A 496,915-nucleotide genomic window follows, 5' to 3' on the forward strand; every position below is an offset into this window, starting at 1 on the left:
TTAGCCAGACGTTGCTCTGAATAGTTCGATAGTTTTATCGACTGCAGATTTGGAATATATTCGATAAGAATAGCATTTGGTGGCAGTCTGTCCTTAAGAAACATATCAAGATCTGACCAGCAAGACGGCTGAATGTTTCTAATCGTCCCGTAAAAGTCTGGGATAACCCCCTTCTCGCACAAGCCCTTCAACTGCATTCGATGGTATGCGGTGGACTCAGAAACGAAGAGATTGATTTCGCGGTCAGGGGGGTCAAATTCCGATGGGCCTCTGTCATGATACTTTGAATGTCAGGTAAAGTCCGGTAACCGAACGTGAATACTTACCACCTTCATGATGCATATTCTTTCCCGGAAGCGGACCTTGAATACCACCGAGTATTTACTCTCCTTGAGCTTCTCGAGGAATTCAACCTCGGATGGCATCGCCTGGATCTCATTAAACATGAGGACTATATGAAACTGGCAACAGGAGTATTACGGAGGTTAAAAGAGATTTGTGTGTTTGGCTGATTTTTAAGGCAGGTAGTCGGACCTCGGAGGATATAATCGCATCCCTTTCAAGGTTATCTTTTTTGCCTGAGGCATGAAGGCCGCTACCATCTGTAGCTTCAAGCACGTCTCGCTATACCGATATATGAAGAAATGGCACAGTGAGTTTCATACTTGTGATCTTATGTATCTACATATGCATATCGGGTAAAATCGAACGACTAACGTTCACCCCCCATCCCAGGCAGGCAAATAAACAATTAAGTCATCTCTACCTGCATACATCAACATCTCATTAGCATCAAAGACAATGGACATATATGAGACGAACTCACCCGCCATGGCCATCTCGAACATGATTTTCTAGTGGCTCTCTGAAACACCAGTAATTATATTTAGGTTTTTGTGATCCGGTTATGACAGGTCGTTAAGCTACTGCCACAGTTCGAGCTCGTACAACGGTGGTATAAGATGAGGCTTTCCCAAACCCAACACACAGGTATATAGATCGCGAGGGACCTTAAAGCCAGCCCGACCTCTACCTGTCACGAATCACCAAGCGAGATGCTCTGCATAGGGCTAGGGGGCTTTGCCGACTCAACCCTGTAAAGTAAGACAATTGCTCTCGCTAACACCACAAATGAGACATGCTGAAAAACTCCCTGTAGAGGTTCGCTTTTGCATTGATCATCGACAAGTCAGTGGGCCGGCTGTCCCTGGGAATCACATAGCACTTCGGTTGGGGATTTAGAGAGCAAAATCCAAGTTAAACGAATGGTTTCTTTTGGTAAATATTCTATACTGTTATATCGCGAATGGGTAAACTTCGGGTGCGTTAGTCTTAGTAGAATGGAAGATTAGATTTGTATCTGTGCTAATTGTATGACTGTAGGATACCGTTAAGCAATGCTTGATATTCTGTATGACTAGCTATAGTTGTTCAGCAGGATGACAACGATAATCTTTCTAAGCATAAATACCTCAACACATATATAATCATTGTCACGTTCTCGACTCTTGCACCAAGAGTATTTTAAACCACGGCGAACTGTATGCAAGGTCTATCTCGCCTCGCTCTGGTTATCCTCGGAGGACCCAGGCAATACCCACTGCTTGAAAAACTTGACGATAATCGGCGTTGCATCCAGATACGTCCCATTAGGATTATCGCTATTTGGCCGCACGCTAGGCCAGTCATGTCCCAACCCACCAATCCGGTAATGAGTAACAATCCCACGATTATCACCATTTCCATACTGATACTCCTGCACATTACCATCATACAACTCTTTAGTCGTATTGTGGAGTCCGTACCCCAGTCGCTTCGACCATTCACGAACAAAGTGCGGAATAGAAGGAAGACACTCGCCGCGCCGGCCACCTCCCCCGTAAGGAATCGTCTTATCGGCCGTACCATGAAATTCAAGAATAGGAATTGAAGGGCGACCGGGAGAACACTTGATGGGCACCGTAGTAGGGTGACAGGCCTCTTCAGAAACATCCTGATAATAGGCACCCGAGACTGGAGCAAAGGCTGCAATTCGGGTGGATGCCGTTGGATCACAGGCAAGGAGGTTCGTAAATCCCCCTCCATTGGACTTGCCTGCTGCGTATACACGTGTGGAATCGATGCAGAACTTTTCCTGGAAGTAGTCGAGCATTTCCATGGTGAATGCTATATCGTCGACATCTTTCGAGTGTGGGTCTCCTTGCCATTCTTTCTGTATGTGGATTAATATAATCATTCAGCTGGTGAGGAGTAACGGAGTGATAACTTATTACATACGTTGAGCCCCTGCGGGTACACAGCAATAGCATCTGGATTCCAATCTTCATTGCTGAATTGCGACAGCTTCTCTTGGCTTTCGGCTGTTTTGCCTCGTCCATGGAACGAAAATATAAGTGGGGTAGGTGTGTTCACATTATAGTTGGAAGGAATGTGGATCCGATAGAATCGCTGAGTACCAGCTGATAGGGTGAAGTTGACCCCATAGCTGGATCCCCCGGGGTTTTGGCTCGGGGGTAAGGGTTGTCCGCAGCCTGCTGAGCCGGCGGCACTGGCTAGCCCAGCGGTAGTGGTTAGAAGAATTACTGAGAGAAACTTCATTGCTTCTGTTAGGAAGAATCAAGCACTCTTCTTCAGGGGAGATCCAAGGCTTATGTATTTCAAGTTTTCTTGAATGCGCCTTGCTTATGCAGATCTATTGCCCCTTCTGGATATGTTGGTCTAGGTCGAATGCACTACGAGTGCGTGCTTGGCAAATGGTCTCTTCGGATTGACGGCGATCAATGTTGGATCGGCATAGCTGTTACCCGTTGAACACTTTCCTCGTAGCCGTCTAAATCATGTCTTTATTGCCTAAGAGATACTGAATTCTTCAATACGAGCGGCGCAGTCGTTTATCATACATGAACCCATAATATACATAACATGGAAATACAGATATTACAAATACACATTGCTAGCATATCATATTTGATAAGCATAGTTTGCTAGAGCTGCGCCGAAAACTAGCAGTGGGAAAGGCACTATCTTAATCACCTTAAGCCTGTTTAGGTAATCTAAGTAGTGTAGTCTATTTAAACTATCTACGCAATCTAGATAGATAATCTAGGTAGGTGAGACTCAGTTGCTTATCTGTTAGCCTATTCTATCCTCTGTTAGGCTGCGGAGGGACTGCCTGCAGATTTGGTACAAAGGATATATGCGTGTACCGTCCTGAGCGAAATGGGAGAGTCCTAGGAATGAACATATCTGGATCGTGACCGCAGTTTATTAATTTTTTTAAAACTTTATCTAACTTCTCTTAAAGTCTGGGAAGTGCCTATTATTTATAAGAAAACAACAATCTGCTAAGACGGTTCATGAGGCTCATAATCCCTATATATCCGGGAGAAGCATTATGGGGCCAAGAAACACATATCATACTGCATAATAAACTCATAATCCTTCACCCCATGAAAACGGATTAAGATAATATTTCCCAACATATTTGTTCATCATCTCCCAACACCAGTACAAACCTACTACACGACCAGGCGGAATGAAATGGTCGCACATTCGCCCGGCCACGTTGTAATGTAACGATGTAGAATATACCACAAGCAACAAAATGTAAGCGACTATACTCCGTGCTGATATGTAGCATAGTTGGACGATGGCCTGTGATTCGATCGGAAGCAGGCAGGCCAATAGATGATGGGTAAGGCTGATCTGATACCGGTATTGCAATGAGGGGTGAGCGTAGTGGCTCACGAACCGATCCATGAATGTTTCTGCTGGTGAGTTACGGAGGAAGGATACTACTTTCTGTAGTATCTTGCATTTCCAGTCCTTAGGATTCCTGGCTCCTAACTTTGCAGCTTCAGTATCCAGAGTCTGCCCGGCGGTGGCCAGAACTTGATCCAATTCCAATAGTGAGTGATCTGATATAGACAAACGGCAAGAAGATTCATCCGAATTCATCGGTGTTGCTTTTGTCTCTGTGAAAAATGCAGCTCGAGGACTATCATATTGTGGGAAGGACGTATAGAATCGTGGAGTAAGGGGTTGAATTGTCAAAGTTGGTTGTGAGCTCGAGGTAGTACAAGATGGGGAGTAAAAAGTCATGTCATCAAAGTGAATTGACTTGGGAGGGACATATTTGATAGATACTGGGAAAGAGGTGTGGGACGCTAGCTCGGATAGATACTGTCGAAAAGGAAGTTCGAGATCCCTGGCAGGACGTTAGGCATTGAGAACAGTACATGAGAGCACCATACTTGCCTCTCAATTTCTGTTTCCTTCCGAGGAATACTCCCTGGTCTGACCTCGGGTCTTTTCAGGTAGGTGAGTTTACCTCGCAATCGAATCCGGAGCGCTTGTTTGACAATTCGAGGCGCAGAAAGAACACCAACATGCGTCCATCGTGCAATGAATCTCGCTATAATCCAGCCTGGGGCTGCCAATGGATCTACTGGCTCACCCCAAGAAGAGAGACGGCTTGTTACCTTGACTTGGCCATCCGGGGTATTGGAGCTCAAGTTGGATTGGATTGATGGCCCAAGCACTGGGTCAACTGACTTGGATACCATTAATCCGCCAACCTTCTCGAAGGGTGAACCGAAGATATCTTTCTCCCAGCTACCTTTGTACTGTTTTGACTTTGGCATTGAGGGTGAAAAATGAAGGGACAATTTATCATGGCAACCCTTCGCCGACACCGTCGTAGTCGTTGACCAATTATTAGCACTATCAACAGCCATGCCATCACCGGTTACCCGGAAGAAGAAGTTCCTTTTTTCGAAGAATGAATTGTTGATCTCCATTATCATGGCAGTCAATTCCCGGTTTGATGAATACAGATACCAGTAGCTGATAGCGCTTTTCTGGAACCATAAGAATCGTGGTACGCTAATGAGATATGCGTAAGGAAACTCCTTCGGATCCTCGCCCTAGTAGCTAGATATCAGTACCACATCCTGACCTTCTGATGCAACTCCCACATACCACTGATTTCAAGAAGACATGCAATTTCTCTTCTAGGCTGCGGTCGCCGCTGCCACGGTCAAGGTAATAAGTCGGATCGATAGTGAACCAACATTTTTCCCAAAGTCGTTCCCGTTGCGGTAAACTGTCAATAGACAGAAGATTCCCAACTCGACCACGAAGGCCAACCGGTATACCGATCAGGAAATAGTCGTACCAGTAATTATACCGCTCTGTCTCCGGGAATCTGCGTGTATGAGTGAGTCTGGCAGGAAATAGGAGCGGCTTTCCTATAAAATCTCTTTTGATATGTGAATTCAGCAGAATAAGCCTTCGCCGTAGGAATGCCGCGATCATTAGCGAACAGAGAAGAGAGCCAATCGCGGCCACCGAAACTATCGGAAGGAGAAAGACGAGCATCTTCATATTAGGGGTAGCCCAATTAAGGATAAAGCCACCCGTGACGTGCGGGCTATATTTGACAGTATGGCAGCACATTGGGAATGGCAGGATACTGTACGACCAAGAGGGGTGTATGAGTGAGTGTGGGATATTTGTGACTTAAGCAGGGGAGTCTTCAAGTGGCCTTGGGTAGTTAGTTAATATATAGACGCCTCTCAGACTCGACTTGCACGTTAAACACAATCAGAACCCCTCGTTTCACGGTGTGTCCGGTCCAAATCCTTGTGTATTGAGACAGGATCCTTACGTCAGTCTCCTTGATAACTCCCTGTGTTGCTTCTTAGACTGCATCTATGATCCTCTTTCGTTATTCTCCCGCAACAGTTTGTATATATCCTATACCGAGGAGGGGTACCGATGTGTTCCGAACAAGTTTAAGCCCCAGAATTCAAGGCTTTCTCTGGGACATTTCCTGGTCAAAGAAGAGAGAAACGCTGGGCGTCGGGAGTTTGTGGGGTTACAACTGTCGATGGATAGGATAAATAGGGGAAAGTCAGACGTGAGGTTTAAGCTTTACCCTCCGACTACTCCATACGTTTGTTGCACAAGAAGCATGGTCAAGCCTTTATCTCATACTGTATCATAGGTGGTAGTGCAATATGGTGACTGGTCGGGTAACTGGTTGTATTAGCTTCATTTCCAGTAACCTTCTACAATGGTCCGTTGCTGATTTCGCCGTGCCGACGAATATCCATTGATGATCTTTCAATTGCGTACAACATGCAATGAGCCAAACTTTGTCTCTTCCAAGAAGTGGCCGTCTTGAATAGTGCATAAGCATACGCCGGGGACTCGGGGTGTGCAGAAAATAATCTTTTTATGCTGGATCCGAACGTTCGTAATCAGGAAAACAAGATTCAATCGACCAAGCTTAACAGAATGACGTGCAGAGCCATACTTTTATGGCGAACCACATTTTTTCCCATTGACTCTTAACGTCCAGATCTTGATTTTACATTAGCAGCTCTGGTCTGTGCTATGAAAAGCCGATCGTGAGCACTATCCTACTGCATAGGGAATAAGAGGCGAACTTGATCTAAACTTTGACCAAATCATGGTTCACTGGCTCCCTGGCTTCGCAGAGCTTTGGCTCTAGGTAACATATTATCCGGCCATACAGGTCTCTTTTCGTTTCAAAGCTCGTAGTATCTTCCTGGCAATTTCACAATAGCTGCCATGCTTTGTGATCACACAGTGAGCACCTTCCGCGACAGAAGCAATCAATTCAGATAATAAGGTTCTTCTCTCGCCACCGGGGCCATAATGCTAAGGCAAGACGTACATAGAGGCCGATCCTCGTGAGGCTATGCAACTTTAAAAGACAGCTCGTACCCTATACTTCCTATTAAGCTCACCCTAGGAGACTAACGTATGCAGGATCATGAACGTGTATACCTGTGGTACGCCCAATAATGGGTATATGGTTCTTCCTTCACCTGCTTATAAGAAGTTGACATGCGATTCTAGACTGCTTTCGCCATCATATTTACATCATGTTACTGATCCCTGTGTACATATAATCGAGCATCTACATCAACAATCATGATTAGACAGTTCCCACTATACGCGCTCACTTCCAATTTAACCCTATCCTGCATGTTGGTCCACTGTTTTTTACCCTGCAGTACCCCTGTAATGCTCCACCGTATATGTAGTTCATCTGGTATTTGAAGTAACAAAGAAGCTCAGCTCTACCAGGTATTTTGGATAGCTTTAGAGACTATGTGGAGTCTTTCCTAGTTCAGCTCTATCGATTCAATGCTATCATCTATTGCCTATTGCGGGATATCAAACCTCATCAAGCTGTCGTTGTTAACACGCTGATTCACATGTTTACTACTTTCACATATATACTGTGGACTGACTTCACAATTATAATCCCATTGACTTTCTTTATCTATGTTAATATTATGAAGAGTACAACTATTCATCATGGCTATTTCAGACACTCCACCCAACTGTGTGAGCGTGGTCATCATTGGGGCTGGCTTCTCAGGCTTAGTGGTAGCATGCCAGCTGAAACATCAGCTGAACTGCGACGACTTTGTTATTTACGATAGGGCAGCCACACTTGGAGGCACCTGGGCAGCCAACACATGTGTGTATCTATTTCACCATAAAGACACTCAATTGGCCTAACAATGATCAACCCAGACCCAGGGTGTGGAGTGGACATCCCAGCCCCGTTCTACAGTCTATCCTTCGCCCCTAATGCTGAATTCTCTCGATTCTTTCCGAAACAACAGGAAGTGCTACAATATCTCGAGTCGGTCGCTTTGCGCTATGATATCTCAGGCCATGTAGTGGGAAATACCGAATGGATCGGCGCTTCGTTTGAAGACTCGACGAAGACCTGGCTTATCAAACTCCGAGACGTGAAAAGCGGCCAGGAGTACATCCAAGAAAGCAAAATTCTAGTATCAGCAGTCGGAGGTCTGACAAACCCAAACCCGTTCCACATTGACGGCATCGAGCGTTTTCAAGGAAGCATGATTCACACGGCTAGATGGGACCACAGCGTGTCGCTTAGCGACAAAGATGTGGTTGTGATAGGGAATGGCTGTAAGAGTGATATTTATAGTCCTTGGTTTTCTCCTTGACTCACGACGAATGCAGCATCAGCTACTCAGCTAGTACCGGCTATTGCATCCAACGTCCATTCCGTCACGCAGTTTATCCGGGTGCGTGAGAATATGTCTTCCCATAAGGTATACTCCTAACATAGAATAGTCTCCACAGCACTATTTCCCCGGAAACGATACTACCATTCCATCTTCGTGGAGGACGACTTTTCGTCGTCTTCCTGCCCTGCTTCGCTTCGTCCGGCTCTTGATATTTCTATACCTCGAGACCTCTTTATTCCAATTTGATCTCACCAAGACAGGTGAGCGAATGAGGGAAGAGGCCCGCGAAAAGAGTTGTCGATATATCGAGCAATATGCACCAGGTGAGTTGGAAATCGTGCTTCCCTCTCACCTACCTCCCACACCTATTAAGTCTGATCCATTGCAGAAGAATACTGGGATCTCTTGATGCCTACCGCAGATATCGGATGCAAGGTCAGTCTTTACATTGCTGACTGCACGGAATACTCCACGTAACAACAGAAATTCAGAGACGCGTTTTCGATCACGACGGCTACATTTCCTGTTTGAACCGGGACAATGTACACTTGACCAACGACCCGATTATCGCTCTCAGAGAGCATTCGGTGCTCACTCAGTCCGGAAAAACATATCCTGCAGATGTGATTGTATGGAATCTCCCACGCTTTCTCGATATTCATTTCTCAAGACATTAGACTAATAGCGGACACTAGGTATTGGCAAATGGTTTTTCGTTGACACAGTTCGACGCCGAACTGCGAGGACGCCATGGTCACAGTAGGAAGGGCCACTGGCAGGAATTCGGCTATATCGAAGCATACAACTCTGTTGCTATGTCAGGATTTCCTAACTTCTTTTACATGATGGGGCCTAATTCCGGGCGCGGCCATACTTCAATTATTTATTCTCTGGAAAGGTAGGTGGACGTTTTCTGGACATTTCCTGGACGTTGGTTCTCGTCTAATGATTAATAGCTATGCAAATTTGATTATAAGGGTTATAAAACCGGTGATATCAAGACATGCATTAACAGTGGAACCGAAGGTGTCTAGCGAGAGGGCATACAATGATCAACTGCATACGGCCCTAGAAAAGACGGTTCTTACTAATGCGTGCAGAAGCGTAAGTTATCTTTCATGGGTTTAACCCCGAGAATTCTAATATTTACATACCCAGTGGTATATCGATGAGAGAACCGGTCGGAACTGGGTCATATACCCGTGGAGCTCGTTCTATATGTGGTATACGACACATGTGGCTGGTTTAGGGGACTGGATATACGAGGTGAGCACGTCGACCCCTGCTAATATGTGATAATAAAGGCTTCTGACATAATTACAAGACCCCAGGTAGCTCCCTAAGGAGCGGAGGGACAGATTCAGTGATACGCACTACGGCATCGACTATGCTGACACTCCTAGTTTTCTGTTCACTTATTCTCTTATCGGTTGAGTTGAGCGGCGGTGAGAAGTGGACAAATTACTTGTCCACGCGTACTCCATTAGAGCCTCTACTGTCTATTGTGCAGAAGTCTAACTGAAGGGCCGGTTGAATCTATTCGAGAGTATGATCAAAAGTGGTTTATTGAAGAATAATTCTAGGCAAGGATAGCGATGTGTTGTAAAATGGGAACCTGAGCTGGCCGGGCGGGAATGCTCGGATGTATAACCTACCCACCGGATATCATCGGCGAACACCCGCAGCCCTAGTCACAACCCTGCTCTAGTCCAATGTATAGCCAGTACTTATTGATAGCCAATAAATATCGCGACTCATTCCAAACAATGACCTCACCAAGCAAAACCTGCAAAAGTCCGTTCAGGCCTTGGTCTTCGGCTTCCGAACCATACAATACAGCTACAAAATTAGCCTAACCCACAAGTAAAACAGACCAACTTACCTTGCAAGCATCATTCCCATCCACACAATCAATCTCCGTAACCAAGTTAAAACCCAGTTTCTCGTAAATAATGATATTCGGAACTCCCTTCGAGCTCTCTAAATAACATGGCATGCCATCCCGGTCCGCCTGCTGCGTGACAACCTCCACCAGCTTCCGGCCCAGCCCCATCCCGCGCATTTCCGAGCTCACAGCCAAGACATTACAGAAGTAATACCCGCGCGGGTCGGTCCAGACTACATCGTGGGTTTTCCGCTGCATCTCCTTCCACATTTTGTAGCGGTGGAGGTTGAGGCCACCGCGTCCGCCGAAGCGGACGTTGAAGAGGAATTGGCGGAAGGAGAGGAGCCAGTCCTGGGCCCAGACGGACCAAGATACGCCCTTGGAGGCCGGTTGGGGGGAGAACCACCAGCTGACGCCGACGATTGACCGAGGGTGTTTATCGCTGATAGGGACCTTGGCGACGTACATCGGGGTGTTGCAGTTCAGACCGTATTGGAAGTGGGCGGCGAGGGAGGCGGCGTTCCGCTGGATATTGTACTATTCATCATTCATGCGTTTAGGGTCTATACAGGCTTTTTCTTTCTTTCTTTTCTTGTTCTCTATCCATGGGCTTCGGGAGAGGATATATAGCTTGGTAATCGAAACTTACTTCGGAAGAATCGAATAGCCAGTGGAAATACGGATCGTCGGCAAACGCCGTTTGGACGCATTCTACGGCCTCAGGAATGTCCTGTTTGGTCATGGGGACGATCTGGAGGGCCATATTGGATGTTTTGGACTCGATTCTAGCAGTTTAGATTCAATTCCTACTGTGTCTGCGAATGGGTTGGGATAACGCGATTGTATAAGAATGCGAATGGCGGCGAAGGGGGAACAAGGACAGCGCCATCTAAGGTCGACGAGCCGCGAAGGATAGAAGATCGGACTGTACGACGATAGGGGGACGGATACGAAGCCGGAGAGGAGATTGCAATACAGATGAGCAGTTCGTGGTGGACTTGAGATCTTGGATTTTCTATCCCTTTGCTCCGGTGCATGACCAGGAATCTTATAAGAGCACACCCCATCATCCAGCCTTTAGCCCTTCCTGGCAGTTCGACGCGGATGCTTCGATTGTACATACAATTCCCACCCTGGCCAATCAACGCCCCCGGCAATGATCATCCTGCCAAGCCGCTAGGCGATATTAGGCAGGTTCTGCCGTTATCTGCCATCAGCTGACCCCTTATCATGCACGGGTTGGCTGCCTCAGGCTGGTCGGGGATGTGGTGTCGACGCAAACTGAATATCGAACGTCATCAGTTCGGCGCCACGGCTGAACTCTGAGGGTCTCGCATCATAATTATGAATGTTATCTGTCCTGTGCCACCGTATTGCGCATAATCGATCTCAATTCTGTCCACTTCGTGCCACCCGTACTTGCGGTAGAGCGGGTATCCCTCGATAGTAGCCTCCAGATAGATTCGCGCATTCCGCGCATCAGCCTGTTCAGTTCCCCACTGGAGCAGTTTGCTGCCGATCCCTTTTCCTTGGTATTCGGGCAAAACGGCTAGTATATCCAGCACTATCGTTTCGGGGGATATTAGTAAGACTATTGCAGACAAGCATCGCGTAATGTGGGGAATGACCCCCAAGCAGCCAAGAAAGGGAATGGAAACACAAGGCGACAAATCGCAGAGATCCACGTACTCATATCGTCTTTCGTGGTGTGAACCGCCTTTTTCTCTTTCATCAACTTTAAGCTCAGTTCCCAGATGTCTGCTCTCATCTCCTTTGGTCTTAAACTTGCTGCATTTGCCACCATCGTCCGGCCCTCTTCGGATAACTCGACTTTATTTTCCTCCCAGGGGACTGTCCAACGGGCATACCCCACTACCCGATCGACACTGGTATCCACCGCGGAGAAGACATGAATATCAGGGGAGGCGAGCTTCTCAAGACAGCGAGCCTGTTTCATCGGCATACAGACCTCAGGATCCATCCCCGGCAAAGCATTTAGCCACACTAGCCCGTGTCTAAAACTGGCTATATTAATATGACCCAGGGCGGCCGATTCAGACTCAGAGGCATAGTGGATGTCGATATTGTTCGTCATATTGTGCCGCTTCAGCCGTACGAATAATTCCAAGGAATTTGCTTGGTGAGAGATCGCTGCATGTTTATGCTGGGGGCTGAAAGGCCGTTGATATGGACGGCGCCAAGGGCTCGGGCACCCGTTTAAGTAATAAATGAACCTCGGCCGTGAGTCACGATAATTTAGCCGGTTCGCTAGCAGAGGACGGAGAAATCGCTCATGGTCTAAGCGTTACATCGTATTATGAGAACATCTCTGTCAGCCTGTTTACCATCACGTGTGCTGTAGGCCCTAATAAACATGCCACATCGAATAAGAACCAATATCGCTTCAATATTTTCCATCGCAATCGTAGTCTATATACAGCAAATCAACGGTATTTTTATACATTAGGCCCACTTGCCCAACACGCCCATCAGAACCATACCGGCTATCAAGGACACTCCTCCCACCAAGACTCTAACCAAGGGCGCATCCAACAACTCGCCTCCTTCCATCACCCAGTCTCTGGCCCACATATCCACAACACCCACCCACACCAGAATACCAGCCGACAAAGCATCCAGTGTTCCAAGTGCAATCAGGGTGCTCCTCTCATTGCCATTGAACGAGTGCAGCACTCCCATACCGATGGCCATTCCGATCGGGGTGATCAGCGCAAAGGTCCCCGCCATCACGGCTTTACTGGGGAAGATGCGACCCGGAAGCATCGCAATCCGTGCTCCAAGCGCCAGACCTTCGAAGAACTGGTGAAACACAATTACCACCAGCAAGGTTTTATAAAAGCTGTCGCCCGCGACAACCAGCGTCAGACCGATCAGGATACTGTGGAAGATCACACCAGCTTCCATGACCAGAACCGACAGCTTCGTGTTAGGGCTGGTACCGTCGGTTCCGTGGCTGTGGCTTAGCTGGGCGAGCTGCATTGTCCGTTGTGCTGTGTTTTCTTTTGGGGTTGCGGACACATTGTTCGATGGTGAGTCCTCGCAGCATTCCGGGGTCGATTTACTTGCGCGGGCTGCGACGAAGCGGTGGCCGATGTATTCGGTGAGGAAGGAAAGGAAGATACCAGCCATCACGACGGCAGATGTGGTGGCCTCGTAGTCGAGCTCGCCAAGACATTCGTTCGTGAACATGAGGTTGGCATGAGTGTATAGCTAAACAATTAGCAGGTTTCAGAAAATTTGAAGAACGTTAAACTTACATGAACGAACGCAGTGGACAGAATCACACCGGTACCAAATTGCTTGATAACAGTCGACGCCATAGTATTGATCGTGGGAAAGGGAAGTTTGACCAGCAACATCGGAAGGAAGACACCAAGGGCACTGGTAACAAGGATCACGAATAATGTTCCAATCCGCAGTGGCATATCATAGTCGCGACTCTGGACACCGCAAGATTGCTCGCTCGAGCCTTCCGACTCGCCGGCGCCGACGCAATGCCTATCTCTGTTAGCTTTCGTTGTTCTGTTATCTCTTTATGTGTTCGCGGCAAACATACTCGACACCGGCATGGAAGTGACAGTTTTGTTCACCGCTGGAGGAACTGCTGGATTCGCTGGTACTGTCGCTTTCGTCTCCGCTTTCTCCCTCTTTTAGGATTTGAACGTCGTTTCCATCTGCGTCCATGCAGTACCTACGAAGTGTGAGATACAATGTACAGTAGGTCTTGAGGGGTATACTCACTGAGAGCCACCATGGGAGTGGCAACCGGTGTACTGTGCTGGTAGCTCCCCAGTTGGGGTTGCTGTCAACGACACCTGCACTTCGTTTCCTTCGCCATTGATACAGTAGACATCGTCACCATGGTTATGACAGCCCGTCACTGCAGATGACTGTGCCGACGAAGTCGTAGTAGCAGATACAGAAGTGGCCGTTGCCTGTGCATGTGTGGTGATGGGAGTCTCTTCGCCATCGGTGCCATAACAGTACTCCACGCTGCCATGTGTGTGGCATCCCGAATAGGACTGCGCATGCACCACGCTGGCTGCAAGAGACGCCACAAACAACCCCCGAAGCATATTGACCATGATCTCTTGTGTCACAATCTCAATCTAAATTTCAACTGAAGAGAGGATAATGTACCGAGAAAGCAGTTCTTGATCAACTACTATTTATCCCTCCGTTCTCACAAGGTGTCGCCCTATGCGATGACTCGCTTAGCAGACAGTAATCTCGAATACTTGGAAAACCTGGCCAAAGTCGGATTTCTCCGACATGACGGCGCGCTACTAATATTGCTTTGTGACAGAGATTTACTCCTCCGCCGAGAAGCCTCGCGGGCTAACCCCCAAGGTATCTGTGCCAAGCACGACTGTCTCCTCCGCCAAGAAGGTTCCAATCATTATACCCGCCTTTATATTGAATCATATTGGACAATCCGAGACCGGGCCCTCGAGAATGAATACGGCTTGTTTCCCCCAAGGTCCTCTACCAAGACCTTGGCATGGGCCGCCCCCTTCGACGCCCACGATGTCTTGGCATCGTGGTTCATGTTGATATCCGACCACATGTTGTATGTGCATGCTTTAGTCAACACGTGGGATGTTGTATTCTGTGCGTGTCAGGCGATGGTTCACGGATTCCCCTATCATGCCTTACGATCGTAGCTCACCATGAGATGCTATGCTGTAATTCCGGACGTGATTCCATGGTCAAAACGCAAGCCTAACGACCTACAATGATCACGCAAGGCGATATCAAGCTCAGCCGCAAGGTACCTCTTGGCACAAGTTATCGAAATGAAGATACTCCCGTACGATCGCCCGCAGCTATACCGAAATCTCTGAATACGATCCGTGGAGGCACCTTGGCAACAGCCCACGACAAGAAGAGACAAGCAATCCACGTCCAGAAACCGCAGTATAAAAGCCCATCTAGAACCCTGGCCATGTAGATGCATAGACTTCACAGACCTCCCAAGTATCTTTTCAAAGCCTATCCACCATGGTAGCCCTTATCTCCTTCCTCCTCCTATCCACCGTTACGGCCATCCCGGCCCCTATCTCCCTCACGACCCGCGATCAAGCAACCCCCCACGCCCCATCGCCCTGGGATGCTGGCGCAACAACCCAATACCCAATCCACCAAAGCTGCAACGCGACCCAGCGTCGGCAAATCGAAGCCGGCCTCAACGAAACCATAGCCCTAGTCGACCACGCAAAAGCCCACATCCTCCGCTGGGGAAATGAAAGCACCATCTACCGCAAATACTTCGGTAACAGACCCTCTTTCGAAGCCATTGGTGCCTACGACATCGTCAGCAATGGCGACAAAGGTAGTGTTCTATTCCGATGTGATAACCCAGACGGAAACTGCGAGAATGAAGGTTCGTATTCCCTCCCTCCCATCTTACCAATCCCCAACCCATACACCAACCTCAATCCACCATACTAACACGAAAATGAATAAAGGTTGGGCCGGCCACTGGCGCGGCGAAAACGCCACCGCTGAAACCGTCATCTGCGATCTAAGCTACTCAACCCGCCGCTCGCTGACCTCCATGTGCGCCCTCGGATACACGATTTCCGGGTCCGAGACGAACACCTTCTGGGCGGCAGATCTCCTGCACAGACTCTTCCACATGCCCCCTATTGGACAGAACTGGGTTGAGCATTTTGCCGATGGGTATGGAGAGGTTCTTGAGCTTGCGGCTGGGAATGAGAGCACCTCGACTCGGGATTCGGAGACGTTGCAGTATTTTGCACTTGAGGCTTACGCGTATGATATTGCTGCGCCGGGGGTTGGGTGTGCGGGTGAGTATGAGGAGAGTCAGGAAGAGTCTGAGGATGGAGGGGATGATTTGCCTGCGGTGAGTTCTGTTCTTGTCTTTCTTTTTGGGGGTGTTGGCTGATGTGGTGTAGAATTGTCATACTCATGAGGGTGGGGAGGTTCACTGTACTTAGGTGTGGTGGGTGTTTGCTCTTGGATTATTGAGCTTTAAGGACATGAATTGGGTGCGTACTATGCGGATGCCAGTATCAGTATGGGGTAATTGTATTAGGAGGGATGTTAATGTCTGCGGCGATGTATATTCACTAAGTCATTCTTTACGAGTTATGAGGGAAAGTTCTATGATAGAATATGATGTTTTTGACACCAAAAAATGACGCTCTTGTGCACTGATCCTATATGCCTACCACGGAGAACGATCACAAAAGGCAACACCACATATCTTTGGCCGATTGTTGCCTATAGCCAAATTATTTGCGGATGAGTTGTACTTCTGATGGGCTAGAGCGGTTCATTCTTTTCTTGGGACCGGGGAAGCGATGGCCCTGAAAGCAATTATCGTGCTCCACGTCTCATTGTCATTCCAGGGTATCCGTTGCCCTGATGCATCCATACCAATTTGTTAGCCAGTCATTCCACTTGATGGGAAAAGTCGTAGGAGCAGGCAACAAGGACAGGGGAGCCATGATTGTGGATCATACATCTTTGTCGACATTTCCGAGGTCCTGGCTGTGCTGGTCCGCACCCATGCCATCCCCCTTTCGACTAGTCCTCTTGAGTACTCAAGGTTTCAGTATTGAGATAGAGTCTATTTGAGATAGAGGATTGAGAGATGTAAGTAGATATTGCTAAGCTTTTCTGGACAGTCACGCCTTCGAGGCCAAATTGACGACAATCCCGGGGAGGACCGGATGAATGGAATTTAATCAATCTTCCATACGCATCCCAGACAGGCACCAATCAGCTTTCGTACATTGATGCAGCTAAAGGGCCACCAAAGACATCGGTTGACATTACGGTATACATCCCGGACGTGAGTGGATCGTAGTGATCCGAAGTCCTCGACATTGTACTTTAGTTCCAACTGCATCTAGATCATTTTGGACATAACCAACTGTTCCTGTTATCGTCCTTTCCGTTGGCTCCGGTGGTGTTAGTGAGGGGCATGCAGCTGGGCAAACTTTTCAAAGCCCTAGTTCAGGGCTTTGATTTGTGGCTGCTCTTGCATCAACCCCTACTACATAGTCTATAATATCGGCATTAATGTTCGCGGAGAGCGAAATTGGAAGGCAAGCCGAGTTCCGGGCTTGTAAGAACCAAGACACCACCTGGGTTCACCCGAGCACGATCTATTGCAGGGTCAATATGGAGTGACCCCGCATATCGTTCTATTCGTGGGGGACTTTTACCCCTCGTTACAGACATGACAGCACAGCTTCGCAGGCTGCGGAATTCCACGTTCGATTACACTGCATAGGGTTAAGGAAGTATCACCCAGCAACTATCATAGTTTTCGCTTTATCTGTTAATATCTCAGCTATTTCTTGGTCCTAGTATACTACTTTGACGACATATCTCACTGGAATGCGCTCTACAATCCCACAGGCAATCAGGATTCTACTCCCTGGGCGCCGCGGACATGCGTGGCTCTCCTGTACGAAGGCTGTTCGATGATTTGAATGCATCCTTGTCAAAGTGCAGATAGCCTCAGGGTTATCATCATGCGCTGTCACCACGCTTGGTGGTGGCCTCTCATGCCAATGGCATGATACAGACAGGAAGGTGCATAATTCTCTCACAGGAGAGCAAGGTTCTTGAGGCATTTCTATCTGATATGCCACCAATCACCAATATTGGATCTCTCCATGGTTTCCCGATCCCGTTCTGTGCTGTTCGATATGATACTACGGATATGGGCAAGCAAAACCAGACCAAAAGATATAAAAGGGCCTCAAACTCCCCTCAAAACTCAAGCAAAACAAGCAACTCTTCTCCTCCTCATTACCTCTATCTGCAAGACCAGCCAATCCAATCAACACTTGAAACCTAGTATCCCCATACACTTTACAAAATGAGATTCCTTACCAGTATCCTCGCACTCACAGCCATTGCCGGTGTATCTGCCGTGCCGACATCCAACAGCGCCACCACAAACACAGTCATCAGTGGCGAGTTCACCTACAATGGTGAAGGAGTCGTACGTCTACTTTCCCTACGAATATACACCCCGAACCTAAGTTGACTTGATATTCTCAGGACTTCTCAGTTCAGTGCAGTGGTGGCCTTACGCCACCCCATGCAGATTGTGTACCTGGGAAATGTCAGTGCAATGGAAATTATGGTTGCTGGTCATGCAACGGTGGACGCATGCAGTGCCAGCCTGGACCGGGCTCTGGAACTTGCTGGACCTGATTTGGGGATTGTGGCTAGCTAGATATGTATGTATCTATGGCTGTTATGTGCCTTTCTGGATGTGGTGGAAGGAGGGTTGTGGGGAATGTTGAACAATGCTTTCTTATGGGGTTATCATTTTGGAATAATATGAGATTTGGTTTGTCGTCTAGGGAAGTGTGCGTAGCATTGTTCGTGTTTTGGATGGGGTAGGCTCTATACATGCTTGATTCTGTTATGTCAATAAGGGTAATGGTTCCAAGATTGTAAGATGGTCATGATAGAACATTTTACACACAGGGAGTTTCGTGGATAATCTTGAAGGTGCGTACGAGCTAATGACATATAGAAACTCTCGATTGACTAGCTCCGAGTTCGCCATTAGGGCTGAAGCTAGATTCTGTACATAAGAATGAGAAACATCTCACGTCCACCTGTAGAACATAGGGACTTAGCTCTGGATGATTTAAGAATCAGTGCAGATGATGCAGAGTAGTTCCTCGAGTGGCTTCATATTATCCTGGGCTCTTACGGTAGAACTCACCAATCTTCAGGCCTTAAGGTCGATTTGGAATAGACTTACTGCGCATCTAACTCAATAAGTCTTCCTACAGCTCAAGAAACTAATAAAAAAGCCTATTTAACCGTTCTATTTCTTGAACATTACGGTATCTTTCAAAATAACTATATCCATCTATATAAAACTCCACTCCCAATGATCAAATCTCCCTCTCCATAATCTCAACCACCTGTCGATCCTGGGCCAGCTCCACCGGCAGTGTATGCCCCTGATAACCCGGCGCCGACCCAGCAGTCGGAAGCCCCATACCCATATTGGGACTCATAACCGCCGCGGACGACTTCAACCGGTTCGCCCTAACTCGCTCATAAACCGCCCAAGCAATCGCCCCCAAAGCAACCACCCCCAGAGACACACCCACACCAGTGCCGACAGCAGTTTCGTGACACGGACTCGACACGGGACATGTCACGGAACCGTTGGACCCGTTGTTCGACGACGCCGACAACGAGGTAACGTTCGCCAGCATCGCGTGGCCAAGAACGGGCTTGGCATCGTCGATGAAGAAGTCAGTTTTATTCTCCGGACAGACGGTAGTGTTTGTGTTCGTGCCGTTGCCGATGGGTGTGCCGCAGCAGTATTTGATGACGTCGTCGCGGAAGAAGTGGCTGGTTATTGAACAGCCGCCGTGAGGGTTCACGTCCTCTGGTTTTGGGGCTGTTAGCGTGGTTGAGACTTTTATTGATAACTTAAAATATCTTCATGGGTCTAGGCACTGGCGGAGATATGTATCTGCATATAAAATAACAAGGCAGGGGAGTACACACTGCATTGCTGATGACATTTCGAACCCCAGCTCCGATCCGTGCAGGAACCCCTCGATAACTAGTAGGGCTAATGGGCGACGTTCACGCAGAGTCCGTTCGACAGGCACAGGTCGCCCATGTTGCAGCACGATGTATATTGTTCGCCCGAGCAGGGTACGTCCTTGGCTTCATTGCCGAGAGGATAGTAGCATTTGCGGTCATCTGACATGGTCGCGGTCGAGCTTTGATTTTACTGTTATAGGGACGAGGATGTATATGATGGAAGACTGCGTAAATGACGGTGTGGTCATGTCTTATCCCCGATCACCATGGTGGAAGGGGGCCATGGAGTGATGAAAATGGGGGGCCAACGTGGCTTGGAAGACTGTATGTAGCACTTTCAGGGATCATGTTGGTACAAGGGTCTCGATTATGGCAGTTTGACCGTCACGGATGTGAGATTAGGTCGTTGGTACTTGGCAATCCTTTACTCTATGCGGGAGTCAACACAGTCAGGAGGCCAAAGGGTAGAGACTGTGTAACAGTGACATTTGCCGTCAATCGTTGTTGCCTTCGCTGCAATCTCACAGGCCATACTTTCGTCCTGTGGGTTTTCCACGATATATCCCGTCAAGGACCAGCCACTTTCTGGCTGATCGATCATCTCGTGTGCCAGTAGATCCTGATCGATAAGGCATAGCTTTGTCTGTCGTCTGACATGTTTGCGAATGTTGTCCTTTTCCGGAGGCTATCCGTGGACGATACGAACCACCACAATCACCGGGGCTGAGTAATTGATGTGCGTTGTCTTCTTCCTTCTCTTCGGTTTAGTGTAGGTGACTCGGGCGGGACCACGACGTGACGATTGAATTCTGCTTTCACAACTTTGTGGAACTCAACAGGGTCAACAGCGATCCTGAATTCCAGGCGCTTCAGGCGTCTGAAGAGCCGTTCGTTAGTCGTGTATATACTGTGGTCTCTCTGTTCTGGGTAGAGAAATACGTAGATAGGGCATGGTGGTGTCTAGATTAAGACTGATGAAGATGTGAGGAAGGAGAGAAGAAAGAATGATATAACTGCGCTAGCAGACGTTTTCATAGAGATTGTCTATGAATAGAAGGTGTTAGTCGCTTCTGGAGTAAGGTTGAACCAGAAAGAATCCTGGTGTATTTTGGGGATTCGTGTTTTCACAGAAGGTCATACAATCAGTCATGGTAACCACTAGCGCGGTGCCGTGACCTTTTCTATACTAAGCTTAGACACCATGTCAGTTCGCCAAGGAAATAAACACGGTGATTCGTCACTCTGTTATAGTCGATCGGGCTAAGTGTGCCCTAGCTGCAATGTGGGGGAAACCCCCAACTAATTCCCCATTAGACTATTTTAGATATAATAGTCCCGTGTTTGGATCTGTTCTGCGGACTTACACTGTTGATTCATGAGCGTACCGAGTCGAGATCCAGTAGCAGAGACTGACGTCAGCCGATACGAGGACGTTCCATGGAGCATCACAAAGCATACCGTGCCATTGCAGGGGAAGACCCTGCCCATTCCAGATCAATTGGTCAAGTTGTCGGTCCGGGGTAGCGATGGTCGTATTCGTGCAATGTGTTGATACCTGAAGAGTAATGGAATATGTACACCTGATACCCGCGCTAGACTGTTTTCGGCGGTCATCCCACCTTTACCCAAGCATGAATCATCAGCTTATTTTTGTCTACATCTACTTCTACCTCTTCCTCTTCCTCTTCTTCCCCCCTCTTTCACTTTCTCAATAAACCCAATTTTCTCATATCTACAGCGCCAGGTTGAACAATGGCATCCTCCGCCTTTCCCCCTCCCCCTGTCAGCTCCATTGACTGGAACAATGTCGGCTTTAAAGTCCGTGACGGTAGGTGCTACCCCTCCATCAATGTCCCGCGAAGAAAGTAAGCTCCCCACTAACTCCAAAACCCCTACAGTAAACGGTCACGTAGAATGCCACTTTTCGCACAGCCAAGGCGGCAAATGGAGCGCTCCAAAATTCGTCAACTCGCCCTACCTGCCCATCCACGGCATGGCCCCAGGCCTCAACTACGGTCAACAAGCCTACGAAGGTCTCAAGGCCTTCCGCCGCCCAGACGGCTCCATCAGCGTCTTCCGCCCCGATCGCAACGCCGTGCGCATGCGTCGCTCCGCCGAATTTATCTCCGTCCCGCCTATTCCCGAGGACCTCTTCGTGGAGAGCGTAAAGCTTGCCGTCGCGGCTAATGCGGAGTTCGTGCCGCCCCACGAAACCGGTGCTGCCATGTACGTCCGGCCATTGGTCTTCGGCTCTTCGGCACAGTTAGGTCTCTCCCCTCCCGACGAGTATACATTTGTGGTCTTTGTGATGCCGACCGGTGTGTATCACGGTGTTCATGCCGTCGATGCCCTGATCCTGGAGGACTTTGATCGCTCTGCGCCAGAGGGGACGGGATCAGCCAAGGTGGGTGGAAACTACGCGCCAGTTCTGCGGCACAGTGGACGGGCACACAGCGAAGGATTCGGGATCACACTTCATCTGGACAGCCGCACGAGGTCCGAGATTGATGAGTTCTCGACGTCGGCGTTTATCGGCGTGCGGAAGGATGCCTCGGGCGCGGTGACGCTGGTGCAGCCGGATAGTAAGAACGTAATTGACTCGGTGACGGCTGCGTCGGTGTTGGAGATTGGCGAGCGCGTGTTCGGATTTAAAACTGAGAGACGCCGCGTTCCCTATGAGGAGCTGCAGGAGTTCAAGGAGGTCATTGCTTGCGGTACGGCGGCGGCGCTCGTGCCGATCCGGAGCATTACCATGCGGTCGCGGGGCGATCGCCTTACATACGAGGCTGGGGATGACGGACAGAGCGGTGGGGAGGTATGCGCTAAGCTCCTGCAGACGCTGAAGGGGATCCAAGCCGGCAAGATCGAAGACCAGTTTGGATGGAACTTCACCGTGGAGAGGCCGCCGGAGGGCTGGGCCACTGGTGGCGGGGAGACGGAATCAGATGGTGCCAATGTGCCATGATCATCTGGCGCTCGAATCGTTTTGATGTGATGCGGTAATTTTCTCAAAAGATTCGTTCCAAAATATTGTTGGCTCCGGTAGCATAATTGACCTATCACAAAGGGTTCCAGCTTTGCTTTTTCCACGCGGGCGGCGGGGGCCCATGGAGGTACATAAATCTACTGATCTCCGTAGAAAACCACAGATTACACCCACCATATCTTGGAAGATAGCGATGGTATCTGGTAGAATAAGATGTTGAGAGACGTCCACCGAAGATCTGCAAAAATAAACACCAAAGACCACTAAGAACCTACTCCAAAGTTCAAACCGCTTTAACGTTCAATCGCCAGCCGCCCACTAGGAATCCCCGGGCCCAAGGGCCGAACCGCCCCCCGGCAGGCGGTGTCCGCCAACCAAACAAGGTCGGGAGAAACAAAAACTCTCCCATCCCGATTCTTCTTCCTGCAGACAACCTTCACCATTCTCTCCGGGGAGGAAGGACCCGCCCTGCGAAGTGAAAAGTCTCCAGTAGCACAACTCCAAGGGCCGCCCATCAGGAACACGGACAATCCTATCCCCATTGCCAGAACACTAAATCGCCAATCACTCCGGGCATTCGATCAGTGTTACCAACTTTTCACCTCATCGACTTGTGCGCGCCAACCCCATCATCCAATCCCAACAACAAACATACCCGTCTCAATCCCAGTTTCAACCTCACCAATCCTCTAGGCTAGATCAAGAAACAGAGAATCAAAATGGTCTTCATCCGCCTAATCGTCAAAGTCTACCCACGCGAACAACTCTCGCACGCATACCCGACCCCGAACAGGAAGCCACCCACCGCCTCCTCCGAACATGAAACCAAGCCCGCATCCTTCCTCCTCGCGCTCCCCAACCCGGAAGAAACCTCCCTCGGCGAGCTCGCCCGCCTGATCCGCTCGAAATGGGCCAAGCTCCGTCCCAATGCCGAACCCCTCGATATCAAGAAATTGCTGGACGATAGTCGCGACATGGTGGATTTGGATGTGGATATGACGGTTGCCGATGTCTGGGTCAATCAGGCGCGTGCGAAACGTGATGAGGATGACCAGGTCGGTACGGTAAGGGTCGTACAGAGGCCTGCACCGTATGCGCCTGTGCGGTTTCCTTCTGTTGACCAAGATTGGGGGGTTACTAAGGAGGAGAAGTTTAGAGGGAAGTTTGAGACGATTGAGGAGGCGGGGGAGACTGAGACTGATAGTGAAAGTGGGAGTGAGGAGAGTGAGGAAGAGGAAGAGGAGAGTGAGGGTGAGAAGGGGAATTTGATTGATGCGCAGGCTAGGGCGGTGAATGGTAGAGACAATGAAGAAAGTGAAACTGATGAGAGCGAAGAAGAGGACAGCAGGGAGGAGAGCGACAGCGGAAGCGAGGAAGACGATAATGAGCAGGTCAATGGACGCGCCAATGTGGAGGAGTCCGCGGATGAAGGTGAGAGTGAAGAATCAGCACCAGACAATGATATCCGCATGGAGGATAGCCTGCCCGAAACGCGAGTGCTTAAGAGAAAGATGAGTACCGAGGAACTCGAGCCCAGAAAGCAACCCCGTCTGGCACAATCGAGCCAAGCGAGTGCGGGCGACGCCGAAAACGTCCATGGGACCCCGGTTAGCAGTCCCTTGGGAACGCGCAAGCGCGACGCTGATAGAGCGCCGTCATTCTCTGGGCTCGGTCGACGTCTGAGCTTTACAGAGAGACCGGCCCTGTCGCATGGCCTTGGTCTTGGTATTACGAAGAGCCCTCCTCGCAAGCAACCATTCTTGATGGCTGATCTTCTTAAAGATTCTACACAATCCGAGTCCGGTCCGAGCGACACGAGAGTGTCGCCTACATCTGTTCCCCCTAGTAGCGCACCTGCTATCCGTCGCAGCTCGGGTAACCAACACCCCTCAACCCCAGCCAAGTTACAAACGCCGGCAGATAAGGTCAGACTACTTCAATCCGCTCTTCGTAAGGATTCCCCCGCCGAACGGTCCCCCGAACGCCGATCCGTGTCCTTCGCCGAAGGAGAAGACCATGCCGTTCCTACCTCCGTCCCTGTGACGAGGGCAACTTCCCGGGTCATTCATAAGGAGCAGAAGAATGTGACCAACTCCGGCTCTAAACAAGCCCCCCCAGAGCCAGAAGAGCCGTCAGACAAAGAAGAGGAGTTCAGCACGGGAATAAACCTGGAGATAAACGAGTACGAAAGGGCACTCCAAACACATGACCTCGACGAGAAGTCCGAATACACCCGCAAAGTGAAGTTGGCAGCAAAGAAATGGCAGATTATGAAGAATAACAAGGACAAGGGCCGGAAAAGAATGCAGGAGAGGTACAAGAACGCAGTTAACGACCTCAGGATCCTACACCGGGATATTGTCGAGCTCTGGGAGTTCAACAAACCACCCTCACCGCGCCCTAAGTCCCAAATACCGAATGGCACACCAGCTACAAAAAAGCTATCCCGAGATCCTACCAGTTCCCAGAACCGAAAATCCCAGGACCCCTGGGACGTTGAAATCCTAACTCCCAGGGCGGACTCCAAAAAGCTCATTCCAAAAAACCTTCCACCCTCACAGACCAGTCGCAAATCTTCGGACCGCGAAGAAGCTCAAGCCCAACAACAAGATAAGGGGCACCAGAGCGTCGAAATCCCCCCGCCTAAGGCTGGCGGCAGTGCAGAAAGACGACTAGGGTCCAAAAAGCTATCCCAGGAGAGGCCACCATCCCCACCTTCAGAATCCGAATCCGAAGCAGAATCAGAAAAGTCCGGGTCAGAGGAAGAAAGCACTGCAAAACAGCCGGAGCGCAAGAAATCATCCTCACAGGAGAAGTCACCATCTCCGCCCGCTGGGTCCGAGTCAGAGGATGAATCCGGCTCTGAGGAAGAGGAAGAAGAAGAGGAGGACAACGCTGCACCAAACCAGGCCGACTCCTTGACTAACCTGACTTCCACAGTTGAGGCATCTATACCCGATCCCGTCCCCGAGTCCGGTTCAGGCTCAGACTCAGAAGAACAATCAGGCTCCGACGAAGAGGATGAGGATGAGGATGAGGAAAAGCAAGGGGAAGAGGAAGAGAAAGACAGACCCACAGACGAAGAAAGCCAAAATAAAGATGCCGACCAACACGAAGAAAAGGAAAAGGAAATGGTCCAGGAACCAGAAACTCAAAAAGACGATATAGTCCCAGAAACCGAAGAGGAGCGAGAGCAAGAAACCACAACCCCAGCCCAATCCAACCCACCACCAACAGAAACCCTTTCCAAACCCAACCCTGCCGAAGAAGAAACTGAGTCCGACGCGGATGAAGAATCAGACGGAGAAGAAGAAGAATCAGACAATGAATCCGACAAAGAAAACCGCTCTCTCCCGAAACCAGCCTCGACAGCAAAAGCCAACGTCCTCCGTCGCACAAGTCTCAATCCCCCTTCATCCCAACCGAACCCGCCCTCCAGCCAGCAACAACCAACCTCCTCTCAATCAACCCCCACCGGCTCCCGACCAACCCGCAATACCCTCAAATCCCTCCTCTTCCAGCAACGCGCAGAGCAGGCCCAGGCGCGTCTAAAGAAAGAGGAAGAGGCGGCGAAACGGAAGAGCCAGCCGCGTAAGGATATCTTCTCGGGGCCGTCGGATTCTGAGTCCGAGGATGAGGACGAGAGCTCTAGCTCTAGCTCTAGCTCTAGCGAGAGTGAGAGTGGCGCGGATGCGGGCGATATCTTGTCTAGTGGCAGAGTAGGGAAGCTAAGGGCCGCTATACCGCGGAAGTGAGTCTTTTATTTTACTTTCTTTCGTTTATTTGTGTTGTTTAGTGATTTTGTTTGTATTGTATAGTTTGTTTCCTTTCTTAGATGCAGGTCGTTATTTGCTGGGTGATGGGTAGTGTATCTAATTGAATCTGAGCATACGTTAGTACTTAACAGCTTGGTATGAATTGACGCAATACTTCATAACCTGATATTGTTGTAGAAGATCTAAGGGGTACTTCACATGTTCTATACAAGACTAGGAAAAATACATAACCACTATAACCCAAAAGTATATTGTAGGATAAATAAAGTGTCGATGAATGTATAATAACACAACAGAGAATTCATAAGATCATGCAAATATATCACAGATGACAATATGCAAAATATGCGATATATGCAATAACCAAAACAATCTTTTATTCCGGCACGGTAAAGTACCGCTCAAAGCGGTCGATCCGCGTCAACTTGAGATCCACGATAACGGAGTGACAGCTCATGAGTAAGCTCGGGAATCTGACGGTCCAGAAACTCAAATATCCTTCGGGCAGACCACCGATGTGGGCCTTCAGATGCTCGGGCATGTCATTGTAGTGATGGCACTTGTTACGTAATGCCCGTAGGAGATCGAGCATCTTTGAACCGGTGTACTTGCGCTGCTTGCCCAGATTGTCTTTGAAGGAAGTGGGGAGCTGACGCAAGAAGTCCATCTCTGGGCCCATGACGCGTGACGCGACGGATTCCAGACACAGGAGAGCTTCGGACGGTGGGTCACGTGGTTCGAACTCGAAATGGTCGGATACATCGCAAAGGAAGGTGAGACGGTCAGATGGATTCCAGAAGAATGGATGCGTCAGGACGGAGCTGGCGTCGGGTCTGGAAAGCATTAGCATGTCGATGTTAAACACTGTGAGAGGAAAATCTTACCGTTTCCGTGGATCAAGTGACAGCATCGACTGGATAAGATCGCGGGCTTCGAAGGCATAGTCACCCAGGCGCTCGAGTTCGTCGAGGTTGTGGTTGCCCTTGACAATATTGGCCTCGCGCATGAACTTGCCGTTTTTGTCAAATGGGTGGCTGCCCCTGGTCAGGACATAGTAGAACACACAACCCAGAGAAAAGATGTCGATAGCACGGGTGGCTCGTCGGTTGGTTTGGGGGTCAACAACAGCAGGCTCCGAAGACTCGGTATGCTGGGACTCAGTACTTTGAATTACCGAGCTCTTGTCGTCATCAACGAGGAGTTCAGGAGCCCGCCAGCCAGATGTTCCCGCAGCATGTGCCGTGGTGGCTCGGAAAGAGCTTTGATTATCTTCTAGTTTCTTGCACAAGCCAAAATCGGAGATGAGAAGACGCAAGGACCGCGCTCCAGAACGTCCTCTGGGCATGGCCACTAGGATATTCTGTGGTTTCAGATCACGGTGAACAATCTTGAGTGAATGCAGGTACCGAACACCGCAGATAATCTGACGCAGAATATCCGGCATGTTTACATCCAGTCCACCCTGGACCAATTGGGGGTAGTCCGAAGGGCGCTCCACCACATCTTGCAGAGAAGCTGGGCATAACTCGAGTGCGATGTAGAGAAAGCCGGCCGCCTGTTCTCGGCAAAAGTAACGAATAACGTTCGCATGGTCGTCACTCTCTTGTAACAAGCCAACCTCATGAGACGCTATGTCGTAAAACTCAACAAGCATACGCTTCACAGCGACGTCACGTCCATCAAACGAACCTCGGTAGACGACAGTTCCATGGCTTCCATGTCCCAGGACGACATCAGTGAATACCCTCAACCGGCCAATTTGGAGAACGCCATCCATCTCCATGATCTCGTTGGAAACAGTACGGACCATTTGCACATCAGGCTCTAAACGAGATTTAGGCTGGAGGTTGTTCACGTCATTGACAACCCGATCAGTTTGAGAGTCGCCTTCGGAGTCCGGCTTTTTGCCCCGCTTGTGCGCCTTGCCTCCACGACGGCCACGACGAGCTTTCTTTTTGGGCTTCTCCGCGCCATCTAAAGCCACCTCATCCACGTCCTCGTCGCCATCTGGGCCTCGAGAGGGCTCTCGAATGCGTACTCGCGGCGTGCTATCGGCCCCGAGGGTATTACGGTCTTTCTTGGGTTTGGGGGTTGTGTCGCCGCCCTGCTGTTGGTCTTCAGGAACACTGACATCAACTGTGACATTGGGCACTGGTCGAGCAGGGCTAGCATCTCGTTTGAGCTGCGCGCCAACGACTGGAGTCGACGGTGTGGACAGAGGTGGTTGGTAGGAAGAAATGATGTTCTTTATATCCAACTTCTGCTTGGCTAGTTCCTGAATATTATGAGAGTTGAAATAGATGAAGGCCCCGAAGAACAGTAATATCAACGTCACAAAGATGTCAACGGCGTTATCCCACCCCTTTCGAATGATCGTACTATGCCGTAACGCTGGAGGAAGAGCTAGATCTGAGTGACTGCGGGCCAGATCCTGGGGAGTACCATTGGAAAGCTCCGATCTCGAGGATCCCGACAGGCTGGGGATGTGACGAACAAAACGCGGGCCATTCAGCGAGTGCACACCAGCCAATGCGTCTCGTTGTTGACCGGGTGTCAGGCTCATGAGCGCTTGTCCATGACGGAAGTAATCCTTCTCGTAGCATTGTGCCATCTTGGCCCGCCCAGTGACCAACGGATAAGTCTCCTCCGACAAGGCATACCAACCGCCCGCTTCAGTGCTATCGATATATACACGGGTATCTCGATCATCCAATGAGCCATAATCAGGGTCAGGAGGTTGGAGAGGCTGCGAGAGAAGCACCAAAGGCGTGGGTGCGTCAGGTGAATCGAGATTGGTTGGGCGAATGACATCGAAAACCCGAGCAACTGGTGAGGAAAATCGTTGGGTATAACGCGGTCGTTCCATCCGAGAATGGTCGAAGCCTAGCACTACTCCATCATGCATGCTGTATATGTGGCTCTCATCCATGGTTCGGTAGTACTGATCTTGGAGGTCTAAGTCACGATTGTTGCCCGCCCATTCTGAGTATTTCAATGTACAGATCGGATCTCCCGTTTCGGTATTCTGGATAGCTACCGCGTATTCAATCCGACCGAGGACCAGTGTGCCGGACGGGGATTCGCAGTCATCCGAGTCCATGTCGAGTCCGTCCACTTTTCGACACTCCTGTCCCGAGGGGATTGGGCCTCGAGAACTGAACACGCGCAGAATGGTACCGGTGCGAGCGTCAATGGTATAGAGGGTGGTCTCCTTGCGAGCGGTATACGTAACGGCGGGGTCCGTTCCCGAATACGGTGTCTTGTCCACCAGGTCTTTCACCGTCAACCCCAACTTCTGCAATCCTGCGTCAGGTCCGGGACTGTATATAAAAAGGCTCCCGTCTTGACTCGGCTCAACGATCCATATGAAGTCATCTTCCGGTTGGGTCCGATCAAAACTGGATCGATTTGCTCGATGATAGATGCTTTCGACCATGGGACTACTGGGCACCTCGAGGGCCCAACGGGCCGTGCCAGTCTTGCGGTCACGAGCGTGAATGGAACCGTCGACGGTCGCCAGTAGGACAAAGTCCTCAACCTCCCAATCCTGCAGAGATCGCGCGTTAAGCGGCGTAGACAGGCCAGCAGACGGACTGCTGACCTGGGCAGGAGGGGCTCGAACGGCGCGGCCGGGGCCCGCCAGAGCCATAGTTGCTAGGGCGCTCGCATCGGTGGATTTCACGTTCAATGGAGTATACAAATCTTTTCCAACAGCATGGCCGGTGGACCCTAAGGGGACCGACAAGGTGGAAGGCAGGTCATGATGTTCCGGCTGCTGCTGCGGAGCAACAAGAACAGGGAGCAGAAGAAGAGCGACGCTGGCGGGGAGAGTCGATCGGGCGCCAGGCAGCCGCCACCGCATCCTGAAGGACTACAATGTGGGAACGATAGGCGTTGTAAATGTATCGACGTCGACGAGATGATACCCAACAGCTCATCAGTCTGTAGTGACGGTTGAACGAAGGGCTGGGTGGGAAGGAGAGGAACCTAGGGACGAGTGGAGGAGGAACCAGCCTCAAATGGGGTGGAAAAGGCACACGACCTGATGTGGTTTAGCGTTAGCACCACTCAGTTCCAGTCTTTCGAGAATGATGGCGGCGGGTGGAGATGACGGGGGGGATCATTTGCTTACAGGTAAGCACGTCGGAAATTTTCAATGGAAATGACAAACTGACTGAGATTGAAGATAGAAAGCGAAGATCAAAATCAGCAACGGAGAGAAAACAGAAAAGAAAAGGGGCAGGAGGACGGAGTACAGCAGGCGAATGGATGTGTGTGTGTGCGTCTTCGATATTATTAGAATTTCGGCTTCGAATGAATCAAATTAATTATTATTGAATGGAAGGCAGAAGAATTGCCTGGCAGTGGCCTCAGGCGCCTGGGCGGCGCAAGGGCGTAACTCCATCGGGGTTAGCGTGAGACGATTGTGACGCACCACTCCCGTCCATCACGCCATCTAGAACCATTCACCTTTTACCATACAGTACAACTGGACCACAGTACAACTCTCTCTCTCTCTTTATTGTCAGTTATTCCTTTGTCTGCCAGTCTGACATCCCGTGTTCGATTAACCTTGATCCATGAATAATTGAGGATTCTCACCAGGACTACTAGGTACATACTCACGGATGTCGGAACTTCAGCATTCCCATTGACATCCCTCTCGGAGCCCCGGATTGAATTAACCCGACAAGGAGTCAATGTCCCGTGCAACATGTCTCAATTATAATCACTAGTGATTGTTTCACTTTCCAAAACCCCTTCCTTATGGTAGACAATAGGAGCAATAATAGCATTAGTGACCTGGACAAGGCTTTTCATGAATAGGTCTCACCTCATATTAAGGCACTAACTAGTAAGCCTTCGTTGCGTACCACGTGATTTGACCGACCCTCATAGTTGCATGTCCTACATAGTACAGAGTACTACACTACGGACAGCTTTAAAGCAGTCATTAGCGGTTTATAGAATATGTGCTCATAGGAGCTACGATTTAGATTAATACCTATACAAAGCACCCGGCATGGGCTTGGTTTTAGCCAGCGGCTATAGTTAGGGTTGAAAGAAAGATATATATATATATCTTACATAGATACATCGATGCACATTAGATACTTTACTGTTCTTATGCCTAGCATGTTAATGAGTAGTTTCACTTAGCCTAGAAATGTTGTTCTTTTACAGAGTGCAGGAGCTTGCATATATCTTCTGGGTCTATGCCCTTTCCTATACCGTACTGTGTATGTCTTATTGAATTGACGTGCATTATCCGTACAAAGAGACGGCTGGGTAGATTGAATGATGTGCAAACAAACCAAACAGAAGGGTCTACCAGCCTGTTCCTGTCTTGGCTTACCCATTCACAACCCGAGGATGCCGCCGCGGTCAACAACGCAATGAATTATGCTGCTTTAGACATGGGCTCAGTTATCATCTCAGAATAGTCTCGTTCCAGAGGGACGATCTGATCACGTCGAGGATTTTGAAATCGATGACTTATATGCAGTTGCATGCCGGGGAGGAACAAACTCTCCGATGCGATACATTGGGTCAAAAACCTTAGACCAGTGATGTGTACCATGCCAGGACAAAGATTGTATATTGCACAATCCGGCTTTAACTTCTACCTCTGGAAACAACGGGAAGACGAGTGCTACAGGATTGAAGGTTTAAAAACGAGAAAAGCGCTGATTAAAGCTATCAAGCAGACTGGTGTTTAAGGGCTTTCTCTTATGCAGCTCGAATCTAAGAGTCTGTTGACTTGTGCTGCGGAGGAGTCCTCGGCTCCGCTTCCTTTCATTGACCCTAAACTTGACCAAATTTGGAAACTCATCGGAGAAGCGCTAGTCTACTCTCATAAATTGCAGCGAGGACTAACCTCCATGGTTTATGTTCAGTCCCACGTTTGGGCTTTTCAAGGACGCTCTCTTTGAGAGACATCATGTTATTAAACTAGACGCTTTGCGGTATCAGGTACTCATTATGCAAAATATGTGTTGCTTTTCCTGCGCTTGATCTGATCGAAAAAGGCCACAATCTTCGGCATGCCATTCCTAGGACTCTAGAACATCGCCTTGCGTATGAACTGCGCCAATTCAATAACGAATGGCCCTTGCTGGTTTCATCCATCAGTAATTCTATTCCCACAATGCCACAGTGAGCATGACTTACCATCATAGAGAAGTGATTCGCGCCGTGGGCCTTCTCAATGACAAGCTGACTCCCTGGGAAGAGATCTTCCCAGCCATTGCCAGAAAAGTCCCTTCTTTTCTCCGTCAAGAATTTTATTCCCTCCGTATCGTCCTTGTGAGGCATCAAGGGTGGCAAATTTGCATCATCCATAATACTAGTACAGGCCCAGATGAGGGAGACTTTGAGGCATTGAGAGTCCACGAGGGGCTCGGCCCAGTAATTGTGCAGGATATCGATGACCCCATTAAAGTGCGGAATCAACCAGTCAGGCTTCTTTGTGGCACGCCTCTTGCTCTCCTCCACATTAGGTTTCTTACCCAATTGGCCGAAGATGTTGAGCGAATCGCACATTTCGTAGAAGTGCTGTGGCAGTCGATCCAGGCCCCGGGGTGGAGGCGAGTCAATGAGGATAAGACTGCGAACCTCTTCTCCTTCGCCACTGAGTATCTGCGCAAGTCGATAGGCGAGAATCCCTCCCGCCGACCATCCACCGAGGTGGTAGGGGCCGGTTGGTCGGCGTCGACGCAGTTCATTCAGGTATCCCTCGATGAGATCGCCAAGCGAGCAGTGAGAGAGCTTCGAGGGGTCCTTGATGTATGGAGAGTTGAGCGCAATAACACAAGTGTCTTTATCGATTCGAGGAAGCGAAGCGTAGGATGTGGCAGAGCCTGACCCATCTGGGAGGAGGAATAAAGTTCTGCTACAGGTTTTCGGAGAGCCCTGGAGGACAACTGAGGTAGCCTGGCGGACAGTTTGAATCTGTTCCATGGTGTCACTGTCCTGCGATGAGATGGGAGTACCATCTACTCTGTCCTCAAAAAGCGAAACTCGTTCGACCGGGCTTGGGCTCCTACTTGACGTTTCTGCCGCAATTGAACTCGAGCTTGAGTCGTCTGTGAGGAACGATGTTAAGCCTGCCATGGTTGGGCTATCGAGGAAGACGGAATCTAGTTAGAAACTATCCAGGCCCAACTCTTCACGAAATCTGCTGACGATGACGAGGGAGAGTAGCAAGTCAATGTCCATATCGGGAAAGACGACGTCATCGATGAGATCCGCAACGGATATTCCGGCATCTTCGGATATGATCTGAAGAGCTGTAAGGAGGTCACCAATAGCTGCCTCTACTTGACTACATATCTTATCGATTGTTAAGCCCGTCAGCATCATCCGGTGCTGGTGGTGAATCCGGCGTGCGGTGGTTATGCAAAAGAGCTGACAAAGCGAGATATCCGCGTACCATCGAAGAAATTCCAACATTGTGTTGAGATTTGCTGCAGAGATGAAGCATTTCTGGCCTAGACTGCCACCAAACTGGCCATGTGCGCATCGGTTTCACAGTTGGACTTTTCGTGAACCTGTGCATCCTCCCTTTGTCAGACTGCACTGGCCATTGCCATTATTATAGTTCCAATAGTAAGGTGCTCAAGGGAAGCCCAAGACCCTCTCCCACCCGATCCAAAATACCGCGTCGATGCGTAAAAGGGCAAATCGAATGATATCTAGACTTTTTGCGTGCAAACGAAATACCATTCTCGCCCGATCAAGAGTCTGCCTGTGCCGCCTGTATTCTTCCCTAGGATATGTGCCTTCAGAACCACATAGTTGGTGAGCGGTAACCGTCAGAAGGAACAGAAGATTCATGATACAAGCAAAGGATGTTTTCAACCCTGTTCTGGTCAGTATACAGGCCTTATGAAGACATTTCATGTCACACATACAAGGTGCCCAGAATGCCTGGTAGTGTGCCGGCTGTAGGCTCGATATAAGGCTCAGCGCTGCATCTGACTCAGCCGACGCCGTCTGGCGAATCTGCGATCGTGCGGCATGCCACTCTTCATTTCGCTCTAGCTCGGAGGAAAGGTGATCCACATTGTGAAAGGGGCGGAGCAGTGCACGGAGGATTAGAATCTTTACAGATTGATAGGCGATGTGGAGAGACGCTGAGTCATTTGATGCTTGTTTACACCCGGGCGTCGGTTCCATGGCTAGGGATAAAGGTAGGTCAGTATACCATGTTGTGAGGTCTTGCATAAGAGGACGAGCGCTAGAGATTGTCAAACTAAAGTCTTTGCAGAGGGTGGACAATGAACGTAAGGAACTAAAGATAGGTCAGTTCACGTGGCCTCTTAAAGTGAAGATACAAGGGTTCCTTGAAGGCTATCCCAAGGCGATAGCTTACTAAAGACTTGTCAGAACTTTGTCCAGTATTGTGGTGAGCCTGGAGAATTCGATTGCATATGAATAAGTAGTACCACTGGTAGTGTCCCCAGGTTCAACATCGCTCGAATCCAATTCAGTAATGAGCCAATTATCCTTTGAGATGTGGCTTGGTCTGCCAAAGCTAAAGGCAAGCCATTTGTCTAGGGCGAATACCGCCCACGATAGACGACGACGGGTACGGACCTCATTTGATGGTAGGTTCCACATGGTAGGGTCTAGATGTAGACCAAGTGTTTGTGCCATTGACACAGTCATACCGAGAAGCGTCCACTTCTCTGCGCTGTCAAGCAACAAAGGATTCAGAGGTGGGTGCAATAGGAGGATGAGTGCTGCTTGCAAAGACTGAACTGTAGGTTGGGATATGGCATTATTGAGTTCGCTCCAGGCAATTTTGAATAAGACTTGCGGCGACGGAGGACTGTAAACGAACTCGATACATAAGTAGTCATCGAACGTCGTAAAGGGCTGAGTGATCAAGTATATCGCCGCTAGGAGATGTGCCGACGCGGCTCGTGGCGCTGGCAGGCTATCCTCAGACAAGATAGGAAATTGCCGGTTGATGAAACGCGAAAACCTGATGGTACGTTAGTGGCGATAGAATGCTGGCTCGAACTCAACCAACTCACAATTTGATCAGTCGTTCCCCAATCTCTGGAGCAACGATTTGCGATAATTCGGGCAACGCTTCCTCAGCAAATAGTGCTTCCAGGCTACTTGCGGCCTTCGACTCGTTGCTCAACTCGGGCTTCGACAACAAAAATTGCACTGGCATCTCTGCATCCTGCACTGAACGTATAGCAAGCTTGGAAAATGGAAACTCTGCCCTTGCATCGAAACGATAGTGTCGTAGAACATAGGGATCCATATCACCGGTCAAACCACATAGCTGAGAAGACAATGATGGGTGGTTATCGAGGGAGGGGGGACCCAGAGCAGGATTCGGCTGTATAGGAGACAATCCCTGACCCTCATAAATACTGAGCATTAGCTCGTCCATGATTCCATGATCTCCGCTACCTAGGACAGAGGTAGGCGGATCTTCAAGCCCTCGCACCAAGCTCACATCATATAACTGCTCGACAACCCTAGGAGCATCATCTTGCATAGGGCCTTCCGTCATATGCATGGCTGCTGTTTGCGCCGGCTGTACCAAGCTTGTAAATTCCAATGACTCGTTCATTCGCCCATCACTATAAACAGGTTCACCGCTGAAAGCGGTTTGTGACAGACAGGAAGTATTCGGTAGAGGACGCCTCTTCTTACGGACTATACGGTCAGTGAATTCGCAAGGTTGTCCATGAACCCTGCATAGGCGGCAAGGCGGAGCTGTCTCGATCTGACACGCCGATTTCCGCGAGCGACAAAGGTCGCATGCGCGTTGAGCTTTGCTCATGTACCTACGAGGCCCAGTCCCTGAAGATGGGTATCTTCTAGTAGATGTGCCATTGTCCATGTATCTAAACTAGTGATATTAGGGCCTGTGATTGAGAGAGAGAGAAAGAAACATAACGGAGCAGTGCCGGTCACGGGTGTCTAGAGACTATACCAAGCATAGATTAATGTTTCGTCACGTGTCAGTATTAGTCACTTATCCCAATTAGGCAGGTGGCTGGCTTTCTAGCCTCCGTGATTCGCGTTATTGACTTCTCTACTGCGTCTTACACTCATTTATTGCATCTGGTCTGGCGAAGGACTTCTCTCCTTACCCTTTGGCATAGTAGTATTTATATGTCTCTTTTAACAGACTTGAAGTTTCCAAAAGCGCAGATCTATATGTTCGCATGTCGTTGCTTATCATAATTTACTCTGGGCTTGAAGATGGACCAGGATGCCCGAAGCCAAATCAACTGCATCCTTGGCCATTCCCATCCCAGCCTGGAACCCAGTCCCTCCTGCGCCATAGTTGTGCACCACAGTGTTACCTTCCGGTGTGGTCTCGAGCTCCACTCGGGCACCGCCCTGCCGTGATGGCCGCAATCCCACTGCAACGCGAATGATCTCTGTTTCTTCATTTCCAAGAATTCGCAGGAGACCTATTGTACGACTCAGGATAGATTCAGTCTCTACAGGTCGGGCCTGGCTAAAGTGGTCGCCTGGCTGTAGGTAGCCACCTAACACCACGGTACCATCTGAGCGGGGTCGCGGAATGATATATGTCTCGTAGTCTTTGCCATGCCGCATAACATTGACTTTCACTGATGGCGCCTTGACAAGAATAATCTGACCGCGCGTTGGATAACATTTCGAGTCGGCAACACCCGCTAAATTGAGTGCTGCGTTGCCTACGCAGTTGAAGACAATTTGCGTTCCATGCAGGAAGGCATCCTGTAAGCTTGATACCTTCCGGCGGACAAATTTTACACCTCCATACCGGGGTTGGGAGAGGAGATGTTTCAAATGTTCGCAATGTGCGGGCGCGTTGAGTGTGACCGTAGTGAATCTTATACCGAAGGCAACCCCCTTAGGGAGATCGGATGGAGGTATTATGACAAGCTATCATTTTAAGCCCACAAGGTTAGCACAATTGACTGGTAACTGTGTTCGTGTGTTATGATGGAGATTTATGCGGTGGACGGCCTTATATCGCGCAGATATTCAGTCATGCTGTTGATCTTATCCTGCGATGGGGCTTGATCCCAATACTCTGTTGACTCTGTTTTGCACAGATACTTCGCCTCTTCCGCACCAGCATCAATCAAGCTCATCATGGCCGAGTAGCCGGATTGATCCCAGCGCAGCGCATTGGCATCGCTGCCCGATATGCCCGAGAAATTCGCTCCAGCCCTAAATCGTAGACGGAGCGTCAGGGTATGTTCTATCGAATGGAATTTGTAACCATTTGTGCGCACCAAGGGGATGTGTAATCGATCGATTCATCTCCTGGAAGATGTTCCGCCATGATTGTGATATGCTGTCCATAGCCACGTTTCGATAACTCCAGGGCCACGTTCAAGCCGATGATACCCGCCCTGGATGATTAACATCAGAGAACATGTGCATAAGTCGAAGGCTTCTGTGTTCTTACCCGAGCACCACAATATTGTTATGCGCCATCTTGGATGGATCCTTGGTGCTTTATGGCGTCTACCACACTATGCTGGCCTATATAAACTAATTCCTGGAAGTGTCATATCAACGGCTTATCCGGCCTTTCTCCGATTGGCGGCATTCCTGTGGAGTTTTGAGTGGAGAGTAATGGCCCTATCAGCACGATAAGGTGAGGTGAAGAAGATAGCCGATAATTGAGCGTTCTAACCAAGACGAAAGAATATTATGACTAATTGCATCCCGGATGGTCCTCGAACAAGGACATCTATATTGAGGATAATCTAATAACTGAAGAACGTTCGGCTATGAATCTTTCGCCGTCACCACCATACGTTTACCACTCTCAATTTGGGCCTCTTCGTCTTCCCGCTGGCCCGAAGTGGTCTCCACCGAATCTAACACTGGAACCGGCTGCTTCGATGTCCTTCCGTAGAGTACATAGAAGAGGATTCCCGCCACGAAACCTACAATTGCTAGGGATCCATACATCCAAACTAAGTAGGGATCCTGGGAAACTGGAGCGAGTCCGATACAAATGGCCGCCGCCACGCCAATAGTTAACCAGAACAGAGAAGAAACCAGGGAGCGCAGACTATTTCACAAGGCTAGTTAGTTGATGTGCTAACCGGATAGCAACAAGGTTATCTTACCTTTCGGGCGCGTTGGTATATGCGATCTCCAAGCCAGTCACCACAACGAAAGCTTCTGAAAAGGCGACAAGAACGTATGCAGGTGTCTGAACCCAAACATGAATGCTTTGAGCAGGGGAGATGTAGATGTAGTGCTGGAGCACACTGGCGTACACCATCGACATGGAAGCCATGAAGAACCCGACAGTAATCTTCAACTCTGGTCGGAAATCAATCTTGAAATGACGCAACGTTGGGTAGACCACGACTGATAACTCGTTAGACCGCTGCCATTTGAGTAGACACGGTTGTACTTACGATCGAGCAACGGACCAAAGATAATCAAGGCTATAGGGTCCAGATTTTGCAGCAAATCATTCGGAGTGCCGTGCAAAGCCATTTGACCAGCCTGAGAAATAAGGTTATTCCAGATCTGGACCCAACAAATGAAATAAAACGGGAAGAGGAGGAAGAGCTATTTTCCATGGTCAGCGATCGATAAATACAGCCAATAATCTGGGTCTTCATTACTTTGCAGGCTCTGATGCCCTTCTTAACCCCATCGACACTTTGATCGGTGTAGTTGGCGCTGGAGGCAACAGAGTATTTCTCTAACCGACCCCGCTGGCTCAGGGAACTCGGCTTTGCGTTCTCGAAGCCCCTTTCCGATATAGCAACATATACAGTTCTGGCGGTTTCGACAATTGGTGAACCTTGTGGTTTGGTTTTGATATACAAATTGCTGCTGCATAGAAAGACGACGGCAGCAAGGACAATCACACTGTAATCCAATATCAGTCAAACCTTGATGAACCACCGGTATTGTTTTATATTCACCCACATCAAAGGTATGAGAAAGGCTAGCCAAAATGACACTTTGGCTTCTACGTTGACGGTAATCAGTGGTGATAGAGCGCCGATATTAACGGCCCAGTAGAACCTGACCGCTCTATTAATATTGTGCTGCATAGGTGACAGGAACAAGGCACATACCACATGAACATTCGCTCTACGGTGAGCTCAGGGTCGACAACAACACGTTCTCCTGATTTCAGTGTCTTGACAAAAGCGCTCCCTTTCTGATACTGCTCGGCACAGAAAGGGGTAACGTTCGCTTTGATTCCACCTGTTCCAAGTCCAATGATAACCATCGAGGCAATGAGCCCACCAAATGCAGATCCGCCATTGATAGCTGCTGGGGTCGCAGTTGCCACAAGGATAGTCAAGCCGACGATATAAATCCCGGAAGCTATGACTATAGCTTTGAACTTGCCGACATACTGATCTATATGGTGATGAAGACGATGAGTCAGTGGACAAGGGACCTTTCATGCATATAACATAGCTTGGTCTTACCAGCTATAACAGCCCCCACGATGGTGGAGGCATACGCCCAAAACTTGAAAAAGTTACCTAGAGCGGATGCAATTGCCTGTCCTTTACCAAGAGCACCTGGCAGGTCCGCACCAGGCACGTATGGATTTCTATCGTTGTGTTTAGCAGTTATGAATAACCCAGAGTAGCGAAACAACATACTTGATGTAATTCTGCAGTGGTCCGCTAAGGCCAAAGTAGGTGAATCTTTCCCCAAGCTCCACGACAATGATGAGTCCAACAACCCAAGGAATACGGTCAGGCACCCGACGCAAACCCGGTTCATACGCCTGGTCTGCTTGGAGAGGTTTCGGTATATCCGAGTGGGTCACCGTTGACTGGATTTGAAGATCCGGGACGTCTGGAGTTCTTGTGCTTTCCGGCATGACTGGTGTGACGCTGTGCATGAAAACCCAAGCCGGGAAGGGCGAAGCGTCGTTGAATCAGTCTATTGCTGCTTCGTTTATACCTCCCCACACCTCCTATCTGCGGTTCCTGATAAGGCGTTTTGCGGGGAAGCGATACGAGGTTGTGGATGCCGATCGCGACGTTCCTATCAAAGTGGGTTTCGATGCCACCAATGGAAAGCGATGCCGCTGCCGGTCCACTATATCCATGAAGTCCTCTTTAGGAATTCCTTCACGAGTGGAACACGATTGTGCCCGGTGACGGAAACGAGATTGTCAGAATATATCGCCACCGCGGAGACTGTCTGTTTGCAATTTTTACCACTTGACCCAAGTTCACATCCGCAAGATGGCTACAATCACGGAAGCAGAACACCTGATCACAGTCCAAACCTCTGCTAGGGGGGAGGGAAACGTGATACCGGAAAAGTACCTGGACGGTTTAGATGTTGAGTGGAAGGAGATGTGGACAAATCACGGGAAGAACATGGAAGGGGCTCACTTGGTAACTATCGAAGAATTTCGACGATGCCCTGAAAGATACAGCTTTACCTACCCAACGTGGACAGGTGAGTTCTGCCCATGGTTCTATATCGAAGGGTGTCACCTAACGTGTCTCGACCTCTCTCCACAGGCCCCGAAGTACATCATCTCCAAGATTACCAGGTCCCCGTCTCAAATCCCGAGGGATTGATCACCTGTCGCGTCTACACACCAGCTGGGCCAGGTCCATTCCCAGTACACCTAAATTTCCACGGAGGTGGCTGGGTACTTGGAGGCCTACAATCCGAAGCCGCCTGGTGCCGAAGCATCTGCAATGGGTCATCCATCGTCGTCATCGATGTGGATTATCGACTTGCGCCAGAACATCAGTATCCTATCGCGCTGTATGACTGCTGGGCTGCGGTAAGATGGGCACATACCAACGCACAAAGTCTCAACGTTGATCCCAACGCCATATCAATCGGAGGACTGTCGTCAGGTGGATTAATCACAGCTGTTCTTGCCCACTTTGCGCGCGACTGCTTCCCCCCTCTCGAACTCAAACTTCAACTAATGGTCGTGCCCGCGACCGATATGCGCTACGTACCGCTGGCTATACCTAATGCTGAGCCTCTCACCACAGAAAGTTGCCCGTACCCTAGTGCCATATTCTGCGCTGATCTACCCTGGTCCCCACTCGCTCGGGAGTCCTGGTTCCTGAATTACTACATTGGCACGGACGAAGAGGTCCGTTCCAAGGTCCTTTCAGATTGGAGAATGACCCCTGTTCTCTCACCCTCTATGAAGGGTCTCGCCCCGGCACACATTGTCACGGCTGAGTTTGATGTAGAAAGGGATGAAGCTGAGTACTACGGGCAGTTACTTCGTGAGGCAGGGAATCAAGTAACCATGAAAAGGTACGCGGGTGTGCCACATGCATTCGCCCATTACAATCATCCCACTCGGGGGCTGAGCAAGAGTCGAGAGTTCATCAGGGATACGATAAAGCTTCTTTCAGAGGTACACGGTACTGATAAAAGGAACCAGGTGGCGTAGGTCATTGCGGGATCAATGTCTTGGATGCTATAGCTGTTAGAAATGAATATATAAGCTATGGCAAATGAATGTACCATAGAAAGCATTGTGATGTGTATGATAAATTGGGTCTTGGACAATATCTAGCGAAATGGTACAACTGGTACTCGTGATGCTTGAAGAGGAAGAAGAAGAAGAAGATGATGATGTTCGGACCAAGTCCACAACCCTAGACTTCTCATCCACACCTCAACCCCAAGCCCACTCTCTGGGGCCTGCCCTCCAACCCCTAGAAAAGGAGTCGAAGAGCTGAACAACATTGGCCACATACCTAGCTTGGTCTGCGACCAAAAAACAAAGCGTCGGAAATCATATCCAGAACCTTGATTGTGAGATCCACGATGGTTGGTAGGATATCTTTAGGGCGAGAATGCGCCGCGTCTGGAGAATGCAAGGGCTGTAGCCATCGATTCGAGATACAGTAAAACACTGTTATAAGCTATCTAATCAGGTGTCTTAAATCAATTACCATACAAAATTCCTTAAAACCCCAATACAGGGAGATTTACTATTCTGTCTAATTCCCTATACAAACTTACTTTAAGAGAGTAAAGTGGATTCTTTTAACTAATTATGCATTTTTAAAAATATATAAAGATCACGTAGTCTATTACTTTTTAGTATTTTTGAACTTAAAATCTTACGCGTACAATATATGAACAACTAAAATATATACGTTTCTCTACTACACTATACCTTACTATTACAATACCCTTTAACTATGGAGAAAGATCAATAAATATACAATATAAATTATATGTATTTCTTAAAATCCGAATTCCTACTAGTCTATATAGATATTTCAATACAAGCAATCCCCCGATATAACCAATTTAGGTAGCCAGGTCAATTGATTGCTTATTAAGGGGCTTTACTGTATTGCATCCCTTGCAGATCTGAAGCTTATGATCGAGCCCATGTGGCATAGCCGATCAGATTAAAGTGCACTCGGCTTATTCAAGCAATTTACGAGTCATGTCCGGGTCGCCTAAAATACAGGAATGTCGGCAAAGCTGGAGCGATCTGCGAGCCCCTTGCTGCATTCACATCGGGATCCGGAATTGCAGTCCCGGGGATCTGTTGGGTATAAGCTCTGCGGATGGAAAAGCTTTCCGTGGTATCCCTTACTATTTTGGATAATGTTATCTTTGTGTTTACGACGCTCGGGGCTTGGCCGTGTCATGGCTTCGTGCCTCGTGGTCCCACTTTGGCAGTGATAGCAGTCAATGACTTCTATGTACAATGTTTTCAAGTTGATGTTTGTGGAAACGGCGGCTCTGAGCCCAATACACTCTCTCTGGAAGCCTCGTGGTAGGACTATCGAATGATCAAGGAATATGTAGCAGATAGGCATATATATCAAGATGATATTAAACCACCAGGTAATGTGTTCGAGAATGGACAATAACTTTGCTTTAGATAGTATATGGTTTTTGTCATAGTTACCACGAATTGAGGTTGTTTGACCGAGTCAGCAACCGAATCTGTAGAGTGAGCCTTTTATGTGTTTATAAATCAACTTCATATATCAGGGCATGATCAAATATATCATCACACTCAGTTCCTATGCTGTTATAGTGGGATTTAGCTTTGAACACATTTAGTACCGTAGCATAGAACAACATATATTCTCTGCATCGACGGATGTTCCCTAAAGTGTTGTTAATTGCCTATATGTATTCATATATATATTATAATAATATTTGTGTGCTCTCTATTGGTTTTATTTCCCTTTTTTCTTTTCTTTTCTTTTTTTTTTTGGTGAAGGAATATCAATATAAGCTAGTTGTATTTGGTAGCATTGAAAGACGCGCATGCAAATATATATATAAGAATATCATCACTCAGAAAACATATTTACATATGATACGGCAGGCCACATCAGATTGTGGCATTAGACACTAATTAAATAGGAGACTTATTGGAAAATTGTCCTACAAGAATCAATGTAGGCCTGTAGTGGCTGGACTTATCAACCAGCAAGCATATATCAAGCGACACACATACACAATGTCTCACTTGCGTCATGAGTTTTTGATTGTCGTTAGCCTACAGAATGAGAGATATGGTGCAATTCACAAAGAACAGGAGTTCAAACGCCTGATGGTCTACGAGTGATGAAGAAGTTGCTCTAACGAAGAGCTGGATGCCAAACTCTTGTGAATTACGAATGATCTTTACAATCGAGCAGAGCAATGGCAAATTAAACGACTTTATTATGGATTAAGACCATTTCAGTCACTTGCCCCCGCGTAATCGCGAAGGGATACAAATTAAAAGAGCCACAGAAAGTATAAGGGGAAAATAAAAGAGAGACACCCAAAACAAGCCAAGCTCAAAACCATAATCTTCGACGGCACTGCCCAAATTCGCCTATCGAGACAAGGCGGGGATAGCACCGGTAAGAGCGGAAACTGAATCCAGAAGGCTAGGGAAAGAAGGACTATCCGGGCAGTTGTCAGACGCGGTGCAGAAGCACACCTGCAGTCTATTTTAGTATTCTGTTATAAACTTGGCAATAGTTTCAGACCAAGACTTACCTGTCCACTTGGACCCTTAGAGCTGCCTGGCTTCTCATAGCATGACCAGGAAACGGGCCAGTCCTCAGTGCAGGTCCCTCTGGGCCTGAGCTCAGAGCATCCAACTGCTCCGCCTAGTGTGGCATAACCCTGACCATACCCATTAACCCCCACTGGACAGCAGTAGTCCTTAATAATTGTCTTATCCTCGCCCTGGTCATGCTGGCCATGCTGGCCATCACCACCCTCTTGGCCCTGAGGAGCTGCAGCGGCAGCATAGGCGAAAGCGAGGATCGCAGCGACGGTAGTGAACTTCATTTTGAATGAATGTGAGAGGCTTGTTTAACCGAGTGGTTGAAGAGAATGATTGAATGGATGAAGTAAAGAGTGTTTGAGTGAATGACTTGAGAGGCTTGATGATGAATTATTGGTTCGGGATGACGAGCTCGCCCTTTATATAGCTTTTGGAGGAGCTTAGATTTGCCCATCTGTTATGCTGTTTCAGTAGAAGATACTCGATAGTATGCCTCTGCATTCCAGGAGCCAGTGTACGGTGTCTGAGCGCACGAAGGTAGTACATTCCTTACAGATCTACCTATCCAGGTACTCCGTACGACACACATATTCCCTCGAGCCATAGTGGATGCATAGAGTCCCTGAATTCTCCTGAGTCAGAAATCAAAGAAGGGGAATTCTGTGATAGCCTTGGTGTTCTTGCTCAAGGTACAGCATGTAGCTCAAGATATGTTGTGGTCTAAGACATTTCACAACTTTGAGACTTAACTTTACTGGTTCAATAAACCTGTTACTCACACCGATAGATTCTACAGACTATTCAATATTGGTTTGAACCTAAGGTTGAAACTTGTATTTCCCCTGATTCCTAGACTAGACCGCTTTTCGGCTACCCATTTACGAGATACTTGAACCATTCTTCATACCCGTAGCTTCCCCAAAGTTTGAGACAGTATCAAAGGGTGTACAGTCGAAAGGGCTATCTCTGTAGCCCATTGAATATCGAATCCCTACATTTGCAAACTGCACGAGTAAAGTCAAAGAGTGAGGCGATGGAATGATAAAGGAGCATTTACAGATGTAGATCAGGATATTTCCAGAGTTCAGGCAAGAGGATTCCCCTGTATCTAACAAACCTTCATTAAATTCATTTAGGATCGCCAGTTAGGGGAAGACAAGGGGGCTGTGATCCTCAAGCTCTTGCGGTGAGTTTAGTAAAGCTTTAGGCACGAAATTCCTCAATGTAAGGTTAGATATGATAGTATTCATACATTTCAGTTTGGATTTGAATTCATAAGGGTAGGGGCCTGGCTACTGAGAGAATGCTAACGGAGGTTTACAACATTTAGTGATCTACAAAGCCCTCAATTGTATAATAACGCATTGATTGCGCAGGTATACACGAGGACAGTGTTTTTTGATACATGGATGCACTTCTATTCAATAAAATCGATTACTGAGGGGTTGAAGTTGTTCATTAGTTAATCATAATTTGTTCTTATATGCTCTTGTTCAGCTATGTATGAAATGTGATTAGTTTAGATCGGGATATCTTTTCGCTCAGCCGAAGGCTGGGATGCTTTAAGCCTCGTGTGAGATAAGCGATGTATGGAATGCGGGTCGTATAAATGTATCGGAAATCTTTTCAGAGATTGCGAGACTCTGAGCCCCTTGTAGAATAAGCGATGTGCTTACCCTAATGGCATCTCTCTGCCTTTTCCTTTATTTGCCTAAGCAAAATCGATACTCCCTTTCTCTTTCGTTTTTATTGTTTCCCCCCCTCGTCTTTCCTTTTGATCAATATTATGTAGTCTTACAGGTGCTTATAGGGATATGGTAGCAAAAGTGATCAATTGCCTCGTGTACCATTGCCTCGGTCTCAGATTAGAGTAAGGAATGAGAAGATCGGAGACCCACCCAGCAGCAGCACTAAACAATAGATCTAGCAGGGGCAAGCTATTGTCCCCAGATCTGCATGATAGGAAATGTAGGGCATGCGGGAAAACTCTCCGATCTATTCGCTTAGCCGGTCGATCATCCCAATTGGCTGGGTTCGGGACGCATATCTCAAAAGGTTCGGCCGAAACCCCAGGTTGGCTAAATGAATATGCTGATCCTTGTGGATATTTTGTATATCGTCTCCTTTTACGAAACTATGTAACCAGTTGCATTGGAGTACTGGGTATCGACAGTACAATCGGACCCTTTTTGGCCGTAGTGGGTCGGAATGGTTCCACCTACGATCTTGAAGCGAGCCGCTCCACAGGGATGAACACGATCTTTTACACCCAGTCTCAGATTTATACGTACTGGATCCACTCTAGCCGAAATTAGCTCAGTCTCTGTAGGGATATTTTTAAATCTCAGCTTCGCTTGCTCCATACCACAGATAGTAGAAATCCGATGGGTCCAATCACAGTAGACTGGCCGTAGTGGTTTAGGGCATGCGGCAAGGAGAAATTGTCATGCCTGAGTCCCCAACAATTCACATCAATGCTCGTTGGATGCGAGAGCTGAATCTGCATGAGCTGCTCTCAGACAAGGCCATGGGGGGAGCTCATCGGACAACTATCTCATCGTGTAGAGTCCGCCATCGCAGAATCCCAAAGAATGGTGGAACAAATGTTGCAACTCCCAGTCCGTCAATCTCTTATTTATTCACCATGTTTCTTGTTTACGGTCTCGATATCTCGTCCCTGTAATGTAGCCAGGATGACCTGCATGGAGCCCACGAAAGTTTTCCTTATTAGTCTGTGTTTGATGATAGCGGGAAGGGCCCTTTTATCACCGTAGTCAATATCCAGCAACCCTAGATATTCACGCTATCCAAGCAGCAACTACACTATAGAATTTATTTATAAAAGAAATGCTATAATATTGATACGAAACTAGAGGTATGAAAAAAAAGAAGAAAAGAATAAGACTAAAAGAGAAAGGTTGACCCATTCCACGAGGTGCTTGCACACGTAATTGATAAAATATATATCAAACGATACTTCACCAAATCCCCAATAAGCAGCACGAAAAGACCAAAATATTATAAAAATCTTAATAACAGACCACACCATTTATGCCTGCATCCTCAACGACCCCAGAATCTCCTTAGTCCTCTCTAATACTCCCCAAAAGTAAGTGTAGACCTTCCCAGATCCAGTCGAAGTCATGGCACAGAGATAATACCAGCTGCGGCTATAGTGCCCGAACCAAGTGTGCTTGCAGGAATGTCTTTCTCGGAGGAGGAGGGCGGGGATTGGCTCGTGCCAGGATGAAGTATTGTGTACACAAAGTAGAAAATGGTTCTTGTCTCAAGGCAGTTTGCAAAGTAAAACGAGTGGTGTTCGTTACATCTACTAGTGTTGTCTTCCATGTCGGTCGCTCGCTCGTGTATTGATTCCAATCGAATCTCCTCGGTGCTGACTTGATGACTGCGTGGAAAGAGGCGTGAGAGAGTTAGATTTCGCCTCGCTTCGTGGTATATATTCCAGAGATTCTTTTTGGAGAGATGCTAATAAGTATCCATATTATCTCGTACTGGCTGTGGGGTTGATATAATCTTCCATCATCCGTGGACTCTGGTGCGGGTACGAAAACTTAACCATGGGTTTTGGATGGGTCCCAGTGGATCTCCCGTTAGTGACCCAAGTTTGCTTATCTGTACGTCTGATTTATGTAAAGAGGGTTTATGAGCATATTCAACTTTGTCATTAACATCCACGTGAACGAGATAGCCCAAGACCAGTATCGCAAGCATTATGGTTTAACACCTCAAACACCCGCAGTCTTACCACAAGAATACAACAAGGAAACTCGACAAAGAACCCATAACTCTGTCCATGATAGAAATAAACGGTTAATAAATCAAATTCGCCACGAGAATGCCCATATCTCTAACCTAAGCTATCCTAGTTTCTGTACAAGGCGGATATCCAATGGCAAAAGACATAGTCCCTTGACTATCCTCCATAAACCATCCAGCTCACCGAGGCCATCCAGCCACACGCGAAGAAGAACGTCACAATCGAGGCCCCGGCCCGATCACCAGTCGTGATCGGCTTCGGCGTACCGGTCTGTTGATCCTTGTGACCCGAGCCTGCGCTGGGATTACTCTTGCTGGTGCCACCGGTCTCCGCCGTTAAGGGTGCTTGGTGCTCTTTCTTGTGAGCGATCATGGTGGACGACAAGACACTCAGCGCACTCATGTCCGACTCCAGCGATTTTGAACCATCCCACTTGTCCTGCTTGTACCAGCTTCGTCCACAGTCGGTCTTGGAGTCGCCACCAGAGCACTGCTTTGCTGCTGCTTGTGCTGAGGCTTGGATCTTGGGGAGGATCTGGTCTTGTGTAAACGGAGCAATGGTAGTGGTGAAGGTCAACCAAGAAGACAGAAAACCTTTGAAGCAATCTTGGTTACGGTCGAACATCATGCTCTGCTCACACGAAATCTCCGACATGATGTCGCCACCGTATTCATGGGGGAAGAACTTGGCTATGGTGGTACCGAGCAAGCCATCGATAGCTTCTTTCCACTTCTCACCTCCATCAGTCTACTTTTGGTTAGCAATGTAGCCACACCTTTCTGGTAGTGAATGGCCCAGAGGGCATAACAAGGGAACACACCAAATTGTACATGTACGCAGCTCCGCTCAGGTAAGTGCCGTAATTGTATGTCCATTGGAGATCCCCATGGTCCTTGCAGTTTGCCTCAGAAGTAGTCGTATCGGCAATGTTCCAGTCAGCCGTCTTCAGCAGCGGCGTAGTAGCACTCCAATCCCAGATCTTCTCCGCCCAGTCAATATAGGTTTGATTCTTGGTGTAGCGACCGAGACGAGCAGCGAGTTGGAATAGACCTCCGTTCGAGATAGCGTTCTTCGTCGTATACCCGGCTTGATACGGCCAAATCTGCCAACGGAGACCCCCATCGCAGCTGGAGGTATCCCAGCGCGGGACCTGGGTATTGAAAACACCTTGTGCCAGTGACAACCACGACGAGTCGTCATCCTTCTCGGGAAAGTTCAGTTCAGCAGCGGTCATGGCGGCCAGCCCCCAGAAGACCTGATCATCGTTTCCAAGATAGTTGCTGTAGTTGGCAGGAAAGTAGTCGTCATGGCCTTTCTGCCAGAGCATTCCTTGCGTGGTCACCTCGTTGTAGGATGTGTCGCCCGTCCAGAACCAGTATTGTATTAGGGTCATGAACATTGCGCCGCCTTCCCACCAGGTATCGGGGAGCTTTCCTGGGGTCTGACCCGACTCGTTTCCATGGTAATAGCTCATCATATTGTAGGCCGCTGTCGCTGCTGCGGACTTGATCGATTCTAAGAATAGATGGCGCGGTTAGTATGAGATGAGAGATGTACAAGGAATATTGGAGTCGACGCTCGAACAATATGGCGCAGAATGTAACAGCTTACGCTCATCTTGAATGTCAAGTTGAATCGCGACTCCCCGGGCCGCAAAGAATACGGTCAGAAATATCGCGTATAACCAGTCTGGCGGCATTATCGTTCTGGAATCGGGGCAAGACTGCAATCATTGAAAGATGGGTGAGGACAACATTAAGTTGACAAGAAGCCTGAGAGAGGGGTGCGACAGTGAAGCAAGACGGGTGGTTGGAGGGGTCTGTAGCATGCGGAAATGCCCTGGAATGGACGGAAAGGGTGATCTTTCTGTCATGCTAACTGACCCATGACGAAAGCAACAGGAAGAGAAAAAAAAAAGGGATCACAGTGCAATAACAGCACAATAGCAATGGCTGGGAAACAAAGGGTCGCAGAACACTGATTTTTGGAAGGGGTAACAGAATCTTACGCAAGGGATGGTGGTAACTCTCTTCATTATTGGGTCTCTGCTGTATAAGTGCATTATGCACACTACACATCCTTAAATCTGCCAAGAATCAAGCTGCCGAACGTCAACTGCTATATTTAACGCGTTTGGAAGCACGACGGAATTCAAGTGGTGGCGACAAATAGGTGGAAGGAGAACCACTCAAGAACTACTACTACTACTACCACCACCACCACCACTAATACTACTCTAAGTAGCTCTGCTTTCCTTTCGTTTTGAAAAGGTAACATTCTGCTTAGCTCACGTTCAGCTACTAGTAGGTAAAATGGCAAACCGCTATATACAAGTACTCTTGTATACTTGCTTTATGACTTTCCATGTTCATTCTATATTGTGTTATGAATGGTGCACAGCTTAGTCATTCTCAATATCTAGTGACTTATGCATTCTATTTTGGTAAGTGTTCAACATCATCCTTCAGTACCCGAGCAACACCTATGCCGGATATGTCTACATGGACTCTTTATGGCCAATCCAAACTAGCAAATACACATTACTGCAGAGCTTTGGCCCAACGGCATCCGGATATAAAATTCGTCAGTATCCATCCCGGCCTCGTGAAGACGAATCTTGGGACAGAGTTCATGTCGGATTCCAATTTTCTTGTTTCGGCGGCTCTCAAGTTTGCGATGAGATTTACAGCCGTCAATGTTCGCGAAGGTGCATTTAACTCTGTCTGGGCTGCCACCAATCCCGCTGCAGAGTCTGGGGTTTTATATTACCCTGTGGGGGGAACTGCTATCTATACCAGCACCCCTCTTACGATACTACGTTATGCCGGGATCTTGCGTTGGATAACGGCATATCGGTGGAGGACTTGGTAAAATGGAATCCAAGCTTTGAGAAAGACATGAACAACTGCACCGTCTGGTCGGCTTACAGCTACTGCGTAAAGAAGTACGAAAATAGCACTTGTGAGTATTGAGTCCGCACATGGGACAGACAGCAAGGCTGACCGTGGACATAGCAACTCAGTTTACCTGGACTTACTGTCTGCGTATTGATGCCACGGAGGCTGGCACAGTTTCCGAGTGTAATTACTTCACCTCAATCAACGGTTATGATGCCGGAGGTATGTATTCCATTAACCCATCTAGAATCCCAATTAACCACTAGAACCAGACTACACGTGTGCTGATATGGCTTACACCTACGGGGTGAAATTGGACGATTTCTGGCTTGGAATACCTGGCTGTTAGGCGACTGTGACACCGCTCTGTGGGCTAACCTGAGTAGTACTGCTAGCCGTGCTGTTTGTATTGGCGTGGGCTCCAAGAGTGCTGCTGCCACTACCACGATTAGCACTGTATCTGAAACAGCCACCAGCACCACAGTGTTCATGGGCCCCACTCAAACTGGAGTTGTGTCTGGATGTCAGCTCTTCCATACTGTGGTAGACGGTGACGACTTCCCGTCGATCGAGAGCGATTATGGTATCACTCTAGCTCAGTTCTACCAATTGAACCCGAGTATTGGCAGCACCTGCAATACCCTCTGGTTGGGCTACGCGTACTGTGTGAAGGGGCCAAGCTCATCTGCCACGGCCACGGCTATTTCCTCAACTGCGAGTCCGAACGGTCACACGCCGGCAGGAACTGTCTCCAATTGCAATCTATACCACACCGTTGTGAGTGGTGATTCATGCGATCATATCGAGATAACGTATGGGATCAGCTTTGCGCAACTGTATGAGTGGAACCCTGCGATTGGCTCGAACTGTGAGACTTTGAGAGTTGGCTATTCTATTTGCGTGGCAGCCCTATCTATAAATGCGCCCACGCAACATGGGATTGCATCTGACTGTAATCGGTACTATATTGTGGTGAGTGGGGATTCGTGCGACCATATTGAAACAATGTATGGAATCACATTCGCACAGCTGTATAGATGGAACCCCGCCATTGGATCCAACTGTCAGACTTTGGGAGTTGGGTACTCGGTTTGCGTTGGGGTTTCCTCCTAGGTATCTTATGGGGACGGTAAACGGTATTCATCTGGCTCCTAATCAGGGGGATGAGACCGTAGTTGTACGCCTAGAAGACAAATGAATTGCGATAAAATAGACCGAGTGCTAAGCTTCAGAACACGATGGAGCGCGTCATTATCGTTATATCATTAGCAATACACTTGAGAGACCTACTGGATATGATGTATACAAACACTCCTTTTAGGGCTCCAAGTTCTTGATAATACCCTTAGTAAGCGCTGCCTGCCTGCCTGCCCTAGCTCTAGACGAACGAACTAGCAATTTTAGACATATTTAAGCCATTGCCTTTCAATCTTTCCCAAATTCAGGACATCGACTGTATAAAAAGATATTGAGTTAGTTTGTTTTAGGTATCAATCACATAAAATGTAGGGAGTTATCATTGTTGTCACATGATTGTATCTTCGCCTCGCCCCTTCTGCCCTCTTAGTCCTTACCCATCTTTTCTACAACCACCGATCGCCTAAACCTACAATGAACACAACGAGAATCTTTCTCCCTATCTGCAACCAACTCAGGCTTCACACCTCCTGTAGCCTTCGCCTCGTCGGTCGCTTCCCCACTGATATCGGTCGCACTTTTTATCCCGCCACACGCCAGTATTCCCACAAGGTGCGAACGACAATGAATATTTCCGACAATGATCGGCCTCATAAGCTATCGAAACGGGTCCCTACAATGGAAACAAATTTTAATCACGCCGACCGACTGGAACGACTCCTCCAAAAGGACCGATTTAAAACCTGGGGCTTTGTGATTTATCGCTGCACATATCGAAGCGACTCCGACTGGAACAGATTCATGACTCGACTTCTCTCCCATGTTACCGAGTATCTGGACTTCTACAACGGCCTGGATCTACTAGACAGCTTTGCCCCTACAGTCTTCGAAGACCAATCCTTTGACGGCGCGACTACCACTCTTCTACGCAAGCATTTTCAAGAGTGGGCTGCAACAGCACCGCAAGTGGAGCAGGCAAATGATCATTCTCGCTTCCCACAATCGGATCGGTATCGCCTCTTCCTCATGGTGGACCAGGAGGCTTTGGAATCAGTTCTGAGTGTATCCGACCCGGAATGCAGGTCTGAAACTGGATTCGTGCGTTTGGTAAACGGGGTATGGAAGCCGGAGGAACCGGACGAGGAGGAATTGGAGGAGCTTGAAATATCGGACCCGTCGGAGCTTGAGATACATGAACCGTTAGAGGGTGTGCTTTGGAGGATGTCGGCTGGATGAAAGTGTCCTATGAAGACGCAGAGACGCGAGCCTTCCTGAAAATCGGGGATAACGTAGACTGGTCATCGTATTACCAGCGTCCTCCGTGCATTGTGACATGGATCTAACGTTCATATTTAAAAGAGATGACGGTTCTTGCTGATTAAAAATGTGTGTGTATGTTTCGTTATGTTTGCATCTTTGGTTCGAGCCATCGTTATTATTTGCTGCAAGAGATGAGATACTCCATGTCCCCGTTCTTCAGGCCATATCCCTCTAACAGCTGGTCAGCAAATATCACAGTGGACAATAATGGCAGTCTCCGCATTGGACATAACTTCGGATGGGTTATTATCATTGTGGATAATCCCAGGCGCGCGAGGATGTGTATTCCATATTCGACGGTATCTAGCTAACATTTGGTTGTCGCTGAACCCTTTCCCAGACTCTGCGGCAAATGTCCGCTTACCCTCTGCATCTGGATTAGTGAGTAATCCGCATGGAAGATGTTTGCTGTGAAGCTTCCACAACTTCGCTTCAGTATTACAGACCAATACTAGGATAATTCTTGAGGCGTCGGCGTATCTTCCAAATCCACCAGAAGCTGACATTGGTATTGTGGGCTGTAATCGAAAACATGCGGATATTTTATGAAGCACTGGCCTTGACCACACACCTCAGTGATCGACTTTTTGAACCTTGGTATTTGCCCCATAGGCCGAGACGTATGATGGGTCATCAACGAAGTAGTCCGATACTTGGTACCTTATACACACTCTGGCTTGCCAAATCCCCCGAATAAGAAACTATACTTCGAATATCTACACATGTTGTGAAAACCGCCAAGTTCATTCACGGGCACTGGCTGTCTCAGGAGGGAGAGTGCTTTTGCCCCCTCTGCAGTCTTACTCTTTCCGTCAAAGGATGGTCTCTAGCTTCTTTTCAGGAATAATTGGTACTGTGCGCTTGGAGCCAATACCATATCTTCTTCCGCATCCTTCGTCATACCCTTGTTGTACATGTGGACGTAGTGAATACAGCTTGGTGGTATATCGTTGTAGACCCCGTTCTCCTCCTAATTGGGTAACTGAAGCGCGGACTGCGGGGTTAGACCTATTTTCGAGCAGGATAGATGGAGAGGGACTGCAGGTGGATGGCGCAGTGCGAGCACTGCCTTTGACTTGCCGTCTTGGCTCCAACTCTACTATCGGAAATTTCCTCTGCACATCATCAGACCCAGCCAATCAAAGACAAGTAGAACGGCGAAACGAAGTCATTCAAAGTACAGGCTAGCAGATATTAGCCGAGCTATAAGCGTAGTGACCCGGAATATTCTTGGCGCCAAGTATAAACTACATAAGGCAGAAATACAACTTGTTCAACGTATGTAGAGAAACGACAAAGACCGTCTGACGGATCTTGGGCATTTAAAGATAACGGTCACTTCCCCTTGGGAAGATAGCAAATATAATATTTTCACTCAACTTGGATTCTTGTTTAGGATTCCGTACATCAGATATTCAGCAGGAGGTTCCCCGCAGTCTAATTGATTCCAACCGTGCCGATCGGTTAGGCACCTGGACGACCTAATGCAAGGCCCCCAACACTGTCTGTACTGCAAGGAGAAATCAAAATGCAGATCTAGCATCTACGGGGTCAACCCGTGTGATTCAATCTAGTCTTATGCGATGTAAGGCATTTCCGAGACCATGACGGGCCTGTTCGTGGTTGAATATTGGTGTTTTCCTGCCGGGAGTAAGGCCCCCTAATGTTGGCTCCCTGTAGATCTTGGGGTAGCACCAAGAAACGTATCTTATGTATTATCACTGTTATGTATAGATATTTCTATATGGATATATGTAACATGTGTATAGAATACTATCACTTGTAACTTGGCGAGCGGCCTTCACGGGCAACCTCTGCGCACCGGTGGGCTGTGTCAAGGACTCGAGCCTCCGTAGCGAGATCACCATCCTACATGGATTGTGTAGAGGATATTCAGGACTGATCCTGGCTTTTGGTAGAGGATGGTATGCACGGCGAGACACGGGCTCTCAGAATCAGCTGCGACGCTATGACTTGAAAAACACTGCTTGGCGTTCTCAAGGAACAGATATAAATAAGGGCCTTTGGGCAGTCCTTCCTTCTCAATCCATACTCACTTCACTTTCTATTTCGAAAACAATCCAAGTCTTCTCTTACTTATTTCTGTGGAAACTACTTTCCTATCAAGTCTACCATCATGCACTTTCAAGCTCTCCCCATTCTCGCCGCCATGCTGGCACTTCCTGCCCTTATCATGGGTGAGCCGGATTGCCCTTACGGTGGTTATTGGACATGGAGTCACGAAGAGGCGAGAAGTGCAGCCGCCCATGGAATCGACAAATGGTGTAACAACATCGCCCCTTCCACGTTCAAAGGTGGACAAGAGGTGACGCAGTGCCTTGATGTCGATTACGATCCGAAGAATGTTAATTTGTGGATGAAAAATGACAACTCGGGCGATAAGGTTCTCTCGATAGACCAGTGCAAAAAGTTGCTCAAGAAGATTGTCGATAGTTGTCCTGCGGGTGGTTCTGATCGTACCTTGGATGGCTGGGCACCACAGTAGGTTCTACTATAAGTACAGGAAACGGCTGGGGCTAATTTATTTTCCAGAGCGAAGCCTGGAGGCGCCTGTTGGGTCTAGATCCCAGGTATACATGACGATGCACCGATGATAGTATCGTCAGAGTGCCGAATCCTGGTATTTAGGAACTCAAGAGACGCTTTGGGGGTAGGTAGGAGAGATATGGATATCCGTGGAGGCGGTGGTTTATGTATGGGCAGCCGATTGTTCTGGGCGGGTGGCTAGTTGAGTTCCACATCAATCTAGAGTTGAATCCGATATGTCCAACTTCAAACTTCCTTTTATACATATGCTAGAACTATTGATCCTTTTGTATCTGATTCTCGACTCCTGCCTGACACTTTGATGCTGAAGCAATGCTCAAACCAGAGAGCATGAAGAAGACCGTAGCCTCTTACTGACTAAGGCTAAGGTACACTTGGCTCGGGTTACTACAGCTGAATAGAGGCGGCAACAGACAGTTTCAATTATTTAGTATAGGTCACCGAAAGTGAGCACGAAAAGGGCCTCAACGGACTAAGATGAGAAACACGCATCATAGAGTATCCTGCATCATCCCAAGGCAAATTATGTCAAAGTTTCAGACAAAAATGCAAGGCTTTCATTATAAAATTACTAACAGGTACCGGGAACAAAATAGAGCAATTAGTTGGCTTGAGCAGCTAACTAAGACAGCACCACAAGCGGTTAGAAGGAGCAACTTAGGAAATTGAGAATTAAGTACAAGCGGCCTATTCTATACCCAAGATGTATCAGGTTCATCCCTGAAAACCACATGGATCCCTTCTTCACACGCTCACGGCTTCACCTGGCCACTAGATCCAGTCGAGAGTCTTCCAATAGTCTGCAATCGAGTGTGGTCCCCAAGTTACCTTGTCCGCGCCACTACGAACCACCTGGATCCTCGCATACTGCCATCCCCTGAAAAAGTATGTCTCGCCATCGACTTTAGCGTTAGAAACGGGGAATGGCGGCATCGACTGAATCAAAGCCTGCCTGCGTAAGACCCGGCCACTCATCAACCAGCTTCGCAGGGCCATAGGTGATCTTGTCGTTAGCGACATCAATCGAACATATTTCGTTCCCCTGAAAAGATAGGCTTCATCCTTTCCACCCGGAACAGACATTGCGGCATCGATAGTATCGAAACCGGCATCGGAAAGGCTCTTCCAGTGAGGTGGCTTATGTTGATTGATACATTTATTTTTTCTATCTAATTCTCTACACATAAAGAAATAATACATACGACCATAGGGTGCGGAGAACAGGGCTTGCCGTCCGCTTAGCTGTACTTTAAGTAGTGGAAGACCGAAGAGCAGGCTGTCATATCTCGGAGTAATTGTAAGATCACAAGCTTCGTCCTGGATAGTGGCTGGTTGACCTCTTTGAATGGATAATTCTTTGTTAGTTATATATACAGTCCAGAATAAACCCAGGAGGTGACAATCGACCTGGGATGGAATATTTGTGTAGGGAAATAGTGTCAAAGCAGATCTTTAAGGATGATATAAATGTATACTAAACTTTTAGAGCAGTCAGCTTACTAGAGAATCCAGGTAGAGTCCGGTCTGGAGGTTCCAGAAGAAACTGTGGAAAATCATCTAATCGCGGGAGTAGTTGAGAGCAATAATTCTCAACAAGCAGTTCATGGCATTGTGCACATGCCCGCATAATAAGAGCTTGAAGCCCGTCACTAGTTTCTTCGTGAAGTATAGGAGGCACGTAACTCTCAAATTCCCCAGCGAAGGCTATCGCGTCGGATGCGTCACGGGAAAATCCCACACTGAAGACAAACATAGAAAAGCTCAAACACATGCTTTGGTACTCCAGGCACCTGAGGCGAATGAGGTTAAAGAGGCGAGGTTGATAGTACTCTGAAATAGTTCTCGGTCGATTACGGGGAGAATTAAGCATATAGATGAGCTGTAGTATGCTGCCACATCGTCATTGACAGTACACACGTCCAGGAGTTCCAGAAACGTTGGTTACGGTGCCTAAGGGCTCATGTACTCAAGAGTATAGTATTTGCATGGAGGACAGTGTCGGAACAGAGCCTCCAGATTCACCGAACAGCCCAAAACCGACCGTACAAATTTCTGGGTGTCTGGGAGAATTGAAGCGGACTTCGAGTCAGGCCATCCGTCCTGGAGACCAGGCAGCCTCTCCTTGCCGGGCTATGCAAGAAGGCCCTATGGGTAGCACTACAGCTCTACGCCAACCATTGATTCCCACAGTGGGGGTCTAATTGGTCGAAACAAAGGTGAAAGCAGGTTAAAAGGGACAGACAAGAAGTATGAATAGAGACATAGGCCTATGCACCGACTCACTACATCTGCATCTCGCCTTTTGTACATACGTAAGCACACCGTCTGCCCCGGAAGTGTGTTTATGAAAGCCCTAGACGGACCTCATAGTTCCCGGCCGCGCTGTGGAGTCTGTTGGTAGGGGATTCCGTCTGGCGGCCCTAAGTGGCCCGGAAGGTGGGTTCTTCCGGCCGCTAGGCGGATCCCACAACACTTAATGAGAAATTAGCTTTAGCTAGTAGGAGATCAATGAATTCAGGATCCAATAAGGAATCGACCTTCATTCCATGTTTGAGAGAGTCTTCCCAAAGTAGGGTTGATGTAACTAGTGAGTTGCGCTGACTAAGCGCATTAAATCAACCCCCTTCGGGAAACTAGCCCTTATTTACTATCTTCTGAGACAGAGCGGAGGTTGACAACGAATGATGGCTGGTTTGAACCTCCGCTCCAGTCGGGTTTGGATTCAAACAAGCCTCCGAAGAGACAATTAAGGAACTACAACACGCGGACATTCTTGGCCAGTCAACCACTGGGCGGAGACATATCGTTACCGAATCTCCGAATTTTTGGTCATAGATGCGAATATTTAATCGTGCCAAGTACCATTCGAAATCCACAGGCGCATCTCGCACATCACACTTCTACGCTCTGTCTACCACATTGATCTTCTTTCGACGCTTTGGATTGTTTATACCTACCTTTTGTAGTAATATCATGACGACGTCTTTGCAGTCCACCACCGATGTGGTCATTATTGGAGCAGGGCCATCAGGGTAAGAAATGACCTTTCAAGCCAGGTCGCCTTTATATATGAAGTCCTCTTCTGACACATTTCGCACAGTCTCATGGCAGCCTTGTGGATGGCGCGGTGCGGTGTGAAGACTCGCATCATTGATGCCCGTGCCACAAAAGTGTTCAGAGGCCATGCCGATGGAATGCAGACTGGAACACTGGAGATCTTTGATTCGTTTGGAATTGTAGAGGATCTCTACAATAAGGCCGCTCCTTCAGTGGAAATGACGATATGGGTTTGTGCATTCCGAGTTGTCTAGACTTCATCCAACGCTGTCAGTGTAGGCTGGTAGCAAGGATGCACCGTTGAAGCGTGTGGCTCGGTTTCCGAAATGGTCCCCGGACCTAGGTCAATATCATCTCGTTCACACTAGCCAAGGTCTGATCCGTCAACCTTTCATAGCACGGCCTCTAATGATATTTAGGTAACACGGAGCGCGCTTTGTTAGACGGCATGAAAGCTTTCGATGGACTCGAAGTTGAGCGGGGGGTGCTGGCCACAGCTATCAATATTGACGAGGCTGGCATACATGATCCAAAAGCGCACGCTATTAAGTTGACGGTACGTCATCTTACGGACAAAGAATTGGCTGCAGCTTCCACTCCGGATACTATACCACAGCCTGGGGACTTTAACTATAACTCGGCAGACTAGCCATATTTGAAACGCAAAGTCGCAGGCAAAGAAGGAAGGACAGAAGTGATTCACGCCAGGTTCGTCATCGGGGCCGATGGAAGCCGAAGCTGGACTCGCAGCGCTTTGGGCTTCGACTTTCTCGGAGACGACGGCGAAGAGGATGTGGGGGGGATTTTAGATTGCATTGCGACGTCGAACTTTCGTAAGTGACATCTCTCCAACCAACGAACAACCTTGAACTACGCTCACGTATTGCGAAGCGGATATCCGGATCCAATCGATGATTGTCAAGGACGGGCGTGGGGCGGGCTTTGTGCCAAGGGAGGATGGATTGCTACGCATTGCAGCCCCAGTTCCTAGCAGGTCCGAAGCGACTCCAGAAGCCATCCTCAGGTCACTGAGAGAAATACTTTCGCCGTATGAGATTGATATTACTCATATTGATTGGTGTGGAGTATTTGGGACCAGGCGTCGTGTCTCAAGTTCATCTTCGAAGCACTCTCGTGTGTTTCTCGTTGGAGACGCATTGCATGTCCATTCTCCCAGAGCAGGGATCGGCATGAACTTCAGTATACAAGACGGTAAATCTACTCTTATGCGTTGCATATCTTCTCTAACATCTTTCAGCATACAACCTAGGGTGGAAAATTGCGCACGTTGTCAAGGGAATCTCTCCCCTTTCGATTTTGAAGACGTATGACGAGGAGCGTGGACTAACTACTAAACAACTCGTCGCTTTCGATAAAGCTTTGTCGGACGAATCGCCTGTCGGTGCGAACTTCTCAGCTCACGGAACATATCAACAGCTTCGAGACAATCTTCCATTTTCAAGCACTACGGCAATCGAGTACGAGGCTGGATTGCTTGCTGCTAAACAAGGTGGTTTGATTGTTTCTAAGCAATATTTGGCACCTGGTATCCTTGTAGGCAGGCGTCTACCCTCGCAGACGGTGGAAAGACATGCGAATGGAGAATCAGTTGACTTTGGAAAATCATTCCCTAGTGACGGTCGGTACCGGATTGTCGTCTTTGCGGGCATGATATCGCAACCGGAGCAGCTACGCCGTCTGGAAAACGTCAGCCAGGTGCTAGAGCTCCCTGGGGCATTTCTTCGACGTCTGGGTGAGCGTGCAATCACACCCCAAGATGTATTTGAGATCCTCGTCGTGCATAGCGCGAGCAGGGATGATGTCGAGATTGCCGACTTGCCCCCGTCCCTCTTTAAGAATGGCGATCCCTTCAGGCAAGTCTTCGTGGATAATAACGAATCGAGGTCATGGACCTTGAGCGAAGCATACAGCAGATATGGGATAAGTAAAGACAGGGGTTGTCTTGTCCTAGTTCGGCCTGACAGGCACGTCATGTATATTGGAGAGTTGGAGGATGTCACCGAGATGATCAAACTGTTGACCTCGATTTTACTTTGATTCCGAGAACTGTTATAGTTTGAATGTTCTTCTAGAATAGATTCTACAACCTTGCGTTAGCTGCACTCTCTTGTTCCATCTATCTTTGTTATCAAAACGGACCTGGACAGCTGGGTCAGCAAGAAAAATATCGAGGGCATTTGTTCTACCTCAGGAGGTGATGCCGCATTCCGTATCCTTTTCCATCGTTGAGGAGAAAGTCGGTCCGGTTTACTTTCGCTTTCGAGAAATCTAGATGTTGGCACTTGATTTCGGTTTAAAAGCGAGATATAGAACAGCCTATTGTAATATTCTCCAGCAGGTTAAAAGGTTCAAACAGAGTGGCTCAGTTTACCCGAAATCCCCAACTGTGAGCGCTCATGGTATACTCAACCCTACTCAGTTTGCTTAGGGTACATTCCAATAGTATCATGAACACTTCCAGAATTTTCGCCGTGCGTAACCGCCGCCGCCTAATAAGCATGGGCAATCTTCACTCCATCAGGGTATAACTACATTTTCTCCTATTTAACGCCTACCCGTCTGTCGGAGACAGACCTATTGCAAATGTCGATGACTTATCCTGCAGGTCATTGTTCTTGTCTTTCCCTCAATTCGGATACGTGATCACGACTATTCCCAATTACTAACTCCCCGCCGCATTTCATCTTCGACCTCCGATTGTGGGTGGACTTGAGATATACCTGTCAGCCGCCATGGTGCGTGTTTATGCGATATTAACTCGCATATCGGTCCTACTGGATTCTAATAGTGTCAACAAGTCTTGCGTGTTCCAGAGTACTATAAAGTGGTTTGCGTGGTAGGTTAGAGATTGACCTACCATAGCAATGCTGGTTAAATCAAACGCTGACCGAATATTCTAATATAGGCTTATATCATTTCAATATACGATATGCTCTCATACTCGTCACTTGCAGCACCTTAGAGCATTGACCTCTACGACAAGACTTCCGAACAAGGCACGGCTCGCGCCCATCATGGCGTAGTGCAGAACTAGTACGAGATACGATTGGACTATTTCCTCACAAGACTTTATGTGATAAGCCCCCATCTAATAAGGCTTTCCGCCCCCAAAGAATGTAATCTTTCAATTCTCATATCGCCCCCACGGATTGCTTAGGAAGGTAAGCCAGAGGAGATGATGTGAGATGGGCATTTTTCACAGGGCAAGTCAGCCTTGCCTTGGAAACCCTTGTCATAGAACACAAGTGAGGTGTTGCTTCCTGATAATGTGTGTGCCGTATCGTCCGTTCGTCCGAAGGACAGACTGCTTCGCCGAGGTTCACACGATTCCAGACCGTTGATTGATGCATCTATACTGTGCTTTTTGCTCTGAACCAAGACCAGAGGTGTGTGCGCCGAGCCTGACTCCATGATAGCTTGGGGTGCTCATAGGCCTCACGGCGTTGGTGTTGATATGCAATATATCAGCCGTTCAGGTACATACTAGCTTCATTTACTGACATCTTATATCCTGTGATGGGGCATACTTAATCTAGATACAGAGGTTTGCACAATTGCCCTGCGGCTCTTGGCAGACGTCGGAAGACATATCTTATACATATAATTCATGATTGTTATTATTTTTGTCAATTTAACATTGAAAACATGACTTTCTCGTTTTTGTCCACCGTTATACTCACCTCCATTGTTCGAATCTGAGCCACTTAACTTTTAAAGTACACAAAGGGTGCTAAACCCACCACCCACAAATTTCCAACTGATGTGTGATTTGATAAGTAATGTGGGGGCATGCTTCCTGGCCGCGTTAGGCGCACCCATCAATAGCCACTTTAACCGAAAGGCTTCACATCAAGGTTCTCTCAATTGACTTGTCTAACTCGGCGGAATATATGCCAACGTGTCCATATTCGGGGAGTGTCCGAATGGCTGTTGATGGTGACTATCGCGAAGATAACAAAGCTTGTCCCTGTTTACTGTATATTGTGCAAGTTTGCATTTGGTTTTCGAAAGACAGAGTCTGGTGCACTGCTCAATAGACTCTGCGAAGGTTCCTCCTGGATTGAGAATCGTATACACCCTATTTGCTGGGACTTGTAGTGTGTAAGTATGCATATTCTAATATGTTGGCCTGCTTAGGGATTGACATACCTTGCTGTGGATAATAGAGCATCTTGCCCCATGTACCTGTTAACGCCCTGTTAGTTTCTATAATCTTTGTTAATTCAGTAAGCAGATCACAGTATAACATAGTCTTTAGCACATCGTTCTCCTTTTGTAAGTTTTCAGCATGCTTCTCCAGACCTTCTATCTTCCCAAGACATTCTTCCTTTGCCTCCCTTCACGGTTCAAGTGACTCATTCCGACCAACCATATACACATATCCTGGGGCATCAGTGTATATATCGGTCTCGAAATCAGTAGCATGGTCGCTCCACCAGCAAGTGGCATCTTTCTTCTTCCACAAAGCTCCCTTGTATCCCGGTATCTCGCTACATGCCAAAGTGCACGCTTCGATAGAGGGTACATTTTTAATCTTATCATTCCAATACTGCGGGTAGGTGTCGCAATAGTATCGAACAAAGTATCCCAGGGCTACCTGCACTTCGTTGTCGCTGGGATTGGCACAGACTTTGTTGTACTCCGATTCTCCTAACGGGTGATCAGGAGAATCCTCGGCAGTTATTGAAGCCTGGCCTTGAGAATAGGCATTAGAAAGAAGGGGCAGTAAAGTTAGAGGTCTCATGATGAATAGTAGGAATAGGATAATTGAAAGATTGATTCTGAAACGTCTCTGTGTAAAGTTATTGAGGTAATTTGATATCTTTGCAGTTAGATGGACATTGTAATCTGCGGCTAAGGCCCATATCTATAGCCATTGCCGGGTCAGCGATGATTAGTGTAAAGGTAAACGCTTGAGGAAAGGCGCATTACGGGAATGCAATCTTGAGTGGTGATATAATCAACTGCGAACAGTGTTTGACGAAAGGTGGCTGGCTGAGATATACAATTCCACTCCAAAAGATGAATCATACATTAGAATGTAATCCAGTAGATTTGGATGCCATGCTACCGTGACTTGCACGGCTGTCAAGACAAGAGATGTCACCCTCAGAGCAAGGATTAGGGTTCCGTTGAATAGGCGACGTAATAGGAGATCCTTCTTCAGAGAACGTCGATGATTGAGATAAATGTGGTATGGCTTGTTCCTATAATGAAACCGTTCCTTCCAATTCCATACCTCTTGAGGAAGTCATTAGTGAAGGATCTTGCTGGGTCCGGTCTTTCCGGACGGAACCATAGATGAATTTATATGATCCAGAGTAAACCCACCGGGTATGATCCACTGCACGATTTTTGACGTTTTCAGCAGCATTCTTTAAAATATAGTGCCAGAATTCACTTGGTCTGCGCGCCCCACTGCATCCATGTATGCAGCTGCAGCAGTGAAAAGCAGCCTCATACTGAAGAAAACGGCAGCTCCAAGCAGTTCACAATGAACATAACCCATAAGCGTGCAGATTGACCACGCAAGTCCACCACAGCATACTTGATAAGGCAACTCTATGAAGATCACGATAGATAAGTTATTTGTGTTAATGTTGGTAGTTTATAACACTCACCCATGTTTGCTGGTGCCTATATTGTAGATGAACCTGCTCAATACATGGCATGTCCCTTGATGTTTCGTGGCACGGGTTTGGTTAGACGGCTTCCCCGCAGAGGATAAAAGAGGTGTAGTTTCTGATTCGTCTTCCATGTTAACTCACGATCGCGATGTTGGCGTGTGAGAGGGCTAGAGCATAGCTTATCAGTCTGAGAAAGGAAAGTATTGTAGGCAACAGTGTCGTGGATTTCTGAAGCATGTCCTCTGATGAATCAGCATCGCCTTCATAACGTGATCTACATACAAGGGTTAGCGCGTACCTTGTAGTATTCAATTGTACATACTATTTCTGCACCGTCTTTGTCTTTGCTCTTGTGTCTCTTGAACTATGCTTGTATGACCCACTAGAAGTGTGACATGGATAACCATGTAATTGAACTATATTCGTTGTCCAGTTAGAATTGCAAGCTTGATCGAACAGCAAGCTTCTTCACAAACTCAGTCTCTTAAGATTCTTGCATAAGAAACAAGAATACTAAAATTTGATAATAGTGTCTTATAATAGAGTCATAGTATTTGAACGTGCTTTCTATAGAGTTACTACTGCTACGCCTGCTAATTATGTAAAGCTCTACACAGATATGCCGACAAACCCTCAATTGTCAAAATTTATCGATATTGCCTCTCAGGCGTGAGACACATGGTATGCGTCCGCGTCCTGTCTCGAATTCAGACTTTGTACGGACACGGCAGGTTCGGGGATTTTGTGTCTTTCGCTCATGTCACTAGCCAGTAAGATCGGTGCTTCGAGGGAAGCGTAATTTCTATTCGGAGGTGAGGGTTCGCGTCTATAAATGTCGCTTGGTGACGGGGACCTCTTTGACTTGGTATAAAATGTCCAGAAGGAGGCCAGGCACGCAACCACAATGGCTATTGACAAGATGAGATAAATTCACAGCAGCCGTCGCTTTAACGGAGTTAACTCACCCACACAGATTTCAAGCGCATTCCAGAAGCCTAGCCAGATTGGGTCTATGATGCTCATATCTGATACACTGAGGAATAGTCGTAATAGCGCGATGATGATAATAAACGCCGTCAAGAAACTGACTCCGATCAAGGCAAGCTTTCTGGTCAGGTTCACTCGAGCCCTCCACATGACGTTACCGGAAAGAATAATGACTGACATAGCACCTTAGTCAGCCCATATTGAACTAAGAGAATGTTCAAGAGAGATCACACGTACTGGCTGCATCCGACAGGATGTCTAGAGTCGTGGCTACCCTCAACCTGACCTGTTGGGAGTGCATCGCACCGGCGGTCGCGCAAACCTCTGTCAATCCATTGTTAGCAGCTCCAGTACGTCACGACGCTGGAGGATACGGCAACTGACCAATACTGTACTCTAGGGAACTCATCTCGCACTTATAGTCCAGGCAGCCCAGTGTCCCCCCATAGCAGCCAATGACGAGTACCAAAACTACCCACCAGAGGATCTGTTGTGCACGATATCGATTTCCCAATTGCCGGAAGAAAAACACAAATGATAGCTTGATCAACCATAAACCGGTGAATGATATCAAGTAGGCAGAGAGCTGTCCGTTAAGATACCGCCTTTGCATCCACCCAATATTAGCTGGCACTTCGGAGAAATCAATTGTCGAATTTTTGGCGAGAGATATCACTTGGTACATCTGCTTGTAGACGGCGGACCAAGTAATTCCATTGCCCAGGGAGAACAGCCATGCCACCAGGATCATGATGTCACTGGTGTGCCACTTGCGGTCAACATGGTATTGGAGAGCGAGTCGGATGGCGACGAAGAAGAAGCTGATGGTCTGACAGACCCAGAGAATGGTCTGTAGGCGTAATTAGCTGGATAGCACGTTCGAAGCAGTCTGGAAAAGTGAGGACACGACTTAGAAGCATACCACAAATGTAACCTCATCGATAGTAGAGTTACGAGTCATTGTTCCTATTTCGATGTGGCAGGTGGAAGATTACACGACACATTTTGAAACATTGGAATGGAGGGCGGCGGACGAGGTCCTCGAATATGCCCATAAGTGAATACCAGGCTACGCATCCCTGTTCAATTTGGTTTACTTCCGGTGAGGGGTGCATGGAGGGGCTGATTCAAGCGCTGGTGAAGCCTGCAGCTGTATGTATGTCAGATAGTAATTATGGTCAGGCGGATTTGTATTCTCTTGTTCTAAAGGTACTAAGAATCATTCACGGAAAGGATTATGCTGATCACCCTATCAGTTGAATTAGTCTGGGCGAGTCGGTTTCTTCAATCAATGTTCGTGTGGGGCTGAAAAGGTCATTATCAGGAAACTGCAGTTTCGACTGCTTATGGTTGCATTTCTTAGTGCTGACGATTGACCCAGACCGTCCAATTGAGAATCCCCGCGGGTCCTTCCAGCCCCATTCGATGAATGACACCACATAATACATTTTGGTCTATTAATAAACAGCTGGTGGGGGCCATACTCAGTAAGAACGGTTGCGTTTCTTCTAATGTAGGGATACTTACCTACAGCTTTGGTCCATGCCCTGTGTGAAACATCGGTTTTGTCTACCTCGACTTACCCAGTCAATGTTGTCGCTAACGAACCGGCGCGGGACACCCAGTGTTGACACCCAGTTTGTTGGAGAGACTTTCCGAGATAATCCAGACCAAGGATACAATGGCGTCTCTGAATGGCCTAATGACAAGGTGAGATGAACGACAGACTATCCTAAGAGACCTTTCCGACCCGCTGGGCCCAGCATTGAAGACTTCGTGCAGAATATTTACCCATTTTCACCCACGCAGAAAGATGTGCTTAGGTGTATCTACCTCCGCCGGAGAGACTGGAACCTGTGGCCAAAGTCGAACAGCCCAAAAATTGCGAAGATAGCAAACTCAAGTAGAAACAATCCGAAGGACACGAAGAGAAAGGGAAAGGTTTGAAATTCAAGATATTCAAGGGCTATTTCACGTAAAAAGAGAAAGAGATAGAAATATCGGAATCGGTTTAATAGCACAACATTCTCTTCTGCTATTCAGTAAGTAGAAGACGTTTCCTTATCTGGTTGACAGGCTTAGATTATCCGTTATAGCTGAATGGACTCGATATCAGGATTTGGCTATTTAGTACAACTTGATTCAGAGACAAATTTGAGCCCAGAAGAAAATAGATGCTTTTCATCCACACTAACTGAACGGTCCCTCTTGGCTATTTTATATCTTTTGTGCTAGGTATACATCCAGTGCCTTATTCACAACATGTACGTCTTTCGATCTGCCGGGTGATCCTTCCGATTCCTGTGGATCATATTTGTGCACAGTCATGATAAGTAATAAGCCCACAGATCCCTAGAGCACTGATATCTAGATCTCTGATCAGTAGACAAAACAATACTCATCATATAGCACTTACATCACGGTTGGAAATGCGACCATTGCATGGGAGAGCAGGGGTTGGTCAGACTAAGAAATTGGCTGGAGGAGCCTTGAATCTCCCTGCTCGCCTTCCCTTTGTTCACTCATAATAGTGGTATTATTCATTACCCCTGAAACTGCCCGTAAATAGGAAGAAAATATCCAGTTTCTTTTACTTTCGCCTATTGCTGCCTTATCGTTCGATTTCTCGCTTCTCAAAACAAGAATAAGTTGAACTTTTTCCAACAGTTCCAGCAAATTGTCTTCAGGCGCAGCAAGTCTAGCCCGAATGTTGTAATCTGCATAGCATTACGCTTTAGGGAATCTTTCGTTCTCTGAATATGAAATCAAGCAATAAAACCTTTGCAGTTACATGACAGTATAGGGAAAACCCTACACTAAGGTCTATTCTTGAAGTGCCTGTGATCCCTTCCACATAACCTTGTATCAATTTGCTGGTACCAGCTCATATCTTCACGGTCGAGTATTTGAGGATTATTTGTTCTTGGTCTATTTCTGTGAGCCCACTATCCAGGTAGCCATATCATTGAAATCCGAGGATTATTACTCACCTCCTATTTATTCGGATATTCCACCTATGTCAGCTCATTGGATTACCCTTGACATTTTGCTGTCTTAATCGGCTTAAACTGATAGTACTCTATATCCTTAATTTCCCAGCCATAAGCATTTTCTAAAATTGTCCATAATATACTCCGGTATTCTCCCGGTCTGAGTGTCATAAAACCAGCTTCGCAGCTATAAAACCACTGAATCATCCAAGTACAATAAATAACTGTTTTCTTATGTTTGTTCTGGTCATCATCATCACCATTTACCCAATAACTTCATTGACATCTATTTATAAGCATCTTCATTGAAAGCACTGGCTAAAAACACCAAACTACCAATAAAGGTGTCGCCAGTATTGATCATATATAACTGAAGACATTTCTCTTGTAAGGTTCTGCACATCCAATTGGAGAATTATAGAGATTGTTTTATCATCAAATCTTAGACTACAGAAATAGTTGAGTCTAGCCTAATGTCTCCTTGCAATGAATAGGATCGGTCAACCACTGGTGCTAATTGGGATTTGAAGAAGGAAGAGGAGGTAGTGCCATTAAGAAAAATATAATGTAAAATCAAAGAACGAGCTGGTTTAAAACTAGAGAGCAAGGGATCGATATAGAAGGATTGGATAACGGATGGCAGAAGGCATGAAAGGAAAATGCAGAGATGAAGTTGAGAGATATTCTGTATACTACTTAGGCAGGCTCATGGACACTGGAGGTCATCGTCTGTGGTCTTCTGGTTATCAGGTAAAACATACCTGAGCACTTTCTTTCTCTATCCAACTTCTACTTGAACGTTGCCTATTTAAAATCCTTAACCTTTCTTCTCTTAATTGATACTATTTGTACCTCTTTTTGCGTTGGGAATATTTTTATTTTTATTTTTATTTTCTATTTTTTTTTTTTTTTCTTATAAAGTTGGGTTTCTAAAGATTATTCTATCAGTGTTGTCGTCTAAGTACAAAGCCGCTTCTTTACGCTTTACAAGGGGCAGCGTCAGCGAGGTCGTCTCATCTTTCAATAAGGCCCTTGAGTTGTTCATTTGAGAGTGTCTCTAGAGCTCCACGAATTTTATCATTTTGCCATTATTTGGAAACTCCACATCCATCGACAAATTTGATTTATCACTGCCCTGTACCCCACTAGCAGCCATATATATCTCGCTCGGCTATTACATATAGGTGTAACTCCTAGTTACTATAGCCCTAGAAGACAATGTCATACGAACACGACGAATAATAAGTTACGTAGGGTAGATTACGCATTTCCCAGATAGAACAGCAAACAATTTCGTCAATGCTTTTGTCTCATGTCAATCAATGGGTCTATGTCACGGTTATTACGCTCTGTTTAGAGCACGTTATCAACATTTATCCAGCACAGCTCACGGTGGTGGCTGCTCTCCCTTTCGCTTGAATCCAAACAAACTTGTTTCCAGTCCATCGCGCCATCAAGATTAAATCATCTTACCACCTTACATACGCTCACGTCGACGGGGAGCAGACCGGATGATGTTGTCAACGCGCAGAAGAAGCTACGAAGAGTTAGCTGTGTCATTACTAAAAACAAACAGAAAAAAAGAAAAAAAGAAAAAAAGGAAAAAAAAAAAAAAAAAAAAAAAAAAAAAAAAAAAAAAAAAAACCATGGCTTACCTCGGATGCCTCCGATGCGGAGGAAACCACGGCCTTCTTCAGCTTGTAACTCTCCACAACGCCCAACTCCCGCATGTCAGCAATGCCGCCACCAGGGGTGAGCAAGTCAAGGCCAGAGCTGGTCATGCCGTTGTTGATGGCCTGTCGTAGTCGGGTCACGAGATCACTGGAGTCCAGACCGGCGTTGTCAGCCAGGATAGTGGGCAATTGCTTGAGAGCAAGTGCGAAAGAGTCAACAGCCAGCTGCTTCTTGCCCGTGGTGTTCTGAGCCGCTTGCTCAACAGCCTTGGACATGACCATCTCTGCGCAACCACCACCCAGGGTGACACGGGGGTCCTTCACAGTCTGGGAAAGCACGGCGAGGGCGTCGTGGAGAGAGCGTTCAGCCTCGTCAAGCAGCTGCTCCGTAGCACCGCGGAGCACAATGGTGCAGGCCTGACCGGCAGCCACGCCCGAGAATTTAATCAGAGTATCTTCACCGATGATTACTTCCTCGATAACGTCACAGTGACCCAGCTTAACTTGCTCGGGGTGGTCAAAGGTGGATGCAATCTCACCACCAGTGACTAGAGCCAGACGCTCCACACCGTCAAAGTCTGCGTGTTCGATGGACATAATACCGGCCTCGGTAAACAGCTGTTCGGGCCAGTTGTAGATCAACTGACGGTTGACGAAACAGTTGATACCATGTGCCTTGATGCGGTCAACCTTAGCCTTCATCTTCTCACGCTCCGCCTTCTCCAGCTCTGCCAATTTGCCGGTCGACTCGACCTTAACCCGGGCACCGAAAATCTTAACCTTATCCGTGTCCATGGCTGTGTTGGCGACCAAAATGTTGACGTTCTCCAAACGCTTGGGCTGGTTGACACCCATCTTCTTGTCAAGAATGAAACCCTCGTCCAGGTAGGAATCACTAAGCTTTCCACCGGCCTTCTTGATGATCTGGATGTGGCTCAGGTCGGTCGAGCCCTTGAGACGGAGCACTGCGTCGCAAGCGAGGGTGGCAAAGTAATCACGGTCCTGGGCCAGGACCTTTGAGCTAAGGGTCGTACGAGCGATGGAGTGGAGGTCTTTACGGAATGCCTCCATGTCGGCACTACGGTCGACGGCAGCCTTCTCGAGGGCGTCAAGAGCGGCACGGCTGGCTATCCGGTAACCTTCGATGATAGTCTGGGGGTGGATTTTGCGGTTCACCAACTTCTCAGCCTCACGCAGCAGCTCGGCCGCCAACACGGTCACGGACGTTGTGCCATCACCGACTTCGTCATCCTGGACTTTCGAGATATTTACCAAAACCTTGGCTGCAGCATTGTCGAGAGCGATCGCCTTCAGGATCGTAGCACCGTCATTCGTCACGAGGATCTCGCCGGTCGACCTGGATAGCTATTAGTGACATGCCCACCATAACAGCCCCGCATCTCCGAATCCGGTCCCACGTACGCTGACTGGAGGATCTTATCCATTCCCTTAGGACCCAAAGTGCTCTTCACCAGGTCACCGACGGCGATGGCGCCAACGAAGGCGGAGAGACGGGCATTCTCGCCCTTCTCTTCGATGACATCGTCCGCAAAGATCTGCGTAGGGTTGGCGGACGCCTAAGAGCGGTCAGCATGAGAGAGAAAAATAAATAGAAAGTAAGAAACGACAACATGATCAACTGACCATTATGGATGATAATTAATATGAAAGATGGCTACCGTCGAGGGGGAGACTGGCAGCACGTTCAGGGGGGTTGATGGGGGGGAAATTTGGCGGACAGTTCAATAATGATTGAATACTGCGGGACGTCCAGAAAAGTTCGCGATGTGGCCCGAGCTTAGAAGCTGCCGCAGACCGCCTGCAACTGCTTCCCTCCTCCAACCAACATTCACTTCCATTCCTTTCCACAACTCTCTCAATTCATATTGAATTCTCTCGGAATGGCGGCAGAAGACGAGAAGTCGCAGCCTTTGTCCAACAAGAGACCGCACTCCGCGGTGGATGGCGATGGGGACGATGGTGCGCTCACCCTCGAATTGAGAAAGAAATGAGCACAAGATACTAATCTTAACTGACTAAAGACAACGACTCTTCCTCCGACGATGACTTCGGTCCAGCCCTCCCGTCTGCAGATGCGCCGAAGAAGAAGCGGCGCAAACTCCCCTTCGAGAAAGTCTACGTGAACGCGCTGCCCGCATCGCCGCGTTACTCGAAGTCGCTCATGCACAAGGACCAATTGTCTTTTGTGACAATGACACCACACACGGACTTCCTTATTACATCCTCTATTGATGGTTTTGTGAAATTTTGGAAGAAGATGGCGGTTAGTATTGAGTTCATGAAGGAGTTCCGTGCCCATAATGGTGAGGTGAGGGGCGTCAGTGTCAGCGCGGACGGCAGGAGCTTTGCGACAATTGGGGCCGACAAGACAGTAAAGCTGTTTGATGTCATTACTTTCGGTATGCCGATATCATGTCAGTATCAGAGTATAGCTACAGCAAACTGACTTGCCGGATGTAGACTTGCTCTCCATGCTCACACTCGAATACACCCCTCGCTGCGTCTGCTGGGTCCATCGTCGAGGCGCTTCATTACCACTACTGGCAGTGACCGACGAAGGTAGCAGCACGATCCAAATCTTCGACGGCCGGGGTGAGAACCCCAACCCCCTCCACACCGTGAAGACAATCCACCGGAACCCGGTAGCCGCAATCGCCTTCAACGATGCGTACGACTGCGTGATCTCCGCGGACGAGTCCGGCATGATCGAGTACTGGAGAGCAGGTGATTCCTCATTCGAAAAGCCCGACAACGTCTTCGAATTAAAGTCATCCACCAACCTCTTCGAATTCAAAAAGTCCAAATCCACCCCAACATCCCTAACGATCTCCCCCTCCGGCGAACAATTCGCCGCCTTCTCCTTCCCAGACCGCCAGGTCCGAGTCTTCGACTTCTCCACGGGCAAGCTCTACCGTAAATACGACGAATCTCTTTCCACAATAACCGACATGCAACAAGCCGGCACAGCAATCCACCAACTGGACGAGCTTGAATTCGGCCGCCGCCTCGCCGTCGAACGCGAGCTCGAAAACCCCATCACCCAACCCAAAATCAACGTCATTTTCGACGAATCCGGTCACTTCATCCTCTATGGCTCCCTTTACGGCACAAAATGCATAAACACCTACACCAACCGCGTCGTACGTGTCTACGGCAAAGACGAGCCCTTCCGCTCCCTCAACCTAGCCATTTACCAAGGCCAACCACAAAAGAAAGGCGTCGTAACAGTCTCCATGGCCGCAAGCTCTAATCCCCTCCTCCAGGAATCCGAAGAGCGCGACCCCATCCTAGTCAGCACAGGCTTCGCCAAAGTCCGCTTCTACCTCTTCACCAATGAAACCGAGATCTCAAAATCCTCCCGCGACGTCCAGAACGAGAAACCCACCCAAACAACCACCGGCCGCGAAGCCGCCGAGAAGAAATCAAATGAGCTTGGTACTTCCGCCATCTTGCACACTACCATGGGCGATATCCATCTCCGGCTCTTCCCGTCTGCCGCGCCCAAGGCCGTCGAGAACTTCGTCACCCATGCCCGCAATGGCTACTATAATAATACCATCTTCCACCGTGTGATCCGCAAGTTCATGATCCAGGGTGGAGACCCGTTGGGCGACGGGACAGGTGGTGAATCGATCTGGGGCGGGGAGTTCGAGGACGAATTCTCCAGTTTGAAACACGATAAACCGTATACTTTGTCCATGGCTAATGCTGGACCGAATACCAATGGGAGTCAGTTCTTTATTACGACGGAGAAGACGCCGTGGTTGGATAACAAGCATACTGTTTTCGGGCGAGCTGTGCAGGGATTAGATGTCGTGCATAAGATCGAGAACACGAAGACGTTCAAGGAGAAGCCCGAGCAGGACATCAAGATTGTGAGTATCACTGTATCTTGATCTTGGGTCGTTTTTTTGTTGCTTTCACATGGTAGCGTGGTATTGTCTTTCTTACTTTTCTATATTCGAGAAATTATATATCTCAGATTAACTTATAAGATCGGATATTGGGACCGTATAAGATATCTTGTGGATCTAGCAAAATTACATTGAGGGTCCTGTACTGCGGGCAACTATACCTAATTTACAGTCAGCCGGCAACATGTCACATCCAGGCAAGCAATTCATTGATCTCATGCTGGGTGAGACGAGGAGACATCATGAAGAAAAGAAAAACATGTCCAGGCAAATAGTAGCGATGAAGAAAGATGACCCAGCCTCCACGGAGGAAAAAATTACTATGTTCTGCCAAAGCCATGTAACGCAGCTCAGAAGACATGCACACACCATATGGTATCATGTACGGAAAATTTGTACGAGATTGGTCCCAGGTAGTGGAAAGAAAGGAAGGAAAAGGAAAAGCCATCCGAACACGCAAAACGCCGGATACATATGCGAGGTTAGCAGGAGCGAGCATCGACAACACATATCGGAATAGGCGGACTAAAGGTATTACATGTGCCCGGGATTTTTCATTATGCAACTGCCTGGTTGGAGAATCCACTAGATGCTGTGTTCGAGTACGCTCTGCTTGAAAAAGAGTGAATATGGTAAAACAGGGCAGACCCAATCATCACCGTGTTACTTCGCGAGTTTCAATATCGCCTACGTCCGCGGACTGCGGGGTCCTTTGGAGACGTGATGGACGAGGTCCGGGAGCGGCAACTTCGGTGCGAGAGCTGCTGGCCACGGAATCTGTGTTAGCATATTCATCATGGTTCACCGGGCTTGGAGCCGGCATAAATTGGCCCGGCTGTTTCGGGCCGGGACTGGTGTTTTGACCACGGCTATAAAGGAGGCCGCTGTTGCTACCGCTGTTGCTGCCACTCCCTGCGTGGTAGAGGTTGGGATATTTCGCATCATGGCGGCGCTTAAGCCACACTCCCACGATGGTGATTGCAGTGAATCCAACGGCTAGCACAATTACCATGATAACCCATTGGTAATGTGTCGACCACCTAGAAAGGTCAGCAAGAGAGCTGAAAAGGGTGCGGAAAATAAATTCTGCCAATGACGTACCAGGATTTAGGAGCGGGATAGCTATTTTGCGATTTGGTGGTAGACGCTGATGTTGACGATGAGGGCGACGCCGCGGCACTGCTCTCTGAAGCAGTAGTACCCTTGTTTTGGCCCCCAGAGGAGCAAAAGTCGCTATACCATATTTGCAATTTCGTGCGGTCGTCTGCGTTCGTGCAAGTGTCGGCGCATGTCCCGTCCGCGGAGTTATGGAGCTGGGTGATCAACGACGACTGGCAAAAGCAAGAGACATAGGTCGCGCGGTCGCTCGATACGGCCGTCGGAGGTACACAGCCAGTCTGGGCTTGTTGGAGAATGGAACAACTCAAGGCGCACGCAGGGAAGCTATCGGATGCGGCGGTAGGTATCAGAGTGGTGTCATCGTCGGCACGGACGGAAAGCGAAAAAACGAAGGTAATCAGGAGGAAGTGAAAGAGTCGCGATGTCGACGGGACATTGGCAGTCCAGGCCAACGGCCAACGTGCCATGGTGACGAGTGGAAGAATTGTAGTGGAGACCGTCGGAGTAGACGTAAACCTCAGAGCAACAGGCGGCCCACCATATCTATATAGGAAAGAAGCGAAAGTCGAGGGAAGCGAGAGCGGGGGGTTCGGAAGGGTTCAGACGGTGAGAGAACGAGGGACACAGGAGTTATATTACTACAAAGTCACCACCGGGAGAAGTAAGTGGTCATGAGGGGGAGGACAAATGAATAAACGAGGGTACGGTATGAAGAAAAGTGGAGGAGTCGGAGGAGAAGGAGGAAGGAATGGAAGCGAGAGGGAAATGGGCAACGCGTGAAGAAAGGGAAAAGGGAAAGTGACTGATGGAGGTTGAGTAAAAAGAGGGTCCAGAAGGGAAGGGAAAAAGAGTCCAGACAAAAAATCACTCCACCGGGCTATTCCGCTTGCGGCCTGAGGACGCCAAATCACTGGTTTTTTGACTTTCCTCTTCTGATTCTACATGACTAACTAGTAATACCCCAGAATCATATCATTATTCTGGAGATTGTTCCCTCTGTATGTTCTACGCATACATATACATACATGCCTATCGTGGATGATCCCTTGAAAACCCAATCGAACGGAAACCGGGAATTCCAAAGATAAGCACATAGAGAAAAAAGATCCACTCTCCTTACCTCATACCTCCTCATGATCACCATTCCACTGACATCAATTGACAGCTCATTCTGCAACTCCCGATCCCAGGAATGTTCAGACTCCCCGCCAAGTTCTTGGGTTACAACCCAACCGCATGCGTCGTGCTCGCCCGGATGCGTCGCCGTTAGCCATGTCACAATGACCCATCCCATCCAACTATTTCCCAATAATCCCGTGGCTCCACACGCTTAGCCGAGGGAAATTAGCAGAAGACCAAAAAAGCACCGACCCTCATTAGAAAACACCGGACAAATAAAATCAAACAAGAAGCGGGGGAAGTGCGGAAATTATATTAAATCTTCAAGGTCCGCCGACTCCCTAGCGCGTTCAATTCTGAATACATGCATTGGTAGTGTGATATTCTATTATCGGGTTGTCTTGGATTTTTATTTTTGGCTCGTGCCTGTCGAGTAACCTTAACACTGCTGGGATCCACGGATCGTCCTCACATGGTTCCTGATCTTCGATGAACCTCTTGATCCGTCACGCAAGGGATATCGCTGGGAGAATGTGTCACTGGCTGAGTCAAGGTTGACGGTTTCTGTTGTTGGTTCGCCGGCTCTCGTGGGAGTTTCATCTGCCGCTGGCTTACGACCGTGACGGCCACCAACTGTTTTATCCCGGCTATATTGAATTCGATTATCGCGCTTCGGTATTACCTCCTTTTTTCTAGGTTCACTGTGGCCGAAATAAACCTTTTGCTATTCTTATCGTTCAACCTAGGTAGGCTACCCGTGCGAGATTTATTTCTTCCTCGCTCGGGAAAACAAAAAATGAAAATTAAAGAATGAAAATACGGTGGAAAAGTAGAGTGGTCAACCCGAATAAAGGCCGAACACAGCCGAAAGCTCTATAACCAAAACTCGATATTATCCTTGACTGGAAGTCAATTTCCTTACTAATATACAGGCGAATGGACTTGGACCTCACGACAAGAATGAGCATACTCTTCCACCCTCGCCCATGAGTAGATGTACATAGAGCTACGTATCGGCATACATTACCCAGCGGCATAGAAACCCAAAAACAATGGGTTTAATGGCCGTTAGGAAGATGTTTCAGATCTTTGTTGTCCATGCATAGAATAGAATGTATGATTGGAGCGACGCAACAATAACCCTAACGTGGTCCTGCGACATCGCCCTCGAATACGAGAACAAAGACATGGGCGAAATAGCTTAATTAGTGCATGGCTAGCTCATAACATCATACAAGTACATTAATTCATCATCATGTTTCGTAGCATCACCGATAGATTTTTCCATCCTCCGGTACTCCCACCTCCTCACTCGAGAAACTACAATGTCCCTCCCCATCCGCATCCACATAGATAACCCCCCACTGCACCTTCATCTGCTCCGCTCCTAACTTCCCTTCTTCGTCCACATACTCATCCCCCTTAACCCTCAACGTGGGATGACAGGCCGCCGCAATAGCCAGGCTACAGCTTCCCGCGACAGGCATCCCGGACTCTAAGCGCCTGAAACTGAATCCGACCAGCCAGACCACCATCGCCACGCCCACAAGAATCGCACTCAAGATAGCCGGGGGAGAGTATCCACATGTAATAAAATCCCGCGTGGGGTCCCGTTGTAAGTTTCCGGTGTAGGATTCAATGCCGACCACGAAGATGCTCTGCGAGAGGAGCCAGTGGAGAAGGGCGGAGAAGGTCAGCGCGGGGACGGCGCAGCGGTAGGGGAGGGAGAGGAAGTAGCTGCTGGGTTGGGCGACTTCGGGGGGACCGGAGACACGCAGGCCCTTGCGGTGGTTGGCGTATCGGCTCCATTCCGCTGCAAGGGTCATGGCGGTGAAGATGGCGTTGAAGGTGAAATAGATCATCGAGAAGAGGAGTTGGGGCGTGTTGGCGACGAGCACGTTGGATATGAGCGATGTCACCCATCTGGTCCCTGTGATTAGGGTCTGAGTCTTGATGGCGCCGAGACCCATTGTCCACGTGTTCGTTTTGTCCCTCATACTCAGAACTCCGAATATCAGAAGCCCGATGCAGATGATAATAGCGACGGTATATCTGCATCCTTCGGGTCAGTATATTAAGGAGAGATGCGGAAGGGTATAGGCAAGCACCTACGAGATAAGTCCAAGGAGGTAACGCTTGACTGAGACAGCGGCGTGCCATCGCTTTGGCGTGCTATTGAATGTCGATGACTTGTAGCTCGTTCGGCAGGGGCGCGTCTTCACGGATTCTCTGCTGAGGAGGCATTGGCCCCGTGTAAACTCGTCGGGTTTCTGCATGAAAGAAGCGACCGCATCTCCTGTCGTCAGGATGGGCTTCTTCGTGGCACTTGCAGCTGTATATCCAATTATGATGGCCTTGACCAAGTTGAAGACAATCACGATGATCGCTAATGGGACGCTGTATTCCAGCTTGCAACGTTGCGGTGGTCGCTCCGCAAGGCAGTATCCGACCCGGTAACGGTCCACGTACCAACTGTTCTTGGACACTTGGTCCTTTACGTCCGAAAGAAGTTGACTACAGGTATGTTCTTTTACCTGTGCTTGTGCTGAGCAGATCCACTGATACGGGGCTGAAGCGGAAGTTCTCATATTCTCTTGCGGCAAAAAGGTGGTTTGCTGCGCGACTGACTGCGACTGATCTGTATCATTCGTCACAAGTATCAAGCTCCCATAGATAATTTGGAAGTCTGTCGCATATGCATTAACACACTGCGATATATCAAGGCGCTGAAGGGTTCCATTCTGCGCTTCGGCACGCAGGCGGTTCAAGACGTCAGTGGCAGTGTCTTCATTGACAGAAGTGCTATTCTGAACATCCTGTTTCAGAAAGCCCTCTAGAGCAGTAAATACCCAGTAGGAATTGGCCGAAGTAATGGCGAATATGGTCGAGTTGTACCTGGGACGTAGTTTAGTACCTTGAGAATTGACAGACAGTCCGCAGAGACAGCATTACACTAGATGGAGCGGCAGAGATGACAGAACCAATAACAGTCACAAAACAGCGCGTTTTCGAGATACCAATCGTAGATTTCGGACACTGGGAACACCTATGTCGAGCCACCTGCTCTTACCGTGGGCACGGTCTATATCTTTCCTGGTCGGTGCGGATAAACATTGCTAGAAACAATACTCAGCAAATCCAGCCGTGCATGAAGAACAGAGAAGATCTCGACAGACCATGCAGTACTTGCTTGCGCCCAATAGACTCGTACTGAGAATATTGATAGAAAAATGCAGGCCCGTACTCATATGCTGCACTTTCTCACAATTTCCCTCGTGCAGAGTGCCCCGGCCTTTCTTTACTGTATGGTGCACAGCAGCCCATGTAACAAAGCCGAGATTGAATGCCAGGACGATGACGCTCGCAAACGACGCCAACGCAAGAGTATATCTCCATCCGGAATACCACTCGGTTATTCGCGTTCGCAATGATCTGTGAACTTTTACGGAGAACTGTGACTCGCATTCTTTATCGCTTTGGTCGGACAAGTTTTTACTGTCGAGTAAATCGGACATTTGGTGGGATTCATCGTCCAGCTCCATAGTGTTTCTGGGGGAAGTGATGACCCGGATACATGAGAGATGATATGCAATGAAGGTCTGGGGAACGCAGTGGAGGCCTAACATATTTAATCCCTTGGTGAGACTGTGCTGGGTCGCATAATGTAGTAAAGTTCAGCGACGGCCAATAAAAGATCATCACAACGTTGATCGTCCGTTGGCACTGTATCATTCCAGCGAGGCTTTTCACCCTCATGAGCCGTACTTGCTATATGTCAATGAGTTCTGATGGACAATATGACATACTATGATCACTGCAATTCAATATAACAAGTGTTATTAATAGGATGAATGGCCTACGTGAAGAGTAGCACAAAATACGCGCTACGAACACTCGCGCTTGGTCCCCAAAGGGCTAGCAATGTAGGGTTGGAGATGAATCTCGAAAAGGCTCAGGTTCACCGTCTAAGGTCGCAGTAAAATCTAGGTTAATTTCATTTATTATACCACCCATATGGCCATAAGGCAGGGCATTATGCACTAAGGGAGAAAAAGAAAAAATCACATTATTTTGAATCTGACTCCCAAGAGGCATACGTTTGAAGGTCCACTCAGTAGGACACTCAAGCGTTCTACCACCGTATTGATAGATTAGTTAATTGTCACCCCAAGCTGTAAAACACTGTACAGGAAAGCGCCCTACTAAACTCCTATCTCACCTGGCAAGCATCACTAGCATAAATTATATAGTTTATATAAAATAGGATATAAAACATAAATAAGAGAGTATTAGTTTCCTTTATTATAGAATTTTCTTTACAAAGAATAGTGTCTCGGAGCCGATGCAGAATCGGCCCGTACGATATGCAAAACCCCCGGGCCTCTATTCGGTTGCTTATCTTACAGACTCCCCACGTTTATAGTTCTCAATCAGCCGACTCGGGATAAATGTACGTAGTATTGTCTAACCATCTTAGTCTTTTTTCTAATGAAAAGGATTACTCACTATTCAGTTATATGAATAGAAAAGACTCTTTGGAAGGAAAGGCTTTAAAAGCTATTTAGGACCAATTGGGGTCTGATATTCATATTCAAATTCACCAAGTATCATTACTTATCACAGGTCCACCATGAGCGCTGAAGAATTCCTCACAGATATCGAGGGCGGCGCGGTGCCGGTTAACTGTCACAATCGCGTGTTGCGGATAGCATTTATCTATAAGGATGAGGGGCTGTGGAACGGGAACAGCGTGTTCGATGTTGTGGAAAAGCCGCACGGAATTACGAAGACTGATAATCACAGCACCCTGGATATATTCTACCTCACCCAGCTCGCAGCGGCCATCTACCGCTCCTCCTCCGTATGGCCATCCGCCAGCTGTCACAGGCGATGGCCTGGAATGTGGTTCTGGCTAAGCCATCAACCATGGAGCATTCTAGCACGAGAAGCACAGGAGGGTTGGAAGCGGAAAAACACCTTTTCATACTTGCAATCACACTGTAAGAACTGTTAGCTTGGTCAACCACTTTACTCAATACAGTAATCTCGCCAAGACCCGGATTCGTTCCACACCCGAGAGCTTATTTATGGGTGGGTCCTTGGCTGGTATAAACTGACTGATAGCTTCAGGCAACGATCTAACGGACCTATTAAAATGCTTGGACCGGTTTAGCAAGGCTTAGAACGAGAAAATGCGAGGTGCGAATACGAGATCCACCTATCGTGAAGCTTTAGGGTTTTATTGCGATGTCATTGGTTGGTTGGGTCATTTGTATAAATGTATCAATATCTCATATACTATGAAAATTGGATATAAAAGGGTTCCATGAGTTACCAGGATAATATTAACAAGATCTACTCATACCTCAGAAATCTTAAACTTACATTGATCACACAATCTCTACCTCCTGACAATCCAATATCCTCGAAAACACCCAATCAACCCCAAGCAGAAATGGGCGACTCAATCTACTTCTACAACCCATCCCTCGCCGCCTCAATCCTCTTCACAATCCTCTACACCATCCCCCTACTCTACCACACCTACCTATCCCTCATCGCCCCCTACACAGGTCTCCAGAAAAAAGTACCCTACTTCATCCCCATCGCCATCGGCGCCGCCACAGAAGTAGCCGCCTACGCCATCCGAGCCGCCAGCGTTCACCAACAAGACAACATCGGCCTCTACGCCACCTCCTCAAGTCTAATCGTAATAGCCCCTGTCCTCGTCTGCGCAAGCCTCTACATCCTGATCGGGCGATTGATCCGGTCGTCCGCCGGCGGCGGTCGTGCCACCCCCAGCTCTGACACCGAGACGAAGGAGCCCGTACAGCTGTTCGGGAGGTTCTCGCCGTCTTGGATCCCTAGGGTGTTCGTTACATCCGATGTTGTTAGTTTTCTGACGCAGGCAGCTGGGAGCGGGATTGCTTCTTCGAATGATTGGACGGGGAAGGAGAAGGATGTGGGTGTTGGGGTGCTTATTGCGGGTTTGGTGTTGCAGCTTGTTACTTTTGGGTTCTTTCTTGTTGTCGTGGTTTGGTTTGATCTGTCTTTTGCTTCTGGGGAGGTTGAGGAGGGGGTGAGGTCCGTTTTGAGGGGAATTTATATCGCGGGGTTTTTTATTATGGTTCGTATTTTGTTTATCTTTGATACTTTTGTTGGACTTGGGGTTGCTAATTGTGGTTATTTTGTGACAGGTTCGGTTGATTTACCGGGTTGTGGAGTTCTGCATGGGTATGGACACTTATACTTGGACTCATGAGTGGCCGTTGTATGTTCTGGAGGCTGTGCCGATGTTGATTGCGATGATGGTTTTGGGGTGGTATCATCCGGCTAGATGGCTTCCTGCTGGATTTGGTGGGAGGGAGAAGTAGGTGTGTGTTTTTTGTGGGTTAGATGGTGGTTATGTTGTTAGACTGATTTTTGTGTTTGTTTGGGTTTTGATATCTTAGAGTCTTTTCTTTTCTTGTTGGGTGTCTTCCTCTTTGGCTTGACTTTTGTTTATATCCTTTTCAATGGTAATTATTGTGTCAATCCAATCTATATCTCCCATTTTATACTGTAGTCAATTCAGATGAGTCCTCCATCACAGGCCTCAAGCCTGGACCTTCAAGCGAAGCCTTATGCACGGTAATGAACTGAAACTGCCACTCCACCAACCCACGAACCTCAGAAGGCAAGCACTCATAAATATAAACCCCCCTCTGCAGCAGCGGCAGCTCATCCTTCGGAAACACCAACATCCTCGGTTTCCTCAGGATCCGAAACACCGGCTGCAACATAATCGACACCACCACATAATGCAAAAACAGAATACGCGAGACATAATTCCCCGGATCAAGAAACTCCATGAACTCGCGATTACTCATCCTGCCCCAATCATCATAGAACCCCGTAAAAGCAACGAAGCCATCGCGCTCCGAGCGTTTTAATGCGTTATACGTATTCAACAGAGCACTGTAAGCATTGCGGTGACTGTCACTCAGTAACAATGGTTCGATGCTTTCCAATGTCTCAATGGATCTGTTGAGATCCTCACTATCAGCATATGGCGTGAGAGGAAGCTGTGGCACGATGTTGGTAATGATAAGATCTGACGTGAGCAATGTGAACATGTCGCTTCTTTTGTATTTGTTCAGGATCCGCCGGGTTATGATGCTGCAGCCGCGGACCATGATGGCGAAATCGAATAGTCCGTCTGCCATGTAGTTGGCTTGGAATGTGAGCGCGTATACTGTTGCTAGCATTAGGTCGAGCTCGGTTTTACTACATTGGTCTCCTTTGGCTAGCTGGCTGCCTAGCGTTCTCAGCGCCTGGCCGCGGTGGGTGACGGCTAGAGTTGTGTATTTACTTCCGTCTGGTGTAACTAAGGAGAGATGAGTGGCTCCTAGGCATAGGATTGCGTGCATTAAATGTGGACACTGTAGGTGTTATAATTAGCTCCACTCTATATATATTACAACGGTTTTCTGGTAGGAAGCTAACCTCGTGCGCAGAAGCCGGAAGACTCGTCTTCCATAGATCCTCGCTTCCAAACGGGAGATGCGGATATGCGGCTATCAAGAAATGGTGAAAGAACCGTAAGTCGTCCGCAGTGAAGGTATGAGACAGTGCCGGGTGGTGTGAGCTCAATGTCACTGCTGATTCTGATGATGATTGCGGTGCAGTGTAACCTGACGAAGATTCATAGTTCCATGGCAGCTGTCGCCTATTACGACCACCAAAGGGACTGGCATGTTGACGACGAAGGGATTGTTCTTTTGAAGGGTATATACACCGCATATTCCGGCTGATGCAGTTGGCACAGGGGTGTGGCTGCGTTTCTTGACACTAGTAGATATGTCAGTCTCGCAGTCTTCAGAATACATTGAGACAGCTATTAGTTACTTTGACTCTACGGGCCTTGCAGTTGAAGCAGCCATGACGCGATTTCGTATGAGGCCGTTTAGTGCGGTGCTGCTCTATCTGGGTTCTAAGAACGGGTCCTGAGATGGAAGATGAGCGGTGCGATGAAACGCTTGTCCGGAAACGTGTCAACTGAAATGTATGCTCCATCTTTTGTGCTGAGTGAGTGTCTTGCGTCTTGTGTTAATACCTTTCCCGTGTCATCGTGAATTGTGAAGATGTCGATAATATGACGATGGCAGGCAGCAAGTTTTCGGTCCAATACGAGGCGACAACCAATCAGCTGCTTCTGCTATAATTATCATAGTTTAGGAGATACCAAGCAATTTTGAACATTTCTATAGTTTTTAGATCATATAACCGCCCCCTTCACTCAGTTCCGGGGTCGCGGGGGCGGTTAAGTATTGATGGGTACAATATAGTAAAATAGACAGGCTTTCCAACTCGTGCTCTACTTGTAGGAGACGATCAAACTCTATCCGCCTTGTAAGATTACTTTCCGAATAGAACTTCAACTGCGTAGAGTCTGCTCCCCATTTCCCTAGTCCATTCTTGATCCATACTTAGTCCCATTCGTTGCGGCTTCCCACTTGTGATCTTGCCTATTCAAAAACCTGTCGGTATTCTTTCAGATTGAACTGCTCCCCCGAACAAGATGCATGCATCCTTTGACGCGACGCAGATCACTTGGCGGTTAGGTTTGATATACCAGAGAGCGACATCAAGACATACACATAGCAGACACAGATCAGCTCCCATCTGTAAAGTCACCGGGAGAAATGAACTTGCTCAATCGTGGATCGGCTGATTTTTGAATTGACAAGAAGCGTCGAGGAGTTGCGATGATCTGTTCAAGTGATGCGCCTAGACCAACATTAGCCATGACGACTTCATCCCCTTCCACTTGTACCACAGCTAGGGGCATACCTTTTAAAACATCAAAAAGCGTATTCACCTGCATAAGAAGCTTCTTATCGTATTTTTCTGACTGAGGGTACATCTCCACGCGTTCTCCTAATTTCGTGTAGAACATAGCACGGAATGCCAATCTCGTCGCTGGGTCGTTATCCATCGGTCTCGCAACAAAGTGCTTGTGATGTCGGTGACCAGGTTCGCTTATATCAACACAAAAGTTTGATACCTCGTTCGACATCCAGCTCGAAGTGCTTAATTTGAATCTTCATGTCCATAAAGGTAACTTCGTAGTTGCCCCCTCTCTGCATTATAGCCTTTTTCTCATACAGTTGGCCAAGTAAAAGCTGGCCCCTGAGCTGCGGGTGCAGTATCGGTCTGTGATAAAAATCGTCCTCCGTTACTTCATTTGCTTCGGACTGAAGGTCCGAACCAACTGGGCTGATATCATTCTGGTCGTCTTGGAAACTGGGGTCACTGCCATCGACTGGCCTGTAAGAGATAGAGTTGGGGACCAAGGAAAGATCTTCTTTGGGCGGCATGTTGAGACTCCCTCGATGTTACTGTTGTGCTTATAATGGAAGGAATCATTAGAAAGAGTGGTAACAGCTTATAAGTCGAGAGAAAATAGTGTTAGATATCCAACCCAGCTTTATGGCTGAAATTGTCAACAAACACTAGTGGTTCCTTCATTCACTCACTCACTCACTTTTCCTTACATGGTAGGGTCACCTCCTGCCCTTTTCGTCCTGTTCACCACTTGCAGTCTCTGCCAATCATTTTCACTTCCAAATTAAATTTCCTCGGTGATACAAAAGCATCTCAAATCCAGTCCAGCTATTTGGCAACCTACCTAAGGTAGAATCAATATTATTTGCAGCATCATGCACAGACATTCATCCTACATCATCTCACTCCAAGCACAGTCGCACTCTAGGTGTCAAATATCGAGAACCAGAGGAATCACAGCGGGTTTTATGACCATTATGTTGACTTAATCTCATAAGCTATCTATTTTCAGTACGGCGCTGTAGTTATTCAAGACATTGAGCTTTGACAAACTTTGTTTAGGGGCATGGAGCTTGTTTGATCTACCCTAACCCACTACATGACCGATTGCCCAGGAACTTGTTTCTCTTTTTTCGCAATTTGCTCTTTATTTTTATATACCAAACTAAAACTAATAATAGATATTCATATCTCAGTGGTAGAAGCGATGCACTTGTATCCCATAGGTAATGCAGTGGTGGGCGTCAAACACGCCCTGGGGGAGGGCGTCTTGTCATACATTTTGCTGAAGAGAAACATATATCTTTCATATAGGGCTACTGCTTGCATGACCAACAGGACTGTATCGTGTAATTTCTGAAAATGACAATACGGAGTAGAACAACGCATGGAGAGGAGAAGTGTCTGGCTTACAAGTTCTGTCCATTACCAGGGTTAGGCCATCGGCTAACCAGGCAGATAAGATGCTATCTCTCAATTGTTGGACTAAAATAAATTCCAATACCTGTTCGAGTCACCTATGATTCAGGGATGATATCAATCTACGAGGCGGACTAAACGAGCCTGAAACTTTAATCGAATAGCTATCTCATTGTGTTTCTACCTGCATGGACACCCAGGCGTTTATCTACCTCTCAATAGAACTCTTTATAATACAGTATGTAACATGTAAAGTCCATGGAAGACATCCTTCTCAGGAACGCGGAGGCACTCCGTCTGTAACATCCCCATAAGCCGGAGTACTCCAGTTTCCAAAGCACGCGTACTCAAACTGAGACCGCTGCAGGCTTTTTCTTTGTACCTTCATGAACGTGTCAAGCTCACACCATCCATCGTCGCGATATTCACACTCAGGAAAGCTGGCATGAAGAGGGAGCGTTCGCTGATTTTGAAGGAAATGAACGTAATATGTGTCCTTCGTGTCTTTCACGTAGACACTCTGGGTTTCATTTCGAGATCGCTTCGTTGATACCTTATGAGGCGCCCGAATAATCTCAATGTTCGTTCGACCACCGAAAGGAACAACCTTGCTGGTGGAAAACTGCTGGTTCTTGGGAGGTCCTGTTGGAGGCAAAAACTGAGCAAATTGTCTAAATCCGAATGCTGTGAGAGTCGCGAAGATATCGGAATCATGTGTGAAGTCAAGGTAGAGATTTTGATCCATCGGAAACGTAACTGGGTTCGTAGCCAGAGTCATGTTGGCATTTGTGCCGGTTGTCTGCAGGACATGGCCTTCCACTCGGGCGAGGAATTCCTCTACCCACGCGATTCCTTGGGCACGTCCGGCTGGATTCTGAAATCCAACCATGGCGGTGAACATGAGATCATACGCATAGCTGAATTGCTCAAACTCTTTATAAGTAAAGAGCTGGCAGAATTGGCTGTAGCCAAAGCTGATCGTCTCGTATACGCAGAGAGCCTGAGCATTATGTGAATCAGTAGCAGTCCAGTTATAGGATCCGGAAAGCTCTTTCAGCGTTGTAGTGCGGTTTTTGAGATATATGTTGATCCATTGGTTCATGGGTTCGTAGATCGATGTGTTAGCCATGACGGTCATAGCATTGGGGCAGGAATATGTTCCGATAAGAGAGTTATTGAACCCCACGTTTTCAATCATTGCTAGTAGGTTGGCCTTATCAGTCCAATCCAGGCCGAAGAAGCCAGCAAGGAAGTTCTCTGCAGATTTCAGCATGCGATTCTGCGTTGTGGTGCGTGCCACTAGCTTGTGGCCAAGGCTTTCGTTATAAAGATGCCCATAGTTGTAGTAATTAAGGACACCGCTATCAAACATCTCTTGGCGACCCTTCGGAACAAGGATTTCCGCTCAAAGCCCATAGCTCCAGTCATTAAGGAATGATAGGGCACCCTTGAAGCGGTTGCCGGCAGTTGTAGAGTTCTTGATTCCTTCAGCCCATGACGGATATCCTTCCGACGAGGAAGGATATCGGGAACCGTGTCGATGAGGCATATGCATTTGGGTAATGTTTGCCCCAGCCGGAAGGGGATATTCATCGACCCCGAAGCCCTCTTCCGAGGAGAAATATGGACTATTGCACCGTGAGATTTGATGTCCTCGTATCACTGGTCGACATTTGCCGTTTTCAGTTACCTACCTCAAATTGCCCGCATGGTGGAAGATATTGCGCCCGTGCGCTCCCGAAATAGGCTGTTCTGTCACCAAAGGCTCATTGGCAATATACGTCCCATGGCTGGAGAATGCTGGATTTGTTACGGCGAGGAAAGGCGCAGAGCCGGTGGCAGTTGGACCTGGAATTATTTAACTGAAGGCTCCATAAGAACCGTTGCCTGAGTGCATAACCCACCTTGGTAACTCTGAGGAGATGTCTGGAACCAATTCGGTTGTGTTGTGCCAGTGGCTCTGGCTGAACTAGCCGCAGTAACACCCACCCAGGACGCGGTAATCAGCGGGAGTGCAAAAACCATGTCCTGCATGGTGAAGCCTCAAGAGAATGCGTTCGCCGGACCAAAAAGCAAGGAATCAATAGTAGGCACAAATGTGAAGAATTGCCAAAAATTTCAAGGAAAGCAGGTTTTATAGACACCATGTTAGAGTGGTTGCCAGACATAGGTGCCGGTAGTTCCGAGTGGCTAGTACTGAGCAAACACATATAATTGCTGCTTCATTTGGCCTGAATCTTTATTAGAGCCTGTATTACCAGTCGCTTCTTGGTATATAGGCACGTGGGTGGCCATGGTCGTTGTCCGAAAAGCCATGATATTCACCATGATGTGGGGAGGACGGCCAATTTCCCGCACCAGTATGGCTGTATGCGAGCAATGCCATCGTGCCGTAGACCGATCTTGTAGGCTAAAATTGCCCACGTGGGTGGATGATTTGGTGAAGTTCTCTAGACTCTAGGAAATTTAGCGTGTATTAGTAGAATTGCCGACAGTGCTTAGCCGTTTTGCATTTTTATTTTAAAAGGGGTCGTACCTTGAGCACGTGCTACCCCGGGATGGACGGACGTCTCGACTATCGGGTCATTCTTTATCCTGAGGCGATAAGGCTTAAAGCCTGGAGGGACGGAAGTTCCCGCCCTCGAAAGGTGGGTCTTTCCCTTCATTGGAATCTTCTTGCTTGCTCGGATGTCGGGTGTTGGGATTTCTGCTGATGGCAACTAATTTTAGGGTTTTGGGATTGTTCGCAATGACAATGCCTTCTCACGAGATCTTGACATTCCCAATCTAAACTAGCGTTAATCTTACCTTACGCTCTTCAACAAACTTTACCTTTAATGCAGTATACAGTGGATTATTTCCTGCATAGTATCACAAGAAGGCTAAGCACATACTGCAAGATGACCTAGTGCCTTAGTATTATATAACATGTACGAGAGCACCAACTGGTTCCATCATCATTCCATCCAGTTATGTTACATTTTCGTTGCCCTGAAACACCACAGCCCCAATCATCGCCGTGAGGCTGACTCTGCCGTAATCCGAATACAACCCCTGCATAGTCAATAAATCTAAAAACAACCACTCTGGAGTATATAATCCCCTTCCTCCCTCAGGCACCGACCCCTAGAACCTTTTCCTTGGAACCTCTGCCCCCAAGAACTGACCGACCACCATGATCCAACTAAAAGTAAAAATCGCCCCCACCCATCCCACATAACCCGCTCTAACGCGTCACAGGACCTTCCCCCTCCACCTCCATATTCAGAAACGCAACCGTCTTCCTTCTCAGATTGCCCCTACGATGAAGAAGCCGCCTCTGAGTCAACAGAGCCCCGAGGGCTAGAATTCGACCCACGAAATACTATTCGCCCTGGCGACACCCAGCGTTGGTGGTCACGCAACGTAAAGCGCCAGATCTTTTGTTTGTTCTGTGTGGTCTTGGTGGTAGCGGCGACACCATATGTGGTTTTTATGGTTTTAATGAGCCAGTGGAGGTTCTAGGTCCCGGAAGACGTCTCTTACGGTATCTTCAAAGCACGCCGGGAGGTGCTGGTCTGGGGCTAGGGAGAGCTGTGATACGTTACAGGTTTATGGTCGACTTGTGGCGACCCATGAGATTCTTTCTATGGTCGCATTTTATGGATTAGGTGCGCGCAGCCAAGATTGCAGGAACCCCGATGGTGGGAGATAGACACATACCTTATGCGGTACTTCAACACCAGCCTCTCCCAATGCTGTTGGTTTTCGGGTGATTTGTGGTCCCGGTTCTCCCCTGACAGGGTTAAAAAGAGTCAATTCGGATGACAAGGAGGACCAGGAGCAAACCAGTGCGGAGAGTTCAAACTGAAGACGGTTAAATAGAGCTTCATCAAGCAATTTTTCGACCGGCGGTATCTGATAGAAAATGAATGAAAGCACAAGGGGTGGGTGAAAGAAGCTCGGATGTGATGAAATATTTACATTAGTCAATTATTGACTTTGCTACATACGACGTAGGATAGATCTAATTGTGCTCACAGTGACTAGGATCGTTTCTAAGAAAAGCTTTATAGTCATCAGAATAGAGTTACCTGGAATGAAGACAGTCCATGGCTAATGAAATTGAACAACCTTGAATCAGCCCCTCGGAGTACCAGGGGACTCGGGAGGAAGATCATTATGATTACAGTTTGTCGTAGTAGCCGCATCTGTGGTTGTTTCTGACCCTAAGTTCTTGACGTTTCGTTTACTCCTTGAATCTTTCTTGAAGGCCCCCATCAATCATCACAGTACACTGATTACCTTCAACTATGTCTCAGTTCATGTTCTTCCCCAACATGCATTGGCGCAACCTAGTCTTGAATTTCCCGGAGAGTGACCATCATTCTCTGCCTCCTTCCTCGTGGAGAGTGACTCAGAAGATTAACGAAAGCATTATTTCGTACACCCAGAAAGAAGCAGAGGAAACAAAAGAACTCCCTCTCGCCTGCGCAAAATTCGAGTGTGAAACCCTCGAGGACTCCAGTAATAAAGCTATTCTTATAGTGTATATGGAGATCCCTTGCGAGGACACTGAATGTGCTGCGGAGGGGACATATGAAACCCCTCTCAGTGTGCGAGTAGAATTTACAGCCCACTATCTGTTGACTCTTAATGGCTGCAGGTATTCTCCGGGAGCTATCCAATACAAGGAGGAAACTCAGACCTCCGGGGATCGTCACGCCTTTATGCCGGGTGGTAAAATATACTACTTGGTTATTGGTAAGCTCCCCGGTGTTCCTCTGGGTAATGGGCTTATTAGCTACACTGAGGTTGGGAGAATCTTTTTCGAAGGGCTTTTCTGGAACCTTTCACGTGGAGAAAGAGATCAAATTCGTCTTGCATTTCAGGACGCATATTCGTACGTGCTTATATTTTTTATTCCCACTGTGCTTATACTAACATTCGGTTGCTATGTCAATTAGTGAGCACATAAGAAGCAAAGCTACTATTGCTATCAAAACGTTGAAAAGGCTCTTTTGGGATAAAGACTCAGGAAAAGTGTAAGTTCTTCCGAAGCAAGGATCTGTTTGATTCATTCTAACTTACGTCTACTATAGTTACATTCAAGGCCCCTTTAAGCCTCTTGACCTAGCGAATATGGGAATACCGCGCTCTGGGCAGCTGGATCCTTACGGACCAAAGGTCCTGGAGATTTGGGGGCTAGCTATAGCTCCAAAAGGAACGGTTGATTACGATATCCCTATCGACTGCCTTGAACAGTTCGGTTGGATTCTTTGATCGTCATCTTTAAGTACAAGAGTGGTTCTCCACTTTTGGCCTTTCAGGAAGGACCCATAAATCGAACGGCTGAATTTTGCTGTTGCTGCCCCATACATACAAAAGAGCCTCGATATTTGGTATCATGCCGAGACGCAATATTGAGGGAACATTTCTCCGGGGCATTTCGATTTTTATGAGGGATCATGGGGATTAGTTGAAATGAATTTTTAGCTTTGCGTCAAGTGGTTCATACTGGAAGCCCATTTCCACGAATTGGAGTTTTAGGGGGGGATGTATGGAGGTTGGGTATTCTGGCTTATCATGCATGCAATAATGGTTGTTATACTGCTCTAATAATTAAATCTTTCTGCCCTTCCGGCATGGTGCACTGAGTGTGATTGTTATATTCACTGCTTTGGTTCTGTTAATTTTCGCAAACGAGAGTGAACTGTCACTTCGGCAAGTCATAATAAAAAGATATTTAAGAAAAGACTATACCACCGTCAACCAACATCGTCTGTCCTGTCACAAAATCCGAGTCCTGACTCGCCAGGAACCCTCCAACCAATCCAGCCACATCCTCCGGCTCACTCGTTCGCCCCAAAGCCGCCTTATTTGAATATACCTCTCGCGTTTCCCCTTTCGCTCGGCCCTCGATCGTCCCCAATTCCTCGTCGATTTTATCCCACATTCTCGTTCCCACCACCCCTGGCGCATATGCGTTGACCGTAATCTTGTGTGGTGCCATCTCCATCGCCATCGCCTGTGTCAATCCCCGAACCGCCCACTTACTGGCCGAATAGATTCCCAACGCCCCAAACGCTCTGAAACCGACGATAGATGAGGCCCCTACGATCTTGTACATTCCAACCCCAGCAGCAGATTGCGGATCACCCTGCGCGATCATCTGGCGGGCCGCGTGGGTGTAGCAGTTGAACACACCCTTGAAGTTTACCGAGAACACCTCGTCGATATCGGCTTCGGTAACCTTGAGAAGGTGTTTTATCTGCGCGATGCCCGCGTTTGCAACCATCAGGGTCAACGGACCAAGCTTTTCCACTGATTCTCGGACCATCGCTTCTACCGCGGAAGGTGAGGTCACATCGGCAGCTATACCGATCGCCCGGGGACGAGAAGAAGAGGTAGCTTCTGGGGTGCTCGTGGCATTGATTTCATCGACAACTCTGACGATTTCATCCATTGCACCAGGGATATCGTTAATGCAAACTGAATAGCCATCGCTTGCAAGGCGAAGGGCAATCGCTTTGCCACTGAGAAATGTTTGTCACTAACTATACTAGTACAGATACCAGGAGGGTGGTACTCACATCCCACGCGCTGAGCCGGTGACAATAGCTACTCGAGGCATTTTTATATTTCAACTGCAGTCCGTGAGATGGTTTACAAGAAGATAATCCGCCCGAAGAAAGTCCTTGTATCACTTGCCTTATATACACACTGATGTGGCTGCCCCGCTTCTTGGGAAAATGAGGGGAAGATGTCATCTCGTCCGGGATTGGTTACGCCTCTTACTCACTTGAATACTTCCTATATGTTTGTTCTTTGTATTGATTCTCATGCCGGTTATCATACAATCAACAACCTTAGGGGTCGGCAGTTAGCTAACTGCATATATCTCAAAGGACCCCTAGTCACTCTCTTCATGTTCAAATACATTCGGAAGTGTGCTTTGTTGATGCTATCTACTTCTATAGCAATATATTGAGATTCCTACCAACAACCAGGACTATAAAAAAAAATAAAGAATAAAAATAGGCTGTGGCTACAAGGATGGTAGCTACTCCCGTGCCCCTAATATATAAGGAACGAACATGGTACAGCAAGCTTATTCGTCAACCTTGTCGGATTGATCAACAGCATTGCATATGCCCAGAACTTGGGGATATTCGACATCTCAATTAAACGTATACGAATGGGACACATGTGAACATGATTCATGGTTTGACTCATTTGGGACTTAACTGGTCTTATCGTCTGATTACGCACAAGGCCAGGATGTCTTTCATTACACGAGCTACCTAGTATGTACCTGTTTTAACTCCCAGTGGCTGTGATGCCTAAATTGACACACCTCAGATGTCTTTGGATGCCTTCATTGGTTTAAGCTGCGTGTTCGCCTTAGTGATGTGGCCCACATAGCCTTCGTTCATCAATTCTTTCCGTTCAGTTTTATTCATTCGCCTAATGTGTCGACGTGTCATGGTGCCCCGCTCGATTGATAAGGATACCTTTTACTTGGTTCAGACGTTGTTGAACTACGAGGCAAGCCATAGACCTGTGGCCCGATACGAACTCTCCATTTATTTTCGAACCTAATGTCAGTTTGACGAATAAGCATGACTGATGTCGATCAACCGAACCTAGTATGCGCCTTTATACGAGGGATCCACTCGGTTCAAGTGAAGCGAGTACGAGCCAACCCGTACCCGGAAGCTTCCATAGAACTATAAAACAGCAATTCCGGTACTATGGAAGCTCCAGTCCTCCAGCAATGCATACACCTTCAGAAGAACCAATCCCTAACACGCATATAACCCTATAATGTATTCACATATTCTCCTAATCTTAAGCACAATATCCTCCCTTCTTCCCCGGGTCACCGCCCAAACCTTCCCCCAGATAGACCTAGGCTATGCTACCCACACCCCAACATTTATTAACACCACCAAATCTGGGACCAAAGTCGGTCTATACAACAACATCCGCTTCGCGCAGCCACCTACTGGAACCCGTCGCTTCCGTAAACCAGTCACTCCCCCGCTTCACGAAGACGGCATCCAGGATGGTCGTGATCGACTCACGAAAAGCGATTGTGTCAGCTCTGTGAATTCGCAGGCTCCCTTCCCGGGTATTAACGGAACCTCCTGGGGGCAGGAGGATTGTCTTTTCCTGAATGAGTGGGTGCCGGAGGGAGTGCGTGAGGGGGACGATGTACCGGTTCTGCACTGGCTGCATGGGAGTGCATTTGCATTTGGAAGTAAGGATCTCTTCGGGGATGGGTATGGTCTAATGGACTTGATTATGGGAGAGGAGAATCGGTTTATCTTTGTGGCGAGTAACTATCGGTTTGTTCCCTTTCCGGTCCTTTTTATGTACGTTGCTAATCAGGTCACCAGGATGGGATTGTACGGGTGGGTGTCGTCTGCGCATGAAGATATGGATGCCAATGTAGGGCTCCACGATGGTATTGCTGCGTTGGAGTGGACAAAGAAGTATATCTCTCGGTTTGGAGGTGATCCTGACAATATCACTGTCGGGGGCCAGAGCGCGGGAGCTGGTATGATTGCCATGATGCTCGTCGGGAATGGTGGGAACGGTACTCTCCCTTTCCAGAAGGTGGGCTTTTTCCATGTTGCGAAGATAGATAACTTCCACTGACTGGCAAAGGCATTCCTGTCATCCCCTGGTCTCATGCCGAGGAGGAACGTAACAGAGCGTCGCCAAGAGGTCTATGATCAAACACTACATGCTGCGAACTGCTCGTCCCTCTCTTGTCTGAGGGATTTATCGCCATCCGCCCTAGCCGCCACGAATAAGAAAGTGCTAGATCTCCCTGGCGGCTCAGGAGGAGGCACCCTCGGCCCTGGGATTGGTATTGGTCCGTTCCCAGACGGAAAATACCTACTCGATGCAGTCCCCGTCATGCTCCAACAAGGCCGTTACCACAAGAATATCCAAGCAGTAATGTCTGGAAACATGGCGGCAGAAGGACTCGGGTTGACGCCAGAAATCAGCACGTACGAAGGCTTTGCCACGTTGGTCCGACGCCTGGTTCCGGGAGCTAGTAATGCCACCGTTCAGCACATCCGGGACATGTATCCCTACCCAGATTCGCAGCTACAACTGGTTGCGAACTCTTGGACGACTGATATAGTTTTCGCCTGTAATGCGAGGGCTGTTGCAAAGGCTTATGGGAACAGAACTCAGCGGTATTTGTTTTCGGTGCCGCCTGCTACGCATGGATTGGATTTATACTGTATGTGGTTCTAATGTTTGATTACTTTGTGGCAAACATACTGACGGCTACAGACTATTTCTATAGAGAGGGAGCTGAGTTCCCGGGCTTAAACGTCTCCCATGCCAGACAATTTCAGTTAGAAGTCTTGAAGTTTACTGCAGGAAAGTTCAAACAGAATAACAGGACAGATAACTGGCCTTTTTATGCCCCAGGGGCTAAGATGGTCAACGTCACAGCTGAAGGAATTGAACAGAGCGTTGACCCTTGGGCTAGGATGCCAAATTGTGAGATCATCTTGAAGACCGTCATGGATAAGAGAAACGGGGCATGATAGTCTGGAGAAAGTTAGCAATCGGAAATGAAAGCAATGCATACCATTACTATAAGTCCCTCCTACTTGTAGCACAATACATATAATTTACGTCCAGTATTCTATCCACAGAGCCCTCAATCCACTCACATCCCCACAAATCTACCTCTATCCCTAACTCCACCCTTCTATTAAACCCATAACAAAATCACTCATCAACCCACCCGATATAAATTAACAATATCCTGATCCTTCTTCGGCCCCTTAACAACATGCCGACTAGCCCAACTAACCACCTCCCCATCCTCCCCTTTCACCCGAAAAGCATAAGCCGTCCGATACATATCATTAATACAAAGATGATTCCCCCTCGCCCTAAAAACCACCGTATCCTCCCCATCCACCAGCGGCGGCGTCGGCGCATCCACAAACGTCTCGCCCTCTCCCTCCTTCACACCCTCACCTTGACCCTGACCCTGACCCTCCTCACGAAACTCAAACTCATGGAACAAATAATCCGGCCCATCCTCTCCACCCCCCACCTTCGCAAACCAAACACTAATAATCCCCTTCTCGCTCAACCGCCAGATATATTTCTTCGTGAAGCGCAGTCCCACCCCGACGCCGAGATTCGCGCGTAGACCTGGCGGGGCGGGCATCTCGCCTTCTTCGTGGTAGAGGAGGTCTTTTGCTGTGGTTGTGTTTGTGTTTGTGTTGGGTGAGAGAGGAGTAAAGGTTGCTGTGCCGTGGAGATCGCCGTTTATGTCAAGGGGGTTGTCGCTTTTGAGGGTGCGGTGGAGGGTCCATTTGGTGGTTGGGCGTGTGAGGGAGGTGAAGAGGGTTGATAGGAGGGTGGGGGTTAATTGGGGGCGCATTTTTGGGGTCGTTGGGTTTGTCGGGGGTGGTGGTTGGGTCATTGTTTTGTTGGCATAGTTTTGGGGCTTTGAGGTGATGGTGGTGTTGGAGATTGAGATTGGGATTAAATGGTGGAGGTGGACGCGGGGCGGAGATTAAATCGGTTAGCGTTAGTTGGTGGGTCTTGACTTTTCGGGGTTGCTTATCAGATCTAATTTAATCCACGGCTGATTTGGTTTGCGAGCTGAAGACCTACTTCAAAACTAGCCGATTCGGGATATCCCGCATCAAGCAACGGTGCCCGGTATTCTGTAGCAAACAATTATCTGGCGCCTTTAATCACCACAAAGGATCACACTCACCATTAGAAAACGACGGCTGCTGCTTCAGGTCTCCCAGATGACGGTGTGAGATGTATGGGATATCACTATATTATTCTACGAAATATGATCAAGGTATGGATACAAGAAGTCGCCTCCAGATCTACAACTGCAGAGAAATGATGTAATAAGTTCTGATACATCCTATCGGCTATTACACAGATACAATCAGCAACTTGGCTGACGAGCATACAGAGAATATTCTTATAATATCTGTAGCAAACAGCTGTCTCGAGACTAACACATCCTGAACTAGTAGAAAGTACATCTGCCCCCTATTGTAGAACTAGATTGAAAGGGCTGATCAACCATCAGCCAAGCTACACTATATCAGCTTGTCAGTTGAAGCACTGTTCTCAGGATTAAGTCGAAGCGGAACCCCGGTATCAGCCCAAGGAATGCTTTCCGCCGCTTGTAAGTGCTACGAAGAATCTAGGTCACAATGAAAATAGATTGACCATGCATTAACTATCGGTTGTTATGCTGCCGCTCGAAATAAAATATATAAGATGCTAATAAATACAGTGCATGGTAGAATGACGGAATGTACACATGGTACGAAGAATATTCAAGAATGCAGCTTAGTCCCAAATCCCGATGCGAGGGCGCTTTTCCTGCACTTTGGTTCTAAAGGTGCGTTCTCCGGAAACAGCGGTACGCATGTCTGAGGCTTTCTTTAAGAAACGAAAGCCACACTCGGTGAAGCACGGGTGGTTTTTGAGTTGATCGCACGCCGCAGCGGCCACTTTGATCGAATGGAACCGAATGTAGGTCTCCCCCAGCACAAGACCATCTTCAATCCTCTCAATATATGCAGAGTGAGGAGACTTCTCCATAACACGGCGAACTTCACTCTTCAGGGATTCACGCAAACTGGACACACAGAGACAGCGTGTGGCGCCTTCCTTGAAGATCAATCGCTTCAACTCAGCTGAGATAGGGTAGGTCGGAGTGTTGACGGGGATAACCTTTGCCACTGTGGGACCAAGGTGGATGCCGTTTCTCGAAGTCTGAGCAAAATGAATAGCATCGGATTGCCAAACGAACGTGACAATCGCTGTGTTATATCCCACAATGGGAGTGGTATCCGTGAGACGAGCTGAGAAAATCTCACCACTAACGGCAGGCAAGATATCCTTCAGGGTTAGAGTTGAGGGGAGATTCTCGATCCGGACCGTACGATACACGTTTTTGTCGCCCTTAGCCGGTACGTATCGCAGTCCATACTGAAACATCCAAATGTCCGAGAACGGGTTACGAGAAAAGAGATTGGGACGGAAGTAGAATGCTCCAAGCTCATCTTCCTCGTCATCGAAGACACTAGGACCCTCTATAGCCCAGCGTATCTTGCCATCCCATGGAACAATTACTGATTCTTCTTCGGCGCCGAACGCGGAGGTTTTGGCCACCTGGGCTATGGTAGCTAAGGATGAGCTCTTCTGGAAGGTTAGAGTGAACTTTATCAATCGCACTATATACAAGCAATGTTCAGCAAGTGGTTATAAAGAGAAATTGCTTACGCGCTTCGGTTCCAACGTAGGGATTTGCAGGTGGTCCAACCCACCATCCAGCAACGGAGCAGGCCCTCCCAGGTGAAGCTCCTCGGTCAGTTTGACGATGGCGCTGGTGGTGACGGGGCCCGGCATCTTCTTGGTGATTTGTGGCAGAAGAGTCGGAACCTGGATGTCCTCCAATCGGCTATCCATCAGATTCGAGTTTCGACGCGACCCTGGAGCAGGAGACACAGTAGCTTCCAGCGCGTCAGGCGTTGCCTTATCAGGGTGGCTGGCCCTCTCTATGCCCTGACATCCTTCCGGAGTCACCGAGTCTGTCATGGGAGTCATGCGGGCCTCAATCCGGTGCAGAAACCGGTGTTGAAACACGTAGAACACAAAGAGAATGGGTATAAATGTGAAGAGCAGAATGGCAGCGGCAGTGAAAGCGCTCAAGATGAGACAAGGGCAACCTTCCATTTTAGGCAATTCAGTGCAGGGCTGTTCACACATACTCCAAGGCGGTGAGGATGTTGTCTACATTCAGGTTGTTTGTTTATATCACTTCAGAGAAATATCTCAGGTAGCTGTTGCTCGTGAAACGCTAGTTTCACTGTTTCAGCCTGACTGTAGCTGATTTCCTTTGTAGACCTTGATCCGGATTCTGCGTTGCTATGGTGAGGTCTAGGTTAAAAGTATCACTTTAGTCCAAAGTATAAATTTGTAAAATTATATCTTTATTCCAGTTCAATGAGTTTAAAATTGAAATGATTGTGACAGTCTACAAGACCTGTGCCTGAGGGATTATAAATATTAGACGCGACATCTATCAAATAATCAAATCAGAAGATATAGTATTATGATATGAAATCATAGATATTTAGAAACTCAACACAGAGTAGACCTAATAGAATATTTGATTTATAAGGATAGATTATTTACTAAGACTATCATTGTATCACTTTTGAAATATAATGAGCTGATAGAAGAAGAGTGTGTAAGAGATATCCAGGGCCATATAATCCACAAGACCAAAAGATCACATAAATCCGAATCTACCATTCAGATTGCCCTGGGCCGCACCTATATAGCTTCCTGTCCGCTCAGCCGTATTTAAGCCACATAGAACCGCACGGACAATTCTTAAAATGCCTTGGGCTCGAAAATTTCTCTGAAACCAAGGCGCGGGGTAGGTGTGGGTGGTAGGGGTACAATCTCTATAGCATTTAACACGTAGTGCAATGCAATACCTTTCCGAGAGGACTGTCACTACACCACCTGCAGGTACTTCAAGACTCCTGATCCATGGCTGTCCTTCCGAATTAGTTTCACGAATTACTATTGGAGTGGGTTATTTGCTATTTTCAGGACTAAGACTTACTAGTCTGCTGCTGCTCTTGCTCGAGATGATGCCTGCGTGTAATCAGCGCGTCGACTTTCACAGCACGAGCTGCTATCTCCTCTTGGGCACGCTCTTGGGCAGCTTCCAGAGCTGCAATGGTCTTCTCCTAATTTCACAATGTTGTTAACGGGGTGCATCTCTCTATATATATCTCAATAGATAAATACTTACGATCGATTTGAGATCCGTGAACTTCTCAACTGGTGTCTTTCTCAACTGCCGCAGTTCTTCTTCTTCTTGACCGTCTTTAGCTTTCTCTGTGGCGCGTGGGGTTTGACGACTCCGTATTGCATATTTATGGGCATCTAATGATAACACTGTTAATATATCTCTATATAGAAGTTCTATGTGAGCAAGGACTTCGAAAAAACTGGGTGTGGCCCCTACCGGGGGCGGGAAAGCGAAGGATGGAAGGAGGAAGGGAGGGGGGGAGGGGACGGCCGGGCTGCTAGGCGGCTGGAAGAGTGACTTCTGTATAAGGTAATTAGTACTGAGTCCAATATTATCGATGGAATAGATTGGGATACTTACCTTTGGTGGGAGAAGAGGAGAAAGGCACGATGTTGGAGAAGAGAAGGGAGAAGAGTGAGGGGAGGGCTAAATACTTTCCAGTCAGTGTTCAATACAGTGTTACTGTGGATAAATGATATGTTTGATCTGAAGACAACGCCAGTTGAAGGAGATTCTATATATGAAGCATACTGCTAGGTTCCTCCAGTATATATACTACTCAAGAGAAATTGTTTCCTTCCTCTCTTCCCCAACACTACTTGCCTCATCATTCACCGTTGCCATACCCATCATTCATCACCATGTCTCATTCCAAAATCGCTGATAAAGTGACTTCCCAATCATCCGTGAAGGAACTCTTCGCGGGTGCGCAGTTTAAAGTCCATGATGGACGCGGTGAAGGACGTGCGTCAATTTCTAACTGTATCGGAAATACACGACAAGCCATGTATACTGGGAAGATTATATGCACCCGGTGGTATATGCTGGGAAGGGTAGATAAGTGAGTCAAATGATTATTGCGATCTTCTAGTACATCCTTTTTCAAATTCAACTGTAATAGCTCACACCATTTGACAATGAGATGCATATTTTACTGTTGTCCACGTTCAATCTATCTATCCAAGAAACTCCCCTCGAGCCAAGGCAATCCATGGCATATTCTCGTCCCAACAACGCTGCATTAACTTGCGAGCATGTTGGATCTACAGATGTGTTGGTCAGCACCGGTATGCTAACAAAGAACCTAGATCGACTAACCTGTTTCATGCCAGTTTTCTCTAGAACTTCGAATCTTTCCTGGATTTCCCTTCTCTGTCCGGGGTCATGGGTTTCACAACCCGCAGTGAACAAGCAAAAGAGGGTTCCGACCTCAGCAGATGCCCCGAATCTTATCTGTGCGAGGGCCTCTCTAAGCCCATCCAGAGCCTCCTTGACTGGCGTGGAAAATGGAGATGTGCCTAGGACGCGTCGGTGGAGATGCAATAAACCTGCGTAATAAAATGTTTTATCACTAGCGATGATGTCTGTAGCTCCAGACTCCCGGAAATGCCTTGAGCTAGCGTGAGCGCGGGTACGGAGCAGTTCAAGCTCGTTGATTAATTCTTGAGCTTCAAGAATGATACTGGCCGACGGCCTCCAGCCGGAAATCCATATTCCCATCTCATCAAATCGCTCGTTGTCACACTGATGTACCAATTTCCCCAGCTTGGTCAGAAACAGACCCGTTCGGGGGGTAAACCCTGAGAAACAGTCAACACAGTATTCATCCAGTCCCTCAGCCGAGCAGCATGTGCTGATTAGAGAGTAGTATTCAGACAACGGTGGTTCCGTGTGTCGGCAGGAGAGGGTTCCCATTATGTCGAGATATCCTAACCAGCGAGCGAGGAATGGGCCAATGCGATTTCCGGGGTAGGCCATTTGTTCTCGGCGTGCGAGGAATAGTTCCCTGGCAAGTTTCAGATGGCTTTGCCAAGGAATTGGCACTTCAAAGGTACTGGGCGATATAATCTTTAGGGAAAGAAGCATGATGGCCGTAGCAAGATGGTTGTCAGTAACCTTCTCATGGGGATCTTCCAGTGCTACGCGCAATGCAGGAAAGACATTGCTAACCCAGTGCGCGATACGATTAGCAGGTTCTGGATGCTCCAGATATCTCGCACGGTGACTAGCGGAGTACGCTAACATAAGATTCAGCAGGTTCGAATCCCCAATAGCCACTGTTAGGTCAGCACACTAGCACGGGGCAGAATAGTCAACGAGAAGAGAGCAGTTGCCCCTGACTCACTTGATGGTAGAACAGAAACAAATGGATTATCGCTACAGTCGTGCGGAACTAGCATTCTTGCTGTATGATTGATAAAATGATGGAAATACATCAGGTTGATAGGCGTTTGCACTAGAGTTGATGGTAACGGCGATAGATAACGCGGGATGTTGATCGGTACAGGTGATGCGTAATACGCAAACTTCACACCATCCAAACTATTTTGTTGCGAATCCGTGGACGAGGAATCGCCCTGTCGATTGTTAGACGCCGCAGACGATTCAATTTGTGTATTGATTAAATCCAGGGCGTAATTGATATCAATGGCCGAATGATCGTCATTCTTATTCAAATCCAGATCTGGACGGCCACAGTCCAAACCATAATTATCTGTAACGCTGGTGAGATAAGCATGCCACTTTCTTTCTGCGCTCGAAATTCCCCCGGGTACATCAACCTCGTGGCCTATACCCAAAGGCCTTAAATCGCCAGTGACCAGTGGCTCTCCGGCATGGACCTGCGGGCGATTTTCAGATAATACGGGGCTATTCATGATTTTGTTGAAGAAGTCCTCAGTACTACTAGCCACGCCCCCTGGCATCGATTCGGCATCCTGGGTCACACTAGGCGATGCAAAATGCTGTGGACTTTTAGAGAGAGGGGACATACCCTCGTGAGGGTCTGATGAACTCTGTGACTGGTAAGTGGCATAGGCACTAACGGCATCGGTAGGAGATGAATACTGCGAGTGAGGATACCCCTGATCCGGTGTGCTGCCTTGGCGGGGCGAAGGATGCCCCAAAGGCTGTTCGGGGACGTCTGCAGAGTGTCGAAGGAACGAGCTGGGCTGCGATATGGTGACTGGCGAAAAGGTGAAAGGGGCAAGAGAACCAATACTGGAGCCCGTATCAGCCGGTGACGGGTAAGAGAAATCGTCCAGGGAGTGTGAGATAGACGACGGGTAACTGGGGACCGCCTCTCTGGACACCACTGTGGCCATGTTAGGAGACAAGCCTGACCACGAGGCGGCTGCGTCCTTCCCCGGTGACGATGGACTCATATCTACTGAGCTCTTGCCAGTTGTACGTGTGGAGGGATTAAGAGACTGGTCAGGGATAGCGGAAGTTTCATGGATATCATATAGCCCTCTAGGATAAGACGTTCCTATTGCCATTTCCCCTGTATACCCAGCTTCCCAAAACAGACTCTCTGCGACATGGTCTCCTGCAGTGTCTCCTCCCAAGGAACCAGTAGATTTGTAAGGTGAAGCTAACAGCGTGGAGTCAGGTTGCATCATATCTGACGGCGAGAAGGCTAGTATGAATTGTCCGGACTGACCACTAGACTGGGAACTTGGAGAGTCGACGGAAGATGTTCTTCTCGTTCTACCTCCCCAGTTCAGCCTTATACTGTAGTCACATGGTTCATTTTGACGTCGACAATTCAAACAGGACGGCTTTTCTTCTCCGCTACATCTAAAATATTAGTGAACTAGCTAAAAAACGGACGCAAAGAGAAGGAATGAACACAAACCATTTCACTTTGCGTGCTTTACATGGCCTAACCTAGGGTTTTAGTAGCTAATCATACACACACCGTGAAGTTATCACGTCGTCAGTATTCGTACGCACCAGCATCCTTTACGGGACCTTCGTTTTGGCTCCGGAGCACCGGGCCTTCTCGGGCGAGGCATTGGATTTCAATAATTATTGGCCAAATAAAAAGACGAGGAATAAAAGATATAACGGCCAGACGAAGTGATAGTCCGGGACTTGAGATAGTGCCGACACACTCTGCACAGTAAGATCGCCATGCAGACCAGATGTAAGCTCACGGGGTCGATAGGATCTCCGAAGATATAGTCCTTTTTCGCCTTGTAGGGCGTTTCGGTTTAATCCAAGAGGATAAGAAGCGATAATCAACGAGGCACCCACACCTAGTATTCGTGGTCATCGAGGTGTGGGAGAGCGCCCGCAGACTCCTTTTACTGGTAGCAAATGCGGCGAATTGGGGTTATCTTTCTAGAATCTTTCGGTGTAAAGAATCAACCAGGAAGCGCGAAGGAAAAGTCCCCCGTACGGCTGACTCTGTTTGTTAGTGCGGTGGTGGTTAGCAGGGAGTACTGAGTAGCAATCGATTGTTGCAACAGGCAAGGGCCTCGTTTAAGTTCGGCTGATGAAACCAGGCGGAATTATGGGCGAGACTAAGAAAACACGAGAAAAAGCGGAGGAGATACTGGCCAGTGGAGCATCGGATATCCAAAGACGATCCAGATAACCACTTAGATTGGTGGCGACCTATCGGCCGTCTCAATCAATCGCAGTTGCGTATTAACCGGGGCGGAAGCGTGGGCGGTGGAGCAGGTGATAGCAGCAGAGTTACCCATACGTAATGGTGATAAGCTGGTGTCTCCGGTCGGAACTCGGATGATCTTATCTTCCGGGGTCCCTCCATCCTGGCTTAGCGGCGGGATCCTCGGCCACCGCCGCTTCATCCAGAGATCCATATCGATATCGTCAGTGACCATCTAATTAAGATTGACCCTGAGAGTTAATTTAGTTGAAGTTCTTGTTTTTATCGATTATTGGTGGTGATTATCTTATCCATAAACTCAACCATGGCTTCTACTTCTTCTACAGCCCAGTCTCTTCTCAAGAAACATCCATTACAGCGGATACACAGTCCATCCCGGGGCTTCTCTGCCTTGGTTCATGTATGTACTAGCTTCTTAATCTTGGACCTTCTCTCTTTGGCTAATTTACCCTACTTTCAGTTATTGGGACTTTCCAGCTTTGTATGGTCTTTTAAATAGTAGGTTCAGAGTCTCTCTCATTTATTTATTGAATCATGTTCGATTGTCGACCTCTATTATTGGTCGCGGTTGAGATGCCGCTACGTCATCGTGGTCACTCAGGCTAATAATCCTTGCGTTCAGTATGCATGAAAATCCCAACCACGCGTAGGTGCCACCAATCCCATAGCCTTAGACATCCCTATCAGTTAACAATTGGTAGCAATGAGGCCTATGGCTGGCATTTTCAGTACCTGACGGTCATCGGGTTATCCCTGTCCACGCTAACCTTCGCGATTGGTCTACTGGCGGACGTAACCTTATCCGCGCGACTGTTTTTGATCAAGAACCTCCTGTCGATATGCAGCGCACCTTTGGAGGTTCTGATCAGCATTCTATACTGGGGTCTTCGCGTGGTCAGTGCTCGATATAGCTTTCGAGTCTCTCGGTTCCAATTCGCCAGTTAACTTGTACTAGATCGATGAGCGTTTGGTAGTACCTGATTGGGCTGTCATTCCTTTGGACGCAGGTAGGTCCAGATACCAAATCCTGAGGTATTGTGATCACTACTGATACAATCTCCCATGAAGATATTAGTTTCCATGCCATCCCGTCCATTGTCCTTCTGATCGATCTCTTTTTGCTTTCCCCACCATGGACGATTAGTATCCTACCCGCCCTCGGCTTGTCCAGCACCATTGCCTTTGGGTACTGGTTCTGGATCGAACGTTGCTTCTCGTATAATGGATGGTTTGTCGCTGTTTCGCTTATGCCATTAGCAAATTGCTAATCTCTCCAGGTACCCTTATCCGATCTTCGAGCAACTTCCTTTTGAAGGCCGCATCGGACTGTTTGCCCTCAGCGCCGTCGTGATGGCTCTGAGTACCGGCACTCTGAAGTTGCTTTACGGCCGTGTGAATGGCTATGGGACCCAGTCTAAGCCTCATTCTCGCCCTGGCGCTATCTCTCAGAATGGCAGCCTTTAATCGGCGCGGTCCTTCTCAGTCAGCTTTAGAACTTACCGTCTTCAGCATCTTCAGCGAATGGCATCATCAACAGAACTCTATACTTTACTTTTACCAATATAGAGCATCTGCATTTATAGGTCGATAGATTTATTATACATGCTGTATTCCAAAGAGAAATAAAGCAGTGCGAGAGTTGTTGTTTTCCCCTCAGCGCATCAACCCCCAACCTCGGGTTTCCCCGCATTTTCTATAACCGAGACTCTAAATCACTAGTTATATAAATAAACTTTATATACAGTTTTTTGACAGGCTATAATTCAAGCTATCACTAAATTCATACCAAGAGACTCTAATCTGTGTAGCATTTCACCTCCAGCATGCAATACCTCCCAACAAAAGATTACGATATCCCGAACATCGACCTCCTCTCATTAATATTTGGTACATAAACTCCCCATACCATCATCTAGATATTATACAACTAACACGACCCCACAGATTCCCCCCTCTCACTTACCACGGAAAAAACCGTTCTCCACGCCGAAGCCGCAAATCCAACCAACAACATCACGAAAGCGCAAGCCCGAACCATCACCAAACGCCTCGCGCATGTGTTCCGTGCCGACTTTGGGATCGGAAACAATGGCGCCGGAAAGGACGCAGTTCTTTGTATCTCCTCGAACCAAGTCCTTCTTCCAGCGGTGTTCTTTGCCATAATCGCTGCTGGAGGCGTATACACCGCAGCATCGACGGCCTTTACACAATCAGAACTATCTCGTCAGATCCAACAGTCAAAAAGTCAATTGATCATTGCTAGTCCGGACAGCAAAACGAAAGCTCTGAAAGCAGCACTTGCCTGCGGAATCCCCGTGGAACGAGTTCTGGTCCTGGAGAGCTCAAATCACAAGCATTTACTACGGGATACTGTTGACCCTGAGAGAAACTATCTTTTTCAGAATACTGAAGAGCTGGACTGGGAACGAGTAACAGATCGAAACGAGCTAGAAACAAGACTCATCTGCCTTTTGTTTTCGAGCGGTACTACCGGGCCCCCAAAAGGCGTGATGCTGTCTCACATGAACCTTGTTTCTGAGGCAATTATCCCGCAATTGGTCCTTCGCGAGTCCAGAAAGGGGAAACCGCATCTTGAAGTCCCTTATCGAACTATCGGTCATCTGCCTACCGCGCACATTGCGGGCTGTCAGGGATATTTCATTACTCCTGCCGTTGCGGGAGGTACTGTGTACTGGATGCCGAAGTTCAACATTGACCAGTTCATGGATTATTGTAAGAAGTACCAGGTTACGTTTCTGGCTACTGCGCCGCCGGTCTATCTTGCTGTTGCGGAGAGTTCACGAGTCACGGATCAATTTAATAGTTTAATCCGAGCGGAATCGGGGGCCGCGCCGTTACCCACGGAGGTCCAGCGACGTGCGGAGGAGAAGTTGGGTTGTTCAATCAGTCAACGCTGGGGAATGACTGAGTCTACTGGGAGCGTGACTACGATGCCTTGGGGTGAAGCTGATAGCACGGGAAGTATCAGTCCTTTGCTTCCGAATACGAGACTCCGCATTGTGGATGAACAGGATAGGGATGTTGAACAAGGCATGGAGGGAGAGATCTTGGTTAAAGGGCCCATGGTCACTAAGGGTTATTTCGAGAACCAGGAAGCTACTGCAGCTGCTTTCGCGCCCAACGGTTGGTTCCGAACAGGTGATATTGGCGTCTGGAAGGATGGCAAAATTTACATGGTGGATAGAAAGAAGGTGAGTCCGTGTATTACTGCATATGTACGCTGTTGCGACAGGCTAACAGATTACCAGGAACTTATAAAATACAAAGGACTTCAGGTCTCCCCGGTAGAAGTAGAGGCCTGTCTCCTTAGCCATGACGGCGTAGCAGATGCTGCTGTCATTGGAGTGCCAGACCCATCAGCACCGGGGAATGAACTCCCCCGAGCATATATCGTGTTAGAGAACGATAGAATCATTTCTGAGGAGGAATTGAAGACCCACGTCAAGTCAAATATGGCCCGCCATAAGCAACTTCGGGGTGGCGTGGTGTTTACGAAAGAAATTCCGAAAAGCTCATCCGGAAAGATACTTCGACGACTGCTGAGAGATCAGGCAAGAAAGTCGGCGGAGCCACGAGCGAAGATTTAGTGTTGCCATCAAGTCTATAGATAAGAATGCATCTTTCTAACACTACCATAGTCAACAACGAATCCCTGTAGTTAGTACGACTTGCGTACATATAAGTATGCATACGGCGATGGTAGTCCTATTCCCTAATTTCAGTTACACTCTATGGTATGCGGACACTCAAACTAGATCAATATTTGGGATCAGTCATACGATTTAAAGGTAGCGAGCTAAATACATACCAGTTCGGCTGAGGCCCAGCAGGCATGTAGACTACCCATAGGTCCTGGAAGCAGACCATTCAAAAGAGAGAAAAGACCGACTGCCAGTTCCACCAGGGCTTCCCCTACCTAGATAAGTATAATTCTAATATTCTAATATGCATTGTTTACCAAAGCTAGACTCTACACCACCTTCACATATAACGTAAAAAAAATGACCTCATACCCCATGAGGAACCCATACCGCTTACATAATCCAATCAAAGCTTCATCGGTCCATTAGCCAAACCCGAACTCAACTCCGCATCAACATCGACGACAATCACCTCTGCATTTTGCCCACAACACCCTCCAAAATGCACGCGACCTCGATCAGTGCCCCAGTGCGCACCGCAATGATGTTCGGACGCATTCCCTCAAAAGCCCTCCCCTCGGTTGCATTCCCAGCCAATTCAACGGCATTCTACCAGACCCTCTGCCAGGCACGACCAGCCAGTACCTCCGCACAAATCAAGACCAGCTTCAAGGCACCATGCGCTCGTCCCCAGGTCCAAATGCCAACTTACCGTGTTGCATCAATGCGGGCGAACTCCACAGTCTCCGAGGCAACTCGCAAGGAAGCCGCCAAGCTGACCTGGAACTCATTCTTCCAGCTCCGCGCCTCTCGTCGTCGCTATTCGCTCGCTTCTTCGGTTGTGTCCTCGATGGCTAGTACCTTCATCGGTGTGCAGGTTCTTTCCAGCCAGGACCTTGAATCCTTGGGTGCGCAGGTGATGGGTCTGGACCCCTTCGTTGTTCTGGGAATGGCTACCGCGGCTTGTGGTGCTGTGGGATGGCTTATTGGGCCCTTTGTTGGTAATGCGGCGTGGGGGTTGGTTAATCGGCGGTACAGACAGGCTTTCATGATCGTGAGTTTTCTCCTTTTTCTCGATCTACGATCCATCTGCTTGGTCGGTCACATTGTTACTAACCCGATTCCCACCACAGAAGGAGAAGGAATTCTATGACCGGATCAAACGCTTCCGTGTTGATCCCTCTTCGAACTCAATCGCGAACCCCGTCCCCGATTACTACGGCGAGAAGATCGGTAGCGTGCAGGGATACCGCCAGTGGCTGAAGGATCAGCGTGTGTATAACCGCAAGAGGCGCAACTTTATCCTCTAGATATGGTCATTCTTGCATTTGTGATGGCGAATAATTAACATGGGACCCCTGTAGTCTGGGTTTCTCTTATGGCATTTTACACTTCCGGTCCTTATTTCCTTTGTGGGTCTTGCACACTTTTCCTGTATGACTATTCTGACAATGTTGATCTGTATCTGAGCGATTACTTTCTTTACTAAAATTTAACCTGTATGGGTTTATCATGCTTGATTATTGACATTGTATGGCCAGTCGGAAAATACTTTCCCAAGTACAGTGAACTGGCCATTTCATTCCATTCAGGACTCTGGTCCCCAAGACGCAGCTTCAAAGACAGAGATACTCTTTGCTCCTCGTCTACAACTTAGAATCCCCTTTCACAACCTTGGGCTTCCTGCTAATATCCGCCTCAGTCCACCAAGGATAGATCGCCGGCCCATTATCCACCAACGTATCTTTAAAATTCGGCTTCCGCTTCTCAAAAAAGGACATCACACCTTCCTTGTTATCCCTACAAAAGCCCCAGTAAGCCTCACCACCAAGCAAAATACCAGAATCAAAAAGCTTAGAATCAACATACCTAGACCCAAACATATGATAAAGAACCGGCGAATCCAACAAATGTGCCTCCTCGGCCGACTCAGGCCCGCGCCAGATAAGTGCCCGATTCAGTCCGTTTGCCATGGTGCTCGTATTCTCCGCGATGTCAGTCGCCAGCGCCAGCGCCCGTGGCAGGACCTCCGATTGTTCAGTGAGTGTCTCGGCGAACAGACCCCCGAAATGCGGAGACGCGGAGGGGAGAACCGCCCCCGTGGACACCAGGTAGAGGGCCTTGCTGTAGCCGATTAGTCGGGGGAGGAAGTATGCGGAGCAGGATTCCATCGTGATGCCTCTGCGGGCGAAAACGAAGCCATATTTACTGGTTGCGTGGGCGATCCTGTGGGTGGATTTTGTTAGTAATGCTTTTGTAGTTTGTAGGTGGGATGTTACCTGATGACAGCAGGTAGGGTCATGGTCATGCCAACACCGACGGCGGAGCCTTGCATTGCGGCGATGGTTGGTTTGCTGCAGCGGTGGATTGCGAGGGCGACTCGGCCGCCACTGTATTAACTTCAGTATTGTGCCATTCAATCGAATAGATGATCTACGAGAGCACTGTGAGAACATACCTATCTCTATGATCCACAGGTCTCTCATCACGTCCCTCCGGGAACCCAATTTCCAAATCCGCACCAGCACAGAACGTATTTCCGGCGCCAGTCAAAACGACTACCTTGACCCGTTCATCTACGTCAAACATAGCGAAAACCCTCTCCAAATCCTCCGCCATGGGTCCGGTAAAGGCATTGCGCTTCTCCGGACGGTTCAATATGACCACCACAACGGGTGTTGCGGTTTCGGCTCCAGCTGGGTAATGAGAGACCTTGATGTGTGTTGTTGGGAGCCTCTCGTAGGATTGGGGGATCACAATGGATGGTGTGTTTGAAGACATTTTAGCGTGCTTGTGTCGATGTTTGTTGGATTTGTCGATGTATTTGCTGCCATTCCTTTTTCTATGTGGGGCGTTGTGTTGTTTATATCGAGCTAGCTGGAACCCCTCACCTGTTATGTTCAACGCAGGATATTATAATCGGTGTGTGTACATTCGGCATGATTACTGATGGAAGGGCTTCTCCCGAGGCATGCTCGGTAACTGCGTACGTAGTTTACGGGGGTGGAGTCAAAGTCCGATCCCCCGCAAAAATGCGGAGAAGCCGGTCCTCGGGATTTACTAGTGAGTTGTCTCGTAGATTATTCTTTACTTTGATATAAACATATATACTAGGTAACCGTACGTTATTTTGATACAGTATTAGAGTGAGTGTTCACTTTCAGATAAGTAAGAAAAGGAAAGTGGAGAACTAATAACAGGAGTACAGAAAACTAAATTAGTATAGTTCTTGCCCCATATAGCACATGGCGAGTTGGTCGGACTGCTTGGTTTGTAGGGTTCAACGTGTAGTACGGGCAGATTGTAGAAGTATTCCGACATTCGTCGATGACTGCAAAGTGGTCGATTCCAATCGCTTCAGCATAAGCATCTCTACTGTTTTGGGATTTCAGCGAGACCTTGTACAGGTCAGTCAAGTCAATGCCATAGATGTCGGTTGCTTTGCCTAGGGCATCTTTGCTGATTGAAACAGACAACTTCTTGTTTCTGTTTGTCTCCCCAGGATGCTTCTATGGTGTAGCAAGTGCCATGGCCGCAGGCGGTGACATTGCAGTCATCTCGTGAGTGGGCATCTTGCAAGGTGAAGCAGTTTGCACTCCTTAGAGCTGTCCCAGCTAAGATCTATTGTATATGCTTGCACATATTCCCTTATATTTCCATTGGTACTGATTCCTTCATCGTGTACATGAACTTGCCGTTAAAGAAATTGGTAATGTCAGCCTTGTACTTGCCCTCAGTTAAAGTCGTACTCCTTCTGGCGTATCCAACTTGCATTCATACTCAATTCGACATCATCAGTAGAGAGCATTGTAGCCCTTGCTACACGCTAGCTAGTGGTATGTATTTTGGGATATCAGGGGGGGAGGGTTGGCATTATTCTTCATTGCTACCGAAAGGGCCTAACTTTATATATAACACACAACTGACTCTTGAATTAATACAATAGATAAAACAAAGCTCTGGTTTATATTGGGGTAATAGTCAGTTTCCCTGTGAGGGTTACTCAGTTACCTGCAAACCAAGATACAAGTTATAGAATAAATGATATACACAATATAGCCGCGAATGGGGGCAGAGCTGGCTGGTAGAGTATTGTTATTTATTTCACAGTTTCCTGGCTATTTTACTAAGACTATAAAGCGCTATTCTAGTTTAAAAGTTCAACCAAGGCGAGATGGCCGAGCGGTCTAAGGCGGTTAGTACCACTATTAAATGCTTATCTTCACAAACAAATAACTAATAATCTCTCAGCTGGAGTAAGGTTCCAGTCTCGAAAGGGGCGTGGGTTCAAATCCCACTCTCGTCAACATTTTTTTTCTTTTTACATTTTCTTTCTAGCTGAACTATCGATTTTTTTTTCCGGTCCCTTCCCCGCTTCTTCATCTTTTCTCGACTCTATTCTCCAGCCCACTGAGACCTATACTTATTCGTACCGAGGCTATCTGGAAGTTTACATACAACCTTTTCGGGTGTTAGCGTCAATCCAGCTACTCGCGTGGCACATCGCGTTAGTTTTACTCAATATGTGTATGTGCTGCAACAAAAGTACCATGCTTCAGATGAATAGCCCTTCGTATAGCACAGCCGCCTGCCATGCCTCAACTGGACTGTTGATGACAGATCGTCGCGGAATCTCCCGACGCGACAGACACATTATTGGACGCGTAAAAAGCCCCCAAACGGGGAAATGCCGTTATTGTGAGTATTGAGGTGACGATCCTGGATAAGTTCGATTAGAATGTCTCAGTTGGGCAATGAACTGAAATGGAAAATGGTCCATGCCAGTTGACCCTCCCACCAATGGCGACAGATAGCCAAGTGAAACCCAACAGGGCTGATGCTGTGTAGTCGCTTAGCAAAGACCACTTAAGATAGTAACACAGGACTCATGTTGCTCCACCTGCAGCATGAGCTTGATAGGGGCGAAGACTGGCCTGCGACTCCACAGCCCCGTTGCTTGTTTCTGGTCCCAAGACATTTAGCGTCCTCCACCTTGACTGAATTGGGTCAAGAACCAACAGTCTAGTCCCTTCTCTCGTATCAGCAATATCCTTCAAGGAAATTTTCCATGATTAGGTATGGTAAGCCCCCATGCGCCTTCCCCGTTTCTTAGTTGATCTTGTTTTTTCTTGTCATTCACAACGGACGGACTCCGATCTAAACCTCTTTATCTCCCCGCAGGGCCCGGGGACCAGGGACCAGGTACATACGTTCCTCTATCTCAGTTGCTATACTCTACCGATATCATTCCCCTGGATAAGTACATACGTCCCGAGAAATGATGTCCTAATGCGTCTCCTCAATAGAAAGCAGAGGCTTTCTCTAATCACCTTCGCCGTCCTCTACTTCAGCCTCTTCTTCATCTGTCGCGCCAACTCCGCCCGCGACCCAGGCTCATATTTCTTCCAGCCACACGAAGGCTACCGTCCCACATACAGCCTAACCCGAATCCAAGAATCCCTACGTTACCTCTCGCGCTACAACCAAACAACCACCACACCCGCAGACCCCTATAACCAACCCCCGCCAACAACAAAGGAACATGTAGACCTCTGCGTGGGCATCGTAACCGTCAAACGACCCCTCACCCAAAACATAGACACCACCATCGCCTCTCTAATCGACAGCCTTAGCCAACACCAACGCTCCCAAATCTCCATCCACCTCCTCTTCGCCCTCACCACACCCACAGACCACCCAGACTACAACCACCCCTGGGTACACAACACCGTCAACCGCGTCCTAACCTACGAGACGCAGAACATCTCCTATACCACATCCTACCTCCGCACCCTAGAAGGAAACAAAAAATTCACCCCGGAGAAATCCCTCATCGACTACGCCCTCTCCCTCCGCTCCTGCTATGACACCACCGACGCCCCCTACTTCCTCATGCTGGAAGACGACGTCGTCGCCCAGCGCAACTGGTTCCCAACTACCACCCAAACCCTCCACAGCATCGAGGAATGGGTCCGTCGCGGCATCATAAACCCCGACTGGCTCTATCTCCGTCTCTTCTACACCGAGAAATTCCTCGGCTGGAACGCCGAGAACTGGAAGCAGTATCTCTCCTGGAGTCTTGCGGCTACTGTCGCTGTCGCGGGACTGTGTCTTTGTCTGAGGAGGACCGTGCGCCCCGCGCAGGAGATCCTCTCCAACGCCTTTCTGGGACTGGTTTGTTTCGGCGCCGTGCCGGCGGTCATTCTCTTGTATTTTGCCTCCGGGCGGGTGACAGTACAGAGACCCATGAGGCCGGGGGTCCACTTAATGAATCGCGACGGATGTTGTTCCCAGGCGCTGGTTTTTCCTCGAGAGAAGACACCCGCTATTCTAGAGTATATGAAGAAAATGGAGGATGCGACGAAGCCGAAACCGGTGGATTCTACGCTAGAACGACTAGCAAATGAACATGGGTTTGATCGGTTAGCGATTTCACCGCCGCAGATGCAGCATGTTGGGGCGGCGTCGTATAAAGAGGACGAGAAAAAATGGCGGAAGGGGGAGTACCCTGTTCGCGGCGCGCATGGGGTTTGGAGTATGGAGTTTGAGAAGGCATATTCTGAGTATGAGGCGGTTCCGTATGGTGGGCATATGGTTGATACTTATTGGCCGCGGTGATGATGCTCGGTATAGTGGAGACGATGATGGGTTTGATGATTTGTTAGAGATGGGAAACTCTTTCGGCTCTTACGTGGTTATGCTTATGGGAGGTCCTTATGTCAATGAGGTTTTATGATTGTATATACTTATGAATTATATATTTGCATACCTTAGATTTGTATTATTTTCTTTTCCACGGGATATTCTTGACTCATGGTTGGTGGTGGTGATTGTTGTGATTACGCTTGGGTGTTATAGCTGCTGATCTGACATGCATACTAACTAACCCCTTCTACACGGAAATCTATCTACAAGGTGGCTTCAGGTTTTATTATATCTTTCCTTTCTCAGCCTTTATCAAGGATGTGTTTGGATGGGTGAATGTATCATCTACCCGAGAAGTGTATAAAGGTAATGACGTTTCATTCGAGGAAGCTAACAGGTATGCCCACGGTGTTTCAGTCTGGTCCTGACGATTATAATGATCAAGCGGTGTACCAGGATACTAAAATGATACTTAGCAACACTTAATAGAGTGTAATGTATTCTTCGGTATTGACTTAAACGTCAGGAGAAAGCATATTGCGCTATAGTAATACAGACCCTAGTACTCTACCGTCTTTGTAAATAATGCCGGCAAACAATAAATAAGGTAAAGAAAGACATTGAACCGGCTCAACACATCCTTGGCCAATACAAAAACTTGTAATGAGTTAACACATGTAAAGCTTGCTTTGGTTAAAGCGACTTGCCTGACAATCAGAAAGTTATACAAGCAACGGCACGTAATTCGAGTCCAATTTGGGCAAACTCCATACTTGGTAACCACGATAGTAATGCTCCTTCAATGTTCCTTTCCCCTATCACCTGATTCAGCCGGGAATATACCAGGCATATTAGAGTCTCTCCCTTGTCTTGGTTGGGCTTGCTGGTTCGCAGGTGACGCAGGGTCGGACCAGCGTGTCCTACGGATCGTGGGTGCACGAGCTGTATTCGTCAGTTTTCTATTTTTCATTATCATCGCACATATTTGCACTTACGCTGTATCCCACTTGGTCCAAAAGTGAAAGTTATTGTCCTACGGTAAGTCTCTCCCGGTTGCCCCCTACCTGGCATGGGTGCTAAAGTGGAGGCCATGAGATGAGCTTAAGCACGCAACCTAATGGGTTGCAGGGGCTCACCAGGTTCTTCTGAGCCTTGCTGCGGTGCAACTCTCTCACGCGGCATTGGTTCACGTGGTGGAAGCTCTGATGACTGCTGTTGTGGTTCTAGCTGTTGTAGCTCATGCCCGTGGGACTCTGGTTGCTGTTGCCCTGACTGTTGCTGCCCGGACTGTTGCGGCCCAGGCTGGTGAGGTCCTTGCTCTTGTAGCCCTTGCTCCGCTCGCTGTCCCCGCTCTTCTCGCTGTCTTTCCGCTGCTCGCTGTCGTTCGGCTGCGATCAGCTCATCAACATCGGCTGCCAGAGTCTCATCCACAGTTTGCTCAGAATCATGCGAGTCATCATTGTCATAGTGAGTAACCACGAACGGACTTCTGTCCCCAGCGGTCTCATTCCGGGTCCCATTAACTAGTCGTCTTCTCCGACGCCTCGACTCATTGTGCGAGCGGTTAATGGCAGGAGGGTTGTAGATATCGCCGTTAGCATTCAGTCTGGGCACTAGGAAATATCGAATGCCTCCTCGGATGCTCTGATTCCAGTCGTATAGCGTCCGCCAGAATGCACCCGGTAATGCGAGGAGGTTCAGGAAGAGTGAACCTAGTAGTAAAATTATGGCGGAGATGTCGGATATAATATTCCTAAGAACGTCGAAGCACATTGGTAAAGAGTGCTAGAAGGCAAGTGTGAAAGAAAGATTGGTGGTAAAAGAATGAAATTGACTATTTAATTGACCTAGACGTATAAAGGATATGAATGGGATGTGTAGTGAGTGATGGGGCGTGTTGAAGAGTTTTGGAGGTTGGGAGATGAAGATTCATCCTGTAAGGGTATTGTAGTTTGAAGAGGAAGGAGCTTTGTAAGTATTGCTTCAAAGTGTATTGTGTTGGATTTGCTCGGAGGAGCAGGAGCGAAGATATATGGGAAACTCTTGCAGTCGGTATACATTGGTAGTAAGATGAGGCAAGTACTAGTCACTACTTTACTATGTATAGTATCTTGCTAGGAAAAGGCCATTGCGGGCCAGCGGAAAGAGTAGCCATGCTGTACAGAAAGTATAGACCATGTACCTGATAGTTCATTAGCAGTGTATTTTATACTTTTGTTGTATAGCATCAGTGTAGCCATAACATGATCGTAGTGATTCTTTGTACCCAATGACGAAATGCACAATTAAGTAGAGGCTAAGTTGCGATATTTCCACTGGATAATGGATACGGAGTACAATCCACTCAATGGCCCTACACAGTGGATCCACCAAGGGGCCAGGGACGTGGGGAATGAGACCCCGAGCACATTTCATCTGGGAAGTACAATTGGAATGATCCCAGATCAGGTGAACACCAGTAGCCCTGCCAAAGACCAAAGAGGAAGGACGTATGATTAGATAAGGGACCAAAAATCACATCATTCCGCAAACGTGCAAAAAAACCGCCATCACGCGCCAAGAGCAACGGGCTTTCATCATAAGGTCTTTTTGGGTTCCAGAGGGGCAGCTTCTTGGCCCCGATCAACTTACAGAATTTTTCCCCTTCGCCACTGCGTGCCAGCACTGTTTACCTCACTGGTTCCTATTTTCTCGCTCCATTTAATTATCTGGAATCCCATCTGAGACCCTCCCATTGCCTACAAACTCACCTGCGCAATCCTACTACCCGATCGCAACCTTCCCCCGCCAACGCCCTTTATACATCCGGCTATTCCACGCTCCCCTGATCAGTCACTCGCAACAATGAGTCGCTACGTATCTCACGGCCGCGGAGGCGCAGGTATGTAGACCAATGGAGTCATGCGAAAATTTGAATTCGTTCTGACCGGGCGCAGGCAATATCTTCTCCGGCGAAAGCCATACCACGCCGAAAGATCTCGTCACACCCACGATCAAACAAGACATTTATACCACCGGTCGCGGCGGCTCAGGAAATATGGTCGTAAACGATCCCCAGCGCCCAGAGATTGCGCGCGAGAGTCAGGACGTAGAAGCGCCGCCATTGCGTGTCGAGGAGGCTCCCCATCACACTGGACGGGGTATGTTGTCAACAGGACCTATGTTGTATTGACTAGCATGCTGATCGTGACTCCGATGTATATAGGTGGCGCCGCAAATGCGTATATTCCATCCCCCGAAGAAGAGAAGAAGGCTCGTGAGGAAGAGGAGGAACAATTGCGCCGAATTCGCACTGCGTCTAGAGACCGACTGAAGGATGCCGAGCGTGCTGCCGAAAAGCGCAGCGAGTCATCGTCGAGTTGAGAAACTGTATTTTCAAATGGCACATCTCGAGTCGCATCTTTTTGTCTGGAGTGGTATCCTGTTTTCTCAGTTCAGCCTTCGTTAGTTTTATCGGTGGGACATTGAACTGACTTTCGCGAATGCATCGATCGTGACATGTTAGGAGCGGAGCGCTGCTGGCAGTGCATGATCTTGGCTCGTGGCTCGGAGAGAAGTGTCGCCGATGATATTTTTTTGTGCCGTCTCGTGTCAACGTCTTGTTTGTCTCGTCTCTCACCTCTTATTCCCCTTTCTTTTCTTACCTCTTATTTAAATTCAATGAATACCCATGTTTGTTTGAGTGTTAGGGAGTCAGAAGGAAGCAGCCAGTCTCGGTGGTTGAGTACGGTGCTTATTTATAGCTTTCATTATGATGCACCAATGACTGCAATGAGTCTTATCGTTACTTGTTCGCGCTAACTTGACCTATGCAGCACGTCTGCCTCTAGTCGACCGAATAGTAGTTCCGGATAAGATCTACAGCGTACTAATCGTTAGGTATGCTTATGATGCTTGAATGACCGCTCCAATGAAATCTCATAGACGTATCACGATGCAATCCTCGCTTTTACTCTGGTGAAATAATTGATTAACTAAGGTCATTCCATCATGATATACATACATGCACGATACAAACAATGGCCTGATCCCAGGCCTGCTGTGATCCGTTGCCTGGTAAGGGTAACTGTCTCCAATTGAGCCTCGGTAAACAAATTCGTCCGATCCTGTACTCCGTACGCCGCTAAGCCCGATTGTTCTGAATTGGCCCTCTGTTTGTCTTAAGAGATGCCGAAATTGGATCGCTCAAATGTGAAGGGTGTCAGCCTACACTATGCATGACTTGTTGTCAATATGCTGTTATTTGAAAAGCGCCGTCCCAATATGACCGGGTGTCTCCTTTGACTGGCTTCCATGATAATGTATTCGAAGCGTGCCCTCTCACCGCGGAGGAATATAGCAGCCCGTAGCATCGAGAACCCAGTTCAGAGACTGTTTCGATTCCGTATCAAGGTGTTGACCAATTTGCCTAATCAGTCTGGCTCCCCATTCACCCATCCACCAATGTTCTCTTAAGGAGTGAAGAATCACAGCAAAATGACCGAGGACAGTCAGAGCGAACGGTTGTCGTTCTCTAAGCAAGTCAACGAATCGCGGGGGAATCTGAAAGATCCACTGAAATGCGACAACCATAATCTCTCCACCTCTTGCAAGCTTGTCCAGCGACTCTCCCAAGTACTTAATGGCGGGGTTATAAACATCACTCTCATGCTCTGGGTTCTGCCGGGTCAAGGCCGCGTTCATTCTGAGAAGCGCCATTATAGCGAGCCGTGACGTGTCGGGCATGCGCGGTGGCGGATCGCTGGATTCAATTAATTCCTTCATTTCCCCTATCTTGACCCGGTCGATGATCGCTGGTATGGAATCCCCCAAGGCTTTGGTAAACCGGAATACTTCGCAAAGCTCGTCTAACGCCGTTTGATCTTCATGCGGTTCTATTATGAGAGGAAGAGCGAATGCAGACACGATTAATATATGGTAGAGAGCAAACACTGCGTTTGAGTTGGAGTCGTTCAGTTTACCCTTCACCTTCTCCAGGCCGACCCGGGCCTGGCTCCGGTAAGACCGTGCTATCATCAAGTGGTTTTCCTTTGTAGTACCGCTGCTATTGAATGTGAGGTGGAGTGCCGACAATGCGAGAATACCATGCATTAGGAAGGGGTGACGCATCGCCTCTCGAGGCACGGCGACACGCCAGACCCATTCGACCGTGTCGTCCCGGGAGATAGAGCGATAAGTTTCTGTACACCATTGGATCATAAGCTCTAACTCTTCCATATTAAGCTCTTTAGGCGCAGAGACAGGATCGATGTCTTCCATCATGATTCTGTATTGAGAGGCAAGACAACGGCTGGCAGTTGGTGACGATGCTTCAGTGTAAGATGAGGCGGACGATGTATATAGATGAGCCTGGGTCCTCGAGCACATGTACCGAGATAGGACAAGAAAGTGAGGATACTGGGAGCTGCCCTATACGTAATGAATTAGTAGACGTGGAAAGTAAGACAAAGACGCCTCAGGCACGCCGGCTAAAGAAACCCATGCAACCTTCGAAACATACCCCAGCCCGTTGACACTTGCATTCACCACAGTCAATCCGAGATGATCCTTTGTGATTTCGCCGTGCAGGCATTTCTCAAAGCAACTTGAGCGGTCGAGAAGAGCGAGGGCCGTTTGTCATAAATCCTTTCACAGCGATGCCATTCGGTTTGATTTTCTTGACGTTCTTAAGTCGGTGCATCTTTACGAGACCCAAAGAAAAACCCCGCAGAGCCTTGGATGTTGCACCAGGTATTTATTGCACCTGAGCCAGACTAGTGCTCATGAACAGATTGATTACTCCGAGTGGGTCTATAATTTGTTGCTTTACGAAACCCTCCCTTGGCAGGGCTGTTGTACGTTGGCTTCGACGGAGGAGTCCTGTGCTCCTTGTTGGTCCTCTACGCACGATGCCATTGAACGAACATATGCATGGCTGTCTCCAATATCCCTAAGAAGGAAAGAGGTCTCAATGGATCGAGACTCATGTTCGACGATCGACTACGCTCGCGCTTTTGCTAACTAGACAAATAGAAACGCTCGGGACCAATCAAGAATATCGCAAGAATACCATTGAGAACCGAAGATTGGCAGTCGCTTAGGCGCCCGACGGCTCTCCCACTCCGAGTGCTTACCGGACATCTTTTCAGTCCTCGGCTTACTCTTTTGAGGAACAACTTAAACGAGAAAATGCTCCAGAGTACCAATAGAGCAGGGGGGACCGAATGGATCAACTTGAACTTAAGGCGCAATTGCACGCGGTTCTGGTGGATAATTGAATCTCATCGTCATGCCATGTTGGGACAAGGGCCCGGCGCCGAGATCCACTTCACCCACACTAGTCTCAACCGGGTATCGAGCGGCGAGCCCTTCTTTTTCCGTTTCAAGTAACAAGTATTCTTGGTCTTCGCTTTCATCCATGATTGGATCGACACTGCAAGTCAACGACATACACATGCGCTTTGTTCCATGGTTGACCGACTAGATTAAGTGCCTATCATGGGGTATTGCTTTTCCCACGCGAGGAGCTACTAAGATTTGCTTTTTTGTTTGCCGACTCCTATGGGTACAAAGCGAGATAGGCTCATCCATTGCCTTGGGCCTAGGGGGGTTTTCCAGAATTTTCGCTAGCAGCATGGCAGGACAAATCTCTTGCGACCAGCGATCCACTCCGTGTGGTTGGTCCAAGCTTCTGTGGCGAAGAGGTCACGCATGCGATCTTCTTGCGCCGTACGGAGTACACGTAAGATTGCTTGTCATGAACCCAGCTGAATAGAGGCTAGACTTGTCCTTTCCGTCATCAAGGTAATCATGGGTCGTGGCGGTCCTGGCCAAAACATGCACCGACAAGGAACTTCAGAGTGGGCCAGCGTCAGTAATGGAGCGTTCGTTCAGAGGACTATCCCCTGGCGGGCAATTGCAGAGCTTATCATTGTTCGCATACAAAGCAACTACTCTACAATGTGGCTACGAAGTTGGCGACCATACAGCTGGTGGGTCGGGAACTCGTTTCGCATATTGAAACCCAATCAGTCCTGCTAAATCGGGGGTGGAGTCCTCATGTACGAGGTACAACTTACTTACTATCTCTTGGTTATTATCGCTCAAGGATGTACATGATCTCTTTCCACTTATGGAACTATAACCGACACCTTTGCAGACTGCGCCCCGCTATAGTTCAATCTCCTAATTCGGATAGAGGAGCATGTATGCGCGCATGTCGATCTTGTGCTCAGTCTCTGTTACACCAAACGGTCAGTCGGCATATGTTATAGAAGGATTTATGCTTAATACATATTCTCGCTGTCGGTACCACGTCTTCTCTCCCCTCAAGTTCCATGACGGACCTCATACCGGATATAGATTAGCACCATCTTGACCCTTTGTTGTACATACACTTCACACGTGATCAGCATTTCTTTATATCGTTGTGGTACACCTTGGAGAGCCGTTATTTACTAGACAATGACTGGTGCCCGTGTGGCGTTTTGACGGTTACCGAGACAGTATTTGATTGAGATATCATTGTCTCAAGTCGACCATTGATTTCTAAAGACATATACATACTAATTATAGCTAGTGAATTTGGCGCATGCCCAGTATATACTAGCCCTAGCATCTTACAGCGCTAACGGCGCGAAATGGCTACCTAAAGCCAGCTGCGGTTGAAAGAAAAAAAAAAGTCCTGTTCCACAGTCCTACATGATTGTTGGTGGCCTGTTGATCAAAGAATGGATGGACATCCATGTCCATAATGAACATACCCCCTGTCCCTTCACAGTTGCAGTGACATCACTCCGAATTGGTCGAGTTTCCTTCAATACCACCATAAAACGCTGAATCAACATGGATATATAGCAAGACAGGATATCGGTGGGACATCGTACAGTGTCAGACTTTATCAGCGACATATTAAGATTGAACACTACGTTCGGGTAGCGATTGTATATCAAATAACGTCATCTGCTTTCCTATAGAACATCGAAGTAAGTCCGCGTTATGATTAGTGCTGACTGGCAGTTGTACTAGTAGGGTTACCCTAGTTAGTGCGAATTTCTTGAACGGTCAAGGTGCATAGATTCAAATTCCGAACGGCCATTAGCATCATAAGCCGGACTTGCTCGATAGCTAGCGCTACTATGTACTCAACTAGTTTCTCAACCGACAGCTGTTCCCTTGCTCTCTTCCCCTCTTTTTAATCACCTTCCTTTCTTCTATACTCCCCCGACCCGAAATCAAGCATATATCCCAGCAGTGAACCTACGTCGCTGAGAGGTCATTATTCCCTAACACGCAATTACCCAACAGACGTCACTATACAACCCGCTCTCATGTACGAGAAAGGCCATCCTTCCACCACTACAAGCACTAGCAATGAAGTAACGAACTCCCATATCGGAAGTTAGACAAGACTCTGTATACACATCACTGTCGAGATACTCAAAGAGACGTCCAACAGTAAGAGTCTGGTGTAGCTGGGATTGAGAAAGTCGTGTACATGACGCCTGCGGTATTAGTGCCACCTCTACCAGATATTTTTCATACAATTCCTAATCTCAAAGAACCTAGAGAAATGTCTCACTTAATCGCACCATATATATTACGCCAATATGCTGCAAGGATGTCGAATAGTTGGAAGGTTGCCCGCATCGTAGATTAGGTACGTGGTATGTATATATCTACATCGTCATCGTGATTATTATATGTCACTCACTCTCCGTAACAGCCATGCGATGCTTTATAACAAGTCTAAAAACAGGGTTGACAACCTCTTTCCCACATAGCTACAGATAAAGTAAGAGAATAAAAAATACAAGATACTTATTAATAGTACCCACTTGCACAAACAGACTCAAAATGCCGAACCACATGGTTCAAATAGGAAACCTGATCTCGCCAAAGCCAGGTTGAATCAGCATTATATTGGTAAATACAATCTAAAACTTTGTTTATGCAAAAGTGCTTCTGAATAAATCCCGCATTGTAAACTAGTGTATACCAAACCGGAGACACAATAGTTTCTACTCCGGATCAGGCTACCATAGCCCTAAGCACGTCATTCTTTACGCTGGGTGTGAGGCTCTTTGCCGAGACCTGTCATTCTCCGCCATGGACCATGAATTAACCACCCATGACAGAGAGAGGATTTAGCTTAGGGTGGGGCTGCATTGCTTGCCTTATGAGAGTGGGGGCTGGGGCCTTGAACTTTGTTTCTGAAGATGAGCTTATTTACTATGAATTTTGATCGGATGTGCTGTGTTGAATCTTGTTGACGTTATATACCACGTCAACGGTGACGTTTGTAGATCATTAGACTCCAACAGCGTTTTATGTTTGTACGTTCTTTAATGAGTAGCTCCTCTGTCGCATTATCCACGTAGTTTTTGATATTCGCACCAGCTGAGGTAACACGCGTGCTGTCGCGTAGTCACATGTAACAGAAGGACGACGTGAAAGGAAAAGAATCCTCGTAGCAGCGTCGCCGCTGACGATTACTCCAGGTAATTGAACTATGCAGAAGCTTTAGCCATTGTAACAACTCCACGCTCGGTGTTTGATAATTCTAGGTTTGTTGAAGCGAAATTCCTGTTTACGGGATCTGGGATCGGTACAAAACAGCGCTAGTCACATGAACGAGACTCTCCGAGTTGACGATTAGGTTTTATCTAGAGTTTTTGTGACAGGTACATGTATTTGTCGGCTGAGGTGTTGAGGGCGGCGCCATGGATGGATGGCGATCTGAGTCAACGGTGAAACTTGTAAAACGTAAGCCAATGTGTGGGTGGCTTTATTGTAAGCTGTAAAACATTGCTTATTGGTCTTGTAGATTTTTAATTTTTTTTATTTTTTATTTATTTATTTATTTATTTTTTTTTCTTTTGAATGGAGTTGTGATATTTGCTAGTTTGTTGCGTTAATTGTATCCATTAGCAGTCATCATCGTGATAGTAGGTTAGAGTTTTGCGCGAACCAGAAAGAAACCAGAATCTCAGTCGACGTGAGGGGCATGACGTAGAACACCTGAGAAGTTATTGTGAACCCTTGGCATTATCATTCGATATATAGGTCATGGGGAGTCGCTGCGCCCCCAATTTTTCGCAGTTCAATGACGCGGGGATTGCGACCAAATATCCGGTGTGGACGTGGGCGAGCAAAAGGGTTACGATGTCTGCAAATGTCATTTTCAACTTCTTTTCTCCATGGTACCCTGTTCTTCGCCTTGAGTTTACTGAGAGTCTGAGTAGACTCAATACAGATTTTCACCAGAAATTAAACAATGCATTATGCAACGAGGTCCAAACGCCAAAATCTGTCAGCAGACGACTAATTAGGCGTGCAGACAAAGGATTCAGGCATCCCGCTGGTCGAGGATGGAGGGGTTACCATGGACAGCAGAACGAAGTGGGAGAACGCAGACGGGGAACTGCAGTCCCCGCTCCCAACAGTGCGCGCGGCACTGCCGGTGGTTGTACCCGTAACCCGACTCGTTGGCAAACTTCCATTCTTGGGCATCGCATTGGTGCATGCCAAGGACGACGGATCTGCTTAGGGGCCGACAAGTGCTGATCGACCCTGCGCTTCGAATGTAGCTCTCACCGCCCCAAGTAAAGAGAAGAATTGGCCGAGTTCGTCTTATGGAGGGAGAAGAAAGGAAAGGAATGAAAAATAAAACAAGAGAGAGGTGAGACAGTAACCTTTGCGGTAGGTGTGTGCCTTCCGTTATCTTTTTCCATTGAATCTGAAAACGGATCGCGCTTGGGTCAAGCTTGCTTCGCTTTAACCCAAACCGGAGGACCACTTGGTTACTCCTCAGCACCGAGGATCGTCTTTATGACAGTCATAAAAATAAATTGGATGCTGAATATGGCAGTGCAGATTGGTCGGGGCAATGATTTTGGCCTCCACTGGACTAGGGTTTTGCCGCTGTTTGGGCTGCTAGGCATTTTGATCTAAACCCCTCCGTCGTTGATCGTTACATTTCCGGAAACCCCACGGACTGGAGATAATTTGAAATAGCTGCTCAAGGTGGAGACAAAAATACCAAATTGACTGATTGAGATCATCTCTATACAAAAAAGTAGGAAAAAAATAGAAAAAGGAAAATAGGAAAAACAATCTATGAAGAGTATCCGTGAAAAAGAAAAAAGGTTTGAATATACAAGTATAATTTGGCGAGTCGATAGATCGTGTGTGATTGTCGGGATATGCTCGGCCTTTGGCGATTGATTTCTCACATTTCGGCACTACGCCCAGAAGGGAGGAAGTCTGAACCCGACGGTCTGGGTCGAGGTTCCTGCGGCGGGCTGATCATCGCCTAATCCGTGAGTCTTGTTGCTGCATCTCGTCAGAGAGTAAGTCATTTAGGGAAGAACAAAGGTGAACCCAATTTGGTATTAAAATAGTAACGAAAATAGAAGAAAGTGGCGAAAAATAAAAAAAAAGGTACCAAAGAGATGAATAAAATTATACAACAAATGTCAAGGTATATTAACAGGAGCAAAGAAATCAATTGTATGAAAAATAATCATGAGAAAACATTATGCTGGTTGTATCGGAAAGAAGGTGATCGCCAGAAGGTAAAGTTAATAAAAATCTAAATGATTGAAAAATTAGGAATAAATTTCTAAGGGTATGAGCTCATCCACATTCGAGTTCCTCTCTTGTCTGGACCTCTCGTGACTGTCCACGCTCTCCGCTTCGTCATTCGGCTCTCTCACCTTTTCTTCCCTCTTTTTCCACTTGCTCTTCCCTCACAAACTCCCCCACACCTAACACGTCCCGACTTTCAGTGTCAACCCTTGGGTTGATCTGCAGCTTCTGACTCACGCCGATTAAATCCAAGTGGCCTCTTAACGACCCTGAAGATACGCTGTGTGCGAACCTTTGGTCCTGAGGTCGATCCGTGGAAGGCCTAGCGAATCTCCCGCAGTTTGACAGCTCCTTCTTACGGCTCAACCACAGCGATCGTCAATCACCCTTTGAAAATCTGAGCGGAGTGGTAGCACGCGTTGCGAATTGATTGAACTGTACGTGATTTTAAAGATAAATGCTTGATGTTCGTGGTGATCGTTCAACTTATCGCTCAGATAGCTTAGGCCAGTCGCGCATCCTACCTTTCGGGTACGCCCCTCTTTCGCCACTTTTTCCCTGGCGCCCTCTCAGAAATTGCATCCCCGCAACGATCGTACCTCTCAACACTCGCACGCGTCTCTCCCCACAAACAGTTTACTGTGACCCGTACCATTGTGTGCTATATTTTTTTATCAGCTCGCTTCAGTGCCCGGAGTTGTCGCAGCGCAGGTCGAGGACCGACAAACTTTCAATCAGTGCTTGCTTCGGTCGCGGCTTTCAAGCACTCCAGCTATCGTTTAAGAGTCAAATGGTCTAATTGTGACGTTGGACGCTTTTCGTATGCTCTCTAGACGCTAGCGTTTCATCTACCTAAGATACTGTTGCTCTAGCTCTTAACACATTCACGAAACGGGAGCACCGGTTATCGTTACCGTTTATTCCACTCTCACGCCATGTATGCTATCGAAGAAAGGGCACACCCACCACCACCACCGCCGCCTCTCTCCATGGATCGAATCCCTCCGCCTTCCTCATCATATCCCACACCGGGCTCTGGGGGTGGAATGGTCTCCGCAGGCATTCCGTCATCCAGCCACCTAGCGCCGCTCTCGACTGTCCATGAGGGTCGCATTTGGTCTCTACAAGTTGTGCAGCAACCAATTCGAGCCCGAATGTGCGGCTTCGGCGACAAGGTTAGTTCCAGTATATCCTCTTTATCGACCGACTGCTTATCTCGTCGATCTAGGATCGGAGACCCATCACCCCTCCTCCGTGTATTCGCCTTATAGTTAAGGATGCTCAAACCGAAAAGGAAATCGACATCAAGTATGTAAACCTTGGAATCAAGTCATTAGATGCGGCGCTGACCTTGGTTGTAGTGAAATTGATACTTCTTTTTACGTTCTCATGGTAGACTTGTGGAACGCAGAGGGGACTAATGAGGTGAATTTGGTCAAGCATTCAGCAACCTCTCCGTCGATATCCACGGCTATGTCCTCTTCATACCCGCCACCGCCGCAGACCCTGTCCCCTACCTATGCGCAATACCCACAGAACGCCTACGGTCAGCCGGTCCCCTATCCGCAAATGAATAGCTATTACCCCGGAAACCCTCAGCTACAGTATCAAAACCCTTACGGCGCCAGTCCCCAGACCTCTTACTATCAACCATACTACCCGACAGGCGGCCATATGCCACAAGCCAATATTTCCCCTGCGCAACCGGTTAGCACGGGCCCTGGTGGCATGTTCACGCGCAACCTCATCGGAAGTCTCAGTGCCAGTGCCTTCCGTCTGACCGATCCTGATAACAAAATCGGGGTATGGTTCATCTTACAAGATCTGAGTGTACGGACTGAAGGGGTTTTCCGGTCAGTGAGCATCCATCGTAAATTGTTGCAATGCACTTTGCTAACTTCCTTTCAGCCTTAAAATGAGCTTTGTCAACGTGGGTACTCAATCCAGTGATTCTCCTAATGGAGGAGTATCTGTTATCAATCACGGTTCCGCACCCGTCCTAGCGTCCGTCTTCTCCGAGCCATTTCAAGTCTTCTCCGCCAAGAAATTTCCCGGAGTGATCGAGAGCACGACGCTCAGTAAATGCTTCGCTTTGCAAGGCATTAAAATTCCCATCCGCAAAGATGGCGTGAAGGGCTCACGCGGCCGGAACAACGATGACGACGATGGGGACGATTACGATTAAGAAAGTCGTGTTGCTTTGCTGCACTACGCTGTACGTTGGGTTGAGAGACGTTGTGGCTCGAGTGCCCTTGAATTTCATGGTTCTACTCTTTTTACGCATTTACGGGTTAAGACACGGGGACAGGTTTCGGTCGGCGGTGTTCAGGGCAAGACAGGTTCTTTCAAATGGGTGGGATGTATTGCTATCAGGCTTGGTGCCGCGGTGTTTTTTCTCTTCTTTTTTTGTTTTTCTTTTTGCTCTTACCTTTTTTGCTAATTGTTGATTCACCCCCTTTTGTTTTTGATTTCTCTATAATATCCCCCTTTTTGTCACATCTTTTTTTAATCGTCTCGAGATGTATGTTTTGCTGTATGGATGCTGTCCGCACTGCGTGAAACATATATCTCTGTGCTTTTATTTCTTTCTTTTTATGTGTACTTGTTGTTTGTCCAAACAGTGCCGAGGACTCGATCACCCCTATGATATTTCTGAGAGGTGACTGAGACCAGGCGCTTCGTGTATGTTTTGCCACGGAATTGAAAGAACCGACAGGATGGAATATGCCCTAATCCATGGATATTGTGGAGAACCGTGACATCAGTAGTGGATTACCATATCAGGTGATTGAACATGTAGGTCCATGCATGGAAGAAGAACAAAAAACTCAATTGATAATCTCTAAATTAAGTAATTTTAACTTCGTGGGAATTCCATAGGAAGCGTTGCCACCGAGGACCCTGGAACGAATATAATCTACCTAGAAACGGGTCTCGTATCCGTCTGATGTGGCGGTGCGAATGGTGATGCCATTGAGTGCTTCTCTCCCATGGGCCTGGCAAATTTCCAGGTCTGTCGGCATTGTCCGAACCCTCGGCCATTGTTTGCTATACAGTGTGGCTAATTTCTATTATTATACCACTTACTCTTGCAGCGTTACAGACCAGCTCCAAATGTCTCGGAAAAAGTGAGACAGTGATTTCGAGGATCAACGATAGCAATCTCGGTTCTTCAACTGCCTCCCCACAAAAACGTCATAAATCCCCGCGGTTACTCGTCCCGTGATTCCCGTGACAAGCCATCACATCGCTTCGATGCGGTCTCACTTTAGCGGTTGAACGGTGCACCAGCTCATTATTGGCGGCGCCTCCTGATAGGTTATGATCCAGATTTCGATATGATTATGCAGCGGTTGGCGCCGACTGCAATGTAACGTCTCTCTCATGGCTCCACGAGATGCAGAATGTTGTATGACTCTCGCTATCCATGGATATCTCTCAGCCTCCTCGTCCTCCGGATATAAATACGAGGTCGATATCTCGACAACATGTCTCTCCAAACAGCTCAGTCTGAAAACATTATAACCGTCTTCCAAGTCCGCCTTCACAGTCTCTCGTTTATCAAACCACCAAGATGAAGTTCTCCATGGTCCCCTCGTTGCTTCTTCCCCTGCTGGCGGCTGCTGCCCCAGCCGCCCCGGAGAACCCTCCTTTCGGTGTCATGTCCGCTCGCTCTGCTTCCCCCATCCACCTCCTCCCCATGACCGCCTCCGGTCAGAAGTTCTACCTTGGAGGCAAGACCCAGTCCTACTGCCCCCTCCCTGAGTCAAAGGACTGCCCTCCCGGCACCGAGACCGTTTTCTCCCCTGGTGGCTATGGCTTGGTAAGCCCTCTCTTTTCTTTCCCTCGTATTTCCTGTCTCCACCTTCTCCCCGTTACTAACGGAAGTTCTCCAGAACGTCAATGTCCCCGGCGGCCAGCAGGTCTATGTTGACCCTAAGGGCGCTCTGTCCTTCACCCAGGCCCACTCCGCCTATATCCCGGAGGGCTCCGCCGTGGGTCCCTTCACTTACAAGCCCGGCGAGCAATGGGGCTACTACTCCTTCAATGGCTGGGGTGCTTCCGGCTTCATGGCTTGCCCTACTGAGGACAACCGCTGGCAGGTGTTTGCCGCTGTCCAGAACGCTACTGTCCCCAAGGGTAACGTCGCTGATTGCCTTGGCTTCGATGCCTTGGCTCCCAAGGCTGCCAAGGAGGCTGCTGCTTGGCAGTACATTTAAATCTGCAGTTGATTATGGGATCCTGATTTGAGAGATAATCAGAGATGAGAAAGAGTGTTGTTGGTTACGCAACGCGGTGATTGTCATGGTTGTGTAAATTACTCTTGTTGATGAGATATGACACTCCTTTTGTATATATGCAACATTTTGAAACGAAATAGTGCTTAGGGTATCGCAACTTTTCTTGTATAATTCTATTGCCGTATCTACGTTAATTCCTCCATATCCGCACGGCTTTGTCCTTGCCGCCGCTGCCCACCTTCTCGCCATCGGGGCTCCAGTCGACGGCGAAGACCTCGTCTTTGTGTCCTGGGAGGTCCATGGCCAGTTTTCCTGTGCGGACGTTCCACACCTTCAGGGTGGTGTCTTTGGATGAGGATACCAGAAGACGGGAGTCGGCTGAGAAACAGCACTGATAGACGGCACCGACGTGGCCGCGGAAAGTAGTGATGAACCTGTTCATGATTAGATATGTATATAACGACATACTGGGTGGTATACTCACTTTCCATCTCTGCCATTCCACAGCTTCACATGGTTATCGAATCCAGCCGATGCGATGTATGCCATATCGGGCGAGAAGGTCACGTGGTTGACCTCCTTCTGGTGGCCCAGTAATCTGGCGACCGGCTTGTTGGAGCTTTCCGGTTCCCACAGGTACATAGTGAAGTCATCACTTGCAGATACGAGCCTCTCAACAATCTTGTTGTTGACGGTGGCCGCTTGCTCGAAGCGTTTCCGGGCTGCGGTGACCTTGTCGGCATCGGCTTCAGGTACCTTCTTGGTGTGGTCGTGGTAGGCGGTTCTCAGGACGAAGTCTGTCGATAGAGCGAGGTGGTTCACGCGGTGCGCATGGGCCTGTAGTGTCTGAATGAGGGTACCCTGTTTGGCGTCCCAGACCTTGATGGTCTTGTCATGGGAGGCTGTGTAAATCTTGCCCATGCCGCCCCAACGAACGCAGGTGACCGAGCCTTTGTGACCGGACAACACAATATCAATTCGCTTCGATACAACGTCCCAGACACGGACTGTGGAATCCTTCGACGCCGAAGCCAATCGCGGCCGACCAGTTTCTTGCGCATGGTACGGTTCCCAAGCCAGACTGGTGATCCACTTTGCGTGTCCCTTGAGAGGGCCTCCCAGTGACTGTCCTTTCTTTGCATCCCACAGTCGTACGCTATTGTCCATGCTACCTGTCGCGATGATCGCACCATTGGGGGAGTAGGCGACTGCCAGCACCCAGCTGGTATGTCCCTTCAGTGTGTGCAACGGTGTACCAGTGTCGCAATCCCAGACGCGAGCTGTCGAGTCGCCGCTTCCGGTTACCATTGTCGAAGAAGATACAGGGGAGAATGCAGTCGCAAGAATGGCTTCACCATGTCCGGCTATAGAAGCAGCGCATCGTGAAACAGCCTTCACTCGGAATACTGCCTGCGGGGTAAAGTATAGAGAGATGGTATCTTCGGTTGTTCTGAGTCCAGGTTGGAGTAGCGAATGATAGAGATCTGCTAAGATGTCGATTGCCTGATTGTCTTTATCCTGAGATTGGTAGGTGAACCGGTACGGTACTCGTTCATCATCTTCCTATAACCGAGTAAAAGATTAGCCTAAAGCGCATATCGGATCTTTGGCTTCTCTGCGTACCTACATTGCCTTGTAATGTATTCAAAAGTGTCTCAAGATTTTTCACATTGGCATCGGCCACTGGAACGGACACTGCAGGTCCCGTTGCGGATCCTGTTGCTTGGTCGAAGAACTGGACTCGGACACTGCCCAGGTTATCCGGGATGCTTTCAATCTCCTGTTGCAGACGCGCCTTCTCGGCGATCTCCGTCTTCTGGCGCTTGGTCGGAGGGGGTACTAGAGTCGACATGTTGCCACTCAAATGAAATGTTTGTTTGTATTGAAGTCGGTCTTGAATAAAAATTTCAACGGCTATCATAAAATCCCACTTATCGCGGAGTAGTGGATCGGCGCTAAACTGTATTTGGTTATCCGCTCTGTATCAATAGTATTCGAGAGTATACAACTTTCTTTCCTTCTTCTCTCTCAATTACATGGAGAAATTCTTTTCCCCTCTTTTTTTTACTCCAAGATTGGAATTACTTTACCCTGTAGAATGTCAGTCTTGATGTCTAGAGCTTCTTCCCTGGGAGCGACTGATTCATTCGTTCCTCTCTCGAGGCAAAGCAGTGGACCCCTCCGAACAAGACCTCCTACGACAGCAACAAGCGTCGCATCTCAGGAGATCATATGTGCTGTCAGCGAGTCGCGTGGTATCTCGTCTACAGTTGGCCTTACTTTTATAAATTTATCAACGGCGGAAGCAGTTCTGTGTCAGATATGTGACAGCCAGACTTATGTCAAAACAGTTACCAAGATCGGGGTGTTTGAGCCCACAGAGATACTGTTCATGAATACAGCCAAAGACTCCAAACTATTCTATATCATTCAAGAAAATATCCAAGAAACAACATTCACATTCTTAGACCGCAGGGACTGGTCGGAGAAAACCGGCCATGAGTATGTGGATCGACTAGCTTTTCCAGAGGATATTGAGTCTATCAAGATTACCTTGGGAGGTAATTATTTCGCTGCTTGTTGTTTCGCTGCCGTATGTGCAAACGACCACATATGTAGGCCTCACTAAGTTTGTATAGGTCCTGAGATATGTTGAGCTAGAGCTAAATAAGACGTTCACTTCGCATTCCCTTCGCATCCGCTTCGAGCCCTCCCAGGGGTCCATGCTGATTGACTTATCCACCATAGTTTCCTTGGAATTGATCCAGAATCTGCAGAATGCCAGATCAAAGGATAGTCTCTTCGGACTTATGAATGAATCACTAACTCCCATGGGTGGTAGGCTTCTGAGAGCCAATATTCTACAGCCCTCTACGGAGGTTTCGAAGTTGTCAGCTCGATATGATGCCGTGGAGGATTTATTTACAAAAGGGGAAATGTTTGTATCGATTAGACAAGGTGAGAAACATAGGTCCCTTGCTAGTCCTATACTAATTTGTTATGCTTCAAACTTCCAACAGCCCTCAAGGGTTTCATCGACGCAGATAAAGTCTTAACATCCGTGAGTAGATAAGCCTTTTGACGCTTATCGCTTCTAACAGCCTAGCTCATCCTCGTTCCAACTAAACGAACCTTTCAATACGTCGAACAATCAGTCAACAACGTCATCATGCTCAAGACTTACGTGTCTTCAATTAGATCAGTATACAAGGCTCTTGCAACGGCTCAAAGCAGCCTTTTACTGACCATCAGAGAAGTAGTATACTCATAACCTGCTACATTACAGGTCTAACCAGGCTATAGCTATGCGCTCCAGCAGGTCATCGAGCAGTTGAAGAGTTAATTGAGTCAACCCTCAATGAGTATGTAACATACCAAACAAGGCCGCTTGATCTTAGGAATCAGCGTATATACTGTGTCAGGGTACGTATTTGTCGCTTAAGCTGCTATATTCCCAGTACGGCTGTCTGATAATCCGGCGATACAGGCCGGAGTCAACAGTCTACTAGATGTCGCGAGACAGACATACAAAGAAGCAAACATGGATGCTGCAGATCTCATTACAAAGCTTTCAGGTGAGTAGGTAGGACTCGTTGTAGATCACACAAATTTAATGCGCTGTAGAGTCTCATGGAATAGCCCTCGATTTGAAGTTCGACACAGCACGCCAATACTATATCAATATATCAGCTACCGAAGTAAACACACTCCCTGAAGTATTCATCAACATATACCGCAAGAAGAACCGCATAGAATGCCAAACTCTTGACTTAGTCAAAATGAACCAGAAAATCATCGATGCACATAACGAGGTAATCAACATGAGCGACCAGACTGTCCACGAACTGATCGAGGACATCCGCTCCGAAATTGCCCACCTCTTCAAAATCAGTGAAGCCATTGCCATGCTTGACATGCTATCCGCATTCGCACAGCTAGCTACAAACTACGACTACGTCCGAGCAGAATTAACAGATGTCCTCGCCATCAAGTCAGGACGACACCCCATCCGCGAGAAAATACATACCAAGAAATTCATCCCAAACGACGCCTACGCAACCCAGCAGTCCCATTTCCAAGTCATCACTGGCTGCAACATGAGCGGCAAATATACCTACATCCGCTCCCTAGCCCTAATGACCATCATGGCCCAAATCGGCTCGTTCATTCCAGCAGAATACGCCTGCTTCCCAATCGTGCACCAACTCTTCGCTCGCGTTTCAACCGCCGATGACCTAGAAGCAAACGTATCGACCTTTGCCGCCGAAATGCGCGAGATGGCCTTCATCCTCCGCAATATCGAATCAAGGAGCATGGTCATCGTCGACGAACTCGGCCGCGGCACCAGCACAACAGACGGTCTAGCCATCGCCATCGCCATCGCAGAAGCCCTCGTCGAAAGCCACGCCCTCGTCTGGTTCGTCACCCACTTCCACGACCTCGCCGTGGTCATGGCCGAACGCAGTGGCGTCGTCAGCCTCCATCTCGCGGTGGAGATATCCCCTGACACGACTAAGATGACGATGTTGTACAAAATAGCCGAAGGCCCCGAAACAAACCGCTCCTATGGCCTTGCTCTTGCTAAACTCGTTGATCTACCTCCTGGCGTGCTAGAGTATGCGCAAACAGTCTCGGAGAAAATGAACCAAATTGCGCAACGTCGTCACAGTAAATCTAGAGCTCTGGCTGTCTCGCGGAAACGAAACCTGATTCTCTCGCTTAAGGAGCAGCTTTTGCAGGCCCGAGATGGGAAACTGGAAGGTGAGACACTTCGAAAATGGCTGAAGCGACTCCAGGATGAGTTTGCGTTGCGGATGGCGGCGATTGATGAGGATGAGTCTGTGTCTTGTGGTTCTGAGGATGGCGAAGAACAGGAGAGGTCCTTTTCGGAATTGATTGAAGTGACAGGACCTAATACTGTGGATCATCAGTCAGATCGCGAGGAAAGTTCGGTACCCCTTCTCAACTCGTCGGTTGAGGAAAGGTCCATTATAGAGATTTCTTCCGACGATGTGTCCGAGAATAGTAGTTTGGAAGAGTGAGGAGCACTGATTGTTGAGATGGCGGCTGTTAATGTCTACTAACCCTGGAAGCATTGATATATCTTATCAGAATGAAATCATTCAGTTACCAATCTTCTACTTCATAATTCATAAAACCATAGCCAAGACAGACCGTTTGTTTTCCAGTTACATCGAATATCAACACCACTCCTTTTAACACTTTGTAAACTTGCGTATCACAGTTCTATTATGACTCGCTTAATAACAAAAGCTAAACAGCACAATGCCGTAGGCCTCCAATAGTAGACCAAGACAGTGATCACGCTCCTTAACCAAAATGGAAAAGAGTCTGTTTTCCCTTCTTCCCCTTGCCCTTCTTACCGCCGCCAGCAGAAGACTCCCCGAAATCGGATTCTGGTTCGCCGGGGGTACTGGTGCCTGATCCGCCTGAGGTCCAGGCATTTGAGTTCGGAGCATCTCGTCCATCCCAGCGGACACGGACCGTTCCGCGGGTGAGGCCGGCCATGAGGACATTTGGTTTAGGGGCAGCAGGGAGCGCCGGGAAAGCTTCGGCGTTGCGGGTGTTTACAGGGCGAGGGGTATTACTAGGTTTGGGGGCAGGACGAGAGGATGGGCCGGCGTAGGATGGGGCAGGGGATGCCGTGGCCCAGGGGGTGTTGTTGTTGGTTGCGGCGGTGGACTTTTTGGAGACTGTCGAGGAGAGAGGAGGGAAGGGGTTGCTTGAGGATGAGCCTGAGGGGAGGGCACCGCTCCTGCCGACGGCTGAGCGGGAGGACTGGGCGGTTGAGGATTTTAGTCGGAGGACACGTTTGCCTCCGGCACCGCTGCCGTTCACGGTGCTTGGGGACATGCCTGGTAGGACGCCACCGGGGCCTGGAAGGGCTGGGTAATCTTCATTGATGGCCCGCCAGTCATTCCAGGCCTTGAGTAGTGCGGTGCGTTTGGAGTCGTTTTCGTAGATCTCTGCAAGCTCCTTGACGAGTTTGCCTAGCTCGTTGGTGGAGGTGTCAAAGAGGGAGAAAAAGGCGTCAATCAGCTCGGTGGCTGTTAGGGCAGAGGTGCGGTAGGTGGATACTTTGGAGCGGAATTCATTCAGTTTATTCTGGTCATTACCAAGAAGATTGGCGGCACGTTCGATCACGGCTGCATGACGCAGACGGCGGGCCTGTTCCTCAGGCGTAGCAGATCCGGAATCATGACCGAGACTGAGATTCTGCAGTTCCGGCACAGGGGTGGACGCAACTGGGGGTGTTCGAGAGGCTGGTGTACGCGGGGGAGCGTGCACAGTTTGAGTATCATTACGGGTTAGTTGACCTCCGAAGCTGCGAGTTGATACTGACTGCGCACTTTGAATGGCCATTTGTCTTTGGTAAGCAATTTGGGCTCTTGTTAATGATTGTGCGGAGGACACAGGAAGAGGCTCTGAATTTGGGTCACGCCCACGACCAGCGCCACGACGTTGTCTCTGAGGTTGATACGGCGTTCTGTAGTCGAAAGATGACAGATCCACAGTTCGTGCGTCGCGTCTCGCATCCTTGGAAAGACCATTTGGATGACATTCCAATTGGTGAGCTTTCATGTCCATTTCAGATTCGAACACAACAAACTTTTTCTCCAAACACTCCTTGTCCAGGCACAGGAAATGGTCCTTCTGGAAGTGATCCTCGAGCGCATTATAGTCAATATAATACTGCTGTTGACGACTCCCGGACCGTCTATCACAAATATGACACCTTTCATGGCGATCGCGACAGTGAGCGTACAGTTCATCGTCGCCATAAAACCGTTGACGGCAGAAACCACATTCAGGGTGACCCTTAAAGCCACTCTGTTCAACGGCTCCAGGAACATGATCTCCGTACTTCTCGTGCTTGCGCAACTCCGCCACAGTGAAGAGTTCGTGTTCATGGGTGAAGACTTTCTTGTTTCGCGTACACAGATCGCTAGAAGATAAGAGCCAAATGTGAGTTACATGCCAGTTTATAGCAATTCGGAGAAGCATCACATACCACATTACTTTACCATGCTTGCTCTTAACGTGGCGATGCAGGTCTGGCCATCCCAAGCAAGCCACGTCGCAATCTGTGTCCGGGCAATTGTATCGGAGCAAGAGGACTGTGTCCTCAAAGATCTCGTTATTTTCATATTTGATCCCAAGGTTATCATCTTTCTGCGAAAAGTCCGAGTCTTTGAAATCCTGGAAAGGCTTCACATGGTCATTCGTGAAAATCACGTAGCTCGATTCAGTCTACCCCAAACGACAGACATTAGTATAACCCCAAGGTACCCAAGGTGTGTGGATCGAAATATAAAGCGTACCCGACAATGCGCACAGGCTTTGTTCTTATACAATGCTCGGAGTCTCAACGCGCAGATATGGCAAGTGCGATGATTACACGGCGCAACAGATGTATGTTCGACATTTGACGCACAGATGAAGCAAATCTCTCCATCATCGGCGTCGTCTGCGGGCGCCGCAGCTGCCTTCTTACCCTTGTCTTCTGCCACTGTAGTCGGCCCTTGAGTCGATTGTCCACTGGGCTCCGGCCCGGAATCCTTATTAGGGGCGCTGCGGTTCTGCTTATCGCGACCCCCTCCTCCTCTGCGGGGCCCACTACCCCTAGATCTTGAGCCTTTTCCGCTGCCTTCAGTCGACTGCTGCGAGTTCTCAATTCTTGCCGAAGGTTGGCCTGCTCCCCGTCCTCGTCCGCGACGACCACCACGCTTTGGTCCTTGCGATCCGGAGCCTTGTGGCGGCTGAGTGTCAGACATGGAGGGCGGATATAAAGGTGGGAGTTGGCACGACGGAAACAATTTCAATAGTGTACAGGCTCGGAAATCAGCTCCCAGGGATTAGAAGAGCTCGGCGCTCCTTCTGACACTGCGCGACAAACACTTTCCCTGCGGGGATAATGATCCTAGTGTGGCTGGTGGCAGTGAGGGGGACAAATTGACAAGCGGCGGGCGAAAATGTTGGCTGTCGGCGTGCTTAGTGAGCAGCTTTATTAAATCACTAAAAATCCCCATTTTATTTATTTAACCAGCTAATTAACTTTCCGCAATGACTCCCATCGGCGTCATTTCGACTCACACGAATTTGATATCACCGCCTCCCGACTTGAATGTCTAGAATTTCTTTTCAAATGGCTTTTTCACCGACATCTAGACTGTTAGTTGACTCGATTGACTCAAGGAATCTTCCATGCTAGTCGCTGGTTTCGTCTAATGCCAGTGGGACTATTTTCCCGTCCAAAGTACAGGTATATGGGGCCTATTTTTATTTCCCGAAAATCTGCCTACGCAGGTCCGCGGTCTACTTGAATACTGCGCATTGCTCATGCTATGTCATAATAATAATAATATGTAATGGCAGAAGACATCCCCGCAGGATTCTTCTGAAACAGCGACGGTTCTCTAGCCGACAGCATCCATCGCGCCAATCTGCAAGGCAGTACCAACTCCCGCTGGAGAAATAGCAGGTAAAGTAACAAAAGAAAGTAAGGCAATTATGTCGCCAATGAGGGTAAACTGAGTACAACATAAGATCTCGATAATCAAAATGACGGCTCCTGGTTATCATATGCGGTGCTGCAAAGCAAAATCAAAGCAAAACAAATAATAGCAAATATTCGTGAAGTATAGCGACGGGCACGACGCAAATTTTGCCCTCCCTGAAGGCTATGTATGGTGTAGGTCTCCCTCCAGATATGGAGACTATTCATCGGGGCTGTACAAATTTTGGCTGAGGATCTTTGTCATCGTAAACATATGTATGCGGTCCTGCTTAAAGACCGCGCGCATCGGTTCGTCGCAGCGGATTTGACGTCGGTCGGTGGGATCTTGAAGTTCGTGCTCGCGGATATACGCCCAGACCTTCTTTACCGTCTGGGGTCGCGAAAGCTGGGGGAATATTAGCTGCCTCTGATCCAAGTATACGGTGAAATGCGAAGGCGTCAAGCAAGCAAGACCAAAGAGAATACATACCGACTCTTCACCACCCAGCAGCGCTGACAATGCCGGTGAAAGAGTAAGCGGTTTCTGTGTGTCACTGTTAGTACTAGACATATTACTCCAAAAGTATAGTAGTGCATACATGAAATCCACCAGAGCGGTTTACTTTCTTGGAGTCCGAACTGGAGTCGACATCTGAGTCGTCCTCCGCCTTGACCTTTTTTGACGTTTTAGCCTTGGTTGTCTTCTTCTTTGCCGGCTGAACTTTACGTGCGCTAGCACCGCGAGTGGGACGGGCACGCATGTTCTCCTCCGCCTGCAACTTTGCCGCGAAAAGGGCATCCGCATCCACATCGTGATCGGGCTTTTTCCTCTTCATCGGAGGAGTTTTGTCTGATTCGCGTTCCACACTATCCGCCTGACGTTTCTGTGACTTGGAGGATTGGGCAGGGGACGAAGCCTCGACCGGTGTCGCAGAGCTGTGGCCATTGGTCGCAGGAGCAGTAGCGACCGCCGCCTCGGGAGAAGCTTCTATACCACCATTCTCGGCAAAGATGTCGAACCGTTCCATGATAAGCTGCTTAATCACAGCCTAGTCAAGAGATATACGTTAGTATAGTGTAAAATTACAGTGAAATCAAGTGATATTAATATCAATGGTTTTGCGACGTGACTTGACGCGGAACAAACCTTCTGCGGAGTAAGATCATAGCCGACCTCTTCCTGAAGCCCTTTACGGATTCGCTTCTCGGAGATAGTATTAAGGTCGCTCTTCGCCAGGATCGAGTCAATGATTGGTACATATTGGTCGCGGGCTTCTGGAGAGACTGGCGCATCGCGAATGATGTCAGTTCAGAGCGACTTCGGCGGCTTGTGCACGACCCGGGAACATTGTAGCCAGCGGAACTTACGCGACATCCTGACAACGTAGCTCGGATTACCTTCTCGTTAGGAAATACAGTGGTAATTGCTTCAATCGCTGGATTGGGCACAGTCGCAGAGTCGATAACGCTGGCTTTACAGTAGGAGAGGAGAGGTAGTGAATCGTACTGTTGGAGATCGATCGTCCAGATCTGGGCGTAGCGCTGGCGCTTAGGACCGGCGGGGCATAAGAAGGAAATCTCCAAAAAAAGGTGTAACAGAACAGGAACACAAGATAGATCAGATAAAAGCAAAAGGAAATAATGGAGTTAGCCGGCCCACAACGACCAGCACCTTGCACCCGCAATATCAAAGCAATCTGGGACGAATTGTGTTCAAGGATCGCGAACTGTTATGGATCTCCAACTGTATGTCAAGTCAGGCCGTACAGTCGGTTACGGTAAAGTAAGGTTTACTAACACTGGAGGTTATGCGGGCGACTGGGGTCGGTCGGGACTCGTCACGTGAAGAAAACACGGCTGAGTCAGCGCGTTCGCACACAGAAGCGGCTGTGGTTGGGATTTGTTCTTTTTGCCCTAAAACCAGGCAAAACGGGGACGACCAGCAGAAAATCAGAGCGGCTCTCTCACTCTCGATTCCTCTCCACCCCCATCGCCCTCGAAACGCCCCCCAGCAATCATGGCGCCCAGTTTCGATACCCTGTCCGAGCAGGATCTCCACGAAGAGGAGGAGGAGGAGATTGACTTCTCCGGTGAGTGCGATTCTTTATCATTCGTCTCTTTTTAGGTCCCGTGCCCCTCTTCGCTAATACCGCTTTTCCGATTTTTAGATCTCAAGGAGCAGTTTGAAGTGAAGCTCGAGGAGGGCTTGGATACATTTATCGTCATCGATGGACTCCCGATCGTGCCGGAAGAGAGCAGACAGAAGCTTATCAAATTCTTGCTGAGGAAACTCAACGCGGTCGGCCACACCTCCGAAGATGCCGTTTTCATGCCAACCAACGACAAGAACATGTCCGAAGGGTACGTACCGGGGAAATACTGGTAATGAACGAAGGAAAGGTTTAATGTTTCGTTTGTGCAGTTTCGCCTTTGTCGAATATGAAACCCCCGAACAAGCCATTGCCGCAGTCAAGCAGCTGCACGGAACACCTCTCGACAAGAAGCACACCCTTGCCGTGAACAAATTGATGGATATTGATCGCTATGGTCGTGAAGGACGCATCGATGAGGAATATAAGCCCCCAACTGTCGAACCTTTCAAGGAGAAGGAGCACCTCCGCTCATGGTTGTCCGACCCCAACGCCCGTGACCAGTTCGCCCTCTACCGTAATGACAAAGTTGGCGTGTTCTGGAACAACAAGAACAATCCGCCAGAGAACGTCGTCGATCGTGCTCATTGGACACAGCTCTTCGTTCAGTGGTCCCCCAAGGGTACATACCTTGCATCCGTCCACCCCCAGGGCGTGCAGCTCTGGGGCGGTCCTGCTTTCTCGAAACAGAAGCAGTTCCCCCATCCGTTTGTTCAGCTCGTCGAGTTCTCGCCAGGTGAGAGCTACTTGACCACCTGGTCTTCCCGCCCCATTCAGGTTGAAGAGGGTCACCCTGTCTTGTCCTTCGAAGAGGATGGAAAGAACATTATCGTTTGGGATATCGTCTCTGGAAAGCCTCTGCGTTCCTTCGTTTCTCATGATCTCGCCGGCGGCCCTGTTGAGGGCGATGCTGCCCCGAAGAAGAAGGTGCAGTGGCCCGCTTTCAAGTGGTCCGCTGATGAGAAGTACGTCGCAAGAATGCTCCAGGGCCAGTCTATCTCTATCTACGAGTTGCCTCGGATGAACTTGCTGGGTAAGACTTCCGTTAAAATTGATGGAGTCATGGACTTCGAATGGTCGCCAGCAACAGTTACCCGTGATGGTGTCAAGCAATATGAACAACTCCTCTCCTTCTGGACTCCTGAAATTGGTAGCAATCCCGCAAGAGTCGCCTTGATGAGCGTTCCATCTAAGGAGATTGTACGAACCCGTAACCTGTTCAACGTCTCTGATGTGAAGCTGCACTGGCAGTCTCAAGGTACCTACGTTTGTGTCAAGGTTGATCGTCACTCCAAGTCCAAGAAATCGATGGCTACCAACCTTGAGATTTTCCGGGTGCGCGAGAAGGGTGTTCCTGTTGAAGTTGTGGACAGTCTCAAAGACACCGTGATCAACTTTGCATGGGAACCCAACGGTGGACGTTTTGTCCTGATCACTACGGGTGAAGCCCCCAGCGGTGCTGCTGTTCTCCCCAAGACCTCTGTATCTTTCTTCGCTCCTGAAAAGAAGGGCCCCCAGGCTGGTAACTTCAAGCTTGTGCGCACCATCGAGAAGAAGACGAGCAACGCTATCTACTGGTCCCCCAAGGGCCGTTTCGTCGTTGTCGCCACAGTTCACTCTCAATCGAACTTCGATTTGGACTTCTGGGATATGGACTTTGAGGGTGAAAAGGCTGAGGGTGAGAAGGATCTGGCCGCCAACCTCCAATTGATGAAGACCGTGGAGCACTACGGTGTCACAGATATCGACTGGGATCCTACAGGTCGCTACGTTGTTAGCAGTGCTAGTGTGTGGACTCATTCGGTAAGACCCCTGCATCGTGCCTAGTTTGATTAAGAATTTGTTACTAACATCTTTTTACTAGATGGAAAACGGCTGGAACATTCACACTTTCGCCGGTCAGACCCTCGCTGAGCACCCTACCGATAAATTCAAGCAGTTCGTTTGGCGTCCTCGCCCACCCACTCTTCTTAGCAAGGAGGAGCAGAAGCAAGTGCGCAAGAACCTCCGTGAGTACTCCAAGGAGTTCGACGAGGAAGACAAGTATGCTGTCGACATTGCCAACACCGCCGTTGTCGAGACGCGCAAGCGCGTTCTCAACGAGTGGGTTGCCTGGCTCCGCCGGGAGAAGGAGCTCATGGCCGAGGAGAAGGATGCGTACGGTATCCCCGAAGATGCAGACGATGCCAAGGTTGCCAAGGACGCTCCCCCTGTCTCCGAGGACCAGGGCGAGGCCGTTGTCGAAGAGATTGTGGAAGAGATTGTGGAGGAGAACGAGGAAGTTATCGGTTGATTGGGTCATGTCTTTCGTATCTAATGTCACTTTCTATTTTATTTTCCTCATTTCTACATCTTGCCTGTCGATATCCTCACCCTCTTCTTCGAAGCGCCGCCCGCTTCTCCTCCTGTGAGCTTGTTTCTGTGATCCGTTTGGCTTTGTTCCAGCCCAAGGACGTTTGGAACTTCAAAAAGTGAATAGATGTGTATTGCGTATCTCCCAACTGGAGTGTCATGTGCGCAACAATGGTAGCATGAGAGATGACACAATAGGCCGGCATATTGCAAGGCTAACGAAGTAAGATGTTCTTATATAAATCGTCGTCAGTTGGTGTTTGCAAAGAAACAATTCTTCTATATTATTCATTGGCTATCCAAACATACCATCATCTAGCCCATTACCATCAAAATCAATACTCCAACCCAGACCCAAATCCACCCACAAGCCATAAACGTTCGATCCGCGCCACTCGCCCCAGTACTAGCAGGAGGGCTTCCAGAGTCCGTCGGGTACGGTCCAGAATACGTACTTGCCGACTGCACATTCACTCTAAAGAGCCCATTCTCACCACCAGCAGTCCTACTAGTCCCCATCACATTCCCAGGCGGCGAATACTCGCAAACAACATACCATCCCTGAGCCCTCGTATAGGACCCCGTATCCCCGCGCTTCTCATTCTCGTCAGTCCCGTTGCCGTACCCGCAGTCAATAGCCGCACATCCAACATCTGTCGTAGCCCTCCAAACCAACTGCGTAAAATGCCCCGTCTCTTCGGTAAACCCCGTCGGTTTCTTGAAATCGTACATACGACGTTCGTCACCCCATGCGAAGACCGCGGCTGAGGCATTCTGGTATCCGAAGGCGAGGTTCTCGCCATATGGACCGTGCTATATATATATCTTTCGCATAAGTACAACGAACCCTTTCACTACTTCCACTCCCTCTGTACAACATCTCAACCAAAAAAATAACACAGAAAAGACAAACAGATAGATAGAGCAGGAAAGTAGGACGTACGGAATGTTTCCATTTACAGCCCTCGGCCCAATCTTTCGCATACCGAGTCAAGGTCTCGTTCCAGACGAGATCGCTCGCGTTATGCTCTTTGCGGTAGGTGTTGCTCGATGAGAGAATTGTGTCTCTGAATACCTCAGGTGATGTATAGGAAGGTGGGTGTGGTGATGTTGGCGTTGCTGTTACCAGAATTGTTGTCTGGATTGTTTGTTGGGTGTTTGCCAAGTTGGCGAGTATGAGGATGAGCATGAGTTGGAGACAAGGTGTTGAGCATCGTATGGGATTGGTGTGTTTGAAAGATGGGATGATAAACATTTTGTGACTCTATAGTCTTCCTTTCTTTGGGGGAGTTGGTCTTCCGTTCTAAGGTGTCTGTATGGTTGCGGGCTGTGGTGCTAGTATGGTTGATCATATACTATGGCATGACTCAGTTATGGAGCCACTGGGGAATGTGATTAATCAGGTTTAATAGCAGTGTTGAGGAAACCAGTAGATCTGAAACCGTGTTAGATTAATTAGATGAGTACGTGCTTTATTCGTAGCATGGAGTCAATACTCTGCACTTCAGTTATGGGATTTTGGACCAACACCAAAAATAACCTCAGGTAAGACCACGATGAGATGACACATATTCCCTGCAATCGGGCCTTTTTATAGGAGAAAGTTGCTGCAGGTGAGATGGAGGCTTGAGAAACGAGTGGCCGAGAGGTGTTTGGTCACCAAATAAACTGCTTCCACAGCCGCTCACTGACGTCAGGCTTTTTTCAGGCGCCAATATTTACTACGAGAGAAAGTAGATAAAATTTCCGGCAGAAAATAACTCAAGTCTACGTCTAGAAGAAAACTATATCGGCTATATAATTGCTAGTGTCGTTCAAATCGTAGTTTCCGGGCGATCCGGAGCCCTATAGTAACATATCCAGTTGTCCACCGATGTATATATGCAACGCGAAAATGGGGTATTTTCCTTTAAATTTACAGGTCGTAATGCCGTGGGTATATTCGAAAGTCCCGTTCATCACATAAGATTGCACCCAATCCCATACATGGCTCGTTCCACATCTCGTTTCACCTGATACCAATCTGCCCGTCGTTCGGCGAACTCGCACACATCTTCAACCGTCCAGATGCCTTGAAACCGGCCCGAGTCTGCGATAATAGTAGCGAGCTCCTTAGCGTCCGAAGGGTCGATTAGATAAATCTGAGAAAGTTCCCGAAAAGCTTTGAAGTAGACAAGAAGCTCATTGTTTTTGAATCTCTGAATAAATTTGAAGTAGTGGTTCATATCGCTAGGCTATGTCAGCGAGGCAATGCCATTAGGACCTAAGATTAGGACCTAAGAAAAGTAGCCTTACCTGATGAGTTTTAAGGATCCCTCAACGCTAATTCTTTGACGTTTCAAATGCTTGCACAGGGCAGTAAAAAGACGCAACCCAATCTCTTGGTTAAAAACGTCAAGTGTGCTCTTGTCCGTACCCCCAACGAGCATTTGGGTATGCGAGGAAACCACATCAACCACGGCAACTGCCGCTTCAGACACGCTTACATCCATAGTTTGCCGGTATGGGTCTGTGGACACACTCGGGTTGAAGTCTGTCGCTAATTGTCGTGTCGCCAGAATGTAGTCTACTTCCTCCATGAGAACATCAATTCCTTTATTGAGTCCTGCAGCAACCCGTTCATCGAGATTCTGCTCAAACTTCTTCTTCTCTTTAACAGCGGGGTCAACAAAGTCGTTACGATCAGTCAGCTTCTTGCCAATGAGTTCTTGCTCATAAAAGACATCGATCATCTGGAGAATGAGATCACCAACATTCACGAGCTCCAAGAAGGTCACTAAGGGTTCAACACCCGACTGATCGCGCTCTCCTTGTTCGCGAGGACGATAATTAGATAGATGGTCGACTGCTTTATTAAAGCCGACAATAAGATGACGATGCCCTAGAATCCGTACCAGGGCAACAAATATCGCCTCACATTGCTGCTTCGCAAGGGCACCGGTGTCCCCTCCGATCTGCACAAATTGAGCAGCTCTCTCCAAGCCCGACTTTGCAGCATGGACTAGGCTCAAGGCGACTTCGATGCTGAACAGGGAACGGATGCCTTCCATTTTCGATTTCATAATAGCGGCCTTGGCTGCAAGTTCCGTGGTAGGCGCTTCGGTTACAGGAGTTGTAGGCATGGAAATGGTCGAAAATCGGTTCTGGCCCTTCAAAGCCGAGGCGTCGCCAGCAGAAGTCTCCTCGTCAGACTTTGACTCATTTGTTTTGGTCCCTGAAAAGCTCGGAAGAAGGTTGACGGGGGCCATGATGACTTTCTTGAAGGAAGTCAGGAAGTCCTTCTTATCGGCTTGTCTATTTATATTTGACATTAGAAATGACTCCGTCGAGGCAGCCTGTTCAGAAAGCTGTCTATCCCACTCATCCACTGCGGCTTCGGAGCATTTCCGAAAATGGTCCAATTCCTCTGCAAGGTATAAGTCCATATGCGGCTCGTATACTTTAGCAATGACATGTTCCAAGAACTCTTCGAAGTTAACAGCTGAACTTTGAATTGGTAACAGGGTATCAGAGAGATTCATGCATTGGGCGAATGTGCTCGAAACTGCGGTCAAATAAGATTCTTTGTTGATACGGTGCAATTCATCAAATATCGCGGTCAAAAAAGGGTACAGCACATCTTGGCCGACCTTCGCAATGAATGGTAACGCAACCTTCAGCGACGGGGGAAAGGCGCGATTGATGATTGCAACTTCTTCATTGTAAGCAACACTCAGACGGGTAAAGAATGCCTGCGTCTGGTCAAGCTTAACGCTTTGAGATGATGCATCAATGCAGTCCCCTGGCTTACCATAGTCCGACCTTCGCGTGACAAGATGGTTATGGTGGATAAAGAGCTCAACAGCTGCAGCCCCACCGTTCAACGTATAGAGAACGTGGGCATATTGCCGCATTCTATTGTCGATGTCTTCGGTCTCGTAACCGTGTCTAAATTCCTTGATAGCGGCTGTTTCAAACATTGAGATAGCTTCCTGCAGGTGTGACAACCTCTCATGCCAGCCCTCCGTCAAGTCACATTTGGCAAAAGATTGTAATTGAAATAGAATCCGAGCTTGGTGCTGTGGGTCGGTATATTTCTTAAACAGCAAATTATCTGGAGAGGCTCCTTCAGTGGTAATATCGTTGTAAAAAGGCGCAAGAGCAGCATGAACCTTGCCGTACTCATTGCGAGCTTCCCCGCGCACTGATCTAACCTGCTGTAATGCCCCCAAGACTGAATCATCTTCCAGTTCGTTCGATTTTCCAGTGGTAGCAGGTGTAGACAGCGTTATTTGATCGAAGCCATCAGACAGTGTTTTGAGACTTATTTGAGGTTTATTTTCCGTGCCTGCGCCCACGAGAGATGATCGCTGAGATTGCTCGGCAGCTTCTTTTTGCCTAACGCTCTCAACATCCGCAATAGTCCCAAATGCTTCTTCAACGTGTTTCCTAGCTTCCAATTCGTTCCAGCAGCCCATGCGTCTCAGCCACTGTACCCATCTTGTGTCATCGTAAGCGATCTCGCGCAAAAGTTTCGACGATCGTGCTACTCGAATCAGGTCGACTGGGGAAAGATAATCTAAGACTGAGGACATGATCTCTGCTACTCGTTAGCTATACTGTATATTGCTTTTTCTTCGGCCAAGGTCGAGCATACCAGCTGGGAGGGCAGCCCTGGAGACTTCGTCCATGGAGGCCATTCTGACCGAAGCCAGCACGTCCCTGCGTGGTTTCCCACCGACTCCGGTCCCATTGCTCACTTTCGGTGGCATCTTGGCTTCTATAGTTATGCATCGAAAGAGAGGAAAGATCCTTGGATTCTCGATCGAATGGGTATTGCCGAAAGCTCGGACGGCCAAAGCAGTTCCCACCGACTAGTTGGCTCCGCGGGGCAATGCACACGATTGAGGCAAGAACTGAGACTATCGTTCTAAATAGCAACAACTAGGGTATATGTTTATAGGTAAAATAACTCATCGTGAAAAAAAGCGCCCAGACCTAATGTACGGACCATTGATGTCTTGCACACCCATGACTATGGCGGTACTTAAAATGGACCCCAGAGTTTCCAATGGATCGGCCGGAGGCTTTCCCTTTCCGGTGAACCAGCCATAAGGGACCAACTCCACGTGATTGAGGGGTCTACAGTAAACAAATGACCGGATTTGAAATTGTTGACTTATATATCAAATGGAAACATAAGTTCCGGTTCGTATATTCAAATATGATCAACGCTTGGATGTCGGTCCCATAAAGAAGGGAAAACCCATTGCATGTTCTTGTGATGTTGACAGATGAGAACCACGCTTAATTGGCACGGAGGATTTATTTATACTTAGTAGATAGACTTTGTCACCGTCGTGTGCATCTCTCTCTTTGTATAATGAACTTTGAAATCGGAATTGCAGAACTGAAAAGTGTCAGGCTTTCTATATTGATAATAGTCTGGTAGTAACATTGGAAGGTGGCAGGCTGGTTTTTTATCATCCGCTTCGGCGGATACGGCTCGCTGGTTTATCAATTGCATGTAAGAGGGTGGACAAGACTGTGCATACATCCTGTATGTCCTCTAAGCAATATTACGCAAACTTAAAGTAGGTCAACTTAGTCCTAGTTGGTAATGAATGAATTCAAAGTTCTAGTACCACTTTGCTGGTCATATGGAGAGAGATCTGGGCGGTGGAATGTCGGTATACTGTTGGTATATTGTTGTATGTCACGGGAAAAGGCCTACTGAGCTACAATTTCCATGACTACAGTTGAACCCAGCCCACGCCGTTTCTTCGCCATATTGTTTTAGTGTGTACTCTCCCTCCCCTGGTTTTATCCTGCTTTACGATAACTCCCACGCAACATAATCTTTGCTAGCTGTTTCCCCTACATAATGGAAGTCTTTCAGCAGCCAATCCTACATGTCGAAGCGCGTGTCAAGAACAACAGAGATGGCATCATTATTCGCACTGATCTGGTACTTTACCCTTAGTGTACCTGCCGTGAATCTCTCGAGGGTTGCAAGACTTAAATTAGCAGATTAGGGAAGAGGTCACAAAATGGCTAATAGCTAATTTCGTGGTTCTCAGCCTCGGACAGGAAATATCTTCCTTTGGTACGAGTGCCTCCTCGGCGAAAAGTTACAAACAGTCACTAATAATAAATCAGAAGGCCTGAGCGACTCACATGCTCAAGTCATAGACTCTGTGGTCGTCACCGAGTGCTCGGGAGAAGATATGGAATCCGGCGCATATAGACTCCAACAAGTTGAACTTGATGTCCAGGCGTATCAGCTTCGCGCGGCATTCGAGCAAGAAAGCTCCCAACAAACCCAACCTTTGGAGGAATCCATGGACAGCAAGGACGAAGATTCAAAAGCAAGGGTACTCAACCTACCAAGCAGAGAGCTGGACGGACTATGGGAGTCGTATGATAAGTTCGATGACTTGATATATGTGTGATATTAATTCAAATGTGTCGTAGATTGCTGTTTGACCAGCCGCTTAAATCTATGTTGCTTCGTGCAATCACCAGGATGGGTGAGGACTTTAAAGAGTGATTGCGGTTTAGTAACCTCGGCTAACTGCTCCTTCTAGTATCATACTCTTCTCGGAAACTCAACAGATGGACGATCAACTGGAATAGATTAATTCTTTTGTGGGGACCGCCAGGAACAGGAAAAACAAGCCTCTGGTGCGCTAGTCAAAGCAGTCCCGAGTTATTCGAAGCTGAGATAGTTTAGTCGTGGCCTCTCTCAGAAACTTGCAATACGCATTGGAAAACCGTACCCCCAGAGTAAGCTGGTTGAAATAAACGCTCACTCACTTGGTAGCAAGTTCTTCGGTGAAAGCGGGAAGCTGGTAAGCAAGACCTTCGAGAATATTGAGTCGTTGCTTGAAGAGGAAGAGGATACCTTTTTCTGTGTGATCATCGACGAGATAGAAACACTCGCGGCTCGAAGAGAACGAGCGCTGGGTGGGAACGAGCCATTCGATGCTGTACGTGCGGTCAATGCACTTCTCACAGGCTTGGATAGATTGAAGACACATGCCAATGTTGTTGTAATTTGTACGAGCAACTTGGTCACGGCTCTGGTAAGTATTCCATCGGATCAATCAACAATGCACGTTCTGAGTCCGAGAAGCTGATGAAATACATCGCAATTGCGCAGGACCAAGCTTTCCTCGATAGGGTCGATATCAAGCAGTTCATACCATATCTGTCCAACAGAGCTATATACGGAATTTACAAAGAATGCCTGGAAGAATTGAGTCGGTGTGGGATCATTGAGGGAACCTCGTTTGATGTCGTTCAAGTAAATCCCGAGAATCCCCAGACGGCACTTCAGTATGTGGAGCAGGCTACGGAGATTCTACTGCTACCTACATTTGATGAGATGCTCCTCAACTATCAGATGTTCCCGGACGCTGTTCCCAAGCAGCTTGGTGACGCAGCATTGGAGAGCATGGTGAGTAATAAATGCCCCTTTTCGTTTCTTTCGCAATGATTACTGGGTATACGTTACAGAAAAGCACTCCTAACGCTCTCATCAGAATCTCAGTGGGCGGACTGTTCGACGACTACCTGCTTTGTCTTTAGTGTTGTATAGTAAGCGTGCCCGATGTAATACTCGGGAGGCCGTCCATGCTTTGCGTACGGGGATTATGTCGGAAATTCAAGCCAAGGCGGAAGCACAATGAAGGGCAAGACCACACAGAAGAAGAGGACGTGGGGTATGAGATTCTCATATCAGCAATTGGCGTAGGACATGGGTCAATAAGATCTTCAAGAATGCAGTACAAGAAAGAGAGACGAATTTCGAACAGGTAATGGCATCATTGTAGTTGTCGGGTTTGTTTGGCTGTCATCATGTGGCTGCTGATTTATGGATCGAATTTTGTTGTTCCGAAAAGTCGCGGTTTTCACCGAAGGTAGTTAGAGCCGTGGTGCCAGCCAATCAGCGGAAGGGTTTAGCCAATTCCAAACCCAAGAGAAACTTGACCGTCCGACAACCTCAACTTCACCTCCAAAAGCACATTCTCCAGTGCGCACCACGACCCCCTCCCCCTCCCCTCTCCTTCTTCCTGGCTATTGTGCCTTCCTGATTATCCATTGATCAGAGGGTTCTTGATATCATCAGTATGCTGGCACGTACTGTCTCGCGCAGCGTGCCCTTCCGGGGTATCGCACGGCAGTCCTTGAACAGAGCATCCACGGTACGCACTTCTCTGATATCTGACGCCCATTGGGCTCTAGATACGAGGGCAATTGTTTTAGAATTTGTTCTGGAGGCTTTTGCAAGGGCTCACCACTGATGAATTGTCCAGCGTGCGTCTTCTTCCGCCGCCGGTGCCGAATCCGCCAGCTCCCCCTTCCACCTCACAGTCACTGCGTCCGTCGCAACCGCCGTCGCCGTCGGATCCGCCGCCTATCTCTATGGACAGGAAGCTTTTGCATCGACCCCTGCTGAAGAAGGGTGAGTGGATTGGTTAGATATTGGTCGAGCTTGAACACCCATTTGTCCTCTCCGTTGCCCCGACCGAATCGTGATCTCAGCAGCTGAGACCTTGATATGGCTGACACATCTGAATTAAAGGTTGCACCCTACCAACTACCCTTGGGAACATGCCAAGTGGAACAAGACCTTCGATCATGCGGCGTGAGTACTCCTAGAACTGGATCGACCCTTCTTTCGAACAAAAGGAAGTTCTTGCTTACATATTGTCCCTCAGCCTCCGTCGTGGTTTCCAGGTCTACCGTGAAGTCTGCGCTTCCTGCCACTCCTTGACTCGTGTTCCCTGGCGTTCGTTCGTTGGTGTCATGCACACCGTCGATGAGATGAAGGCCATGGCTGAGGAGAACGAATACGACACCGAGCCCAACGACCAGGGCGAGATCGAGAAGCGTCCCGGAAAGCTGTCGGACTACATCCCTGCTCCTTACAAGAACGAGGAGGCTGCCCGGGCTGCCAACGGTGGTGCTCTGCCCCCTGATCTTAGCTTGATCGTCAAGGGCCGTCACGGTGGCTGCAACTACATCTTCAGTCTGTTGACTGGTTACCCCGACGAGCCCCCAGCTGGTGCCACTGTCCAGGAGGGCATGAACTTCAACCCTTACTTCCCTGGAACCGGTATGTTTCGGAAAATTCCCTATGAATTTTGATTAGTCTAACCATGTTGTAGCTATTGCCATGGGTCGTGTCCTCTTCGATGGTGTTGTTGAGTACGAGGACGGCACTCCTGCCACCACCTCCCAGATGGCTAAGGACGTTGTTGAATTCCTCAACTGGGCTGCCGAGCCTGAGATGGACGACCGTAAGAAGATGGGTGTCAAGGCCATTGCCCTCCTTACCGGTCTCTTCGCTGTCAGCGTCTGGGTTAAGCGTTACAAGTGGTCTCCGATCAAGACAAGGAAGATTGTGTACAGCCCCCCTGTCTCCCGGCGCTGAATGATACAACGGACTATATGAATTGCAAAAAGTGAGAGATCGGCGGCCAGAGAACCTTGAAAATAATCGACCCCAGCCTTATTAGGTTTGGTCACGTCGCCGTCCCTTCATCAGTCGCTCTTATGTATGGTCTGGCCTCCGCTTGTTTTGTTAGATGTTATTCAGGACACCTGTATCTGTACCCTAGATATTTTTCTCCTTTGAAAATCTTGTTTGAAGACCCAATGTCACTATTTCCTTTGTCTACTTTCATATACGAACATGCTTCATTACGCGGGTAGAACTCTTTTGCCTGGAGCGAGGTAATTTTGTCGATGCTGGCTTCGCCTCGGCAGTTGCCATTGTTGCATTCCAACGATAGTCGAACAGTTCTAAGGCAGGTATGTAACAAAGGAGGGTCGGGAATTGTACTTAAAATCTAATATATTCGGGTCTTGGATCGGTCCTGATTATATATATAAATTGATAATTAAATCATCTATCCTATTCTAGAGTTCGTTCACCATCTCCAAAAAGCGGACGAAATATGGTTTCGTAAGAACCCCACATTGCGGTTATTATGATATCCGACAGCTTCATCAACCAATGCGGACTGCGACCATCCGGACCGGCAAGAATCCTTGAGAGTCTGAGCATCAGGAGCATAAGTGGACCCCACGTTACTAAAAATATCGACTTGCCTATCTTTTGACGAACAGTTGTAATACGATATGTTGGTACTCGAGAGAGATGCGTTCGATAAGAGACAGGGAGATTATGCTCGGCTGCCCCTGTGAGGATCAAATTAAGGTAGCGAGCGGATGGCTGAGAGTAGCCAGGCTTCCGCACAGCGGGCCCAGATCGCGGGACGAATGAATGTGTTCGCTGTGCATAAGCGCGCCGGGATATCTCGTCTAGGCTCGTGACAGGAGCGAGAAGGGTATGTGCCTTGAACGGTTTCGATTCTGGACAGTCAGGAATAGGCTCGGTTGGGTCGTAAGATTCAGCGAATGGATAGCAGTCTATAACGATGTCCTTGTATCCATTCCCGCCTCCTTCTGTCGCTATTATGCGAGCGTAGTCGGTAAGAGTGACCTCGTACACAACACCGACGAGAGGATCATCGGGTAGATAATCATGCTCTCGTTGTGAAATGAGCACCGTCTTTTCCGATGTTAGATCGCCTTCCAAATCACTATCTGTGATATCGGCTGTATCCGTTCCCTTGCATGAGGCGTCGCGGAATTGACTCGCTGCGAAGCAAGGCTCGAGGTACGGTAGTCCAGGGAGATCGAAGGTTAACCGTAATTCAGGCACGATGACGTTGATCTGAGAGAGGGGTTTAATGCCTCGCATCCCCAGGAACGTCTTCGAAGCCAGATTTGAGCCATAGGCTAGGTATAGGACAGTTTCCTGCGGAGGATACGGTTCGCTTTGGTCATCGTGTCGACTGAGAACTTTAGGTAGGTGTTCGGTAAGGTGTTCGTCTCTCTCGAGGGAATGTTCCGCGACTGACGCTCGCCGTCTGTTAGATGTTGTCTCGGGAAGGTGACAACTCGTCGCTTCGGATGTTGTATTCTTGCTGCGGGCCCCAGGAATCAGTTCCCATAACCGCTCGAATGTGCCACGTATTGATGAGGCTGATGGAACGACGACATCAGAGCCATCTTCCTTGAGCTGATTTTCAGGATATGATACACCCATGTTAAGATAACCTGCTAATGATCAATTGAATGGAGAAATTGTGATATAGGAAACCTCAGCCGCAAGGCGAGTCCGCTACAATTTAAGGGTTAGTCAACCTCGTGTCGGGGAATAAGCAGACCAATCATCATGCCGTCTGGCTATCATGCTTCTCCTTCCACGTAAACACTTAATGGCCTATTTTGTGTCCAAGGATGGATATTAGAGTCGGGGCGCGGAGCGAACGATTGCCGACTCGGATCGGATCTTTCATAGACCGTGCTTGATTACAATACCAGACAGATCACATTGGTAATCAAGCTCATGCCTCGTTGACTCTTCTCCTGAGAGAATTGGTACGAATAGCAGTCGCGAACAGTCCGTAAGTAATGGATATCGAACTGGGTAAATGATAGCTTAAATAGTATGGAACTTCCAATGAGCTGCGATGGTGCCATCTGCGCTACAATGTCAAAATCTGGGGTTTTATGCTTATGGTGTGTTGCACCTCTTCCAAGGGTTCTTGGCAGAGGGCCCTGGCACTTGCCCTCTTTTAGTGGATCCGTCCAGTAAATAAAGGACTCCTCTTTCTATCCTCTCACTAACAAAGTTTTCAAACAAGATGGTGTTCAACAATTGTGCCCAGAATTTGCAGACACACAGGTCACAAACTTAGCGTTTCGTCAAATATTGACACTCTAAATATTGGAAAATATACAGTAGTTCGGGCGAAATATGTCTGTAAGATATGGGACCCTTTGATAAATTCTGGTTCTTCTATAATACTGGGTTGGCTCTGGTGGATACATAAGTCAAGCTCCTGAAGCTCATGTCTTCTAAATCATAATCAGACCTGCGACGAGCCAGGCTCTGTTGCGCCTTCCATGGAAACCTCACAGAAGAACGTTCAGCGGATGCTGTCGTGAGTGAGAGTTTGCACTTTGAGAAGCTCTGTAAGTCCAACGACTCATAGGACCTTCCCAAATTTGTTTGTAGACTTAAGTTTCCTGTTTGATTGACAGGATCATGTGATGGCACAATCACTTCTATACACACACACCAGCATTCTCTATGACAATTACCCTTATGGAAAGGACTTTTCATTCACAGGTTTCTATCAGCTCATAAGCACAAAATGGAAACGTGTTTCGGCGCAGACAACGATGACCAAAACTCCGTTTATATGGCAGAGCTGAACTTAGTCACTCAACTAAGAAATGCAGCTACAGAAACCGAAGGAGATGTGGGAATACAGTCAGTGCCACGGGATCAGACGTATCTCTATGTTTCATCGCTTAACAGTATGTAGTTTTTCGGGTGAAACGGTTGAGCACTTGTTACGCGATGAAACCCCTCTAGAGATCAATAACGTCAACGAGATCGAATTGAGCGTTTCAACAACAAAATCCAAAACTCAAAGATCGTCATCGGCCGTGGTGTCTCTGGACACGGCAGAGGTGGTAGTAAGGAAGTCCAAGCGCATTTCTGAGGCGAGGGCCCGGTCCAACGAGTCAGCCGCAACTGCGAGCCAAAATAGGCAACTAATGAACAGGAATAAGCCAAGCACCTTGTCCTTTAGCAACAGAAATAACCCCCAGTTGTCTAATACGCAGGAATCGTTGATTTTTCATACTCGAAGAGCCTATAGAAGGGTATATGCTGCCCATCGTAAGGCAGCCGTCGACTGGGATGAAGACCTGCGCCCGAGCGGCGAGTCGGAACTTAGCAAGGGAGACGAACTTACACCGGTGTCTTCGCCGACTTCTGGAAAAAGAACAGCATTTTATAAGAAACCGGTTATGGACCAGAAAGGGATCCGCGAAGCAAGCTCTTCTGCTGGGAATCGCCGGAGGCCACTAGCACAAAGGACCGGCAGTGCTATTAAGGAAAGAGGCTGTATATCAAAGGCTGTATCTTACGACGTGAGCGTCAACAAAGCGATTGAAGTGCCTGGATATAAACGTGGGCTGAGGAACCTCGAGAATATTGGAATCCGAAATGAAGACCACAGTAGCTCATCGGACAGTGAACATTCCGTCTCTGGAAAATGTGCAACGGATGATGGTAATCTCATTGAGATCTTAGCGAAGGGTGAAACTTCTTGGCTGAAAATCGAAGAGCATAGTCAGCATGCGCCAGTGCCTAACCTCGCCGTCCATAGCGGCGACGATCATGGGGATGATGCACACGCTCATGTCACAGATTCTGATGCTTCTGGGCCCTCACAAACACCTCCTAAACCTCGGTTACTAGGGGCAAAGCGTATAGGGAGAGGCCAGAGTATTGGTGGAAAGCTCGCTGCAGCTTTCCAACTAGAGGAAGCGTTATCACGATGTAAACGATATCATAACCATGGACATGATGCACCTCCTGATCGCAAGAGCCAGAGCAACCCTGAAGCAGCGACATCATCAGCCCCATCCATTGAAGTACCTCCTAGAGAAAAACTACTTGCTGAACCAATTTTATCAGAAAATGATGAGGATGAGGATGGCCACTATGTGGTCCCGCGAAGCTCAGATACAGATAGACTGAACCTTTTTATAGGCCAGAAACGCCCGGAAGAAGTACGGGAAACAAAGCAAAATAACAGCCAGGGGGTTTTAAGAGAGACCGAGATGATATCGGCTAGCATAGAAACAGTAGCCTTGGGTGACGGGCGATGGGAAACTAGAGCAGGAGCAGATGGATTCATGTCTCCTACCAATTCGAGACAAAGCCCACGTCATGCTCAACCACGTTGCGGAGACACCCCAATTATCCGATCTGATCACAGCAGTTCAATTAGCTCTAGCGAGGCGGCTAGAAGTAAATCGTGCAGCGGAAGCGACGAGAGTGCTCTTGGTCCTGAGAGTTCTGGTATAATGAGAGCAGTTATATCAGGCCACAGTGTCCCAGTTTCCACCAAATCTCTTCTGCCCCACGACAGTCAACAGGCGCAGGAGCGCACTGCGGAGCATCAAAGGACGACACCAAGAAAGAGTATTGTCGATCCATATGGAAGCCCACGACTCCTATCACATATGGAGAATAAACTTATAATTTCTGATGGTACGGTACATTGCGAAGGCCAATCTGGACAGCTGACACAAGATGTAAAGCAAAGCCCAGCTAGAAGCATTGTTGAAGAGTCTGGCTATGATGGAAGTATTGAAGAGAGTTTCGTTGAAGTGCCCGATGCTAGAAACACGCTGGCTACCACTACGTGTGGTGAGAGTTATGGCGTGCGCATAGGAGACCCGTTCGCACAAGGGCCCATTTTACCAAAGAGCTGTGAGGGCCAGACAAGGAGCGTCCGCCGGAATTTCTTTAGAGCAGCCTCAGAACCCCATAGGCAACACAGCCGAGTTGATATTGCGGGCCAGGGTCCATATCAATCCCTGTCGCAAGAAGAGCTGTCCTCTATTGATCCCCCCTGGGATACAGCGGTAACATCGAGCACTCATGCCAAAGCCCTCAAAGAGACGAATGGGGATACGAGCCTACAAGAACTGCAAAGGTATACACAGAGCATGTTACTCGATTCTAGTAATGTGAGTCAAATTGTGCATGATATAAAGTAGACCTAGCGCATCTGCTAATTAGGTGAAGCGTCTGAAGCGCGGGTTAGAAACTGAGAAGCAAACAGTCCATGGTGTCTTGGAGACATATCGCCGACAGTGCCACCGCGTACTCGATCAGCTTTTTGAGGCACAAGAAGAACGAATGAAACTATGTAAGCAGCAGATGAACATGATCAGAGATCACCATGCAAACGTCTGTCAAGAGTTAATTCATCGCCTGGAAGCCACCGAGCGGTGTGCTCGGAAGAGGACAAACTCGCAGTTAAGCTCAGAAGAAAGGAAGGCAAAAAAGCACAAAAGCGCTTGAAGCTAGCTGTCTTCTCATAGTTTGCAGAGTGCCGACCACGCCCTGAAGGCCCTGTTGCTGCTCCCTAGATTGGCTGTTTTATTATTACCTTGGAAAGACAACGGTGTGCATCATCGATAACCCAAAGTCATGCTAGCCCTTATTACTTTCCTGAATGGAGATCATGAGCACAAATGGAAGCTCTGAATTCCACGTAGGTCGTACTGTGCGATGCCTCAGAGGGCACTAGAGAGGATTTGGTGGTAGAAGTATCATTATGCTCCCCTGCAAGGATTGGCGTCGATGAGATGAGGCACGCAGTGAAGGACTTACGGATTTAATTCCGGGTGTTCAATGCTAGATAGTCAACTTGGTGGCTCCACCCTGTGGGATATACGGAATTAGAGTTGATGTGGGCAGCGAATGACGATCCAGCCAATGGAGTTGACCAACCTGAGGCATGCGCAAGGGTCCGATCAACCCGATTCACGTGCGAGACGTTGACCGATAAGGCAGGTATGACTCGTCACGGGCGCCGACATAGGAGTTCTGTTACCCAAGAAAAAATAGAAGGATCGTAAGATCTCCTTTTTTTTTTTAAAAAAAATTCTTAACTCACTTGTGTTTGTTATCATACCCTTCTTAAGATACCCCGTTCGGAGTTTCATTGCTTCGGACTCTTGTTCCTTTTCCTCAATTGCTCCAAGATAATCAATACCGTTTGTTTTCTCTCGGTGCCCCTCTCTACCCCTCTCAACATTTATCAATTGATCTCTGCAAATCTTCCCCCCGCCGCCCAACATGTCTGTGAGTCAATTCTGCGCCACGATTTTATCAATTGCCTGAACAGCTACTCAACCAATTGCACAGTTCTTCATCGAAAATCCCAATGTAGGGGACACCAACCATCTGGAGGACTCGAGAAGTAAGTCGATCTCCTAACTGCGCATTATGAAGTCGCATCACTCGGGGACGGTCGATCGCTAAACGTACGCAGTTCGAGGATATAACCCTCTGACACCCCCCAACCTTCTCCAACATGAGATTGCTATGACAGAAACTTCCAGACAGACGGTCTTGCAAGCCCGTCAGGAGGCTAGCGCAGTCGTTCATGGCACCGACACCGACAAGCGCCGTCTGCTGGTCGTAGTGGGACCCTGCTCGATTCACGATCCCGAAATGGCCCTTGAATACTGTGACCGTCTTTTAAAACTGAAGGAGAAATACAAGGATGAGCTTTTGATTGTCATGCGTGCCTACCTGGAGAAGCCACGTACCACTGTTGGCTGGAAGGGTCTCATAAACGACCCCGATATCGACAACAGCTTCAAGATCAACAAGGGTCTGCGCACATCTCGCCAACTTTTCGTCGATCTGACCAACAAGGGCATGCCCATTGCTAGCGAGATGCTGGACACTATCTCCCCGCAGTTCCTGGCTGACTGTCTCTCCGTTGGTGCGGTTGGCGCGCGGACAACCGAGTCCCAGGTCCACCGTGAGCTGGCTTCTGGTCTTTCCTTCCCCGTTGGATTCAAGAACGGCACCGATGGCTCTTTGGATGTTGCAGTGGATGCCATTGGCTCGGTCAAGCACCCCCATCACTTCCTCTCCGTCACCAAGCCTGGTGTTGTCTCCATCGTCGGCACCGTGGGTAACCCCGACTGTTTCGTCATCCTCCGTGGTGGAAAGAAGGGCCCCAACTACGATGCTCAGAGCATCGCCGAGGCCAAGGCCAAACTTTCTGCACAGGGCATGGAGCCCCGTCTCATGGTGGACTGCAGCCACGGTAACTCGCAAAAGAACCACAAGAACCAGCCCAAGGTGGCTGCTGTGCTCGCGGAACAGATCGCTGCGGGTGAGACCGCAATCATGGGTGTCATGATCGAGAGTAACATCAACGAGGGTAAGCTTTCCATTTCCGCTACGAGTGTTGGAGTCCTATTGCTAATTGTCGTCTTACAGGTAACCAGAAGGTCCCGCCTGAGGGCAAGGCCGGCCTCAAGTACGGTGTCAGTATCACCGATGCTTGCATTCACTGGGAAGACACGGAAGCTGTTCTTGAGAACCTCGCCCAGGCCGTTCGTACTCGGAAAGAGAAATTGGCGGTCAACAACTAGATCCACGCAAAAAGCTAAAATTTCGACTTAATTTTCTCAACTGCTTGATTAACCGAGCAGAGCTTATATTTTGAGCCATATTCTTCCGGTGTTGGAAAATGGGTTGGGCCATGATAGCGTTCTGTGAATAAAAGTACGATTCGGTTTCAATACATGGGATATGTTATACCATTGAACGAACACTCTTCCATCGTAATCAGCTACAACTCCCCCCGCAAGAATAAGCATAAATACTCTGACGATCCCGGATGCTAAGTGGCTAAGTGCCCGAGATTATGGGGGCACGATGGATCCGACTAGTAGCTACATGACTTACCCCAGAAACCAAAGCAACCCCCAGACACTCTCCACTCCATCCTCTCACAATCCCTCTATATACAAAACTCAACATATCTCAACACCATAACAATGCCCACACACCCCTATTACTCTACCATGGCGGAGATCCCTAACTACATCCCCAACGACAAAAGAACGTTCGAACTAGTCTCAATATTCGCCCTCACCTGTAGCATAATACTAACTATAACCTACGCATTCGTCCTCACCAAGCACCCTCAAATCTCCAAATCCGACCTCCTAACCACTCTCTGGTTCGTCCTCTTCACGTACACTCCAACACCCCAATCCAACCCAACCCATAACTAAGAAAGGTAACAATAAAAAGAAAAAAAGAAAAGAAAAAAGAAAAACAGGAAGCTTCACCCACCTCTTCTTAGAAAGCTACTACACCTTCAACTTTCTCTCCCTCCCCTCACAGCAACCGTTTGGAAAGAATACGACCTAAGCTTGGGGCAGTTGTATGGGGATGTGCTGTATTATGCGAATGCGGGTTTTGAGAGTGTAGTCTTTGGGCTTGAGCATTCTAGGTCTAAAGTGGAGTATTTTTGGGGTTATTTTGTCTTTTTGAATGCTTTTTGGGTTGTGGTTCTTTTTGGTAGGTTTTCTTTTCTTTGGGTTATTGGGGGTGTTGGGTTGGGTTGGTGCTGGGTTGGTGCTGACTTCTCATTAGGGTTAAGGTTGTTGTGGGAGAGTATTGTCGATTGGCGATGTTAAGATGAGGGATGGGAGGAGGAAGGTGGTGTACGGTTTGATCGTCTTAGGGTTGATTTAGTTGGGTTTGAATTGTGGGATTAGACTGAGGTTGTGGATTGTATTATGGATTATTGTGTTTTTATTAGATTATAAGAGGGTATAGAATTCTAATGAATGCTTTTTTAGATATATGGTTCTTTAGATGAACTTCATTCAAGATGGAGAGAACGTTTATAGCAATGTTTTCTATGGTTATGCATATGTTTGTCCTGTGTATGAACTTCAAGGATAGTAAATGGCATATTGATGGCTCTCACTCATGTAGATCAGTGCAGTTCGGTGATCATATGGGATAACTGTCGCTAGACTCCAAGAAGCAAACTATACCAGTTTTCGCAAGACTATCTTGAGTTGGTATTATATGTACACCCCAAAGTACAGGGACACATTCCTTTGAGCATACTTTCCAGAAGCCGCTCATTTAGACTTACTTTCATCCATTGACAGCACGTCCGTCGAGCATTATCAAAATCACGAGGGTCCAACATGAAGAATACCTGCAGCAAAATCTCAGGCGGTACAATATTCGCGGCAGGGCGAGAAACGGGCACTGCCTTGTCAATTGTTCGAGACCAAGCTTTGCAGGTTAGGCGTAAAGATTGACGGGTTTCACGAGGGATAAAATCGAGCAATCTTCTAGTCACGATTCGCAGAAATATAGGCCCCTGTGAGATACTCTGAGGGCTGAGACAATTTTCTGACGCCAGACGAGAGCTAAATGCTGACCCCAGATGCGAAGCTTTAATTGAACCTGACGCAATTCTATCGGCGCTCTCATTACCGTGCTCATTCTCAGGCATCAAGCTAGAACTCATATCTAGCAGCCTTTGTAGCAATGGTCTGAGAGATTAAATGCAGGAAGCTCTAGGCACTTTCGCCGGGATGTATAGATGACTGCGATGTGAACGATAGGAATTCAGCACCACTGGCGTCTGAGTGAAAGTAACGACGAATGACGACTATCAGCAGAAGAATGGACGATCCTTGTGCCCCAAGAATTTGGAATTATATCAAATCAACGAAGATCGGCTTTCACTGAGACTGAGCTGCTCCGTCGAAGTTTGCTCGCCGATAATCATGCGCTGTCAACAGCCGACCTGCACCGCTGGCCAGCTATGCCAGGTTTCGCTATAGCTAGGTCTTCTTTTCCATACCATAGGTGAATGGTTCCCTACAAACGAGCTGCAGACAAAGTAGGCAATGAATGCACTAATACAAGAGAAGTAAGGCGTAAATACCGGATTGTCTTACAGCTATAGACGAAACGAGAAACCGAGGAAGGTATAGAAAGGAGAGCATTGACAACTCAGGACACTGAAGGAAAAACCATACAAATACTATTCCTTGCCTCCTAAGACTCCACGGGTGGCATTTCTATATCTCGTAATAGCCGTCTTGACGTCGATATAGGGTGCATTCCTCCAGCATTGAAACTCCACAACCAAGAGCGGCAACGAAGAGTGGGCCCAATTTAGGGAAGCTCCATATGGTTGGCGGATGTGATGAGAACTCCGCAACAGTCAGCCATAGCGAGGGGCGAGGGAGCAGAAACATCTCTGTGATCATCGATTGGGTTCATGAAGATTGCCATTGCCCATGGAAGCTCGCTGGGATAAGCCGGTAGTGCTGCCGACTGAGCGTGGAGATGGACAGACTGCGTGAACGAGGCAGAAGTGAGAACATTTAATCGACGGCGGAGAGCCAAGGCGAAGATCATAAGCGGGTCTCTCAAAGAAAGGCGACATTTATCGAGCTGTCGATGTCGATCTCTTGTGTGATCTCTGCACAATGATGAAGCCGTTGCATTCCACGGTTGGCATCACGAAAATAATAGTTGATCCTCTTTCCCGTGGTTCGATTTAGATCTAAGATGATGAATAGGAAGAGATTCGATTACAACCACGCGCCAATTAACGTGAGGTGCGCCACACAACGTCATCGGCGGATGCAGTAAATCGATCTATATGAACTAAATAGTCTACAGCATAAAGAAGATATATGTAGCCTTCCAACCAATATATAAAATGTAAATAACAAGCGCAGCATTGAACTATGTATAATATGTGAGCACTATCGGGCATTGTACCAAAGAAAAAGAAAAGAAAAAGAAAAGAAAAAAACAGTTAAAAAAAAGACCAAAGCTGCATTGACTGCTGAGTATGCATTCTCACTCCGAACAGCAATGGTCTGGTAATGGTGATCAATCTGTGAGCGGTAAATTCACATATATGCAGGTGTATATGATGGGTTAATAGGCAGGGGGATGAGCAAGACAAGAGCAAGACATAGGTGATATTAATAGTAGATGGGCATGGCATGGCGTCGTATATCATAATATACTCGGGGCATTGGAAGCATTGATATTAACAAAGGGTATACTATCTATGATGAATGAAAGTGAAACAAGCAAATAAATAGTGAGTAGCGGAAGGGTCGCAGGAAGAAAGAGACGGGAGGGGCATGTAGGTACCCTGGAACACGCAAGGCATGGTCTGGTGTTCCATGTACATTATATAGACCTAGGGTATTCGCCAACGCTGCGGCCTGGAAGCCAGGCGCCATCGAGAGGCATAATGAGGCTGGGGTTGACATACTTGTTCAGCCTAACTTCTACTCCTTGCCTACCAATTTGGATTGGTAGTGCGTCCCGGTCGAGGCCAGATGGAGAAGAAAAGGTTGACGGTGAAGGGGAAAGATTTCCACCGCCATCAGGATTAATACTCTTCAAAGCAATGAATTTCATCAGTGGCTCATAACTCCGAGAGAAGAAGTAGCTGAACCACACCGTTGCACCCAAGAGGGGCACAAGGATCAAGGAACGTGTGATAGCTTTGCGCAGTGCAAACACGCCTATCATCGCGATTTGAAACACCATCAAGCCTACCAGGACTCGACTGCATATCATTGGCCATGCACGCCCGGTGGAATGCTGCTGATGGTCCATCGCATACAGGAGCTGGTACTTGTAAATGAAGTTCCCGATAGTAAAGTACACCAGTCCAAACAGACATATTAACCAAGAGCTCGGAAATACGCTATACACCACGCATATGATTAAGATGAGGATTGTCTGTGGGATCGAATACCCGTAACTGAAAGTAGGTGGCGTGGATAGTTCGGCATACTCCCGTGGTGTCTTCGCTTTAAAGAAATTGATGGGATACATTGCAACGCTTCCAAACTCCAACAGCCGGAAGGGGAACATGCCCACACCTTGCAGGACTATTAGGTTGATGTAAAATGGTGCAAAATTTTCGAGAGAGTTGGCCAGCGCAAATGCAATGGTTGTGGCATCCTGAAACGCATCGCGAAGATGCTTGAACAGTTCGTAGAAAGTCGTCGCCGTGCCGAAGACCGTGAAAACAAGGAACAGGTTGAAGAAAGAGAAGAAGAAGTTTTTGGAAATGACGGACAATTCAACATCGCCACGCGATGTCATTCCCTGAAGGTTTGAGAGCCCTAATTGGACGCAAGGTTAGCACATCATCAATGAATAGTTTTTCAGTTGGCCGAACTTACAGTTATATAGATAAGGGACGGCAACAGTCATCAGCGAGAGAACCAAAGTCGGAAGACCGGTTTGAACGAGGGACTTCGCAATGGGGTTGCGAGCCAGCGCCTCGGCTAGTTGTGGGAACACCTTGTGTAGCGTCTCCAGTTCCAGAAGATACGCTAGAGGCACGAGGAGTACCGACCAGAACACGGTTAAGAAGCCAATGACTCCCGTGATGGACCAGGATTGCATCATTCGTCTTGAACGCGGCAAGTATGTATTCTTCCACACGACGTCAGCCGGTGCCGGTGCCAACCGGGCAAGCAACTGCATAGGATGAGGATCGAGGATCGCTTGAACCACCATCTGGGATGCAAAGATGGACTCCATGGTTACAAATGCTAGTTCAGTAGGGGTATACTGCTTCTGGCGCGCCACTCGGATCTCTTCATCAATCCTCCGCAGCTTTTCTTCATAATAGTCTATCGCATCGACGTTCTTGTATCGTAGCTTTAACGGTCCGTACCATAAGCGAATTGTAGGACGTTGGTGCGCATAGTCCGCAACGTGGTCTCGTCCACTCTCTGAAAGAAGCTGTATGCGCTCGCTGTCATCTTCAGAGAACAAGCTCGAACCACGCGGCCGATGATGTGCTAGGGGTAACGTGCTATCATCTTCGGTCTGTCGTTTGTATCCAAGGTGCTTAGTCCACGCTCGTTCAAGGTTCCGTAGTATCTGCAATCGCTCGTCGACGAGGCGGTCTAATTCGCGCCAATCCCGGCATAAAGTGACACTCTCAACTTTTCCAACCTGAAGACCTTCCACGAATTCAATGATCTTCTCTTCAGATGCCATGTCCTGGGGAATACCTGAAAGGCGGATAGTCCGGTCGGTAGTGCTAGTCTGACTGCCAAGATACTCCTGTCTGATACGAATAATTTTGTTCGTCTCCTGGAGTAACATATAGACTGCCATTCCGGTGAATATGTATGTGAACACCACGTACATCCACAGATAGTCTGGGTCAGTCACGGGCTCCTTGTCCTTGTTCCTACCGAGAGCATTGCCATCGTTGTCATCCCAACCAGGGATCCCCCTTTTTCCGGTATACTTGTAATGAATCGGAAGTATAATAACTACGGCGAACATGAAGACAGCTGACAAGAACCGGATCGCAAACTTGAAAAACGACAGGAACTACATCACCGGACGACAGTGTTAGTGCTTGTTTGTGTCACTTGTACATGGAATGCAACGAAACTTACAACGAACGCATCCAAACCCGCAGAGTGCAATACTTCCTCCTCAGTTATCCTGTAGAGCACCGGTATCCACCCAAAGAAGCTATCAGGAAGCTCCGGTAAGTGCGAAGCTGCGCAACGTTGCCGTCTTCGTGCGGCGTACAGCTCCGTCCATTTCGGTCGCAGGACCTACACAAGATAGCTTCGTTAGGAATCATCACATGCATAACTTATGAAATGCATGACGTACACAGAAAGATAAGAAGGCACTTAGTCCCAATGTTAAGCTAATGATAAGCTGGGTATACAGATCACGTTGCCCTCTTGTTTGGTCGCCCCATGTCGGCTCATGCCCGCCCCCAGGCTTGTCATTTATAACTGCAGCCGTGATTATGGCTGCCGCAGCAGCCTCTGTCATAGACATGTGTTGATGGGTAAAGTCCCGTTGTGAGGTCTCTTGGGCGACACAGTTTTCGTCAATGCATAGGGAAGTGTTCGGCACTTTCACGGTAAAGATGCAAAACAACTGACGTCAGGGTGGGTTATCGCGTGATGGACACACCGCGTCGCAGGCCAAATAACCTTCTTTATATGAGCTATGTCCTAGTAAGTTTCGAGACCGAGAGACGCCTTCGTCTAATACCTCAAAAAAGCGTGCGGTAAATTCTGCGGATTCGATTGTGCTCAAACTTCAATAAGCTCTTTGGCGATTCCAAAAATGGTAAGTCAAAAAGATGACGGGAGTTGTGCAAATGGCTGACTCAGCCAAAAGTTATGTCGGCCTTGGCAGGCACCAGCCGTTGTACACAATATGATACTAAATCCATGATACATAAGAGTAGACAAGGAAAAATGAGATATATTTATTCTACGGCAAGCCATATCTTCAACGAGCACCTTACACAAGTATGTACGTGTATACCCATCTATAATGCCATTGTCCAATGGAAAACCTTGCTTCTACGCTGTTTTCAAGGCATATCTTGAAGCATCGTAGTAAAGATCTAACAAGCACCCTGCCGACCATGCTTGCGTGGGAGCCTGCCATTGAAGAATACATCGTTAACAGTCCGAGTCATTCCATCATATTTAAAGGGGCATTGAATAACATACCGAGTCAGAGCAGTGTGCACCAGCTTTATTTGTCAATTCTGTGAGGCCCTTCCAAGGGCTTTCTCTGAGTGCTCGCTTACACCCTTCTAAGCGACGAGTCACCTGCTGATAAGTCTCTGTCCGTCCCTCTGGTGTTGCCCTGCGAGCCAGGTCAAAGTGCAGGAAAGCACGGAGGAAGTACCCTCGCTGCCACACCCATTCGGGCCCCTGGTGATAGTTTCTGCCCTTGGAAGTGGTAAAGTCCGTAGAGTCCTCTGAGTTGTTATAGTTGGGACGATAGTTAAGATCGGATGGATCGAGAGTAGCCATACCAACGGGACCAAGAAGAACTGAGTCCGCAAGGGCAAGCGCTGTTAGAGCCTTGTAGGGATCAAAGAGATCTGGCGACACAGTCATGGCAATTGGAAAGTTAGACCGAAGTTGGTAGTCTTCATAGGGCTTGCCGGATTTATATAAATCCTTGTAGATACCACGACGGTTGACAACCTTTGTATCAACATCATATCGACTGTCGTCATTGGGACTCTCGGGAATGTAATAGCAACGCTCGAAACTGTTCTTAATCTTGGCAGCCCAATCTCGGAACGTGACTGATTTGCCATCCCCAATATCTACTCCTTCGTGCGGGTAAAGTCCCTGTTCATACAAGTTTCCAACCCATGTCAAAGCACTGTAGAGAAGCCCAGTGATTTCAATGGCTGCACCATCTCGAGGTGTGCCAGGAAATCCTTTGTTTCCGGCTTTCTCACTCTCCCCCATCTTGTCTTGCCAGGTCCCACAATTGAATTGACTACCTCCAAATATCAGGCCTGTCTCCCAATCAACATTGACGTCGATTTGGAAACCCTCAGGCTTCATTTGCATATCGAGCTCAGGGCCAGCATTATACTCTCTAAATGAAAGCCCTCGGGCATGCTGTTGAAAAACCTCCTGGATGACCTCCGTTATTGATGAATGCTGAGAATACGCACGAGGGTCGTCGAAGGGGAACCATGTATCCTCGTACGGCAGGAACCTCCTGGGAACCTTCTCGCCGAGGAGTTCTATACCATTTGGAACCATTGCGGTGTAATCTTGGATAGCCTGGAGGAAGAACCACACAGAATCTCGAGAATTGTAACGAGGAAGCTTTCCGCTGCTCAACAGATTAGGGATCATCCCATGTTTGAGGACGCTAGCAAAGGCGAGAATATGCTCTTTGGCATCATCAAACCGGCCAGTACAGAGAAGCAAGCCTCGAAGAGATATGAAAACGTCTCTACCCCAACATCTAGCCCAGTCCACAGCAAAATGGGGTAGGCCAGCTGCAAGGCTTGGTACTCTTCTCGTAGGCCATAGGGATGCGGTTTTCACGTATCCAGTTTGTTGGACGCTGACCATGCCCAGTTGATGAACGAATTCTTGTCCCTTCTGTATACTCTCCCCCAGAAGCCGAATGCCCTGCTTCCAGGCAGCGTTGTACGCGACTTGGACAATAATGGCAAAATACCGCGGCAGGAGAAAGCTGGGTAGCTCACGAACGGCATTAAATTTATCCCGTAACCAGGACGTCGGGTCGTTTAGAGCATTGTGCCCGTCTTTTTGTGCCACCTTCTCCAAACGTTCTATGATATAATCAAGAGCCCACTGGCCTTGCCGGAGATGATCACAGAGTGGATGTCCCAGTTCGTTGTATCGAATGATGCTCTCCAGAACGCTCCACCATCCCTGAAGACCTGCATAAACCAACGGCCCATGATTGGGTATGGCATATACTCCATCCTGACCGTCACTAGAATCCCTTTCTTCAGCTTCACAGCGGTAGAGTACAAAATTAAGGTCAACCAGACTGAGTTTTGAGAATGCCTGATCTGCACCTTCTGTAATGTAACAGTCCAGCCCTGCGGAATGCTCGGCTGTCGGGATGGACGTTTCGAAGAGAGCAATTGACCCCGTCGCGAAGGATTCCAGAACAGAAATGATGGTATCATGCCCGCGTTCCTCAACCTTAATTGCGTTAGTCTCTCGAACTGTGCTAGGCAACCCCCGTAAGTAGTCTTTATCCGCCAAGACTTCTGCTCTGGCGTCTTCCCCAGCTTCAACTTCCAATGTCCATGCCCCAAGTGGTTTGACTCGTGTTCCGGTGAGATGAGTCGGTGCTAGGATGGAATGACCATCCTGGCCCGGGAAAGAAGTATGTGCTATCAAGAATATGCCCTTTCGTGTCTTCGGGTGAACTCTATGAACAGTTATATATTCTCCATCATGGTGAATATGTGTCTCATCGTATCCATCAGCCCCCATCATAGTGTGAAGCTCATTCAGGATCTTCTTGATGCTCCCAATGCCACCCTCAGAACCTAGCTCCCCCTTCGAGGGTCCTGAGAACGCTGAGGAATACAGGCGTGTCTCGTGAACGAGATCAACTAGCTTGGGATATACTTCATCATAACCCATGACGCTTCCAATAGCCGAGGCGCACATTGAAACCAATGCAGCGTTAGGTAATGTATCTACCGCTGTTCGCTTTTGGGCCGGCATCTCGTTATCGTGCGTACAATCCATGAAGAGTGCTTGGACGGGACACGGGCGTATGTGAGCGATAGTTTCTTCCTGGCTATCAGTACTTGCAGAGGCTATAGCATGACTGCTCCCTGCAGTAGGCAAGTCAAGGTCAAAACTGCCAATAGGGCGTCCCCCATGGCGGTGTACAAGACGGCTTAATTCACCGGTGCTCCAGGCCTGCATGGCCTCCCGAATGAGTGCGTTAATGCCTAGTCTCTTGACAAAAACATAATCAGCTTCTTCGGAGCCCGTGAAGAGCTCAGCGAAAACCGTCAAATTGGGTCGAACTTTTCGTGCCTCATCCAACAGATACTCTGCGACTCCCAACGGCGTTGAATGGCAATTGTCAATCCGAAATCCCGAGAAATACTTAGCCATTAGGCGAGTGTATTTAGTCATGAACTCCCAAAGAAATGGACTGTCCTCAGGGCAGTTGCCATATCTTAGCTTCACACAATCACCCCACACAATGACTTCGCGTCGCAAATAGGCCTTCGAGTCCGGTCCAGCGTTATCCCGCAACGCGTCGGCGTTCCATATCCACCCATTATTCACAAGCGCAAGAGCCGTCGACTTATGCTGCTTAGTAACTTCGTTGACGGGCAGTCTTGTGAAATATGTCTCAATAAGTGGGCTCTCTTTAGTGACAGAACCAAGCTTTGGTCCATGGTCATCTATTCTCAGGTATTTGATGCGATTGAAGACTTGCTCCATTATCTCGGATACGTCTGCGTCGTATTCTGTGTAAAAAGGCAGATTCACCTCGTCGAGCAATTGGGTAAATCTGCTCTCTGCTTCATCATGGTTGGAATCTGCAGGACCAAGCAGCGCAGTTAAAATGGCCGCACCGAGGTGGTCATCGACTGCCCGAGTAAACCTTCCAAGTATACTCTTAGATGTTGGGATTGCGTGCTCACGGACAAAGCTTGCTTGCTCCTTAAGAGTTAGGTCTTTGAAGTCCTTGAGAGCAAACCGTGACCATTGATCGCTTTCCAGATCGATACCTGGACATTTTGTCCATTTGTCAACGATCCTTCGGGTGTCCGCTTTAACATTAACCACATAGTATTCCCATAGCCTCAAGCCGCTTATCACTCGTTCACGAAGTACGTTCATCACAACAATCAGATCGTCAGCAGTCTTGAATTCTGTTGGAAGACCCAAGGTTTGAAGGTCTTCTCCAAACTGTAACAAAGCAGTGTCTAGCTCCAACGCTGCTTCCAGCCATGGAGCAGTCTCGACGCTATAACCAGCCTCAGGGTGCTCCTCAAGCCATTTGCTGTTATTAGCAGTGTGGTTCCATACAACATCTGTTAGCGACAAGAGCCCGTGATCTACTTCCATCTTCTTGACCATTTGAGCTACATCGTCCTCTCCGTTGGGGAATAGAGTCTCATCAAATTGGAGTTGATCAAAAATACTGTAGGGGGAATTCGAGGCTCCGCGTTTCATCAAGGGCGTAAAATGAACCATATTGTAGTTGCGCTGGCTGATTCCATTCAAATGATTCTCCCAATCCGTTGGGTATCTACCCATGAACTTAGAGATCACGGAGAATATTGAAAGAGCATTTAGAGGAAGGTCACGGCCACCAAGAAGTAGCCTGGGTGCAACATCAATGTAATGCGTTGGGGTCTTGACTGGTTCGGACGTCTCAACTGGAGCAACGGAGAAGTCCGGAAGCGGGGAATAGGCAGTGTAGAACGCGAAAGATCCTGGAGAGGTGATTGGGATATCGATCTGGATGTTCTTATTGAAGTCTGGATGTAACCTATTTCTGCCTCAACAACTGAAAAAACAATGAGCCAAAAAAGAAGGGGATCGCTTTACCTGAAACTTCGGAATGCCGAGCGATTGAAGGGCTTCCCGTCCTCGGGAATATTTATCCACAGGCTTCCTTCCCTGCAGATCGAGCTGCTACCCTCGATCACGAAGCGAACGGAGTACGGAGGATTGGTGGGCGGAGGAAGGTAGATATAACCTCCGGGCACGTCTGGGGAGCCATCGTCCTTCAATGGGAGCAGATAGACCTGGCGTGGAACAGGCATTGTTACTGCCAGTCTGTTTGTACAGCTGATCGGGTTATCTGAAGAAAAAGCTGTGACGCGACCCTAGATGCTTGAGCCCGGTTGAGTGCGGGGATAGATAAAAGGTATCGGCCCGGCCGATGGAGTTGTTGGTGATCGGTAGAGTTACGCTGATCCAGCCGATGTGCAAGAGAACGAGGAGTGGAATATTATGGAAGAAAGCCAAAATCAAACCCGGACAAAGCAAACAAAGCCAGCTTTTCAAGTTCCTCATTTATGTTCCTGGGCGCTTTTGAACCCCGCAGGAGGTCTGACATCATGGAAAGGTGCAAAGGCCTCGACCGCAGAAGTAACCTTGGACCTCCGTACTAGTGTCCAGGGAAACCCAAATTTAGTATCAGACGAGTCGAACGGGAAAGGTCAAAACACACGATCAGAACCGGATAATTTTTTTATCAAAAGACATAAATCTGGGAATTGCTCTATAGTCACTAGTCTATGTGCGTTTATAACATCCATACCCAAAATAACGTGAGAAAAGACCTACCGACAAGTCTCAAGATGTAAATAGATAATTATAACAGAAATGTGAGGAGCAGACATCATTGCATCCTGCCACCTCACAATTTGGCCAAGACTGCCTGGCTCGCGCCACCACCATTCACTCCTTGCGATTCATGCGAAACAGATTCCGGCTTGCTGTAATGAAAAGGAAACAGATACCCGTGAATTAATAACCGAAATAGAAAATCATGGGAGACAAAGCATCAGGTCCTATTTACCGCTCAATATAAGAAGGGATATCCTCAACAGACATAGTGCCTTCTAGGATTTCTATGACAAATCAGTGACATCTTCCTAACACACAAGAAGGCTGACACTTACTATAGACGGCCGTCAACAAGGGGTATTCTTCTTCAACGCCTTGGTTCTTCAAGAATTTGTTTACTTCAATCGCAGTCAAAGTGCCCTGGAGCTTCTGACCATTGAGCTCCGTCTCTTCGACCTTTCCGATCGGCTGCTTTCTTTCAATGCTCAGCTTGGCACAACGGAAGTTGCGACCACCACTGCAGCTAGTGATCAAGTCGGCAACACCGGCACTTTCCTCTGTGAACGTCCGAGTGTTGATGGTCGCACCGAAGAACATTTCACCGAACTTGACCATCTCCAACAGCCCGACTCGCATGACGGCAGCTTTGGCGTTGTCACCCCATCCCATGCCTTCAACCCAACCTGCGGCAATAGCGACGACATTTTTGAGCGCACCGCCAAGGGAAACGCCTGCAACATCACTCACCACACTGATATGGAAGTAGGGACGATGGAAAAGCGTCTTCAGGACAGCATGGTCAATGGGAGGATACTCGGAGGGCAACGCCTGCAGTTTAACCCGAGATAGTTGTCCCGAAACGTCCTTATGCGTGAAGTGAACCACATCCACCGTCGATGAGGAAGGCGAGCGATTGGGCGAGGGGGCTTTCGAATCTAGATGGGGAGGATCGTAAGCAATGCTTGACTCAGACCACTTCTCCTGGGCAACCTCGCTGGCGATGTTTGCACCGGAGAGGGCGCCACAGTAGATCCCAAGAATCTTGCCGATGGTTTCTGAGAAAAGACTGATTCCATCTTCCCGCACATCGACACCCTTGATGCAAGAAATACCACGCGCATATGGCAGAATCTTGCCCTTGATCTGCTCACAAGTCTTGATAATGAACTGATGAGGCAAATTGAAAACAAGGATAGTGCTGTCCTTAACGGAGTCCTCCAATGAGGGATTGGCGTGCAAATTTGTAGGAAGGTTGATTCCTGGCAAATACTTGACATTCTCATGTGTCTTATTGATTATCTCTGTTAACTTCTGGGGACCCTGGCATAAGGGCGAAGATGGGTTATAGTGAGGGGAGGTCTTTGGAACTTCCACGTTCTCTTCAAAAACCCACATTTGAACATCCTTTTCGAAGATGGCAGGGTTGCTAGCGGTATTTTCAGCGACAATCTTGGCAATAGCGGTGCCCCTATAAAATGTCAGCGCTGTCTTAACCCAGTTACCGTTATCTCTCAGCACACTTACCAGTTTCCTGAGCCGATCACCGTGACCTTGTGTTTGCGCTGGTAGGGGGTAAGGGAACTCATTTTGGCAAGGTCGTTCACAGATGTTGTATATAGACGTGAAAATGAACAAGAAATGAGTCGAGTTGAGGTTGGTCTGGGGAACTTTAAAGCCTTTGAGTAGACTAGAGACGACGAAAATGGAGTGGAGAGTGACTGTTGCTGGAGGAAAACCGGGAACCGAGGTTGATCAATCGCAGTGGCAATTGAACGAAGGCAAGTCCGGCGAGATAGAAGATGTATTGGGGACAGCATCCACGTAGTGCTGCGAATGAGACAAGAAAACCGTCACCAAAATTCTCGATGTGGTTCTCTGATGTAAGTGGAAGACGATAAGGCGGGTTGAATACCCGTGAATGTGGATCTTTTCCTCCCGAGAAATTCGGAGAAAGAACGAGGGATTTTAGAGGGAAAAAAGAAAAATGGGCGATCGGGTTCGGTGAGTGATCGGATGTGTCACACTAACAGATTAGTCTAGTGCTTTGACTCCGGCCAACTTCTAGTCTATGTACCACGGGAAGTCCTCATTTCTTGATCTTCATAACTTAGAGGGATAGGGATACCAAAGAAGGAAAAGCCTCTCTTAGTCGGTAAGTAGTCACGTTGGCGGTGAGACCAGGGGCTGCCAGGGACATGGATTAACTAGCGTTCAGGCTAATCTAGAAAAGGTTTAGGAGCACGCACCCATCGGAACCAGAGGCAGAATTATTATCGTGAACTCTCGGAGAGCCCGGCGATTTGACCAACTTTTTCGGCACCAGTGATAGAAACCCATAATGGTAAGCCATCCCACCTCTCACATGAAAGTTGGAGCTCTCTAACATCTGTAAAGGCCCCTATTAGATCGACTAAGAAACAGTCCGCTGTGAAAATGCCGGCTTCAGGGAAAGGCGCTCTTTCCTCGACGAAGTCTAGCCTCTTCAATGATGATTTTCGGACATCTAAGAAAGACAAACGTCAGATTAAACATGCTGCCCTAATGTCCAAAATAGAGAAGAACTCTCAAAAGACTACGAAACGCCGACGGGCGTCAAAGAAACTCGTTGCAAACCTTGAATCGCTTGCCGATGCCCTACCAGAAACCGAGGTTGAAATGAATGATCCCAACAATCAGGTGAATGTCATTAAACAGAAAACGCTGAAGCATAAACCTGGCGCTATGAAGCGTAGGCAACGATTGGAACAAACAGAAAGGGATCGCTTCGCAAAGAACATGGCACAGATGTCGACTATCGAGACGACTACTACACCAAATACAGAATCGGACAATCAGACAAGCTCTGTGTCAAACCGTTGGGCCGCATTGCGCAGTTTTATCTCACAAACGATGGAGCAGCAGCCCGCGTTCAAGGCAACGAAGTGAAAAGTCCCCGCCTACAGGAAGTTCACTCAACCATCCTTTGGGAACCAAGATCCTACGTCTCGTCAACAAGCCCTCCTTGCCTAAATCAAACCTACCGTTGATATTGCTTGCAGCGACTGTATGTGGCAAGCGATCAACCGCTAAGACGGTATGTTGAATGCAGCTCAGGGGTGTGTCACCTAAATGTCACTCCTCCTCAGTTTATGGCGTTAGAAGCCCCCGAAAAGAAACCATACGCGATTTACTAGGCCAGGCTTAGACTCTTATACCAGCTGCCAAGTTGAGCAAGTACGATCTGAGCAAAGAACGGATAGCACTACGCCGCAGAAAATCGATATCCTTACTTCCAGATGACCTAAGGCTTTGCACTCTTTGAGGCTTGGTGGAAGTTTTGGATGGCTCACACCGCTAGCAAGTTCTCAGTTTTAGATAATGAACGAGATACTTGGACAAAGTTGCCATAGCATGTTCTTATATGTACGGAGTAGTCTCCAGCTGTAAAGGCGGATAGCGTCGGCTGATAAGCATCAATCACGTGCTGCGGGGAAAGCTACTATCTAACTCCATCTTATCTACTATCGGCAGCGTCATCTCTACCTCCAACTACAGCTTAATCCTCCACACCACCCTAATTATCTTTCTTTGGGTTCTACTTATTATACTGCTTACTACGTCTACCATTTGCGCTTATCCATTCACAAGTCATCTGCCGCCCGGTCATGCTGTGGCTGCCTCTACGGCCCAGTGCACCTCTCAGGGCGCACCACCACCTCATTCTCCGCTATCGGCGCGCACCGAGTTCAATTGTTCGCCTCACACAACGTGGCTTCGCTAGCTCTTCTGCGACTTTCCCGACACTTTCTCAATTCAGTCGATCAGATTTCTCAAATCAGCCCTGGAGTGGTAGCTATGAACCAGGACTGCCGACTGCTGGGCCCTTGGGCTCGACCCCGGCTTTCGGAGCTCCCCGGATTACGCCCAAAACGTTAAAGCAATACCTAGATCAGTTTGTAGTCGGACAGGATCGTGCAAAGAAGATACTAAGTGTCGCCGTATACAATCATTACCAACGTGTGCAAGAATTACAGCGGCGTGATGAGGAAGCAGTCGAGCTGCTGGCGAAGCGCGCGCGGCGCGAGTCTGTTGACCGCCATCCTGTAGAGGGTAGGTTGCTCAGAGGCCCAACGAGAACTGGAACTGCATGGTCATCTTAGTGATGTACTAACACATGTAGCAGATGAATTTCCAGGGCAACAACGGACTAGCCGCCCACCATTTGATCCAAGTTCGTCGTTGAACCAAACCGAGCTCACAGACTCATCGACAATACAACTGGAGAAGTCCAATATACTGCTACTAGGACCTTCCGGCGTTGGGAAGACACTCATGGCCAAAACATTAGCTAAAGTACTATCAGTACCGTTTAGCATTTCAGATTGCACACCGTTCACGCAGGCTGGATACATTGGAGAAGATGCCGAGGTCTGCGTTCACAGGCTCCTAGCTGCAGCAAACTATGATGTCGAACAAGCAGAACGCGGCATAATCGTTCTGGATGAGGTTGATAAGATTGCCGCCGCTAAAGTCAGTCATGGCAAAGATGTCGGTGGTGAGGGAGTCCAGCAGGCCCTTCTAAAGATTATAGAAGGTACGACGGTGCAGGTGCAAGCGAAACAGGAAAAGAACGCTCCTCGCGCAGGCGGAACTCCCAATACATATCCATCAAACAGTCCACTGGGAAACTCGCCGTATCCACCCTCCAATGGTGGGGGCATGTCCCAGAAAGGGGAGGTCTACAACGTACGTACGGATAACATTCTGTTTATCTTCTCTGGTGCTTTTGTCGGGCTACACAAAGTGGTTATGGATCGGATATCGCGTGGCTCCATTGGCTTTGGCCAGCCTGTTCGGACACCATCCAACTCAGATGAGCGGCCTGGACAATCAACAACCGCAAACAATCAGCCTGTGCCCATAGTGCCAGGGTCAGAAGAGGAGGCATTGTACAAGAAACACCTTCCCTTTTTCACCTCTGCGAGCCCCGAATCGCCTGATGGTGAGCCAACTTACTTCAATGCACTCGACCTCATCAATCCTACCGACCTACAAAATTATGGATTTATCCCAGAGTTAGTTGGCCGTGTTCCGGTCACCGCTGCGCTCTCCACGCTGACGCAACCTTTACTTGTACGCATCCTCACTGAGCCCCGCAACTCATTGCTAGCGCAGTACACAACCCTATTCTCCCTATCAGGAATTGAGCTTCGCTTCACAACTCCAGCCTTGCATAAGATAGCTGCCAACGCCTTCACAATGGGCACGGGGGCACGAGCCCTCCGAACAGAAATGGAGACCATCCTTAGCGATGCCATGTATGAAACTCCAGGTTCGAGCGTGAAGTTTGTTCTCGTAACGGAGTCTGTGGCTGCTCGTAAAGAGAAACCCAATTACTTTTCTCGTGGACAAGGCGGACGTTTCCATGCCATGATCGCAGCAGAGGAGAGCCAATGGGAAGAAAGGCAACGGCGAGAGAAGAAGCAGAGGGCCTGGAAAGCTAAAGCGCAGGCCGCGTCGGAGGAGCACCCTTCTATCTCAAACTTCCGTGAATACCGGACTAGAGCAGCGGGCTTCTAGTTAACACCTATCAATCGGTTTCAGTAAACATTGCGCATTTCGTATATGTGACGTGCATTGCTTGGCCTTCACCGATGTTTTGATGTTTTGTTTTTAGTATACCAGTCTCCGTGAATTCTCTGTGTTATGTATGGCGTTTCGGATATTAGCTTTAGCTTGGTTTCTCATGACGGTTCCTTATACTCAGCCATTGGAGTTGCATTACTTATATCAATAACTGTCTTGTTCTGCTCAGTGCATGATACCTATAAAGCGTGAGATCGTTGTATTTTACAGTGGTATCTTAAGAAATATGTAACAAGCGCAAATGTATAGAACGCAATAGAAGCCCCGGATCGAGCATACACTTCTCAATCACCGACAGGTCGTACACTTTTCCATCACTGATATGGTTGGGGATAGTGGTGCGAAAGGGGAGGGATATAGGACGGCGTCGGGCGAGAAGTAGCTGACTCGCTCGAGCCGGCCTTAGGAGTTTGGGGTGTAAATGGGGTCTGAGAACTCCTCTCTGAGTGGTAATTCGATCTCGCCGCAGAATGCTTAAGTTTTTCCCAATACCACCTATAGTTGATTTCGAAATATTTCATGAAAGCTGTGGAGCCCACGCGAATTTGCAGATGGTGCCATTCGTCCCATCGCGGAAGTGCGGAGGCTGTGAGCACATAGAACTTTCGGAACTGGTAACAGTTGATCAGGGCCCAGCCAGCGTAGAACTCAACGAGGTGATCAGCGTTTCGTTGTTCTTGGGTCAGGGTTCTATCTTTGGGGATATCTGGAATCTCGTCGTCTGTACGAAAACCGTACCCTGGGAGTTTTGAGGGAGAGATGACCGTATTTGGTGTATAGCCGGCTTCTGCACCAGTGAGGATGTCCCGGGACTTCGTATCTCCGATGAAGGTAATCTGCATAATGAGATGGTACATTGCGAGCCATCTGGTATTGCTATTAGACCGTATAATAAAGCCTGGTGATACACAATGACCTACAGATAACTGGAGTTCCCGGCGACCTCAATCTGCTTTTGCAGCCAATTCAATACATCCGGGCGGAGCATTAATTTCCATGTCCCAGGATACCTGCTCTTCGCATAATCTTCGAACCAAGATAGCACAACGACTGTACCTCTTGGATCGCTTAGCATGTAGTCTGCGGTAATCAAGATAACTCCACCCGTTTGGAACATGCGCTGGAAATACGGTCGGTTGTCACCTAATTCTTTGTTTAAAATGAAAGACCAGAAGTTGAATGTTGACTGGCGACATAAGTTATTAAGGCCCTGCAACTTGTAGAAATCCAGAGAGCTTTCATGAATCTAACCAATGTCAGTATATCCGTATTTTGACAATGGTACTTGGATGGCACATACCAAAACGACCCCATTCTTCGCTTGAGTGAACTTTTCCCAATCTTCAGGAGTGCGGTTAGAGTATACAATAGCCTTGTTTTTCTCACTATGGTGGGCTTTGAGAAATTCAACAACCGCCTGACATTCTTCTTCAATGCCGCCTGATCCCTGTGGAAACAGTACATAGAAAGACCCTGCTAAACGTTTCTCTGCTATAGTTGCCAGCGTCTGGAATGTCACCCCGAATCTCTTCTCAAATTCATAGTCCAAGTCAAACGGAAGTCGCATGCCCAGTTGTGGCTGCCTTTGGTCACTGTTAACAGCCGCCGTGGGGTCTTTAGAATCCTGGTCCATATCCATGTGGTCGATTCCAGATGACCTCCTCTGCAGAGTTTGTATTGAATCACTAGACGTGCGACGGTTCATCAGTGATGTAGCTGTATTTGTGTGTGGCCTCGATTCCAAGCCTATGCGTGCGGTTGAAGCCTCGATAATCAAAGGGCCACTTTCTTGGTTCAGGAAGAGCAGCTCTCTTTGTGCCTCAGGAGCCTGCTTATCTGCGAAAGCAGTGTTATTCTGTGAATAATTCACTGTCCCAGTAGTTTTTTCTGTCAGATGACCACGTTGTCCCTGTAGAATACCAAAGGTCAGTCGCTCAACGGGCCCTAAAGCACTTCTGACGGCGGTGTGAAGAAAGATGTCACGAGGACCTCTAAAGTCGCCATCCAAGAAACCAAAATCCTCAGAATTTGGTGGATACGCAAGTAATACATCATGGCCCTGTTTTTCAGGAATACATATAGCCACCAGATTTCTCCGGCTGAGCTCTTTCCCAAAGTGGTAGATTTCTGGTTCGCTGTCTTCAAACCCCTCAACCCAGCCGTTCCAATATTTTTCATTTGCTGTCTGGTGAAACGATGTCTATTAGTGACTGATTTCAATTTAAGCAACCAAGCAAGCCAGCTTTGCATGTGCTACTCACATTTCTGCACAGAAGGTTATAGTCTGGAAGGTTACAGAGGTGTTGAAACCAGATTTCAAGGACGTGGCCTTTCTTAGTCCTAAGAAATCTGCTTCTCCTGATTTTATCCAAACCGCACATCCTAACTTCACCAATTTCCTTTTTATCAGGCCCATAATACAAGGTACATAGAAGTTCTCCTGGGTTAACAAAATAGGTTCCCCCTTCCTTTTTAATCCACTTAGCCTCTGGACCAGGCCTTCGTCGTGGTATTAGATAGAGGTCCTGTGATCGGTCAGATAAACGACGAGGCCTATCAGAAACAGGCGAAGAGTGGTTTGATGTCTTGGAATCATCAGAACGAGATATTTGGGGCTGAGAGATGAAAGTGTCTGTACTAGGAACATCGCTAATTGTCCTTCTTGGGCTTTCACCTGGCCCCTGCTCCTTGAAGTTGGCGTTCTGCTGGAAACCAGGATTGGATGAATAGGCGGCGGTGGTAGAAGACCACTCAGATGGCCTCATAAGCTCAAGCTGGTTGACGTTTGGAGCAGGCTCATAACCCCTTGCCTTCTCATATCTGTGTTTTGTTGACAGGAGTTTGAACATCTTGGGGGGAGCGGAAGGATCAGCATCATAGGATCTCCGAGAACGGGAGCGAATTCTACCACCACGACCAGTCCCAAATCCAACTAGAGGTGGCCTTGTTAGCCCACCACGGATAGATTGAGAACGAGAAGGCCCGACCTGAGACTGGTTTGTCGCTCTGCTTGGGTATAGATTTGCGGTACCAGTGCCAGGATTTATTGATACATTGGCGTCTGTAAACCTGGGGCCATTTGACGTAGAGCTGAACCTAGTGTTTGATGGCTCCAGCTGGCCTTTCGCAAGCTTTTCTCTCTTCAAATGTCGCTTGTGCTTTCGTTTTTGGCAGGCCTGTTCAGCTTCATGCAGGCGCCTGTTAAAATCAGTGAGGTCAAACTCTTCCAGCCTTCCTGCTGCAATCTCTCTTTTTTTATCCTCCCAGTCGAGCAGAGTCTGCTCATCATCGAATTGGGCAGCCGTCTCCCAGCTGCTCCTCTCGATAGGATAATCTTCCCATCCTACGAGATATTCGATTCCCTGGGAAGTTTCACGCTCGGCGTGAATGGTATCCACATAGTAATTCTCCTTCGGCGGGCTAGGAACAGTCGAGGTGAGAGAGACATCATCATCATCACTGACCTCAGTCATTGCCACAAAAGAGCACCGCTATCAGAGCAGCAGTGCCTAAGGTGGGTGTGGTGCAGCAGGAAATGTTTGTACAGATCAAGTTTGGTGAACAGAGCCAAAGAAACTGGCTTGTCCAACAAAAAGGGCAAAGATATGGGTCAAACTACGATCGCCTACCACCATAGATAGTAGAAAAAGAGTGTATGCCCGCCCGATAATCAATGAATCCCGCTCTCGGCAAAGGCCGACAATGAACATGTGAAATAAAGCATGGATGTAATATACATCAAGAGTAAGCCATGACCATCCTTAGAAGACAGTCATCTTAGCGCTTCTTGTTGTCGCGCTCTGGCATATGATTTTCATTGAAGCCTACTGACAAACGAGAGGCACACGTGACCGGGCGACTATCCCCAAACCGGGAGTGTCCGCTCGGCAGCGCGACGAAGCACGGGAGTGGCAGGGGAAAGACATCTGGATAACCTCCTATCTTTCTGCCTCGCTGTCTTCCCCTTACCAAAAGAAACATACCACCACCGTGAGTTCTTATTCAACTGCCCTTTCTCTAGTAGCCTCGGTTCGCCTCAGGCTGCTTTTCATCTCGCAACTTCCAGCAATCAACTAACGAGACGCCACTGCTCCCAGGATCAACGTTCGCACTGTTGTCGGTTTTGCTTTAATCGCTATTCAACCCGGCCACGTCAAGGTCCCCCAAATTTCAAACCTCACCACTTTTAGGGCTTGACAAGCTCTCACAACCATTCATTATGGCTAACGACGAGTATGATGTAAGGCATTTTCTGTCCATACTTTCGCTACTTGCTTGTCTTGTATAACTAATTGAGTGATTCGATAGTTTCTCTTCAAGGGTAAAGTTGCCACTCCCCCCCCGCAGAAGCGCCGAAAGATCCACGCCCATAAAGACTTCCCCCTCGCTGAACAGCACCACTAACTTGCAGTGATTATTATACAGTGGTGCTTATTGGAGACTCTGGTGTTGGAAAGTCCAACCTTCTGAGTCGTTTCACCCGCAATGAATTCAACCTGGACACCAAGTCGACCATTGGCGTGGAGTTCGCAACCCGTTCTATTCAGGTCGATTCTAAGACGATCAAGGCGCAAATCTGGGACACTGCTGGTCAGGAGCGTTACCGCGCCATTACCTCTGCCTACTATCGTGGTGCCGTCGGTGCCCTTCTTGTTTACGACATCAGCAAGCATCAAACCTACGATAATGTTAACCGGTGGTTGAAAGAGCTCAGAGATCACGCAGATTCTAACATTGTCATCATGCTTGTGGGAAATAAGAGCGATTTGAGACACCTGCGCGCTGTGCCAACCGAAGAAGCCAAGCAGTTTGCCAGTAAGTTTCGGACACCTACTCGAAGTGTGAGTTGTCTTTGTCTTTGGCTCGCTAACTCGCTCTCAGGCGAGAACAACCTCTCCTTCATCGAGACATCTGCTCTTGATGCGAGCAACGTTGAGCTTGCTTTCCAGAACATCCTCACAGGTTAGCAATATACGCCTTTACCCAGGTTTTTATTTTCTTTCGTCATGCTGACGCGCACTTAGAAATCTACCGGATTGTGTCCAGCAAGGCTCTTGACAGCGGCGACTCGGGCCAGGCCGGTCTTGGTGACCGTCGTCCAGTGGTGGATATCAACCCTTCGCAGGATCCTGAGACGAAGCAGGGTTGCTGTTAGATGATTTCTTACTGTTAGGGGATGACACGCATACCGCAACGATTTTTATTTTATTCTGTGATGTGATAATCGAATGGTCTTGATCTTTCTTTTTGTCTGTTACTTAGCCTCCGCGGAGATGATACACAAGAGGAATGTTGGGAACGGCATCCAGGGACACGGTCATTGTATGGTGATGCTTGTGGGACATCACATCCTAGACATCATTCTGTTGATTTTCCTCCCCTTCCCTTTCTTTTCCTTTATCTGGTTCGTTCTTATCCCTTTATGGAATTGACAATTTCCTATTCTCTGGCTTCTACGGACATGTCTTCGCCGTGGCACGCTACTTTGGCCTTCATTGTCTTTTTTTTTTACTCATCCCATGTACCCTCCACACACTCTGGTCAATTATCGAAACGAAGTTTGGGTTTGTTCTTGTCGGCGCCTACGTAGTACAAGACCAAAGCAGTTCGCGTATGAGGTTATCATTGTTCGGAATTACGAATTACAGCATGATCAATCACTAAATCCAGCGGCAATAGTTCCGTTTCACCACCAGCCTAACCATTCACTAGCAATTATTAATACGGCGTATGCATATGTCGCAGATACTAAAATCGACTAACACTCAAAGCATCATCGCAAGTGGAATATAATGAGCATTAACACCTCAGCGGTCTCGAAAGGCCCACCGACCAAACAGCGGGAGCCCCACGTCAAAAAAAAAAAAAAAAAAAAAAAAAAAAAAAAAAAAAAAAAAAAGCGTGAGGCCCATGAAATTTGAATACAGGGGATCATCATTGTCCACGTATGTCCCATAAGCAACCCAAAATAATCAAGCTAAACCAGATCCATGGTCAGGATCAGCAAGTGACAACTTGCCTCACTTGTTTCCCTGCCTGCACCATCATCCTTACATGACCACCCACATACCTTCTCCATACTAGAAATATATTCTGTGACAAGAGAAAAAAAAGTCCCCACAAGACAGCGCGCACTAAGCACACTAGCCCTAGTACCTAAATTCCACTATGGAGTCCGCAAACCCACCGCAAACTCCCCCATTGGTGGTTGGTTCTTTAGCTCTCTCCGTTGGCGCCCCAGAGCCCCAGTCGACAGTGTCGAATTCTCGACCCCCAGTGTGGTTTAGGGTGGGCCGATCAGGGGCGTCTTGGGGGGAGGGTTTAATTAGGTTATTTGGATTCCAGAACGTTTGCATAACGGCCGAGGTTCGAACTGGTGCATGGGAGATTGGATTACATTGGAGTTTTCTATTTTTGGGACGGTAGGAAATTGCTGTAGGGAAGTGAGGTGAGTTGTTCATACGGTGGCTTGTTATGAGGGATTTATTTGGTGGAAATCCTGGTTTTTGGATGGATGCATTGTACCCTTGCTTGCTTATAGGGAGCTTATCCTTGGAGATATGGTTATGACTGTGTAGAGGAGGTAGTAGGTACATTGGTAGCTCCGTAATACGTTCCAGTAGTGCATAGCACATTTATGTTATGCATTAAGCCCATATGATTCCTACCTCCCGGTCTGAAATGGCCGCCCTGAACTCTTCGATATCGTCGCCTCTCTCTTTCATCACCCATTCGAGTGTATCCCCGAATGTCTCTCCATTCTCGCGAAACCAATCTCCCAAGGAGTGCACATAGTCCTCTACCTGTTCTTTCAGGGGCGCATGTTCGCGCAGCCAGAGCACCTGGCCTGGATCAAGTTTCATCATGTCCTGGACCACGTAGTAGTGAGGGATCTCATCACCCCAGCCCTCGGCGCCGGGATCATGGAAAAAGTCATTCCGGAACCTAGATCTATATTTCGCCGGCGACTCAGTTAAATTGGGAGGATGCGCAGTATGATAGTATTGATCGACCGAGTTCAGGTTATCAAAGAGCCCGGGAGACCCCAGAGAGCCGGGTGCTGGGTAATTCAGATGGATGTTAAATGCCAACTGGTGGTGACTTTCCGGAAACCGTTTGCGAAACTTTCGCTGAATCGTCCCGTTACTTGGACAGATATGATTCTGGACGACATCGCCAATGATGAGGCGCACGTCCTCGATATCAGCCAGCTCCTGCGTGGACCAGTTATGCAGGAGCTGCGCGCGCTCGGTAACGACGTGTGGGAGCTTACGGCTGAAGCGATCATGCGTGCGCGTATGGAATGCGCGATGGTAAAGCCATAACCGATAGATGGCTCGGCGGAGGCGGAATCGCTCGTCATTTGTTAATGATCGTCGGTTTTCATAATCCACCTTCCATTTCTTGACGGGATAGATCGTCTCCCATTTCTGAGCTACGCGTCCGACTTGGACTATTTGTTTGAAGAGGGGATTGGTCATGGGGGGCTTGCGTATTAAGTGAGCTGGTTGGCTTGCGTTTTGTGTTACGATTTGGATGATCTCGTTTAGTGGTCCATATTCGCGCTCGGCAATATCGGTGAAAATTTGGAGCTTATTGGATCTGTTAAAGACAGTACGGAGCCGTCGACAGGTTGATGCGAGGTTTAAAATGTCGGATATTGTTTCACAGGAACGAAATACATGGAGCAATAGCTCCGTGGCTAGATGATCGAATGACATGGTTGTTATATGTTTTGAGCTACATTCGTTAGCTGTGGTCATCGCCGAACATAAACTGGGGCCCGAACCTTGCTCGCTCACTATGAAAGCGCAAAAGGTAGGTAGTTTAGATATCACAGCTGGATAGTGGATTTTGTTTGATATAGTGGACAGTCGCGGCCCAAGCCAGCGCTGCCGTCGCGATCGCAAGTTGGACTAAATCGAGACCCCGCCCTTGGGGCCGTCTAAAACAAACCAAATCTGGTCCCTAGAGAAACAAGAACACATGGTGATATGGAGGTCAGGCCCAGACAGCCGCAGAGGGCTGAACGGCGAGAATAGTGCCATGGTGGTTGAGGGAGGGATGGACTCGAGCCCCAGGCGGATGTTATGACTCTTATATATCAGCGCTTATCTAATCTCCGCCCTTACGTTTAAATCTCATATCATTCATAGTTTATGAAGTATGTACTAAGTTCGAAGGATAAATAGCGCTCAATACTTGGTTGCTATGGTACCACCCTCTGTCAAATGCGCACGGTTCCTTCAGCACGATGCCCTAATGCGATAGTTCGGCTTAAACAAATGAGCGATTCCTATCAGCCAGTGGAAAGACCTAGATTGGAATTCATCATGACATTTGAACTTTTATTATGTTGTTTCACACCAGACGCCTTTTAGACCATGATAAGGTGCCCCTTGCATCTCAAACACATGTACATCCCCTTAGGATATCGAGTCTAATAACACTAACAAGAAGAGACAAAATGAATGAAAAGAAACGGAATAAAGCAAAAAATCATGCGAACAACTGCTTGTTGTCCAATGGACCTGGTTTGCGCTGGCCTTCTCCCAATCCCAAATTTGTCCGCTTAGCGAAGCGGTCGGTTTGCGTGTCTCTGCGCTTCGCGTGGCGGGCTGCCTTGCTAATCCGAATATCGTGACGGACCTGGTTCGGGCTCACGTATTCCTTGTTCTCGTAGATAACAGGACCACCGAAGCTGCCTTCCAGGATGACAATTGGCGTCAAAACGAAACGAGGTCCGACCTCGACAAGAGAAACCTCTGGTAGACCGTCCTTGCCCTTGGGTACAGGCTTCGCGGCTTCCTCGCCATCCTCTGACTTCTTCTTGCCTCCAGCTTCGGACTCTCTGATTTCGTACACGCGAATCCAAATCTTGCCGTCGACGCCAAACACCCCAATGATACGGTCGATGAAAGGCTTCATTCCCTTGACGCCACGCTTGGGGACGGAGAAGACACCCCGCAGCATCTCCCGGACCAGTCCACGGTATTCGTTGCCTGGCTGGCTCATGACCGGGCCTTGTTCGTCGAATGAGCGATCAAAAACCACAACACCACGACCACCCTTCAAGCAGTTGCCGCTGAATCCAGCATTCAGTTCGCCCATAGTGTGTAAGTTGTTAACGTGGAACTTGAGTGTAGGTCCGTTCGGGGGACGAGCGAGCCAGAGGTACAAATCTTGACCACGCTTGCGAGCCTCAAGGAAGAAAATGACGTTGCATGAATGAAGGTCGGCGAGATCGTTCAGAAGTAAGTTGTATCCAGCGGTCTTCTTTTTAGTATCGAGTTTGCTTTCTTTGTGGGTATGAGGGAGTAGACCAGCAAGGTCGGCGAGTAAGTGACGATGGCTAGAATCAAACCGATCAGCAATACCGTTCTTTTTGTTCAATTCGGACCAAGACAATATGAACATACCGAGATGTGACACCCCTGGAAGTCAACATAAGTACCCGAGTCTTTGGCATATACCCAGCAGCAAGCTGCTTCTTGGCTGATTCCAAGTCTTCTTCTTCCTCCTCTTCGCTGTCGCTTGTATCGTCGGCGTCGGCGAGAAGGTCAGCCATGTCGGCCATTTCTGCGTCTGAGTCGTCCTGCTCTTGCTCTCTGGCAAGCTGCTTAGCCTGCTTCTTGGATACTGACTTATATACTGCCGCCATTGTGAATTGGGAAATAGACTGGTTTAGAGAAAATCTAAGTTGTTGATCGGCGCAGCGAAAAGCTTCCAAAAAAGTTGCGGGCAGAATATTTTTCTAAAGCTCACCGCCTTCCAAATCTTTGTGCCGCAGTTTATCTCTCACGTGATAGTATCGAAAAAAGGCAACTCATGATAAGTACGGAGTACCTCTATCAACGTACATACCATTGAGCCGACATTCTAGCAGGGAGTCGTCTTGTTGTGGTCATGTCATACTTACTACAAGTATACAATGATTCAAGATAAATGGAAAAATAATACTGCATAAGGAAGTTCAGCTAAGTAAAAGTATCGCCTTGAACTCTACCAAATATATACACCAGTTTTTTGTGGTGATCTCTTGCTACATTTGTTAGATCTAATTTCGTACTTCATAGCAAGTTGTATCTCACGGGGAGCTTATTTTTGATATGGAACAGTATTTTACATATGCGCGCTAAACCCTTGATTCAAGGATATGAGTTCAACGCCCTTTCCAGACCGGAGAAGCCTTCTTGCGCTACTTTCATGCCTGCCACCCGATTTGCAAAACCTAGTTTTTGTGAAAGGCCCCAAGCATCACCTCGATAAATCAATGCGTATAGCATACCAGCTATAAATGTGTCTCCAGCACCAATAGTACTTACATAGTGTTAGCGAGATTAGTTCAGCAGTGTACTTTTGTCATTTACTTACTCAACAACCTTGAAGTCTGGTGCAGTATAAGCTGGACTGTGAATCATGTCACCAGAACGTGTCTCTAGCGCCACAGCACCTTCCTCACCCCATGTGCAGAAGAGAAATTGCCTGATGTCTCGAGTCAGCCTTTGGGAGACGGCGCAAAGAAACCATGACACTCACGCCTTGCGTGTAATTAGAGATTGCTTCTGGAGGCACTCTTTGGCTGATGTGTAACCATTTCCCTGTTTAACTCTTAGCAAAAAGTTCTTAACATTGTAAGCGCGAGCGAGATTACCTGAGCCCAGCTTTTGGAGTAGAAGACAACGTCAGCTTCCATAGCCAGCTCCTGTAGGCCTTCTCGTCCTGGCTTTTCTACTTCGACACTGATTATCAAAGAAGGAAACTGTTGCCGAAGATATTGTATACAGGCCAGCGTGACATCAGGTATGCGACCCTAGATTTACAATTTATAAGTACATTGATGCTAAAGGATCTCAAAAGAATTGGCGGACCTCAAAATGAAACCATGTGGCCTTTGAACCTAGGTCGTCTGCGATTCGCTTAAACTCCTCGACCGTCATCTCCGGGAGTTCATTATAGTTAACAATAGTCCTGCTCCCAGAGGACTGGCTTTTGAAGATATAACTTGAAGCCGGCTCTGCATATTGCTCTCGATAGATACAATGGGTGAGCTGAACACGAGGCTCAAAGGCAGACTGGATTTGCTGAGTTGCAATAGAAGATTTTGCTGGCAGAACAGCAATAAGATTCAGCGATACCCCTGTTTGCGACAGGCTATGGACGGTCAATTGCTGGAGCACCTCCAGGGTGTTAGGGCAGTTGCCTCCTCTTCGCCGTGAGATATTGGTAGCGCGTAGTTTTTCATCTTCGCCTGGGTAATGAGGGGTTCTGGACAGACATAATGAGCTAGTGTGTACTTAAGCGCCGGGTGAAGGTGGTGCCAACCAACGTTAAGATAGTATCAACATAGCATGCACCTATGGCGACCAAAGACATTGTGGCGGCAAAGTGGTCAAATTTTATACAAAATATCTTGCAGCAATTACTGATACGTAGATGTATGAGCGTTTGTGAGCATGTGGGGAGGAGGGGCAGTCCTTGATAAGATTAGTCATGACCCACCCTACATATCAAACCCTACATTCAAGGCAGACGGTAATTGTTCAGTTTTTCTAGTATAATGTAGGCTAATGTGATAAATCATTTTGTAGCTGACGCTCCTAAGCACTAATCAGCGTTTTAGGCATCGAGTCACCGCTGTAGGCACCTAACAAGGAAAAGTTGTTGCCCCTTACGTAGAATACCATATATGGTAAGTGCAGCGCTGAAGACTGAGAGTGGGCAATAGTCTATCGTAACAGTTTGTATATCCTAATCACACAGACATGGCTCAAAATGAGAGACTAATTCTTAAGCTCCTGAGATGGATTTCTGCAGGAACTAGTACTCCACATACAAAGAACAATGACTATTGAATATATGTATTATTTTCACTATATTCTTGACTGGTAAGGTAGTGCGCAGAATATTTTGACAAGAAACAAAATGTTTATTTATTTATGAGGTCACAATGGTCTCGGCCCCTATGGATATATTTTTGTTGCTTTCATCTTTTACTGACTGTATTAATATTCTCTACAAGACATTCCAAGATCAACAATGTCTGTTTGCCTCCAAGTTTAAGGATATAGTTGATTCAGGGCAAAAACAAATCCACGTGATAATAGTACATAAAGTCACCAACGAAACCCTGTATTTGTTGTGCTCTATTTGCAGTGAAATAGATTCGCCCCAAACTCAGTTTATCTTTCCTGTTAGAGGATTATATTATTAGCTAGAATGGAACAGATGAGACATGCAGGTGGCGTCTCCGGGACTACAAAGCTATCCATTCATTCTTTGTAGATGACAAAGGTACTTTACTTCTCTCAGCTAAGTCTAACAGTAGTATAACAACCTGTCTTTGTTTTTAATTACCGCTCTGCTTAGCAATACTGGATACTTTCAATATATGGGAGGAAGTGGTCTATATATTCCACCTTCTGTGCGCCAAAGTGCATGTTCTTCTGTCAACTTCAGATTTCCAATCTTCTAGCACAACTTGAGCATCTACTAAGTGTTTCATCAGCATAATTAATCTAACTTCATTTTTCGGCTCTCTTCTGTTTGGATTGCAGCCATGACCACCGTCCGACGTAGCAAAGCCATGCCGACTGACGGCCCGACAGTCAAGTTCTTGTATACCATCATCAAACAGCTTGATCTCAAATCAGTAAGTTGACTTCCAGAACTATAACATGTGAGCCAGCTGAGCAGTTGAACAGATTGATTGGGGCCTCGTTGCAAATCAACTCGAGATTTCCAACGGTCATGCAGCCCGAATGCGTTACTCTCGCTTCAGGCAGCAGATGGAAGGCATCACATCAACACCCCGAGCGTCTCGTACCAAAAAAAGCCCGAATAGGTCCAAACTAAGCCCTTGCAAGGCAGACTTGCTGAAAGAAGCCAATTCCCCTGATATGAAACCGGTGCTCAAACAAGAACCTCTGGCATCTTCAAGCGAGCCAACTTCCTATATCAAGGCCGATCCACATGCCCAAGGGTTCCCGGCCTTGGCTGATATCCCCGGCGTCACATATCATATAATATCGGACTCGCCTGCCAGGACAATCACCCCTCCTTACGCCCAAATGACAGTGTCTCCTACTGAATTGACAACGTACAGTGCGACCTCGAGCTTCTTGAGCCCTACAATCGGATTTGAGCGCCAGCCGAGTTCAGCTTACTCCTGGCCTCCTACAAAGTTGGAGTCAGATGAGGATCATAGGTTGAGCGACGTTTTCATCAAGGTGGAAGAACCACAAGTGGAGGTGGTGAATGCAAGCAGCGGCGAGGTGGAGTTCTGTGGCATGTTTGCGCCTGGACTGAATATTGCTAGAGAGCATAAGGGTTGATGAGATCTTTTGTGTACTTGTTTACGTGTCTGTAATAGCTTTCTACACATGTACTTTTAGCACTTTTGTCTTTGATGCTACAACACTATTTTAGAGATGGTTATTGTGTCTTCTAGAATAGATCTGGGCGGCAGGGTCTACGACGGACTCCAAGTAGCATGTAGAAGGAGGTTCGATTTCATGCTTTACTCGTACAGAAACTTATCTACATAATTAGCTTGATACCGAGGTTATTGCACGGACAAGCGAGTCGCTACATATCGAGACCGAGAGCCACCGGTTGCTTCATGAAACCATGTAAGGCCTAGATAAGAGATCCGACTGCCACTGACATGGTAGGCAATAGTAGATAAGAACCTCTACTTGATCTCACATGTAACAATTTAGCTGTAAGGCCTATATGTTTCTTCTTTATTGCATAGAAAGTGATTATGTCGCATCACCTTGTCTCTCTAACACAACTCTCTATCACCGTGATGACAGTCATCTCAATTCACCAAACCAATGATACAATAGTAGGATACTAAACCAACACCCATCAAGCTGGACGAAGTCTGAAATTTTATTCCCAATCACTCCATCCATTGTGTGCAAAAATATACCACTGGTTTTCTCACCTCTTTCAGTGTGTTCCTCACCTACAGTTCGCATCCATTCACCATCACTCCTACGTGCCATTATCACCTCACTTCCAAAGTGAACTGAATACATTGGTGACTTTCCATCATATTATTACTTCCAAGTCAAGTTTCCTACAAACCGACAAATCCCCACGATCAGCCATTTGAGACCATGGCATCCGGCCGGAGCACCACTCCTGAAGAGGGCGAGTTTCTGAACCAGCAAGATGCCCGGTTCATTATCGAGTGCCTGCGAAACATTGACGAGAGTAGGGCTGTAAGCAGATAGTCCACGAACAAGCCTTACTACCATTGGGTTTAGCATTGCTGATATCTATTCAGGTTATTTTGGCCAATGTTGGAGCCGCGTTGGGCTATACCAACACTGCATCTGTTGCCAACAGGTTCCGTGCCCTTCGCAAGCGGTACGGCTTCACCAATCTCGAGGCTACGACTAAGCCGACAAATGCGAGCACTACTTCGACTACTTCTCCCACTGCCCCCTCTGGACAAGGCAAGCGCAAGGGCGCTGGTGCTGGAAGAAAGAAAAACGTGGCCAAAACCGGGGAATCTGAAGACCCCTTCGTCACGGACAACTCCGAGGCCGAAACTATTATCGCGGTTGAGGTTCCCAAGGTCAAGTCAACTCCTAAAAAGGGGGTCAGGAAGGGAGCCAAAGTGACTTCGGCTCCTATCCCGGCTACTGATCTTGGACCCACTAAGGGAGACAAGCATCCTAAGCCAACTTTGGAGCCGAAGATTAAGACTGAGAATGTTAAGGATGAGAGCATTGACGTTAATCTTCTTGACGCGGTCAATGACGCTATGGTGAAGTATGAGGACAGCGAGGGCTTCGAAATGGCGTAGATGGGTATTTTGAATCTACTGGGCATTCGTGAGTCTGACATCGTTCAATATACGGTGCCTACGACAAACATTTCTTAGTCGACGCTGCGTCGCCTTGATTTTATCCTCTACTTCGAAGGGTTTCAGATGGTTGGCGGGGTCCTGCTTATGATTTGTTACATATTGAGAACAAGAGCCGCTGGTTGAATCTTGAAACTACATGAGGCCCAGCTAAAATGATGCCGCAGTGAAAATAGCATCCGTAAGTCATTTAGTAGCATCTGAATATAGAATAAGTAGATCAGAAGAACCACCTTTTATTCAACTTTTGTGTGGCTCAACAGCGAGTCTGGAAAGTGAAGCACATCTAGACAAGAAGAGTCGGCAAATCAACGTACGCATCCTCACTCTACTGTATTCATTCACTGCTCAGCGCATGTCATTGCATCTACCTGTCTTTTGTCTAAGCAACCCCAGTGTTATTTCTCTCTCCATTCTCCTTCGAATCTCTTCCCTTCCAGTTTCCCCCTTCTGTCCACTCAAACATCTCCTACAAGCTTACTGATACGTACTCTCAGAGAGTGCTTCTAGCTGAAGATCTCCTTGGAAAGACCACATCAAACTCGAAAAACCACTCAACATGGCTCCAATCACCGACTCCGAGCAGATTGAATTCCTCCTTAGCTGCGTCCGTCACGCAAACAGCGGCAAGGTAAGAGGGCTCACACGCAGACACTGTTTGGACAGCCGACACATTCCGTCCAAACCTCCACTTGAGCATTCAGAACTGATTACAACGTCATTTTGCATCACTCACAGGTTGATTTCGGAGAAGTTGCGAAAGAATGCAGCATCGTCTCCAGAGGAGCTGCGTAAGTCCTTCCATCCGTTCTCCTATTTTCCTTGTCCAAAACAGGCCTGAGTGGTTACCCAGCGCGAAACGCTACGAGCGACTCTCAAAAGGTCGCAACAACGCCCCTGGCGCTGGATCCTCAGCCGACAGCCCAGTCCCAAGCCCAAAGAAGACTCCTACCAAGTCATCGGTCGCAAAGCGCAAGACGGCACCGAAGACAGCTGCGTCAAAGAAGGCCGCTGCCAAGAAGGGGAAAGCGATGAAGGTGTTTGCCGTTGCCCTCGCGGAAGTATTGGTTAAGCAAAGGACTGACTTGGCAAAGGTTGAAGAGCATTCCTCTGGAGAGGATACTGAGATCGATGAGGCTGTGCTTGGGGTTAGTGATGATGCTTTATTTGATCAATTCTGCATTGCTGACTGACGGTGGGGATGGATATGTGCAGGCTGAGGGGGAGGATTCTGATGAGGATGCTTGAAAGTCTCTCTAGGTGGAGGAAGAAGATTGAAAATGTCTTGTTGGCTTGGCGATTGGGTGTGTTCAAGCTAGGGGTTTTCTGTGTCTTGTTCTCTCTGCAGTCGGAGACGGGTTCATATGCTTCCCAAAGTTTTGAAGATTGGGTGTTTGCTTTGGCATGACGAAGGGGTTCTCCTATCTAATTACGAATCTCCGAAGTACAGAGCGCACATGGACACTTCACGTAAGGAGCGTGTATGGAAGTATGTGCAAAGAGCACTCAGTCCCGCCTTAGGTGTTGCTCTATAACATGCTTTAATTCAGACAACAAACGAGGCCGCTCAGGGGGTATCTGTAGAAAACCTAAACTAAACACAGAACAGAATGCTTCCAGGAATACAGATGGAAGATCATGTCTAGATACATCTTTAAAGAACGAAGCTTGCTATGAAGCAAGTAAATGAGATAACATGCGCAAAACAACAGTGCAGTTGGTAGTCAGTCTTCCTGCGCACTGAAATCTACAACTGTAGCAATGGCTTAGATGTCTGCCATCACAGACTCCAGAATCTTGCGCTTGTACTGGGACAAGGCACGCTCCTTTTTCTGCATCTGGGAGCGAAGCTTTATGTACCGTTGTTTCCAGGTCATCTCAGGAACAGCATTCTCTGCACCATCCACTTCGAATTCGCCATCTGTCGAGCTATTCACATCCGCCAAACTATTGTCCAGGTCCTCTGTCACTCCGGGCGCATTGCCAGTTTTGTTGGCTTCCAGCTTGTTGATAGTGAAACCACCGTAAGTGACCTTCGTCGAGAAATGCAGCCCATGCTTATATTCCTGAAAGATAGTATATGTGAAATTTGACGAGCGTTCCTCAGTGCTAGGTGCCACTGATGCATCGACGGAAGGCGCAGTCGGCGCTTTAATATCTATCGTCATCGCACTCTCTGTTACGCCAGGGTAGCCAAAATGCTGCCCCAGCCCGAGATGCAGAGCTGACAAAAGAACTGGCATCCCCAAAGGCAGTTGAGAATACGAAGCAGTCAAATTAGCGACCATGGACAAAGAGAGTGTTCGGGCCTCTTCAACACTTAAAGGAGTGGGGCGACCAGTTACTCTTCCGTGCAGCAAATCACTGGAGAGCACACGAACAAGCTCATCAGACGAAATGTCTGCATTCGGGTTAGTACTGCGATGTGCACCAGTTGGAGCGTTTGTTGCTGCGCCAGTAGTGTCGTGTGGAGGAGCTGAAGTGCTGTTACGCTGCTGTCCCTCAACTTTAAAAGACGCATTGTTGACGCCGTTCACCATTAGTGTTGGCGGTGTCGCGAGACGGACTGGCGCGCCTGGGTGCTGAGGGACTTGCAGCTGGAGTTTGTTTGGTCTATTACCGCCAGGAAATGGCGTAGGAGATTGCTGGTATTGAGCGTTGGAATAGCGGCCGGAAGGATCTTGGTCTAGGATAATGGAAGGAGGTCTTGCGTTGGAGCTGTGCAAATGGGATGGTTCGGAGCGACTAGGGTTCACTGGAAAAGAGGAAAAGGGACCGGATGTTGTCCCGCGACCGGGAGGTCGTCCCCGAGTTTTCCCAGTAGACGATCCATTGTTGGTCGGCCAGGCAGATGAAACAGCTGGTCCATGACGCCGTTTAGGGCGCGACTTCTCGGACGACGGCGTAACCGCTGACCGAGGCTCCGTAGGAGGAAGAAATACGTCGGATGGATGGTGGCCCCTAGGAAGAATTGCAGAGTGCGGGTAACTTGAAGGTGAAGCCTCTCGCTCAACTGATCTCCACCGAAGGTCCTGGCCTTGTTGAGGAACCGGGTTCCCTGACGGGCCATTCGCTCCAAATGAGGACGTGGCTGCTATCCATGGATCATTAGGCTCGATCTCATCAGGGAAGGCGCTGAATGGAATTGCACTTTGAGGAAAAGTGGCCGAGTGAGCTGGGAATGTACTCGTGTGTAAGATGCCCACAGAGGTATCGAGCTGCGGCCGTTTGGATAATCTATCATTTATACTCTCCCTCTCTTCCGCTCGCTTTCTACCTCGCTTGGGTTTCCACTGAGGGACGAGGGCTCGTAAAGCGAGGTCCTCTTCTAAAGGCACTCCGTCGCGACTCTCGCTGACCACTGCATTATTGGCAGGAAGCTGAGTATAATAAGGATGAGGATGTCCGAGGCAATATTCAAAGAAAGCATCAACATGCATCGCTCGCATCCAGCGCTATGATAATTCAGTAAGGATCCCATAACAGAATAAAACCCAGGACCGACCTTTAGGCGAACAGCATATTGCTGGACCTTTTGCGTGCTTTGCCCCTGCTCCAAATCAGGCGGTTCCACTCCCAACTCGGTCGCCAAAGATATCCACGTTTTCAATTCTTTGCTGTCTAGTTTCCGAATGAGTTCCCAGAGCGTGAAGATACTGAAGCTTTTACCGTCACTCCGTGGGGGGCACCGGAAAGTCTTTCGCAACTCGCTAGTGTCTACAGACAGAGGCACATTTGGATTACAATAGAAAATAAACATCACGTAAGCGTCATCAATGGTTTCATCTGTAATGTCACGGGATGGCAGCGATCGGGACTCTGCTTGGTCTAAGGACTCTCTAGGCGGCTGTCTTTGGCGGAGAGGATCGTACACTGGAGGGGACATCGATGGCCCCGAGCGTGCAGCAGATGATGGGGGAATGGCCGGTCGCGGAACTGTCGGCGAGGATTGTATACTGCGCGGAGTTGCTTTGCGATGAAGTGGGGGAGATTTGGAGGCCGCCATTCGGCTGCGAGCACTGCCTAGAGAGGAAGCGCTCTGTAATCCAGGTTCCAACGTAGGTGGATACCTTGCATACTGTTGAACAACCATCGGCGGCGCCCCTATGTCGCTCCTCTCCGATGGGTTCATGACATTTGGAAACGAGCTTTCCATTGTGAGTCAACAAGCTAATACTCGCTCCCGTAAACAATGGCGCAATATGATAAGGAGGATCGGTGCGTGCTGAGTAGATAGTTGGGTGTCATAGGTACGGGCAAAGGCAAAAGCAAAGATTTCGAATTGAGCGCGTATAGACAGTAGGCTATAATTAGATCGAAATGAGCGCGCTTAGCTTAGGGACCAGCCCAATCGAGCGCATGAGTTGACAAGTATTTATATAGTAGGTAGCGCATACACAATCAATGTCGGAAATTGCAATCCTTGTGGGCAGAAGCCTTGGAGGACATAGAGCGCCATCATCACCACGGAATCAGCGGGGGAGAAAAGAGGAGAAGGTGGCTGGAAGAACGGCAGCGCTTTAAAGAAGGCCGATGATAGACTGGGAGGAGCTGACTGTTTCTATTTCGGGATTCCCCTCGATGCCCATCCCGGCCTAGCGTTGTGGCCTCAGGGCGGGGGAGTTGATGCCTGTCAATGCCCTGCTTGGTCTTTGGCCCCAGTCACATGCTCCGCTATCCCTAATTGGGGCTACTTCACCGCGCCTGGATGATCAGGCAATCCATAATCCATTCATCATCATTCAATGACGGATTTTGATTTTCTTATCGATAAACCTGCCCATGAACTCCACCCCTTCCACAGCAGCATTTACCGTCCTTTGACTTCATCAATCTTCCGGTTTCTTCACTTCATTTATACGGTCGCTGCAAAGCCACAGAGTCTTTATCCTTCCTGGTTCTGATGTCGACCCTCGAACTACAGTAGACCTTGGAACTAGTGCCTCCCTTCGAGCTCTCGGTCGAGCGCTGTCGCATTCGCAGATCATGTGCAATTTAATAACTCTCTGCTTCGTCCCTCATTCTTCGTAGGGCGAACCAGCCCACTCGCTATGGCCTCTTCTATAGGCTCATCTCACCGTCGGCCTTTCAAGCAGTCCCGTCCTGTTCGCTCCAGCCGCACGCAGGTTCAATACCATGAAGAAAGCAGCTCAGAAGATCGACTTGATGAAGACCTCAATTCCGACCATGAACAATCCAGACGTCTCTCTCTTTCCTTGCGCCCACGCGATTTGAATCGCATGCCCGTGTCATATCGCGAAGACTCCACGGATGACAATTTCGAAGGGGGTGCAAGCGATGTGGAACCAGAAACTTCAGTGCCCGTTGAAACCTCGAATCGAACATACTCCCTTACCGAACCATCAAGTTACCGCAATTCACGTAGACCCCGACGTAAACGGACTGTGGAAACAAGATCCCAAACTAAACGGTCGAAGAGAACCTCTAATAATAAGCGCTTGGAATTGGGCAGGCCCCTCAATAAACGAAGGAAAGTGGAGGAGGATACTAGCCCGCTCGTGGGCTCTGGTGTCATCCCCCCTTGGCAAGCTCTTCCTTACCACATACTATTTGATATATTCTATAGCGCTGCATATCCCTTAGTGGATGAGAAGACGGCAACCAGAAACAGCTCAGTACAATGGCTTGTGAATGTCTCTCTGCTTTGTCGCACTTTCCACGAGCCTGCGATGGCTGCTTTATACCACTGCCCCCCACTGATACCTCCCGCCAAAGCACACGGACTGCTCAACCTGTTATCCAAACCGCAGGAGTCCCTTTCGACTAATTACGTTAACAAAATTAGAGAATTACATATCGACGCAGAGATCCTTCTATCCTATAAAAGTGGCCCGACCCTGGGATATTTCGAACTGCCAAGGTTGATAGACAGAGCACCCCAAGTGAAAACACTGCGCCTCTATCATAGCGACGACTATGTTGTCGGTCTTCCTCTCTGGCAGAGGACAAAATGGGCTTATCCTGAAAGTCTTTTTACGTCACTTATATCAAGCTCGATCCGCCTGCGCAGTTGGGATTGGAACAGCCGCTTCATGGAAACAAATGCGCTACTTCCATTTATGATGGAAAAACACCTTCAAGCTTCATTCAGCGGTTTACGGGAGCTCAGGTTGCTGCATATTGCCTCGGAAGATTCTGACGTGGATGACCCTGCTGATGTGTCAAATGAGAGGGAAGTTGTCCTTGCGACAGCGCTTAAAGAACTCCCAGAGCTACATCGCTTGGAATTCCTGGAGTGTTCGATTGTCAATGAACATCTTTTGCCCAACTTATCTCCAACGTTGACGTCGCTGACAATAAATAACTGCGATGAAGTAACCACATCAAACTTTAGTGCATTTCTTGCATCCCATGGCCAGCATCTTCGGGACTTGGCTCTAAGTCACAATCGCCATTTGAGTCTGTCTTTCATAGTAGGCCTGGCTCAATCCTGTCGAAGTCTTGAGAAATTCAAAATGGACATCTCAATACATGACTTGTCTAGTTATCATGACGTCGAACCTCACTTCAGGGAGCTTCTCAATAGCTCAGAGGTTCCAACGTGGCCATCAACGTTGCAAGACATTGAGTTGATACAGCTGCGCAAATGGGACGACACGACGGCGGATGTATTCTTCACATCCCTTCTTGATGCAGCTCCTGAATTGAGAAACTTGCGGCGATTAGTGATTAGCGCGATTCTCAAGATTGGGTGGCGCGATCGTGCATCCTTTCGAGAAAAATGGATTGGCAGGCTCGAGAAGGTCTTTTTAAGGCGCAGTGCACTTCCAGATGCCACCCTTAGCACAATTCCTCGTGCCTCTCGGCCGCCAGTACCTGGTAGCTCGACTGCTAGCATAGTTGGGGACAATACCACTACTCGGCCAGATTCTCTCGGTAGTGGATTTTCAACACCCTCGAAACGAAAAAGCGCCCGCCTCGCTCAGCAAAAGCTTTCTGAGCTTGAGGATGATGCTCGTTTAAGCGCATCTCGCCGCCCAACGCCCGACAGTGACGATAATAAAAAGCCGCTCGCTATTCAAGGTATGTGTGACGTGGTTATGGTTCGCATCGACAATCAACGTCCAAGTGAAACACAATTCAATGAGGAAGATTTCCTTGATGATGAAGTGAGTGGTGATGAAGACTGGAATGGAAATGATATGGATGCGGGCGATACAGCACACGCCTGGTAAATGGAGGCTCATTTCTTTTTGTTATCCTCTTCTGCCTGTTTATCTATATATACTGCATTGGGCGAGTGTGCTGTTATGAAGTTGCCATGGTGTGCTTTCTATTATCGGTTACCTGCTTCTTGCTCTGTGCTTCTGTCGGTGTTCTTTTTCATTGCCAGGCTTTTTTTTACCATGTGATACACCCGGGGGTCTATGATGCTTTCAAGGAGTTCGGCTTAGAGTTACAGGTTATTCTGACACGGATGGCGATATTCAGGTGTATGGGTCGGCAGATTCCATTTCTCATCTTCCTGGTAATGGCCTTTTGTTTTGTATTCAGGGTGCTCATGTGGCTGTACTGATGTTACTTGATATATTATTACTCTTGCAGTAGAGACATAATTCCAGGAGGGGTTTGCGTTCAAAGGCATTGCATATATCGAAGAGCTATACTAGATACAACAAGTATTTATGAACCGTAACGACACTTTGCAGTCCTTCCAATCGTCGTCAAATGATATCATGATATAGGGATCACTGCAGCCTCGTTAGCAATGCCCTCTCACTCAAGGTCACCATCACACACACAATTAGTACTGGAACTCAAAGTGTCCATTGTTATTGAAGACACGTTCGTCAAGGTTGACATCGCGCGGCTCCCATGTACCAGCCGGGGTGCGCAATTCGGCGCGGAGCACAGGGACATGTGCACCGCCCTCGAACCCGAAGTGAACGTTTCTGGCAGTCTCGGAGAAGTTCCTTCCACCCCATTGAAAGTGGCCTATGATACAAGTTAGAAGCTAGTCATTCATCGTGGCAAAATGTCAGGAAAGTACCATTCTCGTTTCCGATATGCTCATTTAGATCTACTCGCGCGAAACGCCAGTTACCGTCAGTCTGTCTGAGTTCAGCAGCCAAGAATCTGTTGTCCTCGACACGAACGTCGCGAGCTGAATCCTGGAACATGTTGGCTAAGGGGTTGTTTGTTGAGGATGCTTGTGTGGCTGTGTGATGATGAATTGAGGAAGAAGACTAGAAAACAGACTGAGAAGGACAAGCAGCTGGTATTTATATCTACGTCTCTCACGGGTGGAGCCTCTCCCCCGTATGTCAATCTCGTCAATGCTATACACAATTACACATGGCTTCCAATCATTTGCTGAATTCTGCCTATGATTGACGTCGGTGGGGAGCTGAGATATTGATTTGACTTTGCTGCACTACAACAGGATTAGCTCTGATCCCTTCCCACGGTACCAATTTCCTATTCCCTCAGGCAACAGTTCTGATGGATCCTTGCAGTGAGCAGAAACCGTGTCAGATTGGTTCATCAAGAAATGGTGAGAGACTCCCCCACCTAGTGCGACTATATGGGGTCTCTTGGCAAAACACTTCAGCAGTGGGCCCTGGAGGGGCAGTGATCAGCAGCTGTTGGACGCCCATTTGCTGCGAGACCTTCATCAGATCATGCTTGTTTTCTCTGAGGCAATTAATTCGGGATCTTTGTCCCTTTTACTGCATGGAAACACTTGTCATCGATGGGCATTCTGGGTTTCATTTTCGCTACATCGGGAAAGGCACATCCATAGATGTCGCCAAATGAAGGTCTGCGGCGAAGGGCTGGAAGATGTATCGTATCGATAATGGGGCGAGGGGTATAAGGCTGGCCGATTGGACTCCGCGTGGGTGCAGAAATGAGATCTTGTCTGATATCGCAATTCTTTGTTTTTGTTTTTCCTAAAATTTAGCCCTACGTTAGGGAAGCGCTAGGTTACCTCTTCTGGTAAAAGATCGAATCCCTGAAACTCCTCTTCAAGTGATTTGATATACCCAGAACTACCTATTTTTTGTGAGGCCTCTAATATTTCTTTTTCTTTTTCTTTCCCTCATCTTCCGTTATCGTTTCGCCCCTCCCGTTTCAACCCTCTCACCGACTTCAGAGCGAGCCAGTCCTCTATTAATGAAACCCGCCGGACCCACTTGGGATGCATTAAATAGTCCTACTTAGTCCATGATAGCGTCACCTAATATAACCTTGTGTCGCTATTATGTAGGGTTATGACCGTGGCGCCTACATAAACAATGTGTTGCAAAGCCATCAGCGCATCCAAAACGTCGTCCACAGTGCTTGAAGATTCTAACTGGCCATTAGATTCTTTTTTTGGCACGATCCTCGGACACTATACATTCTAAAACATCGATCCTCGGAATCTGGGAGATTCTAGGGAAAGCACCCACTTGCCGCTCTGGACATTGTACGACTACCCCTCCTACGTACTCGGGGAGTTTCGGCCGGTATAGGCGCTTGCTTAGTAGGCTAGTATTCTAAAATAAGTACTCACATCTGGTATCAGGTGGAGTACGTGCATTCCTCGTAGACGCCTTGTTGCCGCTTCAGAGTACGTATCCTCTGCGATGGCACATTTCGAACCCAGGAGATGAGACGCACTAGCAGATGATTGGGTTCGATCAGCTCGAGATAAACTTTACGTAGGCGCTCTGACAGGATGACTTTCGTCTCATTCAGAACCCAGGAATTGAATGGCTGGCTGCAACGGCTTGGAGTGTCAAACATATCATCTCGTTTATGGATGAATTGCGTGTGGCTGGTGGACAGGCCACCGCTCAGCTGCATGTAGCGCGGTGTAGTGTGTGTGCACCCTCATGTCACAGGTGTAATATACGTAAGGCATCTCGGATGCTAGTATCTCCATATATGGTGCAACGTGGAATGAAACGTGACGCTGAAATACTAGACTCTATGTATGGTTCACTCAAGTCATTGTCGCCAATCCGACATGAGGACCTTTGGCGGGATTCCTGCGATCAATGGCCCCGTAAGATTGGCGGGGTTGTCGGTAGTAAGTCTAACAGCTTGACTACGAGCAGATCGCTTACGTTCTGCTGTACACTAAATTACTGGAATGAAACAACAGCCTCTAACTATTACATAACCTAATGTAGATTCTGGGTCTATGACGGATATTGCCGAGGAAGAAAATAATGGAACACTAATATAGTGGAAGTCAAAGACTGTAAGTCTGTAACGCTATCGTGTATGGCCAACCCTTTGTTTCGCGTTTTCTGTGTTCATGGATGAAGATGTACAGTGGGGCTCTAGGAAAAGCTGCTTGGATTGGTGTATCATGCGCTGTACTTGAAGGGAACAGATCAGACAGGCTCAACATTGCTGGTAGCTTGGCCAATCAAGGCTTTGTCTCATGCAGCAAGATCTCATTCAGGAAGTCTTATGGCGATCATATGCTGATATTGCTTTATGCATCTGGAGTATCTGGAGTATCTGTGACGGTTGTAGTGGTTGTAGTGGTATTGTCGACACAAGGCAAACTTCCCTATTGTTCAAAGCAGCTTCTTGTGTATATGACTCGAGGAATAGCCCATGAACAGTTGGTATTCGTGAAAGAAAACTTTACTACTACAATAAACTAAATTTGATGCATATTGGTAGGTAGTTTATATTTGGAGCGCCATGGACACCTTATGTAGCATATACCGGTAGGTACTTATGCCCCTCAAAAACCCTAGGAAAGAAGTTGGTAGTGAGTAGCCTAGAAGTTTTATTTGGACACCTTTACACAGTTGCGCAGCTCTAACATGACTCTATCCTCAGCATATACAATCTTTATAGATCGTTAGAACTACACACACGGATGTATCGCCAACAAGTTCTGGTGGTTTGGTAACATTGACCCTCTTCCACCTGGGAAATTTTGTGTTGACAATATCAGGGCAGTCTGGGATAAGAGAGGGTCTTGAGAGGTAGTATTGTTGAATCCTAATAGGCGTCGAATATTGCTGCTAGCAGCGACTCCTGCGTTGACCTCGTTGCCGAAGTCGCATTGAACAATGTTTTGTTCCGGTTGAAGTGTAGTATTTTATCAGTGCCATGGTCCTATATCAAACCCAACTGGAAGTAGATGTGGCCTTGCTATCCACAAAATTTCTATTCATTTTAGGAAGGGGTTGTTACTTCAATCTGAGTGAATATCTGGTTTTCCTTCAAATTCTTGAAAGCCGTATTAAGTATTGTTGGATCATAGTGGTAAGTTGGGTAACTGAGAAAAGAACAACACAATCTGTGAAGATACTAGGATAAATCGGATATTTGAACTTTCACAGCCAACATTGAGTCTAGGCTCGGAAGACCATCGAGCAACCGTCTGTTTGCCTTTGCTCTGCAATCTCGTAGACAACGCGAGTAACAGCAGCACTTATCTCTGACTGAAAGTGAATGAATGGGCCCCCTCATTCTCTCCTCACAGCCTGTGTCTTGACTTCAACCACCTCCTCTTTTCTAAAACACCCTCTTTTCTACCTCCAGTTCCCTCCTCTTCTCTGCACCGTCTACGCCGTTCGACTCCATACTCACGTACAGAGCAACCAAACAGCGACTTGTCGTCTGAACTACTATCCGCTCTAATCACATCAATCTTGTCTTGGTGTATACTACCAATCAAAATGCCTATCAATTGGACTGATCCGCAGGCTGATGCCAAAGTGAGCTTATCGATGTCCCACCTTTATTCCGGCGAAGCTTCCAAATAGACTAATCAAACGCTATATAAAGCTTCTGGTCGGCATCATCACCCTGCATAATGTCAAGCTCGACTACAAAGCTTTAGCCGAATACATGGGTCAAGGTGTGTTATACGTCTCAACCCGTCAAAGAACACAAGAACTAAGCCAAACTGCAGGCTGCACATCTAGTGCCATTCAGCACAGAGTCCAGCGTATCAAGGAGAAATTCCGTAATGATCCTCCTGCGGAAGGTACTGCTACTGGTACTTCTCCTGGCTCTGCCCCTCAGCCGGACGAAGGCAGTGCTCCCGATTCGTCTCCCACAAAGCCCAAGAGAGGAAGACCGGCGAAGAGAGGCGCAAAAGGCTCCCCTTCTAAGAAGGCTAAAGCCAGCGTTGAGCATGATTCTGCTTAGGATTGTGGATAATTTCGTGAATATCTGGAGATGCGCAGAGAGTTGTTGTTTTCTTTGGGACTGTGAACACGGCCATTGACGTTAAATAGTTTACGGATAGGTAGTTTTGTGGCATCTCTTGGTAGCTTGCTTTATTGAATTCGAAGGATATTTCTGGTCGTGTGCCTGCTTGTTCCTTTTCTTTTCTCCTCTTTCTTAGTAGGCTACGACTTTTGCAGTTTTATAGCTGCAATTTCTACTCTTTACATGGTGGACATGGAACTAAGCAATGCTTAATATTCCCATGGTCCTTGATACTGCAACCGTCAACCACCGCAAATAATTCAACTCCCGTGCTTGATCCGCAAAACTATCGACAATAAATATCGGTCACGCATTGAGCGCCTGCAAAGGAAGGAAACGTATCAATCAAAGATCAAGCCATCAAGAAATCCTCCTCCACCTTAATATGTTCTTCGGGGAAATACTCCGAGATCTCACTGTCCAACTCAGTCTGGCTCCCCTCCTCCTCACCATAGGTACTAACCATACCAGGAGGGAGAACACTGGCCCTACGGACACGCTTCGAAGGAGATTCATCCATAAGGACAGCATCATCATCATCCAGTGGCTCGATCTTAAGTGACACACCGGCGTGGCCCTGGTTCACACCAGCAGAAGCAGACCTGAGCGGCTTTTTTACCGGGGTCCCTTCCCCTTCCTCCTTAACAAGCACATCCCCATCATCACCAAAAACATCATCAAACTTAGAAGTATTCTTACGCTTTGCAGAAGTTGGAGTCTTAGGGATGGCCGTCGCATTCTTGCCTCTCTTGCAGGGAGTCGCCGTTGCACTGCCAGGGTTGGTACCGGCTCCCTTTCCGATACTGAAGTGGCCATCGGCGCCGTTGTTGGCTGCCTTTACCATCTGGCGCATTTTGACCAGACGTTCAGTGATGGCTCGGGGGGTGGGGCGGTTGCTGGAGTCTGTACCGGCTATTCAAGTTTTGTGCTGTTAGTATACATGTCATGGATGTTGTTGAGGCTTGGGTGAGTACTTACGCCAAGCTTCGGCGACCCTCTTGGTATCGACGGATAGATCATGAGTTTCCAGGATCTTCAGAAGAAGCTGTGATTTTTAGATCTTTTCTCAGCGTCGAAGCTGTGGGTAGGGTGGGCTTACAAGCTGGTCGTTTTCAGGAGTCCAACGCATGGGCATCTTGGCGTCTCAATAGAGACTGCTTCGAGGTTGGATATGTAAGTTGAGTTGTGAGATTAATAGTAGAGCACAAGCGTGTGCTTGGGTGAGAAGGGCTGGGTAGTAGAGGGGTGCAAGAAGAAAAAGTGAGAGAAGGTCTGTTGTAGAAGAGTAACAGAAGAGTGGGAGAGGGGGGAAGAAAAGCAGGATCAGGTATAGTGTCGAGGCTCTGTGACCTGTGAGTGAATAATTAACTCGATGGGATTGCTTTGCCATTTTGGAGTGTGATTGACCCTCAGCTAGTGAAGAAATGCTAACGTACCCAATAATTCAGCCTCCAAGCATCTTCGATATTTTGACCAAGACTATCTTAGCAGCCAAATCCACAGCCAAGACAAGTGACTTCTGGATTCAACTCGGCGTTTCTGATGAGCCCAGGTGATCAGCTCAGCATTCACTTTCTTGGATATCTCGTTTTTCCTTACTTTATGTCTTTGCCACTGGTTATCCTTTGCCAGATACAGCCGTCTTCATTCCTTCACCAACGTCCAAACTTGTCTCAGAGCCCTGACTTGAATACTGCATGCCCTTTACTGCACCGAAAAATTCACTATTGACGATTGTGATTATTCTGGTTGAAAGGACAGACTTCTCCTCTTGGAGGAAGAAATAGTTTCTTGAAAGATTCCTCTTTCTCAAGAACCCTCTCTACAAAGTCTAAGTGAACTGAACAGCCCTTCCTCTACTTCTCGTATTCTCGGTCAAATCTTCCGTCTTGTCCACAGCTAAGCAAGCAACTTTGATCTCCCACCTGTGACGAACTGCTTAGAGCTTTCGCAGGCCCATTCTACTTACTTCCATTACCCTCTTGGGCCCAATCTTCAGCATCAAGCCAGCCCCTCCACATCACTTGATACCTTAGTCAACATGGTGGTGAACTGGAAGAACCACGAGAGCATAGACCGTCTCATTGCATCTCTACTTGCAGCCCACCCAGATCTCAAGGTAGCCGTCGTCATCATCCTAATACAACCCCGGTGTAAATACTAACTTTCACACCCAGCTCGACTACCACGCCATGGCTCTCTTTTTTGGACAAGGATCGACATATGACTCAATCGAGGGCCGATTCCGCCGCTATCGCAAGATAGCAGACGAGCTGAGAGACGAAGCCCACAGCCGTGGCATCACAGGTATCCCCCGCAATGCAGGGCGCAACTATACATCAGGTAGAAGCGCCACTTCAACCCCTAGAACTCCTCGAGGCCCACGTGGCATCACCAAGAGCACCCCATCATCCAGCAGGAGCAGAAATTGTCACCAGACCCCAGCCAAGCGAAATACCAAGCCTGGTAGAACTGCCATGGATGCAATCTATGTCGATGATGTCGATACAGAGGAGGAGTCGAAGATTGAACCTGAGATTCCTAGTGTTCCTTCTGACAGCGGAGAGGACGATGTCAAGGTTGTTGATTCTCCAAGCATCAAGATTAAAAAGGAAAGAGTTGAGCACAATACGGCTGGTCTCTTTTCTGCCATGACTCCCAAAAAGGAGGAACAAACTAGCGGCTTTGGACCCAGTGCAGTGTCGACCCCTGCACGTGGTATTCAGGGTCATGACGGAGCCCGTTACCCTGTCGCGATGAATGAGGATCCATTCAGTATGATCAGAGATTACTTGAAACATGAGCACGGCGGCAACATGGACGACATTTATCGCGGAGCAGCTTAAGTTCTCTTCATGCATGCTCTATTATCCGTTGCTTTTGATGGAACTTATGTGCACCAATTCCACAAAATCACTATCCAAGTTTCTCTTTACTTTCTACCTATCTTCTCTGGGTACAAAGGGGAAAGTTTGATGCTATCAACCTGAGGTAAACAAGACAAACGATTTGTGTGACTGTCGCACTGGCTGACATGTCACAGACAGGGGCAAAAGGAACTGAGTAATAAGTGTCAATATATGCATTTCAGTTGTTACTATTGGGTTTGGTTGCAAGATACATGTCAAAAGATATGTAGATAATGTTAATCTCAGGAAGAAAATGAAATTGATAAAAACAGTCTTCTGTCACAAAGCGCCGGCCCTCGGCTTAGCTCATCGGGTTACTCAGTCTTCCAGCTTGGCTCTTGCTGTCACATACTGACGGTCATTAACGGAGTGATATTAATATACTTTTCTAACGAGTACACGCTCATAATTTTGCTCCCTTGCCACGGGTTCGAAGCTCCGAAACATATACTACATGGTTACTCAACGCAAGAATATTACCTTCTTCATCGAGAATCTGGATGTTGACGTCGTACCGGCCATTGGCAACCAAATGCGAGTTTGACCGAATCATGACCCACTGCGTAGATGGGTCTGGACGCTTTTTGAATTCTACTGTCATACACAGGGTGGATAACGCATACTTGAAGTAGAATCCTGCTTGGTGCGTTGCAGGAGGTTGCAACGGCTATCTCAACAGTCAGATACTGCCAGCTATATACCTTCTATACGGAGGACGCGTAACCGCTTACCATGTCTGACAACAAAGCCAGATGAAGAAGGTCGGAGATGTTAGAGCCATCGCGGAATGACACCCACACCTCGCGGTGATGACCCCCGACACGGTGGCCCCAAAGGCCATTGGCTGCTTTCGGTGAAACCCAATTCAGTTTACTCGTCACTGGGGTTGAGTCGACCACGGGGTCGTCAATCTTGACACACTCGATGCGTCGGTTCGGAAGTGGGACAGCGAAAGCCGGCTTACTGTGTTGCGTAAGGCCTTCCTCTTTCGAGATGTTGGCGCATGTAACGATCCCCACGGTAGCAGGAGTACTTGGTTTCCCGGACGCTGTAGTTCTCGCTACTTCTACCCTTACCACGCACTGCCGAGAAGAGACCCGGAGGTGTTTGCAGGTCACCACCACCTGTCCAGGAGAAACCATGTGCAGAAACTGCACGAAGACATGGATGGGGTCGGGAAACCGTTCTTCGCCAAATTCAAGGGCGTTCAACTTTTGTGCGGCGGAAAGCATTAATGCATTAAGGTAACCACCCAGTACAGAGCTGCTCTAGTCAGTCTTTTTACTCGACTGGTTAGCTTGCTTCCACGCTGTCGGACATACTGTTGTGTGCACCATTCTGGGGAAATGTTTGCCACGAATTGATCTCGTGTACCTTTCTCAAGAGCTATGGATGACACTGCCTGCAACAAGGGGGAGGCGGATATGGGATGAGACGCCATTTCCGATCGGTCAATAGTTCAGACGGGGTTTTTCAGGGAGAGTTCAATTCAATACAGTGTCTTGAAAATGTCCACGCCTTCAGATCAGGGACAAGCCCGCTGGGGTTCTAGCTGCATATGTAGTGTCGCAATCATTTAACGATTTAGTGACACAGAAAATTGCCGAGGCGTGGGTTTTCTGCGCTTTTGACCAAATTGCAGCAATCAGCAGCAAAGGGTGCTACTAAGAGAAACCATTGACTCGTGGGCAGTTGGCAGCAAATTACCCTAATTGAGACGAAGCGAGTAGCGTTGTCGACGGCGAGACCTCGATCCTCTCGTACCCTAGTTTGGGAGGGTTGATCCTTGATATTGCCGAACGCGGCGTGATGAAGAATGTGACCCCTAATCCAGGAGTATACCTCGTCTATTATTAATTTCCGAGTACGCCGAACGGTAGAGAATGGTGAGGCACAAAGTACTAGTCAGATGGAGATACATATTTTATTGAGCACAGCCGAGGTAGTGTACAAGTGCTTCGCCTGCGCAGCCCCTGAACGAATGGAGAAGCAATGATGCAACGAGTCAAGTCGCCTCCCCCCCTCATAGTTCGGCGGAGACATGGATTCCCAATCGGGAATGAAAGCGGAGGACACGCAGGATTTCCATGTAACTTTTCGAATTGGGATGCGAAATGAGGTTCGTCAAATCACTTGGATCGTGCCCAAGATCAGATGTCGAGGCAGACATGGAACCCAAAGTACGGTACCATGTATCGGTAATTAATGATCCTTCCCCATCCCTGATCGGGTAATATTGGTATGTTCTTTCTGGCCCGCGGCGGTGAACGAAACAACAGGAAACCCGCAGTCCACAGCTTCGGTTGGAGGGAAACCCCATACAACTAATAACAACTAAAATAACTTATCCCGTAGATCAGGTTCGATCGGCTCTATTAGGCAGACTTACATTCCCACTCCAAGATCAGGAGAAAAAATAGGAGGCTGAGGATCGTTCCATACTAATTCGCTGCCCAACGATCACGTGTCGGCACACGGACGCGGCGCGAAAGTTTTCGGGGGGCGAAAGATTGATTTTCTTCTTCTCCGATCCTCCCGCAATGTCTTTCTCTCCGACCCACGATCTCAAGAGGAGGAGGAACCGTGAAGGGTTTTCGCACAAGAAGTCATGGCTTTGGTACAATCCTTAGAAGAGTCGGCCTCGTCAGAATCGATTTGGAGACACCTTCGTGGCCATCATGGAATAAGCAAGACATCGTTCAATGTCCCCGCCAGAATTACCGATCATCCTTCCACCCCAACGGAATCAAAAGTCACTTCCGGTTTACTCTACAACGATGTCGCAGTTGAACACTCCGGTCGGGGGATTCAACTCACTGTTAACGAGCAACAATGCCTCATAAGTTTGTGTAGAAATATGATGGACCATTACGAACTGGGACACTACCCAAAAAGTTTCTGGATTCGCATCTCCGCGGCACTACAGGAGCAAACTGGCCGCCGATATTCGTGGCAGTCATGTCGACGACGCATTATCGGCTATATCACGAAACGCAAGGCGTACTGGGCTGCTTACAAATATAATCACATTCCGGAGTGTGACATGCACAGCGAAGTCGCAGACGACGTTGATTCCTGGATGGGCTCGTGCGATAGAAAGTTGGGACGGCCTGTGCGCCATGAAGTCGCCTTGAAAGCGGCCGAAAAACCCGAAGAAGCCCCGCCACTTCGGGGATCAGTTCAGCAACTGATTAAGTACACTCGGGTCTCAAATTGGGTTGAAAGCCTTCCGCCACCCGCAGAGATGGACCCTTTACCAACGAAATTCGGCATTCCTTCATTGAGCTGGTGCCCGCCTTTCTCGAGTCACCAGTCATTTTCCCATACCCAGTCTCCGAGCCAATCACCGGTGCTCAACGAGATCTCTATGTACCGTCAGCGGGCGGGCGCTCCTCGTGGCATTCATCTCGCACCGTCTAACACTCCCTCCTACAGAGGCCAGCCTACGGAGCAACAGGAGAGGCCGAAACTCTCCCCATTAACCAATGGTGCCGTTCAACCTCAGGCTTCTCCAGGCGTTGTCCCTGAGACATCTCACAACACTCAGGCCGGCAACAAACGACCTCGTGACGACGATGACAACGATGACGCAGCCCATGATCGTCCCGCTCATCGTCTCCGTCAAGACGAGCCCAGCCATCCATCGGCCACCATAACTCTGAACCAGGAATCTGCTTTGAACGGCACGACAGCCGTAGACAGTTCTGTCGAGAACACGTTTGGCAAACTCTGGGAGCGAGTTGCACCACTCTTCAAGGATCCTGTTCTGGCCCAGGGCCCCGCGGCATTGAAATCCGAATCCATCATGCGCGATTTATTCAGCGAAATTGGAACGGCTCTAACTAAAGCCTTTACGAGAATGAGAGAAGACAATGACGGACATGAGAAGATCTGAAACGCATACGGAACAATTTTTTTCTTGTCTTTTTTTCTTTGGTTAAGGCGCACTCAGCGGTATAGTTCTCATCTCTGCGTTTTCTTACGACACCGCCCTTCTCTCAAATCTTCCTTTTCATCCTTTTTTCAGTAAGTTTGGGCAGCATTGCATGCATTGATATACCTCTATTTTTTGTCCTACCTTTCCTCGCTATCTCATCATCCCTACCATTGGTAGCGTTGTCATTGCGCATCAGATTGCATTAGACTGCCCGGAGATACCCCTTGCATATAAATTGGCACACTTGGCATCGCATACTCTGTCTTCAGTTTTCATGTTACAAAGTTTTGGATTACACTGCACAAAGCAATCTTCGTTATGCATTTTTCATCCCGAAGATAGAGAGTTCGATTATTTATTGTCAATACGAGTCAACACCTATTCCACATATCAAAGAACCGCTCAGAAACCACCAATAGACCGAAGAATACGTATATAAAGCTGAGCCCAGTAACCCCGTACCGCCATTCCACGCTGCATACACTGCATATCCCTTGCGCGGGAACGTCATCCCCCCAGCTTGCCCTAAGCCTTCGGGGTAACGACACTACCACATGCAATTGCTCACCCCCTTGCGTAGTTTATAAGGTTACCGAAGTTCGACCGCCATACTGTCGGTTCGCCTTTTCCAGGATGTAGTCAGCTTAAATTCAGCAGCGCTTTGATTCGCGTTGCGTAGTGTGGCTTTGTTTTCTGGACCCCGGTAGGCTTGGATTGTTTGTCTCGATGGGGTTGGAGTTGAAGAAAGTCCGGTTTCCTGGCTGAAGGTTGTCGTTGGTGGAGATTGCCATCGAGCTCGTGCGAGATTAATATTAAGGGTTCAAACATTGAGACTAAGTACCGTGGTTGATGAGCAAACTGGTGCACTGCGAGCCAATTGGCGGCATTTTTCCGTCTCAGCAAACGGCCAATGGGTTGTAACATCTCAGACTGTAATATTGGAGATCTGTAAAGGATGAGAAGGCTGATCGGTTGGTTCTTACTGATTATTTCCAAGCCATATGATATGGAATGGCGTATTTCGTACGGTTTGTGACACAAAGGGTTTCAAGAAGGGCTTAAAATACAAAAAAAAAAATCAGACACTCAGTGAACTAGAAAAAAAGAATTAATAAATGCGTCTTCCCATAGTAGCAGTACATATATTCGTCCACAGGCTCTCTACTATATGCAAACAGTAGGAACGTCTATATACCCATATTTCCTTATATCAAGTATCATGCCATGCAACCGCTCGGAGAATGCCACCAACGCCGGACCGTGATGAGGTAATTTAAATGATGCAAGGGACCTAATGACACAGGGTAATCCACTGGTTAACGATCTCTTCCATATCGTGGGCAATGCCCCACTGAGATATGAGACAGCGGAACAGCTTCTGCATTGAATTCATCTCATAAAGCAGGTTCCTCACGGCTCCTAGTCCAGGTGGTGAGTCTGTGTGGCCTTCTTCAACAAAGCGCCTTGTTTCGGAGCCAGTAGATGCCCGACTACTGTCACAACCTATGTTTAAATCGGCATGCGAAAGAAGCGCGTCCTGCCAAGCAATAGTCCGTGGGAGGTGGATTGTTGCCACTCCGGCGAGCGAGAACACGACATAGATTGTCACTGCCGCGAAGAGGGAGCTTGGCATATGAATTACATGAGCTCGTCCTCGTGGAAGTTGTTCGATGATATCCTGAATCGCAATAGCATGCAGCAAAGCACGACGTGCATCAGGCGTGTAGACCCACTTCGTCATATCAAACCCGGGCTTAACTGTTCGAGAGCCTCCGGATACATGTTGCGCAATGTCGTAGCAGGAACAGACATACCTACAAAGAACGGTCGAGTTAATCATAGTATCGAGGCATATAGTATGCCAACGGAGAAGAACTTCGAGCCGTTCTTCGGCGGAAAGGTGAATGCTCATGGAGACGGTCTCGTGCACTTGAGCCAGAGCTCTTCTCACATCCGAACGCCCTGGGACACCCACAGCTACAAGGTCACTCTCGTCCGAGTCTGATACCAGAGACTGTAGGCCTTCAAGAATGACCCGAAGGGAGAAGGCAGAAAGCTGATAATCCAGAGGCCGAAAGCTACTAACTGGAGGGAAAAGAGAACGGAAGACCAATCGAAAGGATGGTTGGTCGAACCGTTGAGAGCGCATATGTGCCAGCCATTCATCCACGTTGCTGGCATCAAATGCAGCTTCACTGCTAGGGAGAATAAGGGGATTGGCAACATGGCGCGTCGATGTACCGTCACCTGACATCTGTGCAACAAGACCGTCAAGAACATGATACGCAAGCAATGCACGCTGTTGGATCTCTCGTGCAGCCCATGTTCGCCATTGACGCTCTTTCTCCTCCATTGATGCGTTGGGGAATGGCAAGCTCTCCACGGAAAAGGGTTCGCTATCTAACATGCCGCAATGCCGGGCCCAGAGGAATCCGAGTGGACGGAAGACTTGACTCGTGGTGCGAATGAGTCTATTCTGTAGTAGTAAAGGTAAGTTCAAGTACAAAAACAAGCCTGTGGTGTGGTGACAGCGAACCTTGGATAGGGCACCATATATCTGACCGAGGAGGGCAGTGATAAGAAGCTGGACGCCTTTACATGCATCATAGGGGCCACGATGCGTGATTAACGATTGCCACTACGTAGGCGTAAGTATGGCCAAGATTTCCAAGGGAAAAAGGAGACATACCGAGGTAGCAACAGCAGTATGTGCCAGCCGCCATAACGCTTCCCCCTACAATATCGTTAACGATCTTGTGGTTCTTTCTACGACCAGGACAGCTTACTTTTGCAACTGCATCTTTTGGGCCCAGGTACAAGGAACCCAAAGCCATCGCATTTAGAAGAAGTGGATGGGTGCACTCCCGAAAAACGAACGTAGCCCGATGTAAGATGGGGAATGTTGGAATGAACCGTACAAAAAACATGTGCAAGCATTCATCCAGAAACACAGATGTGATTGACGTTGCTTTGATTGCCGCTGTCACACTGGAGGACTGGTGGAGATAAAATGTTAGCATTGCTTCGGAGGCATAGTAGCGCTCGGAAGATCTTACAGAGCTTGCCACCATTTCTGTGACATCTCGTACAGCCTGGTGACTACCACCCGAAGGGATTGTGCCTATTGACGAGCTACGATCGTCGAACGAATTCGGGGACCCAAAGCTCATTGAGTTCACATCTTGGACTACGGGTGGGAATGGCAGTGCTCCCAAAGGCATCTGCCATTGATCTGTTGTGTCTGATGACATGATACTTTGGAACAGGCTCTCTGAATCGGGCCATATCAGCGTAAAATCAAGATCGGAAGCTGCATGTTGCAAGCCAGAGTTTTGTTCGGGCTGTGAAGTATCCCATGTCTGACTTGGTGCAGGCACTGTTGAAGCGGCATCTACGGGGGCTTTCGTGGTGTCCCATGGCGGGAGAGCCTCGAGAGAAGTTGGCTGGGGGATCTCGTGTACATGCTGCCCTCGAGAGGGCTTAGTGTTGGCTGCAGCACGAACGTGTAATTTCTCATGGCGCGCAAGAGCGTCTTGGCGGGCGAAAGGTCGACGACATTCTTTGCAAACGAATGGCTTGGCTCCCGTATCTTGAGTATTGATACCCTGGTCAGCTTCCCAATCGTATAGCTTTAGGGGCTAGGGCAGATGGCGATCGGGAATCCCGCCCAAATAGCACGGCACAAATCACGGCATAATGGCTATATCTTACGGCAACGTTCATGTCTCTAAGTGCCGACATTAGCAATGTCTCCACCGAAAGGGAATGAGATACGGATCAAATACCCTCAGATGCTCAGCCTTCGAGAAGGCTTTCTGGCAGACTCGACACACCAATGCTTTCATGGTTAACGTCGTAGTGCTTTGGAGGATCAATAGAAGCAACGACCGCAGGTTAAGTCGAATGAATCAGTATCATTACGATCACCCTCTGAGTTTATGCATAAGGGTAGCGAGTTCGGGGACTGGACTTGTCATTGACGAGTGGGTCGTGGGGAGTATGTAAAGGAGCCTTTTCGAGAGTGAATTGTGGGGCGGTGGCAATGGGACGGTTTGCTTGGCACGTGAGGATAGCCTGCTCAATCTGGCTTAGTCGTTGAAGAGCATTCCAGACTGGAGTCCAATTGACCAATCTTCAGACTCCCATTGCATGGCTAACTCCAAAATACTTATCCATCTCCGAGTCTGCCGTGGCCCGTACGGCGTACACAGTACCCGTAACGAGCCGGAGAGTTTTGATTTGTATGGGACCGCGTATCCCCTGGGGTTTTCGGGATCCTCAATCGGCTATCTCAATAACGCCCCCCGGTGAGCTGCGAATTTGGTTCATCCAATGGACTAACACTGGATTATCCGAGCATGACAAAATAGACTGACCATTGTCGCTCCTATGAGTCGATAGTATTATGAAATCATACTCCGCATAACTCCACACAGAGGATGGATTGGTCAATCTCTGCCCTTACCCCAGGCGAGAGTGCCCACCCCAATGCAGAAATGATAGGCCTGATACCCCGGCCGCGTGAGTTTGCGTGGGACTGTCCAATCCCTAACTCTTCGGTTAGAGTCTGCTGCCTGTAGACATATGTGAATAACGGGTTATCCGCATCCTCGTGGACTATTTTGGAACCCCTCTTCCTCGTTACACCCATTTTCATCCATTCTAACCCTGGAGGCCCTTAGTTGCAGAAAGGTTGAGCCCTCTACTCAGATTAACAAAGATTCAAGTTTAACCCCGGCTGTGCCCCTATTCAGGAGCTCATCCAACATGACTGCGTCAATGGAGATGCAGAGGCCTCATCAAAATGACGACGTCCAAGATGCCACTCAGCCGGGGAAAGTGGATGTGGACTTTGTAGAGAGCACGGCGGGAGCCATCCCTACAAGTTATTCCGATATCGTGGAATCTCGCATTTCAAAAGCACACAGAGACTACCTGTTGGAGCGTCACGGCACACTAGAACTCGATCCCATCCCTAGCATGGATCCAGCGGATCCGTACAACTGGCCGTCCTGGAAGGTTAGTACTCACTTTTGCCTCAAATAATGCTTTTGAGCAACGAGATGTTGCATGAACTCTTCTGGACCGGTGACTGACTAGCTTTGAATCTATGCAGAAACTGGCCAATCTAGTTTTGGTAGCTATTCACGCATGTATGGGTACCTTTGCTGCTGCTGGTATCATTCCAGCTTATGCAACGTAAGAGGGCATCTTGAATCAGCCATTTAGGGTTCCAGTTTTCACTAACAGATAGTGAACAGGATTGCGGAGGAGTACAACGTTACCGTCCAGAAAGCGAGTTATCTGACATCGCTCCAGATCGCCATCTTGGGGGGGGCCCCGCTGTTCTGGAAGCCCATGTCTAATCGCTATGGACGTCGTCCCATCTTCCTTATCTCCCTGATGTGCAGTCTAGTATGTAATGTGGGGTGTGCGAAAAGCACAGACTATGCATCAACTGCCGCCTGTAGAGCTTTGCAAGCATTTTTCATCTCTCCAGCGTCTGGTAAGACAGATTTCTGATCTGATCTCGGAAGCATTTGAGCTGACAATCATATTAAGCTATTGGAAGTGCTGTTGTGATGGAGACCTATTTTAAGAGAGACCGTGCCAAGTACATGGGTGTATGGACACTGTTGGTCACCTTGGGAATTCCCCTCGGTCCATTTATCTTTGGTTTTGTCGCATATCGGGCAGGCTACGTGTGGATCTACTGGGTCCTAGCAATAGTTCGTCTACCACCCTGATACACGCTCGTGCTGACAGCCATTCGCTAACAAAATTTCATCGATCAGGTCAACGGTGTCCAGTTCGTCTTGTATCTCTTCTTGGGCCCAGAAACTCGGTATGTTGGCAGCAATGTCAACCCCAACCAAGCTGCGTGGAAGAGAGAGTATCTTTCACTCCGTCGAATCGACCCGACTCCCTTCTCGTGGTGGGAGTTCGTTAAGCCTCTTACCATGGTTATGTATCCCTCTGTTATGATCCCAGCCGCGGCGTACGCAATGGTTTTCTTATTGAGCAACGTGTTGGCGACCGTTGAAGTACCAGAACTACTCCAGGAAAAGTTCGAGCTGAACACCGAGCAACTCGGTATGCAGTTCCTGGGTCCCATTATCGGCTCCGTCATTGGCGAGCAATTAGGAGGTAGACTATCGGACCTCTGGATGAACACACGAGCAAAGAAGATCCAGCGGAAACCCGAGCCAGAGCACCGTCTGTGGCTCAGCTACATTGGCTTCATCTGTTCCATTGTAGGTCTGATCGTCTTCCTGGTGTGCACTCAGGAATCTGCATCAGGCCACTGGAACGTAGCACCTATCATCGGTATCGCTATTGGAGCTGCCGGCAACCAGATTGTAACCACCGTCCTTATCACGTACGCCGTGGACTGCTATCCCACCGAAGCTGCCAGTGTCGGAGTGTGTATCACGTTCGTTCGACAGATCTGGGGTTTCTTAGGGCCGTTTTGGTAAGTCGAAAAAGGGTCACGTCGCGATTTAGGAGTGCAATAGCTAACGAAGCTCAGGTTTCCGCCTATGTTTGAATCGGTCGGTGTGGCCGCAAGTGCGGGTGTTGGGTGCGCTCTCCTCGTGGGTGTCAGTGTTATTCCGACTCTCTGCCTCCACTTCATGGGTCGGAGATGGCGTCCAGATATCAATGCATGAATCTAAGGTTAGCGTTTTGCTCAATAGATGACTCGGTCAAGCGGACAGGATGGTGTATTAGAATATAGAATAGGAGTCTTTGGGATCGAACAAGACTGTATATATGGGTTAGATAGAAGTAGAATAGAATAACATTGGCAACATTAAGAATATGAACAGTTTGGAGTCAGGAACAAGATAAACAAAAAAAATTCAAAGTGAAGATACAAAAAGGGATAAAAGAAAAGCCCCAGCTTGGATTGATTTCTTTATATACTCTTAGCAAATCGATAGCTATCTAAGAATTTTCGCTGCCCGAGTCATCGAGCCGATATCATACAATCGGGAAAGCGAAATCACACCACGCGTTTTAGTCTCCTAACTGTCCCGTGGCCGGTCGGCTGCCCGAAGCTACAATAATATTAAGGAGCTTCATCGGAACAGCAACTCGGCATAGTAACTTCATATTATTTATCATGAATTTTATCTTCATAATGGCATCAAGTAATCTCTATAATCTCGATACTATAACTAATTTGGCTACAATATAGCAGAAAATATCAGTAGAGTACATATACTGATCGCAAATGCTGTCGCATAAGGCAATGAGTGTACCAAGTAGATGTGCCTTACTCTGATTCGAGCACTTGAGGCGGAGATGTTTTACTCCGCCTAGGGTAAAGTCATATCCCACACTTCTGCATGCCTGCAAGATTGAAAGTGGGGACCTATCAGAAGTAGTTAGCATGTCTTATTAATCTGGTGTGTGGGGACTTACATGTGGGGAGTTTTCTTGTTCGATGTCCTCATGCTTCGTAAATGCTTATCCTATGCTTGTCATTGAGGCTAAAGTATGATCTGTAAAGCATACATTGCACAGTCTTGCGAGGCAAATTCATGTTAATTTACATGGACGTCTTCCTAAGCTTTACAGACTGCTAGGACACCATAGACTTTCTCAGTAATAGTTTGCTGGATTACCAGCCATATTCCCAACCCTTCGCCAAGGCACAAAACTGCAACCTGCAGGTAAAAAATGTAAATCGTCAGCGTCAGCTAGCCAGCTTCCCTTTCATCCAGATTCCAATGATGGCCGTGATTCTGGTCATGGTTAGCAGATGAAGCTTACAGTAATTGAATAAGGGTGGTGAACCTTTATCCGCCAAAGACGTGTGGACCACTTGGTGTCGATCTGTCGTCGTCCTCATACAGGACTTGTGCTTATCTTTCGTTCCTTTCAAGTCGACATGGGTTTTCAAACTCTTATTCGTGCGGTTCGCGTCGATCATGTCTTCTGTCGATTAGCTACCGATGTCTAGATGGGTCACTAGCAACCTACCTTATTGATCGTCGCAGTGAGATGTACTAGAAGATAGTGACCACGCGTACGTCAGACACAACCGATTCAACGGTGCGATTGCCATCTTGCATTATCTGCGCCACGGATGTAGGATCTTGGAGGCACTTGAAGTCTTTTCTCTTGAACAGCCCCGACGAAGCCTCATTATCGAGCATGTGTTCTTCATACGCGACCCATTCCGCAGCAGATTCAAGGCAAATACGGTGGATGGTGTCCCCGTTGAACCAACGGAATAAGGTGTAAACAAGCGGGACGTTGTTCAGCCACGCAACATTGATTGTGGCGTACCTCTCCCGGTATTCAAGAGGCAACTCGGCGCCCAGCATAGCCATCTGACCATGGGGGCAGATTCGAACGGAGTCGATCATGATAACGGTATCTTCCAACGATTTGACCCTTGACAGGTAGGACAGCGCAACTTTTCTCACAGTCTCCGGCCAGCCAAAGGCAGCAGCCAGTCGCACCCAGTCCCTCAGAGCTTGGAAATAGGTCTCATCGCACTCGCATGGTGTATGGCCCTCGCAGAAGACCGGCTTGATCGGGAATGGGAAGGCAGACATCGTGGAGTATCACAAGTGCAGATTAGTTGAAGGAAATTCACAAAGGAGTCAGGCAGCTATGCAATGTAGTGAAAGGAAAAAGGTTCGCGATCAATGTTCCACGAGATATGAGGAGAAAGGAATAATGGTTGTGTTGCTCGCAACATCGCTTATTCATTCTACTCAGGTTTATATTCACTTGTTGATCTCTTTTCTGACAAAAGGTGCAAGTGAATGTTCTTGTATTGTTGCGAGCTACATCTTTGCCCATGACACACTTTCTAGGCTGACAACGTCATATGTCTCTATCACATCATACTTATGTGTACCATTTTGTCATATCTGTATGGCTCTTTTCCTGCGTCATCTTTTGATGGTTTACAAATAGACATTGGGTTCAGTCCCTTGCGCAACAACATCTCATAGTGGAATCACTTTCTCCCTTAAGAGCCACGTAAGGTTATCAAGCTTAATTATCTTGCAGTCCTCACTTAGGAAGTGTTTGTAGGTAACTGCTTTTTTCTCCGGGTTTACACATACTGACCTTTACAAGAGCTCAAAGCCAGGTCTCGTCCAGCGGCGTCTCAGAGTCACTCCCTGAAGTATATTATCATAGAGTCTCATTCAACTATATATCAAGGCTTATTCTATAAAAGGCATATCCGTCTCTTGTAGCTCGACCGAAAGGCTAAGTCTACTAGCTGGTGATTACCACTAAGTTTGCCCTGTAATATAATATTCGGGAAGCCCTTAATAGCAGCCTATCTAACTGCTCCATTACGAAAGATTATAATAAATCCTCAGTTACAAAGGATTTTCTAGATAAGAGTTTCTATTATAGCTATATTAAGTATCAGGATGAATTAATCTTCTTTGATATGATAAATGAATTAGAAAAAAAATTCAATATATAAAAAACCGAGAAACTTATTAAGAAATATTAAATTATCTCAAAAGAGTAAGATTACTATAAATTGTTTTATTCTCTATGTACCAAAATTTGTCGACTATAATTATATAAGGCTGTGAATATTCTAGTACTGTATACTTATTTCATTCTATCTTACAATATTTCTTCGTACTACAACTTATGGAAGAGCATACGTGGACCGAGCCGTTGAACTCCCACAAGTTTCAAAGCTATGCTGTGAAGACGAGAATATGTACAGAGCAGTTTTATGCATTTCTATTTTTCTAAATAGTCGCGGTGCGCCCTACTGAGTCTCAACTACAGCTTCATTTATGGTTTTCAATCTTTGTCACCAGGGTTCCGACGTGAGGAAGCAATTCAACGGCGAACTCATCTCCATTCTTCAAGAACTCCTTAGGGTTCTTTGCAGCTCCCACGCCAGGCGGAGTTCCAGTCAAGATAATAGTTCCTGCTGGCAGAGTTGTTCCCTGAGACAAAAAGCTGACGAGCTTGGGCACGCTGAATATCAAGTCCCTATTCAAGATTTGTTAGCCTTCAAGTAAACCTATCGCTGGCTACCGGGGCTTTCATACGTTAGAGGACAATCCTGCAGCACTTTTCCGTTCTTCAGGCCGCGGATCTGGAATTTGCTGGCATCCGGGAACAGTGCCGCAGAAACGAGGGTCGGACCTAATGAGATTACCCGCGTCAGTCAGTTCATCACAAGATAGAAAAGTTTTTATATGAGGTTCACTGACCGATCGGGCACGAGGTGTCGAATCCCTTGGAGAAACACCATTGACTCTGGTTCATCTGTGACGTGCGGCTTGAAACATCGTTTGCTGCCGTGTAGCCAAGGACATAGTCCAGTGCATCAGCCTCGCTAACATCCTTCGCATCGCGACCAATAACAATAACCATTTCGGACTCATAGTCGCCCGTGTTATCAACCTGTGTGATCTTAGGAAGAATGGTTGGCGCAGGCCATGGGTCCGAGAGGGCTGTCGGTGGCTTAATGAACAAAGTTGGAACATCTGGGATAGAGAGTTTCATCTCGGCGGCGTGAGAGGTATACTACCGGAGCAATTTGTCAATTGCGACTCTGAAGAAGGGGTGTTTGACAGTGTCGCAAAGCGAGAACTTACGTTCAGCCCAATACATCTGATCGATCCGACCTCATTTTGCGACAGAGGGGAGAGAATCCGGCTGATGATCTCAGTGGACTCTGTCTTCTGGCCTGGGTTAAGGACGGATGCTCCAGTGAATGGTCGCACTGAGACTTCCTTGCCCTGGTAAAGAGCCAATCCGACATCAAGTTGCGCATCTACCGGCTCGCCGATCAGAACCTTAGACGGGTTCGACTTAGGGACAAAGCGCACAAGGCCTATCGCGTGTTAGAAAGAGATCAGTATAGCTGTTGTATGGTTGGGTTTTCATCACTTACGCGAGAAGGTCGATGCGATTTTAGACATGGTTCTAGTTATTGCTGGTGTGTGATAAGTGTAATCGAGGCAGAGATGCGATTAACACGTTTAGGTAGGAATTGGAACTTTCCAAAGTTTGCCTTGGGGGAGATGTTCGCGATCACGGACTATTTCTACCCCGATATCGATGCGCGTTTGCGACCGATTGTGACGTTTGGCGGGGTTAAGTGGGGAGGGCAAGAACAAACCAACGGGCCAACCGTCCCCAGCTCTATCAAAGTCGATGAAAAGGCCACCGATGTACGGAGTATCCAGGCTTCTCTAAACAGCGAAGTACCTGATTCGGCAGAGATTCTTTGTTCGGATAAAGTCCGGAGGGCGAACACCCACGACTTCCCCACGATTCGATTGTGGGGAAGTTCTCAGCGCCGGATGTCGGCCGGCTGCTCAAGGAACTTCTTCATTTAAAAGCTGATAGTCCACCAGATAAAGTGATTGAGTTATTTGAGTAAATCAATAATATTATTTCCACGAAGTCTATCATAATGTCTGCCCCTAAAGGACCTTTCCGTCTTGTCACTGTCAACACTGCTCCAGAGAGAGCCAAGCGGCTTATCGGCCGGATGGTCGAGGCTCTCAAGGACCGTTATACCATCATCTACGAGGCTAACTGCGAGAGTGAGTAGCTCTACGAAAAAAAGAAAAAAAAAAAAATATGTGACACACTATTAACAATTTTATAGCAATTGATGAAGTCGAACCCAAAGTGAAGGAATTTATGCCTGATGTTCTGGTAGGAATCCCTGTCGTTTTGAGTCCCTGCCGGACTCTCAAGCTGGGAGATGAGTTAGAAGACTAATGGGCCTATAGTTCAGTGCTTCTATGTGGACCGCTGAGGAGGCGCAACGAATTCACTCCATCGCGAGGGAGATCAGACCTGACATTAAGACCCACGCCATCCCCGAAGGATTGCAAGTTAAATACGGTCCTGACGCTATCGTTGATCATCTCCTCGAGGTAGTCCCACCTCTTTTGGATGCTTAAGGCACTCAACCACAGTATGTACTAGTTAGTAGGTAGCCGTCTCTTATTCAGCAGTCCTGATGGTCTGCCTCACCTCAACGCAATAATTCCCACTTCAGCGCAAAATTTGAAGCTATTCAAGTTCCTATACAACATCGCCTTGAGTATTTATCCAATAAGGTAGTTTAGGGCCTTCCTTATCCACCTGACTAGCTTCTGTATTAGGTAGATCCCCTGTATCTGCCTGTTGGAGTTAGTATAGGAAGAAGCAGAAAGGTCAGGTGATGTTTAAATTAGGTATAGTCATAGGTTGCTGAACTGAGTTCTCGGTTAAGCGGGAACTAGTTGCGCGAATCAGCATCTTTCTACGGTAACAAATATGTAAAGTGACTAAAAATATCACGGGACACGGCCTACCTAAGCATTGTTTTCCTACTTCCAATAAATTATTTTGAAAGGCTATCACATAATTATAAGCGTTAGTTTTGTCCTTTTCTCTTTCAGAGCTGTTCACCTTCGAGCCCTTCCCGGGCAGATTGCCAAGCTTACTACCGTACCGTACACTGGTAGTTCAATAACTCCATCGATTACTAGTAGTACTTTTGCAGCACCTCCGTACTGTATGATTGGTAGATGGTTAGGTATGGTGGAGCTAGATGGATTTGATTTTCTTATATCTTTTAACATAGCAGTCATGTAAGTAGCTAGAGTGAATTGAGTTCTCTGAATGATCCCACCAAATTGAGTATTCTACAAGTCCTTTGAGGGCTCTATACCAACCATTTCAGTGCTATCTCCGTATGTGGCTTCACAATAGCTCTAAAGAATAATCCTTTGGGTGCTACTAGCAGCCCTCATGTAACCGGCTATCGTCATCCTATGATATTCCACAAGACTAAAAGGCCAAATAATTCTGAATCGACGATTCAGAATGCCCTGGTCAGACCTGTATAGCTTCCCGCCGTTATAGCTTGGTCCCACCAAACGATCTTAAGGTGGGAGGGAGTTGGGGCTTTGGAAAGGCTATGTTTTGCCGGAGCCAATGATTTTCACTCTGTATGTTCTTGCACAGTGACGATGTGACATGATAAACATATAAAAAGTTTATTATCCAAAAATAGAGTCCAAGAATGTCTAGCCATTGCTTACCCTCACTTACACATGCCCGAAAAGGTTTTATCTTGTTTCTCGTTAGATATCTTCAAGTTTTACCTTTCTATTCTCAGAAAGCAAACTCTCAAGGAAATATGTTTTAGGTTATTGACACTATATTGGTATTTTGCCAATGCCACCGTTACAGCTTGTATCAAGCTACCAATCTGTGGAAAGCCCCATACAATAAAAGGTGCTATAATTCACAGAGTAAGTCGCATTATAGAGTCAAGACATCGATAATATAGTGTGTTCGGCGATGATAAACTTCCCCGAAATGATCGGCGGTCGGAATCGGCCTAAACCTGCTTAGTCACCGTACTATCGCGCTCTTACAGGAAATGCGCGATGACTTCAAATCGCAAGCTTCATCCAAGATTAAATACAATTGACTTTATATAATAATGTTGCCATTCCGTGTGACCCTCCGGGGTACATCTAGTATCCGCGCATTTTCAACATCCCGGGTGCTCCGGAATGACTTGTCTTATCAGGTTTTCGGCCCTGAAAAAGACGAAACAAGTCAGAGTCCAATTGTTTTCCTGCACGGGCTCTTCGGCTCTAAGCAGAACAACAGGAGTATCAGCAAGTATGTTAGATCAGATTATCTAAAACACTGCTATTGCCGTCTATGGGCGACTTCAATGTAGACTAACAGGGATAATTAGAGCGTTGGCACGTGATTTGAAGCGTGAGGTCTTTATCCTGGTATGTTTTCATCCGGTGATATACCGAAGCGAGAGGGTTCATGTGCTTATGTCAATGGCATTATTAGGATCTCCGGAATCATGGCCAGTCTTTCCACTCCAAGGAGCACACGTACAGCGCGATGGCAGAAGATGTCGTCAACTTCATCCATCAGCAGAAGCTGAACAAGTGTGTCTTGATAGGTCATTCCATGTATGAAAATCGCCCGTCTTTTTCAGCATTCCGATCATGATTCGAGTGACTATTCTAACTATACAAGGGGCGCAAAAACCGCGATGACGGTCGCACTCGACTCTCCCAATTTGATCTCGGCGCTTATCCCCGTCGACAACGCCCCGGTCAATGCTCCGCTGAAGAGTGACTTTGGCAAATACGTCCGAGGCATGCAACAGATCGAAGCCCAGAATGTAGCGAAGCAGTCTGATGCAGATAAGATTCTTAAAGATTATGAAGAAGTAAGTAGTCCTGTTCATAATGCTGGGGTTGTGTTAACCGCAGTATTCCACAAATTCCAGTCCCTTCCTATCCGCCAATTCCTCTTGACCAACCTAGTTCGTGGGGACCATGGAGCTATGAAGTTCCGTGTCCCTGTTTCGATCTTGGGAGACGCCTTGAGTGAAATGGCTAATTTTCCTTATGCTGAGTCTAGCTCCGCCACGTATGACGGTCCGACGCTGTTTGTTAGGGGCACAAAGAGCAGATACGTCAGTGACGATACAATCCCTGCGATTAAGAAATTCTTTCCCAAAGCCCAGATAGCCGATGTAGAAGCTGGGCACTGGCTCATTTCGGAAAATCCTGAAGCTTTTAGACAAAGTGAGTACTGATTTAGGGACCAGTTGTTATGTATGACAGTTTGACTGACGGTAATTACTTCAGAGGTTGTTACATTTTTGCAAGAAACACCTTGAAAATATGTATTAATAGAATTAAGTATGGCCTGTTGGATATGTACGAACTCCCTACCTACCTGGAGCCGAAGAATAAAAAATTTTCAAGAATTAGTCCATCCAACTGATGAATAAACGAAACAAAGAAGGTCGACTTCAGTAACAGAATGTATCCAGCGGTATTCACAATACATAAAATTTGATCTCATCATCATCGTAATCAAGTTCCGGTGTCCTCACATCTCGTTAATAAGTATTAAACCCCCTTCGCACAAAGTTCAGTGCCGATAGACATTGGTGAGCGTGAGATTTCTACACTTATAGCAGACATGCTATTGTTGCGCCTTCAACTCTGCAGTACTTCCCTCCGCAACCGCTCCTGACACTAACGGGATTATAAGACAACTAACTTGCTAACCAATGAGTCGACGAACACAAGTTGTGTGCCCACTTAGTCGAGGGGTATCGGTTCAGTGGATGCCATTTTGCGCTTTTTCTTCTTCTTTGGTCGTTTGTTCTCTGTGGATGCCCCTTGTTCAAACGGAGATGCTCCGGATGAGAGCGATCTGGGAGATTCCTGTCGAGCTATTGTGGGAGTTTTTTCATCCTCAGATAAACCCGAAGGGCGTGGTCTCTTCTTTTTCTTCTTTCGCTCCCGCAATGCGAGCCCAGGGTTAGTTTCAGCCACGTTCAAAATCCTGGCCGCCTCTTCTGGATCAGCAGGACTATCATCTGTGGGGTTCGGAGCCTGATCTTCGACGACAATTGGGGACACTGCTCGAGGATGGAACACCTTGGCTTCCACAGCTTTCTTAAGTTCATCCAACTGTTCATGCAATTCTTTATGGCGAAGCTTTTCAGACCGCTCAAGTTCACTGATACGGTCAAGCAGTGACGAAATGTTAGTATCATGCGCACTGTGCGCTTTCGTAATATCGCCGAGTTGATCAAGAAATGCTTGATGTCGATCTGATGTAGCTTTTTTGAGTTCATGAAGGTCATCTTGCAACGACTTAATGTCACTAGCATGCGTTTCAACTTTTGCAAGACTGCTGGTATTGACAGACCTTACTTCTCCGACATCATTGGCCAACCTTTCCAGGTTGCTAGTATTGACAGACCTCACCTTTTCAATATCATTGGCCAACTTCTCCAGACTGCCAGTATTGACAGACCTCACTTTTTCAACATCATTGGCCAAGCTCTCCAGACTGCTAGCCACTTGGCTTAGACGGCTATCGAGCTTGTTACGCTCTTCACGTAAACCGTCCAAGAAACGATCGTCAGACTGTTTCTGTGACCTAAACTGGGAGTCATATTTGGATATGGACTCCTCAAACTTTGTACATAAAGACTGGAGTTCAACCCGCAATTTACCGATGTCATCATGGCTTGGTGGCGGATTTTGCCTTTTTTGCTGCTCGTAGTGCTCCCAAAGAGGTGCAAGTGATCCTGAGAGACTGGCATGGTCGTTTCTCAGCTTGTTTATCTCATCAAGGCGCAAAGCTGCTTCCTGCTGGGCCTGCCTGATGACAGTGTTTTGGCTTTGACACAGGTTATCAACGACCGTTTTCAACCCGGAATATTGCTCCAGTAACTGACTAGCAGAGGGGTACATCTCCTGCAGCGCGACAACCATGTTCCTCGCCAACGGCTCTGTAGTGAGGCTGTTGTATCTGGTTTCCAGAGAATGCAAGCCAACCCTAACAGTCTCCACCAACTGCTGTGTACTTTGCAATGACCCTGACAAATTGGCAACTTGTTGTAGGGCCGTGGATGGATTTAATTCACGCAAGGTCTTCACCTCGCTCGATAGCACGTTGCAATTGTTCTTCACGATCACTAATTCCTCAGACGCTTGCACTAGTGACTTTTTTAAGTCTTCCACTTCCGAAAAGTGCAAGTCATCCTTCATCTCCTGCAAACCTTGCAATTGCTTAAGTATGTTTTCGAGGCTCTCAACCTTTGTTTGGAGGTGAGATGCAGAAACTTTATCCACGTTTGAGTCATTTGTTGCCGTGACTGCTGGAGGTGCCGTCCTCGTAGATTCAACAGAGCCAAGACGGGTATCAAGCATATCTAATCTTTGACCCAGTGATTCAATATCAGATATTTTCTGTTGCTGCTCCTTGGTCGTCTGGTCAACTTTACCGATAGCAACCGAAAAGCTTTTCTGGCATGTCCGCAGGGATTCCAATTCTGTACCCAAAGCTGTTCTTTGCTTTTGCCATTCATCCACTTCTACGTGGAACTTTGTCGATACGCTTTCTTCCACTTTGGTTGAAACGCTTTCCAAGCGCTTCTCGAATTCCAACGAGATTTCGTCAAGGCGAGAGGACTGGTCTTTGGTCTGCTGACTCAGGGACGTTCCGTGGTTTTCGAGCGATTTCTCCAGTATAGTCATTCTCGCCTGGAGGCTCTTGAGCGTGTCCTCCAGAGAGCGGTTTTGATCTCGAAGGCTAATGGCCTCGTCTTTCGAACGCTTAGCATCTTGCTTGGTTGTTTCGATCTCTTCTTTCAGTTGATCATATTTATCCACTAGACTAGGTCCTGCGATTATAGATGAAGTCCAGTTTGCTTTCAATACTTTCTCCAATTGATCGTAGCGCGACAGGTGCTCCTTCAACGCGCCATCTATACGAGCTAGATGACCGCCTTCGTCGTTCCATGTTTGCTGGAAAAAAGCGGTGGTAGAAGGGAAACCCTGCTGAGCTTTCGTTCTCTTTAGAAGACCTTCAGTGGTGCTTTGCTTCTTCTGTATAACTTCCTTCTCCGATGTTAGACTAGCGGTCTTTACGGCGGCTTGTATCAAATCGGAAAGTCGTTGTACGAACTGATCACCAGGAGCATCAGCCCGAGGTTCATATTGCCGTGAAGCACTGGGGGATGTGAAAAACCTTCGCGATTGGGTGTCTTGCGAGGTTGTTCCATAAGGGGGCGGTGGTCTGTTTAAGCGGGGGTCGCGCGCATTGGAAGTGAATGTGTGCTCGGAGCTCATTTTGACGACAAATCCACAGCGACAAGAAAAACTATTACACCGAGTGGACCAATATGCATCTCAGGATGAGGTCACAGATAAAGCATATTTAAAAATAAAGTGAAAGCAGATTAGCATTGATGGGTAGCGTAACTACTCCAATCTAGTGCCCATGTCTGGTCATGAATGAATCAAAGATGGAGATCTCGACGTGCTTATTTCACCAAGTCTGGTGGCACCTCATTTACAGTGAGTGACTACTGTAGGAGGTAATGAAACCCTGACGGAGCTCGTTTGCCTAGCAACCCTAGCTGTTGACGCGAAACCAAATGTTATGGTGGAATTAATTTACTCCATTCTGCCGGGCGGTGACACGGGCGGCGGACCGCCTCACGTATTCTGCCCTTCGCAGCTCTTTTGTCCAGCCCGTGAACAAGGCGTGGAACACAGAACAGTTTCGGTGCTGCGCAGACCTTGTAACGGCTCAAGGAAGAGAGACTCGCGATTACAAATATTCGACATGGCTGCGGTGAGTCAAACAGGACTTGCTATCTTTGCACTACTCGGGTACTGATCTCGAAGAAACAGCAAATCTCGACTGTCGCGGAGACCAAGGAACTCCGTGGCTTGAACCTCATCGCTGCCCATTCGCATATTAGAGGACTTGGTGTCGATGCCGATTCTTTACAACCTAGGACCTCATCGCAGGGCCTTGTGGGTCAGGAGAAAGCGCGAAAGGCCGCCGCCGTAATCTTGCAGATGGTCAAAGAAGGCAAGATCGCTGGCCGCGCAGTCTTAATTGCAGGGCCTCCCAGCACAGGTAAAACAGCACTTGCCATGGGGATGGCACAATCTCTTGGCTCCGATGTCCCCTTCACAATGCTAGCTTCTTCAGAGATCTTTTCAATGGAAATGTCGAAAACCGAAGCACTCACTCAAGCTTTCCGAAAGTCCATTGGTGTTCGGATCAAGGAAGAAAGTGAGATCATCGAAGGTGAAGTGGTGGAGATTCAGATTGACAGGAGCGTCACTGGTGTAAGTGTCACTATAAATCCTTTCAGGCGAGAGAACATGTCCGTGCTGATACGCTCAGGGTAACAAACAAGGGAAACTCACCATCAAAACCACCGACATGGAGACAATCTACGACATGGGCACTAAGATGATCGACTCCATGACTAAAGAACGTGTCATGGCTGGCGACATAATTTCTATCGACAAGTCATCGGGCAAAATTACGAAGTTGGGCCGTTCGTACGCACGTTCACGGGATTATGATGCGATGGGTGCTGATACCAAATTCGTGCAATGCCCCGAGGGCGAACTCCAAGTGCGTAAGGAAATTGTGCATACTGTGAGTCTCCATGAAATTGATGTCATCAACTCGCGGTCACAAGGATTTCTGGCTCTCTTTTCCGGTGATACCGGAGAAATCAGGAGCGAGGTTCGGGATCAGATCAACACAAAGGTCGCCGAATGGAAGGAAGAGGGCAAGGCGGAAATAATCCCTGGTGTTCTATTCATTGACGAGGTTCATATGTTGGATATCGAATGCTTTTCCTTCATTAACCGCGCCTTGGAAGCTGAGCTTGCGCCAATTGTCATTATGGCCAGTAATCGCGGCCAAGCCCGCATTCGGGGGACAACCTACAGTTCTCCCCACGGACTGCCCCTGGATTTTCTTGACCGCGTGGTCATTGTGAGCACACAACCCTACTCGGCTGATGAGATCAGACAGATTCTGGCCATCAGAGCTCAGGAGGAAGAGATTGATCTCTCTCCGGACGCTTTAGCACTTCTGACGAAGATTGGCCAAGAATCAAACCTCAGATATGCCAGCAATATCATCACTACTTCTCACCTCCTGAGCCAAAAACGAAAGGCAAAAGAGGTCAGCATCGACGATGTTCAGCGCAGCTACCGACTATTCTATGACCCTGCTCGGAGCGTCAAGTTTGTGAATGCGTATGAGCAGCGCTTCATTAGTGACCAAGGCAATGTAACCTTCTCTGCTGCAGCAAATGGAGGAGACGCTATGGAGATCTCATAGATTCATTCCTTTATAGACATTCTGGGTGATATTGGGTGATTTCTGGTGTTCGAATGGCGGAGCATTCCAGGTGACGTGCGAAAAGGAACAAATAGTGCGACGTGATCTGTTTTCCTTTCTATTCTTATTCCCTGTGTTTTCTTTGCAGTATCAAATTATGTATGATAATGCTGGCGCTTGTTCAGAGCTCTGTATGGGTACTTTTGCAATTTGGGTTCGAATCGGAATTTATCGAAAAGGAGCCTTCCCTCGAATGATAATCATGATGTTCATATTCATTGCTTGGTATCTATTGGTGCTATGCCTACGACTCCCACCCAACCTTAGCTTTCATTATTGTACAAAACTGGCCTGAGCATTCCATCCATCCTCGTCCGTCGTTCTTCGGAATTCGACACCCTCACCGAAATACCCGGCATTTTTCCACGACTCCATCGTTGCACTGTCGTACGGTCCGTGAACAATCCCACCATCTCGGGCGTCCGACCAACGGAATTCCCACATTGCAGGGGTCTGCTCGCTACTGACAGGGTCTGTATCTTGTGAAGGGGGATCAACCCAATCCTCACCTGTTTCACGGCGATACTGACGAGTGAGTAGCTCGCGTTCTGAATCATAGATGTCCGCTTGGCCCCGAGTCATGAGGATATCTGCTGCCCCCGTGATCGCATCGATCGCTTGCTTGCGAGCGACTTCTTTGGGGTCATCCTCCGTCATCTCCGTATCCTCTGTGTCCCCATTCTGCTTCGACCTGTTCTTGTTGCGTTTGTTTTGCCATTTGGGTTTTTTCTGAGCCCCTTTTCCTAGCCTAGCCAACGCTTCCAGTATAGTTTCGCCTCGATCAAGGTGAGTTATAATGGTTTTCAAGGCGTCTCCCGTTAATACACTATCGTCCATCCGATCTTTCTCCTTCCTGTCGGCTTCTCTTTTTTCCGCGGCTTCTTTGGCACGCCGAATATCTTTCTTTGACACCCCGTCAAGCCACGAATCGTAGACGGCATCAGGGTCTATGGCCTTCCGTACATAATTTCCTTGGTCATCAAACTTGCCCTCCTCCTGCTCAGTCCGCATATTGAACGCATCAAGTAAAGGCGCATGCTTTTTCTTTGACCCAGCACCCAATTCCTCGTCCATATCCTCATCAATCCTTGCGCGGTCTTCATCTGCGACATCGCTCTCGCTTTCGGCTTCATCGTCGTCGATCTCATTGGGGCCTTTAGTCAAGTCTGCATGTAATGTGCCACCACCTTTGGAAGACGCGACCTGGCCTTCGATCTCGTCGTCTCGAAGAAATCGCACAGACTTCTTGTTCTTCCTTAGAGCATCGTCGGCGTCGACCTCTTCCGCGCCGAAGTCTTCTTGTAGCTCAGCAAACATGTCATCATCATCTGCCGCATTTTCCTTTTGTTTCTTCTTCGCCAGGACCTCGGCTCGCGCATCAAAACCTTCATTATCGCTATCCGAGTCGTAGCCGTCAAGATTCACAGCTTTGCGACGTACTTTCTGTCCGCGCCGACCGATCTCGTCCGCGTCTAATACTGCATCGTCTTCGAGCGCATCCGGAGCAAGAGCAGAAGGGTTCCGGAGATCAAACCTAGCTTTCTTGCCAGAAGGTTCATTTGGGTCGTCCTCGGAATGTTGATGTGTGCGGGTGAAGTCTTCACCAGCCCGCTTGGGGCGTGGCTGAAAGTCGGACATAAATTGTAAATGAGGTGAGAGTCACCGTAGTGCAAGGCAGAAAAATCAGAATGAAGTGATCGCACTAGTCTGAGGGCTCCTCCAGAGCTGGATAATATTTGGACACCGGAGACGTGAGCTTTTATGGGAGGAAATTGCGTTGCTGAAGCTGTACAAATGGGGTCGGGTCGGAAAATCATTGCGGAGCCATTTGCGTCACTGCGGGCGGGCGATAAGCCTTCGTTTCCCTAACTTAACTACTACCGACCTTCTTGGCCGTGCAATTCGAACATCCTAGTCTCTCCGAGCAAGCAGTACGAAAGCTCACTTATCTTTCTCTAGGCAAGAATAAAGGAAACTTAGACCCAGTGTCCCCATTAGGGTGTTGCTCAACCGGTGCCTGAGTGTTAGCTACTGCGGGCTTCCCATTATGGTGAGCTTCAGAGGAGTCCCGCTGTTGTTAAGTTCTCCGTGTACTGATTTTTGCAGTTCAGCTCTAATTACTACGAGGATGATCCGATGGATGGCGTCTTCAGCTCCTCCATGCTCCGCCATGGAGGAGCAACCCGCCGTTTCGACGAGTATTACCGCTGTTACCCCGTCGCCATGATGCCTGGCCCTGAGAGAGAGAACGTCAACCACGGCGGTAAAGTCATCATGCCACCCAGTGCGTTGGACAAGTTAACTCGGCTACATATCACATATCCTATGCTCTTCGAACTGCATAATGGTGCACGAGAAAGGTTGACTCACGCGGGTGTATTGGAGTTTATCGCTGAAGAGGGGAAAATTTATTTGCCTTTTTGGGTAAGATTGTGCACTGTCCCATGGACTTTACTTATACCCAGTTCCCAAATTATTTCCTCTGCTCTACTAGCGCGCTTTACCGTATTGAACGCCATCATACTGATGCAAAGCGTCATGTGTAGCTCATGCAGACCCTCCTCCTCGAACCAGGCGACCTAGTACAGGTCAAATCGACCGATCTTCCTCCGGGCCAGTTCATCAAGCTTCAGGCCCAGTCAACGTCGTTTCTAGATATAAGCGATCCTAAGGCTGTGCTTGAGAATGCATTCCGCAACTTTTCATGTCTGACAAAGGGCGACGTCTTCACATTTGCCTACAATGATCAAGTCTATGAGATGGCGGTTTTGGAAACTAAGCCAGCCACCAATTCGAATGCCATTTCCGTCCTCGAAACAGACCTGGAAGTCGACTTTGCCCCTCCTGTAGGATACGAGGAGCCGCAACGCCCAAGTGGTACCAGTACTCCCCGCAGTGGTGTGAGCGCAACGAAGCTTCCGGCTGGCGGGTTACTTCATCCCCATGGAACCATGGCTCAATCAATTAACTATGCCGCCATTGCCCCTGAGTCTACTGACGCCGCCGCGGGGGCAAAAGCGGTGTCGTCAAACTTCCTTATCGGTGGACAGCGTCTGAATGCGAAAAAGGGAAGTAAGGCTCCAACTCCAAAGGCCTCAACACCAACACCCGGAGCCACAAACCCTCAACACCCTCCTCCTGTCAGGCGGACCAACGGGCCAATGCCGCTCCGGCTCCCGCCTAATCAGTTATTCTTTGGATATGCAATCAAGCCCGTGCAGAAGCGTGACGAAAGCGGCCAGGTTGTCGAGGACGAGAAGCCCCGTTTTCAGGGAAGTGGTCAAACGTTAAGAGGGAAAAAGAAGGATACCGGAGGCTCTGCAACGCCCACTTAGTGCAGCGTTTGAGGCGGAGGCTCAAGGCCCAGGGACAAAGTGACATTGGTGAATAGTGCCGTCAAAAGATCATGTGCTAGGAGCAATCTTGAATTACTGGCGCACCATCTGTTTCATTTTTTTCGATGTTTCTATTTCTTTGTCTCAGAATACTATGAGCAAAACAAGGACGGCTTGATTTATAGAGCATAGCGTGGTATGGGCTGGCGTTAAATAAGGAAATCACTTTTATGGGACAAAGCCCTAGTTATTTCAACAACGGTAGGGTTGAGTCAGATCGTTGCTTAGTATACGAAGTAGAACCTGGAAAGAACCCTTAGTCCAGGTACAAGGAGTCAAGGACAAATGAGAAGGGCGGCTCCACCCTGGGAACCACCAGAGATCACAATAAAATGCCGTGCTCATTTCGGAACCCTGATTTAGTGCTCCTCTAGTGTCTGATCTATCGACTCCCTATCGACTCCCCCCGTTTTAATATAGATACGAAGTTAAATCCTCCTTTAAATTCTCTTCGCCGGTTCTTCCCCTTATTCGCACCGTTCAGTAGACATAGAACACACAACCCAAAGTCAAGACCACACTCTCAAAACAGCCAAAGCGCGACACAAGATGTCGCAACCTAATACCCGGGAAAACCCCCTATCCGCATACACCAAACTATCCCCCTCAATCTATATCCAAGAACCCCAGTCGCAATCTGAAAGCAATGGCGCCCCCAAGACCATCATCCTAGCATTCTGGATGAATGCTCCCCCACGAGCCCTGTCCAAATACGTCACCGAATACACCCGCCTAGCACCCACAGCCCGAATCATCATCATCCTAAGCTCCTCGAAGGACTTCATGACACGATCCGGCAAGAAGGCGCAAGAAGCGCGCCTCGCCCCAGCCGTCCAGGCTCTCCAGGCCTTCTTCTCCTCATCTTCCTCATCCGAAGAGAAAACCAAAGACCAAGAACAAGTGTTCGTGCACATGTTCTCCAACGGCGGCGTCTTCTCCACAATCAGTCTCCTGACCACTTACCGAAAGACCGTGGGCCGACCACTCCGCATCTCATCCACCATCTTGGACAGTGCGCCAGGCGTAGCGACGGTATCTGGCGCCATGAAGGCATTCTCGTTTGCGCTTCCGGGTCCGTGGCTTTTGCGCTTGCTTAGTAAGGTTGCGCTGTGGGTGTTTTTTGTGCTGGGGGCGCTTGTGCGCCGTCTTGTTGGGATGTCAGATGCTGTTAGTGTTGCGCGGAAGGCGATGAATGATCAGAGGCTGGTTTGTGGTGGTGAGGGTGGGGATAGTGGGAAGCCCAGGCGGTGCTATATCTATTCGGATGCGGACGAGCTGGTGGATTGGAGGGATGTCGAGAGACATGCTGTTGAGGCGGAGGCGAGGGGCTGGGTGGTTACCAGGGAGAAGTTTCTAGGGTCGCCGCATGTTTCGCATATGAGAGCTGATCCGGAGAGGTATTGGGGCATTGTGAAGAGGTATTTGTTGGTGGGATCAGGGTGAGTGGATTGTTGGGGCTTTGTTGGAAGGTTTGGATCATGTATATACTTACTATTCGAGGGCATTGGTTATGCTTCTGGGAGCGTGACGTACTTGTGACCGATTTCACATATCTTATGGTCATTCTTAATTTATAATAAGTGCTTATCCTGGAGTTGACCACGGATATTATACCCAGAGATCACGACGACGCCTTCAATCTTGTATTACTATATGTTTTAGGTTCCCCCCTGCGTTGTACAGAATAATCAAACCACTTTATCCCTCTACCTTGTTCGCTTTAGCGCAAGGATTTCTTTGAGCGCAAGAAAAAAGAACCTGAAAAAGGACCTGCCTCCTTGCTAAGACAAACCTTCACAACTTGAGCAGCCCTTTCCCTGCCGGCTTCAACCCGAGCTGATACTAGTACTTAGGGTACTCGGCCCTCGAGCTGGTTGGCCTCATATTACTGGGTGCCTTTGGCACCTAATTTAGTATCTGCCTGTTACGTGTTACACACGCGTATGTGTATTCTCTGTTAAGTTTTGTTTGACTTTGAAAGAAGACTAATAATATCGACTATTATATGGATACCTAATAGGACCATATACTAACCATCATAGATGAATTTATTCGAATTTATCTCCTTACGAGGCCTCCACGTGGGATGATCTCTGGTCTTGAGTGATATCTATACAAATATGAAGATCTTATAGTCCTCAGACCGTAGTGTAGATACTACTTGAAGAACCCATTTTATCATTATTAGATAATGCCGACAAAAACATACAAGCCCTTCTCACGGGAGAGGGAAGATTACAACGGCTACCAGGGCCAAAGCCACCTGGGGCCCCGGACCATAGCCAGGGATAAGAGGCTTTGGTCTCTTCTCGACGTCCCGAGGCCTCCGCCGTGCTGCCCACGATTCTGAGCCAGGGAATGGCAGCTGCCCTAAACAGACCTCACACTAGACTGTGTTCAAGGCTATTCCGTGCCTAAAAGAAGAATAGAAGTGTGCTAAAGAGGTTTATGTTTGACCAACGTATCATTTCTATACAAATCTCAAGTTCTCATCAAGAAGTCAACCAAAATCACCGTGCGCTATGCATGCAAACGTTATGTACAATCAAGCCACATTAACGCCTCTTTTTGACTTTTGAAAATCCTCGCATATAGATCCTTTTTTTTACTTTTGTAACCCTAACTTACCTTCCCCTTGTTTCCGGGAACTCATCCTCAAGCTTCAACCTTGCCGTAACATTCATACTCATCAGCTCCTGAATAAGAAGCTTGGCTGCGTACGGGATGGCCATCTTGACCACACTCCGCGAGGATTTGCAGCGCTGACACCAGTTCAAGTAGCCCATGAAGCCGCACTGCTCGCATACATCGATCTCATGACGATCTGACGAGATCATCAGTCGCTCAAGGAGAAGCTGACTGGTTCCGTAGGCAATCAGACAGTCACGTTCCATCTCACCTAGACGGAGACCACCGTCACGGGAACGACCCTCTGTTGGCTGACGAGTAAGTATAGCTCGAGGACCACGGGCACGAGAATGCATCTTATCTTGAACCATGTGCTTGAGCTTCTGGTAGTAGATAGGACCGGTGAAGACGTAGAATGGTAGGGCCTCGCCGGTGATTCCCGAGGTTAGGTAGTCTTTACCACCATAGCTGAATCCCTTGTCGATAAGAATTTGAGACATTTCCTCGACGGGACTGCCACCGAAACAAGTTCCGTACCCGTGCTGGCCCGCTAGGACGCCGGCCTTTCCGGCGACGAGCTCCAACATTTTCCCGACAGTCATTCGAGAGGGGAAACCGTGAGGGTTCATGATAATGTCAGGATTGATTCCTTGATCTGTGAAAGGCATGTCGGCCTGGTCGGCAATGATACCCACGACACCCTTTTGTCCGTGACGAGAAGAGAACTTGTCACCCACCTCGGGTCGACGGGTTTGGCGGGTAAGCACCTTGATGAGTTGATTTTCGTTCTCTGTGGTGGAGACCAGGACTTGGTCAATATACGCAGGGTCGTGTAACTTATATGTCATAGGTGTAGGTGTGTATTTGACTGGCCGACCCATATCAGAGCCAGGAAACCCAGAGGCGAGAGACTGATCAGGAGTAGACTTGTTAATGTAGACTTCACCAGCATTGACCTGCTCACCAACTGCAGCTAAACCATCGCTCTCAAGAAGAGCATGTTTCCGTATGGGGGCGTCATTGTCGTACTCCGGTGGCATCAAAATGTCCTTCGTCCCGTTGGAATAACTCTTCAAGTTGGCAACGGACTTCTTGAACACCTGACAACGCCCAAAACCACGGTCGACAGACCCCTTGTTCAGAACCAAAGCATCCTCAATATCATAGCCGGAGTAACTCATTACTGCGACCATGGCATTGTGACCGGCTGGTAGTTGATCGTATTTCGTCAGCTCAATAGTGCGGGACTTGACCATAGGCTTTTGAGGGTACACCATGAGATAGAGGATCGAATCAATGCGAAGGAATTGATTCGATGCGATTGCGCCAATAGCTTGTTTACCCATAGCACATTGGTAAGTGTTACGTGGTGACTGATTGTGGTGAGGGTAAGGGATCAGGCCGGCGACAGCACCAAGAACGGTGAAGGGCTCAATTTCCAGGTGAGTCGTGGCCTCAGTGATATCCTTTTCATAGATTGCGATCAACGAGTCGTTCTCTTCGTTGACATCCAGATACTCGACTAAGCCTTGAGCAAGGAAGTCATCGAACGACATGGTTCCCTCGCGCAATTTCTTCAGGTGATGCGATCTAACCCTATTCTTTCCGTTCTCGACAACAATAAGCGGGCGACAAATTCGTCCATCATCGGTAGCGACGTGTACAGCACGCTGGTGATGATTAATATATATACTGACGAACTCGGAGATTCTGCCCATTCGACGCAATCTCCGGAAAGCGTTAAGGAAAGACTTCGGACGACGCGTCAGTGCCATTGGTGTTCCGTTGATGGAGATGGTGTAGCAACCAGGGCCGTAAAGTTCCTTTCCGCCAAGAGTGGAGATATCTTCTGCGCCTAGCATGAAGATCAGATTTCTTATCGGGCCCTCTTCGTCATTAGTCGTGATATGGGTCATAAGCGCCAAGTTCTTCACAAGACCACAAGCTTCACCTTCTGGTGTATCTGCGAGACACAGCATGCCAAATTGAGATGGCTGTAGAGCTCTGGGACCGCTGACCTTTCGGGTTTTCTCGAACTGACTGCTAATACGAGTCATCATACCCAGTGCCGCGATATAGCTCAGTCGACTGAGCACATGAGTAACACCAGCACGCTCCATACGGAAACGCTTCAAGCTCCAGTTACCCGTTGAGATAGCACGATTCATACCTTGGGTGATATGGTTGCTGTGCATGCTCATAACAGTCCAGGCATCAAAAGCCTCAGCTCTGTTGCGTTTATTCAAGACCTTGTCAACATTCATTTTGATATCGAAGCAGAACTTCTTGAAGAGATCCTCGAAAAGGAGAGCCAGTAGCTGACCAGCCAATTCCAATCTCTTGTTACCGAGGTAGTCCCGGTCATCCACCAGGGAAGGATCGTTCTTAGCCATAAGAACACGACGCGCCATGTGAGCAACATAGACGGCCTTTGGTCGAAAGTTCATGTCTTTGACTTCTATGTGGGATATTATAACAGATGCAATGGCTTCAACAGCTTCTTGCACATGGGTCCGGCGATAATTGTTTTGTTTGCCGCGGTTGATCTTAATTCGAGAGCCAATCCAATCCAAAGCTTGTTGCTGTGTGTAGATGCCGAGCTTAATGGCCTCCTCGAAATTAATCGCAAAGTCTTCCTGGTACACTTTATCGATACCAGCAACAAGAAGGAGCATCTCCTTGTCGGTATGGATGCCCATTGCTTTCAGCAAAATGACGATAGGGATATCCTCGCTAAGCACGTTATGTTTCACGTAAAGCTTGTCCTTCTTGAGAACGATATAACTCTTAGATTTGCGCTCGTTGGAGGAACTGGTAATAGAGGTTAGAGGCGGATAGGGTATAACTATTGATGCACAATGAGCTTACCTAGTAACGGACGCCTGCACGATTTCCTTCTTCGGGTCCGTTTCAACGATAATTCTGTTCTTGCTCAACTGTTCTTGGACTAGAATAACCTTCTCTGTACCGTTCACAATAAAGTAACCGCCAGGATCCAAAGGACATTCATCCAACACAGTCATCTCTGCCGGGGTCTTATCGGACAGAACACACTTCGAGCTACGAAGCATGACCGGCATTCGGCCAATGGAACAGCCTGTCTTCTTCACACGCTGACGACCACGTATATATTCGAAATCAACTTGAATCGGAGCCGCGTATGTGGTATCACGAAGTCGGCATTCATGCGGACTTACGGTCGACCCTGTGAATCCTGGGCCAACATCTTGCTGTTCGTCTGCACGTCGTGGAGCCCCAAGATAAATGTCGGTAAATTTAATGTAGAAGTTGTGGTCTATATCGCTACGGATGATAGAACTTGATTCAACGATCTTCTTCAACTGTACTTCCACGAGGTAGTTGTATGAGTCAATGTGCTGCTTGACCAACCCCTTCACTTTCAAGAACGCGGGTAATAAATTCCATTTATCCTTGGCCGTGTTGATTGGATCAGTCAAAGACTTGTTGTAATAGAAGGGCTCTAGGAGCGCATCGAAAGGATCGCGGTGGCGATATGGTACATGCGGGTGTTCATCGGCCTGGTTACTCTGCTCCTCGACGCTTGGTTCCGGCTGCGTAGGATTTGATGCCTGTTTCGATACGGAGGGACGCTTCTGTGTCGATGAAGGGCCTGTCGCTGCTCTTCTCGATGCTGTCGTAGCCTATATGAACACCAGAGATTGTCAGCATGAACAAAGGATACATTTTATCAAGATGCGGAGAAGTATTTGCCGTACGTCTGCAGATCGCGCGGCAGGAGCTTGTGGCTTCCTACGAGGAGGCATTGCTGTTGTAGAAGAGAGGTCCACCAAGATTCTATGCTAGGTAATCTCTGCGTTATTTTGATAGAGATGGGAGGTGTATCATGGTGGTTTAAATACGCGGCGCACAATTTCTTCGTTATCACCGAGGGGAAAAGGTCCGAATAAATTATTAAATTAATTTCATTCAAAGCGGCGGTTTAGTAAGCAGACCAGGTAACTGTCCCAAAATGGCTAGTCCAGCGCCAAGCTTGTAGAAAACATCCGCTCACATACTCAATGCTTTCCGCTTATCTTATCATCCACATGCTATGTACATATAACATTTCCATTTGAGTATAAGTTAGAATAGTATGTATTCAATAAACATAGTTCGATCTCAGTCTATCATGAAGTTTGTCGGGTAATTGGGCGGATGATTTTGACAAAGGACTGTGATCCTAGGGACTTGGATTTGAAGGCCTCCTCAATCTCATCCAGGGACCTGCCCTTAGTTTCTGGCATGAAGATTGCACAGATCAGAGCAGTTATCAGTGTGCATCCCCCGAAGAGGAAGTATGCACCAAAGCTACTGCGAGACAGCAGGATGGGGGTCGTAAGAGCCACGAGGAAGTTAGCCGTCCAGTTGCTTCCATGTGCTAAGCTCGTTGCTGAGGCTCGCGTTCGTTGCGGTTGGATTTCCGCGGCGTAAATCTTGATTCCAACTGCCCAGCTAAGGGAGTAAATGACTGCGAAAATGTAAATGGAAACAATTACAACCCATCTGCCTGCGCCGGTTGAGCTATGCACAGCATTTCCTGCGTACAAGGCTCCCATCAAGAACATTGTTATGCTAAGTCCAATACCACCATATATAGTGCTGTGCCGGCGACCCCACCTGTCAGCCCATATAAGGGCAGGGATTGTTACACCAAAGATAACAAGAGCAGAGACACCTGAAGCAAAAAAGCTGGCATCCGTGGAGGCAAGTCCAGCCTGTTGAAAAAGTAGAGGAGCGTACTATAAAGACACAGTGTTAGCTTAAATGAGCATCTAGTAGAACTAACAAACTCACGTAGAGTACGCCATCAATTCCACTAAGTTGCTGCATTCCCATTAAGAATACGGCAAGTGCTGTTCGTGTACGGACATCTTTTGAAAAGATATCGAAAAGTTTGTCTTTAACGGACTGAATTTGGGGCCGTGGGCCGGATGCAATCCGTTCCACGGTAGATGCATTGCCAGTCTCTGGGGCTGCTCTTCGTTGCATGTTAGTCTCGCGATCCTCTTCCACCTCCATCTTTTCACGTTCTGCATGGGTGACTCCCAGACGATCCCACGCTGCTGTTGCTTCTGTTTCACGACCATGGATCCTCAACCACCTCGGTGACGGGGGAAGCCAGAGCCATGAAACCACCGAAAATGTGACCGCTAGACACGCCAGTATCAAAAATGGTGTCCGCCATGAGAACGAAGACTCGATACGAGCAGTCCCGTAGCAGGTAAAGAATCCAACCACCAATCCCAGTGTAATCAACAACTGAGGGCCAGTAGTCAGCACTCCTCGTACGCTAGTTGGTGATATCTCGCAAATGTAGCTATGAACCTTGTATTAGCTAACTGACACGGATTCGAGAGAGGTAGTAGTCAAATGTCATACACGACCAGCGTGCCCAGGTAGAGACCCTCGCCTATTCCTTCAACACATCTTCCAACGATAAACATAGCGATATGGACGGCGGCGGCCTCGAGTGCAGCTCCGAGAGCAAATATCAAAGCACCAATACTGATACCCTTTGACCTACCCAATTTATCTGCAAGAAAGCCAGCAAAAAAGGACGAAACAGCTGCTGGAATCAAAATAGACGATACTATCAACCCATGCACGGTTGCAGATTGGCTACCGAATTGTGAAACATAGCTGTCCATAGTAGTCACAGGTCCAATAATGCCAGTGTCCATCCTTTTTCTGATGTATCAGTATTCCTGGCAGGGTAGAAAAGATGGGCAATGCAGATAAGTGATCTTACCCAAATAACAGCCCGCCGCAGGAACACAGCATACTAGCGACCACATAGGGTGGAAGCTTACGAGGCAGGCCCATAGCTAAGTCGAGCAGTTATAGCTGGTTAAAATTTTGTAAAACAGATCCTAGGCTGTGCTCTATGAGTTGGGAATGTCAGATTACACGACACGGCCCAGGAAAATAAATATATAAGTAAGATAAGCGAGCAATGAAAAAATTTCCTTGATCAACGCTTTGTTCCACTGCATTTCCTGGCCTTACTGGTCCAGTTGATACGACCCACCCCCACGTTGACCTTTCGGGGTTTTTGATACGGGGTTAAAGACTTTGTGGCTACGGAGGTATCTAAATAAGGTATCTTTAAGCGCTATCTGTCGTCGCACTACAGAGGCATAGCTAAACTACAATGACGCCTGCCCTATATGCATTGAATAATCATTACCAAAGCAACCGACCGGCCAGATCGCATGTCAAGGGAAACTGAGCCCTGGGGGCCTTGTGGGGAAGACATCCATGATGGACTCCTCCAGTATCAGCGGGTAACCAATTCTCCATCGGCTTTTGGCAGACAAGAGAGTTAATGCCCAATTTATCAGGCATTAAATTATATGCTACAAACTATACAAACAGCCCTAGTGGGCCGGATGGGTCCATGGATGCCGATTGATCTAACCGCATAAGGATATCCCTCCCTAACCGTTTCCGGAAATTGATCTATGAAGCACTGAGCATCTAGGGCTTGTTCTTTAACCTTATCCACGCGAAGCTTTTTCTCTCCGAGACTGCCTTTTCCATTTCGTCTTTCTTGCTATCACAGCATCTTGCCCATGCGACAATGGCCGGCATTCCAGGAATCGACCTCAATGAACACCAACCAAACCCACGGTATCTCTTTCGCCAACCGGTTGCGCTGCAATGGTTTGAAAATGGGAGACTCATGAAGCGGCATGAAGAGGAGCGGCAGGCAGGTAAGCATGCCTACATATTTGCTAGCCGAAAGCAAATATTGTGGTGCTGACAGCTCCACACTCAGGGCGCTTTGAACTCTTCCTGGACCTTCTTTATGTCGCAATCTTGGCAAACTTCGCAGAGACTCTTGCTGAGGACATCTCGGGAGCGAAATTAGTCAAGTATATTGTAAGTGTACATCGACACTTTATCCACAGAGGGTCATATTGTGCTAATATGGTTGACGTATAGCTTATACTCGCGCCCACTTGGCATGTTTGGGCCGACCTCCGGGAATTGATGAATTCGTTTTATAATGACGACCTGCTACAGCGCGCACTCATTCTCTGGATAATGGCTGTCCTTGTTATGTACGGGAACAACGCGTCCCTCGTGGATGAGGATCTCGGCGCTATGCGAGCCACTGTCGGCTCATACATGGTTGCGCGCATCTCATGCAGCGCAGCACACCTATTATACTCCTTTGCCAGCTATCACCACAGAAAGCAGCAAAGGCTGTGGGTTTCTCTCACACTGATTTCGATGTTTATCTATATCCCGCTCTACTTCGAGTCCGTATCCTTGCGCGGCAAAATTGCAGCGGCGGCCGTTGGCGTTGTTTTTGAGGAGTGCAGTTGGGTCTTCTGCTATTCGCCGGCAGCCAAGAGGATGCTGAAAGCCAAGTATACAACTGCTGTGGATATCGCGCATGAGGTCGATCGATACGCCGCATTTTATATCATTGTGCTTGGCGAATATTTATACCAGATCGTTGTCGGCTCACCTGCGGCAGTGGGTTTTAATCTCAGCTTGCTCCATGCTATTTGGGTCTTGATCATTGCCTTCTGTCTGAATTGGTTGTACGCTCATAACGACGGTGCATTGCAGAGCACTCATCCGTTCCGCTATTCAGTGTACACAGCGTTCGGGTGGGCTGTTCTTCATTTGCCTCTTGTGGCTAGCCTGCTAGCAAGCGGACATGTTGCCGCTGCAAGCGCAGCAGAGGACAGGTTTCGTGATCCTGAACGTTGGCTACTCTGTGGCAGCCTCGGGACTGGGTTGTACTGTCTGTATGGCTTAGCATTGTTATATGAAGACAGAGATGCACCGGGAACGTTGATGTTGTCTAAGGTAGGTCATCCCGAGTAGTTATATATTCAATCACGAAGCATCTTCTCACATTCGAAACTTCAAACAGCACCTTCGCATGATCATGCGGCCTGTCATCGGACTTATCATTATTCTCCTTGGTTTAGCCAAAGACCTCGATATCACTTCAATGATGTCAATCATTATGGCTTTGATAGTATTTTGCTTGATCTGGGAGAATATTACCTCTTTGCACTGTCACGCTGGTATCTGGGAACCTTGGAACAATACGATATACCCTGAGCAGAGAGTGGCCTCTGACGACTCAAACGTGCCTGTGATCAGAGATGAGTCATCTGATTCTGCAAGGGCATAGAGCTTGCATGTTACACATCTCATTTACTCTCAGGGATGAAGATGCGACATTGTGCAACTACTACCTCTACGTTTACCGTTGCAGGGAGTGGTACAGTACATGTACACCACCCTAGTCGGGGCAACTTCAATGGAATATGTCACAGGGACTTTTACACCATGCTTTGGTTTCTACTATTCTATACCCACTATCTTCTTTCAGAGTGCAACCCATAATTATATCGATCAGATTTACTAACTAATATATACGAAGACAGGCTTACACGAAGTTATTGATTTATGTAATGATTCATGTATCTATGGCTTAGTGAACTATTTTGTCAGCTTGATGTTTATATGATGAACAAAGATGGTCCTCCGCAGCTTAGTACCTAATTGAGAGAATATTCTGGAATTTAGATTTAAGTGTTATTATATCTATTGTTGAACATATAAGAGAAGCTCTCTTCTCTAATGACTCGCTTCACGCCCTTGAATTTAATCCGTTAATGTTATGTATAATTTAGTTTTGTCATTTTGTTTCTGATTGGGAGCCCTGACCCGATCAGTGGTCAACAAATAACGAGGCTTGTGACATTCCACAAGAGAAACTGATGGGAGTCCATTGCCTAGGAAATTGTCAACATGTCCAGTACTCGAACAAGAGCAACATTTGATGCTTAGTTTAGCCCTGTGTATACTAGGGAAATAAAGGAAAGCAATACCGGGGAGTTGGGAGGAGGCTTGAAGTGCCCGGGGAGGATAATAGCTAAACTGTTGGCGAAGACAACTGTATGTACTTACGTAGGACCATGAGTATACTTGAGGGGGGAATGAGAGAAATTCAAAGTATTATATTTTGATATTTCCTAGATAGTACATTTATGGTATGTCAATTGGAAGTATATCAACCGACTGATATCCCAAATATTCATAGATAAGAATAGTCTGTCTTAAGAAATTGTCAGGTATATGAATAACATGTCAACATCATAGATACTCAAGTATAGAGCGAAGAAAAAGCATTCGCTGAATGTTTCATGTATTAAGGGCGTCAAGTATGTAGTAGTATGGATGGCTCAAGTGAATGGTATTCTAATGAGAATGACTGAGGGTGGGTTAACTGGCTGATACCACGGATATCAAGATACTGTATGAAGACCTAACGGTTACTAAGTGACCCAGGTAGTATATATCGCGTTTATTGCTTGTCAAGTTATTCCCAGTAAGTCGTCGCTATGTGGGATGAATCATAGGTTCGGATTTCTTTTGTCCTCTTTGTGAGGCAGTATATACTAGTAACTATGATGTTCAATCAGGAGAGCCCAGCTGGCTAGAGAGGATGCGATGGTATCTCCTGATCTTCCAACAGAGAATGTATACTAGGTTCTTTTAGCACTTGCACTTTCACGAAGGCTTGATGTATTTTTTGGTATATAGTTTGTGATGGAGGGCATCAGGTCAAGCTAGATGGCGTATTAGACGCAGTAATATATTTTCGTGACATATCCCTTAAGTGGCGTCCATGGGCAAGTCAAAAAGGTGCATTCGACTATAACAGTAGATCCCAGACCTTAGTGCTATCGGACATCATACAAGGTTAGATTTAACTCAGTATCACATATGATCTGCCTAATGAGTAGTAAATCTCCGGCAATCCACGATACTTTCCAATAGGAGGCGCTCGCAGGATAGAAAGAGCACAAAAGGTTCCATACGCGATAAATCACACATCGAGTGATGAGGAATGGTGCCCAAAATGTTTCAAATGCCCATGAAGTAAGGCATAAGACTCAACAAGGGTACAGCGGGTCGTAAACTATGATTCCAGGAAATCAATGTCTGCTAGACTAGATAGTCTCACACCGTACCATTTCAACATGGCTTGGTGTGCTTCGTTCTAGTTATCCCGCCGAACAACTCACTTGCAGCTGCGCACAAGCCGTATGTAAATGTGCTATAGCATCATTCCACGATACGTGCCTCGTGGGGACTGGTTCCTCGCTCTCCTCGCCTAAACACCACAAGCTCCAACGAGTAGGATGTGCGGGATCGTGCAGCGGTACTTGCGAGTAGGTGTGTGTCTTCGTCATGGCATCCGCAACCCTTCGCTGCAATACCGTTTAGGTGGTTTATGATCGCAAGGAGTCACTAGAACATCAAATCAAGAGTTAGATGCTTGTGGGTACCCCCAAAAGTACCCCCACAGCAGGATTCCAGTCCCCACCTATGGAATTTCCTTCTAAACTCGGGACCGATATTGTGTTTGCAGTGGAAAGAGCCACAAATGACCAACACTACAAAGGAGAAACTTCGGGCATATAGGTTTGGAGTTGCCGTATCTGTTCAGTTTACCCTAAGCATATCTAGAGCATAAGCCAAGCTCTGTGACTTGCGGGGTTGGGCAACAATGCCTCAAATGTAAGAGGTATGGAGGTTCCTCTGCCCATCATCGGGGGACAGGGATCTTTAGCACCGGAGTCGAAATACAGCTGTTACTAACCTTAGACGCATTTCGTGCACGTAGTGGTCCCGAGAGATTGTCTGGATGGCGAAAAGGCTCAGTGACAGTGCTACGAATGGTGTGGGGAGATCGTTCTAGAGGGTGAGCCTTGAGGTGCCCATGGCGGTGGGATTCTTTGACCGCAATTTTAGATCTTCGCCACCTGGCATTCCAGATTTCCCTCCCATGCGGAGAAAGATTGCTACTAAACGAAAACAGTAGATCGATTACAACATGGATATCGGACGAAGCAACAAAATTATTTCACCGTGCGGGACTGCCGAGCATCACGGATCTTCGAGAAAATATCTCGGTTCGTTGTAGTGTGCATAGAACGAACGCTATGATCACGTGTGGTTGTGAACTCTGACGACAGTTTCAGGCTGGTCATTGAGATTAGATCCAATTGTATAGTTGTAGAGTTCCACGTCTCCATATTGCGTGTGTCAGACTTCTGACAGGCATGAGTTTTCATTTTCGTAGATAAGGAGATCGGCAATGAACAACAGCATACGATTGGATTAGAAGCATCAAAGCAAATTGGCCGAGACTCATTGAGTAATGTCGGGGTCCAGTTCCGCAATTTTGTGACCAGTCAAGCGTTCCCAATTGGCGTATTGCTGATGGGGCGCTTGAGTAACGGACTAGTTGATCATATCGGATCTTGTCGAACAGGTTTCCGTAGGGACAGACCGTTTTGGGCATGAAACTACACTTTCCTACTTCCGATTCCACGGTATTTCAAGTAACGGTAAGCTAGGGTTTAGAGCAGTACCAAGGGGTTTGGGGGACATTTTTTGTGTTTCGTGACATAAATCGTTCCCGGTGTAATCTAAGATTTGGTGTGGCAAGAGTAATGTGAAACAGTCTTCTGATGACTCGGCATCAGACATAAATAGTGAGGGGTGAAATCATTAGTCAGGTCCCAAGGGATGCTGTCGAAAATTCGAGGGCTTCATTAAAGGATCCAACTGTCCATGGGGCAGAAAAGTGGCCTTCATTGATTGGCCTCCATTGCTCTCTGGTCCCTTTGAGCCACGGCCAGTTAGACTGCAATGCCGCGCGAATGACTCCATGGTAAGGTACCCAACTAATGACTAGTTAAAGTACAAGTAAGGCATGTCTGACATACGGCACTAAGAACTTGAGAGAAACAACAATATCAACCATGTCAGTAATGTCCCTAGGCACTGAAATCCTAGTTCTAGTACGCAGCGGTTAGTGCTCTCTAGGGCTACTCCCTGGTAGAGGAGTGGCGATCTGAAATCGGAGTTTGGCTGCTCTGGGTGCATTGTGCCCTGTGCACCGCTTGTGCTAGGGTTCGAGACTGTAGTCACGAGTCTAGATATGTATGGATGCCGTCCAGAGGGGGCCAAGTCTCTCCACTGACGGGGGCCATGTTTGATATCATTGTATTGGCTAACAACTGAGGAAAGGGGAGGGGGAACGCCTCGAAGCGACGGATCAGCACACCGTTCGTTGGTTCAATCAATCTTTCCTGGCAGGTTGTACACCGCTTTTCCCTCACCGCACCAATCACGAACTGACGTGCTCACAACTGTAAGAATTCTGAGGCGAATCGTCCAGAAGGCGAGAAAGTTCATCCACATCGGGCCGCTTAGTTACTACTACTAGTAGTAGTACATACTTAGAGGTAAGTACTTACCCGCGTACCTTAGACTTCTTGTAAGTATTCTATACCTACGTTGGTACATACATACACCTAAATACAGCATTAATATCAACCGCTACTATTATTCATCTGGCTCCGTTTGTGCACCTTAACTCAATGGGTCGAGAGTCGAGACGTTGAGTCGACTGATCCATGGAACCATGCTGACTGGCACACCCGATGATCCTCATCGGATTGTCACGCTTGAGTCCATTTGAATGTTATCCGGGCCACGATCCCTGGTACTAACCGTGCGCCCACCCACCAAAGATGAGTCAAATGGGAAAATTGAAAATAAAAACCTCCCTAAACGGCTAAGCTCAAAACAATAACACTAATAAAAAAGAAATTCGTGGAAAAAAAGGTAAATAAAGGGGAAAAAAAGAGGAAAGAAAATTGGATCAATGGCCAATGGACAATGGATAGATGACCACATAACCAAGATAGAGTGCCGTCGCGAACCATTTGAGACGCGCATGGGCATCCTTGAACATGAATTTTTGTACTCCGTACCGAAGGCAAGGTAGGCTTGGGCATGTTACTGTAATCCTCTAGTCAATTACTGAATGACCATCCATCCATCCATCATTTATGCGTGCGTGCTCTTCGCTCCTCGAGATATGCGATCATCAGACGGGGACCTGATCAAGCTCTGTAGCGCGCCAAATTGCGGAATTAAGGGATGTCGGCTGTCTCCATCTAGTTTAATTTACTAAGGAATAAGGAAAAAGAAAAGCGAAAAAAAAAAAAAAAGGAAAAGAGAGCGAGAACCGACTACAGTACTGGAATAGTCTCGAAACTATGACTTGCACTGCAGCCGCTATTAGCTCCAGAAATCTTATTCGTTTTCTAATACAACGAAGGATTAATGTCGCCTTTGTAATGTCCCAGTCATGTTGCTCTAACCCAGGTACGTGCAGCAATTAGGGCGTGAACCGCCGTCACATCTTTTTTTTCATTGACCTGTTGTCTCCACTTAATGCAGAATTACACTTGCAGAGCCCACGCCTTGACCAACACACAAAGATACTAACCCGTACCCCCTTACACAACCCTCTAGCAGGGAGGAAATGTAAAATTTTTTGTAGTCAAATGTACAGAGTACTCGCTGGCGGTAAGAGTCAAAAGAAACAAAAGGGGCGGGGAACAGGCAAGGAAGAAAAACCAGCCATGATAATGCAACCTTAATGCCGGGACAGGTTGAGCACTCAACGATCTCAAACGAGCAAGACCGTGTTGGCTCCAGTCGGTAACAATGAGGATGCATGTTGCAAAGCTGCAGCAAACCTCCGACGGCACTGTTCAAGAACTGCCATTCAACCCCGACAGAGTCGTGCAGGATCATTGGATTTTGCAGGGTAAAGCAATTGGCCATCCAATCATGATCCATCCAGGCAAGATTAACACTTGATCCGTCCAAAAGTCAATGATCATCTAGAATCAGTTGTCATCGAACAGCTCACCACAACCGTCAATGGTTGACTATCACGACGGTTGGACCTCTTGAGAGAATAAGAACGCTCATAGGATGATTTTCTACGTTTCGGAAACAAAATAATAATTATATTAAGTCAACAATTTAAAAATAGGTATATACGAGGTATTAAAGCAACGCAGCAGCAAAAAGGCCTGTCTGAATAATAACCTTGGGTACATACATACCTTACGGAGTACTCGTGCTTCTTCGGGAATATGTACAGTACGATACATAGTACCGAATACTGTATTCTGTACGAATACTTACAATCACAACACTAGAAGAGAGCGACCAGCTAGAATAGACCAAAGGGATGCATCGGGACTAGAGTTTGGTTTATATATAATAAATAGGAGGATTTAATTTATCATATCAGCGGTCTCGTGACGGCAGATCATTCTTGCAAGGTTCGAAAAAGAAGAAAAGAAAGAAGAGGAGTGGCAGGGCTCTGGAAATGATGAACATCCATCAGCGAAGGGCTTCAACACCGTATTTCCCAAACGAGACGAGTCACTGACTCCCCGCTTCCTCAGGCACGCTCAGCTGTCCCAGCCGCCCACGCTTCGTTTCTCTTCCCCTCTCGCCCACCTCCCACTTTGTTCCTCTTTCGTTACTGTTGTCGTCTTGCGCGTTCACGCTATCTGTACAACAATATATTTTTACCTTCGTTGTTATCATTTAGAAAGCTATTCCCTTGCTGTTCACTCGTTATTATCTATATCAGCCCGCCGCTCTCGAATCGAGAGCGTAGGGTTCAGGCGTATAACAGGTACCTCCCGTCTCCCAAACCTTTGGTTCTTACGCCACTGATCGAGATCTCCGCATCGTCAGGAGCGCACCGTTGGGTGTACAAACTTACCTCGGGACCCCCCTTATAAACAATCCTTACTTGCGTCCTAAAGCGAATATTCAACTGCAAGCTCTATTTTGCGCCTGGAACTTAAACTCTCGAGGCGTTCATTGTGTGTGAGTCGCTGTTCTTTTCCGAGATCTTCTCCGCCAAATCACCCCTCAGCCCCTCTCCAACTCCTTACATCGCACGCTATCTAAGAAAACACACCGCCAACCGGCACACACTGCCTGGACCCCGTGCTTCAATTTAAGCCCCCAGGCCTGCTTGTCACTGCTCCTCGAATCTTGATAATCCATAAACAGCCCAATCCGTTCAACTTAATACCATGCTGTGACTGCTTTTCTGACTTGTCTTGGCCCCTGAATGGTAGTAGTCCAGTCATCTCCGTCTCATAGTGGCCGTCCATCATGGCCTTCAAGAACGGACTTAGTGAACGCCTCGATGAGCTGCGATTTCCCTCTCCGCGATCCCCCACCTCAGAGTCCCCGTTTCCCGGATACAATTCGATCTCTCCAGGTCATTCGAACCTCGCGTCGGCTTTTTCGCGGCCCTCAGGTGATGTCCGTGCCAATCTTCAGCGTCGTTTCACCACAGACTCCAGCAAGCTTTCTTCTTGGAGTTATTTGAACCATGCTGGAAATGCGCCCCAGATGCCGGATCCCTTAGATCTATTGTCATCGGTAAGCTTCCTCAGTTTGACAAACCCTCCTATCTTCCACCCAGATATGGCCCGAGCTCTCCTGGTGACATGAAGGTGTGGTTCAAATCGGATTGTAGTTGTTTTAGCCTTAGTTCAGTGCTGTCGCCTGTTGGCGACTTCATGGATGTGGCACTTCATTCTCACTTCAGGCCTAAATTTCCCCACGCTGTACTCAACTCCTTTTGATCTTCACTTTTCCTATCACCTTAAAAGTTTCACAGATCACAATCTTCCGTGTCACAAGAGACTGGCCATATCCCCTGGCCGCCCCTTTATTTATTTTGCTCTCTTACTCACCTTTCTGTATCTGATTGTTTCTAATACTTTTCCAGTTCAAAAAGAAGCGTCAGCACATCGAGTATATGCGGGAGCAAAAGAGGAGGTTCGAAGAAGACATGAAGCTACTAGACATGCAGCATGAGAAGGAGAAGTTAGAGATGGACCGAATTGCGAAGGACCTCGCTAAAGCTGGCATATCTGGCCCTGTCAGTGAGCCTACGACCCCTCCCGAGTATCGTGAAAACAGCTTCTCAAGTGGGTTCACACGACCTACTCGCTTCTCAACTTCATCTGTCACCTCATCCCCTGGTTTCTTCAATGTATTTGCCCCTTCTCAGGCAACAACGCCGCAGGGCCAGGTGAATCCTTCTGCTGCACAGACTCCTACCAACCGCTTCTCGGTGCACTCTGTTCCTGGTTCTCGCAGAAACTCCGAGAAAGAAGATTTCGGTCAAGAACCTACATCTCCTTTCCGTCCTGGGCCTGCGTAAGTTTCTCTCCTTCCAAGTCACATTGATCACTGTGAATCGAGTTGTAATCTGGATGTTTGTGTGTTTCACCTTGCACCAAACATTGTGGTCTCGGCGTTGTGGCTGCGCTGCCTGTGAAGGAACACAACAGTTCACTTTGTTGCCTGCCCTTCCCTTCACACCTGGTTATCTTGATGTGACCCTCCACTCACTTTTCCATGATATTTGTTATCCCACATCTGTTTTGTTGTTGCCAATCATGGTACCCCGAGCTACTAATTACTGACTTGCTTTGGTTAGTATCCATCGTTATTCAATGCCATCTGCAGGTTTTGGATCCCAGCTTCGTCCAAACATCTCTGGCTTCAACAACACCTCCGGTTTGGAGTCGTTCAGCACTTCTAAGTATCTTTTCCACAACGAGGACGATAGAGCGACTTTGAAGGAGGAAGATCGAATTCCAACTCCAGACATCAAGAGTTATCTTAAGTTGACAGACCCTGACGACAAGTTCCCTACATTGTCACGCAGAGACGACTCAGGATTGGTAGGCCATTGTCAATTTTTTATCCTTCGAATTGAATTTCGCTAACGGGAAGATCAGCTATCTGCGAACTCAGATGCCTTGGACCTAGCCAATTCTCGCACTCCAAACCCTGAAACTTGGAACTCTCATAGCCGGCATCGCTCTTCTCATCAAAGCATGCCACAAAACGCTCTAAACATGTTCCGACTCGAGCAGATGGGCAGCCCAACTAGCGAGGGTCATTCTAACACATCTCGGCACGCCGCTCGTCACTCACTTGAGGCAAACCTTCTTTACAGTGCCGAGGGAAGCCACGAAGGTATGACTGCAACCTCGTCAAACCGTCCAAATTCTCTGCAGTCATCATACTCTACCAATGACCTCCCTACTGTAAAGGGCGATGGATTCAACCCTGCCATCACACCCCCAAAGACTCATGCAGAACATTTCCAGCAACACAATGCCAACATGGGTCGAATTCCTGCAAGTGCTGTCAACACCCGTCAGCAGAAGGATTCACCAGAACGCGATGACCCAAACATGCAGGGATCCCGGTCTCAGCAGACCACTTTACAGCCTAATGCAACACCCTTTGGGCCGCAACTCACTTCGGCTGCCAGCATCAGCACTGCTGCCCCGGCCTCTTTGGGCACTTTCCAGCAGCCCTTTTATGGTTACGGCGTCCAGCCTTACATGGGAAATCCCCTCCCGGTGAACGGGCAACTTCAGAGCTATAATCCTGGCGCTTCCTATGGTGCATTTCCCGCCTACGGCAATTACCGTCTTGCTGAAGGTCCAGCAAAGACTATGGGATCTCGCCGCAGCAACGGTGAAGGGGAGTCCGCCCAATTATCTCGCTTCACTAATTTTCCATTGGAGCACTATCGGGGTGAGCTGTATGGTCTCTGTAAAGACCAGCATGGGTGCAGGTACTTGCAGCGGAAGCTAGAGGAGCGCAACCCGGACCACGTCCAGATGATCTTTGACGAGACGCATTTGCATGTTGTGGAGCTAATGACCGGTTCGTAACCTTCTAACCAACTTTGTCGATGCATTCGTTCTAACATCCCCTAAACAGATCCTTTTGGTAATTATCTGTGCCAGAAGTTGCTTGAGTACTCCAATGACGAGCAGCGTACAGCGCTGATCAACAACGCTGCGCACCAACTTGTGAAGATCGCACTGAATCAACATGGTACTAGGGCTTTACAGAAGATGATCGAGTTCATATCAACCCCTGAACAGACACAAACCGTGATCCATGCTTTGGAAGATCACGTTGTGGAGTTGGTTCAAGATTTGAATGGTAATCATGTGATTCAGAAGTGCCTGAATCGTCTCTCTGCGGAAGACGCCCAATTCATCTATGATGCTGTGGGTGCTAATTGTGTTGTGGTCGGCACTCACCGTCATGGATGTTGCGTTCTTCAGCGCTGTATTGATCATGCTTCTGGTGAGCAGAGGGCTCGTCTAATCGCGCAGATCACATCCAACGCTTTTGCCTTGGTCCAAGATCCTTTTGGAAATTACGTGGTGCAGTACATCTTGGATCTGGCCGAGCCTCATTTCACCGAACCCCTTTGTCAGACGTTCCGTGGAAATATTCCCGCCTTATCAAAGCAAAAATTTAGCTCTAACGTTATCGAAAAGTGTCTTCGCACCGCCGACGGCCCGGTTCGAGGCCAACTCATCGAGGAGATGCTCTCAGGCAGTGAGCTGGAGAAAATGCTCCGAGATTCCTTCGCTAACTATGTTGTGCAAACTGCCATGGACTTCGCGGACAGTGAGACCCGAACCCGCCTGATTGATGCGATTAGACCAATCTTGCCTTCAATTCGTCAGACACCTCACGGTCGTCGCATTGCTGGCAAGATGATGGCAGCAGAAGGTTCCGGGAGGGGAAGTGCTACAACTAGCGGACAAGTCACCCCGAACGAGATGAATTCGGCTCAGCTTCCTGGACCTTTGCAAGGTAACCAGAAACCATTCTTGTATCAACATCCCTCTTTTCCCATAGGCAGTGCTCAGTTTGGTGTTGGTTCTACGACCAATACTCCGTCCGGGGGACCAAACGAAACCCCCTCTGGGATCTTCACTCCTCCAGTCCAACACTCGAACGGCAGTCTTAATGCTCAAGGTCAGCTGTATGCATACTTTTGAGCTGGTGTGAAATATCTTGGATTCGCTACTTATCCATTGAACTGTACTCATATTTGCAATGATGATACGATCTCTATGACTTACGGCCATCTTGACATATGTCAACGAATTGGGAACCTGAAACATTGATACCACGACAGATCTTTTATCTTTATGCAACTTGCATTGCATCTTTGGATTCTTGACGATACGATGCAGTCTGATAAAAGATTCTACCTGCATTGATGTCCTGTATTCTTTCAAGGCGTTAAATGCTCATGTTTATCACATCTTTTAACGAATATACCTGCCACGTCTATTTCTTCCTTGTCGTTTCCACCTACTAACCCAGCTCTTCAACATTAAGTTGAGCGAAGGTTGAAATGTTTCATACAATGCTTTTTTTTTTTTTCTCTCTTTATCCAGGTTATTTTCATATTATTTTCCTTCCTTTTCAGGCAACGCTGAACTGTGTTTTTATCGTCTTTCTAGTCTCTTTAACGTTACTTGGAATGCTTTGTTTTGTTGTTCGCTTCAGTCATCATTGTGGCCATCTTAACTCTCCGATTGGAACAGTGGGCTGTCATATGAAAGTTATCTATGATAAGTACTGTATGCTCTCTTGGTATTGTGGCATGGCGCCTATGTTGCTCCTTATCCGTGTTTTACACATACTGGCGACGATTGCTGCATGATTTATGACTCATTGGAAGCTTGTCCCAACAGCATTCGGTAGAATAGATGTACCCATACTTTAGCAATCAAAGTGTTACTGTACTCATATTTAGTGGTCCTTGAACCGACATAAACAAAGGCCATGAGAGCCCTGTCCAGAAGCAGTTCCAGGGGCTTCAACATGGGAATTGCTATACAGATGCAGACACGTGACTTCGCATGTGAAGCGCGACGATAAGATCTCCGGTCTTTTATCTCCGCGCGATGGACTTGTTTTGTCTGTGACACTCTTTGTAAATGAATCTCTTCTAGGTGTACCGTCTCAAAGCACCTCATGCTTCCCATAGAGATTCCTCGAGCACTGAGCCAAAATTGGCCATGTCGAGAGCTTCAAACCAGACAACTTGCCAGCCTTCTTGGGGTATGTTTCGCTTGGCCTGCCACCTCCCAAAGCTGACCCTTGAGGACGTGTCACTAACAGCTGACTGCTCACTTCATTTAGCCTCTCGGTCCTAGTCCTGCGACATTAGTTGTGCATGGTATATCTGCCACGTGCAAGTCGACCATCGTTCGCGCCGTCCTCTCCGCCCTCGAAGTTCCACACGCCATTGTCCGAAGCACGGAATGCATAACAGGCCGCCATCTGTTGACAAAGATACTGTGGGCAACATTAGAAGCATTGGGGAAACGGGATGAGTGGGAAAATTATGGCAAAGGAAGGTGTGAGCATGTCAGCACGCTCGCTGTCCTTCTAAGTGAATGTTTGGCGTCAAGGTCTGGCAAGGCAATTGAAAAGTTCGTGCTTGTTTTGGATGGTATCGATAAACAGCGAGAGGCACCACAGACCCTGTTGTCTGCACTGGCGAGGCTGGGAGAAATAGTGAGTTGCTTTGGAATTACTTCGTTATATAATTCAACGACTGCTGACTGGAAGTCAAACAGATCCCCAGTCTCTCGATTGTTTTGATTCTCAGCGCTACTCCACGACCACTCTTCTTGCAGGCTGCAGGTGTCCCGCACATCAGTTTCCCTCCATACACGCGCAATGAAGCCATTTCCATTATCTTGAACTCACGACCACCTACAGTAACCGGCCTCTCCGCTGAGGTACCACCTAAAATATACCCCCATTTCGTTTCGGCCATCTATGACTCCCTAGTTGGGCCTACAGCCAGTTCTATTCCCACTTTTCGGTCGATATGCGAGAAGCTCTGGCCCCAGTTCGTGTCTCCTATCACAAACGGCGAGACTCCGCCTGGGGGCAGTGAAGAATGGGACTTCTCTCGACTTCTTCTTAAAAATCGTGGTCTCTTTCGACATCACGGCGAAGCGGCGCTTGTACATCATATCGTCACCGAGGAACCGACATCTTTTACCAATGGTTCAATGTCGAAGTCCATGCTGCCAGCTGTGTCTACGCCGTCACCACTGCCCTCCCTGCCTTATTTCCCAACCTTGATTCTAACGTCTGCCTACTTGGCCTCCCACATCCCTCAAAGACTAGATACGATCTTTTTCTCGAAGTTTTCATCATCTTCTCTGTCAGCACGGAACAAGCGTGCCCATCATCGACGGCGGCTGAAGCTCTTATCGAAAGCCCAGGCGGAGGATGCTCGAACTGCCAGCAATGATCCCTCCACCCCAAGCAAAAAAGGCAAGAGACAAAAGACTCGCATCACAAAATCGACCCTGGAATCGGCTTTCGCCACTTCTTCCGCTACTACCTCTGCTGCTGGTGCCACCGGTATCACTGGCCCATCCACCATTCTCACAGCCAGACCATTCCCCTTAGAGAGATTAATAGCTATCTACCACGCTATTGATCCTAACCCGCCAGCAAATCCCATCCTCCAAGCGGCAGTTTCCGATGCAATATATGCGGAGCTTGCCACACTACGTCGACTACGGCTTGTTGTTCCTGCTGCAGGCCGAGAAAGTGGTGGTCGCATGGGATTGGGGTCAGGTGGATTGAATAGCGGAAACACCACATCCGATGCTGGTGAAAAGTGGTGTGTCAATGTCTCTGGCGACTGGATCGGGGAAATGGCCAAGGGTATCGGGGTTGAAGTTGGTGAATGGTTAGCTGGAGGCTTGGATTAGGTTGTTCTCAATGCAATGTAATATACGTAATTAAGATATGTAGCATCATCATTAGCATGAAATCATGGCTTGCATTCATGAAATATATATATATCCCCTCACCAAATCCATTCGTCCACCGTATCTTTCGCACACACCAATATGCTTGGGGTTTGTGGCCCATGCAAAGATCCATTCCCTGATTCAAAGCAAACTGAAGATATGGAATGATCGTACTGATATTTCGATAGAGGTGAAGGAACCTGCTCACCGGTTCGAAGTGAAAACAGCTGAATCTTGCGCTCATCGGACGCTGTTATTGACGAATCCATCGGTCAGTGCCCTGCGCTAGAAGGGCAAGGAGGATATGAGACTAACCACTCGCTAGGAGACCCAGTTCAGGGCTAATATCAAAATCAGGTATAATCTCGGGTGAATAATCTGAGAAGCTGAAGTACGGTTTGGTCGAGGTGTGGTGTTTGCTATTGGGGTTGGGGTTGCGTTGAAGGCCATTGGCTGGGTAGCGGATATCGTACATTTTCAGCTACCTTTGTGTCAGATACTCTCCGGGTATAATTGTCCTAATTCAATGCGCAGACACGTGGATATCTATGGGGTCAATTTGATGGAAAGGGGAGGCATACTGAGTTTATTCCGGCCACAACCATGCGATATGGGTCAACGCTTTTGATTTTAGTGACGGCATGCGAATGCTGGAGTCTCGTGGCCGTCCCGGCACTGCGAAGGTCATGGAGGAATATCGCTGAGTCTTTGAGTCCGGCGGCGATGACTTGGGCCGAGAGCCATTCAACGCTGGTAACGAGGGCGTGGGACGAATCTATCCGTCGGTGAAGGATTGGTTTTCCCGAGTATACATCGTTCGCAAATGATTTCTTTGATAGGGCCCAGTAGCTTCCGAAGCCTTCCAACGTATGCAGCCCGTCTGAGGTGCCGATCGCGAAAAAGGGCATAGTACCTACGGGGCAGGGCGCGGAACACCAGAGCGATGATGCCATGCGGAGGCGAACTGGGTGGGAAACTGATTTCGACGTTCGTCAGCTTGGTTCGCATTGCGATATATTATAGGGGATGGGCTTACAGCTTGGAGGCCAGCGGTAATCGCCACCCTCGTCGGGATCGGGAAGCATTCGTGGTGCGAGGAATGAGTCGCCGTTCGGACCGCTATCCATTGTCGCTCTGATGCGGTCAGCCATACTGAGCAGGACTTTGGTTGAATGGGTTTGCCCTACAGTAAGTATCCAGTATGGCTTAACGAGATGGAAGACAGCTGGCGTACATCACATCAGCGGTTGTCGATCGATTATGATGTCCGAAAGACGAGCAACATACCCTATAGGGTTCTTTGAAGAGTACCCGTTCCATTGTCCGGTTATAAGTCCATTTTTCCTGATCGCAGTCTGGGAAGCATATTCTGGTGGCGGTTAGCAATTTGAAAGCCAGCCGCCACGCACTGAAAGGCTTCGCTCACGAAACAGAAGATTCACCACCGCGATGGCCGCCTTGAAGTAATTAGTAACGGAGGCAGTAGCACGACTCGATAATCAGACAACTTACTAGCGACCAGAATCCCGGACCGTTGGTTGCGCAATACATGTTTAATAGAGTATTCATCTGGCCAGGGCTCAAATTGGTGCAACTGGTTTCGGCGAAGTTGGCTAGCATATAGCAAACCCCGTTGATCTTGCCGGGAACTCTTGGTCACAAGCTGGGTTCCAATCTCCCGCTCTGCCCCAATGAGGGGGTTGGCTAGGAATGCTGCTCTTTTGATTTTTTCCTTTGCTATCCTCCGAGTGAGGTGGACTTTCCGTTGACGTTTCTACGAAGTTTCAATAATGAAGAACTCAAAATGGGGTCTGTGCGGGTGGTACAGACCTCCTGGTCCTTGCGTTTGCGCTTAACAGCATCTTTGGAATATTGAGATCCTGCTGGGGCTTTGTGGCTTGCCTCGATCTTGAAGTACTTTTTCTTCTCAGGGTCTAGGTTTGATATAAGTACCAGAACAGAGAAGAAGAGAAGTATATGGAGTAAAATTAGGTGGGCATGCGTTGTGACACACCACTACCTACTTACCGTAGTAGAACCCTGGTATCTCCCTGTTCATGTTGGATATTTATAGATGAACAGATCAAGACGATAAAATAGGTTACACCTTGAAGAGTGAGCCAAAAGAACTTTTTGTGGAAGATTCTTTTCTCAAGTTTCAGTAGAGTAGACCAGGAACTCCTTGAATGCCAAGATATGCAACATTATCAGATAGCCCCAAGTGATTAATAGTAGTAATCAGTGGTGTCAAAGGTACGACGGGTATGTTGAATAGCGCTGGATTTCCCGTGGTTGGCAGTTCCGAAAGACCCTCTTCAGTTGGACGAAGATCCACCAAAGCTCTAGTGGAGTATCAAGCGCATAAGTTAACGGAACAGAAACAGCCGTTCGAAGATCAACCAATGGGTTGAAAGGTAACCGTCATGGTTCTAGTCTGCGTAGGAGTTTTTTCCTGGCGATTTTGATTCGGGGTTCTTCTCGAAAGCATGACGTCTTTGGTTCGGATTACGTCAGCAATATATTCTTCTGATTGGAGGATCGCCACTACCGTCTCACCGCCGACCCCATTTCAGTACCAGGAGCTTTCTATTGGAGGGTGTGCTCACAACATCGTCAAATACACAGGGCTGCTCGCTTCCAACATACAGAGGAAGGCGGTATAGACATTCCCTCTAGATTTGGAAAAGTTTCATACTTATGTATCCTAGCATTCAAATGTATATTTCTGTCTTCTCCCTATTCGAAAGTCGTTTTGGTTCTAGAGCTCCAATCCTACCGCCGAATGCTCTTTCAATATTCTAAACGATACCTCAAGGCTAACTGTCTCATTTCAAGGGTGTAATGAACCAGTAGTAGATCATCAACAGTTCTATCGTGATACTGTATGGTTAGTATAAGACTGAAAGAGAAGGTGATCATGCAGATTATAGGATAAGGGGCTAAAGGAGCATTTGACCTACTGTTCATCACGAAGAACTCCTGGAAGTCCATCATTATCTCACAATACTCCCTTCTATCTAACAATTACTCTCATGACCGCGGTATAAAGCTCATTTAGGTAGGGACGACACCGTCGTTCTTGCCATGTAAATGATACAAACATTTCACTTTCCCTCAAGTTGTCTTTACTGGCTTTTTCTTTGTCTTTTCTCTCTTATTGTTTTTCACAGCCTTAATTATAATTGCGGCTTCTATCTGAAGCCTGCATATCTCTTCGCTGAATCATTTCACATATTCTATTGAATACGAATAACATATCTACAACTCATAAGAAATCCCATCCATCTTAACAACTTATATCGGTCTTTCACCACTTCTCAATGCCTAATATTCAGCACAGCCTGGACACCACGGGGGCCCCTCATGGTGACGGAGCGTCTTCCAGTCAAGATTATGTGGACCCAAAAGAACAGTTCGTCACAAGAGCGTCTGCTGAATACAAATCATTCACGGAAAATGTGGAGGATGGAGAAGATGTCGAGAACATAGATACCCTTATCGAAGAGCTCGAGTCCCTAGACGGCAACCTCGATTATAATGACAGTGGACAAGATGAAAAGAGCACACCCTGTTGTATCTCGGAGGAACTGCTTCAGACAGACCCCAGCACAGGTCTTACCGAGCCCGAAGTGTTACTCCGCCGAAAGAAGTATGGACTCAATCAGATGAAAGAAGAAAAAGAAAACCTGATCCTCAAGTTTCTCTCATACTTCGTTGGGCCTGTTCAATTTGTGATGGAGGTATGTATATGTAGCCCTCGCACATCGGGATCTTCGCTTACAAGCCCTCTTTGATACGCCACGAGCATAGGCGGCTGCAATCCTGGCAGCTGGTCTCCAAGATTGGGTAGATTTCGGTGTTATTTGTGCTCTACTTATACTCAACGCATCCGTGGGTTTCATTCAGGAGTTTCAGGCTGGATCCATTGTGGATGAACTGAAGAAGACTTTGGCCCTCAAAGCTGTCGTACTGCGCAACAGTCATCTTGCCGAAGTCGATGCTTCAGATGTGGTGCCCGGAGATGTTTTAGAAATTGAGGAGGTAATTCATTATGCGACTTCGTAGTACACCTCTAGCATGTTGAAGTTCTAATCATGGACAGGGCACAATAATCCCCGCAGATGGCCGGATATTGTCGAGTAGCGTCCTTCAAGTGGACCAGTCTGGAATCACCGGCGAATCTTTAGCTGTTGATAAAGCTGATGGAGACACCTGTTATTCATCGTCGGCTGTGAAGCACGGTCATGCTCGTCTTGTTGTTACGGCTACTGGCGACTATACTTTCGTAGGGCGTGCCGCTGCCCTGGTGAGTGCCGCCACCTCCGGGACAGGACATTTCACCGAAGTTTTGAACGGAATCAGTATTGTCTTGCTTGTACTCGTTATAATGACTCTCCTAGTCGTTTGGGTATCGTCTTTTTACCGCTCAAATGGCATCGTCACTATATTGGAGTTTACCTTGGCCATTACTATGATCGGCGTGCCTGTCGGCCTACCGGCCGTGGTAACTACAACAATGGCAGTGGGAGCAGCGTATCTTGCCAAGAAGAAGGCTATTGTCCAAAGACTTTCCGCAATTGAGTCACTGGCTGGTGTTGAGATACTATGTTCCGACAAGACTGGCACATTAACGAGGAATAAACTATCTTTGGCGGAGCCCTATACTGTTCCCGGGGTGACTTCGGAGGAACTAATGCTCACAGCTTGTTTGGCTGCTTCACGAAAGAAGAAGGGCATGGATCCTATTGACAGAGCCTTCCTGAGAGCGCTGAAGGGTTATCCAGAGGCGAAAAAGGCGCTCACACAGTACAAAAAGCTTGAATTCTTCCCATTTGATCCAGTGTCAAAGAAAGTCACAGCCGTAGTGCAGTCTCCCCATGGAGAGCGAATTGTTTGCATGAAAGGAGCTCCTATTTTTGTGCTAAATACTGTCAAAAAGGACCACCCAATATCAGAGGGGGTAGAGACGGCTTATATGAGCAAAGTCGCAGACTTTGCGGTGCGTGGTTTTCGCTCACTCGGTGTTGCTCGAAAGTGCAGCGAAGGTGAATGGGAAATACTTGGCATAATGCCATGCTCAGATCCTCCTCGACATGACACTGCAAAAACCATACATGAAGCCAAGTCCCTCGGCCTGTCAATCAAGATGCTCACTGGGGATGCAGTCGGGATTGCCCGTGAGACGTCGCGCCAACTTGGACTGGGTACGAATGTGTATAACGCCGAACGTCTCGGCCTCGGTGGAAAAGGAACAATGCCTGGGTCTCAGGTCTATGACTTCGTCGAGGCCGCCGATGGATTCGCTGAAGTCTTCCCTCAACACAAATATAACGTTGTTGATATCCTTCAGCAACGAGGCTACTTAGTGGCAATGACTGGCGATGGTGTCAACGACGCTCCATCGCTGAAGAAAGCCGACGCTGGGATTGCAGTTGAGGGCTCCTCAGACGCGGCCCGTACTGCAGCCGATATAGTCTTTCTAGCACCTGGTCTATCTGCCATTATTGATGCTTTGAAAACCTCCCGTCAGATATTTCATCGTATGCATGCTTATGTGGTGTATCGAATTGCGCTGTCCCTGCACCTCGAGATATTTTTGGGACTCTGGATAGCGATTATGAACGAAAGTTTGAACATACAGCTTGTGGTTTTTATTGCTATATTTGCTGACATTGCCACGTTAGCTATAGCGTATGATAAAGCACCCTATTCGAGAACACCTGTGAAGTGGAACCTACCTAGGCTATGGGGAATGTCCGTCCTTCTTGGGATTGTTCTAGCGATAGGCACTTGGGTCACGCTATCCACTATGTTGTCCGGTGGTGAACAGGGAGGCATCGTGCAGAATTTTGGGAAACGAGATGAAGTCTTGTTCCTAGAGATCTCGCTAACTGAGAATTGGCTTATCTTTATCACACGTGCGGAAGGCCCCCTCTGGTCCTCAGTCCCTTCCTGGCAACTTACAGGAGCTATCCTGGTAGTAGACCTGATGGCAACCTTCTTTTGCCTCTTTGGATGGTTCGTCGGAGGCCAAACCTCCATAGTCACCGTCGTTCGTACATGGGTATTCTCAATCGGTGTGTTCTGTGTGATGGGTGGTTTATATTACCTGTTACAGGACTCCAAGGGCTTTGATAATATCATGAATGGGAGGTGGCCCGGAAGCAAAGCTTCTAGACAACGTCAGAAAGAAGACTTCGGTAAGATTGCCCTTGATCCACTGCTCCTACTTGAATGTCTCGCTTACGGGAGGTAGTGGTTTCAATGCAACGAACTTCAACACTGCATGAGAAAAGTTCACTGAACGGGACCGACACTGGGACCGAACTCCCCCGCTGATAGTAATCGACCTACACGTATACAAACTATTACAATCACAGTGTCTAAGCTTTCTATTGTTACGCAGCTGTTTATCAAGATCCTTCGACTTCTATTGGCCTTTTGTCTTTCCCTTTTCTTCTTTGTCGGCCCAACGATTTCGAGTGTGGTCCTGAAGCGTATATCCTCCTTGGCCACTCTCTCCACCCTTTCATTCTGTCTACTTTTGATACCTGGAACGCAGCGGAATCCCTGCAGGTACGTTTGGATGTCATACAACGTTAAACCGTGTCAAACTGTTATATTCGAGGAAGGTGGCACATTCGTTTGGAATGTTTTCTGGAGTGGATCGGCGGAATAAAGGAAACATTCGCTGTCCAATAATGCTTGTATCAATCGTAGGTTGAACCTACATCGTCTGTAATGAAGCTATAAATTAGGATAACGATTGCAACTATGTCGTAAGATTATTAACTACCTCAGACCTAGTCTGATGCTGGTGCGGAGAATTTCCAGATTTACCTAGGTCCATAGTATTATCTGTCCATCATTCCTCCGACTTCATATCCTTTCTGTCAAACAAGCATGTGGGGTTACATTACATGGGTAGGGTTGAGGTACCGCTGGGGAATATACATGACAGCAGTAACGATATGCAAGCCAACCAATAGATCAAATACAGAGTAAGGAAAAGAAAAGGCAAAAGGAAAGAAGATAAAGTGTCGAGCGAGTGGGTAAAGGGAAGCTATGTGCATGGTAGAGAGGAAAAGAAAAGAGAAGGAGAGTATTAAGATTTCGATGTCAGGTGATCTACTGCCTGAAAGGAAGACGGTCGTTAGTTAACTGTACGTAGATAGTTTGTTTTTAAAGTGAAGAGTGATTTTACCTTGTCAAGGTTGTAATCGAACTTTTCCAATGCAGCAAGTGATTCTTCGCGAGGGAAACCCATGCCGGTCAAGCGCTGAAGAATTTGGTCATCTTCTGTGCCGGTCTGGAGAGCCCAGCCTGGTGCCTTTCCATCATGGCCGGTTGGTGACGTTGCTGTAGCAGTGTTAGTGCCATTGGCAGCACCAGGGCTCTGGACATTGTCAAGTGGCGCAAATAGCGCTTCCCAGTCGTGGGTCTGGGGCTTCTCATTGGAGTTAGATGGGGATGCAGCACCCCCAGGGGATGAATGGGCAACATTCTTGTCAAAACTGAAGAAGTCTGAAGAAGCGGCGTTCCCTGCACTAGGTCCAGGAGAGGAAGCCTTCCGCTGCGTTGGGGAGTCAAAAGAAAAGTCGAAGTCGTGATTATTCTTATTGTCGGGCGTTTCGAAGTCGTCGTCATCATCCTCGCTCTCCTTTGCGGGTGCTAGATTAAGACCTGCGAAGGCCGCCTCAAAATCCGGGGCGCTGGGCTTTTGGGTAGGGGGCACGGCTGTCTCCTTGATAGGTTCCCGCTGCGGTTCCCCGTGAACAACTGGTGCTCCGGTGCTTGATTCAACGGAATGAGGGGCATCGGGAAAAGCTGTGGGGTCCTCACGTTTCGGTAAAAGACCGTTGAACTCGGGAGCTTCCCCAGCGGCTTCTTTTTCGAGGCTTTCTTCATACTTGGGAGGGCTTTGCTGCGAGTCCGCGGCTGGAGGTTTCGATGCTATCTGACTCTGCGGAGGGGCAACAGGGGTAAAGTTATCGTCGAATCCCATGGGCGCCTCGCTATCTGTGCTGTCATCATCATCGTCGTCATCATCGAGTTCACGAATGGGTGGGAATTCGGAGGCGGCCGGTGCACCATTGGGCTTGTTTGGAACAGAACCCTGCTTCATAGCGGCGAATGCTTCTTCGAAATCGTTTTTATTCTGAGACTTTGAACGCTGATGCGCTGGTCCACCGAAAAGCTCATCAAAGCTGGGGTCTTTCTTTTCCACAGGCTGTTCTTCATTGGAAGGCGATACAGCGGCATTTGCAAATTGTTCAGTCGCGCCAGGAATTTCTGGGAACTTCTGCTTCAATTCTTCAGACTCATCGAACGCGGGTGTAGAGGTAGGCCCAGCCTCGCTAGCTCCAGCTTGCGAAGTTGCACTCAAATCTGGCGTATCATATCTACTAGCAGGTGGCGAAACCATCGTCGAAGAGGTCGCCGACTGTGACTCGCCGAATGGAAGCACATTTGGCGTGAGCTGCCTAGACTGGGGCGGGGCTGGAGGCTCGTTGAAAAACGCGGTCGCAGGCGGTGGAGGGGATGCCGACGGGGTCGGTGCTCCAGAAGTTGCGGACTTGATCGAAGTTGGATGAGAATCAGCGCGGAAGGAAGTCGGCGGCGGCGGAGTGGCTGTGTTGACCGGAGCTCCGAGAGATGGGCCGAATAGGCTATCAAAAGCGCGCTGCTGATCATTTGAAACCTGAGGCGACAGAGCGTTACTCTCACTAGAGCCAGTCATCTGGCGTTTGAAGAATGGGTTTGTGTTCTGGCTAGTTGTTGAGGCAGCTGGACTGCTGACTCGAGGTATGGCGCTGGCAGCAGCCGCGCTCTCGTCTGGCTCATAGGTTTGTTCCTTTGAAAGGCTATCCATTTCCTCCTGCAGCTTCTCTTTTTCACCCTCTACAGTAGCAAGCTGCTTCTTGTTGATTGCTGCCAAACCTTTCTGCTGTCGCGCCTCAGAACGGGCCTTTTCGAGCGCCGGTTTAAGCTGAGAGACAGCAGCATTCGCCTGACGAATCTTCTCCTTCAGGCTTGCATTTTCCTGTTGATCGGCAGTGAGTGCAGCAGACACTTGATCGTACTGGTTCTGCAGATCCTGCCTGCTTCCCTCAATCAACGCGTATTCCTGCTGTAACTTGTTGGTCTCAGCCTTAGACGCATTAAGCCGTTCTTCGAGTGCCTTGAAATTCTTGACCTCTTGCTCGTACATTGCCCTGGCTTGAGAAAGCCGAACTTCGAAATCACGCTTTTGCTGAGAAGTCTGGGACAGTTCCTGCTCTGCTGAGGTACGTTTAGCCTGGACATTCTGCATCTCATTTGCCAATGAGCCTATTTGATTAGAAAGATTGGCAAGCTCCGTTGTCTCTTGTGTCAATTTGTTGGACTCTTCAGGATCATTATCTCCGAGAAGGTCATCCGACGGTGACGCAGGTGAACGTGTAGTGGGGCCAACGCCGGATGAGGCACCCGTCGTCTGTGGTTGAAGGCTTTGCCCAAACGACGAGGTCGGGACAAAAGGCTTGAAGGTCGTTGAAGTGCTTGGAGGGGATGCTCGGGATGTTGGGGAAGCAGGCATCTGGAATGGTACATTCGAACCACCCGTTGACTGGGGTACCTGCGCGGGAGCGGCAGCCGGAGTCGGAGCTGAGAGAGAGTCGAGACCGAACAGATCATCTGCAGCCGACCGAACAGCCGGCGCAGGTGCAGGTGCTTGAGCTATACCCGTAGCCTGCGCAGGAATAGGACCTGGGGCCATCTGGGCAGAACCGGGGCGACGCATACTTGGCGGAATTAGAGCTGGAGGCAGAACCTGTGGAAGCGGCTCCTTTCCACTGCGTACTTGACGGACAAGATACATGGCAACTGCAAATTCATCCTTTGTTAGTTGTCCATCAGCATCGATATCCGCCAAGTCCCATATCTGAGCAAGGGTTTCCTCAGGCAGTTGCGCATTCATGAAGAAAGTCACAGCTTGGTCCCCGGTGATCTTGCCAAGCTTTGCTGAATCGACGGTCGAGAAGATACTATCGAATTGTGATTTTTCGTGGGGAGTGATCAGCCAATCTGCACCGGTAGACTGTGCTGAAACGGGAGACCCAAATGGCCTGTTAATAGGGCTCTGTGTCCGTTGTGGTCCAGTGAACTGTTTCGGGATTGCGGGCACTGGGGGAACATCAAGTCCCGGACGAGAACCAATGGAGGCACGGCTAGATCCCCTTCGCGCAGCGGCTTCATATAGACCTGGCGGTAGAGTTTGCGGGATTCCTCTCATTGCACCTGACTTGTAGGAGGTCAAAAGGTGCATGGCAATGATGAACTCGGTCGCATCCAGGGCACCACGTTGCTTGGTGTCTGCGAGATTCCATATCCTGCCGAGGATTTCATTGGGCAGCCTTGCGCGTTCGAAAATCTGCTTAGCTATCTCGCCTATAATTATTACATAGTTAGCTAAGATCTATCCCTTCTTGAAGTGGGGGCATTGCGTGCCTGAAAGAATCCCACTCCTAGAGACGTCCGATTTCTCAAATAGCGATAGAAACTTGTTCACATCATCTGGGTTCAATGGGGGGACACGGATTGATGGCCCGGTAGTTGGCGGAGGACTTGTCGCGCCTGCCTCCCGCGTGGGGGCAGATGTATCGACTTGAATGCCATCGAACCTGGGTATCGGTGCGGCTAAATTGGTGACAAATGTAGTCAATATCATGCTCTCAAAATGTGAAGAAGAATAAAAACTAAGCATCTGCGAGTAACTCACGTTGTAAAGCCAATTCCTCTGACGGGGAGCGACCGGCTTGAGCGTGCCCGATCAACCGCAAGACAACACCGAACCCAGCGGGGGTCAGGAGACCGCGATTCTCCCTATCTGCAATTTGCCATATCTACAACACACCCCAGATGCTGTTAGCTAGCGGCCTTCCGTAAGGAGAAAAAGGGGTATGCAGTGGAACTCGTTGTGCGTCGACGTACCAAGCCAAGAGTGTCGGGAGCTAACTTGGTCTTCTCAAAGAAAGGGACGGCGACTTCGCCGGTGATGACGCCTAGATTAGTTGTGTCGGCGGCTTGGAAGAGTTGATAGAAAATGCGTTTCTCCTCAGGAGTCAGATTGAGGTTCGGGTGTCGTGCTGTTCGAAGCAAAAAGGAAATCCGTCAGTTCCGTTGTATCCATCGTATACCGGGTGCACCCATCCGTCCCCTGAGAGCTCTCCCACCCGCTATCTTAGTTGCGTCATTGCTGGCTAGACTTACTATTGTCAGCCATAGCTGTGATTCAGGAGGAGCAAGCCTCCCCTCCTTCTAACAATCTTCCCGAGGTGCTCGACAGGAGGTCCTTAAAGTTTCAGGGCTGTCAGCTTATCCAGAAGATGCCACGGGCATGGATGGCCAAAGCGCTGCCTTCTGGATGAGGTAACGCTGGATGGAATGGCGGAGATTAATGCCCCAATAGAGTCGCGATAGTAGAAAAGAGGGCACGTTCACTTGGGGACGAGGAGTTAAAGAACGGTAAAAACAAGTAAATATGGACGGGATAGGGTTGCCGAGAGCTTGCAACAAGCTGGAGGAAGGGTAGCGTTCACTTAGAGGGGGGAGAAATGAGGGATTGGGTTCATTTACTTCCGTAGCTTAGGCTTGGGTCCGGGGGGGGTTTCTGCCGGGCGGTCAGTCACCCTCAACCCAACTACTAATTAATATGGAGCTTAGGCAGCGACCATGGTGGAGTTACTTACATGGGGTATAAAGGGCAATGAGCCTTTCTTAACTTACTCAATTGGTGCGCTACTGTAAGCCAACAGTCTTGTCTCTGGCGGTCCTCTGTATAGCAATACATTTTTACTACTTAATCAACACCTCTGCAGTCTAAGTTGTTCTATCGTGCAAGAGCTACATGTGGAAGGAGCGGTAAATTCATCGCTATTTCAGGGATATTAAAAATATATCAGACAAAGAAAACAAAGTCTGTGCTAATCCAAGCTTCTCTCTTATTTGCAGGCAGTTCAATCACATAACCTTGGTCAACGCCTGTCCCCAGCACAACAACTCGGAAACAATCACTACCAGCGTCCAATCACATGGCTGAGCGCAACCATGGCTGGAATGCTGAACGAGCGGTGTTTTAGACGTTTTAAATTTAGTACTCAGCCTCAACCTCCTCCTCCAGCGAGTCGCTGGCGACCTCCTCGTAGTCGCGCTCGAGGGCAGCCAGGTCCTCACGGGCCTCGGAGAATTCACCCTCCTCCATACCCTCTCCAACATACCAGTGAACGAAAGCACGCTTGGAGTACATGAGATCGAACTTGTGGTCGAGAGCGGACCAGGCCTCGGAGATGGCGGTGGTGTTAGACAGCATGCAGCTATAACTGGTCAGCTTTTTATCTCTTGCACGAGTGGTAGATAGGGAACTTACACAGCACGGCTGAGGTTGGCAAGGTCACCGTTGGGAACCTGCTTAGGGGGCTGGTAGCAGATACCGATCTTGAAACCAGTAGGGCACCAGTCGACGAACTGGATGGTACGCTTGGTCTTGAGGGTAGCAACGGCGGCGTGGGTCTCCTTGGGCACAACATCACCACGGTACAGCAAGCAAGTAGCCATGTACTTGCCATTGCGGGGGTCACACTTGACCATCTGGTTGTTGGGCTCGAAGCAAGACATGGTGATCTCGTTGACGGAGTTGGCCTCGTGGGAGGCCTTGGCCGCGGAGATGACGGGAGCATAGGCAACGAGAGGGAAGTGAATACGGGGGTAGGGAACCAGGTTGGTCTGGAACTCGTTGAGATCCACGTTCAGGGAACCATCGAAACGCAGGGAGGCGGTGATGGAGGAGACAACCTGAGCAATCAGGCGGTTCAGGTTCTCATAGCTGGGACGCTCGATGCCAAGGTTGCGGCGGCAGATGTCGTAGATGGCTTCGTTGTCAACCATGAAACTGCAGTCGGAGTGCTCAAGGGTGGTGTGGGTAGTCAGGATGGAGTTGTAGGGCTCAACGACGGAGGTGGCATTCTGGGGGGCAGGGTAGACGCAGAACTCCAGCTTGGACTTCTTGCCGTAGTCCACAGACAGACGCTCCATCAGGAGAGCACCGAAACCGGAACCAGTACCACCACCGAAAGAGTGGAAGACGAGGAAGCCCTGGAGACCAGCGCAGTTGTCGGCCACACGGCGAACCTTGTCGAGGACCTGGTCGATCATCTCCTTGCCAACGGTGTAGTGACCACGGGCATAGTTGTTCGAGGCATCCTCCTTGCCGGTGATCATGTTCTCGGGGTGGAAAAGGGTACGGTAGGTGCCAGTGCGGACCTCATCGACAACATTGGGCTCCAGATCGGCGTAGATGGTACGAGGAACATACTTGCCCTGGCCTAAGACACCATAGCCTGTTAGAGGGCTCGGCGGCAAGATAACAAGTCAATACGACGTACCAGTTTCGGAGAAGAAGGTGCTGAAACCATGGTCAGGGTCTTCCTTCTTGCGTTCCTCGGTCAAGTAACCATCGGGCTATCGTATACCGGTTAGTCTGTGTGCCCGATGGAGATGAAGATGGATGGATTGTCATCGTGGCCACGTACCTGGATGCCGTGCTCAAGACAGTAGAGCTAGAACCATAATGTCAGTTTCAATAGTCACATTCCAAACACCTCTATCTTCTAGTATAGTTCCATCTCCGTACCTCCCAGCAAGAATTGGCGATCTGGCAACCAGCCTGACCAACTGCACACGTAAAAAAACAATTAGTAACGGTCAACAGACCGACTCCGGTGAAGGAGGCGGTGTGAGGAAAAGATTGAGAAAACACATACCGTTCAAACTAATAACTTCTCTCATCTTGTCGAGTCTAAAAGGGACGAATGTCGGAGTGACAAAGGAATTAAGATTGGAAGGAGGGGGGTGTGTGAAACGGAGTGGGTGGAATGTGGAAGGACTTTAGAGGGGGAAAAATGCCCTGATCTGTAAGGAAGTTTCAGGGGTAAGTAAACGAAAAAAACACCACCTGGGAAAAGAACCAAAAGAAAGGGAAAGGGGAACCGGTGGGAGGAAATGGGGGAGGAGAACAAACCCTTGGGGTGATTGACGAGGAGAAAAATAGACTAAGGGGATCAATTAAACAATTGCCCAAGACCCGAATGATCGGTCAATTTGTTGTGGTCTTGCGATGCGCTGTCAACCCAAAAGCAGGACTTCCACCTTTTCATTGTTGATCCATCCGTTGGGTCGCGTCGCCCACAATCCCATTTCTGATTGGCTTGTCCGATGCCGTGACCGCCCTTCCAGCCCACCGCTGACTCAGCCACTTATTTGGGCTTAGTTCACGGCAAGGGTCGATCACGTGTCAATGACGGCATCTCTTCGTGCAGCTGCATTGTATTTGACTATCCGTACAGCTTGCGATAGTAAGTACTATTGAAAATACTCACATAGAACAAGTCTCGGACACACAGTGCTCTATTTCTAGTCACCAACATTGCTGCGCACAATGGCCTAATTTATGGTAAGATCGTATTGACATTGAATCAATTTCATGTAAGGACTTCACTTAGGAATCTAACAGTTAGTATCAGATCTACCTCATTTACTACATACATACATATAGCCTACCATACTCAACTGCGTGTGGACTAGAACCATGACCGTCTAGCAGCAGCGTCAATTGAACATAGCGAACTCTCTGTCATGATGCTACTCCAATATCTACTCTTACTCTGCACCCTCGCATTCCCCGCTATCGCCAATGTCGAGAAAACGATCTTCATCGCTCCGCAACCCCTCATCATCCCCACGGTCGATCCTACCCTCGATGACCTAGGTCTAGATCGCCTCTCCTCCTCTAGTCCCGTTCTTCGAACCAGAATTAACGCTACATTTCCGACCAACGAGTTCCCTGGTACAGACTCATGGTATTTTCTGGAGAACTTGACCCCCGGCCAGCGGTATGAGGTGCGGGTGTGTTGGTTGGCAACTGTACGTCCTCATATACCCTCTACCAGTGCCCAGCAAGGCGACCAAAGAAAATTAGCTGACAAGTAGTCAAAGCAACCGACCGCCTTTACCCTGACAACGCATACTCTTCCACAAGCCATTGATGATCCCGCACTCTTCTCCTCGATTAGCCTCTATTCCCAAGCCCATCTCGCCTCCCCTCAGTCTAACGCTGTTCCTCGCAAATCTTCCTCTTTTCATGATCAAGCACCTACGTCTGATTCGGTGCTTTTCCTTCGTGTTACTGCGGCGGCGGACTACTTTTCTCTTAACAAAGCACTAATGGAGAATGTTCCCCCGGTTGCAGCGGATATCATCCTTGATCCCTTTCTATGGAACATCTTCCCGCAGTCGCTGGTACCGACGGCGTGTTATATATGTGTTGTCGGATGCTTGGCGGTGGTAATCGCATGGTGGGTGTTGGGAGAGCTGGGAAGAGTAGTTGATTACATGAACTCACAACACCCGGATAATAAGAAAGATAAATAATGAGCTAAGGCAATTATCTATATCATGGTTGCTAGTGAAATCTTGGGAAAACAATAGCAAAATGCATCAATATCATCAAGCTCAGTTTATGCAAACTCTAAGTTCCATATGGCCCCATCTAGATGTCTTACTGACAGGGCGGGGATTGACATAACATAATTTCACAAGCACATAAGAATCATGAGAGAGCATGAGGAAAGGGGTCATTACGTGGGAAGAACGAAAAGAGAGGGAAACCAAACAACATAACAACATGGGGAATATGTTTCAGGGAGGATTGAAATGCCCAAAATAACGAATCTGGAAAGAATAGTCCTCATGAAAGAAAGAGGTCGAAGTCCTGTAACAAACGCCTAACATAAGAAGGCAGAACATTAGTCTTCGAAAAAGTGAAGGACAGCCCGGATACCCTTTGACCCTAGCCCATGAGGCGGGTAGGCGATGTAAAGGGGGTCGTCCTGCGCTCCCAATTTCGCACGGAACTCGCTCTTGCGAACCAAATGGAACTGCTTCGCCAAGGTTTCGTAGGTATGCTGCAGCATCTTCACCTTGGCTCCGTGCATGTTGTGTCCCGGGGTAAGAGTGGTGGTGGCGCCAGCACCGAAAGTGAGCGACTTGACTCCAGACCGAGCCGCTGTCTGGATGGCGTGGGTAACAATATGCTCAATGACACCATTTGGAGACCCAGGGAAGTCAAAGCTGTATTTCACCTGCATACCATGGGACGGGGATAATGTGGCCAAGGCGACAAAGGCGCAAATATTACCTTCCTTGTCGACTGCATAGAAATACCAGCGATGGGCATGATCGCGCCATGGACGGATCTCAGACAGGTGCACTTGAGTACCTTTACGGTTGGACAGCCAGTCTTGAATGCGCTGATCAATCTTCTCGCGAATGTTGTCCGGTACCATCTCACCCTGGTTCATGCTCACGAGCTTGATGCCCTCGCTCTCCGAGTGTCGGATCTTCCGAGCAATTTCCCCATCTGAAGCAGCTTGGTTGCGGGACGGATCTACACGCTCCTCTGCGATGCAAGACAAGCTACGCCAACCAAGTTTCTCGCCCAGGATAGCCTCAACCTGAGGGGAACATAAGAGCCAGATGGGCTTATACTTAGTCTCCCGACGCATCCATTGCAGGAACTGCGTGATCACACGCGAATACTGCCCAGAATCGCACAAAGGATCGCCTGGGATCACTGCATAATTGCTGCTGCTAGGCACATATGAGATTGCTGCGCCGGTCGCCAGGTCACGCCAAATCTTAAAACGTTCATCACCCCATGATGTGGAAGTCGCATCACCATAATTCGCGATGAGATGCTCTATTGGCTGCAGGTGGCTCTCATCGGGCGCCAAGTGACCTTTTCTGTCGCGGACCCAAGATGGTTCGACGGTCGAAGACTCTGGGTGCCGCAGTTGCAACGTTGGGGGTTTAGCGGGGAAACTCCGAGGATCACGATAGAAGAGAGAAGCGAGGCGAATGTTACCCAACTTGAGAAGAAGCATCAGGAAACGCTCCAGACCCACACCAGCGCCGGCGTGGGGAGGTGCACCCCATCGGAAACCTTCCATATATTCCTCCATAGTATCAGGATTGATGCCCACACGGCGCATATTTTCCTCAAGCATTTGGGGATCATGGATACGCTGACCGCCTGAGACGATCTCTTGGCCCCGAATGAAGATGTCAAAGGAGTTAGTGAAGCGGTTGTCATCAGGATCGGGCATCGTGTAAAAGGGACGTGCACTGGTGGGAAACTTGTCGAGAATGTAGTAGTCCGTGCCGTACTTCTCCTTGACGAGCTCGCCAAGGCGAATCTCATCGCGAGTATGTAGGTCATCATCTACCGGCAAGGGATTTCCCTCCTCATCACGCCACCCGGAGTCGTTGAGCATCTTGATACCGTCGGAGAACCGGATGATTGGCGTTTCTTCGAGCCAAACGACGTCGTCGGACGGGAATTGCTGCTTCACGGTCTCGATCTCACGACGGAAGCGGCCATAAATGCCTTTCAGGATATTCTTGATCACAGCATCTAAAACCTCCAGCATCTCATGGTAGTGCTCTTCAATTGCCATCTCAATATCCAGCCCGGTGTACTCCGTCAAATGGCGGTGGGTATTGGAATTCTCTGCGCGGAACACAGCGCCAATTTCATACACTCGACCGAAGTCCGCCGCAATAGCCATCTGTTTGGCCAGCTGGGGGCTCTGAGCCAGGAATGCATCACGACCAAAGTAATTTACTTCAAAGACACTAGCTCCAGACTCAGTGGCGGACCCTTGCAGCTTGGGTGTATGAATCTCGATGAAATTCTGTTCATCAAGGGCTGTCCGGAAGAGATTTCCCACTGCAGATTGAATGCGGAAGATTGACTGAGATGTGGGTGTACGCAAGTCCAGCAAACGGTTGGTTAGACGCGTGCGGTCAGGGATGTGACTACGTCGACCTTCAACGCGCTCTTCCTCAGGAGTCTGGATCTCGGCTTCATAGACGCTGAACGGGACAGGTTCCTCCCGCCGAACGACAACGTGAACCGCATCAATGGCCAGTTCAACATCATGAATGGTGCACCCCAACACTGGCACCTCTGGGGCTTGAATAGTGCCACGAACCTGTACTATAGAACCCACGCGCAAGTGCTCGACCCATTGAACCATGGCGATGGAATTCTTGCCCGGGGTTTCATGCAAAACACCCTGGAAAGTGTAGAGTTGTTGGCGAAAAACAAGGAAAACCAGCTTGGCACTCATGCGACGGATGATATGCAAGCGCGCCGTGAAGAGGACCTCCTTGCCCACCGAGTCCACCGAAATATCCTCAAACTTGGTCCGGAGCTCCCGCGGGCGAGAGCGCGACTGGAGGAGTGGCAGCTCGCCATAGCGAGCCTTCATCTCTGCAGTCTCCTCACGAGCGGCAGCTGCGACAGCCTCCTTGTGACGTTCAGATTCTTCAGAATGATGCTCCTCGCTGAGACGAGAGCGTTCTTGTCGGCGCTGCTGACGCGCAAGGCGTTTCTGCTGATTTTTGCTCATCGTCCCCGTGGTGGGAGATGAAGAGTCATCTGAGAAATCATCTGAAGACGAGGCATAGCCGCCACGATCCCGCAAGAATCCACTCAGGATACTGCGTCGAGGGGACATTGACCCCGAACGCCTGCTTGGAGCGGGAGACGAGTCATTTGTATCAATCTTATTGGGGACGATCTTGGAAAGGGCCCGTTTGATGGACATGATGATTGCGTTTGTGTAGCGGACGATAGAATCATTAAAGAGAGTAAGTAGAGAGAGTCAGCAGTAAACTTTGACAAAGCCGCTTCACCCCGGTGAAGGAGGGGCACGGCGGGAAGGATACGAGTCGGAAGAGCTTGATCTCTACGACAAGACACAAGTCCAATTGGAGAATGTAGACTTTCTTGAAGGCCGGGACTTTCGCGGGGGGTGTCAAAGAGTTAAACATCGGATTTTAAAAGAAAGAAAAGGGGTTTCAAAGGGGAAAACGAGAGAAAGTGTGCTTTTTTCACTTTGTCAGGGTCCGGAACAAACCGTGATGTCATCGGCTGAGTGCCTCGGAATCTTTGCCAAATTCCTTATAACTGGACCATCTGAACCAAGCCAAGTTTCTAGTGTTAGTGTCTAGAATGATCGGATTATGAGACAATTCCCATAGTTCCCTGTTTCCTATTACCTCTGTCTGTTCTGAGACCCCTGGAGCTTTTCTCAACAAGGACAGTCATCCTCCTCCTCAGTAGTATACACATACATACGTACATACATCCATCCATCCATCCATACATTCTGGTGTCCCCATTCCCGGCTTGGCTTTTTCTTAGTTCCTGATCCATCCCATGCATTGATTACTATTCGACTTTGTTCGTTTTGACTTCCCGGATTTGCCTCCCACGAGAGTCCATCTTTTTTTCCTTCATCTCGTGATCCTTTCGGTTTCGTATTCCGTGAATAGCGATCGTCTCAGTTCTGATCTCAATAATTCATGGTCGTCTTTCCTTTCCCTTCCGATTCTCCAACATCCTCCAAAACTTAATTGCCCCTTCAGCAAGGGTCATATTGTTAGTCATGGCATCGTCGCGATGGTGGCTTCTCGTGCAGGCCGTCTTTTGGCGGTTTCTAATGCGCATTGGCATGTTCATCCACCATATTTCCTTCCCACGACCACCTCGTCGCTCCTTCGTGCGATCCATCCCGTCCGGGTCGTCACGAGTTGATTTGTACTTCTACTGTCCACCCGAGTATTCTCGGGATATTAAAGAAGGTCGCAGGTTTCCAGTAGTGGTTAATTTTCACGGTGGTGGGTTCACCCTAGGATGTCCGACCGACGATAGTCGCTGGGCCCAGTCCGTCCTGGCGGAAGTTGGTGCCGTCATGGTCAGCGTCGGATACCGTCGAGCCCCCGAGCATCCGTTTCCCGCCGCTGTAGACGACGGGGTGCGAGCGATCCAGTATCTCTCCGCGCATGCCATTGAACTAGGACTGGACGTCTCACGCATTGCCCTCAGTGGCTTTTCCGCTGGTGGTAATCTAGCGGTCACGGTACCTTTGCGCCTCCGCAGTCTAATGTGTCAAGAATCCCGCGATCCATGGCTAGATCGTGCGGAGTCCACCGAACAGCTTGTCGATGCGTCCGCCAGCGACGTCAACATCGTTGCCCTCTTTTGCTGGTACCCCATCTTGGATTTCGAGGAGTCCCGTGAGCATCGGCGGGCTGCGAGCATCATGCCCGATAAAACCCTCCCGGAGTTCTTCACCAATCTATTCGATGAGGCGTACTTGCCGGATCTTGCGGAACGCCGATCGCCGTATGCATCGCCTGTTCGGGCCGCGGATGCCCTTCTCGCCGATGCCCTTCCCCATGATATCTTTTTTTACATCTGTGAATGGGACATGCTTCTTAACGAAGGTCAGCAATTTGTGCGTCGCTTGCAAAATATTAACAAACATGTCCGCGCCATGATGATTGAGAAAGTACCGCATGCCTGGGACAAGTCCCCGAACCCGTGGCGAGATCAGGAACAGGTAGATATTCTCTATCGCGACGCTTGTGCCGACATGAAAGCCATCTTTAATGCGTAGACGTTACACCGCGGCTTACATCACTCACATGGGCCTTATCAACGGCCTTGCTTTTCTTTTTTTGGATTTTGATAGAAGTGCATTATTGGCGTCGGGTCAAGCGAGTTTGCGATTTCCATAGTGTACAGTACTGCGTTCAAGAACAATGAAGACAATCCATTCAAAACTATTAACAAAGTACTCAGACAGATGACAAAACTATCTCGGCGGAAGCCCAACCACTCCATTATTAGCCAGATACTGTCGCAGGTTTCCGCGCTGTCACCGCAATATATTTCCACCCACGCTGATAGTTGGCGACAATGGCAACAGTGTTGATGAAATACGCTTCCAAGCCCAAAGTCAACACAATCATGGATGGGACATATAGGAAATAAGCGAGAAACCGTATCATTGGGTTTACATTCGGCGAGATATCACGCTCCTGAACATCCTCAAAGCCAGCCTTGTTCAGCATCCCAGCCAAGCCTTTCTGTGAGCAAACATGTTCGCTTCGGTCCTCTAAGAGTGACTGGGACAATTCATTTGCCGTCTTTGAGATAGCACCATGCAAGCGAACCTTGTCCATAGCCTCCTTTTCCGATTGGTTTGTTTGCTGAATATCGTCATCACCCCAGTGGTCATACTCGTATAGGGCGATCCTGCCTCCGGGCTTGAGTACTCGATAAAACTCTGACAGGACGCGGTTCAGGTCGGTCGCATGGACTAATGTCTCTATGGTGTAGATGCCGTCCAGTGAACCGTTTTCCTCCGTTTGAAGATCATGATAGTCACCTTGCTGGACCGTCAATGCATCCAAAGGCGTGACTGTGTCTGAATTGTGCTTGGCGTTCCAGTCGACCTTATCAATAGCCTCCCGGACATTCTGTTGTGCTTGTTGGACGTGCTCTGGAAGAATATCGATAGCATGGACTTGCAGTCCTTTCTGCGCGAAATGGATCGCCACCTGACCGTCTCCGCAACCGGCATCAAGAACTCGAGCACCCGGGTTCAAACGCAGTGATCGAAACACCTGGTCTTCCATCGCAATAAGCGCGTGATGGACCGGAAATGGCCACCAGACATCCGGGGGGTAGTAACCCAGATGAGCACGGCCGCCGTAGACGATCCAATTCCCAAGGCGAGTCTCAAGGGAGCTGTAATATCGCTTGACACCGTCCATAATTATGATGTAAATGCAGGAGTCCTGTCCACACGAAGTTACTGTAGTAATCAAATCAAAAACTTGGGTGTTTAACCCATGCTTATATGCACATGTACCATTGAGATGAACCTAAGTACCAAACCAATAGGACGTCAGGTTACCTTGTCAGAGTTTGATTTCTCCAATAATGGAACGCCATTCTGGCTCAGATAGAGAGTCTGAAAACCATCTTTGCCTTTGTTTCGGCATTTTGAGATCTAATTGTGACATTGATGGGTTGTGAAGACGAGGGGGGCGGTTGACTCGATTTGTATTGTTCGTTGGGCCGCTTGTATATTGTTCTTTCTGGTAACCCACTAACCATGGGTCCAATCGTTGGGTCGTCTTTGTGATTGGTTTATTGCCAAGAGCACCCTTTCTCGGCAACTCGTACTCAGAGCAGATTTGATAGGAAGATGTGTGGGCTAGAACTATCAAGATGGGTCTGTTGCCAAGCAAGCAATCGATGATCCGTGAATCGGGTCAAGAGCATCACTGAGGTGACCTTCAGAACTTGCCTAATGCGGACACCAGCCCAACATCAGCCACTTCAGACTTCGCTCAAAATTGCCCATCTGGCTCTCAGTTGTGGTCATGACTTGCTTTGGTTAGCTGAGAGAATCGTATTCTACAACTGCCATGTGATCTAGTACACGTCATTATAAACTACCAGGTCCCGAAAAGAAGTATATAAACCGACGTTATACCCATCAACACAATGCATATGGTTTAAGACGGCCTCATAATGTTTTCAATGCATCGCCTAGCTTAAATTATATTCATCGCAGCATTCTCATAAACGCAATTATCATCAGTACCTCCACTCACCCTCGATCCCTCCTTGAATGGACGTCTTTTTCCAAAACTAACCAATCCAGCAATTATCTCCAAGCGGCTACAGACAACGTAACCTCCCCTCTGGATTCGTCTCTGGCAGGGACGATATATGCAGGCTGAATCGTGGATGACGTTTCCTTCTCTCTCTGGCCCTCGTCTCTTCGAATGGAGGTCCAGATGTGGACGTGACGGACTTCTTCCCCGAACTAGAAGCCCCCGATTCTTCTATTAACTGGAAAGATATTACGACGGGGTTATTGTCAGACCATCGGCCAGGCATATCCCCAGATTTTTATATTCTCCTGCTATGATTCATTGACGAGATGCTGATAATTGAGTTATTAATCTCAAGTTCTACTCCTTACAACCTATGTACGAAAGCTTAGGATTTCCTCGTCGGAATTAATCAGATTACCTCAACTGTAGTGTCATAGGGCATTCCGGTGCTTGTACTGAAAAATTGGGAACCCCTATCATCTGTTTCTAACTTCTTCAGCTGACACTCACAGAAATCTTAGATAGCCTCCTCTCAATATAACCCACGATACCAGCCAATTCCAAAACCGTCTATTCATAACTATCATTCCTGCTCTTCCCGCTCTGCCTCGAAGCAATATCATGAAATAACTACTCTACACCCAGCTGCTCCTCAAGATGGGTCGCCCAGCCCCTAATCTAGCCAATCCAAGGCGTATCGCCCCAAAAACCCTCAAGAGCCATAGTCCCAAGTCCCACAAGGCCCATCACAATGGGGTACAGACATAGGCCATATAGCCCTGTAAGCTATGCACCTAACAACAAGCAAAACACATCTGCAACCGAATATCACCGAGTGCAGACTCCCGTTCTACCTGTCGAGGTACGAACCCTTCTTTCCTGTTCCGGTCTCCACGGTGGTTTACAGCTGGTCCGGTAGGTTTGGCGAGTGAATCTTGATATGGTACCTCTGGATGAAAGCGCCATGTCCGATGTACCTGGGCAGCAGATGCTCGAGTTGTACCGTGCATCGTGGCAGCTGGTGGATTGGATGCGGTATGAGAGTGAGGCGTTGGGAGGGTTGTTTTTTGCAGTTGAAGAGAACTCTGGGATATTGGTTGGATTTAAGGTGGTGAAGGGTTGTTGGTTAAAACAGATTAGGTTCTATTTATTTATTTACTTATTTTATTTCCTTTCTTTGGGATGCATTAGTGAACTTTCTCATATTGATATTTAAGGTCGTTCGATATATTTGTATATATACAGTATTCATTGGGAGAATGTACTACGTAGCTACGGAAGCACAGGTAGTATATTTCCCAAGTGTGAATTTCACTCTATACCATGCATTATCATACATTCACCAATCACATCATCACGCGTACCAAGTAGGTGGACCAAATCAAACAAAGCATGGTAGGTATCTCTCGCAAGATCAGGGAGAAAATGACAAAGATCAACAGTCGAAAGAACATAATGACGCTCCAGACGCCACGCTAACAGCAGCATAAAAAACTTTTCTTTTTTGGAAAGAGTCGTTCAAAAACGCTCAAGAAAGGGGTATTGAGAACTGCGAGGGAAGAATGTAATTGTTTTCCTTCAAGGAAACGAATTTACTCATCATCAGTGCCCGTTTCGTCACTGAGATCATCGTCCGATTCGAAATCGTCAACCTCACTATCGGATTCATCCTGGTCATCACCGGGGATACCGCGCCAGTGGATGTAGTCAGCTTCCACCCAGTGCCGGCTGCGGGGGAGCTGATACGGGTCGAATGGGAAGTATGCGTCGAGTTGGTAACCGAGATCATCACCGGCACGAGTCTCTCGTTCGACTAAGCTGAATCGCGGGTCTGCCAGGGCGGCCAGATTCCGGAAAGATGTCATGCGGATTCGTTTGTTCGTTTCGAGAATGCTGAACACGTACATTAAATTCAGGTGCTGGGACATCCGTGCGAACTCTGATACGATGGCGGGCGAGCACACCTTCAGCGGGTTCAGCTTAGAATAGATGGTCTGGTGAAGGGCCTCCTTCACCATTGGTGGGAAGGTGATGTCTTCTATCTCAAGCTCGTCTACTTGCTCGATGCTATCACCCTCTGTTGCTGCAGTGGTCAGGTCCCGCCAGCGGAAGCAGAAGATGTAGAGTAGGGCCTGTGCGGTGGAGTAGAATGGGCCGTAGCGACGGAGGTCAGGACCCCGGCAGGAAGGCTCATAGAGGTCACGCAGATCCCTCAGGTGTCCGCCTAGTAGACCGAAGACATCTCGTACAATCTCACCAGAGATGTGTGCGCCCCGGGCAACAAAGCTAGCGAGGTAGGCAGCGGCAGATTGACGCGTGATGGCTGGCTGCATTTTATTGAAAACGATCTCGATGCATGCCGTGGTAAAGCGGTCAACAAGATCGGGGGACGACTGAGAGAAGTGGAAGAGGAGAAATTGGGAATGGCGTGAGCGATAAGTTGGAAGGATAATGCTTTGGAAGTGGCTAAGTAAGAGATCAAGCGTATTCTCCTTGTCATCCAAGGTGCCAGAGGCGAAGGTCGGTGCGTAGTATGCAAACAGAGAATCGATCATGCCATCCAGCTTGAGAACGTTATCTTTGATCGTCTTAAGCCGCTGAGACTCGGCGTCTATCGAGTCATCGCTGGCGACCGATGCATTGTCATCGTCATCGTCCTCACCGAAGACAATGGCTCCAGGAGAGACAGCATGCAGAACCTCCTCTTCCTCTTCATCATCAAGATCGTCCATATCCACCTGAATTTGTACATCGATCTTGACGAGTTTTTCGGTGAGGAGAGCAAGGATGTCCGCTTGCAGTTCTGGGGCATAGCCAATTACTCTGATGAGGTTTTGCGTGTACGCAATGTTGGCCTTGGGAGAATCGGTATCAAATGGAAACTGCATGGACAAGACGGGCGACAATGATCCGCTACCGGACGGAATCAAATGCACTATGTGACGGATAGCCATGTGGACCCGGGTGTAGATCTCTGGCACGAGGACGGGAGCATAGCCCGGCAGCTTGCCCGTGCCCTTGGGCAGCTCCCCTAGGTAGGTGACCAGCATTTTGAGCACCGGTCCCAGATAACTTCCCTGAGCGGCCGCAAGATTACCTAGGAAGCGAATATACAACTTAACATAGGACTCGTCGCGCCCGAGCCATACGCTGTTCAGAACAGCGTTGACTAGCCCGTTGCAGCTGCGATCCAAAGAAGCCACGTTTGACAGAAGGCCCAGAAGATGATATCTTAAAGTCGTATGTGTAGGTACATCGTAGGAAAACATGCCATCCTCTTCTCCACGCCGGGGATCCACTGAGAAAATTTCTTTGATGCGGTCGTAGGCTTCGCTGTCGGTGCCCGAGATATGCCGTTGGATAGCACGGCGCACCTCCTCGCGAACCACAGCCGCACTTTTCTCTGGGGCCCCGGTGTTCCCTTGCACCCTTTCATCGAAAGAAACCATTTCAACATCCTTGAACTGCACCCGAGCCCGCTTCCTCGGGCTGGGGAGCCCCTCGCCGTCAGACGAACCAGAGGACGAGGGGGACAGGGAAAGATTCATATCCTCCATTTTATGTTTTATACCGGCAGTGGGTGTCTCCTTAGCAGTTTTCAAGATAGGAACAGGAGAAGACGTAGCTAGCATCTTGGAGCGGCTAGGCTGTCTGATTCCCGTCGCTGGGTTGCGCGAGGGCGTGGCGAGGGCGACCATGATAGGTCAGCAGGAATGTTCAGATATGCAGCTGGAAGGAAGGAAGACTTTGCCCGATGCTCGTCATTTGTTGGACCCCAGAACTCTCGCTATAACACAAGCCGAGTATTGGAGAACAATGAACGTAGAGCACACGACACCGAGAGCGTGGTCAAAACTCGAATGTCCCGCTGATGCTACAGATTATAGGCGCACTGGGAGTTAAGGATGACCGAAAACAGCCCCATCTGTCATCTAACACACACACAATCGTAGCAAGCAGTGCGTTAGACGTAAGCAGATGAAAAGGAAGAGCTGGTCTAACGAGGGACACCGAGGCGGAGAAGCGTCCTGCTTGAAATTTTTACTGTGGGGCCTCAGTGGAGCTTATCCCCGTGACCAGCGCGTGACCGGCGCGTAACCGTGCACCACTCAGTGCCTGATTGGGCAATATGGAAATGGCTTACTCACTACTTTTTAGTACTAAATAACTAAATGGCGTGCGGAGTACTCCGGGTGAACTTAGAGGTAAAGTAGTTTAAACTGCAGGCATGGTTTCTAATCCTACTCGATCGAAAAGAAAAAAAAGTACAGACTCATCATCGGTTCCGTCGATTTCAGTAGCATAACATAACCCATCACGAAAATACAATATGTAAATTGAAACATAGTCCACAAGATAATTGAAAAAATTCACGCAAGGAACAGTTCCTCTCCCAATGGTATAAAGCCGGTAAAAAAGAACAAAAAAAAAAAAAAAAAAACAGACGAGTTCGTTAAAGAGCGAATATTAGTAGGTCATAACAAATGATGAAGAGACAAGAAGATCCAGTTCTTTCCCGTTTTGGTCGACGTCATCGAGCCGCTTCCGCATGACAATGAAGCTTCATAGCCACTGTCCGCATGCAATCGGACCCATTCGATCGTCAAAGATGCTTCCGTAAAGATCTTCAATTTCTACTAGGTATTCGTCCACGGTGAACTTCATCAGGCCTTTGTTCTGCAAAACAAGCTCCTCTTCATCGAGCACACGAGCGCCACCAAACTCCTCCACAACCTCATTCACTTGCTCCAGCTCCTTCCCAAAGGGATGTGGTTCGGGATTGGAGTATTCCTGAGCTGGCCGAATTGCAGGGCTGCTGCGCACGGAATTTAACGGAGGAGGCGATAGCCGAGAGATGGAGCGCTGACGAGCCAACTCTTGGTGGGACCGTTTCGTGTGGGAAAGCGCCCGCTTGGGAACCAAGGGCGCATCTGTAGACGATGCAGTCGATGTAGAGGATCGAGGATGGCTGGTCACAGTCGCTGAGCGCTTGGGGAAATACGACGATAGAGGATTGGGCTCGATGGGAGAGTCGCTGGGAGTTGTGACGGGCGATCCGAAACTCTGATGCGCAAAAGACAGTTCCGAATCATCTGGAGATTGGAGAGATGACGTAGACGACGATCCCGCTGAATGAAGATCGGGCGCATTGTAAGCGAGCATATTCGTGGTCGACAACAACTCCACCGGTGCTGAGATCTTTCCCCGATTGATGGTCCCAGAAGAGAATTTGACTTGTCCTTCCCTGTAGGGCATCGGTGCCGACACCTCAGGGCGCTTGTGGCGCTTGGTAAATGCTCGGGTCAGCGAGGACATGGTGGTGGTTCCGAGAGTTTACAGCGATGCGATATAGTAGTCAATAACGTTCACCCAAGAAGCGGGTTGGTATAGGTTATTTGTATTGCAGCTGCTATTTTTGATCGACTGTCACGTCAACCGTCACTCTTCCTTATCAAATAGTCCTCCTATTTTTAGTGCCTGTCAAACGTTCGTTTGCGGTACCGATAAAGAATGTGTGGTGACGATTGCGGGGTTGGCACCAGAAGGAATGGAAGATTAATGACTGGAATGTCCGTTATCAGATATGGACGGTGCGCTTTGATATACGAATTCTCTCTTTTTTTTAGTTGTTTATCTGTCTCCGGTGCTTGTCGAAGATCAAAATTTCTGGATATTCATTCAATGAAAGTCGAGGCGGAGATTCCTTTTTCTTGCACAGCAGAAAATCGGATGGTGGGAAGTCCCGTCTCAAGTGGGTGGATTGATTGACTCAAGGGGTGGAATAATTGCAGCAGCACTCTGTACTGGCTAAATCGGGGCGGACAACCAGGACGCGCCACGGGGTTTTAATAAGGAAGTGTAAAAAGTACCAAATCAAGGATAGAAGGAGGGAATCCAGGATCATGTAAATAAATCCAGGAGAAGAGAATGGAATGAAAGAATAAGAAGTGAAATAGTTGATCCAAGGTAAAGAATCCCCCAGGGAGGAATGGACCAAGAAACGAAGAAAGGAAGAAAAGAAGTGAAGTATGTAAATGAGAGGGGAAGAAGAGGAAAAGGAAGGTAAAAAGGTAGGGGCGGAGGCGAATGGCCTTATGGGAGTGTTCCAGGCTTTTTCGATCCACCAGGCTGATGGACACCCATTTAGAGTTTTACCTGCTGGTCCCCTTCAAGGTTATCCAGTCACCATCTGTTCGTCGGATGCTTCCCGCGTTTCCCACGGTTCAGTCACTCACTCTCCTATGGTTCAAACAGCCTGTTCCTTGGTGAACAATAGGAAAAACTTTCGCCTTCTGCCAGGGGACCCTGACTCTTGTGGATTCTCATGCGTGAATTTCGGTCTTTTTCAGGTTCGAGAACCTATATGTGATCCATGGGAACCGCAAATGCCGATGTTGACCCAGAGTACAAAGTAAATATGGTATGTTTTCTCTCCCCCCGGTACGGAAGTACCCCGTAAGGAAGGCCCCAAAAATCAATCAATCTATGGATCTATTAATGGAGATGCGATTATCTCCTGCTGACCTCAGGCAGACGTCTTTGCATGATCCGGTCTTCCGACGGCCAAGACCGCTTGATGTGACTATCCCACGCGGTTCCTTGCGACCTGCCATTCGGTAGATATGGACGATGCGAAGCGCCGGGGCTGTTTTCTCAGTTGCGTGGCACACGTACGACGCAGAGTGATGGCCATTAAATTAAACCATGACCTAACCATTACTACCACTCGATACCCAGGTAACCTCTACTTCTCCTCCCTTCTGAATACCATCCCTCTCATAGGAGAATACTTGTATCCTCCTTCGACCCGTGTCCTAGATGCCAACATGAGACGGCACGACCCCTGGTATCCCCGCCCTGGGAGGAATCATCCATGTCCCTGATTAATTATTTTTTTCCACCTCTCCGACGAAGAAAAACAGAGCAATCATAACGACTCAAGCATCATCGCACTGCAATAGTCAAGCGACGGTGCCGGAGTTGGCGTCAGGAACGGCAACGGAATGACCTCTCAGGAGCGCCATGTACCATCAGCAGTGGGGATGAAACAACTCTGCGGCCGCGGTGTCTCAGCGTATCGCCAGCCAACCAAAATACTATTAGTGCTGTGCATGACTGTGGAGTGTGTGATCTACGAAGTATGATAGGTAAACTTTTTTTTTCCTGTGCTATATGATTGATCGATCCAACATACTTCCTACTGTATACTTTTAAGGTAGTATCAGCTTTCATTCATTCCTTTGTTTTTTGGAGGACCTATTCGTCGCACAGAAGCGTGTCGAGACTCCTGAACCGATCTGAAATCTGATCCCGACAATGGGCTTTCGGTGTCAATGCGCGCGGGTCAACTCCACCCAGTGGGTAAACTTAATACACGAAGTAAATTGTGGACTTCGTTTGCAACTCTTTTTATTGTCACAAGGGCCAAAAGAGGGCGGATATATCACCCATCATGGAGGTCCTTCTGATTAACGAGTTACCATCTCAGGTTAGCCCCCACTGCTACTTTGACTGGGTTGGTGGCCTCTTCTTTTTCTTTTTTTTTAGCCTTGCTTTTTCTTCCCATGTGGGATTTGCAGATGATCCTGGTACTACAGTACATAATGAAAGAAAATAACAAAAGCAATAACTGATATTGTAAATCTACCTGTCACTTGCATATTGTGAATTAATTCGCCTTTTTCTTTGTTTCAACGCCTCCCGTATCACACTGTCCCCTCACCCCATCGCTAAGCGATACCGTGACATCCATCGCCAATTCCCGGGTTACTTAAGTAATTGTCGGCTTTACTCTGGAAAATTGAATCTCCAAATTAAAAAGCGGATCTGATTGGCTAGACGAGCCGTTTCACACTAGGACCGTTTTCGACCAGGATCGGGTCGATCGTTACCGTGTACGGACATGCCCTCCGTTCCCAATTTCGATCACTATTCAGTTGCAATTTAGACCAAACCGGGTATCAACGTTTTCATTGCAAGTCAGACGGAAGGCAAACAGGGCTATACACATAGAACGAACAAAGAAGCTTTCTACACTGACGCAATGCGCACACAATAGCCTCCTTGCTTTGGATATCTTTCCCCGTTTCTAGAACCTCAGTCTTCGTCCATCGACTCCCAGCCATCCGCACCGACGGCGGCTGCACCAACCTCCTGGACGGCATCTTCTTCATCTGACTCATTCTGGTCTGCCTGCACACCGACGGTGCGCTCCTGCACCTCACCTTCCAGACTGGGCATCCGCGACACGAAAGCCCGGCGGACTGCGGCGTTGGTGGAAGTGTCCCAGATCTGCACGACGCCCTTGCTGCCGGCCACGGCCAGTCGGAAGCTGACCTCCGGATCGGGGGCGAATGTAGTCGAGAAAACTTTGCCCACCTCCAGCTTGCGTGAGACGACCATGCTAGGCTTGTCGTTCTCGACGTTCCACAGTTTGACCTGCTTGTCTGTGCTACCGGTGACCAGGAAGCCCGGAATGGCGGAGTTAATGTCGAAAGCTGACACCGAGTCGTCGTGCGCCTGCAGGGACCACACAGGTTTCGAATCCTTAGGGTTGGCGGGGACGTTTCGCACATCGTAGCGATAGACCATACCGCCATCTGTCGTCACGTAGAAGTAGTTTGGATCGTGCATATCCCAGCGCACGTTCTCGACGTCTGTGTCCACACCCCACCGGGCCTTGGAGTCGGGGGCTCTCATGTCCGCGGCCACCACAGTGCGATCGTAGCTACCACTCAGCAAGACGGTGGATTCCTTCGGGTGCCAGTCCAAGGAGCACACCTTGTCGGTGTGGTGGGCGTAAGACTTGGCGCATTTAGTGGTGTTGAGATCCCAAAGTTTAACCGTTCGATCGGCCGAGGCGGAGGCAAGGAGATTACGATGTTGCCTATTCGCAGCCAGCGCGAGCACCGCGTCGACGTGGAACTCGTCGTTCGCCTTGGTCTTCTTCTTCTTCTTTGGCTTCTTAGCTTCACCTTCACCACCCTGGCCCAGGATGGCGTTGGGGTACATGCAGTCGACAATGTCCAGATCCCAGATCTCAATATCGGGCTCCATCGTACCAACAGCCACAAAGTTTCCTGTAGTGCGGCCCTCGGCGGTCTTTCCAACGGGCATGTCCAACCATTCAGTGCAGAGAGGAATGGCCGGCAGCATGATGTCATGGTGCACGTAGAGATTGGCGTCGTGGTCCTCGTAGACGTAGACCTCGAGATGCGCGACTTCATCCTCCACCTTACCCGCAAGTACCAAGTTATCAGTCGGAAGAATCTGCAGTTCCTCTCTTTCTTCATCTTCCTCCTCCGGTGGCATCACCAGGTACGGATCCTCCTCTTCAGGCTGGTGGTAAGCAAGCGACTTAACATTGCCGAACATGGTAGCCTTCTCGCCATCCTCGTCGACGTCATCACTGTCGTAGTGATCGAGATCGTATTCCTTCAAGTCATCGTCACTACAGCTAGGTCAGTTTGGACCATCCGATCAATCCACACATGGCCAGAGAACATCCAAACATACTCAGCAGTAGTCGCCTCCGTCTTCTTCCCCGAATCCTCCTCCATCACATCCTTCTTGTCATCCTCCTCCATAGCCTCATCATCGTCATCTTCGTCCCCTTCCTGCGCAGCCTTCAGATCACTCTGAGCATCCTCAAGCTGCATCTTCGCGAGAGTCGATATCCGATTCATCTCCTCCTCATCAATCTCATATTTGATCGGCATCTGGGCTGCGACACCCCGTCGCACCCAAGAGGTAGTTGTAATCATAGAAGACATCGTGAAAAGGCAATTATAAAAGGAAAGAAACAATCGTCAAACTTTTAAGGTCGTAAAGATGCGAGCAAATCTATTCAATATAGAAAGGATATTCCAAAAAAAAAAAACTTTTCTGTTAAAATCCGTAAAAAAAAAATCAGCAAATTGACCTGATCAAACCAGAGTCAATATCATCCACAAGAAAAAAGAGTCTTGCGGATTTGCGATAGATAGATCGTCAATGCCGGCTACTTTTTTTTTTTTTCTTGATGGCCCCTCAGTTTCCGCCCGGCAGAATTTCATGCATGGCTTTCACCGCCCGGGATTTGGATTCGGAGATTTCTCGTAAGCGCCGCCTTGGGGGATATTGATTATCTATATTTCTACGTTAGATTTATCTTGTAAACTTTTGATTAAAATCAGGAATATCTCTTATTTCAGAGACCTACGGAAAAGAAAACCACATTCAAAATGCATTCCCACCTCCACACACCCTACAATGCCAGTCCGTCACTCCCATTTCCTGTATACGACCAAACCCCCAAACTAACGCTATGACAGACTGCGAAGCAATCATGACAGCGTTGGACGAATGCCACGCCAAGGGCTTCCTGCATAAGGCTCTCGGGAACTGCAACGATATCAAGCGCGACGTGAACAAGTGTCTGGCCGCGGAGCGGTACGAGCGGGCCAAGCGGAACCGTGAGGCGGCGAGGGAGAACCGGAAGCGAATTGAAAAGATCTGGGCGGATGAGAAGGCTTTTGAGCAGGGGTTCTCGTCTACGCCGGCGGGTGTTGGTGCTGAGAAGAAGGAGTAGGGTACTCGGTTGGTTGGTGATGATGGGGGCTGTATTGCATGTCGATTGATTGATTGCATTGTATTGTTGTATTGGGTGGCGGATGGCGTTTGGGTTCTTCTCTTCTCTTCTTTCCTGTTTCTTTGGGTCTCTGGGTGAGTGTATGATTAAGTAGGGGTGTGGACTATGCCCGGAATGAGAGAATGGATTTACATCGATTGTGTTTCATTGGGATATACACTGGGTTAAACTGATGTAATCGTCTTTTGCCCAACCGGAACGCCATACCATGAATAACGAAATCTTTTTCATCAAGCAAGCACACAGACAGAAACCGCTTACTCCTCCATCGTAACAGCAGGAGCCGCATCGCCGCCATCCTCGCCCTCATTCTTAGTACCGCGATTATGATGACGTCTCCTCCGCTTGGCCTTGGGCGCAGAATCGCCATCTTCCGTCCTCTCCGCAGACACCTTACCCTCTCCATCCTCAGCCTGCCTCTTCTTCGCAGGCCGAGCCGACTCCGTATCCCTCTTCTTCGGCTTCTTAACACTCAACGGATTCGGGCCCTTCACCTTCTTAAATCCCTTCTTCTTCTTCTCCCCGTCCCCACTCCTCTTCGGAACCGCATCATCATTCAACCCAGCCCTAAACTTCCCACTCTCATACCCATCCCTCAACTCCTCACTCAACGAACTCATCGGCTCCAAAACCATAACAGATCGCTTCACATAAACAATCGGTACACCGGGGATAGCCCGTGCCGCGCTCCTAAACATTCTCGATTTTCTCAGCGCAACCTCGGCCTCATCGACACCCCGCTTCCGCTTCTTGTCGTTCTGCGGCGCAGCCTTGGGCGTCGCCGGGTCTGCCGTGGCGAGGATATAATGCTCCTTATTCCGCTTGACGTCTGCGGACGGCGAAAGAAGAGAAAGCAGACACTCCGCTTCGTCGATGGGAGTGTCGTCTTCGTTGTGGGAGCAGTGGCGCAATGGGAGGACGGTGGGCGGGGGAAGTTGTGCGGGACGGACGGGGTTGTTAGTGCGGGGGTTGATGGGTTGGTTGGCCATCATGACTGCTAGGGAGCATTTTGTGAGGACTATGTATCGTGTCTTGTTAGCGTTGTCTTGGAGATAAGGCTGGAGTATTGATCTTTTTGGTTTGGTAGGTGGGCTGTGGTTGAAACGTACGAGGCTTGACTTTGCCCTGAAGTGTTCGCTCGAGGTAGGGAAGTAACTCCATCTTGAATGAGTGTACGGCGTTGAGGAAGTTTGAGTCCACTAGGTTGATTTGTTAGGTGACTTTCTTTGGTTCTGGCATGCGCTTGGTTGCGGCTTACCTAGGACTTGGTATGGTTCGCGGAAGCCGAATGCAAGCTCATATTGGTGCATGAGCTTGCGATACTTCTTTGAGCGTTTGGCCCTCATTTTCGCGGGTAGGTGGCGATGAGGGTATTAAGATTGAGGGTGTTGGGTGGGAGTTGTGTCGGTGATTTGCGTCGATCGATTTTCTTAGATCGAAACTTTTTTTCTGATTTTGCCGGGCGGAACGTTGTTGCTTTGGATATGGTCCGTGCGTTATCTAGATTTGGGAGAGTTTTTACGATACTGTAACATAATTGATAGATTTGAAAGATAGAACGAATATGAGTATTGAAGAAAAGGAAGAAATAGAGAAAAGAAAAGAAAAAGAGGCAGTATCGTCTAATTACATGAAGCATAGTTTCAAAAATAACTTCACCATGTGCAAATCAATCCCCGCCGGGTATTGACTTGCTATGGTCAACGTCATATGTCCATAATCTCGTGGCTTTGGCATTAATGTGCATGCCTTCTAAAGTAATGCTTTTATTATCGAGTGCGCAGTGCTTGGATGTTCGAACGCTTGGTACGAAATGATACGGTTCAGCGTCAACCCGCAGGTGGGATGGGTAGGAGCAGCTCCCAGTCTATGATCGTATCGTAGTGCAGCCCTTTGGGAGCCAATATATGGCGTCGGACGCATCAGGATGAAATCTGCAAGCGAGATTGTTGTAAATGTCACTTAGTCTTCTAGTTGAGGCTTCATAGCCTATTGCGTGCGTCCGGTTCAAGAAGCCCTCCTCTTGCAGGAACCGACCACCACGCTAATGTCATCCATTTTTCCTATTGCATGTCAATCATCTGCTCACTATATTGCAGGGAGTCTACTTACCCCCTTCAATAGCGAGACCCTCTTCAATTGCCTTCTCCATAAACGGGCTCTCAGCGAACGGGTCCTGGGCAATAGCTAGCGCGGATTTGAGCAGCTCTCTTGCCACGAATACCATGCGTTCTTCTGCCAGCACTTCCGGAGGAGCCCACTCGAGGTCTGTATTGTCATGCCGTCCCTGGTTCCACTTCTTGATGCTTTCGAGCGTAATGGACAATATTTCATGTTCCCAAAGATTGTCTAACACACCGTCGGACACAGCAAGTACGACATCATCCTCCTCCAAAGCGACTTGAGACATCACTGCATCCTTCCGCGGCGTATCCACGCTGTTGGTCCCCAGCTGCATGGGACAGTCGAACCAATGCCATTGTTCCTTGGTCCGAAACAGGACCTTCTCCTCGCTTGGACGGATGACCAGCAACTTGCAATCGCCTATATTAGTCACGTAAAGTAAAGGCTTTTCGTTCCCCGCATCATCGCAGGTCCAATGTAAGATCGCAGTTACGGAGGTCGTCGTTCCGTACCATTCGCTGGGGGCGGTCGTTGCGTTTACGGTTTCTTCGTAAGCCCGTTGAAGGTACTCGACTGGATCCAGCGGCGCATTATTATTAACTCCTCGTTCGACTTCTAGGGCCCAAAAATGTAGTAGAAGCCTGGACCAGAGTCTGTCCGTGTGTAGAAATGAGCATGACTTATCCTAATAAACCAGACAGGAAAGGGAGAAGAAACTCACGCAGCATGACCTCGTGGCTTAGTGGCCCATGCCCCCACGCCGTCGTCGACCCCGAGGAAATTATCCGCAACCAATACGGCATCGTCACCGTTGTTCAGCCCCCTGACTAGCTCGCCCTTGACGGATAATCTCTTATCCTGACTATGGTAGTGGGTGGTCAACGGGTCGGAAAAGGACGAGGACGGCGGGGACAGGAACGGTGGGGGAAAGGGGCGCGAGGGCCGTTTGGCACAGAGCGCATACCCCGTCTGGAAGCAGAATGGAGACTTCCTAGATCCGGAACTGGGGAACTGTGGAGGACGATCCGGGACGGGAGTGGTGATGCCGTAGGACGGCCACGCAGCGCGGTTATATCGTCGCACCCCGGTTCTGGGTCGTCTGAAGTTTGCGATCCACTGTGGGTTTCGCGACAACGGAGATGAAAAGGACGAGGATATTAATACAGTCGCCGAAGTCGATACGGTTTTGGGCACCATGCCCGCTAGAACAGTTTTCTTTTTTGTGGTAGGAGAATAAAAGCTGCGCTGGAGTTTTGACGGACCCTCTCTCTCCGCGCGACGATTTACCTAAGGAAGGAAATTTATTTTTCTTTCCTCTTCTTCCCGGTTTGCTGGGACAGTATCATGCTGGGATCTAGTAATAGTAGCGGTGGAAAGATCGGCTTTTTTTCTGGATCACAGGGTTACGTTCATTGAGCCAGTGAGCATTTAGACAAATGGCATGCCGTGACTAATAATAACCCTTCAAAATTATTTAGTTCTGTCAAAAGTCTGGCTTTCTGTTGGTGTTGGGACGTATTTTATTTCCTTACATGTTCCGAGTGTTACCGCGTACATTACATCATAGAGCAAGGTACGGTCAGGGTATCAGCGCATCAGATTACAAGAATAGTATCTTTGGGGCAAATGGGGGCCGCTAAAGCAGCTTATAGCTAGTTACATATCCCTGATCGTCATCAATGGTGTCGAATGATTCTGTGAGTCACCCTACGATCCCCCAATCCGTAGTAGAGCCTGGCCTCATATCATCCCATATCCCCTCTTCGTTTCCCCCCCTGAAACAATCAATGAGTATCATCCCATATCAAAACTTCGATCCTCACTCGAAGACTTCACCCCATTAGTCTTTAGAGGCGTTCGCCGCTGGGCTTCGATCTCACTGTCCACTAGTGTAAACGCCCGGTCCAGCTCCATCGCGATCTCAATATCATCAATATCCCGTTTGATCAATGAAGCACATTCGAAGATCGCCTTTGCAAGGCTGCCGCATCGTGTAGCGAAGTCGCGTGTTCCCGGAGCCTTGCGACGCTTCGCCAGCATTATCTGCATCATACGGTCTGCGCAGGGGCAGGGACGTTCGGGATCCGACGTACATTCCCAGGAACAGATGCACGATGAGCGACAAACGCATTTTCTCTCTTTCATGTAATCGCTCGGGCGACGTCGCTCGTCCACGCGCCTGACGTCTCCGATGCCTTTACCTTCCATCTTGGCTAAAGCCGACTGACGATGGTCCTTGACGAGCTCACCCTCCCAAAGTCCCGGATCGACACTGTTGCGGTCAATGAATGGAAGATCGAAACCACTAAATGACAGCACAGCCTCCGGTTTTGGTATGAAAGAAAGGTATTTCTCAGATTGAACTGTGAGGATCTCCTCCGGCGGTATCTGGTAAAGGAACGTGTCGTGGTTCCATTTCGAACGAAATTCAGACGATGTGTCGCTCACAATCCCCATAGTGTATCGGCGGTATCCGAGTAGATCGTCGAGGAAAAAGCCTGTGCCAATCGCCCTCTCCATGGCGCGGCGGATGAATTCATCTTGATGAAATTTGATGAGATCCTCATTGACATGGTTACAAACGGTTGGCGCTTCGAGTGTGTCTTTGCAGTGCGCAAGAATTTTCAGCAAATGATCGGGCTCTGGAAGAGTAAACCCATCCTTGCGGGATGTGCGTCGGAGTTCCAGGTTAAAGTAAGTTGACAAGTCAACGTTTGCGATCTCCATTATCAGCCTCGCATATACGGAATAATAAAGGCTCTCCGCAGCCTCAATAAGATCAGTAATCGAATTGGACGTCACAATCTGTTCCGCACGTCTTATATGGGCTGGAACACTATCAGGGATGTCTTCCACCTATGGTCGCGGTTAATTCAGACACCGCGACAACGACTAGCCAGACAAATGTCCCGTACCTCAATCCCATAGTACATCAGAATTGTGACGATGATCTTGGCGACGGTGTAGACTTTGGAAAAGACCGACAGCACACTGTGGAGCCAGTCGGACGCATCGTCGTCAATCGCATCTTCGAGGGCCTTGACAGCTTCAGAAAAGATGTTCCACTCGGGAGAACTAATAGTGTAGGGAAGGGCAGGGCGCGGAATTGGCGCCATGAGCTTGCGCCTTGTCAGTTCCAACACAATGTAAGTCGGGAGCCAAGACTATTGACTTACAGCGGACGAATACGAAGCTTCTGTGCTGTCGGATTGGCGAAATAGTAAGGCCTCACGTCGTCTGTTTTCTTGCTCTAAGAGAGCCTGGGAGTACATGTAAAAGCCATCGGTATGTTCACTGGCAGTGGAAGACTCGAATGACAGAAAAGTGTTGCGCTCATCAGGTCTCGATCGCGACGCTCGCTTGGGGAAGATCTTGTTCAGAGCAGAGTCCCAGAAATGGGATGCAGATCTGTATCTCTTCATGCCAGCGACTCGGTATTCTGGGAAGGTTTCATTCGGCAGTGCATCGACGTGAGATTAGGTTTGAAGATAATCATTCGAAGATGAGATGATAAAACAACCAGAAGTGGTGAAAGGAAAGACGTGGAGTGAAGGGATTCATACTCTAGACGGTGAATGAATGTCTCAAACATTGTCGGTGGAGAGGGAAAGAGAATGGTTGGTGTTACTGTCCATTTGGAGGGGTGAAAACGTGAATACGGATGGTGTGTCAGAGAAAAAAGATAACAGCTTGAATCCAGGTTCAGTGGCTGTTCATGCATCTTGTGGTGCTCGGCTTTTGCTTCCATATCGGTTGTTTCTAAGGAGTATAGATAGAAGTCGAAGGTGAGTATTGAACTTTCCAATCTTTACAATATCCAAGGAAGTCGAGAATCCCAAGCCGTCTTCATGAAACAAACAATGCCATTATCTGCTTATAGATGTTTGCCATCTCACCAACATTGGCCCCCCAGCTGTGCAACACAGCAGAACTATTATCAACCCATAGAACCTTCACGAATGTCGTACACATTATAGAGACTTTAATACACATCATACACTCTTGGTTATGCTGCTGTGTCTCCATGGGCTGATTGGATATCAGACCACTATGCTTGCCAATAGGACTACATATCTATGACTTGCCATGAGTTTCAGCCCACCGTGTAACGACTAGAAATAGCGCCAACCAGTGTGGACGTTGCCACGTAGCTCATAGGTTACAATTACTCGAGTTCAACACAAAGGATTTAGTACTATAGTTTGTGCCCTCATGTAAGACGATAATAGTTGCGAACACGAGAAGAAATATCAGGCATTGATTACATTAGGGTAAAGATAGGAACAGTTCTATCGATCGATCGTCAAGAGCCATAATATCGCCAAATGAAACGCCGTGGTTCTGTGTGACCATGAATGCAACAACTCCGGGTGATGAATGCTAATGGAGAAGAGGGTATGTGTGAACAGATGGGAGAAAAAAGAAAGAACGATAACATATCATCAAGTCGTAAATACCAGAGTCAGACAGGTAAGTAGCAAAACTACAAAAAGGTAGGATCAACCTCGATTGGGGTATCCTCTTCATAGTTATAGAATGGCAACGTTATATCTGGGATTTTCCAGATTAACTTGTTCGCCCGTTCAACATACTCAGACGGTATATTCATGCATTTGCTGAAAGAGAGGGACTGTGTGCTATTAGCTTCCTATTGCAACTAGTATTTATGAGGATGAAGTTGACACTCACTTTCAGATTCCTCAAGCCTCTCACCCATTCAAGACCACTATCACAGGCTTCTTTCGGGAAATCCTCATAATCATCAACGGGGTGCGTGAGGATCTCGTGGCAGTTCTCCAACCAGAAAACCTCAAGTCTATACCCCGGTGCATAACCGTTAACTGTTTCTGCCGGGTCGTCCGGATCTTCTTCGAGGCCTCCCAGCCAATTCAAGAAATCTGGCTGTGCACCGTGACAGGTTTTCAACTTCAACACCGTAAGATTAGGATTCTTCTTTACGAGCATCGTCAACTGCCACGGCGTGATACCAGAGCGCTCCAGTATCAAGGTCTGCAACCCGGAAATACCGATATTTTTATACTGTCCAATTCCAGTAAGAAGATTCCACGCAACGCTGCATGGAGCCGGATATCGCCAGGTGCTCGGCTTGATATGGCCATCTCTGATGTGTTGATGTTCAAAGCGAAGTGCAAGGTGACGCAGTCCATACCGGCATCTGGTACCTAGTGCCATTGCGCTCTCGATGTCAATGTCGTACGCCATAAACTCGAGCTTTACGAGTGATGGCCCGTACCGGTTCACTACTCTAGAAAAGATTCGGTTCTGGGTTCGAACTATGTGTTCCTGCATCACCGGCGGTTCCGTTGGATATCGGAGTTTTGCATCCTTCGTCTTACTTAGATGTTTGGAAGGTGGCGGCTGTTTTACCGGCTTGACTTTCGGCCGGATAATGGAGATAGTGTAATCGGACCCGGTCTCCCTTTCGATGGGAAAGACTTCCCCCAGTTCTGCCCCAACTTGATCAGCCTTGATCCAGCCTGCCTGGAGACAAGATATTATAGAATGGGTTCGCTTCTCGAAGACCCCCAACCGTAGACATCGGAGGCAGAGAATGTGCGATCGGTGGTTGGTGCGACACGTCTCCCCAAAAGCAAGCACTGAATTAAAAGGTAGGTACGAAAGAATCTGAAGGACTATCTCCAAGGGGAGAGAGCTGAGTCTGTCTGACATGGTAGGCTTGTGTGGTGACTTCCAGATACCTGGGTATGACTCGAATACTTGTTCACTTGGATGATACGGAACATTAGTCACCTAGCTTCTGCTGATCCTAGGGTTTTCCTAGTAGGCAAAAGGAAAAATAATTAAGATATTAAAGAAGGAAAAAGAAGCTGGAAGATAGGAAAGTTCGCAAGGCTGCGTTGGTCAACGACAGGAGCGTTCGAACATCGCAAAGAAATAAGTGATGAAAAATGAAGTAGGCTATAGTAGATTATTATAGGAGTACAAAGCCATTTGGTTAAGAAGACATGATCTGCCAAATGCTTCAGGTGAAGGGATATCAATTCCCTAGCATCGTATGCTTTCAAGGGATAAGAGCTTCTTAGTTGACAAGACAGCCGCGTTGCAAGGGAATGAATAAAAGTAAGAAGAAAAGTACACGGAGGATTGTACGGAGTACATATATTGAACTATGTTAAATCAGGTATTTCCGAAAGCCAAAAGGGAATCAAGGAACCATTAGAGGCATCAATGTTTATCATGGCCCCAGGGAAGAAAATGCAACTTACAGGTCAACCAATAGTGATATGGCCTGGATTGTACAACTTAATATGCCGTGTTGCAATATTGTCATTCCAAGGACGAAATCTAGTAAAGCCCAATGCCGTCCATGCAGGGAAAAAAGGTTTGATATGAGGCAGCACAAACTTGAGGGAAGTAAGTTTGAAGGGTGAATGCGCAGTGGATCAACTTCAGGTTAAGTGATGTCAAGTAGCCGCTGGGCATTGAAATCCATAGGGATAACTCGTCCCAGTCAATGGTGACCGCTCTCTACTCTGTACCGCAGGCAATTCTTATTGATGGGCTAGCCACATGAACCCCCAACTTGGCCGCATACCGTGATCGACTTGCCAAACCCCCTGCAATGTCATTCACTTCCCACCAGTGGAAATAACACCTCAAAGATCGGGTAGGAAGCAAATATGCGGAGACAGCAAATTTTAGGGCAAAGAGATTCCAAGAAAAAGTGGTGATTGGGTGCCACCAAAATTGTTCGTGGTGGTTGCGTGCTGGATAGTAGTGAACACCCTAATGGATCGGTGGATGTGGACGTACAGGAGAGTCTTTTAAAGAGGCAGAGTAACATCCTGCGAGCCTCGAGGTGGTATTTTTGATTTATTCTCTTATTTTCTTTTTCCTTTCCCCGCTAGACCCATAATTCTTTTTCTTTTTTCGCTTTTTAATAAAAAATTTACTTTTTTTTATTAAGCTTCTTGGGACGCCAAGGAGAGCCGATCCTGACTGTCGGAATTACAAAAAGCAATTATGATGGTGTTATTGACTTTTCCCACTGTATGGAGCCCTTTGTCATCGATTAGCCAGAAGGTTCGAGTCATCCGTGTTAAGAACCCCCTTTGTCCTTTTGGACCACAAGCATTCCAGAGTTGGACAGAGCTATGCTAGACTAGGGAAAAGGATGTATCCGCCGGTCAGCCCTCCTTGCAGCGGGGGAGGTGACACACAACCAGATCCCCGGTACCATCGATCCAATTGAGACCTCCCAGCTTATCCGATATAGTAAGACGGGGTGATCATTCTGCGTATTCACTATTCACTAGTCCGTCGTACCGCCAGGGGGGTTGGTTTCACTTCCCCAATTTTCGGACGTCCCGACGATCCGTAATTGGCCCCCAAGAGGTCTTTGCTTTTCTTCTGGCTGAGAAGAGGCCCGAGCTGATTGAACCAGTTCTGCGGTTAGTGACACCGAGGGTTTGGTCAACTGCAGTGACACGAGTCATGCCCCGCGTTCTGGTCGAATCCCAAGGCTCCGTAAAGTTCAGTGCTCCCTGCAAGTTCTTCCCAGAGGGAAGGGTCGAAAAGTCCAAATGGTTTCAACGAAAGAAATCGAAGGGACAGAACTGTCAGAACATTGAGACGATCGTTACCGGCCGGATGGTTTCTGTTTGTTTGTTGGGGGCCTAGGGCAGAGTTAGACAGCGGTGAAGAAGTGATACATCACAATGGGCCTATACCCACTGCAATTTTACCTGTCGAGACACGTACTCTCTTCACTGTCCTCTTTTCGCGGTAAGCTTCGTTGCTTTTTTTTTTTCTTCTCCTGTCGGGATTTGGGTCTCACCGTGGATCATCTCCCATCTATGCAGATTTCATTAATCGTCCATAGACGTCCATCAGATCAGTCTAGGATCTCTACCCGCAATAGTTTTCTTGCGCGATTTGCAGGGGTACAGTCGAGATTGGCATCGTTTCACTTCACGGGTGTTGCCTGTCCGGCACATTTTAATTAGATCAGACGGCAACTTGCAGGAGTCTTGTCCTTGGCCGAATGAAGAACAAGCACTATGTGTAACAATTATGATATTAACGTGAGTGGAATGGCAGTCGGGTCGTCTATATACATTCATGGATTTGCATGCGAATGTGCCGGTCAATCGCCTAATGACAACGACCTTTATCGCCACAACCCTTCTTAATCACCTCCGGAGCCTGCGATGTATCTAGTCTGCAGAAGCAAGATGCCTTGATAGGGACATCTGCCACAGCCAGCGCCAGCCTTAGTGTAGGCTCGATCATAGCCGCTTGTTCCGTCTTCCCCAAACGCACCAAGCATTCATGGTAGCCCTGGAGGGACCAGACATTGTTCGGATGCCGCCGGGGCCGGATGAGAGTGTTGTCCAGCCCAAGGTCAGCGCGATACACACTCTCGGCCTTCTCGATTTGGCCCTGTTCCAACATAAGGGCAGCGTAGGCATGTCGAGTAGGCTGCATCCAGGCCCAGGGTTCACTGTACGGAAGCCTATCATCCAGCTCGATCGATTTGCACAGACTGTCGAACGCCTGCTCGTACTCCCCACGACGGTATTCAATCTCTCCATCGAGCATAGCGGACGCCACAGCCAGGAGATCGGAGCACTTGCTATTATAGGCCCGACGAGTCTCTGGCACTCGTGTCCGAGCCCTTTGGAATAATTCCCGCTCCTGCTCTGCTTCACCTACCCGTCCCGTCGCTGCATATGCGACTCCCTTGGCATAATGAACCATGGCTGTTTTGACCGTGTATAAATCTTGGTCATGGGGCAATTCCATCTGAATAATCTCCTCCCACATGCCAAAGCGTACCATGACATGCACGCGCACGGTCATGAAATTCTCCAGCCAGTCCGCCATAGGAGGGGATTTCATGCGAAGCACCTCCTCCGGAACGGACGCCTCCATACGCGCAACAGCATCCATAGCGGTTTTGAGTTTTCCAGCAAACATAGCAGCATAAATCAGCGAATGGTAATCATGAAGCCGGTAGAACGTATAAAAATTGACAGCCCCCGCACGACGCAGGAATTTATCATCGGCAAGAGTCGAGTTATAATTCGACGCAATAGAACGGCGCCAGTCACCAACCAAGATATCCAGATGAGTAGGCATATGGTGCAGATGACCAGCATCCGGAACCAGATCCCGTAAATGATCACCCGCATTCATACCCAACTCAGGGGTAGGAGACATCTCGATATAATGAATATACAGATGCAGAAGACCAGGATGTTGATAACCACCGTCTTGCTCCAATGCCCGTTCCAGCACTCGCTGCACGTCAGCCGTCGGGGCACCCTTGACAGGCTGGCCGGTAAACAGATCCCACAGGGCCCAGGGAGTCAAATTCATCAGCGCATCCGCATACAGCACTGCGATATCCAGATCGCTGCCGTACTTCTCGTACGCTGATTTCATAGCGGCAGCGTATTCTGCGCTTGGCACCGAGTAGTCCGCCAGCGGGGTTTCGCTCGGGTAGCGCAGTGTAAGGGCGTCGGCAAGTGCCTGCTCCCAGGGCAAGGCATGGACTGATAATTCCTTTGCGCGTCGCGATGCGGCAAAGGCTCGTTTTAAGCAGACAGCTAAGTCTTGGGGATCGAACCGATCCCAGCCTTTATTGTAATTGGGTCCCAGCGCATACGCCAATCCCCAGTGAGCCATTGTACATGATGGATCATGGCTAATTGCTTGTTCGAAGCAATAGGCACCTTCGAGATGATTGAAGGCGTAACACCAGGTTAAACCGCGGTTGAACCATGTTTGTGTATCTGCGCTGGTTGTAGTGATGGTGTGTCCAAATGATCCAAGATCATAATATTCAGCGCTTGCCGGTACAGGTGAATTTTCGACAGAGCCCATTATGATTTGGTGAAGAGAACGAAGGAAATAGAAGAATGAAGGGAACGAATACACTGTACAGCAAGATAGATAAGGAGGGGAGAGGGGAAACTTCGGAGCCCTTTTATAGTAGCAGTAGACACTACTCCATATCGTCATGCCACTTCTGTGCAGATTGGCGGCGTATTACTCAAGCTCATGGATCGGTGTTTGCTGGGAAATGGAGTCAGATAATGGATATGATTTGTTATGATCCCGAACTAACCGTAACCCTAAGTCCATGGATCCACATCTAAATTTAATCGCCGACTACTGAGTCAGAGCATCATTACTAAGTCCAACTAATAACTAATGCTATGTAGTTCATGCCTCTCTAAGGCTATCTGCTATAATACGCAAAACTATACTTTTGGCACTTTGTTCAGAAGAAGGCAATATTCACACACGGTCTAAATGCTATACCTACTCTTCTTGTAGCCCTTTCATCCTTACCCTGACTCTCGCCACAATACACATGCTCCCGACTCAAATCATTCAAACAAGGTGTACCGACTGGTCTGCAATTCAGGACAATGTAGCGAAACAAACCCCTTCAATTTCCTATACCATACCAACCACACCCTCGAAAGCAACATCCGCTCTCATAGACGCACTCAACGATTCAAGACCATTGCGTAGCTCCTCAACCAGCCGTTCGGCATCCTGCACCTCCGAGCCTGGCTCAGGCTGGCTCAATAGGTGATAACACGCCTGCAAGTCGCCCGAAGATAATGAGGTGCGAACTCTTCGTAGGAGCATTGTGAGAGCATAGAAGCTTTGCATCTGGCAGCAGGCCATATACGGAAGCGATCGAGGACAGAATCGAGACGTGGAGGACCTGGGTGATGCCTCGTTATCGGAAGGTGCATCGGTATAGTATAGATTTGGTGGTGTTAGGTGGCGGAAAACTCTGGACACGGCGAGTGATGATTTCAGGCATATGGCTGCGGACTCCTGCTCGGTGAAGGGGAATGTCGAATGGATTTTGGTTATCCGACTCGGGGAGAGGGGGTGTGAGGAGTTTAGGAAGTCGATACGGTTGATCGAGGTGAGGCCACAGTGTTCACCTAGGAATAAGGGGTGATCTAGGAAGGCTCTGAAGCGATGCAATCTTATTCGAGCGCTGCAGATAGAAGAGTTAGAATGCCAATTGCTTGTGTTGATGAAGCGTTATTTGTGTGTTGGGGCGAAGATAGGTAAGGATCTCACCTGTGAATTATCGCACTTGCAATTGCCCATAGGTTTCGAGGAGCAAAACATTCAGCTCCTTGCCGATTTGTCACACATCGATATCGATCGGACTCAGCGGCGATTGATGATATCCGAGAGTTGAGCTCGCGAATACGATCAATTAGGGTGGGTGATTGACTAGATCTACTGTCTTCTTTCTCAAGCTCCTTTGCTAGGTTGCATGTTTGGAGAAGTGTATCTTGTGCTTTTGCCAATAATGGCCAGGGCTGATGTACGCGTAAGCCGAGTATTAGGGATTAGGGCTAAGTGGGGGACATACTTCAAGACAGCCACGGAATACTGGGTACGGTGTGCTGATCCGAGGGTCGTCGATGAGGATGATAGGGCTCTGGCTTAAGTTAGTTGAATGCTGATGAGTTAAGGGCGAAGATGGTCAGTTTCCATACTCATGTAACTTACCGAATTACTGAGAATCGAAGAATGATAACTGAGAAACATCTGCAACAAGCAATCAATCGATAATGTAAAACGGATGTCAGGGCGGGTAAGCTGACCGTCATCCACCAGGCTCGACTTTGTGCATCTGAACAGCCTGGCTCGTCCGGGTCGGCAGTGTGTAGTGACAGATCCACCGCTGTTGTCAATGCCTGGTTGGTTCGAGCGCGCATCTTCGAGAAATTGCCCCGCTGGCAAAGCTCGTACATGCCGAGCAATACAAGAGCCAATATCGATTCCAGCTTCCACGGGAGGTCGGGGTGCAGCGAGCTCCACCGGGTCGGACCTCCAGCTGTACTAGTAAGGCGCGTTGCCGGCTCGGGAAGGTCACTCCAGTTCTCAATGCTGCTCATTGCTGCATTTGCATAGAGTTCAGCGTATGACCGACGCGCACTGGCTGCGGTTTCCGACATGGAATGTGGATCTTCTGGCAGAGGAAACAGTACGAGGATCGCGGACAAAACCAACGCAAAGGGAGAAGTTGGCCAGTAAGGTAAGAATGTCTGATTTGCTTGGACGGTTCTCAACGAGATCGCAAACGGGCGGTCCTCATATTGGGCAACCGCCGGTGGGGGCAACACCGGAAAGTATGGATGGATAAAGACATAGTAGGCATTGATCCTAGAGCCACAAGGTACTATATCAGTTGTGGCCAGATCAAAAACTATGTATGAACGGTTTCAGCTTCAACATACAGATCCGCCTCACATCCATATGCTCTTATTGCAAGTGACCCCAACTCGAAAGCAGGGTTGCTGTTTTCATCTGATGTGAGATCACCAACAGATAAATCTCTGACATCTTGGATGTTGGCCAATGCATAGGGAAGACCTTGGGTTTCTATTGGGTCCAATGACAAAAATGGGGATGGCGTATTGGTTGCAGCAATGGCACGCTTCTTTGCCTTAAATGCATTCCCTTTGCGCGCCCCGCCTCGTCGACTGGGGCGGTAGCGACACTCCCGGCGATTGTTATAACACTGTTATTCTCTACGTTAAGCCTGTTGATAAATGAGTGCGATCCCTCTTACATTGGTGCAAGGATTCTGTCCATCACAGCGAGTCTTGATGGCACGGCTATGCAAATCGTCAGTTCGATCAAGAAAGCTGAATATAACAAGATCAACGATGGCTGACCCACCATGGCAGACATGCCAGTTTCACAGGAGCCTTTATCGGGAGCATCGGAATGGTCCACCTAGGCAGGTGTGTAACCTCCCTTGCGTATAGCAACAGCAGCTTTTATTCTCGGGTCTTGGAAAGCCCAATCCCCACCTATCGTTTGAGGTTCTATTGAGCGGGATTGCGCAGTCGCCGATGGAGGAGCATGTCAAAATCAAGGTGGAGCAATGGATGAGAATGAAATGAATGATCTTATTCCTGAGACCAGTAGTAACATCGTAGTTTCTTTCAATCAATTTTCAAAGCTGCGATAAGACACTGTAAGCGTACAAACTAACAAACTACAAGACTCTCCACCATTTTTCTCCACTCGCATCCACCGTGAACCCTAAATTCGGCGACCCGGTCTTTGATCGACTTGGCGGGGAGGCAAACGCCGGCTTTCAAACGCCCTCCGGCGACAGCTCACTTTAAGCATTATTCTTGATATTAAGTAGTTGGGATATATCTATTACTAAGCCTGCTATGGTGTGATTGCTTTTGGAATACCAGCTTATGTGACTTGGGGTATATAATATATTACTATATGCTTCAGTCGTACCTAACTTGGACATCAATGGATATATATACTACTAGCTGGCTTCTCCGATGATACATGATAAGCTGTATGCGAACGCCTTCAAAGAATCAAGAAAAGGAAAGAACAACGAAAATACAATTGATTGCAAATTAAATGCACAAACATCCTCGCTATACCCACCTTGATCATCATCACCACCTCCAACACACTAAAAACAACTAAAAAGAGAAAAAAAAAAAATGTCAAACATCCACAAACTCAAGCGAGCCCTGCCCTGGGTCCAAACCCCAATACTCATAAACGCTCCGATGAGTGGCGCTGCAACCAGCGACCTCGCAGTAGCCGTCTCCCGCGCAGGCGGCCTGGGACAGATCGGCTTCCTAGACAGCAAGCGCTCCCTAGCAGGGCAACTCGAACGAGCCAAGCATGAATTACATGATATCATGAACGCACAAAAAGATATCCCGGAGCCTGTACTTCCCGTCGGTGTTGGGATGATAGTCTTCGGTTCCCCGGTTGCGCATTGGCTCTCGCTGTTTTCCAAGTACAAACCGGCTGTAGTCTGGTTGTCGTTCGCTACGACAGCCGAATTCAAGGTCTGGGCGGAGGGGATCCGGAAGGCATCGCCGTACACCCAGGTCTGGATTCAAGTAGGCAGTGTAAGTGCCGCGGTGGAAGCTGCTCAGGCTTGTCGTCCGGATGCCCTGGTGCTCCAGGGGAGTGATGCCGGTGGACATGGACATGCGCTTGGAGCGAGTGTTATCTCGCTATTACCTGAAGTGGCGGATGTGTTGCGGGATCGGGGTCTTGATGATGTTTCACTCATTGCGGCTGGGGGTATTGTGGATGGGAGAGGTGTTTCTGCTGCGATTATGCTCGGTGCTGCGGGGGTGGTGATGGGGACGCGGTTTCTCGGGGCTGAAGAGACAAAGTTGCCGCGTCAGTTTCGGGAAGCGGTTTTTGATGCTTCGGATGGCGGACAAGCTACCGTCAGATCGAGGGTCTTTGATGAGATGTGGGGACCTAGTCCTTGGCCAGAGGTGTATGATGGACGGTGCCTGAGAAATAGCAGTTATGAGTATGTCAAGAGAGGGATGAGTATGAGTGACATGCGGCTACAGTTACACCGGGATCTTCAGGGAACTCAGGGCCAGCAGCTCGATTTCAAGGAAACTGTCACAGTTTGGGCTGGCACGGGTGTAGGTATGGTCAAGAAGAGCGACAGGGCAGCTGATATCGTTGAGCAAGTGCAGTGTGAGGCACGGAGAAGACTGCAAGATGCAAGTTCTTGGCTCTAAAGAAGAGTGTTTATATACCCCTCACTATCCGCCATTGCGCGTTGATTCTTAGTGTAGCAAGACGAAGAGAGGACGCATAGATGACACGCCCAAGATCTATAGTTCTTATCGGCTTTCGCAAACCCAATAGACTATTAGTCATTCTACCAAAGAAACAGCCGTTGTTGACCTTTACCCACCCAGAGTTATCAATAAACTAAATTCAATCACCCAGGGAGGTGCTGCACCTATCTCTTTGCAGCCTTGTGGACCTTGCTTGACCTCGATCCATCCTAGGTTTTTTGAGCGTGCCACTCCAACTAAGGCTTCGCGAAAAAGCGATCATGGTTGTCTCCGTACCGCGCGAGATGTGTTATGCTTTGGTTGATGCGAGCAAGAGATCTTGATGCTGCTGAGGATTATGCTACAACAAAATGAGCTATCCAGTAAGGATGCATGGACAAAAAAAGGTCGTGCCCGGGTTCGAACCGGGGTTATTGGAAATTAATATGATATCAAAATCCAAAGTGATAACCACTACACTACACAACCTGTGTATATATTGTATGTAGAATTAAGTGGTTACTGTAGTATGATAGCTGCCTTCCTGATGTCCTACGAACCGCTCTCCCAATCTTGGATATCAAATCAAATGCTTCACTTGTATGGAGAGTTGGATAAGAATCTGACAGAAAGCGCTATCGATTTAGCAGTTTGTTCTTTTACTTTTTTAACACTATCGCAATTTTCGCTGTGATTTTTCTTTTTTCTTCTCCTGTGTTTTATCCGTGAGTGAATGTGTTTTTAGACTGGCAGTCCAAGACATCCACCCCTACAACTAAACACAGGCCGAAGATAAATTAAGACGGGAGCCATGAAGTCTGTGAATTTATAAAACGAATGATATTAGTAAGGAAAGAAATCATAAAATTCACAGCAAAGGTTGTGTAGTGTAGTGGTTATCACTTTGGATTTTGATATCATATTAATTTCCAATAACCCCGGTTCGAACCCGGGCACGACCTTTTTTTGTCCATGCATCCTTACTGGATAGCCCTATTTTTGATCGAGCATAAACAGGACTTGTTCGGCCCGTCTGCAGATATAAACCAAGTATCTCTACCCGTCATACTTCTATGTGATTAGACTTGGTATCTACATTTACCATTAAGAATGATGAACCAATGGGTTATCAAGAGCTCGTGACCTGTTGAGATGTTGCCATTCCTGCGCGAGGAAATTTGAATTCTTGATCAAGTCCATACCGCATAATGGAGATATAATTGACAAGATCTCGATAGGGCACGTATTATACGGATTGAAACCAAATCCGGTGTAGTTCCGGGTTACAACTAATGATTCAGTGAAAGATTATCTTCTCTGTCATTGTTGCTGCATTTACTAGCTTCGATGCCGCAGGCGAAGTCATCAAAGAAGGGCTCAAGTAATAAGAATATCTGCACCACTCGCTAGGAAGATTCTAGCCTTGAACGACTTCTGCATAGTAATACTAGTGAAGTCAGTACCTTAGGGCTTCGCCCCCGCTTTCAAGTCCAGACATCCCATGACCGAACCCCGTGTGCGCTAGTCTCCTGGCTGGGTGTGGCTGCATCTGCTCTTCATACAGATGTTCAACTACATTTTAAACTGTCACATGAGCAAAGCCGATAGCACAATAGTGCTTAAGGGACCCATACTATATAAATAGTGCAGTCTTTCCGCTACTTGCCAGCCAGATGTTCCACAATCGGTTGGGAGTAGTGTATGTGACCATGCTTTTGACAGCGCTCAGCGTGTGCATGATCCCTGTTCCTGTCTGTTTCAAGTACTACGAGGGTCATACTCGAGCTTGGTCAAAAGACAAAGTACCCTGATCGGTGCGACGAGAAGAAATGCCCTTGCAAGGAAGGATGGTCTCGAGAGCAATCTTGCCATAAAACATGAGTCACGGTTGACGTCTGTCTCGCCATTGAAATCATGTTTGGGTACTCTCCCTTCGTCACTTGAGCAGGCTGTATCGTAGAGCATCCTAGATAGCGAATGATCTATGAAGTACATATCTTTATCCCTGGCTATTGTCCGGTTCTGTTCAGACGCCGAGCGGACCCACCATCACATCGGCCTTTGAATGACAGCAAACAACCTATAGTTTGAATTCAGGGTACATCAATATTAATATTAATAATGTTACTAGTAGTGACTAATGTGATGTAGCCACAGCTTGTAGATAACAGTGAGGGGTACTTAAATCGGGCACTGTGATGCACTTGTGGTCTGGAGATATATATATGAGACGCACGGGCGAGGTCCAACTTAAATAACCCTCGACGGTATCTACGTAAAACGACATAATTTCCCACTTACCTCTGACAAACAGAATATTTTCACCCAACTCTACAGTACCCCCGGAGAACGATGTCAACTGAACAGGCCGCCGTGCAGCCCATCGACCCAATCGCCGAGTACTACGATCTAGGATCCTTTAGACGAACAATTACCACCAAGAGCCCTGAAGCCCAAGAATGGTTCAACAGAGGCCTGATTTGGAGTTATTCTTTCAACCATGATGAGGCCAAGCGCTGTTTCATGCAGGCTATTGCCCATGATCCATCCTGTGCTATGTCATTCTGGGGTTTAGCCTACGCCACAGGTCCCAACTACAACAAATCCTGGCGACTTTTCGACCCCCGCGACCTCGAGGACAGCTTGAAGATATGCTACAATGCCTCCCGAAAGGCCAAGGAGCTGCTGAGCAGTACCACCGTGACACCAGTAGAACAGGCTCTCATCAATGCAATCCAAGCTCGCTTTCCAGCCGACCATCCGGCCTCCTATGATTTCCCCACCGTGGATAAAGCTTACGCCAACGCCATGAAGGAAGTTTACCAACACTTCGGAGACGATGACCTTGAGGTAGTCACCCTCTACGCCGACGCATTAATGCACACAGCCCTTCGGAAGATGTTCCACGTACAAAGTGGTCTGCCCATTGCAGGTTCACCCGTCCACGAAGTACGAGCCGTATTCGACCTGGGTCTACGACACCCCAGCGCAGACAAGCACCCAGGCCTTATCCATTTCTGGATCCATTATCTAGAGATGTCTGCCACACCGGCCGTCGCCCTTCCCGCTGCTGACCGGCTTCGTCATCTCGTCCCGGACGCCGGTCATATACACCACATGCCTACACACCTCGACGTCCTGGTCGGCGACTACCGACGCTCTATAGACTCAAACACAGCTGCTGTCCTCGTAGACGAGAAATATCTCGCCAAAAATGGTGCAAAGAACTTCTACAGCTTCTATCGTTTACACAACTACCACTCCCTAGTGTACGCGGCCATGCTGGCAGGCCAGTCAAAAGTGGCTCTCAGGACCCTCGACCAAATGGAATCTTCGCTCACAGACGACGTGCTCCGTGTTAAGACCCCGCCACTAGCAGACTGGCTGGAATTCTTCAAAGCAGTTCGCATACACGTTTACATCCGCTTCGGACTCTGGGACGAGATCAAGAATCTCCCCCTTCCCCACGACCAAGACCTATACTGTGTTACTACCACAATGACGCACTATGGCAAGGGCATAGCCTGGGCCGCAACAGGCAATATCCCTGAAGCCGACAAGGAGCGTGAGCTATATCACGCAGCCGCGGAACGGGTCCCACCGACAAGGAAAGATTTTCCAAACCTGATTTCCGATGTGCTGAAAGTAGCGACGGCCATGCTGGACGGGGAAATCGAGTATAGACGAGGCAACTACCACCGTGCGTTTGAGTCTCTGCGCGAGGCTATTCATCACGACGATTCGCTGATGTATACCGAGCCGTGGGGGTGGATGCTTCCCACGCGCCATGCGTATGCGGCCTTGATGTTGGAGCAAGGCCATGTGGAAGAGGCTGCTACTGCTTATGCGCAGGATTTGGGATTGGATGATGCGCTTACGCGGGCTCATCAGCATCCGAATAATGTCTGGGCTTTGCATGGGTATCATGAGTGTTTGGTGAGATTGGGACGGAAAGCTGAGGCGAGGATTATCAAGCAGCAGCTTGATGTCGCTCTATCTGTTGCTGATATCCAGATTACGTCGTCTTGCTTTTGTAGGTTGGGTGTTCCGGGTGCGAAGGAGGAGGTTCCGGCATGTCATAGGTAGTGTATGTCCATATCTTGCGGGGTGTATATGGATGCCAGAGTTGTGTATATAGCACTGAAAGTAGGGAATGAACTGCGTTGAGGATGGTTTCGAAGTAAGCGTTGGGACAGTAATTGTATGCACACATGCGAAGATATCCCAGGCTGTAGTCAGCTCTCATCTGAGTTGTGGTTAATTGTGCTCGTGGATCTCTTTCAGGCTAACGGTATGTTATATAGTTAGGCGAAAGGCGAAGAAAGAAAAAAGTGTTTTGCTGCAGTCTATACATTCTGAATAAATCACATTGCGGCTTGCTGTTGCACCTCCGGCTCCTCTGCCTAGAAACAAAATATACAATACGCCTAACTCTGGACCCGGAATGTCCGGCCACTGGCCGTCTTTCTTTCCCGCTCCTCGTTCTCTGGCCGAGCTCTGTTGAGCACTATTATGGGTCAGTATCCAGTAGCTCAGCAACGATAATTGTCCCCACTCACCCTGGAGGAAGTCGGCTGTCCTCTTGCGCATACGGGTGTGGATGTATGCCTGTGGAAGTAAGTAAATAGTCTGATACTTGTACCGATAGCATGGGAGGGTACCTTGGAGGCCTTAATGTGGTAATGGAAGTAATCCCGGAAGATTTGAATGTGGGAGATGTTTTCGTAGCGGCGCTGAGGGGTCAAGTGACGGGGGAAGAGAACTGTATGCCGTCAGTACTTGCGACAGTTGGGCAGAACCCGGGTGTATTACCGAAAGTGACGTAGCTGGTCTGGCCCTCTGTGCTATCCTTTAGGCCAGGGACACCGGCCAATTCAAGCGGGGGGTCGTTCCGGAAGAGGACTTGAGGGGCATTTTGCAGAGTCAAGGCACGGCGTCTGGCGTCGACAAACTCCTGGAGGAAGACCTTGCCGAAGATACGATCTGTCTCTTCACGGAAGACTGTGCTGAAGATAACTGTAACTCGGTCATGGCTGGCTTTGATGTAGATAGCTTCCTCCTCCCTATAGTGAATTGCCATGACTTCTCCTCCTTCTTTGACACCTTGTGGGGCAGCCTCCGTGCTGTATTTAGAAGCCTCTTCGGATAGCTTGGCGAATTCGTCGAAAGCTCTCTCAAATGGGGCAGCCATTGCATTCCGCTTCATCAGCGCAAGTCGCATTATGAGGTCATCTTTGGCTTCCTGTTCGGCGGGGAGGTTCTCTAAATCAATGAGGACCGAGAAGTCATAGCCGGGTTCAGGGGCGACGATGTACGGGCCGTATTCCCTCTCCAGCACCTGTTGGGCACCATATTGGACGAGCTCTCGGAAGCATTTCACGTTGATGGAAATAAGGATCTTAGTCTTAGATTCGGGGGTAGACAGATGGAAGGTAACTCCGTCGAAATCTGAGGCAATCTGGTCGATTGAGACTGGCGGGGATCTTAGGGCACCAGCAAACAGTAGTCAGTAACGGTTGCATTGCGTATACGGGGCGAGGCGGGGGAAGCTGTACCCAGAGAACCGCTCCGTCAGGAGGGCATGGATAAGAACGTTGTGGTAGTCGAGAAGAAGCATGACGGCAGGACCATAAAACCGTAGCACAATATATAAATTTTGATTTGCTCCTGCAGTGGTTAATCTCGCAGTGGTAATGCAATGATTGAATCGAATGTCTCTGCCTCGAGCTGGTACTTCGGGGAGTAGTTACGTTGGATGTTTGGGGGGGAACGGCAGGCGGTGGGGAATGCGGCCAGTGGTCTCTGTCGCCGCCCGTATTTTTCTCCGGCCGTTTTTGAGCCTATCGATAGCAATCGCTGGGAGCTCCCAAATTTTTTCTTTACTCGGACATTCAACGATGGTGAAATCATACCTGTAAGTGTACTCATCTGAATGTGCTATATATCACTCCTATCTGTTACTGACACTCGCAAATACAGAAAGTTCGAGCACTCGAAAACTTTCGGGCTCGTAGCCTCCGCTACATCCAATGCGATTTGGGCCCGCGATGATGAGTTCGCTGGCTCTGCCCGCCAGACGGGCTCCGGACGAGCCATTGTGGGTGCCGGCGAGGAGGTTCTCTGTTGGGATATAAAGAAGGGTGAGTTACTTGGGAGATGGCAAGATTCTTCGTGCAAAGCGCAAGTTTCTGTTGTCACCCAAAGCAAGACAGATGAGGATATTTTCGCAGTCGGGTATGTTTCTGGTCTTGAGCGAATAGTGCGGACTATTCCTGACTGAAGTTCTTTCTTGCCCATAGTTACGAAGATGGCACCATTCGCCTCTGGGATTCAAGGACCGCGACAGTAATGATCTCGTTCAATGGCCACAAATCTGCAATTACCCACCTCGCTTTCGATAGCGCCGGTGTCCGCCTCGCAAGTGGTTCGAAGGATACAGATATTATTCTCTGGGATCTTATTGGAGAAGTCGGACTGTTCAAGCTACGTGGTCATACCGATCAGGTCACATCACTTCATTTTCTCGTTCCATCCATGGAGTTGCTCAACGCTGCTGGACTGAGTGAGCACGCCGGGTTTCTGTTGACTACTGGCAAAGACTCGCTGATTAAGGTCTGGGATCTTTCGTCGCAACACTGCATCGAAACCCATGTGGCACAATCCAATGGCGAGTGCTGGAGTTTGGGTCTCTCTCCAGACCAGAGTGGTTGTATCACCGCGGGAAATGACGGCGAGCTCAAGGTCTGGTCGATCGATGAAAGCGCTTTAATTGAAATCTCCAAAGAGAAAGTTGGATCGGAGGACCGCAGGATTTTGACGGAAAGGGGTACCTTTTACCGTAACGGAAAGGACCGCACCATCGGAGTCAGCTTCCATCCCCGGGCAGATTATATCGGTATTCATGGCTCAGAAAAGGCAGTTGAGATCTGGCGCATTCGCTCGGAGACGGAGGTCCAGAAGGCTTTGGCGAGGAAGCGCAAGAGGAGAAAGGAAAAGGAAGCCCAACGTGCAGCTGAGAAGGAGGGCGTTGCGGCAGAAGCTGATAATGAGAAATCCGACGACATTTCCTCAGCACCGGTCACCGAGGTCTTTGTTCCCCACACCATTGTTCGAACTGGTGGAAAAGTACGGTCTTTCGATTGGATAAGAATAAAGTCTACTCACAGCATCCAGTTGGTCGCTGCAACCACGAATAACCAGCTTGAAGCCTACACTGTCAACACTGCGAAGGGAAAGAAGGACGAAGATGAAGAAGATTACAATCGTAACCTGGCAGTTGATATCCCCGGTCATCGCACTGATATTCGGTCCCTCGCTTTGAGCTCCGACGATCGGATGCTGGCATCAGCCTCTAATGGCAGTCTCAAAATCTGGAACGTCCGCACACAAAGCTGCCTCCGTACCCTGGAATGTGGCTATGCCTTGTGCTCGGCCTTCCTCCCTGGAGATAAGATCGTGGTTGTTGGCAACAAAGACGGTCAGCTCGAGGTCTTTGACATTGCATCCTCGACCCTCCTGGATACGATCAATGCACACGACGGCCCGGTGTGGTCACTCCATGTCCACCCTGATGGTAAGTCCGTAGTTAGCGGCAGTGCGGACAAGTCTGCAAAGTTCTGGAATTTCCAGGTCGTCCAGGAAGAGATCCCGGGTACTAAGAGGACTACACCCCGGCTCAAGTTGGTGCACACAAGGACCCTGAAGGTCTCCGATGACATTCTCAACCTGCGTTTCTCCCCCGACGCTCGGCTACTGGCAGTTGCTCTCTTGGATAATACCGTCAAGGTGTTCTTTACAGACTCCCTGAAGCTCTTCCTCAACCTCTATGGTCACAAACTTCCTGTTCTCAACATGGATATCTCGTACGATAGTAAACTGATCGTTACATGCTCAGCCGATAAGACAGTCCGTCTCTGGGGCTTAGACTTTGGTGATTGTCATAAGGCCTTCTTGGCACACGAAGACAGTATCATGGGCGTTGCTTTCGTCCCGCACAACCGGGATGGAAACGGGCATAACTTCTTCAGTGCTAGTAAGGATCGCGTGATCAAGTACTGGGATGGTGATAAGTTCGAGCATATTCAGAAACTATCAGGCCACCATGGCGAGATCTGGGCACTGACTATCAGTCATACTGGGGAGTTCATCGTCAGCGCCAGTCACGACAAGAGCATCCGTATTTGGGAGCAAACTGATGAGCCTCTCTTCCTCGAGGAAGAGCGGGAAAAGGAACTGGAAGAGATGTACGACAACAACCTTGTGGACGAGGAAGATGAGGAAGGTGAGAAGGCCGAAGCTGTTGACGCCGGTAAGCAGACCAGCGAGACACTCATGGCGGGAGAACGTATCATGGAAGCTCTGGATCTGGGAATGGAGGATCTGGAAATCGTGCGCGAATGGCGTGCTATGAAAGCGGCTCAGCCCAACATTGCGCCTCCAGACCGCAATCCACTGTACTTGGCACTGGGTAACATTTCTGCCGAGCAGCATCTTCTCAATGTTGTTCAGAAGATCCCTGCCGCAGCTCTTCAGGATGCACTGCTTGTTTTGCCTTTCTCCAAGGTCCCTGCGCTCTTCACCTTCCTGAATATCTGGGCCGACCGCGAATGGAATATCTCTCTCACCTGCCGTGTCCTCTTCTTCATGCTCAAGACCCACCATCGCCAGATCGTCGCTAGCAAGATGATGCGTCCCATGCTGGATAGCATCCGGTCCACCCTCCGCCGGGTTCTGGCACGCCAGAAAGACGAGATGGGATTCAACCTCTCTGCTCTGCAGTACATCGGCAATCAGGTGAAGGAACAGGGCACCAAGGACTACGTCGATGAGGAACAGTGGGAAGAACAGCAGAAGACGACAGCTACGGGCAAGAAGCGACAGTTTATCAGTATCGCTTGATCCCTGTCGCGTATTTGTCTCTATGCATGACTGGCGTTGTTATGGCTGCTAAAAAGTTTTATATCCTTGGGAGTTGATGTGGAATACTTTTATCAGGTCGTTTCCTAAATCTCATGTTTATGTATTTATATCATGATAAATAGACTTGTCTGCATTTCTAAAGCAAGCTCAATTGCACTACACATGTACAACCACTGAACATAATGAACAATCCCAAAGCATAGCCCACGCACTAAAGCCTAGTATCTAGACGAAAAAAACGACGAAACCTATACCATAACACATCAGCATACCGTTCCCAATTCCCTGACATGAAGAAGATGTGACACTGAAACAAGACAAAAGCAGCTTCAGTCCATCCACAAACCAACAAGTTTAACTCCACTCAGAAGAACCATTATAAGCATCGACGACGAGGATCCCATTGGGTATCCTGTCATACCTCTTCCGGCTCTTCCTAAAAATACCGGTTCTTGAGAAAAATCTTCATCATATAGGAGACTGTTGGTTTGTGGATTGAACTGTTGCTTTATTCCCCTCTCCCCTCCAGGATTTTGTTGTAGAATTGATGTCTGATCACTTGGGGCATATGGATTCATGGTGAGGTGTAAAAAGTATAGCATACCTGTACTATTAGTAAATGTGTGTTGTTCGGTGCTGAGAGCTCTTCATTATGTGGTTGCGAACATCATAAGTTGTTGTCAAGAGAGAGCTCTGGAAGACGGAGAGAAAAAGGAAAATTTGGTTGGTGGGTATAGCTTGTCGGCGAATAGATGGGCCGATGGTGTAGGTTAGTCATGCCTTAGTCATCAGATCTATATCGATGAAGTGGAGGACTTCGAATATTTACAATCATCGATTTTCTGACTGCTTGTATGATTTTCATGATTTGATGGGTTTGGTCGATTGATTTTCATTATTTGAAAGTGGCTGAGAGTTCTAGTACACAATAAAGTAATCATACATCATCATCTTTCGTAGAATCATTAAAGGAGCGGAAGACTAAGCTCAATTAACAGGAGAGGTATGTGAGGGCGGTCCATAGGTTTAACTTAGGAGCTAGCCTTCACTGTCCCACAATTCGAGCATGTCCACCATTCCGCCTCCATGAAGGTCTCGCAGAATTGACAGATCCACCCGAGTGGCCGTTTAGCGGTATTCCTTTCAAGCGCGGCAAGAGTCTCGACGGCATTGGTACGGTTTTTGAAAGTGGGTTGACTGTCCAGATAACTTATCCGGCGCTTATTCTTGTTCTGGGATCCTGAACTTCCCTGGATCTTGGCAGGTCCAGATACAGAACGTCTATTCGATGGTCGAGGTCGCTCCGCTGTACAGGCATCACAGCACAAAAAGTTGGCCGGGTTTTCTAGTGTGCAAGTTGGGCACGTCCATGACGCCTCGAACAAGCTGTCATCAACTGTAAGATCTATTGGTTCTCGAGGCTGTGGTGTCATTGTAGGTCTAGTCCTCTCGGGAACAGGTGGAGGAGATAAAGTTGAACGTGGGCCGGCCGGATTCTCATGGCTTGGGGGGACATAAGAAGGGCCGTATCTCTCCCTCTCTTCTTCCTCGATCAAATCAATGTAAGCCTGCATGATTGCTTGTTCATTTGCGTCGTCTTCCTCGGCCTTCGTCCGGAAGCCGTTCCTGGACGCCTCTTCCGCGAGTTCGTTGCTGTTCTCAGCCCCCGAAGCACAGCCCTTCGTTACATCTATCCTTCTTTGTGCAGCATCCGCGATCATTCGGCGCATGTCCGTTCCCCGTAATACAGGAGCACCCCCTAGTCGTTGCCCCGACCCAGCGGACAGTGCCCGTCTCTGCTCTGCGGCCGCTTTGGCTTGTCTTCGGACTTCGTGAAGGGGTATCCTACGGCCACCTAGACGTTTTCCTTCTGAAAGGAATCCCTCCCCAGTATAGCCCTTCATGAGAAGCTCTTCATACTCATCGCGTAACTGGTTCCAGAGAGCATGGAACTCTCTGTTATGCGGCCCATGCACGATGTGACAAAGTCTGTAATGATCAGCAATTAGTCCGCAGAACATAACCAGTTGACTCACTCATGCAGCATCGTATCGACGACTTGTTCAAGCGGGAGAAACTGACGCTCGTCATAAGGGTACCGCAGCCGAAGGCAGATTTTTTGTCCTCTGTTGATATTAAGCCCAAGGAGGTTTTGCTGATGTGGGTAGAATTCACTGAGCGTCCCTACTTTCCAGGTCCTCCGGCGCATGATAGGTTTGACCAGCGATGCGATCTTTTTGAGCATGGTTAAGGCTTCAGATTCCCTGGGTCGGTGCCTGTCATGTTGATATTCAAAAACTAGTGGGTCTATTTCGCGCATGTTTAAGGCTTATAGCGTAGAACGGGACGGCTAGTATGATTATTGATTTATACTTGCAAAAAATGTGTGCAGGATGTTGTAGAGCCTATTGCTGCTTCCGATATTTATAATTGTTCAGTAAGCCCGGAACGCAATACTGGTATACAAACCAACGAGTGGGATGCTGCTGCAATCCCAACAATTGCGCAGTCAAAAATTATTGAAGATCCTCTAAGTGAGATTTCCAAGGAGGTCGGAGGTGAAAGAAGAAAGCCGCGTCATGAACCTGAGTGGCACTGGCAATGAATTGATAATCAACAGAAGATTCAGGCACCGTCATCACGTGACTACACAATCTCAGCCTGGGGCCATGGTATTATACGGCGAGAGGGGCAAATAGTGCAAGTAACACAGTCCAGGGTTCGAGAGAGATTATGTGAGCAGAACTTGTACAGGTTCATAACTATAGGGGGTCGGCATCCGAAGACTAGGTTATCAGGCACAGGCACTACAGAGTAGAACTAAACTAGTATACTCCAACCATGTCCGGGGCTCGTGAAGCAGCTGTACTTAAAAATGTATAGCCACGAGAAATGTAGAACATATAGAGCATTTCACTGACTGCTCTAGTAGTGTCAGCTATTTCCGATACTAACTCCCGCAAGATAATATATACTTCTGGTTAAATCAGCAAGCCACTGATCTGCATGAGGATGGGGCGATATATACCCGTTCATGTGACCTTTCCGATAAGTGAAACTTATCAGTGACAATAGATTCTTTTTCATCAATCAAAATTGGCTTGAACTACTACCATTTTCACAGCCAACTCTCAAAATGACGAGCGACGACCAGTTTTTCTTTGACTATGTAAGCTAGTAACATGCCAACACTTGTACAACTATCGCACACTAACAAGCCGCTGTACCTCTAGCTTGCTTCGATACCGCATGACGTAAGGAGATATTCCCTCGACGTCGCAGACTCGATCGACAGGCAGTTTGACCATGCCGCCAAAGTAATAAGGGATACGCTCTCTCACCAGTCATGGTTACCTTCCTCGGTCCGACCTACGCCACCACCTTCGAGAGTTCGTGCCTCCCAGTCTCTCGTGGATCGCGCACACGACTGGATTCTTCGGAATAGAGCATGGAGTGCCGCAATCCTAGCATTCGTCGGAACTACTTCCCTTCTGTACTTTGGCAACAAAAAGTTGGGCGGTAGACGGAGGAAAGCTCGGCGAGCCGGAAATGGCGCTCGGAAGGAGATAGTGGGTATGTTGCAGGGATAACTATAGCCATTCTGGATTTGTGACGAGTCCATCTAATGTTTGCGATAGTCGTTGCCGGGTCCCCTCACGAACCGATGACAAAGGCGATTGCTGTAGATCTCGAACGCCGGGGCTACATCGTCTATATTACTGTTTCATCGGCGGATGAGGAGCAGTTGGTTCAGTCAGAAAACCGGATGGATATCAGACCGCTTTGGCTTGATTTAACGGCTGTAAGTCGTTGTATATTGTAGGATCGGAGATGACTCACTAACCAACTTTCAAGACCCCTTCATCGACATCTGAGATCCACCCATCGTTGACTGAAATCCATTCTTTAATCACCCAACCCCAATGGCCAATGCCTGGAGTGCCGCCGCACACTTGCCAGCTGAGCGGACTCATTCTCGTACCTTCACCTAACTATGTGGCCGGTCCGCTAGCCACCATCCCAGCAACTTCTTGGGCTGATACAGTCAACACTCGACTCTTATCTCCAATATTGACTACTCAGCTGTTTCTTCCTCTTCTTACCGCCCGCAACACAAATAGCACCATTGTCCTAATTTACCCTTCGATATCCTCGTCATTGTCTGCTCCGTTTACTAGCCCAGAAGTCACCACAGCACGTGCCTTGTCAGGATTTGCCACCTCGCTTCGGCGAGAGTTATGTCTCTTGCAACATAGCAACATCGATGTTGTGGAGCTGAAACTCGGAAACATCGACCTTGGTCCTCAATACCGAAACGCACAAAGTCATATCACAGGAACCGAGGTGCTTACATGGACCACACAGCAGCGATCCCTCTACGGCTCTCAGTATCTTTCCAGCATTGAACAGCGACCCGTTGCATCTGCAGGTCCTAGCATGATACGTGGATCCGCTGCTCGGACTCTTCACTACGCGGTGCTGGACGCCCTGGAGCCAGCATCCAAGGATATCTTTGGAAGAAAGAAGTCGAAAACGCCTGTCATCTATGCTGGACGCGGTGCATGGTCCTACAGTATCGTCGGCGATTGGGCCCCGAACTTTTTGGTAGGATGGATGCTGGGCCTGAGAAGTGGCCCTACCACACCAAGCCACAGCCCCAGTGGAAGTAGCAGTGAGACTAGCTGGGAAAAGGTTTAACATCATTGATAGCGCGGCATTATGATTGCTTTGGTTACGATTGACTCTCTTCCCTCTTGGCGTTGGAAACCCCATTTATCATTCTCCTTTCTTTTTTTCCCCGTATGTTTTTTAACTTATCTGACCGAGTGATTTCCACATATGTATATATCATATGTCAGCTCCGTCCCTAGCAAATACCATAATATATCTATGGACTAAACATTAGGAATTACAACAAATTACCCCACCTTTATGAAATATCAACCGCCTATCCTAAACCTCAGTCTCCCGCATCTCAATCGGCCTCTCATGATCAAACCTCGACCGCTTCACCTTACCTCCCGTCAGCTTCCTCCTCAACCATATAACACCCCAGGTAATGCCGAAGATAATCACGATTGCCGCAAGAATGATAAAACAATAAGCAGCGACCTTGCCACTCTTCTCCCCGTTCACACCAGGATCCAAGAAGGAATACGTGTAGAATCCCTGAGTATGAAACGTCAAATAGGCGAGAGAGACGTAAAGGAGGAGCAGAAGCACGAGGAACGGGAAGGTCATCAACGGGTGCGGGTTGGTAGCCGGGAGGATGATTTCTAGAAGGGCGTAGAGAGAGTTAAGGCCGTGTTGGGAGAGCTATTAAATTTAGTTAGTCAATTACGCCTGCGGGGCACCGTCGCGCTCTGATAAATTCTCAGAGATACGGCAGTTCCATCCAACACGAATGCGACAGGATAACACCTACATTCGACCAGGCATTAAAAGTCACGTCGAACCAAGAAGGGTGCAGAATCGCCCAGAAAACGATCGTCACGAGAAATGGGAACGTCGTGATAGTCGTATAGTAGAGACTGTGGAGGGCGCGCAGGCCACGGGGCCAGCGATCGAAGAGCACCGAGCGACCGGTCAGCGCATAGAGGGTGGTGTGGATGCATGCGAAAATGTGGTAGAAGCCCAGACCCCAGTATGTCAGCCAGGTGAAGTAGCTGAAGGATTGGCCGATAGCTTCGCGGTTGCCATGGGTGCCGTCCCAGCCCCAGATGAAGAAGATGGTCACGAAGATGTAGAGCGCAATCGCACCGCGGAAAATAGCGTAGGCCAGTGGTGGGAGGAGCCAGGAGGTTTCGAAGCAGTGCTGACTGTCAAGGGATGGGTCTGCGCCCATAAGGCTGTTGAAGGGGGGAAGTCTGCGCATTTTTGCGGTTTTCTCCATGTGTTTGTTTCCTCGTGGTCTGCCTGTGGTTATTATAGAAAACTGATTGCTTTGTTTAGTGAATCATATTTGGGGGACCTAAAATCGGGCAAGAAAAAGTGAGCGATAGGATCTCAGCCACGATATAAAATGTACACTGCGAATCAGCCCCGTCAGGGATCAGCCCGTGAAGGAATTTTGGTGCGACCGCTTGGCTTTCGACCTTGTCTTTATCGGGGTGTTAGTGTCGATGTTACCTTGGGGCGCACGTCTTTATTCTCCATAGCTATAGACGTTAGTAGGGTTAGTTCGCTTATAATTTAACGGTTAGGATCATGGGTTAGTCAATTAAAGGATCAAAAGTTGACCGGACGACGGACGGATTCCGTTAGTAGCCTGAAGAGATTTTCGGAGAATTTCACCACATCCAAAAGGCATGCATGCCACCTTAATATGAAGTGCAGATGGATAGATTAAGTCCCAAACAATAGTGAGCTTTGAGCGGGGAACGGAGTGGTGTCATCGCCCAGTATTAAGTACTGTCTGCTATATGATATATCTCGTCATCTTAAGAATGCCAAGATATGGATGTCTATCACCATCCCTATGAGGCAATGAAGGTCGCATGCACAGAGCTAATGCTGCGTCCCACTTATCTCCCGCTTGACATAAGTAGGAAGAGTACTCCGTAAGACCATAGCAACCTGCAATCGAAGAGAGTAAGCAATTAACCCTCAATTGAAACCAGACCGAGTCAATGTTTTACTGCGGTGGTGCAGAAGTCAGGACATTTCATGGATTCTAGTGGTTCCTGACGGGATACTTGGGTAATATTAATAACACTAATGAACCAAATCCACTCCACAACACCAATCACAGCGCCCTCCGTGGGTGTTCATGCACCTAGAGTGTAAGACCATCGTGCGTGCAACCGTCCCTTGTATACGCAATGGTGCACTTATTTTCGGGCCACCAGATCAATAGAGTAATTTTCCCGGCAGTATAAGAGGAGGGCAAGGTGGAGGAGCAGTATAAGCAAATTTCCTCCATATACAGGAGAGAGTCGAAATTGGGACCATCATTCTTTACCATGATCATGAAACTTTCTATGTGATTCTGGGTGGTCAATTCCACTTTTCTCGAGGTTCCCGTTGAATGGAGGTTAGGGGTGATCGGATCATGAGACAGGGGGGACGCCTGAGGAACAAGGCACAGCGCCAATATGCCCAGATGGACGGTATGCACAGCAAGTAAGATTCAACTCCTTACTGCATGTTGTCATACTGCTGCTATTCTAAGTTCGCCTCCAGATTATCTTAATCTTTGTAGAGGGGAAAGTGCATCATAACAAGTCAGATCACAACCATAATAATATTTAGTCATGAAAATACCATTGTGTGGTCATGGGTGGGTTGAGAACTTGAGATTTCCCAGGCAATAAACAAATGATTTAGTCTTTTTGGAAAAATAAAATAAAATAAGAGTAAAATAAAACCGAAAATGTTGCTCTCTTACCGAGTCGGTCGCATTTGTCCATGGATACACTTTCGGGAAAATTTGCAAATGAATATAAATAGAGTGGCTGCTCCACCAACGACACATTATGAACCAAACTAAAGCCCCTTCGCCTCCGGCCTGTGGGCTAAATTTTCTAGAAGCTTTGGTTGGGATGTTGGCCTTTAATCTTATGACACGTACATCAAGGACTCTGTTTGTAGTACTCCGTAGGGGTTAAGGTTATGGTAGGGCTATGGCCTGCATCTGATCAATTCAAGAATCGGGAAATTGAGAAGATGTTGGTTAGTCTTTCAATAAACAGTATGGAGTAACTTTGATATAATTTCTGGAAGCAGTTCGTCTGAAACCCCTGACTCGGGTACCGTTGGTATGTATGATATGTTGGTACGGTATGACGGTAATGATGTACGCGTTTTCTCCTTGAAATCCGCTTGTTTCGTACGACTTGAGGATTGGTGGTGCCTGACTATGGCTTGGCTGATGGAACCCACTTTCCTGCACCGTGAGCACCGGTGTCACAGGCCGGTACTGACCTTACGGAGGGGACGTTGATACGAGAGGATACCTCCGTCAGACTTGGTACTCCGCGTGGGGACTGCCCAGAGTGACTGTCAATGCAGGCGCCCCTCGTCGTTTGTTTGGTGATCGTCAGGGCGTAACAACGGAAAACTCCCTTTGGCTTATTTTGCAAACCAATAATCTGGAAGTTCAAGTCCAAGTCAGTCCATTCTTGTTATCCATCCGATCCTCTCTTTCTCTCTCTCTTCTCCTCTTCTACCCCGTCCATCGGAGTCCACGATGCTTGTTCATCGTTCCTCCCTTTGGCTTGTGATTGTTTCGACTACGATCTAATCGGTTATCATTAACCGTTTCTCTCCGTTCGTCCCCATATTCAACTCCAAACTATTTGTCGCTCCTTTGCCGCCGCGATTGATTCGATTCTCGTTGCTCCCCCACAAGTTTGGCGGGCTCATTGGACCTATTCTTTTCAATTCTCGTTTCCCCTTTCCTCTCACGGCGCCTGTCATTCCTTTCTTTGAGCCCGATACGGTGCCAGTCATCAAAGGACTCTTTTTTACGTCTCGTCGGCTTGAAGGATCTCCCCGCGCCGCGCATTGAACTTAACCAGCAGCAGACTACTTCGATTTGTAAAAGAAGTCCAAGCTCAACCGTCCAAGGTTATTAGAGGTAGCAAACAACTAGATGATTTGATTGAAGGCAACCTAGGCTACGTCTGTGCTCATCTCAATCTCCAAAAATACTCGCATCCAACCAATTGAAACCACCTTTGTGCTACCATGGACGCCCGGCCACGTTTTGGCGAACTTCGCTCGCCCTCCCATGATACTCTGCGGAGCGGTTTGCCTTCGCCGCGTATTGAACACTTTGATGGTGAAATCCCTCCTACGCTCTCGCCCCTTGATGCATTCGCGGCCCAGGGCCGGCTTTTGGCGAAACAACTAGAGGAGTCGGCTCGCAGAGACCGGCGCATGAGCAGGCTCCCTCCGGCCAGTGTTGCACGGTCGTTATCGCAACCTCGGCCGGGCTACTTCCGCTCTCCATCCTCAAACGATTCTTCGCGGAGTGGGCGAGGAAATGATCTCACGAGGCAGCCAACGCTGAAGGCCAACCCTGAGCTGGAGGAGCCCAAGTTCCGTCCCCAGTCCGAACATCCTCGTCTGAGTGGCGTGCCGAACTTTGCCAACGGAGATGCTCTTCATGATGATGCGAACAGGACCCTAGAGAATGAACCGCAAGTGGTAAGCTCGGAGGAGGACTTTCTTGAAGCTACGCAGACCGGGTCGTCACAAGAGGATACAGCTAAAGGTGTCGTGCCAGAAGCGCCCACTCGCTTCTATGCCGCCTCCCCCCCTAGTATGGCTCTGACAGGATCGCCTGGAAATTCGTTGACCGATGCTGCCTCCTCTCGACTCAATATTCCACGTGGCCTCGCGCCACCGGTTTCGCCACGATCGAGGCCTTCGAGCAGTAATAGGGCTTTGCAACCCGAGAGCTCGGATGATGACTATAGCAGTTCGACTGCGGGCTCGACCTTTTCGAAGCCGAGGAAGTTATCATCCTGTAGCGCTACGTCACTGCCACAGTCACCCATGACTTCTATGAACCGGTCTCATCGACGCTCGCCCTCTCTGAACTCAGAGGCTTCGAACAATGGCGGTCATCCTCCACGTCCGTCATACAACTTCTCACGCCCCCTCAGTCGGTCCAGCACCAGCCTGTCAGCCCCCGTGCCGACAGGAACTTCCGAGCAGACACAGGGGACAAAGCCTCGAGGTTCGAAGCCTCAGCCGATTGTGGTACCCTCAGTGGCTGATATGGCCAAATCCATGCGCGAGGAACCATCATCTGCCGTGTCGTATACTTATGCCAAGTACCCACTTCCCCGCGGACGCCAGGTTTCTAGGGATTCCGTTGTTTTCTCCGGCCTGCACACTCCTCACTTTGAGTGGCAGGAGCCGCTCTTCGAGAGTCCGGATCAGCTGAGCGCCACTGGGCCTCCACGGTCTTCGCGAACCCCGTCACCTCCGCCGTCGCGTCATTCTGTATCGTCTAAGAAAGCACGCTCCATGTATGACTCTCCAGCATTCGGGCGGCAATTACTCACACCGGAGATGCTCCCCTCTGCCCCGCAAGTACCGGCCTCTCCTGAGGCTCGCCGTTCTTCCGAAGCTGCATCGACGGATCAACCGGTCTTAGGTGAACCTGCTCTTTCAAGCTCACCTACCCCCTCAAGTGCACCTGCCCCCGAGGCGCCTACTAATGAGGAGGCAACTGATGTCACTTCTTCTGCAGACTCTGCATCGACTGTCCGGCCACAAACCGCCAAGACCAATGCATCTTCCGCCGTCATTACAGCCGACGAGCATGTGACTAAAGGGATTGAGTGCCATGAGAAAGGATCATTGCAAGAATCCACCTACCATCTCCGCGTTGCAGCGAAGCAGGATCATCCGACTGGCATGCTCTTATATGCTTTGGCTTGTCGACATGGTTGGGGCATGCGGCCCAATCAGCAGGAGGGTGTTCGGTGGTTGCGCAAAGCCGTGGACTCTGTCGGGCTAGAGTTGATGGATGATTCCAACCCGGCCATGCCAAGTCGGGTGAGGGAATTGCAGAAAGCATACCGTGCCCAATTTGCCCTCAGTATCTACGAGCTTGGCGTGAGCCATCTAAATGGATGGGGCATTGAGCAGGATAAATCGTTAGCACTGCGTTGCTTTGAGGTTGCTGGCCAATGGGGAGATACGGATGCGCTTGTGGAGGCAGGATATTGTTATTCAGAGGGCATTGGTTGCAAGAAGGATCTGAAAAAGGCAGCCAAATTCTACCGCCAGGCCGAAGCAAAAGGCGTGAACATGGTTGGAAACAGCTGGTAAGTGACGGATTTGTTTCCCGATAATGCCTCGTTCTAATGACTCACCCTCTACTGTAACAGGATCCACAAAGACAAGTACCTCTCTGATGAGAATCCCAATACCGGATCGCGTGGCCGCGGCCGTCACGGTGGGACACCTGACAAGAAGCAGCGTAGCAAATCTCGGACACGCAGTCTTTTCCACCGCAAAAAGTCTACTGCGGCCGAAGCCTAGACGGTACTTGCAGTTTGGCTCTTGGACATATGCATTGAAGATATTACTCAGCAGCAACTGCTTTCTGGTCATTATATTCGCATGGTCATTTCAACTGTCTCCGGCTTTCATATATTCCTTTCCACTTCTACCCCCTGTCTTTCTCGCCTTCTTCCTTTTTATATTCTCTTTTTCATTCACTCTTCCGAACTATTTTCTCAGGCTCCACAGCGACATGTTGCTTGGATTTTGTCTTTATATTCAGCTGATCTGTTGAAAGCAGTCGCTTGAGACTTGCTTTTGCCTTTCACTCTTTCGATTCTTTTCTTTTCTTTTCTTTCCTTTTTGTCCTTGTTCTATCGTTCCCTTTAACTCTTTCGTTATACGTTTCGAGCGGGTCTTGGCAACTGCTCCAGCTACGGAAGGGGGTGTTGTTTCCTCCTCTCGGCCTTGCGGGCGTTGGATTTCTTTCTTGGATACCCCATAATTTCTAATCACTGCGTGATGTATTCTATTCTCTACTGTCGCTCACCGTCTTTCTCTACCTACATTCTCAATTTCCCATGTTTCCATTCTCGATCAGCCTGTGTTTTATATTCTTTTCTCAGCAATTCGGTTGTAGCATTCCCTGCGAAACTGTGTGGATTTCTGTCTAGCTTAGCCGGTTGGTGTGTGTGTGTCAGTCGAGACAACAACTGATGAATGTTCATGATCATCCTATCTATTAGGAAAGTGGGCCGTCCATCGAGAACCCGAGGGATCGTCCCTCTTGAGGTTGATGGAAGTGTGTTTGCGGAAAATTTATACCCAATAGCTGGGAAGCGGATGGTTACTTCATCTAGACTTGGCCCTATATGCACATGAAAAATTGATAGGAGATTTCCCAGCCAAGTGATTGGCAAGCGAGCCTTCTCGTGTTAAATGAACCCTAAAGTCGGTGATTGTTCGTACTAAAAGTAGGAGTGACAGAAGTGTGTTAGTCATGACGAGTCCGCGTGGCTTGAACCCTTCTTTCTTGGTTACCCTTTTTTTCGTTTGCCCCCCTTTCCTTCTTTTCCTTTCCAATTCATTTATTTGTTTGATTTTCCATTTGCATGGTGGGGGGAAAAATGAAAAAAGAAAAGACAAGATTGGTACCTTGCCTTAGGAATAGGAGGAAGTCTTTTTAGATTAATGGTGAGATGGGATTGGATGGTGGCCGTAGATGATTTTTAGTTGCGTCGGTCTAGAGGGCAGCTGACAAGCTTCCCCTCCAATCAGTCCCCGCCCGAAGGTGTGCTTCTCCTTCATTCATTTCCCTGTCGCTGGCGCTGAGAGGAGGGGTCAATTGGTTTTTGATTAAAGCATGCATGTCGCCACCTCTGTGCACCCCTGTTCGATCGAGGGGATTGGGTTTGGGAGACCCGGAGGAATCACCTAAAGGAGATGGCAGCATGAAAAGAAGATTTTTGCCTCTCCGTCCTACCCTCCTCTTTGGGAGTTTGGAACCATGGCGGAAGAAAATGGAAATTGAGCTGTTGGCTGGCTTTTTGGGTTTGCTGGCCATTGACTAACTGACTACTAGCACTACTACTGAGAGGACTAATGCTAGTCTCAGTTCGGGTCTCGGCCCCAGTCCAATGACGATCCAATGTCCTGCCAAGCATGGGGAAATTTGGGGAAAGTAGGCGAAGGGCCCGGGGGTTGCATTCCATCCGCTTACTCTACTTCTTATTTCCCTCCCCCTCAACCAATCCAACCCATCGCTGATATCGCAATGTTTGGAAACGCATGAGCATGCAATTCCTGCCTCGGTTGAACGATGATACTGCTGATCATGAGAAGAACAACGGTACGAACGTATCCCATATCTGTCTCGTGCATCACTGGTGCGTTTCAAGGTAAGTCCCCGGAACGCTGCCTCAATTTTTGTGTGAGTCCGTGTCCTAACTACCCTGGCAGTGGTCCCCCGTCGTGATCTCCACAGGGCTTCCCCATTAAGCAATAGCTCAATGATTCTGCATAGGGATCTGGAGCCGACTGGGACCCAAAAGCCCAAGTTCCGCGGTGCTTGACCTGAATTCTTTGAAAAGTACACATGTGAAGATCCGCCACCTCCGATAGTCTTATAGATAGAGCATAAGCCATGTAACGGTCCTGCCTTCCATGCCCTAGTCCGATTTTCTCGTTTTTAGTTTCGGTCGGAGACGTCTTTTGTGCTTGTTGATCACTCTGCCACGTTTCTTCCCAACTTTCTCTGTGTGCAATTGTGGAGTTGAGAGTTGTGAAGGTATGTCATCGTCATGATTATTCAATGTGGCTTTTATTTCCCTTAATCATTTTCCTTTTGTTCTTTTCGCCGCCAAAAGTCCCCGAGAGATTTTTTTTGACGGTGTCATTAACGATATAATGCCTTCTGTAGCCCGCCCCCTCGAGCAAAACAAGCGAGACAAGTCTCTGCCGGGACTAAAACTCGAGAAGCAACTTGGTATGACCCCTTTTCGGCCTCTCCGGTCCTTTTCTCAGGAGGTGCCTCCTAACCTGGTGGGTGACAGGGCTGCCTGTGTGACAGGCCTTAGCATCAGTTCAATTCGGTCAACCTTATCGAGGTCTAGCGACACAAGATGTCGAGCGACAAGCCTGAAGTTACTGAAGTAGGCATGGTGGCCTCACCCGCTGCCACAAAACCTAGCTTCAAATCTCGCGTGGCGGCCCACTTTAAGAAATGGTGGTGGGCGCACCTCATCGCATTCGTTGTAGTGGTGCTCGTCGTGGCCCTTCCGGTGTATGTTCAATCCTTGTAGAAATGGCCTTCTTCAGCGGAGCCCCTCTGACAACATCACGCAAATAGGGTATATGTCGGCTATCCGAACATCGCACAGGACAACATTAACGACTCGAAATTGGAAGTCAAGTCGATGGTTATCAGTGAGCCGACACCGAATTCGTTCCATGTGGACCAGCAGCAGGTCATCTGGACGGATAGCGTGTTTCACCCAACCATCTATAGCTTTAACGCAAGTGTTGGTCTACTGGGCGCAGCTGCATTCGGTGTCGCGACTATTCCGCAACTTAAGTCTAGGGACGGGGTCGAGGTGCATGTAGATCAGCGCCTTGACTTGACTGATGTGTCCGCATTTGGCGACTTCGCTACGGCCGTGATGCAGAATGAATATGTCGACCTCAATGTTTACGGGAAGCCGGATTTGAAGCAGGGAGCTTTGCCGAAGATCACCGTGACGTACAACCACACCGCTACTATGAAGGGTATGTTTGTAGACGAACGTTCGCATTGCTTTAGTCTCCCTTACTAACCGCATGACAGGCCTAAACAAGCTTAAGGGATTCTCGCTGTCTGGCATGCATCTTACCACGAAGGCATCCGACGGAACGAACACCCAGGGACAGGTTCTGATCCCCAACCCGTCGGTGATGACGATCAGCTTGGTATGTACTATGATTTGATCTCCCTCGGGTTTCTTGTATGAAGAACAGGCGAACTGATAGCTGCAGGGCAATGTGACCCTCGATCTCTCTGTGAATGGAACCGCCATTGGGGAATCGTACATCCAGGATCTCGTGTTGAAACCTGGTAATAACACATTCGATATGAGAGCCAAAGTGGACCAACTGGCCATCATTGGTATGATGAAGAAATACCCGGGTACGGTTGTCCCCGTGGATATCACCGGCTCCGAGACCAACTCGAGCGTGTACGATGGCCAGGCTCTCTCATACTTCTCGCGGGCTTTGGCATCGAACAAACTACGGGTCGATCTGAACATTACCGAGGTGGTGGGCTCGAGTTCGAGTTTGAGCTAGAAGGCATCGCTGCATATATTGTGCCGACCTTGACTCGTTTTGGTCATTGCAACTACGCTTTTTACTGTTCCATCTGTCGTTCTGTGTCTTGGAACCCCACTGTTGTGCCGATGACGTTTTTAATTGTTCTTGATACCATTCTAATGTAACCGTGATGATCCGACTGCTTAATGATGGGAGGGTGGTCCGGATTGATTTATTATCCACGTCTTCCTTCAGATCTCATCAGAACAGCATTTGAGTAACTACGTCTGTATCACACTCAACCATGAGAGTTGTCGCCCCATGGCTGTTCCTTGTTATAATAGTGCTCACTACATATACAAATACATCGTATTTGAGAGCAGTTTCACCAGAGACAATTTCTGTTTGTGCTCATTTTATTTTCATTGATTTTCTCAATTCTTGTGTTTTTCTCTTCAACCGGCCAGAATACCGAATACCTTTGGAGGAGACTTCACTCGGCGAAGCCGACACTTAAAAAAAAAACACAGTGCATACAAGTCACGGTACAACCTTGTGCGATGGTTAAATCCAATGGTTCATTAAATAAACTTCCCGCACCGAGCTTGTAGTACCATCGATCGGCCCCTCAGATAACCTACGGGAAGGGTGAGGTGTTACTTAAACCAGCACCAAGGTCTAGACCAGCCATCGACTCTCAGGATTAAATAGCCCCAAAAAAAGAGCTACCGTCGTCCCCGAGTCCGGGGACTCGGCCTGTCCGATAGACAGTATTTACTGCTCGGGAGTAGTACATACATACAGTAGCACATCGACGTGTCATCCCCTCCACGTGTAACTTTATTCGAGGGGATGGTCAAACGTGGAAAGAGTCGGGGCAACGGTTGGCTTGGCTGCTGCCATAACATCCACTGCAAGAACGTGCTTCTTGGCTTTTGGGAATGTGTTGAAGGGTGGGTTTGCGCTGTTTATGACCTTGAGAGTGTCTAGATCGTGGAGTTGTACTCCTGATGCTGAGCCTTGTCTTTTAGGTTTCGGTAGCCATGCCGGGCGTTGGGATTAGGGTCAGGACCAGTGAGACTCTGTTGGATATATATTAAGACCATCGCAGTTAGCAGTGTTATCGCTATAACTCCGGATCCTGCAGCGCTAGAATGACGTCGGTTACCGCTACACAGCCTCAATAATCCGTTGATAACTTGATATTGAGCATAAGGGTAATCGTCGGAAGGCTTCGAAAGACGGTTCCTATCGGCTCCCCGCCGAGATAAGGACAAGCACTTGGCGGTCCACTCGATAACCCATTTCCCATCGAACAATCAATATTGTTCTTACAACTTGCTACGACTAATAGCCGACGAAGTGACCTTATCGCAGGGTGTGACCAATTGAACGTATTCCCTTCATGGTGAATACGAATCTTCAACGGTTCAGGACAAATACTGTGAACAGCACGAGGTCAAGATGCCGACGTGCCCCGAAACTTGAAAGATGATATCGGATCTTATCAGACGGCGATAGTTAGTATTATCCAGCGAAGATCACTGGATCCAATTACCTAAAATCTTTCCGGAGTTACCCCAACATGAGCCATGCTATGATCGATATCCCCCTAAGTCAAGTATGCGGTTGGAGTATGTCTTGCAGCACCGTCCTAGCATGCTTCAAAGCCAGACGCCAAGACGAATTGGAGTTTCTCCAAGACCTTGGTGCCTGGATGGGCTCCATTGATATGCGATTATCATTACGTGAAATGCCTCATCTATGGGAAACAGCCTGGCTGTGATCTTCTCACTGCGCCACTTATCTGGCTTAGAGGACTATGTATCGAATCCGTGGGTTTCTATTGCCAATAACTTTTTCTTGGTCAATGTTGGAGAATCAATCGGCCATCGCGTGCGAGAGGACTAAACTTGGAAGCACTATATAACCGAGATGTCGTCCACGATGTTGGTTCTTTTCTCTAGAGCAAGCTCAACATCAATTCCCTACTCAGAGCCCCGAGCAACCAAGCAGCAGTATGGGTGTCAATTTCAAAGTTCTTGCCCTGTCGGCCTTAGCTACTATTAGCCATGCTTCGCCTCTCCTATATCCTCGAGCCACAGACTCGAACGTCACCTATGTGTTCACCAACCCCAATGGCCTGAACTTTACTCAGATGAACACCACCCTGCCAAACGTCACTATCTTCGCGACAGGTACACACTACCCTTAGCCTACTCGCACAAGCCCCCCTTCATCACAACAAAAACTAACAAGAAAAAACAGGCGGCACAATCGCGGGCTCCAGCGCCGACAACACCGCAACAACAGGTTACAAAGCCGGTGCAGTCGGCATCCAGACACTGATCGACGCGGTCCCGGAAATGCTAAACGTTGCCAACGTCGCTGGCGTGCAAGTAACCAATGTCGGCAGCCCAGACATCACCTCCGACATTCTCCTGCGTCTCTCCAAACAGATCAACGAGGTGGTCTGCAACGACCCCACCATGGCCGGTGCAGTGGTCACCCACGGCACCGACACGCTCGAAGAATCCGCCTTCTTCCTCGACGCCACGGTCAACTGTCGCAAGCCCGTGGTCATCGTCGGCGCCATGCGCCCTTCAACCGCCATCTCGGCTGACGGCCCCCTCAACCTCCTGCAATCCGTCACCGTCGCCACGAGCCCCAAGGCCCGAGACCGCGGCGCCCTGATTGTCATGAACGACCGCATCGTATCCGCCTTCTACGCCTCCAAGACGAACGCCAACACCGTCGATACATTCAAGGCCATCGAAATGGGTAACCTGGGCGAGGTCGTCTCCAACAAACCCTACTTCTTCTACCCCCCAGTCAAGCCAACAGGCAAGACGGAAGTAGATATCCGGAACATCACCTCCATCCCCAGAGTCGACATCCTCTACTCATACGAAGACATGCACAATGACACCCTTTACTCCGCCATCGACAACGGCGCAAAGGGCATCGTTGTAAGTCTCGTCCACTCTCAATATGAACCCCATCTATCAAAAACACCCCCAGAACCCCTCCACCAAAATACTAATCCAAATAAAAAAACAGATCGCCGGCTCCGGCTCCGGCTCCGTCTCCACCCCCTTCAGCGCCGCCATGGAAGACATCACAACCAAACACAACATCCCCATCGTAGCCAGCACGCGCACCGGAAACGGGGAGGTGCCGTCCTCCGCCGAGTCGAGCCAGATCGCAAGCGGGTATTTGAACCCCGCAAAGTCACGCGTTTTGCTTGGCTTGTTGCTTGCCCAGGGGAAGAGTATTGAGGAAATGAGGGCGGTTTTTGAGCGGATTGGGGTTGCTTGATTTTTTTTTCTTTTCTGCTTGGTCTTTGTTTAGGGTTGGGGTTTGTGTATTATAGATTAAGGATTTATGGATGGGATGGATAATAGATTATAGATTATAGATTAAGTATCGATTATGGATATTTTACATGGATTTATGGATTTTGTGTATTTTGAGATTATTGGTGTGGTCTTTCTGGTTGGCATTCTCTTTGGGTAGGAGTGTCGAATGTCAGGGCTATTCATTTGGTGTTTGTTATGTAGTGTCTGGTAGAGGTTTACTTCTACGAAGTATTACGACATATCACATGGCCATTAGGGATACTGTAAATTGGATCTCAAAATCAAAGATAAGATATCATTGAATATAAAGGAAACTAAAGATCGATCTAGATACTAGTCTCCAGTATCTGAAAGCTTATGGTCTGATCCGCGACAGGGATTCGGAGCCTACTCGTTCGTAGGAATAAAAGTTCATTTAATTCATTTCTTTCATACCTGGTATTCTGACACAGTAATAATAAACACACGACACATATGCCACCTGTTTTTTGTTCCTCGGAGTTATGCATTGTTCCTGCTGTTGTTTGTTTTTCTTTTTTTGACTCTTGTTTTCTTATCTCGATTATTTCTCCGCGCTTTCAGGGGATGTTTCGACTACCGCTACATCTCATGTAGCGTGTTATACCCGGTCTCGATCAAACTCCGCGGACCGCGTGCATCTCCTCCAATATGCCAATAGAACAATCCTCCCAACTTCGTCTTGGTCGCAAATCTAGCCTTCTGCTGCACCGTCCGCGGCGTGTCATAGGTTACGAACCCGCCATCACCACCAGAGCAGTACGCCGCGCCAAGCTTATCATCATGATGCTCCTTAGCGCCAGGACGGGGCAAATCACTGTAATCGAACACGCCATCCTCGCCACCCGTACCAGCATACCGCTGACCGGGCTTCTCGCTACCCAAAAATGACCGGCCGTAGGCAGGGACACCGAGTAGGATTTTCTTCGGATCGACACCCTGCGAGATCACATACTGCACGCTAGATTGGCAAGAGACAGCACCCGGATTCCGGGAGGGACTGTACAATTGCGCATGGTGTCCGCTCTCGTTCGTCCAAGGCCCGGCAAAATCATACGTCATAAGATTAATCAGGTCGAGGTACAAAGATGCCTTGGAGAGGTCGATGTTCCGCAGAGCCCATTGGCCCGCCGGAAGACACGTTGCTAATACGAATCGAGGCAAAGGCAGTGCTTCCCGCAGCTTTGCTAGTAGTCGGACGTAGTCCATGCCTTGTTGTGGGTCGGCGGGGTGTTCCCAGTCAACTTGGGGGCATTAGTAATATGTTTATGGTAAGTTGAGGAAGGCGTTGATGCATACTGTCGAGACCGTCCAGGCCGAATTGGTCTACCAGCGCCCTGGCCGTGCGGACAAATGTCTCAGTACGCGATTGACTCCGCGCCACGAGGGCGAAGTTCTCGCTTCCCTTGCCGCCTCCACCGACGGAGAGAATGATTTTCATCTTGGGGTACTGCGGTTTCAGCTGCGTGAAGGCCCGGATACAGCCCTGCGTGCCGTCCACGGGCATTTGCGCATCGGCCCATTCATCGCTTAACTATGCATTTAGATCTGCGGTTAGCGTGGGATCTTTCAGATAATGAAGAAAGTTTTATCCTTAGAAAATAAGTAATGAAAAATCGGGTGGGAGATCCACATATACGGTGCCGTCTTCTTTGACCCTAAAACAAATAAAACGGCTTGGTTAACATCTGTACTTTGTATATGTATGTACTCGGGCCAAGGGGTTCCCTCGGTCTGGTGTATGGCTGTACTACCAAGCAAATGCGTAGAAGATATGAGAGACAAATCCCAGTCTAAGCGATGAAGGAGGCTGTTTTCGGTATATCCGCCAATTGGGATAATACGCTGCGTTTATATAGTATGGAACCTCATACGAGCTGTTGCTGGAGCGTTCCGCCGCTTTGCGACGCCAGTGGGGGAAAATACCGCCGGACAATGGCATGATGGTAGCATACACTCAAGATGAGGGATTTGAGAGAAAGGAGTTGTTGTAAAAAGGTGAAAGTGGATTTGGAGAGAATCGAAGAAAAGAAAGATAATTAGAAAATTAGAAAGGTCCACAAGCACCAACAATCATGAAAAAATAAAGTGTGGGAAAAGCAACTTCCCTATTAAGGACGATGTCACGTGTGGGGGATGTTTCTTTGCTTTGGGGCGGTTGAAATGGTCCTTTTTTAGTTCGTCATCTACTCGTATTTTGCTGGGGTCATTTTAAAAAAAGAACAGACAAGTGGAAGAGAAAGCGAAAGCCCCTCCCAAAGTGAGGTCTTTTGAGGAGGCGTGAATCAAAGAAGGCAACCAAAGTCAGTGCTCAGCGACATTCCATGACCGTCGATGACAAGAAGAGTGACATAACATTGGCTGCACAATGCACGCTGATTGAAAGACCGTGCATCAAGTCTTGACTTGTAGCCAGTGCTAGAAAATGACGCTTTCACTCTTTTTCTTCCTCCCCGAGCCTAAGACTCCAACCCCCGGACAATAAGATTCTATTTATCCTTCTATTGCAGGGTAGCAAGAGGACCGTGTCAATCTGGGCCTCCGACGGTACCGTGCTCATTCGTGGACCCGCCACAAGGTTAGAAATATATCGAAAGGGACTTTTGATCGGCAGCAGCTTCCAGAGGGTCTAAAATCTCAGATTACGCTCACCCCACCTCTCGGTGTCTATTCCGTCGACTGATAGTCATGGGGTTGCCCCGGAAGCTTAGGCAAAGCACGCGAGTTTGGTGGTGCTGAGAAGACCGTTCTGGGACTTTTCGGTGAAGATCTGCTCACGAGTCTGGTAGTAATGGATTAATCCCCAGCCTCATTGTAAGATTTGAGTGGATCGGGTGGCAGAGAGCTGCGCGTTGCGGGCTGACTTGGTAATGGTATAGTATAGGACGGGAGCCACCACGACCTTAGGTAAGATCGGTTGTCTTAAATGCCACAATAACTATATCACCAGTGCTGGGGTGTAACTCTTTCAAATGTTTCATAAATAATGAGCACTGTCGATCGATTAGGTGGGTTTCAACTGGGGCAATGGAGGGAAATTAATTCTCTTCTTTCTTTCTTTCTTTTTTTACTTCTCTTATTGTTTTGGTCTTGGATTTGCTTTTTTACCCCATAAGGTTTACTTTTCTTACTCGTTCGAGGCTGTGGAGAGAACTGCAGACTAGTAATTAGTCGCTTTTCCACCCCCGCATGATGGATTGCGAATGACGATGCTCCATGCGTGGATATGACTGGGTCTCTTTGAGCTCAGGGTTCATTCATGCGTCAATCATCTCAAGCCATGCACCTGACCTTCGGGGTGCAGGCGAAAGTCTGACAATGGTTGGAGTGATCGCCGCAAGTTCCTTTTCGGAACCCTAAATGGAAGGCCCGGGCCATAACCTCCGTCGACACCTGCCCAACATATCGTGCGTTGAACCAGTGTATCATAATGCCTCAGTACTGAATATTTCTATATGAAATAAAATATCGTACAACAATGGATTGTTCTCAATTTTCCGACGTGTACACACAGAGTATCAACGCTAGAGTCAGACCCGCCAGGCAGACCATGTGACGTTGTGACTTCCCAGGATGCCTCGTATGCAGGGGCAGCAGCACCGGTGTTTACGTCTGCAGCCATGCTGTAGCCCCCAAGACCAGATCTGCAATTCTCTTTCTCTTTTCTCTTTCCTCTGGTAACGTTTCTTCCTCTTACCCCTTAGACTAGGTAGTCGGCTGTCGTACTCCCGCTATTGAACCTAAACCGGGTATTACTTTGCGTGACACCGGGATGATTGGGTATGATTCGCATTGGAAGCTTGAGCTATACCTTGGGGATCCATGTCCGATCGTAAACACGAAGTATTGCTAATTTAACTAGTAAATTCCCTGAATTCTCAGCTGCTAAGGCTCCAAGGCGCCGAGTATACACGTGATTAGGCGATCAGCTAGATACAAGGCTATACTTGATCTGGCTTAGATTATCCTTGGATGTACTGCGACCTAGCTCAGGTTTCATGATACATCATGAGTGTCATAACTGGAAGATCCAGTAACTTTTGACAGTAACGGTAAACTTCTGGTAAAATAGGTAGGTAGATTGAGATTGGACTCGCTCAGATGGGATCTCAGACGTACTATGGATCGGAAGTAGAATCTAGAACCGTAGAATGTGATATACTATGGATTCAAGCTACTTTCGGCACTCGTTCCTTCGAAGGGCTCTCAATAAATAGGGATTAAATATCTCTCTCTATCAAGTTTCTCCTTTGCTCTCTTTTACTATTTCTTGCTTGGTTTAAACCGTTTCCTCAATCCATTATATCTACCAAATAACAATATTAAGTAGATGATGATCGAGAGACTCAGTGCCAATATGATATTACAGTCAAGGACCCATCGACAGGCCCAAAGCCGTTACTTCACGTGTGGCTGAACACATGTTGTCTCTCTGTTCGAGCTATAAGCATGATGCTAGCTACACTGCTTGAGGAGGTGCCATGAGAGGCATATCGAGCATGCTGGTCGAACAGATGGGAAGTCTTCCTACTCATATATGCTGTTTATGCATCCCATTTGACCCTCAAGCTGAAGGCAGTGAATTTGACCTTATTGAGTGCATCAACCCCACCTACGTCCATAGGGGAAAGAAATGGACTATCTTCGGATCTAGATATCTTTAATGGTCTTAGTAGCCTCTCGAATGACTGCAAAAAATGAGTATGGAGAGAGTCACTGGCACATGGAAACTCACCCGGTGATAAGGGCATACACGAACGCAATTAAATCGCGGGGTGGGGGAAGATGAAAGAAAAGTAGTAACTATAAGGGATGATGCTCGCATTCTGAGCCATAAACTACTAGTAAAGGTATGAAGACATCTTAAGTCGAGGAGAAGCCGCATAAACTGGACCTCTCGACCATAGAGGAAGGAGGTAGCTCATGATTTGACAATAATAAGAAGATTCAATTGGTAACAGACCTGTTTTTCAAATGGCTCGCAGAATAGTACGCATTAGCATCGATCATTAGCGAGAGACCAATCCACTTAGAAGACTCAGTGAGGGACGAAAAATTGCCCACGGCGAGTTGAAGAGCAGAGGTCCGATGCCGTAGAGACGATGCTTCCTCATTTAATGAGTGGCATGTCTGGTACTTTGCTGCCTAGTATTAGGTTCCAGAACGACTTACTCAGTTCCCCCAGATCGATATTGCCTTTTATCCTCCTCGATATGTTGTTACCCACCGCCCTCGTAGCTTCCCAGGATAGAAGCTGGCATGTAGCAACTATAGTTATGCAGCACATAGTTAGCAATGGTAATGTCTAGGAAAAGTGACAATTGTCTTGGAATAAACTCCATTGAAGGCTCATATTCAGCTATTATATTCTAAAAAAAATCCAGCTTCTACTTACCTGCCCAGCCTCCTTGCACAATGTTTACGCTGGGCATCATGAAAGCATGGTAGCTGACAGTCACGTGGTATGCTCTCATAATTGGTCGATTGAAGATAACCGATATGTTTTGCCACCGCCTTCCATTTAATGCCCGGCCTTTCTCCGCCATCAAGCTGTTAGTTGACCAGAATTTCACCTGCTTCCTGGGTTTGACCATCACTGTATTGATATTATTACCCGCCATTATCCTCGAAATAACTCACACGAGTTACGCAGCTCACGGAACCCCTTGCTTACAGATTTAGACAGGCCCCAGCGCCGAAATTGTAACTGACCTCCGCTGCTGCTCAAGTTTCCGGTCGCGAGCCTTCAAGCTCGTTATCACTTGTTGCCTTTGTGACCAAAACAGCCACATATCTTTTTCTTCCCTCCGTTTTGGTGCGACACAACACAATCATGTCCGCAGAAGTTAGTCACGCTGCATCACAAATCCTAGCTTCCGGCAGCGAGCGCGACCCAAGCTATAACGATTTCTCCTTCATCCCCTTCCTACGCAATAGCTTCGGCTTCGGACTCGCCTGCGATGTACCCGTCTGCAAGGCGTACAGTGAAGGCCATTGTCCCTTAGGGCCTGCTTGCCCCGATCGACATCCGACACCATCCCGAGTGACGACGTCCACGACTACCGCTTCCGGACTGGCACCGTCCACGACGCACGGGTCACTCGTCTGCAAGCACTTCCTCAAGGGGCTGTGCAAAAAAGGCCTCAAATGTGAATATCTCCATGAATACAACCTTCGCCGGATGCCAGAGTGCCAGTCCTTTTCGCGGTCAGGCTACTGTCCGAATGGTGATGACTGTCTTTATCAGCACGTGCGGGAGCAGGCTCGATTACCGCCATGCGAGCACTACGATCGAGGCTTTTGCCCATTGGGGCCGCTCTGTGCCAAACGTCATGTGCGCCGACGGCTGTGTCAGTACTACCTGGCAGGGTTCTGTCCAGAGGGTAAAGGTTGCGCGGACGCTCATGCCCGGTGGATCGAGAACCTCCCTAAGCCGTCAATCAGGGTGGAGAAGACAGAGGAGGAATTGGAGCGAGAGAGGATATTAATCAGGGAGGAGCAGGAAAGAGAAAAGGAACGAGAACGTGAATGGAGGAGTGAGCGGGGACGCGGGGGTGGATTTATGCGTGGTCGTTTTAGAGGCCGGGGACGTGGGCTGTGAGCGGGGACATGTCTTGTGGAATTGTTGGATAGGAAAGAAGAGAAGGTTATTTGTTGATGATGGATTTAAGCTTATTACTAGAACGTTGAGATACCCAAGTTCAGGCATTGACAGTCTATTCGTGTATATGATTTAGTGAACTATAATAGCGGTTGCTATAGGTATAACACAAAGGAACAATGCCGTGGCCACTGTATCTGATTCTGTGTAACAAATTCCAGCCACAGATCTTGCTCTAGATTAAGGTGACATGGCGTCGTAGTAACTTCAGTAGTGGATGACATCACGACAGCAAGGCCAGTGCGTTGCTACATAGTAGATATCCTAGTCACATTAGCACATACATAGTAAGTAGATTGCTCACCAAAACGGAATTGAAGCGCGGAAGATTGTATCTTCTTGTCACCCAGATTGACAAAGCACCCTTACTATCTGAATAAGAGATCATTCAGCAAGGTCCTATTCGGATCGAATATTCTGGGAGCGGGAAAGGGGACCATTTGCTAATCATCAGTAAGACTCAGCTAAGTTACTACCCACGCCGATGATTGGACCAGGAGATGCCGGTGGAGCAATGGACATTCGGCTGGACCCCCGGCAACCCCCACAGCCTCCCTTCCAGAACCAATCACCCAGCGCTTCTCCCAAAGCTAATGGATTCTGTAATCGATTACGGATCTTTTGGCAAGCTTGTTGAATTCTGGTGTCGAGCGATGGAGGGGCAGCCCCAACCCCTCGTGGTCGACCATCTTCTCCAAGGAACGTGATTTCACATATATAAGTGTTCTCACCTTGTCCGGCCGATACTTCAACTCTTCAACCATCTCCCGATTAAGACTTCCTCCAATCCCTCCTCTAATAAAATCAAAACTACTTACCGTCGCCATGGCTCCCAAGGTTGCTATCGTTTACGTACGTAACATTAACCTTCTTGTTCGTCTTCTTACATTGCACACAATGGCTAACAAACGGTAGTACTCCATGTACGGCCACATCGCCCACCTGGCTGAGGCCGAAAAGAAGGGTATTGAATCTGCTGGCGGCCAGGCCGACATCTACCAGTATGTTAACAAGCAACATCAGCTTGGAAAACCCAATTGCTAATGGTCTTTCAATAGGATTGCTGAGACCCTGCCCAAGGAGGTCCTGGATAAGATGCACGCTCCTGACAAGAAGGATCACCCCATTGCCAACCCGGAAAAGCTCAAGGAATACGACGCTGTGCTGTTCGGTATCCCTACTCGTTATGGTAACTTCCCTGCACAGTGGAAGGCTTTCTGGGACCACACTGGCGGCATCTGGGCCACCGGTGGCTACTGGGGCAAGTATGCCGGTCTGTTCGTCTCCACTGGTACCCTGGGTGGTGGCCAGGAGTCCACCGCCATTGCTGCCATGAGCACTCTTGCCCACCACGGCTTCATCTACGTTCCTCTCGGCTACAAGACCATGTTTGCCCAGTTGTCCAACCTCCAGGAGATCCACGGTGGTAGCGCCTGGGGTGCTGGTACTTTTGCTGTAAGCTCTGCACCTATCTATCGCTAAACCAGTTGCTAACATGTTCCTCTATAGGGTGCCGACGGTTCCCGCCAGCCCACTGCTCTCGAGCTCGAGATCGCTGAGGGCCAGGGCAAGGCTTTCTACGAGCACGTTGCTCGTGTCAACTTCGCTTGACTGCATGGCAGTGATGAAGCCAAGCCTCAGTCGCAGCCTATCGCTGCATCACAACAACCACAGCAACAACAAAAAGAACAAATTACAAAGACAGAAGCTTCCAACGCTGCGCAGAATGGCCAGCAGAACGAACAGGGTGCACAAGGGGCAAAGAAGGAGAAGGGTGAGGGGCCTTGTGGTCTTCCTAAGTGTGTAATTTCCTGATCGGCTCCATTGGATACCCACTTGATCTTTGTTTTTTTTTTCGTTCTTTTTGTTGTTTATTCCAATGGCGTTTTGTGATGGGTCGATACCTCATTCGGACTGAGATCTGAAAATGATATACCATACCTGCAAATAAGATAATAAATTATTTATGAACGTTTCAAGCACGAAAACTGTATTGTATACTCCAGCTTCGCTTAGTGGTTTAGTAGTAAAATATGAGGTGGTAAGAACCTCTAATTCGTGCAAATTTCTATTTTGTTCATGATCTGATCTTGAGAAAAATTCAAAATATCATTTGGGTCTCTCTAACACTCTTAGAGAGAACTTCGGCCTCTGCACCTACCTAATAATAAATACCCAGTTGAGCGTTGGTATTCAGATTACGTATTATACATAATTTCTGTAAGTGTATTCTGCGGGGTTCTGGATATAGGGCGGTAACCGGCGGCGATGACGATAGAGCTCTTCCGCCTTCTCGTCTTCTCCAGCTTGAGCTCTCACTCTCACTCGTGTCTCCAAACCCGCCACTGCCTCACTATACCTTATGCTTTCCCACCGTCATGATTCCATGAACGCAATCTAGTTTTCCGTATACCCATAAATATCATTACTCACTACCACTCAACTATCTTGCACCTTAACAATTTCACCAAACCTCTCACCATGGCGTCTCGGCCGATCGTTCTGAGATTTGAGGGCCGGAACGGCCAGTTCCGGTTGACAGTCAGCCCACAAGAACTATTTCCCTCGCTCAAGCAGAAGGTATGGTTTGGATAGCTGTGTCAACCATGTCTCTGCATCCCACCGGGTGCTAGGTGGATGCTAACAATCCTACCTGTAGATATTGGAGCACCTCCCTCCAGACACTGAACCCTCTTCAATAAACCTTTCGAACAAGCCCATAGGTACTGGGGGTGATGAGAGACTTTTGGATACTCTCGATGGTATTGCGCTTGGGACAGTCGGTCTAAAGTCAGTTAGCCTTTACTGGACGGTGTCTTAGCTGTTCTTGAGCTTGCTAATGCTGGAAGTAGACACGGAGACAAGCTGTACCTTGGCTATCAAGAAAAGCAAAGCTTGCAAGATGGCTCTGCAAATGGTCATATTACGAATGTGTCCTCTCGGCGTCTGAATGGAGCCCCTGTCCCGCAAACCGAAACCGTTTCGCTTCGCCCCCAGCCTACCTCACCGACCGCTGTAATCAAAAACCCTTGGGATGTGGTCCAACAGTCGCCTCTCGATGATGCGTTAGATAAAAAGGATGGGAAAATAAAGCGCAACCGTGACATGAAAATGTGCAAGCATGGACCCAAGGGCATGTGCGACTACTGCATGCCACTAGAGCCTTATGACCCCAAGTACCTTGCGGAGAAGAAGATTAAGCACTTGTCATTTCACTCATATTTGCGGAAACTCAATGCTGCGACCAACAAAGCCGAGCTCAAGAGCTCTTTCATGCCCCCACTCAGTGAACCATACTACCGAGTAAGACGGGATTGCCCGTCTGGACATCCTTCGTGGCCTGAGGGAATCTGTACCAAGTGCCAACCAAGTGCGATTAGCTTGCAGCCTCAAGAGTTTCGTACGGTAGACCATGTGGAGTTCTCTTCTCCTGATCTTATTAACTCGTTGCTCGATTTCTGGCGTAAGTCCGGTGCTCAACGGCTGGGATTTCTGTACGGCACATACGAAGAGTACACCGAGGTTCCTCTGGGAGTCAAGGCTGTGGTCCAGGCGATCTACGAGCCGCCACAGGTGGATGAGATTGATGGCGTTACGCTTCACGAATGGCATAATGAGAAGGAGGTCGATGAGGTCGCACGCTTGTGTGGCCTTGAGAAAGTCGGTGTCATCTTTACTGATTTGCTTGATGCTGGACAAGGGGACGGCTCGGTCATCTGCAAGCGGCACATTGATTCTTACTTCCTTTCGTCCCTGGAGATTACATTCGCAGCGCGGTTACAAGCCCAATACCCAAAAGCAACCAAGTGGAGCCGGACTGGTCGATTCGGTTCCAATTTTGTCACTTGTGTTCTCAGTGGAGATGAGGAGGGTGCTATCTCGGTAAGCGCCTACCAGGCGTCGGTTGCGGCAGTTGAGATGGTCAGGGCAGATATAGTTGAACCGTCTGCGGAGCCCTCGGTCATGCTGGTACAGTCCGAAGAGGATGACTCTGAGAACAAGTCGCGGTATATACCCGAAGTCTTCTACCGAAAGATTAATGAGTATGGTGTTAGCGCTCAGCAAAACGCAAAACCAGCATTCCCTGTTGAGTATCTCTTGGTCACTTTAACCCATGGATTCCCTACGGAATCCTCTCCGCTTTTTGTTGAAGGTAACTTTCCAATTGAGAACCGTGAAGTCATCGGCGAAAGCCAGGAGCTTCGTCACGTCGCCAAAAAGCTCGTTTCCCACGGCGACCCTGACAAGGCGATTCGCGCCGTATCCGACTTCCATCTTCTGTGCTTCCTCCACTCTTTGTCCACATTCAGCAAGGTAGGCAAACCCACCATACACTGGTTTGATGATCGCAATAAACATTAACACCATAACAGGACGAGGAGGCACTCCTCGGCCGCGTTGCGACAAAACATGATCCCGCAGATGGAGTTCAGTTAATAAGCACCCCCGGGTGGGCGACGTTGGTCACAATTCTTCAGGAAAGTGGTGAGCGCCCCCCTAAGCGCCCCTGGCTGAGTTCGGCCGATTCTCCTCGCGCAGTGCCCCAAGCCGGAAAACGTTTTTTCCCCTCAAGGCCTGAATCTCCAAAATCAGAAAGTGAACAGCTTGCTAAGAGGTTCAAGGGAGCTAGTCTAGAGTGACTGGTCGATCCGAGCCGCGTAGCCACATTCCCCGTCGATATATCATCCACCCTGCTTCCTCGATCAAAGCTGTTATGCCATCGGACGTCCTGGCCTAGCGTGCGCCAGCTGTGCAACAACGTGCTCGTGCCTTGCAGTATTTATGGATCTGTTCTCTTGACTCCCACCAACCCTATGCATATATTACGGCTGGCTTAGGTCTCAGATTGTGAGGATGGATGTCTTGTGATATAGCCCTCGGAAGATATTAGATGGTACAGATGGAATGAATCTACGTTGCTAAAAACATTTGAGTTCCTGAGCTTGTGCAAACTGCTCAGGTATATTTACTGGCTGTTCTGTAATAGTCGGATTTCCAAGTTTGTGCGGACTACCTACACTAATCATAGAAGGTTACGCACACCTACAGTTCAGATACCTAGGTATCGCATTGTGAATAGACTATATTACGTGAACTACACCACAATAGACCGTAAATTTTACCCTATAACACGTGAAGTTTGAAACAACGCCAACTAGAAAGGGGTAACAAACTAAAGAATGAACCCAGAACGAATCCAGAAGAAATTAAAAAGAAAAGAAGAGGCTTGAAGAGGTAGAAGAGAAGCAAAAGATACGCCAGGCCCCAAGCGAAAAGGAGCAATATTACTTCTTCCCCTTACCCTTGACCATCTGCTTCAATCTTTTCTCCACGATAGATCGGCCCTCAGCCGATCTCCATACCTCATGTGGTGCCCCGCGAACAATATCCCAGTTCTTGAGATTTTTTGTTACTTTCGTCAATTCCTCCTGAGCCTTCCTCCACTTCTCACTCTTCCGGACTTCCACACCAGAACTGATCACCGTCAACGGCGTGTCGGGCATCTGCACGTGTCGCGCGGTCTGGATCTCCGATGCAGTCATGGACTTGGCTACCAGATTCTCCTGCAACTTGGCCCGGATGACCTTCGCGGTTTGATAGGCGCTACGACCGATGACGCGGTCCTCCCGTGTCCGGCCCTTGAAGATGGCTCCAGCGAGTCGATCGAGACCCAGAGGAGAGAGAACACCCCGAATCCAAAGGATGAAGCCCCGTCCCGGTGAGCCCAGACTGTCCAGGTAATCTTCGTGCAGGGTGTCGATGAGCATGATCCCATCTACTTCGAGGAGATGTCGGCTGGCAAAAATGCGACTGTAGATGCCGCCTACTCCGGCCGAGACCAGGACCCAGGGTCCTTCTTCGCCGGCGAGAGCGAGCGCCTCGGACAGTGAGTCGGCTGCCATGCCGGCGGAGTAAGGGGATGGCGCGTTGTCGGACCAGGCATATCCCGGTCGGTCCCAGTAGCAGTAGCGTTCGATGGAGCCGTTGCGGTACGCATCATCGATAAATGGTTGCAAGGTGTGTTCGACTGGCCCGTGATTACCTTCCAATAAAACTGTGGGTATGCGGTCTCCATCTTCGGTTTTGCGACCTGGGTTGCCGACGCAGTCTAGATGGACTTGGTAGTGGTTGCCATTGACGTAGTACTTCTTGCCTGGTGCAGCAAGGGAGGAGTCCTGGATGCGGATGATCAACGTTGCGGTGAAGAGAATGGAAACGATAGCGAGGACGACCATGATAATGGTGGCAATCAGCACGGCCAGCCATTCTCGGAGGGGACGACGCGTCTCTTCGCGACCTGTCAAGCGCTCTTCCTCTTCCTTTTTGCCCCATGCGACGTAGCGGTTCTGCCCAATGGCATAGATCGAGATGAATGTCGCCCAGACGACTGAGGCTATGCCCACCCAACCTTCTTCGACACGGATGTGAGCTACGCCCAGTATGATGCACATATCAACTAAGAGAAAGACAAATAGGATCGCGCCACATATCGTCATTGGCTTTGACGGTACGGAGAAGAAAAGGAGCGCGATTATCAGGTAGCCGACTGTTAACGACGTGTAGGCGAAACTGAAGAAGCCGGACCCCCGTGTGTGCATCATGGGCGGGCTGACGAAGATGGAGACGAGTAAGAAGGCCCACCATATAAAGCTTATCACGAGGAAGAGTGAAGAGAGGGCTCGTAGAGCTCGAACGCTCCAGAGGTTATACGGAGAGACCTTGCATTTCGAAAGTCAGCGGGATAATGTTTTCGGTCAACTTGAGGTAGGGATTTTTTCAACTTACTGCAGGATCATCGGGTCTCAGATAAGCGGCATGATCGCGAGGTAAAAGTCTTGTGCGCTCATCTGGCTCTCGATACTGCGGTTCACGATGGTTTCTGGAAGAGCTTTCCTCATCCCTTGTCTGTGATTCCTCCCTGTCGGGGTCGTCCTTTTTCTTGTTCCAAAGTGCGACCATTGTGTGCTCTATTGATATACCCTGGGAGACCTTGATGAACAATGACAAGGATATATAGCGGCTCACAGAGTGGATCCTTTGCGTGAAGGGGAAAAGAAAGAGAGGAAACAATAGTTCGAGTTGAGAGCAATCGAAATGCCGAGATTCCTCAGAGCTGAGGTGACGTCATGGGTAGGACATGCGCCTCCAGGATTAGCAGGACAAGGGTAAGCTTAAATTTGAAGAAATACTGTAGTAAGAATCTGCGGGAATAGAGCAATGATGCGCCCGCATCCATGTAAGTAGTAACGTCGGGAGCTGAAGCATTGGCATGGTTGGTGAAGTCATCGATTGCTCATGCCCGCATAACCATGGATGGGCCAGCGTAGAGACCCCAACCACTTAGAGGACATAGTCTTCAGGAAATCCAATAGGTGGCTTCTTTTCCAATCGGTCGTACTGATATGTGGATGTGGGTGTGGATTGATTTTTTGAATGATATTGGGTTTACGATGAGGGGGAAGAGAGATAGTAGTGCTACTAGTACAATGAATGGCAACGATAATGCTGGGTCATATGACTACTGAGCAACCCCTCAGGTCATGTTTCAATTATACTCTTAGAGAAGTCTCGGCACTTGGAACCGAATAGTTCACGGACTGGTTACTAGAAATTAAGGTATATTGGTTAGACTCTCCAGTTCCATTCTTGTATTTTTCCCAGCGTAGTCCCATGACGTCATGGGAGATAGGGTGCCAGCCTGAGGCAGTGACACGAACTCTTTAAGGATAAAACGTTTTGATTCATTGATCCTGTGTCACGACTTCCAGGCACAGATATTATTCACTGTCCTGGTCTCTGAATAACCTCAGCTTCAGGGCTCCTCGAAATCAATCCCCGAGTGTCCAATTCCTCTTACAACTAAATGCAATAGATCTCCAGATCATACGGTGTCCATCCTGCCGATCATCCAAGAAAGATCCATTCATCCCACCACCCCACATGAGCTCCCGTCCACTCTCCCACCGAAGGAAAAAGGCCCCCGATTCATTAGCACCGAACATACCATAACCCACCTCCATGAGCGAACTGCAGAAATCCTTCGCCAAAGCAAAACTGGCCAAGCTCCCACCCGAGGCCCCACCGTTCTCCATGCATCCACCCCGCGATGAAGACGATTCCGAGTCTGCCTCGTCAACGGGGACCGTGGTTCCCTCGCCCAGTCGGCAGCTGTTTGCTAGGTCCCGAGGGTGAGTGAAACGTACCCCCTATGATACTAAGTTGTTGCGATTGTTGCTCTTGACTGTGTGATCTGTGACTTTTTCTTAGTTCTACGTGTGGGGTCATTTTTCGTTTGTTAGCTATACTAACACATCCCAGATCCAATTCCGTTGAAACATTGAATTGGACCGATTTCTTCACCCAAGAGCTCTTTCTCATTCAAGAGACAGACTCTGCGCGCATAACACACCATGTATACCTGACTCCTCCCACAAACTCGGGCCCGCTCTTCGTCATGCATCATGGCGCCGGCTCGTCGGGGCTCTCGTTTGCAACTTGCGCAGAGGAGATTCGGAAGATCCTACCCAAGGCGGGAATCCTCTCTATCGACGCGCGAGATCACGGTCAGACGTCTACATACACGGAGACGGGAGAAGGGAAGGTCGAATTGGATTTAAGTCTGGAGACGCTCAATCGGGATTTGGTTTTCATTGTCCGTGAGACACAGTCCAAGATGGGCTGGGAAAGTCTACCTGACATTGTCCTTGTGGGACATAGTCTGGGTGGTGCAGTCATCACAGATGTGGCGAAGAAGGGAGAGTTGGGTCCGAAGGTGTTAGCTTATGCTGTTTTGGATGTTGTTGAGGGTATGCCATTCTTGCAGAAGAAGTCCGCTGCCGGATCGCTGGTTGGTAGAGTGAGTGCACATAAGTTTGCTAACTGCGGATAAAGGTTCGGCAATGGACGCTCTCCAAAGCATGGAAAAGTATCTGTCTACGCGGCCCACTCGGTTTCCCTCCCTTGCCTCAGGGATTGAATGGCAGTATGTTTCTATCCTATCTACATCACAGACCCCTCAGACTTGCCTTGTCTACTAGAGGCATACACCCACCATGTACTAACAACCTTAGCACGCGCTCTCGCACAATCCGCAACAGAACCTCAGCCCGAGTCTCCGTACCTTCTCTTCTCTACGAGGAAGCAGCGCCCACCGACCCCTCAAAACCATGGGTATGGCGCACCAATCTCGCCGAAACGAAGCCCTTCTGGGAAAACTGGTTCATCGGTCTGAGCAAGAAATTTCTGGAAGCTCGTGGCGGAAAACTACTTCTTCTCGCTGGAACAGATCGTCTGGATAAAGAATTGATGATCGGACAAATGCAGGGTAAATATCAGCTGCAGGTATTTCCCGAAGCGGGGCACTTCGTCCAGGAAGACCAGCCGGTCAAGACGGCTCAGGTGCTGGTAGACTTTTATAAGAGAAATGACAGGAGTGCTTTGGTACTGCCGCCTAAGGTGGCCGATATGCAAGCCTCGGCGGCTATGAAACAGGGAGCTGAAGCTGGAGCTGTTCCGCCCTTTGGGAGGGGGCAGGGCTCTTCTCATAAACCATAGATGGCGATCGTCATGTCTATAGAGTATACGAGTGTACAAAGGCCAAAATATAATGAAGTATAACTACCAGTAGATCATCTATACCCATATCAATCAATGATCTTAGAGCTGTAGAATCCGTTGGGACATGATATCCTTTTCGCTCTTGTTCTTTTACCCAGTGAAGTCATTTGTATCAAACCGACTGGCTTCTCTGCAATAACCAGGCGCAATATTTCCGGATGTTCAGCCTGCAATCCCAAGGAGGAACCAAGTAAGAAGCTAATACATGGCTAATTTTAGATAAGTTGCAACGGCCACCAACACCATCCCATCAGAATCAAGCCAGGACGCCATCTAAAGAAATCCAGCCACCAAATGCATGTGACCATTAATATATCCCCAAAATAATGCTGTAAGCCGCAAACAAGATTGGGCAATATAAGACAAAGAAAAAATGTGAAGATGAAAGGAAACAACTGGGTATCTGGCGCCGTTTTGCATAAAATTCACACCCTAGGGAAGATACGCGCCTCCAGCAATGATCAGGTTCATGTTAGTGAATTTCACCTTATAGACAGGGCTCTTTTTAGTTGGGAAGGCGCTGATCTGGTCCGGCGTGACGACCACATCTTTGCCTTTCTTCTTTGGTGCAACTGAGCTTGAGGCCTGTGTGCCGGAGGCGGGAGCATTGCCTCCATCGACCTTTGTTCCTGCACCGCCTTCTCCAACTACACGCCCTTGGGTTGAGTCTTGAGCGGGGCCAGTGACATCCCATACGCGGACGGTTCCGTCTGCGCCACCTGACACTAAAACGGTGGACTCAACGCTCCAGCTTAAGGACCAGATACCGCCCTTCCCATGCCCACGCATGCGCTTCAGGAGCCTTCCGGGTGCGAGATCCCACAGAAGGATGGATCCGTGATCATCTGCGGAAGCAAGGAGCTTGCCGTCTCGGCTGCATGCCAAAGCCGTAATGTTGCCGGTGTGGCCGGTGAACATACGAACAGCATTTCCCGTGGTCACGGCCCACATGCGCACCGTATGGTCTGAGCTTCCGGTGAATACATAGGCAGAGTTCGGGTGGAAGCAAATACAGTCGACATCTTGGTCGTGTCCAACGAAAATACGTTGCTGGCGGATATGGTCCGTAACCCAGAGACGCGCAGTTTTGTCATGACCTCCGGTAGCGAAGTAGTGGCCAAAGGGACCCCACTGAAGATCCCAGACAGGTTGATCATGTCCCTTATAGACGACCATGCACTGCCATAGATCCAACGACCAAAGCCTGATTGTCTTGTCTGCCGAAGACGAGAGAAGCCAGCGAGCATTCGTCGGTGCTATGGCATTATCCGTGCGTGTTATAGACGGAGCGAATGCTACAGCATACACTGGTCCCGAATGCCCAATCAGGCGGCGAGAATTCGATGGTTGCGTATCTTCCACACTCTCGTAGGTCGATGGGATCCTCTTTCCATCCAAACTCCAAACCCGAATGTATGACTCTTGCATACCAGCTGCAACGAGCATATTATCATCCGAAAAGTCAAGGCAGTTAATTCTGAGTATAATCAGCAATTTGAGTCCGAAGAAGAGAGGCAGGGGACTCACCCGTCATAAGTATTGTGGAAGGTAAACATGCAAACACTGACAGCCGGCCCAACGCCACCAGTTCTTCCTTCAATCCGAAATCTATCGCGGTTCTCTTTGACCTTCTGAACCTCCATGGCAACATCACGGGCAGTTGATGGTGGATAAGGGATGTCAGCGCGAGTAGGGGCTTCATCTTCCTCCTCCTTTTTGATCATCTGGTCAAACTCCTGCAGGAGAGTATTTTGGCCGGGAGCCGGTGGGTTTTTGACGTCTTCATCCGCAAGCTCGCCTCTCACATCGGCTTCGAGGGTCTGCTCCATTGGAAGCTTCCCGAGCCTGAGCCTGGGCAAAGTTCCAGCCATAGCGGGGTTATCACCTGTATAGGCAGAGCCAGGGTGATGTCCAGGTATACCTTCGTCTTCAGTAGGGAACGTCTGGCCTGCGCCAGCTTGACCCAGCATGGCGGCGAAGCTGAATCTATCATCGACGGCACGTTCCTTAGTGATGATAGTACAGTAGCTGCTCAGAATGGCAGACATGACTGAACCACCCTCCTTTTGCTTGCTCTCAAGGAATTGCATGAGGTTCGAGAACGCCGGGTTGCTTAGAACAATGCGATATTTGTTCCCACGATACAGCTTGGCAGTCGAATTATCTTGAACATGCTCTGGAAGAGCGATTGGCTCTAAAGCACGGACATCTTCAGTGTGTTCAGGCAGAAAGAGATTCTTGTTAATATCGAAGAATTGCTTCGCGTCTTGAGGGTAGAAAGACGTGACCATATTGAGGAAAGAATAAACAAAGAGCGGCCAAAGAACGCGTCTAAGCTCCGGCTACAGAGGGTCAGATGTAGTTTTTACCTCATATGAACAGTATCCATACCTTATATAGATCCAGGTTGTCTTCAACCCAGACTTTGAGTAGGTCTGTTGCTAAGTTAATTACACCGTACAAAGCTTAGCGTACCATAACTAGCTTACCGAAACCAAGTCTGTACTTGGGACGTGCATCTTCTCCAAGAGGAGGTAAGGGGCGACCATCTATCTCTTGATTCGCCGATTCCATGCGAAGCATTGCCTCAGTACGGCTATAGCCCTTCTTGGCCAAGTAGTCTATGACCTAAGGCGGAGGACGTCAGCATCAAGGTGACAACATAGCTACGTGCAAGTCTGGCAACGAAAGAATGAAAGAATGAACGAAAGAAAGAAAGAAAAGCAACATTATAGACGAAGACTAGATGAAGCTATAGACAATGTCTAAATGCGTTATACATTAGGCCCAAGCATGAATGTAAAAATTCCACTTTGAAGTTGGAGTTGGGACATAGTATGTCAATAACACGGATGGTGAGGAAGCTCCACATTTATGGTTTACCAGGACCGCGGGAACCATACACCACGGGAAACATAATTGAGCATCCAGACATAATCGCACAGCAGCTACTTACTATCTGGTTCAAATTCTGCTGGGACATCGCACCGCTGGGAGGAGGTGGAGGGGGACCCGGCGTCGGCGCAACTGGGGTGGTAGCACCCATTGACTGTTGAGGAGGCATTGACATTCCACCACCGGGCCCCATGCTTCCACTTCGGGGCGCAGGGCTTGGGGCCCCGCCTGGAGCAGACATGGCCCTGGATATCTAGTTCAAGGAGGCGAAAATGCCTAACCTGAGGGAAATGATGGGAAGATAGTGAGCAGAGGGATGGTGAAGGTCAAAGTAAACGGGAGCTTTTGCGGCGTCACGTTCTGATATTGCACTATATCATTTTGGGGTTAGTGTGGTTCCCCGGCTTAAGTAATCCGATTCTAGTGTTCCCCAGGCCCGCGCACGTGATGCAAGCTTAGCTGCCTTCGCATCTTCATATTCCAGACCTAGACGGAGCCTTACCTGTTGTATCGGCTTTTCTCCTTGATTCATACACAAGCGCAATAATGGCGGACAGCAAGGAAGCCGGAAAACCAGACCAAATATTTACATCGGCGGATCGCATACGCCAATTGAACGAAGTGGACAAGGTAAGAGGTGCTTCGAAACCGAGCGGAGAAGCAGTACTTCGAGCGACAAACAACTAGACCGTCGTGAAAGGCCCAATTGCTCACTAGTGTTTCACAACTACAGGACGTGGCAAGACTAATTCACTCCGCTGGCCTCGCGATACAAGCCCTCACCAACGCCAGATCAAGCGACTCGGCAGGAGATAACTCCCTCGATTCCCACAAAGCTCGGTTCAAAGAGGCTACATCCCAGTACTTTGCCCTCCTGTCGTCTATCGACGTGCGATTGCGCCGTCAAGTCTACGCCTTAGAAGAGGCTTCTATACTTGCTCCGGATTCGTCCTCCAGGACAGGCGATCTACCTGGCGCGAGCGGGGGAACTGCGGCTGCGGCGAACCCGTTGGATGTCAGCTGGCTTAATAGCCGAAAGGATACCGTAGGCAAGGACAAGGAGGCAGAGCTTTGGGCGGCTGCGAGGGGATTTGTCGAGCAAATCAGCAATCCTGGGGTGAAGGCTGAGAATACTCGTGAGGGGATGGAAGTTGATTGAGCATTCATTTCGCCTGCACCCCACTTCGAAGGGAACGAATCGGTATTTCCCAAACACTGGATACAGTTACAATAAGGTGGTCAATATTTGTCACCTTCATTGTACGCTCAACAGTCCACCCCTGGGGGTATCCCTTGTCTCGCCTCTGTCTCTCTTTTCACTGTCTTGCCCAGACTCACAGCGAGCCTAGGCATTTATGATACCCAAAGCTACTGAATCAGAGATTCCGTCGATGTCCATTCTTAAGCTCTTGTGCAAGGATCCAAAATAGGTTCTGCAGTATAATTTTGACCCCGCAACTTGTACTTCTGTTACGAATTTGCTACTCTCGATAAACTAGCATTGTCGAAATAATGTGAGTCTTAGATCTCCAGGAACCTTAGCTCGAATCTACATACAATAGGCTAGAAGTGTAATGTTAGAAGGCGCAAAACCGAAGATACACAACATACTACTACCGTGATCACTGCAGTAGCTAGATAGCGTTGACAGTCACCAGTGACTACCTGTGCATGGACATAATCATCTCCCGCTGGGTGGCGCGCTCCTTGCTTGCTTCCGACAAGGAAGCTAGACCTATGGAATATTAGCAAATGGTTAGAAGACGGTAGATAAGGGAAGCTTACTCCGGAGTTCGCCCACGACATCCTTCGCTTTACCGAAGTAGACCTCCTCTATACGCACAACCGAGTTAGTATGTCATTCAGAGATGTACAGAATGTACGGTTCAAGCCAAGATCTGTGGAACATACGCAACAGGTTCCTCATCTTCAGCTCCATATCCTCAACGAGTCGACCAACATTGGCAACGTGGCTCGCATCGGACTCAACAGGTAAGTCCACCTCCACCTGTCGGGTCATGTTACCGCTCAGATCCATTTCGCCCAGGGATTCGGTCTCGTTGGCCAAATGGAGAATAACAGTGCTGGTAAGCTTGTAGTGGGACATGCGAGCCCGATCGGTAGCTTCGAACACGTGGATGCTGTCCCATTCTCCAGAGCTCTTCGCACCCGGTGTTACCCCTGAGATGCATCAGCGCAAGATCCACCAAATATTTTCAATCTCTTCCAGTTATCGAATCCAATCACCCACCCTTCTTCAAAAGTATGACTCCGGCGAAACCATCGTCTAAATCCCAGAAGTAAACGCTGCCTACACCACCCTCGTAGTACAGCTCCCGGTAGACGTCGAAAGCCTCATTAGCCGCCACTTCCAGCTTTCTCACCCTCTCGCTAGGGACAGTTCCATCATCCAACGGAGGATCGAACTCGTTGCTCCAAGGGGAGCGGTAGCTATCACCATCCCGGTTGTAATCGCAGAGTAGGTAGTCACGCTTGGTCTTGGAGCACCGACGGATCTCGAGGGGCTGGTCGACGGAGGAAAGGAGGTCTTCAGTGAGGTCAGGAACAATAGATGTAATCGCTTGAAGGTTCTTCTTGGTGTCCCGAGGGTTCAAGCGGCGCAGGAGGTCGCTGGTTGCAATTACAGTCAGCTCTCGGCCTAAGGTGGGGTACGGGGTTGGTTTGGTTTTCGTATGTCAAGAGGGGTGTAGCACGCATATTGCAAATATATGCATTCGTACGGAGGGCAAACTTACAGCGCACTGTCAAATTGAGCGTCAGCCATGGTGGGTAAGCTTCAGCGAATGTCTGGTTGGTATTGTTGTTTACTCCGTTCTGCAGACCGATCTCGAGTTGGCCGGAACGGAGGTGCGTTGTCGGGTGGTTGGGGCCGTGGCAATTGTCCTTAACCTTAAACGTAAGGGCGCATCAAGTACGGAGTAAAGCATGGCCGTTTCCACGACCAACCTTATAACTATCGGAGTATTATATCGTCTATTATCCTAGAAATCACTCTAGGCCTCCCTGGGTATCCTTCCAATGTTGCAAGTCATTGTCCGGACTCCAGCTTGAGGTCGACTTTCGCGCAATATGCCCAAATTGTGAACAAATCCTCGACTCATTGAGTCCAAAGCATGTGTCATGTCGCAGATATATCTTTAGTAGGGAGTGTTATACGCTCATTCGGTGTGTCCTACTCCATCAACAGATAAAGTGTCCGAGCTCAGTGGGGTGTAAAGCAAGTTGTCGCAGGTAACCATCGAATACATATTTCGCTTCTTGTACTGTGGTTTCTATTAACCAGGATCTCCGTATCTAGAGACCTATCAAGACACTAGTACAATGTTAGCTCGAGGGAAATGTAGACACAACATATTGACTGGGAACGTACATTTAATTTCCTTGATACATGAATTAGATAACCCACCGAGCTGGAGTAAGTCTAGACTTTTGCTACTAAATAACTAGGGTAAGTCCCATTATGCAATACAATTAACTAACGTATTCGGCGCAGAGGTGCGCCAGACTCACTCGGGCCAAAGTTGCAGCCGTCAAATCAGGGATGTCACTATCATCTGGGTAAATGGCCGGGGACAGTTCCCGTTTAAACGTGCGTGGGGCGTTAAAGGGAGCTAGCATTCAGAAGACTTGTTTTCACTTGTCAATATATTGCGTCAATGGCTGCGTAGGCGAGGTTGCGGTACTGTGCCTTTGTGATATCTGACTCATGCCGCAATATTAACTAGTTGTGTTTAAGAATTTGTAAAGTGGATATATCCTATTCATGTATATAGACTATACTATCTCTGTCAAGTTGTGAAATAGACGTTGCATGGTGGACAAGTCAAGAGCTCGGTGCTGCTGGTCATCACTCTTTTGCTTCAGGAGTTGCAGGAGTGTTGAAACTCTAATCCGAGAGGAATTTGCAGCCACTGCTTTAATAACGCCTTCTGTAAGAGGCAGCCTCCCCCCCCTTTTTTCCAATATAGTTTCCAGTATCGAACTTGGTGCATCTATACCAGGATTCGTTGCTGCTGCTATAAGAACTGCCTCCGTGATTGGCAGACTCTCCCCCTTCTGCTCAAATAGATACTGTATAATCGATGCCCCCCCTTTCTGATTACCCGCTGCAGCTATAACGACGCTTTCGGTGATAACCAGAATATCCCCTCTCTCCTTGAATAGAATCTCTAATATTCTACCTCCAGATTCTGGTTTACCTGCTGCCGCCTTAACGACCTCCTCTGTGATGGGAAGACTATCCCCCCTTTTCTTGAAAAGAAGCGTCATCACAAAATGCGCATCAGGATTCCCTGCGGCAGCCTTAACAACTTGTTCTGTAACTGGGAGAGTGTCCCCCCTATGTTCGAAAAGGATCTTCAACAAATCAGCACTTAGGTCGTGATGATCTGCTGCTTTCCTAACTATGTCTTCCGTGATAGGTAGGATATCACCAGCTTGGTCCAAAAGGGCTTTCATCGCTGAAGCGCCATCTGGTGCTCCACCAATGCCGCATACATCCGACGTCAGCACATTATATTTAGATGGAACCGCTATCGTCAGAATATCATGCAAGACCGTGGGATTGTGTAAACCATCCTCATGGTGAGATCTCGAGATCGAAGGTTGTGAGTTGTGTGGCTCCCGGGGAGCTGTTGCTCGATTCTTTTCTTGCAAACTATCTAGTGTAGGGGCCCAATCCCATTGAAGAACAAGGTCGTGAAGAACGCTCGCTTCCGAAGGAGGCCCTTGTGGAACATATTTACTCGTACCATGTATAGCTTTATGTCGTGGAACCACGCTGCTCATAATAATTCTCAGTCCACTATCCGATATCCTCACAATAGTTGGAGCCGAAGCTCCCTGGAGGAGGCAGACAATGTCACCCGCGCGAATTGGCTCCGCCGGGGTTTGGAGAAGCCATTGTACACCCGAAGTCATGTATAGATACAATGCCTCGACTGTATCGCGGAATAGAACTTTAACCTCTTGTCTGTCATATCGTGAGCCAGGTGTTGCGACCGATTTGATTATCCCTAGCATATAGCCCTTGCCTCTGATAACTGCTGCCTCTCGGTCAGGCCACGTCTTGACGGAAATATCTTGCGAGATAATATGCTTGATCACGCGCTCAAAGACTTTACTCCACGGGAGCTGGTAGTTTGGTCTCAGAGCGTCTGTGCTGGGGTCATCGGAACACATGCCGAGCAATGCGTACACTTTATCATGCAGACAGGAGGCATGACGTGTATGGTACATGTCAATCAGCTCCCCTATGGACAGTGTGCCACGTGTGTTGAATCGATAACTAGGGCGGAAGACTGCATCTTTGATAAGATAATATGCTGACTGCACCAAGCCTTGTAGCTTCGGCTGAGCTGTGCGAAGAACTTCTAAGCTCTGCAAGCCCGAGATAAATGCGTAACCGTTCATCTCCACAGGACCACACATAATTATAATGTCCCGGGCCAGAGCCACCTCCTGGAGGACCTAGAACACACTAGTCAGGAAAGACTCATTAAAACTCGATTACAGGGTCTCGGCATCCTACCCAGATTCGTTGAAACCATGGGCGTTGCACCAGCGCCAAGGAGGAAGGAAGATGCTTTTCTCTGTCTGGCCTGTCACGGGAGTAGCCTTTAGGTAAATCGTCTACAGAAGCATCTTCCGCAGCTTTACGTATGGCTTCAAGTGCCTCACTGCTTTGATCCGCCTCCTCTCCAAGCCAAACTATGACTCGCCAAGCTTCACCATAGATTGTTCGCATCAACTGGATTTGGTGGGATTTCTCCCGGTCATCTTTCTGGTTGATACAAATCGCATCAATCCATAACAGTCGTACCACACTGTGGTTTCTTAGACGCAATAGCACTGAGTGGAGATTTTGCGTGACGCGAAAGGCTCTACCGTCTATCAAAATAGACTGTGGCCCGCCCCCTATGCCCCATACATAAGATAGGGCTTCGTACGGGTGCTGCCCGACGGAATCTGTCAGAGTGTATTCGATGAGTTCGCATTCCACGCGGGCAGCCTTATTTTCGTGCGGTAATAGACGGAGGAGGCGGATCTTGGTGGTGCCCTTAGCCAGCGGGCGATAGGTGTATTGGGACATGCCCATGGGCTTATTTTGTGAGTGACCAAACACTTTCTGCCACATAATGTATAGATAGAACCAAGGTTGTCATCTTGGCTCAGCTGGGATACAGGATCTCATAGCCGCCAGACATTCCACTAATGCACGCTGGGTAACCTCCCTACTAGTAGTGGCCAATAAGATCGCAGCACTTGTTCATGATATGTTATTACCCAACACATAACGATGGTCCATATTTATTTGGTGACTGAACGACGCTATACTGTATGCTGTAACTGGCAAAGCTCCTCGACTGTAGCGGAGCCTTCGTTCTTCCTGACGTCCGCATCGCAAATGGCTCTATCGTCGCCTTTGTCGACCATACGTGCCCTGCAATGCCCATCGTAGACTGCTCAAAGATATAGTAGGCTCAATTGAAAACGAGGACTGAGTCTAATAGCGCCTCTGCTAGCGACTGGAGATTATCGTTGTGACTAAAAAGCCGATCCCAGGTTCGTGTTGTACTATATGGCAACATCTGGAGCTCACGCTGCCCACAGAGGAGGTCCGGGCGCGTAGGTAGGCTAAAGCCCTCATCGACGTGCGGTTCGAGCAGAACTGCCTGACGCTGGCGATCGTGTATCTCCTTTTCAGTACCTTCACAGGTGACAGCTGCGACGGCACGATCCAAAACATGTGGCTGTTGCTAGGTAGTGCTCAAGGGATGAGAAGCTCGGACGATAAGTAGAATATCAAGCTCATAGCAACGTACCATTCACACCTAAGTCTGTTACTATGGTAGTTTCTATGGTTGTAAAACTCAGTGAGATAGTGAATAAGGATAGATTCTGGGCAACCCCGCAAGTCCCTTGATGAAACCATTAAACAAACATGTAAAACAGAGGTTGACAGCACAGCACCCTGCAATTCTTTCCATCTGTCTAAATCTACACAATTTTATAAAGTCCTTCAAAACAATCATCATTTCCCCAAACTAAATTTCAATATGGGACTTGAGCGAATCATACGGGTGTGCCATTATATGTTATAGCTTTATTCTAGCTAGCCTGGACTGCCTCGCCCTCGATCCACGGGATCGTGTCATGTTCGCAGGCGTGCCCTTCGGCATTGCACCTTTTCCGATTTCTGTTGCGCTGATGAATTATATGGTGGATGTTTCTTATGAGTATGCGGCTAATGCTATGGCTGCGGGGCCAATGTTTCGGCGGGGGATAGTCTTTTGCAGTTTTTAAGTGTGCCTACGGTGGTTATTCCGTTTGCTTTTATATGTTATGGGATGGAATCAAGAGGAGGAGTAGGTTTCGGGGGCGATATGATGGGGTCTATGGATTGGGTTAAGAGCTGAAGATATGTATGGATAGAGTATTATCAGCTTAGACTTTGGTGGGATTAGATTACGATGAAGATAATTAACATTCGAGTGAATTATAGATCTGAATGGGCACTTTCACTCGCAACGTCCTTGAATAACCCACTGTCACTTCAACTTTCGCAAAATATTCCCTGGCTACATAACAGTGGCGGAAGGTCGGGACGATAGCCACATCGCCAGATACCGGTATTGGCACGACAATACTAGTAGTGTGAGAGTAGTCTGCTTTCTCAATCCACTGCAGACCAACGGACTTATTCTTCCACGAGCACACACTCGCCCGAAAAAACTGTCCTTGTCCGTTAACTGTGCTCTGCCAGTTCGGCAGTTGGTCCATTGGCAGCAAAGTAAAATACGTCACAGCCTCCAAAGTGACCTTTACCTGACAACTGTCTGGCAAAGTGGGCTCCGGAAGGACGCTTTCAAGACTGAGATCGAAGCGGATAGGAGCCATAGTTGATCCATGACGTTGATCCGGAGGTAGGTAGAGCGGCTTTGCCTCTCGCGCACGCACCGTGACGTGCCCCGTTTTCGCACCCAGGAGACTCGTCCGAAGCCCTGTTGAATCGGCCATCTGGATCTCACTACCTTCCCCCTCTGGCCACAGACGAGGTGGCTGTTCAGGGTACAGAGGGAGGAGCTGGATCTGCCGTGTGGCATGAAGCCGCTGATTGCCGATGTCGACCTCGGCATGGACGTAGTAGATAATATTGCACATCTCAGGACAGTATTTATCCGAGTTATAGTCCACGCTCGGGGGTAACTGGAGATGATTCTTTCCATGATGAGCAGCCGTTCCAGGCGGAATATGCTCAAAGCATGGGTCGGATGGAAGAGCACCAGGGATGAGAAATGAGAAAGGGAAGATGCGATAATCATGGCATGATCCCTGGGTTTCAATGTGGTGCATTTGGAGAAAGGTGTAGTCCACTATACTGCCACTGTTGGGGAAGGGCGTGGTCTTGGTTACAGTTGTTGATGTTCTTCCTGGAGTGGTATGTCAGTCTATGTTTAGTTTTAATGCACGTGGTAGGGTTAAGCTGGTTGTCCCACCAATCAATGTTATGGAGACGCGAGCGCTTTGGGGAGCATTTCTTCGGTAAAGGACCAGTTCGCCCTGGAGTGTTTCGCCGGTTGTGAAGACTGTTTGTTTACTGGTTAGACGGATCTCTATTGTAGGCGTAGGAGAGAGGCTTGCGACGAGTTGAGGAACATATTGGGCCGACTTCATCTTTCTTGGGGGATGATTGTATCTGGTAAAGATCAAGATGAAATGAATATTGGAGAAAGCCGTAACTGTTGTATGAGATGAGTCTGAAGCCGAGCACCTACTACTCCCCCCATCCTTTTATAGTCTTTCCAAACCCACATGATTACGTTCACACTGTCTAATGCAACACTGAGGTGAATGGAGGGGAAACCAGGAAAAGATGATGGAAAGGTGACTTCCTTCGGTATGAGTTACCTTTAGCTGTATCTCAATCGCTAACGGCAGTTGCGTCCGAATTCGCCGGCCCTTAAGCTTCTTGGCAGGCTGTTCATGGCGACATTGGGGACCAATCGAGTGCCGCATCCTGACTTTAGTTCGTGCTGGATCCTGGTTCCAGGGCTAGACCCCATCTCATTGTTATTCTTTGGGTAGACAATATACGCTGCCTACTAGCAGTGAATGTGTTGATATCCAATGGTTCAATTCCAATCCCTGATATTATACAATAAAGATATCCAAAAAAAAAGGTCATCACTCATGACAATAATCGAACTTAGTCGTCGCTGTCATCACTGACAACGAATCGACTTGTTTTATGTGCATTATTGCGCTCAGCGCTTCGAGTAAGAAGGGTAGCGAGGTCAGGGGGATCGAAGTTATCGTCCGAGTCATCATCCTTGCTCCTTTGGGACGAATAAAACGGCTGCTGTTTCTGGCCCTTCACAACAGAAGACAATAGATGTTCCGGGGTCACCAGTTGAGAGTCCTCAGTAGACAATGTCTCCTTATCTACCGATGTGGATAAATGGTTATAACGGGGTTTAGTTTTTGATAGTCTTCTACGACGCTCATGACGAGGCGACCGATTAGGGATCACCGAGTCGCCCTGCCTAGCTGATTCCAGGGCAAGAATCTTCTTAAAGCGGTCTCCACAATCCGGACCAACGTTATTCATCTTTTGCAATGTTCCAATCATACGACGTGTCAAAGATCCGTGTTTCACGACCTTGGTAGGTCTTGCGACGAGCTGGAGGCGAGGAAATGCATCATTGCGAGGGTTGCGGATGAATTGTGGGCTAGCGGCCCCAATATTGCGATAGTGTTGCTCCAGCTCTCTTTGCTGTGCCGAGGTCAGTACAACTTCTTCAAGAGCCGGTATCTCCACCGGCTCCGGGGTCGGCGTCCGAGGCTTCCTACTCTTCTCAGCTTTTGATTTGGGTCCCGCTGTTAGGGATGAAGCCTTAGTGAAGCCGGTTTCGACATTGTCAGGCATGTGGAACTTCTTCGGTGGCCTTTTAGGAGCTCGTCCTCGTCTTTTTGGCTCTGGTAAGCTCTGTTCCGCATTTTCGTCTGGGATATCAATATGGCGCTTATCCGCTACCGGCCGTATCCCCGCAGGCAGAATACGGGGGGAGATATCATCGTGAAAGGTAAAGCGGGATCCACTAGCAATCATTTGTTGCATCTTCTCATAGTTGTCCTTGGCTTTGATGTACGACTCTTCCTCCTTGCCCTCCATAAGGAGGAGGACGATGTTTCCAGCTCTCTTTCGTCCCGTACGTCCCATCCGCTGAAGCATCCGAATAGGCGATGCAGAAGAGTCATAACATACGATGAGGTCGACTTCTCCGATATCTAAACCTTCCTCGCCAATGGAGGTTGCGACAATTGTATTGTACGTGCCCTTTTTGAACTTTTGCACTATATCAAGTTGGGTCTTTTGGCCCATGCCCTCAGACCCCTTCGCGCTGGATTGCCCAACGAAAACGTGAGGCCGGATCATGGGCTCATATCTTTTCAGCACCCTCGTCACTTCTTCGGCACTGTCCCGGAAGTGTACAAAAATCATAATTCTCGTGGATGACTGGCTGTCACTTGCTTCTCCATTGGACCCTTCACCAGCATCCATAAAATGATTCAGAACAACCGATTTCAGATATTCCAACTTTGGATGCCCGATAAACTCCGGATTCTTGGTCCACGGCTGAAGATGATTTATAAGCTTTTTAAAGCTCTCATCCTGAACAACTTGTCGTTGGTATTTGCCACCTTTCTGGCCCTCTGTGTTGGACTGGAAGTGCAAGAGGTGACGATAGAAGGGCGTAATTCCGTGATACTTGAGAAGATCGATAGCATGTGCCAAGCTGGCGAGAACGGTGAATATTGCGTTGACCTTGCCCTTGAGTCCAAAGTGTGCGTTTCGACCGGCATCCGAAGCCATCCACTGTTGTCTAGACTTAGTGAGCCCAAATGCAGTGAGCATCATTGGGTCTCTTCCCCAATACGCGTTGAGGGTGCGGAGCTGGTCGACAAGCGGTTGTAACGTTTTAGATAGAAGGTCCATACAGAGTACCATCTCCTCAGAGTTCTTGAACGTCTGGACTTCGGTGTTCCTCGAATGAACGTACTCCCGGATATCGAGAGATTGTTCCGTGCGTATTTCGACCCTGGCAATATCAAGTCCATCGATGACGGCCTGAACAGACTCCACCGTGGAGCCTGGAGTCGCCGTCAGAGCCAGGACACGGAAGCTCTGGTTATATCGGCGAAGGAACTTCACAACTTCCACGTACGCATAGCCACCTGTAGCGCGATGTGCTTCATCAACAACAAGCAGGACAATCCGTTTTGGGTCTGCTATGCCGGACTTGAGATCATTGATCAGGGTTTGTGGGGTCATAAAAAACACCCGCTTATTTTGCCATTCTTCTGCTCGAATACCCGGTGCAGCCTCGCCGGTGAGCATGGTTGTCTGGGACCGTGGAATTCCTGCTATACCAAAACAGGCGGAGATTTGCTGAGCCACAAGAGGTTTTGTGGGTGCTACGAAAATAATTTGGGCACTTTCGGTCCATCGAAACCAGTTGAGCATAATTGTCGCAGCGATAAAAGTCTTTCCTAGACCCGTGGGGAGTGCTACAAGCAGGTTGTGAAATAACCCTTTTTGAGCGATATTGAATTGATAGTCTCTCGTTTTCCCAAGGTTCGTTGGGTAGACCCAGGTACTAAGAGCGTCGTGATCTAGCTTATGCTGCGTCGGGGGCTCATCCTTTTGTGGTGGAGACCATACCTGCTCTCCAATAGGCGGTTGGTCTGTTTGGTTTCGGGATGTCATGTCGAACAAGGAGGTTTGACGGACACCGAGTGGGCGGTTTGAGGACTGCCCGAATTGTCTGGTCGCGGGTTGCTGTTGAGCTCTAGTTGGCGGAGACAATGATATATCCGAATCGAACGCATCGTCGGGTATATCTTCGAGAAGGAATGATGTATCTGTTGCGCCCTCATTTTGTACTGTAGGGGAGCGTGTGATCGGTTGATGTGTCGGGGCTTTTGTGTTTGAAGGGGGAGGCCGGGATTGCTCGTTCTCAAAGGATTCTAGCGACGCTGCAATAGCAGCATTCAGGTCCTCATCGTCGTAATCGTCGACACTTGCAGCAGGCGCGTTCGGTGCTGCTCTTCCTTCCCCGATCGTCTGTGTTGGTATGGTGCTGGCTCTCGCGATACTGGGCTCTGGCTTTTTCCAGCGGGGTCCACGAATCATCTCAGGTGGTGACGGCGGCTGGGTCAATTGGGTGACAAATATATTCTCCTGAATATTGCTGCGCTTGGGAATGAACACTTTGTACTTCGACGGGGCCTCCGCGTCTTCGAAGTACGAGTCTTGGCTGGGCGACTGCAGCTCATCGTAATTGCCCTCATCGTCGTCAACTACAAATGAATCAGAGCCAGTCTGCGGGCTACCGCCATCGCTGTATCGTTGCGATTCTCTATTCTCGGATGGCCGTCGTCTCACATCAGACGCGGTACCATCCCGGCGGCGACGCTTGGCTGGCCGCGGGGAGGACCCGACGGCGTTTCTCGTAGCATCGGGGAACTCATCATCTGTTATATCATCAAACCCCTCACGGAAATAATCGACCGAGCTATCATCCGAGCCAGTCATGTCGAGCTGGACTTTTAAGTGGCGTGATATCCGGTCTTGCGATTTCTACACTCAAGACTACTAATTCCGCGCGACGCGGCGTGTCGCGAAATCATGTGAACGATAAGGATGTTTGCTTTGTTTGTATTGATAAGCAATCAACCCGATTAGGACCGGCACATGACATGTCATCTTTAAAGAAGGGAAAGTGTCTCCCTAATTCAGTCATCGTAACACTACGTCGATAGTACTCTATCAGTACTTCAATTTACTAGTCGATAGTATCAATACGGCAGTAATCCACGGTGGAAGGCCAAAGAATGAACTAGTCGATTGTAACCTCATGATTGCCACTGACATGTCACTTGGACAACAATCCAGAATCTGCAGCACTAAAAAGGTCCACAACTCGTGTGGCCACCCAAAGAGTGGGACAACAGGACAGCACCCGAGTCTAAGGGGCACACTAGGGGCTATTTTTGGCCGACAATGGATCCCCCCAGATTTTCACTCTTCAAAGTTCACAGACCCTTCCACTAAGACCAAACGTGCGAGGATAACATTCAATTAGGGCCAACCGTCATCTGACTGATCACAAACACCAATTGTCCAGCAGAAGAAGGCCACTGTAACATTCTCTCCCTTACAGCATCCCTTAACGAATGATCGCAGGCAAAGTGGTGGAAGACACGACCACTAAGTTTGGAGACTAGACCAAAGTTGCAACGTCCCAAGAGAGCCCTGGAGGCTTCTCGATCTTGCCGGCCTATAAACTTGGAAAAGTCCGCCGGCTATCTACAGGGTCGCTCGATTTGATTGGTTTGTCAGGGGCCTTAGCCGAAGCTCTCGTGAAACCCGACGAATCAGATCATTCCAATGACGAGAAAAAGAGTATCCGAGTTTCAATCATACGGCAACAACCCTGATACTAAATTACCTTTGCTTGGGATTGTCCCCTGTCGTTTTGAAAAAAGGAAAAGAAAATTGAAATTGAAATTGAAAGAAAGTAAAATTCACCCTAAACCAAGGAAGAGTAAAAATAAAATAAACCTAAGACTGCCCCCCCCGCTTTAGGTAGCTTTAATTAAATCCCCGTCTTTCTCCTCTGCTTTCTTTCTCTTCCTCCTTTTCTCTCCACAGTCCTTCGTTAACTACTTACTAACTACGCGTTTCTATACACTCGTTAATTTCTTCGAGTTTTATTATCGCTTCAGCGTCTTTGTTATTTTCAAACCGTCAAGATGAAGCTCAACCTCATTGCTCTGACTTCTCTGGTCGCCTTGACCGCGGCCCAGTCGACTGACTCTACGTCGGACTCTGCCACCGGCACCACTGTTGCTCCTTCGGCGACTGTCAGCTTGTCTCCTCAACAGTCCTGCGCTAAGAAGTGTACGTTGCCGTCCTTCCTTGCCCTTCTTCCTAAATGCATTGCGAAACTAACCAAATCAGGCGACGCAACCGATCTGTGCTGCATTGCTGGATGCTTCGAGGTCCCCTGCCCCAACGATTCTCAGGCTAACGACACCAACACTTGCGTCGCCGCCTGCCCCCAGGGCAGTGGCACCCCATCTGACACTGAGCGCTACGCCGCCTGCCAGAGCTCCTGCTACAGCAGCCACTTCTTCCCTATCACTGCCACGGGTAACTCTGGAGCCTCCAAGACCTCTGCCAGCAACTCTGACGCCACCACCACCGGTACTGGCAAGGACAGCTCTTCCACTGGTTCCAGCGGTATGTGACTTGAATCATTGCGTTATTGTGCAGTTTGGATGCAATTGAACTAACATGCAATGGCGTAGAATCCTCCGGCTCCCGTTCTTCGGGCTCCAAGTCTTCTGGCACTGGTACCAGCACTGGTGCTGCTGCCACCGGCACCGAGACCAATGCTGCCTCCGTTGCCAAGCTTCAGATGGGTGTGTCTGCCGCCGGTATTGCGGGTCTCGCTCTCGGTATCTGGGCTCTGTAAATGGGCTTAAGCTTATTGATTTGGTGATCTCACGTGGGACGGGTAATGGGAGAATGTGAAAGGATGGAAAGGTATTAATCGGTATAAGGATGTCGCATAATGGTCTACCTACATAGTTGTACTTCTGCGCTGTAATATTGATTCCCAAGCACTTTGTCGTTAATTGTATCGGTATTAGCTAATACAACTGCTACCCCCAAGCTGATCTTCGACATCCTCAAGGTTGAGAATAATTACAGTTCTGTGACCACTTCCCTAGATGAGAACCATACCAAATAAACAACAGTGAACTTGGTAAATCCGACGTCGGCGACAAGCCCTGACATTAAGGGGGCAACATTAAGTAAGGGGAATAGGGCTGTGTTCAATCCCGCGACCCCTTTATCTGCAATTAAAGTTCAGTAAAGAAGGACGACGATCCAAGGGAAAATCTAGACCATACAAAATACCAAGTGTACATAGTAGACGAACCAAAGAATCTAAAAGATGCAGACTAAGCTCGATATGACGTGCTGATCAACATAGTCCAATTGCATGTAGTACTCCATATATACCGACCTATGCAAAGATCGACTCTCCACACCCCCACACCCTTTATTCACAAACTATAATCCATAATCCATCTACAATATTCCCATGATCCATTCGAACCACCCACTCCCCCCTCTCACATACCCCAGGTATCACAAACCAACACCCAAACCCAGACCTCCCCCAGTGTGCTAGTACCTGTACCTAAGCAGTTCAATTCAAAACACCACCGAGAGAAACAACCTCCGCCAACCCCCCAGCAACCTCCGCAATGAACCCCTTATTCTGCATCCCCTCGACCCATTCCGTCGGTATCGATTCAAACCCATAAAAGGCGCCCGCTAACCCCCCGTAAACCGCCGCTGCTGTGTCAGAGTCACCTCCTAGGTTTGCCACCGCCAGGGCGCCCGCGGCCCAGCTATCAAACTTGAAAAATCCCCACAGGGCTACTTCGAGCGTATCTACGACCCAGCCGCTGCTGCGGATTTCTGGGACGGATTTGACTTGCCAGTCGGATGGGGTCTTGTAGTTGGAGAGTCGCTGGGCGAGGGTACTGTGGGTGAAGTTGTATTCGTTGATTATGGTGCAAAGGTGCTCTTTGTTTTTGCCTGGTGTCGGTTGGTCAGCACAGTCAGCGCAGTCAGCAAACATCCATTACCCCTGAATGAAAAGCAAAAGCTCAATGCGAAAAAGCAAAGCAAAGACAACAAAGAAAATTAAACCAGCCTCAAAGGCTAAACCGCAAACAAACATGGAAACCCCATACCAGAACCAGAGGATAAAAAGCGAAGAAAACAAAATCGAACCAGAAAAAGAAAGAAAAAAGCATACCACTCAAAACCCCACAAATCAAAAGCGTATAAACCTCACAAGCCTCCAGACAACCCAGCACAGGATGCGTAACCCGACTCTGCTCTCTAGCGACTCTTCTCGCTTCCCCCGGATCGCGCCACAAAGCTAGTCCAATGGGGGCAATTCTCATTAAGCTCCCGTTCCCTGAGCTTTGCTCCACATCCAGCTTCTGATTGATTACATCCTGGACACGTTGAAGATCGCTCGTGCCCCGTTTCCTCCAGCTTTGGAGCGCAGAGCGTGTCGAGGCACCGACGTCCCAGGCGCGGTCGATCGTGCTGAACCGGCCGGTGGTGAACCAGTCTACGAAATACTGGATCGACAAGGCATGGTTGTATTGGCCATGCGAGTCAATGATGGATTGCGCTAGGGCTAGAGTCATGGAACCGTCGTCGGAGTAGGATCTATTATTTTTTAGTATCGGTGTTTGATTTTTTCTAACGAAGTATAGGGGGGTTTAGTAAATTACCCTGCGGGCTGTTGAAAGGGTTGCACGTATTCTAGACCGGTGATGGGCTCGAAGGCGCCTGGGTCCATGAATTGCACTGGCCCGCCTAGTGCGTCGCCGACGCAGACTCCCCATATGGAGCCTAAGGCACGGGAGGTTAGGGATGGTGGCATTGTGGGTACTTGGATGGAGGTGCTTAGTTAATGGTAGGAGTGATTAGGTGTGTTAGAATAGCGAAAGTAAGACGGTAAGTTATATATTCTATCCTTGAATTCGGAGTCAGCCTTGCACTGCCCAATGAGCAATATTGTCATGTTGGGTGATTTCGGTGACTCAGCAGCCTAGTAGATCATGACGCAAAATACGAGATACGAGATGGATGGGTCTCGGTGTCACAGCTGTTTACTTACACAGATGGACTGACGAATGCTGTGGAACGAACATTGCTTGAACAAGGAATGGAGAATTGATTTATGAAATATTAGGCTATCACCTGACTGGAGTGTCCAAAGTATATGCAAACAGGTTCAACACTTACATGCAAACTGACCTTATCTTGCTTCTTCACTGCTGTTGGATATATATCTTTATTTCACTTCCCTCAAAATTATAATTATATTGATCTCTAAATATTTGACGACATCATCGTGTCTTCGCTCATCGAGCCCAAGGCAGTTGGGAAAATGTACAAAGAATCCCATACAACACCTGAACCAAGTCCCTAGTAAGGTTCAACAGCAACGACACCTTTATCCCCCACAGCTTCCTTCCACAGAGTCGCAACATCACCGGGAACCTCCCACCTTACTTCGGGCATGGGGGTTACGTAGCACCGAGTCATATCTAATTCGTGTGGTCGATACTCAAAAGACTCGGGTTTCTCTCCAGGCTTCAAGTACTCAAATAAGATAGCATTCTCATCCATATAACTCCACCCGATGGAGAAGGAGAAAGTTCGTAATCGAGGCATCCTGAGTATCGCAGTAGCCATCACCTTCATGAGAGGATCGAACATCTGCAAATCGGGCTGTGTCCTCCACATATGGTAGGGCCTTTCACCATTCAGAAGAGCCTCTCTGTGTTCAGGCAGGGAGTCTTGGAACTCGGAATTGAAGGAAGAGTTGGAGTCCGAGTCAGAAGAATCTTCATCGTCGGCACCATACCGAATGGGGTCATAACTCGCTTCGACATTGGTAGGATTGCCACTGTAATACCATCTGCCGTCGTAGGTGATAAGCGCTCCTTGAATCTGCACTTTCTGGAGATATGGGAATGTTTTGTCTGTGTCGAATAGCGCTGGCGAGACTAGCCACCACCCTGTGAGATTTAGGGTTCTTAAATGGGTGTTTTCAGCCAGTTTGCGAATGGCGATGTTCAAAACATCTCCGTCTGGATATTGAGGGTCGGTAGGTTGGTTCTTGAAATTGTGGTTGTATGGAATGTCTTGCTCGATGTAGATATTCAGTGTTCGCAAGTTACTCAGTGACGGTGATTCCAATGCATTTGCAAGGGCTTTTGATGGTCAGTAAAGGTCTCTCTTTAAGAAAACACGTATCTTACATATTCTATGCTCATTTTGCATTTCTACACGCTTAGCTTTGGGTGCATTTAACTCCATAGTCAACCGTTCCAGACTAGGTAGTGACGAGATAATCTTCCCAATAGCCGAAGGATGCAGCGAGCGTCGTGCATTGGCAATGGTCAACCCTCCAACAAACGTTAACTGAGGCAGAGACACCTCATTGTCCAACGTAAGATAGTTATCTTCAAAGCTCCATCGCTTATCTGACAACCCACAACCAAGCTCAGAAGATCGCCGATGACGATCCATAGGCGACGATGCAGTAAGTGTCAAATCCATGCCCTGTGTCTCCCAAGAGGACATCTCGTCAAATAAGTCTATGACACCCCGATTGAAGGCTTCATCATTGGCTTTACTCTCCCTCCTTCTTTCAAGACACAATATGCGGTTCTTGCTGTAGGTTGGCAGATCGATTTCATACTCCAGCTTTCGCAACAATTTTCTTCGTCGCGGAGTGGAGAATACATGCCGGAGCATGTCCAGATCGGAACTATATTTCTTGATGTCTGCCATTGTGAAACGTTCCACGGCGTATTGCCAATTGCGCGAGATCGTCGCGTATTGGGCCACCTTTGGAACTGGTTGGGGCTCCCATGCTGTGGGATGTTTGATAGGAGGTACTACGAGGAGATGCGTGATGATTATTTGCAGAATTTCCTGACTAAGATAGTCCATTTTCAGGGTGGGAAAGAAGTTGGAAGGAGTTGAAGAAATGGCTGATGGACTAGATGATAATTATTAAATAGCAGTACAGCGTGAGAGGCTATTGGAGGCTAGACTTGCCGGCGGTCAAGACTACATTTTTTATGATACCCCACTATAGGCCCCCGGCTAAGAAGGGTGGTACCGTCTGCTACCTAGCTATTTACTTAGGGCTAGTCTCTACGGAGTACTCATACCATAATACCTCTAAGTTCTAACCTATCCTTGGATCAATTCATCAGCCCCATAACATCCTGTATAGATAATGCAGAATAAAATCTATGACTATTTGGCTATGAGCGAGCACCAACCTAGCAATTAAGGAAGTTAGAAAGATGAAAACCTGCTGCCATCATCTTTTCGAACGGTATTCCAAGCGTACAGCTGGGCCTCAGGCACAGGACTAGTATACTATTACTGGACAGAGACCACTGGAACAATCGACCAAGTCCAGATCAGATAACCCAAGCTTGACACAGTCTAGTAGGCAGACTTATCAACAGTATAGCTGCAGAGCTTCTGACTCTTCAACAGCTTATAAATATCTGGCAGAATATCTTAACTTGTGTGGTTGAAGATATCTAGGAGATATTTGAAATATATACTAGAAGCGATCGTCGATAGTGAGAGAATATGGAAGAGTGGCATCGCCTGACTTTTGTCTCCAGCATAGCTAGGTACACGTGCATGCACGAATATGGGACCAAGTCACGTACATCTCCGTACTGAATGGATTCCGACACGAATCCATCTCTGCAGCAATGCCTCTTTTTACTCTTCAATTGTTGGACATGAGCTCCACTAACAAGTCGCCTTCTCGTTCTGCAAAAGAGTATGGATTCTATAATCAGAACAGAAGATATGAGACAAACATGGCTGCTTTTAAGACTGGGTAGGCGGCATGTGAAGTGGCTATGCGCAAGGCAAGGGTCGGATGTTGTAAAGAATCATGCAAGTAGGTCTCCAGCGTACGACGCGTCATCTGAGCATTTGCACAGCAGTTGGGTATTACATCCCAGTAGCAACGCACGTTTCATGTAGCTAGTTGGAGATGAAGGAGGTACATCAAGCATTCATAGCGAATAGGCAGGATTATTTTATAGCAACGAGTCATTGTATTCAAGAGAGAACCATTTAGACTTGCTTCATGGCTGCATAGATGCAGATTTCCTCCGTCTAGTCTCGGTTGTTGCTCGGCTTAGCCGCCAGCCAGAATGAGTGAGGCAAGTGCAGTAGCAGCAGCTGTAGCCAAGAGTAATCGTATGTATTGGACGAGACGCAGCATTAGATACATTGTGGAGCTCTACAGACGTGATGATGATATGGAGTAAATCGCTCAATAGGAGAGTCATGAATATGTCGGCACTAGAAGAGCTAAAGTCATGTCATCACTTAGCGCATACGTGTTTATTCTGACAGAGTCAAGCTCAACGCACTGCTAGTGCGATAAGTGTATTGTGTATGAACTATTATGTCCAATACTCTGATCATTCTCCATGTGACGATGTAGTCGAGCCAGCGGTCGCTAGTCATAGCTTCCTCTACGTGGGCCCTCATAGACAGAGCTCATTTCTTGCTGGATTTAATAGAATCCGTCCCTCAATCTGCGACAGCTATACTCAGGCAAATTGAGGGGACGGACATTGATTGGCAGTTACTGGCTCAAAGGTTGATTTTAGAAGAGTAAAAGCGATCATATACAGCGATCCCTTTTACTAAAATAATTGAGACTGACTGAAATTTTGAAATGTGGAATTCAACAGTCAAACCCCGTGAGTCGTTTGATGTGACGCTGTGATGTTGAAAATAAGGTTATCAGTGATGAAGCCAAGCGAGGCAGTGCTTTTCACCCAAACTTGTCATCCCGAGCTATACAACGGTCCAGATCACGACATCCTACTTTATAGGACAATACAGCATGGGCTAACCATGGACTGATTTGCTGCATAACTTGCTCTCTTGTCTATAGCTTTAAAATCTCATCTTGCGTTATCTGATTGATTGGAGAACGGTGGGGATCTTTGACGTCAAGACATCAACTTCAGGTGTATGATTTGTTCAGTGTTTCACATTGCTAATTTCTGGCAAGGCCTGCCATAGCTGGGGACACTGCCTGGGTAGCTAATTCGTGACCATGGAAACCCCTCTATACACTTCTTTCCCTCCATGCAGTCGTTCAAGGGCTTTCCCCCAATCCCCACAATGAGCAGTTTACTCATACATACGTCCAATATCCACAAATTATTCGGTTAGCTCTGGGAAGCCATGCCACTCATTGTCATGGGAATTCTCTTTGGCTTTCTTGGCTCTGTTGTCTTTTGCAGAACACAGCCACGCTCAAGTCAATAAAGATGCTATATAGTACTATATATGGTTTGCCGTAATAATGGCGATAACCCCATTTCCAGGTTAGTGTGAGTACCGACAACAATTACTGATACAATGAAAATTCATCATGGCCACCTTGATGGACCAGAGACTTGATACTAATTATAATATGGTGTTTACACACAGCACCGAGAACGTCCCGTCAGCTAGTCTTCGATACGACGATGTCTCTCTGTCCGAAGCCTTGGCCCCTGATCCACAATATGAGCGTGACTTTGAAGTCATTGACAACAAGTTTGCGTTCTCACCCGGACAGCTGAACAAGTTGCTGAATCCCAAATCCCTTGCCGCCTTCCATGCTGTAGGAGGCCTTGGCGGTCTAGAGCGTGGTCTTCAAACTGACCTTGCGGCTGGACTTTCTGTGGATGAGGACAGACTTTCGGAATACGTAACATTCGACGACGCAACGAAGTGTGCCTTCTCGAAGCTAGATAGTCAGCCACGACTATTGAATGCGGATAGCCAGACGCCTATTGTGCAGAGTTCTTCATCCCAGTTCTTCGACAGGTTTCGGATCTTTGGCCGCAATACATTGCCTGAACCCAGAAGCAAAAGTTTTCTCAAACTACTCTGGGATGCATACAATGATAGGATCATTATCCTGTTAACTATTGCGGCCGTTATATCACTATCGCTGGGCGTATACGAGGCGGCTAGCGGACAGTCTCAGGTGGATTGGATTGAGGGTGTCGCCGTATGTGTCGCTATTATAATTGTGGTGGCTGCCACAGCTGGCAATGACTGGCAGAAGGAGAGGCAATTTGCCAAGTTAAACAGACGAGTAAGTCACTCTTTTCCTGGCATTTCATCGTTGGATTGACCCCATGCAGAAAATTGACCGCGATGTTCGCGCGATCCGCTCAGGGCGGCCACTTATGGTACACATCTCCGACATCACAGTCGGGGACATCCTACATATTGAACCTGGGGATTCACCACCGGCCGATGGGGTCCTCGTATCTGGTCACGGAATCAAATGCGACGAGTCGTCAGCGACAGGGGAATCTGACCACATGGAAAAGGTCAGTGGTCATGAAGTATGGTATAGTATCATCGACGGAACCGCTACTAGGGAGCTAGATCCGTTTATCATTTCCGGAAGTAAGGTGCTTGAGGGGGTGGGAACATACTTGGTCACTAGTGTTGGTTGCTACTCCACTAACGGAAGGATTATGGCATCTCTGCAAACAGAGAGTGAACCAACACCCCTTCAGGTCAAGCTGGCTAGATTGGCGGGGTGGATAGGATGGCTTGGAACAAGGTGCGAGGATCCCACTCAAGATGAGAATCGCCTACTAATAGAAACCCACAGCGCTGCTTTGCTTCTTTTCTTTGTCCTTTTGATCAGGTTCCTAGTGCAACTACCTGATAACGATGCTTCCCCAAGTGAGAAAGGCCAAGAATTTATGGATATTCTCATTGTCGCTGTTACAGTTATTGTGGTTGCCATACCGGGTAAGTGGTCTCCGTATATTGGGCCATACTTGTGCTATGCCACTAACGACCTCCAAGAGGGATTACCCTTGGCTGTGACTCTTGCCTTGGCTTTCGCTACGACTCGTATGCTCAAAGAGAACAATCTTGTCCGAGTGCTGCGTGCGTGTGAGACTATGGGCAATGCTACCGTGATATGCTCTGATAAGACTGGAACACTCACGCAGAACAAGATGACGGTCGTTGTGGGATTTCTCGGTGCCAATGAACGTTTTGACCAGCAACCAACTGAGAGTGGCAGCCCGTCAACGTCTCCTACAATACTAGAGACACTAAAGCTATTTCCTACTATTTTCAAAAAGCTGCTAATAGATAGTATCGCCTTGAATTCGACAGCCTTCGAGGAGGAGCTAGACGGTGGACGTGAATTTGTTGGAAGCAAGACAGAAATTGCTCTCCTTCAGTTTGCAAAAGACTATTTACACATGACTGATCTTACTGAGGAACGAGCGAATGCCCATATTGAACATGTATTTCCCTTTGATTCTAGCCGCAAAGCAATGGGGGTTGTATATCGTGCTGGACCAACTGGATATCGATTGCTTGTTAAGGGGGCGTCCGAGGTCATGCTCAACACATCAACTCAAACAATAACTACTGGACCGTCCTCCAAAAGCCAGATAGCGACTGAACCCATTTCCGATGGCGCTCGCCAAGTCATCTTGGATACAATCAATGACTATGCACGGAAGTCCCTACGCACAATTGGGGTCGTCTACACTGACCTCTTAGACTGGCCTACCGGTCTCAGCAGAGATAGCGGAAAGGGCTTGCCCGACTTTGAGTCATTGCTTCGAGATATGACATGGGTTGGGGCTTTTGGAATCCATGATCCATTAAGACCTGAAGTCTCTGGGGCAATCAAGACGTGCCATTCAGCAGGTGTCCAAGTAAAAATGGTCACAGGTCAGCTTTCCCCTTTCATTAGAGCTCTAACAGCCTAACGATGGTCGAACTATAGGTGATAATATCAATACAGCCTCGGCCATTGCTTCCTCCTGCGGTATCAAAAACGGCGACGGAATTGTCATGGAGGGCCCAGAGTTCCGAAAACTGACAGAAAAGCAGATGGATGCCATTATTCCACGGCTGCAGGTGTTGGCCCGCTCGTCACCCGACGACAAACGTATGCTCGTCAAGCATCTAAAACGTCTTGGTGAAACGGTTGCAGTAACAGGCGACGGGACGAATGATGGACCTGCTTTGACGTCCGCCGATGTAGGCTTTTCAATGGGTATCAGCGGAACGGAATTAGCGCGTGAGGCGAGTTCTATCATCCTTTTGGACGATAACTTCAAGTCTATCGTGACGGCTATGGCATGGGGTCGGGCTGTCAACGATGCTGTCGCTAAGTTCTTGCAGGTACGTCGGAGTCTTTGTGTCCTTGACCCTTCTTCTCGAATCCTTCTCTTCCTTCTCCCTGACTCTACAATCATACAGTTCCAAATCACCGTCAACATCACTGCTGTCTGCCTTACGGTGGTAACAGCAATCTACAGCAACTCCAACGAAAGTGTGCTGAAGGCCGTCCAGCTACTGTGGGTGAATCTGATCATGGACACCTTTGCTGCTTTAGCGCTGTAAGTGACTCCTTTATTCCTAGTTCGCAACAATAGAGAAAGACACCAGACTGGACCCGCGTACGGAGCTTATGTTTCTAACACAATCCAGAGCAACCGATGCGCCCACAGAGAAAATTCTACAGCGACCTCCAGTCCCAAGAAACGCTCCTTTATTCACAGTGACAATGTGGAAGATGATAATCGGGCAATCGATATACAAACTGGCTGTCTGTTTCACCCTATACTTCGCGGGTGATCATATCCTAGGTTATGACACGCGCATCCACCAAAAGCAAGTAGAGCTCGATACAATCATCTTCAATACTTTCGTTTGGATGCAGATATTCAATGAACTCAACAACCGCCGTCTAGACAACAAGTTCAACATATTTGAAGGTGTCCATCGGAATTACTGGTTCATGGGAATCAACGTGTTAATGATCGGCGGGCAAATCCTCATCATCTTCGTTGGAGGAGCTGCCTTCGGTGTCACGCCGCTGGATGGTGTTCAATGGGCTATATGCATTGGATGCTCCATCTTTTGCATACCATGGGCTGCCGTGCTGAAGCTCTTTCCGGACCGCTACGTTGCGGTCGGGCTGGATATCTCGGTGAAGGTGATAGCTTTTCTAGCTTACCCTATTCGGAAGCTATACCAGGTTATTTCTCGTGGTTTATCTATGGTCGGCATGGTCGTTGGTGGGCAATGGCAAAGTCTTAAGTCCATATTAATGCGCATGGTGAAAAATAGCAGATCCGGTGGCGATGAAGAAAAAGGCCAGAGTACTGGACAAGCGTGACTATAGTCAACTATTTCGATGTGGGAGTTCGATATATTCATTTTTGTCTCCTCCCACCTCATCTTTGAGCACTCAAGAGCATACCACCGAAGCGTCCCAACTCATGGGCTACTGCCTTTCTGAACACATCATCCTATCCGACTGCAATTACCACCATTAGCCCGATGAAAGGAAAATTAACTATATAGGTAGATGTCCGGAAGATATAATATATGCGTCAACGGCAGCATTCGGCTGTGAAAGGTGCAAAAGGGAGGGATAGTTACAGTCCTACGTCAAAAAGTTCCCGTTAAATGCCCGCTTTACACCAACACTCGATGTGTTTGAATAGCTTACGTTAATATTCATATATAGCAATAGAACAATTGAATGATTTAAGCGAGTTGATCCTATTATGAAGGAATACCACTGAGAAATCCGTAGTCCAAAACGTTGAGTTTTGGTGGAAAGCGGGCATTTCACGGGAACTTTTGATATTTAGTAAAGGACAAAGATAAAATGCCTGTCTTCCCTTGACAACTCTTCAGCGACCATTCCCTCCAGGAAAAGACAGAAAGACAGTGTTTTATCCTAGTTGTGCTTTTTCTTGTGAACCTTGGTTCGTGATACTGTTTCTTGCTGTTGATATCTATTTAGTATGGATATCTCTCCAGAATGCCATCCCGCTACCACCGCAGCAGAAGCTCCTCACGTCCAAAGATGTTTCTGCAAGACATGTGCTACCTGCATGTCTGAGCTCGATCTAAAAGAGGCGCAAGCCAGTCGTCCTCCGATCGCCATAGTGGGAATGGGGATGAGGTTGCCAGGAGGAATCCGTTCAGCGACAGACTTCTGGGACATGCTCGTCGAGAAGAAAACAGGCCACAGCGAGGTTCCCGAAAGTCGATACAATGCAAAGTCATTCTGTGATCCCAAAAACCCGAGACAGATTCGCACCCGTCATGGCTACTATCTTCAGGAAGACTCAGCCTATTTTGATGCAAACTTTTTCTCGATAAGTTCTGCGGAAGCATCAACGACGGATCCGCAACTGCGTCTCTTACTCGAGGTAGTATGGGAGTGTCTAGAAGATGCGGGAGAAACAGACTGGCGTGGTAAAAGAATAGGATGCTACGTTGGCACTTTTGGGGAGGACTGGCTCACCCTTTCCACGAAAGAATACCAGCATATCGATCGCTATTATGTCCTAAGTACGGGCGCGTTTGCTTTATCTAACCGTATTTCGCACTTATATGACTTCAAGGGGCCTAGGTAAGCGTGGACAATAACACCCTCTCTCTGCGTATATGTTCCTAATACCAGAAATAGCATGACGATCCAAACTGGTTGCTCTGCCTCCCTTGTCGGGTTACATGAAGCTTGTCAAGCCCTTTATCTTGGAGAATGTAGCTCCGCGGTTGTAGCGGGAACAAATCTCATCTTGAGCCCCAATATTACCAAGTGCGCATCGGCTAATATGGTCCTATCAGAAAGTGGTACCTGCCGAACCTTCGACGAAAGCGCCGATGGGTATGGGCGCGGAGAAGCAATCAATGCAATATACATCAAACGCTTGGATGATGCTATTCGCAATAATGATGCTATCCGTGGAATAATTCGGGGTACTGCGTCCAACAGTGATGGATGGAAGCCAACAATTTCTGCTCCTGAAGTACTCTCTCAAGAGCGTCTGATCCGTGCGGCATATCGCAATGCCAACATTAACGATATATCCAAGACAACGTATTTTGAATGCCATGGGACTGGGACAGTCATTGGTGATTCTGTAGAGTTATCTGCTATCGCCAGTGTGACAGAGGGGGGCTCAGCATTTATTGGATCGGTACACTTCCCTTGTTCTTCTGATCAGATATCTACATTTCATGAGCTGATAACAACAGGCCAAACCCAACGTTGGTCATTCAGAGGGATCTTCAGGGATTACCAGTGTGATCAAAGCGGTCTTGAGCCTTGAGCGTCAAGTTATCCCACCCGTTGCTTTATTTGAGACTCCCAGGCCGGGTGGCCCATTGACCGAAGGACAACTGACCGTCCCAACCGATGCGAAGCCATGGCCGGCCAACCGACTTGGAAGGGCCAGTGTAAATGGATTTGGCATTGGTGGATCTAACGCACATGTCATAATAGACCGTGGCAATGGCGTTGTTGGGTCAACCAATTCCACCTTCCCTGCAGACTCTCAGTTAATCGTGACTTCCGCAAGCAGTGTCCCTAGCCTCAAGAAGAGGATCCGGCAGATTACACAATACATTAACAACCACCCTTCACGTCTGGGTGATATGTCTTATACGTTAGGTAGCCGACGACATCATTTGAATGTTCGTGCCTTTGCGGTTGTAGACCCTGGCATGCCACTCGACGACACGGTCTTTCAGTTTAACGAAGCAACAAATCACACCGAACTTGTATTTGCTTTCACAGGCCAAGGTGCACAATGGCCAGGGATGGGAATAGCCCTCCTAGAGTACTTTGAATGTTTTAGAAGAGATGTTGAGGAGATGGAACTAGCACTGAAGGGACTGGACCACCCTCCTCAGTGGTCATTGAAAGGTACCGAAATTTAGCGCGATCCAGCCATTCAAACTGCTCCATCCTCACAGAGAAACTAATGCACCTTACAGATGAATTGAATAAAAGCATGGACAAATCTCGAGTCATGGAACCCGAGTTCTCCCAGCCCTTGTGTACTGCTATGCAGATCGGTTTGGTCAACATCTTCGCTCAATGGGGTATCAAGCCGACAGCTGTGCTTGGCCACTCGAGTGGTGAGATAGCTGCCGCGTATGCAGCACAGGCTATTTCTGCTACTGATGCTATTGTGATTGCGTACTATCGTGGTAAGTTCGCGAGCTCGAAGGAAGGACTAGGAGGAATGGTAGCCGTCAATACGAGTCGAGGTATGGTGCATCCCTTCCTACGTGAAGGTGTAACTATTGGCTGCCAAAACAGCCCTCAAAGTGTCACTTTATCAGGTGATAAGGACCAGATCGATCGCACAGTGGAAGATATAGAGAAGAACATGCCCGGGGTCTGTCGTCGTCTCAGGGTAAATGTCGCCTATCATTCACGTGAGTAATGCACACAACTTATGCCTTGTAAGTAACGCATGTACTGCAATATACTGATAGTTATTGCAGATCATATGCAGGATATCGGACCTTCGTATGAGACATCCATACAGAAACATGCCGGACGGGGCGAACGAATGCTCCCCATGCATTCCAGTGTCACAGGCAAGAGTATTTTGTGTCCCCAAGAATTAGGCGCCAGCTACTGGCGCCGGAACCTCGAATCACCTGTCTTGTTCTCAGACGCAGTACGATGTTGTCTTGGGTCGAACTCCAATAAGCGCTTGGCATTTGTTGAGATAGGCCCACACTCTGCACTGGCTGCTCCTCTACAACAAACATTTAGTGCTTCAAATGGGCAAGTACCTTGTACGTATATCTCGACGATCAAGCGCCTTGACAATGGGTTCAGAAAGCAGCTTTTAGCTGCAGCGGGCCAGATACATATTAATGGTGGCTCTGTCGACCTTCCAAACATCGTTCCTTCAGGTAGGATATTGACCGACCTTCCGCCATATCCATGGCAACACGACCAGAAGTTCTGGGAAGAGAGCCGCACAAGTCGAGACTGGAGGTTTCAGTTGGCCCCTCACCATGAACTTCTTGGTTCTCGCATAACCGATTCAACGGATACTGCTCCTTCATGGAAAAATTTACTTAGCGTTGGAGGTGTCCCTTGGCTTTCTGACCATGTGGTGCAGGAAGAGATAGTTTACCCCGGCGCCGCTTATATTGCGATGGCTGGGGCCGCAGTTCTGCAGCTGCATTCAGAGTCTGACAGCTACACAATTCGGGATCTTCTCATAATGGAGCCCTTATTGCTGGACGAAAGAAGTCCGACAGAAGTTATCACCAGTTTCCAGCCTGCAGAAATTGCTGACAACGTCTATTCGGACTATTATAGCTTTTCTATCATGAGCTATCAAGGGTCAGCTTGGGTAAAGCATTGTCGAGGCCGTGTGCGTCCAAGCTACGAAATACCTCCTAGGAAACAGCCTGTCGTATCCTACGGCTTGTCGTGCACTTCCGACGAATGGTACGAAGCGACCAAAGCTTGCGGTATCACCTACGGGAAAAGCTTCCGAGGGCTGAAAGATATCACAGTGGACCCCAAGGGAGGAGGACGGGCCAGTGCTATTGCTAACAGTTCATCGGGCCTAGACCATCATGCGTACAATATCCATCCGGCTTCTATCGACCAGGGCTTACAGGTAATAATGGCGGGTATTCTCTTCAATGCTCTCGACGGCATTGAGCGCTCAATTGTCCCTGTCAGTCTCGACAGAATATACGTCAAACAAGGCGGGCCCCTTATGACTATTAGTACGAGCGTTAAAAGCCATACTCAGAGTAGTTACTACGGAAATGCCATTGGCCTCGTGGATGATCATGTTGTCTTAGAGATTGAAGGTGCTTTATTTGGTGCACTTGACAATGGGAACAGACTCACATCTGCAAATACTAACTTGCTGACCCGAATCGTGTGGAGGCCGGACTTTGACCTACTGTCAAAAGACAACTTTCTTACTCTACAGTCCTTTCCTGAAAGCATGGACTTGATTGCTCAGGCGCTGGGGCACTTGTTCATTCTGTGTCCTCTGGAAGCTGCTAAGCGTCTGGAAGCTGTAACCACTGAGGTGATACATCTAAATAAATGGAAAGCCCAAATTTATGAGAAAGCCTCATCGTGCCACCAAAGAGATGAGAGGTTGACTTCTATGCTTGAGAGAAACGGGGTACGCACCCAAAGCCTATTCAACATGACAAGCGAGCAACAGCAAGTGACTAAAGATGCCTGTATGGGTGTCATGAGGGCCAGTGGTTCCGGTTGGGCTTCAGGCGTGGCTGATTGCACGAGCATCATTGTGGATAATTGTTTGGAGATAATGTGTGGAGATGTGTCACCATTAGAATTGCTGATGAAAGATGGTCTTCTCGAGAGGTTGTATGAGGAACCACTTGGCTGCGTCAACTGCAGTGCTTTCTTTGCCCATATGACCCATTCTAATCCAAATCTTCGCATCTTAGAGATTGGAGCAGGGACAGGAAGCTGCACAAAAGTCGTCCTTCGTCACCTGAAATCCCAAGCCGGAGTACGTCGTTATAAATCATATACGTTTACCGATATATCGCCAGCATTCACCCAGGCTGCTGTGGAGAAATTTTTAGGACAAGAAAACCTCGAGTACCGCGTCCTTGACATCAGTAAGGACCCAATAAAGCAAGGGTTCGAGCCTGACTCATATGATCTTATTATTGCTTCGAACGTAGGAATTCTCCTTATACCCACTGCACGAAAGACTTAAGTGACTGAAATGTGACTGCGCATCAGGTTCTCCATGCAACTCCTTCAATCCAAGAGACCCTACAGAATGTTAGGACCTTGCTATCCACACGAGGCCAGCTGTTTCTTGTGGAACTTGATCTAGGTAAGATGGAGATTTAGTATACATATATTTGCAGATCGTTACTAAACCATCTTCAGCCCTACCCATTCTAGATCTTTGTCTAGTATGCGCGGCTCATCCCTTGATTCCATCTTTCTGTTTCTAACCTATTTAGGGAGTTTTACCTGGTTGGTGGCTTGGTGAGAGCGATAGTAGACCCTTCAGGCCTTATATCTCCGTTGAGAGGTGGGACCGCGAGTTGAAAGCCACTGGATTCAGTGGCGTAGATATTGTTCGCCACGATCGCCCTGGCTTACTTCAAACCAATGCTATCATGATCTCCACAGCTCTCAAGGAAGAACCGTCTTTCCAACCCGATGATGTGACTCTCCTCCTCTCACAAGACCCGGGCCACTGGGAAAAGGACGTGCAGAGACAACTTACCCAGAGGGGTCATCTTACACAGTGGGCTAAAGTTAACGACCCGGTTCCACAGAATCCAATCATTATCTCGTTTCTGGATATGAACAGTTCTTTCCTTCACAGCATGTCTGAGCGAAGGTTCGTCGAGCTCAAAGGGTTTCTACAAGGCAGTTCAGCCATTACTTCATCCCAATGCATCTGGATTACGCCAGCCACTCAGCTCCAATGTGCTAATCCTTCTTATGGTCTGATCTGGGGACTCGCCCGCACTTTGCGGCAGGAGATGGAGCTGGATCTTTCAATAGTTGAAGTTGATAGTTTCGACGAGGTATCTTCAAATCTTGTCGTTGAAATCATACACAAAATTCGACGTCGAAGGAGAGTCAAACGCGAATTGTTGGACTATGAATTTTCCATTCACAATGGTATAGTCCATACACCGAGATGTACATGGGAATCGTTGCCTCGGTTTATCTCAAAGCCAATTGGGCAACACTCAGCCTTCAGATTAGATGTGTCTTCTAACAGAAAATTACAATGGATTGCGGCAGATACAGAACCTCTGGGAGAGGGTGAGGTCGAAGTTGAAATAGTATTCGTGGGATTGAACTTCAGGGTCAGTATTACTTCAGCGCTAGGGCTTTGCACGGACACTGACTTTCGGGGTGATCTAACAGGACTTGATGGTAGCCCAGGGGGTTCTCGGAGCTAAAGAGGAGCTGGGCTTGGAAGCGAGCGGTGTTATACGCCGAGTAGGGTCGAACGTTAGCAACGTAAAAGTTGACGATAAAGTCCTGGTATTGGGTTTTGGGCTACTTCGAAGTTCAGCGGTTATCCCTGCTGAACTATGCCTAAGATTTCCCGATAGTCTTTCATTAGAAGAGGCATCAACTATGCTAACTGCGTATCTGACCGTTATTTATTCTCTTCTGCATCGCGCTGTGCTTGATCGAGGTAATGTAAGCAGTATTCGAGTCAATTTCTTCTCCCTGCATATTCTGACTGAGGAACAGTCTATCCTCATCCACTCTGCTTGTGGTGGGGTGGGAATAGCGGCAATACAACTGTGCCAGAGCATCGGAGCCCAGGTAAAAGTCCTATCGAGGGAAGGTAGTAAGCTTCTAATGGCCAGTATCTAGATCTATGCAACAGTAGGCACGGAAGAAAAAGCTCAATACTTGTCGAAGACTTTCGGGATTCCAAGAAACAACATTTTTGATTCTAGGTCATCCTCGTTCCACGCAGACTTGATGCATGAGACGAACGGTGGAGGGGTTGATGTAGTCCTCAATTCGCTTGCCGGTAAACTGCTTCACGCATCCTGGGACTGTGTTGCTGAGTTTGGTCAGATGGTTGAGCTAGGGAAACGGGACTTTCTAACCCATGGGACTCTCTCCATGTCTCCTTTTTTAAAGAATCGCTCATTTATCGCGATCGACCTTGTGGAGTTAACCAAGAAAAGACCATCACTGACTGCAAGGTTTGTGACTGACAACTATCGCGCTCCTCGTCGCACTGAACTAATCCTACGAGACAGATTGATACGTCAGTTAGTTGAGCTCTATAAAGCAGGCAAAATCAGACCAATCCTCCCAGTGAAAACTTTCCACGCCCAGGAGGTTCAAGAGGCCTTTCGATACATGCAGGCTGGTCTTCACAAGGGGAAGGTCATTATTCGTATGCCCGAGTCGTCATCTGAACTTCATGTAACGTCAAACCAGTGTAGTATTACCTTCCGCTCTGATGTCTCTTACATTATAGTTGGAGGACTTGGCGATGTCGGCCGTGTTCTTGCTCAGTGGTTGGTAAAACAAGGCGCTCGAGAGCTCGTAATCCTGACGCGGTCCCCTGGGCGCATAGAAAGAGAGAGCTCATTTATCAAGGAGCTCGAGGCCCAGGATTGCCAAATCATCACCGTCGCTGGAGATGTGGCGAATTTAGCGGACGTGAAGACAGCTGTGTCTAGTTGCACCAAGCCTCTTGCTGGTGTGATCAACCTGGCTCTCTCCCTATATGTACGTTACTGTACCATTCATTATTTCTCATCGCTGACATGGCTCCCTTTTCCAGGATCGTACCTTCCTACAGATGTCCCATGCTGAATGGACGTCGGCACTCGCAGCCAAGGTATCGGGGACGTGGAATCTCCATCAGGCCGTACAAGGCCAGCCGCTAGACTTCTTCCTTGTTTTGAGCTCCTTGACCGGCATCACCGGTAACGTTGGTCAGGCTAACTACGCTGCTGCTTGCACGTACCTAGATGCTTTTACTCAGTATCGTCGACAAATGGGCCTTCCCTCCTCAGTGGTTGACCTTGGCGCCGTTGCGGGTTCAGCAGCGATCCAAGACCAAAATATCTCTCGTCGAATGGACACAGTGGGATTCGCTCGATTAAGTAAACAACAAGTCATCGCCAGCATACAGCTCGGCATATTTGAGTCTCAGGCACAGAACACAGCCGGGCTCCATTATTCGAGTGAGCTGATGGCTGGCCTCCAGGCTTCTAGTGAGACGGAGATGTTGGAAGATATTGTATTTGGCCGGGATGCAAGGTTTTCAATGCATCGGACTCCAGCCGTTGGTGCACAGAACCGAAAGACTAACAACCAGCTCAAGCTACTCTTTGATAGGATTGATAAAGACCACCGCCTTCTTAGCGACCCGGAGATGGAAACCGCATTAGTCTTAGAGCTAGCAAAATTGATCAATCATCATACTTCCCAGGTATCCGAAATGGGCCTGGGGCAAGCAAAGGCCGTGACTGTTGATTCCTTAATGGCCATTGAGGTGAAGTCCTGGCTTAATCGGCAACTTGGAGTACAGTTGACCGTGGAGGAGATATCGAAAGTGAACACGGTGGGAGCTTTGGCGCAACTCACTATGAAACGTGCGATAGCAAAGTACCAAGGTGGTGAAGATGGCGTTGATCCCACCAAAGAAAGCTGATCGATATCCCGCCCATACGAGTCTTTGCTTGCTCTATCTTCCTGTCTGGTGAGCTTGTACCTTTGATTCCGAAGACTGAGTCACTTAATCACTCAGGTATTGCTTCACAATGATCTATGCAATACATTCAATCAGTTACTCGGTGATATAGGTATATAGACGATGTCTAGGGCAACCATCTGTTGATATGAACCACTTTTCATAGTGATCCATTTTGACCTTGGTATCTCCTACTTTCGAGTAGATAAACGTTTTTCGTTTTATATAGGGCGTTTACTCTACATTCTCCTTAATACTGGGTTATTCCACTTAGCTACTCATATTAATTTGACCCCAAGTCACTCCTTTCAAATTCCCACTATAGGTTAAAACAGCAATATCTCCACCCGGATACAACCAGAGAAATTTATAAAATTCATGGTAAAATAACATCCCGTATTTTAAAACACCCCGCACCAATCACCCCGACCCTATAAATAATATTTTCAAATCAGGAATAAATCTATATCAAACCGAAAACCAACAACAACCTCACACCTCACCAAACACACTCTTAACACACTACAAAACCAAACCAACATGTCCCCATCACCCTTACCCCCCAACCTCATCCCCGAAATCTCCGCATTCGTGACAAAATGCATGGCCGCCCACGACCCCTCCCACAACCCCCAACACGTCCACCGCGTCGTATCCCTAGCAAACCAAATCCTAGCCCGCGAAACAGCCCGGAACACTTCTTCTTCTTCTTCTTCTTCTTCCACAATCTACAATGCAGAGGTAGTGCACCTCGCCGCACTACTCCATGATATCGGGGACCGGAAATATCTATCGCAGGTTGCTGCCATCTCGGAGTCTATTCAGGGCAAGCAACAGGGTGCTACTGCTACTACCACCACCAACGCAGAGGCAGTGGATCCTGAGCGGTTGGTTTATCATGTGCTTTTGGCGCATGGGGTTGGGGAGGACGTGGCGGAGAAGGTGCAGATGATTGTTTCGCATGTGTCGTATACGACTGAGAGGGCGAAGCCGGAGGAAGTGAAGAGGTTGATTGCGGATGGGTATCCGGAGTTGGGGATTGTGCAGGATGCGGATCGGTTGGATGCGATTGGGGCGGTGGGGATTGGGAGGTGTTTTACCTTTCTCGGGGCGAAGGGGAAGAACTTTTGTCCTGAGGGGATGTGGGTGATGGATAATGCCATTGAGCATTTTGAGGAGAAATTGGTCAGGTTGGAGGGTATGATGAAGACGGAGACTGGCCGGGAGATGGCGAAAGTGCGTACGGCGAGGTTAAGGGAGTTTCAGGAGTGGTGGGCGGATGAAATGAAAGATGCTGTGTAGGAAGATCTCTTTTTACGAACATTGGAGAGAAGGAGATGTGACGGCATTCAATGCAATATAAATTAACCTATAGACATCAAGTCCGAAATCATGCTATCCAGTCTATCGATTCTCAATACACTATTGGGTATGTGACAGGTGACAATATTATCTTTGCGATGAATGTGCGCGCATGGAGAAAGGAACGTATAATTCAAAGACCCTGCTGCACTCGTCGATAAGCATTTGTTGTGCAGGGTAAAACGACTGTGATGCCATAGTCAATGCCACAAAGATGAGTAGGGAAGGACGGTTAAGTACCAAAGAATAAACAAAAGGCACACCAACGCCGAAACCGCTGTAATGTCTAAACTAATTGCATGTCGTTTCGTTTCAATATACCTCCAAAGAAAAAGATTATAATGCAATTAGACCCGATCCCGGGCGAAATCCAAGAAGTCGCAGTCATCCTCAAAAAACCCATCATCGCCTCCAGAGCCAGCCGAAGGAAACGATGAGCCATGTCTCTTCTTCCTGCGTGTGGTGATCACAACCTCCTCAGGGAGTCCCGTACTATTGCCAAGACTGATTAGATTTTCCATCTCTCCACCAGAGCCCAGTTGGTGTTCATGTAGCGTCTCGTCATCATCATCATCGCCACCAGCGCTGAATGGGCGCACATGTATTCTGGTCATGGGCAGGCTCTCCCCAAATACCCAATTTCCAGTAGGCAGATTCGATGGTTCGTCCGCATGACCAGTTTCCGGGTATACGTAGAGATTAACCCTCTGGTCGGTGTGAAAGGGTTGGTAAGGTGCGTTTGTCTCGATCTCCGCCTGGGAGAGAGGCTGGCATTTAAGTTTGGATGCAAGAGACGGCCGTGGGTGGGAAGACGGCAGGGCCAGCGACGCGCGAACGGTGGTCTCCGCATTAAAAGCGTTAACAGGCATAGGGCCGCAGGGCGTCTGCAGAACGGGGGGCAACCGGAATTCAATCTCCTTGCCTCCTACTACAGATTGGAGCTGCCGATTCTTCTGGGTAGACATAGTACGCCGCACCCTATAGAGCCGGAAGTGCCCGCTGTCCACCAAGCCTAGAAATACCTGGTCCTTATTCGTAATCCAAGTGACGCGAGAGGCAGCTGGGTCACGGGCCAGCCCGTGCAAGCGGTTTTCGCCAGCGTGACGGAGCGTGTTAACTGTTCCGGTGGCTGCTCCCATTGATTTGCTGAGACCAGCAGCAACTACTTTCCCGCCTCGAACACCAGCAGACGATGAAAATCCTCCTACTGCAGGTAAAGCCCCACCGGCACTTGCGGTACGACCTCTAACCGCAGCGATTATGGGTTGTGTCTTACCTCCAACGAGCTTAAACGCCGCTGACAGAGGGTTCACCGGCGCCGCTTTGTCAGACAACTCATCGGTCGCTTGGTCAGTTACCGGCGGTTTACTGGATGCTGGGCGAGCTCGTCGGAATGGAGGCCATTGGAAAGCACTCCGCGGTAGGTCAAAGACGTGTACTGTCCCTTTCCGCGTAATAATTGCCAGTCGGTCTCCTGAAGGAGGGCACCAAATTACATCGACAATGTAGGATTTTGTCAGACGTGTGTACCGTGCGATTTGGCGCACGTTGGCACATGTGTTCACGGAATCCTCTGACAAAAATGCCCCGGCTCGACAGTACTTAGCTTGCATGAGATCCCAGACGTGTTGAACATCTCCGTTCGTGCTCGCCGTAAGTAGCATTAGTCCATTAGGCGAAAATGAGAGAAAGCTACATCCTTCAGGAGGCTGGAACGTGGCAACGGGGTTGAATAGCGCGGCCTTTGTCTCGTTGCCGTCTTCAAGCCTTTTCAAGTCCATGATTGAAACAAGGTCAGGCTCCGCGGGTGTGGTAGCATGAGTGTCTTGGGCGTGAGTAGGTGGGAAAGCGCTGTATGCCTGCGGCAGATCTCCCAAGTTGGGAGAACGGCGCGGCGCAGAAGTTGGTAGCTGGTCTTTGTTCCAATAATTATTCCACGCCTGAAGACCCTGGTCGCCCATCCATCTTGCACCTCGCACAAGTTCCTGCGTGACGCCTCTTGCTACCTTGTCAAAGAAGCTCGGGCCCTCGCCAACGTCTGTAGCGCATGTTATTGCCGGCCTTGCTGGAGGATTCCGATTGTCGAGACCATAGACTTTGCCCTGTATCAACGACGGAGGAACTGTCCCTGGAAGCGACGCCCTATACGTGGATGACGGCGGGACGATTGCCAGCCATCTTCCCTTTAGCGCAACGATAGGGCTGTCGGTGTTCGCAATCCCAGATGGAGAGTCGGTCCGAGATCCATCAGCGTCTGTTGAAGTTGAAGAGGTTGAGTAACGCCGGGATTCCCGTGAGCGAATGCTCGTCCATGTTTTACCTAAGCACTGATATCCATTCATGCTGTAGATGAATACCTCGCCACTAGCTCCGGATGCCAAGACTACGTAATTGCCTCCCGCGAAGAGCTTCAAATTTCCGGCAGGTGAAGGTGCAATTGCAGACAGTCCGGGGATACTCTCAAAGTATGGCGAAGGCTTCATTGTGAAAAGAGTCGTAATGTGGTCTCCCGTTCTGAGTGAATATATCTCGACACGTGTCTGGTAATATTTTGTATCGTCTTTCACCGAGCGCCTCCCAATGGGCGTAGGAGGTACCTCATTCACCTCCGAACCCACAGAGGAGCCATGAGTATCATCATCGGGTTGTACACATGGACCATGGATAATGACAGCGACGTGCGGTCTAGATGCTGAGCACGAGTCATCGGGTAGATTGCAGGCCAGGACCTTGGCATCTATCACACGACCATTGAGACCAGCCAGCTTCCCGATTAGTCGTGTTTTGCGATCCTCCACTGCGAGGACTTCCAAAGATCCATCGGAACCCACAACAAGAACACTAGTTCCCATTCTCGACGACTTGGATGTAGGGCTGTATATCGTATCAAAGGAACAGAAGGAGTACTTTTCACCTGTGGACTGCCTGTTCTGGCTAGAGAGGAGTGGAAGGTCGATATCAGGTGCTCCATAGAAATGGGCCTGGGGCAAATGCGGCAACGGAATCGGGTTACTAAATGGGCCACTGACGGAGTGGCTTTTGTGCCTATCTACAGATTGCTGTCGAGACAGGTCACCGCTCATGTATCCGTTACCATAGCTTAAAGGCCTTGCCCTGGGAAGAGGCGACGTTGAGGAGGGGTGGCTAAAACCGCCCTTCTCGGGGTTTGAGGGAAAGGCAAAGGGAGACCCGTTCGCGATTTCACCGTCACTAACGTCATTTGGTGGGCTCTTCCCAAATGGGATAGATTTTGCCCAGCTATCTGTACGATAAGCTAGATCATTCTCTGGTGAGTCATTAAGACAGCCAAGTGCATCTAGAACCGGCGAGACGATATTGTTGGGACGTTCAGAAGCCAACGGAGGGTTTGGATATGACGACGGTTCAGCTTGCAGAGGCGGAGAGGCTGTTATCCTGTGCATTTTGAGTCATTTAAGTCAGTGATCTGATGGACAAAGTGGCAGATACGCGATACTCTGTGCTTACAAGTCTTCTGGCGGTGTCTTCGCTGCGGCCTTGGCTGCCTTTGTCTTCGCCTTGGATCCGGCTTTTCCCTTTTTCTTCTTTCCGCTCTGATCATTCTCCGGTGGAGTTTGGCTCAAATCCTCTAGGGGTGGGCTAGGGTCACCGACGGACCGACTCTGCTGGCGGAATAAATCGTCCGAAGCTGCCGGGGGCATGAAATGGGAGGATTGCCTCAAGGAGGCAAGACGGTCTCAATAAGAAAAGCCGCTCTCAGGACCCGTAAGAAGGTCTGAGAACGGAAACCCCGCGATGTTATCGACGGCAAAGTCCCTCGCAGAGGTATGGTACTACCGGGTGTTGACTATCAACAAACATACCCGTCAGTATGACTCACCCAACAGTCGAGCGTGTAGACCAATACATACATGTAGGGCTATTGGAAAGGAAGTTTGGATTTGGTGCTGTGAAATAAAAAGCGAATGCGGTGCGCGTAGGAATAAGAGTTAACAAAGCAACAGCGTATCTAGAGTCAAGACTCGATACGCTTGTAGCTTCGGAGATAGGGCGAGACGGAAGCACTGCTTATACCGTTCGTCCGATAATCCGGTGTAGATGTATGGAAGTGGAATATGAGTTACAAAATGTACAAGATGACAGATATACCGGATACAAAGAAGACAGTTTGGTTCAAAGATGTAAGTAGTTTGTAAAATAGAAAGAGAGGTTGGGAGAAGGACATGGAGGGAGAGGGGGAGGGGGGTCAGGTCAGGAGTATGGATGACATCCCCATGGGTAGGCTGACTTATCTCCTATCAGTCCCAGATTTAGTTAACCTTAGTGGTGACCGACCACGAATAGACTACTATTAGTTGGGGAAACTAGATTTGGTCGGCAGGTACGGTATGGTATGGTAACCTTTGGTAACCTCGGTGAGGTCCCCAGACCGGCACATGACCAGAACCAGGTGATGATTGGCCCCTTTGAGACGGTGACCGTCAGGCTATGACGCCAGTTTCCGACTGCCTAACGTGCCTTTTCCAGACGGTCCTTGGATCTACGCAGTACCGCGCTTGCCTTGCAGTCTGCAAACCCAAAAGATAAGTATGGGAGTCATCTGGTGGCCTCCTCTTAGAATGAGAGGAAGCCCACCCCACTCCTCATTCCACAGCCACTCGGCACTCAAATGACGATCCATACACCATGTTCCAGGCAAACTATTGGTTTGCCCTGCAGGTCGCATGAGGGGCCTCCCAGACAAACTATGCAAACAGCACGCGTCTGAACATGGGTCAGCATCCGCCACGTGATTCGCCTGAATGATGCAGCCAAAGAGCCCTTACCACTTGGACATAGAAATGGCAAAGCCACAGTCAACAGCCCCTGGAACTTCCCCAACTTTTAATTCTTCCGTGGACGATCCGGGTCTAGCCGCCACTGCTGCTTCCACGCCAACCAAATATGAATCACCCGGAATGTTCTGTCCGATAGGTCCGCATTACCGCATAGTAACTACTCGCCGTCATCTGTAAGGTCCCAGATTATCATTGGCACATCATCAAGCGGTGACTGAGGCATGATGGTGGAGGTTTATTAAAAGTCGGGTCCTCACGCTTGAATGGGCTACCTCTTTGGTGAATTCCCCCTTTGGGGGATCTAACCTCATGTGATATCTTCCAACTTGGATTGACCTATCACTCCGTCGTCGGTGTCTTTTATCGCACCACGTGATAGGTTTAAGGAGAGATTCCATTGAGAGTATAATACGGAAGAGCGTGGAAGTTGCATGCTTGCATACTCCAGGAATCAAAAGGGAATATGACGTGTATTGTTACAATGTATATGACAGCTGTTCCCACGCATCCAGGTTCCCCCTGCGCACACACCTAAGTTCGCGCCTATTGCAACATCTCAAGTCTTCTTCTTCGCTGCCGCAGCCTTGGCCTTGGCCGCCTTCTTCTTGTTGCTGTTGATCATGACGATTCCGATGAATGTACCAACCACAGCCGAACCGAGGAGAGTAAGGATGACAGGGATGCGGATAGCCCATACGCGGGGAGGGAAAAGATCATGGAGGGGGTGGTCCAGGTCGACAAATGGCTACCAGATTGTTAATAGGTGCACGTAAATCCAAAAGACATAGGGGAAGAGTTACCATGAGAAGAGTCCAGGCCGTGTAGTAGAGAAAGATTGCGGTAGCGGCCAAGAGCATGGCGGATCCGACAAGTTGGCCCAGCTAGAAACAGCGACAATCAGCATATGAGAATATAACAATGCGGTATAGTTTATTCTTACCATAGTGGTGGACAAATCTATAGGGTAGACGTAATAGAGTAATTGCGAAGAACTGCTAGTCTGAAAGGTGGGCAAAACTGACCATCCTATCGCATAAACACGAACAGCTTGGCTCCTGAGTGACACGTGACCTGAACCGGACGCTAAGACTTTATCCTTCGCCGCCTCACGTTCTGTCCGACGGAGCTCAACCACCAACGTTTTCGCAACTTGACTCTTGAGTCACTCCTCCCTTATTGATGCCCCAGGGTGATTTGGGAAACTGCAAGGAACGATGACAGATCCGGTCGTATTGCAGTCGGCGGTCCGAGTGCCCACACCTCCACCTGGCACATCCTATTCTCCAAATGCATCAGGCTCACGAAAACGCTCGCCCCCCTCTCGTTCACCTTCTCCCAACCGTCGCCGGTCGCCTCCAGGTGACTCTGTAAGAGAAGATGGCGACGCGCCACGGATTGATCCTGAACGTGCCATTGAGCGAGAACGACAACTTGCGGAGCGTGTCCGTCAACATGAGAAGCAGGAGGCCGCGCGGAAACCAATGACGGAGGAAGAAAAGCAGGCTTCAGCCAAAGCTGAATATGAGAAACTTTTGAATATGCGGTCGGGAGGAACCTACATCCCCCCTGCTCGACTCCGTGCGCTACAAGCACAGATTACAGATAAGACAAGCAAAGAATACCAGCGTATGGCATGGGAAGCTTTAAAGAAATCGATCAATGGTCTTATCAACAAAGTCAACGTCTCAAACATCAAACATATTGTTCCAGAACTTTTCGGTGAGAACTTAGTACGTGGGCGCGGCCTATTTTGCAGGAGCATTATGAAGGCTCAAGCTGCCAGCTTGCCGTTCACACCAATTTACGCTGCAATGGCGGCTATCGTCAACACCAAGCTTCCTCAAGTTGGCGAACTGCTGCTTAATCGATTGATCGTCCAGTTCCGCAAGGCGTTTAAACGGAATGACAAGGCGGTCTGCATCTCGTCGACGACTTTCATCGCTCACTTGTGCAACCAACAGGTCGTACATGAGATGCTCGCAGCTCAGATTCTTCTTCTCCTGCTCCACAAACCCACAGATGACAGTGTGGAGATTGCCGTCGGCCTCACAAGGGAAGTCGGTCAACATTTGGAGGAGATGAGTGGTCCTATTGCCCTGGCGGTGTTCGATCAGTTCAGAAACATTCTCCACGAAGCCGATATCGATAAGAGAGTCCAGTACATGATTGAAGTCTTGTTCCAAGTCCGTAAAGACCGTTATAAAGACAATCCGGCGATTAAGGATGAACTTGATCTAGTAGAGGAAGAAGATCAGATCACACACCGTGTTGGCCTTGACGATGAGATTGAAACTCAAGATACCCTCAACATTTTCAAATACGACCCGCAATGGGAGGAACACGAGGAAGCTTACAAGAAATTGAAGGCTGAGATCCTAGGTGAAGGTAGCGATGACGAAGAAGATGAGGACGAGACTGATGAGAGCTCTGATGAAGAAGCTGAAGAAGAACGGCAGATGGATATCAAAGATCAAAGCAACACAGACCTCGTCAACCTGCGGAGGACCATCTACTTGACGATCATGTCTAGTATCGATTTCGAAGAATGCTGTCACAAACTGATGAAGATTTCACTGCCACCCGGCCTGGAGCCTGAACTTCCGTCGATGATTATTGAATGTTGTTCTCAGGAAAGAACGTACTCAAAATTCTACGGTTTGATTGGTGAGCGGTTTTCTAAGATCAATCGTCTTTGGTGTGACCTTTTCGAGGCCGCTTTCGCCAAGTACTACGACACGATCCATCGATTCGAGACCAATAAGCTACGCAATATTGCCCGCTTTTTCGGCCATATGTTCAGCACCGACGCCATCGGCTGGCATGTTATGTCCGTGATTCACCTCAATGAAGAAGAAACCACTTCAAGTAGTCGTATCTTCATCAAGATTCTCTTCCAAGACCTAGGAGAGCACCTTGGTCTGCAGAAGCTGCAGGAGCGCATGAGAGATGAGATACTTCGCCCCAGCTTTGAGGGTCTTTTCCCGACAGATAACCCTCGCAACACCCGCTTTTCTATCAACTATTTCACAAGTATCGGCTTTGGTATTCTGACAGAGGACATGCGTGAACACCTTAAAAACCTCCCCAAGCCGACAGTCCCAGCTCTCCCTGCTCGCGACGCTACTCCTGAATCAGACGCTGAATCTGTCAGCTCTCGCTCATCATGCTCCACCTGCACTGGTCCCCGTCACTCACGCTCGCGCTCGCGCTCCTATTCATACTCTCGTTCGCCTTCGCCGGACCGAGGCCGCCGGCGCTCGGTCAGTCGGGGCAGGTCTTACTCACGATCCGTCTCCGGATCTTCTCGCCGGAGCTACAGCTACACGCCTTCGCGCTCCAGGTCACCAGTATCGAGCACTCGCCGGCGCTCTGTTTCTTACAGTCGATCCCGGTCACCCAGAAGGTCGTCGGTCTCTCGTACACCCCCCAGACGGACCCGTGCTAAGTCTTATGACTCGCGCGCCTCTCGAAGCGTTAGCCCAGCTCGACGTTCACTGTCTCGATCTGCTACACCCGAGAAACGGGGTTACAGCCGTAGGAACCGAAGCTACTCCAGGTCAGTGTCGAGATCTGTTACTCCACCTCGGCGCGAGGGACGAGGCAGGCGCTACTCTTCCGAGTCGTTGTCCCCCCCTCGCTCCAAACGCGCATCGTCGCGTTCACCTCGCAAGGCTGCCCCGGCTCGGCGTGCCCGTGATAACTCTGTGTCACGTTCCCCGAGCCCCGCACGATCGGGACGTGATCAAAGAAGACGCCGGTACTCGAATTCCCGATCACCGTCTCGCTCTCCCCCTCGGCGTAGATCGCCGTCCCGGACTCCTCCTCGTCGGGGCCGCGCCGCGGACTATATCTAATTTAAATGGTGACGGGTTATTGTAAAAGTGACATGAAAATGCTTATAAGACGCATTCGAAGATTTCAATTATTTGATGTTGACCGCAAGTCATGAGATATTTATTAGGACTGGTTAAAGGCTCGGTTTTCAATGGTGTATTTATACTACCCTGCGTTTTAGGTTCACAATAGCAAAAAAGGCAGTGCTTTCACTGCAAACGATCCACATGTTCACCTGGTGTCAGTCTATAGTCTAGCTTTCTGTATAATGCAAACTATAACAATAGCTTTTCGGTACAGCATCTATCATATCTAGGGTATCACTCAACGATCCAACCCATCTATCCTTTCTCGTAAACTCCCCCGAGGAAATGACAATGTAAACGAATCTACTCAGCAGCCTCCCACATACACCTTTCACACAAACACAACCCACCCAATGCACCTCTAGCCCATTCCCTTCTCTCCTTAACACTCAGTCCAATATCACAGTAATGATTCAAGATCTCCTCGTCAGCCTTGATCCCCTCATTCCTTAACGGTGTCTTCTCCTCCCCGGTACTAGTCCTCTTCCAAACAGGACGTTCAGACTCCGTCCTAGCCCGGAAGGTAATCTCACCACCCCACTCCCACCTCACATTCGGATCACAGCAGTGATTCGCAAGACACCAGAGCGGATGCACAGCGCAGAGCTCCGGACCACCATCCCAGGTAGAAAGACGACCGGATGCGGTGCCGCGGAATTTAGCATAGAGCGTATTAAGCACCCAGGTATCATAGCGGGGCAGAACCTCGTAAGGATCCAGTTCCATTTCCTCGAGGATGCGCATGGGCTGAAGGATATTGAGGTGGAAGGAGAAGGGCAGGGTTGCGGTGGGGTCGTCGGAGGTAACAGAGTCAGCAGATGAGTCTTCGAGGTCGTGGAAGTCGCCCCAGATGTACTTGATCTCGGGGAGGTCGAGAGGATGCACGTCCTGTGTTGCGGCCATGGCGATTGCCCGGCCCAGAAGCAGGAGGTACAGGTAGTCGGCTTTGTCTTTGGGGTCGGGGATGTCTTTGCCGATGGATTCGAGGTTCTCCATTAGGCCGCAGAGGGCGCCGTGGTAGGTTTCCTGTGCTTGGTCGTGGCATGTTTGGCTGCAGAAGATTGTGTCGTCGCAGTCTGTGCAGGCGACCGGGGGGTTCTCGGAGGCTAGGTCGGGGAGCGGGGCGTTGCAGGCGTCGCAGAGGTCGTCGTGGAGTCTGTTGGTGGCTGTGAGGAGGGAGTTTTCGCGGAGGATGATCTCGCCGGGAGCGATGTCTTCTTTGGCGAAGAGGCCTAGCTGGATGGATACCTCACCCTCTGACGAGGTTCCTTCGTCGGTGGTGCCGTGGAGAGCGGGCAGGGCAACAGCTCGCACTTCGCATTTGGGCGCAACATCCTTCAGTCTGTCGTTGAGTAGTTTGAGGGTCTCGGGGGCTTTTCTGTCCGGCTCGTGCTCGTTCCAGGGATATAGGACCCTCCGCGCGAAGCCCTGTGCATTCAGAGCACTGGGATTGATGTCCACATCCGCGGCTCCGTTATCCTTTACCGAATCTGGTCGGCGGGAAATGTATACTTTCTGAATTGCGCTCAGCTGCTCCTTGAGCGTGTCCACGGCTTTACCATCACACTTTTCCATACTTCCAAGTAGCGACAAGCCACGCATGCAGAATTCATATGCATCTCTGTAACACCGGCATTTCACCAGGCTCCGAACAAGCAATGCATATACAGTCCCAATAATCTCGTCATACTCGTCTTGTGTAGTAGCGACACAAGAATCGTCGTTGTCTTCGTCATCTTCATTCTCTTGCTCCCCCTCCTTGTCACCTTGAGGTTGAGTATCTATCTTCCGTCGAGCATGGAACTCGCATCCGTCGGGGTCAACAACGGACTCCAGCAGTGAAAGAGCACGATACGCGTCCGCGGATGCTAAATCCGCAAATCCCAATTGCTCATGAAATAGTCCCCGTTCGAGGTGAAGATGTGGGTTGTGAGGGTCCGCATAGAGACGGGCGGTTGTTTCCGAGCGTAATTGGAGGAGGTCTTTCATCTTTCATATATAGACTCAAGTATTTAGCTTGACTGGAGAGGCAGGGTAGCTATATTACTTTTTTTTTGGAACGTGGGGTAAGTGGAATGGAGGTCAATTGTTGGCTATAGTTTGTTTGAATAAGTTTGTCTCCCCAGCAGATCTGGCGTATTGGCTAAGCTTGTTGCACAGTTTCACAATATTCAACAAGTGATGTATAAAGATGAACAAATCATTGAAGTTTTCATGTTTCGTGAGAAATTAATGTATAAAAAGAGAAAAAAAGAAAAAAGAATGCGGGGATATGACTATCACCACGTGATGATAACAGAATTTGCCCTACATCATCTATATAAGGAAGGTCAAATATGGCTTATCAATTTATCTCACCCTAAGGAGTCAAGCTCGAATAGCAATCAAAATCGGGCCTGTGATATAGCTGGATGCTCTGAGAAAGTACTACGCGCCCTCCTCTCTAACCGCCTGACATCTCTTGTGTCTCTTTTTCCTTTACTTTGTAGGTTTTTGCCTAAATCAACCGCGGCGGCTGAATGAATAGCACCAGTAACTGACTTACTAGTATGTATCTAGTGGTACATGACAGATTACTTCATTAACAGAAATTAAAAAGAATTAATATCCTAGTATGCTGTAGTAACCCTTATAGCCAGTCACATTAATCGTGCTACTCTCACTAGCCAAGAATATATTTCTAAAAGCTCAACAATAAACGCCTAACCCTTACATGGAGAGGTAGATCAAAAGAAAAGGCAAACACGATTATCAAGGCGGACAGGATAACCCGTCCTTGTGATTGGCTCCTATATATATCGAATTAACATATCACATCGAAAGAGTCAATGATCTACGGAGTACCCACAGCCACAATTTCTATGACTATCCTCGGATGTGCCTGATAAGTTGCTGAACATTTCACGCCTTCGTTTCGAACCATTCAGCTGAGTGTGCAACTTTAGAAAGAGAAATATTAGATGTGTGTTTATACCGCTCCTTGCTGTTCTCCAACGAAAGACTGAAAGCACGTACCAGCAGTTCCTAACGCCGCGACCAAGTGCAATGATATCAGCTGGCATATCTACCCCATCGCTAGATAGATTTTCAAAACAGGAGAAATAGAAGCAATATTATTTCCTTGTAATTACAAGCTGGCTTAGCCCAACGCGATCTATTGTATACAGAGCTTTCAACAAGCATCCCCCCATCTTTCTCCCTCGGCCTCCGAACCAATTATCAGGCGCTCGATTCTGAAGGGATAAAGCGAGAGTATCCAACAAACTTGACAAGGATGGATAAATCACTGCTTATTGTGAGCCAATGCCAATAGAAAACCAGCAGTAATCGATAGGCTCCTTACACTTAGTGGAATACTTGAAAAGGAGAAGATCTTACTCGCAAGGGTTCGATCCCTTGGCATGAATGATCTGCTTCCAGTTGGTCATGTCGGTGCTCTTTGCCTCGTGAAAGGTGTCCCAGAGGAACTTGCCGCACGCATCGTTGGTGGCCGTGCAAGTGCTCAATTTACGCATGTCCTGCCCCCAGTTGTAAAAATCCTGGTTTTGGTCTAGCTTGAAAATTCCATACAGGTCCGCGCCGCATGAACCGCTGGCGGACTTGCAAGGGTTCGGGTTTGTTTTATCGATGACCTCCCTCCAGTGGTACACGTCGACGCTGGCATCGTTATAAAGGGTGTTATAGATGTACTTGCTGCATGCATCGTTGCCGCCGTTGGCCGAGGCAAATGCCCCAGAGATAGAAGCCAAGGAGGCAACAGTAATGGCGAAGAACTTCATTGTGAAAGACGGTTTTGATTGTAACGGAATAACAAAGTGTGAATAGTAGTGGCGGTAGTGGTGGTAATAATGTCTGAAGGCTTTGATTGTATTCGATGATGAAGAATGAGGTAGGTAGGGTATGGATGATGGTCACTTATATAGATGCTCTCCAGGTAGATAGGGCTTAGATTTTCTTAACCCTAAATATGTGGTATCACATGTATCACGTAGTTTGGGAAACTCTTTAGCATTTCCGTGGTGGAGTCTGCAGATATTATTTAGAACCCCTTGCATTACCGATTGTCTTACCCCTGAAGCATCAGCGCCTCATATCATTACTTGCGGTAGAATTTCCACAGAGAAAATGGATAGGTTCTGGGGTCAATTACAGAGTTTCGGATCTAGATTCTGCCTCGCCAATGACGCCCCTGCATAACTAGACGCTTAAGACTTAGGCTCTGACAGGTCAATACAATGATTATTGTTTGATTGTATGATGATCATGTCTATGTATAGTCAATTCCTTTGTTTTCTGATATTGGTGGGCCTCGGTTAGTAGATGTTGGGACTGTCATTAGACCCTTATAGAGACATATCTTTGATCCATCATGCCCCTTTATGAATATTAGGCGGTTTACATGCCCTTAGGTATGCTAAAAGCGCAGTATCTCCCAGTTCAAGATACCTCTATCTTTTCAGTCTTCTTGTGATGCTTTAAAGTATAATTGCACACTTGATATCAGTGACGCAAACACCAGCAAGGGATATACGCACGAGTAACTCGAACACCAAAGCATAGGTCATCTTAAGCTCTTTTAGCATGGGCACTAGCTCAAGCAAGTAACATTGTTTCCATTTGTGATTGATTCGCCGGTCAATATCTGCCATTCAGAGAGAGACGATAAAGTTAGGTTAATCGCCACTGATATGTAAGGCTTAAGTACAATTATCGACTGGCAAAGCATCCGCTTGCCGCAGATCTGATATGATGATGTAGTAGCACTGACGTACCACTATGGCTTTACCTTCCCCCCTTACTTTATGAACGTGTAGCATGAAGGCAAAAACGTTCTCTGTTTGGAGTGGCCATATCATCGACTGCTCCCAACGAGCTGATTAGAACGCCACCGAGCTCGTGGTCGGAGGGAGTAAACAAACATACACATCAAATTTCGATGAGATAGACCCTAATATGCAAGGCCGACTTGAAACTACTTGGTCTATAATCTACCCAGCCCCCAGAGAATGTATCTGCAGGTCATGGAAACTATAAGGCAATACAATAGTTTTGGGGGCATTTATGACATATCAACATTGACTCGCTAACCTGTAAGGACTTACCAGCTCTAGTTTCAGTGTAGAGTCAGGATATCTTCTGGAAAGAGTGTTTTCGCTCGTAAATCTACCACACAAGTATCAAAGGACGAAAATACAAGAAACACACAACAAATCGAAGAAACCCTGAAGATGGCTGAAGCTTCCCCATACTCAAAATGCTGATATGGTATAGGACAAACAACAAAAACAAGACAAATCATCAATATATAGTTCACTAGTCTCTCTTAATGCATGCACCCCAACCTCCATTCTGGAAACCTTGCTCCACTGGTTAGCTCGGAAAATTCAATTCCTAGCAAAGCGATAGGGCAATTAATGTCCGGAAAATTAGGATTGTCAGCTTATTGCAAATAGTTTAGCTCCACCGTCATGACCTTGCATAGAGCTCGGCAATGCATCGCTTGACTTGAAAAACTTCATAAGGTCTAATTCTGTGGGATGCATTGAAGTATAGATGACCAAAACTTTCATAGTCTCGGTCTCGGCCTTGGATAGGTTGTTTTCCGAAGGCAGGGTATGGAATTGTAGGGTAGATGTCGGAGGTCACTCACCGTAGCAGTAAAACTAGAATTTTGCACGTCTAGTTAAATGCACTGGAAACTGCGACACCGACCCTATGGAAGGAGATGCCATTACCGGTAATCTCTAAGGAGATTCCCTGTTTATGACAATATACATAACCTGACATTCTTCTAAATAACTATTACTGTAGTAACATTAACACATCCTCAAGAAATCAACCAAAGCAACAACACCAATAACTAATCTCAACTACTCAGAACCAAAGACACTATCGGAAGCAATAATGGCAACAAGAGCAACCTACCAAGAATCAGCACACCCCCCAACTCAAGAATCTTCTCAAAAGAAACTCACCAGAGATATCAGAGATAATTCCACACCCTCAGTAACAGTAACATCCAGAGCAGGCCGATACCCATCCACAACATCAAAAGACTCCAACACCCGTCCATGCCTCTCAATATCCAACGTAACCCTCCTCTCCTCATCCAACTTCACATCAACAGCAGCCACATTCACAAACGAAATATTAAAGTTCCCAAAACCCAATCTCGGCGCACCAGTCGCTAAAGTTCTGAACCCGGTCATACTAGAGCCACCCTAGCTGCTGCATTAGTGGATCCATGCTTGCCTCATCCAACATATCCCCATGTGTGAACATTTCTAGGTCCTATTGAAAAGCAGTTGTACAGTAAGCCTGTGAATGATTTAATACCATGCTACTTACTCTGTATCTAAGACACTCTTCCTATGCAATATCCTCACATCTGACCATGGTGAAGACCCAGTTACTCTTCACTTGCTTGGACATGGGTATAGCGCCGAACAAACCCATAGGCTACACTCTCGATGTAACCCCAAGGTGACCAACAAAGCCGGGATGACATCCCTGTCATGAACATGGTGTTCAGCTGATCATTGCACTTAAACAGTGTCCAGAGACTAGACACCATGCAGGCATGATACAGTGATTGGCCTTGTTGAACACGCCACGAAAGGCTTCATTCTGATGCACTGTCTTTTAGCGTGTGTGATCAAATGGAACCCCCACAATACATACGTGGGATGAGAACAATTGATCTAGACCCACTGATGTACTGCGGTCCAGTACTTTTGACTCTAGGATCCACTAAAGCAATCAATCATGGCATCGAGATTGGTGGAATAACAGAGTGAAACCAGTGCAGCGTTTTTTCTAGTACGCTTAGTGGCCACCGGGCACTATCACTTGTTACTGCTTATTGAGGGGATTAACTACAGATCTGTACTGGGAGTATTCGAAACCAGTACCCGGTGTACCCGGTACTAGTCGACTTGAAAGCAGGGCATTCATGTCTGATCAAGTATCAACACGCACATCCTCAGAAGTCCTATGGTAGGGTCAACTTCGAACCATCCATGGGTAGAGAGAGTAAGACCATGACCTAACCGGGTTTCTACAAAAGAAATATATGATACTGGAAAAGCAGTCAGTGTCCCAATAAAGGTCTATCAAATTAAAATACTAATATAGAAAGGAATCCCCAATTTTCGCGCACGAACTGTACCACGTTGGCAGAAGAGTGCCTTTTTAAGAGAACTAATTTTTCACATCATCTGTGACCATAGTGTTAGTTACATTTGAGAATTGTATTGGGGCTTTTACTCTCTCTTTTCTTCTAGGATGCTGAGAAATGTGTAAGACTTACGCTGCAATTCTCATCCACGACTATTCCTTGTCCTCCACCATGTCTGATGCTTACGGCAATCCGGGAGAGCATTTCTCTCTATAATTACATTGTCAGAATTATTGACTTGTCCGACGTTGTTGAAGATATCAACTAAGCAGGTCGAAGTAGACTTACTGTGAGGGATGCGTCGGCCATGCCGCCTTGTCGTTCGACATCATTCTGGCTCATAATCTGGTAGCTATCGTGCATGCGCTTGCAGCTCTTGAGCCCCCCGATGTTTGAGACACTAGGGCCTAGCACATTGGCTGGGTTCTCGGGGTTCAGAACGTTAATGCCGCGCTGAGCGTTCTCCTGGGCATTTCTGTCGGCTGAGAAGATCTTGATAGTACTGTCAATTCCAGAAGCCGCAATGGTCGGTTCGTATGGATGGCCTGAGAGGAAAATATCAGTGGAACAGCTCGATTAAGCAGACTAGAGCAAGATATACCTTGTATAACGTTGACAACCTCACTATCACCTTCCAGAATATTGACCAAGTCACACGTCTTCCGGTCCCAGATGAACAGATGACCCATGTCGCTGCCGCTCACCACGTATTCGTCATTCAAGCCAAAGAAGTTGACATCTTTGACTGTTTTTACGTTGCAATGTCCGCGGTAAACTTTGGTATGCGAGGAGCACGGCACGTCGAGTCCCACATCCTCCCTTCGGGATGTTCGCAAGCCGTTGAGGCGAAGCATACGGTCTTCAGGTTCGAGCATCTCATCACTATCATAACCCTCTTCGGAGCTGGTATCGAAACCAAACTCGTCATCGTCATCGTCATTGTCATCGTCACTACTACTCTCCCCATCTTCCTCTTCCTCCACAGCCACATCAGATCCACTCTCATCACTATCAGAATGGTTTTCGTCACTATCAGAATCACTGACGTGCTGTTCGAAAAAGCTGTTTTCACTTGTCTCGCTATCAGCGTCAGTCGGTGGAGTGAGAATGACCTGGGATACAGACCCAGAAGTAGCCTCGGGTCCTCCGCTGCCTAAATTCAAGGCTTCTTCGGTGGAATTCATGGCAGACAACATGTGGAGATGTTCGAAGAGCTGATACTCTTCGAAATCGGGTTGTATGTCAGCTTGCGACCTCTCTGGGCCCGTTTCACGTTCGGATTCAGATTCCTCTTCTAGTACTGTACGCAACCCACCGAAGGCGCGATTGGCAAACGAGTAATTCACTCCCGTGCCTGCCTCCATTAAAATACCGCGAGCGACCTTTAAGCCCCAGAACCGCCGTACGGCTGTTCGATCAAGGGAGCGGATATGGGAGGTATCAGAACGACCCTCACAGTCATGGGTTCTCGCAGCAGCGTTCTCTAGGTCTTCAAGTGGGAGTTTCACAACGTTTGCAAAAGCCGTCACTGCTGCGCGTTGATTAGGGAAGAGTACACGTGTGCTATCGTGTTCGAACCTTGAGGCATCGACGTTCACGACGGGCGAGTCGCCAGCGAGTCTCTGAAGATAAGGGACTAACTCCGACTCAATGGCACTGTCATCAGCCTCATCAGACAAAGGGTACCGTGGCACATTCCGCCGATGTTCGTTACTACTCTTGAAACCTGAGATGAGAGCCTCTCTACCTCCTTCCAAAAACAGTAGTATGGCCCTGAGGAAATCATAGCCGAACTGAGCCTCTTCAGGTATAGTATTGCCCTCTCCGGGCGCGGGCATGATTTGCATAAACGATATGCCGGGGGAAAGGTGTCCGCGGAGCTCGCCTCCCAGGACGCGTGCTAACGTTCCTGCGGCTTGAACAAATCTCCAGGATGCCTCCCTGTTTCGACGAAGAGCCTGCTGGAATCTGACCACATCAGAAGAAGGGTTAAGAGGGTATCCCCACGTTCGCATGACTTGTTCCATCATTGGAAGATACTCCGAAGCCAGTGTCAGCGCCGTTGAGAAGGAATCAACATAAAGGGTCGGATCTAGCTGGCTCGATGATTCACCTGCTTCTCGTACGGTAGCCTCTAATGAGAACAAAGCCTTGCGGAGCTTAACTAGAGCTCTGGCAATACGCATACTAAGCCTTTGTGCTTCGTTCAAGACAGGATACCTTGCCTGCTTCCTTGCACGCCTGGACGCACCAGAAGTGGGCGCTGAGACCGCTGATAGCGGAACATCCCCTGTTTCGCCGTTCCCATACCGTGCGCGAATCATTGGTTCGTCATCGTCTGGTTGCTCGTGGGACCACCGTCGAGATTGATGCCGGTTACCACTAAATTCGGAAGATGATATCGAAGCGCCATTTCGACGCTTTCGCTTTCTATTCTTTGAGCTCCGTCGCTTACGCGGAGACTGGGTTTCCTGTGCGGACCTTTGGCGTGCTGATTCGGCTTCTCTGGCATCAGGGCTCTGGATTAGATCAAAACTATAAATGTGATCGCCCGACCAGCTAACCACCATCTCGTTCGGATTGACATCACTAATCTTACAGGCAGTGATATGTCCGTTGTCCCGCGTTTTCATCCGGCGCTTGCCATTAGGTGCGAATCTTCGAACACATCTTGTCGCTTGACTCATCAACTCATCTTCGCGATCACTGCCGATGCGAGGAGAGCTGCCCGGGTCCCCTCTTTCCATGAGCAAGTCTCGGCCCAGCATCCGCCTATCGTGAAGAAAACAATGCAGATGAGCGCCGCCCAGCGCAATGTAATGGGGTTGCGTAGGAGAGCACGATATGGTGTTGAGGTCAAGATGATGCCGTTTGTAGGATATCAGCGGCGGGGGAACATTCGAATCATCATGCACCACCCCCGGTCGATAGGCCATGGGGCCTTGACCACCTAACGGCTTGGGATACGCGGAGGAAGGCTGACGTAGATCCCATTGTCGTACCTCACCATCCTCGGAGCATGTAAGGAACAGATACGGGGACGACTCAGTGACAATACGCTTAACACGATCCGCATGGCTACGATAGACACGGCTATTGGTATTCTCTGCAGTCAGGAACCGGGTATTTGTGAAAAAATTGTTGAATCGCCGACTTCGGGCGGAGGCAGTAAATGCAGACGTAGCCTCAAGATTACCATTACTGCTAGAATATTCGATGTCAAAGACCCGAACCTGATGGTCACCAGCGCATGTTACCAGGGTACGATCATTCGAGTGTGGCATGAACTTGACGGAAAATATGTTCGCCTTGTGGCCGGTATGGAGAGTGGTATTCAAGGAAAAGGGCGCCGATGACGACTCGGGTTGATAGGAATAGATATTCACGTAATGGTCGTCAGATCCAGAGGCGAGAAGTTGACCAGACCGCGACCAGCTGCAAGATGTTGTCAGACGCGGAGCAGACGCATGAAACCAACTAAAGAGAAAGGAAAGAACACAGTGACACCGCCAATGGTGAGTGGGCCGCAAACGTACCATAATGCATTGACGCAACCTGTATGTCCACCCAGCTCGTTAACAATGTCTAGATCGTCTACCCATTCCTTTGATCCGTAGATTCCGCGAATACTAGCACGGTGCGACGGCTCCCCCAATTCCCGGCGCCAGAGACGGTCATACAGTGAGTTCTTCATTGTGGCAGCGATAGTCAAGCGACAGACGGTGTTCAATCTGCTTGGGTTTGGATCATTGCGCGCAACAGATTCCAGACAGCAATAGCTGCTACGGTGACGTCAGCGTCTGGTTTAACACGAAGCCGCGATGCGACGCGGAGTATGTTGCGTTTCGTAAAGCGATATCGAGAGGACGTCGTCACGGACCAAAAGTCAAAGTCGTCGGCGGAGGTTCATAAGAAGGCTAGACGATATCAAGTTCCTGACAAATGGGCGATGAGATCGACCTCGGTTAGTAGAGTATTTAGGCGACGCGGCAAGGGTGAGGGAGAGGAGGAATTTCCATCTAAAGCTCGTATGAGGTGAGAGTAAACTGCATCAAATGAAATTGTAGCAGAGTAGGATGATCAGCGGAAAAAGCGACTAACACCGGTGTTAGCTCGGACGTTAGGTGAAGAGAGAAAGAGAAAAGTAAGAGGCAATGGAATGTCATAGATAATGTGCCGGACAAGCAAGAGGGGAAAAAAAGAAAAGCTCCACAGTTCCAGAACGACCGTTGAGCGGGTTGGTCGAGACTTGATTAAATCGGCGAGGATATGCAACGGTTCCAGGGCCCCTACCTCAGTGAGAGAGAGCGCGTCCACGTCTCAACCCTTGGGCGAGCATCCAATGGATAACCTGTCGAGGGGTTTTGGATAGTTTTCAATCGGGTTCCTTTTAGCTTGTCCACACTACATCGGGTTGAAGTCATTAAAAGATCATTCTTTGGTTCGCCATGGAGACGCCAAGCCTTCCTTAATCTGGACCAGATTCAGTGGTAGCGAGAAAAGGAAAAAAGAAAAGGGGAGGAAAAGACAAGTCAGCAAAGGCTTTCATCGGTGGACTCATGCCACGGGCTCTTTTTATATATCTCGGAAACATGTTGATTGATAACTAGGAGTTCCCGCTCCAGGACATTCCTGCAACTAAGGAGGTAGCGACAGTTGATGTAAGGAAATACAGTTCTTTAGGTCCGGCCGATAGTCGGATTACGAGTACGTTACACTGGAAACTCGATGACGACAACGAAACCATCCTCAAAACGGTTTAGTCATCATTCTGGGACATCTAGACTCTAGTTAAGAAAACGTCTCTCCATCAACGTGGCCTAATATATATGATCCTTGGTCTAACCGCAGTGGTAACCCGCTAAGAGGAGCTTATCGGGTGCATTAATTAATCATATTTTCATTACTCTTCTCATAAGTCATAGCAAGCATACCAGGGTCATGTTCATGGTCAAAGATCACTTATAGGACGTCCCAGAGTAACTTCCACTTTGGTCGCCAAGCAGGATCCCAGTCTGCCTATCATCTCGAGCGTAGTACATCCGTCCCAGTGTGCTTCTGCGACTGGTTAGAAATGGTGGGGACAGACACCCTGATGCTGGCAGGCTAGGATTAAAACCAGAAAGTGTGAAGGTGGGGGGGGGGAGGGAAAGAACAAAAAGAGAGACAACTCGTAAAACCCCCGACAAGTCTGAACCTCTGTCACTGGCACGCCGCCGAGGGAATCCAAGAATAACACGTCGTCTTATGTCGACCGTCAACTGTATGCATCACTCAATCAAGTTCGGGTGGAAGGGTCAATGCGGGTTAGAAACCAGTTTCCAAGACCATCCGGGTCTCACAAAACCAGGACCACCAGCAGCAAGCTTGTTTTTTCTCCCTTGTAACGACACATCCTTGGTTAGAAAGTGGATGGCTCTAGATCGATCTTTTCGGTCGTCCCTGAGTGATGTGCCCCTAGTTTGACTTCTACCCGGAAGAAAATTCCTGTTGTCTCCGTTGAACTTCCACCGGGTATCTCCTTCATCTGCTGGCGTTCTCAACTCCTGGGTATACCGGCTCATGGCGGAGGATGATTTCGCAAAATAACAAGAAAAGCAATGAAAAGATCGGGATATGCTCCGAGCCAGGACATCGCAGATTGACCTATGTGACTGATCCATCGCATTGCCATGAAGGTATCTCTTCCAAGTTTATGATCTCCACATTCCAACTCGAGGGATCCTCTTCTCCAGCGGTCTCGTGGAGACCACCTGCTGGCTGAGCTGACTAACCCACTGTCGTTCCGATCTTACGACGTCCGCTTCAATCTTACAGATGGTGTTCAACTCCTCAATCATCGAATTCACCATATCATCTAACCCCTTTGCAGTCCGATAAAGGCTGGAGCCTTCTAGCTGTTCTACCTCCCCGTAGCCCATTATATCCAGACTCTGCAGTTGCCTCGAGCATAGTTCAAGTTTCATGGTCAGAGCGTGCACTTCTTCCTGCCAGGCGCGATCGAGAGGGTCGATGAAAACATCAAGATCCGATCCTCCCTGGTAATGTCGACAAGTCTTTATCTCCTCGACCTTCCGGAACCAGGATTCAAAGTCCTGCACGGCCAACGTAAATCTCCCTCCCTGAATATCGGATAAGTCGCACACTTCTTGCGCAACCTCTGAAAGAACTTGGATTTGCACTGCAAATCCTTGGTGACCATTATGTTCAATGGAGTTCTTGAGCCAGCAATGCAACGCTTGTCCATTGAGACGTTGCTGGTAATCCTTTTCCTCTTTCACAACGCAGCGATGCTTTTCTGCGACCGTATTGTACTTTATCCGTAGTTGCTTCTCTGCCTTGGCTTTCCAATCGGCGTCCTCTCGTAGTAAAGACAGATGCAGAAGGCTCAACTGTAAGAGTTCGGTTTGCAACGCAGCAACTTCTGGCGAGAGGGAGGGTATCATGGAGGGATCCAGCTCTGTAGATGCACTGGCCAATGGGGTAGCGGTGGTTGGCTTGGCGAGCTTCTTGGGGGAGGGCTGTTGCTGGTAGGTCGAAAATTGGGTCCTGGAACGTGGTGTGCTTGGTGCCGATGGCGGATCTGTCTTCCTAGAGACTTGACTAGCAGCGGGGGGGATCACTTGGCTGCGGTGTCGCGTATGACCCCTTGGTGTAGGAGGCCCCAAACTCGAACTTGCAGGCTGTCGCAAAGAAGCCGACCTCGACGGGCGGGGCGGGGGAGGCATTTCTGTCTTCTTCGGCGATGTTGGACGCCCATTTTGCTTCGCTGGAGAGGGTGGGGGAGGCGCAAAACTAGTTCGTCTCGGTGTTGTAGACACGGTAGTAGGCTTCGCAGGAGATGGAGTGGTCTTCAATGGAGTCGGTTTAATTAGACTTCGACGACGACTCGCCAGGGTCGGTGCAGCGGATAGCTTGTCTTGTGGCGGCTTGCTCGCTCGCTGAGCAATCCGGCTATCTTGTGGCGGCTGAGGTCGCAATGGGCTTGTCGATCGGCTGTCATCGCGGACAGGCAGCAAGCTCTTGCTTCGAGTCGAGACATTTTCGTTACTGGCCGCAAGATTCGAAGGGGTGCCGCCGGCCGCTGCCTTTGTGCTGGTCGATACCGTCCTAATCGAGGCTGAGCGACCTAGCGTAGTGGGCTTATTTTCAATTGTTAGAGAACATCGGCTGGGCAGATGGTGTACGTAGAACAGCTCTCATCTCTGGGAAGCTTGAGGCAAGGGAGGTACAAGACTAACCTGTTTACGGGGCTCCCGAAGCGACAGGGAGCGAGTGGGTATTGGCATTATGGCTAGGGATCAAGGGCATTCATCAGATCATACATGCATTCTTCGGATCAGTTCCGTGGGGAGAGAAGAGAGGTCTCAAATCCAGTTTCGATCCACGGTCGGAGTCTATTTATGTCAATAGTACGAACAACTATCTCCTGTTCCAAGTTTAAGTTCCTCGTGCTGCGGTGAGCTTCAGTGCCAGTTCAAAAAGGCTTGGCATTTAAGTGCTTTCCCAATGGAGAACAAGTACTCTAGACTGAACTTGAACTCGTCAAGGATACTGCCAGTAGATATAACGTGTGAATATAATAACAGAGCTTTACTGCTATTTGATATAAACAGCAGATTGAAAATATACTTTCATTTTGTTTACATTACTAGCTATATATATATATATATATATTGGAATCTATTAACCATGACTGAGTGCCTTGTTGTTCGCTTTATATTCCATGCTCTTCTCGAACAGTCAAACTAATCTTTGGGAACAGGCCAGGAATCACAATGAATTGAGGTGTGAGTAGTGGTGCCGCTTGTGGCTAGGGGGAAGAGATGAAAAGTTATAATGAACCGAGAGTATTAAGGCTGTGGTACAAACTTGAATGGAAAGATTCAAGTGGAATCGCACTGTACTATTTATCAATGAGCGTGAGGTGTTTCAACTTTTTATTGGTAGTCATGTATGGCATGCTTCATAATTACTTCATTCAACTTGAACTGTCTGTGATATCACGAAGTACAGATAACACAAACTTTTGACTGACAACGTGAACAACGGCCTAAGCAGTTCAGTCTCACAAACACGGATATATCCATGTTAGGCCATCACCATCTTGATCAGCAGGCGCACATGGTCGCAGATTAAGCGTTAGAAGGAATCCCGGTCGCAAATAGCTTAGGACTTTTCCCCCTTTCCTTCACTTAAAGAGTTCAACTTTGACCAGCTCTGACTCAACATACCATTACAATGCTCCGTACACCCATTACAAGCTTCCACGTCTCGGGAAAGACACACCCTCCACAGCAGGATGGTCAGTGAACCAGCTGACCTTCTCACCAGCACCTTGGTTGACAAGAGCAGAAGGGAGTTCCCTTCCCTCCTCGGCATCGAAAATTTGCTTCATGATGTCCTTCTTTCCACCGCCGGTGGCTACGAATGCGATGCTAACAGCGTGAGTGACCACGGGCAGGGTGAGGGTGATCCGCTTCGGCGGGGGCTTCGGCGAGTCGCTAATGGCCGCGACCCAAGCGTCCTTCTCCCTAAGGAGCTCATGGCCGGGGAACAGACTGCAAGTGTGACCGTCGGGGCCACAGCCCAAAAGGATCAAATCGAACACGGGCAATTTGACGCTGTCCTTGGCCGCGAAAATGCGCATCAGTTCCTCCTGATACAAGTCTGCGAGCTCCTGTGGGTCCTCGTCGTTCACATGATTGGGATCGATGGTGTGCACGCGGGGCGCACCCAGTTCCGTAGGGATCTTGCTCAGCAGTTCATCCTTCAGTAATTTGTAGTTGCTGTCTTGGTGGTCGAGGGGCACGGCGCGCTCGTCGGCAAAGAAGATATCCCACTTCGAGAACTGCGCGGTGTCTTCGGGGGTCCCGTTGCCTTGCGCAAGTAGAGCTTTGGCTAGGACAGTGGGCAGGGAGCCGCCGGAGACTGCGACTCGGAAAGTGTCATGCCGGGCGAGGGCGGCATTTTGATTCTTAAGGACGTATGTCCTCAAATGTTGCGCGAGCGCATCGGAATTGGAAAAGCTATACAAATTGGGAGTTCGGCTTGCCATGGCGACTATTATGAAAATTAGCGTATGTGAAGAGAGGGAGACTAAGGAGAAAAGAGAAAAAAGAAAAGAGGTTTGCTGGATTATTATTACAAGGCGGTGGTTTCGGTCAACAGCTCCAAGGCGGGGTGGCGGGGCAGTTGCTCAGTTGATGTTATTGGAGATGTATGTAATCATTACCTTACCCTGTCCCGTGCCTGCCGGAAGCAATTGAACCACAATCAGTCCTAGAGATCAATCATTCGGGACATTTTCTTTCTTTTCTTTTTTCTATATGTATTGATACCATATTCTCTCCCTCTGGAGATAGCGAGGGGGAAGCCAGAAACATGGCTACAATAGAGATAGGGTAGAAAAAGCATCAACATAATGATTGATATGACAGAACTGTTGGTGGAACCCCGTCAGTCTCCCATGACGTCGTCGTTGGTCATTTTGAACACAAGGGAAAAAAAAAACAGAGCGACGACAGGAACAAACTACAGTTGAACTTTTTCTCAAGCAGATCTATTCTCTGTCCCTAGATTTTTAGTTTAATCACAACTTCCTTAGCAACTCTGAGCGAGGAGATTGCGAGATTTTGTACGATGGATCCCCCTCATCCAATCCGGAAAAGAGCTGGAAGATCTATCAGCAATCATCGATCAACCACCCCTGTCCGACCACCACACGGGGGAAAACATAGACAATGATGTCAGTGTAATGTCCTCTCGCAGGAGCTACTGCTATGAATCAGGGAAAATGCAACCCAGTCCCTCGGCAACTCGATCGACCTTGTCCGATGTAGGTATGGTATGGTATTTGATGGATGGCTTGCCCATCCCATCAAATACAAGCTAGCTGGAACGAAGGAGTCTTCGAATTGACTATTTCGGCCTCATGCATTGCCGCCAATTTAGGAGCGGTCCGCATGCCCACGCGTTATTACAACATTGTGCAGGCGCCAGAAGCGACAAGTCCTACTTCTTGCGGTGCCCGCTGCGTCTGGTGATCGATTATTGACCAGTCGAGATGTAAAGTACATGTCTTCAGTCACACAGGACGGATGTTAATTCAGGTGACGAGACGCATATTCCCTTCTTTTTTTGTAAAAAAAAAAAGGTTACCAGTTACGATAAGATAGTAGTAAAAATGAAGTTAAAGAGAAAAGAGAAAAAAACAAGAGGAAAAAAAAAAGAGGTGATCGTGAGAACGTTCAGACAGTATTGAATGTGCGGAGTCACCATGCGTGTACATGTTCCGTCGCAGCGCCCGAATGGACACAAATGAGGAAACATGCATAGATTCCCGGGTGTCTGTGCTTTAAGCATCCGAGATGTGATGTCAGTGCGATGAACGAACATTTTGTTCCCCTCCGACACCAGGAACAGTGCATTGCAGCTGGTTATGAGGTGGCATGGGCATGGAGGGGTTATGATGCTTTCGGGAGCGCTGTACGGAGTACGGAGTACTTAAATACTCACGAATAATCGTAGTTAAAGGATTAAAGAGAATAATAGGGCTAGTTTCTTTTTACCACACCTGTTTTCAATTTCAATGTTTCCTTTCTTTTTTGTCCTAGAAAAGGTTAACGTTGTAGAGTCTAGGTATATTTAATATAACCTAACAAAGTAACGGACGAGCGTCTCCAGCTCTATTCCCTAAGTATCTGCCATGGAGCGGGGAATGCAGTGACGTCGTTTTCGAGGTGCATGTGTGGAGGGAGCTATGTCCTGAAAAAGATTAAGGGGCGTTTCAATAATATGCAAAATAACCATTGTTTACTTTACAAGAAAAAGAAACGAAAATGGATACTGCAGCCGTCGGAGATAACTGTCTGAAAATGCCTCAGAAAGGGACACAGTACTCCGGGGTGTCGTGTCCGTGTATGTGTTGCCAATTGCAGGGCACAGGATGTCTGTATGGATGCACATACGTTTTACCTAGATAGTAGTCCTACTACGGCACGCTCGGCCGCCTTTCCTCGGGGGGGAACAAGCCTGCAGTTAACTAACTCTTTCAAGCGATCAAGGCGCGACGACAGCTGGAATGTACTAGTAGTATGCACTCTATACATACATAACATATGCGTGAGCGCAAAAAAATCACACCAGCCATCGCCCAATCCTGGGGTGCAGCTGCCAGCAAAGAGCCTGAAAAGGAACGGTAATTGGTAAGTTTTGTCACAGAGTCTAGTTACGTTAGGTTGATAAGCTGGTTGACGTCGATATGTCGAGTTTACTGCTTGCACGCAATCAGGGAATGTTGCGTGATACCGGACTCCAGAGGCAAAGGTGCTCGATGATGTTAACAATTACGATAGATGTAGGCCTGTCAATCGATAGCATCATAACTCTCTAGTCATTGTCCACTCAGGGGAGAAGGATAAGCGTACATTCCTTCATGTCTCGTTCGTGCGACCCAGACAGACTTAAATTCTGAAACGACGGCAGTGGAGACGGTAACCGCCTCACGGGATATGCTGCACAGCCGCAGTTCCCTCAAAGATACCCACGAGGCTGGAAGGAACATCCACCATACAAATACGTTTCATTCCTTACTGCCAAGGCATGTGATTTTCTTGTATGTACGTACTGTACCTTGATGATAACGGAGATAACAGATAACATCATAATCGTTTTCATTCAGTCAATTGTATATTTGATTCATTTTTCGACAAAGAGGCAAGACCTCGTACCTGTTGTATAGTAGTACATCGGAGATGTTCTACTCATGATGATATATCCGTCCCCGATCACCCAATCATATCCCCTGTTCCAGGCATCGTTCTGGCATCAGCCGCACGGTGACCATGGAAATCGCCCAGTCCGACCAGCCTCGACCGAAGGTGGTGAGATCGGCGACTGTTAACGGGCAACAGTTTTGACTCAAAACGATAACTTCATTAAGATAGCATTGACAGGCAACCACTCATCGTTTGCGAAAGCCACATGCTCCGCCAGGCTATCGGATTTTTTGGCTTTGGTATCCAATAGTACCGTCCATTCTTGGCCTTCACAGCCAAGAACGGACTAGACCGATAGATGGGACTCAGAGCAACCGTTCAGATACGAGGGAAAGGTCTTAGAATAACAGTCACAAAAGAGTAAAAAAATAAGAAAGCCTAAACCGACCAAAACCTAGTCCTTCAATCCCGCTGAGCAGGGGTATTCGTAATTCGTTGGAGGGGAAGTTGTGCAAATGGGACCATGAGCGTGCCTGAGAGGAGACGAGGGCGAACCACTGCGGCGATCGCCCCAGAAAGTTGAATCCGTCAACCAGACGATCGGTCATGACGACACGACCTATGCAAGAAACCCTCCTAATTGGGGGGAGATTGTCCATTAGTAGGGTTAAGCCAATCTATCGACGACTGTTTCTTATAGGGAGTTTCTGCAGTCCGAAAATGCACTCAGGATTTCCCACCGACCCGTCACCTTGTAAGGTAAAAACATGCTTTTACCGATGGGGTAATTCGTCCATACATTGATCGACCAAACAGACTTGATGTTCAGTACATTCATTCAAAACCCGAAACTCAAATCATTAGAATTAGAAAGACTGCCTGAGGTACAGCCGTATGTACTCCGTACCTCGAGAGTAAGCAACCTCGACTATAATACTTTACTGCTCCGCCCTACGGTCGGCATCGTACATACTACCTAGAATCAACGAAAACAATCACACTCTCCCAACTGTCTCTATGGAGGATCATTTTCTTACCCCATGGTTGACAGCCTGGGATTGACCTTGAAACTGAACCCACATTCCGCCCTGTTCTCCTAGTTTACTCGAATAACTCACGAGTATCGAGACTGGTATTGATGGTGGTTAATATTTGCTCCATTCTAAAAAAGCGCTTGTCTCCTCCGGGCTCCATAACTGCATCTCCAGTTTTGCAGTCTCCTGATTCACTGAGATTTTATTATTTTTTTTTTTTTTTTTTTTTTTTCAAATTTCCAATTAATCCAATTTTTTAATTTTTTATTTTATTTTATTTTGTTTTGTTTTTCCCTCCTCCCTCTTTCGGGCCCTAAAAAAACTATTTTCGCTTTCAAACTAAAAAGACGCCGGTCCTAAACAGGGAGAAGAAAGTGGATCGATCTGACCCTTCAAACTTGCCCTTGGCTGGTGGTATAGATATTTCGATACTTCCAGTCCAGCCCAGTTCGAATGTTTTTATTCTAGTCACTTCTCACGATTCTTCTGCCTCCCCCAAACTTTGAATGCCGACTTGTCCGTTCGACTTTCTTGACACGAACCCTGTCCCACGTGGTTGATTCTCGTCTGCCTGGGAATCTAGTGGAAATTACGTCCGCAGAACAAGAAAGAAACATTTCCGTCATTCCGTGAATTTATTATTTTATTCTTTACTTCGTTACGCATTGACTCAGCCTCGTTTTATTATTTTCTCTTCAAGCAATTTTCGCCCAACAACCACGCTCTCACCCTTTTACTCCTCCCTCTCTCCGAAGCCTACAACCTTTTTCTGGTTGACACAACTATTCGAACGAATCTGTGCTACTACTCCCGCGTACCTTGCAAACCCCCACAACGTCGTCGCTCATACCGTCCATTTCTACCGCGCCCGCATTGATCGGCATTCCTAAAATGAGTTCGCCCTCGGTACAGGTTCAACCGCAACCTTCCGGCGGCGCAAAGGGCGTTTCCCACACAACGAAAGAGGCTGGTGCCATGAACTTCGACATTGTCCGCTGCTCGAGATGTCAGCGCTCCATGAGCCTTGAAAATGACTCCTCCCCCGGCGTTGTGCGCTTCGGCATGAATTCATACTACTGCAGCCGCTGTGCGTCCATGGTCGGCTTTATCCGATGAAGCAATCGCCTCTTGCAATTCGCGCAACGGAACAAGAAAAGAGAAACGACATCGTTACGAACGCATTTTTCGTCGTGCCTTCTAGCTCTCCTGCTACCCACCGCCGTCTCTAGGGAGTAGGCAGGATCAGCATGTTGGTTCTCCAGTTTTTGTTGTTTTCTACTTCGACCATTCGCTCAGACGACTTATCCGAGAACTGTTCTGTGCTGGCACGGCTTCTCTCACACCCTTCGAGCAAATGATAAGGGCTACGGACTACGGACTACGATTCAGTCGTTTAGGTCGAATGGGCTTTATCAACGCCACACTTCTCTCAACAATACCCGAGGGAACAATGACTCACCGCGCGCAACGGAGAAGGTACGGTGGACCAGATGGGGGACAAAGGAATAATTTTTCACTCCCACGGGATCAATGTGCGGCGAAGGACAATAGTCAGGCTCGGGAGGTTCGGCATCTACAACGAACAATGCCGTCTACCATGCTCGATAACTCCGAGCTGCGTCCTACCCCTCGATGAAGCTACATTTATTCCATAGCTCGATGGAAATCTACGATACCCTGCATATGTGCCATTCACTTTGTATTGCATATCTTACAAGGAACTAAGCTGTTTCCTCTTTGTGTGTTGTTTCCTTCGCACGGCATGTAGGATCCTGAATAGAGTTCCAGGATTCCTTTTCTTTCATATGTTTCACTATGTCTAATTGTTTCTTTTCCGCTCAATACCCACTTTATGTCGAACCATTAGCGATTAAGACTCTTTTGTCATATTAGATCCACGTAAGCAACGTGCTTACAATACAATATCGAACTCATTCAATTGATCTACAACATAATTTTTTCCCCCACTGTGGCACTCTAGCAGATATAGAAAAGGGGCGGCTGGCATACTTGCCATACCTGTGCCGACATACCAATGCGCCCTGCCTATCACAATTAAACCCAATAACCCCGGGATGATCGCCATTGCATAGAGAACAAACTCATTGACGATGAACATGCCAGTCTCCCCGCAAGGCCCAACATGGCGTCATCGGCAACAACACCAGCTGTCAGGACTGACACCGAGCAAGTAGATCCTTACCATCCATGCAAGAAATCAACCTCCTATCGCCTCATGAAACCCCTATGCATGTCATACATCCCCCCCCCCCCCCCCCTGGTGCAATTTCACGACCGTTCGGCGCCACACTCTAAGAGTGCCGGAACAATGCAAATTACCTTGTAGATCCTACGCCCAGACCACCCACCAGCCATGCGAACCATAAATCCACCAACCCATCACACAAGAGCTACCAGCTTGAACTCAGAACATCCCCCTCTCGATTTGGGATCTCAACTTCCTGATCCAGTAATGGGTCCAGATCGGCCGCGTATTTACCCAGACGGGATGTTGAAGAAACTAAACCAGACAAACACACAAACTTCCTAAGCTCGTTTCGTATGTATCGACATACATACATACATACCCCTCAACAAGGGCGATCTACCTTATTTACCCCTCCCCCTTACTTCCTGGGGCAAAAAGACAATGCTCGGGGAATGGGACTGTCTGCCACTGCGATTACCGAGGGCTCAGATCGCGTCCAGGTCCCTTCGGTATACAGAGTACTTAACTCACTAGTATGGTACTACTAACTTAGTAGGTAAGTAAAGAATGTATTTCCAGGCGCGCGAAGCGCCCCCTTTTCTTCTATTCGCCGTTCTCCAAAAAATACACAATAAAAAAAACTAATTCAAATAATGACAATCAATCTCAATCCCAAACTAACCAATTTAGCACCAGACATAGTGTATGTAGTACTATACCTACTAGACACATTCTTCACTTTTTTTCCCCCACGAGAACCAGAAACAAAAATGTGGTACAGTCTAATGCCCTGTAGGCAACCACGCGAGTTGTGGCGCAGGAGAAGAAAAAAAACGAAAACGAACCCACTCTGACTCCACCCCCTTTACAGCCATGTAGCGTTTCGGTTACTGTGGAGAGCCCTAGTTGATCAGTGGGTCGAGTTTCTCTTGGGATTCATTTCAGCTGGTATGAGAGTGGCCGGACTTCTCCGTTTTTGAGCCCAGTAGGATTTGTTTCAGACGTTTTAGTGGTTGGTAGGGCTCCACTGATTTACTTTTGCCCGGTGGCGGGTTGGAGTTTCAGATGGTTTGGATATTCTGACTGTTGGTGTAATCCGTACGGGGGGTTGTTCTCTGGAGGTAGTAGATACTAGTCGTGGAGTCAGGGGGATAAGAGAGTTTTCGTTGTAAGGGCTTGAAGATATCTAGTGATCATTGTCACGGGGTCAATGAGTTGATGATGCCCAGTGTAGGCCCCTATTGGGTTTTACGTCTGGTGTTGCCCGTTTGCCAACCATCCTCAGGCAAATCGATGGGTGATTGATTGCTACCCAACGCCCCGGAGAAAAGTAACTCACTCTACTTTCGTTGAAGTAATGGTGAAATCATGGATAGTTTCTTGAGTTGAGGTTCCGGTGGATGGATCAAACAATGACAGTTGACACTAACCTTTACGCTCTGAGAATTCCATGGGTCTGCTCTCCATCCCCGGGATACTTTTCCATGGACACGGTGAGTGAATTCAGATAGCTTTCTGTCCTTGCTTGGGTGATCAAAAGCTTCTACCGCACGAGGAAGAGAGAGGACTTCGGAACCGAGCATCGGTGCTATGAAGCGGTGTCCCTCGACAGAGGATCAAGGAGGTGAATGAGACTAATATCTACTCCTAAAGAAGAGTAGAAGCATCCCTAAATTCTAGACACATTCCAGAACAACCGGGCAGACAAAGGCGGTCGGTAGTAACTCCCAAACCAGTCAGCAGGCTCAGAGGGCAAAAGCAAAACCTCCGGTACTGGCCTGCCGAAAGTCTATTGTCGACTAGTGGCTTTCATTACACGAGATCCACGCGACTGATGGGAACATGGACATGACTCAGTGTCCGGCATTACGAGACGTGGGTATTTGGCGGAAAACACTACGGGATGTACGATGATTGTACTCCATCGCCAGTCTCCAGTTGAAGCAATAGTCGCTAGTGGAAGATCATACCAGAACCACGGTACCGGGTAGACGATGGTGGTTGGCTATCGATCGATCGTCGGACTATTGATTTTTAGTGAATGCCGCTGTTTTTCGATTGAGATGGACACTCGTTCCGTTGCTGACTCGTACGCTTTTTTCTAGAGACGGAGAATATTCTATTTCATTGAAAGAGTGACAGGGGTGGGACACCAAGGGAAAAAAAAAAAAAAAAAAAAAAAAAAGGAAAAAAAGGTTTAGTCAGAGTATTGAACAACCACTTTCATCTGGACTTTACGGGTCAGATCGTCTTATCTTCTGTCGCTCAGCCCTTTGCCCTCTGTCGCTAGGGCGCAGCGTTGTGGTCTCCAGAACGTCGGTATGATCAACCACCTTACTCCCTGTATCGCGTCCTGACATATTGTCGTACTGGCGGTGACCAGCCATTGCCCGCCTAATCTGCAGACATCGATCACGACTGGACGGTGTCGAGTATTTAATGGATGCCTCATATGCGGACGTGGTCAGGGATCAGCGCCGAATCGGAACACTATTCATCAAGGGAGCGATTGAGACTCTTTTCTCAACCAGATTCAATTCCACGCGTCGATGGATCTGACAGGACAGGACTCTAAAATTTTAATGTCAACAAGAAAAGAGACATGTTATAGCTCAGGTACTAATTTCTTGGTTTAGGGAGTGTCACGTCGGACAAGAGTGCGGCTTATCAGAAAAAGATGATGCATCATCTCGGGGTCCCCATCGTCTTTGACCAATGCTGTTGATCTCTGAACTAAGTGCCAAATCAGAAGACAAGCAAAAAGCAATGCTGGCCGTAAACTCTGGGATGCATTTCGATCTCTTCCAATCACCGTTGCCCGTCTTCTGTGCTTTCTTTGTGATTGTGTCTCTCGCCCTGAATTCCTGCGAATTCCTCCCTCAGCAGATCTTCACTAATGGGACAGCTATCGATGACCAGGATCCCAGTCTAACCCGATCCATGATCGATTATTCAACACTGCAACTTCTCACTGACAATGCGATTCCGAGTCCACGGACAATGATGCCGTTCAGCCGGGTTGCCTTCTCATTCGTTCTGCGAATGCAGGGCTGATGCTCCACTTCTTTTGCGAGCTCTCCAGCTTCGCCATCGTTCCCCTGTTGTGGCTGCCCTGAAATCTAGCGGTGTAACATGGTATTGCCAAGAATAGTGCCCTCGAGGATCTGAGAGTGTTCCTTTTCTCATCTTCTGAGACGGAAGGTGTGTCATGACGGCTTTGGAGGTCTCGGGATTCAGTCGCTATTCATAGCAGCAACAATTGTATTCATACCGTACAAAAAGACGAAGGGGGAAATAATAATGTGAATAATAAAAAAAGAAGCAAATCTTGTAAGCTGCTCTCTTTTCTTTTCTCCCTCACTCCCTCATTTTCTTCCTTTTATCCCTCCCTTCTCTTCCCTTTCCTCTTCTTTTTCAACCTTTCTATAGCTCTTAGCTCACTTACCCACCGGAACCGATGCATGACATATAACAGATCCGCGCATCCGCGTCCATCGCATCCATCAGATTGGAGGCAAATTGACATATCTCAACATTAATTCCTAATCCACCGCGGGGGCATTTTCAGCCCATTTCCCTTGCGCTGCCTGAGCCACGCATTGCCATTCGTCAGCCGATGCATCGGCGGCTTTGTCCGTGTCTGGCCTCGTTGCACTATTGCGATTACTGCTGCCATCGCTTCCCACCATCTCCCTGGTGGGACCCTGAATGTACGGAATAGATCGATTCAGATCTGTTCCAATCCTCTTGCTTTCCTTTTCCCTTTTCGTTCTTTCGACCGTCCGATCCTTGCATGTTTAAAAGACGGATTTACCATCTCGATCGTGGATTTCCGATACACTCCCGCGCTCTGGACACTTACTGTCGAACAAGCGACCGTATTCTAAAGTCTTTGAGTCAGGTAATCAGGACGCCTTATGACATCTGGGTCTATCCTTGGTGGCCAGTCAATTTGTTGAGAGTGCGTGCCACGTCGCTTCTAGATCTACCAGTTCAATTTCCGCTAGACGTTCACCCATACTGTTTACGGGTTTCTGTTTGGATTCATCGTCTCCACAGAACCTGTGTCAATCCTGGTTCGGCCTTGAAGCACTCTCGGATATCGCGCATTATCCTTCGCAGACATCCACGAGCAATTTGATTCAGAGCACCATCCACAGCTGCACCATGCCTCATCCACAGAAAGGAAGATCAAGACCTCGTGGGTCAGATGAGGAGTTCGTTTTATTCCTCCAAGGTGTAAGTGTCTTGCGGCAGGTCGGATTTCCAGATGGCTGTCTTACTGAAGAGACAGATTCCAGCCCACTGTCGCTGGCAAGAACTGAAGGATCTGGTACGCCAAACAGCCTTGCACATCCGACAAGCCGTGGTATACGATGATCACCACGGGTTTCCCACCGGACTCGGCCAGATTATTGTGAAAAACGAAGATGAAGCATGGCGGACTTATCGTGCGTATTCCATGCGAGAGCGAGGGAAGCCATAAGCCCCAACTAACAAGTCCCCAGATAGACTATCCACCAACGGCTGGGAAGGACAGAGCTTAGTCGTTACGCTGGCTCGGACTAGCTCTCCCACTCGACCCATTGCAGGGCCAACGAAGAGCCCACACTGTGTGATCCCGTCGGACTACGTTGCAGGGTATTCGACGCCCCCAAGAGTCTCGCAGAACATGGCCGTGCCTCCATCTCCCATATCTCCGGAGTAAGCCCCATCCCACCCACACACGCATCCACACATACATTTCCCGCATATTCTGCATCCCAAGCTGCATACTGATACCCACAAGACCCATGATAGCCGGGACCAGCCCAACATACCCTCCTCCGGAGTACGGACATGTCCCAGTCATGGGACTGCCACACCAGTCCTTCTTCCCCATCTACCCAGATCCGCTCTCGCAACCCATGTCGGGGATTCCCCCCTCACCAGCTCAGCGACCCTCCTACTGCGACCCCCTCACCTTCACCGTCTATCCACCATACCCGGTCTCCCCCATGCCCGTCTTCCAGGACGCCTCCCAGCGCAGAACTCCCCATAAACCAAGCTACACCTACACCTACACCTACACTCCCACCCCAATCCCCATCTACGCCCCGCAAAGCAACGGCAACCCCAGATCTCCCCCGCGCCGAACAATTTTCATCCAAAACCTCAGCCCAGCTACCACCCAATCCGAGCTACACTCCCACCTCCAAGACGCCGGCTCCATCGAATCCTGCGAAGTGCCCCTCGACCCCACCACAGCCCGCTGCAAGGGCTTTGCCCGCATCACCTTCCGCACCGCCGAAGAAGCCAAACGCGCCATCGCCCGCTACAACAACACCATCTTCCTCAACGCAAGGATCAGAGTCAAGATCGACCGCGCCGTGCCCTACGCTGCTTCCTACCGCCTAAGTTCCCCGTCCACTGTGCCGGTCACTATCGTCTCTGCGCCCCATCCTCCTTCTACCACCTACACTCCCGAGCACACTATCATCACCACACTACCAACCGATGAATCACCCAAGTCAGAACCTACTAGTACCACCGAAGAAGCCTCGCAGACGAAATGTCAGCCGGGACCATTAGTCGTGAACGGATCAGGGATCGGTCGGAAGGAGATTACTACTTGATTCCTGATTTTATTCTATTCTGTGCTTCTTTGCAGATCTTCTCATTTTCCTTCACTTTCCATTACTGTTATTTCTTTCTGCGTGGGTCCGGCTTGCTATATATCGAATTGGTAATCGTGCTCAGTAGCCATGGAACGGACGATGGGCGGATGGGTGGGTTGGTGTGAGTTCAGGTTCAGTTTTATATATCATCTAGCTTTACACGTTTGCAAAAGTTGGGTCGGCATATAGTAGGGGTTTTTGCATACTGAGTACTACTAACTATATTTAACTTCTTTTTTCCTTTTTTTCTTTTTTTTTTTTTTTTTTTTTTTTTTTTTCTCTCCTCTTGTTGAGGGCGTTGGGGGTGGCTGAGTATAAAAGATGGAGGACTATTTTATATTCACTTAATCACTTAATAGATATATCTATATTTAGTTCTCCCTTACTGACGAACACTGCATTAGATAATGATTCAGCTAGGGGAGTAGGAATACGGAATATGGTATTGATAATGCAATCATCATTCATAACTCATCTAACAGCTAATACAAATTCTTTCTCATCATACTATCATACTGTCATAATACAATGCCATCTTCATAAGGCTTGAAAATTAGAAAGATGAGAAAAAGATAGGGGGAAAAAAAAGAAGAAAAGAAAAATAGTAAAAAGGAATAGATCAGAAAAGAAGAACAGGAAAGAAAAATAACGCCATCACCGCGGCCCCGGAAACAGGTTATTAATGTTTCTTTTCTCTTCTGGGCCAACCGAATAGGAAATTCATAAATAATACACGTAAGGTAGGGCTTCGCTGACGCCACGCCTATCTAGAAGAAATCAATCTATTTGGCGTGGTCGATCAGTTCAGCGTAAAGTGGTTCGGGGATCTTCCGGACGATCAGGACGGTTAAAGCGATGATTTCTTTGGCGTCGAGGGGTGGGAAGGATCGGAGAATCTTGTTCGGACTGGAGTGATGTGTCAGATGGGTCTGGATTTGGGTGGCAATGTGTGATGGGTCTGGAGTTTGGGGGACAGGTTTCTTGTTTTGACATTTGTTTTCTTTTATTGTTCTATTTTTCTTTTTGCTTTTTTCCTTTTTTTTGTTGCTAGGGTTGAGACGTGACGTACCTTGGGCTTTCGAGGATGGTATCTCTCATTCGGATAAGTTGGGCAACAATGCATAGGATGTTTAGATGTGGGCCGTACGCGAATAAAAAGTCCCAGAGATGGAGGACCTCAGGCAAAGGTGGTGTACAGGCGCACATGGTCAACACGGATGGGAACGCGTAGAGTTCTGCCTGCATACCCTTTGAGAAGAGGTATGAGGCGAGCTTAGGTTCGACGATCTCTAGACATCGGTCCACTAGACGGAGACCGCGATGAACCCCGTCCATGGCGCCGCGAATATAGCCCGGACATTCGCGGGTGATGAACGAGTGGAACAAAGCAAAGGCCTCCACTTCACTGCGCGCGGCGTAGAGAAAAGGGGCGCAGAGGACGTTCATGCCTTGTACGTAGATCGCCGAGTCGCTAGTGATGGTGCTGCTGCGGCTGTTGCTCGATGTTGTCACTTCCGGGCTAGATTCTTCCTCTGCGATGCTAGGGGGCGTGTTGATGAGAAGCTCCATTTCTCGACGGCGGGACGTTGACAAACGAGGTTTTCTGGCCTTGTTCTTGTTCTTTGCGTCGTGAATTTTCCATGCTACCGCGTTGAGGAGTCGGATGAGGCTTGCTTCCGTGACACGGCGTTTGAATAAGGGGTCGGTGGCTAGCGTGCGGAAGGTGTCGTTGCGAATTTTTGTATAAGCTGGTGAGCGGCCGCGGTGGATGAGAGAGAGATATTCGTCTGTTGGAACAGGGGGTATATCCAGAAGTGCCAACCATAGATACACGCGATACGATGACTGGAATTAGGGTTAGTAGCTATTCTAGCTCCAGGCGACAGAAAACATACCATGCCGTCAGCATCCGCTTCTACCCTCGTGGACAAAATCAAGTATCTCAGCTCTTGTAGACCCTCGCGGACATTTCCCTGTTGTGGTCCATCCCGTAACAATGCCTCCAAGACCGATCTCTTGATGCCAAAACCCGAGCCAGTTTTCCTTCCCGATCGTCGCTGGGTTCCGATGGCAGGAGGCTCGCGGGTTGAGGCATCGCTATTCGATCGAGCTCGACGATGTGTGCGTAGGCGCAGCGGCGAATCTAGCTGAGTTGGCTGAGAAAGCTCCTCAGGTCCAGCGGAACTACGGGCGCTTGAGGGTTGGGAGAGCTGAGAGGACGAGAGAAGTTGATGGGACTGGATCTTGCGCAGACTTCGCATCGTTCGCGGCGATGGTGAACCCGCCAAAGCGGCCAGGTTAAGTTGAGCCTGAGTGGGTTGGGAGGCCATGTTGGGTTGCTGTCGGTCTTGTCGTTTTGTCGGGTCGGCGAAATTCATAGCTTGTCACAAGTACTAAGCATCTTTATTACTTGGTGGATTGACGAAGACGAACAACCAAGTCAAAACGGACCGGGGGGAGGGTCCATGAATTAAAAACCCCCTATGAGATCTGTTAGTATAGTTTCGAAGATCTTTTTTCTTTTTTTTTCTTTTTCCCTTCTTGACGGGGGCAAGGTGGAATGCGGGGACACGCGACGCGCTGCAAGCAATAATTTAAAATGAATGGAATTATTTTATCAAGTTACTTTTCCCGGAGTTTGGTTCAGTTGCTATGGTGTTTGAGTGGAGCTTTCAACCAAATAGTCCCGCAACTATACAACCATTGTGACCTGCCTCGTCCCTTAAAATAAAATTAAAAAATAAAATAAATAAAATAAAACCAACTAGTAGTAGTAGCTATAATAGTCTCGTATACCTATATCTCTCGGACAAACAGGATCACATTAATTTGCCACTCTGAGACGTCTCATGTAGCACCGTCGCGTCATATCCAGGGTCGTCCCACCTAAAAAGCACTAGAAATAGATGGATACATGCGGAATAAAGCTTCCAGAGCTATATGTAAACAATAGTCGTCAAATCCGTTAACGCCAGAATCCAGTCATTGAACGGTAAATCCAAGTGTCAAGCTTCCTGCCGTCCATTTGCTTGCCCATTCTGGGTCCCTCCCAAGACCCCATCGACAAAGTCCGGGTATCTAAATACCTCCCCTCGCTTCGCTCCGCCAGGACCCTTACTGCTCTTTCCTCCGAAAGCCCTGCGCCCGGTAAACCCATTCAGAACTTCATTAATCTCTCGTTCGGTGAGCGGAAGCTCTCCGTCTTCCGGAGCTGTGTGCAAAAGAGCGTCGCGAAGTTCCCCAACGTTGATCTGGCCGCTGTCGTCCTCATCAAAAGCGGCCAATGCATTCATTAGTTCTTGGCGCGAAGATAACGGAGCGAGTAGGCTGGACAAGATGTTCAAAAATGTGGGGAAGTTGATGGTTTCAGGGCTTCCCGGAGGGAAGAAGTCGTGTAACATAGACGGGTCTTGACCTGTTCAACACAGTAAGCTTGGTGCCTCCCTACCTCGTTATCCATGTTTTGAGAAGGTGTCCTCGACAACATACCGACATTTACAAGCACATCTGCGACATCATCCTTGTTCACCGATCCATCATTATCACGGTCGAGAACCTGGAAAGCCTCTCTAATTTCTCGGAGTTGCGCCGGCGCTAGTTTTGAAGCTGCATCAGATGATCCCGCCGTCATGCCCGTCAGCCGGGCACCCACCCTCGGTGACCTATCCGGCGAAATGGCCTCTCTGGTCGGCGATGCGGATGGGGACTCTCGAGAAAATCGGGGTTGCGGAATTCGATCTCTGCTGGTTGGTGAGGCATCTTCGTGCTCGACGGTATACGATTGATTAAGTTTGCTTGGAGACACTACCGGCGTGTATCCTCGGCTCGGTGAACTCCCCGGCGTGGTAGGACGGATCCCTGTGGGCGGAGAGTTTGGCGTAGAGGGACGACGGAAAGGAGAAGCACGAGGAGAGCTGAAGGATAACGGCGACGGTTTAAAGGGAGTATTTGAGGTGACCTAGGCGCACCATGGTGAGCTTGGCAATGGGGAATTGTGGGGGAGAAAACACATTATCCGTACCATGATGCAGGTACCCCCAAGGGTGGATGATTAGGTTAATTTGCAAAAGGGTATGTATGTATGAATGTATGTATGTACTATCGAATCCAACAACCAGTAGTGTCGAGAGAAGTGTAATAGTAGATAGCGACCGTTGCGATAGGCGCGGGGGAGTACTTCAACTGTCGGTGGCAGCGGTGGGATTTATCAGAGATTCAATTGATATCGACGATAAACTGGAATGCTAAATAAGTTTCCCAGAAGGGTAAAGCACCCAAACAAGCTGAAGCAAACAAACACATCGGCGTCAAGTCGGCCCGACCGATCGATGGGCACGTGCGGGGAGCTTAATCCGGAGTAGAAGCAGCATGGAGGCATTCCTGGAAAATTAAGAAGTGAGACCCGAGTCAGTCTTGACGATTTGGACAGCAATTGACATGCGACCCGTCATGACCTTCCATTCTATCCGCAATTGAGTCTACGATCATGGCGATTGTGGTGTTTCCGTGGAATTTCCCCGCTGTGGATCTCCAAATCTAAGGCTTCTTTTTATCCAAACTTCCCCTTTACCCCCTGAATCGGATGAATTACATGGTCGATCAATCAACTAATCTTCCGACGGGATCTTTTCAGCGTGGCGAAACCGGCCTTATTTGACCATGACAGCTTGACTTACGAGTCGCAGACGGTCTCCTTGGAGTAATTGATCCAGTCATTGTTGATCAATTAATTCGGAGGAGCATGCGGTTATTCCTTTGTTGCTCGTCTCCATTGTGCCTTGGCCACCAGAAACGCCCCGTTGATTTGCCCGCGATTTAATCCGAAACATACCTCCCAAATTTTTGTCTCCTGAATAGGAAAATGAGCCTCACACTCCCTCATCGACCATCCGATGACGCTGCTCGTTCGCTTCCGACGTCCAGTTCTTCCAAAAGCAATGGCATACCCCGGTTATCTCCCTCCCCGTCGTTCGTCCACAACCGATCCGTGAGCAACTCCGGTTTATCCGTGCGTGGTTATGAGCCGAACCTCGCTGCTCCCCCTGCATTTAGACCGCGGAAATGTAAATCGCAATATCCTCGTGATTCATCAGAGCGCCATGTCGAATATATACTTGTTGCCTCCTTCCACATTGACCGGGGCCCCATCATGGAACATCAGTACCCCGCCCCTATCAGCGGGGACGAAAGCATGTTGGCTGAACTGATGCTCCCGGATCAAACTCATGTCCGAAGCCAGGATTGGACAATCTTTTTCTTGCACAAGGACTCAAGTGCCGACCAGGACGATGACGACTCAGTGGGGGCAAAGAAGAAGAAAAAGAAGTCCAAAGCATCCCATGGCGGCGATGGGACTGGCGGCAGTGACGAGGATCAAGATGAGTCTGGCAAGGAAGAGGAGAGCAGTGATGATGAGGATGAGGGTGGCGAGGGACCGCCGTTGATGTATGTTCTGAATCTTGTAAATACAAAGCAAGACCATACAGTTAAAAGGTATGTCTCTTGGTCCTTTCTCGACGCACAACACGACTAAACGAATCACAGAGGTGCGGTTGTGAAGGCCATGGCTATATGTACACGCCACTCGTTCCTCCATATCTATAAGGTAGGTCACCGTCTGACAGGAGGCCGGATCTTGTGAACTAACACGGCAACAGCCCTTACTTCTTCTAGCCCTAGAAGACTATTTCAAGAACCCTTATCTGGAAACGCTAGCCTCGTTGTACAATGCTTTGAATGCCATGGATCTTTCTTTGCTCCCCAAGCTGTCTCTCTTGGAGCGACAGATATTACAGGCTAGCAACTGCAAGGATATGTTTATCGAAAAGTTCGAGCAGATGATCCGTCAGCGAATTGAGAGTGAAGGAGAGTCATCCGACTCGGACTCCCCAGCTTCACCCAGGAAGCCGGCAGCTAAGTACACGCTTCCACGAGATACTCATGAGTTTGAGTCCAAAATTGTTTATAATGATATTCCTATTCCGGTCAAGGTACCCACGGTGATCTGGCCTGAGGTTGTGGGAGATTTCTCTCTCATCAAACTCATCCAAACCTTCTCCGGCCCTCATAGTACTTCCCCCCAGCCCTTTCCAATTCACCCTCACCTTACTACCAGCGGTCCCTATACCCATCCCATCATAATTCTTGTCAACGCGATGTTAACCCAAAAACGTGTGGTGTTTTTGGGCCATAATCGCCCTTCAGGAGAGGTTGCAGAGGCAGTGCTGGCCGCTTGCGCACTCGCATCAGGTGGGATCCTGCGTGGATTCACCAGACATGCGTTCCCTTACACAGATCTGACCAAAATTGATGATCTCCTGAAGGTTCCCGGCTTCATTGCCGGTGTGACCAATCCCACATTTGCCAATCATCCCGAGTGGTGGGATGTGCTCTGCGATCTCCCTACGGGCAGAATCAAAATCAGCAGTCATGTTGAGCCTGCACCGATCACCGAAGGACTCTTGTATTTTCAACAACAAGCCGCGTTGAACCATCTCCACGCCTCGAACTTAAACTCTGACCCTACCGGAGACAATCTATTTATGGAAGATGTTCAGCGCAGCATTACCAATCGCCATGGCGAAAATGCTATTCGAGCCAAATGGCGTGCCTACATTTTAAAGTTCGCACGCGTTGCTTCTGCCTTCGAGGAAACCGTGTATGGCGCCTCGAATCTCTATATCATCGGCCCCAATGAAGAGCTGTCCCCGGAAAGCCCCAGCGGGGTTCAAGCGGACCCCTTAGACCCTACAACACTGCGAGGACATGGCCACGTCTGGCCTGACGAGATATCGAAACAACGCGAACTGATGGCATCGGTCTCCCGAATCGAAGGATGGCGGACAACGCGCTCGTATTACTCTTTCATCCAAGATATCGCTGCAATTTATTATCCTACGCGGCCGATTATTAAACCAGACCTTCACCACCACCATGAACGGCTCCGGACCTTAAAACTGTCTCCGCCTGAAGCGGGGGCTATTTATATAGCCTTTTCCTATGCTGTCAAAGACTACGCTGGCATTTGCCAGCTACTAACGGTCACGCCGGAAAATCAAGCCGGCCTTTTTTATCTGAGCATGGGACTCTTCCACCCTGATCAGACGGTCCGCGAGGCGACAGTGGACCTCTTGGAGCGGATCAGTAAACACCCTGCTGGCCAACACTTTTGGAATCAACTTAACCGGTTCGCAAAATTGGCCTTTTTCCGAGTAAAGCGCGAGCGAGACGCATCGCAGAGCCCCATTTCCGGTCCAGAGATGGGATTCGGAGCACCCCAGAGTCTGGTTGGGGTGGCGATGGGTGACGGGCTACGGTGAAACTCAGTGGCTGCCTCTTCGAATATGCGATTGTTGAGGTAGCTGGGTCTCATGCCTCACCCCTCCTCCCAAGTCTCTTATATGCCTCTTTTAGATCGTTTCGCTTGACTGCTTGACCACTTATACCCAAGATACCAGAAAATCTACCAAGATATACATCATGATTATGACCGTTTTATAGCCCCCACTTCTTCTTGTCATTTATTGGATACGTTTTACTCGATTGTTTTCGATATATACCTCTTGACGAGCCCCAAGGCACATAACATTAGCATATGACGAAGGATTGGGATGATATTTGATGTCTTACGTTTGATTCCGTGTCGATATTAATACATAAATATTACACCTTTCAGTCATACGGTTGAGTACACAGATCGGGATGTAGACTGAAGAAATGATATGTAATGATTGTAATAGGTTCGAACAAACCAAATAAATACAGGTATAAACATTAGAAAAGAGATATCCAACCAAGCGGGAATAAAAGAAAGAAGCAACCGCTGTCATAACCCATAACCGTGACCTGAACGAGAGTCCGAAGTAAAAGAAGAGAGGAATATATACTTCTCCACAGCTCAAGAAGATCGAATAAGGAGCGAAAGAAAAGAAGAAGAAAAGAAGCAGGGGAACAACTAAACCCACCCCCAAAGACTCACCCCAACACTCAAAGCAACAACCCACACCATTAAAAACCCATCCGGCCGACGCCCCGACCACGTCGCCGCCGACGACTCCCCATCACCCGCAACAGTGATATTAGCATTCGCAAAGCTAACCCCACACTTCGAATTAATAGACCTCGCAGAAGGCAGATACGAGTGAGCAAGCGGCTGACCGCTTTTCTGCGCCCATTCGCCGAAGACATCCATGGAGGCCTGGACGCATTTGTTGCAGGTGGGATAAGGGGCGTTGGTGATTGCGCTCCCGTAGGGGATGAAGTAGACGTCGTAGTCGGAGGGGTTTGAGCTGTTCGTGGCGGCGTCGACGAAGCAGTAGTCGCCTGTGCTGGGGTTCTTGAGACACGAGGCGCGGTACATGGGTTCGTAGATGATCATGTCCGTGTAGGCGTCTGTCACGACCGGGTTGCCGAGGTCGTAGTCCTTGCCGCAGGCGTCGGATTTGGTGATGCGTGATGCGAGGTCGGTCATGAAGGACGAGCATTGGTCTACGTCGGCGGCGCAGGAGAGGTCCAGGAGGTGCGAGGTTGCTGGGGCGGATTTGAGCGTTTGGAAGAAGGAGCTGGAATCCCGGAGGAGCATGGAGATGGCGTAGCAGTTGGTGAATTTGGTGTCCGAGAGAAAGTTTTTGAAGAATTTCGGACAGCTGTCGGACGTGAAGTTTGTCGAGAGGTTGGTGTCGAATGGCGTTGGCGTCTCACTGCTGCTACTGCTGCTGCTGCTTGTCGATCTTTGGGATAGTGCTGGTTGGGAGTTGTTGTCGTTGTTCTCGCTGGTCTGCGAGTTCTCCTCCAGTGCGATGAGGATGGGCGAGTGAGTTGCGTCTGCTTCTTCAGGACTGCTGTCTAGCTGGACGGGGTCCCATGCCGCACGTTCCTTGAGTGGAGAATCAGATACATCTTGAAGATCGTCGCTGACGATCTCGCCGCTAAGCGGGAGATCGAGAGCGTTGGTAGAATCTAAATCTGTCCGGACGGCGGATGGGATCACGGATGCAACAACGGATGGGACTGCAATGACAGTCAGAAGTAATTGGCGAAGACTGGGCAATTGCGTCCGTCGGCGAGGACACATATTGCTGATCTGCATAGTTCGGCTTTCCGACGCTCGGACAATGGCATTTAATCGGAATTTCATTGCGATGGCAGAAGTTGTAAACGAATGGCTTGCCGCAAAAGGGCATGTAAAGGAGTGTCGGTAGGAAACAGAAAAAGAGAGACGAAAGGTGAGATTATTATTATTATTATGAAAGGGGCATGGTAAGAACGATCACCGCGGTACCTGGCCACACATCTGGTGGTTGGGAGCGAGGAGGCCTAGTAGTAGTGGTGGTGTTGCAGAGAAGAAGATGAAGTTTAAAGAGAGAACTATCATGTAAAAATCCACTCGTGCTCCAGTCCCCAGACTTATAATTAATTACGGTTATTAAAACGACACCGACTTGACAGGCAAAAAGAGCCAGCCAGGAGAAAAGGGGAATTTCAAGGAATAAAGGCAGAGGAAAAGAATGGTTCTGGACCCGACACTAGACGGGGGTTTATTCTTAGTAGCTTACGGCTCTTATCATTGGTGCTCCCCCGTGCCCTATTGAATTTACATTAGGTACATGGAAAAAATTAAGTAAGTGAAAAAATTGGGAAGAAAAAGGAATGAAAATAGTAATAATCAGAGGAAAAAAGAGAACCAAAATTCAGAGAAATCTAACTCAATTCCTTCATTCCGGATATTGAGTTGTTCTTCCCTCATGTCAGGGTTAGCAAAGTCACGGTATGTTCTGAACCTTACTTGCCTGATTCTAGACTTTGACAAGGAAAAAGAAAAAAAAAAGGCATCCTTGCAGGAGGTGCCAAGTCAACAACCCATTCATACTTGGACAACAACAACAACAACAACAACAACCACGGACGCATTTCATTCTCCGTCTGTGCCGTTCTCCACCAAATACACTCCGGGCACGGTGCAGTTCTCATTCCTATCCTATCACTGCTGGATCTGCATCTCTACATCCTCGTCTCTTTGTTTCTCCTGAACCAAGCCAGCCATGCTCCACAGCTCATTCATCTCGAATTAGAAAAAGAGCCTCCATTGGGTGGTTTCCCAATGCATCCATGGCAGCAGAGAAAAGTTTTGGTCGGGACCAGGCCGACATCCGATCGATTAGGACAACCAGACCGCTTAGAGCCCACTGCATCCATGCTCGGTTACATGACCATCTCCACGTTGATCAAACAGACCATAGCAGGAGGTGAATCTCCACCTCTAGAATATCCCGTACGAGGTCCCATTCATGCCGGTCGGTCTACCAGTCCACGACACTGAACCGAGGGAGAGTGGAGAAGAGCGGAGACCAGATCGGGCGGAACAGCAGGCACGCGAAACAACCAGCGACTCGCTTGGATGGTTCGGCCCAAAGTTACCCTTTTAGGTGGTCCCCTCAACAGTATTTTGGTAAGGGTTGTTGTTATACAGTTCCGAGCCGCCAAGTTATAACAAATTTCACGCTGACGGAAACGAGGAATTATATAGGAAAGGAAGTATAACTTTATTTTTGCGAACATATCCAGCTTTTGAAGCCTCGCAAAGCAACGCAACCACATTAAAAAGCCCTGGCCGCGCTCCGCGGAAAATGTCACGCATATCTTGCTTCCTACGGCTTAAGTCGCTGCACAACAGGCTACAGTTGTTGCAGCGGGGCGGAACACTCCAAGGAAAGGAGTCCTCCCAACAGAGGAAAATGCGGATTGGTTAGAGCAAAAGAGCTCGGGAGTACTGTTTGTTTCAGCTTCCTCCTTATGACTGCAGCTACCCACCTTCCGTCTAATTCGGAGTTCTTCTCGTTCAAGGGTTGCTTGCCACTTGACATACGGTTACCGGCCCCGTCTCCCTCAGTGAAAGAATCTAAAGGTTTACCTCTCTTCAGTACACTTTCCATGTCTGCTGCACCCGCTTCCTTCAAAGCCATACAGCATTCGAACCAGATCTCATGAAAATATAACGCATAAGCGAAAGGGCTATTCCCAAAGATGTCCAAGCGAATTGGGTCACAACCAGCCCAAGGCAGAAAACAAGGCGTTTCTTCCCCAGATGCCCGTCGAGAATGATCCCGGACAGACCAGTTCCTGTGAAGCGGCTAGCCAATGGTAGCACTGCTTCAGCAAAGGTGGCCGTGATGTACAGCTCTGCATTCTGCTGAAGAAGTTCTTGAATGAGAGCTACACCCTGTACATTGGGGATGGTGGCCTTTCAAAGAGGGTGGATCTGTCTGCACCTTAGTACTCAGTGTTGTAACCGAGGCGAATTGGTGGACTTATCTGATCGATATATCACTCCCCTCCATCACCTCTAGTTCAGCACGCGAACGACCGACGGCAAAGTGTAGCGGGTTGCTAGGCATAGCAACAGGGTAGGCATCGCGACCTGCTCTCTATAAGAAGCACACAGTCTCGTTGAGACCGTGACTTGAACAAGTGTAATCAGCTTTTCAATACAGTACCAAAGGGAAGCGAAAATGTCAAAGATACTAACGCCATCCCTGCGTCAGAGGTTAGTTGGCAAGGAGAGCAAAGGATTAGGCATACGAATTGTGTCCTTTCTAGCAGCTATGGTTCGGATCTGTTCGCCTCGTTTATCATAATCTCGCATATATATGAACGCATCACGTCTACGGCGGTGTACTATAACAAAATCAGCACACGTAGAAGGACCCATGGTAAATTGAGATATATGCTACCATATACATACAATAGGCAGATGAAGCCCTGGCCTTATCGGCCCGATAAGCATATCGGATGGAAGTCGACAACCGGAGCTACCAGCCAATCAAGGCCCAGAGAATCCATCCCACTTTCTCTGTCCGACTGACTAAGAAACTTATGGATAGTGACATGGAACTCTTTCTGACTCTTTACGAACGGTGGTACCCTATCGTTGAATACTCTTGGTTTGAGGCCTTGTTCACTGCTATTGACGGCCTCTTACTCTGACTTCAACTGAGCCCTTGGAGTCTTTCCATCTCCACTCTTTCATCATGTCCGCAGACTCTCTAGTCCCCGAGACTCGGGTCCTTGCCATTGCAAGCCATGTAAGTCGTTCTGTCAAACGTGGTCATGGTCGCCATAGAAGGCCAGCATGATTAATGCGTTACATACAGGTTGTCTATGGGTAGGTGTCTCCGTTGTTAAGATCTGGATCAGACATCATCCCGCAATGGTTCCCCGAGGACCATCTACTTGAGCAAATCATGACTCGATCGCTAATTTGAGAGGTTAGTTATGTCGGGAACAAAATGGCAACACTTGTCATGCAACTACTAGGCTGCGATGTTGCCGCGTTGAATACCGTTCATTTCAGTGAGTCATTGCCCACGCTTCCCTGCTAGGCCTGAAACTAATGAGATTCCAAACAGGCAACCATACTGGCTACAGGCAATTCAAAGGCACGAGGGCAACAGCTGAGCAGATTACTGAACTCTATGAGGGCCTATGCCAGAGCCATTTAACGGACTTTGACGTCATGCTGTCCGGCTATGCGCCCAGCGCCGCAGCCGTCGAGGCTGTAGGGGCTATCGGCATGGACCTGCAGCGCAAGGCTGAGAAGAACCCTGGTTCTTTCTTCTGGGGTGAGCACGGTCCACGGTGCACATCGAGCGTCCTCACTAATAACCCATAGTCTTGGACCCGGTAATGGGCGATCAGGGCCGCTTATACGTGAACAATGACGTGGTACCGGCCTATAAAAAGATCATCCCCCACGCGGACCTAATTCTCCCCAATCAGTTCGAAGCCGAGTGAGTTCAACTAACCCTATTTTCTCAGAACGTAACTCATACCTCGTAGAACCCTATCTGGAATGAAAATTTCCTCCCTCAGCACACTAGCAGAAGCCATCACCGCCATCCACGCAACCTACAACGTCCCCCACATAATCATCACCTCCGTCGACCTGTCCAAATTCACCCAATCATCCTCACCACAGACCACCCCACCAGACAGCCTGACAGTCATCGGCTCAACCACCCGCTCAGACGGCTCCCCCCGTCTCTTTCGCATCGACGTCCCCGCCCTGGACTGCTACTTCAGCGGCACAGGCGACATGTTCGCCGCGCTCATCGTCGCCCGATTTCGCGAAGCCGTCTTCGCCGCGGACCCCCAGCTCCGGACCACAAAGTCCTGGGTGTCCCCCGACGATGTCGCGGCTACGGAACTCCCTCTTGCGCGAGCGACCGTCCAGGTCCTGGCGAGCATGCACTGTGTGCTCGAGAAGACGATGGAAGCGCGCGATGCGGAGCTGCGGGCGGCTGATACCAGGGGCGATGAGCTGCTTGGTGAAGAGGAGAGGCTGAAGCGGGAGCATTTGCGGAAGAGTAAAGCCGCTGAGGTGAGATTGGTGAGGAATGTGCAGTATCTGCGTGAACCGACGGTGGTGTTCCAGGCGCAGGAGTGGAGGAAGGAGGATTTACCCGCCGGAAGCCAATAGATTAATCTTTACTTGTCCTGTCTATGTAACGTACGATAGATGAGAACTAGATGATAAACATGTACGGCTAGCATATATACTCATACTTTAACTATTCATGGGCCATGAAAGTCTAATGATCTAATAGATCGAATCACATACTTATATCAACACCAGTCTACACCACCCCAACACAACATTCCCAAAAGAGACAATAATAAAAGAAAAATGCAAGTTCTTTTCTATATATCCAACGCCATGTATATGATAAAAACCCACCCCATACAAACCCAATCATATCATCATTAGTTAGTACCAGTGCTTCCAAAACCTCCCGCACCACGCACACTCTCCTCCAACTCCTCCACAACCATAACCTCGGGGGTATAAATCTGTCCCACAAATCAGCACTCAGCACACAGTAACACCCACAGAATCAAGAGAAGGATCAAGTCCAAGGAAAAAGGAGAGAAGAGAACATACCCTCTCAATAATAAGCTGAGCAACCCTATCCCCAGCCTTCACGGGAAAATCGACCTCGGAGTGGTTGAACAGGAGAACCTTCACCTCACCACGGTAATCGGCATCAATGACTCCGGCTCCGGTATCGATGAAGTGTTTCGCTGCGAGGCCGCTGCGGGGTGCGATGCGGCCGTCTATGTTTTTGTCATGCGTTAGCAAATATCCATATATTCTTCTCACGTTCATTCAACCAGTCAAACCATTCAGTTTCCCATCACAGCTCATGAAATAGGATAGAGATAGAGAGAGTAAGGGTTAAAAACATACAAGTTCCCTCCGGCACAGCAATGGCAATACCCGTATCAACCAGAGCCTTCCCCCTAGCCGGGATAACCGTCTCCTTAGCAGCGTAGACATCATATCCGGCGGCGAAGGCCGAGCCACGGGTCGGGGCGCGACCGCCCTCGTTCAGCTTCTTGATGAGCAGCGGGGGCAGAGGCTGCGAGATAGAGGTGACGGGGGTGCTGTTGGTCATTTTGGACTGGTCTTCGGTGGTGTTGGGCTTGGGACGCTTGGCGAGAGGTGAGGTCGGGAGGGAAGGGGGTTCTCTTGTTGTTTGTTGTTCGGGTGGAGGGGGAGTGGTCTCTTTGGTCATGGTTGTGAAGAGGTTTTTGAGATGGTTGAGGTGATTTGGTCGCTGCGGTGTGTGGTGGTGGATCGTCGATGTGGTAATGCGCGTGTAGACGCGCAGCGCGTTTAATGGGCTTGGCTTTGGCATGGTGTTTGGGTGGTTTGCATTTCTCAGGATTAACCTAGGCGGTGGTGAAGAGGTAATCAGGGAGGATGGATTGCAAATTTTGTTAATTCGAATGGGTGTATGGCCCTTTACGAAATATACTGCATGTAAACAGGGTCTGGCCAATAGAAAGGAGTATGTAGTGGTAAGCTTGGTACTGCTGTAATGGAAATTCCACTTAGGTCCAGCAGCTGTGCAGGTTACCGACGCCCCGCAAATGCCAATGAGGTAGTATTGCTGTTTAGCCTCGGTCCGTGGTCGCCGACGCTGAACTGGACATTGGCAATTGATCTTCCTGCATTTATTGCCGGACCTCCTGTCTTCAGAATGATCCCGCTAACATCCCTGCGAACTAGGTATCTAGCTCGCAGATAACTATCAATACTCCCGGAAATCAATCCCATTTGTTTGTTTATCATTGCTATATCTATCGGCCATGGCTGGAGCGGTGCGCCAACCAATTGATATCCCGTCCCTGGAGCGGTATCTTAATCAGAATGTCCCTGAGATCCAGACACCATTAGATGTGAAACAGGTAAGCACAGTGGGACCAAATAAAGTGTGGTCGATGGGCACAAGCTGACACCCCACAGTTCTCCTTCGGACAGTCCAATCCAACTTATCTGCTGACCGGCACCGATGGAAGGCAGTACGTCCTGCGCAAAAAGCCCCCGGGCAAGCTCCTGTCCAAGACCGCGCACAAGGTCGAACGCGAATATAAGGTCATCCACGCACTAGAGCAGACGGACGTCCCGGTACCAAAGGCGTACTGTCTCTGTGTGGATAGCAATGTGATTGGGACCCCGTTCTATATCATGGAGTTCTTGGATGGTCGGCTATTTACCGATCCTGCCATGCCGGGAGTCAGTGCTGAGGAGAGAAACGCATTGTATGTTTGATTACCACGCGTCATCCGACCATGGAGTCCCGATTACTAAGAACCTTGTAGGTGGAAGGCAGCGGTGCAGACCCTGGCAAAATTCCATCGAGTCGATCCCAAGTCAGTTGGTCTGGAAACTTTCGGAAAGCCGTCGGGGTACTATGATCGGCAGATCTCCACCTTCTCAACGGTGTCCAAAGCGCAGGCTCAGGCGGTCGACGTTGAGACCAAGGAGCCAGTGGGGGAACTTCCGCACTTTATGGAGACGGTGCGCTTCTTCTCGAACAAGTCTACTCAGCCGAAGGATCGCGGCACGCTAGTCCATGGCGATTACAAGATCGACAATATGATTTTCCATAAGACTGAACCCCGCGTCATCGGTATCCTGGACTGGGAGATGGCTACGGTGGGGCATCCACTATCCGACTTCTGCAACCTCACGAGTCCGTACTATCTGGATGGCACCGACCACACGACCGACCAGTTCCAACCTGGCCGGATACCTGGATTGCCCAGGCGTGAGGACTGCGTGCGGTGGTATCGCGAAGTGGGGGGATGGGACCCAACCCCGGACCTCCCCTGGGGAGACGCCTTCTTTGCCTGGAGGCTCTCGATTATCCTTCAAGGAGTCAAGGCTCGGTATGCATTGAGGCAAGCCAGCAGTGCCCAAGCGCACGAGCATGCGAAGAAGACCACCCCGTTCGCGTTGGCCGCCTGGGAACGGGTCAAGGCCGTCCAGAACACAATGCGTCAAAAAGGCAAACTGTAGCTTTTCTGCTACGCATCCAATCTCCTCCGACCGCTAAAATGAACCTAATGTGGACCCTGCCCGTAGACCTGTGGCGTGTAGGCCAACGAAGTATATGCGATAAGCAGAGGGGATGGCTGGCAGAACCTGGGACGAGGGGTAGTCATTGGTGCATGAGGGCCCGTCGCGTATTCATAGTTTGTGATTTATACCGAAACCCATACATACGCAAGCACGATAATGCAAGCTCAGGTAGATGACGAATAGAGACTTTTGTTCCCAAGATGGCAGGCGTAAGCCCAAGCAGTTGTCGACGTAATTGGCAGGATTTCTACATCAATCCTTACCGTTGGAAGCATTCGGGTGACAAGCAGATTTGTGTCCACGATCGGAGATTCGGAAGCTGACTCGTATATGCGCCCAGGATTGGGTGGTCCAGTGAGCCGCTTGGGCCATGATAATTGGGTGCGGCTCATGTGCTTTGTTTTCTTCGTTGCCTCATGTAAGGGTTAAAAAGGCGGGTAAGAAAAGAAAACATCGGGCAAGTCCGGGCTGAGGAACCGACCATTGAACAGCTACTGCTACAGTCACGACATCACATCCCATACATATATCAAAGCAATAGTTCTACGTGCTAGGAAGTCCAATGCTACCCTAACTGAACATGACAAACCAACAACAGGTCCTGACGAAGAGTCTCATGAGGGGATTGACGGAGAAGCGAGGGCTACCTAACTTTTAGTCCTTCTCCCTCTCTCCCTCGCTCTCCTTCTCATTCCCTCCGTCTCCATAATCACAGTGGGGTTTGACCCTCACCTTTCTGCGGCGACCAGGATCAATCTCACCCATTGGCCCACACCGTTGAATACCATCCCACTTGACAAAAATGCCCCGATCGAGAGATCCCTGCAGACTCATCGTTCGATGGCCGAAACGGCGCCTCACCTCCAGGTGCGAAAAAAAGAAAAAAAAATATGAAATGATCAACTCGGTGCTTACCGGAAACAAATTATCCATATGATGTCAATAACGGATCACGTTATGAGCGTCAGGAATGCTTGATAAATTAATTGACACAGGAAACTAAGATGGTTGGGGAAGGGATGTGACCCTGGTTAGTTTTTGTCTTTGGTTGTATCCATTCAGATGAAAATGGGGCCCGGAGCGGGCCGCGTTTGTGCTTGCGAGAAATAAATCCATGAGTGAGACCTTTTTTTCAGTCATACTACCTGTCGGGAGTGCAGGCATCCGATTCCTGTGTCCGTTAAAAACGGAGTATAACCAAGTAGACGGGGATATATAGAATCCCCACCTACCGAGAACAGGAGGAAAAGGATTGAAGGATGGTAGTTTGTTTGACTTCTTATCGAGTTTACAATTAAACCTTTTGCCACTAGACTCGATAGTGGCCGTTGGGAGAGAGGAAAACAAAAGGAAAAAAGAAAAGAAAAACAAAAAGTCTAGGCAGCATCGAATGTTAAGAGGCTGGAAGTTGAAAGAGGGGCTTTGGGTTCCCGGCCAATTGCCAATATTAGGGCGGAGCATCCATGGGTAAATGTTGGACAGAGAAAATCTGCCCAGGTCCTGCATCCTGCTGATGGATCTGCAATCACTCAGAGGCGAAGAAAGATCTGCGAAAGGGTTCCAAGATTGGAACTCCGTCCACCATTCGGAAATCAATCGCAATCGTTGATACAAGATCGAACGAAGCATAGAGAAATAGAAGTAAAATTCAACCAAGATCGCTCGGGGAAGATATACTTTATGCGGTGGATGCCTTATTGTTGGAGCTATTCGTATTCGTGGCTTGATGCTTGTTATTATACTAGCGCTAGAATCCATCTAGACGAACATCAGCGACGCCCACTTGATCGCTAAAAGGTTGATTGTGCACGACGTAGGAGGTAGTACCGTCGATGCATAATGACTTCTCTGGTCACCCCAAGCCCATGAATAACTCCTACTGGCAACTTACAGCAAGTAGTGCAATCCTAAGTGGAGACCGGTCCAACGTGGGGCTACATCTCTGGCCCGATCATCTCCTGCAGAGTGACAGGCGTAGCACGAAATTGCCCCCTCCTTTCGCTCTGAGTCTCTCTCACACACACATACTCTCTCTACTGACCCTCAAGTCTAACTTTGCTTCCGTACAGCCTCACACCGAACACGCGTGATTCTTCAGGACCACGCTAAACTTGCTGCAATAGTGCCCATCCCCATTTCCTATCGGGATCCTGACTGGTTGCAATCAGAATCAAACGGGCAGATGGGGCCCAGTCTATGGTTCCAGGGTGCTACCGTAGTCGTACACTACCTACTCCGTACTAGTAGAGAATAGCAAAACAAGATTAACATCATGGACGACCTGATCATAATTATCCGAAGAGATCTCAACCCAACGTTCAGAAGGATGATAATGGGCCTTGTGTTGGTCACTGATGACGGGGATTCGCTGGTTAAGAATAAAGCCCTCGGGGGTCATGCCCCTTTTTACTCTGTCCTTGGTAATCTGAGTCCTGGTTCTGGATTTATTTTTTATTTTCTTATTTTTTTTTTTTTTTTCTCCAAGTTATTTACCCCTAATTATTGATTACGATTACTTCTCCTCTTTTTTTGGGGGGTTTTTGGAATTTTTATTTATTTTCCCCCCGACGCACAAAACGCTTTGATCCGGTCGATTCAGGGTTGATGACTAGTGAGCCAGGAGACTAGACTGGAATAAGTAGTTCTAAGGTTGCGTGGCGGTCAAGCCAACAAGGGAGTTAAAAGCCTTGTCGCCTCAAGACTTAGGCTATTGCGGAAGACGTATCGGAGAAATTGTGCTCTTGGAGGGATGACTAAGGCAATAGTGGACGGTAGTAACACAGGGATAAATTAACTAAAATAACATGGACTAGAAAGTAAAAAAAAATAAAATAAAATAAAATAAAATGTGAGCAAAGAAAAAGATTAGACACGATTAACTGCATGGCGAAGAATGGCCACATCAGCGATGAGGTCAGTCATCGATCTAGCTTTCCAATTTTGAGTCACCCCGGGTCAATCATCTTCAGATGAACAACAAGCGAGTGCCCAAGGTTCTATGGCGGTTCGATGCAGAGAACAGTTCAGCCTCCTCGTTTTGGCCGCCTGGTCCCCGCCAATCACCGTGCATCCGCGGAGAGCCTCAAAAGTGTTCCGGACCGTTTGGGTTTAGTGTGATGTGGAACTGCGGCTGGTTCGGCCTCGTGGACGTGCCATGAAGAGGGCGATTGTCAGTAGGAGCCCGAGAGAATTAATGTGGGAAAAAATGAAGAAAAAAAAGAACTCGGATATGGTCAGGATGGAAATTCTCTCTTCTGAATACTATCCATTTCTACTCTTCTCCCCTCTGAGTCAAATCTTCTATTATACTGGATCTGGAGAACGATCGTGGATACCTCACTAAGTACTTTTTTCTTCTTCAACTGGTGTCTGGTCTCAGGTCACTCAACTTAACCTCTTGTCTGTCTCTGAATTTCCTCCCCTGGTTGCTCACCCCCACTTTTCCTTTTGGCGCGTCTAGAGTCAGCTTCCAGCCCGCCGTCCCCCTCCGGCCGTTTCGACCTATTTTACTATTTATTTCTTGGAATTCAATTCCGAAACTGTCAAGAGAGGGGGGACCGTCTGGATTATCCTTCCCCCCAGAGGAAGGCTAAAAGGTTCGAATGACGGAAAGTAGACAAATGTTGACCTGACATCGCATTGCTGGTGTCTCGCTCGTTGCTTGTTCTCCACCCAAGGCCCGGGTTCCAGCTCGGCCGGTAGTGGATCTCCTTCAGATTCCTTTTCTCCTCAATGAGAAGAATCCTAGCTGACTTAACTAAGAATCCATCCTGACTGTGTCCAATCTCTCTTTTTTTTTTTCATTTTCAATTTTTTCCCTTTTTCTTTTTTAATTCTCTGCGACGACCCCCTTCTCGGGTTTCGACCCTCGCTGACCGCTTCGAACTAAAAAGCCAGCCTTTTGCCAGGCGGTCACTCCCGCTCCCAGTACTATTAGCTTCCTTTCACCAGCCGTTTCTCGACCATCATTATAATTTTATTATAATAGTAATGCTCTCTTAATGCCATTACTATTATTGTGATCGTTATTATCCTTTGGTCTTCCTGGTTCCCCCATTATTATTGTTCCTATTATTATTGTCAATTTCCCTTCTCTTGGCTTGTCCATCTGACAATCATTGCTCCTGCAACCCACACGGGCGCCGCCGCTGAGATTATTATGCCTGTGCCATAAACCACTGTTGTTTTTCCTCTCGCCCCCCCCACTTGTTTCCAAGCCGGCGGCTACTACTTGGGTCGTCGCGTGGATTATCACCACCATTCTGATCGTCGCCTATCTTGGATATCGTCCCATCCTCATTATCCCTCTCACCAATTTTTGGTGCGCCTACTCCCCACAAACCCCTTGGGATTTGCGGTTCTCAATCTCATGCGGACGGCGCATCATCTCCGTACCCTCAATCGTGACGTGCAAATTGTCTCCGATTGAGCCTCATCTTTAAAGCCGGCGGGTGCCTGAATTCTGCCGTGTACTCCGTGTCTCAAGTTCCTTCAGCAGGTGAGCTTATTCTGCATCTTTAATGAGCTATCTTTTGTTCCTGTTCCTGTTCCTGTTTCTTTTATTTATTTGTTTATTTTTGATTTACCCTGTCTACGGTAAGAGCGGCAAAATCGGGGGCGTCTTGAGGGTGAAAAAAATCCAAGACTCCACACCCCAATAGTGCACCTCATTCCTGTTCTCTGTTAGGAGGTCTCCTGCACGCACCACCGATGTCGTGGTGATTGGTCTAATGTCAGGTGGTTGACCCGACATGGTAGCACTCATGGGGTCTCCATCTTTTCTGACATCGGAGCTTGATTGATCCCACAACGTCTCTGGGAGTGGGTTATTGCTTGTCTTATTAGTCGCTGCAGCCGTAGTTGGATTGTTATTTTCTTCTCCCCCTCCCCATTTGTCCTTGTTTATTCCCAACTTTGGTCTGGATTTTTGTTTGCTATGGTCTATACATGTTACGAATTCATCGACATCCTTATCAGTTCCCTGCTCAGCGATTGTTCTCAGCCTTCTAGTCTGATTCTTTTCTCAAACTTCTTGCTGGGCGCGAACTAACAGGCAACAGGATATCTGGGGCTCAGTCGGGTGGCCAAGCGCACCCCAGTTGTTTATTTTCTTTATTGCACATTCGCTAGGCGGGCAGTCAGGCTCTGAGCCGGTGTTTCAACGGGTTCAGAGCAAAGGGTGGTCTCAAAAGGCCGGAGTAAACTATAGAAGGTGCGGCGCACCTGATGCGTCAAAAACCGCCGCCTCCATGACAGAATCATATGATCCCGACGAGGACCGTCGTTCTCCAGGGCTGGAGGCGACCAAGCCGGATTATAAGCCCCACAAAGATCCGACTCCTCCTTTTTTGATCAAGGAGACTAAAGAGCCCGAAGGCGAATTTAAATATTCTCCAGGCGAGGGAACACCGGACTGTTCCCGTAAGCCTCAATCGAACCCATACAGGCCCGAATCAAGCGAGGCCAACTCGGTGCTGATCAGCTATATAGACCCTAACCGACCTGATATTGCCAACTATGAGAGATCTGATCCACTTCGCCCAGAGCACTTCCGTGATATCCTCTGTGATGATTTGCTGGAGAGGCCTATTGTTAAGCCTGAGAAGCCAAAGCTAGAAAGCCCTGTGGTGGAGCCGGCAAAACCTAGAGAGCCTCAATCAGAGACGGATGCAAGTGAAGCAGCTAAGCGCGCTCTTGCACTGTTAGAGCTGCCAAAGCCCATTGATGAACCCTTGGAGCCTCCAGAGATCCCGGTGAAATCACACATCCCTTCTCCTGAGAGGCGTCCTGGCGTGAAAACGGATATCCTGTCTCCAAAGATTTCCCAGCCACCGCCGCCTGCCCTTCCCAGTATCTCGGAGAAGAAACCATTCAGTCCGCCTTTAAGCCAATACACAATCTCCGTACATCCGTCGCCGGACGTGCTGCCCCCGTTTCACTCCCCTGACAATACCACCACCCTGCCCCCCATTCAGACTGCACTACGTGGGCTTGCTCATGTCAATGAACCCGCTGTACGCGTCAATGGCTCATCTCCCTATTCTCTGCCACCCGTCACAGCGAGTTCTCCACCGGGACTTAGGAGTGACCCTGTCTGGGAGCATCAACGACCAAGCCCTTTCGTTCCTCCTCCCCAGATCCCTCCTAGCCCTTACTCGCATTTGTCACCTGCGAGTACCAAAGACTTGTCAGCCGTGTCGTCTCCGGCAACGCAGAGCTCGTACTGGAGACCTCAGAAATCCGACATACCTTATATTACATCCACCTATGACATCACACATTGTGAAGCAAAAAGCCCGGCCACGAGTTACCCAACACCCACAGACCAAACTCCAGGGGGCACGTGTGAACGGACACCATACAATCCAAGTCCGCAACACAATGCGGCTGTCGCCTCAGGAGCCTACAAATGTCGGCATCCGGGGTGTACCGCTCCGCCTTTCCAAACTCAATACCTATTAAAGTAGGTCTCAGCACTTCGCCATCATATATGACTCTCGTTATTCGTTGAGTGTTTTCAGAACTCAAGCTGATACAGAACAGCTCCCACGCGAATGTTCACTCGCAAGACCGTCCCCATTTTTGTCCCATTGAGGGTTGTCCTCGCGGAATTGGCGGGAAAGGGTTCAAACGCAAGAATGAAATGATCCGACATGGCCTGGTCCATAATTCCCCTGGTTACGTGTGTCCGTTCTGTCCAGACCAACAACATAAATACCCACGACCCGACAACCTCCAGCGGTAGGCTTCCCCTGGTTTGCTATGCGTAACGGTGTTGAAGTTGCTAACGGAATCAGACACGTGCGGGTCCATCATGTGGACAAAAACAAGGATGACCCCCAGCTCCGGCTCGTCCTTTCACAAAGACCAGAAGGCAGCGCGCGAGGGCGCCGCCGTCGGATCAACCCTTGATTGAATGTTTATATGAAATGCACATCATACGTATCGACTTCTGCCTGTGAGGAGATGGCTTTCTCACTATTATCGAGAATGACGCGGTCATCTTCACGATGTTTTTGCCTTCTTTTCCCCCGCCTTTTTGATGTACACTGTGCATGCATTATGAATCTCTGCAATATTTCTCATACCATTCTCTTTTTGTCTTGTCCGTTGTTTACTTGTTCGAGATACCAGATGTCTAGAGTTACGAGCCACATTTATCGTTTGTCATTCGTTTCATGCCCGGATATACGCTACGTTTTATGAAGAAGCGTGGGATTGTACAGGAATCAGGATTCGAGGTTGGGCGTCTAGTGAAGGTTTTTTTTTTTTTTTTTTTTTTTTTTTTTTTTTTTTTTTTTTTTTTTTCTAAATCATTTTTATTGTTATTTCTTTCTTCCAAAAAATCCGCTATGCTTCATTTTTCGTTTCAGGAGATGGAATCCATTCCCATCTCTTTTTCTTACGAGTCCGTCTAGGGAATAGCGGCGTCGTTTCGCGGAGATAGTCATGAGACTCCATTGTCTATTCTAGGAGTCAAAAGTGATAGCCAGCTGAACTAGTTGACAGAATTACACGTGTCATCGACAAAAGGAAAATCGTCTAATAATACAGTACAGGTTCATCCATGTATCCGCCCCCATCCCACCCATCATTAAAACCCAACATAAGCAACGATCAGAAGAGAAAAGAAAAAAGGATTGAAAAACACAGAAACAAAAAATGAAGAATAAAGAGAGAGAGAGCGAGATCATTCCCTCCTCCGATGAATCCTCCTAACATGATCCTTCATATTATCCACCCTACTAAACACCCTCTCACAGCCCGCCCACTCACAACACACCACCGGATTATGCTTCGCCTCATGCCGATCCCGATCCTTCTTACTCGAGAACCCGCCGGCCACCGCCTGCGGACACCCCCGATGCCGACAAAACAGATGCTTCCGGTGCCGATTATAATGTTTCCGGAGGTCACACCCGCGCCGGAAGATCGTCTGCGACGTGCAGCCCGGGTACGCGCACCGCCAGGTCTGGTCTGCGTTCTGGATGCCGTAATTCGTGAGGTCTTTTTGGTTTGCGGAGCCTTGCGGGGGCGAGGAGAGCGAGCGCGTTGATGACGCAGAGGCGGAGACTACGGCTGCTGTGGCGGAGGTTGGGCTGGGGTATGCGGTTGTGTGGTTGTCCGGGGGGTAGTAAGGGGAGGAGGATATTGAGGACGGGGTGTGCATGTATTCTGCGCCGCCCTGGTAGTAGTCGTTTGGGTGGAGGTGGCCTGTGCTGTTGGTTGTGCTGTCGAATGAGTCGCAGGTGGAGTATTGTGTGGAGGAGGCGGTTGATGTGGAGGAGGCTGAGGAGAAGTCTCCGGCGCGGCGGAACGGGGTGTTGTAGAACATGTTGTTCTCCACTTCTGGGGGTTCGCGGAGATGCACCCGTTCCATTGTGTAGGGGATTAGGTCGGCCATGTCGGACATGTCTGGGAGGACGTAGTGTTGCAGGGTTGGTGGGGTGTAGAGGTGTTGTTGGGGTGGGTATGGGGGGCATGAGCAGGCTTCGGGGGTGTATGCGGGTTGGCGTTTGGAGGGGAGTATAGAGATGCCGAGGCCGTTTTGGATATCTATAGCTGGGTAGTCTCCCGCTGGTAGATCGAAGGTGGTGGATGGGTCCATGGTCCCAATACAATTGAGGCAGTTTGATAGATTGACAATTGGGTTATGGACAGAGGTCTAGTTGGTCTAGTAACTAGTGATGTGTCTGTGTATGTATGTAGAATAGGAAGCAGATATAGATATGATCACAGTTCAGTTCAATATCCGTTGTAGATTAAAATCCAGGTAAGAAAGGATGGCAAGCACGGATGATATAGAAGAATTGAAGTAAAGAAGAAAAAGAATGATCACTAATAATCATGCAAATTATAATATTAAGAACCCAACGTTTATCTCCGATCCGAAAGAAGAAGAAGAAATATATAATATCAGCTGGTGACATCAACAAGGGCCCCACGTTTTAGGGACAACCGTTTGGGAAGTAAGACGTGGTGGCTATGCAGTGGTAGGTTGTTGCGAGCTGACAGTGAAACGGGTTTAGTTGGAGTCTAGATGAATGGTGAGTTCGTGTCTGTAAGTGACTTTGAACCAGAGATGTGTCTCGGAAGGCTGTGAGGTACACGGTACATCCACTGCTTCGTTGGCGGTCTTTTTTTTTTTTTTTTTTGTCCATGGAGTGATCGCCAGGAGGAAAGGGCAGTGGTTTCTTTCTCCATTTTCGAGTTGTTGTGGTTATGGTTGTGGTTGGAGTCCACGTGCCGAAAGGAAGTCAAAAAATCAGAGACATTTTGAAATGCCTCAGGTTCCTAAACTTAGACTTGGGTCATATACCGCGAACAAATGAGGACTTCAATTGGATCTCTCGGGGAGAGGATCAGAAACATCTGTGGGAAGGGTGGGGAGGTGGACTCCTTCTCAATCGGTTTATGTTGATCTGGGGCAAGTCCGAGCTTGACCGGAGACAGAGTCAAATATGACCAACTCGAATAAAATCCCAATATACTTTCTTGGGAGGGAAAGAATTAATTATTCTTAGCAGCTCATTACGTTGGGTTGCCAATAAGGGCCTGAGGAACCAACCCCCATTCAGACCAATGACTTGGCTGACAGTGTCTGTGGCTCGCCCTGATTGGCCCGCTCGGATAGAGAAATCAGAGATCGACAACCACCCGACCGCTAGTGTTCTTTTTGGCATTCACCAACATGTCCCACTTTCCACTTTGGCTTTTCCCTGGTAGGGCTGAAAAACTCACGCCGAGACCACGGTTATGGTCTTTGCGACTTGACTGGATTAGGAATGCTCATTGCGAGGGCGCTATTCTAAGCTATGCATGGTTGTGGGCTGTGACTGGCGCTGGTATGGTTGCAGTGACCTTGCATAAAGTCATCCCGTGTTCGGGGGTACCCTGGAAGCCCATCCATGGATCTATAAGCGAAGGGAGTCAGAGCCTCAGCCTCCGGTCTTGTCCTTGACCCAGGCCGGGATCTCCGACTCTTGTCTTCACGTCCCATGGACAGATGGAGGATCTTTTGGCGGTTGTGCCAATTGTGTGCATAGGGAAGGACATAAAACAACATCTACCGGGATGCAATTGGTACTTTCAGGCCCCCCGCAGCAAGGCTGGGGCTTCAAAGCCAAAAAATGTCCCGCCGAATCGCTCGACGCCATGACCATTACCGAATCCAGTTATGTCCACCGCTCCTCGGGTCCTAGCGGATAAGCCTCATTCCCACCGGCCTTGCAGCGGTTCCAACAGATATGCATAGATTCAAGCCTCGTATTGGTGGATTCCCCCTGGTGGAGACGCGCCATCACGACAGCCATTGGACGGTTAAGCAAATGGTGCGCCACCGCAGCTGCAAAAAGAGCGGTGTCACGGTAGTTCATCAGTTGACGATAATGTCGGTTCTTCATCTCAAGTCTATACATGCGCTGGTGCAACACCCTACTTCTGGAGCCGGGACGGGTCAAGTCTAGTCCGATGTTTCAGCTGACATCTCACTGGAAGAGCATTTTCTGCCCCACAAGTCTTCACTTCTATCACATTCATATCCTTCACCCGAGAGTAGTGTAAATCTCGCCGTTAAGCGGCAAACTCCAGAAAAACAATAGTCTATGAAGCAATTCAAAAAAGGGGGGGAAAGATACCAAAAGAAAGTATATACTATCCCTTCCAATACTACACAGCTTTATCAGCATCTCTCCACAGTCCTCTCAGACATCTTCCGTCCTCCGTGCGCCGTTGGACTCGGTCAACAAAGGGGTGGTAACGTCTGGGTCCTGATGCTTGGCTACTTTCTCATCTGCACCCCTATAGAGAATGTAATGCTGGATCATGAAGAGAAAATCAAAAAGGATCGAAACGTTCGACAGCAGGAACTTTATAGGGTTTCCCGTGATGCCGCTCCAATCCTCCTCGAAACTCGAGTCGAGAAACAATTGGATCAAGGACAAGACACCGCCAACTAGATCCAACAAGATTTGACCAATATGCCAACCTTGGGTGGATTTGCGCTTATAGTTTACCCAAGCCTGCGGTACATACTTGGTGATGGTGACCAGTAGTTTTACGTAGGATAGACCGTATACCTAAAATAGATAGGGTCGCATGTTAGCAATAAGCAGGTACATCGGGCCCATTTGACTGCTTACCACGTCGATCCATCCCCAGGTGGATGGGTCATAGCCCCCATCGGGGCTTTGACCAAGGACGATAAAGATTAAAATAGCAATGGCCGCGATAGAGCCCCAGAACAACCCTGCGACCGGCTTACTAACTCGTTGGAAGCGCGAAACCTTAAATCCCCAGACCGTGGGCCAAAACTGCGTGTACGTTAAGATACTGAGGATAATAGCGTGGACCGCAAAAGCAAAGTCATTAAATCGCACGGTAGACCCTTCAGACCCGGGATGACGAGCAGCATATTGATGACGAATCACTGGAGAGTATAGGAAGGCGGCTGTATACCCAGTATAGCACACATATCCCAAAGCATTAACTGTCGGGAAATCAATGGCTAATCCAACTGTCGAACGTCGCCGAAAGTTGGAGATCGGTTGAGGATAGAAGGACGCGGACCAACATAGCGTGCTTCACGGGTCAGTCTTCGGGGTGTTCAATACGTCGTCAAGCCGCTTCAGAAAGTGGAGCGAAAGTTAGCACCAGGTGAAGACGTACTATATCCATCCTAAGAGGCTGTACCAAAGAATGTATCAGTGTCACTGAGTCAGTAGAGCGGGGGTATTCTCGCGCCAAGGCCGTAGCCGATGTCCGCAGCACATACCGAGAAAGGGCCTTGAGGAAGATCTCTAGCTGAGAAGACATGATCTCGGAACGGTGTGAATTGCACACGCTGGGAGTTTGTAAGATAAACGAGAGAAAAGGACAAAAGTCAATATTCCGCCTCTTCACTTCGCCAAGCAACCGGAATCCAGAGAATCAGTACCTCCTTGCCTCGGCGATAACTGGGTGTGAGCTATCACGACTTGTAGTTGCTTATCAACCCAGTGGTTAAGGGACCAGTTTATCGATGCTTCCCCTCGTTTCGGATATTTCCGCCGATTCACTAACGAGTCCAAAAAACAAAGACGTCACCAGGTATTTTCTGGAAAACTTATACAAAAGAAAGAAGGAAAGAAAGAAAGAAATGAGCATCGGACTCAACTCATGACATTTGGAGCAGTCGTCATCGATTGGGGAGCGACCGATAAGATATGAAGGACCCGGCACGGCATGCGATACAGCCCAGAATGGCAGGCGGTCCGCGGCTGATGATGGCTGAGTCAACGGCTGGTTGTCCGGGATATGCGCTGGCCCGCTAAACCCCAAACGGAAAACAGTTGATCGGAGCTGGAAGAATCGAAATGCATCTACATTCCAGCCTCCAATCTCCCTACCGTAGCAAACGAGATCGAAACCGCGGTTGGTATGGTTCCCCTGCTTGGTTAAATCGATTTTATTCTGGACTTGGATCTAATTGTTCAGGATTCATCGCTGTTTCGCCCGGTTCTTCAACTTCTCATCCTTCCTCACCTACCTCCCCCGCCTTTCTTTCGTCTTACTATCTACATCCCCATCCTGAAGCGCGTACGGTGGTAAACATCCGATCATCACTTTCAGCCGGACAAACCTCTTCGATTCATCCTGTTCTTTGCGATCGCTCTCTAAGATTCATCGGGTCACTGACGTATCGTGCTCAAATCAACATCTTTTATTGGCGCATGGTGCATTCTCTGGTGTGGGGGATCTATTAGATCTCCTTCGGGAATCTATTCCGGCATTCCAGTGTCGCAAAGATTGCCATTTGAGACAATTTACTTGCATATAGTCGGAGTATACAATCTTACTGGACACCATGACTGGTAACTCGGATCTCACGGCTCCCGGGAGCAGCACATATGCCTCGGATACTCTACATGTCGGCGACGGGACATGGGATGCAGGGCGCGACACATTCCTCTTACCAAACTTGATGGGTGTCAATTTTGATACAATGCGATACAATGGTAGGTGGATTCTGACCTTGGGAAGCTCCCTATCTTACATTGTTATCAGGCATGGGAAACCGATTCAAGGATATGCCCTACTATCATACTCTAATAGTCGTACATGGTGTTATTGGGACAATCGTATTCCTAGGCCTTGTTCCGATATCTATATTGATTATTCGATACTACTCCCGATGGAATCCGTTTGTGGCATTCAAATTGCATGCCTGGTTCCAAGTCCTTACTTTACTGCTAAGCACAGTAGTGTTCGTCTGTGGATGGTTTGCAGTAGGGCCGGAAAGGAGTCTAACCAACCCTCACCACGGAATTGGACTGGCGATCTATGTCATGGTTGTCTTTCAAATTCTGTGGGGCTGGTTCCTCCACAAAGTAGAAAGCAAACGGCAAAGATACCGAGTGCCGTTGAAATTAGTGGTAAGTTGCGGACACTGTTACCTCAACACTCACCTCGAGAGCTAACTTCATGGCCGTCAGATTCACCGATGGATTGGCCGAGCCCTTGCCATCCTAGGACTTATTCAGATTCCCTTAGGACTCACCCTTTATGGTTCGCCAAAGTCGTTGTTCATACTATATTCCGTCGCCGCTTTCGCCCTCCTGGTTACGTTTTTCGTCCTGTCGTACCTGTATGATGATGAGGGATATCCACCGGGACCGGATCTTGACAGCCGACATAGCTATGTCTCTGGGCCCCCTGGCCCCGGCCCTGCTGGTCATCGCCAGAGCAGTTTCGGTCGAATGGCTGCCGCGGGAGCCGCAAGAGCCGGCCTGGCTTCACTCTTCAGGCGTCGCTCTCGGAGTAGGGGAAGAGATGGCTATGAGGACTCTCAGACGTCTTACCTCTCGGAAAAGTACTCAGATGAAGGAGCCCAGCGTAAAGGCTGGGGCGATAAACTGCTCAAACTTGGTGCCGTGGGCGGTGGTGCCTTCCTCGCTAAGAAATTCTTCGACAGGAGGCGCGACCGAGATAATGATGCCGAATCTGGCCGGTATCGGCGCGCCCATAATCGAAGTGATAGCATGACGGAGACTACAATGAGTAGGATGGAAGATGGACGACGGCCCGAACCAAGTCACAGAACCCCTCTCAATCGCCCACCGAGCCGACCTCCGAGTAGACCTCAAAGTCCCGGGTCGTCATACTACTATAATTCAACCTACTTTACCGATAACGACCATGGCCGCCGACCTAATCAGGCCCGAAATGCCTTGTTTGGTGCTGGTGCCTTTGCAGCCCTCAAAAACATGTTTACCCGTCGCAAGGCAAATGATGACGATCGTCGTGTAGAAGATATGCGCCGTCGGGAGATGGAGGAGGAAAGGCTTGCACGAGCAGACAGCAAACGACGCTATACTGGGGATGGGTACCCACCTCGCAGACGAACCGACTCCTTCACCGCGACTGACATCTCATCTACTGAGCTGACACGACCTCCCCGGGGGCCCTCGCACGGAGAATCAGCTTTAACTGGGGATCCGGCAATGTCCGGGGCAATCGATGGACATCATTCTGATTTACCCCCAGGTGCGCCCACCTCGGAAATGCCAGGTCAAGCTCCCTCTCGACTTGATCCTTCTGATATTGCTGCAGGAGCAGCCGCTGGAAGTGCCCTGGGTGCTGCCTCCAGCCATCGCCGCCGGAGCAGCAGCAGACACCGCAGCAGCAGTAGACACAGAGATGACCACACGAGCTCCCCTCCAGTATCGGTGAAAGTCAAAATGCACAACGATGGCCGGCATGTCACGCTCAGAAGATTAACCGAAGAAGAGGCGGCTGCAAGTCGCGAAGCAAGACGTAGGGAACGGAGAAACTCTCGTCGTCGCACCGGAAGTGCAAGCTCCCTGTCAGGCAACGAAGGTAGCCGCGACCGGTGGCGCCGCGTTGAGGAATTAGAGCGTCAGCAGCACGAACGAATGCAACGAGAACAAGAAGCTGCTGCCGCCGCTGCCGCCGCTGGAATGTCCACAGCCCCATCTGGAAGCGTGCCTCCACCACCTATCCCCCCGCCCCAGAACATGAGCCATATGGCACCCCCTCCCCCACCACATGTACCTTCCAGTCTGCCATATGGCCCAGGAAGCGTCACCTCCCCTGGTACATTCACCGGGACAGAAGCAAGCGGAGACTACGCAAGCAATCGGCGACGAAGACGAGCGGAGCGAGCTCGCGCCCGACAAGAAAGACAACACAGCGTAGATTTCACTTGACAGATGGCTTCGGCAGGCATTTCCCCCCCCTTGAATTTCTTTTCACATGTATAGATGCTTGGTTGATTTCGATGTCGTATATTTCGTTCCCGTTGTGTTTTCCCCTCCCCTTTTGTCTTCATGTTGTTACGATTTACCCCTTGATATCGACACGATGGAATGGCAACTTAATGATGCATGCAACAGTTGATCCTGTCTAGTCTTTCTTTTAGCCCCAAGTTACCACAACTCAGAAGAGTGAAGGAAACGCTCTTCAATGCTTACGATAACCGAAAGGGTCCTGAACAGAAATGTAAAATCATGGACAGGAAAACCTACGCGGAATGTACGTACGTACTTTAAATACAGGACGAGGAAAATGGATATGGGTACTGGATGGGAGGAATATGTCGATTGAGTATATGGCGTTTTTCTTTTATTGATCTTTGTGGCTTCTCTCATATGTCTACTATCTGCTTTTCTTTCCCTTTCATGATCTGTTGCTATGTATTCACCTTCGCATTGGACCTTAGCCTTCTAATGGGCTCGTTTCGTGCATGTTGTTGCTTCAAGACCATTGTTGTCTTTCAACTGTATTCATTTCAACGGAGTTGATGAGTATTATTGTAGAAACAGTGCCTGTATTGTACGTGTGATATCTGACCTGAGTTTCTCGGAAGAGGACTATCTTCTTTAAGATGAACCGATTGATACAACCTAAGCCACATGACTATCGCTCAGAGCAAAGGATAACACGAGAAAACAACAACTAGCGTAATGTAAGTCAGGTAGGCGTGCCGTCGCCCAAGCTTGAGTTTTGAGCTGGAAAGAGGTGCCCGGGGTCTCCGTAGGTCCCACAGCTTTTCCAGCGATGATATAGTAAATCAATGACTATATAGGGTGATATCGAATGCTTTGATTAGACAATGTATAGCTATGGCTAAGTGAGTAAAGGTGGGAAGAGAAAAGCGCGTTAATTATACAGTGCAGGAGTCATGACTGCGGCGAAAGGCGTGCAGGAAAGTCTCCTAAACAGACATAACAATAGTCAGGGAATTATGGAAGCACGCGTTTGAGAGGTCAATAAAGAATAATAATTGGTTATAGTTCTACACGTTCAAGGCTGGAATCGCGAGTGGATATGTACATCAGATAATTTATTTGAGGTGAGCCTGGAGGGTCTCGAGCACCTATACAGAATATTAGCTGACCGCTCATTTTGTTCCACCAAGGAAGCGTGGATTCTACTCACCTCGAGCTCAATCTTAGCCTCAGCGATATCCTGCTCACTGCCGCTGCCGCTGGCGATCTTCTGGGCCTCGGCGATCTGGTTCTTGACGGCCTGTGTTGAAAATCGTTCGTTAGTACGTATCTCAGAATACAGGTCGACATTCGGGACATACGTCGGAGCTGAAGTCCTCAAGAGGGAAACCCTCAACAGCGTTGATGCTCAACTGGGAGTCGGGCTGGACAACGGCGAATCCACCGGAGACTGTAGTAGTACGGGTTATGCATGTCAGCATTGTTCAATATTGCATTGGTGTAGCCGCATAGACCAGTCCTGGCTCGCGGCGCGGTGTCAACCTGGGTTGTCGGACGTACGGAAGAACTTCTTGGTAGCACCACCCTCCTCAACGACCTCAACAAGACCGGGCTTGAGCTGCTCAATAGAGGGAACGTGGTTGGCGAGAACACCCATCTCTCCGGACTCGGCGGGGATGTTGACCTGGACACTAAATGGAAAAGATCGTAAGTACGGCTGCGAATGAGGCAGGGTCGACCCTCAACTCTCGGTAGGTCGGGATTCGGAACAAACGTACACGCCGGTGGACTTGAAGATAGTCTGTGAAGTAGGGAATTGGTCAGTTAAGGCAACATATAAGCGTGCAAAGAGGGAACGACGGGATCGGGCGTACCTGGTGAGGAAGGGCCAGGGAAAGCTTGATCTTGTCGTTCACGGCCTCAGCGTAACCTCTGCGCTGGAGAGGAGCGCGGAAGGCAGAGGGACGGGCCCGGAGGGCAGAGCGAGCGAAGCGGAGAGAGCTCATCTTGCAATGGATGGGGAGGAGACGACGGTGATGGTATCCCTCTTGGACCTGTGTTTGAGTTGCAAAGGTCGAAGTCGGATGCCGGTTGTTCCCTAGCGGCTCTTGCCAGGTCACGTGTCGGACATTCCGATTCCCCAGCAAAAGTCTTGCAGCCTTTTCTACTACAACTGCTACTATCAACAGACAAGGTCGGCTATTTGAGTTACTGTCCTTTGGCTCTGGATCTTTCTTTCCTGGATTGTTCTTATATTTTCTACGTGTTGTGCGCTATGTGCGCACGCACGATTGCAATCCATACAGTTTTACTCTAATGCGGAATCTGATAGTCAACTTAAGTAGACCATCACAGTCTCGACCTACGAAATCATGGGATGTTTCAGGCTAATCTACTTTCCAACATTCATTGCTCTGTCGGATATTGAATGGGGCTTGACCGGCAGTATGAGTCTTGAACTAACCACCATAGTCTGATATCACGTGAACAAATAGAGTTGGCATGGCATTTCTTTAGTCATCCGGTCACGGGCCGATGTTTGATTACCTTCTTTAGAGATACCCATAGAGGACCCCATCTTCAGTTTGTTTTGAACAGTATAGTAATGTCTTTTATCGTGAAAATCTCAATAGAGTGTTGTTGAATGACTATTATTATGTACATTTCAGAGTCTGCCTCTGGTTTGTAGAAGAATAATTGCGTTCAATAAGGACGAGTAGATATATACCTAAGGACGTAAGGCACAAAAGGCGCTAAGCCGCGGACGGTAAGCGAAATCCCACAAACGGGAGCCCTAAAGGCGGAGAGAGTCTCTGCGCCTTCTGCTTCAGTTCAGGGTAACCTCACTCGCCAACTCATCGTCAACCGTCTCCCAGTTGCGACAAATCCGACAAGATGGCCAGTACGTGCTGATCCCCCGGTTCTCCTGGATCAATATGGAGATTTTGATCCTGGGATTATTTCCCAAAATGACGGGATCTTTGGACTTCGTCGTTCGGAATCGCTGACGTCTTCCCTTTTGACAGAGTCTAAGAACGCGTCTCAGCACCACAACAGCCAGAAGGCTCACCGTAACGGGTGCGTACCATTCGATTTCTATCCTCCATGATACACGACTTCTCTCGACCGGAGTGGGATTGCCGGGATATGTTGTATTGTTGGGTGTGGTGGGCGGTTTATTTCGACAGCGAACTCGGGATGATCGAGATCAGATCCAGCAATGCAACATGTTCAGCCAATACCCCTCCGATATGGACACTACGCAATGAAACGATCAGGAGCAGGCCGCTGACATACTTGACTCGCAACAGTATCAAGAAGCCTAAGACTCACCGTTACCCCTCCCTCAAGGGTGTTGACCCCAAGTTCCGCCGCAACCACCGTCACGCTCTTCACGGTACCATGAAGGCTCTGGTACGTTGACAATCTCCCCTCCCAGCAATATCGACCTTGGACGTTTCGCCATACGATGATGAAGAAGATTGGCTAACAACTGCTACAGAAGGAGCGCAAGGAGGGCAAGCGCGAGGTCGCATAAATCAACTTAATTTAGAAATGAATTAAAAATGGGAGCGCATTGAGTTGGTGTTTCACACGTGCCATGATCCCAGGCGTCCTGTCGGATAAAACGCGCAACGGTTGCTAAATAAGACAATATGACTCGATTCCACGACATGGCCTGACACTTGTTTCCGTTCTTCCTGTGTGTTTTGGTCAGTAGGTTGTGCAGTTCCGCAGCCCCCGATGATGGGCTTTCAATGTTCGTATGAACAGGCATATGTGTGTACAGCTTCGTGCTTATCTTAATGCGCGCTTGCTGAAGGATTTTTTCAACGTGCCGAGAGAAGATTCCATGCCCTCCAATTACCAAACACCCTCTACCTTTTGCTCTGTGGCGAGAGGGTGCATGGACGGAGGGCTACATTCGTAGATCAGAATAGCATATGTTATTATCAATTCATTTACGTTCTCGTGACTGTTTCCCTTATTTGATTCCTATGACGTTAGCAGTCAAATATGCTCCACGACCTGCAGCTGAAGGTAGATTAACTAAACGTGAAGCTGGTATATCACGCAAACTCATCTAACCTACGAAGCTATACAATCAATCAAGCCCTCCAAACAACCAACCTCTTATCAAACCCCCCACTAACCAACCACTCCTCCCTAACAACATCCCCATCCCTCCCAACATCCACCCAACCCGCCCAAATCGTCCGAATCTTCGACCCAACCACATGCCCCTCCTTCAACACCGTCACCACCTTCCCAGTCCTCCCCTCCACCCCCCGAATCACCCCATCATCCCCATTAACCCAAACCCCCGACCCATCCGGCCTCCAGACCACCTGCGGCGTCGAATACGCCGTCTGCGGCGCAAACGTATTCGCCTGGATCACAATGGCCGCATCCTCCCGGTTCTGCAGCGACAGCGCCGCAAGAGCCTGCGTAGCTTGTGTCTCTGGCTCCCTGGCATCCAACAAGCTATCGGTGGATGGGAACAGGAGTCGTACAATGATCACTTTCATATGCGGTAGGGTTGAGGTGGCGACGGCCAAGAGACCTGGGTCATGGGGACTGAGGGCGAGACAGGAGGGGGAGAAAGCGATCCAGGCGTTGGAATGGGGGGCGAGGTTCTGTTTGCCGAGGAGGGGGCATTCGTATGGTGTGGATGGCTGTTCCTGGTGCTGTTGCTGTTGCTGTGGGACCTGGTAGTAGTACAGATGGGTTGAATCGCGTCGAGAGACAAGTAGAAGTAGTTCCTTTGTATCAGGGTGCTGGACAAAGAGCAACGACTCTGGGTTCGAAGCCAGAGCAATGGATGCGATGGGCTCGCCAATAGCCACGGAGTCTGAGTCCAAGTCTGCTTCGGCACCTTCAACCTCCGGGAGACGTAGCCGGTAGAGATGAATCTTGGAATCCCACCCGGCTGTGGCTATCCATATAGGTCGTTGGGGTAAGTCAGTGTCTTCAAATGCAACTACCTTCACGGCGTATTTGGCGTGGTCTTTTCTTTTGTCGAGGATCTCGGCGTCCCTTTGTAAGAGGAGTTGGCCGGACATGTTGGTTAGACAGACGTATTCGCCGTTCCTGATAGAGACGTAGGATAGGATTGGGGACTCGGAGAGTCCGGGAAGTGAGCTGAGGAGGGCATTGTTGGGTTCTGTCTTGAAGAGGTGGAGTTGTTTGTCTGCGCCTGTGGCTATGAGACGAGATGATGTGTCTTGGTTGTCTTCGTTGCCTTTTGGGTGTCTCCATGGGTCAACGGAGCAGGCGAGGATGTTTGATGATGTTGGTGTTTCTATGATTTTGGGGTTGGAGGGTGCTGTGTGTTTTGTTAGCTGGGGTTTCACTTGGCTAGGTAGGATATATATATATGTATTTATGTATATGTAAAGTAAAGTAACTCACCAGGAACGCTCCACTCATCTTTTTCACTTTGTCCGTACCGTTCAAAATGCTGAGTCTGGTCAAAGGCTTTCTTCTCCTCGAGTACGCTCTCGATCGTCCAGTTGTTTTCTTCCTGGTCTGTTACTTGCCCCGCGTTGGCGGGCAATCCCGCTTCACGGATGAATGCATTAAGAGTCTCGGCGTAGTTGTTGGTTCGTAGAAAGCGGGCTACAAGAATACTCGCCAACGGGGGGTTCTGGGAAATTGGTGCCATTTCGGCTGATTTTTTCCCTGGGGTTAAAGTTCAGGTGTAGTTGGAAGTTGTGATAAACACCGGGATCGATAACCATAAATTTCTCTTAAGAGATTCGGGTCATATCATTCCGTATGTCACGGCACTTTGAGTTTTTTCAAGAATCTAGCCAATCTATAATACATGTTCGTAAAAAAGCGAGTATGCAGAATTTCGATGTGAAGACGCCGTAGAAGAGAGAAAGAAAGTAAAAAGAAAAGAGGAAAGTATTGGTATCACAAATTGGATGGCGTCATTAGACACATTTTCTATTTGATTTTCAAAGCCCTTATTCCCAATTATACCGAATGAATGTAAATTCACGTTTCTCGCCGATATGCAATCTCTAAAAAGCTTTTCAGCTGAACATATCCTCCGCCCTCCGGCGCGGACCTCCTCGTCCCTCTATCTTCTCCGAGAACAGCTCCTTGCCAGCGTTGGATTTGTACTTGGATGGGAAGAGCTCGCGGACGGATGCGCCTCGTCCTTTAATTGAGAGACCATTTGCCGCGCCACGAATCGAGAAGCCTTGGTCTGGGCCAGCTGCTCCGCGGATATTGACTTTCTTCTCTTCCGAGTCTGGGAAAAGCTCAACGTTTTTGTTCCGTCGTTGATCCCGAGAACCATCCACAATAGGGACTGAGATTCTTTTCGAGAACAGGTCCGCCGTTTCATCTGCAGCATCTATGGCATCCGACCGACGATGATTGCTGTGCTTGCTGGGGAACAGCTCCTTCTTGAGATAACTGGTGGCTGGCTTATTCGGGAATAGCTCTCGCGAGCTCTCATCGGCATCGGGGCCGGAGGGTTTTGAAGATGGAAAGAGTTCCTTGCGTTTATTCCGGCGATCGATCTGAGGCGATCTCTCACGGAAGTGTCTGCGCGAGTCGCGACGGTCCTGCTCTGAATACCCGCTCTCCACCAACGTATCTCGACCCGGAGAAGCACTGCGATTCTGAAGGCGCCCTGAAGGACGTCCTTCTTCCGATGGAAATAGTTCCCGGTCCCGGTGTCGACGCCTGCCTCGCTCATCGCGACCTCTTGCTGTCTCAGAATAATCCGTGCTAGCTGCCTCCGAATCGTCATACATATTAGCGCTAATAATTTCATCTCCGTCACGATCTCTCCGTCGCCGCAATTCCCGGCCGTCGAACCGTCTCCGCCGGTAATCCCCATCGTCTCCACCACCCTGACGTCGTCTATCGTCAAATTCCCGTCGCAGACGCTCGCGAGGATCGTGTTCAGGGTGCATAAGGTAGAAACGACTGGCTTCATGGGCGCGAGGCTTCTTGCGATCGGTCTTCACGGCCGATCTCACCTGGAGTACGGAATCGGGGTGGGAAGAGAGGAGCTTGGCGGATCGGAGTCGCAGCGCCGGTAACTCGGACGTATCTTCCTCTTCACTAGCCTGCGTCAAGGCCGACAAAGCCTGGAGACCGATTTCAGGCGAGGAGTAGATGAGATTTGCCGATGTATCATCGATCCATTCGACCCGGGAAGGCGCTTCGAGGGTGAAGTGTTCGTTCGCGAATTGTTTGATGTTATCGGTCGTCAATTCGTCGACACCTCTGACGTGTACTTTCTCGTACTGGGCTTCGGAAGACTGGGGATCTACGGCTCCATCCTGAAAGGCAATTGTTCCGCCCATTGGGTCCTGAGTCGCGCGACCAGGGTTAGATGAGGCACGGTGGGCACTTTGGATGCATTCAGACTCACAGTTTCAATCGGTTCAACTTCCGGCAATGGACCAAGGTCCAGGTCCATGTCAATATCCATTGACGCATCCATGGCGTGGTCACCGTTGGAGGCGGAAGGCTGTTGTACGCCGGCGACCTCCATTGCGGGGGAGGGTCACTTGCGGATTAACGGAATGTCGTGGATACGGTAGGGAAAGAAGTGTAGCAGACAGAAATGTAGATTGAGAAAAGTTCTTTCAATAATAAAGCGGGGAGAAGGGGGGCATGAGAAAGATATGAATCAATCGCGAACTGAAGCTTTGGAAGTGCCGGCGATGAGCAGAAGTCACTGGGCTCACCGCTCGGAGGCGGCAACGGACTTACTTTTCGTTGGCAACTACAAATCACTCATTCATAGTACTCATTTATTCGTCTTTAGTGTATGATGAATCGATAAGATTGAAATAAAATTGATTCCCTATCTTTCAGTCCAATTTACGTCTGCTACAATACATTTCGTTCAAGCTTTGTCACCACTATTGTCTACAACACATTCCGCAGGGCTCGTCTTCAGTGCATCCGCATCATGCGCGTTGACCTGATACGTAGCGAATTTCCTAGCGGGCAGTTTCCGATGAAACATCACGTCCAGCTCATCATAAGTTCTGCCTCTGCATTCTGGCAGTCGAAAGAACGCCCAGACTGTAGTCACCGCTGCGGTCGCTGCCCAGACGAACGCCGTCTTACCCTTCAGATTGGCCTCAGTCGGGTTAATCAGATAAGGTTCGACGACTTGGGCAACGATATTGGTGATGTTGTAAACATTGCGTGATAGGCAAACCGATTTCGCCCTCAAATGAACGGAGGACGTCTCGGAAATAATGGTGTAGGTAACAGGTCCCAGGGTGACGGAATAAGTGAAGAGCCACACCAAACACATAGCAGCTTGGCCCCATTTCGCGCTGCTGGACTCAGATGCAGCAGCAGTGATTCCGATGATCAACAAGAACCCGGTCAAACAGGCAACGCCAGTCACGTACAGTTGGCGTCGACCAAACCGGGTCAGCAAGAACCACGAGATGATAGTCCCGACAAAGGATATCGCCGTACCCCCTACGGTGATTTGGTAGGCGTTTTCGGTGCTGATTCCCGCCTGGACGAAGAAGTAGGTGGGAGTGTAGGCAAAGGCCGAGCCGGACAAGACTTGACCCGCGAAGCTCATACAGACAACTTCGGTGCGGCGTCGGTCGATCCCTCGGAAACAGTCTAGATAGCTGGATCCGGACTCCAACTTTGACTCTAGCTCGAGGGTATGCATGATCTGCGCTAGGGTTCTCTGATGTGCTTCGTGGCCTCGGGTGTCGAGTCGGGCAAGAGATTTATAGGCATCACCCATACGATTGTTTCGTGCTAACCACCAGGGGGACTCTGGCGCAAACATAATCAGAACGAAGAGAGGAACAGGCCAAATCCACTGTAAAGCGTAGGCAATACGGTAGGACCACTCGCTTTCGATCTTCAGCAAGCCGTAAAGGGCGCCGGAGGCGATGAATTGACCCATGGCCCAGCAAAGATTCACATAGCACGTCAAGTATCCACGGAGAGCAAGTGGACATACTTCCGAGGCGTAGGCTGGCGATGATGTCGCAAAAACGCCCCAAGTGAGCCCGCACAGGATCTGCCCGACGAGCAGCACAGGCGCCGACGGAGCGAAGAAGAGAATGAAAATGAACCAGTTCATAAAGAAGAGAGCCGCCAGAAGGACTCTCTTATATCCAAATCTTGTAGACAAGTAGCCGTTCATGAAGCCGCCAATCACGATACCGACATTGGCACCATTGCTGAGACCTGCCTGCCAAGGTCCGCTGACGATGTAGTCCCCTTGCTCTGGACGGTATGATCCGAATTTCTCTTGGAACGCAGGGTATGTGAAGAACTGATAGATGAGGGCTATTGCACCGTTACGAAAGGCCCGGCAACTCAAGAAATATAGCAGTGTGTCTGATAATGCTCACCAACATCATATCCTTCCATAATGATCGACAACGAGATAGCGGCAGACCACAACACGGCTTTATAGTTGTGCCTTAGGGCTTCCCACACGGTAGCTTCATGCTCATCCGTAGAGGCCTGTAGAGCATCCTTGGTTGGAACCGTAGTTTCTTCGGCATGCTCAATGTGAGCACTGTGCTCCTTGGAAACGTCTTCGTCAATTTTCATCTTGAAACGTACAACTCCCACGAGAAAGCCTGAGAGAGGTGTCTGAGCTGTGCATTCCAGATACGAGGCAACCTGACATATTTATAGCTCTGATTAGTGTCGTGAGAGGCAATTCATCCACAGGCAAACGTATCATTGTCCAGCTTGCTAACTTTAAAGCAGTAGCCAAGACACCGGACTTTGTCCATTATCTGGGGTAAATGAAATGCACCCCGCAGGATTGACATGGTTCCCCATGGGGTACAAGATACGGCATATCTAGTGAGAGTTGAATGCTTTAACCTATTGGGCTTTCATTCAACCGAGAATCCTGGTAGCAGTTTCTAAGCTATCTGATTGCTTGAAATGGAGAGTCCGTCATTCATCGGCGTACAAGCTGGCGTAAGCTCGGCCTGGATGAGCGTGGGGGTTCCAACGAAACGCTTGTGTTGGACAGGAGTATGGCGTCGTCTGGATCATAAATGCTGTTGGATAAAAGGACCACTGCCAAGCTTAGGAAGCATCGTGTGATTCCTCTAGCTGCGTCGTATACACAACCAGACTGGAGAACCGGACATTCTAGATCCCAGTTGGGAAATATATGGAGCTATCTATGAAGTACAGAACGTCATGTAAATGTGGGGGAGAGATCGGAATCTCCACATCTTAATCTCGCAGGTAAATCATACCTTTGCTCCACATGAAGGCCGTTAATGTTATTCTCTTAAGCCTTGAGGCGTCATACAAGGCGCGGTGTACTTTAGGCTATAGTCACATTTGTGCCAATCCGAGGAGAGCTCGCCCGCCGGATAATATGGATAAGTAGATACTTGGCGGGTTAACAATGAAATCCCCCACCACCGGAGCTCCTCCGCAGGGGAACTGCCAATTGTCGTTATATACCGACGGTTGGAACGCCGGCGTGGTCGCATTTCTGCATGTGTTGCAGGGGGCACCTGTTGCGCTGGCGAAGTCGAGTCCCCATGAGGGGGACACCAGGGCCACCAGTCGCTCTGATCATTTAATGGCTCTGTATCCCCCAAGGTAACCATTGCTTTCTCTTCTTCTCGGATAGCATTATTTTGTCATTAACACTCTTGAGCCAGTTACGCCCCTTATAATTCAATCTCTCCACCATGCTCTATGCCGAAGACGATAAGCTCATCTTTCGCTTCGATGACCATCTCCTCTGGATTCAGTCATGGGGCGAGAACGCATTCAGAGTGAGGGCTACGAAGCTCTCATCAATACCCACCGAAGACTGGGCGCTATCCACAAAGCCCAGCGCAAGTGAGCCCGTCATCGAGACACCAGAAGGCAAAGAAGCGAGCATCTACAACGGCAAAATCAAAGCCGTCGTCTCCCAGCGCGGCAAGATCATCATCTACGATTCCAAGGGAAACAAGCTCCTGGAGGAATACGCTCGCCATCGCCGTGATCCCAAAGACCCGAAATGCAGCGCCTTAGAGGTCGAAGCTCGCGAACTGCGAGGAATCCTAGGGGGCGATTTCCACCTCACCATGCGATTCGAGTCCCTTGACCCGAAGGAAAAGATCTTCGGAATGGGTCAATACCAACAGCCATCCTTGAATCTTAAGGGTGCTGATGTCGAACTGGCTCATCGAAACTCTCAGGCCAGTGTTCCCTTTGCGGTCTCCTCCCTCGGATACGGCTTCTTGTGGAATAACCCTGGTATTGGACGGGCGGTTTTTGGGACGAATACGATGAGTTTCGAGGCATATTCTACCAAGGCGCTGGACTACTGGGTCGTCGCAGGTGACACGCCGGCGGAGATTGAGGAGGCGTATGCGAAGGTGACTGGCTACGTTCCGATGATGCCGGAGTACGGCTTAGGGTTCTGGCAATGCAAGCTCCGGTACTGGAATCAGGAGCAGCTGCTTAATGTGGCGAGGGAATATAAACGACGACAGGTCCCACTGGACCTGATTGTCATTGACTTTTTCCACTGGAAACATCAAGGCGACTGGAGCTTTGATCCTGAATTCTGGCCCGATCCTGGTAAGTTGTCCTTCCCATCACCGCAGATATATAAACACTAACCGACATCTACTTCAAATAATAGATGCCATGATCAAAGAACTCAAGGAACTAAACGTGGAACTAATGGTCTCCATCTGGCCTACCGTCGAGACCACATCCGTAAACTACAAAGAGATGCTCGAGCGAGGCCTCCTAATCCGCCACGATCGCGGCCTACGAATCGCCATGCAATGCGACGGCGACATCACGCATTTCGACGCCACAAACCCCGAAGCCCAGAAATTCATCTGGCAAACCGCAAAGAAGAACTACTACGACAAAGGCATCAAGGTCTTCTGGCTAGACGAAGCGGAGCCCGAATACAGCATCTACGATTTCGACATATATCGCTACCACGCCGGCCCCAACATGCAGATCGGCAACATCTTCCCCAAAGAGTACGCACGGGCGTTCTACGAAGGCATGGAGGCCGAGGGCCAAAAGAACATCGTGAACCTGCTCCGTTGTGCCTGGGCCGGCAGCCAGAAATATGGTGCTCTGGTCTGGAGCGGCGACATTGCGTCCTCCTGGAGCTCGTTCCGCAATCAACTGGCTGCTGGGCTGAATATGGGATTAGCTGGGATCCCTTGGTGGACGACGGATATCGGCGGTTTCCACGGCGGTAACCCGGATGACCCTGCTTTCAGGGAGCTTTTCACTCGGTGGTTCCAATGGGGGACGTTCTGTCCGGTGATGCGTCTGCATGGGGACCGCGAACCGAAGCCGGAAGGACAGCCTACTGCGTCGGGATCTGACAATGAGGTTTGGTCCTATGGAGAGGAGATCTACGAGATCTGCAAGAAGTACATTAACATTCGTGAAGAGCTCAGAGACTATACTAGGAGCTTGATGAAAGAAGCCCATGAGAAGGGCTCCCCGGTGATCCGGACGTTGTTCTATGAGTTCCCGGAGGACAAGGCCGCATGGGATATCGAGACAGAGTACATGTTTGGCTCTAAGTATCTTGTAGTCCCGGTGCTTGAGGCAGGACAACGGAAGATCACTGCTTATTTGCCATCAGGGGCTTCATGGAAATCATGGGGTGAAGACGAGGTCTACGAGGGAGGCAAGACGGTCGAGGTTGCTTGCCCGATTGAGACAATGCCTGTTTTCGTCAAGGCGTAGAGAATTAGTACGAGCGTATACTCTTTTCTTGCCAAAGATCAATGATAGTAACATTTTTTACCTGAATGTATCTTGCGCATTTACGTATTCAGTCAACCAGTATACCTGATTAGACGCAGAATGCCATGCATCTGATCACATTCATGCAGGGGAAGTGGAAAACATATTTGGAATTAACTGTTAATTTGATTTCACAGGAACCTTAGGCCTGGGAAAACCGAGGGTTCGTCAAGAACCACCCAAGTATAGGAGTATTTCTGCTATGGTGACTGCCGCGAAAACCTGATTAGATGTATGCGTTATGCATGGTAGAATCACAAACAATAATTCGATCCTACCAAAAGTGTATTTTTCCCCCCAAATCCACAGTATGTGCTAAGCCACTTAGCATTAGCAACTATGTGTCCAATGAAGCCTTCTCAACCGAATCCAGAAGGTGGCTGGAGAACCTGGCCATTGTATGTACATGCTTCTGTTTTAGATGGCTCATTTTTCTTTTCTTTCCTTTTTTTTAAAACAGGAAAATGGAAGCCGGTGATTCAATTATGAGGAAGCCATGACCTCATCCTGTCCTTATCGATGAGCACTAAAAGTTGGATTGTGATGTATCTGAACATGTCGAAGGCGTCACGCAGCACGTGTGCCTACGTTGATCATATCAGGCTCATTTTCGGCAACAGTATGCCAATGGTAGCCGTGCACCTCACGGCTCAAGCGGAAAGATGAGGGGAAAGATGAGGAGTTAGTGGAGCAGGCTAGGTAATGTTTTGTGTTAGGTAGATAATCCTGACCGGCACCCACTTGCCGGTCACGAAATTGCAAGTACAATGCATCGCAGGGTCTGCGGCACACCCTCCTCCCCATTCTTGAGCTATTTTTCCCATTCTTCACTTTGCGGCGATGTTGGAAGGAGTCATTGGCAAGTCCCAACAAGCTCATGCCTAATATTAGAACCCGTAGTTGTGTATCACCGCATTTAGCGGTTGTTAACCCGAGACACCGGCTTCTAGTAGTGCGACAGAAAAATGACACATTCTTCCCAGGTTCAGCGTTAATTTGACAATTCTCGGTTAGACGACCAGCCTAGGAGCGGGACCAGGAGGTGACTGTGAGGCAGTTCAAGCCAGCATGGGGCCCGTGGATCACGATCGATATCGCTTATTGCCCAGCGGGAAGGGGATATGGGGCGTGCTTTCCAGCTTAGGGACGGGATGGCCATGCGCTTAACCTGTGCACTGGGACCCAAGGCTGAAAAACTGGGCCTGGAAGGGATGGCGCCTGCCGATAGAGTTTCGACAGCCGGGTAGATACCGTGCACACAGCCCGCATTGCTCATAGCCGAGCCCATAGTCGACTGACTAGACGATCACTAATTTATACTAGTAGATCGCTAGTCCTTCTGTATTTCTAATATCTTCGACGCTTCGATGAAAATTTTTGGGCAGCGGTACTTTTGTTTTCGTCACCGTGAGATCATGGCCAAGATGAAGAATTTTGCGACTGTTACCGGATATCTGACCAGAACACTGATCATGCAGCAGTCAGTAAGCTTCTGCTCGGATGAAAGTTCACTCTGTTAGGGCTAGTTGCTTACCTAGTCTCAAAGTGTACAAGCTGCAATCACTCACGAGATCTTGAAGGATTCTCATCGAGAGGGGCCCGCTAAGCATTTTGTTGCTTCCGTCTCGAGTCATGCTCGGTCGAATCTTCCCCTCTGTGATGTGATCGTGAACGGGCAACTGATTATGCTTTCGGAGCCATAGTGTGTAGTAGTACGTAATAGCAGCCAAACTCTCTAGTGTCGGAGATGTATGAGTGAAAGCTACTCCGTACCTGGATTGACAATAGAAGAAGTAACGTCAGGTGGTGAACAAAGAATCAATACAACTGGAACTTCTACGCTTGCTTGACCCAAACAGGCAAGGGGTCGTCACGGGCTCTCATCATCATCGGGCCGCTGCTGTTTCATAACCACCAACCATTTTTCGAGATCTCTAATTCGGAATTATTTATGGTTACATCCACTCCATGAGACTTCAATGGCTGGGAAACTATCAGGACGATCAGCCAGTGAAGTAACCCAAGATCAAGGCGAGGCGGCAGTGTGCAGCACACGAACGAGCCAACTAAGGAAAGGATGTACTGACGGCCTCTCTTGATGAAACTCTTTGATGGGAAAAGAAGGTTTGAGCTGCTTTGCAATTACTAGATCTTGCTTCCCACCCATACGGATATACGATTCATGCAAGGAAAATCCATGACCACGAGGATGCAAGCGGGGGCAAAGATGTCGCGCGTACACGAACTGCTCCCTATCTGACGTTGACCGGATTGATAGCCCAGTCAGATTGCCTCCAAGTGCTCCTTGAACGCTTCGAGCTGACGACCTGTCTACATGGATATGGAGGAAAATGCCGCAGATGGCCAGAATATGCTCACCCAGTGGACGTGTGGTGGCGCTAATCTGACAAAACCTACGCTATCAAGATCACAGACAAGGCGAGTGGACTGGTACAGTCTAGTGTCTGTTTTCAGACAAGATATACCAACAAGTACGGTATCGGTCAGTCACTATCTCTGTGACGATTTCGGCGTAATACACTGAAGGCTGCTGGACGTTACGAACCTGTCTTGTTTTGTAAATCTTGAGCATATTGTCACTTCCTAATTGGGGAGGTTTTTATTCAGTCATGCTCTGACAGAGTGCATTGACTGCTAACTTTGGATTGTTATCTGTCAGACCGTTTCACCAAAGCCCGAAAGGACCTGCAACCCCTCTTCACATCGCAGACTTGCATTTTTCCTGTGGGAGTCTTTGCACTGATAGTCTTTGAGCAAAGTCAAATCATCCGGTCTCATGTCCCGCAACCTACCCCACACGCTGGTCCTGTCGTCAAAGTGTCTGCATGGGTGGGCCATATGACAAACCATTCCGACCGTAATGAGACAACCACCAGCACGCTCACATTCACCGATGGCTCACCAGGACAAAGAATAGAACACTATTGGTAAGGATTCCAGCGGATCTGTGGATACCGCGTGTATACGGGAGTCCAAGATATCCCTCAGTCGATGATGTGCAACGGCTTTTTTAGCCATATGCGAGTTGAAAATCCGATGCTTGGCTCTGTAGCATCCCAGTGTTTCTCGACGCCACTACGTTTCTACCAGGATCATGTTTCATTCTAGGATCACGGCCTAGTATGTATTGGGATATCCCAGGCAGGGGGTTGCCAAACAAGATGTTCGAGATGCCGTCTTTTTTTCATTGACCGTGGCATCCCTGTAGAAGCCAAACACCAGGCCCACAAATCAGTTTGGGACAATGGAGAGGCGCATGGCTTCCCACTCATCCCGGGCGGGAAAGTCACCCGTTCTGCTTGAAAGGATCGGTACGAGGTGGCTTTGGCATCTTTGAATCTACGTAGTCGTTCTTCGTATAGAGGTGGGACTGGGGAAGACATCCTGACTTCATGGATCTGGAACCTCGACAACGTTCGAACCTTGCCGTGGGTTCGGGTCATGACAAAGGACATCATAGAGACTTCGCGATATCTACTACTCTTTCGAGGTTGGGTGACTTCTCAATTTGGTATTTTGCAGGGTCCTATACCACTAGATCGGGAATGTGGCGTCACAACGATGCCGCTTCTTCTTTGGCAGTTGGGGAGGGCAATGAGGAGGAACAAACCGTATACTATAGAATCCTCGAGACGTCACGTTGGGCACCAGCAATCGGCCAATTTTTTTATTCTTTTTCTTTTTCCCTACAGGGTACAGGATGTATAACTCCACCGATTAGGAAAGAGACTATGAAAAGGGAGACATGGTGCACGATCTCATAGGTGTAGGATTTATTGAACTATTGAGTCGTAGCTTCTGGCAAAAGAACTGTCGTGTTGGAATATGTTATGCATAAATTGACTATATACCATCCCAACAATACATAGTCGTCGTCCGAATCCCTGAGTTAGGTTTAGGGCAAGTACACCCAGCTATGAACAAAGTCCGTAAGAACTTACGTACTAGTGAGTTAGAGGCTGAAGGGAAACTAAACCCGAACGGGAGATTCGTCTCAGACCGGGCACTTGGGCGAATCGGGAACCACATGGTCCCCGACACTTCCATCACTTGTAAAGCCCGAGGAAAGAAAAAAAAAAAAAAAAAAAAAAAAAGAGGACGCCGCTCAACGGAGCGGAGCCCACCTACCTCTCTTCCCTCTTCGTATTTTCTGACAAGAACAAGCCAACTACCCTTCCCACCCCCCTTTTAGGTATGGAGCAAGTCTTAGGTTGTAAACACACACACACACACCCCCCTCCCCCTCCCCTCCAAGGTAGAGGAAACTTGGGTAGTACCTTCAACGTCATTTATGGTCCCAAGGATCCAGATCGTTGACTCGAGGAAGTTACGAGGTATGCCGTACCAACACACTTCAACCAAATTTAGGTTCTGGTAATCTTGATTAGCACATTCCCATGGGAAAGGTTCGCCGTTTTTACGGGTATGAGTTAAACTGACAGGAAACGATGGATCCATGATTTTGGTATGGATACTTTTACCTGTCTTTTCTTTCTAGTATCTACACAACGTTCTTTTTTTTGGTTTTAGACTATCGGTGGGAAATCTTATTTTTCCTAATTTTACCTGGGACTTGAGGTTTATCTGGATTATACCTTTTCTTTCTTTTGGGTCTTTGATATATATATATATATATATATATTACCATTGTTTGGTTTATGAAAACCATGATTTCCTGCAGGACATGCGGTCACTGTATTGATGTATTCAATCCTGTATGTATGGAATGAAATGGTATCTTATGCAGCCTTGTATTCTGTCTGGTACAAGCTGCCGATCATTTTCTCAGTACTGACTGTATGGATGGATGACAGTTCTGTTGTTACTCTCCTGTTGCTCTAGAACATCCATCTCGACTCCTACTAGAATGAGACAGGATCCAGAAGCGATGACCTTGTCAAACAAATAGTAGTAGATCCATTGACGCAATCCTTTTGCTGCCCAAGATTCAATATGGAGTACACATAGCGACACTATACCATGTCCTTGGCATTGATTTCTTTTTCTCTTTTCCCCTCTGATCCGTACAAACAAGTCAAACTCCGTCTTGAGGGTGCTCGGGCCTCTTGAGGTTCGCAGAGGGGAAGGCCCGACAGTCAGGAAACAGCTGCGGATGCGAGAGAGCCGTTCGCTCCACTTTAAACCACCCCCCATACAGAGTAACCTGCATCGGGAATCCTCGCTCATTTGCCTTTTGGAGGTTACACAGCATTGCACAACCTGCGTAAAAGAGATATTATTACTTTTGCCCAAGGGTCCTCATCCATGTCAAACCCCAGACATGTCCTGAAACGTGCTGATGGACGCTGTGGCGTAATACATGTAATTATTTCTGGCCTACATCGAACAGAGCATCAGATCATGCATGCTTTCCTAGGCCTGAATCTCTTACTCTCTCATGCACATGGACAGAGAAGGTTAAAAGAATAAATAAATAAATAAAAAATTCGTAAGCCCGAAAGTTTGGGACGGCTAGTTGTGATGCCCCAGGCATCCAAGAGGACCGTATCACGGCATTTTAGGCAATTGACAGGGCCGATCGCCTTGTGCTGCAGGATGTTAATGAACCAGGATGAGAGAACTCAAATACGTCCCGGACCTTTGATTGGTACCGGCGCGAGGGTACCGCCGGCGACCATTCGGGTTCAAAACTCTAACAGTCAGCGCGTGTAGCGTATCGCATCGTCGAAGTTCCGGCTCCACTAAGCGCTTTCCGATCAATCAATAGTCAAATATCAGTTCTCGGGTCAGCCGTTGGTCGGGTATTGTGACCTGTCTGTTTCGACCGGCGGAAAATGAGGATCGAACCAGGTCGTATTATTCTTTCTGTGTTCTTTCCCCTTTCTCTGGAATTCTCCTGACATGGATGTATCCATCGAGTAATATTTAGGTTGACCGGGAAGATCCAACGTGTATGGATACGTAAGAAGGAAGGATGGATCTGTGTGTAGTTCTTTGTTTGCTGCGTACCACGAGGGTAGATCGCAAGGACCCGTCCACATGGCAATTCAACAACCGCCCACAGACGTGGATGGCGTTCCCACATTGGCTCCCCCTCGCCAAATGATCGCCTGGCTCCTAGGAGATACCAAGTTCAAGGAGAGGAGGCCGAGGGGTCCCCGAGGAACTCCGGGGGCATTATCGGTGCTACTAGATGGGACTAGTTTCACTGCCCCAAACAGTAAACGAAGCTCAAGGGCGACATCGCACATGGACAAACGTCAGGGAAAAGCGATTTTCTCCACTATTTGCCATGAACTGGGTCCCTTTGGAGGGGAAGCATAGTACAACCTGCTAGTCCAACCACCAGCTTGGGAATAGATAGTAATATCTCGATCGAGACTAGGTAGTAATGCTAATAGTGGCAAGGAATATATCTTGTGAAGCGAAATTTGATGTGTGACGGTTGTTCTTCACAACTTACCACTCACCTGGATTACTTTGTTTCAGCTTTACCAGAATAGGAAGCTCCTTCATTGTCCGGTCTGAATGATCCATGTGAGCACATGGGACGCTGAGAAAAGGGAATTGAGGGCCTTCTTCGAATTCCAACAAAGAAAGAAAGATCTCGCCTATCTTTACCCAAACGGTACGGGATCCACCCGCCCCAGAATGACAAATACCTTAAATACGCCGGCCAATCGTCGGCCAGATCGAGGCTCACGTCATGCGGTCGACGCTTGGAGGGATCGACGGTACCGGTTAAATTCGTTATGATATTTGACTGATCACTGCATCATCATCTGTACTCCGTACTTGGGGAAATTAATTTAATTGAGGAGAGATATTTTTGGAAAATAAAAAGAAAAATAAAAAGAAAAATAAAAAAATAAAATAAAATCATAAATTAAATGGTATGCGGTATTACAGTTGAGATTCTTCCAGCTCGTGGTATCTGCCATGTGTTGCCTTGTCATATTGGTTGTCATGTAATTTATGGTTGCCATGGCGCATATAGTTTGTATACCGCTCCAGTGTGACAGTTTTGACAGCGCCAGATATCCACTGCACTGCATAACTCCAACTCTCGAGGTGTGATTGACTCCTGCCCCTTTGCATGACAGCGCTTCCCTCAAAGTCAAACCGACAGTATTTCACTAGTTTGCGGAGAGGCTCGACAGTATCGACATGTTACTTATCATCCCAGTGAAGTGAGCCTTCCATTCCACAGGGTCGATCCCTTCACATCCTGATCACTTCCTTGCCGAAGCTTAATACTCCCTTCCCACTGTCCTGGAACTCAGTCCTCATCAAGGACATCCAGATCGGCCAATCAGTCTTGTCTGTCTCTCTGATCGGAAGAAAATTCTCCGACGGCATTACTCGATCTACGATATATATGTTATAGGTGGATATGGGAGGAACGATAGTGCTCTATAGTTCAGTAGAATTGCTTTTTCCATCGTGATTTTTTTTTTCTTTCGCTGCCCTCCCCACTGTGAACACCAGTACAGCGGCACCGTCCCTGTGCGCAGGATCCTCGATTCAAGGCGAAAGAAAGGTTGGGGTCAATCCAATCAGAGCAGCCAGATTTACGGCTCAATGCCATTCTTCTCGATGGTCCATTCCTTACCTATCCATTTGCGGATGTTCCCGACTTCCCCGTCTCTCTCTTAACCATCTTCAGCCAGTTCGTTCGAGCGCAGCTGCATGATGATGCATGGACTAGCAGATGGAGGGTCAACAGCCAAACGGAACATTGCACGGTGGAAGGCAAATGGAAGGCGAAATGGGGACGGCAAGACGAGGACCCATGAGATCTGTCATTCTTCGTCCTGCATCGGCGGCACAGGTGAGCTGAGTTTGGACCCAGTGCCAGTATCCAGTATCCGGTTGACGGTGCAGCGAACGTGAGTCAGGAACATGAACTGACAGAGGTGGTTGGACGCTGTCACCCCTCTTGCCTTCGTTATCAGGTACTTTTGTTCATGTTCCTGCTCTTTGAGTTTGGTGGGATCTTGACTATTTGTAACTGCATTGAGATGATCATACCTGTAAACTCAGTAATCTCTCCGAACTAAACCTTTTTTTCTTTTCTTTTCTTTTCTTCAAAGTACTATAATACGAATCAGGAATTAGAGTATGGCCAAGAACAGATTCTTCAAGGCTCAGATACCGATCATCGACTCAAACAATGGCTGTGTTCTATGGAGCTGAACATCAGGGCTGGATGACCTCACAGCTTTCCTGATTGGGAGGGCGATGCGGATGACTAAGCCCGTAGAGGGAAGTGCAATCTGGGAAAGTGTTCGGTAACTTGCGAAGCCACTGGCACCGAGGCAAAGGTTCCCTCCGTTCGAGATCATGATCTCCACGACGATCCTATCCGTGTTGAGTAAAGCGAAGTCTAATGATTCCAAATTGTTAGAATTAGATGCACTACGCCAATCATGGCCCCCACACCAACGGTTCATGTTCTAAGTAACGGCCCACGGGGAGTGGAGAGATAAAGTGAACATGGCTGGCTGAGGATTTGGATCGGGTGGTGTTTTCTCATCCTTTGTCACCCTTTTTATTGGTTTTGATTTGTTTTCTGCTTTCCTTGACTCTTTCCTGATTTGTTGATTATAATTAAAGAAAATGGAATTAATACCTGTCAATAATGCCTTGTCCTTTTCCCACCACCCCCCATTGCCGGTTCAACTAGCTACTAGGCTAAGGTCGGCACCTCTTAAAACAGACTAAGAGCGATGCACTATCAATGCACGAAAGGATCTGTCTGCCATGACTGGGCTGGGATACTGCCCGTCCGCGGTGGGTCCCCGAAGTCGCCGTTTCTTGTTGGGAAAGCACTGCTGTTGCCCGGAGCTATGGCCATGAAGCTTTTGTCTGCCTTGAACGCGACATGATACCAATTTGTCCACACTAGCTTAACACTAACTCGATATGTTTTGTATAATTTTGATCAACGACAACGACTGAGCAAGATCGATTATTTTAGAATATATTACACTATGGTGTTAATATGGTTAGTATCATTTTGTTTTAATATTATTAGAATTGTATCAAAATGTTTTTCTTCACGGAATTGTTTCTCTCTTTTCCACACGTACACTTACCCCCTATTTCCTTAATTTTGATTTTTTTACTTTTTAATATGCAGAAATATCTAATTCTAACCATGGGAAAGGAAAGATAAAAAAAGTAAAAAATAAAAAAGAATAGCCCCGCTCACCCAACACACCCAGACTTTTCCTCATTTGCTTACCACAGACCGTTTCTGCCGCTCCCGTTCTCCTGTCAGGGCCCTGAACCTAGACGAGCATAGGCCAACCTCATATTCAAGGTGTCGAGAGTGGATCAGCCATGGTTGTACCCTAGGACCACGGAGATGATCGGACCTTAAATCTTTTTTTTTTTTGTTCCTTTTTTTCCCATTTGCCTCCCACACAGTCTAAATGATTGATACCGTGGGGTTCTACGGAGTACCTCGCACTCACTTGTCGTTCCTATCCCTCATTAAAATTAAATGATTTTCGTTTCGAGACGTGACTGACTCAGGAACGACCGTTCTCTGCTACCTCGACGACACTTTCCCCTGAACATGGTCTCCACTGCATATACGAGCAGATGGACTAAAACGATAAAAATAAAAATACAAATCAAGATAAAAGAAATAGGTCACCTGAATGGAGGCTGATTTGTACTAACCCGGAAAGCTATTCGTCCTACAGATACTACACTGTATTTCCCCTAAAGTTCCTAGACGTTAACGCCGATGTAGCAGCATCGGAGTTATAAATCAGTAGGACTACTTGGGATGGCGTACATACATATATGTACCATAATTATAGCAAAGGAGATCGTGACCAGGATGAGCCTTGCGAGGAGGGGTGGTTTAACAAAGTCTTTCCGGCCCCCCTGGACGATCTCATGTCGCTGTCTCTCATACAATGAATGACTCGCAAGATCGGTTTGGTGTACACCTAAAAAGCAATTAGGAAATAAAAAGCGAAGTAGATGCATATTCATGTTTCACACACAAGTCATTAGTACTACAAGGATCCCTGTTGCAACACCAGTCCTGTCTGTTACTATGGCATATAGTGGCAAATCTCCCCCACGATCCGGAAATTCCCCCTGCGCTTTAGAACCTGGTCTTTTCTTTTTTTAAAGAAAAATTATAATTATATTAATTTGCGTGAAGTCGTGCATGGGTATGCTTCAAAATTATTACCCTGTCAATTCGCAGGCTAAACTTGGCTCTTACCCAAAGAAGATACTGCAAGGAATCTTTAGCCTGTCTTTCATTTCTCCACTCGAGTATTTTCTGTTCGTGACGTTGATACCCTCCAGGAGTATCCAAGTATGTCGGGTACTCCGTACCGTAAGTATAATCCGTACAATGTACATTGGGTTTACTCCGTACGTACGAGGTCTCTAAGCGAGGATGGGAGACAATGTGAAGGAATCTTCTGGGGTTGAATGATCCGGTACCTCTAGGGATAACTCCTACAGCCCCTTTGTAGTAAGGTCGCAATTGATAACTCGAGCAGACAGCCATAAACCCCCTTTCATGTTGGTATGAGTGAATGTACTATGTAAAGTCGGAAATTACCTAAGATACAAGCATTACATACGGAAGTGCTTGTGACGAGCTGTCATAATACACTAGCGGTAACGAAACTAGCGGGAAGGGAAAATAAAATAGAATTAAAAAATAATTCTTATTATTAAAAAATTAAAATAAAATAATCACCCCTCAAAAATATTATTTTATTTTTATTTTGTAAATGTCTATTTTATTTTTTTTATTATTTTATACCTCCGACAACTGTCAGCTCCGAGATCTTGGATCAGATCTTCTCCTATAGCGTGCTCTAAGTGTGGAGCAGTAGTCCATTTTTCTCTGACCCGTCTCCCTGGTCATTGTACTGGACCTGGTCTCTGATTATTGCTATAAAACTGATCATACCTCATCCCTCCTCGTACTTGTCCATCACTTCAAAAATCTCCCGTCTCTTCCCCTTACCCTTCTGGAGATATATCTACCACCTGGTCGTACCTTTCGAACTTTAACTTCTTTCAATCCTCCATCACCAAGCCAATCTCTACCAGGAACCAGGTACCCGGTTACCCTTTCCCAACATACACATATATAAGCACTTGTGGGATTTAATCTCTGGGTGCACTAAGTCGACAACCCCCCACCATCGGTAAGCACTCAACCTCCCTTATTATATTAAATGTCAACCTTCCCCGCCCCGTGTCTTGATTTTAATTACTGGAACTCCCGCATCTTTATTACTTGGTCGTCACTACTTCCAATTACTTGTCCCCTTCTCTTACTTATACCCATCTAACCGACTGTCACAGGGAACAAAGTGACAAAAGTCAAACGATCTCATTAAAAACATCACAGTCTTTTGTCTATAATGGCACCTACTCACCGCCGTGGACCTTGGGTCCCTGAAGAGGATCAATTGCTACTTCAGTTGGTTCGGGAACAAGGCCCCAACAACTGGGTGCGCATTTCGCAGCACATGCACTACCGGTCTCCCAAGCAATGCCGGGAACGATTCCACCAGAATCTGAAGCCATCTTTGAACCGTGAGCCTATCTCCGCGGATGAGGGTCTGATGATTGAGCGGATGGTGAACGAAATGGGCAAGCGGTGGGCCGAAATTGCCCGACGACTCGGCAATCGCAGCGACAATGCAGTGAAGAACTGGTGGAACGGCAGTATGAACCGCAAGAGGAGAGGCCTCCCCACTTCGAGCACCACGCACATCTCACGCACTTTCAATGGTCGGATTGAAGCCCCATATGCGCGCGCCTCTGTGTCTTTGAGCAGCCCAACCAGCCGGTCTCGCTTTACTTCTATCTCGACCGATAGACCTCTTACTTCCTGGTCGAGACGGGACTCCACCTCGACTACTTCCCTCGACGGCCCTCGCCAACTGACGCCTATCTACACTCTCCCCGCTCTCAACCGCCCAGTCGAGACGCCTTTGACCTCGCCTGCTTACTCGGAGGCTTCTCACACTCCCTCCCTTGAGCCTCCATCCATGGTCTCGGACCACAATTCAGTTTCCTCCGCCTCCCCTAGGACCGTCTCATCGCCACAGCTCCTGCCATTCCCCGTGGACACCCGCCAACAATACGGCGAGTTCCGCAAGCAGAGCTCATTGGATGATGTCTACATATGGTCAAGCTCGAAGAAGTCCGACAACTTTGCCGATCTGCCCTTCAAACCCAGATGGGTCTCGGACAACCAGCCTTGGAGCCAACACTCAACCTCGTTGTCGCAGACCTGGCTCGTTGCCCCCGAAGAGTCTCACCCAGAGGCACCCAAAGCCGAATCCCCACGTGATTCGCGCATGGGTCTCAACAACCTGTTGAACTAATGATGATTCTTCGTCTTGGAATGATCGCACGACTTCTTTCGCATACTTATTGCCTTAATAATTTGCTTCATCTCGGATGATATCCTGGAAGCGTTTATGTATATGGTTGACCGACCCCTTGTCACTCTTTTGACCTTTGGTTTATTTTTCCTTTTTTTCAATTTCCTTTGTTTCTATATCATGTACATTTTGGATGATTTTTTTTTATGTATCCACGGCGGGTCACGTGGTAATCTTGGTGCCTTTTCAAAAGCATGTTCGGAGAATTGTTGATTCTACGGTCATCGGTGGGTGGATGACTACTTTACTTGGATGGTTTAGAGAAAAGACGGGAGTGATGGATGCATGTGTACAGGTTCTGTGTTTCCGGATATTCGGTTGTATCCACTATGTGCGTGCTTGGAATTTAATAATACCCCTGGCTGTTGATTGTTGGTTACAATGAATTTTATGATGCTTTAATTTTGGTGTATGATATTGAGGTCTTAATTGATATTTTCCACTCTGGATTCCTCCCGTTTTCGCCGTTCATTCTTGGACAGGCACAGTCGGTGGTATCCCCACCGTAGACACACTTCAGCTGAACTCTTCCCTTTTTGTGGCTGGCTGTCATCGGCATTTGTCTGCGCCTGATCCTCACGAGGAGGACGCAAGGGGTCGCCACCGGCTGAGTGATACCCGGAAGCGAAGTTGAGAGGAGACCAAACGTGATACTACTCTATGCACAGAGAGAGTAAATAGAAACTAAATTCATTAGGTGTGAGACAAGAGATCTCCCCACCCAGAATAAAAAAAAAAGAAAGGAACAAAAAGCAAGGAAATTGCACGACCACGCTTTGCATGCATACACACGCTCGGTTGGGAAGTGAGGATCGATAGATCGATTTCCAATCCAGCTGACGAGTTTTCACCCATCCACAATGAATCCTTCAGGGCCTGGGCCAAATGAATGGATAGAAAGGCCGTATGGTTCATGCAATCGCGACTCGGTCCAGGGCGCTTGGAAGGTCTCAATGGTTCACCATCCAAACTTTGACGTGCAGTAGGTTCCCATAATTGAGGTCGGCCTTAGCACATAGCTCTACGAGTCGGTAAGGTTCCTCTTGCCCAAAGTTTATCCCGGGAGAATTGGATTGGGCTTGAGCCTTGGCGATGCTGTTCCCCGTTCCGGACGTCCATTCCCCCTTCCCTCGGGTATCCTCTCTGTGCATAGTCGCCAACGGTCTCAGGAGGATCTACACTTCACACGCCTGTCGACCTATTCGAGAACCTGTCTACGTGGTGGTTGTATCCACTGAGTATGTGGGTATGCATATACATACTGTACCTCTCGACTAAACCTTACCGTTTGCCTTTGTCGTCCTTACCGGAGTGGGATCTACATACATGTGCTCTCAGGGCGAGCATGCCCAAGGGATTGGGTCAAAATGCAAGAAACTCGATCTAAGAAAAAGCAAACAAGAACAAGGACAAGGAAAAAGAAAGGCTGACACCAGCCACACTGCGCATGTGCCACGCTCATCACCTCACTATCGCACTCTAGTTCTTTAGTCTCAGAGGCTGTGCGAATAGTAATTGAAGGATGGCCGCAATAGTGTCCCCTGTTCCACTTGCCACAGCGCCACAGAGGGATCAGTGTAAAAGTCACATTCAGCTTGGTTGGGTTGCTGATCGCATGGATGATATAATCATGGTCACTGCGAGCGTGCCGATTTGTTAAGTGTACGGATATACCGACCTCTGGACCATACATTCCCGTGGCTCACTTCAGCCAGCCATTGTTCCTCTCTTTTGCAAGTCTTTGCACGATGGGGCAACCGAGCATGTCAATCATTGAACCCAAAACCAGGAACAATAAAATTACATTACATTTGATTTCGTCGATGGTCGCTCGTCTACAAGGGAGGTATGTTCTCCTAACCTTTGACATGTTACTGACATGACTCGCTCCGGTATTCTAATTAACTTCGGAATTTTATTTTTCTGTCAAACCCCCTCTATAAGCAAGCCCCAGATAGAGAATCTCCCGATATAAGCAATTAGTTGCTTATAACGGGGGTTTACCGTTATTTATTTTTGTTTATTAATTTCTTGTTTATTTTTTTTTTATCTTAATTCCTTGCTTTCAAACGTTTGATTCTCCCAGGGGAATGTTATCTTGACCGAACATGAAAAAGGGAAAAAAAAAAAACACTCCTCATCCGTTGCCGATTTATCCAGCCGACTCTCATGATACCCGACGAGGCCTCACGACGAACAATGAGATTGTCGACTTACCTCATCAACGCACCCCTGGCCCGGACCAAGAGACGATCGCAGCACTGGAGCGACGATCGTTTTCCCATTGATTTGGAATACTCTTCGTTAGCGTCAGTTAGCGGACGATTAGTTTCGTCTCGCTCGGAGTCGCTTCCTCTCGAACGTGACGTATTACCGATTCCGATCCGATCGCGATGATTCGATGATTCGATTCAGCCGAGTGGAGAACCGTTGCAGCAAAGAAAAATTGATCAGAACGACCTTCATTGCTTTCTCCTCGCGACCAACAAGTAAATCAGGGGTTTATTTTCGAACATATCAAAAAATTGATTGATATGAACGTGTCAGATGACGAAACAAATTAAGATGCAATCTATTTATATTGCTCAATTAATGTCACCCCAGCAAAGCCCCCCATTTGACAGCTGCTTCTCCTGATCACCCGGAATTAATTAATATGAAGAATTATTTATATCCTGCTTCATCGGCAACCTCAGGGAAGGGAGTCCTGCACGCTGATTGGCAGATCATCTCGGGTTTTAATAGGGCTTTAATATATTTCGGTGGGGCACCCGTCCGTCCGCACGAGTGATTGGCTCGATTTCCTTTTTCCACCTCTAGCTTGACTAACGGGCTTGTATAATATGATACTACTAGTCACTAGGTGCGTTGAGGTTGTTGAAGATAGAATACTACTACGTACGGTGCAGAGGCCATAACACAGCCCGTAGAGCTATAGCTACCTAGCTTGTAGCCTAGTGAGCCGCCGTGCTAACGCCCCGGAATGTAACATCCTACGTCGTAGACTGTTGACCCAATTGGGAAACCTCAGCGATCCCAATATCAACGCTTCATCAGAGCCTACGTACTGCATACGGAGTTACTCCTCCAACGACAATAACCAGTTAACTACTCCGTGACCAACGCCCAAAAGAAACAAGCGACGTTTCAAAACCCCCGATTGACTCATTCCCGAGATCCATATCTGCACGAAAGATCTAATAATATCTCTCCCAACGGGCCAAAGGAGTAACAACCACGAAATAAAGCTTCCACAATTACCAAATCGGGAGGTGAACCAGAAAACCAGGAGAAAGAAAAAAAAAAAAAAAAGGAAAACTACTCCGTAGGACTGATCACATCTTCTACAACAACGCCCATTGGCTCTCCAACCGCAGTGATCCTCCCGTGGTCAGAGTTGCAGCCGACCCAGAACCAAGGGCCTGCTAGTTTGAGATGTGAAACGGCCGCGTCGATGGGACTTGTAAGTTAACCGCGGATAAATCTGGAGTTTGATGTTGAGGTGGGGATGCAGAGGTTCGCTACCCGGTACCTTTTTGGGGTAAGTATTGGAGTACTTACTACTGCTGGTATCTTTTCATATTGCTTTGATTAGCGGGCCGCGGGTTGGAGCGCGGATGTACTCCGGATGTTACTCTACTTTACTCGATATGGTAGTGTATGCTGGCGCCGGAATTAAAATCCGTGTGGTTTAATTTAATTTTTTTATTTGGAGTTTGGGGGGGTTTTTTTTTTAATATAACTAGATTTGAACTACTGCGATTGTAGTTACTACTTATCTAGGTTTTTATCGGGTACAGTACTATGTAGGAGTATGTACGGAGTACATACTACTTTCCTCGAGATTAGTGGGGTTGTGACACCGATTGATAATTTCGTTTATGGAGATCGGTTGGCGGTGATGCTGCATGTACGATTATGTGCACAGTATCTACACCGCTGGAAAGGTGGTGGGTTCTTAATCTTATGAACTGGATGGAATCACATCTATTTCCTGATTTCATTGGTGTTGGGATCGATCTTCTCCCCGAGAGCCAAGCCTCGGGACCAAACAGGAAAAAATAAGAAAATAATAGCTACCATGCCATCGGGTACAACCGATCAATCACCAACCTAACCGAGAAGGACGTGCAGAAATTGAATTAAAAAAAAAAAAAAAAAAGTTTCGACATCCAGATCCTATTTTTCAGTCTCGACTCGGTTGAAAGCTCGCACCCACACTATCGCGCTAGGGTATCCAATAATCTGGTATTCCGTAGTTTATCCTCTGGGAACGGGGAGGAGAGTGCCCAGTTCTCAAAACTCAGGATAAATACAGGTAGGGGGACCGACCTTTGGGTGGGTTCATTGGTTACCTCCGCGGTGTGTGTAATTCTTTTTTTTTTTTTCTCTTCTTTTTTCCTTTCTAGGTTATTCTGTTTCTATTCTATCACGGTTCGTTTAGAGAACCTATACTCAGTAGTCCCAGATGGGAGACAGAAATGGGGATCCACATCATTCTTCTTCTCTAAACGTCTAGACCAGATTCATCCGTTAGATGTCAAAAACATGCTAACTAACTCGTGACTATTTAAATTTTAATATGCGGAACGGCGGAACATGACAGGGGAAATGCATATGCAACCTATCACTCCTTCTCGATAGAGAATTGACATTGTGATTCTGCATATGCATGCATGCTTGAAGGTGGACCACTGACCTCCTCCCAAAAGAAAAAATAAAACAAGAAAAATAGAAGTAGATGGCAGCTGAACATGGTATGTGCTTTTGGACGTACGTAGTCTAAAACTTGGAGTAGGAGTAGGTTTATGCTCTGCATTGTCGATACAGGGTAATTGATTTCCGAGCTTTGTGCCCACGGTCCCCCCTGAAGCAAGGTGGATTAACTCTTTTTTTTTTTTTTTCTTGCGTTGGAAGTTAGTGCGGACCGGGTGATCGATTTCCTTTCAGTTGCTGCACCGAACGTTGAGATTTGAATTGTCCGGTCTTGTCATTGGTCGACGGAGGATCTCGGTGGTCTTGCTGATCGCTAGTCTACTCTGGGATTAGGGTACCCGCCTTATCGCTCCGCCCGTGATCGGCGGATATTGCTGGCCAAAAGAGAGGGAAAGTCCGCTGTGTGTTCGTATTGGCCGTATCATACAGGGGTGTATATACCATACAGACCAAGCAGGGGAAGGGGGAGGGCTAAAGTGACCGGGTATAGTACTGTCGGTAGGTATGGTATTTCCCCGTTTTCAGGGGTCATGGGATTAATGATTAGTTCATCTGGGTTCAGCCTCACCCTTCACCGAGTGGCTAGTAACTCGATCTATACACAAACTATTACTTTTCTGCGCCACAGACCCAAAGCTGAGGGTATGGTCAGCCACAGCACCGCCATATCAACTTTTCCTATTTCGAGATATATCCCACGAAGCCAATAGCCGATCTGCTTGGTGATAAAACCCCTGTCACCGAATGAAACGACAAAGCGTGTCTCCTTTTTTGGAGACTCGCGAAATGGAGGTAGTACTACTAGCTGGTTAGTATAGTCTATAGTGGGCGTAGTTAAGGATGCCGGTTACGAACCGACCGCACCCGCTATGGCCAGCATGAGGACAAGTCACCCCGCTCAGGGACCATTCAGAGAGTAATGAAATCACGCTAAGCCGTTTCGGGTGCCAAACAGCGAGAAAACAATTTGTCATCGACAGGCGGGTATTACCGTAATCTCTTGCCAAGACGTGATACGCTAGTCAGGGTAAGGGCCAATCACGGTCCATAAAGCCCCTGTGGTCCAAGCACAAACCTCCCCTTGCCAAGGGGTTCTTGCGAACCACGTGGGGCTGGTCAGATACCAGCCGTTGCGGTCATGTTTTTCAGAGTCTTGTATTTACGGTATTGGGGTATTGAGGTACTGTGTATGAGAGCGGTATTCTGTTCGGCTAGTCATCGGTATGTATCTACGTACTCATACTCATTACATACGTACGTACATACTTCTGGTACCCTCGAGGGAGGGTGAAGGTCAAGTATCAACGGGAGTACCGATGCCTTGCAGCTGAGACTTTTCCAATGACATACTGGATTCCACCCCTCGGACTTGATTCCCGATGAGAGATTCTGCTTCTCTAGGGTTACTCAGGTTGTCAGGTCCATTCGGCGACCAGATGATTCGGAGATGCCGACGTTCTGATATGAGACATGGAGAAGGAAATCCTCCTTTCCTGGCCCTATCATTATCAGAACCAGGGGTTCAACAATGATGCATATTGTTACTCAACGGTCACCATCCACGCAAACACCAATACATTGCAAATACATCCCTGTTTATCTGTCTCTTTACTGCCAGGCACCAGCTAGCGACTGAGTCAATGCACTAGCTGATCTCAATGGAAAGATCAACGACAACCACTATCAGAATCACATGAAAAGGCCGGCGGTGCTCGGGGCATAAGGAAGTAATGCCCGCACCTCATGGACTCGACGCAGCTGAGGCTTAGAAATGACAAATCCGGGGGCGTTCGGTCGCCGTGGGCTTTTCTCCGCGTATGGCAGACGTCCTCGATCGCACTGGGGTCAAAATAAAAGAAAAATAAATAAAAAACGCAAATGGGTTTCTCGCCTCCTCCCCGATCGGGGAACTGGATCCTCTTGTCCCTGTTATGGTTATGCGAGGAATTTGTCATTGTCATGATGTTGTGAGCTCGCCTGCCTGTCGGTCGGATGCCGAGAATGCTTGACGTTCGACAGGCATGAAGCAGCAGACAGAATGCAATCTGTCATGTGCGGGACGCCAATAATCGAGTTGCATCCTGCGCATACCCGATGTTTTGCTTGGGGGAAACTATAGAATAGGTTAAACCTCTGGACCGCGAAGTATCATTGCATATCCTTCACTACTCAGGGGAAGCAGGGTGAAAGTCACTCTGTTGTACCAGCGGTGAACGCTTTGCTATTAATAACACTTGCATGTCACGACGTCCGAGGAACTAAAACATGGCCACAGGAATGCGGTGACTCCTGAGACATGCGCTCTCTTGTCTTTTGGCCTGGGTAAACGTTCGAAAGAACCAGTGTTTCCCTGTTGGCCGCATTCGGAATGTTACAGCACCCAGAGCATTCGAAATCAGTCTGGTTGCCTGCGAGCAATGATTGCAGCATGCGCTGTCATACCTGGTTTATCTATCGATCTGCTCCCTGCAGATTACCGTTACTTGTCTTCTGCAGGCTTTTTCCTTGTTTGGCCGGGGATTTGGAGGTATCATGTGCCCTGGTTGGGGCGGTTGTACTAGAGTTGTACAAGTTGTCTGGGTTGGAGGTTAATATGTTCATCTTGAATTGGATTTACACTTCACGTTGGTTTTGAGAATCATTGTGGATTGTGAAATTATTGCTTGTAGGGTCTTTCTATTCATCAGGTATGCAACTATTCATTCTTGATTAGGATGATATGGTCAATAGCCCTAGGCTTTCACTCGATACGTAATTGGGAATACATATCTCTGTTAGTATATAAATACCTATTCTAAATCTAAATCCTGTCCTGATTCCACTCTATCCACAGCAGATAATCCTATCATGAATCTAGCAACATACGGAAGAGGAACTAGAGCCGGGACCATCATTGCCTTCAGGACTCCCCAATAGATACACCACAGCCCCCTACATGTTCCCGGTTGCAGTCCAACCGACCGAAAGACTCCATCTTGAATGTACTACTTCGACCGATGAGATCAGATCGTGGACATCGTTACTGTCTTGAAAAGGAACTGCAAAGGACAAATTCTGACAATACCTATCTGCCGTACAAAGATCCCTATGGTGTCTTCCCATATGTTATTACAGCTGCTACAGCAAGTTGTTGAAAGAAAAGAAGCATAATCTCCAACTCCTCGAGCTGAAATGCGCACTTCTACAGAAGATGCATGTTGCCAATCCTCCTGTCTCGCAGGGGCTGCGCGACCTGACCCAGAAAGTACCCGGCTTTCTAATTGTCTAAGAGATCATCTGCTCTGGTGATACGATTTCCCTGAAAACTGGAAACCCTGATAAACACCCTCTTATATGACCCGAGCCAGCACTATTTAGCACTAGCATATTAGTCGCCGAAAATGCACCTCAACCGAATTGCGGTTTTCAACTTGAAGGCCGCACTGCCTCCGGTCCGGTTTCATTAACCATAATCATTGTCATGGTAGAGGTATCGGGGGAATATTTACAATTGCCACCGGTAGACCTCCAGTTCTTCAATCCAGAAGAGCATACTCCGGTCGTTGACAACCGGTCAACTAGCCAGTTATCCCAAGGATCCAGAGTCAAGTGAGGTCTGTCATCTACAATAGTAGTGGATTGGGATGCTTGTACCGCGGTCTGTAGATGGTAGGCTGCGTGAGGAGCACTTGTATCGTCCAGTGCGATACTATTATGGCTATTACGATGGGTCTATCATTATCTCCTGTTTCATTACTATCCATGGCATATTTTATCAACATGACGCCTACCCCCCTGCCGTCACCTTATTTTACCAACTCCATTCAGCAAGATTCTTATTTCGGAGGACGGTGATACAGTCTGGATCACATTCGCCAAGCCCAGTTCCACATACTCCCAATACCTATCGACAGACATGCCCGTCGCGGACGCCTTCCTAGACATAATCACACACGGCCCTTATCATTTGGATCCTAAAGAGGAGATAGAGGAGCTCTGCATCGTTATCCACCATGCGCTGGCACCGACATTAAGGGAGCAGAGGAAAGTTCAACGGAGTCGAAGCGGAACATATGGCATCTATTTCTATTCCACCCAAGATTCGCCTCAAACATAATCCCGTGTCATCCCTATCCTTGACGACTTGAGAGTACAAATTCTCAATTAATTACCATTGCACCCGATCAAGGGCACAAAGAACGGCTCAAACGCCTGTGTCAGACCTAACATACACCTTCCCCTTACTCATGTTACGAATGGGCATCACCTCTAGCGAGATCTTATATATGACAGAGGACCTAGCCCAGCCTGTGCCTTTCGCGGAAAAACGCACTGCTACAAGCATACTGAGGCAAGCCGACAGCATAACACCACTACCAATAATCAATAGCTAGTCTGTGCGTACCACGTTACACGCACAGTGTCCAAGTATGCGGCTTTTAATCCACTCTATGACCAGAAAAACCCACTTCGAGGTCTGGTATCTACTTTACGCTTCGGGTGTATCACATTGGCTACAGCTGTTAGCAGTATTAAACGCAGGAGGCCACAGCTGGTCCTTTCTCTGTTCCGGCCCTATGACTGGAACATCTGAAATCGCGGTGCAATACAAACTTCCTGGCCTTTGAAGTCCAAATTACGGGCCTGAAAATGAAGACGAAGAAGAACAAGAATACTGCCAGGCAATGACAACCCTCTGCGAGACAACTGGTTCAACATCACGCTTCGGGGACTACAAGTCCACCAGGGACAGACGTATCAAAGGAAAAGTGCCAGACGTGGCCATCATGGACCACAATAACCTACTGCGTATCGTAGGGGAGCTGAAACCCCCGTGGATAGAACAAACACGATCTTGAAGCCGCATACAGAAAGGAATCTCGTCTACGATGGCTCAGGGTAATGACCCGGCGTTCCCGCGAGAACCCCTGGAGCTCTTAGTACAATCTTTGTGTACAGTCGAAAGCCAGTCTTATCTCCTTATCCAACTATTGAGCAAGCTTCCAATGCTATGACGTCGTTGTTGGTACTCTGGTAAGATCCTGGGAGCTGTTGAGAAGGGGGATTACACTTCGAAGCGGTCAAGTACTACGAGGTGCACGATTTGCTCGGGGATACTGGGGTAGGCTTCCACTATCGGGTTCTGCGCCAGCACCTCATCTCCCTCTTCGAGGATATCGGCTGAGATGGAACGCTTTTGCAATTTTGCCTGCGTGGCATCGAGTTGTGCATTAATATCGATGCCATAGCAAGGCGTAACATGGTGAATAGACCAGCCCACTCGTCAATATTTGAGTTGGTAAGACTGTCTATGATCGTTATAAGCTACGGAGTTTACCACAGTGGCTTAAGTGCCAGAGAATGTGGCAGGCTTATTGAAAAGTCCAACCACAGTCTGTTAGCATGCCTAGTGCTCATAAACTCGTCTTCCGTAAACAGTGCGTGCTTAACCTGCAAGCCCAGTGGCGAAACATACACCTGTTTTTTCCGACTACTTGGAAAGTAGTACGGCGTCAAGTGATTGGTAGGTCTTGCAGGAATAGGACAAACTCGCATTATACTCGTAATATGATCACAATGATATCCAGGGTTTTGATACGGACTTTGATCGGGCGCTCAAGGTCATTGAGGGAGATATGTTCAGGGAGAATGAGGCTCTCAAGTGTCAGACGCTCAGCTTGCAATGTCAGGACAGATAGAACTCCCTACGGCTCTATACTTGCTACGTGGACCAGACAACAAAGTCCACCTTGGAGTTTACCGGGGATATTTGTCCTCCTAGGATCAAAGCTTGCAGCACACCACGGATGGCTTCGTTGTGGTGAAAAAGTCACCCGATAAACGGCAAAGATAGCTTGTCCCAACTCAAAAGGCGAAAGATAGCAATAGAAACGTCCACGGGAGCAATTGCACTTGTGAAACAAGCTATGGGAAAGGTTACTGAGCTGGTTTGCCAGGTCCTTCGCAGCGACGGATACACCCTTTACTAAAGGGAGAGAGTGCATACATCGCCATCAACCACGATGCTATTAATAAAGAGGTTGAGGAAGAAAACAGGTACCTCGCTGTCCACGGTTGACAAGTAAAAGCCGTTGCAATCATAGATCGAATTCTGTTGGGAATCTGGCCAAAGGAAGAACATCCATTCACATTTATAGAGGTTGTACTCTGATGCTCCGTGGTAAGCACTAATCCAACAAGAACAAGGCTAAGGGTTATCGGATCCCTAGAGAGAAATGAAGCCCAGAAAACTGGATGGCCACAACAACAGAAAACTCTCCAAAGTGGGAAGTTGCCACCGGCGTATGCGGTTCTTATAAATGGCATGGATATCAAACTTGTATACCAAGTCAAAGGAGATGAGGCCAAGGTTCACACTGTGGCCAACCAAATGGGCCAGATGCAAATGCTTTGGACGCCACCAAAAAGCTCTCTGAGCACTGGGGAGAAGGTAACTTTGGACATGTGCCTGCCTTCAACCTACGTGTATCATCACTATGTATGGAGTACTCTGGCGACACTACCAGACTGCACTATACAAGCATTTGTCTTTAAACAAACGGGTTTTACTCGCCATATGGCCACCTAAGGACAGACCCAGATGTACTCGCGGATGCACCATCATCGTTTGACCTTTCGATATAGCTGCTACAACAGCGAAAACAGCTTTCCAAGGCTAATCAGAATGTCAAGCCAGAAGAATTCATATCCTACATGGTATACAGAGTTTGTGACTTTTACTCCATCTCTTGCATCTTCTATTCTGCATAGCAGACGAGAGTTGACCGTTCATTTTTGTATCCCAATATACACTACCAAAGACTCTCGCCAATCCACTTTCATTAATTTCTTTCTTTTATCCCGTATCAATACAGGATGCCCCGATTCTGATCACCGTTGCGATCAAGACATAGGAGTATTATTGTTACTCCTGGAAAGAAGTACATGCAATTCTCACACTAACATACATACAACAGCCAGGGTTCACTGGTGGCCCGTAAACTCCGTTCAAAACAGCATTCAGTCTTCAATACAAACCTCCATCAACTATGGGACAATTACTCAACTTTGATGAACCCGGACGTAAGTGCTTCTACATACCACATTGAGTCCAACGGAGGTTTTGTTCATTCTGATATATCTAAAAGGACAAGTACACAATCATTTCTTGTATTCCTGATGCTATGGGATGATTGCTCGTCTGGCGATATCTTCGATCGGTGCATAGTGTCTGCGGGAGTTGAAGGAAGGAGACTCAATCCTGTGTGTCGAAACCCCACTGACTCAAATCGCATCTCAGATAAACTTCTACGCTGGCACTTCCGCCAGAGTGTTCTTGGACAGAAGGGCATCAGGCTACCG

The 496,915-nt window shown here is 48.4% G+C and overlaps 158 protein-coding genes and 2 non-coding genes across 160 annotated transcripts; 73 read left to right on the forward strand and 87 right to left on the reverse strand.

Moving 5' to 3' along the window:
- Nucleotides 1-1,552: 1,552 nt before the first annotated feature.
- Nucleotides 1,553-2,598, reverse strand: AO090005000945 (alpha/beta hydrolase family esterase; the record flags this gene model as incomplete). Its single annotated transcript, XM_001817896.1, has 2 exons — nucleotides 1,553-2,212; nucleotides 2,278-2,598. 2 exons carry the CDS (start codon nucleotides 2,596-2,598, stop codon nucleotides 1,553-1,555), a joined length of 981 nt encoding a protein of 326 aa, XP_001817948.1.
- Nucleotides 2,599-3,614: 1,016 nt separating this feature from the next.
- Nucleotides 3,615-5,385, reverse strand: AO090005000944 (uncharacterized protein; the record flags this gene model as incomplete). The annotated part of the gene is made up of 4 exons (XM_023233865.1): nucleotides 3,615-3,654; nucleotides 3,713-4,207; nucleotides 4,249-4,925; nucleotides 4,981-5,385. The coding sequence occupies 4 exons, from the start codon at nucleotides 5,383-5,385 to the stop codon at nucleotides 3,615-3,617; spliced, it is 1,617 nt and encodes a 538-aa protein (XP_023089169.1).
- A 1,968-nt stretch (nucleotides 5,386-7,353) lies between these two features.
- On the forward strand, nucleotides 7,354-9,173 carry AO090005000943 (flavin-containing monooxygenase; the record flags this gene model as incomplete). Its single annotated transcript, XM_023233866.1, has 8 exons — nucleotides 7,354-7,519; nucleotides 7,576-7,983; nucleotides 8,038-8,102; nucleotides 8,152-8,368; nucleotides 8,434-8,480; nucleotides 8,537-8,674; nucleotides 8,741-8,943; nucleotides 9,002-9,173. 8 exons carry the CDS (start codon nucleotides 7,354-7,356, stop codon nucleotides 9,171-9,173), a joined length of 1,416 nt encoding a protein of 471 aa, XP_023089168.1.
- A 672-nt stretch (nucleotides 9,174-9,845) lies between these two features.
- Nucleotides 9,846-10,693, reverse strand: AO090005000942 (uncharacterized protein; the record flags this gene model as incomplete). The annotated part of the gene is made up of 3 exons (XM_023233867.1): nucleotides 9,846-9,884; nucleotides 9,928-10,455; nucleotides 10,580-10,693. The coding sequence occupies 3 exons, from the start codon at nucleotides 10,691-10,693 to the stop codon at nucleotides 9,846-9,848; spliced, it is 681 nt and encodes a 226-aa protein (XP_023089167.1).
- Nucleotides 10,694-11,228: 535 nt separating this feature from the next.
- AO090005000941 (GNAT family N-acetyltransferase) lies at nucleotides 11,229-12,025 on the reverse strand (the record flags this gene model as incomplete). The annotated part of the gene is made up of 2 exons (XM_001817892.3): nucleotides 11,229-11,494; nucleotides 11,620-12,025. The coding sequence occupies 2 exons, from the start codon at nucleotides 12,023-12,025 to the stop codon at nucleotides 11,229-11,231; spliced, it is 672 nt and encodes a 223-aa protein (XP_001817944.1).
- Nucleotides 12,026-12,393: 368 nt separating this feature from the next.
- On the reverse strand, nucleotides 12,394-14,036 carry zrfC (putative ZIP Zinc transporter; the record flags this gene model as incomplete). The annotated part of the gene is made up of 4 exons (XM_001817891.3): nucleotides 12,394-13,161; nucleotides 13,209-13,449; nucleotides 13,508-13,642; nucleotides 13,693-14,036. 4 exons carry the CDS (start codon nucleotides 14,034-14,036, stop codon nucleotides 12,394-12,396), a joined length of 1,488 nt encoding a protein of 495 aa, XP_001817943.3.
- Nucleotides 14,037-14,952: 916 nt separating this feature from the next.
- On the forward strand, nucleotides 14,953-15,911 carry aspf2 (major allergen Asp F2; the record flags this gene model as incomplete). The annotated part of the gene is made up of 3 exons (XM_001817890.3): nucleotides 14,953-15,334; nucleotides 15,420-15,817; nucleotides 15,870-15,911. 3 exons carry the CDS (start codon nucleotides 14,953-14,955, stop codon nucleotides 15,909-15,911), a joined length of 822 nt encoding a protein of 273 aa, XP_001817942.1.
- Nucleotides 15,912-18,848: 2,937 nt separating this feature from the next.
- On the reverse strand, nucleotides 18,849-21,006 carry AO090005000937 (uncharacterized protein; the record flags this gene model as incomplete). Its single annotated transcript, XM_023233868.1, has 2 exons — nucleotides 18,849-19,366; nucleotides 20,883-21,006. 2 exons carry the CDS (start codon nucleotides 21,004-21,006, stop codon nucleotides 18,849-18,851), a joined length of 642 nt encoding a protein of 213 aa, XP_023089166.1.
- Nucleotides 21,007-21,270: 264 nt separating this feature from the next.
- AO090005000936 (branched-chain amino acid aminotransferase) lies at nucleotides 21,271-22,483 on the forward strand (the record flags this gene model as incomplete). The annotated part of the gene is made up of 2 exons (XM_023233869.1): nucleotides 21,271-21,346; nucleotides 21,381-22,483. 2 exons carry the CDS (start codon nucleotides 21,271-21,273, stop codon nucleotides 22,481-22,483), a joined length of 1,179 nt encoding a protein of 392 aa, XP_023089165.1.
- A 740-nt stretch (nucleotides 22,484-23,223) lies between these two features.
- On the forward strand, nucleotides 23,224-26,259 carry AO090005000935 (uncharacterized protein; the record flags this gene model as incomplete). Its single annotated transcript, XM_001817887.1, has 1 exon — nucleotides 23,224-26,259. One exon carries the CDS (start codon nucleotides 23,224-23,226, stop codon nucleotides 26,257-26,259), a length of 3,036 nt encoding a protein of 1,011 aa, XP_001817939.1.
- Nucleotides 26,260-26,656: 397 nt separating this feature from the next.
- ireA (bifunctional endoribonuclease/protein kinase IRE1) lies at nucleotides 26,657-30,142 on the reverse strand (the record flags this gene model as incomplete). Its single annotated transcript, XM_001817886.3, has 2 exons — nucleotides 26,657-27,113; nucleotides 27,165-30,142. 2 exons carry the CDS (start codon nucleotides 30,140-30,142, stop codon nucleotides 26,657-26,659), a joined length of 3,435 nt encoding a protein of 1,144 aa, XP_001817938.1.
- Nucleotides 30,143-32,341: 2,199 nt separating this feature from the next.
- AO090005000933 (uncharacterized protein) lies at nucleotides 32,342-35,821 on the reverse strand (the record flags this gene model as incomplete). Its single annotated transcript, XM_023233871.1, has 7 exons — nucleotides 32,342-32,395; nucleotides 32,452-33,365; nucleotides 33,432-33,770; nucleotides 33,812-33,843; nucleotides 33,926-34,573; nucleotides 34,655-35,269; nucleotides 35,322-35,821. The coding sequence occupies 7 exons, from the start codon at nucleotides 35,819-35,821 to the stop codon at nucleotides 32,342-32,344; spliced, it is 3,102 nt and encodes a 1,033-aa protein (XP_023089164.1).
- A 668-nt stretch (nucleotides 35,822-36,489) lies between these two features.
- Nucleotides 36,490-37,749, reverse strand: AO090005000932 (FAD-dependent oxidoreductase; the record flags this gene model as incomplete). Its single annotated transcript, XM_023233872.1, has 5 exons — nucleotides 36,490-37,188; nucleotides 37,218-37,230; nucleotides 37,270-37,479; nucleotides 37,545-37,664; nucleotides 37,721-37,749. The coding sequence occupies 5 exons, from the start codon at nucleotides 37,747-37,749 to the stop codon at nucleotides 36,490-36,492; spliced, it is 1,071 nt and encodes a 356-aa protein (XP_023089163.1).
- Nucleotides 37,750-38,046: 297 nt separating this feature from the next.
- Nucleotides 38,047-40,132, reverse strand: AO090005000931 (uncharacterized protein; the record flags this gene model as incomplete). The annotated part of the gene is made up of 8 exons (XM_001817883.1): nucleotides 38,047-38,335; nucleotides 38,394-38,640; nucleotides 38,691-38,847; nucleotides 38,904-39,153; nucleotides 39,214-39,312; nucleotides 39,366-39,657; nucleotides 39,729-39,856; nucleotides 39,909-40,132. The coding sequence occupies 8 exons, from the start codon at nucleotides 40,130-40,132 to the stop codon at nucleotides 38,047-38,049; spliced, it is 1,686 nt and encodes a 561-aa protein (XP_001817935.1).
- A 370-nt stretch (nucleotides 40,133-40,502) lies between these two features.
- AO090005000930 (alpha/beta hydrolase) lies at nucleotides 40,503-41,692 on the forward strand (the record flags this gene model as incomplete). The annotated part of the gene is made up of 2 exons (XM_001817882.1): nucleotides 40,503-40,722; nucleotides 40,788-41,692. 2 exons carry the CDS (start codon nucleotides 40,503-40,505, stop codon nucleotides 41,690-41,692), a joined length of 1,125 nt encoding a protein of 374 aa, XP_001817934.1.
- A 2,412-nt stretch (nucleotides 41,693-44,104) lies between these two features.
- AO090005000928 (uncharacterized protein) lies at nucleotides 44,105-44,568 on the reverse strand (the record flags this gene model as incomplete). Its single annotated transcript, XM_001817881.1, has 2 exons — nucleotides 44,105-44,212; nucleotides 44,272-44,568. 2 exons carry the CDS (start codon nucleotides 44,566-44,568, stop codon nucleotides 44,105-44,107), a joined length of 405 nt encoding a protein of 134 aa, XP_001817933.1.
- A 3,650-nt stretch (nucleotides 44,569-48,218) lies between these two features.
- Nucleotides 48,219-49,761, reverse strand: AO090005000927 (glycoside hydrolase family 76 protein; the record flags this gene model as incomplete). The annotated part of the gene is made up of 3 exons (XM_001817880.1): nucleotides 48,219-48,809; nucleotides 48,883-49,577; nucleotides 49,674-49,761. The coding sequence occupies 3 exons, from the start codon at nucleotides 49,759-49,761 to the stop codon at nucleotides 48,219-48,221; spliced, it is 1,374 nt and encodes a 457-aa protein (XP_001817932.1).
- Nucleotides 49,762-50,959: 1,198 nt separating this feature from the next.
- On the forward strand, nucleotides 50,960-52,092 carry AO090005000926 (uncharacterized protein; the record flags this gene model as incomplete). Its single annotated transcript, XM_023233873.1, has 4 exons — nucleotides 50,960-51,023; nucleotides 51,077-51,181; nucleotides 51,309-51,931; nucleotides 51,997-52,092. 4 exons carry the CDS (start codon nucleotides 50,960-50,962, stop codon nucleotides 52,090-52,092), a joined length of 888 nt encoding a protein of 295 aa, XP_023089162.1.
- Nucleotides 52,093-52,570: 478 nt separating this feature from the next.
- AO090005000925 (uncharacterized protein) lies at nucleotides 52,571-53,332 on the forward strand (the record flags this gene model as incomplete). Its single annotated transcript, XM_001817878.3, has 1 exon — nucleotides 52,571-53,332. The coding sequence occupies one exon, from the start codon at nucleotides 52,571-52,573 to the stop codon at nucleotides 53,330-53,332; it is 762 nt and encodes a 253-aa protein (XP_001817930.3).
- Nucleotides 53,333-55,553: 2,221 nt separating this feature from the next.
- Nucleotides 55,554-56,065, forward strand: AO090005000924 (uncharacterized protein; the record flags this gene model as incomplete). The annotated part of the gene is made up of 2 exons (XM_023233874.1): nucleotides 55,554-55,918; nucleotides 56,035-56,065. The coding sequence occupies 2 exons, from the start codon at nucleotides 55,554-55,556 to the stop codon at nucleotides 56,063-56,065; spliced, it is 396 nt and encodes a 131-aa protein (XP_023089161.1).
- Nucleotides 56,066-58,957: 2,892 nt separating this feature from the next.
- AO090005000923 (uncharacterized protein) lies at nucleotides 58,958-61,099 on the forward strand (the record flags this gene model as incomplete). The annotated part of the gene is made up of 7 exons (XM_023233875.1): nucleotides 58,958-59,016; nucleotides 59,085-59,271; nucleotides 59,321-59,384; nucleotides 59,461-59,597; nucleotides 59,691-59,874; nucleotides 59,933-60,253; nucleotides 60,300-61,099. 7 exons carry the CDS (start codon nucleotides 58,958-58,960, stop codon nucleotides 61,097-61,099), a joined length of 1,752 nt encoding a protein of 583 aa, XP_023089160.1.
- A 1,934-nt stretch (nucleotides 61,100-63,033) lies between these two features.
- AO090005000922 (uncharacterized protein) lies at nucleotides 63,034-63,806 on the reverse strand (the record flags this gene model as incomplete). Its single annotated transcript, XM_023233876.1, has 3 exons — nucleotides 63,034-63,117; nucleotides 63,212-63,247; nucleotides 63,432-63,806. 3 exons carry the CDS (start codon nucleotides 63,804-63,806, stop codon nucleotides 63,034-63,036), a joined length of 495 nt encoding a protein of 164 aa, XP_023089159.1.
- A 1,813-nt stretch (nucleotides 63,807-65,619) lies between these two features.
- On the reverse strand, nucleotides 65,620-66,637 carry AO090005000921 (uncharacterized protein; the record flags this gene model as incomplete). The annotated part of the gene is made up of 4 exons (XM_001817874.3): nucleotides 65,620-65,849; nucleotides 65,914-66,000; nucleotides 66,061-66,526; nucleotides 66,599-66,637. The coding sequence occupies 4 exons, from the start codon at nucleotides 66,635-66,637 to the stop codon at nucleotides 65,620-65,622; spliced, it is 822 nt and encodes a 273-aa protein (XP_001817926.3).
- A 7,184-nt stretch (nucleotides 66,638-73,821) lies between these two features.
- Nucleotides 73,822-74,256, forward strand: AO090005000919 (uncharacterized protein; the record flags this gene model as incomplete). The annotated part of the gene is made up of 1 exon (XM_001817873.3): nucleotides 73,822-74,256. The coding sequence occupies one exon, from the start codon at nucleotides 73,822-73,824 to the stop codon at nucleotides 74,254-74,256; it is 435 nt and encodes a 144-aa protein (XP_001817925.3).
- Nucleotides 74,257-74,929: 673 nt separating this feature from the next.
- AO090005000918 (uncharacterized protein) lies at nucleotides 74,930-75,860 on the reverse strand (the record flags this gene model as incomplete). The annotated part of the gene is made up of 2 exons (XM_001817872.3): nucleotides 74,930-75,314; nucleotides 75,376-75,860. 2 exons carry the CDS (start codon nucleotides 75,858-75,860, stop codon nucleotides 74,930-74,932), a joined length of 870 nt encoding a protein of 289 aa, XP_001817924.1.
- A 1,920-nt stretch (nucleotides 75,861-77,780) lies between these two features.
- AO090005000917 (uncharacterized protein) lies at nucleotides 77,781-80,054 on the reverse strand (the record flags this gene model as incomplete). The annotated part of the gene is made up of 4 exons (XM_023233877.1): nucleotides 77,781-78,564; nucleotides 78,625-79,407; nucleotides 79,507-79,605; nucleotides 79,642-80,054. The coding sequence occupies 4 exons, from the start codon at nucleotides 80,052-80,054 to the stop codon at nucleotides 77,781-77,783; spliced, it is 2,079 nt and encodes a 692-aa protein (XP_023089158.1).
- A 1,913-nt stretch (nucleotides 80,055-81,967) lies between these two features.
- Nucleotides 81,968-82,774, forward strand: AO090005000916 (uncharacterized protein; the record flags this gene model as incomplete). Its single annotated transcript, XM_023233878.1, has 1 exon — nucleotides 81,968-82,774. One exon carries the CDS (start codon nucleotides 81,968-81,970, stop codon nucleotides 82,772-82,774), a length of 807 nt encoding a protein of 268 aa, XP_023089157.1.
- A 260-nt stretch (nucleotides 82,775-83,034) lies between these two features.
- Nucleotides 83,035-83,921, reverse strand: AO090005000915 (uncharacterized protein; the record flags this gene model as incomplete). The annotated part of the gene is made up of 2 exons (XM_023233879.1): nucleotides 83,035-83,052; nucleotides 83,181-83,921. The coding sequence occupies 2 exons, from the start codon at nucleotides 83,919-83,921 to the stop codon at nucleotides 83,035-83,037; spliced, it is 759 nt and encodes a 252-aa protein (XP_023089156.1).
- A 1,244-nt stretch (nucleotides 83,922-85,165) lies between these two features.
- On the reverse strand, nucleotides 85,166-85,570 carry AO090005000913 (uncharacterized protein; the record flags this gene model as incomplete). Its single annotated transcript, XM_023233880.1, has 1 exon — nucleotides 85,166-85,570. The coding sequence occupies one exon, from the start codon at nucleotides 85,568-85,570 to the stop codon at nucleotides 85,166-85,168; it is 405 nt and encodes a 134-aa protein (XP_023089155.1).
- A 1,461-nt stretch (nucleotides 85,571-87,031) lies between these two features.
- On the reverse strand, nucleotides 87,032-88,791 carry AO090005000912 (histidine phosphatase family protein; the record flags this gene model as incomplete). The annotated part of the gene is made up of 4 exons (XM_023233881.1): nucleotides 87,032-88,161; nucleotides 88,204-88,385; nucleotides 88,452-88,605; nucleotides 88,662-88,791. 4 exons carry the CDS (start codon nucleotides 88,789-88,791, stop codon nucleotides 87,032-87,034), a joined length of 1,596 nt encoding a protein of 531 aa, XP_023089154.1.
- A 2,258-nt stretch (nucleotides 88,792-91,049) lies between these two features.
- AO090005000910 (uncharacterized protein) lies at nucleotides 91,050-92,019 on the forward strand (the record flags this gene model as incomplete). Its single annotated transcript, XM_023233882.1, has 4 exons — nucleotides 91,050-91,500; nucleotides 91,573-91,639; nucleotides 91,752-91,781; nucleotides 91,839-92,019. 4 exons carry the CDS (start codon nucleotides 91,050-91,052, stop codon nucleotides 92,017-92,019), a joined length of 729 nt encoding a protein of 242 aa, XP_023089153.1.
- Nucleotides 92,020-92,482: 463 nt separating this feature from the next.
- AO090005000909 (uncharacterized protein) lies at nucleotides 92,483-94,977 on the reverse strand (the record flags this gene model as incomplete). The annotated part of the gene is made up of 3 exons (XM_023233883.1): nucleotides 92,483-93,272; nucleotides 93,330-93,357; nucleotides 94,824-94,977. The coding sequence occupies 3 exons, from the start codon at nucleotides 94,975-94,977 to the stop codon at nucleotides 92,483-92,485; spliced, it is 972 nt and encodes a 323-aa protein (XP_023089152.1).
- Nucleotides 94,978-96,505: 1,528 nt separating this feature from the next.
- AO090005000908 (uncharacterized protein) lies at nucleotides 96,506-97,207 on the reverse strand (the record flags this gene model as incomplete). The annotated part of the gene is made up of 1 exon (XM_001817864.3): nucleotides 96,506-97,207. The coding sequence occupies one exon, from the start codon at nucleotides 97,205-97,207 to the stop codon at nucleotides 96,506-96,508; it is 702 nt and encodes a 233-aa protein (XP_001817916.3).
- An 899-nt stretch (nucleotides 97,208-98,106) lies between these two features.
- Nucleotides 98,107-99,498, reverse strand: AO090005000907 (uncharacterized protein; the record flags this gene model as incomplete). Its single annotated transcript, XM_023233884.1, has 2 exons — nucleotides 98,107-98,982; nucleotides 99,046-99,498. 2 exons carry the CDS (start codon nucleotides 99,496-99,498, stop codon nucleotides 98,107-98,109), a joined length of 1,329 nt encoding a protein of 442 aa, XP_023089151.1.
- A 2,708-nt stretch (nucleotides 99,499-102,206) lies between these two features.
- Nucleotides 102,207-103,755, reverse strand: AO090005000906 (uncharacterized protein; the record flags this gene model as incomplete). The annotated part of the gene is made up of 3 exons (XM_023233885.1): nucleotides 102,207-102,224; nucleotides 102,542-102,609; nucleotides 102,717-103,755. The coding sequence occupies 3 exons, from the start codon at nucleotides 103,753-103,755 to the stop codon at nucleotides 102,207-102,209; spliced, it is 1,125 nt and encodes a 374-aa protein (XP_023089150.1).
- A 1,557-nt stretch (nucleotides 103,756-105,312) lies between these two features.
- Nucleotides 105,313-108,616, forward strand: AO090005000905 (putative integral membrane protein; the record flags this gene model as incomplete). Its single annotated transcript, XM_023233886.1, has 4 exons — nucleotides 105,313-105,408; nucleotides 106,817-106,895; nucleotides 106,953-108,220; nucleotides 108,278-108,616. 4 exons carry the CDS (start codon nucleotides 105,313-105,315, stop codon nucleotides 108,614-108,616), a joined length of 1,782 nt encoding a protein of 593 aa, XP_023089149.1.
- A 556-nt stretch (nucleotides 108,617-109,172) lies between these two features.
- Nucleotides 109,173-109,980, forward strand: AO090005000904 (presequence translocated-associated motor subunit PAM17; the record flags this gene model as incomplete). The annotated part of the gene is made up of 2 exons (XM_001817860.3): nucleotides 109,173-109,724; nucleotides 109,804-109,980. The coding sequence occupies 2 exons, from the start codon at nucleotides 109,173-109,175 to the stop codon at nucleotides 109,978-109,980; spliced, it is 729 nt and encodes a 242-aa protein (XP_001817912.1).
- Nucleotides 109,981-110,316: 336 nt separating this feature from the next.
- AO090005000903 (enoyl-CoA hydratase/isomerase family protein) lies at nucleotides 110,317-111,451 on the reverse strand (the record flags this gene model as incomplete). Its single annotated transcript, XM_001817859.3, has 4 exons — nucleotides 110,317-110,470; nucleotides 110,540-110,896; nucleotides 110,950-111,060; nucleotides 111,129-111,451. 4 exons carry the CDS (start codon nucleotides 111,449-111,451, stop codon nucleotides 110,317-110,319), a joined length of 945 nt encoding a protein of 314 aa, XP_001817911.1.
- A 2,287-nt stretch (nucleotides 111,452-113,738) lies between these two features.
- On the forward strand, nucleotides 113,739-114,659 carry AO090005000902 (uncharacterized protein; the record flags this gene model as incomplete). The annotated part of the gene is made up of 6 exons (XM_023233887.1): nucleotides 113,739-113,751; nucleotides 113,852-113,872; nucleotides 114,022-114,095; nucleotides 114,126-114,214; nucleotides 114,304-114,409; nucleotides 114,468-114,659. 6 exons carry the CDS (start codon nucleotides 113,739-113,741, stop codon nucleotides 114,657-114,659), a joined length of 495 nt encoding a protein of 164 aa, XP_023089148.1.
- Nucleotides 114,660-116,340: 1,681 nt separating this feature from the next.
- Nucleotides 116,341-117,088, reverse strand: AO090005000901 (uncharacterized protein; the record flags this gene model as incomplete). The annotated part of the gene is made up of 2 exons (XM_023233888.1): nucleotides 116,341-116,348; nucleotides 116,452-117,088. 2 exons carry the CDS (start codon nucleotides 117,086-117,088, stop codon nucleotides 116,341-116,343), a joined length of 645 nt encoding a protein of 214 aa, XP_023089147.1.
- Nucleotides 117,089-118,159: 1,071 nt separating this feature from the next.
- AO090005000900 (DUF3602 domain-containing protein) lies at nucleotides 118,160-118,678 on the forward strand (the record flags this gene model as incomplete). The annotated part of the gene is made up of 3 exons (XM_001817856.3): nucleotides 118,160-118,196; nucleotides 118,252-118,455; nucleotides 118,521-118,678. The coding sequence occupies 3 exons, from the start codon at nucleotides 118,160-118,162 to the stop codon at nucleotides 118,676-118,678; spliced, it is 399 nt and encodes a 132-aa protein (XP_001817908.1).
- A 957-nt stretch (nucleotides 118,679-119,635) lies between these two features.
- On the reverse strand, nucleotides 119,636-120,887 carry AO090005000899 (uncharacterized protein; the record flags this gene model as incomplete). The annotated part of the gene is made up of 2 exons (XM_023233890.1): nucleotides 119,636-120,724; nucleotides 120,816-120,887. 2 exons carry the CDS (start codon nucleotides 120,885-120,887, stop codon nucleotides 119,636-119,638), a joined length of 1,161 nt encoding a protein of 386 aa, XP_023089146.1.
- Nucleotides 120,888-127,929: 7,042 nt separating this feature from the next.
- AO090005000898 (uncharacterized protein) lies at nucleotides 127,930-129,068 on the forward strand (the record flags this gene model as incomplete). The annotated part of the gene is made up of 4 exons (XM_023233891.1): nucleotides 127,930-128,068; nucleotides 128,155-128,191; nucleotides 128,245-128,736; nucleotides 128,792-129,068. 4 exons carry the CDS (start codon nucleotides 127,930-127,932, stop codon nucleotides 129,066-129,068), a joined length of 945 nt encoding a protein of 314 aa, XP_023089145.1.
- A 1,389-nt stretch (nucleotides 129,069-130,457) lies between these two features.
- Nucleotides 130,458-131,103, forward strand: AO090005000897 (putative IgE binding protein; the record flags this gene model as incomplete). The annotated part of the gene is made up of 2 exons (XM_001817853.3): nucleotides 130,458-130,706; nucleotides 130,780-131,103. 2 exons carry the CDS (start codon nucleotides 130,458-130,460, stop codon nucleotides 131,101-131,103), a joined length of 573 nt encoding a protein of 190 aa, XP_001817905.1.
- Nucleotides 131,104-131,314: 211 nt separating this feature from the next.
- AO090005000896 (WD40 repeat domain-containing protein) lies at nucleotides 131,315-132,976 on the reverse strand (the record flags this gene model as incomplete). Its single annotated transcript, XM_001817852.3, has 3 exons — nucleotides 131,315-131,558; nucleotides 131,609-132,687; nucleotides 132,752-132,976. The coding sequence occupies 3 exons, from the start codon at nucleotides 132,974-132,976 to the stop codon at nucleotides 131,315-131,317; spliced, it is 1,548 nt and encodes a 515-aa protein (XP_001817904.1).
- Nucleotides 132,977-133,234: 258 nt separating this feature from the next.
- On the forward strand, nucleotides 133,235-136,166 carry AO090005000895 (MutS family protein MSH4; the record flags this gene model as incomplete). The annotated part of the gene is made up of 8 exons (XM_023233892.1): nucleotides 133,235-133,717; nucleotides 133,764-134,082; nucleotides 134,145-134,185; nucleotides 134,231-134,308; nucleotides 134,377-134,380; nucleotides 134,444-134,530; nucleotides 134,583-134,699; nucleotides 134,749-136,166. 8 exons carry the CDS (start codon nucleotides 133,235-133,237, stop codon nucleotides 136,164-136,166), a joined length of 2,547 nt encoding a protein of 848 aa, XP_023089144.1.
- A 289-nt stretch (nucleotides 136,167-136,455) lies between these two features.
- On the reverse strand, nucleotides 136,456-138,920 carry AO090005000894 (E3 ubiquitin-protein ligase HEL2; the record flags this gene model as incomplete). Its single annotated transcript, XM_023233893.1, has 3 exons — nucleotides 136,456-138,091; nucleotides 138,158-138,396; nucleotides 138,468-138,920. 3 exons carry the CDS (start codon nucleotides 138,918-138,920, stop codon nucleotides 136,456-136,458), a joined length of 2,328 nt encoding a protein of 775 aa, XP_023089143.1.
- A 942-nt stretch (nucleotides 138,921-139,862) lies between these two features.
- On the reverse strand, nucleotides 139,863-140,991 carry AO090005000893 (SWIB/MDM2 domain protein; the record flags this gene model as incomplete). The annotated part of the gene is made up of 5 exons (XM_023233894.1): nucleotides 139,863-140,048; nucleotides 140,133-140,186; nucleotides 140,242-140,676; nucleotides 140,790-140,917; nucleotides 140,982-140,991. 5 exons carry the CDS (start codon nucleotides 140,989-140,991, stop codon nucleotides 139,863-139,865), a joined length of 813 nt encoding a protein of 270 aa, XP_023089142.1.
- Nucleotides 140,992-141,659: 668 nt separating this feature from the next.
- Nucleotides 141,660-144,085, forward strand: EifCb (translation initiation factor eIF3 core subunit b; the record flags this gene model as incomplete). Its single annotated transcript, XM_001817848.3, has 4 exons — nucleotides 141,660-141,732; nucleotides 141,811-142,003; nucleotides 142,065-143,595; nucleotides 143,657-144,085. The coding sequence occupies 4 exons, from the start codon at nucleotides 141,660-141,662 to the stop codon at nucleotides 144,083-144,085; spliced, it is 2,226 nt and encodes a 741-aa protein (XP_001817900.1).
- Nucleotides 144,086-146,102: 2,017 nt separating this feature from the next.
- AO090005000891 (exocyst complex component Sec10 family protein) lies at nucleotides 146,103-148,895 on the reverse strand (the record flags this gene model as incomplete). The annotated part of the gene is made up of 3 exons (XM_001817847.1): nucleotides 146,103-146,373; nucleotides 146,440-148,723; nucleotides 148,781-148,895. 3 exons carry the CDS (start codon nucleotides 148,893-148,895, stop codon nucleotides 146,103-146,105), a joined length of 2,670 nt encoding a protein of 889 aa, XP_001817899.1.
- A 1,140-nt stretch (nucleotides 148,896-150,035) lies between these two features.
- On the forward strand, nucleotides 150,036-150,673 carry AO090005000890 (putative pachytene checkpoint component Pch2; the record flags this gene model as incomplete). The annotated part of the gene is made up of 4 exons (XM_023233895.1): nucleotides 150,036-150,091; nucleotides 150,159-150,229; nucleotides 150,283-150,541; nucleotides 150,598-150,673. The coding sequence occupies 4 exons, from the start codon at nucleotides 150,036-150,038 to the stop codon at nucleotides 150,671-150,673; spliced, it is 462 nt and encodes a 153-aa protein (XP_023089141.1).
- Nucleotides 150,674-152,255: 1,582 nt separating this feature from the next.
- AO090005000888 (ubiquinol--cytochrome-c reductase catalytic subunit CYT1) lies at nucleotides 152,256-153,562 on the forward strand (the record flags this gene model as incomplete). The annotated part of the gene is made up of 5 exons (XM_001817845.3): nucleotides 152,256-152,330; nucleotides 152,442-152,590; nucleotides 152,711-152,773; nucleotides 152,847-153,244; nucleotides 153,297-153,562. 5 exons carry the CDS (start codon nucleotides 152,256-152,258, stop codon nucleotides 153,560-153,562), a joined length of 951 nt encoding a protein of 316 aa, XP_001817897.1.
- A 483-nt stretch (nucleotides 153,563-154,045) lies between these two features.
- Nucleotides 154,046-155,245, reverse strand: AO090005000887 (uncharacterized protein; the record flags this gene model as incomplete). The annotated part of the gene is made up of 1 exon (XM_001817844.3): nucleotides 154,046-155,245. One exon carries the CDS (start codon nucleotides 155,243-155,245, stop codon nucleotides 154,046-154,048), a length of 1,200 nt encoding a protein of 399 aa, XP_001817896.1.
- Nucleotides 155,246-158,736: 3,491 nt separating this feature from the next.
- AO090005000886 (3-deoxy-7-phosphoheptulonate synthase) lies at nucleotides 158,737-161,190 on the forward strand (the record flags this gene model as incomplete). Its single annotated transcript, XM_023233897.1, has 4 exons — nucleotides 158,737-158,757; nucleotides 159,944-159,998; nucleotides 160,071-160,976; nucleotides 161,036-161,190. The coding sequence occupies 4 exons, from the start codon at nucleotides 158,737-158,739 to the stop codon at nucleotides 161,188-161,190; spliced, it is 1,137 nt and encodes a 378-aa protein (XP_023089140.1).
- A 2,566-nt stretch (nucleotides 161,191-163,756) lies between these two features.
- On the reverse strand, nucleotides 163,757-167,443 carry AO090005000885 (putative DUF221 domain protein; the record flags this gene model as incomplete). The annotated part of the gene is made up of 6 exons (XM_023233898.1): nucleotides 163,757-164,066; nucleotides 164,217-164,245; nucleotides 164,822-165,744; nucleotides 165,805-166,975; nucleotides 167,044-167,208; nucleotides 167,270-167,443. The coding sequence occupies 6 exons, from the start codon at nucleotides 167,441-167,443 to the stop codon at nucleotides 163,757-163,759; spliced, it is 2,772 nt and encodes a 923-aa protein (XP_023089139.1).
- A 536-nt stretch (nucleotides 167,444-167,979) lies between these two features.
- On the reverse strand, nucleotides 167,980-172,724 carry AO090005000884 (putative glycogen debranching enzyme Gdb1; the record flags this gene model as incomplete). Its single annotated transcript, XM_001817841.3, has 3 exons — nucleotides 167,980-168,060; nucleotides 168,133-172,447; nucleotides 172,507-172,724. 3 exons carry the CDS (start codon nucleotides 172,722-172,724, stop codon nucleotides 167,980-167,982), a joined length of 4,614 nt encoding a protein of 1,537 aa, XP_001817893.1.
- Nucleotides 172,725-173,481: 757 nt separating this feature from the next.
- On the reverse strand, nucleotides 173,482-175,070 carry AO090005000883 (glycerol-3-phosphate dehydrogenase family protein; the record flags this gene model as incomplete). The annotated part of the gene is made up of 3 exons (XM_001817840.3): nucleotides 173,482-173,537; nucleotides 173,589-174,721; nucleotides 174,778-175,070. The coding sequence occupies 3 exons, from the start codon at nucleotides 175,068-175,070 to the stop codon at nucleotides 173,482-173,484; spliced, it is 1,482 nt and encodes a 493-aa protein (XP_001817892.3).
- Nucleotides 175,071-176,897: 1,827 nt separating this feature from the next.
- On the forward strand, nucleotides 176,898-178,812 carry AO090005000882 (putative ATP-dependent Clp protease; the record flags this gene model as incomplete). The annotated part of the gene is made up of 2 exons (XM_023233899.1): nucleotides 176,898-177,342; nucleotides 177,428-178,812. 2 exons carry the CDS (start codon nucleotides 176,898-176,900, stop codon nucleotides 178,810-178,812), a joined length of 1,830 nt encoding a protein of 609 aa, XP_023089138.1.
- Nucleotides 178,813-179,192: 380 nt separating this feature from the next.
- AO090005000881 (putative Chromo domain protein Chp1p) lies at nucleotides 179,193-180,933 on the reverse strand (the record flags this gene model as incomplete). Its single annotated transcript, XM_023233900.1, has 4 exons — nucleotides 179,193-179,745; nucleotides 179,799-180,124; nucleotides 180,179-180,869; nucleotides 180,929-180,933. 4 exons carry the CDS (start codon nucleotides 180,931-180,933, stop codon nucleotides 179,193-179,195), a joined length of 1,575 nt encoding a protein of 524 aa, XP_023089137.1.
- A 1,091-nt stretch (nucleotides 180,934-182,024) lies between these two features.
- On the forward strand, nucleotides 182,025-184,033 carry AO090005000880 (Rab family GTPase; the record flags this gene model as incomplete). Its single annotated transcript, XM_023233901.1, has 4 exons — nucleotides 182,025-182,088; nucleotides 183,304-183,693; nucleotides 183,760-183,840; nucleotides 183,903-184,033. The coding sequence occupies 4 exons, from the start codon at nucleotides 182,025-182,027 to the stop codon at nucleotides 184,031-184,033; spliced, it is 666 nt and encodes a 221-aa protein (XP_023089136.1).
- Nucleotides 184,034-185,525: 1,492 nt separating this feature from the next.
- AO090005000879 (uncharacterized protein) lies at nucleotides 185,526-186,599 on the reverse strand (the record flags this gene model as incomplete). The annotated part of the gene is made up of 1 exon (XM_001817836.1): nucleotides 185,526-186,599. One exon carries the CDS (start codon nucleotides 186,597-186,599, stop codon nucleotides 185,526-185,528), a length of 1,074 nt encoding a protein of 357 aa, XP_001817888.1.
- A 778-nt stretch (nucleotides 186,600-187,377) lies between these two features.
- Nucleotides 187,378-188,455, reverse strand: AO090005000878 (ribosome biogenesis protein BRX1; the record flags this gene model as incomplete). Its single annotated transcript, XM_001817835.3, has 2 exons — nucleotides 187,378-188,230; nucleotides 188,298-188,455. 2 exons carry the CDS (start codon nucleotides 188,453-188,455, stop codon nucleotides 187,378-187,380), a joined length of 1,011 nt encoding a protein of 336 aa, XP_001817887.3.
- Nucleotides 188,456-189,490: 1,035 nt separating this feature from the next.
- AO090005000876 (uncharacterized protein) lies at nucleotides 189,491-190,254 on the reverse strand (the record flags this gene model as incomplete). Its single annotated transcript, XM_001817834.3, has 3 exons — nucleotides 189,491-189,691; nucleotides 189,750-190,146; nucleotides 190,208-190,254. The coding sequence occupies 3 exons, from the start codon at nucleotides 190,252-190,254 to the stop codon at nucleotides 189,491-189,493; spliced, it is 645 nt and encodes a 214-aa protein (XP_001817886.3).
- A 1,523-nt stretch (nucleotides 190,255-191,777) lies between these two features.
- AO090005000875 (uncharacterized protein) lies at nucleotides 191,778-192,212 on the forward strand (the record flags this gene model as incomplete). The annotated part of the gene is made up of 1 exon (XM_001817833.3): nucleotides 191,778-192,212. The coding sequence occupies one exon, from the start codon at nucleotides 191,778-191,780 to the stop codon at nucleotides 192,210-192,212; it is 435 nt and encodes a 144-aa protein (XP_001817885.3).
- Nucleotides 192,213-193,059: 847 nt separating this feature from the next.
- AO090005000874 (uncharacterized protein) lies at nucleotides 193,060-193,699 on the forward strand (the record flags this gene model as incomplete). Its single annotated transcript, XM_023233902.1, has 2 exons — nucleotides 193,060-193,101; nucleotides 193,175-193,699. The coding sequence occupies 2 exons, from the start codon at nucleotides 193,060-193,062 to the stop codon at nucleotides 193,697-193,699; spliced, it is 567 nt and encodes a 188-aa protein (XP_023089135.1).
- Nucleotides 193,700-194,523: 824 nt separating this feature from the next.
- AO090005000873 (uncharacterized protein) lies at nucleotides 194,524-195,007 on the forward strand (the record flags this gene model as incomplete). The annotated part of the gene is made up of 2 exons (XM_023233903.1): nucleotides 194,524-194,907; nucleotides 194,975-195,007. The coding sequence occupies 2 exons, from the start codon at nucleotides 194,524-194,526 to the stop codon at nucleotides 195,005-195,007; spliced, it is 417 nt and encodes a 138-aa protein (XP_023089134.1).
- Nucleotides 195,008-197,550: 2,543 nt separating this feature from the next.
- Nucleotides 197,551-200,955, forward strand: AO090005000872 (uncharacterized protein; the record flags this gene model as incomplete). The annotated part of the gene is made up of 2 exons (XM_023233904.1): nucleotides 197,551-197,697; nucleotides 198,700-200,955. 2 exons carry the CDS (start codon nucleotides 197,551-197,553, stop codon nucleotides 200,953-200,955), a joined length of 2,403 nt encoding a protein of 800 aa, XP_023089133.1.
- A 569-nt stretch (nucleotides 200,956-201,524) lies between these two features.
- Nucleotides 201,525-201,900, reverse strand: AO090005000871 (CVNH domain-containing protein; the record flags this gene model as incomplete). The annotated part of the gene is made up of 2 exons (XM_001817829.3): nucleotides 201,525-201,715; nucleotides 201,771-201,900. The coding sequence occupies 2 exons, from the start codon at nucleotides 201,898-201,900 to the stop codon at nucleotides 201,525-201,527; spliced, it is 321 nt and encodes a 106-aa protein (XP_001817881.1).
- Nucleotides 201,901-205,413: 3,513 nt separating this feature from the next.
- AO090005000870 (putative histone h1.3.) lies at nucleotides 205,414-205,888 on the forward strand (the record flags this gene model as incomplete). The annotated part of the gene is made up of 2 exons (XM_023233905.1): nucleotides 205,414-205,452; nucleotides 205,523-205,888. The coding sequence occupies 2 exons, from the start codon at nucleotides 205,414-205,416 to the stop codon at nucleotides 205,886-205,888; spliced, it is 405 nt and encodes a 134-aa protein (XP_023089132.1).
- Nucleotides 205,889-206,257: 369 nt separating this feature from the next.
- Nucleotides 206,258-206,804, reverse strand: AO090005000869 (uncharacterized protein; the record flags this gene model as incomplete). The annotated part of the gene is made up of 2 exons (XM_023233906.1): nucleotides 206,258-206,272; nucleotides 206,415-206,804. 2 exons carry the CDS (start codon nucleotides 206,802-206,804, stop codon nucleotides 206,258-206,260), a joined length of 405 nt encoding a protein of 134 aa, XP_023089131.1.
- A 1,188-nt stretch (nucleotides 206,805-207,992) lies between these two features.
- On the forward strand, nucleotides 207,993-208,797 carry AO090005000868 (uncharacterized protein; the record flags this gene model as incomplete). Its single annotated transcript, XM_001817826.1, has 2 exons — nucleotides 207,993-208,070; nucleotides 208,129-208,797. 2 exons carry the CDS (start codon nucleotides 207,993-207,995, stop codon nucleotides 208,795-208,797), a joined length of 747 nt encoding a protein of 248 aa, XP_001817878.1.
- A 767-nt stretch (nucleotides 208,798-209,564) lies between these two features.
- On the reverse strand, nucleotides 209,565-210,092 carry AO090005000867 (uncharacterized protein; the record flags this gene model as incomplete). Its single annotated transcript, XM_001817825.3, has 1 exon — nucleotides 209,565-210,092. One exon carries the CDS (start codon nucleotides 210,090-210,092, stop codon nucleotides 209,565-209,567), a length of 528 nt encoding a protein of 175 aa, XP_001817877.3.
- A 1,376-nt stretch (nucleotides 210,093-211,468) lies between these two features.
- On the forward strand, nucleotides 211,469-212,755 carry AO090005000866 (uncharacterized protein; the record flags this gene model as incomplete). Its single annotated transcript, XM_023233907.1, has 1 exon — nucleotides 211,469-212,755. The coding sequence occupies one exon, from the start codon at nucleotides 211,469-211,471 to the stop codon at nucleotides 212,753-212,755; it is 1,287 nt and encodes a 428-aa protein (XP_023089130.1).
- A 1,333-nt stretch (nucleotides 212,756-214,088) lies between these two features.
- On the reverse strand, nucleotides 214,089-214,709 carry AO090005000865 (C2H2 type zinc finger domain protein; the record flags this gene model as incomplete). The annotated part of the gene is made up of 1 exon (XM_023233908.1): nucleotides 214,089-214,709. The coding sequence occupies one exon, from the start codon at nucleotides 214,707-214,709 to the stop codon at nucleotides 214,089-214,091; it is 621 nt and encodes a 206-aa protein (XP_023089129.1).
- Nucleotides 214,710-214,774: 65 nt separating this feature from the next.
- AO090005000864 (uncharacterized protein) lies at nucleotides 214,775-215,631 on the reverse strand (the record flags this gene model as incomplete). Its single annotated transcript, XM_023233909.1, has 5 exons — nucleotides 214,775-214,853; nucleotides 214,933-215,273; nucleotides 215,334-215,435; nucleotides 215,487-215,531; nucleotides 215,584-215,631. The coding sequence occupies 5 exons, from the start codon at nucleotides 215,629-215,631 to the stop codon at nucleotides 214,775-214,777; spliced, it is 615 nt and encodes a 204-aa protein (XP_023089128.1).
- A 1,933-nt stretch (nucleotides 215,632-217,564) lies between these two features.
- Nucleotides 217,565-219,465, forward strand: AO090005000863 (putative MFS transporter; the record flags this gene model as incomplete). The annotated part of the gene is made up of 6 exons (XM_023233910.1): nucleotides 217,565-217,816; nucleotides 217,914-217,996; nucleotides 218,059-218,303; nucleotides 218,360-218,526; nucleotides 218,593-219,269; nucleotides 219,327-219,465. 6 exons carry the CDS (start codon nucleotides 217,565-217,567, stop codon nucleotides 219,463-219,465), a joined length of 1,563 nt encoding a protein of 520 aa, XP_023089127.1.
- Nucleotides 219,466-220,809: 1,344 nt separating this feature from the next.
- Nucleotides 220,810-221,364, reverse strand: AO090005000861 (uncharacterized protein; the record flags this gene model as incomplete). The annotated part of the gene is made up of 1 exon (XM_001817820.1): nucleotides 220,810-221,364. The coding sequence occupies one exon, from the start codon at nucleotides 221,362-221,364 to the stop codon at nucleotides 220,810-220,812; it is 555 nt and encodes a 184-aa protein (XP_001817872.1).
- Nucleotides 221,365-222,579: 1,215 nt separating this feature from the next.
- Nucleotides 222,580-223,725, reverse strand: AO090005000860 (fumarylacetoacetate hydrolase family protein; the record flags this gene model as incomplete). Its single annotated transcript, XM_001817819.3, has 5 exons — nucleotides 222,580-222,787; nucleotides 222,847-222,943; nucleotides 223,012-223,327; nucleotides 223,399-223,637; nucleotides 223,698-223,725. The coding sequence occupies 5 exons, from the start codon at nucleotides 223,723-223,725 to the stop codon at nucleotides 222,580-222,582; spliced, it is 888 nt and encodes a 295-aa protein (XP_001817871.1).
- Nucleotides 223,726-225,830: 2,105 nt separating this feature from the next.
- AO090005000858 (putative alpha/beta hydrolase) lies at nucleotides 225,831-227,471 on the forward strand (the record flags this gene model as incomplete). Its single annotated transcript, XM_023233911.1, has 7 exons — nucleotides 225,831-225,890; nucleotides 226,347-226,441; nucleotides 226,521-226,560; nucleotides 226,628-226,752; nucleotides 226,820-227,015; nucleotides 227,076-227,376; nucleotides 227,440-227,471. 7 exons carry the CDS (start codon nucleotides 225,831-225,833, stop codon nucleotides 227,469-227,471), a joined length of 849 nt encoding a protein of 282 aa, XP_023089126.1.
- Nucleotides 227,472-227,901: 430 nt separating this feature from the next.
- On the reverse strand, nucleotides 227,902-230,448 carry AO090005000857 (uncharacterized protein; the record flags this gene model as incomplete). The annotated part of the gene is made up of 1 exon (XM_001817817.1): nucleotides 227,902-230,448. The coding sequence occupies one exon, from the start codon at nucleotides 230,446-230,448 to the stop codon at nucleotides 227,902-227,904; it is 2,547 nt and encodes an 848-aa protein (XP_001817869.1).
- A 499-nt stretch (nucleotides 230,449-230,947) lies between these two features.
- Nucleotides 230,948-231,593, forward strand: AO090005000856 (uncharacterized protein; the record flags this gene model as incomplete). The annotated part of the gene is made up of 3 exons (XM_023233912.1): nucleotides 230,948-230,956; nucleotides 231,016-231,462; nucleotides 231,489-231,593. 3 exons carry the CDS (start codon nucleotides 230,948-230,950, stop codon nucleotides 231,591-231,593), a joined length of 561 nt encoding a protein of 186 aa, XP_023089125.1.
- Nucleotides 231,594-232,033: 440 nt separating this feature from the next.
- Nucleotides 232,034-232,477, forward strand: AO090005000855 (uncharacterized protein; the record flags this gene model as incomplete). The annotated part of the gene is made up of 2 exons (XM_023233913.1): nucleotides 232,034-232,392; nucleotides 232,414-232,477. The coding sequence occupies 2 exons, from the start codon at nucleotides 232,034-232,036 to the stop codon at nucleotides 232,475-232,477; spliced, it is 423 nt and encodes a 140-aa protein (XP_023089124.1).
- A 333-nt stretch (nucleotides 232,478-232,810) lies between these two features.
- On the reverse strand, nucleotides 232,811-234,175 carry AO090005000854 (GYF domain-containing protein; the record flags this gene model as incomplete). The annotated part of the gene is made up of 1 exon (XM_001817814.1): nucleotides 232,811-234,175. One exon carries the CDS (start codon nucleotides 234,173-234,175, stop codon nucleotides 232,811-232,813), a length of 1,365 nt encoding a protein of 454 aa, XP_001817866.1.
- A 409-nt stretch (nucleotides 234,176-234,584) lies between these two features.
- Nucleotides 234,585-235,872, forward strand: AO090005000853 (polyubiquitin-binding protein UFD1; the record flags this gene model as incomplete). Its single annotated transcript, XM_001817813.3, has 3 exons — nucleotides 234,585-234,587; nucleotides 234,644-234,961; nucleotides 235,084-235,872. 3 exons carry the CDS (start codon nucleotides 234,585-234,587, stop codon nucleotides 235,870-235,872), a joined length of 1,110 nt encoding a protein of 369 aa, XP_001817865.1.
- Nucleotides 235,873-236,481: 609 nt separating this feature from the next.
- Nucleotides 236,482-237,375, forward strand: AO090005000852 (TMEM53 family protein; the record flags this gene model as incomplete). Its single annotated transcript, XM_001817812.3, has 1 exon — nucleotides 236,482-237,375. One exon carries the CDS (start codon nucleotides 236,482-236,484, stop codon nucleotides 237,373-237,375), a length of 894 nt encoding a protein of 297 aa, XP_001817864.1.
- Nucleotides 237,376-238,556: 1,181 nt separating this feature from the next.
- On the reverse strand, nucleotides 238,557-242,345 carry AO090005000851 (DNA-directed RNA polymerase III core subunit RET1; the record flags this gene model as incomplete). The annotated part of the gene is made up of 3 exons (XM_023233914.1): nucleotides 238,557-241,371; nucleotides 241,429-242,108; nucleotides 242,298-242,345. 3 exons carry the CDS (start codon nucleotides 242,343-242,345, stop codon nucleotides 238,557-238,559), a joined length of 3,543 nt encoding a protein of 1,180 aa, XP_023089123.1.
- A 363-nt stretch (nucleotides 242,346-242,708) lies between these two features.
- On the reverse strand, nucleotides 242,709-244,404 carry AO090005000850 (putative MFS sugar transporter; the record flags this gene model as incomplete). Its single annotated transcript, XM_001817810.1, has 4 exons — nucleotides 242,709-243,320; nucleotides 243,376-243,898; nucleotides 243,961-244,263; nucleotides 244,331-244,404. The coding sequence occupies 4 exons, from the start codon at nucleotides 244,402-244,404 to the stop codon at nucleotides 242,709-242,711; spliced, it is 1,512 nt and encodes a 503-aa protein (XP_001817862.1).
- Nucleotides 244,405-245,161: 757 nt separating this feature from the next.
- AO090005000849 (uncharacterized protein) lies at nucleotides 245,162-246,739 on the forward strand (the record flags this gene model as incomplete). Its single annotated transcript, XM_023233915.1, has 4 exons — nucleotides 245,162-245,294; nucleotides 245,348-245,463; nucleotides 245,527-246,405; nucleotides 246,671-246,739. 4 exons carry the CDS (start codon nucleotides 245,162-245,164, stop codon nucleotides 246,737-246,739), a joined length of 1,197 nt encoding a protein of 398 aa, XP_023089122.1.
- A 7,545-nt stretch (nucleotides 246,740-254,284) lies between these two features.
- Nucleotides 254,285-254,692, forward strand: AO090005000846 (uncharacterized protein; the record flags this gene model as incomplete). Its single annotated transcript, XM_023233916.1, has 1 exon — nucleotides 254,285-254,692. The coding sequence occupies one exon, from the start codon at nucleotides 254,285-254,287 to the stop codon at nucleotides 254,690-254,692; it is 408 nt and encodes a 135-aa protein (XP_023089121.1).
- Nucleotides 254,693-255,374: 682 nt separating this feature from the next.
- AO090005000845 (Pumilio-family RNA binding repeat-containing protein) lies at nucleotides 255,375-257,357 on the forward strand (the record flags this gene model as incomplete). Its single annotated transcript, XM_001817807.3, has 2 exons — nucleotides 255,375-256,218; nucleotides 256,276-257,357. The coding sequence occupies 2 exons, from the start codon at nucleotides 255,375-255,377 to the stop codon at nucleotides 257,355-257,357; spliced, it is 1,926 nt and encodes a 641-aa protein (XP_001817859.3).
- Nucleotides 257,358-258,345: 988 nt separating this feature from the next.
- AO090005000844 (origin of replication complex subunit 5 family protein) lies at nucleotides 258,346-260,111 on the forward strand (the record flags this gene model as incomplete). The annotated part of the gene is made up of 3 exons (XM_001817806.3): nucleotides 258,346-258,432; nucleotides 258,514-258,891; nucleotides 258,954-260,111. The coding sequence occupies 3 exons, from the start codon at nucleotides 258,346-258,348 to the stop codon at nucleotides 260,109-260,111; spliced, it is 1,623 nt and encodes a 540-aa protein (XP_001817858.1).
- A 395-nt stretch (nucleotides 260,112-260,506) lies between these two features.
- AO090005000843 (uncharacterized protein) lies at nucleotides 260,507-262,212 on the reverse strand (the record flags this gene model as incomplete). The annotated part of the gene is made up of 9 exons (XM_023233917.1): nucleotides 260,507-260,539; nucleotides 260,627-260,671; nucleotides 260,735-261,129; nucleotides 261,190-261,287; nucleotides 261,388-261,522; nucleotides 261,580-261,610; nucleotides 261,666-261,927; nucleotides 261,984-262,087; nucleotides 262,182-262,212. 9 exons carry the CDS (start codon nucleotides 262,210-262,212, stop codon nucleotides 260,507-260,509), a joined length of 1,134 nt encoding a protein of 377 aa, XP_023089120.1.
- A 1,261-nt stretch (nucleotides 262,213-263,473) lies between these two features.
- Nucleotides 263,474-266,492, forward strand: AO090005000842 (plasma-membrane proton-efflux P-type ATPase; the record flags this gene model as incomplete). The annotated part of the gene is made up of 4 exons (XM_001817804.1): nucleotides 263,474-263,893; nucleotides 263,964-264,194; nucleotides 264,256-266,353; nucleotides 266,410-266,492. The coding sequence occupies 4 exons, from the start codon at nucleotides 263,474-263,476 to the stop codon at nucleotides 266,490-266,492; spliced, it is 2,832 nt and encodes a 943-aa protein (XP_001817856.1).
- Nucleotides 266,493-267,306: 814 nt separating this feature from the next.
- On the reverse strand, nucleotides 267,307-271,416 carry AO090005000841 (EF hand domain protein; the record flags this gene model as incomplete). Its single annotated transcript, XM_023233918.1, has 5 exons — nucleotides 267,307-270,602; nucleotides 270,657-270,830; nucleotides 270,913-271,036; nucleotides 271,125-271,279; nucleotides 271,404-271,416. 5 exons carry the CDS (start codon nucleotides 271,414-271,416, stop codon nucleotides 267,307-267,309), a joined length of 3,762 nt encoding a protein of 1,253 aa, XP_023089119.1.
- An 867-nt stretch (nucleotides 271,417-272,283) lies between these two features.
- On the reverse strand, nucleotides 272,284-273,977 carry AO090005000840 (tubulin alpha chain; the record flags this gene model as incomplete). Its single annotated transcript, XM_001817802.3, has 6 exons — nucleotides 272,284-272,506; nucleotides 272,560-273,514; nucleotides 273,575-273,650; nucleotides 273,722-273,748; nucleotides 273,823-273,863; nucleotides 273,953-273,977. The coding sequence occupies 6 exons, from the start codon at nucleotides 273,975-273,977 to the stop codon at nucleotides 272,284-272,286; spliced, it is 1,347 nt and encodes a 448-aa protein (XP_001817854.1).
- Nucleotides 273,978-275,992: 2,015 nt separating this feature from the next.
- erdS (aspartyl-tRNA synthetase, cytoplasmic) lies at nucleotides 275,993-278,857 on the reverse strand (the record flags this gene model as incomplete). The annotated part of the gene is made up of 1 exon (XM_001817801.3): nucleotides 275,993-278,857. The coding sequence occupies one exon, from the start codon at nucleotides 278,855-278,857 to the stop codon at nucleotides 275,993-275,995; it is 2,865 nt and encodes a 954-aa protein (XP_001817853.1).
- Nucleotides 278,858-279,700: 843 nt separating this feature from the next.
- Nucleotides 279,701-280,714, forward strand: AO090005000837 (uncharacterized protein; the record flags this gene model as incomplete). The annotated part of the gene is made up of 1 exon (XM_001817800.3): nucleotides 279,701-280,714. One exon carries the CDS (start codon nucleotides 279,701-279,703, stop codon nucleotides 280,712-280,714), a length of 1,014 nt encoding a protein of 337 aa, XP_001817852.1.
- A 229-nt stretch (nucleotides 280,715-280,943) lies between these two features.
- On the reverse strand, nucleotides 280,944-281,876 carry AO090005000836 (class I SAM-dependent methyltransferase; the record flags this gene model as incomplete). The annotated part of the gene is made up of 1 exon (XM_001817799.1): nucleotides 280,944-281,876. The coding sequence occupies one exon, from the start codon at nucleotides 281,874-281,876 to the stop codon at nucleotides 280,944-280,946; it is 933 nt and encodes a 310-aa protein (XP_001817851.1).
- Nucleotides 281,877-283,525: 1,649 nt separating this feature from the next.
- Nucleotides 283,526-286,363, reverse strand: AO090005000835 (rDNA-binding RNA polymerase I transcriptional factor; the record flags this gene model as incomplete). Its single annotated transcript, XM_023233919.1, has 2 exons — nucleotides 283,526-283,610; nucleotides 284,328-286,363. 2 exons carry the CDS (start codon nucleotides 286,361-286,363, stop codon nucleotides 283,526-283,528), a joined length of 2,121 nt encoding a protein of 706 aa, XP_023089118.1.
- A 931-nt stretch (nucleotides 286,364-287,294) lies between these two features.
- On the reverse strand, nucleotides 287,295-288,047 carry AO090005000834 (uncharacterized protein; the record flags this gene model as incomplete). The annotated part of the gene is made up of 1 exon (XM_001817797.1): nucleotides 287,295-288,047. The coding sequence occupies one exon, from the start codon at nucleotides 288,045-288,047 to the stop codon at nucleotides 287,295-287,297; it is 753 nt and encodes a 250-aa protein (XP_001817849.1).
- A 2,781-nt stretch (nucleotides 288,048-290,828) lies between these two features.
- Nucleotides 290,829-292,504, reverse strand: AO090005000833 (rRNA-processing protein PWP1; the record flags this gene model as incomplete). Its single annotated transcript, XM_001817796.3, has 2 exons — nucleotides 290,829-292,182; nucleotides 292,248-292,504. The coding sequence occupies 2 exons, from the start codon at nucleotides 292,502-292,504 to the stop codon at nucleotides 290,829-290,831; spliced, it is 1,611 nt and encodes a 536-aa protein (XP_001817848.1).
- Nucleotides 292,505-293,618: 1,114 nt separating this feature from the next.
- AO090005000831 (rRNA-binding ribosome biosynthesis protein UTP23) lies at nucleotides 293,619-294,707 on the reverse strand (the record flags this gene model as incomplete). Its single annotated transcript, XM_001817795.3, has 3 exons — nucleotides 293,619-294,379; nucleotides 294,471-294,560; nucleotides 294,620-294,707. The coding sequence occupies 3 exons, from the start codon at nucleotides 294,705-294,707 to the stop codon at nucleotides 293,619-293,621; spliced, it is 939 nt and encodes a 312-aa protein (XP_001817847.1).
- A 661-nt stretch (nucleotides 294,708-295,368) lies between these two features.
- Nucleotides 295,369-297,616, reverse strand: AO090005000830 (uncharacterized protein; the record flags this gene model as incomplete). Its single annotated transcript, XM_023233921.1, has 4 exons — nucleotides 295,369-295,424; nucleotides 295,474-296,138; nucleotides 296,207-296,725; nucleotides 297,540-297,616. The coding sequence occupies 4 exons, from the start codon at nucleotides 297,614-297,616 to the stop codon at nucleotides 295,369-295,371; spliced, it is 1,317 nt and encodes a 438-aa protein (XP_023089117.1).
- Nucleotides 297,617-300,090: 2,474 nt separating this feature from the next.
- AO090005000829 (uncharacterized protein) lies at nucleotides 300,091-300,708 on the reverse strand (the record flags this gene model as incomplete). The annotated part of the gene is made up of 1 exon (XM_023233922.1): nucleotides 300,091-300,708. One exon carries the CDS (start codon nucleotides 300,706-300,708, stop codon nucleotides 300,091-300,093), a length of 618 nt encoding a protein of 205 aa, XP_023089116.1.
- Nucleotides 300,709-303,621: 2,913 nt separating this feature from the next.
- Nucleotides 303,622-305,355, reverse strand: AO090005000828 (uncharacterized protein; the record flags this gene model as incomplete). The annotated part of the gene is made up of 1 exon (XM_001817792.1): nucleotides 303,622-305,355. The coding sequence occupies one exon, from the start codon at nucleotides 305,353-305,355 to the stop codon at nucleotides 303,622-303,624; it is 1,734 nt and encodes a 577-aa protein (XP_001817844.1).
- A 1,672-nt stretch (nucleotides 305,356-307,027) lies between these two features.
- AO090005000827 (uncharacterized protein) lies at nucleotides 307,028-307,472 on the reverse strand (the record flags this gene model as incomplete). The annotated part of the gene is made up of 2 exons (XM_023233923.1): nucleotides 307,028-307,051; nucleotides 307,119-307,472. The coding sequence occupies 2 exons, from the start codon at nucleotides 307,470-307,472 to the stop codon at nucleotides 307,028-307,030; spliced, it is 378 nt and encodes a 125-aa protein (XP_023089115.1).
- Nucleotides 307,473-310,505: 3,033 nt separating this feature from the next.
- AO090005t00012 lies at nucleotides 310,506-310,589 on the reverse strand. Its single transcript has one exon. It is a non-coding gene; the product is annotated as a tRNA-Gln (tRNA).
- A 389-nt stretch (nucleotides 310,590-310,978) lies between these two features.
- Nucleotides 310,979-311,062, forward strand: AO090005t00011. Its single transcript has one exon. It is a non-coding gene; the product is annotated as a tRNA-Gln (tRNA).
- Nucleotides 311,063-312,452: 1,390 nt separating this feature from the next.
- AO090005000826 (TPR domain protein) lies at nucleotides 312,453-314,186 on the forward strand (the record flags this gene model as incomplete). The annotated part of the gene is made up of 1 exon (XM_001817790.1): nucleotides 312,453-314,186. The coding sequence occupies one exon, from the start codon at nucleotides 312,453-312,455 to the stop codon at nucleotides 314,184-314,186; it is 1,734 nt and encodes a 577-aa protein (XP_001817842.1).
- Nucleotides 314,187-314,527: 341 nt separating this feature from the next.
- On the reverse strand, nucleotides 314,528-315,717 carry AO090005000825 (actin-related protein 2/3 complex subunit 2; the record flags this gene model as incomplete). The annotated part of the gene is made up of 5 exons (XM_001817789.3): nucleotides 314,528-314,607; nucleotides 314,660-314,708; nucleotides 314,762-314,862; nucleotides 314,913-315,583; nucleotides 315,656-315,717. 5 exons carry the CDS (start codon nucleotides 315,715-315,717, stop codon nucleotides 314,528-314,530), a joined length of 963 nt encoding a protein of 320 aa, XP_001817841.1.
- A 280-nt stretch (nucleotides 315,718-315,997) lies between these two features.
- On the forward strand, nucleotides 315,998-318,998 carry AO090005000824 (snoRNA-binding rRNA-processing protein DIP2; the record flags this gene model as incomplete). The annotated part of the gene is made up of 3 exons (XM_023233924.1): nucleotides 315,998-316,014; nucleotides 316,080-316,334; nucleotides 316,400-318,998. The coding sequence occupies 3 exons, from the start codon at nucleotides 315,998-316,000 to the stop codon at nucleotides 318,996-318,998; spliced, it is 2,871 nt and encodes a 956-aa protein (XP_023089114.1).
- Nucleotides 318,999-320,050: 1,052 nt separating this feature from the next.
- On the reverse strand, nucleotides 320,051-321,339 carry AO090005000823 (metalloendopeptidase WSS1; the record flags this gene model as incomplete). The annotated part of the gene is made up of 2 exons (XM_001817787.3): nucleotides 320,051-321,008; nucleotides 321,056-321,339. 2 exons carry the CDS (start codon nucleotides 321,337-321,339, stop codon nucleotides 320,051-320,053), a joined length of 1,242 nt encoding a protein of 413 aa, XP_001817839.1.
- Nucleotides 321,340-322,155: 816 nt separating this feature from the next.
- AO090005000822 (DUF1776 domain-containing protein) lies at nucleotides 322,156-323,717 on the forward strand (the record flags this gene model as incomplete). Its single annotated transcript, XM_023233925.1, has 5 exons — nucleotides 322,156-322,188; nucleotides 322,253-322,273; nucleotides 322,364-322,592; nucleotides 322,658-322,821; nucleotides 322,875-323,717. The coding sequence occupies 5 exons, from the start codon at nucleotides 322,156-322,158 to the stop codon at nucleotides 323,715-323,717; spliced, it is 1,290 nt and encodes a 429-aa protein (XP_023089113.1).
- Nucleotides 323,718-323,972: 255 nt separating this feature from the next.
- On the reverse strand, nucleotides 323,973-324,894 carry AO090005000821 (uncharacterized protein; the record flags this gene model as incomplete). The annotated part of the gene is made up of 2 exons (XM_001817785.3): nucleotides 323,973-324,335; nucleotides 324,445-324,894. The coding sequence occupies 2 exons, from the start codon at nucleotides 324,892-324,894 to the stop codon at nucleotides 323,973-323,975; spliced, it is 813 nt and encodes a 270-aa protein (XP_001817837.3).
- A 2,813-nt stretch (nucleotides 324,895-327,707) lies between these two features.
- Nucleotides 327,708-330,020, forward strand: AO090005000820 (tetratricopeptide repeat protein; the record flags this gene model as incomplete). Its single annotated transcript, XM_023233927.1, has 2 exons — nucleotides 327,708-329,803; nucleotides 329,867-330,020. 2 exons carry the CDS (start codon nucleotides 327,708-327,710, stop codon nucleotides 330,018-330,020), a joined length of 2,250 nt encoding a protein of 749 aa, XP_023089112.1.
- A 1,780-nt stretch (nucleotides 330,021-331,800) lies between these two features.
- Nucleotides 331,801-332,547, forward strand: AO090005000818 (uncharacterized protein; the record flags this gene model as incomplete). The annotated part of the gene is made up of 5 exons (XM_023233928.1): nucleotides 331,801-331,879; nucleotides 332,005-332,101; nucleotides 332,174-332,268; nucleotides 332,401-332,466; nucleotides 332,534-332,547. 5 exons carry the CDS (start codon nucleotides 331,801-331,803, stop codon nucleotides 332,545-332,547), a joined length of 351 nt encoding a protein of 116 aa, XP_023089111.1.
- A 55-nt stretch (nucleotides 332,548-332,602) lies between these two features.
- Nucleotides 332,603-333,800, forward strand: AO090005000817 (DUF3712 domain-containing protein; the record flags this gene model as incomplete). Its single annotated transcript, XM_023233929.1, has 4 exons — nucleotides 332,603-332,763; nucleotides 332,830-333,263; nucleotides 333,304-333,425; nucleotides 333,492-333,800. The coding sequence occupies 4 exons, from the start codon at nucleotides 332,603-332,605 to the stop codon at nucleotides 333,798-333,800; spliced, it is 1,026 nt and encodes a 341-aa protein (XP_023089110.1).
- Nucleotides 333,801-335,784: 1,984 nt separating this feature from the next.
- AO090005000816 (asparaginase ahrA) lies at nucleotides 335,785-337,082 on the forward strand (the record flags this gene model as incomplete). Its single annotated transcript, XM_001817781.1, has 3 exons — nucleotides 335,785-335,962; nucleotides 336,033-336,733; nucleotides 336,825-337,082. The coding sequence occupies 3 exons, from the start codon at nucleotides 335,785-335,787 to the stop codon at nucleotides 337,080-337,082; spliced, it is 1,137 nt and encodes a 378-aa protein (XP_001817833.1).
- Nucleotides 337,083-337,723: 641 nt separating this feature from the next.
- AO090005000815 (glycoside hydrolase family 18 protein) lies at nucleotides 337,724-338,648 on the reverse strand (the record flags this gene model as incomplete). Its single annotated transcript, XM_001817780.3, has 2 exons — nucleotides 337,724-338,385; nucleotides 338,441-338,648. 2 exons carry the CDS (start codon nucleotides 338,646-338,648, stop codon nucleotides 337,724-337,726), a joined length of 870 nt encoding a protein of 289 aa, XP_001817832.3.
- Nucleotides 338,649-342,974: 4,326 nt separating this feature from the next.
- yth1 (cleavage polyadenylation factor RNA-binding subunit YTH1) lies at nucleotides 342,975-343,742 on the forward strand (the record flags this gene model as incomplete). Its single annotated transcript, XM_001817779.3, has 1 exon — nucleotides 342,975-343,742. One exon carries the CDS (start codon nucleotides 342,975-342,977, stop codon nucleotides 343,740-343,742), a length of 768 nt encoding a protein of 255 aa, XP_001817831.1.
- An 885-nt stretch (nucleotides 343,743-344,627) lies between these two features.
- Nucleotides 344,628-345,413, forward strand: pst2 (putative NADH-quinone oxidoreductase Pst2; the record flags this gene model as incomplete). Its single annotated transcript, XM_001817778.3, has 4 exons — nucleotides 344,628-344,654; nucleotides 344,718-344,803; nucleotides 344,861-345,257; nucleotides 345,312-345,413. 4 exons carry the CDS (start codon nucleotides 344,628-344,630, stop codon nucleotides 345,411-345,413), a joined length of 612 nt encoding a protein of 203 aa, XP_001817830.3.
- Nucleotides 345,414-346,283: 870 nt separating this feature from the next.
- On the forward strand, nucleotides 346,284-348,442 carry npl4 (nuclear protein localization protein 4; the record flags this gene model as incomplete). Its single annotated transcript, XM_023233930.1, has 4 exons — nucleotides 346,284-346,382; nucleotides 346,462-346,592; nucleotides 346,655-348,116; nucleotides 348,176-348,442. The coding sequence occupies 4 exons, from the start codon at nucleotides 346,284-346,286 to the stop codon at nucleotides 348,440-348,442; spliced, it is 1,959 nt and encodes a 652-aa protein (XP_023089109.1).
- Nucleotides 348,443-349,087: 645 nt separating this feature from the next.
- Nucleotides 349,088-350,762, reverse strand: AO090005000810 (uncharacterized protein; the record flags this gene model as incomplete). The annotated part of the gene is made up of 2 exons (XM_001817776.3): nucleotides 349,088-350,521; nucleotides 350,589-350,762. 2 exons carry the CDS (start codon nucleotides 350,760-350,762, stop codon nucleotides 349,088-349,090), a joined length of 1,608 nt encoding a protein of 535 aa, XP_001817828.1.
- Nucleotides 350,763-351,821: 1,059 nt separating this feature from the next.
- Nucleotides 351,822-352,692, forward strand: AO090005000809 (alpha/beta hydrolase; the record flags this gene model as incomplete). The annotated part of the gene is made up of 2 exons (XM_023233931.1): nucleotides 351,822-351,991; nucleotides 352,071-352,692. 2 exons carry the CDS (start codon nucleotides 351,822-351,824, stop codon nucleotides 352,690-352,692), a joined length of 792 nt encoding a protein of 263 aa, XP_023089108.1.
- Nucleotides 352,693-352,787: 95 nt separating this feature from the next.
- On the forward strand, nucleotides 352,788-353,357 carry AO090005000808 (uncharacterized protein; the record flags this gene model as incomplete). Its single annotated transcript, XM_023233932.1, has 1 exon — nucleotides 352,788-353,357. The coding sequence occupies one exon, from the start codon at nucleotides 352,788-352,790 to the stop codon at nucleotides 353,355-353,357; it is 570 nt and encodes a 189-aa protein (XP_023089107.1).
- A 495-nt stretch (nucleotides 353,358-353,852) lies between these two features.
- AO090005000807 (putative transcription initiation factor TFIID subunit) lies at nucleotides 353,853-356,556 on the reverse strand (the record flags this gene model as incomplete). Its single annotated transcript, XM_001817773.3, has 5 exons — nucleotides 353,853-354,897; nucleotides 354,948-355,762; nucleotides 355,812-355,855; nucleotides 355,910-356,048; nucleotides 356,377-356,556. 5 exons carry the CDS (start codon nucleotides 356,554-356,556, stop codon nucleotides 353,853-353,855), a joined length of 2,223 nt encoding a protein of 740 aa, XP_001817825.1.
- Nucleotides 356,557-357,976: 1,420 nt separating this feature from the next.
- On the reverse strand, nucleotides 357,977-359,100 carry cap2 (F-actin-capping protein subunit beta; the record flags this gene model as incomplete). The annotated part of the gene is made up of 5 exons (XM_001817772.3): nucleotides 357,977-358,050; nucleotides 358,101-358,148; nucleotides 358,227-358,496; nucleotides 358,567-358,946; nucleotides 359,072-359,100. The coding sequence occupies 5 exons, from the start codon at nucleotides 359,098-359,100 to the stop codon at nucleotides 357,977-357,979; spliced, it is 801 nt and encodes a 266-aa protein (XP_001817824.1).
- A 4,718-nt stretch (nucleotides 359,101-363,818) lies between these two features.
- AO090005000805 (uncharacterized protein) lies at nucleotides 363,819-365,012 on the reverse strand (the record flags this gene model as incomplete). Its single annotated transcript, XM_001817771.1, has 2 exons — nucleotides 363,819-364,768; nucleotides 364,835-365,012. 2 exons carry the CDS (start codon nucleotides 365,010-365,012, stop codon nucleotides 363,819-363,821), a joined length of 1,128 nt encoding a protein of 375 aa, XP_001817823.1.
- A 532-nt stretch (nucleotides 365,013-365,544) lies between these two features.
- mph1 (3'-5' DNA helicase) lies at nucleotides 365,545-368,106 on the reverse strand (the record flags this gene model as incomplete). The annotated part of the gene is made up of 1 exon (XM_001817770.3): nucleotides 365,545-368,106. The coding sequence occupies one exon, from the start codon at nucleotides 368,104-368,106 to the stop codon at nucleotides 365,545-365,547; it is 2,562 nt and encodes an 853-aa protein (XP_001817822.3).
- A 2,048-nt stretch (nucleotides 368,107-370,154) lies between these two features.
- Nucleotides 370,155-370,879, forward strand: AO090005000803 (uncharacterized protein; the record flags this gene model as incomplete). The annotated part of the gene is made up of 3 exons (XM_001817769.3): nucleotides 370,155-370,302; nucleotides 370,363-370,644; nucleotides 370,713-370,879. The coding sequence occupies 3 exons, from the start codon at nucleotides 370,155-370,157 to the stop codon at nucleotides 370,877-370,879; spliced, it is 597 nt and encodes a 198-aa protein (XP_001817821.1).
- Nucleotides 370,880-372,137: 1,258 nt separating this feature from the next.
- On the reverse strand, nucleotides 372,138-372,883 carry AO090005000802 (ADP-ribosylglycohydrolase family protein; the record flags this gene model as incomplete). The annotated part of the gene is made up of 2 exons (XM_003189163.2): nucleotides 372,138-372,666; nucleotides 372,732-372,883. The coding sequence occupies 2 exons, from the start codon at nucleotides 372,881-372,883 to the stop codon at nucleotides 372,138-372,140; spliced, it is 681 nt and encodes a 226-aa protein (XP_003189211.2).
- Nucleotides 372,884-373,431: 548 nt separating this feature from the next.
- Nucleotides 373,432-374,967, reverse strand: AO090005000801 (uncharacterized protein; the record flags this gene model as incomplete). The annotated part of the gene is made up of 2 exons (XM_001817767.1): nucleotides 373,432-374,222; nucleotides 374,271-374,967. 2 exons carry the CDS (start codon nucleotides 374,965-374,967, stop codon nucleotides 373,432-373,434), a joined length of 1,488 nt encoding a protein of 495 aa, XP_001817819.1.
- A 2,482-nt stretch (nucleotides 374,968-377,449) lies between these two features.
- On the forward strand, nucleotides 377,450-381,238 carry AO090005000799 (uncharacterized protein; the record flags this gene model as incomplete). The annotated part of the gene is made up of 6 exons (XM_023233933.1): nucleotides 377,450-378,163; nucleotides 378,213-378,837; nucleotides 378,895-379,782; nucleotides 379,838-380,238; nucleotides 380,317-380,456; nucleotides 380,548-381,238. 6 exons carry the CDS (start codon nucleotides 377,450-377,452, stop codon nucleotides 381,236-381,238), a joined length of 3,459 nt encoding a protein of 1,152 aa, XP_023089106.1.
- Nucleotides 381,239-381,875: 637 nt separating this feature from the next.
- Nucleotides 381,876-390,062, forward strand: AO090005000798 (type I polyketide synthase; the record flags this gene model as incomplete). Its single annotated transcript, XM_023233935.1, has 11 exons — nucleotides 381,876-382,489; nucleotides 382,547-383,060; nucleotides 383,119-383,788; nucleotides 383,860-384,306; nucleotides 384,376-386,573; nucleotides 386,639-386,735; nucleotides 386,873-387,732; nucleotides 387,794-388,075; nucleotides 388,130-388,247; nucleotides 388,362-389,131; nucleotides 389,187-390,062. The coding sequence occupies 11 exons, from the start codon at nucleotides 381,876-381,878 to the stop codon at nucleotides 390,060-390,062; spliced, it is 7,446 nt and encodes a 2,481-aa protein (XP_023089105.1).
- Nucleotides 390,063-390,641: 579 nt separating this feature from the next.
- Nucleotides 390,642-391,403, forward strand: AO090005000797 (HD domain-containing protein; the record flags this gene model as incomplete). Its single annotated transcript, XM_023233936.1, has 1 exon — nucleotides 390,642-391,403. The coding sequence occupies one exon, from the start codon at nucleotides 390,642-390,644 to the stop codon at nucleotides 391,401-391,403; it is 762 nt and encodes a 253-aa protein (XP_023089104.1).
- A 407-nt stretch (nucleotides 391,404-391,810) lies between these two features.
- AO090005000796 (uncharacterized protein) lies at nucleotides 391,811-394,885 on the reverse strand (the record flags this gene model as incomplete). The annotated part of the gene is made up of 1 exon (XM_001817763.3): nucleotides 391,811-394,885. One exon carries the CDS (start codon nucleotides 394,883-394,885, stop codon nucleotides 391,811-391,813), a length of 3,075 nt encoding a protein of 1,024 aa, XP_001817815.3.
- A 2,609-nt stretch (nucleotides 394,886-397,494) lies between these two features.
- AO090005000793 (uncharacterized protein) lies at nucleotides 397,495-400,727 on the forward strand (the record flags this gene model as incomplete). Its single annotated transcript, XM_023233937.1, has 2 exons — nucleotides 397,495-399,426; nucleotides 400,716-400,727. 2 exons carry the CDS (start codon nucleotides 397,495-397,497, stop codon nucleotides 400,725-400,727), a joined length of 1,944 nt encoding a protein of 647 aa, XP_023089103.1.
- A 6,681-nt stretch (nucleotides 400,728-407,408) lies between these two features.
- On the reverse strand, nucleotides 407,409-411,071 carry AO090005000791 (WD repeat-containing protein; the record flags this gene model as incomplete). The annotated part of the gene is made up of 6 exons (XM_023233938.1): nucleotides 407,409-407,417; nucleotides 407,510-407,587; nucleotides 407,666-407,922; nucleotides 407,979-408,385; nucleotides 409,019-410,812; nucleotides 410,914-411,071. 6 exons carry the CDS (start codon nucleotides 411,069-411,071, stop codon nucleotides 407,409-407,411), a joined length of 2,703 nt encoding a protein of 900 aa, XP_023089102.1.
- A 1,999-nt stretch (nucleotides 411,072-413,070) lies between these two features.
- AO090005000790 (uncharacterized protein) lies at nucleotides 413,071-413,823 on the reverse strand (the record flags this gene model as incomplete). The annotated part of the gene is made up of 1 exon (XM_001817760.3): nucleotides 413,071-413,823. One exon carries the CDS (start codon nucleotides 413,821-413,823, stop codon nucleotides 413,071-413,073), a length of 753 nt encoding a protein of 250 aa, XP_001817812.3.
- Nucleotides 413,824-415,634: 1,811 nt separating this feature from the next.
- On the reverse strand, nucleotides 415,635-416,435 carry AO090005000789 (6-phosphogluconolactonase; the record flags this gene model as incomplete). The annotated part of the gene is made up of 1 exon (XM_001817759.3): nucleotides 415,635-416,435. One exon carries the CDS (start codon nucleotides 416,433-416,435, stop codon nucleotides 415,635-415,637), a length of 801 nt encoding a protein of 266 aa, XP_001817811.1.
- Nucleotides 416,436-419,817: 3,382 nt separating this feature from the next.
- AO090005000788 (uncharacterized protein) lies at nucleotides 419,818-421,021 on the forward strand (the record flags this gene model as incomplete). The annotated part of the gene is made up of 4 exons (XM_023233939.1): nucleotides 419,818-419,851; nucleotides 419,914-419,989; nucleotides 420,733-420,760; nucleotides 420,806-421,021. 4 exons carry the CDS (start codon nucleotides 419,818-419,820, stop codon nucleotides 421,019-421,021), a joined length of 354 nt encoding a protein of 117 aa, XP_023089101.1.
- A 5,486-nt stretch (nucleotides 421,022-426,507) lies between these two features.
- On the forward strand, nucleotides 426,508-427,048 carry AO090005000787 (uncharacterized protein; the record flags this gene model as incomplete). The annotated part of the gene is given in 3 exon segments (XM_023233940.1): nucleotides 426,508-426,673; nucleotides 426,687-426,791; nucleotides 426,933-427,048. The coding sequence occupies 3 exon segments, from the start codon at nucleotides 426,508-426,510 to the stop codon at nucleotides 427,046-427,048; spliced, it is 387 nt and encodes a 128-aa protein (XP_023089100.1).
- Nucleotides 427,049-427,133: 85 nt separating this feature from the next.
- On the forward strand, nucleotides 427,134-427,955 carry AO090005000786 (RNA recognition motif domain-containing protein; the record flags this gene model as incomplete). Its single annotated transcript, XM_023233941.1, has 1 exon — nucleotides 427,134-427,955. One exon carries the CDS (start codon nucleotides 427,134-427,136, stop codon nucleotides 427,953-427,955), a length of 822 nt encoding a protein of 273 aa, XP_023089099.1.
- An 824-nt stretch (nucleotides 427,956-428,779) lies between these two features.
- AO090005000785 (TBC domain-containing protein) lies at nucleotides 428,780-430,375 on the reverse strand (the record flags this gene model as incomplete). Its single annotated transcript, XM_001817755.3, has 3 exons — nucleotides 428,780-428,903; nucleotides 429,067-429,842; nucleotides 429,893-430,375. 3 exons carry the CDS (start codon nucleotides 430,373-430,375, stop codon nucleotides 428,780-428,782), a joined length of 1,383 nt encoding a protein of 460 aa, XP_001817807.3.
- A 627-nt stretch (nucleotides 430,376-431,002) lies between these two features.
- On the reverse strand, nucleotides 431,003-431,628 carry AO090005000784 (putative calmodulin; the record flags this gene model as incomplete). The annotated part of the gene is made up of 2 exons (XM_001817754.3): nucleotides 431,003-431,412; nucleotides 431,487-431,628. The coding sequence occupies 2 exons, from the start codon at nucleotides 431,626-431,628 to the stop codon at nucleotides 431,003-431,005; spliced, it is 552 nt and encodes a 183-aa protein (XP_001817806.3).
- Nucleotides 431,629-432,858: 1,230 nt separating this feature from the next.
- On the forward strand, nucleotides 432,859-435,316 carry AO090005000783 (AFI1/MesA family protein; the record flags this gene model as incomplete). Its single annotated transcript, XM_001817753.1, has 3 exons — nucleotides 432,859-433,490; nucleotides 433,542-433,602; nucleotides 433,655-435,316. 3 exons carry the CDS (start codon nucleotides 432,859-432,861, stop codon nucleotides 435,314-435,316), a joined length of 2,355 nt encoding a protein of 784 aa, XP_001817805.1.
- A 635-nt stretch (nucleotides 435,317-435,951) lies between these two features.
- AO090005000782 (uncharacterized protein) lies at nucleotides 435,952-437,133 on the reverse strand (the record flags this gene model as incomplete). The annotated part of the gene is made up of 1 exon (XM_001817752.3): nucleotides 435,952-437,133. The coding sequence occupies one exon, from the start codon at nucleotides 437,131-437,133 to the stop codon at nucleotides 435,952-435,954; it is 1,182 nt and encodes a 393-aa protein (XP_001817804.1).
- Nucleotides 437,134-440,281: 3,148 nt separating this feature from the next.
- Nucleotides 440,282-441,471, forward strand: AO090005000781 (pyridoxal kinase; the record flags this gene model as incomplete). Its single annotated transcript, XM_001817751.3, has 4 exons — nucleotides 440,282-440,345; nucleotides 440,402-440,614; nucleotides 440,665-440,782; nucleotides 440,832-441,471. 4 exons carry the CDS (start codon nucleotides 440,282-440,284, stop codon nucleotides 441,469-441,471), a joined length of 1,035 nt encoding a protein of 344 aa, XP_001817803.3.
- Nucleotides 441,472-441,755: 284 nt separating this feature from the next.
- Nucleotides 441,756-442,567, reverse strand: AO090005000780 (uncharacterized protein; the record flags this gene model as incomplete). The annotated part of the gene is made up of 3 exons (XM_001817750.3): nucleotides 441,756-441,842; nucleotides 441,934-442,106; nucleotides 442,240-442,567. 3 exons carry the CDS (start codon nucleotides 442,565-442,567, stop codon nucleotides 441,756-441,758), a joined length of 588 nt encoding a protein of 195 aa, XP_001817802.1.
- A 577-nt stretch (nucleotides 442,568-443,144) lies between these two features.
- On the forward strand, nucleotides 443,145-444,357 carry AO090005000779 (phosphotransferase family protein; the record flags this gene model as incomplete). Its single annotated transcript, XM_001817749.3, has 3 exons — nucleotides 443,145-443,243; nucleotides 443,302-443,597; nucleotides 443,658-444,357. The coding sequence occupies 3 exons, from the start codon at nucleotides 443,145-443,147 to the stop codon at nucleotides 444,355-444,357; spliced, it is 1,095 nt and encodes a 364-aa protein (XP_001817801.1).
- Nucleotides 444,358-448,940: 4,583 nt separating this feature from the next.
- AO090005000778 (uncharacterized protein) lies at nucleotides 448,941-451,332 on the forward strand (the record flags this gene model as incomplete). The annotated part of the gene is made up of 5 exons (XM_023233943.1): nucleotides 448,941-449,016; nucleotides 449,551-449,841; nucleotides 449,911-450,883; nucleotides 450,964-451,161; nucleotides 451,218-451,332. The coding sequence occupies 5 exons, from the start codon at nucleotides 448,941-448,943 to the stop codon at nucleotides 451,330-451,332; spliced, it is 1,653 nt and encodes a 550-aa protein (XP_023089098.1).
- A 778-nt stretch (nucleotides 451,333-452,110) lies between these two features.
- AO090005000776 (putative C2H2 transcription factor) lies at nucleotides 452,111-452,833 on the reverse strand (the record flags this gene model as incomplete). Its single annotated transcript, XM_001817747.3, has 1 exon — nucleotides 452,111-452,833. One exon carries the CDS (start codon nucleotides 452,831-452,833, stop codon nucleotides 452,111-452,113), a length of 723 nt encoding a protein of 240 aa, XP_001817799.3.
- Nucleotides 452,834-455,123: 2,290 nt separating this feature from the next.
- On the reverse strand, nucleotides 455,124-455,905 carry AO090005000775 (putative L-cystine transporter; the record flags this gene model as incomplete). The annotated part of the gene is given in 3 exon segments (XM_001817746.3): nucleotides 455,124-455,498; nucleotides 455,562-455,869; nucleotides 455,878-455,905. Coding segments are annotated over 3 exon segments (711 nt in total).
- Nucleotides 455,906-458,156: 2,251 nt separating this feature from the next.
- AO090005000773 (uncharacterized protein) lies at nucleotides 458,157-459,626 on the forward strand (the record flags this gene model as incomplete). The annotated part of the gene is made up of 1 exon (XM_001817745.3): nucleotides 458,157-459,626. The coding sequence occupies one exon, from the start codon at nucleotides 458,157-458,159 to the stop codon at nucleotides 459,624-459,626; it is 1,470 nt and encodes a 489-aa protein (XP_001817797.3).
- Nucleotides 459,627-463,511: 3,885 nt separating this feature from the next.
- AO090005000771 (uncharacterized protein) lies at nucleotides 463,512-465,312 on the reverse strand (the record flags this gene model as incomplete). The annotated part of the gene is made up of 4 exons (XM_023233945.1): nucleotides 463,512-463,566; nucleotides 463,614-463,643; nucleotides 463,779-465,005; nucleotides 465,098-465,312. 4 exons carry the CDS (start codon nucleotides 465,310-465,312, stop codon nucleotides 463,512-463,514), a joined length of 1,527 nt encoding a protein of 508 aa, XP_023089097.1.
- Nucleotides 465,313-465,688: 376 nt separating this feature from the next.
- Nucleotides 465,689-467,114, reverse strand: AO090005000770 (NCBP3 domain-containing protein; the record flags this gene model as incomplete). The annotated part of the gene is made up of 2 exons (XM_023233946.1): nucleotides 465,689-467,024; nucleotides 467,047-467,114. The coding sequence occupies 2 exons, from the start codon at nucleotides 467,112-467,114 to the stop codon at nucleotides 465,689-465,691; spliced, it is 1,404 nt and encodes a 467-aa protein (XP_023089096.1).
- A 412-nt stretch (nucleotides 467,115-467,526) lies between these two features.
- Nucleotides 467,527-469,226, reverse strand: AO090005000769 (putative MFS alpha-glucoside transporter; the record flags this gene model as incomplete). The annotated part of the gene is made up of 2 exons (XM_001817742.1): nucleotides 467,527-468,956; nucleotides 469,022-469,226. 2 exons carry the CDS (start codon nucleotides 469,224-469,226, stop codon nucleotides 467,527-467,529), a joined length of 1,635 nt encoding a protein of 544 aa, XP_001817794.1.
- Nucleotides 469,227-470,341: 1,115 nt separating this feature from the next.
- AO090005000768 (uncharacterized protein) lies at nucleotides 470,342-471,265 on the forward strand (the record flags this gene model as incomplete). The annotated part of the gene is made up of 1 exon (XM_023233947.1): nucleotides 470,342-471,265. One exon carries the CDS (start codon nucleotides 470,342-470,344, stop codon nucleotides 471,263-471,265), a length of 924 nt encoding a protein of 307 aa, XP_023089095.1.
- A 64-nt stretch (nucleotides 471,266-471,329) lies between these two features.
- On the forward strand, nucleotides 471,330-472,370 carry AO090005000767 (uncharacterized protein; the record flags this gene model as incomplete). Its single annotated transcript, XM_001817740.3, has 1 exon — nucleotides 471,330-472,370. The coding sequence occupies one exon, from the start codon at nucleotides 471,330-471,332 to the stop codon at nucleotides 472,368-472,370; it is 1,041 nt and encodes a 346-aa protein (XP_001817792.3).
- Nucleotides 472,371-483,826: 11,456 nt separating this feature from the next.
- Nucleotides 483,827-484,798, forward strand: flbD (putative MYB family conidiophore development protein FlbD; the record flags this gene model as incomplete). Its single annotated transcript, XM_001817739.1, has 1 exon — nucleotides 483,827-484,798. The coding sequence occupies one exon, from the start codon at nucleotides 483,827-483,829 to the stop codon at nucleotides 484,796-484,798; it is 972 nt and encodes a 323-aa protein (XP_001817791.1).
- Between the last annotated feature and the right edge of the window lie 12,117 nt (nucleotides 484,799-496,915).

Source organism: Aspergillus oryzae, chromosome 1, assembly GCF_000184455.2.
Source record: "Aspergillus oryzae RIB40 DNA, chromosome 1".
In the NCBI taxonomy this organism is placed as follows: domain Eukaryota; kingdom Fungi; phylum Ascomycota; class Eurotiomycetes; order Eurotiales; family Aspergillaceae; genus Aspergillus; species Aspergillus oryzae.